We start from the raw sequence: 576,716 nt of genomic DNA on the forward strand, positions 1-576,716 counted from the left end.
TATTCCCTTAAATTACGTGGAGGTGAAATTAATCTTTTATCTCTGTGGAGACTTCTATGTATCTATGGGAAGCACTTTAATCTCTGCAAAGATAAATCGTGGGTTATAGTAAACAATCTTTCAAAATTGTCCTTGGGCTTTTAATTGAATATGTTAATGTCAAATTTGATTCGTGATATTAACATTGTTACATCGTGTTTTCTTTCAGTCACAAATTCAGTATTAAGATTTAATCAAAACGAAAATGCCAGATATTAATTGGTACCTAAAAGCATATCACTATTACCCTTTACATTTATGTACATAACAATCCTTGATCCTCTTCTATTATTGTATTAGCATAGATTGATAAATCTATACAAATCACCTAAGCGCACTATACATTTATTAGGATAGATATTTGTGGTGATTTGTGCTGATTGACCCTTTAAGGATAACAGAGCAGAAGAGGGTCAATTGGGACTGAGAGTGGGTAACCACCCCAAAGGGTGAGTCCTATCATTAGCAGAAGATATCCAAAAGACAATGTCGAAGACATATAGGAACTGGGGCAGTCGGTAGGTTGCTCTATGGCAGACATGGGGCTATTGGCTTGTGTCCAGTTTTTCGTATTACCTTTCCTGTGTCTAATGAAGTCTGTGAATGTGCATCATTGCATCTGGCGATGAGGATAAAATTACGATGACATTGCGTCTGGCCCGACAGCTGTGAGTATCCTGTTTTAATCGAAGTCTGAAAATAAATACTCACCTGAATGCCTCTCTTTGGTAGAGTGGCACCATTAGAGATGTTCAGATATTATCAGACACTGAAGGACAGATGCAAATTGGATCTGGATTGGCTGGAGCAGTCAGATATTTAGAAATGTATGAAAAGAAAAAAAGAGAAGAGAGCACAGAGAGCAGTGTTTTAAGTGAAGAAGTGTCCCAGAGAGTTGCAGTGAGCTCTTCAGATGCGCGGAAAAATGAAGATGTTGAAATTGACTATTCCTGATCAGAGCAGAGCCTGCGGTTAGTCCGTGGTGGCGGTCCTTGCACTACTGGAATGCAGGCAGCGAAATTCTAAAGTTATAAAAAGAGAAGTCCTCAACTTGTTGAAGAAGAAATACTTAAAAACAGACCACGCTGGATTTCCCATTGAAATTGACAAGGGAAACTGGCATATCGGGGAGAGGAAGGAGAATAGACTCTCAAAATGGCCAAACAAATAAAAAACTGCAGGGATCGTTAACAGAGTTTTCCATCAGTAAAAAGAAGTTTTGGATGAGGGGATGGAGCAATGGAGCACATTGTGAATTTACGGGAGGATAATGGCAGAGGATACTGCATCCCTGGGAGGACTAAGGCCAAGTAGGAGGAAGAGTTGGGGGTGGAATTAGATGAGGGAGTGTGGTAGGGTGAACACTTCTTTGTCATGCGCAAGACTGGGGCTAATACAGTTGAAGGTGGTACACCGGGCTAGGATGAGTTGGTTGTTTGAGGGGGTGGAAGATAAGCATTGTGAGAGGGGCATGGTGGATCATGTGCACATGTTCTGGGCATGTCCTGAGCTGGTGAGATTTTGGCTTTCCTTCTTCATGTTGACAATTCTACAGATGGAATTGGAGCCCAGCCCCCTGGTGGTTATATTTGCCAGAGCTGCAGGCGGGTGCGGAAGTGGATGTCTTGCCTTCAGCTCGCTGATCACTCGAAGGCGGATACTGTAGGAGTGGAGATCCACTCAATGCCTCAGTATAGCTGGGGGATCTTATGGAGATTTTGCATTTTGACAAAATTATGTATACGTTAAGGGCGCAGTTGTGGGGTTTCATAAAAGATGACATCCTTTCATTCTGATTTTTAAAGAGCTAATCAATGTAAGTAGTTGGAGTGGGCAGTTGTGGTTTTGTTTAAGGGTGTGTCTTGTTCAATAAAAATATTTTTTTCTTAAAAAGAAGCTTTGGAAGTGGGAAGGAAGAGCAGTCAGGCTCGTGCCTAAACTTCAAAACTGCATGAAAAGCACAGTGAGAACCGGCAGCTGCTGACAGTTTTTTGAAAATATGACAGTCTTAAAGTGGTAATGCATTTAAAGCAGCAATGCAGTTAATACAGCAACCTTAAGATGGGACAAATGGCTATGGAAAGGAAAATTGGAGAAGATGGAGATTTCTCCAAAAAGGCCCATAAGCAATGAAGACCTCAAAAGAGAGGCAACACAAGACATCAGAGGAGGGCGGGGAACAGAGGGAAGTAGATCATTGGAAAATAGGCAACAGGTTTAGAAAGAGGATCTGGATCGGCGCAGGCTGAGAGGGCCGAAGGGCCTGTTCCTCTGCTGTAATTTTCTTTGTTCTTTGAGGCAATGAACTGCTAAAGAGGAGGCAATGGAAAACCTGAGGGAAGAGGGAACGGAAGACCCCAGAATGAGGGCATTTAAAGACCCCAAAAGGAGAGCAACAAAAGATACTGGGCAGGATTCTCCGACACCCCGCTGGGTCCGAGAATCGCCGGGGGGCAGCGTGAATCCCGCCCCCGCCGGCTGCCGAATTCTCCGGCACCAGAGATTTGGCGGGGGCGGGAATCGCGCCTCACCGGTTTTCAGCCGCTGGCAGCAGCACTCCCGGCGATTCTCCGGCCCGCGATGGGCCGAGTGGCCGGCCATTTTCGGCCAGTCCCGCCGGCGTAAATTAGAGTAGGTCCTTACTGGTGGAACCTGTCTGCGCGGGCGGCCTCCGGGGTCCTCAGGGGGTCGCAGGGGGATCTGGCCCCGGGAGGTGCCCCTACGGTGGCCTGGCCCGCGATCGGGGCCCATCGATCCGCGGGCGGGCCTGTGCCACTCTATTCCTCCGCACCGGCGGCTGTAGCGGTCTGCCATGGCCGATGCGGAGACGAACCCCTCTGCACATGCGCTGGGATGACGGCAACACAAGCTGGCGCTCCCGCACATGCGCCAACTCGTGCCAGCTGCGGAGGCCCTTCAGCGCCGGTTGGCGTGGCGTCAAGCCCCTTCCCCGCCGGCCGGTGTGGCACAAACCACTCTGCCGCCAGCCTAGCCCCTGAAGGTGCGGAGGATTCCGCACCTTTGGGGCGGCCCCATGCCGGAGTGGTTCACGCCACTCCTCGGCCCCGTCGGGTAGGGGAGAATCCCGCCCCACCATATGACAAATGAAGGACAGCGAGAGAATTACAGAATGGAAACAAGTAAACACACCATTGGAGACAGGCCTGGCCAACAGTGAAGCTAAAAGGGGTTGGCTGAAGTTAAGACCAGGAGAAATAAAGATTCCATCTGTGAAATGTATATGTCCAGCAAGAATATAATAGATTTCCCTCAGAAGAAACGCAGAAAGTAAAGACTTCAAAAGAAGCCAGGAACTATTGAACACAAAAAGGAATCAGCAAAAATCATTAAAACTCGATAGAATACATGAAAACAAGATGAAAACACTGACAGCAAACTCGAAAAGATTTGCCAAAATTTACAAAATGAAATATAAGAAGATGGACAAATTAATAAGACAATGTTGAATCAGCTGAATTCCATAAAAAAGCAACTATAAATAAGAACATATCCAGTGAAGGATTGAATCAAGAGAGTAAAGGGCTTGAAAAAATGAACAGAAGAGGTGAAACATTGAAATTGACAGCTGAATCAGCAATTCAGAAAGAGAAAGAAACTGAGGTGATGTGACAGAACAAGGGCCGGGATTCCGCGAAATCCCAACCAAATTGTTGACGCCGGCGTCAAAACTGGCGCGCTTGACGCCTGCGTCAATGGGCCTCCATGCACGCCATGGCCATCTTGGCGCCGGCCCCCGGGCAATATGGCAGAGCCCGACAGGGGCGCGGCACGGAGGAACATCGACACCCCCCCAGTTCACTTCAGTCAGCTGAGGTTTCTTGATGCTCAGCGTCTGGAGTCAAAACATTCAGGAATGCATTTGCTTGTGGAGAGGCTCAAACGAATGAGGATTGAAGTAACGTGGTGTCACCGGATTCACCAGTAGTCTCACTGTGATTGTCGAGTGCCTCTGTACACACTAGCTGAGGTCTGTCACATTGCACATCTTGTATGGGAAGTGGGATGCCATCGTCACTTGTCTCACATACAGTGGATAGAGCCTCAGTAGCTTCTTGTTGTTCACTTGGGCTGGGTGGACTGTCAGAGTCTTCTTCTGGTGGCTCAAACAATGTGGGTGGACTGTCATAGTCGCTTTGTTGTTCACTTGAGCTGGGTAGACTGTCAGAGTCTTTCTGTTGTTCACTTGAGCATGGAAGACTTGCATCATCTGCTGCTGGTTGCTCAGAGGAGGTTGCTAGACCCTCATGGTCTTGTTCATGCAAGGACTGCGCTTTGGAGTCTTGCATTGCTTCTATCATGGGGGCTGTCCACGAGCTCGCTGTGGAGGCTTGTGTCACTCGAGTCACTTCTTGTTCATGCAAGGACTGCGGTGTGGAGTCTTGCATTTCTTCTATCGTGGAGTCTGTCCACGATCTCGCTGTGAAGGCTTGTGTCACTGGAGTCACTTCTTGTGTGGAGACGTGCAGTTGTCTCACTGTTGAGTCTTTCATCGCTTTATGTGTAGAGGCTGGGACCCTTTGTTGGGCGTGGACCACTCTCTGTGTGGCAGCAGGCTGCTCTCTGTGGGCTTGTCCTGCTCTCTGTCTCTTGGTGTCAGGCCGCAGCATAATCCTGCACTCACGAGCCGGGGTGTCATATATGCTGGGCTGAAGATCCTCAAATCCAAAGAACACATCCGCGTGTGTGTCGGATTCTCCACTGTAGAACACATCTCGTTGCGGTTCGGATTTGGTACTGGGGTTGCCATCTCAAATGATGAAACCTTCGTCTGAGTTGTAGTCTTCTCAGACCATATAATCACTTTTTGTGTCGGAGCTGGCCTTGGGCTTGCGATGTCCAAAGAAGAAATCAAGGTCGGAGTCGTAGTCTTCAAGGACTGTATCATCTCTTTGGGCGGTGCTAACTGCTTGTTAGCTCACTGAGATTGCCTTGGTACCTGAGCTGCTGCAGAACCGGAATCCCGAACATCATCTTGCCTGGCTGTTGTTGCTGGTTGTCACTGCTTGCTGAGTTGTAGATATATGGATTGAAACAGTCACTCAACTGGCACCATGTCTTGTTATGCTCTAGGTGTGGCATAAGCTGCTTCCTTGATGTTCACTCTGACAAAGGAAGGTTCAGACCTAGGGATAACTTCAACACGTTTATTAAACTATTTACAATTCTCCTACTCGGATTTGTCTCTACTGTTAATCCTTCTATAGCTACTCAGACTGACGAACCAGTCTGCTACAATCCACGTGGTGGGTGTGATGTTGAATCAACCCTGTGTCTGTATTCACTGCGTGTCTCCACTGGAAAGAGGAAGATCATGTGTGCTGTGTCCTTTATATATGGGTTGGTGTAATGCCCCCCTGTGGTAGTGTCACCTCTGTGTGTATTGTGAATGCCCATTGGCTGTGTCCTATCTTACTGACCTATTGGTTGAGTGTCTGTGTGTCATGTCTCTGGTGCTCCCTCTAGTGTCTAGCTAGTCTACGTGTACTTACATTAACCCCTTGTGTATTTACAGTGATGCATTTCACCACACACCTCACCTTTTGGACACTAAGGGGCAATTGATCATGGCCATTTCACCTAATCTGCTCATCTGTGGACTGTGCGAGGAAACCAGAGCACCCGGAGGAACCCCGCGCAGTCACGGAGAGAATGTGCAAACTCCACACAGTTACCCAATGTCGGAATCCAACCTGGGTCCCTAGTGCTGTGGGGCAGCAGTACTAACCATTGTGCCACCGTACCAATCACATTGATGACCATCCCCGCACCTAGCATTGTTTTCAGTTGGACATTGTGGCTGGCGGCACTCTGATCTGCCTTTATGTAACGTACATTCCAAACTGTCTCCAACAGCTTCGACCTTCCTCCTGTAACCCACAGCACCCCCAGCTCCGCCCCCCCCCCCCCACCCCCCACACCCCCAACCCCCACCAGTGTTACCTTCAACCTCACATCTGTCAGCTTTGTGAATGCTACATCAGTCTGGTTGGATTGGACCTGCGTGATTTCCCGTTGGCAGGAACGATGGAGTATACCAGTCAGGTGGGGGGGAGGGGGGGGTACACAGGAGCATTCCAGTCTGATATTGATTTAAATACCCCAAATGAAATGATAATCCGCTTCCCGACAAACTTCAGGAAGAATGGCTGCCCGCCATGACAGTTGGGGCCTCGGTTTGCCATCATAATTTATCGCTGATGAGAAATCAAGTTTTTTCTTGTCCCCTCATAGTCTTCGCCCTTGCCCAACAAGAAACCCACCACTGGTGGAAGGTGAAAATAATGGTCATTGGTTGAAAATGTTTCATTATCTCTTATCAAACTGGTGTGGATATGACCAACATTCAGGGGGCTGTTTTGGTGAAATAGTGAATGCAGGGGCTAAATGGGTGTTGTGCTAAGAAGAGATCCCTGTTGAAGGTCGTGGTGGGGGTGGGGCTGGAAAATATGACGATCCATTCAAAAGTCTATTGACGTCACCAGGACCGGAAAATCCCGTCAGCAGGAATTCCACCCTATGATTTAAATGTGCCTAAAAGCTCCCAAAGCGACATCAACGTGTTTAGTACTTAAGCGCTGATTTGGTGTAATTTTCATGAAGCGGTATATCTACACAGCCACTTTGACGGAAAGTGTGGGGTGCACAGGCTGGCAGGCAAGCTAGTACTGCAGGATAACTCAGGGACTCAGAGAAAGGGTGCCTAGGTTTTCAAATACAACATTGGAGGTTCTGATACACCTTTCTACCTCTGTTTTTTTCCAGAATGTTATAATCCTCATCCCTCACTTATGTAGAACTGCACAGTGGAGTGTAACAAGTATCATCTGTGGAAGCCAGGAAGATTCCAGTCACAAATGCGCTCATGTCATGTCTTGCCATATGCATGTAAGAGTAATGCTTGTTGAACATCCTGGGGTGATAGGGCCTTCTGCTGTGAAATCTCTTCACTCTCCTCTTCCTCCTCTCCCTTTTTCCTGCAGCAGCTGGTGCTAATCTGCCTCCTCACATTCCGCATGTCGAGCAATGACCAAAACCCTTTCACCTGGTGACTCCAATCAGTTAACCTGGAAGGTAGAGTAGCACAACACTCACTTTATTTGGATGAAATCCTGGGAAGAATGTCGATAGTGTTGGTGAGGTCTTGAGAAAGTGTTCCAGAAAGGCACATGGTGTGTCTCAAAGCTTCTGTTAAAACACCATGTCAAATCTCTGGCAGCAAGTGAACGGTGAAAGCAGAACATGGATTTAAATGGCATTCAAAATCCTTACAATGACTTTGTTTACTCCTGTTCAGTTGGTTGGTGTTAGGAGAGATAACTAACTGAAGCATTCACCTCTAAAATGACGCTCAACCCCTTTAGTAAGCGCATGACAGACAATTTAGTCAATCAGCTCCTTAACGATCACTCTTTAACTCCTTTACGAAGACAGTGGGAAAGATCTACCAGCCACATTACACCTGAAAAGCAGCATGGAGCAGCCAGTAGATGCGGGGAGATTCCACTTCCAGGACGACTTGCCACACCTTGCGAGACCTAACATGATCTAACCTGAGGGGGGGGTGGTGAGGGGGAAGGAGGGGGTTCTGATCACGGGGAGAGGAGAGGGGGCGAGGGGGGGTGAGGGAGAAGGAGGGGGTTCTGACCACGGGAGGGGGGGGAGGGGGGCGAGTGAGGGTGAAGGAGGGGGATCCGACCACGGGGGGGGGGGGCCTCTGATGTGGCCTGGCCCACAATCGGGTCCACCGATCGGCGGACCGGCCTCTCTGACTGGGGGCCTCCTTTCCTATGCGCCCGGCCCCTGTAGTCCTGCGCCATGTTGCGTTGAGGCCGGCGTGTTGAAGGAAGCCACTATGCATGCATGTGTTGCCACCTGAGTGCCAACCCGGCACTGCCCAAGTGGCACTTCCAGCTGGCAGGGGTACTGCTAAGGTGCCAGATTGGTACTGCCAAGGTGCCAAGTTGGCATTTTTCAAGCGAAGGGATTTGGGCCAGAGGATGCCCTGCGCGGATGCAGATGTAGCCGAAGTCTTCCTCATAGGTGAGTTGGGGCTTAGGGAATTTGGGAGTCATGTCGGTGGGTCAAGAGATTTGGACGCCATTTTAAAATGGCACCCCGATCACTCCCTGCACTGATGAGTTCCAGCGAGAAGATCTCCTCAGTGCAAAAAATCGTGACTAAGTACGGCCTGGGCTCTGCATACCCCGCTGAGGCCCCCAATCTACCTGAATGGCCTTTCGATAGCGTGATGTTTCTTGGGTCCCCGAGTGTCAGGAAGCACCTGGCTAATGGCACGCTGTGCGACTCTGTTCCCATTCAGGTAGATCGCGCCCAGTGTGTTGCACTAAAAGCAGACCTAAACCGGTTTGGCAGTTTATAACCCAATTTTAGCCACTTCAGTAGCTTCCTAGCACCTAAAATATCCAATGTAAATCACCTCCATTCTATTCAGTGAGAAAGTTCAAGCTGTATCAAACACTGCTTAAATATATGCCTTATTTACACTCTTTGTATTTTACCATGTTCCTCTTCTGGTTTGAATTGCAGATTTAAAGACTAGTTTAAATTTGACAATTTTCATTAAAATGGTGAATTGAGTTCTTTCTACATACAACTCTTTTTATGTTTGGATTAATATCAAGGTAAATAAGGCTGTAATGGAATTAAATGAGAATTACCATTCTATTTGAAAGTGAAAATAACTGCTTTACTTCCATCTAGGTCACTTCATATTATAGCCGCACCTACCAGCCGTTTTCAATCAATGTCCACACTATCCAAAGGAGACAGCCTCAGGGCGAAGCCAGGCAGCCCGCCCACTGGTAGCAGCCTTTGATACTCCCAAATGGGTGGAAATGATTAAAAATGATTAGTCGACAATTATATGCTCTGAGGTAATCAATTCACTCAATGCACTGTGAGTAGTAGGTTGATCCCATTTAACAAAGACCTCGACTGGTGGGGATGTACCTTAGAAACTGGCATGTCGGTATAGTGTTGTATTCACCGTTGTGTGGAATGGGCCAGCGCCATATGGTGCTGCTATGAACTGATTAACTAGTGGATTAAAGGATCCATGCATTCGGGTTACTGAGTTTCCCACTGTGAGGGTGATTGACAGACAAACTCTTGTACTAGACTTTAGCCATGCTTTTCTGTTTAATAAAAAGAAGAGCGATAGACAATCTACCCCTTGCAAATACTAATCTCACCAGGTTCTCCATTTGCCAATAAATAAAACTAATATACTTAAGACTTGGAGTTTCAAACCTACACACAACACATCAAACACGCCATAATTATTAACTTCTTTTGAAGCTTTATTTACTGATTATGCATACAGTGTAATCCAAATCTTCTTATGAACAATGCAAGAAATGAAGAAAGACAACTATTTTAGTCACAACTTTTGCTAGAATGCCCTGCATCATTATTCTTTTTCTTTTCATGGCCCAACTCTGAGAAAATATTTATAAATTTAAAATGGCAGCTGTTAGTTTTCTCTGCCTTTCTCCCTTCATATATTTTTATGGTTGGAGGATTCTGGATTTGGAGATTTTCATACAAACGAACCATTTTAGATTAAAATTAGGAATATCAAAAATGAAATGGTACATATGTTGCTTATTAAGGCAGCCTTGTGACAATGGATCATAATTACCAATTCCTACTCTTTTAGGTTCGCAGCACAAAAGACGCCAGAAGCCTCAGCAGATTATTGATTATTTTGTCTCTAGCAACATTAATGATAAATCTCACCTGCAATTGGAGATGCCATACTGACTACTGGTTCTGTTACTAAAGTGTTTTAAAATAAAAATCAACTAATAACTGTATCCCTCTTACAGGCCCTGGGATCTTGTAACACCTCTATATTTTCTTGGTGTAGATCTCTGAGCTGAATTATTTTACTATTACTTAATGGCAGTCTAACTCCATAAATTTAGCTGCTTTGATTTGTTCTCCTTGTCTGTCATAATATTCACATTTTGAGAGGTATTTTATGTGTAAAATGCCTCCTTTCTCGTCATCCAGAGTCAAATATGGTTGTATTAACTGACCAAGTACCCGCGAAGCAGCTGAGACAATCTTTACTTCATAAATACACTTCCACACAGAAAGAAAAACTCTTCAGTTTAAAAACTCCCATGTGCACAATAAAACAAATTGGTCTGACAAAAGTGCTTCTCACTGCCTGTACTTTATGTACGACTAACATGGTCCACTACATAAAAGCAGACAGTAAAATAGATTCTAATGCTTAACCCAATGTCTTCAATGTTTTTGAAATGTAAATTTAAGGCAGGTTATATGGACTTCTTGTTTTCACTGAGCTTCGGGTTTGTGGTAAGTTAATAATGCCAACCAGTGAGAATTAATCGAAAGATTTACAGTTTAAAAAAATTGTTATTATCTGGAAGTGTTAATGAAGATTAAGTTTTGTGATAAATCACTTCAAAATAAATCAAGTGCGTAAATTGTACACATCCAACTAATTATATTTTTTCTTAACATAACTTGGCCTCACAAAGCAACATAAGCGCAAAAACAAATTTTAAAAATAGGAGCAGGAGTGGGATATTTAGGCCCTTGAGCCTGCTCCACCATTTAATAAATTCATTGCTGAACTTATTGTGCCCAGGAAAGTTCACTTTCCTGCCTCCCACCCTCTGCCTGGACTCTATTGTAGGTAAAGGTTCGTCTAGCTCAGCCATGAATATACTTAATGGTGCAGCCTCCTCTGCTCTCGAGGCAAAGAATCCCTTCGATTATTGACACTCTGAATGAAGAAATTTCTCCTTATCTCTGTCCGAAATGGGAGACCCCTACTTTGAAATTATAAGAATATTCAGGATTTATTCATGTATATATTCATGGCCTGATTATCTAAATGGTTATGAAATGGCAGATGGATTTTAATGTATAGTGATTATATGGTAAAGTTGTACAAAATGTCGAAGAATCCTATTTTAAGTAGGCCAATGAAAACTGTTAAATTGGGCTAAAATTGAGCCCTTTGTATACAGATACAAGATTACAGAGAGGTATGACCAATCAAAAACAAAAAACAACAACATTAAATCAAAATTGTATAACAGGAAAGGAATCTCGTTTAGGGCTCCATTCCCAGATGCTGGAAAGGAAAGAGATTTGAGCATAATAATTAAAAGCACCTTGGCTATGTGGAGCAGTTAACAATAATGCATAATGGGTACTGGATAGTATCTGGAGACCGCTAGGCTACAAGCCAGAAGAAGCTTTAATGACATTGGTCGGACCAATGATCGGAGAAGTTTCTGGAATATGTCATACAGTTTTAGTTAGCCTACCTGAATAAAGGTGCATTAGAATGAGTTCAGAGAAAATTAAACATTTATTCAAGACTTTAGGGGACTAAAAGGCTTAAGTGACTGAAATTATTTCTGCCAGAAAAAAGACTAAAGAAGCAGGGTTTAAGTCATTAAAATAAAGATCGATACAGATAAGATTGAAATAGGCAACTTTTTTAACTTGTAAAATGACCATAAGTCCAGAGAACACAAGTTCAATATTCACAAGCCTCAAGGAACATTCAGATTGTAAAAGTATTTTCCAGAGAAATAACAGATTCAGAGTTTTATTTAACACTTTCAAAAGGAATTGGATGAACATCTATTGAAAGAGGATTGAATGCGATAGAGAATGAATAATTCTGCGTGACTTGATCACACCACCTTCTTAAAGATAACTAGGCATCGGCAATAAATGTCACCTTTGCCAGAACCACCCACATCCGAAAGAATGATATCCAAAAATTGTTTTTTTAAAATCCTCAGTCATTGTATAAAAGCTGCATTTGGCTGTTCTAATCATTTGGGTTTTTTTATTTCACAGAAGGTTCAGAAAATATCTTGCTTTAAATACTAGTGGTAAAATATTATGATGCAAGCTTACAATCTGTGCCCACATTGCACACTAATATTATGTACATATTGAAGGAAAAAATATGTCCCATTTTATTTGCCTACAGTCAATTTTGGACTCTTTGAGGGTTAACTACTATCTTATGAAATTATCTTCGTATGGATTCAACTAAAAAGAAAATATGTCCAAATGCTAAACAAAATGCAGTTCATTTAATTAATTATTGAAATAAATGACCTTATTTACAGAAAAAAGGTAGAAAGGAATAAGCTGAAGATCATACCTGACTCCGATTCCGAAGCATATGAGAAAATGAGCCTCTCACTAAACACCCGGAACAAGACAACAATGATCTCCGCACTCCAATATGCATCAGAGACTTGGACAACCTACAGCCGGTATCTCAAAGCACTGGTGTACCACCAATGATAACTTTGCAATATTCCCCATTTCTGCTGGCAAGAAAGGTAGTCCAATAGTAGTGTGCTCTCCTAAGCCAACATCCCCCAGCATCAAGGCGCTAATCACGCAAAACCAACTCCACTGGGCAGAACATGTGCCTGACACCAGAGTCCTGAAATAACTGTGCTACTTGGAAGTCAATTGTGGTAAGATACTCCGAGGATGACAATGGAAATGAGTTTGGGATGTCCTCAAAGCATCCCCAAAGAGGTCAAAGATTCCTACCATCTCACTGGGTGCCCTGGCTTGTGACCAACCAAAATGAAGAAAGTTCATTCGGGAAGGCAATTGTGTGACTTCTTCGGGAACCCACATGGTGAATCTTTTTTTAAATTAATTCATAGGATGTGGGTGCTACTAGCTGGACCAGCCTTTATTGCCCGTCCTGAATCCCCTTTAACTGACTGGATTGCGAGGCCATTTCAGAGGCATTTAAGAGTCAATCACATTGCTGTGGATCTGGGTCACATAGGAGTCAGACTAGGTAAGAATGGCAGATTTCCTTCCCGAAAGGACATTAGTGAACCAGATGGCCTTTTACAACAATCGACAATGGTTTCATGTTCATTAGACTTTTAATTCCAGATTTTTACTGAATTCAAACTTCACCATCTGCCATGATGGGATTCAAACTTGGGACCCTAGAGCATTATCCTGGGTCTCTCGATTACTAGTCAAGCCTTTGGAGAGAGTACGCAAACAACTAATCTACCCAATCCTCCAAGCATCACCTACCCATCATGTTGCAACTCATACAATGGACTTATCAACTATTTCAGAACCCATCTGTCAGGAGTGGAAGCAAGTCATCCTCAATCCTGAGGGACTGCCTAAGAAGGGGAAGAAGGGGAAAAAGGGAAATAGGTTAGATCAAAACTAAGAAGTGAAGGCTGTGGCCAGACAGGGTCCTACAATTTTGAAACAACTGCTACTGAAAAAGGTTTGAATGAAAAAAATTGGAGTGAGGATTGAGGTAATTTTGTTCTAATTATAGGTGAACTAGTATAAGAGAGGAAAAAAACAGGAAAACTGGCTGGATCACTGGAACAATACAAAATGGGCGGGATTCTCCGTTTCTGAAACTAAGTGTTGACGCTAACGCAGAATTCATGGGGCAGGAGTGGGTAATGAAGGCGTTAGCAACAGCGCTGCTCCCCACGGCCCCGGGTGAGATACTCAGGGAGTCCAGCAGTAATAACTTCATTGAGAATTTGGAGGCAGTTTTGCCGGCACTTTGGGTTGGGGGCAGGGTCAAAGGAAATGCTGATTCTGGGGAACCATAGGTATGAGCCAGGGAAGTGGGACAGAAATTTTCGCAGCTGGGTGGAGAAAGGACTTAGGACACTAAGAGATTTGTTTCTTGAGGGTCGGTTTGCAGGATTGAAGGAGCTGGGAGTAAAGTATGGGCTGGAGCAGGGGAAAATATTTAGATGCATGCAGGTTCGAGACTTTGCCAGAAAGGAGATACAGAGCTTCCCAGTAGAGCCGGCTTCCACGGAGAGGGTATGGAGGAGGGGTTCTGGTGTGAGGTGCTCCGGAGGGTGAACGCCTCCACCTCGTGTGCGAGGTTGGGGCTGATACAGCTGAAGGTGGTGTATAGAGCATACCTTACAAGGGCGAGAATGAGCCGGCTCTTTGAGGGGGTAGAAGATGCGTGTGAAAGTTGTGGGGGGGCCCTGCAAACCACGTTCATATGTTTTGGTCCTGTCCACAGCTGGAGGATTACTGGAAGGATGTTTTTAGGGTAATCTCTAAAGTGGTGGACATGAAACTGGACCTGGGCTCTCGGGAGGCCATATTCGGAGTGTCAGACCAGCTGGGGTGGGAAACGGGTGCAGAGGCAAATGTTGCAGCCTTCGCCAGTTTTTGGCAGGCCGGGTCCGCCAAAAACTGCCGCCATGTTGTACGGAGTGGCCACGGACCCGGCCATTCTGCAGCCATATCCTCAGGTAAAGCTGGTGCGGGGATGGCGCCGACATTTTAGCCACAGAATCGGAGAATCCAGCCCATGGACTGTCACATCAGCAAAATTGGCACCGCACCTGGACCGATTCTGCTACTGTTAACGAGCTAGCACTGGCGCCACATGGAACACAATCGATTCCAATGAGAAACAATGCCAAATTCGCTGACATTCAACTGAGTGACAAGCTGCAGCCGCATATACACACGCCACTCCCCACACACACCATCCCTGGCAACAAGATGACAGCGGGGAGAGCCGTGGAGGAGAGGAGGATGACCCCGTATCCTGGCCCGGGAAGGAGGGTGGTAGCTGCTGCCATTCGCCATGCCTGGGCGCAGAAGGCAGCGTGGTCCGGAGGGGCCAGCAGTGGCGCGAAAAATGTCATGACTTCCTTAGGGTGGCTAGGGTACCTCTGGCACCAATACCTCTCCCACACAGCTGACACGCGGCCTTCTCCACAGCCACAAACCCCCCTGTGAGCCAAGGACAGCTTGGACAACAAGCTCTCCGCCCAAGATTCAGGACACTCCTGAGCTCGAGCCGGAGGATGACAGTGATTTTCCATCATAGCTGTCTCCAACACCTTCCACATTCCCAGAGACGCTCATCACAGTTGGGCTTTTCACAGAGACTTCATTTGAAGCCTACTTGTGACAATAAGCGATTTTCATTTTTCATTCACTTTAGTGAAGAGGCTCCTGGGACACTATCTGGTGCTCACCACACAGCTGATGTAGCACAGCAGGGAGGGTTGAAGGATTGGTAATGAGGTGGGGGGGGGGGGGGGGGGGGGGGGGTGGGGCTTGGGATGCGGTCCAGTCCCATGTCCAGTTCCCCCCCCAGTTGGTGAACCTGGAGGCGATCAGAGCATCCTGTGCATGTTGGCCCTGACACACAGGTCTGTCATAATATCCACTCATGTATATAATGAAGAGCAGACAGTGATTGGCACACAGGATGACCAGTAAGCACACAGCACAGTGCCGCCAGTCACCAGACACGACACTACCACTATAAAGCCAGAGGGCACTAAGTTTCCCGTTCTCTCTGGACCCAGCCACTGAGACAGTCAGAGTCCACGAGCTAGCCAGTGCAATGCGGTAGCTAGTAAGTCTGGTCAGGCTAGTACAAGGTCTCCAGTCAGTTCAGTATAGTGTCGATCCACAGCTGAGCATGTATATTAGTTATATCGTTGAATAAAATAGTGTTGGATCTTCTCCAGTGTTAGAGGTCTGTCTCTCGTCACACTGCATCAAGTGCAGTCCACGTCGAACCAACCTGCCTAACACATCATGGTATCAATGAGTGATGCTGAAATTTGACGGACCTACCTCAAGTGAATCAGCATTGACCAGCGAGCAGCCATCCAGCGAAATGGAAAACATCCACCCTCCTCCGCAGCTCCGCATCTCCGGCAACCTCGGCGCCAATTGGAAGATCTTCAAGCAAAAGTTCCTCTTATACATCGAGGCCACCGACCTCGAGGCCGCATCGGATGCCAGGAAGATCGCGCTATTTCTCTCTACAGTGGGGGGCCATGCCATCCACATCGACAACTCCCTTACATTCGCTGAAGGCGAAGACAAGACGAAATTCAAAACAGTCCTGCTGACGTTCGACAGCCACTGTGACATTGAGGTGAATGAGTTCTTTGAACGGTATGTTTTCCAGCAGAGGCTTCAGGGTAAGCATGAATCATTTCAGTCCTTCTTGACCCATCACCGCATCCTCGCGCAGTCATGTAACTATGACTCAACAGCTGATTTCATGATCCGGGATCAGATCGTTTTCGGGGTCCACTCCGACTCCCTTTGCTAGCAGCTCCTGAAAGTCAAGCAGTTGACCCTCACTATCACTATTGAGATGTGCGTTGTCCATGAACATGCTAACAATCGTTACTCCCACATCAGGGCGGCAGAGACTGCAAAGCTGGCCTACCACGAGGCGGAACGGGTGCAGGCCATCGCACAGATGCAGGGCCTGAGCATCGAGGAAAGTGGGCATTTTGCGCGCTTTTCCCGAATTGCTGCGCATGCACACCACGACCGAGGGGACGACGAGACCGACGACCCAACTGCGCAGGTGCGTACATCGATCGACCGGACTGCGCATGCACGATGGCGCATGGAACGCGCTGACATTGGCATCATGACGTGTCCGAATTGTGGCTCCGCCCATTTAAAGCGGCAATGTCCGGCAAAAGGACACCGGTGTCTACAGTGTGGCAAGCTTGGCCACTACGCAGCCCTTTGCAGATCTGCTCCACTGCTCAGCAGCCAGCGATCCCAGCTGTTATGCAGAAGTGTCCGCTCAATACAACAAGGCATGCCAGATTCCGATCCCAACAGCCCAACAGGTCCTGATGCTGAGTGCCTCAAGTCCCCATACCGGGTGGGCATCATAACAACGCATGTGCTGCCCTCCACCAACACAGCGAAGCACCTCTCGATCCTCAGTGTGGATCCCGACGACGAGTGGTGTGCGGTCCTCACAGTTAACAAGGCTCGCATTCTGTTTAAACTGGATACCGGCGCATCTGCGAACCTCATCTCGAAATCCGACCTTGACACCATCCGCGTCAGACCAAGTATTCTTCCACCGGCCTGCCAGCTCCTTGACTACAATGGCAATGCCAAAGCGGCCAGTGGCCCGTGTCAACTAGGGGTCTCCAACAAGGCGATCAAGGCGACGCTGCGGTTTGAAATCGTCAGGCCTGACAGAGCATCCCTGCTCGGTGCTCGAGCCTGCAAGCTCCTGAACCTGGTTCAGCGAGTCCACACCATGTCATCGTCACCGGCGATGGCCTCGCCTGATGGAAACTTCCAAGCTGACATAGATGACATCATCACGCAGTACCACAGCGTATTCGATGGAATGGGCACGCTCCCATACCGATATAAAATCCTGCTCAAGCCGAACGCCACCCCTGTAATTCATGCACCACGCCGGGTGCCGGCACCCCTCAAGGATCGTCTGAAGAAGCAATTACAGGACCTCCAAGACCAGGGCATCATATCGAAGGTCACAGAGCCCACAGACTGGTTCAGCTCCATGGTTTGCATCAAGAAGCCGGCAGGGGAGCTTCGAATCTGCATTGACCCCAAGGATCTAAACCGCAACATCATGCAGGAGCATTACCCGATACCATAACGTGAAGAGTTGACCAGTGAGATGGCTCATGCCAAATTCTTTACAAAGCTGGATGCCTCCAAGGGTTTCTGGCAAATACATCTGGACGCGTCCAAAGAACAAAGAACAAAGAAAAGTACAGCACAGGAACAGGCTCTTCGGCCCTCCAAGCCCGTGCCGACCATGCTGCCCGACTAAACTCCAATCTTCTACACTTCCTGGGTCCGTATCCCTCTATTCCCATCCTATTCATGTATTTATCAAGATGCCCCTTAAATGTCACTATCGTCCCTGCTTCCACCACCTCCTCCGACAGCGAGTTCCAGGCACCCACTACCCTCTGTGTACAAAACTTGCCTCGTACATCTATTCTAAACCTTGCCCCTCTCACCTTAAACCTATGCCCCCTAGTAATTGACCCCTCTACCCTGGGGAAAAGCCTCTGACGATCCACTCTGTCTATGCCCCTCATAATTTTGTAGACCTCTATCAGGTCACCCCTCAACCTCTGTCATTCCTGTGAGAACAAACCAAGTTTATTCAACCGCTCCTCATAGCTAATGCCCTCCATACCAGGCAACATCCTGTAAATCCCTTCTGCATCCTCTCTAAATCCTCCACATCCTTCTGGTAGTATGGCGACCAGAATTGAACACTATACTCCAAGTGTGGCCAAACTAAGGTTCGATACAGCTGCAACATGACTTGCCAATTCTTGTACTCAATGCCCTGGCCAATGAAGGCAAGCATGCCGTATGCCTTCTTGACTACCTTCTCCACCTGTGTTGCCCCTTTCAGTGACTGTGGACCTGTACACCTAAATCTCTCTGACCTTCAATACTCTTTAGAGTTCTACCATTCACTCTATATTCCCTACCTGCATTAGACCTTCCAAAATGCATTACCTCACATTTGTCCAGGTTAAACTCCATCTGCCATCTCTCCGCCAAATGATCTAAATCCTGCTGTATCCTCTGACAGTCCTCATCGCTATCCGCAATTCCACCAACCTTTGTGTCGTCTGCAAACTTACTAATCAGACCAGTTACATTTTCCTCCAAATCATTTATATATACTACGAACAGCAAAGGTCCCAGCACTGATCCCTGCGGAACACCACTAGTCACAGCCCTCCAATTAGAAAAGCACCCTTCCATTGCTACTCTCTGCCTTCTATGACCTAGCCAGTTCTGTATCCATCTTGCCAGCTCACCCTTGATCCCGTGTGACTTCACCTTTCGTACCAGTCTGCCATGAGGGACCTTGACAAAGGCCTTACTAAAGTCCATATAGACAACATCCACTGCCCTACTCGCATCAATCATCTTTGTGACCTCTTAAATATCAGCTAGCTGGGGGGAACGAGCTACGGTACCTGCAGCTCAAAAACTTCCTACGAAAGGAGACAAGGACGTACCCACAACCGCCACGACAGACACTACTGGAAGACCTACTGGACGCAAGTATCCTAGAGAAAGGGAACTGTAGTGACATGTATGACCGACTGGTAGATAGGGACGACACCGTACTGGACGCAACAAGGAGGAAATGGGAGGACGACCTGGGGATGGAGATCGGGTGGGGACTCTGGAGCGAAGCACTGCATAGGGTCAACTCCACCTCCACGTGCGCAAGGCTCAGCCTGACGCAACTAAAAGTGGTACATAGAGCCCACTTAACAAGAACCCGTATGAGTAGGTTCTTCCCGGAGGTGGAAGACAGATGTGAACGGTGCCAAAGAGGCCCGGCCAACCACGCCCACATGTTCTGGTCCTGCCCCAGACTCGTGGAGTACTGGACAGCCTTCTTCGAGGTAATGTCCAAAGTGGTGGGAGTGAGGGTGGAGCCATGCCCGATAGTGGCGGTCTTCGGGGTTTCAGAACAGCCAGATCTATTCCTGGGGAGGAGGGCGGATGCCCTTGCCTTTGCCTCCCTGATCGCCCGCCGTAGAATCCTGTTTGGCTGGCGGTCAGCAGCACCGCCCAGAGCTGCGGACTGGCTGTCCGACCTCTCGGAATCTCTCCAAATGGAGAAAATCAAATTTGCCATCCGAGGGTCGGACGACGGCTTCCACAGAACGTGGGAGCCATTCATGCAACTGTTCCGGGACCTATTTGTGGCCAATGTACAAGAGGAAGAATAGTCGGGGGAAGGTAGCGGGAGGGGGGGGGGGCTACAGGTTCGTTACGGGGGTTCGATGGCTAGCTAAGGCCCAAAACCAAGCTAAATAAACATGTTGAGGGGGGGGGGGGGGGGGGGGGCGCAGTTACTACTACGAAGATGCTTACCTGTAAATATGTATGTTAATTTTTGCGTGTTTGTTTTTGTTTGTTTTTTTTCTCTCTCTCCTAACAATTTGTAATTTGTTCAATATAAAATACGAAAACTGAATAAAAACATTTATAAAAAAAATCTTTGTGACCTCTTCGAAAAACTCTATTAAGTTAGTGAGACACGAGTCCAGTCGCAAGCTGTGAACGTTCAACACCCCGTTCGGTCGCTACTGCTACAACCGGATGCCCTTTGGCATCATCTCTGCCTCAGAAGTATTTCACCGCATCATGGAGCAGCTGATGGAGGGCATCGAGGGGGTGTGAGTGTACGTTGACGATGTCATTATCTGGTCCACAACGCCCCAGGAATACATTGCTCGCCTCAAGAAGGTATTCCAGAGAATCCATGAACATGGTCTCCAGCTCAACAGGGCCAAGTGCTCATTTGGTCAATCGGACATCAAATTCCTAGGTGACCACATCTCGCAGCAGGGTGTGCGGCCAGATGCCGATATGGTCTCGGCGATCAACTCCATGAAGACCCCGGAGGACAAGAAGGCAGTCCTCCGCTTTCTCAGGATGGTCAACTTCCTCGGGAAATTCATTCCCAATATGGCATCCCACACCACGGCCCTCCGCCGTCTCATCAAGAAGTCGACGGAATTCCAGTGGCTGCCCACGTATGAAGAGGAATGGCATGAGCTGAAAACAAAGCTCACCACAGCCCCGGTTCTGACGTTCTTCGACCCAACCAAGGAAACCAAGATATGAACTGTTGCAAGCCAGGACGGCATTGGGGCGGTGCTCCTTCAGCGGGATGACTCCTCGTCCTGGGCTCCAGTGGCGTATGCCTCCAGGGCCATGACGCCCACTGAGCAACATAGAACATAGGACAGTACAGCACAGAACAGGCCCTTCGGCCCTCAATGTTGTGCCGAGCCATGATCACCCTACTCAAACCCACGTATCCACCCTATACCCGTAACCCAACAACCCCCCCTTAACCTTACTTTTTTTTTATTAGGACACTACGGGCAATTTAGCATGGCCAATCCACCTAACCCGCACATCTTTGGACTGTGGGAGGAAACCGGAGCACCCGGAGGAAACCCACGCACACAGGGGGAGGACGTGCAGACTCCACACAGACAGTGACCCAGCCGGGAATCGAACCTGGGACCCTGGAGCTGTGAAGCATTTATGCTAACCACCATGCTACCCTGCTGCCCAGGTACGCTCAAATTGAGAAGGAGTGTCTGGGCCTCCTGACAGGGATAGTCAAGTTTCACAACTATGTTTATGGCCTGCTAAAATTCACAGAAGAAGCGGAGCACAGGCCTCTAGTCCACATTATCCAGAAGGATTTAAATGGCATGACGCCTCGGTTACAGCGAATTCTTCTTAAGCTACGCCGCTATGACTTTGAACTTGTCTACACGCCAGGCAAAGAGCTCATCGTTGCAGATGCCCTATCCAGGTCCATTACCACACCGTGTGAACAAAGTGACTTCATCTGCCACATAGAAGCACAAGTGCAATTGTGTGCCACCAACCATCCGGCCTCTGACGAACGGGTGGTCCAAATTCATGAGGAAACGGCCAAGGATCCTCTGCTGCAGCGTGTGATGCAGCACCTTACCAATGGCTGGCAGAAGGGAAGATGTCCCCAGTTCTACAATGTAAAGGATGACCTGACGGTGGTGGAAGGCATCCTCCTGAAACTCGACAGGATCCTAATTCCTCAGAGCATGCGGGCTATGGTGCTGGGCCAACTCCATGAGGGTCACCTTGCGCTCGAGAAATGCCGACGCAGAGCTCGGCAGGCGGTCTATTGGTCGGGCATCAGCCAGGACATTGCCAACACAGTCCTCAACTGCCCTACCTGTCAGAAGTTTCAGCCAGCTCAACCCAAAGAAACGTTGCAGCAACACAAGATTGTGACCTCTCCGTGGTCCAAAGTCGGTGTCGACCTTTCCCACGCCAAGGGGCGTGACTACGTACTCCTGGTCGACTACTTCTCCAGTTACCCAGAAGTGGTGAAACTGTCCGACCTCACGTCGAAGGCGGTGATCAAAACCTGCAAAGAAACGTTCGCCAGGCATGGGATACCGCTCACTGTGATGAGTGACAACGGACCTTGCTTTTACAGCCAGGAATGGTCTGATTTTGCACAGTCCTACAACTTCCATCACGTAACCTCCAGTCCCCATTACCCGCAGTCAAACGGGAAGGCCGAGAAAGGGGTCCATATTGTAAAGCGGTTGCTGTGCAAAGCTGCAGACTCAGGCTTCGACTTCAACCTGGCACTGCTGGCATACTGGGCAACCCCACTGTCCACTGGGTTGTCTCCAGCGCAGATGCTAATGAATCGCACTCTGAGGACCACAGTTCCAGGCATCCATGTTCCAGACCTTGACCACCTCACGGTCGTACAGAAAATGAAGCAGTCACGGACCCAACAGAGAGCCACATATGATGCTCATGCCACAGATTTACCCGAGCTGGCCACTAATGATCATGTTCGAGTCCAGTTGCCTGAGGGTGGCTGGTCAGCCACAGCTGTGGTGATCAGAAAAATGGCCCCAAGATCGTTCCTTGTCCACATGGCTGATGGTTCCCTGCTACGGCACAACAGACAAGCACTGTGGAGAGTTCCTCGCCCGCCACCTGACTGAAATGCCCCGCCGCCCACGATGCTTCCTCCGGACATACCCGACCACAATGCCACCGATCTACCAACAATCCTGCCGGCCCCGCGATGGCAACGATCCCGCCTATCCAAGTGCAGGTGGCCCTGATCCACCTCTGCAGCGGTCAACAAGAATTTGTTGTCCACCACAAAGACTAAATCTATAGACTGAACTTTTGTACATTTTGTGACCTCATCGATTTGACCTCTGTAAATATCGTTTCGTTTGCCATGGGCGCGATTCTCCGCAAATGCGGAGAATCGTAAAGGCTGCCGTGGGACAGGCCGTGACCCATGGCAGCCTTCACGGCCACTTCCGGGGCCGAATCTCCCCCCCGGGTGGGGCTAGGAGTGCGGCCCCGTGCGTCACGGCGGCGCGGCCTTGACGACGGTCGTCACGGCCGCACGTCAAGCATCACGGCGGCTGACGCGGCCAATGACGTCAGCCGCGCATGCGCTGGTTGGACAACGCCAACCCGCGCATGCGCAGTTGGCGTCTTTCTCCTCAGCTGCCTGGCAAGATGTGGCGGCTTGATTTTGCCAGGCGGCGGAGGAGAAAGAGTGCGTCTGTTTTGGACGCTGGCCCGACGATCGGTGGGCACCGATCGCGGGCCTGTCCCCTCCCGAGCACAGTCGTGGTGCTCCCGTGCCAATCGGGCCTCTAGATGCCCCAAACGGGCATCTGGCGCCCTTTTCACGACGGCAGCAAGCAGGTGTGTTTGCTGCCATGTTGAAACGGGCGTGAAGGCCCGGCCACTCGGCCCATCGGCCTCGGAGAATCGCCGCTCGTCGTAAAAAACTGCGAGCGCCGATTCGTTGCGTGGGTCGGGCATGGGGGGGAGGGGGGGGAATAGCGGGAGGGCGTGAAAAATGTCGGGAGGCCCTCCCACTATTCTCCCACCCGGCGTGGGGGGCGGAGAATCGCGCCGCATGTATCTGCACTATCGACACCTTCCTATGTATATACGTTCATTTCGACACCTTTTGTATGTAGTCAGGCACACATATATATATATATATACGCACGCACACCTTAATATTTATTTATCTAAAAAAAAAACGGGGGGAGATGTCATAAAATCCACTCATGCATATAATGAAGTGCAGACAGGCAGTGATTGACATATAGGATGACCAGTAAGCACACAGCCCGGAGAATACTGGGTCGGGCCAGCTAATGATATGCAAATGGTGTCTACTGCCTGTGAGTTCCAGTACGCATTGATGCCACTGTCAAGGTGGCAGATAATTGCACCCACAGCGATTTTGGCATCGGAACGTATTCTCTGCCCAATTACGTTTCCCGATTCCAGCGTCAGCCAATGTAGAATCCTGTCCAATGTCTTTACAGATATAGCAAGTGAAAGAAGAGGAGAATTTATAGGGAAAGAGTAGGTTACTTCTTTAACCATAGAAACATTGTCATGTGATGCATATAGCAAGCAAAACAGAATGGCTGTCAGAGTGTGATAAAAGAAGCAATAGAGAAATCTAATACTCCAAAGGTGTTTGGAGAAATGGCTGGTAAAAAGTTTTTTTTTGTTTAATACAGATGCCAGTTACTCACTTAGTGAGTAAGAAGTGCAGAAAGAAAAATTAGGTCACCATGCCACAAACCGTGGTTAATTTGATTGACAAGTGTGGACTAAGATGTCAGCATCGGTTCAGTGGTAGCACTAATGCCTCTGGGTTCGAGAGTCATGGGTTCAAGCCCCACTCCAGAGACTAGAACACATAATCCAGGCTGACACTTCAGTTCAGCACTGAAGGCATGTTGCACTCTTGGAGGTACTAGCTTTCAGATTAGGTATTGAATTATGGTTTGAACTGTGTAAACATTAAATATCCCATGGCACGAAGAACAGGAGACCATAGAATTTGGTGCCATGGCCGCGACACAGTGCATGTTGCGTACCCACTTCCATTGATCAGCCTGCCCATCCTTGAGTCAATTGAGGCCCTTAAGTGGCTAATTAATGACCATTCAAGGGTTTCTTCCTGTCTCCAAATGGTATTAGTGGGAGGTGCCTATGTCACCTGACAGCCTTTTTGTCGGCTGAGGGTGTTCCCTCCTTGTCAAGAAGCCTGTGCCCTCGGGAAGTTATGAACGTTGTGCAATGGTAATGGAATTCATGAGAGGGTTAAATTAAATGGCAGATCCAATATCACCGCATTGGTACTATCACCAAAAGTTAAATTATCCCAAAAAAATGATCAACACTTTTAGAAGAAATTTACTGGACTATGGACAAAAAACATGAAAGTGGGACTAATTGGACAGTTCTATCAGAGCTGTCACAATGAGCTAAATAGCACATTCTGTGTTGTATGATTCTTTAAACACATGAATGGATTCCCGGACTGGTGGAAATGAAATTGGATGAAGTAATAGCTGGTTATTCGGTTCATTTTTCGCACAGGACTAAGAAGGTCTTTGCAGTAACAGGAATTCCGGGCGACCGTCAGTGGATAACAGCAACAGACAGTTCATTTAGAGGCATAAAACTACTTACAAAAAGTATAAAGGAACATTACAATACCATCCAGTGACTCCAGCTCTTCTCCTAGACTGGATCAGTTCTGCAGGTATTAAAGACCCCCAGCCTGCTGGAATCGTGCACGCTTTTCCCTGATAGGCTGGGCATCACATGGCCTCCAAGGTTTGTCGATGGCTAGGTTAGGAAGGTCACGTGACCCCCCTCCCCCCAATGTTCGCAGCAACAGTCTTCATCATTAATAGTTATTTTGTGATCTTGTGAAACCTACACTAAAGTGTAGGAAAAAACATTAACGCTAATATTCAATGTTCACTTATTCAAATCAAAAGGTTATAGTAATACGGCTACTCACATGTCACGTGGGGCTGATTTAGCGCACTGGGCTAAATCGCTGGCTTTTAAAGCAGACCAAGGTAGGCCAGCAGCACAGTTCAATTCCCGTACCAGCCTCCCCGAACAGGCACCGGAATGTGGCGATTAGGGGCTTTTCACAGTAACTTCATTGAAGCCTACTCGTGACAATAAGCGATTTTCATTTCATTCACATTGATAAATCATCCCAGTTTTAAAGGGTAGAGTTCTCAAAAAACAGGGAAAATCCAACCTGGCCAAATACTTTGGCATCAGTCTTCTTTCAATCATCAGCAAAGTGACGGAAAAGGCCATCAACAGTGCTATCAAACAGCACGTACTTAGCAATAACCTGCTCACTAATGCTCAGTTTGGATTCGCCCAGGGTCACTCAATTCCTGGCCACATTACAATCTCAGTCCAAATGTGGGTAAAGAGTTGAACTCCAGAGGTGAGGTGAGAGTGACTGCCCTTGGCATCAAGGCAGAGTTTGTTTGAGTGTGATATCATCTCAGTCCCAGGGCACCATTGGAGGGGGTCCTCAGCGTAATGTCCTAGGCCCAACTATCTTCAGCTACTTCATGAATGCTTTTCCCTACACCATAAAGTCAGAAGTTCGCTGATGATTGTACAATGTTCAGCACTATTTATGATCCCTCAGATACTGAAGCAGTCCATGTCCAAATGCAGCAGGACCTGGACAATATCCAGGCTACGAATGACAAGTTGCAAGTAACATTTGCACCACACAAGTGCTAGGGAATGACCATCTCCGACAAGAGACGATCTAACCATCACCCCGTGGCATTCAATATTGTTTGAATCCCTCATTATCAATATCCTGGGAGGTTACCATTGACCAGAAACTGAACTGAACTGGCCATATAAATACTGTGACTGCAAGAACTGATCAGAGGCTAGGAATTCTGGCAAGTAACTGATCTCCTGGCTCCCTGAAGTTTTTTGACCATATGGTGGAAGTCAGGATACTCAAGTAAATCAATGTTATAGGGTGTTGGGTACCATTCAGTAGGTCTTAATGAAATCTTTATAGTCTTAAGTAGGTTAACTGTATATTTTTAATAACTACCAAAACTATGCACATATATATAGTAAAAGGTTCAAACTAGGAGTTGGCTCCATGCTTGCTTCTGCACAGGGCTGTGTCCAGCATGAGGCTGACCCCTTGGTGGGGGGTAATGTGTTCTCTTACACCAGTGTACTCAGTCCCATATTAATCCTATATGTGGCAGACCATTAGACCACATCTCCCCCCACCAAGTCTTTGTCCAATGTATTTCAAATTATTCTCATTTACCCCAGGTATTTACATAGTTATTGCTATCTCATCTTCATCCCTTGAAGTTTCTGAGTTCATAGTGGTCTGCTGCCTTATAACCTTTCCATATCTCGTTCACACTACTGTTGGAGGAGTGACAGGCTCTGTCATTGTAGTACATTTTGTTGATTTGGAGATTTTTCTGGAACTTTTATTCCCTTTTTCCACTCTTTGGTATTGAGCCGCTCTTTGTCTATTTGGCAGGTGTGGTGATAGGTGTTTGTTGTTCCATCCTGTTTCCTGCGAGGTGGATAGGTATTGTGCTTGCCTCCATGTCATTTTTTCCTCTTCTTCTTTTGTCATGTAGGTCATCGCGATGTCCTCTGTGATAGAAGACGGCCATTCCTGTTCTGAGGATATGGTTTTTCAGTAAGCTCACCTTTGTGTTTGGCTATGTGGTGTGCTGTTGGTAAAAGATGGCTGTTACTTGGTTCCAGCATCCAGCATCATCTGTGGCACTGTCATGCTGACTTGTGGATTACAGCGTTTGCTCTTTGGTCACAGTGTTGACCTCGTCAACAGTCATTGCAGCCAGATGTTAAGGCTTATCTGCTTGTTGGTTGCTGTCATATCTATCGTCCACCCGAGGCACCATTGTAACCATCAGAATGGTCGGCTGGTCTGGCCAATGAGTGCTTTTTGGCACCCATAATGAAACGGAAAAACTTGCTCTGCAAAGAAAGAAGACAGTTCAGAGGTGAAGTCCCAGTCAGGATATTCTTCCTTCTTTGAGCTCTCGCGAACTTGCAGTTCCAGATAATTTACAACAGTGGTTGCCTTTATATTTCCTGCTAATCTGAGGAGATTCAGGGCTGCACAGGCAAGAGAGGAAAAGACTGGTTATGGATGATGCTTGGAGATTTGTCTGCCGTCACACCATGGTGGTTCCACAATCAGGCCTGCGACTAGAAGTCGGATTCTTCCCGGCCCATGTTGTTTGAAGGCAGAGGTCTCTCAGCCATCATTCTTTCTCCAATAGGACCCTAAGACTAGTTTACATGTTCAAATTAAAGTTTGTGAGATGGCTGTGAATCAGAATGTAGGCGCTCCAATACAGAAATCCAGGGGGCTGGATTCTCCACCCCCTGATGCCGAAATCGCATTCGGCGAGGGGGCGGAGAATCACCAATGACACCAAAATCGGGGGAGGCGCCTTTTTGCCTGAGGCCCGCCCCGCGATGCTCCGTCTCCGACCGGCCAAGTTCCCAAAGGCGTGGGACATGTGGTCTCACCCATCGTGAACTTAGCGTGGCGGCTGTGGACTCAGTCTGGCGCCACCACAGTTGGGGGAGGGCCGATCTGCAGACAGGGGGGGCTTCATTCAGGGCTGGGGGCATTGTGGGCGGGCGGTCCGGGGCCCGCGAGCGGCCGAAGGGGTGTACTATATTTGCAGCTCGGGTTCGGGGGCTAAGTCCACCATGAAACACGGTGTGGCAGCTCAAGGCCATATCGACTACTAGAACTGGGAGCTCTACGCTGCCTCCCTGCTAGCCCCCAGAAAAACAGCAAATCGGTGGTCATTTTGCGCCAGCTCTCCTGGCGTAAAACACCACCGTTTTCACGTCGCATGGGGACTTACTCTCTCAAACAGAAAATCCAGCCCAGGATCTTTGACCTCAACTGAAAAGCATGACTGTCTCCTCTTTGTGTGCAGTCTCGACCTCACAAATCATCTTTGGGTCTTCTGTGTGTTTAGATATTTTGGCCTTGCACAGTATGCCAAAGTGTCCAATCCTGTCACATTGAAAGTATTGGGTGGAAATTGCAGGACGTTTCTCTCGCCTGTTGGGATGTTTTTCTCTACAGCGCTGGCCTGGTTACCCTACTGGTTGGTACCATTAGGGTATTGCTCCCCTTGGCCTGGAGTGTCTCTATTTCTATGGTGTTTAACTAACTGGACTGTGGGGTTTCCATTGTATGACGGTTTACTTTCTCCTCTTAAAATGAGCCTGTGCCACACACAGCGTTCAGCCTGCCTAACAATCTTCTTTTGCTTGCGGCATGTCTGAGAATGTATCATCTGCTACTTCTACAGCTGTTTTATCCTTGATAAGTTCAGATTTTAGGTCTCCATATTCGTAACCTTCAGCCTTCTTGTACACATTATTAATGAATGAGTTGATAGGAGCTCCCAGTTGGGTTTATTAAATTTAGCCCCTTTGAAGATTGTATTACTTCTCATGTTAAAATAAATATTGAATCATTTTAGTATTTCTTCATGTTTTGGAGATAGTTGATTTCTTGTCTAGTAATAATGTTGTCCGCTATTGGGCCTATCTAGTAAATAAGTGTGTTAACTTGTTGCTTTTCTGTCCTTATTATCCAAACCTGAAGCAATCGTGTATCTGAGGAATCTTGTTATCCAAAGTCCCCAATTATGTGATTAAACTCGGCCTTGGATGAGTCAAATTTATCTGGAAGAGTGGATTTCTGTTCCATTGTTAACATCTTTTTAAGTGTAGGTTCGGCTTTAAGAAGATGCTGAAATTCTAGATGGCTCTGCTGTTCTTTTGAAGACAATAGCCGGAATTTCCCGGCCGTTCTCACCAGCTGAATCTTTGGTTTCCCAGTGGCGAATGTGCATAGAATAGGAAACCCCCCCCCCCCCATCACCAACCAATGGTGGGCCACCTCTGCTGCTGCGAAGCACACCGTAGGAGGCACAGAAAATACCACCCAAAGAGTTTAACTGTGTTTTCTGGGCTCTCGCAGTAATGATGCTCACTCTCAGCCTTGAAGAGAATTTAAACATTAACTGCTTGGATTGGCTCGCTGAAGACTTCTCCGTTTCAGCACTATGGTCTCGGGTCAAAAGTTTCAAATCCTAGCCGTTGTTGGTCTTTAAAGCTAATTCTTTTGTCGCAATTCTTCCAAATTAATTAATTAATTTTTCTTCTCAGAGCGAGCTCAGATGCCATGTGTTCAGGAGCCAACTTATGAATCAGTTTTTTCCGATTGTGTTTTAAACAGCAATTTCTGACCACTAAACTATTTTAAAGTTTCTCAGCACATGTTGTATCCTGTAATTTAAAAGCTTTAGCTCCCCCCACTAGGTTTGCTAACACTGCATTTGGGAATTGATGCTAAACTTCCACTTCCAGTAGATCCTCTGAAGTCTTCAGCTGCAGTGAGGAATTTAAAATTTCTGCCTTCAGCATCCATGCCTTTCTAGGGAGCTTTTCTCTAGCAACTTTCCTCTACGAATCTGCTTCAGGTCAGAATGCTCCTTTGATTTTTTTTCCTTAGACTTTCAGGATTTTAGTTTTTCTCCACATTTTTTACAAGGTTTGGGGTTTCCCATTCAATGGTATCATGTTATCGTGTTTTGGAGACTGTTCAGTAGGTCTTAATAAAGTCTTCATAGTCTTAAGTAGGTCAACTGTAAGTATTCATTAAATATATGAACTTTGTGCATATATACCACAAAGGATTCAAGCTTTGTTCAATTCTAGACTGACCTCTAGGTGCAGATCTTTATATTACTGTGTGGGCAGTACTGTTCTTAGTCCCATGTTAACCCTATATGTGCCAGGCCCTTATACTACACTCAACACCATCCAACCCAAAGCAACCTAGTCGATTGGCACCCCATCTACTACCTTAAGCATTCACTCCCTCCACTAATGATGCACAGTGACAGCAGTGTGTATCATCTACAGGATGCACTGCAGCAATTTGCCAAGGCTCCTCCAACAGCACTTTCCCAACCTGTATACTCTGCCACCTAGAAGGACAAGAGCAGCAGATGCATGGGAACAGCGCCACCTGCAGATTCCCTTACAAGCCACACACCATCCTGACTTGGAAATATATTGCTGTTCCATTACTGTTGCTGGGTCAAAATCCCTCCCTAACAGCACTGTGGATGTATCTACAGCACATGGACAGGAGCAATACAAAGAGGCAGCATACCATTACCATTTAAGGGTAATTAGGGATGGGCAATGAATACTGGCTTAGTCAGTGAAGCCCACACCCCATGAGAGAATACACTTTTAAAAATGTTGAGCTTGTAGGCCTATTAGCAGCCATTTTATATTGTGCTCAAATAATCAACATCTGAACTGTAAAGATACACAGAGAATTCAAAGTTGGTCTAGTTTACATTATATAATCTTTATTATTGTCACAAGTACTGTGAAAATCACCTTAGTCGCCACGCTACAGCGTCTGTTCAGGTACACTGAGGGATAATTCAGAATGTCCAATTCATCTAAGAAGCACATCTTTCTGGACTTGTGGGAGGAAACTGGAGCTCCCGGAGAAAACCCACGAAGACAGGGGGAGAATGTGTAGACTCTGCAAAGACAGTGAACCAAGCCATAAATCAAACCTGGGACCCTAACGCTGTGAAGCAACAGTGCTAACCACTGCCGCCCGGTATATGTAGTGTGCATTGAGGCCACTGCATAAGATATGGCCTCCAAATTTCACAAACATTTGTTCTTACAGAATCACTTCCTCTTGACTCTGCAGACCACACATGCTGCTGGTGAGGAGTCACTGTCCAAGCTATGGAATCAGCCCAAGTATTCTTTTATTGGTTGCGTAACCGATGTTAGAAACTTGATTCATTTGATGTCAGTCTATGAATCACGTAAATAGAGAAACACCTCAAAAATAGTAGCATTGAGACATCTGTCACACTCCTTAGTTTGGATGGTTCAAGGAAGACCCATCAATAACCAAAGAGGACAGCACCAACCAGAAAGCCTTGAGGCCAGCAGCCAGAAATGGTACAATAGGCTTTCATGTGCAAGGCCCTATAAAGAGAGCAGGCCTATCACATTTTTGCACATAGCCCATTGTTAATGGCTGGAAAAGAAAAATGGAGGCCCTCAGAGACACATTTGTGCATCCTGCATCATCCTGGTGCCTTGTGCAGAGTAGAGAGGAAAATCAAGTGATCCATGCAGCAAAGAGAACTAATTAATCAACAGATTTTATAAGCTAATTAGAAAATACTGCTAATACGAGTATTTTTAATTCTTTTCATAACTGCTTATATGTTCCCAGCCTTATTAGCATTTGTTGATGGCAACACCAAATAGTCTGTTGCTTCCCACATTGGAATCTATTACTGATGAATTACCTTGAATAACCTTGGCATTGGATAGAAAATAAGCTTATCGTGGGCAATTTACTTTTGATCAAATCTTTCATATAAATGGTGAGGAAGTTGTGTTCCGAAAGCTAGTGATTCGAAATAAACCTGTTGGAATTTAACCTGGTGTTATAAAACTTCTTACTGTGCCCACCCCAGTCCAATGCCGGCATCTCCATGCCATGGCTAGCAAATATCACATCAAGGATAACAGACTCTGCAGTGAAAAGCGGGCACGCTCATCTGATAACTGGAAGAAAATACTTATTTTCTTAAAAAACATTATTGAAACACTCTTTATAAGCAGCACTTTTGTATTACAGGTATAATATAGTCCCATAATGTAGATGGGGCATTGTGATTATTGAGCCATTTGAAAAGGGTCCTTCAACCAGAAATGTTTAAGCACCAGTGCTCTATTCTGTAGATTATTTAATATTAATGAACTGTACATTGTTCTAAAACATTGCTCGTGCTTCATACCAATAACACTGTATAGAATGGAAGCAATATGCTACTGATACCAAACAGGGCAGATAATAATCATGTAGTTCTCTGGGTTTTTGCACCTATCTGCGGAGGAATTATGAACCAAAATAGAAAAGCTAACATGGTGTTCTGGAAAATACAGAATGTGTCATTTGAAACATAGAGGTCTGCCAATATCTGGTCTGGGAGAGTGCAGGGAAAGATCCCACAAGAGGTTGGTGGCAGCTGAAAAGAGCAGAAACTGTGGCCAGCTCTTCTGTCAAAAATGCAGTCAATTTCAGTCTGTCAGAATTGTTATTACAACCTGCAGCAGGAGAAAGGGAAAAAGAAAAAAACAGAGTTTGCATACATTTCTTTGTGTTGTTGAAATATTGTAATGGACTGCCCCTTTAAGCCCCGTAGTCCTTTCCCTATCGGAGGTCCCGCCAAAAATCACTAAGCGCGGGCTTCCCTCGCTCCTCCCCCCACGTGCGAGGCAGCAGCCATCGGGAGAAAAGCAGAACGCGAGGGAGCAGCAGCTGGAGAGGTCAGAACGGAGCTCAGAGGAAGGAGGACAGAAAACAGAGAACCAGCATCAGGAGAGAAGAGGAGGAGAGAGAGAGAGAGAACTCGGTTATGGGAAAGGCAAAGCAAACAGCTGAGTGTAAACGGTAATAGATTTAAAGAAGGCTAGGATTTAAAGGTAAAATGTTAAGTTTGGGTCTGAAGGTCCCCAACCAACCAGACAACATCCAAAATCACTAATCTGTTTACCTTTCTGTAGAGAAAGTGTTTACAACTTATTAAAAAAAAAAGTATGATAATAATAAAATAATTTAACCTGAAAAAGTGGTTATTAGCTTACTTCACTTCCTTAATAACGCGGGACCCAGGACATCAATGCTATTAAGGGGTAAGTAGGTAAAATTCTTCGGTGAAGATATGGGTTATACCGGGGGATAACTTGAAAGGAGAGTTTGACCTGAATAGCACCCACAGAAGCCTGTATCGGAGTCAGGGAGTGAGAATCCCTGTTCACCATTTTAGAATATTGGCCCTTTTTTGGTATAGGGGGAATTCTAAGACAGAGTGGTGGATTTACAAAAACAATGGGTTAGGTGCATTTGCTGCATCTATATATTTAAGACGGGGGGCTGTGGCCTAAGTTGTGTTTATTGGTTTTAGTGTGGCTGTCACACAACCAAGAACCTCCTTGATGTAACTTCATTTGTTTCTTTTTAAATGAGGAGTTATCAGCAATGTCATTTGTCACATGGTTGCATTCAGGTCTCTTTGATTTCACCTGCTGGGGATCTTTGGTATTTTTCAATTTGAATGGTGAGCAAAATTTAAAAACTAGACCAGGATAAGAGTTCTACAGTTCAGCTCAGTAATAAAATCAGTGGGTTCCAGTGTCATGTGTCACTGAAATAGTCTTAACCAACCTTATTCACACAACAGTTCTTCAGCATTCTTCTCTGCTTTATTCTGGCTTGTAGCCTCTGCAGAAATAAGAATTTAGGCTGCGGAGGGGGATCTTCCAGCCACTTTGGGATGGGACCTGCCACGGGAGATTTGGCAGCCCAGCCAAAAGTCCATTGACTTGATGATTCTGGCAGAGGGCGGGCTGGATAATCCCACCCTTGGTGTTAACTTTTGTGAGTTTGAGCAACATTGTGCCGTAATCTGGATCTTTTATGGGGAGACAGCTGTAGGCTACTCAAGAGATTGAAGAATACATGATAACAAAAGGATATAAAAGGATTATCATATCAGACATGATCTCATTGAATGGCAGAGTAGACTCGATGGGCCGAATGACCTACTTCTGCTCCTATGTCTTATGGTCTTATGCAATCTCAAAAGCCCACTGAAGGCACATTGATTCCCATAGAATCCTCTATTATTTTATGTATTTGGTTTTAGAATCATACAATCCCTACAGGATCCCTAAAGGAACCATTCGGCCCATCGAGTCTGCAACAACCCTCTGAAAGAGCACTCCACTCAAGCCCACTCCCCAGCCCTATCCCAATAACCAGTTAACCTAACCTATGCATCTTTAGACATTAAGGGGCAATTTAACTTGGCCAATCCACCTTACCTGCACGTCTTTGGACTGTGGAAGGAAACCGGAGCACCTGGAGGAAACCCACATAGACGCAGGGAGAATGTGCAAACTCCACATAGACAGTCACCCAAGACAGGAATTGAACCCGGGTCTCTGGAGCTGTGAGACAGCAGTGTTAACCATTATGCCACCGTGACACCCATGGGCGAAATTCTCCAACCCCACACAGGGTCGGAGAATCGCCCGGGGGCGCCGATATTCCCGCTCCCGCCATGTTCAAAATTCTCCCACCCACCATAAAATGGCGTTCTTCAAATCCCGCCGCCCGCCTTGGAGAACGGCTGGCGCCGGCGGGATGCCATTATTTTTTTAGGCTTAATTATTCTCCGGCCCGGATGGGCCAAAGTCCCGCCGACGTGGCCACGGGTCACGTCGGCGAAAATCAAAGTTGGTTTATAACGGCGTCAACCATTGATGATGGTTGACGCCGTTCAGGTACCTACATCAAGTGCCCGGGGGGGGGGGTAGGGGTTGGGGGGTAGGGGTAGGGGGGGTAGGGTAGGGGGGTAGGGGTAGGGGGGTGGGGGGGGTAGGGGTAGGGGGTAGGGGTGGGGGGGGGTAGGGGTAGTGGGGGTAGGGGTAGGGGGGTGGGGGGGTTGGGGGGGTAGGGGTAGGGGGTAAGGGGGGTAGGGGTAGGGGGGTTGTTTGGGGTGGGGGTGGGGGGGTTGTTGGGGGTGGGGGGGTATTGAGAAGAGAGAGAGATAAATCACTTACCTCGAGTGCCGGTGGGTTGGGGGGGAGGGGTTTGTGAAGAGAGAGAGTGAAATCACTTACATCGCGTGCCGGGGGGTCGGGGTAGGGGTGGGTGGTCGGGGTAGGGGTAGGGGTGGGTGGTCGGGGTAGGGGTAGGGGTGGGTGGTAGGGGTAGGGGTAGGGGTGGATGGTCGGGGTAGGGGTGGTTGGGGGGGGGGGGGGGAACTCAAGGTTCTGCAAGATGGCATAATTAAGTTCAAACATTTGGAGTAATAAATAATGAGGATCACCAAGAGTGCAGCAAATTGTTTTCTCTCTCTCTCTCAGATAGGCACCCAGCACAATATACTCACCATTTAAAAAAAAACAAGGCACTCACATCTATTCCAGCCGTGTTGGTTGCGGACTCTGCCACCCCTACCCCCTACCCTCCACACCCCCCCCCTCCCCCCCCCCCCCCCACCCCCCACCCCTCTACCCCCCCACCCCCCACCCCTCACCCCACCCCCCACACCCCCTACCCCCCACAACCCCCCTACCCCCTACCCCCCACCCCCTCCCCCCCTACCTACCCCCCCAACGGCGGGCGGCGTTGATGATGTCGCCCGACGTCAACCGACGCGCCACTTCCGCAGTGGGTGAAACTGACGCGTACAGCGTCACTCCGCTGCTGGCCCTTTCGGGACGGGAGATTTCGGGCTGATAAGCGGGCCCCGACGCATGAGTCACCAGCGCCGTTTTTGCCCGCCGGTCAAGGGCGTCACGATGGACTTCGGTGAATTTCGCCCCATATCTCTATCCTGAACTACCAGGCCAGATTGAAGCCAATTAGTGCCATTTATTTTCCTCCTTATGCATTGCTTAATGCTAAATGTTGCCATAGCCTCTTCTAGTGGCCTGGCATTTCCCAAAATTGTGTGCTGCTTTCTCCTCTCATAGGAATAGTGTTAACTGGTTGTTGTGGTCTACATTTTCACCAGGATTCTGGAAATAGATGATAGTAATGGCAAGTGTAAGAGAGCAAGTACCTAGTATGTAAAGCTTGAGTTTTCTAGAATTGATGTGAGACATTTGAAATGAGTGATGCAAAGTGACTTTGCTTCTGGTAGAAGAAACATAATGACATGCAAAACCATAAGTGGCAAGACTTGGCTGCTGTTCTAGAAAATACTCAAGTTTTTCTGTGATTCACTATTTGCCTCTTTACTCATTTGAAAACATTCTTATATTTGCTAAGCTATTGAGATCAGTAAAGTTGAGCCAACATTGCAAGGAGATCCTTAGGCTTATAGAGACCCTGCTCATTACCATATTCTTCCACATGGCCTATGCAACTTCATGTGATGGCTCCTTCCCTAGTACTCTGACCATTGCATTCTTCCTTACTCTAAAGTGGGTCAGCCTCACTTCAGCATCAGCCTCAGAAAAGTTAGATGATTATCAAAAATAATTGATTTTGAGCCACATAAAGGGAAATTAGAACCGTAGAATTCCTACAGTGCAGTAGGGAGTCATTCGGCCCATCGAATCTGCACATCCCTTGGGAAGACCACCCTACCTCGGCCCAATCCCTCACCCTATCCCTATAACCCCACTCAACCTTTGGACACATAGTGGCAATTTAGCATGGCCAATCCAACAGCACATCATTGTACTGTGCGAGGAAACCGGAGCACCTGGAGGAAATCCACTCAGACACGGGGAGAATGTGCAAACTCCACACATACAGTAACCCAAGGTCGGAAACAAACCCAAGTCCCTGGCGCTGTGAGGCAGCAGTGCGAACCACTGAGCCACCGAGCTGCCCTTAATTTTAAAGGACAATTAGGACAGTTCAACAGCTTGATCAGAGCGGTAGGTTTTAAGGCGAGTTCTACAGGATGAGCGAGGTAGAGAAACAGAGAGGTTGAGGAAAGTTAGTTTGGAGCTTATAGGGTGTAGATGGTTGAAGACATGGCTGCCAATAGCTGAACAAAGAAAATCAGAGATACACAAGAGATAAGGATCATAGATGATCGCAGGACTGGACAAGGTTATGGCATTAAGGATGTATGAGGCCATGGGGGGATTTGAGAAAATTTAGCTGGAAACGTCTGCCTTAAAATAAAAAAACTAATTTTTCTACTTACTTCCATGCCTTAAGATGTGGAGGTATTTGTTAATAAGCTGATGAAATTTTTCAATGAAAGTGATTATTAGAGAAGGAAACATCAAAACCCAGCCATAGCAATAAGGAAAATTGAATTTACATAGAGCACCCTTAAACCATCCCCAATCGTTTCACAATCTATGAAAAGTATTTTTTGAAAGCAGTGAATATTATGTAGTAAAGGTAAGTGGATCGCACTGTTAGGAAGAGCAAGAACAGTAATGGTAGTAAGTTGAATGATAACTGTAACATAAAGACTCACATTCAGCTCTTTCCTCATCGATCCCCTCTCCCTCCCTCCCTGACCGTTGCCTTCCCTAGCTCCTGATTGACCAATACCTGCTTCCTGGCTGCACCCCCTCACTGATCGCCTCTTCTGCCCTATTAAGACGCATAAAAACTGCTGCTGGAGAGACAATCAATCAAAGCTGGCCTTGTGGGTTTGGGGAGGGATTTATCAAGTGGGTGAAGCTGCTGTATTCGGCCCCGATGGCGAGTGTGGTTACAAACGGGAGGAGGTCGGAGTATTTTGGGCTCCATCGAGGTACCAGGCAGGGATGCCCCCTATCCCCCTTACTATTTGCATTAGCGATCGAACCGTTGGCGATGGCACTGAGGGGTTCAGGGGGTTGGAGAGGACTGACAAGGGGAGGGGAGGAGCATCGGGTATCACTCTATGCGGATGATTTGTTGTTGTATGTGGCGGATCCGGAAGGGGGAATGCCGGAGGTAATGGAAATACTAGCGGAGTTTGGGGACTTTTCGGGATATAAATTAAATGTGGGTAAAAGTGAGGTCTTTGTGATACACCCGGGGGATCAGGGGGAGGGAATTGGGCGGCTCCCCTTTAGGAGAGCAGTAAAGAGCTTCAGGTACTTGGGGGTGCAGGTGGCAAGGAACTGGGGGACCCTCCACAAGCTGAACTTTTCAAGGCTGGTGGAGCAGATGGAGGAGGAGTTCAAGAGGTGGGACATGGTACCGCTGTCGCTAGCAGGGAGGGTGCAGTCAGTCAAAATGACGGTCCTCCCGAGGTTCTTGTTTCTGTTCCAGTGCTTGCCCATCTTCCTCCCCAGGGCCTTCTTCAAGAAGGTAACTAGCAGCATTATGGGCTATGTGTGGGCGCATGGCACCCCTAGAGTGAGAAGGATTTTCTTGGAATGGAGTAGGGACAGTGGAGGATTAGCGCTACCCAATCTTTCCGGATACTACTGGGCGGCGAACGCATCGATGGTGCGCAAGTGGGTGATGGAGGGGGAGGGGGCAGCTTGGAAACGAATGGAGAGGGCGTCCTGCGGCAATACAAGCCTGGGGGCGCTAGTAACGGCGCCATGGCCGCTCCCCCCCACAAGGTATACCACGAGTCCGGTAGTGGCGGCCACCCTTAAAATCTGGGGGCAGTGGAGGCGACACAGGGGGGAAGTGGGGGGTCTGATGGCGGCGCCACTGAGAGGGAACCACAGATTTGTCCCGGGGAACACTGGCGGGGGATTCCAGAGCTGGCACAGGGCGGGCATCAGGCAACTGAGGGACATGTTCGTAGAGGGGAGGTTTGCGAGCCTGGGAGAGCTGGTGGAGAAATTTGAGCTCCCCCCGGGGAACACGTTTAGATACCTGCAGGTGAAGGCATTTGCCAGACGACAGGTGGAAGGATTCCCCTTGCTTCCCGATGGAGGGGCGAGTGATAGGGTGCTGTCAGGGGCCTGGGTCGGAGAAGGGAAGGTCTCGGACATCTACAAAATAATGCAGGAGGTGGAGGAGGTACCGATAGAGGAGCTGAAAGACAAGTGGGAAGCGGAGCTGGGAGAGCAGATAGAAGATGGGACATGGGCGGATGCCCTAGAGAGGGTCAATTCGTCGTCGTCGTGCGCAAGGTTGGGCCTCATCCAATTTAAGGTGCTGCACAGAGCCCATATGACGGGGACTAGGATGAGTCGGTTCTTCGGGGGGGAGGACAGGTGTGTTAGGTGTTCGGGAAGCCCTGCGAACCATGTACATATGTTCTGGATGTGTCCGGCACTGGAAGAGTTCTGGGAGGGGGTGGCGGGGACGGTGTCGAGAGTGGTGGGAACCAGGGTCAAACCAGGGTGGGGGCTAGCGATTTTTGGGGTTGGGGTGGAGCCAGGAGTACAGGAGGCAAGGGAGGCCGGAATATTGGCCTTTGCGTCCTTGGTAGCTCGGAGAAGGATCTTGATTCAGTGGAGGGACACAAGGCCACCAAGTGTTAACACCTGGTTAAACGACATGGCAAGCTTCATCCAATTGGAAAGAATCAAATTCGCCCTGAGAGGGTCGGTACAGGGGTTCTTCCGGCGGTGGCAGCCCTTCCTTGACTTTCTGGATCAGAGATAGGAACTGGAGGCCGAAACAGCAGCAACCCGGGGAGAAAAGGGGCGGGGGGGGGGGGGATAGCAACGAAGGGAGCACGTCAGCGGGGGGTCGCGGGCAAGGACTGCCCGAGGCCATCGGCAGAAAGGGAAAAACGGTTTGGTTGCTAGACTGATAGCGCGGAGGGGGGGGGGGGGGGGGGGGGGAGGGAGGGGGGGGGGTGCGCGCGGGGGAGGGCGTGGGGAGGTTTTTCCAGGGGGGACTTGTGGTGTTATAATTTAAAATGTAATAGGGGTAAATGTTTGTATCGAAAAATTTCAATAAAAATTATTTAAAAAAAAAAAAAAGCTGGCCTTGTGGAACAGTTCTGCGTTGTGTCACCAAGCCAAACTGTTACCTGAAACTGGCTGCATGCTGTGCAGTCAATCATCCACGAGACATAGAAGACGTGCGACAAAGTTACACTAAATTAATTCCTGGGACGGAGCAGTTGTCCATGAGGAAAGTTTAACCAAACTTTTTTCTTTGGCATTTAGTAGAATAAGAAGTGGTCTCCCTCAAACATACAAAATTCTTACAGGCTTGGCAAGGTTGATGCAGGAAAGATATTTTTCCTGGCTGGGGAATTGAGAACCATGAACACAATCGCAGAATAAGGTGCCTGCTATTTCCGACTGAGGTAAGGAGGAATTATTTCATTTAAAGGGTTGTGAATCTTTGGAATTCTCTGCCCCAGAGGGTTATGGTGGTTCAGTCATCGAGTATGTTCAAGACTGACATCGTTCGATTTCTACATATTAAAAACATCAAGAGATACAGGGATAGTGTTAAGGTAAAAGATCAACCATGATCTCATTGAATGGTGGAGTCGGCTTGAAGAGATGAATGGCCTATTCCTGCTCATGTTTCATATGTTCTTATGACATTCATATGTAGACTGGATATGGCAGCTCATTGGTCCCGTGAAATGATGGAAGCAAGTACTTCGCCTGTTTTTAAAGAAGAATGCTGCACAACAGGACAAACAGAAACTGGACTGGTAACAGGGCTGCCAATAGCTGAATTGTGAACTGCCTTGGAAATTACTGAGAATTTTACAATGCAATACTTCCTAAACTGAGAGAGTTATGCAGTTGGCAATGTGTACTTAAAATGGTAAAGTGTTCCTTCCAACCCCCTAGGTAAAAATCCACGCATAAAGTATGACCGACCAATATATTAAACAGAAAGGGAAGAATTATCCACAACACCTGTTGGGAGTCAGAGTTCTCACACCAAACTGAACTTCCCTCAAGAGTATTGACAGTCAGAGAGATCTAGGTGTACAGGTCCACAGGTCACTGAAAGGGGCAACACAGGTGGAGAAGGTACTCAAGAAGGCATACGGCATGCTTGCCTTCATTGGCCGGGGCATTGAGTATAAAAATTGGCAAGTCATGTTGGGCCTGTTCCTGTGCCGTACTTTTCTTTGTTCTTTGTGGTAATATAAACATTACCATTTTTGCTATGGCCGCACAGAGACAGGAATCAGATTTTTCAGTAGCATGAGGCAGATTGGCACCCCAGGGGATCCATATAGCATGGGTACTCATTGGTCCTATGAAAATTAGGTCCCTTGCCCTGAAAGCACAAAGCTCCAGTAGGGTCTGAGCTGGAAGCCACCAGTAGGTACAATCTTAGCATCCTTGCCAAGCTCATGACCCAGAGAGTTATAAACCCATTATATTTAGTCTGTCATAGCATAGCTTCTAGCAGAGCATTAACACTTTTATAAAAGCATCAGAACACATTCATGCAGTTTTTCACTCTTAGTTTACATGTGTGAAATAGCACTTTGATTTTTCACATATCAAAAATAATGCTGATGGCAGCAAGATTATATTTATCAATTCTGCAGCATAACATTTATTTTTTGTTGTACTAATGGTAATGCCAGTTTGATGAAATGCTCAAAAACGGCCAACAATAATTTTCTTAGAGAGATTTACATATGAATATTGAAAAACAGTGAATATGAACGGGGAATGTTTGTAATTACATGTGTATTTAAATCTGCTTGAATTCTCTTAATATCCTGTGAAATTTTCAATGCTTAACTGGGTGATCCAGTGTTATTTCTTGCAAGAAGTCTTTGCAGGGCATCTGTGCTCAGTCAAAGTCTGAATTGATCTGTCCTGGGTTTGTTCATGAGAAAAGGAAACCTGAATAGATCCAAACTAACAATTCAGATCAATTGGGATTTATGACTCCACAGCTCACAACTTACTATAGAATATATGTGGGGACGCATTCCATATCAGTTAACTTCAATGAGTTCATTTATTTTTTTTCTACATAGCTGGTAGGCTGGCAGGATGTTAAATTACACCAGCGGTCTGCAGTTAAATAAGAATAGAGAGAAAAAAAGTTGTGCAAGGATCTATACTGTGCAGTGTTTCACTGCCATCTAGTGGCCTGGGCAATAGCACAAGTCCCATAATAACTAGATATTTGCTCCAACAATTCCTGATTTAGCAAGTGAATAAAGAGACTAGTTCCAGGTGGTAGCACTAAGTGGGTGAGAGGTCCACAGCAGGAGAGGTTTTGTATCAGACTTAGCAGCTTGAATGCTCTTCGAGCTTTTGGAATTGATACACGAGGCCCCAGTAACTTTGGCACTTTACACATTAACAACCACTGCCTCAGTCATAATGCTACAGGATAGTGATAACTAGTTCACATGTTGCTGATTTCATAAGGGTGGATTTGCTCATTTGTTGGACTATCTTCCCCAAGAGACACGGCTTTGGATATTCTGAACCCAGGAACAAGCGACAGATTCTCAACTCAACCTGCCAAGCAGGTGCATAATATGTGACTTCTTTGTGGCACAGTACAAGGAGAAACCAAAAGATTTAGTGCACTGGTATTTGTAAATGTCCCACAAAATGCATAGGAAATGGAAGTTGTATAACCTGGACAAAGCGTGACCACACCATGATTAACCCAGAGTTAAACTTTGCTTCTCACCTTTCAATTCATATTATCGTGGTGCCACAAATGTCAGAAATGTGAATTGACCAATATTTGGCATTTACAGAAATAACCTCGTAAAAGTTTTGAAATAGCTGAGCAACATCAGCTATATATGTCTGCAGGGCATCCTGAGTGCAAGTCCTGGGCAGAAAGTGTTGTGCTTTTCAGACTATGCTGAATAGTGCTTTGTTGTAGCTAAGGTTAAATGCAGTCCAATACTTGTCCATCTGGGATGGAATTTGTTGTGGGGGCATAGTTTGGCAATTGCACCTGAAATTACATGTGCCAATTTGATACACCTAAATTTCTTGCCAATCTCTTTGTAAATGTGTAAAACATCAAGGTAATTCATGGTAGAGTAATACATTTGTGTCCAAGTTGCCTTGATTTCTTACACTGTATATTTGCTTTACATCCCCACCAGCACCCACAAATTCCATGTTCAGTTAATTATACCCATGCTTTCTCAATCACATTTAACCTCGAGATGAGTTATTGACCTCATATTAGTGCCACCATTAAGATCTTTGTAACCATCAAACCGTTGTCATCTTCCCCAGCAGCCTCGAACACACCCATACCCCCGCCACAGCTTCCAAAGTCAGATTGGCCTTCTTGAAAGCGTACCCTCGGAAAACGGCAGGTCCTGCCTGGGCCCCTGGTCGTGCATTCAGAGCCTACGTGCACAAGCTGGCAGGTATGTTCACGTACATCTTCAATCTATCCCTACTCCGCTCTGAGGTCCCCACCTGCCTCAAGAAGCCCACCATAATATTGGTGTCAAAGGAGAACCAGGCAATGCGCCTCAATGACTATCATCCAGTGGCCTTGATATTGATCATTATGAAGTGCTTTGAGAGGTTGGTCATGAGACATGTTAATTCCATACTCCCAGAATGCCTTGGTCCACTGCAATTCGCATACCGCTGCAACCGGTCCACAGCAGATGCCTTCTCCCTGACACTACACTCAACCCTGGAACATCTTGACAACAAGGACTTCCTACGTCAGACTCCTATTCATTTACTGTAGCTCCGTCTTCAACACCATAATCCCAGGCAAGTTCATATCAAAGCTCCAAAACCTAGGACTTAGTTCCTCCTGCTGCAACTGGATCCTCGACATCCTGACCCATAGACCACAATCAGTAAGAATAAACAATGACACCTCCTCCGCGATAGTCTCAATATCGAGGCCCCGCAAGGCTTCATACTTCGCCCCCTACTATACTCCCTATACACACAGGTGTGCTATCTCCCTCCTGTGTGGCAAAATCTATCTACAAGTTTGCTGACAACACAACCGTAGTGGGTCGGATCTTGAACAACGATGAGTCAGAATACAGGAGGGAGATAGAGCACATGGTGGAGTGGCGTAATGACAACAAATTTTCCCTCAATGTCAGCAAAACTAAAGAGCTGGTCATTGACTTCAGGAAGCGAAGTATCATACACTCCCCAATCTGCATCAATGGGGCCGAGGTGGAGATGGTTGACAGCTTCAAATTCCTGGGTAATAGAAAGCATCCTATCTGACTGCATCAAAGCCTATTATGACAACTGCTCGGCTCAAGACCGTAAAAAACTACAGTCGTGAACACAGCCCAGTCCATCATGCAGACCTGGCTCCATTGATTGTGTCTGCATTTCCTGCTGCCTTGGGAAGGCGGGCAGCATAATCAAAGACCCCTCCCAGCCTGCTTATTCACTCTTCCAACTTCTTCCATCGGGCAGTAGATACAAAAGTCTGAGAACACGCACTAACAGATTCAAAAACAGCTTCCCCCCTGCTGTTGCTAGACTCCTAAACAACCCTGTTATGGACTGAACTGATCTCTCCACTCATCTTCTCTACCAAGTAATACTACACTCCTGTTTTCTTCACCTGATGCCTGTATCTATGTATATGCAGTGTATTTATGTTTGGCCTATATATTTTTTTCATGTATGGAATGATCTGTCTGAGCTGCACACAGAACAATGCTTATCACTGTACGTCGGTACACGTGACAATAGACAAATCCAATCCAATCATCTGATTTTGCCCGTCTCAGCTAATATGTTTCTGAAACTCTCATCCTTGACTTCATTGCCTCTAGATTAGACTATTACATGCATTCCTGGTTGGTTGTCCATATTCCATCCTCCACAAATTTGGGATCATCCAAAGCCCCACTGCCTATGTCTTAACTCATACCAAGTCCCATTCTCCTATCTGCTCGCTGATCGATATTTGCTCCCAGTCAAGCAACATTTTGATTTTAAAATAATCACCTTTGGCCCATATTTTCACCACAATGGTAAATCTCTCCCTTGAGGTGAAAATCTTGGAAATGTCCGAAAATTCAAGGTCCCTCCCTCAAACCAGGTATTTTCCATTATTGTGAAGGTGGGACTGGAGTTCGGCCGAAGTCCACGCACGCGCAATTTTCACAGGCAGCTGGCCATTTAAATCACCAGCCACCTCCATTGAAGTGAGATTTTCGAAGAACACAGGATTGCACAATAGCACAGTGGTTAGCACTGCTGCCTCATAGCACCAGGGGCCTGGGTTCGATTCCAGCCTTGGGTGACTGTGGAATTTGCACATTCTCCCTGTGTCTGCGTGGATTTCCTCTGGGTGCTCCAGTTTCCTCCCACAGTCTAAAGATATGCAGGTCAGGTAGATTGGCCATGCTAAATTTCCCCTTAGTGTCCACAAGGTTAGGTAGGGTTATCGAGTTACAGGGATAGAGTGGGGCCTGGGCCTAGGTAGGGTGCTCTTTCGGAGGGTCGTTGCAGACTCAATGGGGTGAATTACCTCCTTCTGCACTGTAGGGATTTTATGACTCTACAGCAATGTGGAATTGGGGTAGAATAGGTAAGAGGAGGTCTGAACTTGGTAGAAATGTTTGGATTACCAGGGTACCCCTTTGAAGAGTTAAAGTATCCCTTTGGATAGGGTCCCAGAACATCATTTGAGAGCTACGGCACATTTTGGGAGAGGTAAGGCACCCATTGGGGAATGTAACAACCTTTGGAAGAGCTAAGGCACCTCTTGGGAGAGGTAAGGCACCCATTGGCAGAGATAACAACCTTTGGGAGAAGTAAGGCACCGTTTGAGATTGTTAAAATGTCTGAAAATTCTAAGTCCCTCCCTCACATCAGGTATTTACCATTATTGTGGGGGTGGGACTGGAGTTAGGCCGAGGTCCACGCATGCACAATTTTCAGAGGCTGTTGGCCATTTAAGTCACCAGCCACCTCCACTGAAGTGGGATTTTAGAAGAACACAGGATTGCACAATGGCACAGTGGTTAGCACTGCTGCCTCACAGTGCCAGGGACCCGGGTTTGATTCCAACCTTGGGTGACTGTGTGGAGTTTGCACATTCTCCCTTTGTCTGCATGGGTTTCCTTTGGCTGCTCCAGTTTCCTCCCACAGTCTAAAGACGTGCAGGTCAGGTAGATTGGCCATGCTAAATTTCCCCTCAGTGTCCATAAGGTTAGGTGGGGTTACTGAGTTACAAGGATGGAGTGGGGCGTGGGCCTAGGTACGGTGCTCTTTTTATGCACAGAATAATTTGATCTGTCAAGCTGTCAAAAAGTCATCCAGCTGTTAAGGAACTGTCAAAGACTGTCTCACTGTCAACAAACTGTCCACTTGTCAAGGAACTGATAAGTAACCTTCCAGCTGTCAAACCTGCCAAAGTTATCAGGAAGTGTCAAAGCTGCCAAGGAACAGTTGAAGGATATTGATGAATTGACATGGCAGGGTTAAGGGCAAAAGGTAGTGGGTGGGTGTGCATACGTTGGAACTGAGTTGGCATAGAAAATATGGGGCCTTGGGGAGAGGGTGGGGAGCATGGGTTGGCCAAGGTTGGCATGGCTTGAACTTAGAGAGTATGAGGGAGGTTGAGAGGCGTGAGAGCTGGAAAAATAATTTTTACCTTCTTATTTTTTATTTATGTGAGCACAGTACGAGGGCACAGGGGCAGTCCTTGTGCCAGCTCTGCTCCCAGAAGCCTGTACATTAATCTTAGAGTCCTGCATCCCAATGCCTGTTTCAGCCCACTCCCCCAACCAAAAATACAACATGTGGGCGAACATTTTTAAAGGTTGGGTTTGTCCAGCCAGTTGAACCCAACCCAGAGACAAAAACTTGGGTCTTTGTTTTCAAATCCCTCCATGGTTGGCATGGTGGTTAGCACTGCTGCCTCACAATGCCCGGGACCGGATTTAATTTCTGCCTTGGGTCACTGCCTGTGTGGAGTCTGCACGTCCTCCACGTGTCCGCGTGGGTCTCCTCTGGGTGCTCTGGTTTCCTCCCACAGTCCAAAGATGTGCAGGTTGGGTGATGTTACGGGGATAGTGGTGGGGGAGTGGGCCTAGGTTGGGCGCTCTTTCAGAAGCCGAACGGCCTCCTTTTGCACTGTAGGAATTCTATGGATTCTGCGGTCCTAACTCTCCCTATCTCTGCAATCTCCACCAACCTCACAACTCTCCAAGATACATGCACTCCTCTTTTCTTGTCTTTTGAGCATCGCTAACATTAATCCTTTGACTTTTGGTAGCCATGCCTTCTGTTGCCTGGGTCTTAAACCACAGAATGCTCTTCCTACACTGTCTCTCGACCTTTATCTACCATTTTGACCAATGTAGTATCTCCTTCAGTGGCTTGGTATCATATTTTGCTTTATTATGCTCCAGTGAAGCATCTTGAGGTATTTAATTACATTGTCGTTGCTTAGTGGTGCCTTGAGATACTCGTATTTTCAAGGATTTTGTCATATTATGTATTTCAGATCAACACACTTTTTCACTCGGATGCAGCAAATCATTCTCCTTCCTTGAAACTCTGGCTCCTGTTGTCTGTTTACCCTGAACAGTGACATTCTATGCAGCACAAGGGAACAAATAAGGTGTTAATTTGTGAGTCAAATGCAGAATAATTGCTTCACATTGTTCTGGCTGAAAATAGCTTCCACGACTTATATATGTAAAACGCTCAAGAACACTGGGATTTTTTTAAAACATTGATAGATTATTTTAATAAACCTGAGGTGTAAAGAATAACTGGAAGCGATGCCGTCATTGCCTTGAGGTGACATTAAGAATTTCAGCCTTGTCACTCAGATTCAGAAATAACCACCCATGTCATAAAATGCTTTTTCTCACCTCTGATAAGGACAGTTCTAACAATGCGAATACAACATGCTCAAGTAATACATTACTCAACCAGTTGTATACATACATCTATTTTCCGTAACAGGTCTCACAATTCATATAGGTACAAACATGGCACCATGATAAAAAGGGTCATTTAAAAGACTTCACAGATGCTCTGTACTGTGAAGGATTGAATTTTCAGTTGAATGCTTGCACTTTCACATCTTTCTGTCCACAGGAATTTACTTTTCAATGGCACATGGTAATAGGTGTTTCTTCCCTTGCTGATCAGGGACACGTTTGTTATCATACCATGTTTCAGACTATTCTGGCATAAGAACATCAAAATTTGTCATTATGTTGATTGCTTTAATAGATATCTACTTCTTTAAAAAAAAAGAAAACTAGGACCCCCATGCTGCAACATAATTTAATTTTTAATAGATTGAAAAATAAAAAACATAATTGCGAGTTCAGTATTTTTTGCCTAAAAATATCAGCAGAAGAATTCTCCGTTGGCTGACACCGAAATCGGGAAACGCAATTGGGAGAATAGATTCCCACGGCCAAATTGCGACGGGCGCCAATTTGATGCCAAATCGCAATTCTCCGCCACCTCAACAGCGGCATCAATGTAGTCCAGAACGTACGTACAGTAGACACCGTTTACATTTCATTAGTGGGCCTCCGCGATACTCTGCCTCCGTTGGGCAGAGTTCCCGACAGTGTGGTTCACTTGTGCTTTTAGAAATTGTGAAATTAGCGCCCTGGCTGGCTGAGGGAAAGAGAGGGGGCACGGAAAGTGTCAACATCGCCATAGTGAGCTGACAGTAGTGCCGCTGGCCGCGGGGCTTCTGCCAGGGCCGGAGAGAGTAGTGAGGCATGGACAGGAGGTGGGCTGTGGGGTCTGGATGGCCAGACGCGGAACACCATTTTCGCAGCCTGCAAGGTAGCCATGCAGCTGGGCACACTGCTGACAGCCCACTGTGAACCTAGGGCCACAGGTCGTATGGGTGTTCCCCCACAGGCCAGCCCCCTAGCTGCCCTCTGGCCCAAATAGACCCATCAGCTTTATGGGCGCACTCCAGTACAACCAGTGCCATCTTATTGGCTGGGATGTGTGTGCGTGGGGAGTGTAATGTGTATATGTGACTGCAGATTGTCAGCCTCCCGAGTGTCAATCTCAGACCTGGCGAATCCCACACCATTTTTCATTGGAATCGGTTGTGCTCCATGTAGCGCCGGTGCTAGCCCCTCCAACAGTTGCTGAATCGATCCAGGTTCAGCACCAGCTTTGCTGTCGTGAAAGTTCACAAATCCTGTCCCAGCGTCAACAGTTAGTCTCAGGAATGGAGAATCCAGCCCCTATACTTTTAAAACATTTCTATTCCTATTATCCTAGTCACCTCATACAGCACTATGATCAGGCAAATGGCTGTGGATATTTTTAATACTTACTCATTACTGCTGAACAGCAAACTCCTTTTGATAGACGTACCCATTCAACATCAAGCATCTGGCCATGTACGGCAGATCATTTTCTGTGGTGATAGTCAAGTACAAATACCTGAGATATTTGCCCCAGTACTTCACACTACCAAGCTTCAGACCGCTGTATTCTTTGATTATCAGCCTATAAAAGACAGTTAATAATCCATCTCAGTACGTATGACTCTATAATTGATTGGTTAAAATCCTTAATTATTAATGATAATTATTTGACAAAGCAAAAAAGGTTTGCTGAATATACAACAAGGAGAGGAATTTAATATTTGACAGAGTTCACGCTCTCAATCCAGCAAACCGGTGGGAGCTCCATGTCAAAGATTTTGGGGAGGCCCAATACAAGTTGAAAATCAGACACTTACCTGAACTGGGTGGAATTCTTCCCCCAAGAGTTGACAGCCAATCAGAGGTTGACAGTTCTCCGGTACCAGGAGCACACCGGAGAGCAGTAAATGGGGCTGGATGGGGTTACCAGGGAGAGAGTTGGGACACCAGCAAGATAGGGGGAGGAGTGACAATGGCAAGGCCTTGGGACCTCTTCCTGTGGGCCCCTCACTTTCAAATGATGGATCGCTCAATCAGGCTGAGATGAGGTATATCCCCTGTAAGTTTAGGGGCTTTGAGGTATAACATTCTTTTATTTAAAATATTAAGTTCCAAATTCCTAATTTCTAATAATGGGGTTTGCAGTTCTTCCTGACCTAACAAGGCAGAAAGAACTAAAATTTATGAATCAAGTAGAATTTATTAAGCAAGATGTTACATAGTAGCGAAGGCAACATGGAAGATACTTATTCCTCAAGGCCCTAGGATTCTTTGAGTGCTGCCAGCAATGCTTTTCTTCTTATGTCTTTGAAGTGACGTTACATTGAACTGTGTCTCAGAAGAATCATACCACAGAAGACATGGTAGAATTATGCCAACAACGATTTTGAGTTTCCAACTTTTATCCCTACTTTTGATTGTTTCTTATCCCTTATTTGGAAATAGTCCAAATTACCCTCTCACATTGCCTTAGAATGAGGGTCACCTGGGCATCAACCAACCTCTAAAACTAAAGTCTTATAGACTGAAGACAAATGTTTATCCCTGATTCCTGAGGCCCCCAGAGGTACATTGCATTGTGAACAAATGACACATTCTTACAGATAAGATCAGTTGCACAAATAATGTTACATCCTCTTTTCAATAATTTAGCCTATCATGAATATTCAATTCAAAATATTTTCACCATCGATACTAAAGCCATCAAGAACAAATGTTAATAACAAACGTTAACAACATAATGTCAGGAAAAGAATCTTTCTGTAATACAGAATACAGATATGGTTAATCAATTAAACCTAGTAATACATGTTTTAAAAAAATAAGGCATCATACTAAGTTCAAGCTGCTGAGCTCAAACCTTTTGTTTAGTTCTTCAAAGCTGACAAAGAAGCCCTCAACGGCACATTGTAATTAAAACAAATACAATTCCTTGAATCCAGACATTATAATATTCTTAAAGTAATTAAGCCATCAACACCAGTTCCTCGCAAACAGCTGCCTTAACTGTTAATTGTCCCACTAGCTGAAGTTCAAACTAATCTATTTTAAAAGTGGGCAAGATAAAATCCAAAAATGTTACTTCAGACCAACAAAAAGTCTAAAAGTTTAAAGCATTACCTTGCACCCCACAGATGCAACAGGCAAACCTAACAGGAGGTTGTCTGCATGGAGACTTCCCTGCCTGCTGTTCACATAATTTCAGCAGCAGGATGGCATGGTAGCACATTGGTTAGCACAGTTGCTTCACAGCTCCAGGATCCCAGGTTCAATTCCCGGCTTGGTCACTGTCTGTGCAGAGTCTGCACGTTCTCCCCGTGTCTGCGTGGGTTTCCTCCAGGTGCTCCGGTTTCCTTCCACAGTCCAAAGATGTGCATATTAGGTGGATTGGATATGCTAAATTGCTCTTTGTGTCCAAAAGTGTCAGGTGGGATTACTGGGTTGCGGGGATAGGGTGGAGGCTTAAGTGGGATGCTCTTTCCAAGGGCCGGTGCAGACTAGGTGGGCCAAATGGCCTCCTTCGACACTGTAAATTCTATGATTCTATGAGGCTGTTAAGTGCTAAGGTCCTAAATTGGACTCTTGCCTTCCCAGAGCTGGATTGGAAGGAGTCGGGAAGGTAGCAGTGTCTCCATCCTACACCCTCCCGCATGACAGAGAATCAGGGGCTGGGTTCCCATTGTTAGAAATTAAGAATTCAAATTAAATAAAAGAATTAAATTAAATACCTCAAAATCCCTAAACGTACAGGTGAGTTATATGAAAATTGGCAGAGAGCAGACAGATCAGGAAAATTACCACATGGCTAAAAGGCTGATGTGGGAAGGAAAGTTCCTTTTCATGGGACACAGGCACCAGTTCTGAAATAGGGAGGAACTCTACCAATGGGATGGGCTTCATCGAAACTATGATGGAACCCATGTCCTGGCAGAAAGGGCAAATAGGGGCCAGAATGTTTGCTGAGTTGGAGGGAACACATCCTTGCTGACACTGACACTGGTGATGCATTTTGTCAGGAAGAACATCAAATATAAAATAAGGGTTAAAATTCTAAAAGGGGCACAGAAGTAGAGGGAACTGGGTGTTTTTGTGCATAGATCACCAAAGGTGACCGGACAGTTGGGGAGAGCAGTTGATCAAGCAGATATTTTTTCTGGGTTTTATTAATAGAAGAACAAGGAGGTTATGCTGGACTTATGCAAGATACTAGTTGGATCTCAGCTGAAATATTGTCTATAGTTTTGGGTGCCACACTATAGGAAGGATGTGAATGCATTAGAGACAGTGTTTACAAGAATAGTTCCAGAGATTAGAAACTTCAATTATGAGGATTGATTGAATATGAGGGGCTGGTTTAGCACAGTGAGCTAAATAGCTGACCTGTAATGCAGAACAATGCCAGCAGCGTGGGTTCAATTCCTGTACCGGCCTCCCCGAGCAGGCACCGGAATGTGGCGACTGGGGGCTTTCCACAGTAACTTCATTGAACCTTACCTGTGACAATAAGCAATTATTATTATGAAGAGATTGTGACTGTTCTCCTTGGAGAGACGAAGGCGAAGAGGACATTTGATAGAGATGTTCAAAATCATGACTGGGCTGGACTGAGTGGATAGGGAAAAACTATTCCTCCTCATACAGGTATTAAGAACGAGAGGGCACAGATTTAAGTTGATTTGCAGGGGTCCCTGTGGGGGTCCCTATCACAGGGGTCCAGGTGGGGGGTTAGGGTTAGGGGTTCCAGGGGGCGGGTTGGGTCAGCCCTGTGCATAGGGGTACAATCTGGGAGTTGAGGGCTGCTGTGCGGTACGGGGAAAGGGGGTCGGGTCTGATGTGTGGTGCAGTAGGGAGGGGGTGGGCCTTGGTTGGTCTCTACCATTGTGGCCCTGACGTGGTGGACCTCGTGATGGGCCAAGAGGGCAACAGACCTGCTGAATGTTCATCGAGTGGAACCCCTTTCAGTTTGTGTAGAGCGGCCTGTTATCCACAGGTGCCCGTAGGGGGACATGCATCCCATCGATCGCCCCCTGGACCCGGGGCATCCCAGCAATGGCAGCAAACCCTGCTGCCCGGGTATCCTGGTGGGCTTGGTCCACATCGAAATGGATATATTGATCCGCCTGGGATCAGGCATTTATTGTGAAGAAATACACAATGTCTGTGCCCTTGCCCCTATAACAGCACTGTGCCCTGCACCTGTGCCAACCTAACTGGTGTCTAACCTCCTGGCCTTACGGGCCCTAACACTACACATAGGTGATTCCCCAGATGGCATAGCAGGAGTGGAGGGTGCCAGCTGTGGCTCCCGACCTGTGACAAGGGTCCCCATTGGCACGCGTCTCCGGGGCAACCCAACCTGGATGGGCCTGGCCGCTGCTCGGATGTCCTGGGTGGTGTGATGCCGCCCTGTTCTGTCCGCTGCCCAGGTGCACCAGGGACAGGAGCGGGGGTGGGGGGTGTCCAAGGTGCTGCGGTGTTTCGGTACCTTCCCTGTGGGAATCATCGACACAGGCCCATCACCTCTTCCTCCCTCGGGGTGCCTGTTGGCCCCTGGGCTACTCCATGGGAAAGGGGTGCGAGCAGAGCCATCCCCTGAGGCACCCCCCCTGCTACCTACCGCTACCAGTCCTGGAGGCCCGCTTTGGTCTCAACACTCGTAGCCATGGAGCACAGTGGACCATCTCCATCTGGGACTGCACCACATCACGCTGCAACTGTGAACTGAGCCACCACCCTGTGGGTCTCTGCCATATCAGCCAGTGACTGGGCCACCTCCCTCTGTGACTGGGCCACCGCCCTCCGTGTCTGTGCCATGCCAGCCAGAGCCTGGGCGATGCCGCTGACGTTCCTGGCCATGCCCTACTGTGACTGGTCCATGCTGAGGAGCATTGCTGCAATATCCAGGTGGCTCTGGCACATAGTTGCCTGTGAGAGGGCATTTAGTCTCCTCAGTGTAGAGGGGATCGTATTGTGAGCAGCAAATGCATTAGACCAAATTGAAAGAGGTGCAAGTGAAATGCTGCTTAATCTAAAAGGAGTGTTTGGAACCTTGAACAGCGGACAAAAGGAGACAGCAGTCAAACCTCCTGCAATTGCATGGGAATGTGCCATGGGAAGGGGAACAAGGTGATGGTGATGATAGAAGAGTCGACCAAGGTATCACAGAGAGAATGATCCTCACAGAATGCTGACAGGAGAGGTGAAGGCAAAATGTATTTGGTGATTGCATCGAGCTGAAGTTGATGAAAATGGCAGAGTATTATCCTTTGAATGCAGAGGCTGATGGGGTGAAAAGTGGGGACAAGTGGAACCGTAGCATGGTTCTGAGAGGGAGGGGATGGAGTGAGGGCAGAAGTGTGGGAAAAGGGTCAGACACAATTGAGGGGTTCTCAATGATAAAATATTTTACAGGCAAATTAATGATTGTGATGGGAATGGGACCATTACGGGTTAGATATAATACCATAGGTCAAATTTGGCAGATAACAGAAATATTGGGTAGCATTTTCAAATCCACCCAGCGATCGGAAAAGATGGCATGTATATCAACAACCCTGTAGCTATTTGATGCTGTGATAAGGTGCCCCAAAGCAGATAAATGAATAAGGCCAGAGAATGTGGAGTCAGGTAGAATGGGCGGCACGGCGGCTTAATAATTAGCACTGCTGCCTCACAGTGCCAGGGTCCCAGGTTCAATTCCGGCCTTAGGTCACTGTGCTTGTGGAGTTTGTACATTCTCCCCGTATCTGCGTGGGGTTCCTCCAGGTGCTCCGGTTTCCTCCCACAGTCCGAAGATGTGCAGGTTAGGTGGATTGGCCATGATAAATTGCCCCTTACTGTCCAGGGATGTGCAGGTTAGGTACAGGGATATGGGGATAGGGAAGGGTGGACATGGGCAGAGTGCTCATTCGAAGGGTCAGTGCAGACTTGAAGGGCCGAATGGCCTCCTGCACTGCAGAGATTCTATTCAAAGGATCATCCTGCACCATTTATGCCAACTTCAGCATAATGCCACCATGAAACATATCTTCCCTTCACCTCCCTGTCAGCATTCAATAGGTGTTGCTCCCTCCGAGATACCCTGGTCCACTTCTTTATCACGACCAACCCCTTCCCATGACCTCTTGCAATCGCAGACAGTGCAACACCTGCCCCTTTACTTCCACACTCAGACACTACTTTCAGGTGAAGCAACATTTCATTTGCACCTCGTTCAATTTGGTCTACTGTATTCACTGCTCCCAATGCAGTCTCTTCTACTTAAGAGGGAAAAGAATTAATAAAAACCTGAGGAGCAACATTTTTTACACAGAAGGTGGTATGTATGTGGAATGAGCTGCCAGAGGAAGGGACATTGACAACACTTAAACAGCATTTAGTAGATACATGGATAGGAAAGGTTTAGAGGAGCATTGGCCAAATGCAGGCAAATGGAGATAGCTTAGATGGGCTTTTAGGTTGGCATGGACCAGTTTGGGCCGAAAGGCCTTTTTCCGAGCCGTAGATTCTATGATTCTATACATTGGGAAGACTAATCGCAGACGGGGTGACTGCTTCGTTCAGTCCACAAGCATGACTTCAACATTCCAGTCACTTGGCATTATAACTCAGCACCCTACTCTCATGCCCATATGTTTGTTCTTACAGCCCTCAGGACTAAATATTGAGATGAAAACCTTTAGTCTGTAACCTTTCTCCTCCATCTTAAACCCCTTTCATAAATATCCCATACATTTAATGTCTCAATGCAAAAACTCTCCCTACCCTCCCCACACCACATCATCTGTTTCTTGTTCTTCCGATTGCTACATCTTGTTGCAATCTCTTCCAACTACAGTTTAATATCTACCACATGAGTGAATGGGATAGATGAGTTAGGATGCATGAAGCAAAGGTTTAAATGATTTATGTTTATGGATGGTGTAAGATTGAAGGCTGGTTGGGCGAACATCAGAACAGTTGAGTCAGCAAGTAGTGAAAGCATAAACAAGTGCTTATGCAGAACATGGAGTGGGGCAGGGGTGGAAATAATCAATATTATAGAAGTGGTTGCAGGTGAACTTTGAGCAAGGGAGAATATGGGTTTGAAAACTAAGTTCACAGTCAAATAGGCTATTGAGGTGGCAAACAGTCTGATTTATCCCAAAATTGGTGGCCCTGGGAACATGGAATAGAAAGACATTGTGGCAGTCACCAAAAGCAATCGCTGGATTTTCATTTTGAGAGACTAAGGGCGGGATTCTCCATTTCCTGATGTGGACTTCGTAATTTCGGAAGGCCCTCCCCCGATGCTCCGCCCCCGATGGGCCTCGTTCCCGACTGCACAGTTGACGTGAGGTCTCAGCAGTCGGGAACCCGGCGTGGTGGCTGCGGATTGTGTGCAATGCTACCACAGTTGGGTGGGAGCTGTGCTGCTGGCCGCGGGGTTATCGGTGAGGGCATGTCCAGGGGGTAGTATTTGGCAGGTGGGGTCTGTGCACGGTTAGTGCCATGTTGTACGCCATGCGCATGCACGGCCACAAACACGGCAATTCTCCCCCTGTTTATTTTGTGGAGGTGGGGCGTTTTACATGGCGCTGCTGCTAGCCTCTCACCGGTCGGAGGATCAGTGCTAGGGCGGTGCCGATTTTTCCCAGGTAAAACGCCATGGATCCTCCGAACATAGCCTGAAAACCGGAGAATCCAGCCCGTGGTGTGGACGCCGGGACTGAATTGGGTGTGTTTCCAATGTTTAAATTTGGAAGATACTAGAGCCAGATTAGCCACCTACACAGGGGAACCTTTACGGAATAAGGGTTCTACAACCGCCCTGGTGACCTACAGGCAGCAGTCAGCCTGGCTTCCACTCATCATTGTGCGAGGACAGTGAGTCAGTCTGATGTGGAGAGACTGGCTTCAACAGATCTGACTGGATTGGTTAGAGATTTTCAGACAGGGTGCTGGAGGACTATATGAAGTTATCAGCAAAATGAAATCTTCCGAGAGGGACTTGGGAAAATACAAGGCGATGCAAGTGTTGTAAAGCAGTAGTGGCCCTTTCTGTTACTTTAATAAAGGGAATTATTGATAGAAGACTGGCCTTGGCGAGGTTATTACAGGCACAATTTTAATTCCAAGGCCAGTGTAGGAATTGGATCTGCCAACCACAGAAACCATTTGGATGCAGAGGTGAGCCAGAATGAGAAGGCAGGTTTTTCACGACTCAGCCCTATATAAAGGCCCATCCTGGATTCCAGTCACTGGGAGAGCAAACAGGTGAAGGATTTGCGAGGCTGTGTGGGAGGAAATGCAGAATACTGTCATGTCAGTAGAAGTTGTAAATGTTGACCAACTGCTTAACAATGCTGCAAGAGATGACCCATCTTTGGTTTTCCGTGGGAAAGTTTACATTGTGAAGTCTGCCTATTGCAAATGAATGTCCACAGTAGTCATTCGCTGTTGGCAAAGATCCACCACATCCCCATATACAAGGTTGCACCATTGCAACTTTAGCAAATCTCAACACTGTACATCAAATGAAATGAGAGCATTATACCTCAGGGACTGGCCTCAGGATCCCATTTGCAGATCCTTATTGTCCTGCCACATACCTTTTCACCAGTCATATTTGTAAGTGCGGGCAGCCCGAAGTACCTCGCTCATAACCTTTACAGATGCATATTGTCATTGCAGGCATGTGTGACTCCAAGGGAGCAGTCCAGCAGGATTCTCTAAGCTCCAGAACATGTCATGATATTTTGGAGTGTCCACACCCAAGCACAGTGAATGGGGTGGCATCTGAATGCACACTGCCAAATTAATGAGGCTCAACCCTGGATGCCAGATTCAATAATCTCATACCTGTCTTTAATAATAATAATAATCTTTATTATCACAAGTAGGCTTACATTAACACAGCAATGAAGTTTCTGTGAAAAGCCCCTAGAGCCACATTCTGGCACCTGAGGGGAATTCAGATTGTCGAAATTACCAAACAAGCCTTTCGGGACTTGTGGGAGAAAACCGGACCACCCGGAGGAAAGCCACACAGGCACAGGGAGAATGTGCAGACTCCGCACAGACAGTGACCCAAGCCGGGAATCGAACTTGGGAGCCTGGCGCTGGGAAGCAACAGTGCTAACTACTGTGCTGCCGTGCCGCCATGATGACTTGTAGGCGAAGATATACCAAGGAGATGGTCCGAACCGGGTGAGCACGCAAACCTGAAGTGATTTGTCTTGTGGAGAATAGGGCTATGAAGATTACGCTTGTTCCATCCCAGGCCAGTGCAGGAGATGACAAATTGCCCATAGCAGATGCCAAAGGTGGTGCTGTAGACATCTTTGAGCGTGGTTTCATTGGCGGGGGTGATGGTTATTCAGCACAGGAGAGGTGGACTGAGCATAATGGAAATGAAAAAAAATCACACAAAAGGCAAAGATTAGTGTTAAGTGTGAGGATTGGGAAAGTTTTAAAAACGAACAAAACATGACCAATAAAAAGAGGGCGAAGATAAACTATGGTGTTATGTAGATTTGGTGCACATAAAGAAATGGTTACGGGCCAAGTGTTCTGCTAACATGGTTGTTGAAAATGACATGTAACTGTACTTGCACTTACAATTAACCAGGGCGTACACAAATTATCTCCTGTTGTGTCTCACTCAGATCCCATTGCTGCACACCCACATCCCATTGCCAATCATCCCTTGAACATCAGGAGGAGGAGGAAAAAATGTTCAAGCCAACACCTTCTCATCTGACCAGGCAACAGATATAAGCATTGTGGAAGGATGTAGCAAATGTTTAGAATCAATTGTCTATGGTAAAGTAGACTGCACCAGAGTGCAGGAGCAGGTGTCAGAGTCAGAGACAGCCATGCACAGTCTCCCTCTGAGGAGAGAGGGTAATGCCAAAGATATTCCAATTGGCATGGACTGAAGGCCCCTGGGATCACTTTAGGAAACACAGTACTTAGATCAGCAGCAGAAAATATGTGGATTTGTGGCAGAGTTCCCCAAGGCAATGTGAAGTCACGCACTGTCAGAGGAGTCCATCGCAGTGCTGATTTCCACCTTATCTTGGGGCACGACTTTGAGAGAGAATGACTAATATCATGGATAGACACTTGCAACATCACTCAGAATGGATGCAAGAGCAGCCTAACTCCCTGTGAAGGTTAAGAGGCTCACCAAGTAGCGTGTTGCAGTTCACTTAGAGTATGAGCTCTGACCTCCATAGAATACATGCGGAGCTGTATAGCCATAAAAGAACTTTCTCGCTAGTGGCACAAGATTTGCTGGAATGAATGACTGCTACGGTCCAGAAGCCAACACATCCAAACCTCTAGAAAGCACCCAGGACTTAAATGGTTGCAGAAAAGGAAGAGGTTGCTAAGAGCCATTCTACAGTCTTATCTTCCATGGCTTCCCTGGTCCTGCTGTCAGATTCCTTATCAATGGTACATGTTCCAGTGAAATTCTCAAAGTGCACAATGAATAACGCCCATGAGTTGTAGAACCCCTCCATCCTTCCCCTCAGTTCAAATTTGACCTTCTCAAGAGTCAAGAATTCCAGCAGGACCCCCGCCATGCCAAATAACAGGGTGGAGAGGTTGATCTCCCCCCTAACATGACCCGCCTCAGGCGATCAACAAAGCGAAGGCTACAACATATGCCTCCGCACCCATTTCCAACCCTGGCTGGTCCGACACCCCGAATATGGCCTCCTGAGGGCCCGGGTCCAGTTTCACATGCACCATTTTAGAGACTACCCTAAAATCCTCCTTCCAATAAACCCCCAGCAACGCAACATTCACATACACCTTCTACCCCCTCAAAGAGCTGCTCATCCTTGCCCTTGTAAGGTGTGCTCTATATAACACCTTCAGTTGCATGAGCTCCAACCTCACACACGAGGTGGAAGCGTTCACCCTCCGGAGCATCTCACCCCAGAACCCCTCCTCCATACCCTCTCCCAACACTTCCTCCCACTTTGCCTTGATTCTTTCCAGCGGCGCCTTCTCCTCTTCCAAAATAGCCCGTAAACTGCCGATATTACCCCCTTCTCCAGCCCCCCTGTCGTCAGCACCTCCTCCAGCAATGTGGAAGCCGGCTCTACTGAGAAGCTCTGCATCTCCTTCCTGGCAAAGTCTTGAACCTGGACGTATCTAAATATTTCCCCCTGCTCCATCCCGTACTTCGCTCCCAGCTCCTTCAATCCTGAAAACTGACCTCCAAGAAACAAAACTTTTAGTGTCCTAATTCCTTTCTCCTCCAATCTCGAAATTTTCCATCCCACTTCCCTGACTCAAATCGATGGTTCCCCCGAATCGTCATTTCCCTTGACCCTGCCCCCAACCTGAGCTGCTGACGAAACTGCCTCCAAATTCTCAACAAAGCTATTACTACCGGACTCACTGAGTATCTCCCGGGGCTGTCGGGAGCGGTGCTGTTGCTCGCGCTTTCAATGTAGTTGACAATGATAATGAAGTCAGTTTCATTGACATGAAAGCGGTCGGCTGTCATTTTGGACCAAGGATGAGTAGGAACTTCGTGTAGAATCAATTATTTATTGTGCTTATTTGGCAGTTTATCTAGACATGTTTTGCACTTCTTGACAATTACATCAATGTCATTTTCATACTCAGCCAATAGGCTGTCTGTCTCGCGAGTCTTCTTGTCCGATCTATGCCCAAGTATGAGTGATGAAGTTGTTGAAGAATATCAGCCTGCATGGATTCTAATGTGATCACCTGCTTGCCTTTAAAAATAACTTCTCTGGAGATGCCTAGCTCATCCCTATAAGGCCAAAATGGTCTCAAGTGCTCATGGACATAAATTGAATCAGGCCATCCTTCAATTGTGGTTTTCCACAATTTCTGTCGGGTGGAAGCCTCAGCTGTTTCTTATAGCTGCTGTCATTTGCGTTCCGCAAAATAACCAAGATCAATTTGAAGAACATCTTCAAGTTCAATGCCAATGTAGTCAATTTGTAAATTAAAGGATTTTTTTTTTTGTTGCTGAGTTAGGCAATCTGCAATCTGATCATCAAGTTATTTGGCTTGTACTTAGTCTCACAGTCACAACCTTGACCCTTTATCAAGAGGTGTAGTAATCTTAGTGGCGCATTGGTCAATGGTTTTCACCAAATCATCTCCAATGGCATGTGGTTGGTCTCAGCCACAGACTTTTGACAAATAGATTTGCATGAAATTACATGATTCCAAACACTAAGGGTGGAATTTTCCGCTCCCGGGAAAAATCGGGAGGGCCTTTGTGAACTCGGCTGAGTTTCATGACGGCCTCGGAGGCCGCTCCTCGCCCCCTATTATCCCCTCCCGGCGGGGCTAGGAGCGGTGCTCCGTAACTCTCGGCCGCCGGGCGGCGCGCCGAGAGTGATGCGATGGCGGCGCCTATGTGACGTCAGCCGCGCATGCGCAGGTTGGCCGGCTCCAACCCATGCATGCGCGGCTGACGTCACGACGGCTGACAGCTCGAACCCGCGCATGCGCGGTGGCCGTCTTTCCCCTCAGCCGCCCCGCAAGACGTGGCGGCTTGATCTTGCGGGGCGGCAGTGGGGAAATAGTGCGTCTGATTGAGACGCCGGCCCGACAATCGGTGGGCACCGATCGCGGGCCTGTCCCCTCCCGAGCACAGTCGTGGTGCTCATTCCCCACCAGGCCCCCTACAAGCCCCAAAACGGGCATCTCATGGCGATTTCATGACGGCAGCGACCAGGTGTGATTGCCACCGTCGTGAAACAGTCGCGAACGGCAGGCCGCTCGGCCCATCCGGGTCAGAGAATCGCCGGTCACCGTGAAAAATGGCGAGCGGCGATTCTTCCGAGCGGGAGCTGAGAGAATCGCGGGGGGCGCCAGGGGGTCGTGAAATTAGTCGGGGGGCCCTCCCATGATTCTCCCACCCGGCGTGGGGAGCGGAGAATCGTGCCCTAAAGCAAATGTTACCCACCTGATGTTGGAGTAGTTGGATAGCATTATGGACAGAGATTTTGAAGCAAGTACAATTGGTTTGCCCTTCTGTACGATGCATGCTCGCAGATTTTTCAGTGAAGCTTCTATATCCAGGGTATCTCCTAGGATCGTAAAAGTTCAAAATTGATGCGTCTGATAATGACAGTTTCTGTACTGCGAAGAGGTTTTGGTTGTCTTTGTGCCACGGGAAAGGCATATCCTTTCTAAATAATTCTCTTAGCAAAATTAGGAATGTATTGTAGCCATCTGGGGTGGCCACTTACGACAAGAAACATGGACGCTCGCAAAGCCTGAAGGGAAATATGGGCAATGTAAGATTCAGGCAGGCTCAGAGCCTGAATGTATATTTGCGAGCAAAGAATCCAGACAGCATCGAAACCCCCAACCAATTAGCATTTTGATGGCCCATCTCCGTAAGGTAAAGGACTGATACTCGAGTGACCGAGACAATCCCAGACATTCTGGCGCCACTCCCTTTACTCAGGAAGCCTAAACAATAGGGTCAATGACCGCTTAGGACATGCCCAGCCATCAAGGCACCTGCCCCTTTATTGACTCAGATCGAATACAGTGATCGAGAACTACCCAATTAATGGGGTCCAAACCGAAGGACCGCCCAAAAGAGCGCAAAACTCGCCAAGGATAAAGAGAGACACTGCCATGTGTTTGATCTCTTTTGGACCTGGCGCTCTGGCAACGTCCATCTCCAACTGCAGCACCACGACCAGAAGCAAGTCCAAGTTCAACGCTCGCTACCAGACAGATGAGCCCAGCTGAACAGCAGCTACTTCTCCAGACTCAGCAGATCCAGATTCGAACAAAGGCCACTGTTCCTCTGACCTGAGCTGGGTGCCTGAAGTTAAGTACAGGTTGTCATAGTTGTTAGGTGTAGTCTAACTCGTAGTGTTTATGTTGCATGTACAAGTAATCTTGTGTGTAAATAAAGTATTATTGAACTTGAACTAACTAACTGTTTGTTGGGTCTTTGATCAATATCCGGTTGAACCTTGGGTGGTATCATTTGATACCTGGCGACTCTGAAAGCAATATAATATCAATATCTAGACAAAGGAAGGGCAACCTTATCGACTGCCATATTTATAGCGAGTAAAAAGACAACAGAATGGAGACACGGTAGCACAGTGATTAGCACTGTTGTTTCACAGCACCAGGGACCTGGGTTCGATTCCCGGCTTGGGTCACTGCCTATGCGGATTCTTCCCATGTCTGCGTGGGTTCCCTCCAGGTGCTCCGGTTTCCTCCCACAAGTCCTGACAAATGCTTGTTAGGTGAATTCTCCCTCTGCCCGAACAGGCGCCAGAATGTGGCGACTAGGGGCTTTTAACAGTAACTTAATTTGCAGTGTTAATGTAAGCCTGCTTGTGACACTAATAAGATTATTATTATTACAAGAAATTAAGAGAACTAGACATCCATGAAAATCATCATTATCTTGAAGAGTTCATACGGCCTTAATACCCTCGATTTTACTTGGATCGAGACGTATGCCAGCACTGGAATAAATAGAACCAAAGAAGCTAATCTGCTGCATGTTGATGTCACATTTTAGACTGTTGAAAACCAATTCTTCATTATATGCTGCTTGTACCAATAAGTGTTGCCTGTGAAGAGGAGATGGTTTGGGCACAGTCAAAATAAATTCCAAGGGCAGCACAGTAGCACAGTGGTTAACACAGTTGCTTCACAGCTCCAGGGTCCCGAGTTCGATTCCCAGCTTGGGTCACAGTCTGTGCGGAGTCTGTATGTTCTCCCCGTGTGTGCGTGGGTTTCCTCCGGGTGCTCCAGTTTCCTCCCACAGTCCAAAGATGTGCAGATTAGGTGGATTGGCCAAGCTAAATTGCCCTTAATGTTCAGAATGGTTAGGTGGGGTTACAGGGATAGGGTGGAGGAGTAGGGATAGGGTGGAAGTATGGGCTTCGGTAGGGTACTCTTTCCAAGGGCCGGTGCAGACCTGATGGGCCGAATGGCCTCCTTCTGCACTGTAAATTCTATGATTCTATAAGGGGGAAAGGGAGGACAAATAAATACAGAGCTACCTGGATAATGACAGTAATAGTAAAGTAAAACAGAGAAAAGGTGCATACCGTAGTATCAAAGGTTGACAAATGGGATATTCTACTGTATAATGTAGGTGATGTACCAATAACACAAATCAGTCATGTGTTACAGCGGTTGGAATCATGCCTGGGAGTAACATGCCTCCTCTGTAACTTGTATAGATGTAGTACTAATAAACAAATGTTAAGCTAATACCAGAGTATGTCTGCAGTCTGTCTGAGAATCAAGTCCCATACCTAGAGTCCAAGCAGAAGGACTCAATCTCAAAATATGTTGGAAATGATGGAGATTAATGTCAAAGGATCCACAGAGCAAAGACACCTTTAAAAGCAGCTTAAAAGATTTTGGTGATAAAAGGAGGCACACTGGAGAGGGGTAACGATGACCATACCTAATGAGCAGTCCCAACCCTTGCCCCACCCACTTGACTGCCTCAAAGGCCCACAGAGATGGCAGTAGTGGGAGTTATGGAAATACCATTTTGTCTTGATACTTCAGGTTGGTTCCTTTCTTTATGCAGTAGGTCTAGTAGCAGACATGTTATTCTAAGGCAGAGATGTGGAGGACTCCACTGCAAATGTTTACTCTATTCTTGAAGGCATTAACACCTATATGAGCCTGAATAAAAATGTAGGAATTGAATAAGCATGTTTTAACCAGCGCTCGCAATGACCTGGGGAATCAATTGAATTATTCCTAACTGACCTATATTGCTCAGCTAGTTCTGGAGGATATGGGGCGCTCAAGGACAAGCTAATTCATGATTGCATAGTCATGTGTATCCAGGCTGAAAAACTTTCCTGGTTTCTGTAGACCAACGGTGATCTTACCTTGGATCAAGAGGTCCAGTAGACGAGGCACACTGAGCTAAGAGCATTTAATTGGGCTATAATTCTTGCTAACTTCAAGATTTTACATGACTGTGTAGTCCATGGGCAGTGGCTCCCAAGAGGTCCCAAGCCAAAGTATGGGAAACGCCACACCAACAGCCATATGGAGATGCTTATTGTGCAAAAACCAGCATCAACGCTAAAATTGTGCAGCAGGGAGCACAGAATGCTTCCAGTGTGGCAAAACTGGATATTTAAAGCGTTTCTGTAAATCCAATCATTTTAATGAAAGCCGAAGACCAGAATTTATGAAACACATTCCTTCCAAAGTCATGAAAAAGGCAAATTTAGAGTTGCTAAGTAGATAGTCTTAACCCAGACTACTGATCAATTCAAGGCTTTGTTCCCTTTAAAGTAGATATATTAGCGAATGACCTTGACTGGCTTCAGCCAATGACAGTTCCCAAAATAAGATTCCCAGAGAGGGGACAGGGAAAGGAGAATGCTCCGGTACAGTTAAAAAGAGAGGAGCAGAAAAACAGTCAGAAAATAGGAAAAGGGCTGCAGGGAGCAGACTTTAGGTGAAGAAGACAGCCAAAGGCTGGTGACTCCATGCAGTCGTGCAGCGGGGATATGGGTTTTCGGGGGAGGGGGGGGGGGGGGGCAGGTGAGACTGCGGCACCGGTGCAGTGGGGAAGAGAAATTGTCGAGATGTCATGGTTGTGGTGTAATTCACCGAATGACCACTAGGAGTCTCACTAGTATATAAACGAATGTTAGTCAGCTGACCCCTCACACTGGCTGAAGAAATGGATTTGTTTATTGTTACGTTTACCGAGGCACAGTGAAAATATGTTTCTGTGAGCAGCTCAAACAGATCATTTAGTACATGAAAAGAAAAGAATAGCAACACAAGGCACACAAAAAAGTAAAAGAGGGAGCTTGCATGTGCATGGTTTTGCTGTTGTTCATCTGCTGTCTTGTATGTTTACCCACAGTTGAAAATGACTTATTGTCACAAGTAGGTTTCAATGAAGTTACTGTGAAAAGCCCCTAGTCGCCACATTCTGGCGCCTGTTCGGGGAGGCTGGTACGGGAATTGAACCGTGCTGCTGGCCTGCCTCGGTCTGCTTTAAAAGCCAGCTAGTTAGCCCAGTGTGCTAAACCTGCCCCAGTTAAAGTTAATAAATCATTTATAACTTTGTCAACAAGTGTTCTTGTAATAAATCAGGCCATTCAACAAGAACATTGCAGAAATGGTGAAAAGCAGAGCAGTTGGGCGGGTGTGGGTGGCACAGTGGTTAGCACTGCTGCCTCACAGCGTCAGGACTGCATTCAATTCCAGCCTTATGGTGACTGTCTGCATGGAGCTTGCGCGTTCTTCATGTCGCGATGTGGGTTTCCTCCAGGTGCTCTGGTTTCCTCCCACAGTCCAAAGATGTGCTCGTTAGGTGGGGGTGCAGTGTTACATGGATAGGTCGTGGGAGTGGGCCTTGCAGAGTGCTTTTTCAAAGGGTCGGTGCAGATTCTATGGACCATATGGCCTCCTTTTGCACTGTACGGATTCTACGGATCTGCCGTTGGCATGACTCTGAGAGCGGGAATGGTTTGACACCTTCATGGGGGGGGGGGGGGATTCAGAGGGCAATGAAGCCAGTTGTAAACCTCATCGACAGCTGAAGGGTCTCTGTCTTCTCCACGGGTCCTGGTACTGGATCGGGCTGCATGGTTGGGTGTCCAGAATAGAAGTCCTTTAGAAGTCCCAACATCGGGGACAGGGGGATTGCCAGTGATGTAATGACTGATAATATAACCTTCAATATGGAGCTATGATAGCAATGAGTACACACCTGCCTGCCAGATCAGAAACCCACTAGTCAATTAACATTCCTTAGTTATGGCAGATGAGCCAATTATGCCCACTGAGTACTGATGTATGTAAGTGGCACTGATTGCCATTCCCGAGTTAACCCTTTGAATGATGAGTTTCCATTTAGTTAATTTCATTGGCTGAGAGGGCAAGCAGGCGTACGGTATCCCAGACAAGGGCCAAAGGTTTCAGAGATCACCAGGCCTCCCAGCTACAATGTATTTTTGAAGTGACATCTATACAGACCATTCCCTTCATCCCCTGCCCAAGAGGTTTACACACAGGGCCTCACTCTTAACCCATGGGGCTGATGCCTTCACCTTTTGCGAAGCCTCAGGGCTCAAGAAGGTCAGATATCGGTGCCCGGTCATTCTGAGTTGGGAGAGCTTATTATGGGGTCTTGGCCAGTATGGGAGATTGCACGGAGTGGAGCTCAAGTGGTATGGCTGGCACAGCAGTCATGGCCCATTGGGAGGATGGTCCTGTGGCTGGATGGCCAATGGGCTAGGTTATGGACTGGACTCCTCAATGTTCACTCTCTCTCTTTCTTCCCATGCAGTTAGTAGAAAGATACAAACATGGAGCCAGTAGAGTTGGCAGTAATCCTTCTCACTATGTTGCAAGAGAGGCAATGCCTGTGTCAATGTGTGGCTCCCTGGAGGCATGAGGAGAACCCTAAGGAGGAAGGGTGGCAGGATCTCCTCAGCTGCCAGAGGCTGGGCCACAGAGTATCCACTCGGACGAACCATCATCGGCCCTGAGTTTACAGATAGCAGCTAATTCTCGCAGATGGATGAATATCCAGATCATCTGCGTCTATGGCAAGCACATCCTGCTGATGTGCTAGGTTCCCAGGGAGCTTCCACGATATATATATCCGGGGCCACTCCCAGATACCAGAGGTATTTGCTGGAGCTTATTGATTACTGGGTTGGTCCCTCGGGAAAAAGGGTACTGTTTCGACAACTTGGGCGAGTGCGCAGTTAATTCCAGTCCCACCAGCCCCGAAGTCACAACACAAGTGAATTAACTAATAATTTTCATAAAAATATTTGGTCCTTGGCTGTCCAATAATTACAGTCACCAGGTATATAAATTGAAACACAATAACTTTTTATTTATAACAGGAATAAAGATTAAATATGCGTAAGGGCTGGTTTAGCACACTGGGCTAAATCGCTGGCTGTGAAAGCAGACCAAGGCAGGCCAGCAACACGGTTCAATTCCCGTACCAGCCTCCCCGAACAGGTGCCAGAATGTGGCGACTAGGGGCTTTTCACAGTAACTTCATTTGAAGCCTACTTGTAACAATAAGCGATTTTCATTTCATTTCATTACAGCTGGATAACAAGCCAGTTAAGATCTACTACCCCCTTTAACTGTTCCACCCTCTACCAACACACAAAAGACAGACAAACACAGAGGGGTGGAAAGGAGTAAACATAATAAGGACTAAGGTCAAAAGATAAGAGTCCTTGCTTCAGATGATGAGTTCTTTGCAGCACTTTTTTCACAAAATGAATGTGGATTAGAGTATCTGATCTACAGCTTATAATGATCTTCTTTTCAGCTCAGTAGCATATCTTGCTCACAGCTTTTCCAGGAGCCTGTTCTTAGAGAGAGTTATCAGATTCTAGTCTCTACTACACATCAGCCTTTTTTTCCCCACAGAGATATCACATTCTGGATTCTGTTTGCACACCCTTCACTGGAAACAAAAAGTTATCAGATTCTCAGAGTGGTCTTTTGAAGAGAGTTGAGCTGGGTCTTTTGGGAGAGAATTAGTGGAAATACTCCACCCAGACTGCAGAACCAAAAGTGAAACTACAATGGAACCTTGTGGATTTGAGAAACATTTCAGTGAGGTAATAACCAATCATCACCTTTAATAACAATCACTTATTGTCACAAGTAGGCTTCAATGAAGTTACTGTGAAAAGCCCCTAGTCGCCCATTCCGGCGCCTGTTCGGGGAGGCTGGTACAGGAATTGAACCCGCGCTGCTGCCTTGTTCTGCATTACAAGCCAGTTATTTAGCCCAGTGTGCTAAACCAACCCCTGTACTGGACAGAACACAGCCCTCTGGGCCCATTCATTGCAACCAGCCACATCAAACAATCCGAGTCATCACTGATGTCAGTCTAAAACAGCACAGCTTTGTACTCGAACAAAAGGCACAAGCCACCTTCCTTAAAGACATGTCCATAAAACATCCATGGATCAAAAATGTAACAGCAGAAATAAAAGAAAGGGGAAATAATAGGGAATAAACAGGAACAAACAAGAAGGACCCTCACAGTATTCCCTCAGGACGTGGCTGATGATGCCTGTGGAGGCCACAGAATTCAGCAGAGACCCGATATAATAAGGCTCATGCTGCAGTTTGCATTTTGATAGAGTAGACCATTGGGATGTTGAAGGTACGGTTCCGGTTCCTGCACCGGTCAGGTGGAGCCCCCCAATATAGCCCTCAGAGGGTGCTGTTTGCTGCACCCTCCACAACCTGGCACAGCAATGGGGCAAGGAGCTGGCAGAGGAGGATATGGATGAGCAGCACATATCCTTTGATGAGCACATCAAGGAACACACCAAGGGGAACCTCTGGAGGAGGAAGAGGAAAGCAGTAAGGTGATGGCAAGGACCTGAATGGGGAGGAGTTCAGAATGCCCTGATAAGCTCCCGCTTTACGGGTAATCAGAACACGGCTGGAAATGGAAGTCCCATCAAGGGGAATGCCCCTTCTCCACTGATTGGTGGCAGCACAATCCCAGCCCTGCAATTTCTCCCATCGTGGGTAGGGTATGGTTGCCCCGACGCAGGAGGATGATGACCACTTGCAATGAGAACAGAGTATTGGTCCTCAAAGAGTTACTGTGAATGTCTGACTCCTGTCTGGCTTAGGACAGTTAATAATAATAATAATCTTTGTCACAAGTAGGCTTGCATTAACACAGCAATGAGTTAATGTGAAAAGCCCCGAGTTGCCAATTTTCGGCGCCTGTTCGGGTACACCGAGGGCAGCAGCGGCCCTAGGGTTGCCGGCGCCCCGGGCAAGCTGAACTTCGGCGCCCTTACAAGTGCCAATTTTAAAGGCCTCCAGCACTGCGCTCCATCACCTTTCCCCGCTGCGGATAGCCTTTTCCTGCTCCCCTCGGCGGCCCTCCTCCTGCCGAGGACCCTCCGTGCAGCCACTGCCTCACACAGACACTGAGCACCCGCCAGCGGCTGAACCAGACCGGCAGGCAGCCGAGGCCAATCATCATGGCGGCCGCACAGGGGGCGGGGCCGGGGCTGAAGGAGCACCCCACGTGACTCCGGGCTGCGCGTGGGCAGCTACTGAGCATGCGTAGCTGCCATCAAGCGGAGGCAACATGTTGCAAATGTGCAGATCGTCCTTAGAATCTTACAACCTCAGTACTGATGGCGCCCCCTAGCACATGGTGCCCCGGGCGACTGCCCGAGTTGCCGGTACCTTGAGCCGGCCCTGACCGAGGGAGAATTCAGAAAGTCCAAATTACCTAACGCACGTCTTTCGAGACTTGTGGGAGGAAACCAGAGCACCCGGAGGAAACCCACGCAGACACAGGGAGAACATGCAGACTCCGCACAGTCAGTGACCCAAGCCGGAATCAAACCTGGGACCCTGGTCCTGAGAAGCAACAATGCTAACCACTGTGTTACTCCCTATGACCAGGGTAATATCAGAGTTATGATGGGCGTCAGACACATCTACCTTGATGCAGGCATCTCCTGAGTTTGGGGTGATGAGGACCTGTGTGGCACCGATGCCAGAGAGACAGCTCTCAGAAGCAGGTAGTTGTTGGATTCCTTGTGGTGCATTCAGGCAAATGACTGGGTTGAGTGGTGGGCCTGACCACTTGTGGATGGGGGGGTGTGGTGGCTCCTCATTACCAGCATGACACTGGCACGAATGTGTCCTGCCCGTGTGAGGGAACACCACTACTGAGCTGACATCCTCGCTGACAGGAGATGGAGGCGGTGATGTTTGTCAGCAACTAGTCTACGTGTTAGATGGACGTCGCTGTGTATGTGGCAGGTTATGAAGTTATGGAACGATAACAGGGAAGCACAAGGATGGAGCCAAAAGTGAGGTTTGATACGTTAGAGTTATTCAAATACTTACATATGTTCCCACAATGTACAAGTGGCTAACAGCAGCCGTGCCCACACTGTGCAAGTACAATTTCTTAATCTTTCTAAACCTACTGCTACATTTTGGATTCACAGCGGAGGTGGAGGCGGCCTGTTATCTGTCATGCCCTGTTTTTGAGATGACATTGGTGGTCATCCTTTGGAGGGCCAAGAGCTGGAGGGCTCCAGCCTGCTTGTGGCTGCACAGGTATGGTGGTGCCACCATCTTTGGTGTGCGGGTTTTGGAGCTGTGTCAGTTACAGGAGTAAGATGGGCTCGACATTGCCAGGCTCTCCTGGGTGGAAGGCCCTGAGCTGTGCACCGGCTGATCTTCCTCCTTATGGGTGCTTGAGGGTCCCTGGTTGCTGTTTGGGATAGAGGGGCAGGTGATCCAATGCTGTAAAGCTGGATTGACCAGAAGGCTCCCCTGGCTGTAGTCCAATGCTGTACTGCTGGATGGGCTGAGTTGCTCCCCTGGCTGCTGTCCAATGCGCTACTGCTGGGTGGACCAGGCTGCACCACTGTTTTTCCTGTAAAGGAAGCGGGTTGGCATTAGTGCATGGCAGGAGCATAAGGATATGAGAGAGAGAATTCATATAAGGTTGGCGAGATGGATGATGTGTTCTGCGTTCTCACTTTTTTCTCTTGCGCCAACCTTGCCGCGGTGCAGGATCAGTCCACTTAATCTCTGGCAAGCTGAAGGGCTCTTTCCTTGAATGGCGAGAGGATTTTTAATTTTTAATTCCCACCCTCTTGTGCTTTTTCATTTTTATTGTGAGTCAGCTTGTCCCGCAAGGACACGGAAGGTTGGGGGTGGGGGGAAGAGTGTAAACAAGCTGTATGCCTGGTCAGATGGTAAGTATGTCCGTCCTCTTGTTCAGGGAGCTGGTGTTTACCAGCTCTGCCACCACATGCTATGCAATTTGGTAACTTTATCATAGAGTCCCTACACTGCAGAACGAGGCCATTCAGCCCATTGGGTCGGCACCATCTCTCTGAAGAGCACTTTAACTAGGCCTACTCCCCGACCCTATCCCTGTAATCCACCTAACCTTTGGACAAGAAGGGACAATTTAGCATGGCGAATCCACCTAACCTGCATATCTTTGGAGTGGCGGAAACCGGGGCACTCAGAGGAAATCACACAGGCACAGGGAGAATGTGCAAACTCGACACAGTCACCCAAGGTTGGAATTGAACCCAGATCCCTGGCACAGTGAGGCAGCAGTGCTAACCACTGTGCAGCCATGCCACCCTTTGCTAGAGGATCTTCGCCCACTTGAGGGTGCAGGATCTCCCGCCTCGCCTCCACCCCATCCAGCATTCTGCTGAGTGGTCCTTCGAAAAACCTCGGGGCATGTTCCTGGCAACCATCTCTTGGCTGCGCATGGAAAAAGTGCTTGGGACACGTTTAAATGGTGCGCCCTGCGAAGTGATATCGGGGTGGACAAATCAGAGTGAGCCTGCCACTGGCGTAGCGTGAAACATGTGCAAAATTAAATTCTTTCAAAGTGCTTAAAAATACGGCACAGAAACCCGTCAATGCTGCAGGCGGGCACTCTCAGCTTTTCTCACCCAAAATGACACTTAGCCCCAAAAAAGGGAAAATTCTGTTCATTATTTGCCACAACAGCAAAACATGTACAGTTCACATTTTCTTGCATATATATCATGTGCTGCTTTGATCATAAACAGTAATGAGCCTAAATTATATTTCCTGCAATCCAGGATAATAATATTATATTTCCAGGCTAATATATTTTTATTGAGTGTGTCACTATAAGTACATTGTGGATATGCACATATTTTGTGAAACTTAACATCGACACAGGTCCAAATAATGCACATATAAGCTGAAATCACGCTATTATTATATTTTGAAGTGCCACAGTCAACACCTTTGTAAAATATATGAGTGAAATATCAGACAGGCCATATTACAGAATGACAGCCATCTCCCAGGAATTGTAGGCTTTAGGTTTTAAACTAGATCTAAACACTATTTATGGAATGTTAACTTCAATAAACAAATGCTTATGACTGCTTTCAGTTACTTAGGATATCATTCGCTGAGAACCTGCATTCTAGATTTAGATTTATTGTCACATGTACCGAGGTATAGTGACAAGTGTTGTTCTGCATACAGTCCAGGCAGATTGCTCCATACACGAAAACATAGAACATATGATAAATACACAAAGTAAATACATAATCATGGACATCGGGTGAAGCATGTGGAATATAGTGCTACAACTATAGAGAAGATACGTAGAAAGATCAGTTCAGTCCATTCAGGAGTCTGGCAACACGGGAGAAGAAGCTTTTAGTGTGTGTTCTCAAACTTCTGTACGATGGAAGAGGTTGGAAGAGAGAATAACCCGTGTGGGAGCTGTCTTTGATTATGCTGAAGCTTTCCAAAGGCTGCGAAATATGTAGATAGAGTCGATGGATGGAAGGTGGGTTGGCGAAATGGGCTGGATTATGTTCACGACTCTGTAGTTTTTTATGGTCATGGGCCAAGAAGTTGCCATACCAAGATGTGATGCAGCCAGATATGATGCTTTCTATGGTACATCTATAAATATTGGTAAGAGTCATTGTGGACATGCCGAATTTCCTTTGTTTCCTGAGGAAGTATAGGCACTGTTGTTGTTTTCTTGGTCACAGCGTCAACGTGGGTGGACCAGGATGTTTACACCTAGGAATTTGAAGCTGTCAAACATCTCCACCTCGTACCATTGATACAACAGGGGGAGTGGACAACACTTTGTTTCCTGAAGTCGATGGCCAGTTTCTTAGTATTGCTGACAGTGAGAGATATATTGTCATTGCACCATACCACTCGGTTCTCCTAGCTCTTTAGGTAGCTCTTTTCTCTCCCTACAGATGCTGCCAGACTTGCTTAGATTTTCCAGGAATTTTTTCCTTTCGTTTCAGATTCCAGCATCCGCAGTAATTTGCTTTTCTTCTTTTTTTCACTCAGTTCTCTATCTCTCTCCTGTAATCTGACTCGTCGTTGTTTGAGATCCGACCCATGACAAGTATTGAGGATTATTTTTTTTTAATAAACAATTTTTATTGGCAGGTAGTTTTGGCTTTATAAACAGTTTCAGACATTCATCAGAAAGGAAGCAAAAAGGCAAAAATGTGCAAACATCCACGTACTTTCAATACTTCCATCGTAACATATTGCACAAGCCCGCTCCCCTCCCACCGGTACTACCCGCCATATTTTCCCTCCTACTCTACTCTACCCCACACCCCCCACCCCCCTGCTGACGCTCACTCTCCCGCAAAGAAGTCAATAAATGGTTGCCACCTCCGGGTGAACCCCTGCACAGATCCCCTCAAGGCAAACTTAATTTTTTCCATCCCCAGGAAACTCGACATGTCCGCAAGCCACCACTCCGTCTTCGGGGGCTTTGAGTCCCTCCACGCCAATAATATTCGTCGCCTGGGCTATCAGGGAAGCAAGGCCAGCACATCGGCCTCTTTCTCCCCCCTGGACCCCCGAGGGTCTTCCGAAACCCCAAAATTGCCACCCCTGGACTCATCACCACCCTTGTTTTTAGCACCTGGGACATGACCCCCGCAAATCCCTCCCAGTACCCCTCAGCTCAGGGCATGCCCAAAACACTGTGAACATGGTTCGCTGGTCCTCCCGCGCACCTAGTGCATTTGTCCTCTATCCCCGAAAAATTTGCTCATCCGAGCCACCGTCATATGGCGGCCCGGTGAACGACCTTAAATTGGATCAGCCACGAGCCTAGCACATGTCGCTGGGTCGGAGTTTACCCTACTCAGGGCCTCTGCCCACAGCCCATCCTCCATTTCCCCGTCCCTATCTCCTCCTCCCATTTAAGTTTCAGTTCCTCTGTCTGGGACCCTTCCTCCCTCATGAGCACCTTATATATACCCGAGACTCTGCCCTCCCCTTCTTCCCTCCTAGAGACTATTCTGTCGAGGATCCCCATTGGCGGGAGGCGCGGGGAAAGATAGAACCTGTCCTACAAACAAAGTCCCGCAACTGTAAGTATCTAAAATCATTTCCCCTTACCAACCCAATTTCTCCTCCAAGCTCCTCAAACTCGCGAAGCTAGTATTGAGGATTATTGTGGAGGTGTCTTCGATGTTTATCCTTATTGATTGCAGTCTGTGGGGCGGGAAGTCGAGAATCCAGTTGCAAAGGGAGGATCCGAGTCCTAGGTTTTGTAGTTTGGATATAAGCTTGGCTGGGATTATGGTGTTGAGGGCGGAGCTGTAGTCAATGAACAGGAGTCCGATGTAGGTGGCCTTGTTGTTGAGATGCTCCAGGGATGAGTGTTGGATCAGGTGTGGACCGGTTGTGCAAGTCGGTGAATTGCAGTGGATCAAGGCAATCTTGAAGGTTGGAGTTGATGTGACTCATGACCATCCTCTCGAAGCACTTCATAATAATAGATGTCAGGGCCACCAGTCAGTAGTAATGGAGGCACGTTGCCCAGTTCTTCTTTGGCACCGGTATGATAATAGTCTTCTTGAAGCAAGTGGATACCTCGGAATGGAGTAGGGAGAGGTTAAAGATGTCTGCGAATACATCCGTCAGTTGGTCCGTGCAGTATCTGAGTGCACGACCAGGGACTCTGTCAGGACCCGTTGCTTTTTGTGGGTTCACTTTCGAGAAGGGCCGATCTAACTTCTGAGGCTGTGACTGTAGGTATGGGTGTGTCCGAGGATGTTGGGGCAGGTGACATCAGTTCGTAGGTTTCCTGCTTAAAACAAGCAGAGAGTGCATTGAGTTCATCGGGGAGTCTTTACATGCATCAGCTGGGTCAATTCTTTCAAAAATAGCTCACTACTTCAGGACACCCACACTCTACCAGTTTTCCAACATCCCTTGCAAAATAAAAATAATTTGTCTCATTGTTTCTTTCTCCATATTTTAGCTGCCAATAGTAATTCTCATATAACCATCCATAACCTTGTTTATGTATGGACATAGTTGCTTTACAGGAAAGGTTTACATTCTAACTTACAATGGTGCATTATTTTTAAGACATCATTGCGATGTATGTACACTATATCTCGGTGGTGAACTGATGACCCATGTTATTAGTGACTCCACATCAGAAAGAAACAGCTGATTCCAAGTTGATGTCAACAGTGGTTTGGGACCGGTGACTTAGTAATACACTATCAATTGTTGCTAAGTGGTAACACTCTTGACTCTGAGTTAGAAGGTTTATGAATTCAAGCCCCACTCCAGGAAGTTGAGCACATAATCCCATTTGGCAGTACTGAAAGAGTGCCATGTCCTTAGAAGTGCCATGTTTGGGCAGCACGGTGGCGCAGTGGTGAGCATTGCTGCCTCACTGTGCCGTGGTCCCAGGTTAGATCCCGGCTCTGGGTCACTGTTCACGTAGAGTTTGCACATTCTCCCTGTGATTGCATGGCTTTCGCTCCCACAACCCAAAGATGTGCAGGGTAGGTGGATTGGCCATGTTAAATTGCCCCTTTATTGGAAAAAATTAATTGGGTACTCTAAAATTTATTTTAAAAAAAGAAGTGCCATCTTTCAGATGGGAAATTATGGGCAGCATGGTGGCACAGTAATTAGCACTGCTGCCTCATAGCGACAGGGACCCTGGTTCAATTCTGGCCTTCAGCCCATCTGGAGTTTGCACGTTTATTTCTCAAACAATTATATATTTTTTTAATAGATCACATGGTAAGTTATTTCACTGCTGATTGTGGGGCCTTGTATGCAAATTAGCTGCTTCAATTGTTCTTTTTAATCTTTTTATTCTCCTCATTTTCAACATTTTCATTAATAAACAACCAAAGAAAAACCAAACAAAAACAAATACAGTAACAATCCCGTACACACAAACTGCTCTTGACGGAGCATAAGCTGCTTCCTTGATGTGCACTCTGACACAGGAAGGTGCAGACTTGGAGATAGCTTTAACACATTTATTAAACTGTTAACGATTCTCCTGCTTGAATTCGGCTCTCCTGTTAATCCTGCTATAGCTACTCAGACTGACAAACCAGTCTGCTACAATCCACGTGGTAGGTGTGATGTGTTTCAAATCAACCCTGTGTACTCACTGAGTGTCTCCACTGGAAAGAGGAAGATCATGTGTGCCCGTGTCCTTTTATATGGGTTGGTGTAATGTCCCCTGTGGTAGTGTCACCTCTGTGTGTGTCGTGAATGCCCATTGGTCGTGTCCCATCTTACTGGCCTATTGATTGAATATCTGGTGCTCCCTCTAGTGTCTAGCGAGTCTACGTGTACTTACATTAACCCCTTGTGTATTTACAGTGATGCATCTCACCACACCCACCAAACCCCCACTTCCCCTTTCCCCCTCCCTAATGGTCAATACCAACCAACTCTCGGACGTACATAATAAACAGTCCAATTGTGAAACCCTTCTTTCATCCCCTTCAGCTGAGACTTCACCTTCCCGAGAGTCAAAAAAATTCAATTAGGTTCCCCCCGCCAAGTCGTGTCACAGGATGGAGACGCTAAACTCCACCCAACAGGACCCACCTCCGTGTAATCAGCAAGGCAAAGGCTAATATCGGCCCCCGCACCTGCCTGCCGCCCAAGCCAGTCCGGGCTGGTCCTATCCACCATCCTCATAACTCCAGGCCCTGTCCACTGAGCTTGGCCCATTGTTACCATCAAGCTCCTCCACCGCTCCCAGAATCCTCCCCTCCACTTCCTCTCGTAAATACCTCACCTAGTATCGGTCCCCTCCCCCAACTATTCATACCTCCAAGGCCCATCGAAATCTGTCTTGCCAGGCTCTGATGGCTGCAGCCCCTCACCACACTCCCATTCACTTGCCAGCTTGAGCTAGCCAGTGTGGAAGCCCCTGCCCAGGCCTCACTTCCCTCCAATCCCCTTCCCCTGCCCGGTTTCAGGAAAACAAAGAAATCCCCTTCAACACACAACCCCAGTGTAAACACACAAACCCCAAAGAATCATCATTGCAAAAGAAAATCCCAACTGTTACCTTGTCCAAGTAGGTAATGGCAACTCATTTAGCACATACAACATGCAGTAAAAATAGAGCTACATACACTCCTCCAGCTCCCCCCCCCCCCCCCCCCCCCCCACCCCCCCCAACCCCAGTCCAAGATCAATATCAGTCCCATTTCTGCCCCAGGCGTTCTGCCTTCACAAACACCTCCGCCACTTCCTCCGTCTCAAAATGAAAATCTTTGGAGTTATAGGTCACCCTCAACTTCGCTGGGTACACTATGCTGAACCGCACCCTGCTGTTATACAGTGCCGTCTTCCCTCGCCAACTCCACAGTAAAGTCCTGGTATATATGTATACCGCTCCAGCCCACTGCATCTCCCATTTCTGCTTTGCCCAACACAGGACCTTTTCCTTCACTTGGTACCTACGGAAACAAATAATCCCTGCTCTTGGCGGCTCATTCGCCTTTGGTTTAGACCTCCACGCCCAGTGAGCCCGATCCAGTTCGTACCAAGAGGGATCTTCCCCCTTCCCCAATAGCTCAGCCAACAGCTTGACAAAATACTCCGTTGGCCTCGGGCCCTCCACTCCTTCAGGCAAGCCCACAATCCTTAGATTTTGCCACCTAGATCTGTTTCCCAGGTCCTCCACTTTGGCTCGCAGACCCTTGTTGGCCTACACCACCCTCTGCAGTTCCTCACCCATCGAGATGAGTTGATTGCTGTGTTGTGACAAGGCCTCTTCCACTCCCTTCAGTTTCTCAGCTTGCTCCTGCTCCTCGGCTGATGCCATCGACACCGTCACCTTCACCGGGGCAATCGCCTCCTCCACCAGCACGTTCAATACTGTCATCATCTCCATCCTCATCATCTCCATGTGCTTTGCAAACTGTTTTTCAAGTTCCGCAACCATCACCTTGGTCATCTTTTCTGCCGTGAACAGTGCTGCCCCACCCAGCGATCCAGCCTCCACCATCCTTCCAGTTCCTGAGCCGACCCTTCCACTCGACTGCGAACCTTCATTTTCCCCCTTCTACACGGCAGCTTTCCTTTAGGTTTTGGACATCTTTCTTCCTCATGTCTTCCTGCCTTTATTTAACCAAAAATTGCCCCTGGGACCGGGCATTAAATTCTTTAAAAATCAGGCCTCGAGCAGGGGCCATCCAATGTGCCGCCACCATCCTACATGCCGCCACCGGACGTCCAGCTGCTTCAATTGTTATACTACAACAGTGATTACATGTCAAAAAGTTTTTTTATTAGCTGCCGACATGGTTTGAGAGGTCTCAAAGCACTACACAAATGAATGTTCTTTCATTCTTTTAGCTGACTGGCCAGATTGATTTACAATTATCTTTCCTCTCTTACTGTGCTCAAGTACCCTGCCTGAGGTTGCTGCCTTGCCTAATAAACACCTGAAATTAGGAACATAACATTTTAGGAATCATTCCGTAATGTAATATATAAGTCGAAAAAGAGAATGCTGGATTTGAGTACAATACACATACTATTACAAAGGGGCAGGTTAGTTTCATCTGTGCTATGATACAGAACTCTTTGAATTACTGGGGTCTTGCTTTTGAAAGGCGCAGTTGGTAATCGAACAAATACATTTATGGTAAGCAGACCATTTAAAAATAAGCTCAATTTGTTGTTAATCATTAAAATAGTTCTTCATTTTCAAAGTGTATTGGGAAATTGAAAAAATAATAGAATCTTTATTTAAGTGTTAAATTATACCATTTTTAAAACAGGTTGTGAAAAATAAATTGGCAAATTGAACAGTAATTGTCCTGTAGAAAGAAATAGCTGAGCAGAGTTCTGGGTACCAGCTCTGCCAATCTCACACCCGACAGGGAAAACATATCCATGGCAACAGTGTGTGAAGCTTTAACCGGCAGAGACAATTCTCCCAGATTTTACCTTTCAAATATTCTATGCACAGCATGTTATAAAGGTTTTATTTAATGCACGCTTTGATAATGCTACAGCTCGTAACTGTGGACTTATTCAGATAAAAATTATTTTCACTTCAGTAAGCTTTTCTTAAATTCCTTTGGCACCTTGCAACAATATTCACTTTGACTGCTCTTTTGGTGTAGCACATAATTTTTTAAAAATATCATGAAATATAGTGTAAAGAAGAAGTCTCCTCAAATTAGCTCCAGTGAGCCCTCTATTTACCATTTGGATCACATAATAACTTACATCTGGGGAATCATATATTCATGAGACACCAATTAAAACAAAAACTGTAATTGATTCTCTTGAGAATATTTCTGGATTTGCTACAATAAATTGTCAGAAAGAGATCTAAGATGAGAAAAACCTAAATGAAGATCTATATCCATTGTCAAGAGTCAAATTAAGCACATGTCTCAACTTCAATCTTTCAAATAATTGTATATAATCATATAAAGTGAAGTCTAAACTGTAAGAGTAATGCACATTATATTCATAATGTTTATCAACACTAAGAAAATAAATTTCAGCTGCAGAATTTGTAACTGCAACATTTCCAAGCACCAATTTAAAATTACATATATGCCATTATAAAATGCATGTTTAAGAATCTGCGATCAACTATACAAAACTATAAAGCAAATTTAGTTCATCCTGGAGCAGAATCATTCATGGGTAGACTGTAGAATTGATTCAGAATTAGATATCTAAGAAGGCCTCAAACAAAATGGCAAGCTGCAAGATCTCCTTCAGAACATTTATGTCTGTACATATTCTTCTAGTTTAAGATAGAAAGTATCCTCATAGAAAACTGACATTTTTCTATAGTGATATAATTTAATTCAGTGGCTCAAAACAAGTGGGTAAATATATAATATGTTATTGTGTACAACACTGGGGGCATTTTTTTTAAATGGTGCACTGCTTCATGTCATTGCATGTATACTGTGATTAATATTTGAATGCATGTATGACATGAATAATAAATCATCATGTCCATCACATCATTGCAACTATCATGGGGGAATCAAAAAATATTGTGTAAATTCATGATCTTATAACATACCTTAAAAAAGACATAACTTTCACCATTATTGGGGGTAAAATTCAAAGGATGAGTTCATACAAATCAAGTATTCCTTGACTGATGAGCCTCATAAATTCAAAATATCACAACAATCCTTTGGCTTATCTGACAGTTTTTAACACAACTACTGAGTAGGGATTTACTCTGAAAAAGATAAAATGCATCAGCAAAAATTAGGTAATAATAGTAATTTTGTTATGGTGTTTCTCTACTGCTTCTCAACAATGTGTGTGTGGGGGAGAAAAGGTGTATCTGGATTGGGGAGAGAAAAAGAGAGTGATAGAGTGGAAGGGATAGAAATGAAAAGATTAGGGAACTTTTGCAGTGGATTAGGATTAGGTTCAGTTGTCCTTTTCTAGTTTACTTATTAATGTATCTCTGCATGTCCTTGACTTTTAACTTGGTTCTGTGTTTTCTGTCCTGTGAATATGCCATGAAAACAATAATGGAGTTCAGATGAAAAATATTTTTTTTAATAGTTCTCAAATTTCGACAAACATGGAGACAAAAGGGGAGGTAATCCAAAGCAGCACTCCAGCTCTGCAATAAAGGTTACTCATTAAAAATATTGCATTAGTCTTCTGAAACAGGAATGTCGTAGTTGTGCAGGTGCCATGTGACTCCAGATCCACAGCAATGTGAATGGCCTATCAAGAGTTCTGCCATGGAGTACTGGTTAACGCTTCCGCTTAGCAGCCCTGCAGCTTCCTGGTTCGAATCTCGCTTCTGGCAGGTGTTGAGTCCATTAAATGGCCTATCAAGCAACTCAGCAATTATTGATGAGCATAAATGATGGACCATTCCAGTGACACTCACATACAATAAATAAAAAAAGGACCTTGTTGCAGACTTAGAGGAGGTGATGTTGCCATGCGGTGCTGCTCTTGTCCTCTGGATAGTACAGGTCGCGGGTTTGAAAGATACTGTTTAATGGGGCTTGGTAAGTTGCTGCAAAGCATCCTGTACACTGTGGTTATTGTGCACCGGTGGTAGGAGTGAATGTTGAAGCTGCTGGATGAGGCGCCAACCAACAGGATACTTTGTTCTGGATCTTATTCAGTGTTGTGGGCTACATCTAAGTTTGACTCTAGCGAGTGGAGTTTTCCCCTTGCTTCCACTGATTGACAATTTTGGTAGGGTTTCCTGATGCCACATTAGGTCAAGGACGGTATTCTCACCTGGACTGCAAGGGTCGTTATCAGATTGTTCCCGTCAAGTGTAAATTTTTTTTTAAAATTCCCAATTAAGAGGCAATTTTAGTGTTGCCAATCCACTGACCCTGCACATCTTTGGGTTGCAAACTCCACACGGTGACCCGCGGCCGGGATTGAACCCGTTAAGTGTAAAATGATGTATCGGAATAAGTGATTGAAGAATGGTGAGAGTGATAACTGTTGATTACCTAAATTATCAGGCAGAAACAAAGCTGGAGGGCAGTTAAAATGGCCTTTGGGACAGACCTGTAATGATCCCACCGTCTTCTCATGGATTCTGATCCTGACAGCTTTGTGAGCAGGAGAAATTGACAGCTGCTGAAATATGCAAATCGGGCTCTGATGTCATCTGATCACAAATTGCATTATACAGCACTGCTAATGTAGTGAAACAGATGAGGGCTGTTCACAGGAGCATTATCAAATAAACTTTGGCACCAAACCACATGTGGGGATGTTAGGACAGAACCAAATTCTTGGCTAAAGGGGGAGGCAGAATATTTGGGTTTCACCAAGAGTGGGAGTTGTTGCAGGCAGGAAAACAAGTGGGAAGTATCCCCATGGCACTTCATGGCAGTATAATAGCAGGCTAACTTTCTTTCTGTTCCATGTCAGGGTGCCCATTTGCATGCATTAATATGTCATGAATGACCATCAAAAACACAACTCGTTGGAATCAGTTTCTCCCTCCTAATTATGTGCCATGCCAGCAGAATATTACAGTAAGAAGTCTTACAACACCAGGTTAAAGTCCAACAGGTTTGTTTCAAACACGAGCTTTCGGAGCACGGCTCCTTCTTCAGGTGAATGGAAAGGCTTGTTCCAGAAATGTTTATACATTTGTATAAACAAATGTATAAACATTTCTGGAACAAGCCTTTCCATTCACCTGAAGAAGGAGCCGTGCTCCGAAAGCTCGTGTTTGAAACGATAAACATTTCTGGAACAAGCCTTTCCATTCACCTGAAGAAGGAGCCGTGCTCCGAAAGCTCGTGTTTGAAACAAACCTGTTGGACTTTAACCTGGTGTTGTAAGACTTCTTACTGTGCTCACCCCAGTCCAACGCCGGCATCTCCACATCATAGCAGAATATTAGACCAATCTGATTCACGACTAGATATAAGTGGTGCACACTTGCCAGCCTTCATTTCACTCATGACTTCCAGGTGCGTATAGCATTGAAAGTCTACCAGTAGCCATGTTGCTCTACTACCAAAACTGCTCTCTCAGGTTAGTAGGTTTCTCAGGCAGGGCTCTTTGTAGTAGGTGCTGCAGGGCACAGGCAAGGATGCGTGCATGTGTGCGTGGGGTGCAGGCAAGACTGCTCACACTGGTTTCTGCGGGGCACACGCAGGGTTGCTCACAGACAGTGCTGCAGGGCTGTTTGCACTGGATGCTGCAGGGTGCAGGTAGGGCTGTTTGCACTGGGTACTGCAGGACAATGGCAGTGCTGTTCACACAGGGTGCTCCGGGGTGCAAGCAGCGCTCCTCTCTCGGTGCAGTGGGTCGTAAACAGGGCTGTTCACACAGGGTGCAGGCGGGGCTACTCACTCAGTATTGTGGGCCATAGGCAGGGCTCTTCACACAGGGTGCTGCAGGGCGCCGGCAGGGTTGTTTGCACTGGGAGTTGCAGGCCGCAGGCAGGACTACTTACACAGAATGCAGAATGCAGGGCACAAACTGGGCGCTGCAGGTTTTACGACGTTGTGGGCAAGCGTTTGGTCAATTCCAGCACCACTCGTCCCAGAGCCACAATACAAGTGAATTAGCCAATAATTCTAATAAAAATTCCCGAAGTCTTTGACCTTTGGCTGCCCAATAATTAGTCATCACGTCTGTAAGTTGAAACAGAATTACGGTTTATTTATACCAAGAACTATCATGAAAAATGCTGTAAATACAACTGGATAACAACAATTTAATACCTACTATGCCCTTTAACTGCCCCACTCTCTAGTCACACACACAAGGCAGACAAGCACAGAGGGGGAAAGGGATGAAACATAATAAGGATGAAAGTCAAAGATGGGTCTTTGCTTCAAATGGTGGTTCTTTAGCACACTTCCTGATTAAAGTCTCTGGTTATCAGCAGGTCATGGTCTTCCTTCATGGGTCATTTATTCAAAATCCTTGTAGTTTAGAAAAAGAATGCAGTACTCACAGGCAGAGGTTTTTCCAGAGAGACACTTTAGTTCTTATCAACTGGGCCTTCAGCTCGGTGTCCACATTCAGTCCTGTCCATTTCTGGAGAGGCAGTTTATTTCAATTCAAAACTTGCTTCCAGCTGTGGTTTAACTTCAGGCGCTGCAGTCTCAGGAGAATGGCGTCCAGACTTTCTGGAGAGTCAGCCAGCCCTCACGGTAGACCCTTCAGGACAGTTTAGCTGGATCTTTTAGAAGTTCATAGGTTAGACCCCCCCATCAGGTTTCTAGAATCAAAACTGAAACCAGACTGGAATCTCGGGACTCTAAAAACGTATCAGTGGGATCAGTTCAATCACCATCTGTTATCAGGCAGAGCACAGCCCCCTGGGCCCATTCATTGGCCACCAGCCAAATCAATGAGAAATGATATCGGCCAGGCTGCAATCACCAGTTTAAACCAGGATTCTTCTGTTTGAATTAAAGGTACAGGCCACTTGCAGAGTACTTACCTAAAAGTCACAGGTCCATTAAATATTCATACATCAAAAGTGCAACAGCAAAAATAAAAGATAGGGGAAATAATGAAATAAACAGCAACAAACAGGAAGGACCCTTACATACCTCCCCCCCCTCCAAAAAAAAGAATGAAACTTCAGTGCACGGACATTTCATTATGAGGTATGCAAGACATAAATCCCAAGCACACATCCATCCAATCCATCCCCATGACACAAGTTACCTTCCCAGTCTCTACATTGGTAACTAGTCAGCTCTTAAACACGTGACAAAACATCCATAATCACATTATCCTTTCCGGCAATATGTACAATTTTAACATTGAACTGTTGTAATAATATACTCTAACCGCATAACCTTGAATTCCAGGTTTTAAACTTCTCTATAAACACAAGTGGACTATGTTCTGCATAAACAAAATATTGTTTTTGTCATGTCAGACTTATATTTCAAAGTGCTGCAGAGCTAGTAGCTTTGTTTTTAATGGTGGAATACTTTCTCTGGCACAGATATATTTTTTTCTGGAAAAAACTCCACTGGTCTCTCTATTCCTGCATCATCGTCTTGTAGTAGCACTGCCCCTACCCCAGGTCACTGGCATCAGTGGCCATTTTAAATGGTCTGGAAATGTTCGGAGCAGCCAGCAGTGGTTTGTTCACGTGGCCTTCAACTTCTCAAACTCTACTTGGCGCTCTGCGGTCCGCAGAGCTTCCGCATGTTTCTCGAACATGACCAATATGCATTGTATGTCAGTCTCTAACTGAACCAGTTCCTATGGTTTTAGTCGAGATGGATGTGGCCTTACTGATTCAGAGTTTTTTATGCCCACATCATGAGCAGCTAACAGAGTGCCCCCTTGTGCTTTCCCAAGACTCAGTCTATACTCCCTCCATCTCTCATATAATGCAGTCTCCCTTCTGATTGAATATTCATTGGACAACCAAACATTGAGGATCGCCTGCAACTAAACTGCAAATAGTATTGCCAATGAGGAGAGAAACATTGGATTCATGTTTAACCAATAAACTCTTCAATCCATCCAGCTTTAGATTCTCTCCAGTCCTTCACATGGGTACCTTCAGCAACAAGTTCAGCTGAGGGTTCAATCCTCTCAGAGTTGGTTGACTTTATATGCACCATTCTTTATCTCCTCATTGGAGTTTTCGTAATCACAGCCCTTATCTCCATGTGATAATACGGATTGAAACAATTTGTGCTTTCTAGAACTCAATTATTTCTCTTTACTTTTAGAATCCGAGGATAGCACGCTATTTGAGCCATGAACTTTCTGGTTGTTGTTAAGATATGGTGGCAGAACCACTTTGTGATTCTCTGTGGTAAACCACTGTTGCACCTATATTAGGTGATGTATGGTAGGACATGTACTACAGGTACGTCGGTAGTCCCTGCCTGCTGGCTCCGCCCAGTAGGCGGAGTATAAATGTGTGTGTCCTCCATGCTGGACTTTAGTAGATGGGCTTTAGAGGGTAGATGGGCTTTAGAGGAGTTTCACAGGTCGACGCAACATCGAGGGCCGAAGGGCCTGTACTGCGCTGTAATGTTCTATCTATGCGGCAGCCATTTCGCCAGCTGCTGTTGGAGGCCACACATCTTCGAGCAATAAAGCCTCAGTTGTATCCAACTCTCGTCTTTGCACAATTGATCGTGCATCAATTAATTGCTTTAAGATTTTCAAAAGATGGACCTCTGTATCAAGCCGGATCGCCTGCAGCTGAATCCACAATCAAGCGACGCAAAAAGGGACTTTCAGCACTGGCTAGCTTGTTTCGAGGCGTACATCAACTCGGCGCCAAGCCCTGTCTCTGAGGCTCAGAAAATACAGATACCGTACTCAAGGTTGAGCTCCATCTTTCCGCTGATCCAGGAAGCGCCAAACTATGCCGAAGCCATGACGCTTCTCAAAGAAAATTACGCTCAGAAGACGAACATGCTCTTCGCCAGGCACTTACTCGCCACTCGCTCTCAACTCCTTGGTGAGTCCATAGAAGACTTCTGGTGGGCCCTAATCCCACTCGTCCGGGACTGTGACTGTCAGGCTGTTACGGCCATGGAACATTCAAACCTCCTTATGCGGGACACTTTTGTTACGGGGATTGGATCGGACCTCATACGCCAGCGACTGTTAGAAGGGGTACGCTCGATCTCGCAGAGACAAAGAAGCTAGCGCAATGTTCAGGCCTACACCCCCAGCCACGCGGCCCACCCCTCCTACGCGTCGTGGACCCCACAGACGGCTGCCCCAGCGGGGGCCTTACCAGCCAATACGCCTGCACCACGCGCCAGCCAGCGAACCCCGGGGTCCCCAATGTACTTTTGCGGCCAGCAGAAAATACCCCCGCTAACGCTGCCCGGCCCGCGCTGCCCTTTGTAGGCTTGCGGTAAGAAGGGGCACTTCGCCGTGGTGTGCCAGGCCCTTGCAGTCGCCGCTATTGCCCCCACCCCCCTCATTTAAGGACAAGGGCGCGCCATCTTCACCTCCCGGACCTCGCTGCGGCCAGTGGGTGCCGCCATCTTCTCCCCCTCAGACACGCTGCGGCCATGTGGGCACCGCCATCTTCTCCCCCTCAGACAAGCGCGGCAGTGGGCGCCGCCATCATCCCCTCTGTGCGGCCCATGGGTGCCGGCATCTTGTTCAACCCCTGCCACGTGCGGCCCATGGGCCCATTTTGTTCTCCTCAAGATCTTCAGGCGCCGCCATCTTGTCTCCCCCACGGCACATGGGCACCGCCAGTGTTCCAGGACCTGTGTCCCCTGGTCTCCCCATCATCCGACACCAGTGACGACCGACCACGACTCGCCTCAGTGACCATCGACCAGTCTCGTCCGCACAACCTGGCCACCGTATTGACCAGCGTGAAAATCAACGGACACTTGACCTCTTGCCTGCTGGACTCCAGGAGCACCGAAAGCTTCATCCACCCGGATACGGTAAGGCGCCACTCCCTTGCAGTACACCCCGCCAACCAAAGATTCTCCCTGGCCTCCGGATCCCATTCCGTGGCATTCCAGGGGTACTGTACGGTTATACTCATGGTCCTGGGTGTAGAATTCAGCGGCTTCCACCTCTACGTCCTCCCTAACCTCTGCGCTGCCCTACTACTCGGCCTCGATTTCCAGTGCAATCTCCAGAGCCTAACCCTGAAATTCGGCGGGCCCCTACCACCCCTTACTGTGTGCGGCCTCGCGACCCTAAACGTCGAGCCGCCTTCCCTCTTCGCAAATCTAACCCCGGATTGCAAACCTGTCGCCACCAGGAGCAGACGGTACAGCACCCAGGACAGGACCTTCATCAAGTCTGAGGTCCAGCAGCTGCTTCGGGAAGGTATCATAGAGGCCAGCAACAGCTCCTGGAGAGCCCAAGTGGTAGTAGTTAAACCTGGGAGAAACATAGAATGGTCGTGGACTACAGGCAGACCATCAATCGGTACACGCCGCTCGCTGCGTACCCCCTCCCACGCATATCTGATATGGTCAATCAGATTGCACAGTACCGGGTGTTCTCAACGGTAGACCTCAAATCTGCCTACCATCAGCTCCCCATTCGGAAATCGGACCGTCAACACACTGCCTTCGAGGCAGACGGTCGCCTCTATCACTTCCTCAGGGTTCCTTTTGGCGTCACCAACGGGGTCTCGGTCTTCCAAAGGGAGATGGACCGAATGGTCGACCGGTACGGTTTGCGGGCTACCTTTCTGTACCTAGACAATGTCACCATCTGCGGCCATGATCAGCAGGACCACGATGCCAACCGTGCCAAACTTCTCCACACCGCCAGTCTCCTAAACCTCACCTACAACAAGGAGAAGTGCGTGTTTAATACGACCCGCTTAGCCATCCTCAGCTATGTGGTCCAGAACGGAGTTCTGTGGCCCGATCCCAACAGCATGCACCCCCTCATGGAGCTCCCCCTCTCCAACTGCCCCAAGGCCCTCAAACGCTGCCTGGGGTTCTTTTCATATTACGCCCAGTGGGTCCCAAACTATGCGGACAAGGCCCGCCCACTCATACAGTCCACCCATTTTCCCCTGACAGCCGATGCACAACAGGCCTTCGCCCGTATCAGAGCCGATATCGCCAAGGCCGGGATGCACGCAGTAGACGAGGCATTGCCCTTTCAAGTAGAGAGTGACACATCAGAGGTCGCCCTAGCCGCCACCCTCAACCAGGCAGGCATTCCGTGGCATTCTTTTCCCGCACCCTTCATGCCTCAGAAATTCGGCACTCATCCGTTGAAAAAGAGGCCCAAGCTATCGTTGAAGCTGCGTGGCATTGGAGGCATTACCTGGCCGGCAGGAGATTCTCTCTCCTCACTGACCAACAGTCGGTAGCCTTCATGTTCAATAACACACAGCGGGGCAAGATCAAGAATGATAAGATCTTGAGGTGGAGGATCGAGCTCTCCCCTACAATTACGAGATTTTGTATCGCCCCGGCAAGCTCAACGTGCCCCCAGACGTCCTATCCCGAGGTACATGTGCCAGCGCACAAGTAGACCGACTCCGGGCCCTGCACGACAGCCTTTGTCACCTGGGAGTCACACGGTGTAGTAGTCAGTATTAGGGTATTATGGTACCCAGGTTGATGCTGTAAGACCACTGGTGTGGGAGGTACCTGAGACAGCAATATCATTGGTGAAGCCTGATTCCCCTTCGCCATCCCATGTCCCGACATGACGTCTGCTACCTTCATCAAAGCCCTCAACACAATCTTCGCTCTGTTCGGCTTCCCCGCCTACATCCACAGTGACAGGGGATCCTCATTCACGAGTGATGATTTACGTCAGTTCCTGCTCAGCAGGGGTATCGCCTCTAGCAGGACGACAAACTATAACCCCCGGGGAAATGGACAGGTGGAGAAGGAGAACGGGACGCTATGGAGGGCCGTCCAACTGGCCCTATGGTCCAGGAACTTCTCGGCCTCCCGCTGGCAGGAGGTCCTCCCTGATGCACTACGCTCCATTCGGTCACTACTGTGCACCGCCACTAACAACACACTCCACGAACGTCTTTTTGCCTTTCCCAGGATGTCGCTCCCAACTTGGCTTGCAACTCCAGGACCCGTCCTGCTCCGTAGGCGCGTCCGACTCCACGAGGTGGACCCGTTGGTGGAGAGGGTGCAATTGCTCCATGCAAACCCCCAGTATGCCTACGTGGTGTACCCCGACGGCCACCAGGATACTGTCTCCCTCAGGGGTCTGGCACCAGCAGGTTCTACACACACACACCCCTCCGGCCTGGCGCCACCCTCCGCTCCCCAGGCGCTTCCAGCAGCAACCCCACCTTGACCATCCGTCCTCCTCCTGCCCATGCCTGAGGATGAAGAGGATTTCGGCATGCTCCAAGAGTCACCGAAGATCAGACCAGCATTGGCATCGCCGCCACCACTGCATCGCTCCCAGCCTGCACATCAAGGCCCCAGACCGGTTAAACCTCTAACTGGTCCACTGGACTTCAAAATACATTTTTTTCTCTCTCCAATATTGTAAATGTATAACTCATTTGTTGTATATAGTTCTCCACCACCCCTGCCGGACTCAATTTTAACAGGGGGTGAATGTGGTAAACCACTGTTGCACCTATATTAGGTGATGTATGGTAGGACATGTAGTACAGGTACGTCGATAGTCCCTGCCTGCTGGCTCCGACCAGTAGGCAGAGTATAAATGTGTGTGTTCTCCATGCAGCAGCCATTGCGCCATCTCCTGTGGGAGGCCACACATCTTTAGAGCAACAAAGCCTCAGTTGTATCCAACTCTCGTCTTTGTGCAATTGATCGTGCATCATTCTCCACCCACCTTCCCCTTAATTTTTAAAAAGGAATTGTTTATTCATTAGTTCACCACCTTTGCATTTGGCTTCCTTTACCTTGAAGAGGCACTGTGCACTTTTAAAAGAATATGGGTTAACCATTTGCGTGGTGTTACTTCATAGTCCTTACTGGCTTCGTCCTGACGAACTGATGCCATGCTTTGTGTACTTTCCTTCAAAGCAGGCATGCGCTGTGAAATATTTGCACCTAATGTGAATGGCAAGAGGTTGTAGCAAATTACCTTTGGGAAATTCCAAGTCACTTTCTTCTTCCAATTTGCTGTCTTCCTTCCTAGCTTTGCAAGAATATTTGCCATTTGATCAAGATTAGTTAGTGACGGGGCTATTTGGTAACAGCTGTTTATCATGACTTCATAATCAGAACCAAAATTGAACTCAGAACTCGCATCTGACTCTTCAAAACTGCCATTACAATTAGGTTTGGACTATTCTTTCTTCTGGTCACCTTTGGTCTTAGATTTCTCAGAATCTGGGACTCTCTACTAAATGTTATCTTCGGCAAATCTCTGAGGAATCACTCTCGTGGAGATAATTTCATCAGTATCAACCAAGTCAGATTCACTATCATGGTCACTTGATATGTGATCAAGTTTAACATTTATTTCTTTGAGTCATTGACTGCCCAATGGGTTTTCCTAATTACTCCATGCCCTACTGATGGCATCTCATCTGCTAACTGCTGTACTTCCCATGGACTCTCTGTAATCGTGGGTGAAGGTACAACCTTCACTCCGGCCAAATATTTTCCAAAAAGTAAGTCTACTCCATCCATTGGGAAGTCCTTAACTACTCCGACAGCTACTGCATCTGACACTAAATCACACTCTAATATAAGCAAGATGGCACCGGAGTGAGGAGACTGTCTGTGAGCTCTCCCCCACAGATCCACTTCCTACATCTCTTATAACCCTACTAATCTTTTGAAACTTATTTCTAACACTATTATCTCTAGCCATGTTCTCTCATGTTCACTCACAGGTCTGTAGGACCTCCAATTTCCATGGACCAAATCCTATATGACCCAACACTACCCGACCTGGCAGGACTTGATCAGCGAACCGACCATGACCTGAAGCAGAAGAGATCTGACCCCAACCTCGCCTAGCACTCGAGCCGGCATCTATAGTCCTGACCCGGCTCCCGAAGCGCCCGACCGGGCCTCCAACCACCTGACCAGGCCTGATCCGGAGACGCCCACCCAGCGCCCTGACTCACCAGAAGAAGAGGAAGGAAATCGACCAAAGCCTAGTTGGATGCTGATCTCAAGAGTGCCCGACCCGACCATGTGGCCCGGCTCATCCCAGGAAGATTCTACCAGCATCTCAAATGCATCATAATCACACCCAAAACAGAGAAGACCCCAAGCGAGGACCCGAACACGCTGGAAGACCCCAACCTCGCAGAACCCCGAGGCCCGACTGGAACGTGAACATGCCTTCCCAGTGACCCTGAAATTTCAATCAGAGACCAGGCCCCCTCCAGACGTAACCACATAACTTCCACATGGTCAGACATCTCTCAATGGATCCTGGGACCACCCAGAAGCATCCGCTGACCTAGGAAACGCGGGAAACACACTGGTCTGCAGGTGAAACTAAAACAACATGGTTTCAAGTCTCCTCTCCCCAGCATACTCATAGCAAACATCCGAGCGATCGAAAACAAGCTGGACGAGCTTAACGCTAAATTTACCTCTCAGAGATAAGTGAGAGACTGCTGTGTGCTCCGTTTCATAGAGACCGGACTGTGTCATAAAACCCAAGGGTTTTTTAATTCATTGGATGGAACACACGGTGTCCTGAGGCAAAACGAAGGGTGGAGTGGTTTCCTCCTCATCAACTCCTCCTGGTGCTGATGTGGCAACCCTGGCGAACTAATCCATCCTGGACCTGGAATACTTGACTGTGAAGTTCCGTCCATACTACCTTCCACAGGAGTTCATTTCTGCCATCATCACAGCGGTCTACATTCCACCACAGGTGGAACTGAAAAAGGTGCTTGATGAATCGGACACGATTATAAACAACCTGGATACGGAATGCCAGGAGGCCTTGTTATCATGGCCGCGGACTTCAACCAGGCCAAACTCAAGAGTTTCCTGCCAAAATTCCACCAACACATCTCCTGTCCCATCAGGGCCCCTACCATTCTTGACCACTGCTACACAACCATCAAGAGCACCTACTGCTCCATCCCCCACAAGATGGTGTTCCTTCTCCCAGCATACAAGCAGAAACTTAAACGGGAGGATCCTGTTAAGAAGGTCGTGTAATTCTGGGCCGAGGCAAAGGAAGAGCTCCTACATGACTGCTTGGAGTCAGTGGACTACTCCATATTCAAGAACTTGCTGGCCAATCTAGACGCGTGTGACGCTACCATCATAGACTTCATCAGTAAGTACGTTGAGGACTGTATGCCAAAGAAGGTAATACATGTGTTCCCAAACAGTAAACCATGTTTACATTTCATGTTCCAGGGTGCAGGTAATGCTGCTGGCAGAGTGTGCCGCAGGGCGCAGGTAGGGCTGCTCCCACTGGGTGCTGTAGGGCGCAGGTAGGGCTGCTTCCACTGGGTGCTGCAGCGCGCAGGTATGGCTGCTCACACAGGATGCTGCAGTTCTGTTCCTACTGGGTGCTGCATGTTGCAATTCTCCCAATGGCAGTTAATGATATGTCGGTCTTCTCACTGGCAAGTGGCGGGGATGCTATTTACATTCGGTTGCATCTCATGAATGCTCATTAAAACAATTGCTCACCGGTGTCCCATCAGGCCTTCCAATCTTGTGTCACGCCAGTGTGAAATCATATTGGCATCAAATCTGATTGCTAAAGAGTGGATTGCACAAGTCGACCCTCAGTTCACCAGAGACATCAAGGTGAGCACAGCAAAGTTTTTCTGCCATAGTGCTGTGTTTCTCCTGATGTAATGTTCACCGCTCTACTGTGACAGACTGGTTCCTGCCCTCCATCTAAAATCCAAGCTGGCCTTCATGGACAGCAAGGTGCTGCGAGACCCATGGATACACCTGTGTCTCCGTCTCGGTTCAGGACTGTGCTGGGGGTTGAGAACTACAGGGGTCTCCTTCCCCACCATGGTGCCACACAGCAGTGTTGTACTTTTATTTTTGCATTGTAGCCTGGAGGATGATGTGATGGTCAATGACAGAGGGAAAGTAAGGAGTATGGGAATTGGATTAGATTGGATTGTCACGTGTGCCGACAGACAGTGAAATATATTTTTCTGCATACAGCTCAAACAGATCATTTAGTACCTGAAAAGAAAATATGTAATAGGACAACACAAAGTACACAATGTAAATACATAGACACCGGCATCGGGTGAAGCATACAGGAGTGCAGTATTAATCAGATCAGTCCATAAGAGGATTGTTTAGGTGTCTGGTAACAGCAGGGAAGAAGCTGTTTTTGAATCTGTTCATGCGTGTTCTCAGACTTTTAGATCTCCTGCCCGATAGAATAAGTTGAAAGAATGAGTATGCTGGGTGGGAGGAATCGTTGATTCTGCTGCCCGCTTTCCCAAAGCAGTGGGAGGTGTAGATAGGGCCACTGGATGGGAGGTGGGTTTGTGTGATGGACTGGGCAGTGTACGTGACTCTCTAAAGTTTCTTGTGGTCTTGGGCCAAGTAGTTGCCATACCAGGCTGTAACGTAGCCAGATAAGATGCTATGCTGCACCTGTAAAAGTTGGTAAGTCAGTGGTAGACATGCCGAATTTCCTTAGTTTTCTGAGGAATGTATAGGCTCTTTTGTGCTTTCTTGGTGGTAGCGTCAACCAGGACAGTATTTTTAGTGATGTGCACACATAGGATTTGAAGCTGTCAACCATCTCCACCTCGGTCCCATTGATGCAGACAGGGCTGTACAGTACTTTGCTTCCTGAAGTCAATGGCCAACTCTTTAGTTTTTGCTGGCATTGAGGGCGAGATTGTCGTTACACACTCCACTAGTTTTCTCTATCTCCCTCCTGAATTCTGACTCATCGTTGTTCGAGATCCGGCCCACTAAGGTCGTGTCATCACAGTGGCGTGCAGAGGTCTGGTGATGCCCGGGCAAATCTTGATTGTATGCCCCAAAGACTCAAGTATAAGGCCTATATACTGAGAAATATTATGAGAAAGGAAAACATTTTGAATATATAACACAGATGAAACATGAAATAAACGCTTTATTCGATTTTAATATAAATCAATCAAATTTATTAAGTTCTTTTCCCCAAATGATACCTCCTGTCACAAAACACCTGAACTACTTCACTTTTTACATCAGCTGTGAGAAATTCTTTTTCAACGCTTATTAAAGCCAGGTTGGTCAGTCGCTCCTGTGACATAGAAGACCTCAGATATGTTTTTATTAATTTCAGTTTTGAAAATGACCTTTCACAGCTTGCGACTGAAAATGCGATTGTAAGCAGTAATCTGTATGAAACATACAGCGTCGGAAAGACATCCCTCCCATACTGCAGTAAAGACTCCAGAGCATCTTTAGGATCAGGGGGAACTCTATTCCCTCCAGCTCGAAGGAACATCACAAAATCAATAATTTTGTCATATAACTGAATTGCAACCACATCATTGTCATAATAATTTGCAAAGTCTGAACATTCCTTTTTTTAATTTCTCTCTTTCTTGTTCATCTTCAATCACTACTGAATTCAAGTTCAGAAGAAAAGAAAATCGGTCACTGAGTCTTTGAAGACGGACACTGCGGTCTTCAATTTCAGTTTTTAATCTGTTCACAATCTCTACCATTACTCTATTCACTTCTTCTTGTGCCGTCAGTCCACTATCTCTTGCTGACTCTCCAGGCATTATTCTTCTTCTCCTTGTTCATGTAATTGGTATTCCCCAATTTTCACAATATTCATTGGCTAAATCTATTGCATTGTGGATAATTTCGTCATTCTTCAAATTCAAGATATGAATAAGTCCTCTCAGATCACAAGAAGCTTCATGGAACCCCATTTTCGGATCCTGCAAACGTTTTGAGACTTTCTCCACTGATGATAAACTGAGTACCAAAAATTTAATAAAGCTATAAACGGGAACTGTTGAATAGAGTTCAGTAGCGATCCTGCATCAGATTTAGTTTCCCTTGAAAATTCTCCTTCCAGCAGGTGTTGAAGGCTTGCAATAACGTTGTCACATTCTTCGTGGATTACTTGCACAGCATCATGGCTGGAACTCCATCTTGTGTCACACTGTCTTTTCACAGTCTGAGTGACAAATGATTTTAACACTTCCCAACGAGAAGTAGATGAAGGAAAAAAAGTAAAGAGTTTTTCTAGAATGCCAAAAAATGTAACAACAACAGGTTGCACCTCACTTGCATGGACACAGGCCAAATTGAGGCTGTGGTTCTCGCAGTTCACAAAACACAGTTTTTGGGTTAACTTCAAGAATTTTTTGTTGAACACCTCTTCTCACTCCAGCCATAACTGCTGTGTTATCATATGCTTGACCACGACAGTCATTCATGGAAATTTTGTCTTCTTCCAATTTTTCCTGAATTTTATTTACCAGGCTGACTGCATCTTTCTTGTTGACTTGAAAAAATCCCAGAAATCTCCTTTATTTCTACTTTTCTGTTTTCATCAATATGAACGTAACGCAGAATTTCAGAAACCTGATCTTCATGGGCAATATCTGGAGTTGAATCCAGCATTATGCTAAAATATTTTGTGTCCTTAATTTCGGAAATTATATTTTTCTTGACAGTTTCACCAAGAAGATTGATTATTTCGTTTTGAATTCTGTTGGACAAGTAGGTGACACTTTTTGGTTTCTCTTTCCCCTCTCTGCAAGTGTTTTGCTAAGATGTCATCATATTTGGCCAAAAGTCTGATTGTTGCTAGAAAGTTTTCCTGTATTTTCACTGACTGTCTCCCCTGGCTCTGATAACCCAGATATTCCTTCTCCTCGATGTCCACGATAGGCCAGATTCTGTTTTGCCAGAAAGGATATAACCTCGACAATCCGTTCAGTTATAGCTTTCCATCTTTTCTTTTCAGCAGACATTTGCTGTTGAAGTTCAGCATCTATCTTAGTTGAATGATGGAGTCGAACTACGAGGTTCAGGTATTCCCTCATGTGAGCTCTATGAGAAGGGCTTTTCTCATGGTCAGGTATGTGTTGGATTTAATTTTCTCCAAGTGAGAAACCGTCTTCCTTTCCAAAGTTTGACACAGACGACAAATGCTCCTTTGAAAACAAAAAGCAAACAAAACAGTAGCATGCTTTCCGATATGGAGAATATAACAACCATTTTCTCTCCACAATTTCTCCGTTTGTGGAAACTTTATCAAACCATTGTTTGGAAAATGATCTCCCATCCTTCTCAGCAAATGGACCCCTTTTATTCTGATATCTTTCAGGGCCATGTTGTAATATTGTCATCTTCAAATGATCTGGAATCGGTTTCTTCAAACAGCCAAAATCGCTTCTTTGCAAAAATATGCTAAAATCTTCTTTATTTTCCTCACGTGGATCATCATCCTGACAACGAGACTGAGGAGAGAGAGTATTATGTTCTGACCGAGCTGAATCCGTATCAGAAAAATCCTTCTCTGCACCCACATCATCTTTTACTTCTCCAGGTTCTCCTACTTCTTCTTTACTTCTTTTCATCCATGCATCTAATGCCCCTCTTTGATGGGACTCTTCTTCGACTCTGGCCCTCTTTTTTTTCCTGTCTGTGCTCCACTCGGTTGTACACAAAATACTCGTAACATTTCATTTTCTATCTCAAAAACCGTAAGACGCATGAGAAAATGGGAAGAAAATGGTAAACAATCGATCATAGAACATAGAACAGTACAGCACAGACAGGCCCTTCGGCCCTCAATGTTGTGCCGAGCCATGATCTACCCTACTCAAACCCACGTATCCACCCTATACCGTAAACCCAACAACCACCCCCCTTAACCTTACTACTTTTATTAGGACACTACGGGCAATTTAGCATGGCAATCCACCCTAACCCGCCACATCTTTGGACTGTGGGAGGAAACCGGAGCACCCGGAGGAAACCCACGCACACAGAGGAGGACGTGCAGACTCCACACAGACAGTGACCCAGCCGGGAATCGAACCTGGGACCCTGGAGCTGTGAAGGCATTATGCTAACCACCATGCTACCCCTGCTGCCCCAAGTTGCCGATCAGTTCCAGACGGATAAACCAATTTCATTTCTTTGTTCCTTCGTATCAAATTATTTCACACTGATTCTCCACTGATAATTTTGTGCAATTTATATCTGTATTCGAATATTAGCATGTTAAGGAATAAATGTCTCCTATTCTGAGATTAAATGCCATAGCAGTCCTCTGATCATCCAGGCTTCACTCTTACTACATCCCACATAAATATTTCATTAAATATCACCAAAAAACCTATAAAAAACGTAGTTGCACCCGTTCTAGAGCTATTCACTGACCTGAGTAGGTAAAAGAACTAATCTAGATGCACAAAAGCTGAAGAAAAGACGAGTTATGACTCGAGGAAACGCAGGAACGAACAGCCACGTCTGCTTGTTGCTTTTGATGGTTGCACCACGTACATCATGCGCATGCGTGTGGGGGGATGGGGAGAAGCACCATTTTCTCTAGACAGAAAGGGTACACCATGTTAAAGGAATAAAGGGCTAACAACTACCTCTGCAGCGTGGTGAGCCTCCAAAAATTGATTTATCACTGCTGAAATTTTAAAATTACTATCTTATTTCCTTCTCTGGGGCAGCACGGTGGCCTAGTGGTTAGCACAACCGCCTCACGGAACTGAGGTCCCAGGTTCGATCCCGGCTCTGGGTCACTGTCCGTGTGGAGTTTGCACATTCTCCCCGTGTCTGCGTGGGTTTCGCCCCCACAACCCAAAGAATGTGCCGAGTAGGTGGATTGGCCACGCTAAATTGCCCCTTAATTGAAAAAAATAATTGGGTAATCTAAATTTAAAATTTTTTTTTTTTTTTTTTAATTATTTCCTTCTCTGATTGGATGCCCCCATCCAATGGATGCCCGGGGCCAATGCACCGTCCCCCCCCCCCCCCCCCCCCCTCCCCCCCTCTGCACGCCACTGTGTCATCAGCAAACTTGTAGATGAAGTTGGAGCCAAATTTTGCCATCGAATCATGTGTGTATAGGGAGTACAGTAGTGGGCTAAGTATGCAACCTTGTGGGGCCCCGGTATTGAGGACCATCATAGAGGAGGTGTTCTTACTGATTGTGGTCTATGGGTCAGAAAGTCGAGAATCCAGTTGCAGAGTGAATTGCTGAAATCATCTGGAAATACATCAAATTCCATCTGTATGCTGACATCTATTTCTACTCTACCTCTCTTGACCCCTCCACTGTCTCTGGTTGTCAGAACCCAGTACTGGCTGATCAGAAATTCTTGCAACTAAATATTCAGAAGATCAATCATTGCCTTTTGACTTCTGCCATAAACTCCATTCCCTAGCTCCCTCTCCCTTGAGATTCAGGCTCAACCAGACTGTTTGCAACCTTGATGTTGTACTTAACCCTTAAAGATGAACATCTGACTATATATCTGTTCCATCATTAAGATTGTCTTCTTCCAGCTCTGTAACATTGCTTGATGTCACTCCCGCCTAAGCTCATCTACTGCTGAAACCCTCATTCATGCAGATTTACCTTCAGAAATCACTTTTTCCAACACATTCCTGGCCAGCCTCCATAAAGAACAAAGAACAATACAGCAGAGGAACAGGACCTTCGGCTCTACAAGTCTGTACCAGTCATGACACCAACCTTTGCCAAAAACCCTCATCACTTCCTTGTGCCGTATCCCTCTATACGGCATTTGCACAAATGACTTACCACCCTCTGCGTAAAAAATCTGCCTCACACATCTCCTCTAAAGTTTGCCCCATGGACCTTAAACCTATGCCCCCTGATGACTGACCCCTCCACCCTGTGAAAGAGTGTCTGCCCATCTACTCGATCCATGCCACTCATCATCTTGTAGACCTCTATCAGGTCACCCCTTAACCTCCGTCTTTCTATTGAAAACAGTCAGAGTCTATTCAGCCTCTCAACATAGCTAACACCCTCCAGACCAGGCAACATCCTGGTAAACCTCCTCTGCACCCTCCACATCCTTCTGGTAGTGTGTACGCAATTGTACGCAATATTCCAAGTGCGGCATTACCAAGGTTCTACTCAACTGCAGTGTGGTGAGTAGACTTGCCAGTTTTTACACTCGATGCCCTGTCCAATGAAGGCAAGCAATCTGTATGCTTTCTTGACGACCTTGTCCACTTGTGTTGCCACCTTCAAAGATCTGTGGACCTGCACACCCAGATCTCTCTGACTTTCTATATTCCCAAGAGTTTTACCATTTACGGTATATTTCCTCTCTATGTTAGACATACCAAAATGCATCACCTCACATTTGTCCGGATTGAACTCCATTTGCCATTTCTTTGTCCAGGTCTCCAACCTATCTATATCCTGCTGTATCTCCTGACAACCCTCAACACTATCTGAAACTCCACCAACCTTGGTGTCATCCGCGAACTTACTAATCAGACTGGCTACATTTTCCTCCAAATCGTTTATGTATACCACAAACAACAGAGGCCCAAGCACCGATCCCTGTGGAACACCACTAGTCACAATCTTCCATTCAGAAAAACATCCTTCTATTGCTACCCTTTGCCTTCTGTGACTGAGCCAGTTCTGTATCCATCTTACCACCTCACCTCTGATCCTGTGTGACTTCACCTTTTGTATGGTTTAGCTCAGTGGGCTAGACAGCTGGTTTGTGATGCAGAACAAGGCTAGCAGCATGGGTTCAATTCCCGTACCAGCTTACCCGAACAGGCGCCAGAATGTGGCGACTAGGGGCTTTTCACATTAACTTCATAGTTGTGACAATAAAAGGTTGTTATTATGAGGCACCCTGTCAAAGGCTTTACTGAAGTCCATGTAAACAACATCCATCGCCCTCCAATCATCGTTGTCACCTCCTCAAAAAACTTGATCAAGTTAGTGAGGCACGACCTCCCCTTCACAAAACCATGCTGTCTATCGCTTGAGTCCATTTGTTTCCAAATGGGTATAAATCCTGTCCCTGAGAATTCTCTCCAATAATTTACCTACTACCAACGTGAGACTCACCGGCCTATAATTTCCAGGATTATCTCTGCTAGCTTGCTTAAACAACGGTACAACATTAACTATTCTTCAGTCCTCTGAGATCTCAGCTGTAGCCAATGAGGATACAAAGATGTCAGTCAAGGCCCCAGAAATTTCCTCCCTTACTTCCCTCAGTATTCTGGGATAAATCCCATCTGGCAAGGGGACTTATCTACCTTAATATCTTTAAAAGACCCAATACCTCCTCCTTTTCGATGTTAACAGGACCCAAACCGTCCACACACCATACACAAGAATCAACTTCCACAAAGTCCCTTTCTTTAGTGAACACTGATGCAAAGTATTAATTTAGTACCTCACCCATTTCCTCTGGCTCAACACATAAGGACAGTGGGGGAATCCAAGTTGTCCAATCCTTTCCCTGGCCACCCTCTTGCTTTTTACATATGAATAAAAGCTTTGGGATTCATCTTAATCCTACTTACCAAGAACGTTTCATGATCCCTCCTAATTTCCCGCTTCAGTACCTTCCTACTTTCTTTATACTCAAGGGTTTTGACTGTTCCCACTCTTCTAGACCACACAAAAAACTTTTTCGTTTTGACGAGTTAAACTCATCCAAACTCTGCTGCCCAGATCCAAATGCACACCAAATTCAGTTCACCTAACAGTTCTGCCCTTGCTAACCAACATTGACTCTGTTGTCAAATAAAGGCCTTTATTTTAAAATTCTCAGCTTTGGTTTCAAATTCAGCCATCCATTGCCTCTCCCCTCCCCACCTCTGTAACCTTCTCAAGCCTTGTAAACTTCTAATACATCTGTATTCCTCCAATTCTGTTGTGCATCTCAATTTTAATTCCCCCACCATTGGCAGCTGGGCTGTTAGTTACCTAAATGCTGGGGATTTTCATCTTTAAGATGCTGCCTAAAACTGACCTCTCTGACCAAGTTTTTGCTCAGCCTCTCACATATCCCCTTATGCGGCTCGGTATCAAAAATTGTTTGATACCACCTGTGAAGAGGCTTGATACGTTTTAGTACATTAAAAACACTTATGTATTTCTTTCCACATAAGAAAAACATTGACAGATGGTGACTTTTATTGGTTTTAAATGAAGCACTTCATTTCAGAAATGATGCTATTAAATAATTGTCTTATCTGTTTTCCATCAAATATAATTTATGCAGTGCGTTCTAAAAGTTGAGAATTCCTTCCAGACTGCATATTATATTGCAAAACTGCTAATTGCCCAATACTGCAACAGAGCCTGATTTAAGTGCTTTCATAGTGCCTACTAGCTATTTCTGTTGTCATAAGATGGCAAAAATTCAAAACACAGACCACTAGCTTTTGATGTTAGTTAGATGTGTATGGCACAGACACAATGTAGAAATGTAATAGAACATGTTCTAACTTGAAGGTAACTTGAGTAAATAAGACAGACCTGATTAGGGAGTCTCCAACAAGATTCTGCTTATCTTTCCCATCATGTTGGTAGCTGCCTTTGTAACTATATCAAATCTCTCCGCATGATATATACATTCTGTCAGAAGTCTTTGACAAAGGTCTTATTGCTGGAGTCTCTCTCTTTCTACCTGTCCAATTGATTCTTTTATCTGTTTGTCTGGGATTATACATGCCCATCTGCATTCCAAACAAACAGACAGAATTGAGTACTAGTAAAATGTCACCGTGCATAATGTGCACAATTCGTTTTATTTTCTGCATACTTAAAATGTAGACATATTCTGTAATAAACAATTTGCTGTTCGTTCAGGGTTTGGAAAATGCAAACAATCAATTTTTTTGCTTCTCAAAAAAAATGCTTTAATGAATAAACATTAGTCTTATTTTGAAATAAATATTGTGCTTTAGCACAATAATTTCCAGGAATTTTCTCAGCATTTCATCTATTCCTAACTTTAGCTGAAATTTGAAGGAAGTCCTGTTTATGCAAGTGATAGTGGTGGAACAAAAGAAGTTCTGAGAAAATTTCCAGTAAGTCATTTTCTAGGTTTTTTAAATCAACACATGTAATCTGTTGATCCTTTGTATACATTCTGGCAACTACAAATACATGAGAGCCTCATTGCATTTCATAAACAGCATGCATATGATATAAAAGTTAAATAGAAAACTACTGATAATTTACAGGAGTTTCCAAAAATTGTAGAAGCGCAATTTAACTTCTGCATGCTTGCAGGCATTTTGAAGATGTTCTGAGCTAGTTATAGTGCTTTTGCTTCCTTTCTAGAAAGGAAGACTTTAATTTCATATACATGGCAAACTTACATACATCAACCTAATTACCATACTTGATTAGCATAGAAAGAACAAATGCACAAATATTGTACAAATATATAAGCAATGAGACCTTGCCAAGCAGCGCAAACTATAAGGATCTTCCCTGCACATAACACACTTGGGCTTTGCATTCGGATTTGTATTGGCACAATTAATAAAGCCATACCTCAAGAAATCATAATACTGCTTTGTTCAGGATTTCAGCTTCTTCTTAATGGGATGTGCATCAGAGCTCACACCAGCACTGCATTGTCCTGCCATGGACTCTCCTGAGCTCTTTCCACCAGATTCAATTGTGAGATCCTGGCCTGCTCTTCCTTATTACAAAATGATCCACCCTCAGTTCTTCAGTCCTCTTGCTTGCTTGCAGCTACAAAATAGAGGAATCTCTCGTCTGATTTCACACTCAAAGCATGGAGCGCTTAATGTCAGTATACATACTGGGCGTGTGATCTACTCTCTGCTGCCGCTTCTGGCAGGAAGACTGGGCAGCACGGTAGCACAGTAGTTAGCACTGTTGCTTCACAGTGCCAGGGATTTGGGTTCAATTCCCGGCTTGGGTCACTGGCTGTGCAGAGTCTGCACATTCTTCCAGTGTCTGCGTGGGTTTCCTCCGGGTGCTCCGATTTCCTCCCACAAGTCCTGAAAGCCGAGCTGGTTAGGTGAATTGGACATTCTGAATTCCCCTTCAGTGTACCCGAACAGGCGCTGGAGTGTGGCGACTAGGAGATTTTCATAGTAACTTCATTGCAGTGTTAATGTAAGCCAACTTGTGACATTAATAAAAATTATTATTAAAAAATAAATTTGGTCCTGGGACACTGCGCTGACGCCAGGAGACGACGGTACTGGGACAGCACGCTGACGTCAGGAGGAGGCAGTCTGCCCCACTGGCATAATGTACAGCACATTAGTGAACCAGATTAGTTTTATGACAACCGACATGGTCATCATTAGACTTTCAATTCCAAATATTTTTTAATTGACTTCAAATTCCACCTTCTCTGGTGGGATTCGAACCTGGGTCCCCAGATTTTTACCAACAATACCACTACGCTACTGCCTCCCCTAATATACTGCATCAACTTAACTTGTCCAACAGAAGTTACAATTCACCACCACAAAATGAGAGGATGGAATGTAATTGTATGTAAAACATAACTTTCATAGATAAGGGCTATAACGCGCAAGATTATTTATAATCTGTAGCAACAAGAACCCATTTACAATGCAACAATGGCTGTCTTTTGATAGTAAAGTCAAAATTAAGTGAAAATGTAAAACTCCTTAAGTGTTTGCCACATAATGCAACAAATGAAGCGACTGTTATTATTGGTGGAATAATATTTCAAATCTGTTCGAAACATAATTCCTAACCAGCTGATTAAAAGTTAACACTCCCTCCAAAACAATTAATTAGTTGCAGAAGTTCAAACTTGCGAGATTATTCTGAAACCTTGATTTTTTTGTAGTGTTATGATACTTGACCAGACTCCAGATCGTGGGGAGTGAGACAGTTAGGGACCGATGATGTTTTGTTTTTCGCAGATAAAGCTGGCTTATCAAGTGAATAAAGTCACAAGGGTTTTTATACTATACAAGTTCAGTAAGATAAAACAACGTATAAATATTTATCTTATAATCTAACATTCAGGCTAAGCATGAGGCACATATGAATTAACAAGCCTGTGGTCAAATACATCACACTACACAGTAAATGACAGGTGCAACAAAATCTGATTCCACCCAGACATTTGCCTCATTGTGAGCAAACCAATCTCACTGAAATTTCACCTTTCGCACAAGGGTTTCAAATTTCCACATTTGAAAATCCTGTCTTGGAATTCTCTCCAAAGGTCGCTCCCACTCGGACGGTTTTAACAATGATCCACCTCGTAAGGTTTTAATCTCAAGATTCCCTTTCCCTCAATTCACTCAAACACTAGCTTGCAAGCATACTTTCAGATCTATGATTGTGAAAAGCAGAACACCACTACTCCAAAGGGGTACCATTGCCCTAATAGCAGTCTATCAGTTTGAGCCTGTTTCCCTGCTCCTTTCTTGTAACTTAACTAAGATTGGTTTCTGTCCATTTTGTCTTTGTGACACTTGTTGGTTGGCAGACTGCTTCAAGATTAGCAGCTCACTGAACCGATCTGGTGACCTATCAAAACACTACAGAGGGTTCCACCCTTGGTGATTGGAAGGACGAATGCAACTAGTTTGGGAACATTCAGTACCTTAAATGTTAAAGTCTCCACAGACTGCTAAATTAGCAACCAGGGACACAGGATAAATTGGATTCATAACAATAGGCACTTTTGTATGTCCTGCTTCTCCCGTGGATGGAGTGTTGTGTGTGAAGATCAAACCCGAGAGCAAGTGTGACAATACTGAGAGAAGAACCGACAAAGGCAAATGGGCTATACCTTCAAAACAGGAATGAAAAGATTCAAATTTAAGCCTCGATCACCCTCAGCCTTCTCAGCTCTGAAAAAAATCTAAGCCTAGCCAGCCTCTCTTCACAGCTGAAACGCTCCAGAAAGGCAATATGCTGGCACAAGGACATTAATCTTCTAACTCTGGCACCTAGTTTGATTTGATTTTGATTTTATTTATTGTCACATGTACCAAGTACAGTGAAAAGTATTTTTCTGCGGCCGAGGAAATGTACACAGTACATCCATAGCAGACAAAAAGAATAATCAACAGAGAACATTGACAAATGGTACATCGACAAACTGTGATTGGTTACACTGTGGAACAAGGGGCCAAACAAAGCAAATACATGAGCAAGAGCAGCATAGGCATCGTGAATCGTGTTCCTACAGGGAACAGATCAATCTGAAGGGGAGTCGTTGAGGTGTTTTGTAGCTGTGGGGAAGAAGCTGTTCCTATGTCTGGATATGCGGGTCTTCAGACTTCTGTACCTTCTGCCTGATGGAAGGGTCTGGAAGAAGGTAATGCCTGGTTGGGAGGGGTTTCTGATAATGCTGTCTGCCTTCCTGAGGCAGCAGGAGGTATATAGAGAATCAATGTGGGGGTGGCAAGCTTTAGGACATGATCATCATATTATTCTTTTATAGTAGTCTGTATTTCTAAATATTTAGAAACTTAGTAAGATACAGGATTACCAAAACAAAAATCACTTTGGTCCATTTGACTGGGTCTACGTTTGAGTTGCAAATTATTTTTCTGCTGGTCACCTTTTCATGTGGTACTTTATTGTTAATTTCTTGATTTTTGTGTTTGTAAACTGAAGGTAATGATTGAGACAAAAGGTTTTTGCAACTGCCAAATAGATATTTACTTGTGGAAGTTCACAAGAATGATCCCTGGACCTCCCGAAGGTGATAGGTGAAGATCAGACGGGGTTTGTGAGAGGGAGGCAGCTTTTTTCGAACATTAGGAGGGTATTGAACGTGGTTATGACACTGGCGAAGGGAAGAAAACAGATGTGGTTGTGGCATTGGAAGCCGAGAAAGCATTTCTCTGGCTTTTAAAGCAGACCAAGCAGGCCAGCAGCACGGTTCGATTCCCGTACCAGCCTCCCCGGATAGGCGCCGGAATGTGGCGACTAGGGGCTTTTCACAGTAACTTCATTGAAGCCTACTCGTGACAATAAGCGATTTTCATTTCATTTGACTGGGTAGAATGGGGGTACTTGATGGCAGTTCTGGAATGGTTTGGGATTGGGCCAAGATTTGGGGATACTTTTCTCTCCACCGTGGGACTAGGCAGGGATGTCCTATGTTCCCCCCCCCCTGCTGTTTACACTCACGATTGGGCCGTTGGCTATTGGGTGAAGAAGTTTGGGGGGATGGAAAGGTATAATGCGGGGCGGGGGGAAGGGGAGAATAGAGCATAGGGTGTCGTTATATGCCGATGACTTGTTGTTATACGTGTTGGAACTGAGTTTGTTGATAGGGGGAATATTGGAGCTGCTTCAGGTGTTTGGGTCTTTCTTGGGGTACAAATTAAATCTGGACAAGAGTATTTTGTGGTGTCTCGGCCGGGGGTGGGGGGCTGACATTCCGTAAGGCAGGGACTCAGTTTAGATACCTGGGGGTGCAGATTGTTCGGGAGTGGGGGCGGTCCATAGGTACAACATTTCTAGTTTGTTGGGTGAGTGAAAACTGATCTGGCAAGGTGGGATGGTCTCCCTCTGTCACTGGCGGGTCGGGTACAGGTGGTTAAAACAAACTTGTTTCTGCGATTTTTGTTTATTTTCCAATGCCTGCTGTAGCCATCTAAGATGGACACTGGGCTACAAAATGGAGAAATGCTAAGACTGCAGGGAAAAACAGTCATAGTGAGGACAAACAGCTTGCAGAAGACTGTTTTGCATTCTGCACGTACAGAAACCAATTTCTAGCCAGGTGCAGAGTTTCAGCCAAAGGTGCAAATGGGAAACAGATCTGCATAGTAATGAGGTGATCCAGATCCAGACCCCGGACAATAGAAACATTTAAGTATCAATGGATACTTTTCCATAGACACCCAGACAGAATGGCGCCAAAGCAACCAACACAAAGAGCCGTAGGGACCGCCCCACCCATCGAGGAACGACCCTAAGATTGGGGAGTTTGAAAGATATCGATTGGGAAAGACCCAATCGATACCTAGCAGGTGAAAGAACCCGCCCCAAGGGGCACGGACTTCTAGGACCTATAAGAGTAGGTCCCGCACATGGTTCGGTCTGTTGTTTTGCTCCGGCCCAGACCTGTTACATCGCATCCGGACTCCAGTTTCATCACCGGCCGTTGAGCCTCAGCCATCGAACTGTAAGTGCCAACACAACGATTGCTACGTGATCCAGACCTTGCTAGCCCTTGACAACTTTGAGAATCAGAAAGTTACAGACCAAGAACGGGACGAAGGCCTTGCTGCCTGACCTTGCCTGTTCCTGTCTAGATAAGTATTTAGTTGTTTAGTATTAGAAGTAAGTTAGTCTCTTTAGCGTATGCATGTGTATTTATTATATTTATTATAATAAACACCAATCGTTTGGACTTACTAATCGGTGTACGGATTTATTACTTTGAACCTGACCTTGATATACTTGTGACGGTGTCTCAATACGGCACCTGGCGACTCCGAGCATAATTACACATACAGAGCTATAGTAGTGTTAAGCACACGGCCTTTAAACGGAGGCGTGTTAATCACACTCCAGTAAAACGAGCAACACTGCCGATTTACCTGCCAAAGGCATTTTTGAGAGAGATTGAAGGAATCATTACTGTGTTCATATGGGGAGGGAAGGTGGCCAGAGTTAGAAAAGTGCTGCTACAGAGGGGAAGGCAGGCAGGGGGTTTGGGTCTTTCGAACACAATGTATTATTACTGGGCGGCAAATGTGGAGAAGGTGCAGAGCTGGGTCGGAGGGGTTGATTCCCAGTGGGTCAGAATGGAGGAAATTTTGTGTAGGGGGTCGGGATTGAAGGCTCTAGCAACAGTGTCGTTCCCGATAGCCCCAGGGAAATACTCAGGGCGTCCGGTAATAATAGGCTCATTGAAAATTTAGAGGCAGTTTTGCCAACACTTCGGGTTGAGGGCAGGGTCAAGAGAAATGCCAATTTGGGGGAACCACAGATTTGAGCCAGGGAAATGGGATGGAAATTTTTGGAAATGGGAGGACAAGGGGATGAAGACACTAAAAGATTTGTTTCTTGGGGGTTGGTTTGCAAGATTGACGGAACTGGGAGTGAAATATGGGCTGGAGCAGGGGGAAATGTTTAGATACATGCAGGTTTGAGATTTTGCCAGGAAGGAGATAGAGCTTCCTGGTGGAGCCGGCCTCCACATTGCTGGAGGAGGAGCTGACGACAGGGGGACTGGAGAAGGGGTAGTGTCAGCGATGTACGGGCTGTTTTGGAAGAGGAGAAGGCACCACTGGAAGGGGTCAAAGCAAAGTAGGAGGAAGAGTTGGGAGAGGCTATGGAGGAGGGGTTCTGGTGTGAGGTGCTCCGGAGAGTGAATGCCTCCACCTCATGCACAAAGTTGGAGCTGTTACAGCTGAAGGTGGTATATAGAGCATACCTCACACGGGGGAGGATGAGCCAGCTCTTTGAGGGGGTAGAAGATGTGTGCGAACATTGTGGGGGGGGGAGGGAGGGGGGCAGCGGTGGCGTAAGTCACGTTCATATGATTTCATCCTGTCCAAAACTGGATGGAGGCTTTTCAGGTAATCTCTAAAGTAGTGCACATGAAACAGGTCCTGAGCACTCGGGAGGCCATATTCAGGGTGTCAGACCAGCCGGTGTTGGAAACGGGTGCGGAGGCAGATGTTGTAGCCTTTGCTTCATTGATCGCCTGGAGACGGATCCTACTGGGATGGAGAGCAACCTCTCCACCCTGTGCCCTGGCGTGGCGGGGGGACCTGTTAGAATTCTTGACTCTTGAGAAGGTTAAATTTGAACTGAGGGGAAGGATGTAGGGATTCTACGTTCTGGGCATTATTCATTATGCACTTTCAAGAATTGGGTAACATCGAACACTAGTGATTGGGGGGGGGTTTGGGAGGGGGACTGTATGTGTTAATGGTGACTATGGGTGATTCCTGATTCCTTTTTGTTATTTGTTTATGTTAACATGCGGGCAGTTGTTTGCGGGTTGGTGGGAGGATGAGATTGTTGTTGATATGGGGATTGACAGTATATTCGTTACTGCTCATTGTTGGTGGATGGAAATTTTGGAGAAAATGTGAAAAAGGAGAATAAAAATATTTTTAAAAAAAGAATGATCCCTGGAATGAAGAGCTTGGCATATGAGGAGCAGTTGAAGACTCTGGGTCTGTACTGGTTGGAGTTTAGAAGGACGAGGGAGAATTTATTGAAACTTACAGGATTCTGAGAGGCCTAGATATAGTGGACGTGGAGAGGATGTTTCTCTTAGTAGTAAAAACTAGAACCTGAGGCCATAGCCTCAGATTGAAGGGACGATCCTTTTAAACTGAGATGAGGAGGAATTTATTCAGCAGTGGCAAATCTGTGGAACTCATTGCCGTGGAGGCCAAATCAGAGTGTCTTTAAGACAGAGATTGATAGGTTCTTGATTGAGAAGGTGATCAGAGATAGTGGGAAGGCAGGAGAATGGGGATGAGAAACATAGCAACCATGTTGGAATGCTGGTTTAGCACAGTGGACTAACCAGCTGGGTTGTAATGCAGAACAAGGCCAGTAGCGCGGGTTCAATTCCTGTACCGGCCTCCACAAACAGGCGCCGGAATGTGGCGAGTAGGGGCTTTTAACAGTATCTTCATTGAAGCCTACTTGTGACAATAAGCGATTCTTCTTATTATTATTAATGGCGGAGCAGACTCAATGGACCAAACTGCCTAATTTTGCTCCCATGTCTTATGGAATCAGAATACTTCAGAACAGTAATATGAAATTTAAACTGCCCATTGTTAATAGTTTAAAAATAAATAAAGTTGGCTCCAACAGGCTGAGTTAAATATAGAAAGTGTATGTTTGGAAAATAATCCTTCAAGTGATACTAGGAAGCTAATAACGGACAGCATGAACTGATTTCACTGCTTTGAGCTGTAATTTTTTTTTTAAAGTATTTTTATTCAGGTTTTGCAGAATTTTTCATCAAAGAACAGTAATAACAATAATAACAAAACTAACTAGAGTGAATATTAACATAGTGTAAAAAGAGAATATAGAATAACAATTAAATAGACATTACCCCACGCGACCCAGTCTTCCCACACCATCCCAATGAAGCACTCACCCCCTACACCCCTCACCCCCCCAGCTCTCTTTTAAAAAAAAATTTTTTTTGAAATAATTTTTATTCAATTTTTCAACAACAAATTTTATCACAACAGAGAAAAACAATAACCCCTCCCTTCCAATACAAAAACAATAAATTAACAAGAAAAATAAATAAGCATAAAACCATTAGAACAAACCCCCATAATGAACCCGTAGCTCCCCCCCCCCTCCATTTCCCCTGATCCTTGGCCACCCGGCTATTCTTCCTCTTGTTCGTTGGCCACAAACAGGTCCCGGAACAGTTGCATGAATGGCTCCCACGTTCTGTGGAAGCCGTCGTCTGACCCTCGGATGGCGAATTTGATTTTCTCCATTTGGAGAGATTCCGAGAGGTCAGAGAGCCAGTCTGCAGCTCTGGGTGGTGCTGCTGACCGCCAGCCAAACAGGATTCTACGGCGGGCGATCAGGGAGGCAAAGGCAAGGGCATCCGCCCTCCTCCCCAGGAATAGATCTGGCTGGTCTGAAACCCCGAAGACCGCCACTATCGGGCATGGCTCAACCCTCACCCCCACCACTTTGGACATAGCCTCGAAGAAGGCTGTCCAGTACTCCACAAGTCTGGGGCAAGACCAGAACATGTGGGCATGGTTGGCCAGGCCTCTTTGGCACCGTTCACATCTGTCCTCCACCTCCGGGAAGAACCTACTCATACGGTTTCTTGTTAAGTGGGCTCTATGTACCACTTTCAGTTGCGTCAGGCTGAGCCTTGCGCACGTAGCGGTGGAGTTGACCCTATGCAGTGCTTCGCTCCAGAGTCACCACCCTATCTCAATCCCCAGGTCATCCTCCCATTTCTTTCTTGTTGCGTCCAGTACGGTGTCGGCCCTTTCTACCAGTCAGTCATACATGTCGCTACAGTTCCCTTTATCTAGGATACTTGATCCAGTAGGTCTTCCAGAAGTTTTTGAGCTGCAGATACCGTAGCTCGTTCACCCTAGCTAGCCAAAATTTCTATGTCAGTTCGTCCAGTGTTGCGATCCTGCCGTCCACGTATAGGTCCCTGACTGTCAGTGTCCCTCCCTCCTGCCTCCAACTTTTGAAGGTGGTGTCAGCCAGTGCTGGTGTGAACCTATGGTTGTTGCAGATGGGAGCCTTGTCCGACATTTTGGTCAGGCCAAATTGCTGCCGCAATTGGTTCCAGGATTGGAGGGTGGCTGTCACCACTGGGCTGCTGGAGTGTTTTTTGGGTGGGGATGGGAGTGCTACCGTGGCGAGGGCCCGGAGGGAGGTCCCCATGCAGGAGGCCTCCTCCGCGCGCACCCACTCAGCCTCTGGATCCATCCCCTTACTCGCTCGGCTGTTGCCGCCCAGTGGTAGAATTGTAGGTTTGGGAGGGCTAGCCCCCCGCCCCGCCGCCCCTGGGCAGTACGTTCATTTTGATCGTCTGGACTCTCCCCGCGAGGGAGAGTGGGAGTGTGTTCCATCTTTGCAGGTCCTTTTTTACTTCCTCCGTCAGACTGGTGAGGTTCCATTTGTGGACCCGTTTCCAATCATGGGAAGAGCTCGCTTTTGCTCATGTTGAGTTTGTAGCCCGAGAAGGCTCCAAACTCTTTCAGGAGCACAATGATTCCGTCCATGCTGCTCTCTGGGTCCGAGATGTAGAGGAGCAGGTCATCTGCATAAATCGAGATTCTGTGCTCTCTGCCTCCCCTTCGGATCCCCCTCCAATTTTTTGCTGCCCTGAGCGCAATTGCTAGAGGTTCGATTGCTAGTGCGAACAGCAGCAGGGACAGTGGGCATCCTTGTCGGGTGCCCCTGTGCAGCTGGAAGTATTGGGAGTGGTATTGTTGGTCCGTACACTCGCCATGGGAGCGTTGTATAGGAGCTTTACCCAAGTGGTGAACCCTGTTCCAAGCCCGAACCGCTCCAGTACCTCTATGAGGTATTTCCATTCGACTCTGTCGAAGGCCTTTTCTGCATCCAGGGAGACGATCACCTCTTGTGTTCTCTCCCCGGAGGGGGTCATTATCACGTTCAGCAGGCGCCTGATGTTCGAGGTAAGCTGTCTACTTTTGATGAAGCCCGTCTGGTCCTCTGCGACCACTTCGGGTACACAGTCTTCTAGCCTTTTGGCTAGGATTTTGGCCAGTATTTTGGCGTCTGTATGACCCACATTCCATTGGGTCTTTGTCAGGTATCAGCGAGATTGAGGCCTGTACTAACGTGGGTGGCAGTGTGCCCCTAGCTAGCGAGTCTGTGAACATCTCCCGCAGGTGCGGGGCCAGCTCTGTCACAAATTCTTTGTAGAAGTCCGCCGGGAATCCGTCCGGTCCCGGCGCCTTCCCCGTCTGCATGGAGCTAATGCTGTCCATGATCTCTCCCAGTGCTAGTGGTGCTTCCAGGTCCCGTTTTCTGCCCTCTCCTAAGACTGGTATTCCCAGTCCATCAAGGAACCGGTTCATCCCAGCCTTCCCCGTTGGGGGCTCGGAGGTGTACAGCTCTTGGTAGAAGGCCTTGAAGGTTTTGTTAATCCTCTCTGGTTCTGTTTCCTACGTGCCTCCGGTGCCCCTGGTTTGCGCAATTTCTCTGGTGGCTGCCTGCTTTCTCAGCTGGTGCGCCAACAGGCGGCTGGCTTTGTCTCCGTGTTCGTACAGGGTCCCACGCGCCTGGCGGAGTTGGTGCACTGCTTTCCTGGCGGAGAGCAGGTCAAAGTTCCTTTGTAGTTCTTTCCTCTCCAGCAGGAGCTCTACGGTCGGGGCCTCGGAGTATTTACGGTCTACCTCCAGTATGGAGTCAACCAGCTTCTGCCTAGCCACCCTTTCCTCCCTATCTCTTTGCGCTTTGAAGACAATGATTTCCCCTCTTAGTACGGCCTTAAGCGTTTCCCAGAACGTGGAGGGTGAGACCTCCCCGTTTTAGTTATTCTCCTTATACTCTGCTATGGCCCGCACTATCCTTTCGCTGAAGGCCTTGTCACTTTCGCTTGAAGGCTAGTAAGGCACCGTCCAACCTCCATGTGGGGCGCTGGGCCCTTCCCGTCTCTAGCTGCACGTCCATGTAGTGTGGAGCGTGGTCTGATATCACAATTGCGGAGTATTCCACTTTGTCTATCCCTGAAAGCACCGTTTTCCCCACCACAAATAAGTCAATTCTGGTGTACACGTTGTGTACTGGGGAGAAGAAGGAAATTCTTTCTCTCCCGGGTGGGCGAACCTCCAGGGGTCCACTGCTCCCATCTGCTCCATAAAGTGACTGAGTTCCCTTGCCATGCTTGAGGTTTTCCCCATTTTGTGGTTTGATCTGTCCATCTTTGGATCCTGTACACAGTTGAAGTCCTCCCCCATGATTAGTCGATGCGTCGCTATGTCCGGGATTTCTGCCATGGTCTTTTTGATGAAACTCGTGTCGTCCCAGTTGGGCACGTACACGTTGACTAGAACTACCGGTGCCCCATCCAGGGCCCCACTGACCATGACATACCGCCCCCCGGGTCTGTAACCGTCTTTGTCGTCCTAAACATCGTCCTCTTGCCGAACAGGATCGCCACCCCCCCTGGCCCTTGTCCCATAGCAGGAGTGGTAGGTTTGTCCCACCCAACCCTTTCTTACCCGCAGTTGGTCCTGCTCCCTCAGGTGCGTCTCTTGGAGGAAGACTATGTCGGCCCTCATATTTCTGAGGTGGGTGAGGACTCTGGATCTCTTCACTGGGCCGTTAAGTCCCCTTACGTTCCAGGTGATTATCCCGGTGGGGGGCTTCTGCCCTAGCTGTAATTTAATTAACCTCCCACCTTATTTCATCTAACGCTTTCAACGTTCATTCATTACTGCATCATGAATTATGATTATCTGGAATGTATTGCCTCAAAGGGTGTTGGAAGCAGATTGAATAGTAAACTTGAAAAAGGAAATGGATAAACACTTTAAGGGAGGAACAACTGCAGGGAAAGAGCAGGGAAGTGTGACTAATTGGACAGCTTTTTAAAAGAGGCTATATTTTTCGACTGGGGAGGGGAAGGGGAAAGAGTGTGGATTCATCATTAACATGTTTGGAGATAACAAGTTTTTGGGATGCAATAATATTAATTTTGGTAAAGAGCTCTGACCTAAAGGATTTAATAGGCCCTATAAAAGTTATATACCAATTGCCAATCAACATTAGTTTATGTTATAAAAAACGATGATTTTGTAGCGAAGGCAGCAGCAGCGGGGGGACGGGGACGGGGACGGGGACGGGGACGGGGGGGTTCTACCAGGCCGGAGAAGGGATGTGCCTGGGCCGACCCCCTCATAACTGCTCAACCGAACCCTCGACCCTCCCTCCACCAAAACTGCCGGGCCCCTCTCTTCCCCATACATTCCGAACATCCCTCCCCGAACTCAAGCAGAAATACAAACCTACCACCCTGATAAGACAGGGCTATTTTGCCTTCGTGACAGTAATGCATTTACAACATCCGATAACGTTATCCCTGTCTTTACTTCCAGCTGTTTGCTCCACCGCCAACTTTTCTCCGTTCCATCTTTTAACCGTTGGGTTCAAATCCACCGACATTCCAAAACCGTTAGAAATCCCGGCAGTGCCTTCCCTCTCGCGAGATCCCTGACTGCCTCCGATTGGATGAACGCTTCTCCATACGACACTAGGAGGCGGGGTCAGGTGGCGAGGAGCCTGATTGAAGGGGGCCAGCGGAGACCGGAAGCGTCGCCAGGTGGGTGTCAGCGCGACTAAAGTGCTGTACTTGCAGAAATGAATGTTTCTTGCAGCCGGTGATTGCCTGTGTGTGTATATACAGTATACATATAGTAGAAGTAGCGAAATCCCTCTGCCCTGAGTTTTAGTGTGTGAGGAACTCCATCGCGGACATCTCAGTTAAACCGCCGGCTCCTCGTGTTTCCAGGGTTTTGTGTGCGGATGGTTCCAGCTGTCACCTCCAAGATAAGGCGGCCCCTGACTTTTACAGAGGTGTTTTCTGCAGACCGAGTGGAGCTATTTGTGCTTCTGTCATGTTCACAATGCTCTCGCGAGCAATACAGGTGTCAGCTGTGGCTCAGTTTATCCCATTCTGACCCTGAAGCTGATAGTTCAATTCCACTACCGGACTTGACCCAAACAACCAGACTGACGCTTTATTGCGGTATTGAGGGACTATTGGCGATACTGTTTTTGGATGAGGTATTAAACCAAGCCCCCATTTTGAATGTAAAATATCCCATATCACTGTTTTTGGGTAGGAGGGGAAGTTGTCTAAAGATCCCTTGGCCAATCCCTCCGATAAAGTTACGAAAGCAGATCACCTGGTCTTTATCAGATTGCGATTTGTGGGAGTTTTTTAATATGCAGATTGGCTGGTGTGTTTTCTGGAGTACAACGGTACATAACTATTTGACTGTAAAGTGCCGTGTGTCTATTTTGAAAGCGCTGTGTCCATTTTGCAAATCTTTCTTAAACTAATGGTAATTAAGAGTTCCCACAGTGAGCTCAGGTTATTTAGGTTTTGGTGATTGCACTCGATGAAGAAGACGGAGATACAACTCTCTGTTTCAGCTGCCTGTTGGACCCTAACCCCGTGTAGGATCCACGGTCAGATGAATGCATGCCTCTCATGTTCTCTTTTTAAGATGTCCCTTAAATTCAATGTCTTTGAACAAATCTTTGGTTATCTATCAACATTTTACAATGCTCTTGTGAATATAATGCCCCTTGTGATGTTTTATTATGTAAAGGTGTATGCTGTTGTTTATAATTTGTAAGTAATGGTTGTTTACTGTGCAATTTTGCGTTTTTAAATAGCTGTGCAGCCATTTTTCTATGCCATCTATTTTACTGGTAGAAAATTGGCTAATTGGAAACTCTATATTAAATTTAAATTGCTGCTTAAGCTTTCTAAATTTTATTCTATTGGTTTGAATACAAATGTTAGTCAATACACTTGGAAGAGTAAGATTGATTGCTTTGAAGAGAGACATGAGACCTTTACATCCACCTGAGAGGAGATGTAAGTGTTATCTCCAACTATGCAGTATTATCTCCATATAGCACTGAAAGAGTTGAGATTTGCGGGTGAATTTAACCCTACACTTGAGTGGAAATAGAACATATGGTCATTTAAAATAACTTGGGTAACTCACCTACCCTGAAGTTGTCAGCAGCTGATGGTAATGCCTGATTCTAATCTACTCAGTTGAGCAGGCAGCAAGGATATGTGCACAAAGCTGGCAGCGTCCTTTTTTTAAGATCCAAAAATACTAAAGTAAGAGTAGGCCACGTGGCCTCATGAGTTTGCTTAACCATTATGTCTGATTTTTAACCTCAACTCCACTTTCCCACCTTAACACTATATCCCTTGATTCACTTGAAGCTCAAAAATCTATCAATCTCAACCTTGAATATACTCCAGGACTGAGAATCCACAGTCCTCTGGGATAGAGAATTCTGAAAATCCAGAGCCCTCTGAGTCAAGAAATGTATCCTCATTTCTGTTCTACGTGTGCAATCCTTTATTCTGGGACTATACTCCCTCATGTTTCCATTTTTTTCTTACTCAAGGGGTCGATGAGTGTTTTTCCACAACATTAAAGTGAATTTAAAAGAAAACATAAATGTCAAAGCAATAAATTAATCATTTACAAATAAGTGATTAATTAAAAAGTGCCAAGCAACAGAGCTAGTCAATAAAAGCTTTCTTGATTAAGAGACAGAGATAGATCAGCCTCAATTCCAGGTCACCAGGGAAGGGGTGGGGACCGGGACCAAGCTAAGGTGTTGGATTTAACTAATGCTGATAGAACATAGAACAGTACAGCACAGAACAGGCCCTTCGGCCCTCAATGTTGTGCCGAGCCATGATCACCCTACTCAAACCCACATATCCAACCTATACCCGTAACCCAACAACCCCCCCCTTAACCTTACTTTTATTAGGACACTACGGGCAATTTAGCATGGCCAATCCACCTAACCCGCACATCTTTGGACTGTGGGAGGAAACCGGAGCACCCGGAGGAAACCCACGCACACAGGGGGAGGACGTGCAGACTCCACACAGACAGTGACCCAGCCAGGAATCGAACCTGGGACCCTGGAGCTGTGAAGCATTTATGCTAACCACCACGCTACCCTGCTGCATTTGTCTCTGAAAGTGCGTGCTCTCAGCTAGCCATGGGGCAATTCATATCAAAGCGGGGGTCAGAGCTGGCTGCCTTTCAGACTGGGTTTCCTCCTGTGTGTTTGTGCTTCACACATTGATACAGGCACACACTGGCATACACGGATTCAAACACAGGGCTGCATTTCATGTGGCCCCATCCGACAGAGGGGCTACACATAAAATAACACAGGTGCCCAAACCTACCCACCCACCCCTGCGCTCACCCCTAAAGTACCCTGAAACTGGCAGCCCATGTGCCAGATGTAAATGGCAATCAAAGGTCAATATGGTTGTTACTGAGCCAATTGGCTCTGATAATATGCTGCCCATGTCATAAAATGTTTGGTGTAGGCAATCGGGTGGGCACAGGTAGCCAACGTGTTTTAAACAATGTTCTTTAAAGGACGGAAAGGGTGGGTGGGGTTCAATCTTCAGGAGCTGCCCTTTGCGGATATAAGAGCGGACCACCTAAGATGGACGCTGTTACTGTAACTGCTGTTCTTTGTCTGTTCACCCGTTTCACCTTCTTGACCCCTGTGCTCCTTTAAGGACCAGTGCCTGCGAAGAGAGAATACACCGTGGCCACTCGCCTTCAAACTGTTTGTTTCTCCTCCAACCACACTGTTTCTCTCCTGCATTTGCTGCTGATTGGCTCACTGGTGAGGAATATCAAAATTAATAGACTTTTCATCCATGTTACTGATGTGACATAATTTGGCTTTTGTTTTTGCTGTTATCTAATGGGGAATATCTGGAAGCTGGAAGTTTTGGCATTGAGGTCTTTTGGTAGTCTGCTGCAACTCTAGACATTTTTGTTTAATAAAGCAGCTGTTGCTCTGAAATCTTTGGTTTTATTTGGCCCACGCAAGTGTACACACGTTGCATTTCTGGTGGCGATTTAACGATTTGACAATTTTCGAGGATCCATTCTGGAACATGCTGCTCAAGATCAGACCAGTGGCTTGCCTGGTACATTTTACTGTGGGCATCTTCTTTAAGACTGATTTTCAGTGGTAGAGGTACTGGGAATGGAATGTGAATTGCTGCAGTACATCTTGTAGATTGTACACAGCTTCTACTAATTTATGTTGGTGGTGGAAGAAGTGAATGTTTAAGATTATGAATGTGCTGCTAAGCAAATTGGTTCTATTGTCCTGGGTGGTGTTGAGCTTCAAGTGTTATTAGAGCTGCATTCGTCCAGGGAAATTGGGAATATTTCATCACCCTTGAGTCACTTGCTGCAGAATTCTCAGCTGACTTACTCTTGCAGCCACAATAATTGAGCTGCTCATTTCAATTTCTGGTCAAGCTAACCCCATCCCCCAGGATATTGATGGTGGGCACATAGTAATACCAAGGGGAGATTTTCTGTTGTTGGTTATGATCATTGCCTGACATGTACGGCTCATATCCTACCGGGCGATACGGTAACATGTTGGTTAGCACTGTTGCTTCACAGCGCCAGGGTCCCAGGTTTGATTCTCGGCTGGAGTCGCTGTCTGTGCGGAATCTGCGTGTTCTCCCCGTGTCTATGTGGGTTTCCTCCAGGTGCTCCCGTTTCGTCCCACAAGTACCGAAAGACATGCTGTTAGGTAATTTGGACAATCTGAATTCTCCCACTGTGTACCCGAACAGGCACCGGAATGTGGCGACTAGGGGCTTTTTGCAGTAACTTAATTGCAGTGTTTGTGTAAGCCTACTTGTGAAAATAAAGATTATTTTAAACATTTTAAATAAATTTCAAATTTATTTAAAATTTACTTGCCAATTATCTGCCTAAGCCTGAGAGTTGTCCAAATCTTGTTGCATATGGACGCAAATTGCTTAAGTATCTGAGGAGTCACATATACTATTGAACACTACAATCATCAGTGAGCATCCCTCTTCTCATTTTGCGATGGAGGGAAAATCATTAACAAAGTAGCGAAATAATGTTTCTGCGGATTAAGGTTGGGCATTGGACGATACCGTGAGGAACTCCTGCAGCAATGTCTTGGTTTGAAATGATTGGCCTGTAAAACCACAACCATCTTCCTTTGTGCTAGGTATGAATCCAACCATTGGAGAGTTTTCCTGCTGATTTCCATTGACTTCAGTCTTGCTCGGGCTCCTTAACGTCATAGGTGAACTACTGCCTTGTTGTCAAGCAGTCGCTCACACCTCACCTCTTGAATTCAGCATTTTAGTCCATGTTTGAATCAAGGCTTTAATAAGGTCAGGAGCTGAATGGCTCTGGCGAAACCCAAACTTGGCATCTGTATTGGTGTGCTTAATAGTACTGTCAACATCACTTTGCTGATGATCAAGAGTGGATTTATGGGAAAGTAATTGATCTGCTTTATTGGATGAGATATACCTGGGAAATTTTCCACATTGACAGCTAGATACCAGTTGTAGCCGTTTACAAACCGCTTGGCTAGTTTATGGAGACATAGGTATGGCCTTCAGTACAACTGCCGGAATATTTTCAGGGCCCACAGACTTTGCTGTATCCAGTGCCTTCAGAAATTTCTTTCATACCAGGTAGACTGAATCCAATTGAAGACAAGCACCTGTGATGTTGGGGACCTAGGAGGGGGCTGAAATGGATAATTCACTCAACGTTCCTTGCTAAAGGTGGTTGTTTTGTCTTTTGCATTGAAGTGATGGGATCCCCCATCATTGAGGATGGGCTTACTTGTGGTTTGTTGTTTGGTTTGGTATCATGCATGGTGTCTTGTGTTGTAGCTTCACCGGCCGAGCACTTCATCTTTAGATGTACGTGGCGCTACCCTGGTTTGATGGTAATGATAGAATGAGGGTCATAAAGTTACAGATTACATAAAGTCTGATTGCCCACAGCACCTCATTTATAGTAGATAGAATCTCGACAGTGCAGCTTGATCGGCATTGGGGCTCTGGAGGCACTCTGCATGGTCGTCTTAAATGCGTGCCCCAAAAGTACATTCTGTTTTCTTGCTCAAGTGCTTTTTGCAAGCAGTGTTCAACATGAACGAGTACTAATTCATCAGCAGAGAGAGTGTGGTTGGTGGTAATCAGTAGGAGGTTTTCTTGTCTGTAGTGGATCTCCTGTCACGATCCTGAGGAATTGAGGCCAATTCCTCCCCCTCCATTGCTGCCAGCTCTGGTGGATCTATTCTTCCACTGTTTCAGGACATATCGAGGAATAGTAGTTTGGTAGTACAGAACTTTGAGTCTTGTTGAAAAGAGACATGCTGTTGAAGCTTTGTTTCTTGTACTCATTAGGTCACTGCAAGAATACCATTTGTAAAGTGAATAACAATTTGTACTGCATGTGAAGAGAGCACTGATTAGTTGGCAAGTGGACTCTGGTAGAGGTGTTGCCAGGGAGATTGTACCGGGGACAGTTAATTGAATTTAACTTGCATCAGCTGCCGTGATGGGATTTTGCAGAGTGAGGAAAAATTGGAAAATATGAGAATTGAAGCCAATAAGCAATTTCAGTCCATGGTTCTGGCATGTGAATAGCCTGGGTCTCTGGATTACTGGTTATGGATTACTGGTTATGGTACAGTAAGTCCTCTCTTTAAGTCACCCCCACCCTTTTTTTTTTGGGGCCTATTTTTTTAATTTGTATCGTCATTTTCATCCTCGGTCCCAAAGAAACAAGCCCAGCCTGTCCAATCAGCCCATATAGTTTACATTTTCCAGTCCAGGCAACATCCTTGTCAGTCTCTCCTGTACCACCTGTAGTGAACAAATTAATAGTGTAAAAAGTGGAAGTTCTCATCAAATGATTTCCACTTGTGTGGACATCAATCATGCACCCTATGAAGAAGTGGAGAATATCAACTTTGGGACAGAGGACTGACATAAACTTTGTTATGAAAAATCCTTAAAAACATTATACTATGTTGAATGAGGTGTAAATGAGTTTTTAAAAGTGTACTAAGTTGTAATTCCTGTGCTGTAATTTTCTTTGTTCTTTGTTCACTACAGGTGGTACAGGAGAGACTGACAAGGATGCTGCCAGGACTGGAAAATGTAAACTATACGGGCTGATTGGACAGGCTGGCCTTATGTTTGGCCCTCCCAGCCTGCGCCGATCCAGATCCTTTATTTAAACCTGTTGCCTATTTTCCAAGGTTTATTTCTCTCTGTTCCCCACCCGTTCATATATCTGTCCAGATGCATCTTAAATGATGCTATCGTACCCGCCTGTACCACCTCCGCTGGCAAAGCATTCCAGGCACCCATCACCCTCTGTGTGAAAAAACTTTCCACGCACATCTCCCTTAAACTTTTCCCCTCTCACCTTGAAATCGTGACCCCTTCTAATTGACACCTCCACTCTTGGAAAAAGCTTGTTGCTATCCACCCTGTCCATACCTTTCATAATTTTGTAGACCTCAATCAGGTCTCCCCTCCACCTCCGTCTTTCCAATGAAAACAATCCTAATCTACTCAACCTTTCTTCATAGCTAGCACCCTCCATACCAGGCAGCATCCTGGTGAACCTCCTCTGCAACCTCTCCAAAGCATCCACATCCTTCTGGTAATGTGGCGACCAGAACTGCACGCAGTATTCCAAACGTGGCCTAACCAAAGTCCGATACAACTGTAACATGACCTGCCTACTCTTGTACTCAAGTGTACAAGAGTATCAAGAGTACAAGAGAATGTATCTGTAGCTGTAACATAACTAGTGTGATCATATTCTCCCTGTAATGGCAAGTTGTTTGCCAGAGATGAAATGATGTGTTTTACACGGTGAAATTACCCATAATATTGTTCTGTGTTTTATTTCTGATAACAGAAGTGAATATTGAATGATGTTCTAAGATGTTTAACAACAGTACTCAGAAGAGATGCTGGATTTTTCAGAGTGAGGAAAAATTGGAAAATATGAGAATTGAAGCCAATAAGAAATTTCAGTCCATGGTTCTGGCATGTGGAAAGGTAAAATATACTTTTGTATGTTTGCAGAAACATCAAATGTCGAATTGAACTTCGTAACCCAGAAATTGTGCTGTAATAACAGCAAAACTGTCAGCACTCACCATCATTTCACTTCTGAAACTGACTTCTGGCATCTAAAGATGTGCAGTTAAACACACATAACCAGAAGTTTATGTCAGTCCTCTGTCCCAAAGTTGATGTTCTCCACTTCTTCATAGGGTGCATGATTGATGTCCATACAAGTGGAAATCTTGGAAATCATTTGATGAGAACTTCCACTTTTTACACTATTAATTTGGTAGGAAAAATCCTTAAAAACATTATACTATGTTGAATGAGGTATAAATTAGTTTTTAAAAGTGTACTAAGTTGTAATTACTGTTGATCACTCTCTCCCTGACCTGAAAAAAATCATTTATATTTGTGAAATGTATTCTCCATTATGATAATTCCATAGATTTTAAAATAGTTTTCAGCTATTTCAGCTGCTACAGTAAGTCCCTATTTAAATTTCTCTGTTTAATGAGACAGTGAGCTGGAGGGTTGGGGAGCAGGAGAGGCAACACGTTGGGGAGTGAGAGAGGCAGCGAACCCGAGGAAGTAGAAAGAGTTGGGGTATTTCTTTTCTATTTTAAAATGTATATTATTTTGTACATTGCTTAATTTACGGAATATAGGAATTTAGCAAACTATTTCAATTAACAGGGTATAATGTTTTAAAAATTTTCTGATGAGGAAGCTCCTACAGAACCCAACTAGAGCTTTTATTTGGTTAAAATGGAAAAATCTGGTTCACTTAATGTTGTTTAATTTAAAGTTGCACTTTTTTGGAATGTAACCACAGTACAATGTCCAGTGAGGACATGATGTACCTTTATCCCATGTGTATATTCTTTATTTCATTTCTGTTATGACCGAAGGTAATGACTCCACACTTAGCCAGACAGTCAGGATGCAACAATGTTTATTGTACTATTCCACAATACAATACTCGCTCACTCGACACTCCCCCTCAGAGTCCTCTTCCTCAAATTGCTCCCTGCCGGGTTTTATATCCTATGGGGGCTCCTCCAATTGGGTGGAAGCTCTGTCCCCTAATCACCTGGGTTCGTATTCCAGGGTGTAGGAGGGGAATGGAATGGAGTGGAGGGGAATGGAGTACAATGTGGGTGAGAGGGAGTCTGACCTTTGGTGTCGCCTCGGGGATTCCCCTAGGCAGCATGGGGACGGTGCCTGGAACCTGAGTGGGGTCTCTGGATGTTGCTCCAGCGGCTCCTGGTCCCATTGATGCATGTGGTCCAGGTGGCGGTGTACTTCATTTCCCTGGGTTCAGACCTTGTAGGACACTGGTCCAGTCTGTCCACAGTGGCTCCTGTGTATGCAGTGGGAACCTGGTGTACCTCTAGCCATGTCAGAGTGGACATCCACTAATATGAGGAACGTGGCCCTCTGGAACGGACTGGCACAGTCTATGTTGACTCGCGACTATGGCTTCCTGGGCCACTCCCAGGGTGCATCGGGACTGCTAGTAAGGTTTTTTTGTGCTCTTCACAGGGAGCGCAGTTGTGGGCCACATTCTCAATCTCTGATCTCGTTCTCCAAATATAACTGCGGGATAGCATTTTCATCTTTGCCACCACTGGATATCTGCTGTGGAGGTCGATAAATAAAAATGCGCGACCCTGCTCGAGGTCCCCCACAAAAGGGCGTCGTCCTCGACGTGCAATTCTGGCAGCTTTGAGGTGTAGGCCATCAGTTCCTCCGAAAGTGCCCTATGTTGGGCCCCATACTGGACCTAGTGCCGGACCCGTTACAATTTCTGGTCCGTCTGGGTCCACTCATTTTATGCGGGTTGCTGTAACCGGCAGGGAGTCTAGGTGGGGGGGCAGCTATCACTGCCGCGGCTACATTGGGTGCTGGCAGTTTTGAGAAGGGCTGACAGCTGTGTCAGCATGCAAAATCCTGTGCCCGGACGATGCTCCAGGCTATATTCGTAAGCGGCAAGCAAAAACGCCCATTGCTGAACCCGGGCAGGCGGAATTGGCGGAATCACTCAATCCTCTTTAAACGACCCCAGCAAGGGCTTGTGGTCTCTGCATGTTGTGAACGTGTGTCCATAAACGTATTGGTGGAATTTTTGCACCGCGAATACGATGGCCAAATCTTCCTTTTCCACTTGCGCGTAGTTCCATTCGGCATCCACAAATGTGCGGGACGCAAAGGCTATCGGCTGCTCCCAGCTGCCGGGCATGCGGTGTGCCAGTACCACTTCGATACCATACAGTGAGGCATCGTATGCAAGGAGCAAAGGCTTGGATGGGTCTAATTGCGTTAGTAATTCGTCCGACGCGATTCACAGTTTGACTTCTTGGATGGTTGACTTCTTGGATGGGCCCCTGGTGCGAGGGGCCCAATCCCATCGCTGTCCTTTCTTCAATAGTTGGTGGAGCGGTTTGAGCAACATAGCCGTGCGGTGAATGGATTTTCCATAATTGTTCACCAGACCTTGAAAAGAGTGGAGCTCGGTTGGGTCACGAGGGACGGGGGCCTGGCCGATTGCCCGTACCTTGTCTTCCACTGAATGCAGGCTCCTAGTATCTACCCGATAGATAGCCAAAACACAGTTCTCTCTCCCGAGGCGGAGCCCTGCCCGAGCAAACCGCTCGAGGCCCTTGGTGAGGTTCTCCAGGTGTTCCCTGTAGAAGGTTCCAGCAATGAGGGTGTCATCCAGATAGACGGCCACCCGTGACAATCTGTAATTGTTCTCCATGAACTGCTGGAATATTGAACATGCCGAGGAGTACCAACCAGGATGCGTGTTGATTTATTACGAATTTCTGCGACCCTGGGTCTAGCGTCAGTTGTAGATATGCTAGGCCCATGTCCAGTTTCATGAATATCTTGCCCCTGCTCATCCTGGTGTAAAGGTCTTTGATTCGAGGGACCGGGTAACGGTCAAGACGGGACACTTGGTTGACGGGTCATCTTATAGTGGTCACACAGTCGCACCGACCCTTCGGGTTTCCTTACTGGCACTATTGGTGCAGCCCAGTCTGTGAAATGGACGGGTGGACAATGCCCAACTGTTCCAGCCAGTCCAAAGTACGGTCGACCTTGGATCGAAGTGTGTATGGGACGTGTGCGGAAATACCTGGGTTGAGCGTTCTCATCCATCCTGATCATGTCACTGCTCCCTTTATTGTGCCGAGGCCTTTGCGCGGAAAAAACTGACTGAATTTAGCCAGCACGCCTTCTGTCCCAAGGGGGTACATCTGGCATATGCGCTGCCAATCCAGTCGCAGATTTCACAGCCAATCGCGTCCCAATAGGCTTAGTCCGTCGCTGCTTACTACCACTAATAACAGGCTCGCGGGCTGATCCATGGGCAGTGCCCTCTATCGCCAACGGTTCCCCAGTATAGGTGGTTAGCCAGGCTCTTGTGTCCCAAGTTCCAGCAATTAGAGGCCGATCCGGACTGCCATGAACATGCGGTGACTGATGACTGAGACCGCTGACCCTGTGTCGAGCTCGGTGGCGTGTCCATTAATCTGCAGAGTTACCCGGATAGACACGGTCCTGGGGCCTGTGACACATGTAAGGGTAGTTCCTCAGCCTCCAAGTCTTCCAGGAAGTGCGTACAGCCTCTTGGGAGGGGGTGACGACTGGCATGTTGCCTGCGAATTACTCCTTCACGTGATCTCTAGGAGCCTTGATCCTGGCCAAGGTGTCCAGCTCGATGTGTGCAGCTACCTTCTGAGTGCGTTGGGTCGGGAGTTTCCTCGGTTGCTTCAAGGCGAGCCATGGCGGCAATTGCGTGACCTGCGATGACTGCCACCTTGTGATGAACCCGGCTGCTCAATTCAAAGAACAAAGAAAATTACAGCACAGGAACAGGCCCTTCGGCCCTCCCAGCCTGCGCCGATCCAGATCCTTTATCTAAACCTGTCTCCTATTTTCCAAGGTCTACTTCCCTCTGTTGCCGCCCGTTCATATACCTGTCTAGATGCCTCTTTACTGATGCTATTGTGCCCGCCTCTACCACCTCCGCTGGTAAAGCGTTCTAGGCACCCACCACCCTCTGCATAAAAAACTTTCCACGCACATCTGCCTTAAACTTTCCCCCTCTCACCTTGAAATCGTGACCCCTTGTAACTGACACCCCCACTCTTGGAAAAAGCTTGTTGCTATCCACCCTGTCCATACCTCTCATAATTTTGTATACCTCAATCAGGATCCCCACTCAACCTCCGTCTTTCCAACGAAAACAATCCTAATCTACTCAACCTTTCTTCATAGCTAGCACCCTCCATACCAGGCAACATCCTGGTGAATCTCCTCTGCACCCTCTCCAAAGCATCCACATCCTTCTGGTAATGTGGCGACCAGAACTGCACGCAGTATTCCAAATGTGGCCTAACCAAAGTCCTATACAACTGTAACATGACCTACCTACTCTTGTACTCAATACCCCGTCCGATGAAGGCAAGCATGCTGTATGCCTTGTTGACCACTCTATCAACCTGCGTTGCCACCTTCAGGGTACAATGGACCTGAACTCCCAGATCTCTCTGTACATCAATTTTCCCCATGACCCTTCCATTGACCATATAGTCCGCTCTTGAATTTGATTCAGGTCACTGCCTGTTGAGGACTGCCGAGCCCTGGAACTCCTCGAGCCCTCGTCTTCATGAGCAGCTTCCGCTGCGTCTCCCCATCCTGCAGTCCTCTCGGGGATTCGGCCATGGATTTCGGAACTTCCAGGAGTCAGTAGGACCCCACAAGCGCACCAAATACTCCCCGTTTGACTCCGCCGGGGCCTGCAAAGATGTATGAAACCGGTGCCTGCGTAGCCAGCACTGTTGGACCATGTTAGGGGAGTGTGGATTTGGGTGATGGCCGACCACATCAACCAACGTATCGAATGGTAGTTTGTCAGACTTGTCCGGGGAAGCGAGGATTTTAATTACGGCATAAGTTGGGCCACCAATGGCGGTCAGCACACTCACGGTCTGTGACATTGGTTCTAAAAAAATGTTTGTACCCTTTCAACATACTGGGCTCAATCGTCCGTATCGGTGTCAAAGGTTTCCAGATTACCGATGAACGCCATTGGTATGTCTGTGGCTGTTTTTCTGTGATGGAGGCCTCTTCAAGCTCTGCGGAGGCTGGCCAGAGGCAGAGTGGTGTGGTTGCAGCAGCTCCACTTAATCCTCATCGCCAGTGTTGTGACTGAAGGTAATGTGGTTGAATCTTAAATGCACTCCGGGATGGGCAACAAATGCTCATCTGGCCAGCGACACCCAAAACCGATGAATTAATAAAAAATAAATAAATATGTATTGACTCCACCCGTAGCCAGACAGACAGGATATAACGCGGTTTATTCTACCACTCTACAATACTCTCTCACTCTCCACACCCCCTCAAAGTCTTCTTCCCCGACCTGTTCCCAGGCTGGGGTTTATATTCTGTGGGGGCTCCTCCAATTGGGAGGAAGCCCTGCCCCCTAATCACCTAGGGAGTTCGTATTCCAAGGTGCAGGAGGGGAATCTGATACTATGTAGGTTCTAACCCCTTGGGGGGCCGTAACAATTTCTGTATAAAATAATTCAAAAAGTGAAGAATAATTAATGTTTTTTACTTCCTGGTCTGCTGTCTGTGAAAATTATTCAATAAAATTGGTAGCTCAATATGCTTCGAGACAAGTGGTGAATGCCATCCCTTGGCTGCTGACTTCAAAGTGTAGGCTAATGTTTTTAAACCATGCGATCCACCTCTTTAATTATGTCAGACTTGGATTCCCTTTAAGAATTTGAACTTTGGATTTAAAGTTTTGTATGATGCTAGATAGGGTAGGTAATATTACTGGCTGTTATTTTTGACTTGCTTTCTTCAGGCATGATTTAAATCAAGGCAAGAGTACTTAATGCAGCCCATGTTCAGAGTGCCCTGATATCCTCCAAAATAATACAATCTATGTTAAATGGAAGAGGAACCTAATGTATTTACATTGTATATTTATGTTTGCCCTATTTTTTTTCATGTATGGAAGGATCTTTCTGAAGTGTACGCAGAACAATACTTCTCACGATCCCCGAGTACACTTAACAATAAACAAATCCAAATATTTGAACAATAAATATGATGCATGAGTTTTATGAAAAGCCAACATCTAATATCCTTGGAATTGTTACCTTTCATTATAAACTTGAAAAATAACAAGTGATTCTTTTTAAATTTAAAAATATAAATCGAATTATCAAAAGTTGTTCAATAAATTGTGTTGGATGGTCCTACTCCAGCACATGCTTAAAATTAGTTAAGTTGAAGCTGTCAACAGTGGGGAAAAGAAAAACAATTTATTTATTTGTATATTTGTCTTGGGCTATGGGGGACACTGACGAGGCTGCATTTATTGTCTATTTAACGTTTCCCTGAGGAGGGGATGGTGGACCTTCTTGAACAATGTCAGCACAACCACAAAGACAGTCATTGTTAGAAATGCAGCCCCCTTTTAAGAGTAAACCAGGACAAGCTACAGAGTGAATTGAGAGTAGGCGTTGCTCCATGAAGTCTATACTTAAGAGCTGGGATTTCCCTAGTAAGGGTGTGACTTCTGGAAGGGAGAGGATTCAGAAGGGAAAAGTGGAAACTGGTATTTGCACTGAACTATAGTACAACAAAACAGTTGTGATTCACAGAATGTCTTCTGCCTAATTCAATAAATTAATATCCACCTTTTATACAGTGCTGCTTGTTCAATGGTGTTGAATTGGGATTTGTAAAGACTGTTGCTGTTGGATAGAAGCGTATTTCATGCTACCTAGTGGCAGGAATTGGGCTTTTGATTGGTCATTACAAGAAAATTTTCCTTTGAAAAATGAGTGCAATCACAGGGGGACTGGAGAAGGGGGTAGTGTCAGTGGTTTATGGAGCTATTTTGGAAGAGGAGAAGGCACCACTGGAAGGGATCAAAGCAAAATGGGAGGAAGAGTTGGGAGAGGGTATGGAGGAGGGGTTCTGGTGTGAGGTGCTCCCGAGAGTGAAAGCCTCCACCTCGTGCGTGAGGTTGGGGCTGATACAGCTGAAGGTGGTATACAGAGCACACCTCACGAGGGCGAGGATGAACCGATTCTTTGAAGGAGTAGAAGGTGTGTGTGAGAGTAGAAGGTGTGTGTGAGCGTTGTGTATGTGGGGGGGCAGGGAGGCCATATTCGAGGTGTCGGACCAGCCAGGGTTGGAAATGGGTGCGGAGGCAGATGTTGTAGCCTTCGCCTCGTTGATCGCCCGAAGGCGGATCCTGATAGGTTGGAGAGCAACCTTTCCACCCTGTGCCCTGGCGTGGCGGGGAGACCTGTTGGAATTCTTGACTGTTGAGAAGGTTAAGTTTGAACTGATGGGAAGGATGGGGGGGGGGATTCTACAATTCATGGTCATTATTCATTAAGCACTTTCAAGAACTGGATAACATCGAACATTAGTTGGCGCATGTGGGTGGGAGGAGGGGGGCTGTGTGTGTTAATGGTGACTATGGGTGATCCCTTGTGTGAACATGCGGGCTAATGTTTGGGGTTTGGTGGGAGAATGGGATTGTTGTTATTGATGTGGGGATTGACATATTTTGTATTTATTATTGTTTATTGCTAGTGGGTGTAAATTTGGGAGAAAATGTGAAAAAGGAGAAGAGTAAAAAAAATAAAAAATAAAAATGAGTGCAATCAATTAAAAATTGAGAAATTATAAATTTTAAATGATGAAGTTTTGGAAAGAGCAGAGTAGATTTGTTTAGAGGTCTCTCTCTTTCACCTTCCCCTGCTTGCCCCATTCCCTTCCGAAATGTTGAAGTTAAACTTTGTTGAAAGCTCCTGCCGTTGGTATTGAAGAGTGAAATATAATATGCATAACTGCTGTACTTCGCAATTGTTTGTCACAATAACAATTGCTTTGGTTTTCCTGAACAGCTTTCTCCGGTGGCTTTACTGGAGCCTCATGAAGAGGAGGTACTGCGTAAATACTATGAAAAAAGACTCTTGGAATTCTGTTCGGCATTTAAACCCATTATGCCCAAATCTGTGATGGTGAGAATACATACCTTTATGTTTATATAGACATTGAGAATTGTTTTGTGATTTACTAACTGATCATGCATTTTAACTGTTTATGCAACTTTTATGACTATATAGGTGATGTAAAAGATCAAATGTATAATTTCAAAACTTAAATAATCTGTTACAAGTATGATGGATTTTGAGAACATTTTTTTTTTTTAGGGTACCGCAAGCATGTATTTCAAGAGATTTTTTTTGAATAACTCTTTAATGGAATATCATCCAAGGACTATTATGTGAGTTTTTGTCTTATTTGCTTGCTGACCTAATTGCTGTTGCCACAGTTGAATGTTGCCACAGTTGAGTTAACTTCCCATGATAACTGATAATTTTTCAACAGCTGATAGATAATGTGGCTCCATTTTATTCCTATATTTAATCTATGACAAGACAATATTATCAAAACCTAACATGGAATGACAGAAATTCTTCCCAGATTACGAAGTGATTAATGCAGTTGAAGCTTTAAATATTCATTTTTTGGGAGGGGAGGGTGGGTTAATGGAAAGGTTATGCACTGCCATTAAATAAGATCATGGTTGATCTGATTCTGATGTCCACTTCACTTTCCTGTCTGGCCCTCATCATCTTTGTCTCCCTGTCTATCAAAAATCTATCAAACTCAATCTTGAATAGATTCAATGACCAACCTCCACTACTTTCTAGGGTAGAGAATTCCACATAGCAACTCTGAGGAATAAAAAATTCTCTGTATCACTTTCTTAAAATGGAAATCTCTTGAATCAGTGAAGCCCAGTTCTAGTCTCCTCGACAAGAGGCAATAGCCCCCAGTAGCCACCATAACAAGTCCCTTCAAAGTCTAATGTTTCAATAAAAACGCCTCTTGTTCTTCTAAACTCCAATGGATGTAGTCCAAAGCTCCCCAAACTTTCTTCATAAAATAAGCCCATCATCCCATGAGTCGAGTGAACCTTCTCTGAGTTGCAGCAAACAGAATGGGTACGACTGAACACACAAAAGAGTCCTGTTTTGGGCACCTGCAGTATTGAGAATGACCCCACTATCGGAACTATGTCACTTTTTCTGGCCTCGGCGGGGAGCTTGTCCGTGCAGGAAAAGATCAGGTTGCCATTTTTAAATGCCGCCTGATCTCTCAAACCCCCCACCCCCGGACACCCCACAGCAGGCTCCAGACCCCCCCCCCCCCCCCCTCCCCCCCCCCCCCTCCACTGCCAGCTTTAAGGAATCCTCGAGCCCCCACCTCATAAGGGCAGGGCACACCCACTGGTCTGTTCTCTGGCACGGGTAACTGAGCACCCTGGCATCTTGGCAGATGCACTCTGGCAGTGCCAGGACAGCATTGCCAGGTAGTGGTGCCAGGCTGGCAATGCCAGTGGGATGCCAGGGTACCACCCTTTCCAGAGCGCCTCAACCCGGGTCCTGGGAGACTCTCCCACACCCAATGTGCCATTATACCTGGTCCTTGTTTGTGTGGACGACTGGTAAACGGTGCCTTGGCGCGTTCTCCCAGGCTTGGGCATTCATTCCCGGGCCTCGGGAGAATCGGGCACCGACATATTTAAATAATAAGTCTAAGGGGCGAGATCCAGATTGCAGCCTCTCGCCAGATTTAATGGCCTCATCACATCACCGAGTTGGGCATGATGTTATTCAATGACGCCCAGTATTATTTTGAATTAAGGGGACCAAACCTGTACACATTACTCCAGATGTTGTCTTACTAAGGCCCTGTACAGTTGCAATATAACCTCTCTCTTTTATATTCCATCCCCTTGCAATAAACAGCAACGTTCCATTTGTCTTCCTAATCATCTTGCTGCCCTACATACTAACTTTTGTGATTCATGCACCACAGAGGTCTGCGTTCTCTCTCCATTTAAATATTGTACTGCTTTTCTAACCTTGCTGAAAATGAACAAGTTCTAATTTTTCCACATTATTTGATTGAAAAATATTTTTTTCAAAACATTTGCAGATTATGTGCAAAACACACAATATAATCATCTTTGTACACTTATCCCTTACCTGTCCATTGACTGGGAACACCTCTCTCTTTCCACATTAAGCTTATATCCCAGAATGAGTCGAATTTGGGCAGTATCCCCAAAATCTGATCTATACTGGAAACCAAATCTGTGGCAAATAACAGCCGGTTATCTGTATACAGGGAGACTCGGTGCTCCACCCCATCCCTGCAATTTCTCTTGTTGCTAATTGTGTTCTCTCTTTAATTGGCTCTGTTTTATGGCGGTTAATATGGTTGCCTTCCTTAATTCTAATTACGTTTGCTCAAGAGTTGCCAGGTATCTTTCGATACCGTCACAAGGTTCAAAACCGAATACTGATCAAAGACTCAATACACCAGTTAGTAAGTTCAAAATCAGTGCTAATTTATTTACACACACAGTCAAATATATTCATGCACAAAACTCTACCAACTAAGCTATCACTACTTCTAGAGCCTATACTTAGCTTTGGGTGCCACTAGGTCAGAAGAACAATGGCCGTTGTCCGGTTCTGAGGCTGCTGGGTTGAGCTGGTACGGAATAATAGATAAGAGCTTCTGTCTCATAGCATGCGTTGACTTTGGACTTACTTGTTCTGGTGCAGCTGCTAGGCAGGTGTCTCCTCGCTGAGAGCCAAGGCCAAGAGAGCGATTCTTCTTATACCCAAAAGGGGCTTCGCGCGCTTTTGGGCGGGCCTTGAACTTGGCCCCAATTAATTGGACCGCATCTTGATCATTCCTATCGATTTCCTCCAATAAAGGGGTGGGTGCCCTGATTGCTGGGCGTGTCATAGGTGGCCGTTGGCCTGCTTTGTTCTAGTCTCCTCTGGCGCCGGGGTGTCTGCTTTAGTATCAGTTACTTAAATGTCCCCGAAGATGGCGCATTAGTATGCTAATGGCTTTGCAGTATCGGTCTTGTCTGGGAGGTCCAGCTCCAATCAACAGACAAACCTTGCACCTGCTTGCTTTCTCAGTATTGTCCATTTTCCCTGCATTCTTTGCAAAGTGTCCATTTTGTAATCGGGATGTGGCCATCCCAGATGGCTACAATCTCCACTCTTGTCGATGCCCTAAGTGCCATTTTGATGCCGTAAGTGTCATTGCCAGTAGCTCAATCGCCAGTGCAAAGAGCATCGGGGACAGTGGACATCCTGTCTTGTTCCTCGCTGCAACCTAAAATAACCCAAACTGATGGTGTTTGTACACGTATAGAGCCCCCACAGCTAACGAGTCTAATCCAGCCAGAAAACCCTGTCCTAAGACCAAACCATCCTCGTATTTCAAAAAGATATTCCCACTCAACCCGATAGAAAGCCTTTTAATAATAATATCCATAGATATTATTACCTGTGTTTCCCGGTTTAACAGGAGCACCATCACATTTTAAAATCTCCTGTTATTTGACGATACCTGCCACCCCTTTGCAAACCCTGTCTGGTCCTGTGTTATCACCCCAGGTATCAGATCTTCCAGGCATATCGCTAGCACCTTGGCCAACAACTTTGCATTCACGTTTAGAGGCGAAATTGGTCGATAGGACCCACCGTCCGCCAGATCTTTATCTTTCTTAGAATAAATGAAATTGAAGCCTGTGTTAATGTGCTGGAAGCTCTCCCTTATTCATCGAGTCATTGAACATTTCAACCAGGACTGGCCTCCGTATCGTGGCAAACATTATATTGAATTTCACTCTGAATCCATCTGGTCCCGGGGACTTCCCAGATTGCATCAGCCTAATGCATCTTCTCTTCCAGCCCATGTGGGGCTCCCAACTCTTGCATTTCTCTCCCTCCACCATTCGGAAGTTTAAGCTGTCTAGAAACTGCTTCATACCCGAGTCTATTCTCGGAGGTTCATATCTGTGTAACCCCGATAGAAGGTCTCAAACGCTCTGTTCACCCTCCTTCGGTCAGTGACCACCCTGCCCCCAGAGTCCTTTATGAGCCCAATTTCCCGCACTGCAGCCTGTCGCCTCAACTGGTGTGCAAGCAGCCTATTCTCCGTGTTTGTAAATTATACCCCTGGCCTGGTGCAATTGTTGCATCGCTTTCCCCGTCGATATCAGATCAAACTCCATCTGGAGTTTCTTTCTGTCCTTTAATAAATGTCCTTCAGGACACACCAAGTACCTCCTATCAACTGCTAAGATTCATTCCACCAGCCTTGGCTTTTCCATCCTTTCTATTTTGCCTGTAGGATCCTTAATCGAGATCAGCTCTCCTCTGATTACAGCCTTCAATGCCTTCCAAAGTATGGAAGTGAGGTCTCCTCATTTTTGTTGATCTCCATCTTTGCACAAGCCCCCTCATCCGCCAACAATTCTACATCTAACCTCCATTGTGGTCGTTGAGATGCCCCCTTCTCCATGCACAGATACAGAATATGTGGTGCATGGTCTGATGCGGCGATTACCAAATATGCCACCCCGCCAGCAACGTCTTATCTATAACAAATCTCAATACAGGAGTACACCCGATGTATGTGTGGGAAAAACTCTTTTTACTGTTCAGTGCACAAACCGCCATGGATCCACAACCACCATTTACTCCATGAACCCCAATAGTTCTATCGCCACCCCAGACACCTTCAGGGACTTAGGACACGACCGGTCCACCACAGGATCAAGCACCGTGTTGAAGTTTCCGCTATGATTAACTGATGTGTATCCAAGTCCGGAATCCAGCCAACTGCTTCTTCACAAAGGTGGCGTGTTGCAATTGGGTTCATAAACATCTGGTTCCTCCCACAGGCCAAAGATATGCAGGTTAGGTGGAGTGGCCATGCTAAATTGCCCTTGGGTTAGTTGGGGTTACGAGGTTACAGCGATGGGGTGGAGGTGTGGGCTTAAGTCGGGTACTCTTTTTCCACGAGCTGGTGCAGACTTGATGGGCTGAATGGCCTTCTGCTGCTCTGTATGTTCTATGACATCTATGACGTAAACCCCAGGTTCTGCTTATGGAAAGGGTGATCCTCAGGGGAAGGTTTTAGACTGGGGAAGGCTAATTACAATAGCATTAGGCAGGATCTGGAGTGTGACTGGGCGAGGCTGTTTGAGGGAAAATCAACATCCGGGATGTGGGAGCCTTTAAATGTCAGTTGATTAGAATTCAGGACTGGCATGTACCTGTGAGGATGAAAGATAAGGGTGGCAAATATAGGGAACCCTGGATAATGAGGGATATGATGAGTCTTGTCAAAACGAAAAAGGAAGCATTCGTAAGGTCTAAAAGGCTAATGAAAGATTAAGCTCTTGAAGAATATAAAGCAAGTAGGAAGGAACTTAAGATAGGAGTTAGGAAGGTTAAAAGGGGTCATGAAATGTTGTTGGCAAACAGGATTAAAGAAAATCCTAAGGCGTTTTATACATACGTAAAGAGCAAGAGGGTAGCCAGAGAAAGGGTTGGTCCATTCAAGGATATTGGAGGGAATCTATGTATGGGACCAGAGGAAATGGGAGAGGTACTAAAAGAATACTTTGCCTCAGTGTTCATCAAAGAGAAGGACTTGGATGAGGAGTGTAGGGCAGAGTATGCAGATATTCTGAGTCATGTTGATATTAATAAAGAGGTGTTGGGCATCTTAAAAAGCATTCAAGTATATAAGTCCCCAGGGCCTTATCTCCCGCAGTAGAGATACTATGGGAGGCAAGGGAGGAAATTGCTGGGTCCTGACAGTAATCTTTGTATCCTCATTGGCTACAGGTGAAGTTCCAGAGGACTGGAGAGTGGCCAATGTTCTTCCATTGTTTAGGAAGGGCAGCAGGGATAATCCAGGAAATTATAGGCCGGTGAGCCTTATGTCAGTGGTAGGGAAATTATTGGAAAAGATTCTTGGAGACAGGATTTACTCACATTTGGAAACAAATGGATTTATTAGTGATGGACAGCATGGTTTTGTGAAGGGGAGGTCGTGCCTCACTAATTTGATCGAGTTTTTCGAGGAAGTGACAAAGATGAGGGAAAGGCAATAGATGTTGTATGCATGAACTTCAGTAAAGTCTGTGACCAGGTACTTCATGGTAGACTGGTGCAAAAAGTGAAGTCACATGGGATCAGAAGAGAACTGGCAGGTTGGATACACAACTGGCTTGGGCACAGAAGACAGGGTAGCAGTAGAAAGGTGTTTTTCTGAATGGAAGGCTGTGACTAGCGGCGTTCCGCAGGGATCAGTTCTGGAGCCTTTGTTGTTTGTAGTGTATATAAATGATTTGGAAGAAAATGTAGCTGGTCTGATTAGTAAGTTCGCAGACGCCACAAAAGTTGGAGTTGCGGATAGTGAAGAGGATTGGCAGAGGATACAGCAGGATATAAACTGGTTGGAGTCTTGGGCAGAAAAATGGCAGAGGGAATTTAATCTGGACAAGTGTGAAGTAATGCACTTTGGAAGGTCCAATGCATATAGGAATTACACAGTAAATGGTAGAACTCTTGCGAGTACTGAGAGGCAGAGAGATCTGGCGTGCATGTCCACTGATCACTGAAAGTGGTAACGCATGTGGATAAGGTGGTCAAGAAGGCATGCGTCATTCTGGCCTTCATCGGTTGGGGCATTGAATACAAAAATTGGCAAGTCGTGTTGCAGCTGAATACAGGACCTTATTTGGCCTAATTTGGAATATTGTGTACCATTTTGGTTGCCATACTACCAGAAGGATGTGGATGCTTTGGAGAGGGTACAGAAGCGGTTTACTAAGATGTTGCCTGGTATGGAGGGCATTAGCTATGAGGAGAGGTTGGATAAACTCGGTCTGTTCTCACTGGAACGACGGAGGTTGAGATGGGACCTGATAGAGATCTACAAGATTGAATGGCATGGACAGAGTGGATAGTCAGGTGCTCTTTCCTAGAGTAGGAGAATCAAGTACTAGGGAATATAGGTTTAAAGTGTGTGGGGAAAAGTTTAGAACAGATGTGCGAGAGACATTTTTTACACAAGAGGGTGGTAAATATAACTCGCTGCCTGGGGAGGTGGTGGGAGCAGGTACGATAGCGGCATTTAAGGGGTATCTCGAGAAATATATGAATAGGGTGGGAATTAAATGAAAATGAAAATCACTTATTGTCACAAGTAGGCTTCAATGAAGTTACTGTGAAAAGCCCCTAGTCGCCACATTCCGGCGCCTGTTCGGGGAGGCTGGTACAGTAATTGAACCGTGCTGCTGGCCTGCCTTGGTCTGCTTTAAAAGCCAGCGATTTAGCCCAGTGTGCTAAACCATCCCAGAATGGAAGGATATGGACTCCGTAAGTGCATACAGTTTTAGTTTTGGCAGGTACCATGGTTGGCACAGGCTTGGAGGACTGAAGGGCTTGTTTCTGTGCTGTATTGTTTGTGCACCTTCCAATCTGCCACTTACCATCACTCATCTACCTGCTGGATCTCCCACTATGTTGCTCGCCGAAAACCCCTCCCCTCTCATCTTCGGGACCAGCCCCGAGTGGAACACTTGTCCTGCTCATCCCTTCCTCAACCTCGTTTGGTCTTTGATCTTAAGGTGAGTTTCTTGCACAAAAAACATGTCTGCCTTCAAACTTTTTACGTCGGCGAACACTCAAGATCTCTTGATTGGCCGATTCAATCTTCTCTCATTCCATGAGATCAGTCAGAATCGTCCACACACAACCCCTACCCCAATCAGTCATATTTGGAACCCCCCCCCACTGCAGCTTTCTCCCCCTTATTTCACTTCCATTAACTAGCATGTCTGCTAGCTGGTTGAATCCGACTCGGCGTTAAAAACAAACTTCACTCAAATCAATATTTCTAAGTGCCTCCCTCTGACCCATCACTACTAACCCGCACTATTCAACTCCTAAATTGTTAGTTTTCCTCCCTCATCCCACAGCCCCCTCACTCCACATATCCAACCAAGCTCCAAATATATTTGAGACCTCTAATATTTATACTTCGAAAAAGAGGCAGCCAAAGTTGCAAATCATTATAACTACATATCAACAGTCCAAAGTGAATAACAATAATAATGATGTATACCACTAGACTCTACAAATTCATATAACCAGTATTAAGTGAATAATGACAACAACGGCAAATGCTACAATATTCTGTGATTATTTATAAACAGTGTAAAGTGAATAACAATAATAACGATAACACCCCCCGAGAACAATACCACTTTTTAATCTTGTAGATAAACCCACATGATGGCCAGCATCTGCATGCACTCCCCAAGCCATGATCTTTAATAAACTTATCCATCCTGCATGTCAAACTTATGTTCCTTTCCACCATATGTTACCTGCAAACAAGCGAGGTTTATCATGCCAAGTGGAATCTTGTTCTTTAAAATGTATAGCTTTGGCCTTATTAAAACTAGCCCTTCTCTTGGCCAACTCTACTCCAAGTTCCTGGAAGATGTGGACTGTGTGGCCTTCCCAAGAACATTTGCGGGTCTCCTTGGCCCACTTCAGGATCTTCTCCTTGTCAAGGTATCGGTGCATGCTCACAATAATTGCACGTGGCCGGTCTCCTGATTTTTTTTTTTTTTGTTCTCCCCAGAGACCAATGAGCGCAATTCACTTCGGGAGGGCGGTCGAAGATTCCTTCCCCCACCAGCTTCGTCAACATTTCGGCCACATATTCCGCAGCACTTGTACATTTGGTGCTTTTAGGTAGACCTACAATTCTTAAGTTCTGCTTGCATGAGCGGTTTTCTAGGTTGCCATCTTTTTCCTGTAGCCTTCTCTGTGCCTCTGCCATTACCATCATCTTGGCCTCTAAAGAGGCAATCCAATCTTCATTGTCAGCCATTGATTCTTCAACCTTCTAGATCATTGTCCTCTGCGACTCAAGACTGCTCTAGTCTCTTTATGGGTTCCACAGCTCTCGCAATGTCATCCGAAGCTGCCAATCTCTGTTTCCTAAATTTAGCTGAAATAAATTCCTGCAGCTGGTCTGTAGACCGATGTGTAGGGCTGCTTGCCATTTTTTCCATTCCAGTGCCTCGTGTATTCTGCTGATTTGAGGAGTACCCATTACTCCTCGATTTGAACGAACACCTTTGGATAGGACCCACCTTGTGCGCGGGCACCACTGGAGGCCCATTGTCCCACTTTATATTCCATCGACCAAATCTTTGACCAATCACTTAACCTATTGATATTCCTTTGCAGATTTTCTATCGCCTTGTGAAAACTTACTTCCCGAGCTACCTTGGTGCCATTGGCAAATTTTGCTACCATACGTTCAGTCCCTTACTCCAAGTCATTGATATAGATTGTAACTCGATGAGACCCCAGCACTGATCCAAGTTATACTCCACTAGTTACAGCTTGCGAACATGAAAATACCCATTCATATCTGCTTCCTGTTAGCTAACCAATACTTTATATATGCTAATGTCCCTATGCTATGTAACATTATCTCGTATAGTAACCTTTGATGTGGCATCTTATCAATGTCTTTTGGAAACCCAAGTGCATCCCATCTATAGATTCCCCATTATCCAGCTTGCTTGGTACTTCTTCAAAAAACTCAGTTAAACACTATTTTCAATTCACAAACCCACATTGACTTTGCCTGATCCCATTGTGATGCCTTATTATACTGTTATAACCTCCTTAATAATGGATTCTAGCTATTTCCCTGTGACAGATGTTAGGCTAACTGGCCTATAGTTTCCTGTTTTGTATCTCCCTCCGTTCGCGAATATAGATATTACATTTGCTATTTTCTAATTCGCTGGAACCCTTTCAAAATCGAATGAGTTTTGGAAATTTATAACCGTTTACGACCAATGCCTATCCCTGCAGCCTATTTTATTAAGACTTTAGGATGCAGGCTACTAGTCCTGGGGACTTGTCAGTCTTTAGGTCTAACAGGTTTCCCAGTACCTTTTCCCTGGTCACAGTGATTGTTTTAAGTTCCACCATCCCGTGCAGCACGGTGGCGCAGTGGTTAGCATAGCTGCCTCACGGCGCCGAGGTCCCAGGTTCGATCTCGGCTCTGGGTCACTGTTCTGTGTGGAGTTTGCACATTCTCCCCGTGTTTGCGTGGGTTTCACCCCCACAACCCAAAGATGGGCAGGGTAGGTGGATTGGCCAAGCTATATTGCCCCTTAGTTGGAAAAAAAAATTCTTCTACAGTGAAGACAGACACAAAATCAATTGGATACAAATTCAACGTCTGCCATTTCCTTGTTATCCATTATCAATTACTCAGGCTCACTCGCTTCAGGACCAATACCAACTTTAGTTATTCTTTTCCTATGTAAATACTTGTAGAAACTCTTACTATCCATATTTATATTGCATACCAGCTTTCTCTCATTTTTGGAATCTGCCCAACCTTCTGGTTTACCACTAATCTTGGGCGAAATTCTCCGACCCCCAGCAGGGTCGGAGAATCGATGGGGCCGCCGAAAATCTGGCCCCCGCCAGAGATTCTCCGCCACCCGGGAAGTGGTGTCGGCAGGAATCTCACCACTCCAATCGGCGAGGCCCCTGCGGTGATTCTTCGGCCCTGATGGGCCGAAGTCCCGCCGCTGGGAGGCCTCTCCTGCCGCCGAGGTTTGAACCACCTCTGTAACGGCAGGATCAGCGGCGCGAGCGGGCCCCCGGGGTCCTGGGGGCGTGGGGGGCGATCGGACCGCAGGGGGTGCCCCCACGGTGGCCTGGACCGCGATCGGGGTTCCCCGCTCAGACTCCGGGCCAGTGCCCTGGGTGCACTATTTCTCTTCCGCGGCCTCCGCCATGGCGGAAGCGGAAGAGAAACCCACATCGCGCATGCACCGACCGGCGAAAGCCTTTCGGCCAGCCCCGCTGCCGGGGGCGCCGGTTTTTTGCGCCAGTCTTCTGATGCCAACCGCTCCGGCGCGGGGCTGGCCCCCAAACGTGGGGAGAATTCCCCACCTTTGGGGCGGCCCGACCCCTGAGTGGTTGGCGCCACTCCCCTGCGCCGGGACCCTCCGTCACGCCGGGTAGGGGAGAATCCAGCCCCTTAGCAGATTTGTACAATATTTCTTTCAATTTTGATATAATCCTTAACTTCCTTTCAGCCACAAAAGATTCATTCTTCTCAAAGATTCTTTTTCACTGAGATAAATCTTTGCTGAGTATGATTACACATCTTCTCTGCCACAGCATCTCGACTATACTATCTTTTAACCCAGATTACCAGTCCATTTTAGCCGGCTTTATGGTCATATTCCATTAGTTACTTTCATTTGGACATAAAACAGTAGTCTTCAACCGCCATTCTCCCATGCTAAGATCGCTGTTATTTAGAGGCTACTTTACCATGAAGTTATTTATTAATCATGTCTCATTGCACATTACCAGGTCTAGAATAACCTGCTCTCTGGTTGGCACCAGAATGTACTGCTGTAAAAAATTGTCTGCAATGCACTGTATGAACTCATTCCAGGCTACGTTTGCCAATCTTATTCACCCAATCTAGTTATAGACTAAAGTCACCCATAATTATTTTGGTACCTTTTCTTGCATACCCCATTTATTTCTTCCTGTATACTCCCTTGTGATGAATATCTATTTCATGGTTTATATTTCTATTTTAGAGGTCATTTTTAGTTCTGGTAAGATTGACTGCAGAAAATTACATAAATGCAACCAAAACATCTTGGAGTCTATTACATTTAAAATGTTGGGGCCATGTTGATTTGAAGGATTAGCAGCTAGAAAAGAAAAATTCTAAAACAGCAGGTGGGTTTAATAGCTGGAAAATTGGAGAGGTCATGTCAACATTGCTGGAGAATTGGAGAGGCCATGTCAACATTGCTGGAGAATTGGAGGGGCCATGTCAACATTGCTGGAGAATTGGAGAGGCCATGTCAACATTGCTGGAGAATTGGAGAGGCCATGTCAACATTGCTGGAGAATTGGAGAGGTCATGTCAACATTGCTGGAGGATTGGAGAGGCCATGTCAACATTGCTGGAGAATTGGAGAGGCCATGTCAACATTGCTGGAGAATTGGAGGGGCCATGTCAACATTGCTGGAGAATTGGAGGGGCCATGTCAACATTGCTGGAGAATTGGAGAGGTCATGTCAACATTGCTGGAGAATTGGAGAGGTCATGTCAACCTTGCTGGAGAATTGGAGAGGTCATGTCAACATTGCTGGAGAATTGGAGAGGCCATGTCAACATTGCTGGAGAATTGGAGAGGCCATGTCAACATTGCTGGAGAATTGGAGAGGCCATGTCAACATTGCTGGAGAATTGGAGAGGTCATGTCAACATTGCTGGAGAATTGGAGAGGTCATGTCAACATTGCTTGTGAAGAAGTGCAGTCTAGAGGTATTTTGTGTAAAAGCATTTGGTGAACCCTGAAATGCCATCTCATCATGGAAATGGGTGGAGCTTATGAAGGCTCAAAGAATCCCTACAGTGCAGAAGGAGGCCATTTTGCCCATTGAGTCTGCACCATCCCTCCAAAAGAGCACCCTAACCTAGATCCACTCGCCTGCCCTATCGCTGTATTCCCATCTAACCTTTTGACACTAAGGGGCAATTTCAAGGCCCAATCCACCTAACCTGCACATCTGGACTGTGGGAGGAAACCGGAGCACCCAGAGGTAACCCATGCAAACACTGGGAGAACAATGCAAACTCCACACCGACAGTCACCCAAGGTTGGAATCAAACCCGGGTCCCTGGCACTGAGGCAGCAGTGTTAGCTACTGTGTTGCCCAATTTATCTGTTTTTTTACTGACAGAAGGGGTTAGTTACAGTTTAGACCTTGTGTGATTTGCAGAGAAGTCCTGGAGAGCTGTGCAGATCACAATGTTGCTGGGTCTGTGTTGAAGAGTTTTAGGGCTGAAAGAAGCCTTTGAAGCCATTTATAGTTTGATGTAGCTGGCAGACAGGAGTTGGAGAAAGAGAAATAGGTGACAATCGGTCGGGCGTGAGGCTGAAGTACGAATGGGGTGGTTTTGGGATATGTTTAACAAAAAAATCTAGATCCATCTTTGGTTTCTTGTCCCATAACCATTTAATCACTCCTGCCTTCTACCCGTATATTTTTAGCCTCCTGTCCCTTGAATCTCTGTATATGAGCTTGCTTAAAACCTGTTATATTGCAGTACATCTCAAGCCTTAAGCTATATGGATGAGAAGAATTGAATTATAAAGAATTTAGTTCAGGATCATTTAAAAAAAAAGTCAAACTTAATGTAAAGAAAGAAGGAAACTAAAAAAATTATTAGGCTATGGAATTATTAGAGCAAAAATAGCGAGAAATATTCAGTTTTTCTCTGCCGATATTAGCAAGAAGACAGTAAGGATGGGGAAGTTGATAGTTTCAGACACAAGCTGAGTATTAGGATTATAGCGGCATCAAAGAAATGTGCAAAAGAGTTATTTGTAAGAGGAATAAAAGCAAAGTACTGTGGATGGTAAGTGCTGGAAAAACTCATCATGTCTGACATGGAGAAGGAAACAGATTTTTTTTTTTGAGTGCAATATGACTCCTTGAGAATTGAAGGAAGGCAGAAATGTGATGTTCAAAGGTGGTGGGGGGGAGGGAGTGTGAACAAAGTGAACGTCTTGGAGAGGTTAGCAGTTGGGAGAGATTAAATAACAAAGCTGTCATGGAACAAAAGGCAAAGGAGTGATAATGGTTGAAACAAAGCAGTGGTCCAGAGTAAGTGTTCATGACAGAAAATTGACAGCTCTGTCTGAAAACAAAATCATGAAAACAAGCTGGAAACTGCTACTTGGCAAATAAAATCAAAATAGAGGGCAACATTCATAGTCTGTTCTAGTTGTTGAACTTTATGTTGAGTCCAGAAGGCGCTTACGTTGAAAGATGAACACATAAATCACTGCTTCTGCTGAAAGGGGTGTCCAGGGTCTTGGACAGTGATGAGAGAGACAGTAAAAGGGCTCCTTCAATTGCATTGGAAGGTGTTGTATGGGGAGCGGATAAGGTGTTGGGAGTGAAATAGAAGTGGACCAGTTTGTCGTAGAGAGAATGGTCCTTTCGGAATTCTGGTAGAGAAGGGCAAGATAGATTACATGGTGGCTTCATGTTGGAAGTGGCAGGATGATTACTGCGAAAGCTAGTGGGGTGAGAAGTGAGGACAAGGGTACCTCATCACAAACCTGGGAGGGAGGGGATGGGCTGAGAGCAAAGTGCTGACAATGGATCGGACATGAGGGCCCTGTCAAACAGAGTGGGAGGGAATCCTCGGCTGAGGATAAAGGTCAGAAGTGTTTTTGTGAAGGTTGCATCATCAGAACAGATGTGACAGATGGAGAAACTGGAGAATGGGGTCCGAACATGAAGCAGTAAGTAGTTGAGGTAGCTGTAGAGATTGGTGAACTGTAGCTGTAGTAGTTGGTGAACCCAGAATGAATATTCATTATCAGCCCACTGATTCCCACAGCTATCTCAATATCCCAGTGAAGAAGGATTCTTTTAAGGGGATAAATCAATCTTGGTTAACCAAGGAAGTTAAGGATAGTTATAAACTAAAAGAGAAAACCTACAATGTGGCAAAAATAGTGGTACGCCAGAGGAATGGGGAAGTTTTTTAAATAACCAACAAAAGTTGACCAAAAATAGAGGGAGAAGATAAACTGAGGGTAAACTAGCAAGTAATATAAAAACAGACAGTAAGAGCTTCTTGTATATATAAAAAGGAAGAGAGGCCAAAGTAAACATATGCCCCTTGGATAATGAGACTGGGGAAATAATAATGGGGCACCAGGAAATTATAGAGAAGTTAAGTAAAGACTTTTGTCAGTCTAAACTGCAGTTGAAGCAAAATGATTATCTGATTTTCTTTTGATGTAATTTAATTGCTTCAACAAAGAGGGACATTAGAATGTATAAGGAGTGAGCAGGAAGCAAGGTTAGATTAAGTGACTCATGCAGAAAAACACCAGAACTGGTAGATTGAATGGCATTTTGTTGTGCTGTTATCTAATACTAATTTGGAACATTCTTTTATTAAATCTTATTCTTCTTCTCATTCTGATTTAGGTTGACAAGTGTATACTTGGCATGTAAAGTGGATGAATTTAATGTCTCCAGTTCCCAGTATGTTGCTAATCTGTGGGAGAGCCCTGCGGGTCAAGAGAAAGCTCTGGAACAGATCCTTGAGTATGAACTGTTGCTTATTCAGCAGCTGAACTTCCATCTTATTGTCCACAATCCATTTCGACCTTTTGAGGGTTTTCTTATTGATCTAAAGGTACCATGCCAACAGTGACTGGATTTGTTTTGTATCTTTGAAGTCTTGAGTGTATTGAAGTTTGAAACACAAAGGGCGCGATTCTCCCCCAAAATGTTTAAGTTAATTTCTGACGGGTTTTACAGGGAGTTTCCCGCTGGTTCTGCTGGTGAGTTCCCCACCGCTATTCAACGACAGTCAATCACTTTTTTGGGCCCTGGGGAGTTTCTCACCGGTATAGCTCACACTTAGAATTTAGCATTGGGGAGCTGAACTCTGAGATTGGGCTGCCATTTTGAAAGGGTACCCCAATCTCTAAGAGAGCTTGTGGGACCTCCACACCCCCCATCCATGGGCAATGCCACTCGCCACACACATGGACACTACCCCCCATGAGGACCCCCCCCCCCCCCCCTCCACCTTCATTTCATGAGCAAGCCCCCCCCTTGCACCCTGACCCTTGGCAGTGCCATCCTGGCACTTGGACCCCGTTGCGCTGGCACTCAGGCAGTGCTCCTGCTTTTTTGACAGTGCCATCTAGGCACCTTGGCAGTGCCAGGGTGGCAGTGACAAGGTGCCAGCTGGACAGTACCAAGGTGCCTGCGTTCCAGGGGGCCACCCTGCACTTACTCTGACCACCAGGGGTCTCCGATGGCCCGGGGGACCCCTTGGGTGCAAATCCGCCTGAGGTTGTTAAACCTCGCGAGAGGCATCTCGTGAGATTTACGATGCTCATTCAATCTCGCGAGGCACTGCGATCTGGATCCCGTCCTCAATGGGTGGGGTCCAGCATATTCAAGTGAGTAGTTGGTCTCGCTTGAATATGTCTACGCTGGAGTTACCCAAGGCACACGATCGAATGGCCTCACCTCAGAGACCCTGCCCTGACGCCATTCAGCTCTGGTTTCCACAGATGTGGACCAGACATAGCAGCACTTGTTTGGGGAGGGGGGGGGGAGGGAGGGGACGAGTCTCCTAAACAATTGGAGGCCCTGGGTTGTTCGGGCTCTGGGCAGGGTGGTACCCCCCAAGGTCACCGGACACCATGCCACTGCCGGTCTGGAACCCTGACACTGCCACTCTGGCACCTCCAGGTGGCACTGCCAGGCTGGCTTGGTCGCTGACAGTGCCAAGGTGCCGTGTGCCTAGTTGCCTGTGTCAGGGATCGAGCCCGGGGGTGACCTGCTGTTATGAAGTTGGGTGCGGGAAAGGGGGGCCAGGGGAGTTCAATGTTATAGGATTTTCACAGTACCCTCATTGCAGTAATGTAAGCCTACTTGTGACACTAATAAAGATTATTATTATTATTATTCGAATTTGGTCCATCAAGTGTGCTTCGCCATTCGATCATGACTGATATGTTCCTCATCCCCATGCACCTGCCTTCTCCCTGTAACCCCATATTTTCATATTAATCAAGAAATCCCCTTATTGATCACAAACACCATATTTGCGCTTGGGGTGCTGTTACCTACAGTGTTACAGACGAAGAGCTGGATGGTGAAATCAGCCAGAGTAGTTCTTTCTTACAACACATGAGCTAGGAGCAATCTGGGCGCCATGCACTGGTGAACTGAGCTTGTCCGTGCATGAAATTAGTCTTAAGTACGGCCTCGGGGTGGGGGGGGGGGGGGGATTGGTTTAGCCACCTCCCATTTATTAAATGTTATTTCTCACAAGTGTAGAGTGCTGAGGGAAAACCCAAAGGCGTTCTACACTTATGTGAGAAATAAAAGGATGATCAGAGTGAGAGTAGGGTCGATCAGGGATAGTGGAAGGGACTTGTGCCTGGAGTCTGAGGAGGTAGGGGAGGTCCTAAATGAATATTTTTCTTCAGTATTCACTGGAGAGAGTGACCTTGTTGCTCGTGAGAACAGCGTGAACCAGGTTAATAGGCTCTAACAGGTTGATATGAAGAAGGAGGATGTGCTAGAAATTTTGGAAAAGCATCAGGATAGATAAGTCCCCTGGGCCAGACGGGATATACCCAAGGTTGCTACGGGAAGCGAGGGAGGAGATTGCTGCGCCGTTGGCGATGATCTTTGCATCCTCACTCTCCACTGGAGTAGTACCGGATGATTGGGGGGAGGCGAATGTTGTTCCTCTGTTCAAGAAAGGGAATAGGGAAATCCCTGGGAATTGCAGACCAGTCAGTCTTATGTCTGTGGTGAGCAAAATACTTGAAAGAATTCTGAGAGATAGCATTTATGATTATTTAGAAAAACATAGCTTGATTAAAGACAGTCAGCATGGCTTTGTGAGGGACACGTTATGCATCACAAGCCTCATTGAATTCTTTGAGGATGTGACGAGACACATTGATGAAGGTCGGGCTGTGGATATGGTGTATATAGATTTCAGAAAGGCATTTGATAGGTTTCCCCATGGTAGGCTCATTCAAAATCAGTGGGCATGGCATGCAGGGAAATGTGGCTGTCTGGATACAGAATTGGCTGGCCGAAAGAAGACGGCAAGTGGTAGTGGATGGAAAGTATTCCGCCTGGAGGTCGATGACCAATGGTGTCCCGCAAGGATCTAGAACATAGAACATAGAAAAATACAGCACTGAACAGGACCTTCGGCCTACGATATTGTGCCGAACTTTTGTCCTAGATTAAGAACAAATTAATCTACACCCCATCATTCTACTGTAATCCATGTACCTATCCAATAGCCGCTTGAAGGTCCCTAATGTTTCCGACTCAACTACTTCCACAGGCAGTGCATTCTATGCCACCACGACTCTCTGGGTAAAGAACCTACCTCTGACATCCCCCCTATATCTTCCACCATTCACCTTAAATTTATGTCCCCTTGTAATGGTTTGTTCCACCCGGGGAAAAAGTCTCTGACTGTCTACTCTATCTATTCCCCTGATCATCTTATAAACGTCTATCAAGTCGCCCCTCATCCTTCTCCATTCTAATGAGAAAAGACCGAGCACCCTCAACCTTTCCTACTCTCCATTCCAGGCAACATCCTGGTAAATCTCCTTTGCACCTTTTCCAAAGCTTCCACATCCTTCCTAAAATGAGGCGACCAGAACTGCACACAGTACTCCAAATGTGGCCGTATCAAGGCTTTGTACAGCTGCATCATCACCTCACGGCTCTTAAATTCAATTCCTCTGCTAATGAACGCTAGCACACCATAGGCCTTCTTCACAGCTCTATCCACTGGAGTGGCAACTTTCAAAGATCTATGAACATAGACCCCAAGATCTCTCTGCTTCTCTACATTGCCAAGAACCCTACCGTTAACCCTGTATTCCGCATTCCTATTTGTCCTTCCAAAATGGACAACCTCACACTTTTCAGGGTTAAACTCCATCTGCCACTTCTCAGCCCAGCTCTGCATCCTATCTGTCTCTGCAGCCGACAACAGCCCTCCTCACTATCCACAACCACCAATCTTCGTATCGTCTGCAAATTTACTGACCCATCCTTCAACTCCCTCATCCAAGTCAATAATGAAAATCACAAACAGCAGAGGACCCAGAACTGATCCCTGCAGCACGCCACTGGTAACTAGGCTCCAGGCTGAATATTTGCCATCCACCACCACTCTCTCATTTCTATCGGTTAGCCAGTTTGTTATCCAACTGGCCAAATTTCCCACTATCCCATGCCTCCTTACTTTCTGCATAAGCCTACCATGGGGAACCTTATCAAATACCTTACTAAAATCCATGTACACCACATCCACTGCTTTACCTTCATCCATATGCTTGGTCACCACCTCAAAGAATTCAATAAGACTTGTGAGGCAAGACCTACCGCTCACCAATCCGTGCAGACTATCCCTAATCAAGCAACGCCTTTCCAGATGCTCAGAAATCCTATCCCTCTGTCCCCTTTCCATTACTTTGCCTACCACCGAAGTAAGACTAACTGGCCTGTAATTCCCAGGGTTATCTCTATTACCTTTTTTGAAAAGCGGCACAACATTCACCACTCTCCAATCCCCTGGTACCACCCCTGTTGACAGTGAGGATGAAAAGATTGCCAACGGCTCTGCAATTTCATCCCTTGCTTCCTATAGAATCCTTGGATATATCCCGTCAGGCCCGGGGGACTCTTCTATCCTCAAGTTTTTCAAAATGCCCAACACATCTTCCTTCCGAACAAGTATCTCCTCGAGCTTACCAGTCTGTTTCACACTGTCCTCTCCAACAATATGGCCCCTCTCATTCGTAAATACTGAAGTAAAGTACTCGTTCAAGACCTCTCCTATCTCTTCTGACTCGATACACAATCTCCCGCTACTGTCCTTGATCGGACCCACCCTCTCCCTAGTCATTCTCATATTTCTCACATGTATAAAAGGCCTTGGGGTTTTCCTTGATTCTACCTGCCAAAGATTTTTCATGCCCTCTCTTAGCTCTCCTAATCCCTTTCTTCAGTTCCCTCCTGGCTATCTTGTATCCCTCAAGTGCCCTGTCTGAACCTTATTTCCTCAGCTTTACATAAGTATCCTTCTTCCTCTTAACAAGACATGGTTCCCTCACTCGATCATCTCTTCCCTGCCTGATAGGGACATGCATGTCAAGGACAATAGTATCTGTTCCTTGAACAAGTTGCACATTTCAATTGTGTCCTTCCCTGACAGCCTATGTTCCCAACTTATGCACTTCAGTTCTTGTCTGACAGCATCATATTTACCCTTCCCCCAATTGTAAACCTTGCCCTGTTGCACGCACCTATCCCTCTCCATTACTAAAGTGAACGTCACAGAATTGTGGTCACTATCTCCAAAATGCTCCCCCACTAACAAATCTATCACTTGCCTTGGTTTGTTACCAAGTACCAAATCCAAAATGGCCTCCCCTCTGGTCGGACAATCCACATGCTGTGTTAGACAAGCTTCCTGGACACACTGCACAAACCCCACCCCATCCAAACTATTTGATCTGAAGATTTTCCACTCAATATTTGGGAAGTTGAAGTTACCCATGACTACCACCCTGTGACTTCTGCACCTTTCCAAAATCTGTTTCCCAATCTGTTCCTCCATATCTCTGCTGCTATTGGGGGGCCTATAGAAAACTCCCCACAAGGTGACTGCTCCTTTCCTATTTCTGACTTCAACCCATACTACCTCAGTAGGCAGATCCTCCTCAAACTGCCTTTCTGCAGCTGTTACACTATCTCTAATTAATATGTAACCCCCCCCCCCCCCCACCTCTTTTATCACCCTCCCTAATCTTATTGAAACATCTATTACCAGGAACCTCCAACAATCATTTCTGCCCCTCTTCTCACCAAATTTCCGTGATGGCCGCCACATCGTAGTCCCAAGTATCGATCCATGCCTTAAGTTCACCCACCTTATTCCTGATGCTTCTTGCGTTGAAGTATATACACTTCAACCCATCTCTGTGCCTGCAAGTACTCTCCTTTGTCAGTGTTACCTTCCCCACTGCCTCACTACACGCTTTGGCGTACTGAACATTGGCTACCTTAGTTGCTGGACTACAAGTCCGGTTCCCATTCCCCGGCCAAATTAGTTTAAACCCTCCCGAAGAGTACTAGAAAACCTTCCTCCCAGGATATTGGTGCCCCTCTGGTTTGGATGCAACCCGTACTGCTTGTACAGGTCCCACCTTCCCCAGAATGCGCTCATATTATCCAAATACCTGAAGCCCTCCCTCCTACACCATTCCTGCAGTCACGTGTTCAACTGCACTCTCTCCCTATTCCTAGCTTTGCTATCACGTGGCACCGGCAACAAACCAGAGATGACAACTCTGTCCTGACTTTTAACTTCCAGCCTGACTCCCTAAACTTGTTTATTACATCCACACCCCTTTTCCTACCTACGTTGTTGGTACCAATGTGCACCATGACTTCTGGCTGCTCACCCTACCCCTTAAGGATCCTGAAGACACGATCCGAGACATCCCTGGCACCCGGGAGGCAACATACCTTCCTGGAGTCTCGCTCGCGACCACATAATCTCCTATCTATTCCCCTAACCATTGAGTCTCATATCACTATTGCTTTTCTATTCTCCCCCCTTCCCTTCTAAGCCCTCGAGCCAGACTCAGTGCCAGAGACCTGGCCGCCAGGGCCTTCCCCCGGTTGGTCATCCCCCCCCCCCCCCCCCCCCAAAACAGCATCCAAAACGGTATACTTGTTTTGAAGGGGAACGGCTACGAGGGATCCCTGCACTGTCTGCCCGTTTGTTTTCTTTCCCCTGGACTGTAACCCAGCTACTCTTGTCCTGTACCTTGCGTGTGGCTACCTCCCTGTAACTCTTCTATATTACCCCCTCTGCTTCTCGGATTATCCGAAGTTCCTCCAGCTCCCTATCACAATCTCTGAGGAGCTGGAGTTGCGTGCACTTCCCACAGGTATAGTCAGTGGGGACACCGGTGGTATCCCTCACCACCCACATCCTACAGGAGGAGCATGCAACTGCCCTAGCCGCATCCCCTCTTAGCTTACAGAATACAGCTGCACTGTGGACCAACTGGAACTCCGCCCTCCGACTCTGCTCCCAGTCAGCTGTGCTCTCTTTTTAAACTCCCGGCTCCCTTCATGCTCTTTGAGGAAATGTAGGAAATGAAATGAAAGGAGCTCCTTAGACCCTCCTCACCTAACTCCCTCAGTCACCAAACTCTCACTATAGCACCCACGTTCAGCACTCCAATGCACCCACGTTCACCACTCCACTCCAATGCACCCACGTTCACCACTCCACTCCAATGCACCCACGTTCACCACTCCACTCCAATGCACCCACGTTCACCACTCCACTCCAATGCACCCACGTTCACCACTCCACTCCAATGCACCCACGTTCAGCACTCGGTGCAAACAAAGTCTGCACTGTAACTAGCTCAGATTTATACGGTGACTCTAGCCTCTGAAAACTGGCCTAATTCCAATTAACTAATTAACAAGCTCCAGCTGCAAGTAGTTACAAGTAGAACCGTTGTTTAAAGCTGATTGAAAATTCATCTTCTTCTCAACCAAACAGCCATTTTTAAGGTAATTAACTAAATAAAAGAAAGACTAGACTTTAGATACAAATAAAAAATAAACCCGTAATATCCCTCAAGTCACAAAACTCACCATAGCACTCAAATGCACCCAAATCCAGCACTCAGTGCAAAAAAAAATGACATGGATGAGGAAGAAGGGTGGGTTAATAAGTTTGCCAATGACACGAAGGTTGGTGGAGTTGTAGATAGTGTTGAGGGCTGTTGCAGGTTAGGGATGCAGAGCTGGGCTGAGAAGTGGCAGATTGAGTTCAACCTAGATAAATGTGAAGTGATTCATTTTGGAAGGTCAAATTTGAATGCTGAATACAGGATTAAAGGCAGGATTCTTGGAAGTGTGGAGGAACAGAGGGATCTTTGGGACCACTTACATAGATCCCTCAAAGTTTCCACCCAGGTTGATGGGGTTGTTAAGTAGGCGTATGGTGTGTTGGCTTTCATTAACAGGGGGATTGAGTTTAAGAGAGGCGAGGTTTTACTACAGCTTTATAAAACCCTGGTTAGACCACACTTGGAATATTGTGTCCAGTTCTGGTCGCCTCATTATAGGAAGTAGGATGTGGATGCTTTGGAGAGGGTGCAGAGGAGAGTTACCAGGATGTTGCCTGGACTGGAGGGCATGTCTTATGAAGAAAGGTTGAGGGAGCTAGGGCTTTTTTCGCTGGAGCAAAGAAGGAAGGGAGGTGACTTGATAGAGATGTACAAGGTGATGAGAGGCATAGATAGCGTGGATAGCCAGAGACTTCTCCCCAGGGTGGAAATGGCTGTCACGAGGGACATCATTTTAAGGTGATTGGAGGAAGGAATAGGTGAGATGGGAGGTAGGTCCTTAAGACAGAGTGGTGGGTACGTGGAATGCACTGTCGGCAGAGGTGGTGGGAGTCAGATTCATTAGGGACATTTAAGCGACTCTTGGATAGGCACAAGGACAGCAGTAAATTGAAGGGGTGTAGGCTAGGTTGATCTTAGATTAGTATAAATGGTTGGCACAACATCGTGGGACGAAGAGCCTGTACTGTGCTGTACTGTTCTATGTTGCGAGGGTCTCTGCGTCCATCACTCTTTTCAGGCAGTAAATTCCACACGCACCAACCTCTGGTAAAATGTTTTTCCTCGCATCCCCTCTAAGCCTCCTGCCCCTAACCTTAAATCTATGCCCCCTGGTCATAAATCCATTCCCCGAGGGGAAAAGTTTGATCCTGTCTATTCTATCTATGCCCACCATCATTTTATACATCTCAATCATGTTCCCCCTCAGTCTCCTCTGTTCCAAGGTAAACAATCCAGTCTATTCAATCTCTTTGTAACTAACACCCCTGGTAAATCTCCCCTGCACCCTTTCCAGTACAATCACATCCCTCCTATAATGTGGATTCCAGAACTGCGCACAATACTCTAGCTCTGGCCTAACCAGCATAACTTCCTTGCTCTTAAACTCCATGCTTCTGATAATAAATGCTTTCTTAAGCACCGTATCGACCTTTTCTGCTACGTTAAGGGACGGGTGAACATGCACACCAAGATCCCTCCAATCCTCTGTGTTTCCCGGGGTCCTGCCGTGTATCATGTAATCCCGTGCCTTGTTTGTCCTACCCAAATGCATCATCTCATACTCATCCAGATTCATAGAATTTACAGTGGAGAAGGAGGCCACTTGGCTCATCAAGTCTGCACTGGCCCTTGGAAAGAGCACCCCACACCTCCACCGTCTACCCTGCAACCCAACACAACCTTTTTTGCACTCCAAGGGCTATTCAACATGACCAATCCACCTAATCTGCACATTTTTGGACTTGGATTGAATTCCATTTGCCACTGATTAGCCCAATGTAATTAAAATCTGTCAATATGTTTTCGAGATGTATTGTTTACAGGGTTGAAAACTCTGCCCAACTTCAGTGGCAGAGGTTTCAAAAATAACTGCTTTTAGCTGCTATTATGAAGCTGATTAGCTGAAGTTACTCCACCTGGTGGACACTTTTGCTGCTCTACAGAGCATTTCACATTGGAGGTCACACTGAAAGCACAATGGATGTGAAACTTGGTTTTTAACTCAAAAGAAAATTAACTCCCAAAATCTTTACGTTTTAGGGTTTATGCACATTTTAATATTGTGAACTGATATTTATTTTCTCCTGACCTTTTGGGATGTGGCAAAGGCTTGTAAGCATGATCACTACTTCCAAAAGCATTTTTTAGTTGCTAAGGTGCCATTGAATATTTACTCTTGCTTTATGTGAAGAAACTCTTCCAATTTCCTGGTGTGCAGGAGAATGATTGGCTGAAATGGAGAGCTTTCTCCTGCCAACCCTAATTCACAATTAATTAACTTTGTCCTAATTATAAAAAATTGAGCAATTGCAAAGGTTCAACTTCCAAATAAATCTGAAATATAATTTTATCTAAATAGCTTAGTGATGAGATTGTCTGTTCTGCTACTTTTGGTGGATTACTATCCAACAGAACTAAGACAGATGTTTTTTGAGACTCTAAATTCCACTGTGTGGCCATTATATTGCTCACGGAGGTTTTCGTGCTCTAAGTGTTTAATTTTATATTGCTGGTATTGATAGGAATAAGGCAGCAAACTTGGTATGGGCAGCTTGATTATTGTTTTATTTCACAGTTAAGGCTGACTGCAATTAGTAATTTTCTGGAAGGCATGAAAATTTACGCTGCCTTTTATTGACCCAAATGTAATTTTTAAAAGCGTGACTATTCACTCTACATAGAATCTGAAGTTATGCATTGGCAATCTATCTTCAGGTTTCGGGGATCCATTGGTATAGGTTGCAAGTTACAAGTGCATTGAAAAAAGTCATAAATCAAATTACAGTTTTTCCTCAAAGACTGTATAACTACTGATGAGAGCAGATATGGGGAAAAAAGGGAAGCTTTTCAGTTCGAAGAAAGATGAAATATTACATCGGCAAAAAGTATTATTATTACTTGCTAATTGTGGAATTATATTTTTCTGGACAATTGTCATTTTTTTTTCCTGTTCAGACTCGATACACAGCTATAGAAAATCCAGAAGTTTTGCGAAAAACAGCAGATGAGTTTCTGAGCCGAGCAACTATGACTGATGCTGGTCTTCTCTTTACACCATCGCAGATAGCAATAGCAGCTATTCATTTCAGTGCCTCCAGAGCCGGCATTAATATGGATAGGTATGATACCCGTTAAAGTTTCAACTGTTTTATGGCTTTATGAAAATATTTTTAATCAAACGATCATGCTTATATATTTTTGAAATCTTTCTAATTCTCTGTTGAGGGCTCCATACCATATTATATATTTTGCATTCTAACTTAAAACCAATTTAAATGCTAGCTAAGATGGAAGTATAATTCTCTTCAGTGCTTTAAGTTTTAGAAACCTGTGGCATTTAGGCACAGGCAAACCATTGATAAATGCAAATAAAGCAAGGAGAATTGTAATTTTTGCAGAAAACTGTTGATAACAAAATGAGTGTATAAAGTAGAAGAAAATAGAACATTTAAATTGCGATACAGTGGATAAAAAAGCTAACGTGTGCATGAAGTAGTTGTAGTTGTTTTCATGTTCTGTTGTTTTCATGTTCTGGAAGTTAAGAGTTGAAGAGGGTGGAAATATGTAGGAATTAGAAATGACAGATGCACTAAATTCTTTTTGTAATACTTGAATGAATGAAAATCTAGAATTCTAGATTGTTCAGGTGTTATCAAATTCCTTTTTGAAAGTGGGACCAGAAGATCCCACTGCCAGCCAACAGAAGGCCACCCCCCTCCGCTGAGAAATATGCCATTTATGTTGACGTGCATGAGTGAAATTATCGCTTTCATATACTCACTGCAGCATTGTTCTTAGTTTTAATTTTGTATTTTATACTTTAGCTACTTGACAGAATGCCTTATGCTAAAAGACACCAATGAATGCCTGTCAAAGCTGATTGAAGGAATCAGATGTAAGTAATCTTGCGTAGTTATTATGGAAGATTGAATTTTCATTACTTGTAATTGTAATTAATCCAGATCAGTTATTTGTCTAACGTGACCGCTTTTGCTTCAGATCAAACATATAATGTTATAGTTTTCCATTGTAATGATGGAATGCAGTGTTCCTCCATGTGTTTTTAAAATAAAATTTTCATGGGATGGAGGCATCGCTGGGAAGGCCAGCATTTGTTGCCCATCCCTAATTTCACTTAAACTTGCTGGGTCATTTGAGAAGACAGTTACGAGTCAACCACATGTAGGCCAGACCGGGTAAGGATTGCAGATTTCCTTCCCTAAAAGACATTCATGAACCAGATGGGTTTTTAATCGGTAAAGGTTTCATGATCATCATTCGACTTATAATTCCAGATTTATTTATTTTTTTAAATAATTTTTATTGAAAACTTTTGTATTTATATAACAGCAACGAACCGCAATAAAATACCAACAATAACAATAATGATAACAGTCATAAACATTCGCCCATCCTCAATGAACAACAAAACATATTAAAAACAACTTAAATTAACTAACCATAGGAAGAAAAAAAAATAGAAACAAGACAGAACACCCTCCCCGGGTTGCTGCTGCTATTGACCAAGATACCTATCTTTGAGCCAGAAAGTCCAGAAAAGGCTGCCACCGTTTATAGAACCCTTGTACTGATCCTCTCAGGGCAAATTTGACCCTCTTCAATTTTATAAATCCCGCCATGACACTGATCCAGGTCTCCACACTTGGGGGGGCCTCGCATCTTTCCACTGCATCAAGATCCTCCGCCGGGCTACTAGGGACGCAAAGGCCAGAACACCGGCCTCTTTCGCCTCCTGCACTCCCGGCTCCGCCGCAACTCCAAAATTCGCGAGTCCCCACCCTGGTTTGACCCTGGATCCAACCACCCTCGACACCGTCCCCGCCACCCCCTTCCAGAATTCTTCCAGTGCCGGGCATGCCCAGAACATATGGGCATGATTCGCTGGACTTCCCGGACACCTGGTGCACCTGTCCTCACCCCCAAAGAACCTACTCATCCGAGTCACAGACATATGGGCCCGATGCAGCACCTTAAATTGGATGAGACTAAGCCTCGCACAAGAAGAGGAAGAGTTGACTCTCTCCAAGGCACCCGCCCAAGTCCCATCCTCTATCTGCTCCCCTAGTTCCCCCTCCCATTTAGCCTTCAGCTCCTCCACTGACGACTCCTCCACCTCCTGCATTACCTTATAAATGTCAGACACCTTCCCCCTCTCCGACCCACACCCCCGAAAGCACTCTGTCCATCGCCTCCCGCGAGGGCAGCAAAGGAAATTCCTCCAATTGTCGCCCAGCAAACGCCTTTACCTGCAAGTATCTGAACATGTTCCCTTGGGGGAGCCCACATTTATCTTCCAGTTCCCCCAGGCCCGCAAACCTCCCGCCAATAAACAGGTCCCTCAATTTACTGATGCCCACCCTTTGTCACCCCTTAAACCCCCCATCAGTGTTCCCCGGGATGAACTGATGATTTCCACCTAATGGAGCCTCCATCGAGCCCCTTGTTTTCCCCCCTATGCCATCTCCACTGTCCCCAGATTCTTAGGGTCGCCGCCACCACCGGGCTCGTGGTATACCTCTTAGGAGAGAGCGGCAACGGCGCCGTTACCAGGGCACCCAGGCTCATACCTCTACAAGACGCCATCTCCATTCTTTTCCACACACACACCCCCCCCCCCCCCCCCCCCCCCCCCCCACCCTCCCCATCACCCATTTACGCACCATTGACACATCGGCCACCCAATAGTACCCCAAAAGGTTGGGCAGCGCCAGCCCGCCTCTATCCCTCCCTCGCTCCAGGAAAACCCTCTTCACTCAGAGTTCCATGTGTCCACACGAAGCTCAAAATGCTGCTAAAGAAGGCCCTGGGGATGAAGATGGGCAGGCACTGAAAGAGGAACAAGAACCTCGGCAGCACCGTCATTTTGACGGACTGCACCCTCCCCGCCAACGACAATGGCAGCATGTCCCACCTCTTGAACTCCTCTTCCATCTGATCCACAAGCCTGGTGAAATTATGCTTGTGAAGAGTCCCCCAGTCCCTGGCCACCTGCACCCCCAGGTACCTAAAACTCTCCCCTGCCCTCCTAAGCGGGAGCCTACCAGTTCCCTCCTCCTTGTCCCCAGGTTGCACCACAAACACCTCACTCTTGCCTAAATTTAGTTTATAGCCTGAAAAGGTCCCAAACTCAGCTAGCAGCTCCATCACCCCCGGCATCCCTCCCACCGGGTCCGCCACATACAGTAGCAGGTCATCGGCATACAACGACACCATATGTTCCTCCCCACCCCGCACCAAATCCCTCCACCTCCCTGAATCCCTCAACCCATCGCCAACGGCTCGATTGCCAATGCAAACAACAAGAGGGACAGGGGGCAACCCTGCCTGGTCCCTCGGTAAAGCCGGAAGTACTCCGACCTCCTCCCATTCGTGGCCACACACGCCATCGGGGCCTCATATAGCAGCCTCACCCATCTAATAAACCCATCACCAAATCCAAACCTCCCCAACACCTCCCATAAGTACCCCCACTCCACTCTTATCGAAGGCCTTCTCCGCATCCAGCGCCACCATTATCTCAGCCTCCCCCTCAATCGCCGGCATCATGATGACATTCAACAACCTCCGCACATTCGTGTTCAGCTGCCTTCCCTTAACAAAACCTGTCTGGTCCTCGTGTACAACCCCTGGCACACAGTCCTCTATCCTGGTGGCCAGGATCTTTGCCAGCACCTTGGCATCCACATTAAGGAGAGATATGGGCCTGTATGAACCACACTGCTGGGGGTCCTTGTCCCTCTTTAAGATTAAAGAAATCAGCGCCCGCGACATCGTCGGGGACAAAGTCCCCCCTTCCCACGCCTCATTAAGTATCCGCACCAGCAAGGGGCCCACTAGGTCCACAAACTTTTTGTAAAACTCCACCGGGAACCCATCCGGCCCCGGCGCCTTCCCTGATTGCATCTGCCCGATCCCCTTAACCAGCTCCTCCAGCTCAATCGGCGCCCCCAACCCCTCCACCTGCTCCTCCTGCACCTTCGGGAACGATAGCCCGTCGAGAAACCTCTCCATTCCCCTCCTCTCCACCGTTGGCTCCGACCGGTACAGTTCCCCGTAAAAGTCCTTGAAGACCACATTCACCTCTACCCCCTTCCGCACCACATTCCCACTCTTATCTCTCACTCCAGCAATTTCCCTAGCCGCATCCCGCTTGCGGAGCTGATGAGCCAGCATCCTACTTGCCTTTTCACCATGTTCATACACTGCCCCTTGTGCCTTCCTCCACTGTGCCTCCGCCTTTCTAGTGGTCAGCAAATCAAATTTAGCCTGTAGGATGCGCCTCTCCCCCAACAATCCCTCCTCTGGTGCCTCCGCGTACCTCCTATCTACCTCTAGCATCTTCCCCACCAGTCTATCCCTCTCACTCCTCTCGCTCCTCTCCCTGTGTGCCCGGATGGATATCAGCTCCCCACGAATCACTGCCTTCAAGGATTCCGAGACCATCCCCACCCAGACCTCCCCTGTATCATTCACCTCGAGGTACCCCTCAATACTTGCCCGGACCCTCCTGCACACCTCCTCCTCCGCCAACAACCCCACATCCAACCGCCACAACGGGCGCTGGTCCCGCACCTCCCCCATCTCCAACTCCATCCAATGCGGAGCGTTGTCGGAGATTGCAATGGCCGAATATTCGGCCTCCTCCACTCTCGGAATCAGTCCCCTACTCACCACGAAGAAGTCTATCCAAGAATAAACCCTATGTACATGGGAGAAGAAAGAGTACTCCCGTGCCCTCGGCCTCACAAACCTCCATGGGTCCACCCCTCCCATCTGGTCCATAAACCCCCTCAGTACCTTGGCCGCCGCCGGCCTCCTACCCGTCCTTGAACTGGACCGATCCAGTGAAGGATCCAACACCGTATTGAAGTCCGCCCCATAATCAGACCTCCCGCCTCTAGATCCGGGACACGTCCCAGCATACGCCTCATAAAGCCCGCATCATCCCAATTTGGGGCATACACACTAGCAAGTACCACCTTCTCTCCCTGTAGCTTGCCCCTTACCATAACAAACCTACCCCCCTTATCCGCCACCACCTCAGATGCCTCAAACGACACATTTTTCCCCACCAGAATCGCCACTCCCCGGTTCTTCACACCCAACCCAGAGTGGAAAACCTGCCCCACCCACCCCTTCCTCAGACAGACCTGGTCCGCCACCTTCAGGTGGGTCTCCTGAAGCATTGCCACATCTGCCTTTAGCCCCCTCAGATGAGCAAGTGCCCTAGACCGCTTCACCGGCCCATTCAGTCGCATTCCAGGTGACAAACCGGATCAGAGGGCGTCCCGGCCCCATCCCCGTCGACTAGCCATAGCCCGTCGACTGCACGCCCCAGGCGAGCACCCCCCCGCCCGACCCAGTCCCCACGGCGACAACACCTCACCTCTGTCCCCCCCGGCCCACACCAGCTCCTTCCTGACACTGCCAGCAGCAACCAGAGGAAAGCCCGCGCTTTCGCACTGCCCCACCACACCCTTCTGACGCAGCTCCCAAATACCAGCCCCACTCCATACCCCCAACCCTATACAGAATACAACAAACCCCCCAACCCCCCCCCCCCCGCAAAATACAAAACTCAAACAATGCCCCCCAACAAAAAACAGAACAACACCCCAATAAATAACCATATCAAAAGTACAGAAAAAACACAGCAACAGCAGAAACCAGCAATAAAGCATTACAACCGAACCCCTAGTTCGAGTCCAGCTTCTCCGTCCGCACGAAGGTTCACGCCTCCTCCGGGGAATCAAAATAATAATGCCGCTCCAAATAAGTTACCCATAAGCGCGCAGGCTGCAACATTCCAAACTTTATTTTCTTCTTATAGAGCACCTCCTTTGTCCGATTAAACCCGGACCGCCGCTTAGCCACCTCCGCACTCCAATCCTGGTAGATCCATACTACCCCATTCTCCCAATTGCTGCTCTTCACCCTTTTGGCCCAGCGCAGTGCACACTCCCGATCACTGAACCAGTGGAACCTCACCAGCACCGCACACGGGGGTTCATTCTCATTGGGCCTCCTGGCCAGTACTCTGTGGGCTCCCTCCAGCTCCAGGGGCAGATGGAAAGATCCTGTCCCCACTAGCGAGTTCAGCATCGTGGCCACGTAGGTTGTCAGATCCGACCCCTCCAGCCCCTCCGCAAGGCCCAATATCCTCAGATTCTTCCGCCTCATGCGGTGATCAAGCTCCTCGAAGCGGTCTTGCCACTTATGGAGTGCCTCGTGCCCCTCCACCTTACGAGGACCACGGCCTCCTCCTCTCGTTCAGCGGCCTGCGCCTGCAATGCCTGGATGGCAGCACCCTGGCTCGTCTGAATCTCCGAAAGCTTTTTATTCGTTTCCTGCAGAGAGCTCAGCACCTCAGCCTTAAAATCTGCAAAGCAGCGCATGAGAGCAGCTTGCTGCTCCTGCGCCCACAGCCTCCACTCCTCTGGTGCTCCGCCGGCTGCCATCTTGGAATCCTTCCCCCGTTTTTTCTGGGGAGCTGCTGCCGTTTTTTCCCCCTTTCCACTCCGAGTTCGAGTCATGAAATGTGGAGAAAGTTGATCACCACACCTTCTCCCACCGGGAGACGTCGAAAAAATTCCGTTTTGGGCTCTAAAAAGAGCCGAAAAGTCCGTTCGAATCGGGAGCTCCCAAAATTGCGGCTTCCTACGTCATCGCCGCCACCGGAAGTCATAATTCCAGATTTTTATTTAATTCAAATTTTGCCATTTACCATGATGGGATTCAGACCGTGGGTCTTTGGATTACTAGTCCAGTGACAATACCACTGCACCATTGTCGTCCTCCTATTCTATTATCATTGAATTAGAGTGCTACGGCATAAAATGGTGGAGTTGTGGATAGTGAGGAGGGCTGTTGTCGGCTTCAAAGAGCCATAGATAGAATGCAGAGCTGGGCTGAGAAGTGGCAGATGGAGTTTAACCCTGACAAGTGTGAGGTTGTCCATTTTGGAAGGACAAATCTGAATGCGGAATACAGGGTTAATGGTAGGGTTCTTGGCAATGTGGAGGAGCAGAGAGATCTTGGGGTCTATGTTCATAGTTCTTTGAAAGTTGCCACTCAAGTGGATAGAGCTGTGAAGAAGGCCTATGGTGTGCTAGCGTTCATTAGCAGAGGGATTGAATTTAAGAGCCGTGAGGTGATGATGCAGCTGTACAAAACCTTGGTCAGGCCACATTTGGAGTACTGTGTGCAGTTCTGGTCACCTCATTTTAGGAAGGATGTGGAAGCTTTGGAAAAGGTGCAAAGGAGATTTACCAGGATGTTGCCTGGAATGGAGAGTAGGTCATACGAGGAAAGGTTGAGGGTGCTAGGCCTTTTCTCATTAGAACGGAGAAGGATGAGGGGCGACTTGATAGAGGTTTATAAGATGATCAGGGGAATAGATAGAGTAGACAGTCAGAGACTTTTTCCCCGGGTGGAACACACCATTACAAGGGGACATAAATTTAAGATAAATGGTGGAAGATATAGAGGGGATGTCAGAGGTAGGTTCTTTACCCAGAGAGTAGTGGGGGCATGGAATGCACTGCCTGTGGTAGTAGTTGAGTCGGAAAAGTTAGGGACCTTCAAGCGGCTATTGGATAGGTACTTGGATTAGGGTAGAATAATGGAGTGTAGGTTAACTTCTTAAGGGCAGCACGGTAGCATTGTGGATAGCACAATTGCTTCACAGCTCCAGGGTCCCAAGTTCGATTTCGACTTGGGTCACTGTCTGTGTGGAGTCTGCACATCCTCCCCGTGACTGCGTGGGTTTCCTCCGGGTACTCCGGTTTCCTCCCACAGTCCAAAGATGTGCAGGTTGGGTGGATTGGCCATGAAAAATTGTCCAAAATTATATGATTAACCTAGGACAAAAGTTCGGCGCAACATCGTGGGCCGAAGGGCCTGTTCTGTGCTGTATTTCTCTATATCTATAGCTGCGGCCACACCAAATTCTATAACAATGATGTGGTCCATCGAGTTTGCTTAATTCCATCTTGATATATTCTTTTTTAAGTAAATATCTCATTCTATTTTTGAAGAATTGCTGGACAATGCTTCAATATATATATTGAGGTAGAGGTTTCCACATTTTTATCACCCTGTGTGTAAAGATTTTATTCTAACCTCTAATTCTTTTTTGCAGTTATCTTTAATTTTTTTCCCTAATATTATTGTCTTTCTTACGATCACTATTTACCATATCCTAACTTCATAATCTTTAAAACCCTGTAACCCTCTCTCCTCTGGAAAAATGGCATCTATTCCAATAGTTTTTCTTTTTTTATAATGGGCTGCATGCAATAGAATCATAGGAGGTAGCTATGAAGCCCATGGTGCCTGTGTGAGCTCTTTTTGAAGTAGCAATCCAATTAGACCCACTCCCCTGCTTTTTCCCAACAAATTTATTTTCTAAATGTCAAAGTAAATGGTTGTTTGATGAAATATGAAGTAATAGTTGATTAGGATAATGTAAATCATGCGGACTTCTGGAAGGTGTTTAATTAAAAGGCCACAGTAGATGTTTTAGCAATATTTAACTCAATGAGATTAATGAATATGGGCAGCTTGGATACAAAATTATCTAAGGGACAGAAAGCAGAAGAGTAATGGTAGATGAATGTTTTACAAATAAGATTGAGGTTTACAGTGCTGTCCACCAGGCATTGATATTGAGACTAGTGCTCTTTGGGTATAAAGGGTACATTTCAAAGTTTGCAGATGATATGAAACTCGAAAATGTAGACAATGAAGACAGGGTTTTAACAGATTTCAGGAGGGCATTGACTGGTGAAACAGGCACACATGGCAGATGAAGTTTAATGCAGAGATGGGACACAAAGCTTTGCAAATCTCTGGTTAGGCCTCAGCTGAAGTTATTGTGTCCACGTTTAGTCAGCACACCTTGGGAAAGAACCTTGGAGAGGGTGTAGCGGTTCAGCAGGATGATACCCGGGATGTAGAGAGTGTATAGATGTGTTAAAAATCATGAGGTGTTTTCATAGAATAAATAGGGAGAATTTGTTTCCTGTGGCAGGAGGATCACTAACCACAGGATTTTACTTAATTGGCAAAAGCACCTGAGAGGAGATGACAATTCTAACTGTGCTAACTGATCCAAAATTTGTGCATTGGAGGCAGTTTTATGAGCTTAGAGTAGAACATTGGATATTTACTTGAAAGGGGAAGGGGTTATGGAGGGAAAAAAACAAGGTAGTGGTTTTCAAGAGCTGGTAGAGGCAGGAAAGAACAGATAACGTCCTTTTGTATTGTATGTTTCTAGGCACATATCCAATTCTGTTTTGAAAGTTACTGTTGGATCTTCCTCATCTTTTCAGGCAGTGCATTACAGATCATCATAGCACTAATTGCAGCCACACTAACAAGTTCAATATTAGTTCAATGTTTTTGTATTATCACAGAATCATCGCATATACAGTGCAGAAAGAGCCCATTCAGCCAATCAAGTCTGCACCGGCCCTTGGAATGAGCACCCTACTTAAGCCGATGCCTCCACCCTATCCCAGTAACCCCAACTAATCTTGAACATTAAGGGGCAATTTAGCATGGCCGATCCACCTAACCGCAACATCCTGGGGGTTACCATTAATCAAAAACTGAACTGGACTAGCCATATCAATACTGTGGCTACCAGGGCAGATTAAAGGCTAGGTATTCTACGGCGAGTAACTCGCCTCCTGACCCCCCCAAAAAAGCTTGTCCACCATCTACAAGGCACAAATCAGGAGTGTAATGGAATACTCTCCCCTTGCTTCGGTGAGTGCAACTCTAACAAAATCTTGACACTATCCAGGACAAAGCAGCCTGCTTGATTGTTCCTCCTTCCACAAACATTCAAACCCTCCACCACCGACAAACAGTGGCAGCCTTGTGTACCATGTACAAGATGCACTGCACTAACTCACCAAGGTTCTTTAGACAGCACCTTCCAAACCCAGGACAACTACACTCTCTAGAAGGACAAGAGCAACAGATACCTGGGAACCCCCACCACCTGGAGGTTCCCCTCCAAGTCACCCAATAACCTGACTTCAAAATATATCTCCGTTCTTTCACTGTCGCTGGGGCAAAATCCTGGAACTCCATCCCTAACAACATAGTGGGTGTACCTACACCTGAAGGACTGCAGCGGCTCAAGAAGGCAACTCATCACCTTTTGAAGAGCAACTAGGGATGGGCAATAAATGCTGGCCTTACCAACGACGCCCACATCCCATGAATTAATTTTTTAAAACCTGCACATCTTCAGATTGTGTGAGGAAATCAGAGCACCCAGAGGAAACCCACACGGACACGGGGAGAAAGTGCAAACTCCACACACCGTCACCCGAGGCTGGAATTGAACCCGGGACCCTGGAGCTGTGAGGCAGCCGTGCTAACCAATATTCCACCATGCTGCCTTTAGAAATAAAGACCAGTATTTTGTTTGCCTTTGTCATGCCTTGTCAATTGCACTCTGTATCTGTAAACGTCACTCTGTTCTCGTGCATTTCAGAAAATAATAGCAAAACTATGAATTCATATTTTTCTAAACTGCATTATAACCATCCAGCTTACTGGCCTTTGTATCCTGCAGTTTTTCCACAATCCATCATCTATTTGCAATTCCATGATTGGGTGGAGTCAAAACATCTTGGGAGTGAGTCTCTCCCAAAATTTCTAAGTTTATTTGTGGCGGGATTTTATTTCTAAGTTTATTTGTGGAGGGAGTTTCCCGACGGCTCTCCCGGCGAGTTCCTCACCGCTATTCAATTACACTAAGTCACTTGTTTTAGCACTGGGGAGCTGAAATCCGAGATCGGGCCGCCATTTTGAAAGGGTGTCCCAATCTCTAAGTGAGCTTGTGGGTCGTCCACTCTCCCACCCATGGGCAATGTCACCCCCCACACACAGTCATTACCCCACACCCCCCAAGTGAGCACACTCTGCTATAGAGTCCCTGGGGGTCCTCCCTCTTCAGGCCCCCTTACAGCACCCGCTCCCTTCTCGGACTCCCCACCAATCACCCACCCAACCTCTTGGAGGCTCCTATTAACTTGCCCTGCACTCCTCCACCTTCAGTTCCACCCTCATTTCATGGGCACAGCCTGCTTGTCTCCTGGCCCTTGGCAGTACCACCCTGGAACTTGTGTACCCTTGCACTGGCAGCTTGGCAGATCCAGGGCAGCAGTGCCAAGATGCCAGCTGGGCAGTGTCGAGGTGCCTGGGTTTCAGGGGGAGGGTCATGGAGCCAACCTGCACTTATCCCGATGGTCTCCAATGGCCGTGGATCCCCCCACACCCCGGTGCTGTTCCGCCTGGTCCACATATGTGTGGACCAGCACTGTTCAACGTCCGGCTGCAGCCTCCCTGGGGAGGCCAGAGAATTGAAGGAGGCCGGTGGATCCCACGCAGGTAGGTCTCAAGTCAGTTTAGGACCGTCTTCCGTGAGCGTCATACAGTCCCGCCATTTGCGGCAGGGATTCGTCTCCGTCTCACGGAACTTCATAGAACTTCGCGAGGCGTGGAGCCTGTCGGGAGGCATGCTGCAGGCCTCTCCTGTGTTTCGCTCAAGTGAGAGTTCAACGCGGCCGGAGAATCATGCCCTTGTCTCCCTGTCCCTCCCACCCCACCAGATTTCTGTCCAAATCATTTATGCATTTAGTATATCAGAGCAACCCAGTACAAACTTCTTCTTCCTGTGGGAAACAATTCTTGACTGTTTCTCTTACTTTTACATTTTGCTAATGAATTCCAACTAACATGACCATTCCCTTAATTCCATCAACCATTATCATTGTTGCAAGTCTTTTCATATGGTACGTTCAAAATACTTCCAATAAATCTGTGTAAAGCACCTGAATAAGTACTTCCAATGAATCCATGTAAAGCACAGACACTACATTTTGTTTTATTTGCTTTGTTTTATATGGTAATTTAATGACATTTAGTCCTGTAGTTTACTTTGAATGTTAGTGTTTTCTTTAAGAACTTGAGAAAGACTTTTAATCTCAGTGTTGGTAAAATGTTTAATGTTGAGCAGGTATAAAGAACCTGGTGAAGAAATATGACCCACCCAAACCTGAGGAAGTTATTCTTCTGAAACAGAAACTTGAACATTTACACTGTTTGGACCTAGGCATCAGTACAAGTTTGTAAGTATTGACAAAAAAAGCAAACAAGTCAAATTATTGTGGTTTCAATTGCTATATAAATCCAGCTATGTTTTAGTTATATTGTTAAGCCAAAGCCTGAGGTTTGGCAGGCAAAACTTTAATTGAGCAATGGGGTGCCTTTAAAGAGGAGATAGTTTGGGTCGAGGTAGCTTTTCGCAGCTTTTCTTGATCTGAATGAGCAACCTAGACTTGAGTGAGGAAGACAAAACTTCAAATATTGTGAATGTTCCGATAATAGATTTTAAAGGATATAGGCTTGTGGAATTGGCAGATATGTTGCACATGAAATTTAATACTGAGAAATGTGAAGTGATACACTTTAGTACCAAAGCAAAATAAAACTGCTGCTGCAATCCTTATTTGCTTTTGTTACTTCCAGACTAGCGTCTGTTTTACTTGTACTTGGATATAAAGTACCTAGGAAAATTATTTGCATTAAAGATGCTGGGTGAGATTCATTGCCTTGTTGCGCTTGAGTGAGAGCACGACAATGCCAGTGAATAGTGAGAGAGGTCAAAAATGGGAACCGCAACGGGTGCCAAATGGTTTGTGATGCAACCGGCCCGCTCCTAAAGGTGAAATTGGAATCCCACTGTAGTGTGGCGAGAAACCGATGATCACCACTGAAGCCTATCTCCATACAATTAACGGGAGACACCTCTTATCCAATGGCCTCCCATGATCCAGCGGCCTCCCCAGCAAGTGGTCACGCTGGTACCGATTAGTAACTTTTTTAAAAAGTGAAGCTGGAGGAAGGGCAGCTGCGGGGACTCGAGGAGGTGAGTATCAATCTTTTCTCATAGGCAAAGAGCCTGGGGCACTGGGCTTGTGCTGCCCCTGTGTGTGGAGGAAGATGTAGGGGGCACCTGGGGAGGGTTGAGGGAGGGCCCTGGAGCCATTTCCGGTGCCGGAGGTTGGGTTTGTGCAATGGGGAAGGGACCATTGCCCAGTCCAGGAGGTGTCCCACCATTGGAGGTGGGGGGGGGGGGGGGGGGGGGGGTCTACTGGGTGGGCAACCGCACACTGATCTGCCATGCCAACCCGTAGATCACGTTTACCCTTTCCGAGGGCAACCCTAGTCCCTCTGTCTACCCCACCGACTACCCATGACCCCCACTAACCATGGAGCCCTCTGACTGTGCTGCTGAAGGCTATTGCTAAAAACAAATTGGCAATCATAGTTGATGAGCACTTCATACATCCCAAATTGATTCCCGTAGGTGGGTGTGCCATTTAACATGTGGGGTTATTGCTTAGCATTCCAATCAGACCGTGATGCCTGGACACTGTGCCTAAACACTGCGGGAGGCAACACCACATGCAGCAGTCAACATCCAAACACCCAGGGCCCTGGAGACATTTCCGGTGCCGGAGGTTGGGTTTGTGCAATGGGGAAGGGACCATTGCCCAGTCCAGGTCACATTATGTGCGGGCTTCAGGGGTACAGGGTCTGGGGTCCGGTGAGCGGAGGTCCTTGCTGCAGTCGGGTGTGCGTGGGCAGAGTGTGCTGGGGAGGGGAGTGGGGGGGATCGATTGGGGAATGGAGGGTCCCAGGGTGGAAGACAATGCTGTTTGTCAGTCTCGCACCCTCTCTCAATTCCTTACAGATATTGAACATTATGGATGATATTTTGGACGCCGCTGAACTTGCCCTAGTGATGCTGATGACGGACTGGTCAGCCAGGCGCTGAAGACGACGGTAGCAGCAGCAGCATAAACAGAGGCTCATGGCGACGTCCCATGTGCAAGACCCTGGCCCGCACCCAGAGGACCTGGCCGCCCGTCAGGCCAGGATGAGACCCAGGCGAGGCCCGCGACGTCCCAACAAATACAGGCGTCGCTGGTCTTTCGAGCAGCACGTGCAGTAGAAGGCTTCACCTCAATAAGCAGATGGTGTGGCACCTGTGACTTGTGCTCGCGGACCTAGCACCACATGGAGGAGGAGGACACCCGCTCCCGTTGGTCGTCCAGGTCACCGCAGCCCTGAACGTTTACTCCTCAGGATCATTCTAGGGCTTGTGTGGCATCTCTTCAGCTAAAGCCCGCAGGTGCATCTGACAGGTCACGGATGCCCTGTTTGCCCGGGCAGAAAATTATCTAAACTTTGACATGGGCCAAGCCCAACAAGATGCCCCGGCAGCAGGACTCTCCGCCATCGCCAGTTCAGCCCAAGTTCCGGGACTGATGGACTGCATGAGGTCCAACTGCATGTGCCCTACGTCAACAGGAAGGGGTTTCACTCCCTGAATGCCCAACTCGTGTGCAACCACCACATGAAGATCATGCACGCTTCCCAGGGAGTGTGCATGACAACTACATCCGCAGTCAGACATCCCCAGTCTCTTGGTGGAGCACCCCAGATGTTGGTTGGCTCTTGGGGGATAAGGGGTATATGCTTCGGACCTGGCTATTGACGCCAGTACTGTCAAGACCAATGCGGAGACCCGATATAACGGGCCCATGTGGCCACCCGTGCTGTCATTGAGTGGTGCATCGGACTGCTCAAAAATGTGGTTCCAATGCCTTGTGGTGTCCTGCATACACCCCCTGGAGGGTCGCCCACTTTATGGTCTGCTGTGTCCTAAAACAACCTGACACACCAGTGGGGCGACATGCTGGAGGTGGAGGATGGCCACCTCCTGAGGAGGAGCAGACCCCCCCCCCCCCCCCCCCCCCCCCCCCCCCCCGATTTCCCAGACTCACGGGGTCTGTGTTACATTATTCCAGGGTGCTAGGACTGTGTCAGCGGGTCACTGTCGAGGGCGGGAAAGGGGTGATGATTAACCGCCAGAGAGCTGAGCGCTGGTGCTCCTCAATCTGTACCATAGTCTGACCCCTGTCTGCTGAGTGCTCATGAACACCCAACAACTGCATGCAGTATGCCGGGGGGTGGGGGGGAAAGAGAGAGAGAGAGAGAGGAGGAGGGAAAGACCCCAATCCTGGGGAGATGGGGCAAGGGTTTGGAGGTTGGCCCACATTGTGGATGAAAGTGACATAGAACATACAGTGCAGAAGGAGGCCATTCGGCCCATCGAGTCTGCATCGACCCACTTAACCCTCACTCCCACCATATCCCCGTAACCCAATAACCCCATCTACCCTTTTTTTTTTTAGTCACTAAGGGCAATTTATCATGGCCAATCCACCTAACCTGAACGTCTTTGGACTATGGGAGGAAACAGGAGCACCCAGAGGAAACCCACACAGACATGGCGAGAACGTGCAGACTCTGCACAGACAGTGACCCAGCGGGGAATCGAACCTGGGACCCTGGCGCTGTGAAGCCACAGTGCTATCCACTTGTGCTGCCCACGTGACAGGTGTCATTCTGGTTGTGGTGAGAGTTAATGTATCACAGATGTGTCCACCACTGCTTCACTTTCCCGACGCTGCGGCCTCACTCCTACAAACAATCTTCCCCCAGCCCCATGCCCTCTGTGATCCTTGGCATGCTTAGCCTTCCTCGCTCTATTGCTACATTGAGGTGTTTCTCTAGATGCACATCGGAGGTGGAGGCAGACTGCTGCTTACCACATCCCATGGCCTTCGTGCCCCTGGCTGGGAGCTCTGGGGCTGGAGGACCCTGGCGTATTTGACGATAGCTCATGCATAGCCCTGCCACCCTGTCCGGTGCTGACTGCGAGATGCGGCGTCAGCGGGGTGGAACTTTGGGGAGCTGATGGGCACCATCGCCACTCCATAGGATGGGTTCGGGTTGGCATCCAGCACTCCCTCCTCCAGGTCGGTGTCCATAGGGCCCTGGGGTTCACCTCGGGACGGAGGGGCAGTGGACTGAGCCCCTGGGAGGCGGTGGCGTAGTCATATTGTCACTGGACTAGTAGACCAGAGACCCAGGGTAATGCTTTGTGGATCCACATCTGCATCAGCTCCAGGTAAACCTGGTCCAGAAGTTCAGCATCTGGCTGGGACCCAGCTGGGTCATGGATCTGACAGACTTCCAACTGCTGTCCTGTTTGGCCATTACAGCCTCCACCTGATGTGCATCTGCAACTGTGTGGTGCTCACCAGAATATGCCCCACAAGCATGATCGCTTACGTTGCCCACCGAGGTGCGTGTGCTGGTGGAGGTTGGGGATAACAGCTGTGACGTATGTACGGTGGTCCTTGGAGCTCTTCTCCAAGGTGTTCTCATGGGAGGCTGGGGTGGGGTGGGGGGTTACCCCGGTTGGGCCAGCACCGTCGCCTGTAAGTTCTGCGGGAGAATGGACATGTGGTTTGTGACCGGGATTGGTCCGTTTGAATGGCATTAAAACTCATGTTTTTTTTATTTGTTTTTGTTTTTCTTTTATAAATTTAGATTAGCCAATTATTTTTTCCAATTAAGGGGCAATTTAGCGTGGCCAATCCACCTACTCTGCACATTTTTGGGTTGTGGGGGCGAAACCCACGCAGACACGGGGAGAACGTGCAAACTCCACACGGACAGTGACCCAGAGCCGGGATCGAACCTGGGACCTCAGCGCAGTGAGGTGGTTGTGCTAACCACTAGGCCACCGTGCTGCCCTTTAAAACTCATGTTTGACAGTCCATCTGTGGATCCTCACTTGTGCGCTGTCTTCGTGTTGGTGACCACTCTGTACTCGGCCACCCCTGTAACCTCCAAGGCCTGTTCCTCGAAGGTGGTGAGGATTTTGATGTCCAGCACTCCACCGCCTGCTTGAGTCCTCTCCCACTTGTCCTGTGAGGACACAGAGGGCATTGTTAGCTGCTCAGGTGGTCCACCATGTGGGAGGGGGAGGAGGAGGTTGGGGAGGGTAGAAGGTCTCGCAGAGGGGGTTGGGGAGGGCTGGCATTGGTGGCCCAGGGCACAGCATGTTGGGCGAGGGTGGTGCCATGCGCAGTGTCATGGGGGGGGGGGGAGATGCCAATTTACCCGTTCAGCACTGTGTAGGTCGATGTAGGTCCCCCCAGTGGGCACTGGCTGTCCAATGGCTTGCCCTCTGAGACCCTCGAGGGAACAGTACATCCCTCCTGGCTTCGACTGTGATGAGAAATATTTAATAAAAATTGCAGGGTAAGCGTTGTCACTCCGCAAGTCAGTGGTTCTATCACACCTAGAGTACTTTGTCTATTTTTGGACCCCGCAGATGGTGGTTGATGTAGTGATCTTGGAAAAGTTGCAGATGGTTTCTAGCTTAAAGAATCTTGGCTCCTTAGATAGATAGGCTCAAGGATCATGCACTATTTTACTCGGAGTTTGGAAAGCTATGTTAATGCTTGCAGGCATGTCTGGTAGCTTCCTTGAACATTGTATCGAGGAAGAGATTGAATAGTTCGGGAGCTGTGACATATTCTTGCTTTCTGCTGGTCCTTCGTGCAAAGGCATCGGACATCTTGCGCAGGCACAAACACATCCAACCATGTCCTCATGTAGTAGGTGCAGGATTTTGACAAACTTATTCAGACATCCTAGGTTGGAGAACAAGTGCCATAGACCAGGTCAACTGACTGTCAACAAAATGGGTGGGATTTTCTGGTCGCGCCTGCCCTGTGACTGGAAATTCTGCCTGGGGTCAATGGACCTTGAAATGGTCCATGAAATTGTCTATCCCACCCACAGTTCCTGCAGTGGTTGGGACTGGAAGATTTACCCCATAGTCTATGAACAGCATATATAGATCTTAATGTTGCACTTTTCTTGTAGTTGTCTTGCTACAAGAACTATGTTGTGTGCTCCACGATTAGTCATAAAACCACACTGATCCTGGAAGGGCATTTTTTCTGTGAGATTTTCTAGTTGATGGTCTAACAGGGATAGCAATCACAACTTTTGTGTGCAGTTGACTCTGCCCCAGCTGCCCACAAGGAAGAATGGTGATTATGGCAAAAAAATTCTCGGGCACTGCCAAAAGCTTTGTTCCCCAAACCATTGTCTCCAAACCATTGTCTCCAAGGCCGAAGTTATGTTTCAGCCAGCACTAGGCACATACTGAAGCACTAGACATAACTGTTGATGGCACCTGTCTCAAGGCTAGAAAAATGTTCATAACTTGGTAGTGTGTTTTCTCGGGGTGCCATTACTTATGAAGGTATGTATGTGCATCCAGAAAATAAGTTCTGCCTATGGTGATTCTGTGATGTCTGGAAGCAGCATGGCATTAAGCTGAAGACTAAAATCAAACTCTAGTAGTCATAGAGTCATACGTTACAGAAGAGGCTGTTCAACCCATCGGGTATGCATCGACAAAACTACACTAATCCCACTTTCCAGCACTTGGCCCATAGCCTAGAATGTTATAACAAGAATAATCTTTATTATTGTCACAAGTAGTTATATTAACGCTGCAATGAAGTTACTGTGAAAATGCTTATCCACGTACTTTTTAAAGATTGTGGAGGTTTTTGTCTCTACTACCTCCCAGGCAATGCATTCAGACTCCCATCACCCTCTGAATGACATTTTTCCCAAATCCCTTCTTAAACCTCTGCCCTCACCCTAAAATTATGCCCCCTCATTATTGATCCTTCAACTAAGGGGTGACAACTGCTTCCTATCCACCCCCGTCATAATCTTATACATCACAGTCAAGTCCCCCCCCCCGCCTTCTCTGCTCTAAGGAAAATGATCTGAGCCTTTCCAGCCTTTTCATAGGAAAAATGCTCCATCCCAGGCAATGCCCTTGTGAATCTCCTTTGCACTCTCTTCAGTGTAATCACATCCTTGGGCAGCCCAGTAGCACAGTGGTTTGTACAGTTGCTTCACTACTCCAGGGTCCCAGGTTCGATTCCTGGCTTGGGTCACTGTCTGTGCGAAGTCTGCACCATTTCCCCGTGTCTACGTGGGTTTCCTCCCACAGTCCAAAGATGTGCAGGTTAAGTGGATTGGCCATGATAAATTGCCCTTCGGGTCCAAAAAAAAAGGTTAGCTGGGTTAAGGGGTTAGGGTGGCGGCATGGGTTTAAGTAGGGTGCTCTTTCCAAGAATGGGTACAGAATCGATGGGCCGAATGGCCTCCTCCTACACTGCAGAGTCTATGATTCTACGATCCTTCCCATAGTAGATGACCAGAACTGCACACGCTACTCGAGCTGTAGCCTAACCAAAATTTTGTTTCCTCCAACATAACCCCCCTGCCTTATAATCTATGCCACGACTGATAAAAGCAAATGTCCGTGTGCCTTTTTTACTACCCTATTTACCTGTCCTGCTGTCTTTAGGGATCTGTAGACCAGCACCCCAAGATCTCTCTGTTCTCCTGAGCTTCTTAGTGTCCTGCCATTCATTGATACTCCCTTGTCTTGTTACCCCTTCCAAAGTGTATCACCTCGCACTTTTCAGGGTTAAATTCCACCTGCCAGTGGAATGTCCATCTGAACAATCATCTACATATTCCTGCAACCTAAGATTTTCTGCCTTGCTGTTAACTACCCTGCCAATCTTATCCAGCGAAAACCGCATCACCCGCACTACCCTCATCAACATACCTGATCACCTTGGAAAAATTTTATCAAATTCGTTGGGCATAACCTCCTTCTAACAAAGCCATTCTGACTATCCCTTATCAAATGGGAATCCCTTGGCAGCACGGTATCACAACTGGATAGCACTGTGGCTTCACAGTGCCAGGGTCCCAGGTTCGAGTCCCCGCTGGGTCACTGTCTGTGCGGAGTCTGCACGTTGTCCCCGTGTCTGTGTGGGTTTCCTCCGGTTGCTGCAGTTTCCTCCCATAGTCCAAAGATGTGCTGGTTAGGTGGATTGGCCATGATAAAATGCCCTTAGTGACCAAAAAAAAAGGTTAGGAGGGGTTAGGGGAATAGGGGGAAAGTGAAGTCTTAAGTGGGTCGCTGCAGACTCAATGGGCTGAATGGCCTCCTTCTGCACTGTATGTTCTATGTTCTAAATCTTGCCTCCATGTGGAGATTAATTCTCTCCTTCAGAAGTTTCTCCAATCGGCTACAACTCTGTGGTTTATCTTTGCCACCCTTCTTGAAAAGTGGAACCACATTAGCTGCCCTCTACTCTGGCACCCCCCCTGGGGCTAGAGAGGAATTATAAAATTGGGTCAGAGCCCCTGTAATTTCCTCCTTTGCCTCCCACTGCAGCCTGGGATACGACTCATTCGGACTTGGGAATTTGCCCAATTTTAAGCCTGCCAGAACCTCCACTTCTCACTCCCTAGATCAAACTGTTCAAGAAGCTCACAGTCCCTCTCCCTGAATTCTGCACCTATATCCTCCTCCTCCTGAGCGAAAACAGATGTGAAGTACTCATTTAATACCCTCCGGTTCCACACACCGATTTCCGCCTTGATCCCTAATGGGCCATTCTCTTTCCCCTTAATATCCTTAATAGAATATCTTGGGATTCTTCCTAATCTTACCTGCCAGTGCTTTTTCACGTCCCTTTTTTGCTCTCCTAATTGCTTTCTTAAGTTACCCCTTTACGCTTTCTATACTCCACTAAGACTTCTGCTGATTTGTTCCCTTTGTGCCTACTAAAAGCCTCTCTTTTCTTTCTTATTCAGTCCTGGATATTACAGGCCACCCAGGGTTCTCTGGGCTTAGGAGCAACATGTTGAGCCTGTAGTGTCCCCATTTCCTTTTTCAATGCCCCCCCCCCCCCCCCCCCCCCCCCACTGCTCTGCAAAAGATTTTCTCACAAGAAGCTGTTTCCAGTCTACTTTTTCCAGATCCTGCATTATTCTAACAAAATCTGCCTTCCCCCAAATAAAAACCTTTTGCGGACCATCTTTTTTGTTTTCCAAAATGAACTTAAATTATACTGTGATGTAGTTGTTATCACTAAAATGCTCCCTCACTGCCACCTCGAACACCTATCCGACTTTGTTCCCAGGAATTAGATCTAGCACGGTGCCGTCCCTTGTAGCATTTTCTACATATTGACATAAAAAGATCTTCTGAATACATTTCAAGAAATCCGTCCCCTCTAAACCCTTTACACTATGACTATCCCAATTAGTGTTGAGGAATTTGAAATTACCCCATTATTTTTACACATCTCAGTGAATTGTCAACACATCTGCTCCTCTATTTCCCACTGACTGTTTGGGGGCCTATATTACGCTCCCAGCAATGTGACTGCCCTCTTTTTATTCCTACTCTTTACCCATTGAGGGCATCCAAGATATCGTCCCACCTTATTGCAATTACTCCTTAATTAATAATGAGACACCGCCTCTTATACCTTCTCCTGTCTCGCCTGAGGATCCTATACCTCCTGAATGTTGAGTTGCCAGTCATGTCCCTCCGTCAACCACGTCTCTGTGATGGCAACAATATCATAATTCCACATGTCAATCCACATCTTAAATTCATCAGTCTTACCTATCCGGCTCCTAGCATTAAAATGGAGGCCATCCAGCCTCGTCTTACTCCCTTGCAACTCAACATGACTGAACTCCCTCTATCTTAGTTCCTTTACTATAGTATGCTGTATCCCTATTGTACAAAATCTCTGTGTCCCCTCCCCCTGCTGAACTAGTTTAAACTCCTCCCAGCAGCAGTAAAAAAAACCCATTCACATGGATCTTGATCCATTCTTGTTCAGGTCCAGACCGTCCTGCTTATACATGTCCTACCTGCTACAGAAATGGTCCTAGTGATCCAGGAATCTCTCCTCCCTCCTGTACCAACTCTTGAGCCTTCCATTCATCAGCCGTATTCTCCTATTTCTGTATTTGCTAGCACATGACACTGGGAGTAATCCTGAGATTACAACTTGTGAAGTCCTGGGGCGGTATTCTCTGTTTCTGAGACTAATGTTGACGTGGGGCAGAATTCGTGAACTTTCACAGCTGCATGGCTGCCTTGCTGGCTGTGGTATGGTGTTCAGTGCCTGTCCACCCTGGCCCACAGCCCACCTCCTGGCCACTCCCTGCTACTCTTCCCAGCTCTGACGGAAGCCCCCTAGCCAGCGGTACAACTGTCAGCAAACTATGGCGACATTGGACACTTTCCGTACCCCCTCTCTTTCCGTCCACAGACACGACGCTGGTTTCTCGATTTTTAAAAGCACAAGAAAACTGTGCCACCAGGAACTCAGCCCATTGGAGGCGGAGCATCACGGAGGCCTCGGAGAATACTGGATTAGGCCCGCTAATGATATGCAAACTGTTTGCTGTACATTACTCTGGACATGTTGGCGTACTCTCGTGCCCATCCGGCATACTTGGCTGGAACTACCCAAGCCAGTGCAATGCTCAGCGGCCCCTAACCTGCTCCCTATGTGCGGTCTACTGAAGGGGTGACCTCCTTGGGTGGGCTGTGTGCTACCCGCCAGCAGAGCAGCACCTGGTTGTGGGGTGGGAGCCATGCTTGGTGGCAAGCGTGTGGACAACGTCAATGGTTGAGCACCCATTGGGACCATTGCTGTGGTGTGCCGTGGGCCCTCTTTGCAATGCATGTGTAATGCCTGTCTGTTCAGATGCAGGATGGATGGGAGCAGGGGCGAAGTGGTAAAGCAGGCATGGTGAGGGCTGGTGGTCCTGCGGGGTGACCTGGCTGATAGTGCCACTGGTGGGGCATTCGCCCTGGGGGAGCAGTGTACCATAGTGGATGGCAAAGGCCATGGTTCGTGCGTCTGTGTTGAGCGTGCGCTCTACTCTTCCCCCTGCTCCCTTTACAGTGGGGGGGCGCCTCAGATGGGTACACTTGAGGGGTGCCGGCACTTGGTGGGTCACTGGCTGCGCTGGTCTATGCCCATTCTGTTGATGGGTTGGCTGGGGTATCCTCAGGTTGTGGTCTGGGTGTGGGGCACCCATACGATTGGTGGTGCCCTGACCCTGGCAAATGCCTCCCAGCCAGCGGCACAAACTTTCAGCCAACTCTTGTGCCTTGGAAACTTTTCTTAACTCCTCTCCCTCCCTCAGCAGCCACTGCACCCGGTCCCCGTTTTTAAATGCCACAAGAGAGCCATGTGGCATCACCACTGCCTGTCAGAGGCGTAGCATCTCAGGAGGCCAGAGACTACCGAGCCGGACCTGTTAATGATATGTTAACGAATGCTATGGACGTTTTGCATGCCCACACCGGCACGGGGCTTGGAACACATTCATTTCCGTCCATTAAGGCACTGGAACATGATGCTCCGTTGGGCGCCGACCTTTTCTTCGGATGATGTCTAATCGCAATTCATGATTCCATCGTGGCTGGACGGAGAATTACCACCCCACCACACCCTTCCCTTCATTCTACCTGTATTGTTGGTACTAATGTGTACCACGACCTCGGACTTAACACTCTCCCTCTTTAGGAAGCCCTGTAGCCGTTCAGTGATGTCCTTGACCCTGGCCGCAGGGAGGCAACACACCATACTGGGGGTCATGCCTGCAGCTGCAGAAACGCCCGTCTATTCCCCTAACTAATGAACCCCCGTATCACTGTCGCTCCTTCTTTCATCACTCTTGTATAGTCAGGTCACTTATGGTGCTAGAAGCTTGGACCTGGCTGCACTCCTTGAGGAACTAGTGAGTTTAAAAATGGAAACCTGATTTGAGAGCAGGACCCCAGGGGACTTTGCACTATCTGCCTGTTCCTCTTGGTCCGCCTGGTGATCACCCTTCTTTCCTCCAGTCCCTTGAGCTGCGGCGTGGCCACCTCTGTAAATGTGCTAGTCAGCCTCCTAGATGCTCCACAATGTCTCCAGCCGCCACTCGAATTCAAAAAACCCAGAACTTAAGTTTCTGCAGTTGGGAGCGCTTCCTGCACATGTGGTCATTTAGGATGCTGGTAGGGTCCATTAATTCCCACATATGACGGGTCAAACTTTCCAATTGACTGACCTCAATGTCTTAAACTTAAATGTACTTTGTCTTACTTGCCAACATTTCTTATTTTTTTATAAATTAGAGTATCCAATTCATTTTTTCCAATTAAGGGGCAATTTAGCATGGCCAATCCACCTAGCCTGCACATTTTTGGGTTGTGGGGGCAAAATCCATGCAAACACGGGTGGAATGTGCAAGCTTCACACGGAGAGTGACTCAGATCCGGGATCGAACCTGGGATCTCGGCGTTGTGACGGTGCCGTGAGGCAGCAGGGCTAACCAACTGCGCCACCGTGCTGCCCCACTTGCCAACATTTCTAATTACTCGGTCTACTTGCTTATTCTAATTGCTTGTCACTTTATTCATAGAAAGTTCATAGCATTTACAGTGCAGACAGAGGCCATTCGGCCCATCGAGTCTGCACCGGCCCTTGGAAAGAGCACCCTACTCAATCCCACGTATCTACCCTAACCCCGTAATGCAGTAACCCCCACTTAACCTTTTGGACACTGAGGACAGTTTAGCATGGCCAATTCACCTAACCCGCACACCTTTGGACTATGCGAGGAAACCCACACGGATACTGGGAGAAGTGCAGACTCTGCACAGACAGTGACCCAAGCCGGGAATCGAACCTGGGACCCTGGAGCTGTGAAGCAACTTGCTAACCACTGTGCTACCGTGCTGCCCACAATGCGCTATCTCTGACTTTTACTTATCCCGTTGCTTCAGTTAATCCATTAATATTAGACTTTTCGAATTTACTACTATTTATGGTCGGGCCCTAATAGTTCCTTACCAGTCAAGTCTGAGTCACTTGACCTCGCTCACCCTATCAGCTACTTCCTCTTGCCCCTGCGTCACTTTCTGAATCCTGACGTCGACTCAGGAGCTCCGCCTCTGCATTCGGTGAAGGTTCACAGTGCTACTACTCTTAAAGTGCCATCGCCACTCTCATCAGCTGCTCCACACCAGGTTCGCTATACAGTGCTCTGTACAAGATCATTATCCTTACCACCATGCTGTACGGTGCAGAATCCTGGGTCTGTTATGCGCTTCCATCAAAGACACCCGAGGTCCTTCAAGAAAATCATAGGATTTACAGTGCGGAAGGAGGCCATTTGGCCCATCAAGTCTGCAACGGCCCTTGGAAAGAGCACCCTACTTAAGTCCACACTGAGTAAACTGAAACCACTGTGCCACCCATAGAAGTGTGACGGCAGAACAAACATTGAGGTCCTCCAACAACATGAGATCACCCTCCAAAAAATTGAATGTAGATGGACATGTCTCCACATAGATGATTATCGAGTCCATAAGCAGATCTTTAATGAGGAGTTGTCTCAGAGCAAACATCATTTGTACTGACCACCATGATGTTATGGGTCCCTACAAAAAAGCCTTCCAAACCTCAGCATTGCAGATCCCCTCTCTTGGGCAAACATTGCCTCCCAGTGGGCCAATCTGCTGCAAGCACTGAAATTTGCCTCTGCTTGTTTCAAAAACCATCTATGCCAAACTTGCAACATCTGACATGGCCAGAGATGGCACAGCTGCAGATGTTCCCCAAGCACCAACAATGACGATCTAAATTGCCAATTCAATGGACATCCATGCCAAGCATGCATCGGACTTTTCAGTCATGAGGGAACCCATAGAAGGTAATGAAATGGTTAACAACTTGGGAATTCTGAAACTATGAGGAATCTACCCTGATTTTACTTAAGAGCAATGTAAACATAAAGGTGACGAGTTCTGTAAAATAACAAAAAGAGGTGAATAGCATGTGTTGCTAGATTATTTCATTTTAAAAGTTAGAATTTATATCCCTTGGCCCTACCTAATCTAAGTTTAGGAGTAGATTGCATATTAGATGATGGTACAGCAGTTATCATGGGGGATTTTAATCTACATGTCAATTGGTTTAACCAGGTCGGTCAAGGCAGCCTTGAGGAGGAGTTTATAGAATGTATCCGCGATAGTTTCCTAGAACAGTATGTAATGGAACCTACAAGGAAACAAGTGGTCCTAGATCTTGTCCTGTGTAATGAGACAGGATTAATTCATGATCTCATAGTTAGAGATCCTCTCGGAAGGAGCGATCACAATATGGTGGAATTTAAAATACAGATGGCGGTTGAGAAGGTAAAATCAAACACTCGTGTTTTGTGCTTAAACAAAGGAGATTACAATGGGATGAGAGAAGAACTGGCTAAGGTAGACTGGGAGCAAAGACTTTATAGTGGAACAGTTAAGGAACAGTGGAGAACCTTCCAAGTGATTATTTTTCACAGTGCTCAGCAAAGGTTTATACCAACAAAAGGGAATGACGGTAGAAAGAGCGGAAATCGACCGTGGATATCTAAGGAAATCAGGGAGAGTATCAAATTGAAGGAAAAAGTATACAAAGTGGCAACGGTTAGTGGGAGACTAGAGGACTGGGAAATCTTTAGGGGGCAACAGAAAGCTACTAAAAAAGCTATAAAGAAGAGTAGGATAGATTGAGAGTAAACTTGCTCAGAATATAAAAACAGATAGTAAATGTTTCTACAAATATATAAAACAAAAGAGAGTGGCTAAGGTAAATATTGGTCCTTCAGAGGATGAGAAGGGAGTTTTAATAATGGGAGGTGAGGAAATGGCTGAGGAACTGAACAGGTTTTTTGGATTGGTCTTCACAGTGGAAGACACTAATAACATGCCAGTGACTGATAGACATGAGGCTATGACAGGTGAGGACCTTGAGAGGATTGTTATCACTAAGGAGGTAGTGATGGGCAATCTAATGGGGCTAAAGGTGGACAAGTCTCCTGGCCCTGATGGAATGCATCCCAGAGTGCTGAAAGAGATGGCTAGGGAAATTGCAAATGCACTAGTGATAATTTACCAAAATTCACTAGACTCTGGGGCGGTCCCGGTGGATTGGAAATTAGCAAACGTGACACCACTGTTTAAAAAAGGAGGTAGGCAGAGAGCGGGTAATTATAGGCCAATGAGCTTAACTTCTGTAGTAGGGAAGATGCTGGAATCTATCATCAAGGAAGAAATAGCGAAGCATCTGGATAGAAATTGCCCCATTGGGCAGACGCAGCATGGGTTCATAAAGGGCAGGTTGTGCCTAACTAATTTAGTGGAATTTTTTGAGGACATTACCAGTGCAGTAGATAACGGGGAGCCAATGGATGTGGTATATCTGGATTTCCAGAAAGCCTTGGACAAGGTGCCCACAAAAGGTTGCTGCATAAGATAAGGTTACATGGCATTAAGGGTAAAGTAGTAGCATGGATAGAGGATTGGTTAATTAATAGAAAGCAAAGAGTGGGGATTAATGGGTGTTTCTCTGGTTGGCAATCAGTAGCTCGTGGTGTCCCTCAGGGATCAGTGTTGGGCCCACAATTGTTCACAATTTACATCGTTGATTTGGAGTTTGGGACCACGGGCAATGTGTCCAAGTTTACAGACGACACTAAGATGAGTGGTAAAGCAAAAAGTGTGAGGATACCGGAAGTCTGCAGAGGGATTTGGATAGGTTAAGTGAATGGGCTAGGGTCTGGCAGATGGAATACAATGTTGACAAATGTGAGGTTATCCATTTTGGTAGGAATAACAGCAAAGGGGATTATTATTTTAATGGTAAAATATTAAAACATGCTGCTGTGCAGAGAGACCCGAGTGTGCTAGTGCATGAGTCGCAAAAAGTTGTTTTACAGGTGCAACAGGTGATTAAGAAGGCAAATGGAATTTTGTCCTTCATTGCTAGAGGGATGGAGTTTAAGACTAGGGAGGTTATGCTGCAATTGTATAAGGTGTTAGTGAGGCCACACCTGGAGTATTGTGTTCAGTTTTGGTCTCCTTACTTGAGAAAGGACGTACTGGCACTGGAGAGTGTGCAGAGGAGATTCACTAGGTTAATCCCAGAGCTGAAGGGGTTGGATTACGAGGAGAGGTTGAGTAGACTGGGACTGTACTCATTGGAATTTAGAAGGATGAGGGGGGATCTTATAGAAACGTATAAAATGATGAGGGAATAGATAGGATAGATGCGGGCAGGTTGTTTCCACTGGCGGGTGAAAGCAGAACTAGGGGCATAGCCTCAAAATAAGGGGAAGTTGATTTAGGACTGAGTTTAGGAGGAATTTCTTCACCCAAAGGGTTGTGAATCTATGGAATTCCTTGCCCAGTGAAGCAGTAGAGGCTCCTTCATTAAATGTTTTTAAGATAAAGATAAAGATAGATATTTTTTTGAAGAATAAAAGGATTAACGATTAAGGGTTATGGTATTTGGGCCGGAAAGTGGAGCTGAGTCCACAAAAGATCAGCCATAATCTCATTGAATGGCGGAGCAGGCTCGAGGGGCCAGGTGTCCTACTCCTGCTCCTAGTTCGTATGTTCTTATTTCAGAGAGTAGTGAGCCTCTGGAATACATTGCTGGCTGGTGTTGCAGGTGCTGACTCTGCATGTCTTTGGGAGTTCTTGACTGGAGTAGAGATCCCTTCATATAAAAGCAAATGGATTAATAGATATAAATACATTGTCCATGTTTAGATTGGAAAATTCTGAGCAGGTTTTTCTGTGTTTTTTCTTATCTTTCCCAGATTACATCCCCGTTGGAGGTTGAGTGGGAAATATTTAGTCATCATACTCCAGCTAGCATGAGATGTGAGCAAGTGTAATAAAGTTTTTTCATGCCCATCAATTTTGTACGTTCACCTTCCGACTATGAAATTACATTGCTTCATTCAGGCAGTTGGCTGCAAATGGAAAAGAATACTTTTATACTTCCACTTGCACATTACAGTGTACACTGAGTCAGTGAATATGTTATCCAACTCTGCTATTGTGTTCAAAACAGAAAGAAGAGGAAAGGTTATGAGGAAGATGGAACAATTTCAAAGAAAGCAAAAGTGGAAGAGGTCAGTAGGATCCATTTGTAATATTGGTTTGCACAGCATTTTATGTTAACATGGGACATTGCGATGTTAAATGATATGCAACATATGTGCAATGCTTCCTCAATTTTGAGACTTTTGTACATGAATACTGTTGTTTAGGTCCGACAATATCAGCTGTGGTTCAAGTCTGTGACTGAAACCCATTCTTCAATTATGATATTGTTTACATGATCCCACCTCTTCAAAAGAAAATCTTCACTAAAAAAAGAACATTCCTAAAAAGAAAATGGGCAGCATGGTAGCACTGTGGATAGCACAATCGCTTCACAGCTCCAGGGTCCCAGGTTCGATTCCGGCTTGGGTCACTGTCTGTGCGGAGTCTGCACATCCTCCCCGTGTGTGCGTGGGTTTCCTCCGGGTGCTCTGGCTTCCTCCCACAGTCCAAAGATGTGCAAGTTGGGTGGATTGGACATGATAAATTGCCCTTAGTGTCCAAAATTTCCCTTAGTGTTGGGTGGGGTTACTGGGTTATGGGAATAGGGTGGAGGTGTTAACCTTGGGTAGGGTGCTCTTTCCAGGAGCCGGTGCAGACTCGATGGGCCGAATGGCCTCCTTCTGCACTGTAAATTCTATGGGAAGTCAGGCTAGGCTTGTCCTTTGGGTTGTCAAAGCCACTGTCATATGGCATTGCTTGTTGACCGGATTAAAAGGTGAATGGAAGACATCTGTAATGATAGGAAAGGGGGTAGAAGAAATGTCCTTCGGCTTCAGTCATCTTTGGGTGACCATCTTCTAACCAGTAGTTGAGAGCAGAGGATGTGAGTGCATGCTGATGAAATGAAAAATGAAAATCGCTTATTGTCACGAGTAGGTTTCAAATTAAGTTACTGTGAAAAGCCCCTAGTCGCCACATTCCAGCGCCTGTTCGGGGAGGCTGTTACGGGAATCGAACCGTGCTGCTGGCTTGCCTTGGTCTGCTTTCAAAGCCAGCGATTAGCCCTGTGAGCTAAACAGCCCCTAAATCACTCGATGGGGGCTTTTTAAAAAAAAAAAATCTAATTCATGCTGTACATTCACTGATATTATTCAGTACCCATGTAAAAAAAAAAGTTTTGTATCTGGTTTGCTGTCAACATTCACTAGTTTTGAAGATTCTACTCTCCTACTACCTATGTCGTTACTAAAATCCATTTGATCCCCCATCAGCTTATAAAAGCATTAGTACCTTTAGCTATTGAGAAATTACTGAACTTTTGTGATCCAAATACTGTTTGTAGCACAGTTGCTGAAATCCTTAAGCATGCTGTTTTTTCCAACCTCAACTCAATTATTTAGTGTTGTACTTGCTATCCTTGCATGAACTCCAACTAGTTTGAAACTCAATTGATTGCCCTTGCCCGTTACCCCTATGCTTGTTGACTTATCCTCATCTGTAAATTGCCCATTTGTTGCTGCACTGTGTCTCAGCAAATATATTTCACCTTAGATCCTGCACTTTTCAGATTTTTCCATGCATTATGCTCCCTAAATCCCATTGCCTCTCCACTTCTCCACCAATTTTTGACTAACTTTTTGGTCATTGCTCCTAATTCTGATAATCTGTTCCTTCATTTAATTCATCTACATTAACATTTTGTTTATATTGGGTAGCTTTGGGTATTGTAAAAATTCTTTTGTCTTATTTGTAGGAGGAATGGAGTGATGATGATCTAATTGATGCAATGTAAATTGCTGCTTGACTTGCATTTTGAAAGTATTCATGGAGGAGCAGCTGCTGTGGTTATGATTTGGTACTTATTCTGAGGAATGACAGCCACACACGAGTTTGAGTAAAACAGTATGTGCCTTTGGATAGAAGTCATAAGTCGAGTGATTTAAAAAGCCAACGAAAGCTGAAGACCACAGAAACCGGCAGTACTTCTAATGTGAAATATTTTGTTCTGTGAACTATTTTGATCTGTTTATTTTTACCTCAACTAAAATAAAGAAGTTTCTAAAAGTACTGCAACAAACTTCAAATCAAATTTTAAATGATTGCATTACTGAGCTATTTGACTTGCCAATGTAGTATGTAATTTTGTTTTGGAAGCATGTTTTAGGTGTCCTATTCTCACACTCTGTATTTGAAATAAAATTTTGTATTGTCTTCGTGACTTAGGACGTCTTCTGTGTTTCAAGAAAAGTTTTGGTTTTATTCACTGCTCAGAATATATGTAAAAAAAATATATTTTTCTACTGAATTGTTTACATGGCTACAAATTATATCCTGCATTTTGTGAAACTGACCTGTGATGTTAATTCTATGATCTCTATCACAATACTGATTAACTAATTAATCTATCAATTATTGCAAATAATTCCAAGTAAAGAGTAAATCATGCATCAACAAAAAAAAGTTATTTACCATTTTTTGTTTTGCTTAGATTTATGTACATTTCTTTGTAACAGATTCATTCCTATGATAATAGAGAAAATTTAAGGCTGATTATTTTACTGATCAGTCACCTGTAGCATGGTTCAAGTGGGGTTCAGATCAAGCATATCCTTCCTCAGGTGGATGAAGAGGTGGGTTCCAGAAACATATATAGAGACAAAGTCAATGATGCAAGACGATACTTTGAATGTTATATATATAATATTTGTGGAACCCACCTCTTCATTCACCTGAGAAAGGAGCTGTGCTCTGAAAGCTAGTGCTTCAAAACAAACCTGTTGGACTTTAACCTGGTGTTGTAAGACTTCTTACTGTGCTCACCCCAGTCCACCACTGGCATCTCCACATCATGAGCCCCAGCAGGGCAGAGGAAAACCTTCACGAACACTCTCAAAGCCTTCTTGGAAAAAGGGGAACATCCTCACCGATACCTGGGAATTACTGACTCAAGGGCATCAAAGTGGGGAAAAGCATCTGTGAAGGAGTGGAACACCTTTTTTTGTCGACAAGAGTAAACTGAAACCAAGCATCACCAACGAAAGGAGCTGCACCTATCCCCTTCTCCAACCACCATCTACCCCACTTGTGATAGAGAGTGTAGGTCAAGCATTGGGCTCTTCAGTCACCTAAGAACTCATTTTTAGTGTAAAAGCAAGTCATCCTCTATATTGAGGGACTGCTTAAGAAGAAGAACTATTTGTATTTATAAACGTATGTTTTACATCATAAAATGTCCCAATATTGAACAGACCGGCTGAGGAGATTTCCCCGAGCTGGACTAGTACAGATCAACTCCAATCATTCATTAGCAGCGGTATGTTTCTTCAAGTGTATTTATTGAAGCGCCCATTGGACACTGGCCAAAGGTAATATTTAATCTGTGGAAAGTAGGTTCATGGGAGTGTTATCAGCAAAAATTTGACATTGAGCCACAAAAGGAGATATTGGACCAGGTGACTGAGCAGTGTATTAAGGGCAGCATCAATGTGAAGAGGTTTATGGAGAGAATTCTATTAACGTAAGACTGATGCAGCTGAAGGCAAAGCCACTGCTTTGATCACAAAGATGGGAATTTTAAATGAGGCATTGCTCATTAGAAGGCAATGTAGATCTGAGCACAGGAACGATGAGTGATGAGGATTTGATGAGGTTTACAACAGGGGTAGTAAATACACACTTGATTCTCTGTCGGCAGGTTCCTCCGTTTCACCGGCGGCGTGCTCACGTCTGTGGATTTCCCTACGGCATGGGGTTGCCCATGATGGCAACCCCATTGGCCAGCTGCTGGGATAGAGAATCCTGCTGCCGGTGGGGTCATGCCTCACCAGGAAACGGGTGCGGCAGGATGGAGAATCCTGTCCCATAACTTTCAAATGAAATTTTAGTGCAACGTAAAAGTCAAATAGGTGACATATATAGTCATGAAATTGCAGCCTGGCATTATTAAACAAGTTGTGCAGTTTTGAAAAATGCATAGCCGAGGAAAGAAAAGCTAGTAAGTCTCAGCACAAGGGTGCAGTGAATAAGATCAGTGAGTGGAGTGCCCAGACAGACATTTGGCCAATACAACTATTATTGAAACGACTTAAAACAGGGCAGTAATAGAATTTTGCCATTCCTGGTTACAGGGTCTTAGATGACATGGGGGGGGGGGGGGGGGGGGGTTAAAAAAAAGGGATATTCACAATATTGGTTCAAAAAAAGAATTAGAGCTATGAGGAATGATATGCCAGTAGGATCATCAGATGGGGTGAACTGAAGAAAGACTTGTATGTATGTAACTTTTTCACGATCATCAAACATGGCAAAGTGCTTTTGGAATGTAGTCACTAATGTAAGAAATGCAGCAGCCAATTTACACACAGAAAACCCCTGGAAACAGCAATGTGAAAATGTCATAATCACTTCACCTGAACCTTGTGAGAAGCCACAATCTCACCTGTGCTGGGTGAGATCCAGATTAACATTTAAATGAGCCATACAACTCATTTAAATATGTCTGCGCCATATTCTCCCAGGCACTTTAGTATTGGTCCACACAAATCATGACCAAGCCTAATGGCACCTGGGTTATTTTACGAGCCTTTGGAGACACCTGGTTGGCAGCGACATGATGATCTCTCTCCCCCCCCCCCCCCCCCCCCCACCCCCCACCGCTCTTCCTTTGACACCTTGGCATAGCCATCCTGGAACTGCCCAGACGCAACTGCCAAGAGGGGGAAGGGGGGGGGGAGATAAAGGGCAGGCATGAGGGTTGGAGGGGTGAAAAAAGCCCAAAAGGGGTGTGCGGAGGTATGGTAAGGGCCCTCCCCAACCCCATTGTGGGGTGTCCTCAGGGGTTGGGGTAATACTCGCATGTGGGTGTGACATTGCCTATGGGTGGGATAGGGGTGTGGGGGATCCTCAAGCCCACTTGGAGATAGAGGCACCCTTTCAAAATGGAGGCCCGATCTCTGAGGAACTGATCTCACCGGTAGGAACAGCTTCCCCAGCGTTGAGACAATTTCTAAGGGCGCGATACTCTTCCAGCTTTGTGCTCAAGTAAGAGCACAATGCGGCCAAGAATCCCGGGAGAGTCCTCCAGCAGACCTCCCGACAGTCCTGCGAGACATTGGAGTCGAAGCTCCGCCAAAATAGGTGGGAACCAAATAATGCTCACGGAAGTAGGTCGTAAACCTATTTACGACCTACCCGCCCAGGATTCACCGTCCTCCATCGATTCTTTGGCATCTTCAGTGAGGTTGCAGCCGGGCGCCGATCAGTGCTGGTCCACACAAACGTGAACCAGGTGGAACAGCACCTGGGGTGTCTCCCAGGCCATTGGAGACCCCTGGGTGGTCAGGGTAAGCGCAGGGTGGCTTCCTGGCCCTCCCCTTGGAAGGTGGGCACCTTGGAACTGCCCAGTTGGCACTTTGGCACTGTCACCCTGGATCTGCTGAGGTGCCCAGATGGCACTAACAAGCCAGCAGGAGCACTGCCTGGGTGGCAAGGTGGCAGTGCAAAGGTGCCAGGGTGGCATTGCCAAGAGACCAGGACATGAGGGGGGAGGTGGGTTTGAAGGGTAGGGGAGTGCAGGGCAGGCAAGTAGTGGCCTCTGGGAGGTTGGGTGGGTGATAGGTGGGGTCCTAGAAGGGAGGGTGTGCTGTAAGGGGGCTTGAGGGGCCTGAAGAGGGGAACCGTATAGTGGGGTGTCCTCACTTGGGGGTGTGTGGGATAGTGTCCATGTGTGTGGGGGGGGTGACGTTGCCCATGGGTTGGGGACGTACAAGCTCACTTAGAGATCGGGGCACCCTTTCAAAATGGTGGCTTGATCTCGTAGTTAAGCTCCCCAGTGCGATAAAAGTTTTAAATGTGGACTAAACCGGTGAGAAACTCCCCAGGGCCCAAAACACTGACAAAGGGCGTGATCTTCTGGCCTCATTGCATTCGTGCTCAAGCGTAACGATCGGTGAATAGCGGGAGATGCCAAAAACTGGAACTGTGCCAGGTGCCAAACAGCTTGCGATCAACTGGCCTGCTCCCGTAGGCAAATGTGGAATCTCGCCTTAGCGTGGTGAGAAACTAATTATCACCACTTAAGCCCAATTTCCATACAATTAACGAGAGCCACCCATCATCCAATGGCCTCCTGTCATTCACCAGCCTCCCCAGCAAGTGGTCATGCTGGCGCTGATTAGTACTCCTTTCGAAAAACGTGAAGCTGACAGAAGGACTTCTGTGGGGAGCCGAGGAGGGGAGTAGCCATCTCTGTTCACAGGCAAAGAGACAGGGGCGCTGGGTTGCTACCCAAGTGCTCGGCAGGGGTTGGGGACCTTCCGTAGGGGTGGGCCGGCATAGGAGGGTTGGGGTGAAGGATGTGCTTTGGGGACAACAGGAGGGGCAATCGCTTGTAGCACCAGCCTGCCAACTCTTGGTTCCCAACCCCATTCGGGAGGCAACCCCTGTCCCTGACCCATCGATCACCCATAACCCCCACCATCTACTGAGGCCTCTGGCTGGGCGGCTGAAGGCAATCTCTAATAGGGAATTGGCAATCATGGTTCAGTGAGCACCTGACATGCCAAGCAGGTTCCTGTGGGTAGGCAGGCCATGCAGCATGTGGGAGTCATTGCCTAGCATTCCGATTGCACCTTGATGCCTGGACACCATGTGGGAGTCAATGCCACACATGCAGCAGCCAACATCCGAACACTCGGGGGATGGGATCCCAGCTCCAGGGACATGACCACGGCCGGAGGGTGGGTGAGTGCCACGGGGAGGGAGGTTGCCTGGAGAGACAGGCAAAGGGTCCGGGGGTCAGCATTGCAGAAGAAAGTAACAGATGCATCATGTTTGTGCAAAGAGTTGTTTAATGTCCTGTATAATACCCAATTTCAGATAATGCCGCCCCCAAACTCCATCCCCACCCCCTACCTAACCCCTACCCTGGTGCCCTCAGTGATGCTCAACACGCCTGGGCCTCCAAGCTCTACCAAGCACAGCTGTCACCCCCACCCTCCACCAGCGCAGATACACACACCTCGGTGGGAAATATTAGTGGTCAGGCTTCTGGGGCACAATCTGGTGAGCACCACACTGCTGCTGATGTACATCTAGTGGAGGCAAGAACCCCCCAGGTGAGGCAGCAGTTGGAGGTCTGCTGGGTCCCAGCCTGATGCTGAGTCTGTGGAAGTGGGTTGCCCGGAGCTGATGAGAATGATAGGGACCAACCTGGGCATTCAGAGGGAGATGTCAGCAACACTCCAGCAGATCCATAGCCAATTGGAGGAGTTCCAGAGGCCACTGGAAGGAGATGGCGCCAGCAATGATTGGACTGAAGCCAACACTGCTCAGGTGGCGACCGCCATGGAGAGCCTGGAGCACGGCGTCAACACCATGAGTGAAGGTGTTGCGCAGTCGGTGACGACCATGGCTGAAGGTCTTGGCAGTATGTCTGCCTCACTGGGGGATGTCACCCAGCACTCGGCTAACCTTGTGGGATTCTGTGGGAAACATTCCGCTCTCAGATGGGAATGGACGAGATGCTGTAGAGCTTGTCGCAGTGGCAGGTAGGCATGGCTGAGGCACTGCAGAGCATAGCCCGGTTACTGGAGGATTTGTTCCACATTGAGGAGCATCGCCGAGGGTGTCAACACTATAGTGCTGACTATGGGGAATCCCCAGGGCTGGCAGAGCCAGATCATGCAGGGGCAGCCGGGGCCCAAACCAGCTTCCCCTCCATCCCAAGGTGAACACCAGGGCCCTATGGGTACTGACCGGGAAGAGGGTGCACTGAGTGTCAACCTGGGCTCATTTCATTGAGGCAGCGATCTGCGCTGATGGAGGGTGCGGATGACAGCTGTGCCCACGACTATAACAGTTGCATTCTCGGAACTCTCCAAGGTGTTCTCCTCGAAGTCGGGGAAGGAGGCCACCCGGGATGGGCCGGTGCCGTCGGCTGCTGGACCTGCAGAAGACTGGACATGTGGTCAGTGTAACAGTTGAGTCAGTCAGTAAGGCAATCTACTCAGGTTTGACAGGTCCTCCGGTTGGAACCTGGTTGTCCGCCAGCCTCCGCGTGGGTGATCGCCCTGTCCTCGGCCACACCGGTCACCTCCACAGCCCCACTCCTCGAAGGAGGTGAGAATTCTCAGGCCCGGCACCTCACCGTCAGTCTGGGCTCTCTCCCACCAATTATGGGAGAACTTTTCCTGAGGGGACATACAGCAGGCATCGTTAGCCACACGCGTGGTTCACAGCTCTGTGTGAAGGGAGATTTGGGGTTCAGGGAGGGTTGAAGGGCTGGGTGGAGGGAGTGTTGAAGGGGGTGGGGAGTGGAGGGTGGGTTGGCAGTCGCCTGGGGGGATGCTCCCTTGGGGGTTTGATGTTGGTGTCTACTCACTCGTGCTGCCCGGTGTAGGTCGGTGACCTTCTTCCAACACTGGAGGTCAGTCCTCCTGGTCACGCTGCCCGAGCTGACTGTTGCCGCCACCTCATCCCAGGCAGCACTGGCTGCCTTGTGGCTCACCCTCCGGGACCCTCGGGGGAACAGGACATCCCTCTTGCCCTGCCCCGCGACCAGGAGCCTCCCCAGGTCAGCATCCCCGAATTTTGGGAATGGTCTCCTCGGCGCCATTGTTGTGAGCTGGATGGGGGTTGGCTGAGCAGGTGCAGCCTAAGTGCTGTTCGATGTTGTTAGCGCTGGCGAGCGCGATCCTGGTGAATCAACTGGCGAGCCGGCATTTGGGGCGAGAAGCCAGTGAGGTCTCATTAAGTGCAGCAAATAACGTTGAATAGTGCTGCCGGCTTCGGTGGGATGAGCGCTGGGAAACCCGTGGCAATTCCCGATCACTACAGCACAGCACAGAATCGTGCCCTATGTGTCCTTAAAAAGAGGCGGGAACTCAGCAGCAGGAAACTCCCTGAAAAACCCGCTACAGATTAGCTTAGGGTGCGATTATCCCCCAAAAGTTCTGAGTGTTGGCTTGACCAGGGAGAAACTCTCCAAAGCCCAAAGTGTGGTGAATAGCATTGTGGATCTGACCCAAAAAGCCAGTGCAATGCACCCCGCCAAACATCCAAAATGACACATAAATTTTTGGTTGAATCTTGCCCCAGTTGTAAAGGCCAATTCTGTAAAGCTGAGATGCGATTCAGTAAAAGTGGGTTGAAAATCATCTTGAAACTAAACCAGTCTCTCAGCAGTTTGAGATATTTGGGAGAAGATAGTGAAGCTCAGAACAAATGATCCCACAAAGAAAAAGTGTGGGTCTCCCTTGGATGTTGAGGAGAATACAGGTTAGGATAAGGCAAAAATATATATAGATGTTTGATGCTGAATGCTCAATACGGCAGAATGCCAAGGAGTATAGAAAATATAGGTGTGAATTAAAAGTAAATTAGGAAAGCAGGGGAATTTAAAAAGTAAACTTGGAAAGCAGAGGTTGCATGAAAATTTTGGTAAGGAAAACTCAAAGATGTTTTCTGATGCATAAAGAGCAAGAGGATAGCTAGATGTAGGGTCTGTTCGAGAACAAAAAAGATGACCAGTGTATGGAAAATGTGAGCATGGTTCTTAATGAATACTTTGTATTTAGAAATGAGGGGAATGATGCAGACATTGCAGTTAAGTATGAAATATTGGATGGGATTGATGGAGAGAAAATATTAAGGGATCTAGTATCTTTGAAGTAGACAAATTGCTATGGCTGGATGAAATTTACCCGAGGCTGTTATGAGAATGGAGAAAACAGCAGAGGCTGTGACCGTCATTTTCCAATCCTCAGAGGAGACTCATCATAAAAAAGGCCATGTGATCCAAAGAAAAATAGCAAATTCATCCCAAATTGGTTGTGGCAAGAAGGCTATGGTATTTTGTGTTTTCTGGAAAGCGGTTCCCAGTGGGACCCTGCAGGGCTTAGTAATAGGTTCCTTCCTTTCCCGATTGATTATATATTCATGATCAGGACATAAATGTAGGGATATGATTAATGCAAAAAAAATGGCTGTGTGGTTGATACTGAGGAAGAGAGCTGTAGATTGCAAAAAAAAAAATTAATAGACTGGTCTGGTGGGCTGAAAAGTGCCAAGTGGAATTCAATTTGGAGAAGTGCATCTGGGAGGGCAAAAAAGGCAAGGATATGCATAATAAACGATAAAATACTGAGTAGTGTAGAGGGGCATAGAAATGCATACTCACAGATCCCTGAAGGTAGCAGGGCAGGTAGATAAGAACAAAGAACAAATAAAAGTACAGCACAGGAACAGCTACTTCAGCCCTCCAAGCCTGCGCCGACCATGCGGCCCGTCTAAACTAAAGTCTTCTAAGGTCATTAGGCAAGCATACAAGATGCCTTATTAGCACAGTCATAGAATATAAGAACCGGAAGGATATTGTAGAAATGTACAAAAAACTTCTTAGACTGCACCTAGACTACTGTATACAGTTTTGGTCAATTAACAGGAAGAATTAGATTGTACTGGAGAGGGTACACTTATCAGGATGTTACCAGGACTGTAGACTTTTAGTTACAAAGAAAAAGATTGGATGGGTTTTGGAAGAGAGGAGGCTGAGAGGAAACTTTGTTAAGGTGCAAAAAATAATAAGAGGCCCTGATAGAGTGACTTAGAAAGACATATTTCCCTTAACAGGTAGAACAATAATAGTTAAGGTGTATAAGATAATAAGGGGCCCAGATAGAGTAACTTGAAAGACAGATTCCCTTTAGCAGATCAGACAATAATTAGGGGTATAGATTTAAAGTAGAAGAATTGGAGGGGAGTTGTGAAACTTTTCATCCAGAGGATGGTGGGTATGTGGACTGCCTAATAGGTTGGTAGAGGGAAAATTCCTCATCGTATTTAAATGTAGTTAGATAAACACTTGAAGTTTTGTAATATACACGCTAAGGACCAAGAGCTGTAAGTTATATTAGGCTGGTCGTTGTTTCTTGGCTGGCACAGACATGTTATGCCAAATAGCCTTGTCCTGTGCCAAAACGTTCTGTTTCTACACTTTGCTGGCGGTTCAATCACACATTGGGGATGGGGAAATAGGGCTGTATTTTCAGTAATAGGTCCTGTGAGTCACATGGTAATAAAATTAGGTCTATAATTAAAAATAAACTGAGTATACAGGGCAAATATATTATGAAAATGCATTGAGAAGTTCTCTTTTCTCATTAAAGGTTTTGCATACTGCAGTTTTAACATTTTGGATAGCGTACAGAATCTTAACACAGATGTGTCAACTCCAAAACTGAGTTTGCATCAGTTTGTCAGTTAACCATAAATGTGACCTGGCTTTTAATTATAATGTTCTTTGCCTGATACTGCTTTCAGTATTTATGGGTTGAGAGGCCTATCTTATCTGGAGAGATTGTAGTCTGACTCAGGTAGTTACTTCAAACTGGTTTATTTACACTATGTACATTATATACATGATGAGCTAAGTAGGCACATATTTCTCAAGTGCTGACTAGTCCATCTGCTGTACAGTCTCTGGCACGATTGCTGATGTTACTGTTACATCATTGTCTACATCATTCAATCCTGTAACTATTCTATGAACATATTACACTACATTCAATTCATGTACATAGATAATAAAAATATCCTATGAATATTTACTACTTCGTAATATTGTGAACTTCAATATAAATTTCATTGGCCACATCTATAATGGAAATTGCAGATGTAAATTTGTCAACTGCCACCTTTACATTTTCATAGATGATTAATCTTGCAGTAAATTAGCTTTTAATCTCAGTTTAAACCAGTGTTGTAGAAGAAATCATAATACAGATAAACAAACTCCACATGTTTAACCATCAACAGTTAACATAGGAATAAAAGCATACATGATTTAAAATACTTGGACAATGTGTTTTTTGAACTACCATAAAACCAACATGAAAAACATTAAATGCATGTACATAAATGGAATGAGTGAAATAAACTTGCATTTGTACAGTGCCTTTCTGAAGTAGGTTTTATAGCCAATTATACTTTTGAAGTAGTCACGTCTTTAAAAAAATTGTTCGTAGAATTTGGGCATCACTGACAAGACCACATTTTTGCCTATCTCTAATTTCCCTTGAGAAGGTGGTGATGAGCTGACTTCTTGAATTGCTGAAATCCTTGTGGTATAGGTACACCAACAGCACTGTTAAGAGAACATTCCAGTTTGACTCAGTGACAGTGAAGGAACAGCAATATATTTCCAAGTCACGGTGGTCTGTGGCTTGGAAGGAACTTGCAGATACTGATGCTCCATGAACCATTGTTCTTCATGGTGTAGAGGTTGCAGGTTTGGAAAGTACTGTCAAAGAAGCCTTGGCAAGTTGTTCTAGTGCATAGATATTGTGCACCGGTAGTAGAGGGGGATGGTGAATGGGGACCAGAAAAATGGGCTGCTTGACCCAATGGTGTTGAGTTTGTTGTGTTGCACAATATTCATCCAGACAAGTGGGGTGTACTATAAATAGATGGTTTATACATTTTGGAGGCTGGGGTTCAAAAGATGGGTTACTTGCCAGAATTCCAAGCCTCTTGACCTGCTCTTGTAATATTCATGTCACTAGCCCAGTTACATTTCAAGGATATTGATATTAATAATGCCTTTGACTGTCCAGGGGAGATGATCTCTGCACGTATGTGGCAAAAACGTTACTTGCAATTATCATCCCAAGCCTGAATGTTGTCCAGATCTTGCTGTAGGTGGGCACAGACTGCTTCAGTATCTGAGTTAAGAATGGTGCCAAACACTGCAATCTCCATCAAACATCCTCACTTCTGAACTTATGTTAGAGGGAAGTTCATTGATGAAGCAGCGTAAGATAATTTGGCCTAGGATACTGCCAAGGAATCGATGTCCTGGGTCTCCAACAACCACAACCACCTTCTTTTATGCCAAAAGATGACTCCAGTGGATCTTTTTCATCAATTCCCACTGAATTCAATTTTACTAGGGTTTCTTGATGCCACTCAGTCAAATGCTACCTTGATGTCAAGAGCAGTCACTCTCGCTTTATCTCTGGAATTCAGCTCTGTTCGGACCAAGGTTACAATTACGTCTGACTGAGTGACCCTGGCCAAATCCAAACTGAGCATTGGTAAGTTTTCACTTCATACCGATGTTGACGACACCTTTCATCATTTTACTGATCGAGAGTAGACAGGTGGGTTTGCGCTGTTTTTAGTTCGCAGTACTATTGTGGACAAGGTAAATTTTCCGCATTGTTGGGGAGGTGCTATGTTATAGCTACAATGGGACAGCTTGACTACGTGGCTAGTTTTGGAACTGTACAGCTGTGAGTTTATCTGAGCCAATAGATTTTGCTGGATCAAGTATGTTCAGCTGTTTATTGAATGAATTGAATTGGCTGGATCAGTGTTCCTTGTAAGCTTCAGACCATGCAGTAATTGTGGAGGTAGCTCATAAATACAGGCTGCTCACAAGTTCACCCCTCTAAGATACTGTGTGCACAGCTGTGCAAAAAAATGTAAAGGCATCTCACATTCAAATGAACAGACCAAACACAATGAAAAATTGTGAGGGGCAGGGGGGTGGCACAGAAGACTGATAGCCACTGTTGTAATGTAATTTACATCCAAATTCCCAAGTAAGGGATAACTATGGGCCAGGATCTTGGGCAGCATTCCTGTGTCTTTGAATAGTGCCATCAAACATTTAACTAGTTTGTAAGTGGCAGAAGGGGAGAAATAGATTGAATAGCTAAATAGTTGTATTTAAACAAGTAGTAGAAACAATATTTACTTCACAATTCAACATAGTTTACCATATTTCTCCCTGATAAAGTTTTGACTGGTAGCTAAAGTTCAAAGTCATTAAAATAGATTAACTGAATGGGTTTGAATTGGTGTTGGTTTCAACACTGCTGTTCATTTATTGAAACAAAAAAATCAAAGTAACAGGCTACTTTACAAAATGGTTTAATAAGTGCATGCATTTCCAATACAATGATCAATAAATTTATTCAACTATTGAATTTGTTTACATCTGTAAACATTATACATACAAAGCTTTTGATTAAGTAACTTTAACAGAGCTTTTCTCACTATTGGTTTTGATGGAAGACTCAACCAATCATACAGTGTAATTAAACTGATCAAAATTAGTGGCACAACAAATGCTGTCATCTCTCCGCACATTCGTCATGCAGTGAATGCTTGTTGCAGAGTTCTTTTCTAGAGTATAAAATAACCAGTCTTTAGTGAGGAACCTTGGTATTTAAAGACATTTCCAACAAACTGTCAATATAACCAGAGATTAACGATGTATGCAATCGATTCCATAAAAGTAGTCAGTCAGAAACTTCAGTATAAACACTTTACAGTCCATACTCCAGTTATAACAAACACAAGTAGTTCAACTTGTTTCTTCATCTTGTCAGTTGACTGGCATTTCAAACTGCAGCTCTGGATAGATCTCGGGAACTTTGGCAACTTGAAATATTAAACACCTTAAAAGTCTATGTTGTGGATTCACCTAGCTTTGTGAAAGATGACTGGTACATCAAGGCTCAGCAGCTAGTGATTGGTTCAGAGAAGGAAGTGTAAAAGGTGGCCTGCACAAATGGCTAAGTTACTGATACAAACATCAACCAGCTGTTTTTCTGTTGCATAGTTCACACTCTAGAAGGAATGTTGGATCTGGGTGTTATCTCAGAAGAAACAAAAGAAAGTGAGATTGCTATGAGTTGCCCTCTGACAAATTTGGGACATGTAAATCCATGCAGAATTCTCGGAACAGGAAGGCTGCTACCTATTAGATGCAGAATACTGGTTTCGCTTCTGCTGCAACAGTTCTGTAATCGCCAGAAGTTTTTTCAAGACATGCTGAAAAAGACATGCATGGCATCAGATATGGTTACCAACACATGAAAGACTCATCCAACAATTTATTACACAATGCTAATTTACTTGCTTAATTTAACGAAAGAGTATGCTAAGAGATTAACGGCTGAATAGGAAGGACCAGAGCTGGGGTTCAGATGTCACAATATAAAGGAATGGGTACAGAGTAGGGATTCAAAAAGAACGCCATGAAATCAGATTTTTTTTTAAAAAGGAGCTAGAACAAACATGCCAGGGTATAGAGAAACAGAAAGGAAGCTAATAATCTAAGTATTTTAAGATCAGAAGAGTTTAAAAAAAATATTTTTATTCTCCTTTTTCACATTTTCTCCCAAATTTACACCCACCAACAATAAACAATAATCAGCAACAGATATGTCAAACCCCATAACAATAACAACGATCCCATCCTCCCACCAACCCCCAAACATCAGCCCGCATGTTTACATAAACAAATGACAAAAAGGAATCAGGGATTACCCATAGTCATTCTTAATATACACAGCCCCCCTCCCCCCCAACTAATGTTCGATGTTATCCAGTTCTTGAAAGTGCATAATAAATAGTGCCCATGACTTGTAGAACCCCTCTGAGCTTCCCCTCAGTTCGAACTTAACCTTCTCAAGGGTCAAGTATTCCAAGAGGTCCCACCACCACGCCAGGGCACAGGGTGGAGAGGTTGCTCTCCATCCCAGCAGGATCCGCCTTCGGGCGATCAACAAGGCGAAGGCTCTGATATCTGCCTCCGCACCCGTTTCCAACCCTGGCTGGTCCGACATCCTGAATATGGCCTCCCGGGGACCCGGGTCCAGTTTCACACGCACCACCTTGGAAATTACCCTAAAAACTTCCTTCCAGTGCTCCCCTAGCTTTGGTCAGGACCAAAATATATGAACGTGATTAGCGCCCCCCCCTCCCCCAACGCTCACACACATCTTCTACTCCTTCAAAACATTGGCTCATCCTCGCCCTTGTGAGGTGCGCTCTATATACCACCTTCAGCTGTATCAGCCCCAACCACGCACATGAGGTGGAGGCATTCACTCTCCGGAGCACCTCACACCAGAACCCCTCCTCTATAACCTCTCCCAGCTCTTCCTCCCACTTTGCTTTGATCCCTTCCAGTGGTGCTTTATCCTCTTCCAAAATAACTCCGTACACTGCTGACACTACCCTCTTCTCCAGTCCCCTTGTCGTCAGCACCTCCTCCAGCAATGTGGAGGCTGGTTCCTCCGGGAAGCTCTGTATCTCCTTTCTGGCAAAATCCTGAACCTGCATGTATCAAAACACTTTTCCCTGATCCAGCCCATACTTTGCTTCCAGCTCCCTCAATCCTGCAAAACGACCCCGAAGAAAGAAATGTTTTAGTGTCTTAATCCCCTTCTCTTCACATTTCCGAAAACTTCCATCCCACCTCCCTGGCTCAAATCTGTGGTTCACCCGAATCGGCATTTCCCTTGACCCTCCCCCTAACCCGAAGTGTTGGTGAAACTGCCTCCAGATTTTCAATGAAGCTATTATTACCGGACTCCCTGAGTATTTCCGCTATCGGGAGCGGCGCTGTTGCTAGTGCTTTCAGCCCCGACCCCCTGCACAAACTCTCTGTGATTCAACCCCTCTGACCCAGCTCCGCACCTTCTCCACATTCGCCGCCCAGTAGTAGTAGTACATTAGGTTCTGGAGACCCAAATCCCCTGCCTACCTTCCCCTCTGTAGCAGCACCTTTCTCACTCTGGCCACCTTCCCTCCCCATATGAACGAGGTAATCCTTCCCTCGATCGCCCTGAAAAAAGACTTTGGCAGGAAAATCGGTAGGCATTGAAAAATAAACAGAAATCGTGGCAACACATCAATTTTAACTGCCTGTACCCGACCTGCCAGTGACAGGGGAAGACCATCCCACCTTGCCTGATCGGCTTTCACTCTCCCCACCAAACTAGTGATGTTGTACCTGCGAAGCCTCCCCCACTCCCGGGCAACCTGCACCCCCAGATACCTAAAGTGAATCCCTGCCCTACGGAATGGCAGCCCCCCCACCCCTGCTCCCACCCCCGGCCGAGACACCACTAAATACTCACTCTTGTCCAGGTTCAGCTTGTACCCCGAGAAAGACCCAAATAATCACAGTAGCTCCAATATTCCTCCTATCGATGCACTTGGTTCCGACACATACAGCAGCAAGTCGTCAGCATATAAGGACACCCTATGCTCTATCTCCCCCTGCACTATTCCTTTCCATGCTCCTGAACTTCTTAATGCAATGGCCAATGGCTCAGTCGCAAGTGCAAACAGCAGGGGGGGCATAGGACATCACTGTCTCGTCCCACGGTGGAGAGAAAAGTATCTCGAACTGATATTGTTTGTGCGGACACTCGCCTTCGGCTCCTGATGTAATAGCTTTACCCAGTTCATAAATCTTAGTCCAATCCCAAACCGCTCCAGCACTGTCATCAGGTACCCCCATTCTACCCGATCAAACGCCTTCTCGGCATCCAATGCCACAACCACCTCGGTTTCCTTCCATTCCGCCATAACGACGTTCAAAACCTTCCTAATGTTCGAAAACAGCTGCCTCCCTTTCACGAACCCCGTCTGTTCCTCACCTATCACCTTCGGGAGGCACTCCAGCCTACCCACCAGTACCTTTGCCAATACTTTTGCGTCCACATTCAGAAGTGATACGGGCCTATACGACCCACACTCCGTCGGATCCTTATCTTTTTTTTAGCAACAGTGAAATCGATGCCTGTCCCAAGGTTTGTGGCAGCACTCCCTTCCCTATCGCCTCCTCAAACATCCCAACCATCAGGGGTGCCAACTTATCCTGGAATTTTGTATAATATTCCACCGGAAACCCATCCGGCCCTGCCACCTTCCCCGACTACATCCTCCCAATCGCATCCTTTATCTCCTGCTCCATTATTGCTCCTTCTAATGTAGCCCTGTCCCCCTCCCCTAGCCTCGGGTACTCCAACCCATCTAGAAATTCCTGCATCTCACGGTCTCCCTCGGGTGGCTCTGACCTGTACAACATCTCATAAAACTTCTCAAAAACCTTGTTAATTGGCTCCGGAACCACCACCAACTCCCCTGCCCTATCCCTCACCTGAAGAATTTCCCTTGCCACTGCCTCCCTCTGGAGCTGACCTGCTAACATACGTTATGTCCATGTTCATAAATTGCACCCCTAGCTCGTCTCAGTTGGTGCACCGCCTTCCTGGTGGACAGTCGGTCAAAGCTTGCCTGTAATTCCTTCCTCTTTTCCAGCTTCGCTGGGTCCCCATCTTTTGCATAACTCCTATCTATCTCCAACATCTCATCTATTACCCTCTGCCGCTCCAACCTCTCCTCTTTGTCCAACCTGGCCTTAAACAAAATTACCTCACCCCTCACCTTTAGAGCCTCCCAGACCACTGCCTTCGACACCTCACCCGTACAGTTGAAACCTACATATTCCTTAATTACCATTTCAATTTTCTCACAGAATACTTGGTTCCCCAAAAGCCACGCATCCAGTTTCCACCCCGGTCTCTGCGCTACCCCCTTCACCAGTACCATATCCACCCAATGCGGAGCGTGATCTGACACTGCAATTGCAGAGTATTCCGACCCCTTGACTCCAGCCAGCAAAGCCTTTCTCACCACAAAAAAGTTGATCCGCGAGTATACCTTATGGACTGCTGAGAAAAACGAGTACTCCCGTTCCCTTGGGTGCAGGAACCTCCAAGGGTCCACCCCTCTCATTTCCACCATTAGCCCAGCCAGTGCCTTCGCCCCCTCCTGATGGGACCAGCGATCGCGGCCGTGATCTGTCCAACCTTGGCTCCTACACCAAGTTCCAGTCCCCCCCCACAATCAGCTCATGTGTGTCCAAGTCGGGAATGGCCCCAAACACCTTCCTCGCGAATCCCACATCGTCCCAGTTGGGACCGTATACACTTAACAGCGCCACTAATCTCCCCTCCAGCGCCCCTGTCACAATCACATATCTACCCCCCTGATCTGCCACCACCTTCTCCTCTGGAAGAGTACCCTTTTGCTGACCAACACCGCTACCCCTCGAGCCCTTCAAATCCAGAGTAAAACACTTGGCTAACCCAGCCCTTTTTAAGTCTCACCTGGTCCTTCACCCTCAAGTGAGTCTCCTACAGCATTGCCACATCGGCTTTCAAACTTTTAAGATGCGCAAGCACCCTTGACCGGACCTCCTAGCCCTCTCACGTTCCACGTGACTATCCTTACTGGGGGTCTCTCTCTCTCTCTCTCTCTCCCCCCCCCCCCCCCCCCACCCCTCCCCCACCTTTCTTATCTACCATCATCATACCACCGGGCCCTGTCCCATATGCCTGACTCGTCCCTGTCCATTGTTAATATCGAACCCCTTCCCCCCCCTCCCAAGAACCCCCCTACATTTCCCCCTGAAACAACATCCCCAACTTCCATCCCTTACCCCCCTCTCGCTCGCCTTGTAGGCCCATTGAAGCATGCTATCCAGGCTCCAACGTCCGCAGCCCTTCTCTCACCTCACCTCCGTTCACTAGCTGACTTTAGTTAGCCAGTGCGGGTGGCTCCCCCCGCCACGACATATCGTCCCCTTCCACCCAGTCCCAGAGAAAGAAACAACAAAACAAACCCAACAATCCAACCCCTACAATTCAGTAACATAACATTTAACCGTCGCAACACAGAACGCCAATCAACCCACCATTAACTTTACCTCCATAACAATGCAAAGAGAAGTAAATTACACAATACAAATCAGTAAAAAGTTGCAACATTTATATATTTTCCAGCTGCTCAAACACAGTCCACAGTCTCTCTTCCAGTTCAGCTCTTCATGTCTGTCCCAAGCCTTCTGCCCTCACGAACGCCTCAGCCGCTTCCGCTGTCTCAAAATAAAAGTCTTTGGTGTTACACGTTACCCTCAACTTCGCCGGGTACACCATACCAAATCGCACCCCCTTCTTGTACAATGCCGCCTTCACTTGCCCAAATGCCGCTCATCTTTTTGCCCACTCCACCGTCAAGTCCTGGTAGCTCTGAACCGCAGTACCATCCCACAGCACCTCACGCTTCTGCTTCGCCCAGCTTAATACCTTCTCCTTCATGCAAAACTTATGGAAGCAGATAATTACTGCCCTTGGCGGCTCGTTCACTTTGGGCTTCGGCCTTAATGACCGATGAGCTCGGTCTAGCTCGTACCGGGAGGGGTTCTCACCCTCCCCCATCAGCTCTGCCAACTTCTTAGCGAAGTATTGTGTTGGCCTTGGGCCCTCTGTCCCTTCGGGCAAGCCCACAATTCTCAAATTGTGCCGCCTTGAGCGGTTTTCCAAGTCTTCAAGCTTTGCTCGGAGTCCTCTGTTAACCTCCACCACCCTCCGCAGCTCGTCCCCCATCGAGGTGACCTGGTCGCTGTGTCGTAACACGGCCTCCTCCACTTCCTTCATCTTCTCGCCCTGCTCTCTCACCTTGGCCGATGCCTTTGCCACCACAACCTCACTGGGGCGATTGCCTCCTTCACCAATGACTTCAATGCGACCGCCGTCTCCTTCTTCAAGGCCTCCATGTGCCTTGCAAACTGTTTTTGCAGCTCCACCGCCATCACCTCGGTCATCTTCTCCACCGTAAGTAGTGCGGCCCCGCCTTGCAGTTCGATTTCCGCCATCCGGTCAACACTTTTGCTCGTCTTCTCCTTCAGCGGCGAACCCGCGTTTCCTCCTTTCTTCGACGCTGCTTTTCGCATCCTTTAGCGGCTTATTGTTTTTTATTTTCTTTCTTTTCTCCTCTCTCCCCCTCCACCCTCCTGTCCTTCATCAACCTGATTTGTTCTTTTTTTATTGAAAAAAGGGGAGAGAAAAAAAACTTTCACCAAACTTCCTTAAACCTTCTTTCTTTCTCCTCTACATTCACTCAGAGCTTCCCTGGGACCAGGCTTCAGCCTTCTTTCTTCCTCCTAGGTGGGAGCCATCCGATGTGGAGCACCCTACCTACTTCGTGCCCTGGCCTCAGGCCTGCCGCCTCGGCCTCCTTGTAGCTCCGCCCCCGCTGCTCTGACCTCGACGCTGCGCTGGGCCCAGCGCCTCAGCCCCCATCGCCCGCGCGGGGTTCTTCGCCGGCTTTTAAACCCGCCCGCTGGCTGCTCGTGACGGTCCCAAAGGCCGACGAGAGTCGGGGGGCGCATGAAGACTCGGGGATTTCCCTGAAATCACCGCAAATCGTGGCCACCGGCGGGAGCTCTTCTTGCTGTGGCCGCCCTGCTCGCCCACCAGATCAGAAGAGTTAAGTAAAAAATTACAGTTAATCTTCCTATAAAATTAGAAGCAGCTCATTCACAAGTAGCTGCGAGTTTTTATTTAAGTAGTAGTTGAATAGTCTCACATACAGAGGAATGGCAGGACAACTTGAACTGTAGAGTTCATAAAGCAGGATGTATGAATTCCAGGACACTTCCCATGTTTTTGATAACCAAATGTGCAGGATGTGTCATCAGCTGCGGTAGCTTGAGCTCTGGGTTTACGTATGAATTAGAAGCAGGAGTAGGCCACTTGGCCCCTTCAGATAGCTTTGCCTTTCAATATCGTAGTAAATCTAATTGTAACCGTAACTCCACATTCTCACCTACCCCCAAAAAGTTTTCACCCACTTGCTTATCAAGAATTGATCTACCTCTGGCGTAAAAAATATTTAAAGGTCCTGCTTCCAATGCCTTTTCAGGATATAAGTAACAAAGACTCACAACCCTGAGAGAAAACATTTCTCATCTCAGTCTTAAACAGTTGCCGCTAGTTCTAGATTTTTCCACAAAAGGAAACATTCTTTCCACATCCACCCTGTCAAGACCACTTAGGATCTTAAATGTTCCAATCGAGGTGCCTTTTATTCTTCTAAACTCCAGCAGATAAAAGCCTAGCCTGTCTAGCCTTTCCTTGTAAAACAATCCACCCATTCCAGTCTGAGGTTAACTAATTTTAAGGAAATAAAGCAAACTGGACTGGGTTTTGAATACTACCAATTGTCAAACAAGAGATGGTAAGGACTACTGCACAGGTATTAAATTTACTGCCTTTCCTTTTTTTTATTTGTTCATGGAATGTGGCCACCGCTGGCCAGTCAGCATTTATTGCCCATTCGAATTACCCACAAGATGGTGGCAGTGAGCTGCCTTTTTGAACCACTGCTGTCCATGTGGTGTAGGTACACCCACAGTCCAATTAAGAAGGGAGTTCCAGGATTGTCCTGGTTAACATGGAGTCAGTACAGTAATCACTAATTGGTTTTGTGGTAATATCCCAGGAATTGGTTGAAACAATTTAACCAGCTTTGATAAAAAAATTGGTTCCAGTCCAATGTCAGAACAGTATAACAGACAAAAGGGTAACAAGCTGGTTTGGAAAGGCACACAAGTTGCTTTTCTTTCATTCTATCCACCTAAACTGAGTGAAAAGTAGGGATATATCCATTGGTCGATCATTCTTGGACAAAACACATCTAAAGATCATTGGAGTTGGCCTTAAATGCTGATTTAAAAACAATATCCAGATGTTTTTCGAAACAGTGGAAGTATTAAATTGAAATCAAAAACCTGGGTAAATTTGGAGAAACTGAGTTTATATTTACAATATTACTACACCAGAAAGTGGTGGAGGCATGGTCATCGAATATTTTTAAGGACTTCCGGCGGCGCGATGTGAGGGGAAGATGCACGAGGTGGCGCCTGCTGCAAACCTGACATTTCGACTCTATCTGGATAGAGTGTCCTCATCTCTGTGATGCCTAGGAGAGGCAAAGCTGAAACAAAAATTGGCCCGAATTTCGATGACTAACTCAGACTCTGAATCCTCCCACGATTCAACTGGAGGCAAGATCGTGACTTCTTCCCCAGCCACTCCAATAAGGTCCAAAGCACTCACCAAAATCTTGGCGGTTGAACTCCCAAAAATATCTACAATGTTTGACTTTGCATCTTCAAAGATTAATCATGGAGGCCTTGGCTCCTATTTGTTCAATTCTCGAGATCACCAGGCAGCTAGACCGTCGAAGCACAAGGAACTACATTCAAGGACATGGAGACTGCATTGTCTGACCATAGTGACAGAATCACCTCCTTGGAGCCTGACCTTGCCACTTTGATCACTGATAACATGACATGCATCCAAGCTGGATGACCTGGAGAACAGATCCTGAAGGCAAAATGTTCATGTTGCCGGAGGTGACTGAAGGCCACATCCCTGCTCAGTGTTTCTCAGACCAGTTCCACAAAATGGTGGGTGTGGACATACTGCCATCTCTCCCAGAATTAGACCGGGCCCACCATTCGCTCCGACCCAAGCCTGGCTCTGGAGATCCTCCTAATGCTGCAAGCACAAGGTTTCACAGCATTAAGGAGAATAAGCTGGTGGTTTGATGGGCAAGAGAATGCCATAAGGCCACTCCATCAGATTATACCAGGACATGAGTGCAGACTTAGCCAAGAAAAGAACCACCTTTAGCAAAGATAAATCTTCCCTGTACAAGAATGGAGTACACTTCGGGATGACCTATTCAGCCCGCCTTCGTGTAACATTCCGTAAAAAGGACTATCTTTTTGACTCGTCGGACGATATAGACTCATTTGTCCAGAAGTACAATTTGTGCTCTGTTTAATCGGCTCGATGGCTCTTTTCAGGTCTGTTGTTTAGGTGTATTCGTGATGACCTTCGTTGTGTAGGAGAAATTTCTATTGTATGCTTCTTACAATAACCTATTTTCCTTTTTTTTGTTATTACTAGTTGGGACGACTTTAAGTCACCCTCGTGGCACTCTAAGTTAAATAAGTCGGGTTGAGCAAGTTTTTCATTCTAGTTTTATAAGCAGGGCCAGGGGCATGGCCATTTTAATCATCAGGAGTCCAATTTTCCTCATCTCATATTGTGGCCAAACAGTCGATATATAATTATATGCTGCTCCCTATTGAATATCCCAGTAGTTCTGATCAACATCTCTGCCCCTAATTAGAATGATACAAATTTAATCAACTCTTTGTTGTCTTCCCTCTCCAACCTCGACACACATGATCGTATTTTAGGAAGCGACCTGAACTGTGATCTGGACCCAAAATTGGATCAATCAAAACCCAAATGTTTTGTCCCATCAAGGGTGGCCAAGACTGTCTTCCTTCATGGCTCAGATGCAAGGAGTAGACAGATCCCTGACGTTTTTTTGCAATGAATGACATAGATTTTTCCTTTTTCTCTCATGTTCACAATATGTACTCTCGCATTGATTTTTTCATTCTGGATAGGGCTCTCCTCCCATCGATAGTGGCAGCTGAATACTCAGCAATTGTACTCTCTGACCAAGCCCCACACTTTGTTGATCTGTGCTGGAGTCCGGCCCCATCCAACGTCTGTTCTGGAGGTTCGATGCTACTTTGATGGCAGATAAGAAACGTTGCGAACACCTGTCTACATCTAATGATGGCTACATTAAATTTAATGGTCCCCTTAAGGCCATTCTTCGGGGGAAATTATTTCTTAAGATGAAGTTAAAGATGAAGAAATTAGAGCAGCACAGGCTGGTGGACTACATTTTAGAGGTAGACCACACTGGAATTACATGCAAGCAGACAAAAGTTGCTGTCCCAGTCTGAGCTACTGACCACCAACAAGGCCGAATGTCTGCGCTTCAGGTGTACTTTGTACGAATATGGAGAAGTCCAGTCGTCTTTTAGCAAACCAACTTAAACATCAATCGGCCTCCTGTGAGATCCCCTAGATACCCAACCCGGACGGCAACCTCGTTGCTGCTCCTCTCCAGATCAATGCGGCTTTTACATCCTACTACTGTGCCCTGTACAAATCTGAGTCTCCCACAGACAAGTTGATAAGGCTGATTTTCTGGACAGCCTGCCCATCCGATTTGTGAAACAGTCAAGAGTTGAGAGTTGGACTCACCAACAAGATTCTAAAGTGCATTGATCTTATGCAGAATACTAAGGCCTCCGGCCCAGATGGCTTTCCTACCGGGTTTTATAAGAAATTCTCGGGATAACTGTTAGACATGCTCAGCGAGTCCTCATCTCGCAGTTCATTGCCTCCAACCCATACTGAAGCCTCTATTTCCTTGCTCCTCACGAAGGACAAGACCCCGACCGATTGCAGTTCACGGCGACACATCTCGCTATTAAATGCAGACGTTAAGCTGCTCGCTAAGGTTCTAGCACTCCAGTTGGAATCTTGCCTTCTAATCATAACTTCTGAGACCAAACATGGGACGGGATTCTCCCCTACCCGGCGGGGAGGGGGGTCCCGGCGTAGCGGAGTGGCGCCAACCACTCCGGCATCGGGCCTCCCCAAAGGTGCGGAATTCTCCACACCTTTAGGGACCAAGCCCTCACATTGAGGTGTACTAGGCCCGCACCGGAGTGGTAGGCGCCACGCCGACTGGCGCCAAAACCGGCACCAACGGCCTTTGACACCCGCCAGCCGGTGTCGGGGCTGGCCGAAAGGCCTTCGCGGTTCTTGCATGCGCCGGTGGTGATGTCAGCGGTAGCTGACGCACCGGCGCATGCAAGAAATTGGACTCCTGATGATTAAAATGGCCATGCCCCTGGCGGTAGGAGGGGTTCTCTTCCGCCTCCACCATGGTGGAGCCCCGATCGCGGGCCTGGCCACCGTGGGGGCACCCGATCGCCCTGCACCCCCCCCCCACGACCCCGGGGGCCCGCTCGCGCCGCCAATCCCGCCGCCACCAGAGGTGGCTGAAACCACGGCGGCGGGAGAGGCCTCTCAGCGGCGGGACTTCGGCCCATCATGGGCGGAGAATCGCCGCAGGGGGCTCGCCGATCGGCGCAGCACGACTCCCGCCCCCGCCAATTCCCGGGTGGCGGAGAATTCCGGCCACGGCGGGGTGGGACTTTCACCGGTCCCGGGCGATTCTCTGACCCTGCAGCGGATCGGAGAATTTCGCCCATGTTTTGTAAACGGCCGTCAGTTATCAGCAAATTTATGTCGCCTTTTGAATGTCATATTCTCCTGCACCCGAACCAGAGGTGATAGTATCTTTAGACACAGAGAAAGCATTTGAAAGGATAGAATGGGACTTTTTGTTTCAGATTCTTGTAAGGTTTGGGTTTGGCAAAAAATGTGTCTTATGAATTCATTTACTGTACAATGCCCCTTACTGCCAGCGCTCACACAAATATTTATGTTCAGACTATTTCCCCTTGAGTAGGGGCACTAGACAGAGCTGCCCACTCTCCCCACTTTTATTCACCCTGGCAATAGAGCCTCTCTCTGTAGCCTTGAGAGCTTCCTATCAATGGAGGGGCATTAATTGGGACAGGGTAGAGCATCGGGTACCTTGTTGTAGATTACCTACTTTTATATATTACAGACCCAATTCTTTCCATTAGTGGCATAATTAATACACTGAATACTTTTGGCTCCTTCTTGGGCAATAAATTAAATCTAGGTATGAGTAAATGTTCCCCCCAGCCCCTGCATTTTGGAGAAAAGCCCATTTGGGCACATTACCCTTTCACCTCTCCAGTGCAAGTTTTTGTTCCGTAGTGGTCAGTGTGGCCCACAATTGGGCCTCATTCCACAAAATTATTCCAGCCTGATTAACAATGGTAGAAAGGACCGACAGAGATTGAACAACCTTCCTTCAAGCAATAAAAATGAACATACTCCCTAGACTTTTCTTTTTATGCTTCCCCATTTTCCTGCCCAAATACGTTTTGTTTTAAATCAAGCTTTTTTTTTAAATAATTTTTATTGAAGAAATTTTTCAAAGTACAAACATTTTAACCCCCCCTACATTTACATTTAAATTATAACAAAACAAAGTCAAACCCCCCTACTTAACAAAAAAGAAGTCCCCCCCACCCCCTACTCGCGCGTCCCCCCCACCCCACCCCCCCCCCCCCCCCCCCCCCCCCCCCCCCCCACCCCCCCGCCGGCGAACCGACAGTCAGACCAACTTATCATTTCTGGCAGTGTCCTCGGGCAGGCCTTGCCCGTGCCACCACCGCTACCGTACTTCCTTCATCGTTGTCCCCCCTCCCCCCCCCCCTCCCCTCCCGGGTTGCTGCTGTCACGGCCTCAGTTTCTATCTCTGATCTAAGAGGTCTAGGAAGGGTTGCCATCGCCTGAAAAACCCCTGCACCGACCCCCTCAGGGCAAATTTGATCCTTTCCAATTGGATGAAGTTTGCCATGTCGTTTAACCAGGTGTTAACACTCGGAGGCCTTTCGTCCCTCCACTGAATCAAGATCCTCCTCCGAGCCACCAAGGACGCAAAGGCTAATATTCCAGCCTCCCTCGCCTCCTGTACCCCCGGTTCCACCCCAACCCCGAAGATCGCAAGTCCCCATCCTGGCTTGACCCTGGACCCCACCACTCTCGACACCGTCCCTGCCACCCCCTTCCAGAACTCCTCCAGTGCCGGACATGCCCAAAACATATGTGCATGATTCGCAGGGCTTCCCGAGCATCTAATACACCTGTCTTCACCCCCGAAAAACCGACTCATCCTTGTCCCCGTCATGTGGGCTCTATGCAGTACCTTAAATTGAATGAGACTTAGTCTCGCACATGACGACGACGAGTTGACCCTCTCCAGGGCGTCTGCCCATGTCCCGTCCTCTATCTGTTCCCCCAGCTCTAACTCCCACTTATCTTTCAGCTCCACTACTGGTACCTCCTCCACCTCCTGCATAATCTTATAGATGTCCGAGATCTTCCCCTCCCCGACCCAGACCCCTGATAGCACCCTATCACTCACCCCCCTGTCGGGAAGCGCGGGGAACCCCTCTACCTGTCGTCTGGCAAATGCCTTCACTTGGAGGTACCTGAACGTGTTCCCCGGGGGGAGCCCAAATTTCTCCTCCAGCTCTCCCAAGCTCGCAAACCTCCCCTCTATAAACAAGTCCCTCAGTTGTCTAATACCCGCCCTCTGCCAGCTCTGGAATCCCCCTCCTGTATTTCCCGGCGCAAATCTGTGGTTCCCTCTTAGTGGTGCCCCTATCAGACCTCCCACTTCCCCCCTGTGTGTTTTAAATCAAGCTTAACAAATTGTTATCCACCTTTATCTGGGCGGACAAAAATCCCAGAATCCGCAGCGCTCTACTCCAGAGGGAAAGACAGACAGTGTGCCTGGCCCTCCGAAACCTATTGTTTTATTACTGGGCCACCAATATCCAAAAATTCTTACTGTGGATCAGTGATCTCGATTCAATTTAGGGCCAAATAGAGACTCAGTCTTCCACTACATCCACTCTCCTAGCCATACTTACTGTACCATTGCCCTTTTCTCCCACTAGATTTTCCTCGAACCCGGTGGTCTCCTCTCTTAGAATCTGGAAACAGTTCCGACAAATTTTTTAACTCCTGTCCTTGTCTTCACTGGCTCCCATCTGTAACAACCATCTTTTCTTATGTTCAGGGCTGGACTTTAATTTGTAGAAATTGAAGGGACTCGAGCTCTTTGGTAACCTGTTCATAGTCATAGAGGGGAGGTTTGCCAGCTTTAGAGAACTAGTGAATGAATTTAAATTGCACAGCTCAGTCCTTTTGCTACTTTCGCGATTTTACCCATGAGGTTTTTCATGCCTTTCCTCCGACTCCACCTTACTGGACAGGATTCTTTCCTCGGCCTGGCCAGGCGGTGGGTCTATCTCAGACCTATATGGCCACATTCTCACATCTGATCACTCCCCACTAAACAGGTGAGGGTGAAATGAGAGTGTGAACTGGGCCCTGCACTCACTAGTGAGGTTTGGAGAGAGGCCCCATACACGGTCAACTCCGTGTCCTCATGTGGCCGGTGGAGCCTAATTCAGTGCTACATAGAACACACTTGACCAAGATCAAGAGGGTCCTTTCTGAATGTTGAGACCAGATGTGACCGCAGTTCGCTTGCCCCCAAAGATCACGTGCATATTTTTTGTGTCCTGCCCCAGACTCGCAAGCTTCTGGGCTTGTGTAATGTTCTGCAACTAAATTTACAGCCATGCCCGCTGACGGCCATATTTGGGGTTTTGAACTCTCGAGCAATTCCCTCTGGATAGAGGTGGACATTATCACCTTTGCCTCATTGATAACATGGAGCACAAAGGCGGATACTGCTTGGTTGGAGGTCTCCTGCTTTGCCTAGTGCCTCTGACTGGTTAGGGGACTTGATTTCTTTTTTGCATTTGGAAATCATTTAATTTACTATCAGGGGTTCAGTTGAGAGATTTTGCCCGAGGTGCCAATCGTTTATCTCCATTTTTAAAGATCTAGACACCACCAGCTGTTAGGGATAGAGCCTGTTTGTATTATTGGGAAAATTTATTTTTGTTCTTATATTTGCTCTATACTGTACCTGTTTTGGATTGAAAATGTGTTTGTTGCGTTATTTGCAAAAAAATAAATAACCCAATAAAAATATTAAAAAACAAAGAATATTTAAGGCTGAATTAGATTCTAATCTGCTGGATAGATTCTTCTAATTCGTATGTTCATATGTAATATATGTTTGTAAGATATATAAATGATTTCGAAGAAATGTAGCGGGTCTGATTAGCAAGTTTGCAGATGATACTAAGATAGCTGGCATTGCATTGCAGATAGGGGCAGCAGGGTAGCATGGTGGTTAGCATAAATGCTTCACAGCTCCAGGGTCCCAGGTTCGATTCCCGGCTGGGTCACTGTCTGTGTGGAGTCTGCACGTCCTCCCCCTGTGTGCGTGGGTTTCCTCCGGGTGCTCCGGTTTCCTCCCACAGTCCAAAGATGTGCGGGTTAGGTGGATTGGCCATGCTAAATTGCCCGTAGTGTCCTATAAAAAAAGTAAGGTTAATGGGGGAGGTTGTTGGGTTACGGGTATAGGGTGGATACGTGGGTTTGAGTAGGGTGATCATGGCTCGGCACAACATTGAGGGCCGAAGGGCCTGTGCTGTACTGTTCTATGTTCTATAGTGATGAAGATTATCAGAGAATACATCAGGATATAGAGAGGCTGCAAAATTGGACGGAGAAATGGCAGATGGAATTTAACCCAGATAAGTGCGAGGTGATGCATTTTGGTAGATTCTGTTGAGGAAGGTGGTTTCTCAGTGGAATGCAGCAAGATCCAGGTCTGTGGCACCACAAGTGGCCAGGTTGGCATGTTGCATCTCTGGTGCCAGGATCATAGATGTTACTGGTCAGGATTAATCCAAGTGTTACATGTTAGCGTGAGCAGGAATGCAAGAATAGACCAGGTGAGTGGCTGGAGAGATGATATAGGAAGGAGGGATTTTGATTCCTGAGGCATTGGGACAGATTCTGTGAAAGATTCACCTGTACAAGAAGGACGGACTGCACCTCAGTCGGTCCAGGACCAATATCATCACAGGGGTAATTGCTAGGGTCGTTATGGAAGGTTTAAACTAGAGTGGCAGGAAGATGGGAACCTGAGTGGGGAGACACAAGAGAGGAAATAAAGGTAGAAATGGAAGACAAAAAGTAGAAAACAAAAGTGGAAGGCATAGGAAATGAGGGCAAGCAGCATATTCGGCTATGGTACAAAAAATACTGTGTGTAAAATTGTTGTAAAGATAAGTCTAAAGGCACTGTATCTGAATGCATGGAGCATTTTCAATAAGGTAGGTGAATTAATAGCGCAAATTGATGTAAACAGGTGTAAATGATTGCATTAAGAAGATGTAGCTGTAAGGGGACCAAGGCTGGGTACTCAATATTTAGAAGGATAGGCAAAAAGGAAAAGGGGGTGAAGTGACTTTAGTTAAGGATGAAATCAGTACAACAGTGCCAGAGGATATTGGCTCAGAAAATTTTGATGTAGAATCAATCTAGGTGGAACTAAGAAGCAACAGGAATGGAAAAGTGGGAGTTGCCTATAGATCTCCAAACAGTAATGGTATGGTAGGGCATGGCATTAAACAGAAAATTAGGATACATGTAACAAGAGTGCTGCAGTAATCATGGGTGACTTTAATGTACATATAGATTGGGTAAACCAAATTAGCAATAATACTGTGGCAAATGAATTCCTAGAGTGTGTATGAGATGGATTTTCTTTAAGACTAGTATGTCGAGGAACCAATGAGGGAACATACTATCCTAGATTTGATATTATACTATGAGAAGGGGTGAATTAATCATCATTTTGTGCAGGGTCCTTTAGGAAATAGTGAACATAACACAATATAATTCTTCATTAGAATGGAAAGTGAAGAAGTCCAAAGGATATACTTGCCATAAAGGGAGGGGAGCGAAGGTTCACCAGACTGATCCCTGGGATGGCAAAATGAACATCTGTATTCATTGGAATTTAGAAGCATAAGAGGGGATCTCATTATATATAAAATTCTGACAAAGCTGGACAGACTGGAGTCAGGGAGGTTGTTTTCTCTCGCTCTGTGCTCTAGAATAAGGTGTCGCAGTTTCAGGATATGGGGCAGGCTATTTAGGACTGTGATGAGGAGAAACTTCTTCACTCGGACTGTAATGAATCTGTGGAATTCTCTATCACAGAAGGCTGTGGAGGCCAAGTCACTGAATATATTTAAGGAGGAAATAGATTTCTAGACTCTATAGGTGGCGAGGGGTAAGGGGAGGATGCAGGAGCATGGTTTTGCAATAGAGGCTCAGCCATGATCAAATTGAATGGTGGAGCAGGCTTGAAAGGCTGAATGGCCTGCTCCTATTTTCTAAGTTCCTATGGGCCTTGACAATGAATGGTAAAAATGTATTTGGTCATGGAAGGCACTTGCATCAAAAGTGCCTCATCTTACATTCATAAATGTACACGTTTCAAGATGATGTACTGGGTAACAATGAGTCAGAACTATGAATTATTGCATACTGACAGATTCCTTCATCCTAGCTTGCAATATTTTTAGGACCTACTGTGATTAATTGGTTTGATCTAGTTGAATTACTTGACCCGCTAATCTAGAAAATCAGGGGGAGGGGTTAACAACTATGCCTCAATTTGTATGAATTCAGTTCCCGCACACCACTGAACACAATACTTCCTGCACCTGAAAGCAAAAATACTAATCAAAATTCTTTGTAACATTTCAATTTTGAAGAAGCAGCTGAATTAAAAATATAGATTACCTGCTGAACTCCGCGTTCATTGCTTAAGGTGCGAAGTTCGTCTGAATGTGCTGCACAAACTTCATGCAAAGCTGCCAGGTCACGAGACAAGTCAGTCCTAAAGTGCTCTGTCGTGTCAGGAAGCTCTGGGACATTCTGAATATAAAATAAAACCTCTTTTAATAAAGAAACATGCAGCAATCTGTTCCCCAAATAAAAATGGGTTCCAAGCTGGAACCAACATCAACAGTGCGCCTTTAAAGAGTACAGCTTTTTTTTCCTAAAGTAAAGCTAAACATGTTGTGATGTGTGCATTTTGATAGAAACAGATCGATCTAAAAAGGACAACAACACAGTAGCACCCCGTGAAACAGCTAACATTCCGGATTATGTATTTTGATGTAGTGTCTTAATTATTGAATGGAGTTCCACTCCATTCAATAACTAAGACACCATAGTTAAAATACATATGGAATAAACAATCAATTAAACTAGGAGGATTCTGAAATGCAGATGACCCCTGATATTTAATAAAGCAGCTGTGTCAGACTTGTGCCCATTACTTTCAACTTTGCATCTTTTTCATTCATTAGATGTAGGTGTCACTGGTAAGACCAGCATGCATTGCCCATTCCTAATTACTATTGAACTGAGCGGCTTTCTAGGCCATTTCAGAGGGCTGTTTAGAGTCAACCACATTGCTGTGGGTCTGGAATCACATGTAGGCCAGACCAAGGTGAGGTTGGCAGACTTCCCGAAAAGGTATCAATGAAAAGGACATTAATGAGTTAGATGGGTTTTTACTACAATCGACAGGCATTGTTAAGACTTTTAATTCCAGATTTTTATAGAATTCAAATTTCAACATCAGCCATGGTGGGATTCAAACCCGGGGCGGAATTCTCCGACCCCCGGGGGTCACACCGTGCCGGTCAGCGGACCCCCGCGGCGATTCTTCGGCCCACGATGGGCCGAAGTCCCACCGCTGACAAGTCTTTCCCGCCGGCGGGAATCAAAGCACGTCTGGTGCCGGTGGGATTGGCGGCGCAGGCGGGCGCCGGGGTCCTTGGGGGGAGGGGGGGGGACGGGACGCGGGCCGACCTGCCCTGGGGGGGGGGGGGGTGCCCCCACGGTGGCCTGGCCCGTGATCGAGGCCCATCGATCGGCGGGTGGGCCTGTGCCGTGGGGGCACTCTTTTTCTTCCGCCCCGCCATGGCCTTCACCATGGCGGGGGCGGAAGAGACCCCCTCCCCTGCGCATGCGCCGGTATGACGTCAGGAGCCGCTGATGTACCGGCGCATACGCGGACTTCCGCCGGCCGGCGCGGGCCTTTCAGCCCTGCCTGGCGGGGCGCCAAAGGGCGTTCGCGCCGGCTGGCGGAGTGGGAGCCACTCCGGCACGGGCCTAGCCCCTAAAGGTGCGGAGAATTCTGCACCTTTGGGGAGGCCCGACGCCAGAGTGGTTCATGCCACTCCGTCCCGCCGGGACCCCCCGCCCTGCCGGGTAGGGGAGAATCCCTGCCCCGGATCCTCAGAAAATTACCCTGTGTCTCTGGATTATTTCTCTAGTAAAAGTACCACTATGCCACCACCCCCACTTTCTCTTGGCCTCTTTTCTCCTGCCTCCTCCTCTTATCACCAAGCCATGACACTTTGCATTTGTCAGGAACCTAATTTCTACCCTAACTTATTCTCATCTTTCTACTACTAATATGATGACATTCTAGTCTTGATTGAAAATACCCAGATATCCTCTATGCCCCTTGGCATTCTCTAAATAATCCAGCAAGGCACCTATTGTCTCTGCTTCCTTACATTCCAGCTGCCTTTCTTGCTGGAATGAAACCATTGGCAATGAGCCATGAACTCTTTTGCCTCCTGCTATCACACCTATCACAGACTTTCCTTTCTGTTTTTCCCCATGCTATCCTCTTAGCACAGTAGTTAGCATTGTTGCTTCACAGCGCCAGGGACCCGGGTTTGATTCCTGGCTTGGGTCGCTGTCTGTGCGGAGTCAGCACGTTCTCCCTGTGTCTGCGTGGGTTTCCTATGGATGCTCCAGCTTTCTCTCACAAGTTCGAAAGATACGCTGGTAGGTGAATTGAACATTCTGATTCTCCTCAGTGTCCCGAAAGGCGCCAGAACTTGGCGACTAGGGGATTTTCACAGTAACTTCACTGCAGTGTTAATGTAAGCCTATTTGTGACATGAATAAAGATTATTTCACTTGCATAAAACTTAATACATCTTTAACTTTTGCCAATCCTTATGAAAGATTATCAAACAGAAACATTAGCTCTGTTTCTATAGATACCGTGAGACCCGAGTATTTTCTGTTTTTATTTCAGATTTCTCGAATCTGAATATTTTGCTTTTTGTATTAGATTTCAATTCACTGCAAATATTCTCCAAGGATTGCCCAATTTAAGTTAATCGCTTCTCATGGATGGAATTTCCATCTCTTTTATCTTATACCCTTCATTGCTTTCTACTTCCTGTCTCATCTTTTAAAAAAAATAAATTTAGAGTACCCAATTATTTTTTCCAATTCAGGGGCAATTTAGCGTGGCCAATCCCCCTAACCTGCACATCTTTGGGTTGTGGGGATGAAACCCATGCAGACACGGGGAGAACGTGCAAACTCCACATGGACAGTGACCCAGGGCCGGGATTCGAACCCGGGTCCTCAGCTCCGTAGGCAGCAATGCTAACCACTGTGCCACCGTGCTACCCATTTCCTGTCTCATCTTTGACAGGTTATATACTGAACCTCTTTTCAGGCCACATCTTCCTCAGCAAGTCTATACAGCTCTGATTTATTCCATGTGGATTCCACTGAAAACCACCCTTGTGTTTCAGATCCATCCACAATTACAGAAACTCCCAAGATATTCAGTTCTCGTCAAACTGTTGCTCTTGTTTCATCTGGAGATGCCCAATCAATGCCATGCACAGTCACATGCACACTCTCAATCTCTCTGCCATTTTGCTTTGAGTGTCGGGAGTTAAGCTAAGAGTGGAAGTTTAGGGAAGTGGGGAGCCGAGATTTAAAAAGAGCGGAAGCTGAGAGGGACACCTCTGGGTAGCGGGCTGAGTTTGAAAAACAATCCAGGAGTGGTATCAAAGGAAAACAGCAAGTTAATTGGCTGGTAAGTAACTGCTAATTTGCATTACCTATTCTAAATTGCTTTCAGATTAAAGATAAAAAGAGAAATATTTTACAGGACGAAAAACCATCCGGAGATTTAAAATAAAAAACAAATTAAAAATAAATTAAATAAAACAGAGATGCAGGGCCAGGTGAGTTATAGAAAAGAGTGTGGCAACTTCAGGCACAGCCGATAAGAGGACAATCATGAGAAGTGGGGCGGACAATGCAGTACTGACAGTGCTGTACAGAAGTGCGCTCAGTATACGAAACAAAGTAAATGAGCTTGAAACATACTTCAAAATTGGCAGGTATTATGTTGTGGGCATCACAGAGGCGTAGCTGCAAGGGAATCAGAGCTTGGATCTAAATATCCAAAGATATGTGTCCTTTTGAAAGGACAGGCAGATGGGGCGGGTTTCCTTGTTAGTAAGAAATTAAATTAATTTGACAGTAAGAAGCGATAAAGGACTGTGAGACATAGAATTTGTGTGCGTAAGAGTTGAGGAATCGGAAAGGCAAAAAGACCCTGATGAGAGTTATGTACAGACCCCCTAGTCAGGATACGGGGCAGAAAATAAATCAGGACATAGAAGAGGAAATATAAGAAAGGAAATATTAAAATCATCATGGGGGACTTCAATACTTTTCAAATTCATTAATAGGATGTGAGCATCGCTGGTTAGGCCAGCATTTATTGCCCATTCCTAGTTGCCCTTCAGAAGGCAGTGGTGAGTTGCTTTCTGAACTGCTGCAGTCCTGAGGTGTAGGCACACCCACAGTGCTGTTAGGAAGAGAGTTCCAGGATTTTGACCCAGTGACAATGAAGGAATGTCGATATATTTCCATGTCAGGGTGGTGAGTGACTTGGAGGGGAACCTCAAGGTGGTGAGGTTTCCCAGATATCTGCTGCTCTTCTCCTTTTTGATGGTAGTAGTTGTGGGTTTGGAAGGTGTTGCCTAAAGAACCGTGGCAAGTTCCTGCAGAACACCTTGCAGATGGTATAATATGCAGGTGGACTGGGAAAATCAGGCTGGTAGCATATCCCGAGAAAAATTATTTGAGGAATGTCTACGAGATACTTCTTTGGAAAAGCTTGTGGTAGAGCCCACTAAGGAACAGGCATTTCTGTATTTGGTGATGTGTAATGAGGCAGACTTGATTAGGGAACTTAAATTGAAGGAACCCTTAGGGGGCAGTGACCACAATATGGTAGAATTCACCCTGCAGTTTGAGGGGGAGAAACTGGAATCAGATGTAATGATACTACGATTGAGTAAAGGTATCTATTGAGTAAAGGTAACTACAAAGACATGAGGGAGGAGCTGGTCATAGTTGATTGGAAGGGAAGCGTAGTAGGGAAGCATAGTAGGGACGATGGTGGAATAGCAATGGCAGGAGTTTTTCAGGAGGCACAACAGAAATTCATCCTAAGGAGGAGGAAACATGCCAAGGGGAGGACAAGGCAACCATGGATGACAAGGGAAGTAGGGACAGCATGGCAAGAAAAAGCATACAATGTGGTGAGGATTAGTGGGAAGCCAAAGGATTGGGAAGCCTTAAAAGCAAGTAAAAGACAATGAAAAAACAATAAGAGGGAGCAGATGAAATATGGGTGTAAGCTAGCTAGTAATATAAAAGAAGATTTCAAGAGTTTTTTCAATTTATAAAAGGTAAAGGAGGCAAGAATGGACATTGAACCATTGAAAAAGAGGCTGGAGAAGTAGTAATGGGGATCAAAGAAATGGCAGAGGAATTAAATAGGTACGTTTCATCAGTCTTTACGGTGGAAGATACCAGTGGCATACCAGGCGCGGGATTCTCCGATCCCCGCCGGGTCGGAGAATCGCCAGGGGGCAGCGTGAATCCCGCCCCCGCCGGCAGCCGAATTCTCCGGCGCCAGGGATTTCGCGGGGCCGGGAATCATGCCGCGCCGGTCGGGGGCCGTTGGCAGCGCCCCCCCCCGGCGATTCTCCGGCCCGCGATGGGCCGAGTGGCCACCTGTTTTTGGCCAGTCCCGCCGGCGTATGTTACACCAGGTATTTGCCGGCAGGACCTGGCTGCGCGGGCGGCCTCCGGGGGAGGGGTGCGGGGGGATCTGGCCTCGGGAGGTGCACCCACGGTGGCCTGGCCCGCGATCGGGGGCCCACCGACCCGCGGGTGGGCCTGTACCGTGGGGCCACTCTATTCCTCTGCGTCGGCTGCTGTGGTCCTCCGCCATGGCCGATGTGGAGATGATCCCCCTGCGTATGCGCTGGGATGACGCCAGCACACACTGGCGCTCCCGCACATGTGCTAACTTGCGCCGGCCGGCGGAGGCCCTTCGGCGCTGGTTGGCGTGGCGCCAAGCCCCTTCCCCGCCGGCCGTCGCAAACCACGCCGGGGCCGGCCTAGCCCCTGAAGGTGCAGAGGATTCCGCACATTTGGGGCGAACCGACGCCAGAGTGGTTCACGCCACGAGTTGCCCGCCCTGCCGATTCCTGCAGAATCCCGCCCCAGAACTTCAAGAGAGTCAGGGACAGAGGTATAGTGGCCATCACTATGGAGAAGGTGCTGAGGAAGCTGAAGGGTCTGAAGGTGGATAGATCACCCAGACGGGATGGACTACATCCTAGAATTCTGGTGGAAATAGCTAAGGAGATTGCGGAGGCATTGGTAGTGATCTTCCAGGAATCACTGAAGTCAGAGAGGACTGGAAATGGCTAATGTAACACCCCTGTATAAGAAGGGAGGGAGGCAGATGGGAAATTATAGGCTGGTTAGCCTGACTTGGTTGTTGGGCAGCACAAGTGGTTAGCACTGTGCCTTCTCAGCGCCAGGTCCAGGTTCGATTCCCCGCTGGGCCACTGTCTGTACGGAGTCTGCACGTTCTCCCCGTGTCTGCGTGAGTTTCCTCCGGTTGTCTCCCAAAGTCCAAAGTCGTGCAAGCTAGGTGGATTGGCCAGATTGCAAGAAACTGCAGACTGTGGTGAACTCAGCCCAAAGCATCACACAAACATGCCACCTCCACATTGATTCTGCATACATCTCTTGCTGCCTCAGGAAGGCAGACGGCATTATAAGGGACACCTCCCACCTAGGCATTGCCTTCTTCCAGACCCTTCCATCAGACAGATGGTACAGAAGTCTGAAGACCCGCACATCCAGACATAGGAACAGCCTCTTCCCCACAGCTACAAGACTCCTCAATGACTCCCCTTCGGACTGCTCTGTTCCCTGTAAGAACACTATTCACAACACCCTATGCTGCTCTTGCTCATGTATTTGCTTTGTTTGGCCCCTTGTTCCGCACTGGAACAAATCACTATTTTGTCGATGTACCATTTATCAATGTTTTCTGCTGAATTATTCTTGTGACTATGTACGCACTGTGTACGTTCCTCAGCCGCAGAAAAATACTTTACACTGTACTTCGGTACATGTGACACTAAATCAAATCAAATCAAAATGTTAAATTGCCCAAAAAAGTGAGGAGGGGTTATTGGGTGACAGGGATGGGGTGGAAGTGAGGGCTTAAGTGGGTCGGTACAGACCCGATGGGCCGAATGGCCTCCATCTGTACTGTATGTTATATGATTTGAGAGTTCATTATTAAGGATGAAATTGAGGAGTACTTGGAAGTGCATGATAAAATAGGGCCGAGTCAGCACGGCTTCGTCAAGGGAAGCTCCTGCCTGACAAGTCTGTTAGAATTTGCTGAGGAGGTAACGAGGAAGAGAGCCAGTGGACGTGATCTATTTGGATTTCCAGAAGGCCACAGGAGGCTGCTAAATAATGGCAAGGTACTGGCATGGATAGAAGATTGGCTGATTGGCAGAGGCATGAGAGTGAAGTTAAAGGGGTCTTTTTCAGGATGGGATCAGTTGGGGACCAAAACTATTCACGGTATACATTAACGTTCTGGAAGAAGGAACTGAGGACATCGTTGCTACATTTGCAGATATGTAGAGGGCCAGGTAGTGTTGAGGAAGGAGGCTGCAGAAGGGCGTGGGCAGGCTAAGAGAGTGGGAACAGAAGTGGCAGATGGAATACATGTGGAAAAGTGTGTGGTTATGTACTTTGGTAGGAAGAGTAGAAGCATAAACTATTTTCTAAATGCGAAAGGCTTCGGAAATCTGAAGCAATGGGTGATACACAGTGGTTAGCATGATGCCTCACAGCGCCAGAGTCACGGGTTCAATTCCAGCCTTCTGTGGTTGTCTGTGTGGAGTCTATATTTTCTCTCAGTGTCTGTGTGGGTTTCCTCCTGGTGCCAATGTTTCCTCCCACAGTCCAAAGATGTGTAAGTTAGGTGGATTGGCCATCCTAAATTGCATCTTAGATGGGGTTATGGGGTTACAGGGATCGGGTGGGGGAGTTGGCATAGATAGGTTGCCCTTTGAGAGGTTCAGTGCAAACTCGATGGGCCAAATGGCCTTCTTCTACACCATAGGAATTCTGTAAAGAGTCCCAGTTCAAGAATCTCTTAAGGTTAACATGCAGGTTCAGTTGGCAGTTAGGAAGGCAAATGCAATGTTTGCATTCATTTTAAGAGGGCTAGAATACAAGAGCAGGGATGTACTCCTCAGGCTGTATAAGACTCTGGTCAAACCCCATTTGGAATATCGTGTGCAGTTTTGGGCCCAGTATTTAAGGATGGATGTGCTGGTCTTGGAGCAGCTCCAGAGGAAGTTCACAAGAATGGTCTCGGCAATGAACGGTTTGTCATATGAGGAGCAGTTGAGAACTCTGGGTCTGTACTCAATGGAGTTTAGAAGGATGAGGGGGGAATCTCATTGAAACTTACAGGATACTGAGAGGCCTAGATAGAGTGGATGCGGAGAAGATGTTTCCACAAGTAGGAGAGACTGAAGGGCTGACCCTTTAAAACTGAGATGAGAAGAAATTTCTTCAGCCTGAGAGTGGTATATCTGGGGAACTCATTGCCACAGAAGCCTGTCTATCTCTGTCTTTCTTTGAGACAGAGATAGATAGATTCTTGATTGACATGGGGATCAGGGGTTATGTGGAAAAGACAGGAGAATGGTGGTGGGTACCTTTATCCAAGTCATTTATATAAATTGTAAAAAAAGTGAGGCGCCAGACCGATCACTGTGGCTCACTACTCGCCACATCCTGCCAACTAGAAAAAGACCCATTTATGCCACTCTGTTTCATGTTAGCTAGCCAATCTTACATCCATGCCAATATGTTACCACCTATACTATGAGCTTTTATTTTCCACAATAACCTTTGATATGACACCTTATCAAATGCCTTCTGGAAATCTGTACAACCACTCATTCCCCTAAACCACAGCATGTCACCCATCACAAGAATTGACTCAACCATATGCACAGCTATTAGGCTTCATTCTACTTTGCCAAAACTACTAATGCTCCAAGATCATTCTGGATAGCAAAGATAGCCCTAGCATTTCTCAATTAATCAACAGTCTATGTCTTTAAACTGCTGCTTTGCCACTCTACCCTCTGCCTCAATGAGTGCAAGGAGCGTATGGAATTTCTCGTCACTAAAATTGATCTGTTCAGTGACAGCCCATTTTGCCCATCAAGCCAAGCCTTTGTGTAGGCTTCTGCTCCATCCTAGCCTTCAATGTTTCTCTCCCATCATGCCCTCTCAGCATGAAGGTTGTCCATGAGACCGTCATTTTCTCACTTGATCCTTATTTCCACTAAATGGTGATCGCTCAACTTCTCTTTCCGGTATTCATGTTAGCTAACATTTTACATGTTTCCTTCTCTTTAGTTACTACCCTCTTCCGTTTTAAAACCACCAATCTCCTTGATCCATTTGTCTTTTAAACTATTGTATCCCTGCCATCTCTTTCCTATTCAAAGTCATTGTTGAACTGGTTATTGTCTCCAAAATTTATGCTCACTTTGTCCACAACTCCCCCGTCTGAATTTCTGCAGATTAGTGGTACCCATCCTACAACCAAAAAGCTAAGGTCACAAATAACTTTTATTGTGACCATAATGCCCACCTTGTCCTCCATAGCCCCTGTGCAGCACTTGACACAATCGACCAGAACATCCCCCTCCAATGCCTTTCCTCCACTGTCACTGCAGAGAGATTGCTATTGAACAAAAGAGGAAGAGAGAAAACAGGGAGTGATAGGCCAGTTAGCCTGGCATCAGTTATTGGGAAAATGCTGGTATCTGTTATTAAGAGTCTTAATAATATACTTTGAAAAGTATTGTCTGATTAGAACAAGCCAACATGGTTTTCCAAAAGGTCAATCCATTTTGACATATTTAATTTTTGAGGCTGCAACTGGTCAGGTAGATAAAGGGGAACAAGTAGATGCAGTATACTTGACTTTGAAATGAAAATCGCTTATTGTCACAAGTAGGCTTCAATGAAGTTACTGTGAAAAGCCCCGAGTCGCCACATTCCAGCACCTGTTCAGGGAGGCTGGTACGGGAAAGGCATTCGATCAAGTGCCACACAAGTTAATGGCTCATGACATTGGAGATAATATATTGGCATTGATAGAGATTGATCAACCAACAGGATGGAAAGTAGGAATAAATGGGGCATTTTCACAATGGCAGATTGTGACTAGTGGAGTACCACAAGGATCAGCGCTCAACTGCTATCTACAATCTGACAAAGAAGCATAACTCATCTCTTCATCAAAGTTTAATGACCAGAAGAAAAGCTAGGTTTTAATGCAAGCTGTGAGAAGACAATAAAGAGGCGGAAAAGAAATAAAGACTGGTTAAGTGAGGGGGTATAAAGTGACAGATGGACTATAATGTGGGTGAATGCGAGGTTATTCACTTTAGTCATAACTTGTAAATAGCATGTTGGCTTTAATTGCAAGGGGATTAGAATATAAAAACAAGAAGTCTTGCTACAACTGCATGGGACTTTGGTAGATTGCATTTTTAGACTACAGTGTGCAATTTTGTCTCCAAATTTAAGGATTTGCATTGGAGAAAGTACAGACAGAGAGTTGTTCTGTGACGGGAGACTGTGTAAACCGTGCCTATATTCTCTGACGTTTAGAAGAATAAGTTGTTTCTCCTGACTGGGGCATCTAGAACAAAGGGGTACAGTTTCAGGGTAAAGGGCTGATCATTTAGGACTGAGATGAGGAGAAATTTATTCACTCAAAAGGTTGTGAATTTTGCAACTCTTTATCCCAGAGGGTTGTGGATGCACCATCATTGAATGTATTTAATGCCAAGATAGACAGATTTCTCATCTCACAGATAAGGGGAGTAGGTGGAAAATGGACCAAAGCCCAAAATTGGCCACAATCATATTGAATGACACAGTAGGCCTGATGAGTCGTGCGGTCGTCTCCTGCTCCCATTTCTTATCTTATTCCCTTGTTTGGTTCTACGCTTGACATTCTCGCAAATGGCTTTTCTTCTCATCCCGTTAACTCTAGCTTCCTCCAAGATTCCATTCTTGCCCCACCCCACGCCCCAGTTTGGCTTTGGAGACATGAATCATTAAGGTGGGGGTCAACTTCCCCATATAAGTTAATGACATGCAGTTCTATCTACCCACGAGCTTGCTTGATCTCTCCCGTCTCTGTTATCGTCCTCTTGGTGAACAATTATTTTTGAATGAGTAGTAGTTTACTTCAGTGGGCCTGCATTTATAGCCCCTAAGCGTCCTAGAAGGTGATGGTGAGCCATTTTCTTCACCATTGCAAGTCCTTCTGATACACCTGCAGCATTGATGGTGAGGGGGTTCCAGGATTTTGATCAGGCAATAGTGAAGGAACCATGATAATATTTCCAAGTCAGGATGTTGTGTAAGTTGAAGGGAACTTGCAAGTGGTTGTGGTTCCCATGTGCTTGTTCTATGTAGTAGCGACAGGAGGTTTGGAAGGCACTATTGAAAGAGCCTTGCCAAGTTGCTGAATACATCTTGTAGATGGCACAATGGAGTGAATAAATATTTACGGTGATGAATGGGTTGCCTATCAAGCAGGCCTGTGTCCTGGGAATGGTGTTGAGCCTCACAAGTGTTGTTGGAACAGCACTCACTCAGAAAAGTATGGAGTACTCTTATCACACTCCGAACCTGTGCCTCACAGCGAGAGAAGACATTGAGGGGGCTGATTTTCTCCGATATTGACAAAGGCCGATGTTGGGTGGGAAAGCCACTGATGGAAATGCCGTTTTTGTTTCACCATATAGTCCAGGACTTTGAAGGAAAAGGCAGGCAGGGGTTCCACATCATATTGCTGGCTGGTGACCCCCGAGTAGCCCACACCATCAACTCAGCGAATCAATGATCCGGGGGCCATTTTTAAAGGCTGCTGGAGCACAATCTGGAAACAATCTTCACCCAGGGAAAACAATTATTACTCGAGTCCACCCACCACTGGTATTACTGTGGATGCCTGGCACGACCACCAGTACCCCGCCCCCCACCCCACCGCGCGGCATTTACTTCCGAGTTCCACTGGGAGTACTGCTAGTCAGATGCATGCCTTTGAAACCAGTCGTATATCGCGCCATTCTGACATCATGCAGCTGTGATTGCATTACTTAATGTGGGGTATTATTCCGCTTTATGGGCATGACATGCTAATTTATTACAATGAGGTTCCCAACAATGAATGGCATGAAACATGGCCCGCTACTCTGGCGGGAGTGGGGAGAGGGGGTACTACTGCTTCCCGCTTTTGCATCAACTTGAATCGCAAATTTGGCCTTCTGATATTTTCCACTTGCATTGCCAAACCCGCTTGTCTTGAACGTGAGGAGAAATCCCGGAATGTGGGGAGTCAAGAAGTGAATTATTAGGGCCGGGATTCTCCCCTTCTGGCGGGGCGGAATTCTCCGCACCTTTGGGGGCTAGGCACGCGCCGGAGTGGTTGGCGCCACGCTGACTGGCGCCAAAACCGCCGCCAACGGCCTTTGGCGCCCACCGGCCGGCGTCAGGGCTGGCCGAAAGGCCTTCGCCGGTTCGCGCATGCGCCGGTGCTTCAGCGGCCGCTGACGTCACCACCGGCGCATGTGCGGTAGGGGGGTTCTCTTCCGCCTCCGTCATGGTGGAGGCCCTGGCGGCGGCGGAAGAAAAAGAGTGCCCCCACGGCACTGGCCCGCCCGCCGATCGGTGGGCCCCGATCGCGGGCCTGGCCACCGTGGGGGCACCCCCGAGGTCCAATCGGCCCGCGCCCCCCCAGGACCCCCAGAGGTGGTTGAAACTACGGCGGCGGAAGAGGCTTCTCAGCAGCAGGACTTCGGCCCATCGCGGGCCGGAGAATCGCCGCGGAGGGCACGCCGATCAGCGCGGTGTGATTCCCGCCCCCGCCAATTCCCGGGTGGCGGAGAATTCCGGCTACGGCGGGGTCGGGATTTTCGCCGGCCCCGGGCGATTCTCCGACCCCCGCTGGACCGGCTGTTGGAGCCATAGTATTATTGTGTTTGGCCCAGTGAAGTTTCTGGTTAATTGTAATCCCCAAGATGTTGATGGTAAGGGACTCATTGATGGTAATGCCATGAATTATCATGGGGATTGAGTTGGATTCTCGCTTGTTGGAGATGGTCAATGTCCGGCATTCAAGTGACAAGTAACATTTACGTCACAATCAACTGAAACCTGAATGCCGTCTAGGTCTTGTTGTGTTCTGCAGATTATATTGCATCAGGTTTACCCACTTAAAATCTCTATGCTGAGTTTCTCCTGCCCACAAAGTCACCAAATTTTACCTACCTAACATTAGCAGCTTCCACTTTATCTACTGATGAACCCTCACCCAATTCTAGTCACCTCTCGAGTAACTATCACAATACACTGCTGAGCGGCCTCTTACACTGCACTTTGTTTCTTATCAAATATGCCCAGCTCACGTATCACCCCGGCCACATTGTGCTATTTTGGATCGCACACCCACAACAATTCTCAAATTCCAAAATTCCCAATCTTTGTTTAGCCTCATTTTCCCCCATCACTGCTTCCTCTACACCTCCAGCCTCTTGGAACTCTCCCTCAAATTCTGATTATTTTCTGCATTCAAAATAGCTTCACCCAATGGTTGTGTCTTTAAACCGTCTAGGTCTAATCCCTGGAATTCTCTTCTCCAGCCTCCCTGCCTATCTATTCGCCTTTCTTCATTAAAATGCACCATCTTGACAAATATTTTTTCACAACTCCTTTTACCTCTTCTTTGACTTGGTGCATATTTTTCTGTGTTAAAGATAACAAAACCTGTCATTGTGGGCAGCACAGTGGTTAGCACTGCTGCCTTACAGCGCCAGGGATCTGGGTTAATTCAGGCCTTGGGTGACTGTGTAGAGTTTGTACGTTCTCCCCTTGTCTGCGTGGGTTTCCTCCGGGTGCTCCAGTATCCTCCCACAGTCCAAAGATATGCAGGTTAGGTGAGGTTACAGGGATCAGGCAGGGGAGTGGGCTTAGGTAGGGTGCTCTTTCAGAGGGTTGATCTAGACTTGATGGGTCGAATGGCCTCCTTCTGCACTTTAGGGATTCCAAGTACCTTGTGAATTAACTAATGTTAGAATAAAATAAAGCACGGTTAGAAAAAAACATGTTTTCATCCAGAAATTCCAATTGCTGTCTTCAAGAGGGTTGCTTTTGGGGCAACTGTAAATGGTAAATGCACTTACCCCTAATTCATCTAAGAACATAATCATTTGATGTTTGTTGTTCTTGATAAATGGGTTTACACCTTCCATGTAGGGCTCCTATAATAAAATAAATGTATACCATTATAGGTTGTTTCCTGTTAGACATTGAATATCATGTAGTTTACAGAACATTACATATTCAAGTTGTAAACTCACTTTTAATCGCAATTATCTGAATAAATTCTGCTAAAGTTATTTCTGTCCTGTGCCAACTTATTTGTTAATCAACAAATTAACCAAGCACATTATCCTGGTACATTGTTCCAAACATTTAGCTGTCTTTAAAAATAGGTTTTAAAATTATTTCAGCAATATAAATGTTGGGATTTGGATTTGGATTTGTTTATTGTCATGTGTACCAAGGCACAGTAAAAAGTATTTTTCTGCGAGCAGCTCAATAGATCATTAAGTACATGAAAAGAAAAGGAAATAAAAGAAAATACATAATAGGGCAACACAAGGTTCTGGTTCTGGTTTTACATTCTTTATTTCTATTCCAAGGTTCTGGTAATATGTCCCAATCATTTTCTTTCTAATTGCTTCTTCACAGTAAGAGAGATTGAAAACAATGATTCAGTGATCACATTTCCAGGTCTCTTTCTCCACTCTCCACTACAAATGCATGTGTTAGTTGCATAGCATACAGAAACATCACCAGATATTTTGTTACATCCTCCGTCTGCACGGTTTTTCCTATGGAATCAATTCAACTCACAAACTTCCCAGCAGCTATTTTGTTTTATTGTAGAATGCTTATATTACTGAAATGGCACTGACCCTGTTGTGATGGAGAAAATGGATGTTTTGATGTGATGTTAGTCTGATTTGAAACATTACCGAAAAGCTGTTAAATAATTATCTAGGACGCAAAGGGGTAAAGAAAATTAATTTATTTTGAATTTGTAAGATTCAAATTGTGTACCTTGGCTCCAAATTCCACTAAATTTGCTAAATTTTGAAGAGACTTTGCAACAAGAGTGAGAGTCCTTGCAGCTGTGGACGAAGGAGGATCTGAAAAACAAAGCAGGAATAAACATTTCTTGTTACAGCTTGCATTATGTCATTACATATTTCACCAAAATCTTGTCTGATTTCTGCAAAATTAATCAATGATCATATATTCAGAAATAATTCTGAAAAGTACAGGCATGGGTATACAGGGAATGATTTTAAAGTCTGCAGATGACAAACTCAAATGCAGTAAATAACATGAAGGCCAGTAACTGATTTCAGATCGGTGAAATGAACAATCAAATGACCGATGAAATTTAACACAGAGAAGAGCAAGTCATACATTTTGGCAGGAAGAATGAGGAGAGAGAACATATACTAAATGGAACAATTTTAAAGAGTGCATGAAAAGTTGAGAATGCCAGTAGGTTCATTGGCTTTACTAATAAAGGTAGAGTCCAAATATATAAAATACTGGTTTGGCATTGGGTACTCGAAATTTATATTAAAAAAATACTGGTTCGTCCTTTTGCATTGTGGAGCATGGTGTTTAATTCTTTACAAAGAATGTCAGGGCTTAATGAGAGTACGGAGGAGATTACTAGAATGGTGAGGGGTGACAGACTCAGTTATGCGAAGACACTAGAATATTTACAATGTAGAAGCAGGCCATTTTGGCCCATAAAATCTGCACTGGTTCTCTGATAGAACAATTTACCTAGTCCCTTGCCTTATCCACACAACCTTGCACATTCTTTCCAGATAGCAATCGAATTCCTTTTTGAATACCTCAATCGAACCTGCCTCCACCGCCCTCAGGAAATTCATTCCAGACTCCAACCACCCTCTGGGTGAACAATTTTTAACCTCACACTACTTCTACACCTTCTGCTAGTTATTTTGAATCTGTGCCCTCTAGTTCTAAATGCTCTCGAGTGGGAACGGTTTCTCACTATTTACCCTATCCATACCCCTCAGTATCTTCGAATCCCTCTATTAGCCTCCTCTGACTTTTTTTCCAAACAAAGCAGTCCCAACCTCATTTATCCCTAGCATTCTGCATCCCGGAAATCATTCTTGTGAATCTCCTCTGTACTCTCCCTTCACATCATACCTCAAGTATGGCTCCCGGAACTGTATGCAGTACTTCTGTTGAGGCCTAACTCGTGTTTTATAGTGTGGTTGTTCTTGGAGCAAAAAAAGACCAAGAAGAGATTTGATAAGGGGTGTTCAAAATCATAAATGGTTTTTAACAGCAAACATATTTAAGTGGCAGAAGTGTTGATAACTTGGCAACACAGGTTTAAAGTAAACAGTGAAAAAAAGACAGGTAAAAATATTTTGATTTGAAATGCATTGCCTGAAGTTTTGACACCAGCAGGTTTAGCAAAACCATGCAGATAGAGATTAGATGAAGGGAAACACTGAACAGGCCTTTGGGTAAAGAGCAGAGGCGAGTGGAATAATTCTACCACAGAGGCATGATGGACAGAATAGTCTCCTTCTATCCAGTATAGCATCACTCAGCTAAATAGCTGGCTTTTAAAGCAGACCAAGCAGGCCAGCAGCACGGTTCGATTCCCGTACCAGCCTCCCCGGACAGGCGGCGGAATGTGGCGACTAGGGGCTTTTCACAGTAACTTCGTTGAAGTCTACTCGTGACAATAAGCGATTTTCATTTCATTTCATAATGGATTTAAATCAGTTGACAAAATACGCAAATTAAAATTTGAGAAAATATTTAACTCGTTACTTAATGGATAGGCCATAACATTAACTTTGTAAAGAGGGGACAGTACAAACCTTTGCAGCTGCGTACAAATGCAAACATCGAAAGTAAAGTGAGTTGCATATATGATGGGTAATGATATAAGCCCAAGTGCAGAAAGATTCAAGGTCTACCCTACGCATAAAACGCAAAATCACTGTGACCAGTTCCATGCTCCTTCTCCCTCATAACCTGCCTCCTTCATTCTCATTTACACTCTATCTTTTACTTTCTGACCTCCTTTTCGCACTTTTTCTGGCTGTCTCTCTTTCTCCCACTTCATCCAGACCAAATGTGCTCTATCACCTTGTGATCACCAGTATATCTAAGAACGACTTTTATAAAAAGACAATATGGTGCAAATACTAGAAAAATTCAGCAGGTTCTGATGCAAGGTTGTTGACCAGAAATATTGGGCGGGATTCTCCGATCCTGGGGCTAAGTGTTGACCCCGTCATAAACGCTGGAGTGTTTTACGACGGCGTCAACAGGCCCCTAGAATCAGTGATCCTGCGCCGCACAGGGGGTCAGCATAGCACTGGAGTGCCTCACGCTGCTCCAGCTGCTGACACGGACGTCAGGACGGGTGCTGCGGGTCTGCGCATGCGCGCCAAGGCCGGCGTAAATTCACGCATGCGCAAGGGATGCCGTCTCCACGCCGGCCCCGACGCAACATGGCAGAGAACTACTGGGGCCCGGCGCGGAGGAAGATGGGACCCCCACAGGGATAAGCCTGCCCGCCGATCGGGGGCCAGGCCACCGTGGAGGTCCTCCCCCTCCTCCTTCCCCTCCCCCCTCCCTCGCAACATGAACGGTGAGGTCCCGCCGGGTAGGACCATACGAGAATGGCACCGGTGGGGCTCGGCCTAACTTGGCGGGCACTTGTGGTCATCACGCGGGGAGAACTGCCGGAGAGGAGGGAGTGGCACATCGAGTGGCCCTCGAACGGTGCCGCGCCAGCGCCAATGCCGCTGATTCTCCGGTCGGCGGAGAATCGGGGGACTGACATCGGAGCAGCGTCGTGTGATTCGCGGCCCCCCCCCCCCCCGGCGATTCTCCAACCCAGTGCGGGGTCGGAGAATCCTGCCCATTAGCTGATATTGCTTTCCTCACAAATGCTGCACAGTAACCCAATAAGTCACCCTGTGTGCATGGTCACGTGAAAAAAAAATTGAAGGGTCAAAGGGCAATGTACTGACTAGACCACGGACAATAAAAATGCCAAGGGTATTTTACTGCTCAGTATTTCCAGCATTTTCTGGTTTTATCTTAGAAAGATTGTACTGACTTCAAAAATGTAGCTCTTCTAGTTACAGCCTCAAATGAAGGACTCTTTGAAGGACTATTAAGGCAGTTTTTGATTGTTCAAACCTCCAGACCAGGTAATTTTAATTATCTATTGCATTTCAACAAGATGTTGAAATTGGTTATACCTACACGTACAAAAGAGGAGGAAACTTGTAAGCTTCATAAATTGGATTAAAGATGCTGTGGGACCATGCAAGTGGTGAAAAACATCATGGGCTGGATTCTCCGATTTTGAGACTATGTCCGGAGGAAGTGTCTAGTTCCACGATAAAGAAATTGGCGAGGCCCTGGCACCGACCCTCCGATTGGTTAGGGGCGAGCAGCCGTGCCACACAAAACACACTGCCCTTACAAAATAAACGGCCGGAGAATTGCCGGGTCCGTGAATGCGCAAGGCGACGACCTGTAGCGATCGTGCCGTACAGCATGGCGCCGGCCGTGCATGGACCCGACCTGCCAGATAGTACTCCCCTGGACCACTCCCCACCAGTCCCCCCAGCGCATGTCGAATCCCACCGGCCAACGGCACGGGACATCCCCCCTCGACTGTGGCGGCACTGAACACAGTCCGCAGCAGCCACGCCAGGTTCACGGAATCTGAAAGCACATGTGCCCCGCTCGGTTGTGAACTCGGCCCATTGGGGGCAGAGCAAAGGAGGAGGGCCTTCAGGTAACGTCCTGAGGCCGGACCAAAAGCATGCGGCGTACTCCCTGGTGACGCCGTTTTGGAGGGGGCACCGCCACCGATTTGGTCGTAAAAAGGGATTCGCTGCCCGATCATCGATTACAATATTGGAGTCGGGAAATGGAGAATCCCACCCCATAGTTTAAAGTGTAAATCAACTTAAATTATCACCAGATATAACTCACCCAAAATGATACTGAACATCCGTGGATTAAGAATGGCCGGACAAATCAAACGCAAGAAGACAAATCCACTACAATAGGGAGGGGGGAAAAGAAAAAATAGCAAACATTACATATAATTCACCAAAAAGTTTCTGTAAGTAAAATAGTCCACATACGGAATGAGCATCTAATGAAAGTACTTTTCTCCAGATACATGAAGCAATTTGACAAAATAAGGAGTCAACATACACATTTTTCAATCTCAGTTTTAGTTAAACAAATGCAGGGATCTTGGAGGTTAAAAATGGGATTAAAAACAATTGACTGAAGGGTATTTGTTAAGATATTGAAGTAAAAGGCTTTGGGCGGAATTCTCCGCTCCCGGGAAAAATCGGGAAGGCTGTCGTGAACTCGGCCGAGTTTCACGACGGCCTCGGAGGCCGCTCTTCTCACCGTATTCACCCCCACCCGGGGGGCTAGGAGCGGCGCTCCGTTATGGCCGGCTCTAACCCGCGCATGCGCGGCTGACGGCTCAAACCCGCGCATGCGCGGTGGCTGTCTTCCCCTCCGCTGCCCTGCAAGACGTGGCGGCTTGATCTTGAGGGGCGGCGGAGGGGAAAGAGTGCGTCGCTTTGATACGCCGGCCCGACGATCGGTGGGCACCGATCGCGGGCCAGTCCCCTCCCGAGCACGGCCGTGGTGCTCACTCCCCTCTCCGCCCCCCACGAGCTTCAAACGGGCCTTTGGCTCCCATGTTCACGACGGCAACGACCAGGTGTGGTTGCCGCCACCGTGAAACGGTCGCGAACGGCAGGCCGCTCGGCCCATCCGGGTCGGAGAATCGCCGGTCGCCATGAAAAACGGCGAGCGGCGATTCTTCCGAGCGGGGGGGGTGGGAGAATCGCGGGGGGCGCCAAGGGCGTGTAATGAGTTGCCCTGCCCTCCCGCGATTCTCCCACCCAGCGTGGGGAGCGGAAAATCGTGCCCTTAGTTACCAGTGTTAATATAGTAACAAATTTAAGAGTTCAATTAAAACTGGTTAACTTTCCAGACGTTTGGACTTCCGGTGTGCACCATGGAGTGAGGGTTCATACACACGGCACCTCCTGCTAAGATCACAGAAAAGAGCTCTTTTTTAAGCAATAATGAGTGGAATTTTTATGAAAAAGTATAGGAGAAATGTTGGAGTATTTCCCCCCAGGAATGATATGTTTCTATGTTTCCAGTCCCGCAGAAACAGTGTAGGATTTGGCTGGGGCTGCAGCAGTGAGACAAAGCCTATTCAGCATGCAGGCGGTGGAAGGGCTGTGTTAGAGGCCTCAAGCTGACCTGAGGGCCCTTATGAAAGCTGGATTCTAGCAGCAAAGGGAACAACTGAAAAAGATCTCACCAAGGGCTCTTTTAAGGGCCCACAACGGCGCTGATTTGATTTTTCCCCAGGTGGGAACGCAGCCTCGGCGCTTGGCGGCCGGTGGATGTGCTGGACCAGAAGTGGAGCGACCAGAAAATCAACTTTGCAGCAGAAGAAGGTGCGAGGCAAAAAGGACAAGATGGCAGCGGGCGGGGAACCGGCAGCATGGCAGCAGTGGGCGAGGGAGCAGCAGGAGCTGCTGCTGCGCTCCTTCCAGGAACTAAAAGCTGAGATCCTGGAGCCGTTGAGGGCATCGCTGGACAGGCTCGGGGCGTCTCAGACGGCCCAGGCTGCGGAGATTCGGGAGCTGCAGCAAAAGGCTTCGGAGAATGAGGATGAACTCCTCGGCCTAGCGGTGAAGGTGGAGTCACACGAGGCGCTTCACAAGAAATGGTTGGCAAGGATGGAGGAAATAGAGAACCGCTCCCGCCGGTAGAATCTGCGGATTTTGGGCCTCCCGGAGGGTCTGGAAGGTTCGGATTTGGGGGCCTTTGTGGTCCTGATGCTGAACTCGCTGATGGGCACGGGGTCGTTCCGGGGACCCCTGGAGCTGGAGAGTGCCCATCGGGTGCGGCTGCAGAAGCCCGGGCCGAACGAGCCACCCAGTGCGGTGCTGGTTCGATTTCAACGCGTGGTCGACTGTGAGTGTGTGCTTCGTTGGGCGAAGAGGGAGAGGAGTAGTAAGTGGGAGAATACGGAGATCAGGATTTACCAGGACTGGAGTGCGGAGGTGGCGAAGAGAAGGGCTGGGTTTAACCGGGCGAAGGCAGTGCTCCACAAGAAGGGGGTCAAGTTTGGCCTATTACATCCGGCACGCCTGTGGGTCACTTATAAAGACCGCCAACTTTATTTTGACTCCCCGGAGGATGCCTGGCAGAGAAGCTGGACTTGAACTGAGGACTGGGGGCTGGGGAACGTTTAACGCAGCCCGGAGGCTTTGTCCTCCTTGATATCCTTTCGCACTTTTTGGTTCTATTGGACGATGTTTTGTTTTTTTTGCTGTCTTGCCTTTTCTTTTCGGGACTGTTATCTGTTTACTTGGGTGTTTTATCATATCATGTTGGGATTTTTATTATTTCACTGGTTACGGGTTTGGGTGGGGTTCGCGGCCCTATTGGGTCATGTGCCTGTCTTCCCGCGTTTTGGGTCGGGGGCGGGGCTTGGGATGGGGGGGCGCGGGCCTCTCTCCCGCGCTGGAGAAGCAGGGAGCGGGGTCGGCATTGGGGGAATGGTTGGGGGACACTGGGGAGGGTAATTGGGGTGGCGGGAGCAGCCGGGGTCAGCAGGAGTCGGCTGACTTATGGAAGTACAATGACCGGAGTTACGCAGCTAGGGGGGGCCCTGGCTTGGGGCGGGGATGGGGAAGGTTGGGGGGTGGGATACCGGGTTGCTGCTGGAATGGCCAAGAAGGAGCTGAAGCGTGCAGAGGGGATCAGGATGGCGGTCTGTCGCTGTGGGGAACGGGCTGAGCGGGGGGCGCGGGCATGTGGCGGACTACGGAAGGATGATGGCTAGTCGACAGGGGAGGTGGGCAGGTGGTCCTCCGATCCGGCTGATCACCTGGAATGTGAGGGGACTGAATGGGCCGGTCAAATGGTCCCGCGTGTTCGCGCACCTGAGGGGGCTGAAGGCGGACATGGCTATGCCTCAGGAGACGCACCTGAAGGTGGCGGATCAGGAATTTTCATACTTCTCTCATGTGCATAAGGCCTACTCCCGGATCGACTTCTTTGTTTTGAGTAGGGCGCTGATTGCGGGGGTAGTAGACGCTGAGTACTCGGCGATAGCCATTTCTGACCATGCCCCGCATTGGGTGGACCTCGAGCTGCGGGAGGAGAGGGACCAGCACCCGTTGTGGCGCTTGGAGGTGGGGCTGCTGGCGGACGAGGATGTGAGGGGGCGGGTTCGAGGATACATCGAGAGGTACCTGGAGGCCAACGATAATGGGGAGGTCCGAGTGGGGACGGTCTGGGAGGCGCTGAAGGCGGTGGTTCGGGGGGAGTTGATCTCCATTCGGGCCCACAGGGAGAGAGGGGAGCAGAGAGAAAGGGAGATATTGGTGGGGGAGATGGTGAGGGTGGACAGGAGGTACGCGGAGGCCCCGGAGGAGGGATTGCTGAGGGAGCGGCGCAGCCTTCGTGCTGAGTTCGACTTGTTGACCACCAGAAAGGCGGAGGCTCAATGGAGAAAGGCTCAGGGTGCGGTGTACGAGTATGGGGAGAAGGCGAGTAGGATGCTGGCACACCAGCTCCGTAAGCGGGATGCGGCTAGGGAGATTGGTGGAGTTAAGGACCGGGGAGGAAATGTTGTGCGGAGGGGGGTAGACATTAATGGGTTCTTCAGGGACTTTTATGAGAGACTATATCGGTCCGAACCTCCGGCGGAGAAGGGTCTGGGGGCGCCAGTTGAGCTTGAGGAGCTGGTTAAAGTGATAGGGAACATGCAGTCGGGGAAGGCGCCGGGGCTGGATGGGTTCCTGGTTGAATTTTACAAAGCGTATGCAGACCTGCTGGGCCCCCTGTTGGTTAGGACCTTCAACGAGGCGAGGGAGGGGGGGCTTTGCCTCTGACGATGTCTCGGGCGCTGATCTTCTTGATCCTTACGCGAGACAAGGATCCCCTGCAGCGTGGGTCATGCAGGCCGATCTCACTCCATGAATGTGGATTCCAAGCTGTTGGCAAAGATCTTAGCCACGAGGATAGAAGATTGTGTGCCGCAGGTTATCCACGAGGATCAAACGGGGTTTGTGAAGGGGAGGCAGCTGAACACTAATATACGGAGGCTCTTGAACGTTATTATGATGCCGGCGGTGGAAGGGGAGGCGGAGATAGTGGTGGCGCTAGATGCGGAGAAGGCCTTTGATAGGGTCGAGTGGGGGTACTTGTGGGAGGTGCTGAAAAGGTTCGGGTTTCGAGAGGGGTTTGTTAGTTGGGTGAGGCTGTTGTATGAGGCCCCGATGGCGAGTGTGGCCACGAATAAGAGGTCGGAGTATTTTCGACTATACTGAGGGACGAGGCAGGGGTGTCCCCTGTCCCCCCTACTTTTTGCGCTGGCAATTGAACCCCTGGCTATGGCGCTGAGGGAGTCGGGGGATTGGAGGGGGCTGGTCCGGGGTGGGGAGGAGCACCGAGTGTCGCTCTATGCGGATGACCTATTGTTGTATGTGGCGGACCCGGTGGGGGAATGCCGGTGGTGATGGGGATTCTCCGGGCATTTGGGGATTTCTCAGTGTATAAGCTTAACTTTGGGAAAAGCGAGCTGTTTGTAGTACACCCGGGGGACCAGGAGGGGGGGATTGGGAGGCTCTCACTGAAAAGGGCGGAGAGGAGCTTCAGGTACTTGGGGGTTCAGGTGGCCAGGAGCTGGGGGGCCTTGCATAAGCTAAACCTCACAAGGCTGGTGGAGCAAATGGAGGAGGAGTTTAAGAGGTGGGACATGCGGCCGCTGTCTTTGGCGGGTAGGGTGCAGTCAGTCAAGATGACGGTGCTCCCAAGGTTTCTGTTCCTGTTCCAGTGTCTCCCCATCCTTATCCCGAAGGACTTTTTCAGGCGGGTTAATGAAAAATGAAATGAAAATCGCTTACTGTCACGAGTAGGCTTCAATGAAGTTAGTGAAAAGCCCCTCGTCGCCACATTCCGGCGCCTGTTCGGGTAGGCTGATACGGGAATTGAACCGTGCTGCTGGCCTGCCTTGGTCTGCTTTAAAAGCCAGCGATTTAGCCCAGTGTGCTAGGAGCATTACGGGGTTTGTGTGGGCACACGGGACTCCAAGGGTGAGACGGGTGTTCTTGGAGCGGGGCAGGGGGCTGGCATTGCCCAACCTCTGTGGGTATTATTGGGCTGCCAACGCAGCGATGGTGCGTAAGTGGGTAATGGACGGGGAGGGGGTGGCATGGAAGACGCTGGAGATGGCATCCTGTGTGGGTACGCGCCTGGAAGCGCTGGCAACGGCGCCGCAGCTGCTCCCTCCAACGAGGTATACCACAAGCCCGGTGGTGGCAGCTACCTTCAAGATTTGGGGGCAATGGAGGCGGCACAGGGGGGAGGTGGGGGCCTCGATGGGGTCCCCGATACGGGGGAACCACCGGTTTGTTCCGGGGAGAATTGATGGCGGGTTCCTGAGTTGGCACAGGCAGGTGTCAGGAGGCTGGGGGACCTGTTCATAGACGGGAAGTTTGCGAGCCTGGGTGAGCTGGAAGGGAAGTTCAGGCTCCCCCCGGGGAACACCTTTAGGTACATGCAAGTAAGGGCGTTTGTCAGGCGGTAGGTGGCGGGGTTCCCCCTGCTGCCGCCGCGCGGGGTCCAGGACAGGGTGCTCTCGGGGGTATGGGTTGGAGAGGGGAGGATCTCGGAAGTGTACCAGGTGATGCAGGAGGTAGATGAGGCCTCGGTGGAGGAGCTGAAAGATAAATGGGAGGAGGAGCTGGGTGAGGAGATTGAGAAGGGGACGAGGGCGGATGCCCTAGAAAGGGTGAACTCAGATAAATGGGAGGAGGAGCTGGGTGAGGAGATTGAGAAGGGGACGAGGGCGGATGCCCTAGAAAGGGTGAACTCCTCCTCTTTGTGTGAGAGGCTTAGCCTCATACAGTTTAAGGTACTGCATGGGGCTCATATGACCGGGACAAGGATGAGCCGGTTTTTTGGGACCGAGGACAGGTGTATTAGGTGCTCAGGGAGCCCAGCAAACCATGTCCACATGTTCTGGGCATGCCCAGTGCTGGGGGAATTTTGGAAGGGTGTAGCATGGACGGTATCGAGGGTGGTAGGATCCAGGGTCAATCCAAGCTGGGGACTCGCAATATTTGGGGTTGCAGTGGAGCCGGGAGTGCAGGAGGCGAAAGAGGCCAGTGTTCTGGCCTTTGCGCGTCCCTAGTAGCCCGGCGGAGAATTCTTCTTCAGTGGAAGGATGCCAGGCCCCCAAGCATGGAGGCCTGGGTCAACGATATGGTGGGGTTTATTAAATTGGAGAGGGTGAAATTTGCCCTAAGGGGGTCAGTGCAGGGGTTTTTCAGGAGATGGCAACCATTCCTAGATCTCCTGGCAGAACGGTAAAAACAAAAGGTCAGCAGCAACCCGGGGGGGTTGAATATCTGTTTTTTGCCAATGACGGGCGTTAATTTATTGTTTCTCTTTTGTATTTACGGGGGGAGGGTTCTGTTTTTTTTGTCCTTAGAATTTTCTGTTATTGTTTTCTTTTTTGTGAAAATGTGAAAATTTGAATAAAAATTATTTTAAAAAATAATAATTTCCAGACGTTTGAAAACGAGGGTAGGAGAGAAAGCACAATTGAACCAAAGAAGCTCATCCAAAGACTCTTAAAATGAGCGAGCAATTTATGCAAGTGAATTGTGGCAGGTGTAAGTTAACGTATACAGGTCTAAAGTGTTGTACACTGTTACGATCGCCGTAGAGATGGATAACTTTTAAAAGGAGGTGAACTTTCCAATAACCTATGTAAAGCATCACATAAGATTTCACGTTTTAAGACTTTTACTGAACATACCAACTAAAATCAACATCAACTAAATATTACTTAGGAATTAACTAATATGTTAAACTACAGTACTTGTAACTTAACATAAGTGAAAATCTCATGCCACGGTTATACATTCGACATGTTTTAAATGTAAAGCCCAAGCCTCTCCAGGCATTAACAGAATTCCTTTTCCATGTTTCATCATGGTGAATCTTCCAGTATTCTTTTGAACAAAGCCTTCTTCACTCAACACTTTTGAGCATAATTGAATGCACTTTCTGTTGCAAGATATCCTTTGGTGATGACTGTGGTCGTTAACACTTCACAATCCTCGTTTCCTCAAGCCCTCGTCTTCCCTAGCCCTCTGCTTGGTTGTTACCCCAAAAGCAGTTCTTTTCTTCTGCCTGGCATGACAGCACCTGTTGCAAGTCGTCTTCTCCGGAAAACGTTCTGACTGACTGTTACGCTGTATAGCAGTAAAGCCAACTGCTTCTTCCAGTTTGTCTAAGTTTAAAGCTTGTACCGGACTTTTAATAAACTTTGATCTGCGCCTCTGGCCCATACCCATGGCAACCAAGTTACATTGGTTTATTACCAAGTAGAATTCAGTAAATTTCAAACCATCCCCCATTCTGGAGCATTCCATTTTATCTTTAATTCAAAGAGGCAGATTAAAACAAACTGTCTTATCAAGTCCACCGGTTATAATATAGTGTTCCCACCTTGGGTGGGGGAGCATAAATCCTGCCTCGAGTCTAACCACCAATAATTTCAGCAATTTCAGCAATTGATCATCTGTTATTTCTCTGTACAGTGCATTCTGACGATTGGAATAAAGGTAAGGTATCACGTTACGTGACCATGGAACTACTGGATTTTCATCAAAACCCATCTGATTCACAAGTGTCCTTTCGGGAAAAACATGTTGAACACAATATGTTGAATATGACTTAGAAGGAACACTTAGCTTAACAAGGATGTACTCTGAGGGAGGAACTTCAATTTCCATCACCAGAGATCATGAGTGTTTACAAAACATATGTATGCTTTTGGTTTATGTCATGTCCATGTTGGCTCTCTGCAAAATCAACTCCGCGTAGCCTTGCAAATGTTCTCTCTTAGATTTTTAAAAATTTGTTAATGGGCTAATCCATCCCAGCCTCCTCTTGACCAAGATCAGAGCTGACAGGCTTCAGCTAATTCAATTCATTCAAGAAACTACTGAATGTGTTGGCTGCATTAGAAGGCTAGGCCTGACAACATTCAAGTTGTGGTGCTGAAGAAATGCTCCAGAACTAGCTACACCCCTAGCCAAGTTGTTCCGGTACAGATATAACATTGGCATCAACCTGACAAAGTGGAAAATTAGCAGGGTAGGTCTCGCGCAAGAGGTTATTTGCAAAATTAATGCACATGGGATTGGGGGTAATATATTGGCATGGATTGAGAAGTGGTTAGCAGACTGGGAACAGAGAGTTAAATGGGACGTTTTCCAATATCGGACAGGAAAATAGGGACTGAGACCGCTGACACCAATAAGTATTTTTCCACTATATAGTGCAGCATTTAGAAGAAAAAAATTTCAGGCACGGGTTCCATGCTGTATCACTAGCAGGTGGCCTCTGATTTGCCCGTTCCGCCATCAACCCAGCATTTTAATGATCGGCGTGCCACATTTAAAGGCCATTCCTGCACACAGTTAGCACAATTACTGCTGGGGGAGGCAGTGGCGCAGTGATATTGTCACTGGATTAATAATCCAGAGACCCAGGGTAATGTTCTGGGCACCTGGCAGATGGTGGAATATAAATTCACAGAATCGTAGAATTTACAGTGCAGAAGGAGGCTATTCAGCCCATCGAGTCTGCACCGGCTCTTGGAAAGGGCACCCTACCTAAGCCCACACTCCCACCCCATCTCTGTGACCCAGTAACCCCACCCAACCCAACCCAACCTTTTAAGACACTAAGGGCAATTTAGCATGGCTAATAAACCTAACCTGCACATTTTTGGGCTGTGGGAGGAAAGCGGAGTACCCAGAGGAAACCCACGCAGACACGGGGAGAAACTGCAAACTCTACACAGAGTGACGCAAGCCGGGAATCGAACCTGGGACCCTGGAGCTGTGAAGCAAACCTGGGACCCTGGAGCTGTGAAGCAACTGTGCTAACCACTATGCTACCATGTCCCCCCTTCAATAAAACATCTGGAATTAAAAGTCTAATAATGACCATGAAACAACTGTTGGTTATCATTAAAAACCTATCTGGTTCACTCATGTCCTTTAGGGAAGGAAATCTGCTGTCCTTACCTGGTTGGATTAAATATAACTCCAGAACCACAGCAATATGATTGACTCTTAAATACCCTCTGCAATGGCCTAACAAGCAACTCAGTTGTATCCAACTGTTACAAAGAAAACAAAAAGGAATAAAACTGGAAGGACCACATGGCATCAACCTAGGCACGGGACACGAAAACAGTAAACTCAGCCCCGTCAACTCTGCAAAGTCCTCCTTACCAACATCTGGGGGTTTGTGCCAAAATTAGGAGAGCTGTCTCACAGACGAGTCAAGCAACAGCCTGAGATAGTCACACTTAACGTCCCGGACACCACCATCATTGGCCCTGGTTATGTCCTGTCACACCAGTTGGACAGACCCAGCAGAGTCGGCAGCACAGTGGTACACAGTTAGGAGGGAGTTGCCCTGGGAGTCCTCAACATAGACTCTGGATCCCATGAAGTCTCATGGCATCAGGTTAAACATGTGCAAGAAAACCTGATTACCACATACTGTCCGCCCATTAGCTGATGAATCAGTACTCCTTCATGTTGAACAGCACTTGGAGGAAGCACTGAGGGTGGCACAGAATGTACTCTGGGTGGTGGACTTCAATGTCCATTGCCAAGAATAGCTCAGTAGTACCACCACAGACCAAGCTGGCTGGGTCCTAAAGTTCCAGTCAAGTATCAGTCAAGTTCGTACAAAAGCTCCAAAACCTAGGTCTTGCTCCTCACTCTGCAACTGGATGCTCGACTTTCTGACCAATAGACCACAATCAGTAAGAACAAACAAAACCACCTCCTCCACAATAGTCCTCAATAACGGGGCCCCGCAAGGCTATGTACTTAGCCCCCTACTATACTCCCTCTACACACACGACAGCATGGCAATATTTGACTCCAACTCCATCTACATGTTTGCTGACGACACATGGCGCATGGTTAGCATTGCTACCTCACGGCGCTGAGATCCCAGGTTCGACCCCGGCTCTGGGTCACTGTTCGTGTGGAGTTTGCACATTCTCCCTGTGTTTGCTTGGGTTTCGCCCCCACAACGCAAAGATGTGCAGGGTAGGTGGATTGGCCATGCTAAATTACCCCTTAATTGGAAAAAATGAATTGGGTACACTAAATTTATTTTTTTTAAGTTTGCTGACGACACGACTGTAGTGGGTCGGATCTTGAACAAAGAGTCAGAGTTCAGGAGGGAGATAGAGAACCCAGTGGAGTGGTGTAACGACAACAATCTCTCCCTCAATGGCAGCAAAACAAAAGAGGTGGTCATTGACTTCAGGAAGCAAAGTACGGTACACACCACTGTCTGCATCGATGGGCCAAGATGGAGATGGCTGACAGCTTCAAATTCCTTGTTCTGCATATCAGCAAAAATCTGACCTGGTCCATTCACGTCGACGCTACCACCAAGAAAGCACAACAGCGCCTGCACTTCCTCCAGAAACTAAGGATATTCAGCATGCCCACACTGGCTCTTACCAACTTTTACAGGTGCACCATAGAAAGCATCCGATCTGGCTGCATCACAGTCTGGTATGGCAACTGCTCGGCCCAAGACCGCAAGAAACTTCAGAGATTCATGAACTCCATCACACAAACCCTTCTCCTATCCATTGACTCTATCTACACCTGCCGCTGCCGTGGGAAAGCGCGCTGCATAATCAAAGACCGTTCCTACCCAGCTTACTCGCTCTTCCAACTTCAAGTGAAACGCTGCTTTAGCTGGAATGAGTGTTTTTGGCCTGGGATGTTAAACATGGAAGAGGTAAAGGGGCAGATGTTACACCTTTTGCGATTGCATAGGAAGGTGCCATGGGTAATGGGAGAGGTGTTGGGTATGGTGGAGGAGTGGACTAGATTATCTCGGAGGGAACGGCCTCTGCAGAATGCTGACAAAGGGAGTGAAGGGAAGATGTGTTTGGTGGTGGCATCACGCTGGAGTTAGCGAAAATGGCAGAGGATTACGGTATGCTTTGCAAACGGAGGCTGGTAGGGTGAAATGTAAGAACAAGGGGGACTCTAGCCTTGTTCTGGGAGGGAGGGGAGAGGGCCAAGGGTACTGGCACGGGAGATGTACCGTACGCTGTTGAGGGCCCTGTAAACCACTGTCAGTGGGAAATCACGGTTGAGGAAGAAGTAACACATTTTCGAAGCATCGCTTTGGAAAGTGGCATCATCGGAACAAATGCGACGGAGGCGAAGGACCTTAGAGAAAAGGATGGAGTCCTTACAGGGTGTAGGTTGTGAAGAGCAGTAGTCCAGACAGCTGTGGATGTCAGTTGGCTTGTGCTAGGTATTAGTAGATAGTCTATTGCTGGAAATGGAGACAGTAAGGTCAAGAAAGGGAAGTATCTGAGATGGACCAGGTGAAAGCGATGGAGGGGTGGAAACTGGAAGCGAAGTTGATGAACATTTCCAGGTCCGGACAAGAGCGTGAAGCGGCACCAAAATAGTCGTCGATGTACCAGAAAAGGAGTTGTGGGAGGGACCCGGGTTGGCCTGAAACAAGGAATGTTCCACGTACCCCATAAAAAGGCAAGCGTAGCTAGGACCCATGCAGGTGCCCATTGCTACACCTTTGATTTGGAGAAAGTGGGAGAGTTAAAGGAGAAGTCTCTCTCAAAGTTGTCCCTGTCCCCAGTTTCATTTCATCCTTCGCATCATTCAACGCCTCAACAATAAATTTTTCCTGTTTCTGCAGATGTTAAGGAATGCAAGCTTCAACAACTTACCAACACCACTGTCCATCCTAGGCCCTCCACCAGTCCCAATCCCTCGTACCTCATTTCTTCTAGCCGCAGCGCTTGCCACGTGTTCACCAAACCCTCAGACCTTCCCCTCTCAAGGCTGAGTGTGCTGTTCTCAGCAAAGGACTCAGCTTTGTACTCTTACGTCCCCACCCTAATGAATTCCGGGCTTGACATGATGTTGAACTCTTCTTCCATCGCCTTTGTGTCCTTGCCCACTTCTTTGGGCAAGAGTCCTCCTCCCGTTCCACTGATCCTGTCATGTGCTTCCAACATTCTGCCTCAAATTGGACACCCCCGCCGGGACAATTACCTGCCCTTGATCTCTTCATTGAGAACTGTCGACAGGACGTTGGCCACCTTAATTTTTTTGCCCCCTCATCCATTCCAACCTCTCTTCCGAACTTTCTGCTCTTCACTCAGTCAGGTCCAAACCTGACTTTGTCATCAGACCTGCCGACAAAGGGGGTGCTGTTGTCGTCTGGCGTACTGACCTCAACTACGCAGGGGCTGAGCGCGAACTCTCAGATACTTCCTCCTACCTCCCCCTGGACCATGACCAGACCACTGAAAATCAAGCCATCATCTCCAACACAGTTAGCGACCTCATTTCCTCCAGATGCCTTCCCCCTACGGCTTTCAACATCGTAGTCTCCCATTCCTGGACAGCCAGCTTTTACCTACTTCGCACAATCCCCAAAAAGGACTGTTCTGGCAGGCCCATTGTGTCAGCATGCTCCTTCCCCACCAAACTTTTTCCTCTTTTATCTTGGCTCGATCCTCACTCCTCTGGTCCATTCCCTCCCCACCTACATCCGGAATTTCACTGATGCCCTGCGTCATATTGATAGCTTCCAGTTTGCAGGCCCTATTGGCGTCCTATTCACCATGGATGTACAATCTCTCTAAATCTCCATCTCACACCAGGATGGCCTGAATACAATCTCTCTACACCTCCATCCCACACCAGGCTGGCCTGAGAGCTCTTTGCTTCTTTTTCGAAGAGGACTGGACAATTCACATCCGCCACCACTCTCTTCCACCTGGCTAAACTCGTTCTATCTCTCAACAACTTCTCCTTTAACTCTTCCCACTTTCTCCAAATAAAAGGTGCAGCAATGGGTACCTGCATGGGTCCTAACTGCGCTTGCCTTTTTATGGGGTATGTGGAACATTCCTTATTCCAGGCCTACCCAGGTTCCCTCCCACAACTCCTTTACCGGTAAAGCAATGACTATCTTGGTGCAGCTTCATGCTCTCGTCCGGACCTGGAACAAATAATCAACTTCGCTTCCAGTTTCCACCCCTCCATCACTTTCACCTAGCCAATCTCAGACACTTACGTTCCCTTCCTTGACCTTACTGTCTTGATTTCCGGCATAGATAGATATCTACTAATATCTATTACAAGCCCACTGACTTCCACTGCGATCTGAACTACAGCTCTTTGCACCCTACACCATGTAAAGACTCCATCCCTTTCTCTCAGCTTCTTCGCCTCCGTCGCATTTGTTCCGATTATGTCATTTTCCAAAGTGGTGCTTCGAAAATGTGTTCCTTCTTCCTCAACCATGATTTCCCACCTACAGTTGTTGACAGGACCCTCAATAGTGTGCGGTCCATCTCCTGTGCCACTGCCCTCACCCTCTCCCCTTCCTCGCAGAACAAGGATAGAGTCCCCCTCGTTCACATTTACCCCACCAGCCTCCGTATGCAAAGCATATTCCTTCGCCATTTTTGTCAACTCAAGCGTGATACTACCACCAAATACATCTTCCCTTCATTCTCTCTGTCAGCATTCTGCAGAGGGCGTTCCCTCCAAGATAATCCAGTTCACTCCTCTACCATACCCAACACCTCTCTTATCACCCCGGCACCTTCCCATGCAATCGCAGAGGTGTAACACCTGCCTCCTTACCTCTCCAATGCTTAACATCCCAGACCCAAAACACTCATTCCAGGTTAAGCAGCGTTTCACTTGCAACTCTTTCAATTTGGTCTACTGCATTCGCTGCTCCCAATGTGTCTCCTCTATATTGGAGAGACCAAATGTAGGCAGGGTGATCGCTTTGCTGAGCACCTCCGGTTTGTGTGTATTCATGACCCTGACCTTTCTGCTGCTTGCCATTTCAACATAAGACCCTGCTCCCATGCCTGTGCTTGGCTTGCTGCAATATTCCAGTGAAGCTCAACGCAAACTGGAAGAACAACATCTCATCATCTGGTTAAGCACGCTACAGTCTTCCGGTCTCTTCATCAAATTCAACAATTTCAGATGATTAGCTCTACCCCACCTCGACCCTTTTGTTTTCATTCCATTTCATTTTAACTGTCTTTTACCGTTTATTTTTTCTTGTCTTTCTTTATATATATATTCCCCCCCCTCCCCCCTATCCTGTCCCCCCTCTCCTTACCTTTTCTCCCCTTTGCTTCTCCCTTCCAGCTTACATCTGTCAAATCTTAGCCTCTGATTTAAGTTTCTCTGCTGTTTGGCCTTCACACCTTTTATTCTCTCTGGGGGCTGCCATTAGCACTCTTTTCCCTAGGTTTCTGTGGCTATTAGCACTCGTTTACTTTGGTTTCTGTGACTATGACTCACCTTTCATTCTCTCACCCCACATTATAAACTTCTCCCATTTTCTATGCCTTTTAGCTTTTACAAAGAGTCATCTGCACTCGAAATGTTAGCTCTTTTCTCTCCCGATAGATGCTGCCACACCTGCTGAGATTTTCCAGCATTTTCTCTTTTGGTTAGGGAGTTATCCAAGGTGTCCTGACAAATGGTCAATAAACATCACAAAATAACAGCTTATCTGAATATTATCATATTGCTATTTGTATGAATTTATTGTGTGCATATAGGTTGCTACATTTTGAAGTGTAGTCACTATAAGAAAAGTACTTAATTGACTGCAAAGCACTTTGAGAAATCCAGTAGTCATGGAAAACACCATTTAAATACAAGTCTTTCTTGGTAATAAAGAGTGCAGAATAGCTGCTGGGAGCAGCAATAAAATGCAACATGAATTTAGTGAAACTACAATACAGAACTACATGCATGCTGAACAGCTAAGTACTCCTACAACAGATTAGAATAAAGCTCTGCAAATCCTGCCACTTTCAGTTGTGAATGATGGTGGACACGTTAGCAGCGAACAGGAAGATGGGACTCCATGAACATTCCCATCATCAATAATGGTAGCACTCATCATGTGAGTACAGAAGGCAAGGCTGAAGCTTTTGAAAACACCTTCAATCAGAAGTGTCAATAAGATGAAGCTTCTCGACTTACTTCAGCCATACTTCCCATCAGAGATCAGTCCTCAGCCAAATCAATTCACTCCATATGAAATCAAAAATGGGCTAAGTGCACAGGTACAGCAAAAGCCATGGGCCTCAACAACAACCCAGCTAGAGTGCTGATGACCTGTGTGCCAGAATCATCCACACTTTCTGGCCAAGTGATCCAGTATAGCTATACCACATGCATCAATTTGACAAAGTGGAATTGCTCAGATATATCCTGCCCACTAAAAAACAATGGTCAATTACCGCCCATAAGTTCATTCCCAATCTGCGGCAAAGAGATGGAAGGAGTTGTCAACAGTGCTACTAAGCAGCATTTATTCATCAATAGATTGGAGGTAATGCCGTTCAGGCCTCCATCGGCATCCCATTAGTGGGATGTAAATTGGTTTACGGCAACTTCTGGCAGGAATTGCGAACAGCCATGCCGGGCAGGAGGAGAAGATCCCGCCATCATGAAACTCATTTTTGGACCTTCTGCCACATTCTCTATTCTCTCTCCACCCCCCAGCCAATATATGGCACCAAGGAGCCCTGGGTGCCTTCTCATTAAAGTTGCCTGAGATACAGTCTGACTCATTAGAAATGGCAAAGATCCAGTTGCAGATTAAGCAACTTGAACATAAAAAAGAATTAAAGCAGCTTGAATATGTAATGAGATAAAAAGAAAAGGAGAGAGAAGAAAGGAACAAAGAAATAGATAGAGAGGGAAAGGAAAGAGATAGAGAGGAAAGGGAAAAAGAGAGAGTCTGAACTTCAGAAAATGGCTATGAAACATAACAGTCAGTTAAAATTGGCAGACGTAAAGGAAAATGTACAGTTGGAGGATAGTAAGGAGGATAGTGAGAAAGAGCGTCATAGTCAAAGGCTTGGTGGGGATCTATTTAAATAGGTTCAAGCATTGCCAAGGTTTGAGGAGAAGGAAATGGAAGCCTTTTTCATTTCATTTGAGAAGGGAGCTAAACAAATGAAATGGCCACAGGACAAGTTGGTATTACTGATTCAAACAAAGCTGGTAGGTAGGGCTAGTGAAGTGCATATATCACTACCAGAGGAGGTATCTGGGACGTATGAGGAGGTTAAAAATCCATCTTAGGTGCATATGAACTAGTTTAGAAATTTAAGGAAAGAATTTGGTCAAACATACATGGCGTTTGAACGGCTTAGAGTAATTTTGATAGCTGGATAAGGGCTCTGAAAATAGACCAAACGTCTATATCAGAGAAATTACGCTTTTGGAGGAGTTTAAAAATTCAATTCCTGATGTAGTGAGAACTTATGTGGAAGAGCAGAGGGTTAAAACTGCGAGATTAGCAGCAGAAATGGCAGATGATTATGAATTAGTTCATAAATCAAAGCTTGGTTTCCGATATCAGTTTCAGCCTGTGATGGATGGAAACTGGGGACATGAGAAATACTCAAGTGGTAAAGGTAAAGGAGATCTGATGGGAGATAATAAGGATAGTATACCTCAGATTAAAAAATAAATCCAGGAGGGTGGAAAAGAAATTAAAAGTTTCAAATGTTTCCACTGTAATAAACTAGGCCATGTAAAGTGTTGGTGGTTGAAGAAAAGTACTGGGAAGGATGATGTGGTAAAATAGGATAAAGTTTGTTAAAGTGGTAAAGGAAAGCCCAAGTGAAGCGAAGGAGGTGCAAAAGATGGTACAGCCTGATCAAGAGGTGATTGATAAGAAGGTGCCAGATCTCTTTAAAGAATTTACTTGTGTGGGTAAAGTTTACTCATGTGTATCAGGAGGATCAGGTAAAGAAGTCACAATTTTAAGAGATACGGGAGCCAGTCAATCTTTAATGGTAAGAGATGAGGAGTTATGTAGTTTGGGAAGAATATTGCCAGAAAAGGTGGTAATATGTGGAATTCAGGGTGAGAGGAGTAGTGTTCCATTATATAAGGTAAGGTTGGAAAGTCCAGTGAAGCGTGGTGAAGTGGTAGTAGGAGTAATAGAGAAACTATCTTGTCCAGGAGTACAGTTTATCTTGGGTAATGACATAGCTGGATCACAGATGGGAGTGATGCCTACTGTGGTGGATAAGCCAGTAGAAAATCAGACAAATGAAGTGTTGAAGGATGAATATCCTAGGATTTTTCCAGATTGTGTGGTAACAAGGTCACAAAGTCACAGGTTAAGACAAGAGGAGAAATCAAAGAGTGAAGATGAAGTGGAAGTTCAATTATCAGAAATGATTTTTGATCGGATGGTTGAAAAAGAACAAGAACAGGTGGAGGATGAGGCGGATATTTTTAGTTCAGGAAAATTGGCAAGTTACAACAGAAAGATATAGAAATAAAACGGATGTAGCAGAAAGCATATACGGAAGAGGAATCTGCGTGTATACCAGAGTGTTATTACCATAACAGTGATGTCCTGATGAGAAAATGGAGACCTTTACACATGCAGGCGGATGAAAAGTGGACAGTAGTTCATTAAGTGGCATTGCCAGTAGGGTGTAGAAAGGAGGTGTTGCGAGTTGCAAATGAGGTACCAGTGGGAGGTCATTTGGGAATAGGGAAAACTCAAGCTAAAATACAAAATCATTTTTATTGGCCTGGACTATATAAAGATGCAGTTAAATTTTGTCAATCATGTCACACATGTCAAGTGATAGGGAAACCTCAAGCAGTGATAAAACCAGTGCCCTTAATACCCATTTCAGCATTTGAGGAACCTTTTACAAGGGTCCTAATTGATTGTGTAGGTCCACTTCCCAAAACGAAAAGTGGGAATCAATATCTTTTGATGATAATGGATGTGTCTACTAGGTTTCCAGAGGCCATTCCAGTAAGTAATATTACAGCTAAAAAGATTGTGGAGGAGTTACTTAAATTCTTTACTAGATATGGACTACCCAAAGAAATACAATCGGATCAAGGATCAAATTTTACCTCAACGTTATTCAAAGCAGTTATGGATAGTTTAGGAATAAAACAATTTAAAACGACTGCGTACCATCCAGAATCACAGGGAGCGTTAGAAAGGTGGCATCAGACATTATAGACAATGTTGAGGGCTTATTGTCACGATTATCCAGGGGATTGGGATGAAGGAATTCCATTCGTACTGTTTGCAATTAGGGATGCAGCAAATGAGACAACCAAATTCAGTCCGTTTGAAGTAATTTTTGGTCATGAGGTAAGAGGACCACTTAAATTGATTGAGGAAAAATTGGTGAGTGAGAAATCGGAAATTACTTCATTGGATTATGTGTCAAATTTTAGGGAACAATTAAACAGAGCAGGTGAATTGGCCAGACAACATTTAAAAGTTGCACAAAATGTGATGAAGTGGGTAGCGGAGAAGAAATCCAAATTTCCCCCCCCCTTTTAATGTATCTATTATTTGATATTAGAGTTGGACTAAGTTAAACTTAAGATTAGAAATGGCAGGAGATCTCAGACCCGTGTTATGCTCCTCTTGCTTAATGTGGGAGCTCAGGGACGTGACTGATGTCCCTGGCTCCTTCACGTGCGGGAAGTGTGTCCAGCTGCAGCTCTTGTTAGACCGCATGACGGCTCTGGAGCTGTGGATAGACTCATTTTAGAGCATCCGCGATGCTGAGGAGGTCATGGATAGCACGCTTAGCGAATTGGTTACACCACAGATTAGAATTGCTGAGCGAGAAAGGGAATGGGTGACCAAAAGGCAGAGAAAAAGCAGGAAGGCAGTGCAGGTGTTCCCTGCAGTCATCTCCCTCCAAAACAGATCTTCAGTTTTGGATACTGTTGGGGGAGATGGCTCACCAGGGGAAGGCAGCAGTAGCCAGGTTCATGGCACCGTGGCTGGCTCTGCTGTACAGAAGGGCGGGAAAAAGAGTGGAAGGGCTATGGTCATAGGGGATCCAATTGCAAGGGGAGTAGATAGGCGGTTCTGTGGTCGAAAATGAGACTACCAAATGGTATGTTGCCTCCCAGGTGCACGGGTCAGGGATGTCTCAGATCGGCTGCAGAACATTCTGAAGGGGGAGGTGAACAGCCAGTTATCGTGGTGCATAAAGGCACCAATGATATAGGTAAAAAATGGGATGAGGTCCTACAAGCAGAATTTAGGAAGTTAGGAGCCAATTTAAAAAGTCGGATCTCAGAGGTAGTAATCTCAGGATTGCTCCAAGTCCAACTTGGTAGTCAGAGTAGAAATGAAAGAATAGGCAGGATGAATGCATGGCTTGAGAGATGGTGCAGGAGGGAGGGGTTCAGATTTTTGGGACATTGGGACCGGTTCTGGGGAGGTGGGACTACTACGAATTGGACGGTCTACACCTGGGTCGGACTGGAACCAATGTCGTTGGGGGTGCTTTTGCTAACGCTGTTGGGGAGGGTTTAAACTAATGTAGCAGAGGGATGGGAACCAAATGAGGAGGTTAGTGGACAGTATGGAGGTAGTAACTAAAGCCTGTAAGGAACTAGATCATGAAGTCACCGTGACTAAGGGGAAGAGTAGGCAGGGAGCAGATGATAAACGCAAAGGGACTGGTGGTCTGAGGTGCATTTGTTTTAATGCAAGAAGTGTAGTAGGTAAGGCAGATGAATTTAGGGCTTGGATTAGTACCTGGGAGTATGATGTTATTGCTATTACTGAGACTTGGTTGAGGGAAGGGCATGATTGGTAACTAAATATCCCAGGATATCGATGCTTCAGGCGGGATAGAGAGGGAGGTAAAAGGGGTGAAGGAGTTGCATTACAGGTCAGAGAGGATATTGAAGCTGTGCTGAAGGAGGGCACTATGGAGGACTCGAACAGTGAGGCGATATGGGCAGAGCTCAGAAATAGGAAGGGTGTGGTAACAATGTTGGGGCTGTACTACAGACCTCCCAACAGCGAACGTGCGATAGAGGTACAAATATGTAAATAGATTATGGAAAGATGTAGGAGGTGATAGGAGATTTTAATTTTCCCAACTTTGACTGGGATACACGTAGTGTCAGAGGTCTAGATGGAGCAGTATTTGTAAGGAGCAACCAGGAGGGGTTTCTAGAGCAGTATGTAAATAATCCAACTCGGAAAGGATCTATTCCCATTTGGAAGAAAATGGGTTTATCAGTGATAGGCAACATGGTTTTGTGCAGGGAAGGTCATGTTTTACCAACTTAATAGAATTCTTTGAGGAAGTGACAAAGTTGACTGATGAGGGAAGGACTGTAGATGTCATATACATGGACTTCAGTAAGGCATGTGGTTCCCCATGGTAGGCTGATGGAGAAAGTGAAGTCTCATGGGGTCCATGGTGCACTAGCTAGATGTATAAAGAACTGGCTGGGCAACAGGAGACAGAGAGTAGTAGTGGAAGGGAGTTTCTCAAAATGGAGAACTGTGACCAGTGATGTTCCACAGGGATCCGTGCTGGGACCACTGTTGTTTGTGATATACATAAATGATCTGGAGGAAGGTATAGGTGGTCTGATTAGCAAGTTTTCATGTGACACTAAGATTGGTGGAGTAGCAGATAGTGAAGGGGACTGGCAGAGAATACAGCAGAATAGATAGATTGGAGAGTTGGCTGGAGAAATGGCAGATGGAGTTCAATCCGGGCAAATGCGAGGTGATGCATTTTGGAAGATCCAATTCAAGAGCAAACTATACGGTAAATGAAAAAGCCCTGGGGAAAATTGATGTACCGAGAGATCTGGGTGTTCAGGTCCATTGTAGCCTGAAGGTGGCTGCGCAGGTCGATAGAGTAGTCAAGAAGGCATACAGCATTCTTTCCTTCATCGGAAGGGGTATTGAGTACAAGAGTTGGCAGGTCATCTTGTATAAGACTTTGGTTCTGCCACATTTGGAATACTGCGGACAGTTCTGGTCGCCACATTACCAAAAGGATGTGGATGCTTTGGAGAAGGTGCAGAGGAGGTTCACCAGAATGTTGCCTGGTATGGAGGGTGCTAGCTATGAAGAGAGGTTGAATAGATTAGGATTATTTTCATTAGAAAGATGGAGATTGAGGGGGGACCTCATTGAGGTCTACAAAATCATGAGAGATATAGACAGGGTGGATAGCAAGACGCTTTTTCCCCCAGAGTAGGGGACTCAATTACTAGGGGTCACAGGTTCAAGATGAGAGGGGAAAAGTTTAAGGAAGATATGCGTGGAAAGTTCTTTATGCAGAGGGTGGTGGGTGCTTGGAACGCATTGCCGGCGGAGGTGATAAGAGGCGGGCATGATAGCATCATTTAAAATGTATCTAGACAGAAACATGAATGGGCAGGGAGCAGAGGGATATAGATCCTTAGAAAATAGGCAACAGTTTTAGATAGAGGATCTGGATCGGCGCAGGCTTGGAGGGCCCAAGGGCCTGTTCCTGAGCTGTAATTTTTCTTTGTTCTTCTCTTACCAGTGGTAGGTGAGTCTTTAAAAGCAAGGTTTTGTGCACCTTATCAGATTGAAAGGAAATTAAGTAAGGTGATTAATGTGGTTAAAAACACCAGATTGAAGGAAGACTCACTGGATGTCATGTGAATATGCTTAAAAGGTACTTTGAAAGGGAAGGAGAGAGAAAGGAGGTTTTAATGATTCTAACTCAAAGTGACAAACCAAATCCAGATGACTATGAATTTGACATACCTCAAATTAAATTGGAAAACGAGGATGTTCTTAAAAATTGGGATAAATTGTTGAGTTACCTTCCAGAGGAAAAACGGACTGACCTGAAAGAGTTATTGATATCACGTGGGCAAGTTTGTAGCGATAAATTGGGAAGTACTAAAATGGCAATACAGGATGTAGATGTGGGAAATGCTGTTCCAATCAAACAACATCCATACAGACTTAACCCTTTTAAACTGGCCCAGATTAACATATAGATTGAGAGTATGCTTAAAAATGGCATAATTGAAGTGGGTTGCAGCCAATGGAGCTCACCCATAGTGTTGGTACCTAAACCAGACGGTATCCAACGGTTGTGTGTGGACGATAGAAAAGTTAATGCACATAAAGAATGGACTCTTATCCTATCCCACGTTTGGAGGATTGCATTGAAAATGTGGGACAATCAGCTTTTATTTCCAAACTGGATTTACTTAAAGGTTACTGTCAGGTACCTTTATCCGAAAGGCGAAGGAGATTTCAGCTTTTGTGACTCCAGATGGTATATAGCAATTCAAAGTTATGCCATTTGGCATGAAAAAAACTCCAGCCACATTTCAATGGTTAACTAACATAGTCGAATGGAAGCAAGGTGGCGTAGTGGTAGCACTGCAGTCTCACGGTGCTGAGGTCCCAGGTTCGATCCTGGCTCTGGGTCACTGACCGTGTGGAGTTTACACATTCTCCCCGTGTTTGCGTGTGTTTCGCCCCCACAACCAAAAGATGTGCAAGGTAGGTGGATTGATCATGCGAAATTGTCCCTCAATTGGAAAAAATTAATTGCGTACTCTAAATTTATTTTTTAAAAACTAACAAAGTTGTTTCAGGATTACCCAATTGTGAGATATACATCGACGATCTGGTAATTTTTCAGCCAGACATGGAAAGAACATTTAAAACATCTGATGGAGTTATTCGATCGACTTCAGGAGGCGGATTTGGTGATAAACCTTGCCAAAAGTGAATTTGGAAAAACCCAAGTCACTTTCCTTGCCACACAATCGGACAAGGTGATTGAGGAGTTTCCGATACCCTCAAGACAAAGGGAAATAATGTGATTTCTTGGCATGAGTGGATTTGATCGAACATCTGTGAAAAGTTTTTGTAGCATGGTTGCTCCACTGATGGACTTGGTGTAGAAATGTCGAAAATTTCAATGGACAGCAGAGTTTCAACAGGCATTTGACGGCCTGAAAGCTGTGATAACCAATGCTCCTGTGTTGGAGAATTACAAGCGACTCTGTGATCAGATTGAATTAAAGTATTTGACTTCAAAGAGAAATGACGAGGCATAGAGAAATGGATGGATCGTGCAGACACCTTCATGTTCAAAGAGACTGTCAATCGAGAAGGATTTCAGTTGGAGGAAGAAGAACAAAAATGGACTATATTATTATACATGTTTGCGTGTGTTGTTTTTTGAAACGATAATGTACATTTACTGTGTGCTTTTCTTAAAGGATAGTGAAAAGGTGAAAAATGAAACAATCTTGAAGTTGATGGGTACTCTCACATGGGTGTCATGTGAGAGTACCTTTAAGAAATGGGTGTTTATAAATGGGTGTGTATATAAATATCTGTAGTGAGAGTACCTTTAAGAAATGGGTGTTTATTACTGCAGTGATGTCAGGGAGTGGGTGGAGCTGGGCTGTCTGTCAACTTTTTACTTTTGCTTTAGGCTTTTTGCTACAGGGTGGGTTTGGTTTCATTTTAGTTTTGGAGAAGCTGCATTCACAGCCGGATGTGTGTGAATCTCTGCAAGCTTATGAATGTCCATTTGCTGATTTCATCGTGGTAACTGTTTTCAGTAGTGAAGTTAAACCGGAGGTGCTTCTGATAAAGGTTTTGTTTTAAGTCTTATGGATGTTAAGGAAAAAGGAAAGCTCAAGGATTACTTAGCGTTGTATTATTTGGGGATTGTATTTGAATTGATGGTTGCTAAGATGTTCACTATGTTTTAAAAAAGGTTAACTTGAGCTCATAGAATAAACATTGTTTTGCTTTACAAAATACTGCTGTACCACCCCTGTAGAGTGGGCCATGTGCTCCCCATAACACAATGTATTAAACATTGTGTGTCAAGTGAACTCCATGATACACTTTGGGGTTCTCTAAACCCTGGCCCATAACAGGCATGGACAGAGTTGATAGCCAGATGCTCTTTCCTAGAGTCGGAGAGTCAAGTACTAGGGGACATAGGTTGAGAATGCTTGGGGGAATAGTTTAGAACAGATGTGCGAGGCAAGTCTTTTTTACACAGAGGGTGGTAAATATATGGACTGCGCTGCCTGTGGAGGTGGTGGGGACCGGTAAGATAGCAGCATTTAAAGAGCATCTAGACAAATATATTAACAGGGTGGGAATTCCGTAAGTGCATACGGTTTTAGTTTGGGCAGGTACCATGGCTTGCACAGGCGCAGACATGGAGAGCTGAAGAGCCTGTTCCTGTGCTGTATTATTCTTTGTACAGAATGCACATAAGTAATTTGCCAAAAACTGTGGCCAAAACTTCCAAAACTGTGGCCTCCACCACCTAGAAGCACAAGGGCAGCAGATGCATGGCAACAACATCACCTTTACATTCCTATTCAATATGAGTACAGTGCTTACTTGGACATATGTAGTTGTGTCTTTACCAGGTTAACATATTTTAGAAGCACCTTCTCCACATAGTTAGACATCCACATCCAGAAAATGAATTACGCACAGGTTAAAACAGGAAAAATATTGAAATTTAAAAAAATGATACCCATAAGAGTTAGGATAACAAATTATGAGCTTTAATTACTTTTTCTTAAATGATTTTAAAGAAAAATATAGCTGTGATGCAACCAGGATAGCAAATTATGAGCTTTAATTACTTTTTCTCAAATTATTTTAAAGAAAAATATAGCTGTGATGCAACCAGAACCAATGTCCTTAGCCCATATGCAGAAATATCTGAACCACCCAGAGCAATAAATATGATCCTACAGAGTTAATCACAATTCTGTTGTGACTGAAGTCACGTGGCAATTTATCATTTTTTTTAAAAAACAGACCCATCAATGCTGTATTCTATAATTTAAGTTGTTTTTCAAAGCCGGATGCAAATTATTGTTTCACACCTACTAGTAATCAAAGGAAGCAGCAATACAAAAATAATCATCTGAAATGGTGAATCACAAAAAAAGAATTTACAAAATATTTTACCTCACAACTCTGGTTCTCATTGTGGGATTTTCTGGCCATTTCTTCTGGACAGATTTTTGTAAACATCCATAAATATATCTTAAAGCCCTGTGAAAATACAATACATTGGAATAACATATCAAGAATTTATTGAAAGCATTGTATGGAGTTAAAAAATTCTTGTTTAAAAATCTAAGTATAGCATTTAACATCTCTGAAGACTGGTGATTTATCATATTGTTGTGCACAAAGACTGCTATTTCATTTGGATGCTGAAGTTGACAGTCATAACGTAAGTGCTTCTACTCAAAATGGAGTAAACTACATCAAGTTACTAGATACAAAACCTCTCTCACCCAGGCAAGTTACATAGGCTCCTGTCTGCAATCCTTATTGCTCAATGTTCACTGTCGGGACATGATTCTTTCAAAAACGATATACTGTGGGGGTCATTCTAGGTAATCAAAGAAAATCACGAACAAATATACCTCTTTTTTTCTCACTGTAGCATAAAAACACTGCCCTTCAGTTAAAATATGAATACTGCAGATGCAGGAAATCTGAAGTTAAGACTGAAAATGGTGGAAATGCTGGACCTGCAGAGTATTTCCAGCATTTTCAGTTTTTATTGGCATTTTCAGTTGTTTTGCTTTACTCTAAAGCTGTGAATGAAAGGATCATAATACGGGGAAATCACAGATTACAATCTTATATCGTTCACATACCACGGAAGCATAAAAGCAAATTACTGTGGATGCTCGAATCTGAAACAAAAACAGAAATTACTAGACAACCTCAGCAGGTCTGACAGCATCTATGAAGAGAAAAGGGATCTAATATTTTGAGTCTAAATGACTCCTTGCCAAAGCTACAAAAGCATAATTTAGTTGGGAAATTCTGAAAGTTAATCCTGAAACATTAGCTTATTTATTTAGTGCACATATACTGAATGACCTGTGCACTTTTTAAATTTCTGCTTTTATACATATGTGAGATTATGCGCTTAAGGTAGCCTGGCTGCCTTATTGGGTGCCTCCCCTGCATGTATTGCAGGGACAACATAGTCAAGAGATTCTGCAGTGTTATATGTGGTTTGATGGATCTGTCTGTAAGCGTCAGTCCCATAACTCCACAACTGAGGAGCTTTCCTTCCACTATGGGATACTCAAAATGGGGAGGCAGTGGCGTAGTGGTATCGTCACTAGACGAGTAATCCAGTGACTCGGGATAATGCTCTGGTCCCGAGTTCGAATCCCACCATGCAGATGGTAAAAAATTAGAATTCAATAAAAAAATCTGGAATTAAGTCTAATGATCATGAAACCATTGTCAATTGTTGTAAAACCTCTCCTGGTTCACTAATGTCCTTCAGGGAAGGACTTCAGGGAAGGATATCTGCCGTCCTCACATGGTCTAGCCTACATGTGACTCCAGATCCACACAGCGATGCAGTTGACACTTAACTGCCCCCCACTGAAATGGCCGAGCAAGCTATTCTGTTCAAGGCCCACCTGGAAGTGTTGACAAATATCTAATTAATAGATAACTGATCAAATTTCTCTCATTCAATCTTCTGTTAATTATCCCAAAGGTCGATGCCAATACAATTTGCCTTTACAAAGTATACATATGATTTGAAGCTCAAATTCTGGGTTGGTATTGTTTAAGTTTGGGAGCAATGTAGGTGTGTAATGACATAGGGGAGCTGGAAATAATGTGGGATAAGCTAAGGGGCGGGATACTCCGTCCCGCCACACCGGCCAATGGAATTTCCCATTGTGGGCAGCCCCACACCATTGGGAAATCCCCGGCTGCCGGCACAATGGAGAATCCCGACAGCGGAGAATCCAGCCCAAGATTTTTATATGTTGTAAGAATTTTTGGAAGGTGGATGTAAAAATGGTAGCTTTAAGAATCTTACAGAATTAACCGACACAGAATTATGACCTACTAGGAGATTATTCTCCTTCTCTCTCCCTCTGCATTGTGGTCTGCACAGAATCTTTTTAGTGCTGTTTTGCCCCTTTTTTACCGATGATATCCCATCCCAACCCCATATTGATTGTGGGTGGTGTGCAGCATGCAGTTTAAGATTAATTTTCATAAATCACTGAAGTTACTGTAAAGACTTCCCTGAAATGTCATGTTGTCAATACGAAGACCATCCTATACAATCAGAAATGGTTAAAGTTGATGGTGAAAGCATTCAAAAGATAAATGAGGTTTTGGCCCTTCATACCGGGAAAAATCAGTGGTAAAATGACAAAGAGCATCAAATGGAAGTCGTAGTTATGGTCACAAATTATTCAAACAAAGAACATACTTTGGAACCCAATTGAATGGGATCCAACCCAATAGTGGATAGAGATAGCCCTGTCACGTATCTGGTTCAGATTCCAGATAAAATTGTAAGGGTCCTTCCTATTTCCCAGTTTATTCCCTTATTTCCCCTTTCTTTTATTTTGCTGTTGTACTTTTGACAGGCAGAGTCCAGAATCGACCAACTCACTCTCCTTAGCAGCCAAAGGCAGAAGCGAATAACTCTCGCTACATAGAGACCAGAATGCAATTGAACTAATGTTTGATGAGAAATCAGGGGCGAGATTCTCCCCTACGCGGCGTGACGGGGGGTCCTGGCGTAGGGGAGTGCCGCCAACCACTCCGGGGTCGGGCCTCCCCAAAGGTGGAGAATTCTCTGCACCTTTGGGGGCTAGCCTCGCGCCGGAGCGGTTGGCACCAGAAGACTGGCGGAAAAAGCCGGCGCCATCGGCAGCGGGGCTGGCCGAAAGGCTTTCGCCGATGTGGGTTTCTCTTCCGCTTCCGCCATGGCGGAGGCCGTGGCGGCTGCGGAGGAGAAAGAGTGCACCCAGGGCACTGGCCCGGAGTCTAAGCGGGGGGCCCCGATCGCGGACCTGGCCACCGTGGGTGCACACCCCGGGGTCTGATCACCCCGCGCCCCCCCCCAGGATCCCGGGGGCCCGGTCGCGCCGCCGATCCCGCCGCCACCAGAGGTGGTTCAAACCTCGGCGGCAGGAGAGGCCTCCCAGCGGCGGGACTTCGGCCCATCGCGGGCCGGAGAATCGCCGCAGGGGCCTCGCCAATCGGAGGACGTGATTCCTGCCGCCGCCACTTCCCGGGTGGCGGAGAATCTCTGCCACGGTGGGATTTTTGCCGGCCCCAGGCGATTCTCCGCCCCTGCTGGGGGTCGGAGAAATTCGCCCCTGGTCTCGCTCCAGAAAGCCTGCTGCCTGTGAGTACTACAGGGACCCTGAATGAATGACTCGATAAGAAGATCATTACCGGCTGTACACCAGAGACTTTATTCAGCAAGCTTGCTGTGAAGAAAGTGTGCTAAAGAAACACCATCAGAAGCAAAGACTGTTCTCTTTTAACTTTCATTCTTATTATTTTTTATGTCTTCCCACCCTTCTGTATTTTTCTGTCTTGTGTATGTGGGTAGAGCTTGGGGCAGTTAATGTGGGTAGTAGGCATTAGCTTGTTTTTAACCAGTTGAATTTACTGCATATTCCATGATAGTTCATGTTATAAATAAACAGTAATTGTTTTAAACTTACAAACCCGGTGACTGTTATTATTTGGCAGCCAAGGCCCAAAGACTTTGGGTATTTTTATAAGAATTATTGATTAATTAACTTGTGTTGTGACTCTAGGGCTGGAACTGACCGTACACTGCCAAGGGTATCATAACATTATGCCTTATCGTCTTATAAAAGAGGTGCAAAGACTATAAAGTGTTAGGAGTTGTATACTTGCTGTAGAAAAGGGTCTTACGGATTTTTGGCCTATGTTCGCTGCAGGTAGTGTTTAAATGACAAGTCATGCTTTTTCGAAAGCATGTGCACAATGGGACAGTTGCTAATTTTGTAAAACTGGCTATGAGGAAAACAGATCCTCAGTTGGACAGTAATGTAGCTGACACAAGAACTGCGTTACCTTCTGGCAAGACTGATAATATGCACGGAATGGGAATCTGGTAGTTTGGTTTCAACTTTTAACATAGGTTGGAAACAGTTCTAACCATAGAACCCTTCTGTAGGTGGAACCTTTGTCAGAATACCAACAGTTAAAAGTTAACCATTGAAGAACTGATCACACACAACTGACCAACCACTGAGTGGTAACGTCTGTAGTTGGAGCAGACAATAGCTTTAGATATGTTATTTTCGGCCTTCCCCCTTATTTTTTATTCGTATTCAGTTACGGAATGTGGGCATAACTGGCTAGGCCAGCATTTATTGCTGATCCCTAATTGCCCTTCAGATGGTGGTGCTGGGCTGCCTTCTTGGACTGCTGCAGTCTTTAATTGTCATATTAACTGTTCTTTTAATTTGCTGGAAAAACTTCACTTCATATCCAACTGTCAGGATGTTTTGACAAAGCTCCTAAATTACATCTTGTCTCTCTTTGGTCTTTTAATTATTTCTTCATTGTCCTTTCCACATTCTCTATATGAACCCAATTCCAGACTGCATTCCTGTTGATGTTCTTACCCCAATCTTTTTTTTCTTTATTCTTTCATGGGATATAGGCATCACTGGCAAGGCCGGCAATTGGAGGAGAATGGGAAGCAACCAAGGTCGAGTTGATGTGGACTTTGGACCAGGATGTCCATGCATCATATATAGTCCATCCCCCAAACTTGGATCATCCAATGTCAGACCTGGGATAGCCTGACAGTGATGCTCTGCCAGAGGAGGAGCTTAACTGTGCCATTGTGATGTTAGGAATCTGGAACAGCTTGCTCATTTGCTTCATCCTGGATCCAGAATCACTCACCCAGATAAGTGTCCAAAGTGGGACGAAAAATACATATAACTTCAGATGAGGACTTATTGTATTATAAGCAATGGCAGTACAATGAAACATGAAAATAGTTATGTTCACTTCAAAATGATCTTCTGTTTTAAGCCCATTGAAATTACAATGATAGGAAGTCATCTCCCGTTCCCATATCCATGCAGAATATCACAGGACTGAAATCTATCTCTCTGCACAACAAAGCTGTCCAGGTAGTATCCCAGTTTGGTCACCCAATTTCCTCATTGTCCTTGAACATTAAATTAATCCTGGATAGAACCAGCACATCAGAAAAACATCTGGTTAAGATGGTCCAACAGAACAAAGAAATGGAGCAGAGAATTCAAAACTAGGAGAGCATGGCTGATGTGAGTAGATCTATAATGATAAGTCAAATTCCCTGGTTGCTGACCTGGTTTTTGGTAATCGCTGAGGGGTTGGTATTGATATTCTTGTAACTTTAGTATGCTTCTATGGTATTGAATCAGGAAATTATGGAAATAAACTTGAAGGTTAGAAATAGTTAGCCAAATATCAGTTATGATAAGTCAATAAAGATATTTTCCATCACAAGGTGGGAAACTAAGAAGGTTGTTGGCACGTCGCGTGTCTCCCCTCTTTTTTTTTTACTTTAAAATTCCTCCTCTTCTCGTTTCCAAAGGAACTGTGTCACCCTCACTTTGCTGTTCCGTGTATTAATCTAATCTCGCTCTCTCTGCAGGCCAACAATGACAGAGGGTGGGAGGGCCGGGGGAAGGGAGGGAGATGGAGGATGGTGGGGGTGGGGGGGTTGGAATTCTTATTCTGACGCACCAAGGAATTCGGACACCCTCTGTATGTTATACATCCAGACATGCATTTAACAGCTGTGCCTGTTCCAAGACTTTTAATACAAAATGCATTTTTATATATAAAAACCCCAAACAAAAACAAAAAAAAAGAAATGGCAGTTTTAAGAATCTTATACAATTCGCTGACATAGAATTGGGAACTCCGAGCAAAAGGTTGTTTTTTTCTTGCTCACTTTCTCTTCAAAAGCAATTTGCTAGTAGGCAGGGACAGAGAAAATAGCCAAGGAGAATGATGCTCTCCAGAGGATTATGTCATGGTCTCATGACTCTTCCTGACACAGGCCTCCATGTAGGCATTCCAGAGTTGATAAGATGGAGTCTTACACGCCTTATCTAGACTAATGTCTGGAAGAAGCAGCTGCCAGGTGACATCAAAGCAGAGTGATGGACAGGGGAAGCTTTCACCTTGGGTACCATTGATTTAATAAATGGGATCAAACAAGTGATTGGCATGGGATAACCAACAACCCATACAAAAAGGAATTCTAAACAGGTATTCAGGTGGGAAGGGTTCAGCCTTCTTTGGATTGAGGAGAATGGAGAGAGCTTCCTCACACATCAGTTAGCTCAAGAGGCTGAGAACAGAAAAGCCTGCCACCACGAGCTAGAGGGATCAGCACCCCGTGTCATCTGCCATTTGTCATCTGGGATCAGTAAACAATTCTCACCTGTCACAGGTCTCAGTTTTTGTCCACCTAGCTGATGTATCACATTTAAACTGAATAAACTGCATTAAAATTACTTACATCTCCAATGCCCGACCACCATTTTTGTGTAATCTGTGACTCCCAGACTAAATTTTACAGGGTGGAACGCTGGCCAAGCAAGCAGTAGAGATGGTAAAGGTAAAGATGGTGGCTTAAGCAGCAGGCGGACCGATACAGGAGCATATATGGGCAATGTTACTGAGATGAAAGCGAGCTGTCTTTGCAACAGAAAGCATTTGGAGTTTGAACTGTGTAATTCAGTAAATAAATATGAAGTGTAAAGTGTACTTGAGGATACTGACAGGCACAGAAGAGCAGCAGCTGGCTTATTCAAGGGGAAATTGAGGTTGTGCATGAAGAACATGGCTGTTTGTAGAAGAGTATTCTTAATGATAACTGGTAATGATTGATACAATTCAGCAACTATAAAACTTTGATTTCTTTTTCACTTGTCTCTCAAGCTACATAAAATTCCAGGCTTTACTTTTCTTACCTAACTCCTCCCTCCCTTTCTGGATGGTGGGAGAAATCACACATTGCTCCATTCAACATAGTCATTCTAACAGTGTACAAACAAATTTGAGATCTGGATTTTTTGGTTCACAATCTATAGCTACATAATTTGTAACTTACTGAGGCAGTTCTTCTGCAGCCATGAAAATCCTTTCCACCAATTCTGAGAGGAGAGCTAATAGGTGTGCCAGATTAGTGTTCACATCTTCATTTTTTTCAAGCTTGGAGGGATTTAGCTGTAAATTAGAGGCTTATTTGATTATGTTCTTCAACTGATGTGACATTATTGAAATAGGCAAGCTTTTAGGAAACAAGATGGTCTCTAAACAATGCATTAATGCTGTACATATGAAAAGAAATTAGACAAAAAAAGTTATTTTTTCTGGCCATCACAAAAATGTCAACAGGCTATGATTGGATTCAGTGAATACTTATTCTCTATAATCCTTACTACTTTGTCCACAGGAAATCTCTGTATTATTGGCATGTTTTGGATTAAATATAAAATTAAACAAGTTTGATCCATTCCTCGATTATCGTAATAAGTTAGGAGTCAATCTCCAATCAGCATTTTTGGAAAGGTGATTTTACACAAAATGCTTCTGATGCACTGCCACAATCTTGGGGGTAATACCTCCATTGATTTCCAGCGATTAAAAGTAAAACCTTTGGATAAGATCAAGTGTAGTATCTGCTCTGCCTTTTGGCTCAGATCTGGTATGTCTCTCTTGTGGGGACCATAAATTGAAATGAAATGAAAATAGCTTATTGTCACAAGTAGGCTTCAATGAAGTTACTGTGAAAAGCCCCGAGTCGCCACATTCTGGCGCCTGTTCGGGGAGGCTGGTACAGGAATTGAACCGTGCTGCTGGCCTGCATGGGTCTGCTTTAAAAGCCAGCCATTTAGCCCAGTGTGCTAAACCAGCCCCTGGGCCCCTTGGTTTCAATTTGAATTTGAATTGGTTTTTGGAGCAGACAAGGGGCTGGATTAGGGGTTCGCCCCTGCCCACACTCTGAGCCCTGGATTTGTAACTCAGAAAAAGTAATTTAAAAAAGTAAAACCGGAAGTAGACACTAAAGATCAAAAATAAAGTCCACAATCCCTCTTTGTATACCTCCAGTTTACCTTTAGGGTGTGTAATTCACACTTGGGAGTGAATTTTGACGACAGCGTGCAGTTTCCGATGGCAGAACTGAAGTGTATGCACTTCCGCTCACTGCTTTTTGCCATTTCGAGTGCACGTGACGTGCATGGGAGACCGATGATATAATGTGGTGATGAAAACTTTTCAATGATGAAGCCTGTTGTCAGCTTACAATGCTGCAGCTACAGATAGGCTAAAAAAAGAGCCAAACTGGAACGTTCTGCATCGCAGTCAAAATCTTTCCTGCCCAATTGAAATTCCATTAACATAAGACTTGAGAGCACAATTGCATGGGTGTTTTCAAAATTTAGGTCGGGATTTATCTAAATGGGAACAAAGTGCCATAGCCAGTGCATTTAGCCACGTGTTTCCCAGCGATCGCAGCGCCAAGAAACACAACAGCACTCGCATTTGATAGGGCGCCTCAGCCAAGAACGCGAGGCCAAGGATGCACATAGCCCCATTTTGTGCACTGAGGGGTTCCACTCGCCAGATCTCCACAGTGCAGCGAGAGATCGTTGCGCCATTTCTCTGGCCCCCGATCACCCCACCCCCAACACACTATGGGAGAGTCCCCGGTCTCCTCCTCCCAAAACAAGACCGGATCGCCACCACGCAAAATAAATGCCCGCTTGGCACTTTGGCAGTGCCAGGCTGGCACCCTAGCAGTGTCCTTGACAGCTGACAGTGCCACCTGCACCTTGGCAGTGCTAGGCTGCCACCCAGGCCCAAAAGGGAACGTGCCTGGGGCCTTCGATCCCCTGGGAGTCCCCTACGAATGACGTTACATTTGGTCCCCGTTTGTGAAGACAAGTACGGAACAGCGCTCACCCGAGGTCTCTGAGGTGGAGATAGATCCCACGCCTCGGGAATTTGCACATTAAATGGAGGCCAGCAGTCTTGCTTTAATATGCAGAGTTGCTAAAATGTGTGGGCGGGATTTATATTGCAATGTCTCGCAATATACGTCCCGGCGTTGCGAGCCGGGTAGATCCCGGGAGCTGGGTCTCAAGGTTTCTATCGGCCACGCTGTGCCGTGGCGAGTTGCTTTTCGGGCGCAGCGTGGCTGTAAAATCGCGCCCGAAATTTCACTTGTTAATATTTCACAGTACATGGTTTCACACTAGTCACGTGTGTATCACTGTTATTTGTTCAGACTAGCTTAGCCAGAGAGCTAAATCTGCCAGCATGCATTAGTTGCCATGCAATGATTAAAAGGACACTTCCTTTATTGTGGAAGAAACAAAGTTGTATTTTTATACACACTTTACTGAATTTTATGTTAGTGTCCAAGGGAATATGGCTAATTTGTGGACTCTTGCACTGATCATTCTATGCATTGATCACTCCCAATGGAGATAAATGAAAGGTAGGTGAATTCAAAGCCCCTTAAAAGCTTCTGTCAGTCAGCACCCTAAGATGGATGGACATTTGGACAGTACTCACACTGTCCTTTAGGCCCCTCAGTTTCTTACCTTGACTGACTGTTCCCACTAACCATTCTTCCCCCCAACCCCCCTTCCCACCACACCCAACAGACCAGGCTTTTCCCAGTTCACTCCTGCATGCCCCTGACACCATACCTTCCTTCCCTGGATCCCTGTTACACTCCTCCAAGCCCTCAAAGACTCCACAGTTTCATCCCCCCATTATCACTCATCACTGGCTCACACTTGCTAGTGTTGTACCCCTGCACTGAAGCTGCCATTCTCCTGCTCTCCTCTCTTGTGCCATGGAGGTAGAATACACACAACTGCACAAAAACAACTGCTGTGCATCACCTTTAAACAAATTTGAATGTGTGCCATAAGAATCTTGTGCACTGCTAACTTTATCCTGAAGGTAGGACGCAATTAAAAAAGGTTTATGCTAATGAGTATTCATGGAATGCAAATCTATTAAAAGTATGAACTTGCCACAGACTGGTGTGAGGCTCAACTCACCACAATTTTATTGCTGCATCTAAACGAGTGATTGGGAAATTGAGATTTTGCATCTTGCCATGTTTCCCACTTTTGTGGGCTCCATAAAATTATCTCCTAAGCTTTCAGTTAAGGATTTATCTGTTTCCCTGCCATGTTAAACAAGAATATTACTGTTCAGCTCTTTACTGATCTTAATTACATTCAAAATGTTTACACGGTGTGCATGAGAATATTTGCAGCAATTTAAAATTGAGGCTTAGAGTAATAAAATATCCAGGAGATCAAGACATTTTCTGGTCATTTTATACTAGTGATTTTGATATCATGCTGCACTTATCCTCGATAGGATAGGAAATAGCACGACACACACTCCCATCTGCATCAATGGTTCCGAAGTGGAGATGGTCGATAGCTTTAAGTTCCTGGGGGTCACCATCACCAACAGTTTGTCCCGGTCCACTCACGTTGATGCAACAGTCAAGAAAGCCCAACAACCTATTTACTTCCTCCGGAAGCTAAAGAAATTTGGCATGTCTGCATCGACTCTCACAAACTTCTACACATGTGCGATAGAGAGCATCCTATCTGGCCTCATCACAGCCTAATATGGTCGGTCCAAGATCGCAAGAAACTGCAGTGTGGGGTGAACTCAGCCCAATGCATTACACAAGCTTGCCACCCCCACACTGATTCTGTATACACCTCCTGCTGCCTCAGGAAGGCAGACAGCATTATTAGAGACCCCTCCCAACCAGGCATTGCCTACTTCCAGATCCTTCCATCAGGCAGAAAGTACAGAAGTCTGAAGACCCACACATCCAGACATAGGAACAGCTTCTTCCCCAAAGCTACAAGACTCCTCAATGACTCAGATTGCTCTGTTCCCTGTAAGACACCCTATGCTGCTCTTGCTCATTTATTTGCTTTGTTTGGCCTCTTTTTCCGCACTGTAACCAATCACTGTTTGTCGATGTACCATTTGTCAACGTTCTCTGTTGATTATTCTTTTGTCTGCTATGTACGTACTGGGTACATTCCCTCGGCTGCAGAAAAATACTTTTCACTGTACTTCGGTACATATGACAATAAATCAAATCAAATCATCAAAAAATGGAATGATCTGGAGATTGCCTCCTCTTAGCATAATTTGACTTTAGATATAAACTACAATTGATTAAAAATGCTCCTCATGGATAATAAAATTGTAGTATTAATGCCCCCATAAATATATTGGTTTAGTCCTTGTTGCTGCAATCTTCGCTGCACTCCAGTACCTTACCTCACATGACTGCTTACTCTCCATTATCTTTAGGATGGTTTCTTTCAGAGCATGATGGATAAATGGGGTTGCTGTTGATTTCATATATTGTTCCATAAGTGTGCTTGCTAAGGTTGTGGCACGGAAGAGTGTGGTGGATTCCTCTGAAGAAAAAGTCACAAATAAATTATAAGAATGTAGATGTCACTTTTTGGCAATCTAAACCCTGGAAGCACAGAGCAGGGGAGATGAGCGTGGGAACCTGCACTGAACTTTTCCATTTGATTTTGAAAGGTAAACATCGCCAAACCTAATGAACACTTTTGTTATTACATGTGCAAAATTGGTTTTTTTAAATAAATAATTTTTATTTGCTGCAATGGATTTTTGACACCCAGTTTGACATGAAATGTTCCAGCTTGGAGCTTCTAATCATAAACTGCACCCGCTGTTGTTAAAGCGCCGTAACTCCCAACAATATTAATACAAGGCTGGCTGTCTACAGATATACTAATTTGCCTTGTATTAAGAACCTGAAAGTGACTTGGGCTAAAAACACATTGTTGACAATTGCATCTTTGATGGCACAAGACTTTCACAAATGAGGAAGGCCATTCGACACATTAAAGTTCCCCCAGAAAGACCCCAAATCCCTCCATTGTAGCATCTTTCTTGTGTTAAGAACATAGAACATACAGTGCAGAAGGAGGCCATTCGGCCCATCAAGTCTGTACCAACCCACTTAAGCCCTCACTTCCACCCTATCCCCCTAACCCAATAACCCCTCCTAACCTTTTTTGGACACTCAGGGCAATTTAGCATGCCCAATCCACCTAACCTGCACCTCTTTGGACTGTGGGAGGAAACTGGAGCACCCGGAGGAAACCCATGCAGACACGGGGAGAACGTGCAGACTCTGCAGACAGTGACCCAGCAGGGAATCGAATCTGGGACCCTGGCGCTGTGAAACCACAGTGCTATCCACTATGCTAACGCGCTGCCCACTTTTTTTTAAAAGAATTTTTTCCCCCCAGTTTTAGTTAGATGAAGATATTCTTGCCATAGATATTTAGATATTTCTTTGAACAGAATTACATTGAAAAGAAGTGATTATATGAAACTCAGTGCAATTTATTGAATGTCTTGCTCGTTTCGGGTACATGAACTGGCCGGTGCTCGGGTGCTGGCAAAAAGAGGATCCAGACCCAGAGGCAGTAACCACCATCTGTAACAGTGGGCAAAAGAAGAACCAGGAGGGAGTCAGCAGCACCTAGAACAGCAGGCGAAAAGAGGACACCAAAGGGAGTCAGCAACACCGAGAAAGGCGATCTAATCTAATCCAGAACATATCGACCACGTTCTGAGAGAAATCAAAGTTTGACATCACAGCAAAACAGAAACTAGTGATTGGTTGATGCATATACAAAGAACATTATAGCACAGGAACAGGCCATTCAGCCCACCAAGCCTGCACCAATCCAGATTTCTTATTTAGATACTCTACTTATTGCTCAAACAATTTGTAACACTCCATTCCCCGTCCGTTTATGAGTCTATCAGGATACATCTTAAATGTTGCTAACGTTGCCTGCTTCCACCACCTCCGTGGGCAACGCGTTCCAGGTACCCACCACTCTGCGTGAAAAGCTTTCCCCACATATTTCTCCTGAACCTTCCCCCTCTCACCTTGAGCATGTGCCCCCTTATAATTGAGTCTTCCACCCTGAGAAATATTCACTGTCTGTACCTCTCATAATTTCGTAGACCTCAATCAGGACTCCCCTCAGCCTCCGTCTTTCCAATGGAAACAATGACTTAATAGAGGCATACAAAATGATCAGAGGGTTAGATAGGGTGGACAGCGAGAGCCTTCTCCCGCGGATGGAGGTGGCTAGCACGAGGGGACATAGCCTTAAATTGAGGGGTAATAGATATAGGACAGAGGTCAGAGGTGGGTTTTTTACACAAAGAGTGGTGAGGCCGTGGAATGCCCTACCTGCAACAGTAGTGAACTCGCCAACATTGAGGACATTTAAAAGTTTATTGGATAAGCATATGGATGATAAGGGCATAGTGTAGGTTAGATGGCCTTTAGTTTTTTTCCATGTCGGTGCAACATCGAGGGCCGAAGGGCCTGTACTGCGCTGTATCGTTCTATGTTCTAATCCGAGTTTATTCAGCCTCTCGTCATAGCTAACACCCCCCAGATCAGGCAACATCCTGGTGGCGTGGCAACCAGAACTGCAAGTAATATTCCACAAGTGGTCGAACTAAAGTTTTATACAACTGTAACATGACCTGCCAACTCTTGTACTCAATACCCCGGCTAATTAAGACAAGTATGCTATATGCCTTCTTGACCACCTTATCCACCTGCATTGCCACTTTCATGAACTATGGACCTGAACGCCCAGATCCCTCTTTATATCAATGCCCCTAAGGGTTCTGCCATTTACTGTATAATTCACACCTAAATTTAGTCTTACAAAATTAATCACCTCGTATTTGTCCAGATTGAACTCTATATAAGGCTCAGGTCAGACCCCATTTGGAGTATTGTGAGCAGTTTTGGGCCCCGTATCTAAGGAAGGATGTGCTGGCCTTGGAAAGGGTCCAGAGGAGGTTCACAAGAATGATCCCTGGAATGAAGAGCTTGCCGTATGAGGAACGGTTGAGGACTCTGGGTCTGTAGTCGCTGAAGTTTAGAAGGATGAGGGGGGATCTTATTGAAACTTACAGGATACTGCATGGCCTGCATAGAGTGGACGTGGAGAGAATGTGTCCACATGTAGGAAAAACTAGAGGACACAATCTCAGACTAAAGGAACGATCCTTTAAAACAGAGATGACCAGGAATTTCTTCAGCCAAAGGGTGGTGAATCTGTGGAACTCTTTGCCGCAGCAAAGAAACTGAGTGTCTTTAAAACAGAGATAGATAGGTTTTTGATCAATAAGCGGATCAGGGGTTATGGGGAGAAGGCAGGGGAATGGGGATGAGAAATATATCGGTCATGATTGAATGGCACAGCAGACTCGATGGGCCGAGTGGCCTAATTCTGCTCCTCTGTCTTATGGTCTTATGAACTCCATCTGCAATTTCTCTGCCCAACTGTCCAATCTATCTGTATTCTGCTGTATTCTCGGACAGTCCCCTTCACTATGTGCAACTCCATCTATCTATGCCATCTAAACACTTGCTAATCAAACCACCTACATTTTTCTCCCGATCATTTATATATATTACAAACAACAGTGGTCCCAGCACTGATCCCTGTGGAACACCACTAGTTACAGATCTCCATTCTGAAAAACTCCCTTACACTGTTACTCTCTGTGCGCGAATCTCCAGCCGCGTTCGGCTCTCGTTTGAGTGTAACGCGGCCGGAGAATACAGGGAGAGGCTTGCGGTGAGCCTCCCGACAGGCTCTGCAGGTCCCGGGATTCTCCGACACCCCGTGAGATGTCATTCCGAACTCTGCCCCAAATGGGCGGGACCGAATGATGCCCGTGGAATAAGTCGTAAACCTACTTACGACCTACCTGCGCGGGATCCAGCGGCCACCCACGATTCTTTGACCTCCCCAGGGAGGCTGCAGCCGGGCGCCGATCAGTGCTGGTCCACACAAATGTGGACCAGGCGGAATGGCACTCGGGGGGTCTCAGGGTAAGTGCAGGGTGGTTCCCTTGCCCCCCCCCCCCGGAATGCGGGCATGTAGGCACTGCCCAGCTGGCACCTTGGCACTGCCACCTTGCTTCGGTGGCTGGATGGCACTTCCAAGCCAGCAGTAGCACTGCCTGTGTGCCACGGTGGCAGTGTAAGGTTGCCCGAGTGCCAGGATGGCACTGCCGAGGGTCAGGGGCAAGGGATCGATGCCCAAATAATGAGGGTGGAGGGAGGGTTTGAAGGGTGGAGGAGTGCAGGGCAGGTAAGTACAGGCCTCCGGGAAGTTGGCTGGGTGATGGGGAATCCTAGAAGGAAGGGGATGCTGTAAGGGGGCTTGGGGGGGCCTGAGGAGGGGGCACCCCCAGCGGGGTGTCCTCACTTTGGAGGTGTGGGGTAGTGTCCATGTGTGTAGGACATTGCCCATGAGTGGGGGGACCCACAAGCTCACTTAGAGATCGGGGCACCCTTTCAAAGTGGCGGGCCGATCTTGGAGTTCAGCTCCCCAGTGCTAAAAAAATTTCAAGTCAAGGCTGAATTCTGAATTCTCCATCTGTGTACCCGAACAGGCGGCAGAATATGGCGACGAGGTGCTTTTCACAGTAACTTCATTGCAGTGTTAATGTAAGCCTACTTGTGACAATAAAGATTATTTATTTATTTTATTTATTTAAACCGGTGAGGAACTCCCCAAGGGCCAAAAAAGTGACTAAGTGTCATTGAATAGCAGTGGGGAACTCATCAGCAGAGACAGCAGTAAACTTCCTGAAAAACCCACTCAAATTAACTTGGAAATTATTTGGGAGAATTGGGCCCTCTGTGGCCTGTTGCCAAGCCAATTCTTTATCCATCCAGCTGGCACACCCTGAACCTCTTGCGACTTTACCTTTTGTACCAGTCTGCCATTAGGGACTTTGTCAAACAACTTACTAAAGTCCATGTGGAGGATATCCACAGCTTTTCCCTCATCAATTAATTCTGTCACCTCCTCAAAACTCTATCAAGTTGGTAAGACATGAAGTTCCCCGCACAGAACCATGTTGCCTATCACTAACAAGTCCATTCGCTTCCATATGTGAATAAATTCTGTCCCTCAATACATTCTCCAACAGCTTCCCCACCATTGACATGAGGCTCATCGGCCTTTAATTACCAGGATTTTCCCTGTTTCCCTTCTCAAGCAAAGGGACAACATTGGCTATTCTCCAGTCCTCTGGAATCTCGTCTATGGTCAAAGATGATGCAAAGATATCTGTTAAGGCCCCAGCTATTTCCTCTCTTGCCTCCCACAGTAACCTGGGATATAGCCCATCCGGCCCAGGGGATTTGTCTACCTTGATGCATTTTAAGATATTCAACGTTTCCTCCTTCATTACGCTGACATGTCCTAGAGTACTCACACACCCATCCCTAACCTCAACATCGTCATGTCCTTGTCGAATACCGGTGCAAAGTACTCATTAAGATCTCACCCAATTCCTTTGTCCTTGAGTGGGCCTATTTTTTCCCGAGCTACCCTCTTGCTCCTTATATATGTATAAGAGGCCTTGGGATTTTTCTTGACCGTGCTTGCCAATGACATTTCATGGTCTCTTTTAGCCCTCCTAACTCCCCGTTTGCGTTTGCTCCTACTTTCCCAATATTCTTCAAAAGCTTTGTCTGTTTTTAGTTGACTAGACCTAATGTATGCTTCCTTATTCTTTTTGACCAGTCTCACAATTCCCCCATCATCCATGGTTCCCTAATCCTGCCATTTCTGTCCTTCATTTTCACAGGGACATGCCTGTCCTGCACTCTAATCAGCTGGTCTTCAAAAGACTCCCACATATCAAATGTGGATTTACCCTCAAACAGCTGCTCCCTGTCCACATTCTCCAGCTCTTGCTGAATTCTGTTGTATTTTGCTCATATATTTATAAAACTCATGTAATTGATTGCATCTGGCAATAGTAAAATTTTATTAGTTGTAGCAAAGTTTACCTGCACAGTAAAGATTATTGGGAGTAGCAGTGTTTATAAACTATAATTAAGAAAATTAAATTTACACATAATAGAGATGGCAGGGCAGGTGGTGGTTTGCAAGGGCAAACACATCAAAATAAGTGTCTATGGCTTGAGGAGCTTCGGATCAGAGTAACTGAGTTAGAGCTCGAGCTGTAGACACTGTGACACATCGGGGGGGGGGTGCAAAATTACTTCAGGGCAATAAATGCTGGCCTAGCCAGCAATGTCCACTCCCAGTGGAAGAAAATAAAGCACCCCATCAAACAATATATGCTCCCTCCACGACTAGAGGCGAGGGGAAGCAGTGTACACTATCTACAAGATGCACTGCTGAAACTCACCAAGGTTCCTTTGACTGCACTTATCAAATCTATGAGTTCTGTAATATGGAAGGACAGGGGCAGCATGGGAACACCACCACCTGCAAATTTCATTCTTAAACCATCCTGACTTTAAACAATACGCAACTTGCTCTTTTTGAGGAATGGTCTTCATTCACAAAAGAAACGTAGAAAATAGGGGGATTAGGCCATCCGGCCCTTTGAGCTGGTCCACCTTCATTATGATCATGGTTGATCATACAACTCAGTAACCTATTTCCACCACCGCCGCCCCCAACTCCCCAATATCCTTTGACCCCTTTAGTCCCAAGAGCTATATCTAACTCCTTCTTGAAAACATGTACAATTTTGGCCTCAACGGCTTTCTATGGTAGTCAATTCCACAGGCTCACCACTCTGGGTAAAGAAATTTCTTCTCATCTCAGTCCCAAATGTTTTACCACATATCCTTAGACTGTAACCCCCTGGTCCTGGACTCGCCTATCATTGGGAACATCTATCCTGTATGATGGTCCTGTTAGAATTTTATAGGTTTATATGAGATCCCCCCTCATTCTTCCAAACTCCAGCAAATATAATCCTAACCAACTCTATCTCTCCTCATACATCAGTCCTGCCATCCCAGGAATCAGTCTGGTAAACATGTGCTGCACTCCATCTATAGCAAGAAGATCCTTGCTCAGATAAGGAGACCAAAACTGCGCACAATATTTCACGTGTGGTGTCACTAACATCCTGTATAACTGCATCAAGACATTCCTGCTCCTATACTTGAATCTTCTCGCTATGAAGGCCAACATACCATTTGCCCTCTTTACCATCTGCTGCACTTGCATGCGACTGGAGTACAAGGACACCCAGGTCTCGTTGCATATTCCCCTCTCTCAATCTAAAGTCATTCAGATAATCTGCTTTCCTGTTTTTGCTACCAAAGTGGGTGACCTCACACTTATCCACATTATGCTGCATCTGCCATGCATTTGCCCACTTGCTCAAATCTTTAGAAAATAACCATGGAGCAGCAACTGCACCATGCAATTTTGTTCTTTTGGGATTTAGCCATTAAAAATTGATGAAAAACCAATAGCAGAAACTAAGCTAAAAGTCAAAATCACTCAACTTGCATTTTCTTTATATAGTACACTTCAAATACAAGAAGTGTCTCAGTGCTTTTCAGCCCAAATAAATGTACATTAAAAATGTATTTAATTCAATAAACAACCTAAAGGGAATAAGTTACTGATTTAGATATAATAGGCCTACCTTCCACGTTAATTTCTCTGTCGTTGAGTATTTGTAGCAACAGTGATTCAAGCTTCTCATGCCGAAAAATTCTCAGTAGAATACTGGCCAGTAATGTGCGATCCTGGCCACACACATGGGATAAGGCATATATCACATGGAACTCTTTCTGAAGAATAAGCTACAAAACAAAAGTGAGGATAATAAACTAATCAAAATGCAACATATTCGTAGAGTGTTTACAAATGTATAATTTCAATAAAAACACTTTTTAGCAGGTTTAAGTTGACTTTCAAATTCTGTAGAACCACAATGCGATGTTGGAAGTTGAATTCATAAGATCTGGCATTGGGTAGACTCCATAATACACATTTGATGCCAGAAACTGGCAGTAAACAAGACCGCAGGATTGAAATCCACCAGGCAATACCTGATAAAGCTGGCTTTCCAACAGGATAACACTGTTGCCAAAATATATATTATTTAAATAACGTTGTGAATTGTCCCAGATGATCCTTCCTCCTTTTGCAATAATTTGCTTCCTATTTTATGAGGCAATATTACATATAAGAAACAAATATTGTCCTTGCCTTTATTATTCTCAGCTTAATCATTCCAATGCATTCCTGGGTGGCCTCCTACATCCTGCCCTTCTTTGTATTGAGGTCACCCAAATAAAACTCTGAGGCCTAGGCCCTCCCTTCCTTAGTCATTTTTGTGAGTTCCCCAATCCTTCAAGATACCTGTGCTCATCAAAGTCTCTTTAGCATCGCCCAACACGCACGCACGCACGCACGCACGCACGCACGCACGCACACACACACACACACACACACACACACACACACACACACACACACACACACACACACCCACACACAGAGTTAAATAAATATTATTTCTTTGTATCCTGAAAACTCGTGCTGGATTCTTCGTGGCCCTCACAAAACTGGCAACGAGAGTTAAAGTGAATAGCTGTCTACACTGCTGAAGCCACCTCCCTGGATTTTTGTTAGATACAGGTTGGAAGTTGTTTTCTATTACACCATGTCTCTGTATGGACGTTTAGATGTTTTTGATGCTGCGCTGGAAAGCTGGAACCAGTACTCACAAAGGATGCAAAACTATTTCCGGGAAAACAACATCACCGAAAACGAGTGCCAGGTGGTCATATTGCTCACCACCTGCAGCCTGCATACGTTTGGGGTGATTAGGAGCCTTACGTACCCAGCTGTGCCAGACACCAAAACGTTTGATGAACTTGTGAACTTAGTGGGGCAACATTTTAACCCAACCCCATCCACGATAGTTCAACGTTACCGGTGTAATACCGCTGAGAGGACCCCAGGAGAATCCCATGCCAACTTTCTATCCAGGCTACGCAGGATTGCGGAGTACTGTGACTATGGTGAGAAATGTTATGCGACCGTTTAGTTTGCGGTATTAACAATGCGGCCACCCAGAGAAAGTTGTTAGCCGAGCCAACATTGACTTTTTAACAGGCCATTAAAACAGTATTGTCCCGAGAGAGCGCAGAACGAGGAGTGCAGGAGCTACAGGGAATGGAGGTGCATGCCTTGGGGCGCAACCCCTTCCGTCCGAAAGCGTCCCCCTGCACCCCTGCGTACCTTGGGCGAGGCGACGTCTGGAACGATGCCAGTGGCTGTCAGACATTCCTCCCCGAAGGGAGCCTTCTCCAGAACCAATGGATGAGGAGCCATGTCCGTGTCAGACCTGTAGGCGCCGACCCCGTCGCGGACGCCGGTCCTGGGGGCGCCAGGGGTGCCGTCGTTCCAACCGAAACTGGGGCCAGCCCAGGGGCCGTACCTTTCATTTGGATGAACCTGCAGCGACTACTCCCGAGGACGTGGAGACAGAGGATGACTGCCTGCAGCTGCATTGTGTGGCAGCTCCCCGTGTGGCCCCCATTAAAGTGACAGTACGGGTCAATGATCACCCGCTTGAGATGGAGTTGGATACTGGCGCAGCGGTCTCCGTGATCGCCCAGAGGACATTCGACCGCATCAAGCAGGGTATACAGACCCTTACATTAACCGACACACAGGCCAGGTTGGCCACCTACACGGGGGAACCATTGGACATTGCAGGAACTACGATGACCCCTGTCGTTTATGGATGCCAGGAGGGGCGTTCCCCACTTATCGTGGTGCGCAGCCTGTTGGGTCGGGACTGGTTGCGCCATTTGCGGTTGCAGTGGCAGCACATCCTCCGAACAGTTTCTGGAGGGTTGACTGAGGTGCTACGACAATTCCCGGATGTATTCCAGCCCGGTTTGGGGAAAATAAAAGGGGCTGTAGGCCGTATCCAAGTCGAACCAGGAGCCACGCCGCGCTATTTCTGGGCGCGTCCGATGCCTTACGCCTTGCTCAAGAAGGTAGAAGGGGAGCTCACTCGTTTGGGGACTTTGGGTATCATCAGGCCTGTCCGTTTCGCTGACTGGGCAGCACCAATTGTACCTGTAATGAAGCCAGATGCCACAGTTCGCTTGTGCGGCGACTCGACCGATACCCAATGCCTCGCATAGAGGACCTCTACGCGAAGCTTGCAGGCGGACTCTCGTTCACAAAATTAGATATGAGTCACGCCTACCTACAGTTGGAGCTGGACCCTGCCTCCAGGCCATATGTAACGATTAATACACATCGGGGCCTGTATGAATATACACGTTTGTCCTTTGGAGTATCCTCTGCCTGCGCTATTTTGCAACGCGTTCTGGAGGGCATTTTGAGAGGTTTAACGCGTGTTGCGGTCTACTTAGATGACGTTTTGATCACAGGGACGTCGGAGCAGGAACATTTGGAAAATTTGAAGGCTGTCCTTAAGACGCTTTTCGGAGGCTGGAGTCTGTTTACGTCGTACAAAGTGCGTCTTTCAGGCGAAGGAAGTAGTCTACCTGGGTTATCGGGTGGACTGCGAAGGTTTGCACCCCGTCGCAGAGAAGGTGCGCGCGATTCAACAGGCCCCCGCCCCGACTGACACTTTGCATCTTTGTTCGTATCTTGGCCTCGTAAACTATTACGGAAAGTTCCTCCCCAATCTGGCAACTACGCTGGCCCCGTTGCACCTACTGCTAAAGAAGAATCACACCTGGGTTTGGGGTCAGCCGCAAGAAACCGCTTTCCGACTGGTAAAACAGCAATTGTCGTCGTCTGGGTTACTAACCCACTATGATCCTGGAAAGCCTTTGCTCGTCACATCTGATGCATCCCCGTATGGTATTGGGGCCGTCTTGTCCCACAAGGTGGAGAACGGGGCCGAGCGGCCGATAGCTTTCGCCTCCCGTACATTGACTGCAGCGGAAAAAAAGTACGCGCAGATCGAGAAGGAGGGCCTGGCGGTGGTCTTTGCGGTGAAACGTTTCCACCAGTACGTATATAGCTGCCACTTCACTATCGTGACTGATCATAAGCCTCTGCTGGGACTTTTCAGAGAGGATAAGCCAATACCGGCCATTGCTTCCGCACGGATCCAGCACTGGGCTTTGTTCCTCGCTGCATACGAGTATTCTCTGGAGCACAAACCAGGAACCCAGATAGGGAATGCCGACACACTGAGCCGATTGCCTTTATCGACCGGCCCCATGTCGACCCCCACGACCGGTGAGGTGGTTGCAACCCTAAATTTTATGGACACCTTGCCTGTCATGGCATTACAGATTCACGAGTGGACCCAGACAGAGCCAGTCCTGTCAAAGGTTCGGCACATAGTCCTGTATGGTGGGCAGCATAGACAGCTCCCAGGCGAGTTGCGGGCATTTTCCTCCAAGCTGTCCGAATTCAGCGTGGAAGACGGCATCCTTTTGTGGGGGACGCGTGTGATTGTCCCGGAAAAAGGACAGGAGCTGATACCGAGAGACTTCCACAATGGGCATCCAGGTGTGACCAAAATGAAAATGTTGGCCCGGAGTTATGTCTGGTGGCCAGGCCTTGACACCGACATTGAGAAGGTGGCCCAAAACTGTTCAGTTTGTCAGGAGCATCAGAAACTTCCACCGGCCGCGCCCCTACATCACTGGGAATGGCCAGGGCGGCCTTGGGCGCGCTTGGTTGCGGATTTCGCTGGCCCTTTTCAAGGATCCATGTTCCTTCTATTAATCGACGCCCAGTCTAAATGGCTAGAGGTGCATAAGATTGGAGGCACAACGTCCTGCGCAACAGTCAAGAAGATGCGTTTGTCTTTCAGTACGCATGGCCTCCCCGAGGTGCTGGTCACGGACAATGGCACTCCGTTCACAAGTGAGGAATTTGCGAGGTTCATGAAGATGAACGGCATATGTCATATCCGCACTGCCCCTTACCACCCAGCTTTAAATGGGTTGGCGGAGCGCACAGTGCAGACATTCAAACGAGGCCTAAAGAAGCAGTCTTCGGGGTCGATGGACACGAGACTGGCTTGTTTTTTGTTTTCATATAGGACCACCCCCCATGCAGTGACTGGGGTAGCTCCCGCAGAACTCCTAATGGGCCGGAGACTTCGTACCTGCCTTAGCATGGTTTTCCCGGACATTGGCGCAAAAGTACGCCGCACACAAGAACGGCAGGGACATCGTTTTTCTCGGCATCAGCCGATTCGGCAGTTTATGCCCGGTGACCCAGTGTTCGTTCGGAATTTTGCTGGTGGTGCCCAGTGGGTCCCTGGCGTAATCTTTCGCCAAACGGGCCCCATCTCTTACCAGGTGCAAGCCCAGGGTCGTCTCCAGCGCAAACATGTAGACCATGTTCGGTCCAGAAGACTATCCCTTCCAAAGAATCCCCGCCCCAGGAGCTCATTTCTACAGCCGCAGAGACAAGACACAATGGAAAGTATTCCTCACAATCTTCCTCTGGTGCCTCACTCAAAGCCTGCGCAGGTTGTGACAGACCGCGTGGAGATAAAGACGCCGAGATGACGGAGGCAGCAGACTCTGACTCCGAGATGGAGACACATGACACCTCAGAGGGGGAATCCTCGGGCCCACGGGCCGTGGATGTACAACCGTTACGCCGTTCATCACGGAAGCGCCGGTCTCCATCTCGTTACACGCTGCCCGATCCAGCGCCTCGTGCAAATGGTGTCCAGCCTGCGGCAAAACGAGTCCGACGCCCTCCTTCACCTGGGTCTTCGGTGGATTCCTTGGACTTTGGGGGGGGGGGGGGGGGGGGGGGGGGGGGGGGGGGTGGGGGGGGGGAGACGTTATAACCTGCCTGCTTACCATTGGCTGGGGACTAATGACAATCCCACAATCCTATGGGAGTATGAGCTTCCCCAATGAGTGGGGCGGAGAAATCATTAGCAGACTCCCTGCATAAATACAGCTGGCCAGTTTGGAACCAGCAGAGAGGAGTGAGCAGCAAGGGAAGTTGCTGCTGCTGTTGTGTATATATATGTTATTGTAAATAAATGTTATTTCTTTGTATCCTGAAAACTCGTGTTGGATTCTTCGTGGCCCTCACAAAAAAAACCTACTTCTTTGACCAAGGGTTTGACAATCTGGCCGAACCTCCTTATGTGACTCAGTGTCAAATTTTGTTTTACAATACTTGCAAAATGCTTCAGGGCATTTTATTATGTTAAAGGCACTGTATAAATGCAAGTTGCTACTGTTGCTTGATGACGGAATGAAGATATTTTTCTTTTTTCAGTTATAATGTTTAAATGCAATGAACACAGAAGAAAAACTAAAAGGGATATCAGGCTGCTAGTAGAATGCATAAATACAATTTAGATCAACTTAATTTTATATTTGATGTTCACTCCTGCATTTATTGGAAGTGATGGGAACTCAGACTACTTCTCCCCTTCCTAATCCAGGAATTCTGGGCACAACTGTGGTGGACCTATCATGATCCCACTAAGATCACTAATTTCTGTTTTGTAGTTTTTGATAAGCTGCAATTTCCTCCAATTAAAGCATGTGGCAGACTAAATCAATTATTTGCCATTCGCCATAAATTCAGTAGCTTGATCAAACATCACCTCCCTATCCAGCCATGATCTCAAGTTGAGCCACGCTTACTAATTTATTTAACACGGAGTTCAATTTCAGACCAAATATCCTTGACATCACAAAGACCATCTATTTTCACTGTTATATCATCAACCTCCACCCTTACTGCCAACTCCCACCATCAATTCTTGCAGGTATTCACCACTAGAATCAACAATTCCACAGGTCTCCAATCCAGCCTTCTATACCTCATCCTTTATAAAACTACAGCTTACCCAAAGTTGCACAGTTCTTTCCTATTCTGCACTTTATCCTATTAATCCATTACTCCCGTCCTTGTTGACATATGTTGAAGCACTGGGGTAATGGATGAACAGGTTAAAACTCTTATTCACATCTTAAAATCCCTCCAAGGACACACGCTTCACATTCTTGTAACCTCATACATTACACCTAAACTCACTGTTCTTCTGACACTGGGCTCTTGTGCAAATACCATCCTTCATCCCAGCATTGAAGCCACACTGGCATAATTCATCTCTCAGTCTTTGCACTTCCCTCTCCTTGGCTAGGTATCCAGTTTCCTCCTTCCAAAATTGGGACTATTGCCACTCTATGAACACTACATTAATAAAAATGTTTGCTGGCTACACAGCTTAGCTTTTCAGTGGGCAATCTCACCTTTTGGAGGAGGAACTGCTACTGTTTCCTGAGAAACAGAAATAATTGATTCATGAGTATACTCATTTACAAAGCCTAAAGTGTGACACGATAAATAAATTCTTCTGTAGCTCGCTAATAGTTAACATTATTCAGCCAGCTAAACAAATTTCAGAAAAGTTATGGAAGGCGAGTTGGGGAAAGAATGAGGATGAGACAAGAACAACATTTTGCATTTTGCCTCAGCCTGGACAAGAGGTTGTTTTAGTTGAATTTTGTTGCAATGGGCAAGATGAGAGTTAATTTGGGCCTCACTGGATTCCAAGTCATTATTTATGCATCAGTGGGTGGCAGGTGCATGACCTTTTTCTTCTACTCATAGTTGCGCACATTTCTTCGGTTAACCAGTGCTCTGAGAAATATTTCTCAAAAAAAACATTTGGCAGGTTTTATGCATCAAAATTTAAATGCTGATTGGTTAAATACTTTTTCCAGATTTTATAACAGGTTTTTCTGAAATCGATTGTTTAAAAAGAAAAGTGCGCTTTTAAAAAACAATACTTTTATTATCTCCCCCCCCCCCCCCCCCCCCCCCCCCCCCAACCCCGCGACCTGACTGGGGTCCACAATTACACAGTATGTACAGTACAGATGCATGTAATTCAGCCCAATTGATTTATGCCAGTGTTTGCTTCATATGAGCCTCTTCTGAAATTAGTTACTCTAACCCCATTGGCATGGCCTTCAATTTCTTTTTAGATTAGATTTAGATTTGTCGTGTGTACGAGGCACAATGAAAAGTATTGTTCTGCGTGCAGTCCAGGCAGATCGCTTCAGATATGAAAACATAGAACATATGATAAATATATGAGAATATATAGTATTTAGTGCTACAACTGTAGAGAAGATGTGTAGAAAGACCAATTCAGTTCATAAGAGGGCATTCAGGAGTCTGGTAATAGCGGGGCAGAAGCTGTTTTTGAATCTATTGGTGCGTGTTCTCAAACTTTTGTAAATTCTGCCCGTTGGAAAAGGTTGGAAGAGAGAATATTCCGGGTCGGAGGGGTCTTTCTCTCTCATGCACGTATTCAGTCTCTCCCTAAATGGATCTATATTATTTGATTCAACTACTCCATGAGGCAGCAAGTTCTACATTCTAGCCATTCTCTGAGTAAACATGTTTATCCTGAATTATTTATTGGATTGATTAATGATTATATTAATGATCCCTAATTGTTAATTTCCCCACAAGTGGCAACATCCCACCTACTCATTAGATCAGCCCTCAGCTTTTTTTCCTTTCGAGTAAATAGGCCATTCTGTTCAACATATCCTGACAGTTTTGACTGGTTCCAATATCATTACTGTAAACCATTTTTCACTTTCTTCAGTGCCTCTATATTATGATTATATCAAGAACAGAACTCTGCATGGTACTTCAAGTGTGTAAATGAGAGTTCATACCAGCCATGCATCTTAATGTTTTGAGTTGTTTGTGGAATTAACACATGATGAATAAAAGCAATTACAATTCTGCTGAATTGGGGTGCTTTATGAATTGGGATGCTTTATAATGCAAGGCTGAGAGACCAAAGGAAAGGATGGTCACTCATTCACGTCTTGAGGGTCTGGAGCATGTTGTTTGGTCACTGTTTATAGTAAGAGTGACTGAAAAGCTTAAGTGGACCATACAACCATGGTAACTGAATCATTGACAGAGACTAAAATGAACATAAATGCATCTTGTTTCTATGTTAGCCGAAATGTGCATTACATCTCTTTTAATGGTAGCATGCATGGAATGTAATGTAGAGATCAAAAGGTAGAATTGGTATATGTGTTTTGAGTAAACCTCTGCTTATTGGGAGAAAGAAAGAGATAGGAGGATTAGACATTATAGCCCGGAGTCTGCTTTGCCATTTGATTATGGCTGATTTTCAGCCTTAACTCCACTTCCCCCTCACTCCCTATATCCCTTCATTGTCTGAGACCAAAAATCCATCTATTTCAGCCTTAAAATATATTCAGAAATGGACACCACCACCTCCTGACGTAAAGAATTCCAAAGGTACATAACCTTTTGAATTTCTCCTCATCTGAGTCCAAAATGATCGGCCCTTTATCTTGAGATTGTAGCCGCATATTCTAGATTTCTAAGTAGGGGAAACATCCTCTCAGTGTCTAACCAATCAAATTCCTTCAAGTATGTTGTATGTTTCAATGAGTTCAACTCTCGTTCTTCAAAACTCTACAGAAAATAGGCCTGATTTACAGTCTCTCATCATAGTCAAAGCTCCCATTTTTGTTTTTTAAAATTTATTTATGGGAAGTGGGTATCGCTGGTTAGTCCAGCATTTATTGCCCATCCCTGGTTGCCCTTTAGAAGGTGATAGTGAGTTTCTTCTTGAGCGCTGTAGTCTTTTTTTTTTTAAAATAATTTTTACTGAAAAATTTTGAATTTATACAACAACGAACCATAATAAAATAACAATAATATTAGCAATCATAAACATTCGCCTCATCTCCATGAACAACACAGCATATTAACAACACAAATTAACACAATATTAAGTTACATAATAGAAACTACAATAAGGAACACCCCCCCTCCCTCCTCAGGTTGCTGCTGCTATTGACCAAGATACCTATCTTTGAGCCAGGAAGTCCAGAAAAAGGCTGCCACCGTTTATAGAACCCTTGTATTGATCCTCTCAGGGCAAATTTGACCCTTTCCAATTTTATAAATCCCACCATATCACTGATCCAGGTCTCCACACTTGGGGGCCCCGCATCCTTCCACTGCAGCAAGATCCATCGTCGGGCTACTAGGGACGCAAAGGCCAGGACACTGGCCTCTTTCGCCTCCTGCACTCCCGGCTCTACCGCAACTCCAAAAACCGCGAGTCCCCACCCTGGTTTGACCCTGGATCCAACCACCCTCGACACCGTCCCCGCCACCCCCTTCCAGAATTCTTCCAGTGCTGGGCATGCCCAGAACATATGGGCGTGGTTCGCTGGACTCCCCGAACACCTGGTGCACCTGTCCTCACCCCCAAAGAACCTACTCATCCTAGTCCCGGACATGTGGGCCCGGTGCAGCACCTTAAATTGGATGAGACTAAGCCTCGCACATGAGGAGGAAGAGTTGACTCGCTCCAAGGCATCCGCCCAAGTCCCGTCCTCTATCTGCTCCCCGAGTTCCTCATCCCATTTAGCCTTCAGCTCCTCCACTGACGACGCCTCCACCTCCTGCATTACCTTATAGATGTCAGACACCTTCCCCTCTCCGACCCACACCCCCGAAAGCACTCTGTCCATCGTCCCCCGCGAGGGCAGCAAAGGGAATCCCTCTACCTGTCGCCTAGCAAACGCCTTTACCTGCAAGTATCTGAACATGTTCCCTTGGGGAAGCCTAAATTCATCTTCCGTTTCCCTCAGGCCCGCAAACCCCCCGCCAATAAACAGGTCCCTCAATTTACTGACGCCCACCCTTTGCCACCCCCTAAATCCCCCATCCCTGTTCCCTGGGATGAACCGATGATTGCCACCCAATGGAGCCTCCATCGAGCCCCCTGTTTCCCCCCATGCCGTCTCCACTGCCCCCAGATTCTTAGGGTCGCCGCCACCAACGGGCTCGTGGTAAACCTCTTAGGGGAGAGCGGCAACGGCGCCGTTACCATGGCACCCAGGCTCGTACCTCTACATGACGCCATCTCCATTCTTTTCCACGCCGCCCCTCCCCCCTCCATCGCCCATTTACGCACCATTGACACATTGGCCGCCCAATAGTACCCCAAAAGGTTGGGCAGCGCCAGCCCGCCTCTATCCCTCCCTCGCTCCAGGAACACCCTCTTCACTCTCGGAGTTCCATGTGCCCACACAAAGCTCAAAATACTGCTAGTCACCCTCCTAAAGAAGGCCCTGGGGATAAAGATGGGCAGGCACTGAAAGAGGAACAAGAACCTCGGAAGCACCGTCATTTTGACGGACTGCACCCTCCCCGCCAACGACAATGGCAGCATGTCCCACCTCTTGAACGCCTCCTCCATCTGATCTACAAGTCTGGTGAAATTATGTTTGTGAAGAGCCCCCGGCTACCTGCACCCCCAGGTACATAAAGCTGTCCCCTGCCCGCCTAAGTGGGAGCCTACCAATTCCTTCCTCCTGGTCTCCAGGGTGCACCACAAACACCTCACTCATGCCTAAATTTAGTTTATAACCTGAAAAGGTCCCAAACTCAGCTAGCAGCTCCATCACCCCCGGCATCCCTCCCACCGGGTCTGCCACATACAGTAACAGGTCATCGGCATACAACGACACCCTATGTTCCTCCCCACCTCGCACCAAACCTCTCCACCTCTCTGAATCCCTCAACGCCATCGCCAGCGGCTCGATTGCCAGAGCAAACAACAAGGGGAACAGGGGGCAACCCTGCCTGGTCCCTCGGTAAAGCCGGAAGTACTCCGACCTCCTCCCATTCGTGGCCACGCACGCCATCGGGGCCTCATATAGCAGCCTCACCCATCTAATAAACCCTTCACCAAATCCAAACCTCCCCAACACGTCCCATAAGTACCCCCACTCCACTCTATCGAAGGCCTTCTCCGCATCCAGCGCCACCACTATCTCTGCCTCCCCCTCAATCGCCGGCATCATGGTGACATTCAACAATCTCCGCGCATTCGTGTTCAGCTGCCTTCCCTTCACAAAACCTGTCTGGTCCTCGTGTACAACCCCTGGCACACAGTCCTCTATCCTGGTGGCCAGGATTTTTGCCAGCACCTTGGCATCTACGTTGAGGAGAGATATGGGCCTGAATGAACCACACTGCTGGGGGTCCTTGTCCCTCTTTAAAATTAACGAGATCAGCGCCCGCGACATCGTCGGGGGCAAAGTCCCCCCCTTCCCACGCCTCATTAAGTGTCCGCACCAGCAAGGGGCCCACTAGGTCCACAAACTTTTTATAAAACTCCACCGGGAACCCATCCGGCCCTGGTGCTTTCCCTGACTGCATCTGCCCGATCCCCTTAACTAGCTCCTCCAGCTCAATCGGCGCACCCAACCCCTCCACCTGCTCCTTCGGGAAAGAAAGCCCGTTGAGGAACCTCTCCATTCCCCTCCTCTCCCCCGTTGGCTCCGACCGGTACAGTTCCCCGTAAAAGTCCTTAAAGACCTCATTCACCTCTACCCCCTTCCGCACCACATTCCCACTCTTATCTCTCACTCCAGCAATTTCCTTAGCCGCATCCCGCTTGCGGAGCTGGTGAGCCAGCATCCTACTCGCCTTTTCACCATGTTCGTACACTGCCCCCTGTGCCTTCCTCCACTGTGCCTCCGCCTTCCTAGTGGTCAGCAACTCAAATTTAGCCTGCAGGCTGCGCCTCTCCCCCAACAGTCCCTCCTCTGGTGCCTCTGCATACCTCCTGTCTACCTCCAGCATCTTTCCCACCAGTCTATCCCTCTCACTCCTCTCGCTCCTCTCCCTGTGTGCCCGGATGGATATCAGCTCCCCACGAATCACTGCCTTCAGGGCTTCCCAGACCACCCCCACCTGAACCTCCCCCGTATCATTCAACTCGAGGTACCCCTCAATACTTGCCTGGACCCTCCTACACACCTCCTCCTCCGCTAACAACCCCACATCCAACCGCCACAACGGGCGCTGGTCCCGCTCCTCCCCCATCTCCAACTCTATCCAATGCGAAGCGTGGTCGGAGATTGCAATGGCCGAATACTCGGCCTCCTCCACCCTCGGAATCAGTCCCCTACTCACCACGAAGAGGTCTATCCGAGAGTAGACCCTATGTACGTGGGAGAAGAAAGAGTACTCCCGTGCCCTCGGCGTCACAAACCTCCATGGATCCACCCCACCCATCTGGTCCATAAACCCTCTCAGTACCTTGGCCGCCGCCGGCCTCCTACCCGTCCTGGAGCTAGACTGATCCAGTGAAGGATCCAACACCGTATTGAAATCCCCCCCCCCATGATCAGACCTCCCGCCTCCAGATCCGGGACCCGTCCCAACATACGCCTCATAAAGCCCGCATCATCCCAATTTGGGGCATACACACTAGCAAGTACCACCTTCTCTCCTTGTAGCCTGCCCCTAACCATAACATACCTACCCCCCTTATCCGCCACCACCTCCGATGCCTCAAACAACACATTTTTCCCCACCAGAATCGCCACTCCCCGGTTCTTCACATCCAACCCAGAGTGGAAAACCTGCCCCACCCATCCCTTCCTCAGATGGACCTGGTCCGCCACCTTCAGGTGGGTCTCCTGAAGCATTGCCACATCTGCCTTCAGCCCCTTCAGATGAGCAAGTACCCTCGACCGCTTCACCAGCCCATTCAATCCTCTCGCATTCCAGGTGACCAACCGGATCAGAGGGCGTCCCGCCCCCCTCCCCGTCGACTAGCCATAGCCCGTCGACTGCCCGCCCCAAGCCAGCACCCCCTGCCCGACCCAGACCCACAGCGACAACACCTCACCTCTGTCCCCCCGGCCCCCACCAGCTCCTTCCTGACCCTACCAGCAGCAACCCGGTATTCCCCTTTTCCCCCCCTCCCTTCACCCCCAGGCTAGGAACCCTCCTAGCCGCGAACCGTCCTCCATTGTACTTCAGTGGGTCAGCTAACTTCTGCTGACCCCGGAAACTCCCGCCAATAACCCGACCCCTCCCAAAGTGGGATCATCCCCCAATCTAGCCCTCCTCCAGGCACCGCTCCAGCACGGGGAAGAACCAGTTAAGGTCCCGCCTCCCCCCGTCATCATCTCCACCCCCCAGCCCCGCAGCGCAGGAAACCAGAGAAAAGCCCGCGCTTTCGCACTGCCCCACCACACCTTCTGACGCAGCTCCCAAATACCAGCCCCACTCCATACCCCCAACCCGACATAGAATACAACAAACCCCCCAACCCTCCCCGCAAGATACAAACTCAAACAGTGCCCCACAGCAAAAAAAACATAACAGAACACCCCCATAAATAACCATATAAAAATTACAAAAGTACAGAAAAAGAAAACACAGCAACAGCAGAATCCAGCAATAAAGTATTACAACCGACCCCGCAACCCCCAACCCCTAGTTCAAGTCCAGTTTCCTCCGTCCGCACGAAGGCCCACGCCTCCTCCGGGGAATCAAAATAATATGCCGGTCCGAATAAGTTACCCACAGGCGCGCAGGCTGCAACATTCCGACTTTATCTTTTCTTGTAAAGCACATCTTTCGTCCGATTAAACCCGGACCGCCGCTTAGCCACCTCCGCACTCCAATCCTGGTAGATCCGTACTACCCCATTCTCCCAATTGGTGCTCTTCACCTTCTTGGCCCAGCGCAGCACACACTCCCGATCACTGAACCGGTGGAACCTCACCAGCATCGCACGCGGGGGTTCATTCTCCTTCGGCCTCCTGGCCAGTACTCTGTGGGCTCCCTCCAGCTCCAAGGGCAGATGGAAAGACCCGGCCCCCACTAGCGAGTTCAGCATTGTAGCCACGTAGGTTGTCAGGTCCGACCCCTCCAGCCCCTCCGCAAAGCCCAAGATCCGCAGATTTTTCCGCCTCATGCGGTGATCAAGCTCCTCGAAGCATTCCTGCCACTTCTTGTGGAGTGCCTCGTGTCCCTCCACCTTACTCACGAGGATCCCGGCCTCCTCCTCTCGTTCAGTGGCCTGCGTCTGCAACTCCTTGATGGCAGCACCCTGGGTCGTCTGAATCTCCGAGAGCCTTCTGTTCGTTTCCTGTAGAGAGCTCAGTACCTCAGCCTTGAAGTTTGCAAAACAGCGCAGGAGAGCAGCTTGTTGCTCCAGGGCCTACTGCTTCCACTCCTCTGGAGCTCTGCCAGCCGCCATCTTGGATTCCTTCCCCCGTTTTTTCTGGGAGCTGGCTGCCGTTTTTCCCCCCTTCCGCTCCGAGTTCGAGTCATGGACTGCGGGGAAAGTCGATCAGCACACCTTCTCCACCGGGAGACGTCGAAAAAATTTCCGTTTGGGCTCTAAAAAGAGCGAAAAGTCTGTTTAAAATGGGAGCTCCCAAATGTGCGGCTTCCTACGTCATCGCCGCCACCGGAAGTCCCCCTGAGCACTGTAGTCTTTGAGGTGTAGGTACACCCATTGTGCTGTTCATAGAATCATAGAATTTACAGTGTACAAGGAGGCTATTTGGCCCATCTGTACCGGCTCTTTGAAAGAGCACCCTATCCAAGCCCACACCTCCACCCTATCCCCATAACCAGTACCCCACCCAACACTAAGGGCAATTTTGGACACTAAGGGCAATTTAGCATGGCGATCCACCTAACCTGCACATCTTTGGACTGTGGGAGGAAACCAGAAGCACCCAGATGGAAACCCACCCACACACGGGGAGAACGTGCAGACTCTGCACAGACAGTGACCCAAGCCGGGAATCGAACCTGGGACCCTGGAGCTGTGAAACAATTGTGCTAACCACCATGCTACCGTGCTGTTTGGGAGGGAGTTCCAGGATTTTGCCCCAGCGACAGTGAAGGAACAGAGGATAGTGAGTGACTTGGAGGGGAACCTCCCGGTGGTGGGGTTCCCAGGTATCTGCTGTTCTTGTCCTTCTAGATGGTAGTGGTCGTGGGTTTGGAAGGAGCTATCTAAGGACCCTTGGTGCATTACTGCAGTGCAGCTTGTAGATGGCACACATAACTGCCACTGTTCGTTGGTGTGGAGGGTTTAAATGTTTGCGGAAGGAGGAGCAATCAAGCGGGTAGCTTTTTCCTGGATGGTGTCAAGCTGCTTGAGTGCTGTTGGAGCTCCAAGCAACTGGAGAGTATTTCATTACACTCCTGACTTGTGCCTTGTAGATGGTGTACAGGCTTGGGGGTCAGGTGGTGAGTGAGTTACTCACCATAGGATTCTTAGCGTTTGACCTGTCCTGGTAGCCACAGTGTCAATATGGCTAGTCCAGTTCAATGTCTGATCAATGGTAACTCCAGGATGTTGATTGTTGAAGAATAAAGGGATTAGGGTTATGGTGTTCAGGGCTGGAAAGTGGAGCTGAGTCCACAAAAGATCAGCCATGTCTCATTGAATGGCGGAGCAGGCTCGAGGGGCCAGATGGCCTACTCCTGCTCCTAGTTCTTATGTTCTTATGTTTGTATCGTCAGCAAACATAGATGAAGAAACAGGTAGTAATGTAACTATATATAATTATAGGATTGTAAATAGCTGAGGTCTCAGCACTGATCCTTGCAGCAGTCCACTAGTTAGCCTGCCAAGTTGAAAATGCTCCATTTACCTCCATTGTTGCTTTCTGTCCATTAACCATCCTCTATGCTAGTATATCACCCCAACTCCATGAGCCCTTAAGTGTGTATTAACCATTGCATAACACTTCATTGAATGCTTTTTGGAAATCCAAATATTCTACATCTACTGGTTCATTATTATTTACCCCACTAGTTTATACTCAAAATGATAATAAATTTGTCAAACATAACTGACAATTGTAAAATGCAAGTTATCATAATCTCTAATTGTATTATATGATTTTGGCAAAGTACTCAAGTTGGATTGTATAGCGAGGTAACTCAATGAGATCTGATTCTGTGGTTGTTACAACTGATGTGTGTGCTTAAAGTAATGAAAGAAAATAGAACAGGAAAGAAATTCACCACTAAGTTTTAACACAATTAATGTACAGGTGCAAAATGGTTCCATAGGAACGTTCCCAAATGCATGATTTTTAATATTTGATATCTAGTTGACAGCAAGTACTTTGATTAAAAGTTACAGAACACCATGAATGTGCAGAGCTTTGAAAATAAAACAAAATTAAATACCTCTTTGAATTCACTGTATTCGTCTTCTGGCATGATTTTTTCCAATGAATATCGTGCTCTTACCCGTAGAGTACCAGGTTCAATTCCTTTTAGTGGAAAATGTGAACTAAGAGGGAACCACTCATCGATCAGCTGCCCTTTTTGCAACTTATTCAAAAGACAACGCATGAATACTGTAAAACAGAAATTTTCAGGGTCCAGTTCAATCTTCGATTTGCAAATTAATTTGAAACTATAAGAGAAATTTGTTCAGTTTTAAAATAAGCCAGATTGAATCATTCTTTTTGCTACCCACCAAAAACTGAGCACTTTAACCTTCAATTCTAGCTCCCACCGAGGTGTATTGACAAGCTGGGCTTCAAACTTTACATTCGCTCATCAAGATCACTTGAGCGCAACACTGCCTACCCTCGAGCTATCTTCAGTGCTGCTGAAACTCTAATATGTTTCAGTTTGTGGGGAGGGGGGGGAAGAAAAAAAATGATGATCGATTTTGGTATGGGAAAGAATGCACATTTATGATAGAATGACAAAGAACAATTAGAGAGCATGAACTAAAAAGTAACATGAAGCAGAGTTCAGTAAGAGAGCACACCAAGACAGCCTGAATATGAGCACAGACACAATTGATACATAAGTGGTTAATTGAGAGAAAAGGAAAAGCATAAATGAAAGTGAATGGACATAAAGGCGAACTAATGACAGAATTGAATACGGGTCCTCAGAACAACCAAGCAAACCGTGATGTACAAAATTTGGGCCAGGATGGCGGTTGGAATTGGGTGTTGGATAGCCAGGTAGTGGCATCGTGTCCGTCTCATCGCGATTTTACAGCAGTGGGAAAGATATCGGCAGCCCACTAACCAGTTCACTACCGCAGGGCAGCTCCAAGCGTCCAGCCGATAAGGTAAAACTTGGCAGACTGATGATCATGCAAGGGGAGTTCTTCCTTTCCAGGCACCCTGTGTCCACTGGGGACCCCACCCCAAAGTTAGTTCTCCCTCTTCCACCCTAAAAATTATGCCCCTGCCTGACCCTGTTGAGACCCCATTTCTTCCTTTAAATTTGGGTTCAATTGACACCTCTCTTTGGGACGACCTGCAGGTCCATCATTGGCCACTGCTCCAGATGACACTGTTGCAACACAAAAGCTGCCAGGCCACTGATTGATTGTTAAATACCAATGTTCAAAGATGCTTTCAGGCCCATTTGTGTCACAACAGTCCAGCAATCTGTCCTTCAACAGATTGCTCGATTGTGGAGGTCCGACCACAGAGCAGAGGCCCGCAGCTCCACGAAGGCAACCCTGCTGTTCTCTTTCAGCACGATAGCTTCATCCTCAGACCGCTACCACATTTCCAGTGGCCCGCTGCTGTCAGTCAGCCAGCCCAAATTACCACTCTCCATATTAAACAGTGCAACCCAAGCCTAGCATTCTTGGACCTGGAGTTTCTCACGGTCTCATGCAAGGTCATCTGTATTCCCTCTGAAAGTCAGCAGCCTTCAAACAGCAAATGGGGTAGCAACAGGATAGGCAAAAAGCAGCCACTAAAGGAAGGCACAAAAAATTATTTGTCTACATTTATATCAAAGCAAACATGTTTTGGATTTATACATTTGCTTGGATTGCTTATTTTGTGCTGGTTTTAATTTGCATTTTATTCCGATTTCCACAGAGACCAATAACCTTTAAAAGGAGATTCGTTATTAGCTAAATGACACACCCAAGATTTCACACTTCTACTGTAACAAGTAACTAAAATCACTATTGTCTAAATTTTATTTCATTTTGTACGCAACTTATAATTTAGCCACAGAAAGGACATTCAGCTGGCACTTATCACGAATCACACACTGTATGGAATTACAGTCCCTTTCACACAGTCCAGTTATTCAGTTTCAATGGGATCCTGTATTCCTGTTTTGCCGAGTAGCAAGTCACTGTCGCCAGGTGTTTTTCCTCCATTTCAGCAAGCTTAATTCCACTTCTAGCAGTCAAACCTAATCCAATGATGATTTTTCTCCCTGGACATGCCAGAGGAAATCCCCTAGAATTAGTATAGTATTGCTGAAGAAAGATTTTGTCAAAACTTTTCATCTTGTACTCATCAGAGCATTTGCAAGAATACAGATATATGGAGAACAACTTTATACAGTGAGAGGATAGAGTGCTGATTGTTGGTAAGTGGAACGCTTTTGCGATGGAAAATAACCAGTTCAAGGTAACAGACAGTTAACTACCAAGTATTTAAACCAGCAGCTTTGACTCTCATTGGTCAAGGCATTGCCCTATGGGATGAACCGCGAATGGCTATCAAGTATTTTGTTTAGGCTTAAACAGGTGCAGTGTGTGTGCATGTTTATTGTCTGTAAAGCATAGGGCCTTGTTTATTAATATGTAGCCTCAGGGACACCACCCTGACTGAAATCATAAATTTTGTTTGCAGCGTAACTTTAGGCACACCAAGGATAATTTAGCAACTGCTAACCAATCGGCGAATCACATTTAATGTTGGACAACTATGTTTTGCAGCTTGGGCTGATTAGGTAGTTTTATTAGGTCCGTGCATAGTGAAAGGAAATGTTTTTATACAACCCGTCAATGTTGGAGACGTACTAACATAGCATCATACTGGCAGTGAAATGCATATACCACATTGCTCATTCATGCAGTAGCAGAACATATTTTTGACTTGATGGTAGAATCCTGTTAGTGACAAATGCTATTTGCATCACTACTGCATCGTAGCAGCATGAAACAGCTAGTTTCACCTCTTGCTCAAACTTTTGATATGCCTTGTCCTTCCAGGGTAATCTGAGGTAAGCGCACTTTTCAGGCTGTTTCAGCGTTTGTGTGATATACAGCATGAAACGATCTGATCAGAGTAGCCATTATCCCACAGGATATATTTGATGCACCCTATTTCAGCATTATAGAATTTACAGTGCAGAAGGAGGCCATTCACCCCATCAATACTGCACCAGTCCTTGGAAAGAGCACCCTATTTAAGCCCATGCCTCCACCCTTTCCCCGTAACCCAGTAACCCCACATAACCTTTTTGGACACTAAGGGTAATTTATCATGGCCAATCCACCTAACCTGCAGATCTTTGGACTGTGGGTGGAAACCGGAGCACCGGGAGAAAAACCACGCAGACACGGGGAGAACGTGAAGACTCCGCACAGACAGTGACCCAAGCCAGGAATCGAACCTGGGACCCTGGAGCTGTGAAGCAACTGTGCTACCGTGCCGCCCCCAATATATGGAGAACAACTTTATACTGCGAGAGGATAGAGTGCTGATTGTTGGTAAGTGGACTCTCTTGCCATGGAAAATGCGCCAGTTCAAGGTAACAGTTAACTTCCAAGTATTGTTTGAAATTCATAGTTTATTCATATAGGGGCTAGTAGAATGCATATAGCTAAATGAGTACTAAATATTAAAAGTACCTTGACTGTGGAATCCAATCATTTTGTCTCATATAATGAATTAGTCATTGTATTTCAGTGTATTCAGCACTAAGAAGTTATTGTTCTCTATATAATCAACTAATCAGTTACAGCAAAGTCCACGCCAAAATCTTTTACGTGGAATGTGTGGGAAACATATCCAGTAATTTTCCTAAGACTTCGCACGCAGACGCTAAACTAGTTTTTATAGGCACCAGTCAATCTTAAGTAATGTCCAATGTTTGATTAACAAATCATCCTCTAAGTAACAGACACCGATTTGAATAAACCAGGAGGTCTCGACTGAGAATTAGAAGCCAATGAAAGTAAATGAGGGGTTAAACCAGAGATAAGAATTCTCTTAAAAGTGGGACTTCGTGGTTGAGGTCTTTCTTCCTGAATTCTTGATTCATCAATTTTTTGTGTTAAAGTGATTTGTTTTTATGCTTTATGCTTTTTGCCATGTGCTTGACCTTTTTATGTATTGTATGATATTTTGCTTCTAAGTTTTGGTTCAGTTCTTCTTCAAGCATATTCGAGTGAGTAATTAGCAATAAAGTCATATTTTTGACACCTCCAACCAACCGGACTACCGATTCTTATTAGAAGGTAAAATATGAGTCCCAACAATTTGGTGAGCCAGCCAGGAGTGCCAGAAGGAAGAGACCGAACACCACACAGAGGCATCGGGCAGCAGATCAATAGAACCGAGGCAAGAGACCTCCATGTCTGCGGCCGTTAGAGTAGGGTGACCTCCTACCCACCCCATACAAAAATGTCTGGCTTGAAATTAGCTCAAGTCCCAGTAACAATCAGACATCTGATGATGGTACTTATATAGTATACTGTATTATAGATATAATAACCCCCCCCGATGAGAAAATAGTCTACGACTTGACGCCCGGGGTTAGAAAATACTATTTTGGAGTTGAAATGGCGGCCGAAGATCTGCCTACAACTTCTAGGTGCGTCCAAGCTCCGCCAGATATAACTGCAGAAATGTTCCAGATAACAAAGGATTACATAGAATAGCAATTTGACTTGGCCGAAACTGGTACAGAGATTGAACAGAAATTTCTAAAGTATAATACTTTCAAAGGACAATGGTGCCAGACTAGAGAACTTAAAGAGAAGTTAACAGAAAAATCCCTGATCTGGAGGGAACGTCTTTTCAACGGGTCCGCAACGCCCATACAACCGAGGCCTGTCCTAGAAACAGTGGATCCAACTCCAGAAGTCCCGCCTCTGCCGGCCTGCGAGGTTATTGAGGCCATTCCCAACGCAAGACGTACAGTCTCAATGAAAAGCCGGCCGCAACCACAAGCTCTTCTGCGGCAGTTTCATTTCATCCCGAGGTCATCCCAGGATCATGTTATATGGGGCATGTGATACCCTCTATTCGTCATTACCCTTCTCTATTAGAGGTAGCTGGCCAAAGTCAGGCTAATCTGCCTATAATTTCAAATCTTCTGCCTCCCTCTCTTCTTAAACAGGGGTATTATATTGGCCATTTTCCAGGCTTCTGGGATCCTCTCTGCCTCCAGTGATTCCTGAAAGATCACCACCAATGCCTCCACAATCTCCTCAGCTATCTCCTTTAGAACCCTGGGGTGTAGTCCATCCTGCCCAGGTGATTTATCCACCTTACTTTCAGTTTCCCAAGAACCTTCTCAATGATGGCTACTACAATCATTTCTGCCTCCTGATTCTCTTGAAGTTCTTGTATCCCACTGGTGTCTTCCATCATGAAGACTGATGCAAAGTAACTACTCAGTTCCTCTGCCATTTCTTTGGCTCCTATTACTATTTCTCCAGCCTTATTTTCCAGTGGTCTATTCTGGCTCTCTCTTACCTTTTATATATTGAAAAAACATTGTTGCTATCTTCCATTATATTACTAACTAGCTCACACACATATTTCATCTTCTCCCCCCTTATTGCTTTTCTAGTTGGACCTCTGCTCGCTTTTAAAGGCTTCACAATCCTCTGGCTTCCCACTAATCCTCGCCACCTTGTATGCTTTTTCTTTTGCTTTTATGCTGTCCTTGACTTCCCTCGTCAGCCATGGATGCCTTACCCCCCCTTAGCATGCTCCCTCCTCCTTGGATGAATTTCTGTTGTGCCACCTGAATAACCCCCAAAACTCCTCCTTTGGGGCCTCACGGTAGCATGGTGGTTAGCATCAATGCTTCACAGCTCCAGGGTCCCAGGTTCGATTACCGGCTGGGTCACTGTCTGTGTGGAGTCTGCACGTCCTCCCTGTGTGTGCGTGGGTTTCCTCCGGGTGCTCCGGTTTCCTCCCACAGTCCAAAGATGTGCGGGTTAGGTGGTTTGGCCATGCTAAATTGCCCGTAGTGTAAGGTTAATGGGGGATTGTTGGGTTACGGGTATACGGGTTACATGGGTTTAAGTAGGGTGATCATTGCTCGGCACAACATCGAGGGCCGAAGGGCCTGTTCTGTGCTGTACTGTTCTATGTTCTATGTTAACTCTGGCCAGCTCCTCCCTCGTCTTTGCAGTTACATCTATTCAATTGTAATACCGTTACATCCGATTCCAGCTTCTGCCTCTCAAACTGCATGAAGTTATATTCCTGCCACCTTCCATATAGCCCTAGTTATGCAATTCACCAGGACCCTGGTCCTAGCATGATTCAAATGAAAACTGTCCCATCGGAACAGGTCCCCTCTTCCCCAGTACTGGTGCCAATGTCCCATGAATTTGAACCATTTCTCCCACACCAATCTTGAGCCACACATTTACCTCCTTAATCTTATTGACCCTATGCCAATTAGTTCATGGCTGAGGTAGTAATCAAGAGATTATTACCTTTTTGGTTCTGCTTTTTAATTTAGCTCCTAGCTGTACCTACTCCCTTAGCAGATATCTTTGTTCTATCTATGTCGTTGGTACGACAACTGGATCTTTACCATTTCACTCCAAGTTTTTCTACAGCCCAGATAAAATATCCTGAACCGAGCACCAGGCAGGCAACGCAACCTTTGGGATTCTCGATCCTGGTCACAGAGAACAGTGTCAATGACCCTAGATAGACTATCTCCAATTACGACTATACAGCAGGGTAGCATGGTGGTTAGCATAAATGCTTCACAGCTCCAGGGTCCCAGGTTCGATTCCCGGCTGGGTCACTGTCTGTGTGGAGTCTGCACGTCCTCCCCCTGTGTGCGTGGGTTTCCTCCGGGTGCTCCGGTTTCCTCCCACAGTCCAAAGATGTGCGGGTTAGGTGGATTGGCCATGCTAAATTGCCCGTAGTGTCCTAATAAAAAAAGTAAGGTTAAGGGGGGGGTTGTTGGGTTCCGGGTATAGGGTGGATACGTGGGTTTGAGTAGGGTGATCATGGCTCGGCACAACATTGAGGGCCGAAGGGCCTGTTCTGTGCTGTACTGTTCTATGTTCTATGTTCTATTTCTTCCCCACTTGAACAGCTACCTCTACCAAGGTACTGTGGTCAGTTTGCTCATCCGCCCTGCAGTCTGTGTTCCTGTCCATACACGGAGCAAGAATCTCAAACCTATTGGACAGGGACAAGGATTGAGGTTCATGCAATCCTACCTCCTGGATTCCTCCCACCTGTCTCACTCACAGCCACACCCTCCTGTCCCTGACCACTGTCCGAATTTAAGTTAGTTAATCTAAGGGGTGCGATTGCCTCCTGGGAAACAATGTCCAGGTATCTCTCCCCCTTTGTAATGTGTGTGCGTGTCTGAAGCTCAGAATCCAACCATCAGCTCTGACCAAAGTTCCTCAGCACCAATACGTAATTACAGGTGGTGTTCACACACTCCCACATCAGCAAAACAACACATCACTTGTCCTTCATCTCCATTTTATTTAATATAAGGTTAATATGGGACTGATTACAGTACCCGCCCACACAGTGACCCGCACCTAGGAGAGGTCAGTCTCAGGTTGGACAGAGCCATGGAGACAGCTCCTAGCTTGAACCCTTTAATTACATCATTCTTAAGTTAAATACATACAATTAACCTACTTAAGAGTACAAAGAGGTTCGTTAGAACCTATCAACAGTACCTAACACCGGACAAAATATTTAACCTCAATTGGCCTGTTAATTATATTCACTCTTGTTAATTCTGTAAGTTAAGTATAAGATGTAAGTATTTAGAGTTTGCTTTGTTAACTTTTGTATTGTAAAATAAACTTCAGTTTTAAACCATGAAATCGTGTGGCTTCCTTCCATTGATTAATAATTGTATTATTTTGTATGGATTTTGTATGTTTCGTTCTATTGAAATAAAAATAAAGTTGGTGGTGTGAACACAATTATAGCAGCATTAAAAAAGTTCATTGTCTAAGGACTAAATCTTTGAATGAAAGTAAAATACTTAGAAGCAGCAGTCAATTGTACTTACAGATATCAGGATCCTTGCTCTTCTTTGTTCTGTTACTGAGACTTATCTCACAATCTGTTTATATCCGATTGAGACATCACTAGAGAAATGAAGGCAAAACATTTAAGAACTCAGCAAACTATAAGTTGTAAATTACATGCTCTTATATATACTTTAATCACTTAGGATGAAGCATCAACAGACAATGAGCCAAGGGGCCTGCCTTTGGGTAGAGCATACTATTTAGCACATATGGTACCATAAGCATGAGCATTTAAATTGGGAAGGCTATAGTATACTATAATTAGATAAAAATAAATCTCTCAAACTCAAAGGAGACTATCTTCGAGTAAGCTGCAAAAACTTGACGAGTTATCCACTTTCACACATGCGCTATCCATATAAAGAATTACTCACTGAACAGATTGCCTAACATTCCCAAAATGATTCAATGACAAATTGCAATGTCTGTTTTGGTACTGCAAACTCCCTCTGAAAAAAAAGGACGGGCAGACACTATGGTAGGGATATGGTTTTGGCTCGAGGACAGGCAAGAGCAGAGGAAACAATTATGGAAGGGGAATTCAAAGATATAGGGATATATAGTTACACCAGTGATGATGACTCAATATGGTTCTGATTCCCAGTGAAGAACGTCAAGTAACACGTGAACAAACGTTTAGGAGAGTTGGGTTGGGCAAGCAGCAAGTGGTTGGAATCAAAGCAAAAATAAATTATATCACTGAGGAAGTCTTGGGTACACACGCGGATATAGAAAAAGCTAAAGACGTGAAGGTTTGCAATGTTTCCTCTTAGATATGAAGCTGCACAGCAACCCAAAGTTCCTGAGAAGGTTGCACAATAAAAGATAACAGGCCCGTTCATTTAACTGAATTGGTAGTGCACTACAAAAATAAAACATCGTACACCTGAAGGTTTGGAAAACTCAAGATTACTAGTTGGTGTGATGTGTTAGGTCACATAAATGTTTGAAAAAGACTGCAGTGGGTGGGGTCAAGTGATGAGAGCACAGGAGCGGTTGTGTTTTTTGCGAGTTCAGGCTCTGCTCTTTAAATCTTTCATTTCATCCTGGTGCAGATTTCATATTTGCTTTTTCTTGGACGACATGGCTTGCGCTGTCCTTGGAAGCTCTTGATTGTTTTTTTTGTGAAAAAGGGCGAAGGTTTCTTGTGAAGAGGAGCCACAGTAAAATGCATAAATCTAGTTTGTTTGGGGCAGGCTGAATGTGCTGGGGTGGGGCCCAGCTTGTACTTGCCCACTTGCAGCATCAGATTCGATGGAGCACAATATATCTTGTCTTTCAGACCAGGGACTCACCCATTGTATTCTCGATGCTTTCGTGAGGGGTTGGAGGTCCTTGTGGGCCGAGTCATACCCCGTCACCAGGGCCTAGGATGTCGTCCGCCGGGGCGGAGAGACGGCATGGTAGAAGTGATGGCATCTTGGTGTTTCGATTGCTGGAATCCTGGTGAGATCCTTGAGAGAGGGTGCTCGTTGATCCTGCCGGATTCTTTGCCTTCTCATGTGACATGGAAGATGTCCTTCTCCTACAATTTACTCTGCGGTTCTTCTGTAATCTTGAACATTACTCCTTGCTGATCACGTTGTTGACTTTTTGTTGTTGTAGTGGAGTGCGAAATGTGAGCATGATAGCCTGTGTCATTGATTATCCTATTTGAGCAAAATCATTCAGTGGGATGGGTTTTACTCCTTCTAATAATGTATCTTATAATCCTTGTGGTTGGGGAACGGGAGTATTCATTTTTTTCACCCCTAAAATTTTAAAATATTCTTTTAAAAATCCAGGGGCGGGATTCTCCCGTACCCGGCAGGGCGGGGTCCCGGCAGGACGGAGTGACGTGAACCACTCCGGCGTCGGCCCGCCCCAAAGGTGCGGAGTGGTTTGCGCCCTGCATGCCGGCGTGGAAAGCCTTTGGTGCCACAGCAGCTGGGGGCCGAAGGGACTCCGCCGGCCGACGCGGGTCCACACATGCTCGGAGCGGTCAGCGGCAGCTGACGTCATCCCCGTGCACGCGTAGGGGGTATCACCTACATGTCAGCCATCGCGGAGACTGACATGGCCGACGCGTAGGAAAAGAGTGCCCCACGCACAGGCCCGCCGCGGACCGGTGGGCCCGATCGCAGGCCAGGCCACCCTGCCCCCCCCCCCCCCGGGGCCAGATCGTCCTGCGTTTTTTCCCCCCCCCCCCCCCCCCCCCCCCCCCCCCAGGACCCTGGAGCCCGCCCGCGCCGTGAGGTCCTGCCGGTAAGTCTAATGTACGCCGGCGGGACTGGCAAAGAACCAGCGGGACTTCGGCCCATCGCAGGCCGGAGATCGCCGGGGGGGGGGGGGGGGGGGGGGGGGGGGGGGGGGGGGGCGCTGCGCGGCGCGCGCTGCGAGCGGCCGCTGACTGGCGCGCTGTGATTCCACCCCCGCCGAATCTCCGGTGCTGGAGAATTCGCCGGCCAGTGGTGAGGGGATTCACGCCCCCCCCCCCCAAGCTATTCTCTGACCCAGCGGGGGGGTCAGAAAATCCCGCTCCATGTCTTTATCCTTCATTGGCCTGGGCAGAGTTTGTATCCTGAGGAGGTCTGAGTTCCTTCTCACCACTCCTTGGGGTTGAGTTTTTCTTTTCCGCTGCTTGGGTCTCTCTCTCTGCTCCTCACCTGAGTTATTATGGTGGTCAAGTTGTTGAGCAGAGAGATTGCTCTGGGTATCCATTCTGCGACAGTGGTTATGGATTCCATTATCATTCCTACTCAGAGATATTAAACATATTGGTCTATAGCTCCTGTATAATAATGATCTTATTGCTCTCGTGAACACTGCAATGAAGTTACTGTGAAAAGCCCTAGTCGCCACATTCCAGAGTCTGTTCGGGTGCACAGAGGGAGAATTCAGAATGTCCAATTCACCTAACAGCACGTCTTTCGGACTTATGGAGCAAACCGGAGCACCCGGAGGAAACCCATGCAGACACAGGGAGAATGTGCAGACTCTGCACAGACAGTGACCAAGCCGGGAATCAAACCTGAGACGCTGGCGCTGTGAAGCAACAGTGCTAACCACTTGCTACCGGGCTGTCCAACTTGTTCGATCTTGTTCTATCTCTGATTTTACTTGCAGGAATCACATTAGCTGACCACCAGTTTTCTGACACTATTGCTCCTCCAATGATTTTTTTAATATTATATTTATGTGGCTTCTCTATCTCTTCACATCTTCTTTTACTATGGTGCAGTCCAATCAGGCCAAGGGTTTTGATTAGTTTAATTAGTTTATCAATTATTCCCCCTTGTCCACTTACTATTTTAAATAAGTTTATATCCTTTTTCTTTCTTCCAATTTATGTTCATCATGTTAGTATTTCTGGTAAGTATCAAGACATTGTAATTGTTGAATATTTCAGCAATTTTGTCATCATTAACTACTACTTTACCATTTTTAAATCACAGTGGTTTGCACTGTTGATGGACATAGAGGAGTTGAGTGAGACGGTGGTCTGTCCGGCATTCGTCTGCACTTGTCATCACTATGGACGGCACCTGCAGTCGGTCCTTCTCCCTCAGGTGCCTCTCCTGCAGGAAGGCTATGTCGGCCTTCAAACTTCTTCGGTGGGCAAAGACTCTGGATCTTTTCATTAGGTCATCAAATCCCCCTGACATTCCAGGTGATAATCATGGTGGGGGGTTCTGTCCGCTCACTCCTGCGGGATCAACCCACATTACCTGGTAGATGTGCCCAGGCACTCCGGAATCTCTCTTTGTTAGGGGGCGGTCCAAAATGGCAACGGTCACCGGTCTCACCATGAGGTCTGGCCCCTGCACTCTGGGGTTTCCCTTTGTCCAGGGGGCACCCAACATGGCCGCCAACAATGTGTACTCCACATTGGTGCACCCCTTACACTCTGGGGTTTCCCTTTGCCCAGGGATGCTCCCGAAGTAGCTGCTTGAGACGCAATCCTGTTCCCTCAGCACGTTCCTCACCTGCAAAGCCTGTGTGAAAACCGACTCATTCTCCTTGTTCTATTTCTTTTGTCCTCTTCCACCCCCCCATACCCCCTACCGGCATCACCATTTCCTTGTCCCCCCCATGTGATTTCCCTTCCCTGTGACCCCTCCCCCACCCCCGACCAGGCACACCCTCCCTGTCGGGAGGTGCGTCGTGGTCCCCTTGCTTTCTGATTTCCCATGCTAGCTATTTCTGCTAGTGTGGTGGCCTCCCCTCCCGGGGACGGTCCAGCCCCTACCTTATGCCCGCTGGGTGCCCGTTTCCCTGTCTAACCTCACCTGCCAACCTTGTCCTCACTTCCCTCTGTGACCCAGTCTTCCCCTTACTATCAGAGCGAGTCAGCACCATCCCGTCCAAACATGCTCACAGTCCAATGAGTCTTTGAATTTCCTTCTCAGTCTTTCGCTGCACAGCTCTCACTGCTGCCTTGCATGTCCCTTGTCCAGGCCATTCGCTTCCTCCAGGGTGTTAAAAGTAATGTTTTTCTTCTGGGTATGTGACCCAGAGCTGGCCGGGAACAGCATGCCGAATTTACTCCGTTCTTGTACAGGGCCGATTTTGTCTGGTTGAACACGACCCTTCATTTTTGCTTGGTCTGCTCCATTGTCCTGATAGATACGAAATTGCCCTTAGTGTCCAAAATTGCCCTTAGTATTGGGTGGGGTTACTGGGTTATGGTGTAGCCACCTGGGGTGGCCACTTCCCAATTCCAAAATGGATGCCCGCAAAGAATGCAGGGAAATCGGCCAGGCACAGGAAAACAAGCAGGTGCAAGGTTTCCTGTGTATTAAGACTTGCAGAACACAGACAGAACTGAAACCAATAGCCATCTACATATTAATGAGCAATCCCCAGGAACAATTAGATACATTGAAGCGATCGGGACCAAGACAGACATCCCGGCGCCAGCGGGAGCCAGGACAAAGGAAGGCCAACAGAGACATAGGAACCGCCCAGCGATCAGAGAACAGCTCCAGTATTGGAGAAATCGATTGAAATGATTGGGACATGGTCCAATTAATTGGGACCGAGGTCCGGGGTCCGCCCACAAGGGGCGCGAAAACCCCTGGGGACATAAAGTAGAGTCCCCAAGTTCAGTTCGATCTCTTGGCAGGATCTCTCGGCAGCTCTCAAAGAACTCTTGACCGTGACTCTCAACAAGGAGAGACCTGCCTAGCAGCTGCACCAACCAAGTAAGTCTCCAGTCAACGCACGCTACGAGATAGGCACTCCTAGCTACTATTCCATACCAGCTTGAAGCCAGCAGATTCAGAAGGCCATTGTTCCTCTGACCTGGTGGGCCAGTTGAAAGCTAAGTATAGGCCTTTAGTTGTAGTGATAGTCTACTAAGTCGAGTTTTATGCATGAGTAGTGATTGACTGTGTGTAAGTTCGGGTACACTGAGGGAAAATTCAAAATGTCCAATTCACCTGTCAAGCACGTCTTTCAGGAAACCTATACTGTCATTAACGTTTGTTGAATTACTTTAGTTCTGGATAATAATGCAATTATTTGAAATCTAGATTATATTTAGATATTTGAATTGAGTCAATGATAGCTTAATCTTTAGCTGCTTAGCCTATTGATCATCTTTGATTTACATCCTCATCTCTTTATTAATATCTATATATGACAGATATACTATAATGAAAATTTGGAACCATTTAGCATTAGTAACCTCTATTTAGCTAATTTCAATGTTATCCCAAGATCTGATTAAACATTAGTTAAGCAAAATAAAATTATACAATAAATTAAACTTGATTTAGTATTGGAATAAGTTAAACACCAAATTATATAATTTGTAAATCAGAACATTTTGAAAATGGGAATGAAACAGAAGATGAAATGTATGGGAAATTACAGGTCTGCTCTAGCAACAGTTGTACAAGAACAAAGAAAGTACAGCACAGGAACAGGCCCTTCGGCCCTCCAAGCCTGGGCCGACCATGCTACCCGTCTAAACTAAAATCTTCTACACTTCCGGGATCCGTATCCCCTGTATTCGCATCCTATTCATGTATTTGTCAAGATGCCCCTTAAACATCACTACGTCCCTGCTTCCACCACCTTCCTCCGGCAGCGAGTTCCGAGCATCCACTACCCTCTGTGTAAAAAAACTTGCCTCGTACATCTCCTCTAAAACCTTGCCCCTCACACCTTAAACCTATGCACCCTAGTAATTGACCCCTCTACCCTGGGAAAAGTCTCTGACGATCCCTCTGTTTATGACCCTCATAATTTTGTGGACTTCTATCAGGTCGCACCTCAACCTCCTTCATTCCAGTGAGAACAAACCAAGTTTTATTCAACCTCTCCTCATTGCTAATGCCCTCCATACCAGGCAACATCCTGGTAAATCTGTTCTGCACCCTCTCTAAAGCCTCCACATCCTTCTGATAGTGTGGCGACCAGAATTGAACACTATACTCCAAGTGTGGCCTAATTGAGGTAGTATACATCGAACATACAGTGCAGAAATGCAGAAGGAGGCCATTCGGTCCATCGAGTGTGCACCGACACACTTAAGCCCACACTTCCCCCCTATCCCCGGAACCCAATAACCTCTCCGAACCTTTTTGGTCACTAAGGGCAATTTATCATGGCCAATCCACCTAACCTGCACGTCTTTGGACTGTGGGAGGAAACCGGAGCACCCGGAGGAAACCCACGCAGACACAGGGAGAACGTGCAGACTCCGCACAGACAGTGACCCAGAGGGGAATCGAACCTGGGACCCTGGCGCTGTTAAGCCACAGTGCTAGCCACTTGTGCTACCGTGGCGACCAAAATTACACACTATACTCCAAGTATGGCCTAACTGAGGTTCTATACAGCTGCAACATGACTTGCCAATTTTTATATTCAATGCCCCGGCCAATGAAGGCAAGCATGCCGTATGCCATCTTGACTACCATCTCCACCTGTGTTGCCCCTTTTAGTGATCTGTGGACCTGTATACCAAGATTTGGAGTTGGGGACCAAGGGCAATGTGTCCAAGTTTGCGGATGACACTAAGATGAGTGGTAAAGCGAAAAGTGCAGAGGATACTGGAAGTCTGCAGAGGGATTTGGATAGGTTAAGTGAATGGGCTAGGGTCTGGCAGATGGAATACAATGTTGACAAATGTGAGGTTATCCATTTTGGTAGGAATAACAGCAAACGGGATTATTATTTAAACGATAAAATATTAAAGCATGCCGCTGTTCATAGAGACTTGGGTGTGCTAGTGCATGGGTCACAGAAGGTTGGTTTACAAGTGCAACAGGTGATTAAGAAGGCAAATGGAATTTTGTCCTTCATTGCTAGAGGGATGGAGTTTAAGACTAGGGAGGTTATGTTGCAATTGTATAAGGTGTTAGTGCGGCCACACCTGGAGTATTGTGTTCAGTTTTGGTCTCCTTACTTGAGAAAGGACGTACTGGCGCTGGAGGGTGTGCAGAGGAGATTCACTAGGTTAATCCCAGAGCTGAAGGGGTTGGATTATGAGGAGAGGTTGAGTAGACTGGGACTGTACTCGTTGGAATTTAGAAGGATGAGGGGGGATCTTATAGAAACATTTCAAATTATGAAGGGAATAGATAGGATAGATGCGGGCAGGTTGTTTCCACTGGCGGGTGACAGCAGAACTAGGGAACTCCGGCCCGGCGTGGGGCTCGGAGAATCGCGCTCCCTATGTTCTGGAGGTCAAGCAGGGAAGACCGAGATTCCACATGGTACCACATTTGTACAAAGCTTGATATGAATGCCTGCAATTTAAAAAATAGTCTTTTTGTATCTACTGCTCCATATTTAATTTGTACCTTTTACTGACCATAATTTGCATATTAATTCATGTTTAATTTACATGGATTCTGATTGTGTTCAAGGAAAAGCTACAAAAAAATTGAACCTTATTGGTAATTTCTTCATTTAGGGTTATTCAGTAAATTTTATTCTTTTGGTTTACAGCTTCCCTACGGGGATCGTAACAAGACCAAATACAATAGCTTCAATCTTCCTAATATTTAATTGAAGGAAATTTCTGTTCATTCAGCACTAATTATTTTGCAACAGTGGAGGAATTGAGGGAGGTGGTAATGAGATACAGTTGGATGTTGTCAGTGTACGTATGAAAACTAACAGAGCTTTTAGATATGTTGCTGAGGGGCAGCATGTAGATGATAAATAAGAGGGACACAAGAACAGATCTATGAACCTTTATTGCGTGCCCTCCAAGTGAAAATATCTTTCCTTAGGTACAGGGACTAAAATTGTACGCTACTCCAAGGGTGGTTTCATAAAAGCCCTGCTCAACTGCATCAAGACTTCCTGGTATTCCAACCTCCTTGCAATAAATGAAAATGTAGTTTCCTTACAAATATACAAAATAGGAGCAGGGGTAGGCCTTTCGGCCTCTCAAGCCTGCTTCACCATTCAATAGGATCATGGCTGATCTGCTTGTGTTTTGAATTCCATATTCCCATCTACCCTTGATAACGTTGGATTCCCTTTCCCAACAAGAATCTATCTAACTCTGCCTTAAAAATATTCAATGACCCCACTTCCACTGCCTTCTGAAGTAGAGTTCCAAAGTCGTAAAACCCTAATTTCTCTTCATCTCTGTCCTAACACGGCGACCTCTAATTTTGAAACAGTGCCCCCTAGTCCGAGACTCACCCACAAGAGGAAACATTCTTTCCAAGTCCAACTTGTCAAGATCTTATATAATTTAATCAAGTCATCCCTCACTCTTCTAAACTCAGTGAAAACAAGCCCAATCTGCCATCCTTTCCTTCATAACATCCTCTCATTCCATGCATCAATCTAGTAAACCACCTCTGAAACCGTCTCCAATGCGTTCACATCCCTTCAATAAGGAGACCAAAATTGCAGGCAGTATTTAAGAAGTGGTCTTACCAATGTCCTGTGTAACTGACGCTAACATCCTTACTTTTATGTTCAATTATTATGTTCATAATAATAATGTTCATAATAAAGAATAGTAATTCTATAGCCTTCTTAATTACTTTTTGTACCTGCATACTAACTTGTTTGTGACTCATGCATGAGAATACCTTGATCCTCTACACCTCAGAATTCTACAGCCGTCCTCCAATAAGTAATACTCTTGCCTTTTTATTCTTCTGCCGAAATGAACAACTTTACATTTTCCCACATTATACTCCTTCTGCCATATTTTTGCCCACTCACTCAAATTTATTTGTATCCATCTGTAACCTCCTTATGTTCTCTTCACAAAATACTTGCCTACGTATCTTTGTCATCTTCAAATTTAGCTACCATGCCTTCGCTCCCTTCACCTAAATCATTGATACATGTTATAAAAGGTATAGGCCCAGCACAGATCTCAACAATTAAAAAAAAGTCTGCTTTTCTGTTCTTCCCACCTCACATTTCCCCACATTATACTTATTCTGCCACCTTGTTGCTCGCTCACTTAGTTATTTATATCCCTTTGCAGACTTGGTGTTCTCCTCACAGATTATATGGGACTCTAGCATCCTAAAACAAACGTAGATAACACATAATGGTATGGTAAAAGCAAAATACTACAGATGTTGGAAATCTAAACTAAAAACAAAGTTGTAGAAATATATAACAGATTTAGTAGCATCTGTGGAGAGAGAAACATAAACAGTGAGTCGCAAAGACTCTTCTTCAGAACTAGAAAAAGGAATATCGACTGAAACAATGGTAGTTATGGGATTCGAGCCCATGTCTCATCAGAGACTGGAATCAAAATCTAATGCCTTTGACCACTCGGCCACACTACCACAAAGAAAAAAAAATTAACTGAAACTCTGGCAGCAATGTTATTTGAGCCCACGCATCTTCATAAACTGGAATCCAAACACAGCGCCTTAAATTGCTCAGCCACGTTTTTATTCAGTTCTTTTTTAAAAAATAATTTTTATTCAAATTTTCACATTTTCACAAAAAAGAAAATAATAACAGAAAATTCTAAGAACAAAAAAAACAGAACCCCCCCGCCGTAAATACAAAAGAGAAACAATAAATTAACGCCCGTCATTAGCAAAAAAACAGATATTCAAACCCCCCCCCCCCCCCCTCCCCCCGGGTTGCTGCTGCTGACCTTTTGTTTTTACCATTCTGCCAGGAGATCTAGGAATGGTTGCCATCTCCTGAAAAACCCCTGCACTGACCCCCTTAGGGCAAATTTCACCCTCTCCAATTTAATAAACCCCGCCATTATCGTTGACCCAGGCCTCCACGCTTGGGGGCCTCGCATCCTTCCACTGAAGAAGAATCCCTCCGCCGGGCTACTAGGGACGCAAAAGCCAGAACACTGGCCTCTTTCGCCTCCTGCACTCCCGGCTCACTGCAACCCCAATATTGCGAGTCCCCCAGCCTGGATTGACCCTGGATCCTACCACCCTCGATACGTCCTTGCTACAACCCTTCCAAAATTCCCCAGCGCTGGGCATGCCCAGAACATGTGGACATGGTTTGCTGGGCTCCCTGAGCACCTAATACACCTGTCCTCCTCGGTCCCAAAAAACGGCTCATCCTTGTCCCAGTCATATGAGTTTGTTACTCAGTTCTGAAGAACATATTGAACTCTGTTTCTATCTCCACAGATGCTCCAGGACATGCTGCTGATTCTTCCCAGCACTATTGGGTTTTATCAAACAATGATAAGTAAGGGTTTACAGAATGTGTTTAGGACTGCAGAAGTTGATCTAGAAAGGCAACGGTGCACAAGGTCCCACGAATTATATCTCGCAGTTTTCAGGCAGTAAATACATGCCCAACAGTCAATTCCTTCCCGTTAAATTCTAGCCTCATTCTGGACTCGAGTACATAATCTGGACTGACACTGCCAGAGGCAATGCTACCTATCTCAGGTGTCATCCTTTGACAGCTATTAATAATAAGCTCCATGGTAGAAGTAAATGGTTCTAGAGCACAATTTCAAACTGGAAGCATTTGGTATCCTGAGACATCAGATTAGACAGTAAATCTTTCCATATTATGTGTAAATCTTCATAAAATATGATTACTGAAGAGGTTTTATGCTGAAAAAAGGACTCACTCAAAAATGAATTCTTCTGTCCATACAGGGTTCTGCCCTTCCCTGGCATGAGTTTTTGCTACTTGAACACTGTTTAGGGAGATGTTGCAGTAAGGTTGTGTGAAATATTTCCCTGGAAGTTTATGGGCTTCTTCCACATACAACACCAGACTACTGACCTGAAGAAGAAAAACAAAATTACTTTTGGAAATTTCACATGTCACCAGGATCAAATTACATCAACAGGTTACTTTTGCCGTGTATGTTTTCTGATTACTGGAAAGTAGCAAATGTAACTCCACTATATAAGATGGGGGGAAAGAGAGAACTATAGACCGTTTTTTTGATGTCAGGAGTCGGAAAAATGTTAGAATATCAAGGATGTGAAAACTAGACACTTAGAAAATAATCATATGATTGGGAAGAGTCAACCTGGATTTATGAAAGAGGTTCCTATTACTGGCAATCCTGATGCCAATGAAGGAAGAAGTACTGGCAGCTGACAGGATGACAATAGGTCAGGCCATCATCATAGAGGAGAAGCGATGAAAACATTATGTAATAACCATGAAATTGGATTCAAACAACTTCCTCAGTTGCGCAGCTATTATCTATGAGAATACATTCAAGCCGAGCAACAAATGAGAGTGTTTTTTTCTCCCGCAGGCACAATGTTGAAAGTGCAGTGGGAGTGGCACATAGAGGCAACACAGATTTCAAAGGAAGAGCAGCAGTCTGTGGAAGAACTGTCATAGGTTATGCGCATCTGCCATCAGTGCAGATGCATTCATCTCGGTGTTATCTCAGTCGCATATAGAATGGGTGGCATGAGGGAAGGAGCACATTACATCCAAGCAGGAGGAGGTGATGGAGTCAGTGACAACTGTTGGGAATTCCTACTGGAGTTATGAGATTAGCTCCAGTCATGCTCAACTCGATACATTTGAGCCAAGTCTCAGGCTCATACATGAAGCAGGTGTTTGTGGAGCAGCAAACATGTAGTCATCCATAATATATTACAGAGAAGTCCATCCATGTCATGAGTGCCACAATCTCTCAGATGTGAGTGCATGACCTCCTCCATTGAATGAGTAGCCATGCTCACACAGAAGTCAAATGCAGTATGGCAACAAGGGGGTGTCGGACCAGCACTCTGGTCTCCACACTATGTTGGCAATCTTGAATAACTATTAGTTGCAATGATGGCCCAGGACTGCATGGAGAAGTGGTCAAGTGGCCTCCTATTCCTGGTTCGCAGAAATGCAAATAGGTCCTGAAAGGGCAGAGCAAGGCAGGATGATGGGAATGGGGGTTCTCCTCAAGGCATCCATCCCCAGTCTCTAAACACCTACTTTGCACCTCCGACTGACCCACAAAACCCCGAGTATACGCCCAGGAGCAAGACTCTCCTGCACAGATGCAAGTGAGTGGTCTGAAACAGGTCCCTCTTGGGCACCACAACCAGAGGTCATATGCCTATGAATTTAATTTACCAGAGGAAAGAAACAAATAGGATTGCCTTCCGGATCTGCTCTAATCATGCTGGTCACCCTTCGTATATGTATAAGGAGGAAATGCAGAAATGGTTTTAATTGTACAATGGGATTCACTTGGGCGCTTCTTTAATGATGAATAACATTATTGAAATTAAGTCATTTATCTTGGCCACCAGCTAAGTGTCATGTAGTCCTTTTTGTCACATTGTACGTGGGACTATTAGGAGTGGCCATCAGCATGAAGTCCTTAGTGTCACATTGCACATGGACTATTTGGAGCTGAATAGTTGTGAGCTCAATTAATGTAACGGATCATTAGAGTGGGAGGGGTAGCGGCGTAAGTTTACTTGAAGAATGTTAGGATGGAATGCTGCTTCAGGGGCCTAGGTGTCAAGGATGCAGTGCTGCACACTCCATACTTGAGTGAATCTTGATTGTATGAGGGTGCTACATGCTTCTCTGCTGTGCAGATCAATGGCATCAGCAGGATCTCTCAATGGGAATGCACACTACTGAGTAGTACTGTACTCTGAATACCCTACTGAGCAGTACAGCACTCCGTATGATCAACCGTTGCCTGTGCCGAAGTATTTACATTGTGTATTTATGTACACCCTATGTGGTTTTTTTTATGATGTCTGGAATAATCGGTTTGACTGTACACAGAACAATACTTTTCAAATGTACCTCGGTACACCTGACAATAAAACAAATCCAAAATTGCTCCTATGGCTATTTTGTTGCTCTCCTCCTGAGCAGGCCCAGACTCGTAGAATTCACTTTGAACACAAGTAGTTCCATATCTTGGGTACAAAGCATCCATCACGGTACCAAGGCAGCACGGTAGCATTGTGGATAGCACAATCGCTTCACAGCTCCAGGGTCCCTGGTTCGATTCTGGCTTGGGTCACTGTCTGTGCGGAGTCTGCACATCCTCCCCGTGTGTGCGTGGGTTTCCTCCAGGTGCTCCGGTTTCCTCCCACAGTCCAAAGATGTGCAGGTTAGGTGGATTGGCCATGATAAATTGCCCTTAGTGTCCAAATTGTCCTTAGAGTTGGGTGGGGTTACTGGGTTATGGGGATAGGGTGGAGTTGTTGACCTTGGGTAGGGTGCTCTTTCCAAGAGCCGGTGCAGACTCGATGGGTTGATTGGCCTCCTTCTGCACTGTAAATTCTATGATCACTTTAGTAATTATGGACAGCAGATTGAGAAATTACGAAGATGTCAGCAGCTGACTGAAAATTCAATGTTATGGTTACCTAGACCGCTATGTGTAATGGCTATCCAATGGGTCCTGATGGCCTCAGATCCTCCTCCAAAGTTTGTGACCAACTGCACAAGAGCTGCAGGTGTTCGAATCACTGCAGCACAAGTAAATAATACTCAAAATAAAGTGGAAATTTTAATCATATGTGGCTTGGAGAATTTCAAGAAGCGGATTTTTCGACTGTGGGCCCTGTGCTGAGGAGGTAGCATCTTCGTCTATCTCATGGTCTGCGGCCATTCCACTGTACCCAGCTGCATATAGGTGCAGTGCATGCTGTAGCTCTTCCAATTGATGACTTCCCCGTTGTGGCTGCTGAGTTGGATAATGCTGAAAATCCTAAGTGCTCTACTCGACCTTAGAACAAGTTCCTGCACATGTTTGAAGGCACACGGGAATTTTGCTGCAGGAACAGGCAGTAATTTCTTCACCTCTAACACTATTAGTAACGCAGTCTCATGAGCTACTCCTCTAATGGCAGGCCGCTGCTATGCGGACCTCAGGCTTGCTGCTTTCCCTTCATAGTTCAGTGAAATCCAACTTCAGGATTAAATGACCCCCACTGTGCATTTGCCTCTCTGAATTGCTGAGTCTGAAAGCTGCATGTATCCATGCATAGCTGGTAAAGAATCATTAAGATGGTAAATTAGTGCCTTAGTACTACCTTCAACTGCCATCCTGCCACACAGATAGTCGAAGCAGACACAATGCGCCCTGGGAAAAACAGGAGAAGGCAGGAAAACATGGGATACTGTCCCATAACTTCTTAAAAAATTATTTCCCCAGCAGCACATCCCCTCCCCGCCACCCCACAGAATTTCATGCATTATAAATGGACTTTTAATGCCAAGTAAATGGCTTAGTAAAATCATTTTACTTGTCGAAGGCGTTTATTAGAGGTTGGTGGCAGAGGTTTCTTCAAGTTACTGCAAAATACCTGCAGGCACTTCATCCAGTCCTATAAAAGCAAAAACATTTAAAGAGATACATATAATATCTAGATAACCGAACCACTAAATAATTTCTAAATTATCAATTTTATTTAACCTTTACAAAACTAATCAGCCATATATAGTTCATATGTTTTAAATTTATTCTTTGTCCAAAGCTGATAATCAGTTCAGTGAAGTAAATGTTCATTATTCAGAGCACAAACAAACTTCAAGCTCATCCAAGAACAGACCCAAGGTATTGTAGCAGGAAAGGAAATCAGGAGTATCATCATTGGGTGGTGACACAACGGGTACGTGATGCAGTAAGCTACAAAACAAAATGCAATGTGCTTAAAAAAAACAGGGACTGCTAAAGTCAGGATGGAATGAGATTGATGAAAAATGCCTGGGCAGAGAGGAAAAAGCCTCCGCCAAAACAGAAGCAAAATTGGCAACAGATTTATACCATAACCTCCTGATTCCCTCAGCAGCGCATTTAGGGCTTACCCCAATGACACACTGAGGTATCCGTCTGGGAAGTTCCCACGTAAGGGTTTACCCAGCAATTTCCCAGAAGTGATAACTTCTTTTGGACAATTATGCTGGGAACCATTTGTCAGAAACGATTTAAATATCTAACTTTGGATGGTTATGCCAGTTTTACCCTGATATTTACTCAGAAAGAGTTAGAATGAATGAAACCAACCCAACCCCATGCCTGACCAGCCATGAGTCATATAAGGGAAATTTTTGGTCTCCAAAAAATCAGCAGGGATCTCAATATCTTTAAAGAAGCGCAAATACCTATTGTTACTGCAGGAAATCGAATTCCAAAGAAATACAGCAGTATCATATACATTTCTAAGACGAGGCTCTGGTTAAAAGAAGCAGTATGCCTGCAAAGATACAAGGGACCCAGAATCCTCTATTAAACCTTGACGATTCCACAACTGTTAAATAAACCTTTTGCCCAACACCCAGGAGAAGTGGTGAGAGGAATGCCACATGACCTCCCCTATGCTGCTAGAACCTGTAACAGTGCCATGTGGAACTGAACCCAGACTATCATTTTACCCCTCTACAGGCAGCAGCAGAAAGAGCCCTGGCCAGTTACATTGCTTGGCCCCCATCTACACAGTGTATTACTGGAATATCGGAACTCCTGTATCCATGCCAATAAGACCCATTCCTTTCTAGGTGCCTTCTTCCATCTGGGAAGTCATTGCTTCTGGAAAGATAGATCATCCTGCAACAGTTTCAGCCTGCTAAACTCTGAAGGGATATACCATTGGACTTTTGATTCTAGGCTCTGGACTCACATGAAACCATGACTCTTATTTATATCGTGGTCCTGCCCTGCGCCCCTTTTTTTCCCTTATCCATCTTTTACTGTTGGGAGTGCAAAAGGGGCAACACTCCTTCCCGGGTTGTGTGGGTAAAATAAACCAAGCCTTCTATTTTACCATTTTGAATTTGCTGTGGGGTTATTAATAAAGGATCGGATTACTTCAAACTGAAGGGCTGCAAGGGATAAATCAGAAACACCTTTCTGTTTCCGGATGGTTAGTGACTGAAGGAATCAGGAACGTTTAAATTAATCCCCTCTTATCCATCACAAATGCAATGCAAAGTAGGAATAATATACTTTCAGATAGACACAGTTTGAGTACGGAGTACAGTTTTGAACATTCCATTGTAGAAAATATATTAAAAACCAGGAGTGTACAATAAGTTTAATCAGAATATCAGGGTGAGAAATATGGATATAAAGAAAGTTTGGAGATACTAGGACTATTTTCACAAATGCAGAGGTGGCTAAAAGGTCACTTTGTAAAGGATTTTTTTCATTATGATGGGTGGTGATTAGGTGACAAAAGAAAGACTATTTTCTGTGGGTGTGGAGATAGTGAGGAGTGACCATCAATTAAAATGGTCACTAGCAAGTACAGAGATTGATTAGCATAAATTTATTTATACAGAGAACTGCTTTAGTATGAAATATTTTCCCACAAGGAATAGCTGAGAGCTCATTGCATCTTTTTAGCAAAGAGTAAATAAACATTTGTGACAATGAAAGATACAGGGATATAAGGGTGTAGTGAGGAGAGGAGCAGAGGACTGAATTAGTTTTTGATTTCTCCATAACTGGCACATACAAGATAGGCTAAAAGGCCTTCTTCAGTGCTGCAATTTCCTTTTATTCTATGCCGTCTATCTTTTAGAACCACAGATCTAAGAAAGAGGTCACTCTTCTTTTGGTTGATCTCCTGTTAGGGTGCTCCATCTATTTCTTCCCTCCACCAATTTGTTTTCTTCCCGAGTGTTACTGAGTTTCATGTTTGATGTGAAAAGGCTCTCTGTCTAATGTATATATGGTGAAAGAGGATTTTCGAAACCAGCTTTTTTAAACTACCTTCTCCCATGCTGAACTGTTTTATTTCTAAACATTTATACTAGCTTTAGTATTATTTGTCTCTTATACTTCAAAAATAACCTAATCCATAAGTGATGTTTGAAGAATGAGACAGGTGTTCTAACTTATTTAAAAGATCAGCTATCAATTATTTTAACACAAAGAGCTTATTAATGGGCATAAAACAAGAACACCCATCTCTGTTATGTCAATAAGAGGTTTGCAAGGTAGTCATTATGTCGCTCAAATATGGTTGTCAGTTTTCTTTGCTATGAGAAAAGGCAGCATACTGTACATTTGGTTGACATAGTCATCCCAAAGTTATAATCAATTAGCTTCAAGCATTTTACCTGTGCCTGTTCTGGAATCTCTGCTGAGAAGTAGAAGATGTAATGGTCTTCACTAAAGTGCTGTACTACTATTTGAAAACAGTTTGGCCTGAGAAAAGGAAAAGTACAGGAAACAAATTAATCCATGAAATGACAGTACAACAAATCTCTGATGGAGAAGAAATCTTGAACAATCTATTTTTCATTAAAACAGCAACTTTAATATTCATGCATATCTGTTGCAGTCTCCCTTTTGGTTCAATTCTAATTTCTTCCTTCCTTAGATGGGAGGTGTATCGGCACATTATGAAGATAGTTATTTCAAATTCAAAAATGTTTATGTAACTAATTTTACTAATCACCATCAAACATTTAATAAATTATAACCTTTCAAGTCCTATTGTTTAGAAAAGTCTGGAAATTGTTTGAGCAGGACAAAATAACTTACAGCACAACCTTAGTACAGTATTTCGGGGGCAGAAACATTGGATTAGCAAAACATCTTTTACTGCTTTATAACATTGATCACTGTTTTATGCTTCAGGTAAATGCTGATATGTTTTCTGGTTCAGATACTTATGATTAGGCATTCCAACATCGTTCTAAAATTCAGAAAATATCAAATGACTTTGGTCTCAAGCATTGCGATCTGAAGAGGTCACAGTATAAAAATTAAATTAATAAATGCTGGAAATATTCAGCAGGTCAGACAGCAATGATGAAGAAAGGAACAGAGTTAACATTTCAGGTTGACGACCATTCATCAAAACTCAGTTCACAGATGTTTCCAGGCCTCCTGAGTATTTACAGTATTTTCTGTTTCTATTTCACATTTTCAGCATCCATCAAACTTTGCTTTCAGACTGGTTAATTTCCTTGCAATAAAGCTATTAACAATAGTAAGCACAATGAATAAGAAAGTTTCCAATTTTTAAATAGGAGGAAACCCATGCAGACATGGGGAGAATGGGCAGACTCCACAGTCACCCGAGGCCGAAATTTGTCAGCCTTACCTGGTCTGGCCTACATGTGACTCCAGACCCACAGCAATGTGGTTGACTCTTAAATACCCTCTGAAATGACCTAGCAAGCCACTGAGTTGTATTCAACCATGACAAAAACACAAAAAGAAATGAAACCGGACATACCACCTGGCATCGAACCAGGCACCGGAAACGACAACAGGAGACCCAACCCTGTTGGCCTTTCAAAGTCCTCCTTATTGACATCTGGGGGCATGTACCAAAGTTGGGAGAGCTGTCTCACAGACTATTTTTTTTTAAACAAACATTTTATTAAGGCATTTATGGTTTTATAACAATAACAGACACAAATACACAATCAAACATGGTCCAGTGCGTAACACATCCTTCCAGTTCCCACTGTTCCTGCCTAGGTTTTTTGGGTCGGTCTTCACAGTGGAAAACACAAATAACATGCCAGCGACTGATAGAAATGAGGCTATGACAGGTGAGGACCTTGAGAGGATTGTTATCACTAAGGAGGGAGTGATGGGCAAGCTAATGGGGCTAAAGGTAGACAGGTCTCCTGGCCCTGATGGAATGCATCCCAGAGTGCTAAAAGAGATGGCTAGGGAAATTGCAGATGCACTAGTGATAATTTACCGAAATTCACTAGACTCTGGGGTGGTCCCGGTGGATTGGAAATTAGCAAACGTGACGCCACTGTTTAAAAAAGGAGGTAGGCAGAAAGCAGGAAATTATAGGCCAGCGAGCTTAACTTCGGTAATAGTGAAGATGCTGGAATCTATCACCAAGGAAGAAATTGCGAGGCATCTGGATAGAAATTGTCCCATTGGGCAGACGCAGCATGGGTTCGTAAAAGGCAGGTCATGCCTAATTAATTTAGTGGAATTTTTTGAGGACATTACCAGTGCAGTAGATAACGGGGAGCCGATGGATGTGGTATATCTGGATTTCCAGAAAGCCTTTGACAAGGTGCCACACAAAAGGTTGCTGCATAAGATAAAGATGCATGGCATTAAGGGTAAAGTAGTAGCATGGATAGAGGATTGGTTAATTAATAGAAAGCAAAGAGTTGGGATAAATGGGTGTTTCTCTGGTTGGCAATCAGTAGCTAGTGGTGTCCCTCAGGGATCCGTGTTGGGCCCACAATTGTTCACAATTTACATAGATGATTTGGAGTTGGGGACCAAGGGCAATGTGTCCAAGTTTGCAGATGACACTAAGATGAGTGGTAAAGCGAAAAGTGCAGAGGATACTGGAAGTCTGCAGAGGGATTTGGATAGGTTAAGTGAATGGGCTCGGGTCTGGCAGATGGAATACAATGTTGACAAATGTGAGGTTATCCATTTTGGTAGGAATAACAGCAAACGGGATTATTATTTAAACAATAAAATATTAAAGCATGCCGCTGTTCAGAGAGACTTGGGCGTGCTAGTGCATGAGTCACAGAAGGTTGGTTTACAAGTGCAACAGGTGATTAAGAAGGCAAATGGAATTTTGTCCTTCATTGCTAGAGGGATGGAGTTTAAGTCTAGGGAGGTTATGTTGCAATTGTATAAGGTGTTAGTGCGGCCACACGGGGAGTATTGTGTTCAGTTTTGGTCTCCTTACTTGAGAAAGGACGTACTGGCGCTGGAGGGTGTGCAGAGGAGATTCACTAGGTTAATCCCAGAGCTGAAGGGGCTGGATTATGAGGAGAGGTTGAGTAGACTGGGACTGTACTCGTTGGAATTTAGAAGGATGAGGGGGGATCTTATACAAACATTTAAAATTATGAAGGGAATAGATAGGATAGATGCGGGCAGGTTGTTTCCACTGGCGGGTGACAGCAGAACTAGGGGACATAGCCTCAAAATAAGGGGAAGTAGATTTAGGACTGAGTTTAGGAGGAACTTCTTCACCCAAAGGGTTGTGAATCTATGGAATTCCTTGCCCAGTGAAGCAGTTGAGGATCCTTCATTACATGTTTTTAAGGTAAAGATAGATAGTTTTTTGAAGAATAAAGGGATTAAGGGTTATGGTGTTCGGGCCGGAAAGTGGAGCTGAGTCCACAAAAGATCAGCCATGATCTAATTGAATGGCGGAGCAGGCTCGAGGGGCCAGATGGCCTACTCCTGCTCCTAGTTCTTATGTTCTTATGGTTTATGTTCTAACTCCCCCCACCCCCTAACCCCGCCCTCCTTATTGAACCTTCTGACTATTTAGTTTTCTCCGAAGAAGTCGATAAATGGCTGCCACCTCCGACTGAACCCTAGCGTTGATCCTCTCAAGGCGAACTTAATTTTCTCAAGACTGCAAAACCCAGCCATGTCACTAACCCATACTTCTGATTTGGGGGCCTTCGAGTCCCTCCAGGTAATACCCGTCTCCGGGCTACCAAGGAGGCAAAGGCCAAAACGTCAGCCTCTCTCGCCCCCTGGACTCCCGGGTCTTCCGACACTCCAAAAATCAGCACCTCTGGACTCGGCGCCACCCTCGTTTTTAGTACCGTGGACATGACATCCACAAATCCCTGCCAGAATCCCCTAAGCTTCGGGCATGTCCAAAGCATGTGGACATAGTTTGCGGGCCCCCCTGCACACACCTGTCATCAACCCCAAAAAACCTTCTCATCTGGGCCACCGTCATGTGTGCCCGGTTAACCACCTTGAATTGGCACAGGATGAGGTCACATTGGCTCTGCTCAGAGCATCCTCCCACAGACTTGCCTCTAACTCATTTCCCAACTCATCTTCCCATTTACATTTTATCTCACCTATCTGGGTTTCCTCTCACTCCATAAGTTATTTATAGATTTCCGTTTCCTTCCCCTCACCCACTCCCATTCTAGAAACTACCTTGTCCTGTATCCCTGGGGCGGTAGAAGCGGAAAGGTCGAAACCTGCCCTCACACACAATCCCTCACCTGCAGATAACGAAACCCATTCCCTTCCGACAATTCAAACTCCTCTTCCAAATCCTCCAATTAGGGAAAGCTCCCATCAATAAACAAATCCCGCAGCCTCTCAATCCCTGCTCTCTGCCACCTCTGAAACCCCCCATCCATCCTCCCCGGGACAAACCGGTGATGGCCGCAAACTGGAGCCCACACCGATGCTCCTTCCACTCCCATATGTTTCCCCCAGACTCTCAGGGCCGCCACTACCACTGGACTTGGAGGAGCCGTTACCAATGCCCCCAAACTTGTGCCCTTACATGAGACCGCCTCCACCCGCTCCCACATCGATCCCTTCCCCAACTACCCACTTCAATCATGGCTATATTTGCCAGCCAGTAGTCGTTCCTAAAGTTCGGCAGTTCCAACCCTACCCCCTCGGCTCTGCTCCAGCAGCACTTTCTTTACTTGCGGGGTTTTACCCCCCCACACAATTCACCCTCTTAAAAAAGACCTTTGGTATAAAAATAGGAATGCACTGGAAAACAAACAAAAACTTCGAGCGGACCATCATTTTTACGGTTTGTACCCTCCCTGCCAGTGACAACGGGAGCATGTCCTACCTCTGAAAGTCCTCCTTCATTTGTTCAACTAAACGGGCCAGATTTAATTTATGTCGCTGCTCCCAACCCCGTGGCACCTGGATACTCAAGTGGCGAAAACACCCTCCCACCACTTTAAATGGCAACTCCTCCAGTCTCTTCCCCTGCTCCCTCACCTGGATCACCCCCTTCTTACCATATTTGTATTTCGCCCCTCTCGCCTTCCTCAACTGCCCCACCGCCTTCCCTGCGGATATCAGACCAAACTCCATCTGCAGCTTCTGCTGCTCCTTCAACAGTCCAGCCTCCGGGGCTTCAGAATACCTTCTGTCCATCTGGAGTATTTCCCTAACCAGTCTATCCATCTTTGCCCGCTCTACCTTCTCCCTATGAGCCCGTATCGATATTAGCTCCCCCCCTAACCACTGCCTTCAGCGCTTCCCATACCATTGCTGCCGAAACTTCCCCCGTTTCATTTATCTCCAAATAATTCTGGATGGCCTCCCTCACACCTCCTCATCTGTTAATAGTCCTACATCCAGTCTCCATTGCGGGCGCTGACCCCCCTCCTTGCTCACCCGTAAATCCACCCAGTGTGGGGCATGGTCCGACACAACAATCGCCGAGTACTTGGTATCCACCGCCCCCGCCAGCAAAGCCCTGTTCAAAATGAAAAAATCAATCCGGGAGTACAATTTGTGAACATGGAGAAAAAAGAAAACTCCTTCGCTCTTGGCCGTTCACACATACACAGATCTATCGGCCTATCTGTTCCATAAACCCCTTTAGTTCCTTCGCTGGCACCCTCCCTGTCTTTGAATTTGACCGATCCAACCTCGGATCAATGACCGTATTAAAGCCCCCCCCCTCCCTTCCCGATGATCAACATATGCGAGTCCAGGTCCGGAATCTTCCCAACACCCGCCTCATAAACTCCGTGTCGTCCCGGTTTGGTGCATAGATATTCACTAATACCACCGGCATCCCCTCCAGCTTCCCACACACCATAACGTACCTACCCCCCACCCCCCCCCCCCCGCCCCCGAGTCCGCCACTGTGCTCCCTACCTCAAATAACACCCGATTACTGATCAAGATTGCAACCCCCTAGTTTAGCCCTGAATGAAATACCTGCCCGACCAACCCCTTCCTCAGACTAGTTACGCACCCCCCCCCCCCCCCCCCCCCATATGATCAACCATCAGCCTTCTTAGGCCAGCCTCCAGCCCTTGCCTCCTCAGGCCCGACCTCGGGCGTCCACCGTCATCGACCTCCAATTTATCTTCCAGTGCCTGTCCTTCCCGTCAGCAGAATAATTTCCCCACTCCCACCCCCTCAACCACCGTACCTACAAAACAACAATCCCAACCCCCCATATCAAACTTGTCACCTGCTCACCCCCCACTGTGCTTCCGTGAGCTAGCCCACCCAGCTAGCCGGGCAGCCCACGCCCATGGCGCCAAGCATCCTACTCCCCACTGATCTCCCTCCCCCCGGCTCGAACATACATATGCAAACATTACAATCCCCAGCAAACACAATGAAGAAAATTCCACACACCATCCGCCAACAAGAACAAAGTTAACCCGCATATAAAACTGAGCAACGGCCCAAAAATTGGTCCAAAAGCACTACACACACAGCCCAAAAAGAAAAGAAATTTAGCAGCATAGACACAAAATTACTCGCTCCCATGTTCAATATCCTCCATCACCTGCCTGTTCTTTTTTTAAAAATTTAGAGTACCCAATTCATTTTTCCAATTAAGGAGCAATTTAGCATGTTGGGTTGTGGGGGCGAAACGCATGCAAACGGGGGAGAATGTGCAAACTCCACACGGATGGTGGCCCAGAGCCGGGATCGAACCTGAGACCTCGGCGCCGTGAGGCAGCAATGCTAACCACTGCGCCACCATGCTGCTCCAGTTCCCTGTTCTTAACAAAGTTCATCGCCTCATCCGGCTATCCAAAATAAAGTTCTTGACCCTCGTAAGTGACCCACAGACAAGCTGGATACAGCATGCCGAACTTCACCCCCTTCTTGAAGAGGGCCGTTTTAACTTTGTTAAAGCTTGCCCTTCTTTTGGCCAGTTCCGCACCCAATTCCTGGTAAATGCGCAGCTCTTTATTTTCCCACTTACAGCTCCTCGTCTGCCTGGCCCACCTCAAGATCTTTCCTTGTCCAAGAACTGGTGCATTCGTACCACCATCGCCCACCAAAAGAAGGGCAAGCTTTAACAAAGTTAAAACGGCCCTCTTCAAGAAATGGGTGAAGTTCGGCATGCTGTATCCAGCTCGTCTGTGGGTCACTTACGAGGGGCAAGAACTTTATTTTGGATAGCCGGATGAGGCGATGAACTTTGTTAAAAACAGGGAACTGGAGCAGCTCATTTATCCGCGGGCTTCCTCGCAAGCGCTCTATGTGCCCTGTCCACTTCCAAGGGTCGGTTAAACGCACCTTCCCCCAGCAGCTTCTCAAGCATACGCGCCACATATGCCCCTGCGTCCGATCCCTCGCTGTCCTCCGGGAGGCTAACTATCCTAAAGTTCTGCCTGTTCTCCAGATCCTTCACCTTCTGCAGCCTTTTCTGATGGTCCCTCATCAGCTCCATCTCCGCCGCCATCACAGTTAGCTGGTCCTCGTTCTCAGCTACCGCCTCTTCCACTTTCTGGATCGCCTGTCCCGGCTTCCAATTTTTGCTCCACGTGGTCAATCCCCGTCTTAATTGGGCCCAGGTACTCCTGTCTTTGCTTGGCAAAGTTCTCTTGGAGGAATTACACCAGCTGTTACGTTGACCACTGGGCCGGCAATCCGAGTCCCTGAGCCTCTGCCATGTTTTCCTGTGCTGGTGACTCCACTCCTTTCTTTGCCCAACAATCTTTCCTTTGCAGACCACTTCTGGTCCACGACTCCATAAACTGGCAGGGGATTCCTCTCCTCTACCTTACCAGACTCCTATTTACCGATCAAATCCCCCATAAGTCGGGGAAAAAGGTCCCAAAAATCCACCACGAACGGGAGCTACAAATAAGCGACCTCTCACTCCATGGCCGCCACCGGAAGTTGTCTCATAGACGGAAGTTGTCTCACAGACATTAAGCAACAGCCTGACATAATCATACTCACAGACACACTGGCGGGATTCTCTGTTTTTGAGACTAAGTGTTAACGCCAGTGGAGAATCCGTGGACTTTTCCGACAAAAATTCGTGCCGCACCTGGACCGATTCCGCTACCGTTAAGGGGCTAGCACCGGCGCCACGTGAAACACAATTAATTCTAATGGGAAAAGGTGCAGGATTCACCAGGTCCGTGATTAACACTCAAAAGGCTGACAAGCTGCTGCCGCATATAAACAATTCTCCCGCCACACGCACCATCCCAGCCAACAAGATGGTTGTAAGGAGAGCAGCACCAAGGTTTGTGGACGCAGAGCTTGAGACCCTCTTTGACACGGTGGAGGAGAGGAGGATGACCCTGTACCCTGGCCAGGGAAGGAGGCTGCCAGTTGCTGCCGTTCGTCGTGCCTGAGAGCAGGTGGCAGGACCGGTCAGCACTGTGGGTAATGGCACCCAGATTGGTCTGCAGTGCCGGAACAAACTGCATGACCTCCTCAAGGGGGCCAGGATGAGTACGCAGGACTGTACCCCTGCCACTAATCATGCTGCCTTTCTCCCCCCCCCCCCCCCCCCCCCCCCAGCACACACATCCATAACCCCCTCTCCTTCTCTGGAGGACGGCCAAACCCCACCTTGCCCCACATGCCAACACCCATACACGCCGCTATGGCCAGGTGACCTGGTCACTGAGGCCCTCAGCTACCCATCCCCTGGGCTGCATGCTGATTGTTTTAAAACTGTTTCCTTCTGTGTCTCTCCCACTCCCCCCTCTCCACCAGGAGAAGACCGCACACAACTGAAGCAAGAGAAGTCAGGAGGGGAACCACCAGATCTGCGGCCCCTCACCATGACGGTGCAGAGAGCCTTGCACCTGGCCAGTGGCCCAGAGGAAAGGGAGGTCGCTGAGGTGGAGGTTGGCCATGGTCAAGGAAGTGAGACCTTGCTGTGTGGAGGTCGGCTATGGTCAAGGAAGTGAGACCTTGCTGTGTGGAGGTCGGCCATGGTCAAGGAAGTGAGACCCTGCTGAGTGGAGGTCGGCCATGGTCAAGGAAGTGATACCCTGCTGAGTGGAGGTCCCCCATGTTCTGTGCGTGAACACCACACCCCCACCCCCAAACCACCCTCACCCTCTCCCACACCTTCACCCCCACCCTACACCATGCCCACATCTCCACCACCACGCGCTCCGTCCCCGACCCGCGTACTAATCATGCATTTTGTCTCGTGTCTTACAGGACCTGCTGGAGATGGGGCGGGTTCATTTGGCGTCCCCCGCCCCCCTGCCGTAAGCCGGAAAGTGATGGAAGCAGCTCAGACATCAGCTCTCCGCCCGAGACTCAGGACACCCCACAGCACGAGTCGGAGGATGACAGTGATTTTCCATCACAACTGTCTCCAACGTCCTCTACCATCCCAGAGACACTCACGTGGGTTGGCCATGTTAGTGAAGAGGCTCCTGGGACACTCCCTGGTGCACACCACACAGTTGACCCGGTACAGTAGGTGCAGGGAGGAGCACCCGAATGGGCGGACGGTTGGAGGGCAGGCCGATCCCAGGGACTAGCTGATGTCCAGACTGGTCACAGGCCTCTGGAAAAAACAGTCCCATCTGTAGTGGAGATGTAATCAGAGCCAGGGAGAACATAATAATAATAATCGCTTATTGTCACAAGTAGGCTTCAATAAAGTTACTGTAAAAAGCCCCTAGTCGCCACGTTCCGGCGCCTGTTCGGGAGACCGGTATGGGAATTGAACCCCCACTGCTGCCTTGTTCTGCATTACAAGCCAGCTGTTTAGCCCACTGTACTAAACTAACCCTATGAGGGGTTGTCGGCTAGCATCCAGTACCCGTAAGCGTAGTTGGAGGAGTCCAACCACATGCAGCAGTAGGAAGTGGTGCCGACAATATGTGCCATCCAGGCCAACACTGATCGGGAGGCGTCCGCAGTGGAGGAATTGGAGGCGACAGTTTTAGCTATGGATCAGCATGTCCAAGGCCTGGGGTATTCTGTGCAGGCGCTGGCCGAGGCCCAGGACAGGGTTGCCGCCTCACAGACGACCATGTCCCAGAGCCATCTGGAAATTGCAGCTGTGCCGCATATTCAGTTGGCTGAAGTACTGCTTGAGCACACTCATGGCCGCTGTAATGGCGTTGTTGCAGTGGGTCTCCGTGTCGGTCTATGGCCTTCGGATAGGTGTCATAAGCCACGACTGCAGCGGAAAGCGCCCGTCACCCAGCAGCCAACACATCAGCCGGGGGGGGGGGGGGGGGGGGGGGGGGGGGTCTTGAACATGTCAGGAATCGTCGAATGTGCCAGGTGAAGGCATCATGCACACTGCCTGGAAGACTTTTCTGTTTGTGTACAGCGGTCCGTTATCCAAAGGTGCTTGTAGGGGGACATGCATCCCTTCGACCACCCCCTGGGCCTGCGGCACCCCGACGATGGCAGCGAAGCTCTCTGCCCAGGCATCCTGATCGATGTATTGATTGACCTGGGCATATAGGCCGTGGGAGCACCTGTGCAACGAGGTCTGTGAGATCGCGGACAGGTCTCCAGTCGGCGCCTGGAAGGACCTGTGCCCTAAATGTTCAAGGCAACCGGCACCTTGGCGGCCACCGGGAGCAGGTGTTTTCCCCCATTCCCCACGGTGTCACATGTGCCATCACTGGGCATTTATGTCACATTGTCTCTCTGACCACCCGGAGTCGGAGTCTTCCATGGCATGCCTGGTCCAGCAGGTCCTCGAATAACAGGTGGTGCCGGTACACGCGAGGCCTCATGTGGCGCCTTCTTGGCACCTCCTCCTCGGCTTGTTGGGACAGCCGGTTCTACATCCTGGGCGGCTGCCACCTGCCCCTCTGCTGCACGCTCCGCTGCTGCAACTTCCTTGTCCTCGAGGAACTCACACTCGTACAGCAGCAGGGCATCCCCCAGGGCTGCGGCGACCAGCAGGAAAGTTACAATTGCTGGTTGAATTCCAATATCCACTGTCTGCAGAGGGTGAAAGGTCGACATGGTGCGAACCTCCGTGTCCAACAGGTCCACCGGGCTACATGGTGGCTCCTGCTGGCACTGCGGGATCCACCCCCACGTCTCCCTCCATGCCCCCATCCCCACACCCCTGGCCCGTCGGTGCCTGGAACCATGGCAGCCTCTGGCCCTGGTGCCCAATCCTGATCCCAGGGTTCCATTGGCTGGCATTGTCCTCGCCAGAGGCTATGAGGGTATTGCAATGACCATCGCCCCATGACATTCATTACCACTGTCATTACCATCACTGAATCCCCACAATCAACACCCTGGGGGTTACCATTGATCAGAAACTGAACTGGACTAACCATATTAATACTCTGGCTATCTGGGCAGGTGAAAAGCTAGGAATCCTATGGCAAGTAACTCACCTCCTGACCTCCGAAAGCCTGCCTACCATCTACAAGGTACAAGTCAGGAGTTTAATGGAATAACAAACAGAGTTGTTATCTCTGGGTTGTTGCCCGTGCCACGTGATAGTGAGATGAGGAATAGGGAGAGAGAGCAATTAAACACGTGGCTACAGGGATGGTGCAGGCGGGAGGGATTCAGATTTCTGGATAACTGGGGCTCTTTCTGGGGAAGGTGGGACCTCTATAGACAGGATGGTCTACATCTGAACCTGAGGGGCACCAATATCCTGGGGGGGAGATTTGTTAGTGCTCTTTGGGGGGGTTTAAACTAATTCAGCAGGGGCATGGGAACCTGGATTGTAGTTTTGGGGTACAGGAGATTGAGAGTATAGAGGTCAGGAGCACAGATTTGACTTCGCAGGAGGGTGCCAGTGTTCAGGTAGGTGGTTTGAAGTGTGTCTACTTCAATGCTAGGAGTATACAAAATAAGGTAGGGGAACTGGCAGCATGGGTTGGTACCTGGGACTTCGACGTTGTGGCCATTTCAGAGACATGGATAGAGCAGGGACAGGAATGGTTGTTGCAGGTTCCGGGGTTTAGGTGTTTTAGTAAGCTCAGAGAAGGGGGCAAAAGAGGGGGAGGTGTGGCGCTGCTAGTCAAGGACAGTATTACGGTGGCGGAAAGGATGCTAGATGGGGACTCTTCTTCTGAGGTAGTATGGGCTGAGGTTAGAAACAGGAAAGGAGAGGTCACCCTGTTGGGAGTTTTCTATAGGCCACCTAATAGTTCTAGGGATGTAGAGGAAAGGATGGCGAAGATGATTCTGGAAAAGAGCGAAAGTAACAGGGTAGTTGTTATGGGAGACTTTAACTTTCCAAATATTGACTGGAAAAGATATAGTTCGAGTACATTAGATGGGTCGTTCTTTGTACAATGTGTGCAGGAGGGTTTCCTGACACAATATGTTGACAGGCCAATAAGAGGCGAGGCCACATTGGATTTGGTTTTGGGTAATGAACCAGGCCAGGTGTTAGATCTGGAGGTAGGTGAGCACTTTGGAACCAGTGACCACAATTCGGTGACCTTTACGTTAGTGATGGAAAGGGATAAGTATACCCCGCAGGGCAAGAGTTATAGCTGGGGGAAGGGCAATTATGATGCCATTAGACATGACTTAGGATGTGTTGGTTGGAGAAGTAGGCTGCAAGGGTTGGGCACACTGGATATGTGGAGCTTGTTCAAGGAACAGCTATTGCATGTTCTTGATAAGTACGTACCAGTCAGGCAGGGAGGAAGGGGTCGAGCGAGGGAACCGTGGTTAACCAAAGAAGTGGAATCTCTTGTTAAGAGGAAGAAGGAGGCCTATGTGAAGATGAGGCATGAAGTTTCAGTTGGGGCGCTTGATAGTTACAAGGAAGCGAGGAAGGATCTAAAGAGAGAGCTGAGACGAGCAAGGAGGGGACATGAGAAGTCTTTGGCAGGTAGGATCAAGGAAAATCCAAAAGCTTTCTATAGGTATGTCAGGAATAAAAGAATGACTAGGGTAAGAGTAGGGCCAGTCAAGGACAGTGGTGGGAAGTTGTGTGTGGAGGCTGAGGAGATAAGCGAGATACTAAATGAATACTTTTCGTCAGTATTCACTCAAGAAAAAGATAATATTGTGGAGAAGAATGCTGAGACCCAGGCTATTAGAATAGATGGCATTGAGGTGCGTAGGGAAGAAGTGTTGGCAATTCTGGACAAGGTGAAAATAGATAAGTCCCCGGGGCCGGATGGGATTTATCCTAGGATTCTCTGGGAAGCCAGGGAAGAGATTGCTGAGCCTTTGGCTTTGATTTTTAGGTCATCATTGGCTACAGGAATAGTGCCAGAGGACTGGAGGATAGCAAATGTGGTCCCTTTGTTCAAGAAGGGGAGTAGAGATAACCCCGGTAACTATAGGCCGGTGAGCCTAACGTCTGTGGTGGGTAAGGTCTTGGAGAGGATTATAAAAGATACGATTTATAATCATCTAGATAGGAATAATATGATTATTTTTACCCTTTTGTGAAGGGTAGGTCATGCCTCACAAACCTTATCGAGTTCTTTGAGAAGGTGACTGAACAGGTAGACGAGGGTAGAGCAGTTGATGTGGTGTATATGGATTTCAGTAAAGCGTTTGATAAGGTTCCCCACGGTCGGCTATTGCAGAAAATACGGAGGCTGGGGATTGAGGGTGATTTAGAGATGTGGATCAGAAATTGGCTAGTTGAAAGAAGACAGAGAGTGGTAGTTGATGAGAAATGTTCAGAATGGAGTTCAGTTACGAGTGGCGTACCACAAGGATCTGTTCTGGGGCCGTTGCTGTTTGTCATTTTTATAAATGACCTAGAGGAGGGCGCAGAAGGATGGGTGAGTAAATTTGCAGACGACACTAAAGTCGGTGGAGTTGTAGACAGTGCGGAAGGATGTTGCAGGTTACAGAGGGACATAGATAAGCTGCAGAGCTGGGCTGAGAGGTGGCAAATGGAGTTTAATGTGGAGAAGTTGAGGTGATTCACTTTGGAAAGAATAACAGGAATGCGGAATATTTGGCTTATGGTAAAATTCTTGGTAGTGTGGATGAGCAGAGGGATCTCGGTGTCCATGTACATAGATCCCTGAAAGTTGCCACCCAGGTTGATAGGGTTGTGAAGAAGGCCTATGGTGTGTTGGCCTTTATTGGTAGAGGGATTGAGTTCCGGAGCCATGAGGTCATGTTGCAGTTGTACAAAACTCTAGTACGGCCGCATTTGGAGTATTGCGTACAGTTCTGGTCGCCTCATTATAGGAAGGACGTGGAAGCTTTGGAACGGGTGCAGAGGAGATTTACCAGGATGTTGCCTGGTATGGAGGGAAAATCTTATGAGGAAAGGCTGATGAACTTGAGGTTGTTTTCGTTAGAGAGAAGAAGGTTAAGAGGTGACTTAATAGAGGCATACAAAATGATCAGAGGGTTAGATAGGGTGGACAGCGAGAGCCTTCTCCCGCGGATGGAGGTGGCTAGCACGAGGGGACATAGCCTTAAATTGAGGGGTAATAGATATAGGACAGAGGTCAGAGGTGGGTTTTTTACGCAAAGAGTGGTGAGGCCGTGGAATGCCCTACCTGCAACAGTAGTGAACTCGCCAACATTGAGGGCATTTAAAAATTTATTGGATAAGCATATGGATGATAAGGGCATAGTGTAGGTTAGATGGCCTTTAGTTTTTTCCATGTCGGTGCAACATCGAGGGCCGAAGGGCCTGTACTGCGCTGTATCGTTCTATGTTCTACTCTCCACTTGCTTGGATGTGTGAAACTCCAACAACACTCTTTGACACCATCCAAGACAAAGCAGCCCACTTGATTACTCCTCCTTCCATAAACATTCAAACCCTTTACCACCGATGAACAGTGGCAGCCTTGTGTACCATCTACAGGATGCACTGTAATAACTCACCTAGGTTCCTTAGACAGCACCTTCCAAACCCACGACCACTACCATCTAGAAGGACAAGAGCAGCAGATACCTGGGAACTCTACTACCTGGGGGTTCCCCTCCAGGTCACTCACCATCCTGACTTGGAAATATATCGTTGTTCCTTTGCTGTCGCTGGGATAAAATCCTGGAACACCCTCCCTAACAGCACAGTGGATGTAGCTACACCTGATGGACAACAGCAGTTCAAGAAAGCAACTGACCACAGCCTCCTGAAGCGAAACTAGGGATGGGCAATAAATGCTGGCCTAACCAGCGACGCCCACATTCCGTAAATGAATTTTAAGAAAGGACTTCTCACACCCTCCTTTGTGTCTTCTTTTTGGGTGGGGGACCCTTTCTATCTAGATCACCCTGTTTATCTTTTGAATGTTCATGGGAATGGGTCTGTCTGAGTGCGAGGCCAATGGCCTGTGTGCTGAGTCGGCTGAATCCCTATCTGTGATGATTCTCTGCTCCTCCTGCCTGAGTGCGAGGCCAATGGCCTGTGTGCTGAGTCGGCTGCATCCCTATCCGTGAGGATTCTCTGCTCCTCCTGCCTGAATGTCCAGGCTAATGGCCTGTGTGCTGAGTCGGCTGCATTCCTATCTGTGAGTATTCTCTACTCCTCCTATCTGAGTGTCGAGGTCAATGGCCTGTCTGCTGAGTCGGCTAAATCCCTATCTGTGAGGATTCTCTGCTCCTCCAAGTTTGGAAAGTAAACAATATTTGAATTCCTTCACAATATCAACTACACAGCTCCTCATAGGGTCGTGGAATTTTGAGAGATAATACACATCGGTCGAATGCAATTTGTTTCAACCGTTCAAACTCAATTTTGATGACATGTCTCCAGGACTAACTTATACGCACGTAGAATGGCAGCCTGGGTCTGCTCATAATTCATAGACACGCAAGGGGTCAGCATGGAATCGCCTTCTCGGGCTCTTCCTGACTGCTGCACTTGTATTAACAATATCCAGATGTCGATGGCCATTCTAGCAGCTCTGCTGCTTTCTCAAAATGACTCCACATCACTCTCTTTGTATTTGGAAATTAATCTTGCATACCTTAAGGCCTCAGAGAGTGGCTAAGGATTAGAAAGATAGGGGATGCAACCAGATAGAGAGGGAGCATCCCTTGCAAATTCCAGCTATCTGTTCTCTCACACTCCCTTTGAGCTGCCAGCTCCATTTCCAATTTGCAGAGCCGGAATTCTTCTCTCTCCTTTAGTAATAATAATCTTTAATAATAATCTTTATTGTCACAAGTAGGTTTACATTAACACTGCAATGAAGTTACTGTGAAAAGCTCTTGAGTCGCCACATTCTGCGCCTGTTCGGGTACACCGAGGGGGAATTCAAAATATCCAAATCACCTAACAGCACGTCTTTAGGGACTTGTGCCAGGAAACTGGAGCACCTTTAGGAAACCCACGCAGACACGGGGAGAACGTGCAGACTTCGCACAGACAGTGACCCAAGCGGGAATCGAACCTGGGACCCTGGCGCTGTGAAGCAACATTGCTAACCACTGTGCTACCGTGCCGCCCTTTACTCTCTCTTGTTTCCGCTCCTTCAATTCTAGTATTCTGAGCTTTTTCAGTTCAAATTGGGCTAGAGGAAGGATTTGAAGTTATGGTTCAGCTCCAGATCTAGCTCCATATCCTGGTCACATGAAATCCAAATGTTCTATCAGCTGGATCAGTTCACTTCTGTTCACTTTACTGGGCAATTTTAACTGTACCTCCCTAGTTACTGCTTTCAGTTGTTCTGTTTTTAGGGCTGCTACGGTTTCACTGTTCAAATTTCCTTGTGCCACCCAAATATGGGCATTGAAAGTTGCCATTTTCTTAATGTTAGGGAAAAGGAGTTACCGAGACTTCTATTTTGCTTTTCAACTATCCCTTTATCTCAAATTTGGCTCATGTCTACTTGGACTCTGATCAAATTCAAATGGGCGATTCTGGATTTGAGCGCCCAATTTCTATTGTGGACAGGAGTGGAGTTAATTTAAACAGCCCTGACTTCTCCTGTCATCACCCAACTGTAAACAGATAGGTAATTTGATTTGTTTCCCATTTTAGAAGGAGTGAAGTATTTCCCCAAACCCTCAGTTTTGGCGTGATCCAATTTTCTATTAATTACTCCTCAGCAAACTCAAGATAGGATGAATTCAAAGAGTTAGTTATTTTCACACCCTCAGACCCCAGGAGCAGGGTTGCAATATTCCTTCCTGTGCATTCCTCAGGTAAAAAAAAGAAGAGATTGAGGATAGAAAGGTTTACAGAGCAAAGACCACAGAGAAACAAATTGTTTGGCATGGGTTCCAGAGTCCAGAACCATGGCCCAATGAGGTATTCCTTCACGGAGGTAGACAGACTAAAATCTAATGCTGCACAACTCACTTTTCTAGTGGAGCTAATTTCACATGAGCTAGGCATGCAGAGATGAATCAGTCATGTAGGTGATGGTACAGAATTTGCAGTAGAAACAGTGTAGATGGGGCTAGGTATTTTATTTGGTCAGATCCCCTTCTCTGACCTGCTGCTTGTAGTTGGTAAAATGGCAGACTGAGTTTTTTTCATACAGCAAGGCAATATTACTGTTACACAAGCTAGAGGATTCAATGAAATGAAATGAAAATCGCTTATTGTCACGAGTAGGCTTCAATGAAGTTACTGTGAAAAGCCCCTAGTCGCCACATTCCGGCGCCTGTCCGGGGACATAGAACATAGACCATTACAGCGCAGTACAGAGGCTGGTACAGGAATCGAACCGTGCTGCTGGCCTGCTTTAAAAGCCAGCGATTTAGCCCAGTGAGCTAAACCAGCCCCATGTATGCTAAACAAGCCCCCTATGGTCACTTTACCTCGCATTGACCATGGCAGCCTCTGGCTGCACAGCTGAAGACTATTGCTAATGGGGAATTGGCAATTTTAGGATTGCGAGTACCATACAGCCCCAGGTAGATCCCCGTTTTATGTGTGCCACGTCGCAGGTTGTTATTACTGCCTAGTATCCCAATCAGACTGAGAGACCTCGATACTTTACCTGAACTCTGGAGGTACATAACTCCCACCTTTTCACAGAGTCTTAGACAAAGGGTGCATATCCCCGGTCTGGGTTTCTGAGATGGCTAAATGTTCCAATAATTAAGACTAGAAAGGTTGTGGGGTCCTTTGCTCTCGCTGATGGATAGGTTCCAGTTGGCTAGTACTGCTTATAAAATACAGATTGCCTTTATATGGTTCCCTTTCAATTTGGTCTCTCCAGCCCACAGGAGTTTATTAGTGTTTCTTCAGAGATCACAAGCTGCAAATGTCCACGATGCTGCGATGGTAGTTCCTTTTGGTCTTGGGTTACGGACAGGCATAGATTCAACCATATTATTATGTTTTTTAAACTAAGATATGAGCTATATACACTTAATAATTTATATAGTATGAGGTCATAATCCCAACAAAGTGTTTTATAAAGGTTAGTGCAAATTCCTACTTTTTTATTCCAAGCTTCTAATGATACAAAAGCATATGGTATCCTTAGCTGTAACAGCCTTCTCAACCATCTTCAAAGACTTGTGCTAATAGAGTAGCACAGTGGTTAGCACTGTTGCTTCACAGTGCCAGGGACCCGGTTCGATTCCCGACTTGGGTCATTTTTTGTGTAGAGTCTGCACATTCTCCCGTGTCTGTTTGGGCCAGTTTTCTCCCACAAGTCCCGAAAGACGTGCTGGTTTGGTGAATTGGACATTTTGAACTCTCCCTCAGTGTACCCAAACAGATGCCGGAGTGTGCGACTGGGGGATTTTCACAGTAACTTCATTGCAGTGTTAATGTAAAATTATTATTATATCCCCACATCGCTGCTCCTGGGAGTTAGGAAGAATAAAAAAAAGAGATTCTCAAGGTACTAAACATTACCTGGTAACAAATTAAAAATCATCAATTGGGCTCGCAGCATGGCACATTTGCATGTGGTGGAAGCTACATTATGAATACACAACAGTGACCACAATTCAGTAAGTTTTAAAGTGCTGGTGGACAAGGATAAGAGTGGTCTAGGGTGAATGTGCGAAATTGGGGGAAGGCTAATTATAACAATATTAATCCAGATGTCCCGCTATTTCTTCCTTAACGACAGATTCAAGCATTTTCCCCACTACAGAAGTTAAGCTAACCAGCCTATAGTTACCCACCTTTTGTCTCCTTTTTTTAAAAACAGTGGCATTACATTTGCCGTTTTCCAATCTGCCGGAACCGCCCCAGAGTCGAGCGAATTTTGATAAATTACCACGAACGCATTTGCTATTTTCCCCGCCACCTCTTTTAATACCCTGGGATGCATTCCTTCAGGGCCAGGAGACTTTTCTACCTTTAGCCCCATTAGCTTGCCCAACACCACCTCCTTAGTGATAATGATCATTTTTAGGCCCTCATCTGCCATAGCCTCCTTGCCATCAATTATTGGTATGTTATTTGTGTCTTCCACTGTGAAGACCGACACAAAATACCTGTTCAATGCCTCAGCCATTTCCTTATTTTCCATTATTAAATCCCCCTTCTCATTCTCTAAAGGACCAATGTTTATCTTAGCTACTCGTTTTCATTTCATATATTTGTAGAAACCTTTGCTATCTGTTTTAAGCTAGTTTACTCTCATAATCTAACTTACTTTTCTTTACAGCTTTTTCCGTGGCTTTCTGTTGACGGTTAAAGATTTCCCAATCCTCTAGTTTCCCACTAATCTTTGCCACTTTGTACGCTTTTTCTTTCAATTTGATACCTGCCTTTATTTCCTTAGATATCCATGGCTGATTATCCTTTTTCCTTAGTCCTTCCTTTTCACTAATATATACTTTTCTGAGCATGGTGAAAAATCTCTTTGAAAGTCCTCCACTGATCCTCAATTGTCCCAACATAAAGTATTTGCTCCCAATCTACCCTAGCCAACTCCTTCCTCATCCCATTGTAATCTCCTTTGTTTAAACAGAAAACACTGGCATAGATTTTACCTTCTCACACTCCATCAGGACTTTAAATTCAACCATACTATGATCGCTCTTTCTGAGAGTATACCTAACAATGAGATCATTAATTATTCCTGCCTCGTTACACAGGACCAGATCTAAAATAGCTTGCTCCCTTATAAGTTCCATTACAAACTGTTTGAAAAACTATCGCGGATACGTTCTATGACCTCTGCCCTGACCAACCGACATGTGGATTAAAATCCCCATGATTGCTGTACCATTTTTACATGCATCAGTTATTTCTTTGTTTATTGCCCATCCCACCGTAATGTTATTATTTGGTGGCCTATTGACTTTGCCTATCAATGACCTTTTCTCCTTGCTATTTCTAATTTCCATCCAAATGGATTCAACCTTTTTCTCTACAGAACCTATATTATCTCTCACGACTGCCCTGATGTCATCCTTAAATATCTGTGCTACACCACCCACCTTACCTTCCTGCCTGTCCTTCAGAATAGTCTGATACCCCTCCGAATGGAGGTCTGTAACTTGTAGTGTTTCGCAGGGATCAGAACAGGGACCTCTGCGCTTAGTAAAATATACAAATGACTTGGAAGAAAACATAGCTGGTCTGATTAGCAAGTTTGTGGGTGATACTAAGATCGCAGGAGTTGCGGATAGCGATGAAGATTGTCAGAGAATACAACAGGATACAGATAGGCTGCAAAATTGGGCAGAGAAATGGCAGATGGAATTTAACCAGGACAAATGCGAGGTGAAGCATTTTGGTAGAGCCAATTCAGGTGGGAGCTATAAAATAAATGGCAGAACCATCAGGAGCATAGAGACACAGAGAGATCTGGGCGTGCAGTCCACAGATTCTTAAAAGTGGCAGCACAGGTAGAAATGGTGGTAAAGAAAGCATATCGCATGCTTGCCTTCATAGGACGGGGTATAGAGTATAAAGCTCGAAAAGTATGCCACAGTAATATAGAACGTTGGTTAGGCCACATTTGGAATACTGTGTCCAATTCTGGTCACCGCACAAAGCCTCCACAGAAGGACGTGGAGGCTTTGGAGAAAGTACAAAAAATGTTTACCAGGATGTTGCCTGTTATTAGCTATGAAGAGAGATTGAATAAACTGGGATTGTTCTCCCGAGAGAGACGGAGGCTGAGGGGCGACCTAATAGAAGCTTATAAAATATTGGGGTACAGATAGGATGAACAGTTGGAGGCTTTTTCCCACGGCGGAAATGACAATTACAAGGGGGCACAGGTTCAAAATGAGGGGGGAAAGGTTCAGTGGAGATCTGCAGGGGAAGTTTTTTTTTACACAGAGGGTGTTGGTGGCCTGGAATGCAGTGCCAAGTGAGGTGGTTGAGGCAGATACATTAAGTGACCTTTAAGACTTATCTGGATAGGCACATGAACAGACGGTGTATAGAAGGATGCAGGCGGTTGGTCTAGATAGGACATGTTATCGGCGCAGGCTTGGAGGGCCTAGGGCCTGTTCCTGTGCTGTATTGTCCTTTGTTGATACTTAACTCCCAGTCATGACCATCATGCAACCATGTCTCTGTAATGACCACTAAATCATACTCATTTGCAATGATTTGTGTCATCAACTCATTTATCTTGTTTCGAATGCTATGAGCATTCAGGTAGTTTTATGCTAGTTTTAATACCTTCTTTTTGAATCCTAACACTGCCATTAATAACATCTCCTGAGTTCTTCTTCCCTTTATCTTTTTTCATAACTTTCAATGTAGTTGAACCCACCTTCCAATGTGCTAACCTGCTGCATTGCTTCCCATCAACCAGTTTACTTCCATAGTGTTACCCTTACCTTCTCCGTCAAGAAATCAACGGCCTGATAATGTGTCAAAAGCTTCTACAGCATACACACACAAAAACACAAAACTACAGATTAACGTATAACACTTCAAATAAAACATGAAAATATCTTCACCTGCCAAACAGACTGTCATGAACTCCATATACAGTACAAACGCTGAGGTCTATTAATCCTTTTGGTTTTGTGGCTCTCTTTTCACTTTCAAAATAGATTAGTTGGGAGTCATTCCCCTCCAAAATGAAGTACAAGTTTTTCCATCGTTTACCTTTGCCTGAAACAAACAAATTCAAGATTTGTGGCTCATTTAGGGAAAATATAAAAAAGGATATTCAGAAACAGTTCAATATTTATCCTGATATCACAATATAGTTACAACTCAACATTATTCTGGTGATGGTGAGGTCAATTTCAGTTATACTGAAAAGAATCAAAGTGCAGGGCAGCACGGTGGCCTAGTGGTTAGCACAACCGCCTCACGGCGCTGAGGTCCCAGGTTCGATCCCGGCTCTGGGTCACTGTCTGTGTGGAGTTTGCACGTTCTCCCCGTGTCTGCGTGGGTTTCGCCCCCACAACCCAAAAATGTGCAGAGTAGGTGAATTGGCCACGCTAAATTGCCCCTTAATTGGAAAAAATAATTGGCTAATCTAAATTTATAAAAAAAAAGAATCAAAGTGCAAAAAAAACAAAAGATATGTCTGCTGATGCTGATACCTACTCCAACTCTGTGGTCCTGAATAAAGTTCCCCATCATGGCTTGCAGAGAGCCAAATTGTGCCGAGAAGGATCTCATTCAACATGTGATGGGAAATGTCAGAGCGAGCCAAGTGTATCAGAGGTGCTCTCTTGCACCTTCTAGCAGTTAGTGGCAGGGGCAGCGAGGAACTTGCCACATTAGCCACATGGCTGTAAAGCAGAGATTTTACTCAAATTTCTTCATTATAAAGTCCGAGAAAAATAATTTATATTCCAGGAACAATACATTATACAGAGCATAAAGCTCAGAAACAGGTAATTCAGCACAGCCACTCCAGGCCACTGACTTGAGCCTCCTGCCATCCTTCCTCGTCTAATTCCCTGCATAACCCTCCATTTCCTTCTTCCTAGCTTTCTCTTAAATGCATCTATGTTATTTGCCTCAATTGTTCCCTGTGGTTTGGAATTCTCTACCCTCGACGGTTCTGGATGTTCCATTATTGAATTCATTTAAGGCTGGGATAGGCAGATATTTGGTCTTGCCGTAAATTAATGGATATGGGGAGCAGGCAATGAAATGGAGTTGGAAGCTCAAGACTAGCTAAGATCGGGGGACATCCAAAGCTCCCTCTTTTGTGTCTCACCTTTTCAGAACTCTTAAATATTTCCACTTTTTTTCCATGGCTCTAATTGCTCTAGGTTTGTTAGAAGCAGAAAAATCTCTTGCAGATTTATGCTTTCCTGCCATTATTATGGGCCAAGAAACTCTAAATTTCAAGGAACAGTTTTGAGAATCATAGGCACCAAGTACTGTACTACAAATGTGGGAACAGCAACTGAACATTGATGCATATGTACAGTATGAACGGAGATCGGGAGCTTGCACGACCGATGTGGCAGGTCTGCAGAGCAGAGATTTGATCTGTTGGTTGTGAGATCACTTAGCTTGGTCTATCACTTGCTGTTTATGTTGCTTTTGACATGCATGTAGTCCTGTATTATTGCCTCATCAGGGTGACACTTTTTTTGGTATGCGTGCTATGTTTTTGGCAAAATTGTAAAGCTGGATGGCTAAATTAAACTTAGGAATCCTGTTATAAGAGTAGGCTCAAATAATTGGGGCCAGTTCACCTAGACATGTGCTTTTAAAACAATAAAGGAATTTGCATTCTGTCAAGTTGGGTAAGTCGAGTTGATGGTCGGGGAGGCATTTTTGGAAAAACTTTCCTCAGCCAAATACCACCAAAGCATGTGCCAAATATAATTTCTTTAAAAAGTTTAGACATTTCAGTTTAGGATGTATGTTTTAATTTAACTTTGATCAGGAGGAATTTTAGCTGCCAATGGCTACGTAAAGCATTTGTTGTATAATTTGAGTAGGACAATTTTCCCACCACCTTTTTGGTTAATCATAATTTCCTGGGAGGGACAAAGGCAAAACCAAAATTCTGTGGATGCTGTAAAACTGAACTAAATGTGGGAAATACTGGAAAAACTCAGCAGTTCTGGTCGCACCTGTGGAAAAGAGAAACAGAGTTAACATGACTTTTCAACAGATTGTAAATAAAGGAGTAGGCCAATGCTTCACCCTGTCTGGATGGGGCAAGCTTGACAGACCAGTGTGCTTTCCCTGTCATTTTGATGTGCTCTGTAGTTAATCAGCAGATACTATCTTGGTTTTTTATTTATGAATTCAAAGGCAGAAAAATATTTTTTCAGCACATCCACACAAAAGGTCAATGCCTTTAAGACAGAATGTTGCATATGGGGAAGTCAAACTCAACAATCTCCAAGTTCGATTTTCTTACTCTTTTTCCAGAGGTAGCCATTCTTCACTATATTTTTATAAAGTGCATCCTTTGTCTTGCGCCGGATTGTATTGTATATTTCTCTACCATCAGACTCATCGAGTACTTGTTCTTGATGCTAAAAGAAAATTGAAATCTTGAATTAGTTGCATCATCGCATTGTCAAACATATCACAAATCATAAATTTGAAACTATAAAATCATGCACAATGCCAACTCTGAACTCTTAATATTGAAGTGCACTTGCTCATGTATCTTGGCAATTAAACAACCAATGCTTCAACTCTACATATTCCAATCAATGTATTAATACCAGATATCAATTGATACATTCATAAAAAGTCCACAATTCTTAATGCAACACAAACAGAAACCTGAATTCAGAACCAAGATCTTGTACTGCCCAGCTTTGCTCTGCAAATATAAAAAGTGAAGAAAGAAACCGGCTAATTACCCTTTATATATCATTTTGATTAAAGATCAAGTTGACGCAAAGAAAGATCAAACTGTATAACTGACAATTAGAACTGTCCGGAGGGAAACAAAAGTAATGGCTTGGTCTTATGGTCTAGACTCTATTTCCTGCTCACTTTACTGCAATATAGACTCAAAGCAACAACAGGAATTTCTGGGTCATTCACCAGCATTTTCAGAGATATTGGGCGGGATTCTCCGATCCCCCACCGGAGAATTGCCGGGAGGGCTGCTGCCAACGGCCCCCGACCGGCACATTATAAACCTCGCCCAAAAACCAGTGCCAGAGAATACGGCAGCCAGCGACGGGGCGGGATTCTCACCCCCCCCCCCCACCCCCGGGGATTCTCCGACCCGGTGGGCCGAGCAGCCGTCGTTTCCTGGCCAGTCCCGCTGGCGTGAAATGGACATGGACCATCACGGCGTGACCTGGCTTGTAGGCCGGTTAGGTGAGTCCGCGGGCCGGGAGGGGGGAGGGGCATACGGCCCCGGGGGCCCCAATGGTGGCGTGGCCCGCGATCGGGGCCCACTGATCTACGGGCGGGCCTGTGCCGTGGGGGCGCTCTTTCCTTCCGCCTCTGTAGGGCTCCGCCATGGCCGGCGCAGAGAAGAACCCCCCTGCGCATGCATGCGCAGGAAACACGGCAACCGGTTTGCGCATGCGCGGAACCACGCCGGCGGTCCTGCGCATGCGCCAACTCGTGCCGGCCCTTCAATGCCGGTTGGCGTAGCGCCAACCCCTCCGCCGCCGGCCTAGCCCCGGAAGTGCAGAGAATTCTGCACCTTCCGGTCGGTCCGACACCGGAGTGATTCGTGCCGTTTGTGGGGTCAGGCCATCTGACCAGTTGCGGGAGAATCCTGCCCATTATGAAGATTATTGGTGGCTATTTTTCCTAGAGGTTTTTTTTTAGATTTATGGCTTTTTTTTGGACACTGCATATTCAAATAAATGATAAAGAGGCATTATGGACTAATCTATGGAAGCGAATGTTTGCACTGAGGGTGGCAGTGTCATGCCCCAGCATATTTTGTACTTAAACTGGACACAAACAAGCTATTAAAATGGCTGTTGCAAATCATGTGATTGGTGGCATTTAATCTGCAGACAATACCCGGTCTCAAGCAAATACCTAATTAAATATAGGCATTCACAGCCATCCTGGGAATTCACACCACTTAGTTGAAGCATGGACCAACACAAAAGGACTATAGATCTGCCAGTTTGCCTGTCTCCAGGTTTAACCCTGAACTAAAAGGGAGGTTGAAACTCAATTGGTGGCAGACAGGAGTAAATGGACCTGTCAATCTTCCTTTGTTTTCCCCATCCAAGCTGGATTTACCAAAGGTGTTAAACCACAAGACAGGATGTTGCAATCAACACAGTATTTGGAAAATACTTTCAACTTGTGGAAGTCACATGGTCAAACAGTCATGTTTTCTAGCTGCTTGTTAATAATCAGCACAAGCTGTTTGCAGTTTCACCAAAAAGCCATTAAACCAGTGGTCAGAACCCAGACTGTGAATTAGTTGCAAGTCACCAAGCAGTCAAGGTAATTAACAGCAATAACTTGAAAGTGGAAGATCGCAGAAGGAAGTTCCCAACCTGTTCCAACTTCAAATTCACCTGAGAACCAACCTCTAGAAATTTGTATGTAAGGAACATCACAGTCTACTGAGAATCGTTTGCTTTACAAGACCTTCACTTCAACATTAAAGCATCAAATCATCCAAGAAACTTCAGATCCACCAAGTGGGAAACGGAATTCATAAATCAGAGACTGAGATCAGATCAATAGTCTGTAAAAGTGCATTACCTAATCGATAATGATTCTCTGTGGGTGAGAGCGAGTGGGTGTGAGAACGGGTATGCAAGATGTCACATTTAATTTAGTTTAAGCATGTGAGAATAAATAACATTGGTTATTTTTAAGCTCACAAAATCTAGGGCGGGGCAGGGCAGGGCAGGCGGGCGGGACAGGGCAGGGCGGGCGGGCGGTGCATACATTCCAACAATCACAATTCCCTCAAAGCTCTAAAAAAACACATTTTCTTAGGTGCCCACCACTGGGAATACGCTCTTCCTGTAGAGAAACTCCATTACGTATATCTGGATTCTCTCTAAATGCATCATGTTCACATGCACAGGGCTCTGAAGTCAGTTGATTGAACTCTACTGGCATATATATTTCAAATGTTCAGCCAGATCAGAATATACCAAGATTATATCAGAATTAAAAACATTTTAGAACCAACAAAAATCACTCTCACTAAACAAAGCAGATATCAGTCCATCCTCATTGTTAGCCTATGCACATTTCAACATTTGTACATAGAAACATACATAGAAAATGGAAGAATGAGGGGCGACACGGTGGTTAGCACTGTTGCGTCACGGCGCTGAGGATCCGGGTTCGATCCCGGCCCCGGGTCATTGTTTGTGTGGAGTTTGCACATTCTCCCCGTGTCTGCATGATTCTCATCCCCACAACCCAAAGATTGCAGGGTAGGTGGATTGGCCATGCTAAATTGCCCCTTAATTGGAAATAAATAATTGAGTACTCTTAAATTTAAAAAAAAAGAATTAAAAAAGAAGAAAATAGAAGCAGGAGTAGACCATTCATTATAATGGCTGATCATCAAATTCAATGGCCTGGTCCCACCTTTCCCCCCTCCATATCTCTTGATCCCTTTAGCTCCAAAAGCTATATTTAATTTCTTCTTGAAATCACATAGTGTTTTGGGCTCAACTACTTTCTGTGATACTGAATTCCACAGATTCACCACTCGCTAGGTGAAGAAATTTCTCCTCATCTCAGTCCTAAATGGCTTACATCTTATTCTCAAACTATGACTCCTAGTTATGGACTCCCCCAACATCAGAAACATTCTTTTTGAATCTACTCTGTCTAATCTGTTAGAATTTTATAAACTTCAATGAGATCTCACTGTCCTAAACTCCAATGGATATATTCCTAACCAACTTAATCTCTCCTCATATGACAGTCCTGTCATCTCAGGAATCAGCCTGGTAAACCTTCGCTGCACTCCATCTAGCAAGAACATCCCTCCTCAGATAAGGGGCGAAATTCTCCGATGACCGTCGCGATGCCCGGGACCCGGCGCCAAAAACGGCGCTGATGACTCCGGCGTCGGGCCCCGCGAAACATCGCGTATTTTCCAGGCCCGAATGGGCCAGCAGCAGCGTTACGCCATTCACGTCGGTGTCACCCGCTGACGTCGGGCAACGTAATCAACGCCTCCCGACGTGACTACACAAAAGAGCCCCCCCCCCCAACCCACCGGCACCCGCACTCTGTGATCTTTCTCTCTCCCGGAATCTCCCCCCAACCCACCGGCACTCGCGCTCTGTGATCTCTCTCTTTCCCTCTCCCCCCAACCCACCGGCACTCGCACTCTGTGATCTCTCTCTCCCTCTCCCCCCTCTGTGATCTCTCTCTCTCCCTCTCCCCCCGGCCTGTCACCCACCTCCACGATGAACGGCGTCTACCATCAGCACTGGTTGACGCCGTTAAATACCTGTTGTGATTAACGCCGACGTGACCCATGGCCACGTCGGCGGGACTTCGGCCCATCCGGGCCAGAGAATAACGGCAGCACAGAAACCCGTAGCCTCCCGCCGGCCCCCGACATTCTCCGAGGCGGGCGGCAGGATTGGCGGCACGCCGACTTTTTGCGGGTGGGAGAATTCTGGACATGGCGGGGGCGGGATTTTCGGCGGCCCCGGGCAATTCTCCGACCCTGCTGGGGATCGGAGAATTTCGCCCAAGGACACCAAAATTGCACACAATACTCCAGGTGTGGCCTTACCAATGCCCTGTCCAATTGCAGTAAAACATCTCTATTCCTATACTCAAATACTCTCACTATGAAGGGCAATATACTATTTCCCTTCTTTACTGCCTGCTGTACCTGCATGGTTACTTTCAGCGACTGATGCAGGAGGACACCAAGAACTCGCTGAGTATCTACCTCTCTAAACTTACACCCATTCAAGTAATAATCTGCTTTCCTATTTTTGCTACTGAAGTGGATAACCACACATTTATCCACATTATACTGCATCTGCCATGCATATGCCCACTCACTCAGCCTGTCCAAATCACGCTGAAGCATCTCTGAATCCTCCTCACAACTCACCATGCCGCCCAGCTTTGCACCATCTGCAAATTTGGAGATAATACTTAGTTCCCTTGTCTAAATCATTAATATATAATGTGAACAGTTGGGGTCCTAGCACTGATCCCTGTGGTAGCCCACTAGTCACTGTCTGACAATTGGAAAAATACTCATTTATTCCAACTCTTTGCTTCCTGTCTGCTCACCAGCTCTCTATCCATCTCCAATCACTACCATTCCACGCATAGACAAAAATTAAATCTCTAGATTAAGTATTTTAAATCATGTGGCTCATATATAACAATGTTTCTTCATTTATACAGATTATAACTCACCTGCAAGGGGACAGGATCTTTGAGGTAATAACCTTCAACAATCTGTTCCTTCCTATAGTGCTCAATGATTTCCTCCATACTGTAATAGAATTTGCACATATTTTTAAACAGATTGTCATGACAATGAGAAGATCCAAATACTGTTGCAATTTAAAAATAATTAATAGACACTGAATTACCTCTACTTAGAGACCTCTTCTGACCAAGTCTAAATGCATGCATCTTCAATTATTGGTTGCATGCAAGCTTAACTAAGTATTATGGCAAACAATGTAAACAGTTCAAGAATAACTCATCACATTTAAACTGTGTTCCAATACAACAATATCCCTCTCAAAGAACACTAGGTAGAATGATGTGTGCACGATATTACCATCTCATGGAAGTGCTTAGCTTCTGATACTAACTATGCAGAACCTCTTTCCTTGCCCTGCCTATGTTGTTGGTACCTACATAGACCATGATGACCAAATCCTGCCCCTCCAAGTTCTCCGAAGCAGATGTCCCGGCACCAAGGCAACACAGTTTTCCGGACTCGCAGTCTTTGCTGCAGAGAGCAGTGTCACATTCCCAACTATAATAAAAACAAAATACTGCGGATGCTTGAAATCCCCCAAAAAAACAGAAAATAGTGGGAAAAGAAATCAGCTGGTTCTATGGTGTCCCCTACTACTACAACATTATTTTTTGCTCCCCCACACTTCAATGGTTTTCTGTACCATGATGCCATGCCCAGTAAGTTAATCAACCCTCCAATCCGAATTTCTTGCAAACAAGCTGAAGGAACCTCAAATCTGTCCGACAATTGCAATGGCTGCACTCCTGCCCTTACCTGCCTTACTCGCAGTCACAACCTACTGTCCCAACCACTGATCAAATCAGAAGACCCTGGGCGGGATTCTCCATTGCCCAACACCAAAATCGGAAATGGCGATCAGGCGGAGAATAGCTCCCAACGCCAAAATTACGGCAGGCGCCTGCTTGGCGCCGAATCATGATGCTCCGCTCCCTCCAAATTGGCGTCACTACGACGTGTGCTGCGCGTAGTTGCAATCAGGTTTGCATCTCATTAGCAGGCCCACCCATGATGCTCAGCTCCCGATTGGCTGACTTCCCGATGGCGCGGACACGTGTGATCTCAACAGTAGAGAGCCTGGCGTTATGGCTGCGGAGTGAGAGAGAGAAACAGAGAGAGAGGACGTACGAACAGTGTCCAGCACCTCCATACTTCGCTGACAGTCGTGCCACTAGTCGGGTGGTTTCTGCCAAGGTTGGCAGAAGTAGTGGGAGGTGGGCAGTGGGGTCTAGGTGGGTGGGTGCACGGTCCAGCACAACCGGCGCCATCTTTTCAGTCGCGATCAGTGGGTGTATGGGGGGGGAGGGGGTGTAAGTGAACGCGCACCTGAAGCTTCTCACCCCTGCGCGTGTCCAACACGGACCCGGCGATTCTCCCATCGATTTCTGCGTGTTCCGTGGGTGTTTCACGCTTCGCCGGCGCTAGCCCCTCACTGGTAGCGGAATCGGTGCGGGCATGGCACCGATTGTTCCATCGTGGAACTCCACAGATCCTCCGCTGGCGTCAGCACTTAGACGCAGGAACGGAGAATCCAGCCCCCTATCTTTTAAAAGATAATTTATTGATGACATACCCAGAAAATGAAAAAAACAGGAAGCCAAAACAAAACAATATCAAACGCTCCATAACATAGTAACAGTGCATATAACATTCTAGCAATATGACACAGCAGAAACCCCCCCCATGAAGAGAAATACAAATACATCAGTTACACCCCCAAAAAAATGTTTTTAAACAAAATAAAGTACCCCTCTACCCCTCAGTAACAAATAGTTACTGTACCTCGTCACCCTCCCCAACTTAACCTCCCCCACCCCCGCTGTTGTGCTAATCCTTCTTGAAACAGTCGATGAACAGCTTCTACCTCACGAAGAACCCCAGATCCGTACCTCTAATGGCGACTTGATTTTCTCCAAATGAAGAAACTCAGCAAGGTCCCGCACCAAGAACCAGATACTTGGGGAATCTGAGAAACGCCAGTTTAGCAAAATTCTCCTTCAGGCTAGTAAGGAGGCGAACGCCACAACATTCTCCAAGGAATCCTTCCCCACCTAACCACCCAGATCCTCAAACTCCAAAAATAACTACCCATGGAGAAGGCGTGACCATCATTCCCACCATTTGAGAAAATACATCTGTGACTCCCTCCCAGAACCCCACTAATATTGGACAGGACCAGAACATGTGGGCATGATTCATAGGAGACCTGGCATATGTGCATACTGATCGACCGCTTTTGGGAAGAATCGGCTCAGCCTTGGCAGCGTCATATGTGCTCTATGTACAACTTTAAGACTAAGTCTGGTACAGAACGAGGATGCATTAATCCTATGCAGTGTTTTTTCCCAAATCCAACCTCTCACTGTGCCTCCGAATTCCTCCTTCCATTTTGGCTGCATTACCACCACCAAAACCTCCTCCATCTGCCCAACTCGGAGATCTTGCCCATCCCAATATCATCCTCTGAGAGGAGCCTGGCCTGTGAGCTGTAGCCACCGAAGTTGGCCATTCCCTAAATACAAAATGGAGGAACGCAAAGCTTACAGGTTAAAATGGACAATGTTTGCAGCACCAGCAGGCTGCACAAAGCAAATGTGGATTCTGTCTGCTAAGAGAGCAGACAGCACCGAAACGAACATTCTGCATACTAATGAGGCAATCTCCGGGATAGTTAACATAGTAATGGAACGATCCCAGGGACAATCGACACAAATGGGGAAGTGATTGCAACAGTGTATGAGAAACCAGACACCCCGGCACCAGCGGGGTCCGAAAACAAAGCACCTGAAAGCCCATCCAGTAGCCAAGGAACAGCCTCGGTATTGGGGGGATTCAAACATATCGATTGGGAAGAGACCCAATCGATTCCCAGCAGGAAAAGGGTCCGCCCAAAAGGGCGCGAAGCCCTGGGACCTATAAAAGACAGGTCCCACACATAGTTCGCTCTCCTTGTCCAGCCCTCCTCTCTGGACCAGCATCTCAACCAGCTTTTGCCAAGAAGACCTTGAACGAGAGAGAGGAGAGGTTTGGGACAGCAGCCGCCAGCAAGTAATTCTCACAACGATCGCTACCAGAGATAGACACTCCTGACCCCTTTTCAACCTGTACCAACCTGAAGTCTGCAGACCAGAGCAGAGCAAGAGGCCTTGTCCCCTGATCCGGCAGTTCCCTTGAGATAAGTATTGGTTAATTTAGCGGTAGGAATAGTTTAATCTTCTTCGTGTGTGCATGGGTAGTATTATAATTGTATTATAATAAACTCAGTTGTTTGAACTTACTAATTGGTGTATGGTTTTATTGCTTTGAACTTAACCTTGAAACTTGTGACGGTATCTTAACAATACCTGGCGACTCCAGAGCTAAGTAACGAAACAGAGCCAAATTGAGTGTTAAGCACACTCACCCAGAACGAGCAACATTTAGTGGCGACTCCGAGATGGGACTCGATTAGAAGTGGCCCCCCCACTCCGAGAGAACCCAGAAATTTTAATTGGAAATCCAATTGGGAAAAGGAAAAACCACAAGTGTTCAAGGAGTTCTAATCAATTGTCATAATTCGGAAGTGTGTTTTTGCATGCGTAACTAAGGTTAAACCGAGAGATTTTTGTTGCGACAAACTGTTGGGAGTTTTATAATCGGAACATAGCGAAAGCCGTACCCGTATTTAAAAGCATTACCTTATTATCCCTCGTTCCAAATTAAAGAGAGCATAAGAGAAAATGGCCATGCAGGCAATGGAACGCCTCATGAACCCAGAGCAGTTCGTGGTCGCAGCGACCAACAGTAGCAGAGTAGGCCAGTGTCCCGTATGGGAGCTGGAACTCAGGAAGTACCTCAAAGGGAAAGGATGGCCCCTTTGGAGTGAGTTTTGTTTGAATGAGGAGACAGGTCCCGGGAGTATAGGACATACTTGGTGGGAGAACCTATCTCAAATTCATAAAAAGAATTGAAGTAAAGCACGCAAGCCGATGGCAATTGTGTCCTGCTTGGCACAATTGCGAGGCACAGAGGAGGTCGTTCGGACGCTCCGCAAAGAATTAGAAGAGAGGAATAGGATGAGCAAAGCGGATGTCAGGGACATCGAAAAGGAGAATCTAGAATTAAGAAGGAAGTTGGCAGAGAAGGATTGAGAGGGGGATGATGCCAAGAGGGCACATCAGTCTTGTCTAGCCCATCTGAGCAGTTCCCAAACCCAGTATGAGAAAGCCTATCAGGATGTGCAGCGCGCAGTTCTGATCAGGGAAAATTCAGAGAAGCAGGTAGAGGCACTGCAAAGGCAATGCTCTGATCTAAAGGCAGCTTTAAGAGCACTCAATTCTGCCACCACTGAGAAAAGGCAAAGCACAGTGGATCATGTGAAATGTAGGAAGCAGATTGTGCAGCTGCAATCTCTGCTTTCTGTGCAGAATGGGTTCCAAGAGACATTTGGAACCCAATTAGATGAGGAAAACACCCCAGATTGGCAGGAATTAAGTAAAATCGCTCAGCGCTATGTTCAAGGAACATGTGTGCCAGCAGCGCAACAGAAAAGGAAAGCACCCCAACACCCCACAGATCAGATAGCACCCGCACCTATGAACCCAGTCACCACCCAAAGAAAGGCAACCACAGAAGGCGCACCAGACGTCACCTACACCACCCCCTTAACCGTAACACAACTAAGGGACGCATGTGAGGAAATCACCCCGTTCCTCCCCACTGCAGACCCCCACCAATTTTCCGCAAGAGTGAAGCAACAGGCTACCATGTACGGCCTGGATGAGCAAGAGCAAGTGAAGCTCACGGTTTTGAGTTTAGACTCATCGGTTGTAGCAGCCCTCCCCGACCCACAGAACGTTGGAGGGGGCACCCTCGAAAAGATGCATACAGCTATTTTAGACGCGATAGGCTACAACAGAGGATCCCCCGTCGAAGGCCTAAATAAGTGTAGCCAGAAAAGGACAGAGCATCCCACAGCATTCGCAGGAAGGCTGTGGATTCATTTCACTGCCGTTTTTGGCGATTTAGACCGCGGTCATTTAACCCGCGACAATATGGTTAAATGGACCCGCACCATAATCTCCCACGCCACAGATGCAGGACAGAATGTCTGCAGCAGTTATGACCCCCTCAGAAGAGGCCCATAATGAAAAATGGGTATCGAAAATATTGTCCCGTGCTTGGGAACAATCCATCCAAGGCAAGGTTAAAGTTAAGACCCCAGAAGAAGCTCAGGCTGCAGCAGATATACAGGCAGTAAGAGCGCACCAAAACCCTGCATGGGTAAACGAAGGAAAGAACAGACCCCACAGAAGTCGCAGGAATGTTACAACTGCGGACAGTTAGGACATTTTGCTAGGGAATGCAACGGCCCGCAGAAGTCTCAGAGAGGCCAACAGACAGGCACTCTGACCAGGAACAAGGCAAAGCCAATACACAGTATAGAGACGCAGTCAGGACAGACCAATGTGGACGGAACGGACTGACAGTGTTCGGGCTCCCCCTCTTGGATCTGTGACACCCTCTGGGACCGATCCGGAAGACCGGTGGTCACAGCAAAGATTAGAGGGAAGCCCATAGAATTACTTTGGGACACAGGAGGGTCCCGCATTACCATTAATTCCTCCACTACAGCACAGGCAGACACGTGGCCCACTACAGCTTCAATTACACTCAGCGGATTTACAGGTCACTCATAGCAGGGACACATTACAGCCCCTGTATCCATCCAACTAGGGAACATCTCCACCAGACACCCCGTTGTGTTAGTTAATCTGCCCCGCACAGTAGAACACATGCTGGGTATTGACTTTATGAATGCACACAGCCTGTCGTTCGATCCAGTCAATCAGTGTGTCTGGAAAATGGCAAAATCGGACAGAGCACCCGCAACTCTCACAGTAGGAGAGTATGCAAACAGGATTAGCGTAGTAGGCGACTATTGTTTTGACCCGACCACGCTTAGCACGGACAAACAGGTTAGGGCAGTTTTGAACAGACACAGGACAGCATTTGCCAGTCACCGGCACGACTGCGGCAGAATGACTGGACAAGTTCAAGTTACTGACCTGACCCGAGACCACAGAGACAGTACAGATTTCCCCTAGAAGCAGAGGGAGAAATTGGAAAAGTTATAGAGAGCTTATTAGAGCAGGGTGTACTTAGGACAGTAGCCTCAACTAATAATGCACGTATTTGGCCAGTGAGGAAGCCCGACGGATCATGGCGTCTGACCATTGATTATCGGGAACTCAACAAAGTAACCCCAGCAGTAGCCCCCATGGTAGCAACAAGTCCCGAGACCATGCTCAAGCAGGGACTCCACTCCAAATATTTCACGGTATTGGACATTAGCAACGGCTTCTGGTCAATCCCACTGGCAAAAGCGTGCAAGTACAAATTTGCCTTCACATTCAAAGGACAGCAGTATACGTGGACATGCCTCCCACAAGGATTCCACAATTCCCCCTCCATTTTCCACCGACAGCTGCAAATGGATTAGCAAAATTTTCCCGACCCGAATGTCTGGTACAGTATGTGGACGACCTATTACTGCAGACAGACACCAAGGCAGAGCACATCACGCTTCTGTCCGAGCTCCTGGAAATTTTAGAAGACATTGGATGTAAAGTTAACCCCAGAAAGGCCCAAATATTGGAGAATCAAGTGATGTATTTGGGTACAGTCATCACACACGGCAAACGCGAGATCGAGTTCAAAAGAATTGAATCGATCGTCAAATTGCCCCTTCCCCAGAATGTTTCAGCCTTCCGGTCGTTTTTAGGACTGGTTGGGTATTGTCGGAACCATATCGATGGTTTTGCGACCATGGTAGCCCCACTCTCAGACCTCATTACGAAAGGAGCCCCTTGGGAATGGCTTCCGCAGCATACAGAGGCTGTGGAAGAGTTAAAGAAAGCCCTCAGCGCAGCACCCGCGCTACAAGTTCCAGACCCGCTCTCCCCCTATGCAATAGAGGTAGCTAGCACCGATCTGACCCTCTCGGCCGTGCTCCTTCAGGAACGGCACGAGCAACTACGACCAATGGCTTATGCCTCCAGACTTTTAGACCCCGTAGAACAAGGATTTTCAGCCTGCGAGAGGCACCTACTAGCAGTGTTTTGGGCAGTTCAGTACTTCTCATACATTACCGGACTCAATCCCATCACCATTTTGACCGAACACACCCCCACGCAGTTACTTTTAGACGGTCGACTGAAGGACGGTTCAGTGAGCCAGATAAGAGCAGCTAGGTGGATCCTACTGTTACAAGGATGGGACACAACAGTTAAACGGACCAAAACACACACATTTTTAGCGGACAACCTAAAATATCCAGGACAACCCCATGAATGCGAGATAGTAGCACACCTACACAACACAGGACCATTCATTGCCAAAACGCCCCCTACCTAACCACCCAGATCCTCAAACTCCAAAAATAACTACCCATTGAGAAGGCGTGACCATCATTCCCACCATTTGAGAAAATACATCTGTGACTCCCTCCCAGAACCCCACTAATATTGGACAGGACCAGAACATGTGGGCATGATTCACAGGAGACTTGGCATATGTGCATACTGATCGACCGCTTTTGGGAAGAATCGGCACAGCCTTGGCAGCATCATATGTGCTCTATGTACAACTTTAAGACTAAGTCTGGCACAGAACGAGGATGCATTAATCCTATACAGTTTTTTTTCCCCAAATCCAACCTCTCACTGTGCCTCCGAATACCTCCTTCCATTTTGGCTGCATTACCACCACCAAAACTTCCTCCATCTGCCCAACTCGGAGATCTTGCCCATCCCAATATCATCCTCTGAGAGGAGCCTGGCCTAGGCACCGAAGTTGGCCATTCCCTAAATACAAAATGGAGGAACGCAAAGCTTACAGGTCAAAATGGACAATGTTTGCAGCACCAGCAGGCTGCACAAAGCAAATGTGGATTCTGTCTGCTAAGAGAGCAGACAGCACCGAAACGAACATTCTGCATACTAATGAGGCAATCTCCGGGATAGTACATAGTAATGGAACGATCCCAGGGACACTCGACACAAAGTGGGGAAGTGATTGCAACAGTGTATGGAGAAACCAGACACCCCGGCACCAGTGGGTCCGAAAACAAAGCACCTGAAAGCCCTCCAGTAGCCAAGGAACAGCCTCAGTATTGGGGGGATTCAAACATATCGATTGGGAAGAGACCCATCGATTCCCAGCAGGAAAAGGGTCCGCCCAAAAGGGTGCGAAGCCCTGGGACCTATAAAAGACAGGTCCCACACATAGTTCGCTCTCCTTGTCCAGCCCTCCTCTCTGGACCAGCATCTCGACCAGTTTTGCCAAGAAGACCTTGAACGAGAGAGAGGAGAGGTTTGGGACAGCAGGTCGCCAGCAGTAAGTCTCACAACGATCGCTACCAGAGATAGACACTCCTGACCCCTTTTCAACCTGAAGTCTGCAGACCAGAGCAGAGCAAGAGGCCTTGTCCCCTGATCCGGCAGTTCCCTTGAGATAAGTATTGGTTTATTTAGCGGTAGAAATAGTTTAATTCTCTTCGTGTGTGCATGGGTAGTATTATAATTGTATTATAATAGAACTCAGTTGTTTGAACTTACTAATTGGTGTATGGTTTTATTGCTTGAACGTAACCTTGAAACTTGTGGCAGTATCTTAACGGTACCTGGCGACTCCAGAGCTAAGTACGAAACAGAGACAAATTGAGTGTTAAGCACACTCACCCAGAACGAGCAACAGAGCCCCAGGGCGGCAACATTAGGAGCGAACCCATCTTTTACTCAAAAAGGCCCTTAGTTGGAGGTATCTGAACTCATTACCGCAATTGGTAAGCCTCCATTAGCTCAATTAAGCCTGCTAACGTCCCACCCAGAAACAGGTCCTCGAAGCATTTGATCCCCAAACGGTCCCACTCCTTACACCGGGTATCCATCTCGCTGGGACAAATCTAAGGTTACCACAGATCGGGGGCCTTTCTGTACATGCCCTATAGGCCAAAATGTAGCCGGCAAGAATTCCACACCCTCAAAGTGGAAACTACCACTGGATTTGGTGAGTATCTACTTAGTCAGAACGATAAGAGGAACTGAAACCAATGCCTTAAGGCGGTCTCCCTACATGAGACCCCTTACACAACATCGACCCTTGATCTAACACCCATTTCCGGACTATGCCAATATTGGCAGCCCAGTAGTAACTCCGAAAATTAGGGAGAGCCAGGCCACCACCATTGACACCACAGCCTTCATCTTGCTTCCTCCTGCGGGCATCATGATTACGTCTAATGACATCCGTATATTGGTTACTAACAGTCTGCCTTTTACAAACCCAGTTTGGTCCTCACCAACTACATCCGGCAACATCATTCGACACGGGTAGCCAAAATCTTAGCCAGGAGCTTCGCATCTAATTGGAAGCTAAGATCTACATCGCTAAGGATTTTTGCCCCTTTTATGGATGAAGGAAATGGAAGACTGCGACTGCGTGGGGTGGGAGAGGGAGAGAGAAGAGTACACCACTCTCCAGCACTTCATTGTACATCCCCACCATTAACAGACACAGCAACGCACCAAAGCGTTAGAAAATTTGGCTGAGAATCCGTCCGGACCTTCCCTGACTGCATCAAACTCAATCATCCCAACACCTCCTGCAGACCTACTGGGACCCCCAACCCCTCCACCCTGTCCCAGTCTACCTCAGATATTATAATCGATCCAAAAATCTTCGTCTCAGTTAATCCTCTGGCGGCGGTTCCGATTAGTATGGTCTCTGAGAGAAAGACTCAAAAATTCCTGCCGGATCTGTTGCCACCTCACCCCCCTCATTCCTGAGCCTACCCATTTCCCTAGCAGCGGTCTGTTTCCTCAGTTGGTGGGTGTAAATCCTGCCATCCTTCTCCCCATATTTGTACACAAACCCCCTAGCTCTGCACAGTTGTCTCATTGCCTTATCTGAGGTGGCCAGATTAAACTCCATCTGGAGCCTCTGGCGCACCTTCAACAGCACCTCGTCATGTGATTCCTGATTCCAGGTAACTGCGAACGACTGCGGAGATAGCCTCCACCATTATTCTGTGCGCCTGGATCGAGATGAGCTCTCCTCTAAGTACAGCCTTCAATGCCTCCCACAGCACCCCGGCAGAGACTGCCGCGTTGTCATTCTGATCCATAAATAGTCCCTTCCAACCTCCCACATATTCCCTTATCCGCAAGGGAGCAACATCCAGTCTCCACTGGGGTCTGCAAGGGGGCGGATTTTCCGCCCGCAGGTCCACCCAGTGCAGAGTGTGGTCAGACGCCACGCTCGCCGAGTATTCTGTCCCTGCCACTCTTGAAATCAATGTTTTATCTGAACAAAAAACTCTTATCCGCGAATAACACCTGCGAACATGTGAAAAGAAAGAAAGCTCCCTCGTCCTAGGCCTCGCAAAATGCCACAGATCCACGCCACCAATAAGCTGCATGAATCGCGAAAGCTCCCCAGCCATTGACGATATCTTCTCGAACCTAGGCATAAGCGATTCAGCTCCAGGTTCAAGACTGTGTTGAAGAGGTGAGACTTTAACACCTTCCAGGGTAGAGACATCTACCAGAGAACTTGAAAATACATTGACGGTCGAGAATGACAAAGTCCCAGAAGTTGCAGGCTGCCAACAAGGAATACATGCCCATCTGATTGTCCATCTTATTGACTGTGTGTAAATGACTTAGTTAATATACTAATTAGTTGTGTTGGACCTTATGAAATGAAATGAAAAATGAAAATCGCTTATTGTCACGAGTAGGCTTCAATGACGTTACTGTGAAAAGCCCCTAGTCGCCACATTCCGGCGCCTGTTCGGGGAGGCAGTTACGGGAATTGAACCGTGCTGCCGGCCTGCCTTGGTCTGCTTTCAAACCCAGCGATTTAGCCCTGTGCTAAACAGCCCTTATCTGCACGATGATAACCTGAAACGCTCATTGACTCCCAAATAGCTCATTCTGACAGTAACTTCTGACCTCCACTTCCCTGAACAAATCTGTTTAATAATATTGGAAATTTTAGCCCAGTGTGCTAAACAGCCTTTGCATATGTGAGTTATTGTAGTCATTTGCAATGTTGCTTTAAGAATAAGTCACTTGACTTACATGACATTGGCAACTTTGCAGGCTTTTAGAGAATCTAGTACAAAACCAAAAATAAATCCATATCTAATCCAACCTGTACAGTGAAGTTCTCCGGTCGGCGACACCAAAATCGTGTTCGGTGATCGGCCGGAGAATCCTCGCTTGTGCTGGAATCAGGGGCGGCACCGCTTTTGCAATGTCACACGCTGACCTCAGGCCCTCCCCCGATTCTCCGCCCCCGGTGGGCTGATTTCCCGACGGCGTGGAACACTTCTTTTTATTTTCGTGAACCCGGCATGGCGACTGCGGACTGAGTCCAGCGCCGCCAGTCAGGCGGAGCCGTTCCGCAGGCAGGAGGAGGCTTGTTGGGGGCTGGGGGCACTGGTGGGGGGGTGTTCCGAGGGTGTCGAGGCTGATTACGGGGGGCAGACTTTGCTGGCCGGGTCCGCGTGTGGCCAGCGCCACGTTGCAGGGCGCCGCCGATTCAGGCCGCCGCCGTGCGCATGCGCGGCTACAGACAATTCTCCAGGCGTATCCTCAGGTAATGCTGCGTGCCTGCTAGCCCCTCACTAGACGGTGGATCGGTGCAGCTTCTATAATTGTTTCACAACCTAAATATTGTTCCCAAGTTTTTTGGTGATCTTTCAAACTGTAACAAGCGCAGAGGAAAAATGTGTTAACAGGAATGTATTTGAAAAGAAAGAAAGAAAGAAAATCGCTTATTGTCACAAGTAGGCTTCAAATAAAGTTACTGTGAAAAGCCCCTACTCGCCACATTCTGGCACATGTTCGGGGAAGCCTGGTACGGGAATTGAACCGTGCTGCTGGCCAGCCTTGGTCTGCTTTAAAAGCCAGCTATTTAGCCCAGTGTGCTAAACCAGCACCTAACAGTTACACAGGGGTTGATTGTATTGTAGCTGCTGCAATGTGGCTAGATTTTGGAAGTAGCATTTTATTTGCAGACTTAAATACCCATCATGCATGGGTGCTAGAATGTTTTTAATATCAGTAATCAAGAAGTTGACTATCCCAGTGAAACATCTGACATTCCAGGTTCAGTATCCAATTATGCCAAGTTCTTCCCCATGCCAGAATAGGTCAAGGCTAGTTGGTCTTGCACAGTTTTTAAAGAGTCACAGTGAAAATATCCACTTGGTGAAATATCTACCGGTAGTGAGACAAATTTAGATAATAAACTAAAAAGATGAGGGGTAAACAGATTTTCTGGAAACTCTCATGAAGATCAACAGACCTGCTTGGGATAAGAATTCTTTACTCACTTCCTCCTTTCAGAAAAGAATGAATAAAACAAAACAGCTTGTGTGCTTATGTGGTCATGCCAAGTAGCAGCGTACCTTGCATTGGTTTATGTTGAAGCTGTCTCAGCAGCAATAGTATAGTGCTATTTAGCATTTTGCTTCAAATACATATCAGTGCACACAGATCTTTGCCCGATCAACATTTTTATAAAAATACCAAGATAAAGATTCAATCACACAGACAGATAACATTATTGGGCATGAGGAGATCAACTGGGTCTGTAGACTGTCCGCAGTCTTAAGGTTCTCAAAGAGTCTTGGCTATTGAACATTTTAAGTGATTGCTACAGTTGGTGTCGAACCTGTTTTGACACAAGCTCTATGGTTAAATGATCAACAATTTTAAGGAAGTTGGATTGTTGTTTCCCGTGTTAACAGATTTGGCAGTACTAGAAATGTGGCAATTATCCAGACAGTAGTTAGACTTTTAAGACATCCTGGCCAGAACACACATCATGGGTTGGATTCTCCGGGAATCGGCGGGGTGGGCAGAAACGGCGCAGTGGAGTGGCGGACCTAAAGTCTCCCAAACACTCTTTGTGGTCAAACAAAGTATTTTTTTTTTATTTTATTTTTTTTTTAAGATTAGCCAATTATTTTTTCCAATTAAGGGGCAATTTAGCTTGGCCAATCCACCTACTCTGCACATTTTTGGGTTGTGGGGGCGAAACCCACGCAGACACGGGGAGAAACGTGCAAACTCCACACGGACAGTGACCCAGAGCCGGGATCGAACCTGGGACCTCAGCGCCGTGAGGCGGTTGTGCTAACCACTAGGCCACCGTGCTGCCCTGTGGTCAAACAAAGTAGTGTGGAATATTTGTTTGTTATCCTCACTGAGGGTCAAAAGATACAGGAACCCTTTAGAAAGTCAAATTCTTTACTCACACTGCATTTATACAAACTGATCTTAGGACATTGTAAATTAACTTCTTTCCTGCATTGATTCAATTGTTTGTTGTTTGTAACAAGATTGAATGAATCTTGAGCGACCAGAGTGGGGAGAAAAAAAAAATCTAAACTATAAGCTAATACAACAATAAACAATGAGAATTTTTCTGGTTCAGGAAACAATAGAATACATCGACTGTCTAAACAGGGAATGAATCTGCAAAACTAGGTCTTAGATCATTGCTGTAACACAGCAAAGTAAGGAATCATTGTGATGGAACAAAGCACGACATTTTAAAAAGGATTACATGCCAGATAATTTTCCTATTGGTTTTTATTCTTTCTAAATTGCACTAAACAAGTACAAATGGAATAGAATGTGGTATTCATAGTGATAGTCAAGTTGGCCTACCGATATTTGGAACGTTAATAGGAACAAGTGAACTCAAGAAATTGTCAGACATTTATATTGGCATTGATATTTTAAGCTACTGAGGTTAAACCCTAACATTATATTACTCGTGTGAATATCAAAAATTGAATTGATCCATCACTAACGTTGTGAAAATGCACCAAAAAATCTAGCGGTCAACTTGCCTGGGAATCATGATGTTCAATCAACTCTGTGTTGCAATTTAGAATAAACACCAACACAAACCACTAGTTAAAAAAACCTTCCTGGAATCAGTTGCAAGTTCTCTTTTTTATGAAACAGGGAATTCAGGTGATTATCTAAAATCAGTTTAATATGACTAGATTTATGCAGGGTGATGTTTTAAAATATTCATATTATAATTATAAGAAACTATTTTGTCATTCCTAGGTTAGATCAGTTTGTCCTTTACATTTTTTGGCATGTTCTCGGTCTGCTTCAGTTTCCTTTTTGCTTGTGTGTTGCACAGCGGCACAATATCACAGTTGTTAGCACTGTTCCTTCACAGCGTCAGGGACCCGGATTTGATTCCTAGCTTGGGAATTTGTGCTGAGTCTGAACGTTCTCCCTGTGTCTGCGTGGGTTTCCTCCGGGTGCTCCGGTTTTCTCCCACAAGTCCCGAACGATGTGCTTCTTAGGTAAATTGGACATTCTGAAATATGCCTCAGTGAACCTGAACAAGTGCCGGAGTGTGGCGACTCAGGGTTTTCACAGTAACTTCACTGCAGTGTTAATGTAAGCCTACTTGTGACACTAATAAAGATATCTCTCAATTTGTAATTTCTGTCTTTGTTATCTTTATCTATTTTTGTTTTTTTAAGTAGGAGGCAGCAATGAGCATTTATGGGAATGCAGCTGTTGCGGGTTGCAGGTTTTTATTTCCCAGAGTGGCACAAGTGAGTAATTCATTTGAAGAGGAACATGGAAATTGCCGGCCATGCAGCACAGAACAGAACAGTCCTGGGGATTAAGTTGCCATGTCAACTGTAATTTTGAGTTATCTCTGAACTTAATTTACAAAAAGTGCAGAAATGAGGTTGATTACCTGTTGTAATATCGGCCACCCATCATAAATTGATTGTTCGATGTTGGAGATATTTTAAATCGTTGAATATTTTCATTTGTCCGAAAATAAAGCGAGTAGTCACCCGGTGTGTTATCCGATGGCCTTACAAGGAAGCCACATATTTGGCCAACTAAATAAAAAATACAAATTAATTATTCTATTTAATACATTTAGTACAATTAATCTTGCAATTAAAAGTTTACTGGAAATAGGTGTGACTGGATGCAACTGATGTATTTGAAACACCATTTTAAATTACAGGGAAAATGTGGCATGCAGTCCACAACAAACCATTCATTCACATTTCCTGTATCCCATTATTTAAAATCTTGTTTTCCAACAACTGGCTCCCATTTCTACCACTTTAATTCCATCATTAATCCTTTTCATTCTGTAAGCTCATCTCTCACATCTTCCTTTCTTTTCCTCATTCTTCTGCAATTCCCCTCAACACTGGCATCTATCTAATAATGGGGAAATTTGCCCACGTGTGTCTTGTACACAAGAAACAGGACAAATTCAACCCACCCAATCACCGCCATATCAATCTACTCTCCATCATTAACAAAGTGATGGAAGGAGTCATCAACAGTGCTATCAAGTGGAACTTACTCAGCAATAACCTGTGCTCGGAATTTAGAAGGATGCGGGGGGGGATCTTATAGAAACATATAAAATTATGATGGGAATAGATAGGATAGATGCTGGGAGGTTGTTTCCACTGGCGGGTGAAAGCAGAACTAGGAGGCATAGCCTCAAAATAAGGGAAAGTAGATTTTGGACTGAGTTTAGGAGGAACTTCTTCACCCAAAGTGTTGTGAATCTATGGAATTCCTTGCCCAGTGAAGCAGTTGAGGCTCCTTCATTAAATGTTTTCAAGATAAAGATAGATAGTTTTTTGAAGAATAAAGGAATAAAGGGTTATGGTGTTCGGGCGTGAAAGTGGAGCTGAGTCCACAAAAGATCAGCCATGATCTTATTGAATGGTGGAGCAGGCTCGAGGGGCCAGGTGGCCTACTCCTGCTCCTAGTTCTTGTGTTCAATATGTGTCAGGAACTGGAGATGGTGTGAGACCCGCATGTAACGTTACCTGGACCAGGGGCAGGTTCCCTCTCCGGTGCACTCACTCACCCTCTGAGGTAATGTCCCATGTCCCCGGTGCTGGGGTACAGCCCCTGGGTGTTCGGTGTTACTTCCAGCAATGTTCGAGCACAGTGTTTAGACATCACTGTCTGATCAATATGCTAGGCAATAACTCCTACATGCTACATGGCACTCTTACCCACGGGGTTCCACTTGGTATGCGTGACGTGCTCACTTAACTACAATTGCCAATTCCAAATTAACAATGGTCTTCAACCGCGCGGCTGGAGGCCTCCGTGGTCAGTGGGAATAATGGGTGGCCGGTGGGGCAGACTGGGGCAAAATGGGTTCACATGATCCAGGGGTTGGCATGGCACACCAGCGGACGATTAGACCAGCCCACAGCCGAGACCATGGATGGCCACCCCCTCTTGCTCTGCCACCCCCACACCCATGGTGGGCCACCCCAACCTGGGCTATGAGCGAAGATGGTTATTCACCTCCTTGGGACCCCAGCAGCAGCCCCTCCGTCAACTTCAAGTGTTTAAAAAGGAGTATTAGTCGATGCCCGCATGACCACTTGCTGGGAAGTCAGTTAGATAAGGGGTCACTCCCATTTGTTGTATGGAGATTGGGCTTAAGTTGTGATTATTGGTTTTTCCCCACACTAAGGTGAGATCCGGATTTCGCCAAGGGGAGCGAGCATGTTAGATCGCAAACAGATTAGCTCCGGTGCGGTTCTCGTTTTTAACCTCTCACGCTCTTTAACAGCCTCATCGTGCTCTCGCTTAAGCACAATGCGGACAATAAGTCACACTCAGTAAAAAGAAAAAAAAAATGATTTCATTAAATCCTGGTATTTCAAAATATACAATTTTTGTTGACAACTTATTGTTGACAAATGCTTGCTACAGAAAGCACAGATATGGGAAATATAATGCAGCAACAGGTAATGTTACATGGAGCCAAGACAGTACTTGGAACTACTGTTAAGAGTGCCACCTACTGTCATTTCAGGAAAATAATATTTAAGTCAACAGTTAAGTGTGGACAGGGATGGCACGGTCATGCAGTGGTTAGCACAGCTGCTTCACGGCACTGAGGACCCAAGTTCAATCCCAGCCCCGGGTCACTGTCTATGTGGAGTTTACTGCTTGGGTCTCAGCCCCACAACTCAAAAATGTGCAGGGGAGGTGGTTTGGCCACACTAAATTGCTCCTTAATTGGGAAAAAAAGAATTGGGCATTCCAAATTTATTTTTTAAAAAGTTAAGTGTGGACAGTTAAAAACTGCAATGTTGAAAATAAATGCTTGCTTGACAGATTTTAAATGGAGCTGCAAAAAAATTAACCCAAATGCTCTCATTCTTAAAAGTTTTTGTACCTATGTTTAGTGCATTTACAGGATAAATAGCGCTGAATTATGCAAGAACTATATTAGTCAATCATGAAAAATGATAAAACTTTAACACAATATGGATTAATTAAGGAAAGCCATTACAGGTTAGGGCGGCACAGTGGTTTGCACTGCTGCCTCACTGCACCAGGGACCCGGGTTCAATTCCAGCCTTGGGTGACTCTCTGTGGGCAGTTTGCACGTTCTCCCCATGTCTGCGTGTGTTTCCTCTGAGTCTCCAGTTTCCTCCCACAATCCAGCGATGTGCAGGTTAAGTGGGGTTATTGGGATAGGGTGGGGGAGTGGACCTAGGTAGGGTAATCTTTTATAGGATTGATGCAGACCTGAGGGGCCGAATGGCCTCCTTCTGCACTGTAGGATGCTAGATTTATTAAGAGTAATGTAGTTGATATGGTACTTGGGACTTTCAACAGACATTTGAAAAATTACTATATAATAAGCTAATTTGCTAAGCTAAAGCGCATGGAATAAGGTAGTAGTGGCAGCATGGACGCAAAGTTAACTGAGTGACAAGAAACATAGTGATGAATGGTTGGATTTTGGACTGGAGGACAGTATACTTTTACTGATCTATATTAATGATGTGTAGAGCACAAATTTCAAATTTGCAGATGACACAAACTTGGAAGCATTGTGAACAGTGAGGAGGATAATGTTAGATTTCAAGAGAACATAGGCTGATGGGATGGGAGGACATGTGGCAAATAAATATAATACCATTTTGGTAAGAAGAAAGAGGAGAGGCAATATAAACCAAAGGATACAAGTCTAAAGGGGGTGCAGAAGTGGAAGAACTTTGGTGTATATATGCTTTGAAGGTGGAAAGACAGGTTAAGAAAGCAGTAAAAAAGGCATATAGGATCGCGGATTTTATAAATAAAGGCATAGAGTACAATTGCTCAGAAGCTCTCGTGAACCTGTGGAAAACACTGGTTCAGTCTCAACTGGAATATTTTATCCAATTCTGGGCGCTGCACTTGAGGAAGCACAAGGAAAGGAAGGATAGGGAGACACTAGAGAGGTGGAGAAAAGATTTATAAGAATATTTCCACAAGTTAAGGATTTACGGATAGATTACAGAAGCTGGGAATGTTCTCCCTCGAGGAGAGGAAGGGAAGAAATTTGCTGGAACTGTTCAAAATCATGAGGGGTCTAAACATGAGGGAGAACATGTTCCCTTTGCTACAAGGTTTGAGAACCAGAAAACAATGATTTAAGATGAAAAGCAAAAGTACCAGAGGCAGAGATAGATTCAGTTGTGCTTTTGAATAGGGAGTTGAATAACTGTCTGAAGAGAAAGAAAACTGCAGGGCTATGGGAAAATACAGGAAAGGCAGACTAGTTGAGTTGCGCTTGCAGAGAGCTGGCCAGGACATGATAAGCCAAATGGCTTCCATCTGTGCTCGAACCATTCTTTGATTCCATCATTATACATGTCTTTTGACAAGATGGACACAGTCCAAGATGTGCAGGTTAGGTGGATTGGCCATGATCAATGCGCGAGAGTGGGCCTAGACAGAGTGTTCTTTCGGAGGGTCAGTGCAGATTCAATGGGCTGAATGGCCTCCGTCTGCACTGCAGGGATTCTATGGACAGACACAAATTAGATTTTAAAATGTTTTAGAAGCACAGAATGATATTGCCACATAATTAACCAACGCTACATATAATAAATCAATACCTGTCATTAGTAGATTATATGCATCTTGCTTTGATATCTTCCCATGAAACCAGCTAGAGAATAAAAATTAAATTATGAAACAAGTTAAAAAAAACATTTTTGCTTTATCATTATTACCTATATAAGCAGAATTAGCTTAACCTTGCAGGCTGAATGATGTGGAAGAGTGCACCACAAATGATGAATGGTGTGTGATGCTCACCTCTGGAATAGCTTACTGATATATTGGAAAGTTAAAGTGCAGTGTGGCATGGCTGCAGGTCACGTGTTACTCACATGGCAAATAATTCAGACACATTTTCTCCAGTTAAGATCGGAGAAATCAGACAGCCTGGACAAATCTTGTACATGACAGACTGCACCCAGGCTCTGCCCTTGACATCCACCAATTTGACTGCTCAAGATTCAAGGTCTGTTTTTTTTTCCCTTCCAAAGAGGCTCGGCTGCATTCTGAAGTTATAATGCTATCTTCACGCACTTATACGTGGCCAGGCAATGTTTGTGCGGGCGGTCAGGGTCGGGCACGTGGCTGCTCGGCTACACACTATTTTTAGTGTCTAGCTCCGCGGTCTGATTCCACCATGGAGCACAGCGCGGCCGCTGGAGGCTGCCGCCGTGCTTACGCGCGGCCTCCGACCCGGAAGTGCTGGGCCCGTATCTGCAGCAAAAACTACTGGCTTTATGCCGGGACCCTGTTAGCCCCCTGTAGGGCTCGGAATATGTTGTCTTTTCACGCCGGTTTTCTGGCATAAAAGTCCACACTTTTTACGACGGCATTGGGACATAGTCCCAATAACGGAGAATCCAGTCAATAAGACATAAGACATATAAGCAGAATTAGGCCACTCTGCCCATCGAGTCTGCTCCACCATTCAACCATGGGTGGTATTTTTCTCATCCCCATTCTCCTGCTTTCTCCCCATAACCCTTGACCCCCTTATTAATCAAGAACTTATTTTTCTCTGTCTTAAAGACACTCAATGATTTAACCTCCACAGCCTTCTGCGGCATGAGTTCCACAGATTCACCAACCTCTGGCTGAAGAAATTCCTCCTCATCTCTGTTTTAAAGGATCGTCCCTTTAGTCTGAGATTTGCTTCTAGTTTTTCCTACATGTGGGAACATCCTCTCCACGTCCACTCTATTCAGGCCTCGGAGTATCCTGTAAGTTTAAATAAGATCTACCTCATCCTTCGAAACTCCAACGAGTACAAATCCAGAGTCCTCAACCGTTCCTCATACGACAAGCTGTTCATTCCAGGGATCATTCTTGTGAACTTCCTCTGGACCCTTTGCAAGGCCAGGACATCTTTCCTTACCATGGGCCCCAAAATTGCTCACATTACTTCAAATGGGGTCTGACCAGAGCCTTATACAGCCTCAGAAGTACATCCCTGGTGTTGTGTTCTAGCCTTCTTGACACGAATGCTAACATTGCATTTGCCTTCCTAATTGCCAACTAAACATGCATGTTAACCTTAAGAGAATCGTGAACAAGGACTCCCAAGTTCGTTTGTGCTTCTGATTTCCTAAGCATTTCCCCATTTAGAAAACAGTCTATGCCTAAATTCGTCCTTCCAAAGTGCATAACCTCACACTTTTCCACATCGTATTTCAACTGCCACTTCACTGCCTACTCACCTAGCCTGTCCAAAACCTTCTGCAGTCCCCTTGCTTCCTCATACTACCTGTCCCTCTACAGATATTGTATCATCTGCAGACTTAACAACAGTGCCTTCAGTTCCTTCTTCCAGAGCATTAATGTATATTGTGAAAAGTTGTGGTCCCCAGTAGACCCCTGATACACACCACTAGTCACTGGCTGCCATCCTGAAAAAGACCTCTTTATCCACACTCTCTGCCTTCTGCCAGTCAGCCAATCCTCTATCCATGCCAGGATCTTACCCTTAACACCATCGGCTCTTAATCTATTTAACAATCTCCTATGCGGAAATCTAAATAAATCACGTCCACTGGTTCTCCTTTGTTTAACTTCCTTGTTACCTCCTCAAGAACTCTCTAACAGATTTGTTAGACACAATCTCCCTTTGACAAAGCCATGCTCACTCATTCCTATTTTATCATGCACTTCTGAGTACTCCACGATCTCATCTTTAATAACGAACTCTAAAATCTTACCAATGACTGAAGTCAGGCTAACGGCCTATAATTTCCCATCTTCTGCCTCCCTCCCTTCTTAAACAGTGGTGTTACATTAGCCACTTTCCAGTCCTCTGGGACTCTTCCTGCCTCCGGTGATTCCTGAAAGATCACCACCAATGTCTCCACAATCTCCTCAGCTATCTCGTTTAGAACCCTGGGGTATAGTCCATCCGGTCCAGGTGACTTATCCACCTTCAGACCTTTCAGTTTACCCAGAACCTTCTCCTTAGTGATGGCCACTACACTCACCTCTGGCCCCTGATTCTGCTGGAGCTGTGGCATCCCACTGGTTTCTTCCACCGTGAAGACAGATGCAAAGTAACTGTTCAGTTTGTCTGCCATTTCTTTATTTCCTATTATTACTTCTCCAGCAACGTTTTCCAGTGGTCCAATATCTAATTTTGCCTCTCTCTTACCTTTTATGTACTGAAAAAAAACTCTTCCTATTTTCTGTTATATTACTAACTAGCTTGCACTCATGTTTCATCTTCTCTCCCCTTTTTCAGTTGTCCTCTGTTCACTTTTAAAGGCTTTCCAACCTCTTGGCGTCTCACTGAACCTCACCCCTTGTATGCTTTTTCTTTTATGCTGTCCTTTACTTCCCTCTTCAACCATGGATGCCTTGTCCTGCCGTGAACATGTTTCCCTCCTTGGGATGAATTTCTGCTGTGCCTCCCGAATAACCCACAAAAACCCCTGCCATTGCTATTCTACTGTCTTCCCTGCTGGGCTCCTTTTCCAATCAGCTCTGGCTAGCTCCTCCTTCATGTCTTTGTAGTTACCTTTATTTAATTGTAATACCGTTACATCTGATTCCCAGCACCTCCCTTCAACTGCATGGCAAATTCTATCATATTGTGGTCACTGCTCCCCAAGGGTTCCTTCACCTTAAGATCCCTAATCAAGTCTGTCACAATACACATCACCAAATCCAGAATTGCCTGTTCCATCGGGACTCTACCACAAGCTGCTCCAAAAAAAATCTCTTAACCATTCCACAAATTCCTTTTCTTGGGATCCTGATTTTCCCAGTCCACCTGCATATTGAAGTCCCCCATAATTATTGTGATATTGCCTTTTTAAATTGATTTCTCTATCTCCTGATTTATTTTCTGCCCCATATCCTGTCTACTGCTAGGGGACCTGTACATAACTCCCATCAGGGTCTTTTAAACGTTGCGATTCCTCAACTCTACCCACAGAGATTCTATGCATTCTGATCCTATATCGCTCCTTGCTATCGATTTAACTTCATTCCTTACTAACAAAGCAACCCCGCCCCCTTTGCCCATCTGCCTGTTCTTTCGATAGGACACATATCCTTGTGTATTAGATCCCAGCCCTGATCCTCTTGCAGCCAAATCTTTGTGATGCCCACAACATCGTACCGGCCAATTTTAATGTGTGCAACAAGCCTATTTACCTTGTTCCGTATACTGTGCGCATTAAGGTACAATACCCTCAGTCCTGAATTGACCACCTCCCTTCTCACACTTGTCATCTTTTTTCTCTGCCTGAGGATCATGTTGTTCTCTTATTTTTGTTCTCTATTACCCCTTCAGTATGACACCTTCTAAGCTAACGCTCTGGTTTCCACCCCTCTGCCGTACTAGTTTAAATCCTCCCGAGTGACACTAGCAAATCTCCCAGCCAGGATAATGGCGCCACTCGAGTTTAGATGCAACCCGTCCTTCTTGTACCGGTCCCACCTGTCCCGGAAGAGATTCCAAAGGGTCCAGAAATCTGAAACCCTCCATCCTACACCACTGGTTTAGCCACGTGTTTAGCTGCACAATCCTCCAATCTCTAGCCTCACTGGCAGGTGCCAGAGGGAATAATGCTGAGATTGCAACCCTAGAGGTCCAGCTTTTAGCTTATTGCCTAACCTCCTGAACTCCTTCTGCAGGACCTCTTCACCCTTCCTGCCTATGTCATTGGTATCAATGTGTACTACTACCTGATGTTAGGATGAGAAAAAGCCCGCAGGCCTATAAGTGAGGAAGTGCTTCCCTGTTAGCATAGCTTTAATATTGAGAGCTTATCTCTTACCACAATGCGATTGCAAAGAGGCAAGCAACTGCTACTGAAGCTCCACCTCTGACTGCTGAAATCACTATTCATGGGGAAGTGGTATTTGTTCTTGCTGAAACAGGGCTAATAATCCAGCTGCCTGAAGTTCAGTTCAAATACCACCATTACTGCGGGAAGAAATTAAATTACTTTTTTTTAAACTAGGAAAGATGCTAATGAAACAACTAGATTATTATAAATAACCATCTGGTTCACTCTTCCTTCAGGGAAAGAAATCAGCCGTCCTTGCACAATCTGGCCTGCATGCGAATCCAGACCCACAGCAATGTGGTTGACTTTTAAATGCCCTTTGAAATGGCCTAGCAAGCCACTTATTTGTATCAAACAGCTACAGAAAATTTGAATAGCAAAACTGGAAAGGCACACAGCATTGATGGCATCAGAAACGATAAAGTCACACCTACCCAGTTGACCTTGCAAAGTTATCCTCATTAGCATCTGAGAACTTTTGCCAAAGAAATGCCTCACAGACTAAACCAATAGACTAACATAGTCATCTTTACCGAATCGTAGCGTACAGTCAATGTCCCAGTCTTCTCAATCACTATTCCTGGTTCTGCTATGCCAAGGGAGAGAAGACAGGGATTATAAACTCTGAGAAGAATAAACTGCAAGGCTGGTGGGACAGTATTTAACTCAATAATCATTTGTGGGACTCAGCAAAGTGATCAGGTGCAACTGGAAGATTGAGTTTAGGGAACACATGTTTGCTCTGTTGAAGAAACAACTGAGCTTGGATAACATTTTTGCATATATTGGAGTGAGAAACATAAAGTGAATGCTCAGAAATTTGCCAGAAACAAACCACTTGCAACTGTGCTAGTGCAAAGTGAGAGCCTGTGTCAAGTTAGTGGTAACATACTTCACTGATTTACGTGGCTGTCAGGATATTGCTGGGTAAGGAATAATGAGAATTTGAATTGTCTTACATAGAACATAGAACAGTGTAGCACAATACAGGCCCGTCGCCCATGATGTTGTGCCGACCATTTATCCTAATCTAAGATGAACCGAACCTACACCTCTTCAATTTACTGCTGTCTTCTTGAGTTTGTGTGGAGATGTTGCCAACGTTTTTGTCTGGTGTAATATAGTTCATTTTTCTTGTTTCAATAAATATTTTAATTCTATCGATGTTCCTGTGAATTTGTTCAATAACTTTCCTCCATGATTCCTAAACGATTTTTGGATCCATCAAGCCAGGTTTCACTCTGGGACCTGACTTGGCCAATTTTGAAAAAAGCTGGGATTGTAACAAGGGGGAAAAGTCTACTTGATCAGGCCCTCATCGATCAACTTATCATGGATAAATCTGTCTACGGCAATATTGGTAAGTGATTACCGCACAGCTCTTTTAAAGACCAAGACCCACCTTCATGCTGCGGAGACCCTCCATTAAGCTCTGTGGGATGGATTCAGAACAGATACAGCAGTACAAAATTAGGCATCCAAGAAGCACAATGGGCCACCAACAGCAAGACTGTATTCAACCATAAGCTATAACCTCAAGGCCTTGCATATCTTCCATTGTGTCATTACCATCAAGTTAGGGGCCCAACCTCAATTCCATTGGGAGCATAGCACCAGGCATACCTAAACAGTGAAAGCAACAGACTAAACAATCCCACAATTCACCAATCAGATAAAAGCTCTGCAGCCCTCACACAGCCAATGATAGACAATTAAACAATTAACCAAAGTAGGGGACTCCACAAACACAAGTTCATCCTCCGTGATGGGGGAGCCCAGCAGCTCAATACAAAAGGCAAAGCTGAGCATTTGCAATCAGCTGCGGCTAGAATTGCCATGTGGATAATTCAGCTTGACCTCTTCCTATGGTTCCCAGCATCACAGATACCAGTCTTCAGTCAATTCAATTGACTTTGCATGATGTTAAGGAACAGATGAAGGCACTGGATGCAGCGAGGAAAATGGGTCCTGACAACATCCCACTGTAGTACTGAAGACCAGTGCTCCAAATTAGCTACACAGAGGCCAAGCTGTTCCAGTAGCGATAACATTGGCATCTACCTGACAATGTTCTGTTGATAAAATTAGGACAAAACCAATCAAGCCAATTACTGCCCCATCAATCTACTCTCAATCATCAGCAAAGCGTTGGAAGGTATTGTCAACAGCTGGCACCTACTTAGCAATAGGTTGCTCACTGATGCCCAATTTGGATTCCAGGTCCAACCATCTTAACTGCTTCATCAATGACCTTTCTGCCAACATAAGGTTAGGACCTTTTATCCAACATAAAGATAGAAGTAGGGATGGTGACTGATGATTTTTGATGATTGCAAAGCATTCAATGCCATTTGCAACTCCTCAGATACTGAATCGGTCAGTGTCTGCATGCAGTAAGATCTAGACAATGTCCAGGCTTAAGCAGATAATTGGCAACTAACATTTGTGCCACACAAGCTTCGGACAACGACCATCTCCAACAAAAGAGAATCTAACCATCTCCCCTTAAGGTTCAACAACATTGCCATCACTGCATACCCCACCATCAACACCACGAGGGCTCTACTCTTTCTCTGATTGTCCTCTTCCCATTGATATACTTTCAGAATATCTTGGAATTTTTCCACTTTTACCAGCCAGATTTTTCTCATATCCTCTCTTTGCTTTCCTAATTGATATCTTGAGATCCATCCAGCACTTTCTGTACTCCACGAATGTCTCCGCTGATTTTTATAATAATCTTTATTAGTGTCACAAGTAGGCTCACATTAACACTGCAATGAAGTTACTGTGAAAATCCCCTCGTCGCCACACTCCAGCAGCTGTTCGGGTATACTGAGGGAGAATTCCAGAATGTCCAATTCACCTAACAGCACATCTTTCGGGAGTTGTGGGAGGAAACCAGAGCACCCGAAGAAACCCACACAGACACGGGGTGAACGTGCAGACTCCGCACAGACAGTGACCCAAGCCGAAAATCGAACCCAGGTCCCTGGCGCTATGAAAAGAACAGTGCTGACCACTGTGCTACTGTACTGCTCCCCTTGTTCTTGCTGAAAGCCTCTCTTCCTTCTCATCGTATCCCGAATATCTCTCGTCATCCATGGTTCTCTGGGCTTGTTACTCCTTCCTATCATTCTAGAGGAAACACGGTGGGCCTGTACTCTCCCAATTCCCCTTCCGAATGCCCCTACTGTTCTTCTGTAGACTTCCGCAGAAGTAGTTTAGCCAGATCCTGCCTTATTTTAGTAAAATCTGCTCTCCCCCAATCCAAAACTTTTTGCAACTTGTCTATTTCTTTGTCCATAACAAGCTTGTACCATCTTGTGGTTGCTATCACTAAAATGCTCCCCTATCACCACCTCAACCACCTGTCCGGCTTCATTCACCAAAATTATGTCCAGTTCTGCACCGTCCCTGGTTGGACGCTCTACATAATGACCGAAAAAGTTCTCCTGTATACATTTTAAGAACTCCACTCCATCTAAGCCCTTAACAGTATGATTATCCCAATTAATTTGGGTAAGTTGAAATCACCAAATATAATTACCCTATTAGAACATAGAACATAGAACGATACAGCGCAGTACAGGCCCTTCGGCCCTCGATGTTGCACCGACATGGAAAAAAACTAAAGGCCATCTAACCTACACTATGCCCTTATCATCCATATGCTTATCCAATAAACTTTTAAATGCCCTCAATGTTGGCGAGTTCACTACTGTTGCAGGTAGGGCATTCCACGGCCTCACCACTCTTTGCGTAAAAAACCCACCTCTGACCTCTGTCCTATATCTATTACCCCTCAATTTAAGGCTATGTCCCCTCGTGCTAGCCACCTCCATCTGCGGGAGAAGGCTCTCGCTGTCCACCCTATCTAACCCTCTGATCATTTTGTATGCCTCTATTAAGTCACCTCTTAACCTTCTTCTCTCTAACGAAAACAACCTCAAGTCCATCAGCCTTTCCTCATAAGATTTTCCCTCCATACCAGGCAACATCCTGGTAAATCTCCTCTGCACCCGTTCCAAAGCTTCCACGTCCTTCCTATAATGAGGCGACCAGAACTGTACGCAATACTCCAAATGTGGCCGTACCAGAGTTTTGTACAGCTGCAACATGACCTCATGGCTCCAGAACTCAATCCTTCTACCAATAAAGGCCAACACACTATAGGCCTTCTTCACAACCCTATCAACCTGGGTGGCAACTTTCAGGGATCTATGTACATGGACACCGAGATCCCTCTGCTCATCCACATTACCAAGAATTTTACCATTAGCCAAATATTCCGCATTCCTGTTATTCTTTCCAAAGTGAATCACCTCACACTTCTCCACATTAAACTCCATTTGCCACCTCTCAGCCCAGCTCTGCAGCTTATCTATGTCCCTCTCTAACCTGCAACATCCTTCCGCACTGTCTACAACTCCACCGACTTTAGTGTCGTCTGCAAATTTACTCACTTACTATTGTTATTATTTTTACACACCTTCGCGAATTGAGCACATGTGTGCACCTCAATTTCCCGCTGACTATCTGGGGGTCAATAATAAACACACAACAATGCGGCTGTCCCTTTTTTATTTCTAAACTCTACCCACAAGGCTTCATTTTGATGCCCCCTCCAAGATTTCATTTCTCCTTACTGCAGAAACTGACTCCTTAACAAATAATGTAATGCCTCCTTGTCTTTTACCCCCTCCTCTGTCTCGCCTGAAGATTCTATATCCTGCGTCGTTGAACTGCCAATCCTGCCCCTCCATTACCATATCTTACATATTACAATTCCTCGTGTTCCTTAACACATCCGTTTTGCCTGTAACACTCCTGGCATTAAAATAGAGGCCTTTCAGCCTTGCCTTACTCGTTTGAAACTTAATACAGCTTGTATTTCCTCTGACTTGATAGCTTTACTGTATTATGCTGGGTCCCTATTCGGCTAACGGTACAAGTCCCCTCCCCCTGATGAATTCGTTTAAACTCCTCCCAACAGCACTAGCAAATCCGCCGGATGCTGGTCCTGCTCTGTTCAGATGTAGACCGTCCCACTTATACAGGTCCTACCTTCCCCAGAAAATGCTCACTCCACCCCCACCTTCCCCAGAAATGCTCCCCCGCCCCACCTTCCCCAGAAATGCTCCCCCCCACCCCCACCTTTCCCCAGAAATGCTCCCCACACCCCCACCTTCCCCAGAAATGCTCCAGCCACCTTCCCCAGAAACGCTCCCCTCACCCCCACCTTCCCCCGATGCATGCGTCCCCTCCCGCCCCCACGTTTCCTAGAAATGCCTCCCCACAGGCTGCTGTTTGTGGCCTGCACTCCATGGGGGAACCAGCCTCCAAAATGGAATACCGATTTGGTCACTTCTACCGATACTGTCATAGAACATAGAACATAGAACAGTACAGCACAGAACAGGCCCTTCGGCCCTCGATGTTGTGCCGAGCAATGATCACCCCACTTAAACCCACGTAACCCAACAATCCCCCCATTAACCTTACACTACGGGCAATTTAGCATGGCCAATCCACCTAACCCGCACATCTTGGACTGTGGGAGGAAACCGGAGCACCCGGAGGAAACCCACGCACACACGGGGAGGACGTGCAGACTCCACACAGACAGTGACCCAGCCAGGAATCGAACCTGGGACCCTGGAGCTGTGAAGCATTGATGCTAACCACCATGCTACCGTGAGGCCCCACGGTACAAGTCCCCTCCCCCTGATGAATTCGTTTAAACTCCTCCCAACAGCACTAGCAAATCCGCCGGATGCTGGTCCTGCTCTGTTCAGATGTAGACCGTCCCACTTATACAGGTCCTACCTTCCCAGTCATGGACAGATGCATCTGCAGCAGACAGGTTGGTGAGGATGAGCTCAATATGTTTTCCCTCCTGTTGGTTCCCTCACCACTGCTCAAGTCTAGCAGCTATTTCCATTCCGACTCGGCCAGCTCAGTCTGTGGTGGTACTACTGAGCCACTCTTGGTGATCGACATTGAAGTCCTCCACCCAGAGTATATTCTGCACGCTTGCCATCCTCAGTGCTTCCTCCAAGTGGTGTTCAACGTGTAGGAGTACTGATTCACAGCTGATGGTGGACAGTACGTAGTAATTAGCAGAAGGTTTCCTTGCCCATGTTAACCTTCATGGGGTCCAGAGTTGATGTTGAGGACTCCCAGAACAACTCCCTCCCAATTGTAAACCACTGTGCTGGCTCTGTCTTGTCGGTGAGACAGGACATACCCAGGAATGGTGATAGTGACGTCTGGGACTTTGTACGGCATGATTGTGAGGTGTTTTTTATTTGTTCTTGGGATATGGCCAGCATTTGTTGCCCATTCATAATTGCCCATGAACTGAGTGGCTTACTCGGCAATTTCAGTTGGGGGGCAGTTAAGAGTCAACCGCATTGCTGTGTGGGTCTGGAGACGCATATTGGCCAGACCGGGTGAGAACGACAAGATTTCCTTCCCTGAAGGACATTAGTGAACCTGATGGGTTTTACGACAATCAGCAATGGTTTCATGATCATCATTAGACTTCTAATTCCAATTTTTAAAAAATTTAAATTTCACCATCTGCCCCGGTGGGATTTGTACCCAGGACCGAAGAGCATTAGTCCGGTCCAGTGACAGTACCACTATGCCACCACCTCCCCATATTTCAGCATATGACTAGTCTATCAGACAGCTCTCCCAACTTTGGCACAAGCCCCCAGATGTTCGTAACGAGGACTTTACAAGGACCACAGAGCTGGGTTTGCCGATGTAGTTTCCGGTGCCCGAGTCGTTGCCAGGTGGTCCATCCGGGTTCATTTATTTTTTGTATTTTTGTAGCAGTTGAATACTACAGAGTGGCTTGCTAGACCATTTCAGAGGGCATCCAAGGGTGCCTTGATCATTATCCTGGGTCTCTGCATTACGAGTCCAGCAACAATACCACTACACTACTGCCTCCTCTATGGGAGTGAGGTTAATTTCTATGCTGAACAAAAGGCATCCCATCTCTGAAGTCAGGCACCACCCCAGTGATGGTGTAACCCTCCCCTCTCAGTCACCTAAGGAACAAATGCCTACTTAAGTTACTCTGTTCTTCTTAAATACTTCTAGAAAACTCTTACTGTTATTTATATTACTAACTAGCTTTCTCTCATATTCTAATTTTGCCCTCTTTACTTATTATTAGGTCAGTCAGTCATGGATGGTTCTTAAAATCTGACTACTGATCTTCCACTAATTGTTGCAGATTTGTACAGTATTCTTTCAAACTGCTATTATCCTTAGCACCCTGTTCACCCATGGCTGATGCATTCTTCACAAAAGGTCTTTCCTTTCTCACTGAGATAAATCTTTGCTGTGAGTTATTAAATGACTCCTTAAATAATTTTAAGAGTTTGTTTTAAATGAAGCAATTTGGACCATTGGAGTTTCTTCACTTTCTTCCTGCTGTTCCTGTACTGAAAGTGAACTGCAATTAAATTAAAGAACAAAAAATCAAAATCTTACATTTTTCCTTCATGTGGATCTTCTTCACGGTCCTGCAAACACAATCAAGATTAGATATTCAAACAAAATGTATGAATTTGTACCTGTGGAAAAAACACAACACATCTTGAATATTTCTTCATAAATTTGCAGCACTCTGAAGGTCACAGGACAAATTTGTTTAAGGTATAATTCCAATTTTGTGGGCCTGACTTAACTGGTCAAACTCTAGCCTAATCAGAGGCTGCTTCGTAATAAAAGAGGGAAAGGTGATTCCTGAACGATTGATAGTTAGCCCTCATCAAGAATAGCAAGAATCAGGGGCGGGATTCTCCGGGTATTGGCGGGGTGGGCAGAAACAGCGCAGTGGAGTGGCGGGAACCACTCGGCGTCGGGCCGCCTCAAAGGTGCGGAATCCTCCACACCTTCAGGGGCTAGGCCGGCATTGGAGTGGTTTGCGCCCGCCGGCCGGCGCGGAAGGCTTTTGGCGGCGCGCCAGCCGGGGCCGAAGGGACTCCATCGGCCGGCGCGGGAGCACCTGCTGACATCATCCCCGCGCATGCGCAGGAGTTCATCTTCGCGCCAGCCATTGCTGAGGCTTACACGGTCGGCACGTAGGAATAGAGTGCCCCACGGCACAGGCCTGCCCGCGGATCGGTTGGCCCTGATCGCGGTCCAGGCCAACGTGGGGGCAGCCCCCGGGGTCAGATCACCCCCCCCCCCCCCCACCCCCCCAGAGGACCCCGGAGCCACCCTACGCCGCCAGGTCCCGCTGGTAAGGGACCAACTCCAATTTACACCGGCGGGACCGGCATAGAACGGGCGGGACTTCGCTACAATGTCAAAAGAAATGAAATTGCACAGTAACCCAGCATCGACCTAGGCACTGGAATGACAATGCATGAGACACACTGCCACCTGCGTTCTCCTCCAAACCACACATTAGGTGGACTTTTCTGGATCCGCCGCTAGGATTGTGTGATCCACCAAAACTTTTGGCTGGGTTGCTGAATCTCCTGCGGTGGATCCCACCACGGTGGGGCCAGAGAATCTCAGCCATTAACCTAACTTGGAACTACATCGCTGTTCCTACATGGTCACTGGGTCAAAATCCTGGAACTCCATTCTGAACAGCAGTGTGGATATACTACACCGCACAGACTGCAGCGGTTCAAGAAGGGGTGGGGGGGGGGGGGGGGGGGGGGGGGGCGCGCACCATACAGAGAGATGACTGTTGTGGTGGGAACACCAGAGCCCTTGGTAGCTCTAAATTTGCTGATAGGCTCATATGAGGCTCTGATTGATGGACTCCCCTTCAGAGTGGGAAAACAGTTTGCCAGACGTCGAGAGGTGGTGGAGTCTTAAGCAGTTCAGACAACGATCTCCTAAATCGGGGTGAAGTCTCTGAACTTTCATTGAGTAAAGATGTGTCGCAGCAACCAGGTTTCTTGCATTCAGTCTGACAGGCAGCCTGAGACAAAAGTGAAGTCGTGGAACTAACATCAGGGTGCAAGTCTGCAAAGCTTTCAGCAAGGCGAGGAGACTGGCCAATGGCCGTCAAGGGGAACAGCATGGCAGCTCTCAACCTCCAGGCCAGAGCCGAGAAGAGCGGGTGGGCAACCAACCAAAACGAACAGAGCCCACCAGGCCAGATGGCCAGCAGCAGCAGCCAGCCAGGAGCACACACGGTCATCAAGGGTAGAGCCCGGCCACTCTGGTGAGAGCAGAGAGATGAGCAGAGCAGCAGTCAGGAGGTGCAAAGGCGGCAAGGAAAGTATGGATATTGTATCTCGGGGAACCGGAAAGCAGTAGCCAATGGCAGCAGGTCTGATTGTGAGAGGGCTGGGCAGCAAGCAGCATTTCTTTCTTCTTGTTGTTTTTTGCATGTTGAATTTAATGCCATTTTTGGTGTCAGTCATTCCTCTCTCTGATCAACTGTGGTGTCTTTATGATACCCGGTTTGCCTTCCATCGGCATCACAGCTTTCCCGAAAATTATTGCCAGCAGCTAGTTACTCTGGTTACTCCGGCCTCATCCGTATGGGCAGCACGGTAGCACAGTGGTTAGCACAGTTGCTTCACAGCTCCAGGGTTCCATTTTCGATTCCTGGCTTGGGTCACTGTCTGTGCAGAGTCTGCACATTCTCCCAGTGTCTGCGTGGGTTTCCTCTGGGTGCTCCGATTTCCTCCCACAGTCCAAAGATGTGCGGGTTAGGTGGATGGCCATGATAAATTGCCCTTAGTGTCCAAAAGGTGAGGTGGGGTTACTGAGTTAAGGGGATAGGGTTGAGGTGTGGGCTTAAGTAGGGTGCTCTTTCCAAGAACTAGTGCAGACTCGATGGGCTGAATGGCCTCCTTCTGTGCTGTAAATTCTATGATTCATAAATTCTTTTCACAATTTCCAAAGACTAGCCCCCCCCAACAAATTTATAAGCTTTGGCGGCACGGTAGCACAATGGTTAGCACTGTTGCTTCACAGTGCCAGGTTCCCACGTTCGATTCCCACTTGGCTCACTGTCTGTGTGGAGTCTGCATGTTCTCCTCGTGTCTGCGTGGGTTTCCTCTGGGTGCTCCGGTTTCCCCCCACAAGTCCCGAAAGACGTGCTTGTTAGGTGAATTGGACATTCTGAATTCTCTCTGTGTACCTGAACAGGCGCCAGAATGTGGCGACTAGGGGATTTCCAAAGTAACTTCATTGCAGTGTTAATGTAAGCCTACTTGTGCCGATTATAAAGATTATTATTTTAATTGTGGCTGCTTTTGAGCAGTTTAGACAATCAACTGCTTTTGCCAAGGAGGTTTCACACGACAGAAGATTATGAAGACTTATTCGTGAATCATTGAAAGCAAGACAAATCATCCCCAGTCAATATGAAGAAACACTATGAATCTGGCAGTCAAAAATGCAGAAATTTGAAGGCACGATGACAAAGCTAGACAAAAAGGCAGTTGGTGCTTTACTTTAAAAGGTTTGAAGTATTGCGCAGTGCCCAAACTGCACATTCATTCTGAACAGCCACAAAAGATTTTGGTGACTTGTCTAATGACTTCGACCTGCCGATTTCTGCAAACAACACCTCGCCTGAAAAACTTGAACAAGATATGGACTCTGAATGGGAATGGAACTACAAGAGTTGTTGAAGGGAGGGAAGAAACCTACCCTGAGGACATTGCTTTATGACCAAAATCTGTTCCACCAGTATGATTGAATATGTTGGAATAAATAGACCAGAGAAGACAGGTAACATGGAAAACCCGAGGCCAAAAGCAGTTTAGAAGTCTTCATGAGACCCATTTTCAGATTGTGAAGAGAAATGGCATGACTGAAGTGAATAATAGGTTGATTTTTTTCAGAAACCTCTAAGGCAGTCTTCTGTTATGTTTGCACATTATTCCCTGACCCTAGTAAAGAGAAACAATAATTTTTCCATTGCTACTCTAACTGGGGAAATGTTGGAAGAAATGTTGCTGCTCATGAAACGTCCAAAAGTCATATTAAGGCTGTGAGCATTCAGTCAAAGATGCAAATTATGGAAGAATTGGCTCTGTGTTATCGGCTCAGTTTGAAAAAAAGTGTTCTTACTGGAGGAAAGTGCTGAGACGTGTTGTTGCCACAGTCAAACTGTCTTCCTTGGGACTATCTCCAAGAAGAGAAGTCATCAGTGTCAAATCGAAAAGGTCATTTTTAGCCTGCCTTGCATATCCTAGTGAATTTGACAAGTTTCTCAAAGAGCATTTGAAAAGTTATCAATATTGTGGCTCAGGGAAGACCAACATTTTAACGCACAGAACCAATGATGACTTCATCACTATGGCACAGCAGCTCAGAAACCAATTGTCTAATGATGTCAAAGATGCCAAATACTATTCCGTAATAGTTAATTCAGCACCAGGTGTGAGTCATGTGGACCAATTGAAATTAATTTTAAGATACATGACCAGCGATAGTGAAGTTTAGAGCAATTTGTTCGTTTTGTCCAACTACAATACCACAGTTCCCAGTGTCTGGAGACAACAGTTTTGGATACAATTTCAAATTTAGGTTTGAATATCAAAAATTGTCAAGGGAAGAGTTTCGATAATGCCGCAAAGATGGCAGAAAATATTCAGGTCTACAATCAAGATTGAACAATGCAAGCCCCGTGCATTATACATTTCATGTTCCAGTCACCCCTTGAGTTTAATCTTCAACGCAGCAGCTGAATTGTGTACGGCAGCTAAACATTATTTTGACTGTGTTCAAAACTTCTATGCCTTCTCTTTAGTTTCCACGCATCGGTGGAATATGCTGCAATCACACTTGAAGCATGGAAGACATTTGATGGTCCGCTCGTGCAGATGTTGTTCTGGCTTTGAGCCTGAACTTTGCCAATATAAAGGAACGTTCATCAGACAAAGCCACATCAAATTCAGAGAAACCACTTGTGAAAGCTGAAAAAAATCTTCAGCAGTGAAGTTTGAAAAGTACAAAATTGCAGCTTTTACTGTATTGTGGAACCGTTTACTTCAAATAATTATGCTGTCAGCAAATCGCTGCAAAATGTTGCTACAACTTTAATGAATGCTTCACAATTGCTAGCCTCAGTTAGATTTTGTCATGGAAGTTCGAAATGACTATACCTCAGTGGAAGCAGAGACACCAACATAACAAAGAATACAGGTCTCTCTGATGATGAGAAGCATACAAGACACAGGAAGTTATTTTAAATTAAACTCGAGACAATTAAATCACTTTAAAAGGGAAAGAGAACCTCACGGCGCTAAGGACCCAGGTTCGATCCTGGCCCCGGGGTCACTGTCCATGTGGAATTTGCACATTCTCTCCATGTGTGCTTGGGTCTCACCCCTGCTACCCAAAGATGTGCTGGGTAGGTGGATTGGCCACACTAAATATCCCTTAATTGGAAAAAAATGAATTGGACACTTTAAATTTATTTTTTAAAATAGGAAAGAGATCATCTTTGAAATTGTCAATGTTATTTGTGACACAATAGTGGTGCAATTGTAGACTAAAATAGAGAAGAAGATTGTTGAATTATTTTGTATGCTTTTGACAAAGTTTGGATGGGAATGCCAAGAGCCACTGCAGTAAGAGATTAATTGAATTCTACCCGGAGGACATAGACACATTATTAGTGAAACAATAAAGTAATTTCATCAATAATGATGAACTCTCTGCTTGCAGACAACAAGCTGATTTGTACATGATGGTATGCAGGCAACCTTTTCCAAATGTCGAAACATAACAGAAGACTGCCTTAGAGGTTTCCGATAAAAAAAACAACCTTTTTGTCATGCCATTTCTCTTCACTCTCAGAAACTGAAACTCATGTAGACTTTCAAATTGAACTTCAGAAAGTCTCTTCTTCCTCTTCTGGACAATTAAAGAATGCAATACTGCCAAACAGTTGCCAGCAAAGCCACTGATATTAGATTTGGACTGGACATTCCACTTCATTGGAGTATTTGCTCCTGCACTGAACATTTTCTGGCTCATTCTGGCCTACAGAGGCCTGCAGTGATATCATCGGCTGATTTCTCCATCACGTTGCTCATCAGCCAATTATAACAACACCTTTCCCAATAAAACAACCACCCCCTAACAGCTAACAGTGACCAGATCCTTGAAATGTAATACAAGTGGACGCCATCTACAGTTGAGTTCGTCAATCAGTCCTCTCATCATGAACTTAACCATCTTCAGGTACAAAAACTCCATCAAATCACCCAGCCACAATGCGGCACTGGGAGCCACGATGCGGCACTGGCGGGTGGTGTCGCCTCCCTACAATTCAGCAGAATCTGCTGCCAAGCCAATGAGGCAAAAGCCAGAGCATCTGCCATCATACCCATCATCAATTCCCACTGGTCCAATACCCCAAATATTGTAACCAATGGACAGGGCTCCAAATCTACTTCTAAAATTGCCGATTTGGTGTTAAACAAAGGCCCCCAGAAACCCACCAATATGGGTCAGGACCAGAACCTTTGCGTATGGTTCGCAGGTCCTCTCGGGCACGGCACAATGAATCTTCAACACCTTCAAAAAACCCAACTCATCCTGTCCTTGGTGAGGTGTGCTCTGAACACCACCTTGAACTATCTCAAACTTAACCTTGTGCAGGCTGTTGCAGCATTCACCCTGCGGAGAGACTCATTCCACACCTCCTCCTCCAAAATAGGACCCAGCTCCTCCTCCCACAAAACCTGCTCTTCCTCCATGATCCGACCATATATCCCGGAAGTTCTGCCATCCTCTGACCCTGCACATGATAGAATCCTTTCCAGCAACAAGGTGTTGGCGCCACCGGGAATGTCGGGAACACTCGCCGGACCCAGTCACACATCTGAAAGTACCTCAACATAACCTCACCCCAAGGACTGCTTTCTCTTTCAGCTTCTCCCAGTCAGCAAACTGCCCCTCCAAAAATAAGGCCTATAGCCTCTCCAGTCTCTTACCTTTCCACCACCCAAACGTGGCATCCAGTTTCCCCGGCTGGAACAAATGATCCTCACAGATCAGGGACCACCTTGACATTCCTGCACCAACAACACAAACCCCAGATCAAACCCAAACTTCTCCAGAACCGTAAACAGGTATCTCCATTCAACCCCAAAGGCCTTTTCTGCGTCAAAAGACACAATTACTGTGGCTCTGGCTGCACCACTGGTGCAAGAACCACATTGAGTAATTGCCTCACTTGCTGCCTTTCACAAAGCCTGATCCTCCCCCACAACCTCTGGGAGACATGGCTCCAACCTTCACGCTAACAACTTAGCTAGAGGACGGCCCATACAACTCAGACTCCGCAGTATCAGGAGACTGCCTCAACACCTCCGGAAGGGAAACTCGTGCCAATGAATCATTAAAATCCCCAACACCAATGGGATCAACTGATCCACAAACTTCTTAAACGATGGGCAAAAAGGCAGCAATCCTTCTTCTCATACTCGTATACCAACCTCTTTCCCCACCGCAGCTGATGCATTACCTGGCCCATGGACAACAGGTCAAACGGCATTTGCAGCTTCTCCCTGCATGCCCAAAAATCTGGCATGAAATGACTTGCATTCAACTATCCACAACAAAAATTTCATCCACCAGCTCCCAGCACTCCTGCCTTGTCTCCCTATCAATTTGAGCCTTGTACGAGATGACCTCCTCCTGATCACTGCCTTTATCGCCTCTCACAATGTGAAGGGCAACTTACTGGTTCTCATTCCATGCCACATAGTCCCTTATGACCCAAGGATTCGTAGCAGAGGTAACAAAACCAGAGGTCAACCAGCAGACCCACATCCAACCTTCACCCCGTATGGTGTGCCAAACCCACCTCCAGCCTCAAATCAACCCAATGGGGAGCATGGTCCAAAATGACCAGTGCCGAAAACTGCACACTTTTTATCTAAGGGAGAAAACTCTTAGCCATAACAAAGAAGCCAATCCTTGAGTATACATAGCGCACCAGTGGAAAAACCCGACAAACTCTGTACAAGAATACACCTCCCTTTTCCTCCATAAATGTAGCCAATACCTTAGCCATCCTCAAAGAGACACCGACCTTGGCCCCTAAAATCAGCTGGTGAATATTCAACTCCTGAGTGTCAGCTAACAGCTGTTCCATGAACTTAACATCATCCCACACACGTTCACTAACACCACTGCTTTCTCCTTCTGTGTACCTGTGTACCTGTAACCATCACATAGTGACCATCCTGACCGGCCACCTCTGTCCTCACCTGGAAACGAATCCTTTTGCTAACCAACAGTAATTGGTGGTGTATCCTCTTTGACCTACTATCGAACCCAGAATGAAAAACCTGGCTCACCCAAGCCTTCCGCAATCTCATCAGGTCCCACTCCCACAGACAATTCTCCTACAGTAACACCACATTACCCCACAAATGTTTTAAATGGGAAAAAATCCTTAACCTCTTTACCAGCATCCCCCAAGCCTTGCACATTCCAAGTGATCAACCTTGTCGGGAGTCTTTCAACTACCTTCCCCTCGAGTCAGCCATCAGTATTGTGATTTAACGTTCCTACCCAAATTCCCAGATCCACCTAGGATGGCCCAGCCTCATCTCCAATGTGGCAGAGCAAAATCCTTGGACTGTTAGCATTCCACTCTCTTTACTCCATCAAGGAATAGTTCTCAACCCACAATAGACATTTGTCATCAAAACCCCGAAAAACTTGATAAAAAGGATCAAAAAGGAGGACCTAGCCGGGAGCCACTTGTGGAGTGGCTTGCCCTTACATGACGTCACCGAAAGTACCCAGAGATCGCAATATTGACCATCTCTAGCATCATGCTAACAACAATTTCTTGTATTTCAATTTATGAATTAGTACAGGCTCATTGTTGTCATAATCTACAGAGCACTACAGCAGTCTGTCAAGCAGAGATTTGGGGTTTCTGTTCCTTGCATTGTGAGAGAGGATGGTGAGCAGGGTCAGGAGGGCATTGACATGTGGGGGGGGGGGGGAGCAAGGGCATCATCCAGGACAAAGCAGCCATTTGATTGGCACCCCGTCCTCCCTAAACCTCCCTAATCTTCCCTCAAATACTGATGCAAAAGTGGCAGCAGTGCGTGCCATCTTCACAATGTGCTGCAGCAACGAGCCCAGTATCCTTCGTCGCACTTTCCAAATCTGCGACCTCTGCCAACTTGGCCTCGACAATGGCAGCAGAGCCATGGGGGACATCACCATTTTCTAACCAAGCACAGAACAGCTTGAGTTTAATAAGTATAATCTTTGAGTTGCCACAATGGCGTACATTAACACTGCAATGAAGTTACTGTGAAAAGCCCCCCGACGACACATTGCGGCGCCAGTTCGGGTACACGGAGAGAGAATTCAGAATGTCCAAATTACTTAACAAGTCTTTCGGGACTTGAGGGAGGAAACTGGAGCACCTGGAGGAAACCCACGCAGACACAGGGAGAACATGCAGACTCCGCACAGTGAGTGACCCAAGCCGGGAATCAAACCTGGGACCCTGGCGCTGTGAAGCAACAGTGCTAACCACTGTGCTACCGTGCCGCCCAGTTTGGAGATATTTGATTTGGAGCTATATCTGCATTCCTTCATTGTCACAGAGTCAAAAATCTGGAGCTTCCTTACAAATAGCACTGTGGGTTTACCTATACCAGCTGGTCTGCAATGAGTCATCAAGGGAAATTAGAGTTAGGCAACAAATTCTGGCCTTGCCATTTACGGTCACAGTCAAGAAACTGACAAAAATATCTGACTGACCAGCAATGGACATGGAGAAAAGATGTGAAATCCAAGACAAGAACACGTTTACAGTTCTGCATGCAGTCTCAACTAATTGGGTTTTGAGTGCTAAATTACAAAGGAGTCTAGTCTAGTACTTGAAAAGTTTCGCAAACATGAGAAAAGCTCAACTAGCTGATTTGACTTATAGTTCATTGACTATTGCAAACTACTCTATATTGTTACTGCTTTAAAGATTGGTAAATCACCAGTCTGATAACTCAGACAGATACAAAATAGCCCGCACTATATTAATCATTTCGAATTGATGCAGGTTTGAATAGAGTCCTATAGTATAATCCACCCAAGAATACACCCATATTTATGAGTATAAATGCTTTCTCAGGTGAACAGTGTATCCCAAAAACGAGAAATACTGAGTCATAGAATCTCTAACAGTGCCAGGAGACTATTCGGGCCCGCATCGAGTCTGCACCGACCTTCCAAAAGAGCACCCGACTCATGTCCACGCCGCCCTATTCCCATAACCTAAGCTCCACATCTTTGGACTATGGGGGAAAACCAGAGCACTCGGAGGAAATCCACGGATGTACAAGCTCCACAGAGACAGCACTCCAAGCTGGAATTGAACCCGGATCCCTTGTGAGGCAGCACTGTGTCACTGTGCTAACCCTGTCAAATGCACAATGTTTATTTAAACTAGGTTAGAAGGCTTCATGTGATTTTCATTTCAGCTATTGAAAAATTTTAAAGGGCCTGGACGATTGGTACTTTTATTGACATGTAGAAGAATGACTTTTTTCAACCATAATCGACGGTGAATTTGGGCTGCTTTCCTATTAAGTACAAGAAGAAAGACACCAAACAAGGGTTTGAATGATAATGACAATGGAGCAAGATTCCAGATCTATAACAAGCAGAAAATGCACAAAAATAGAAAGAAAATGTCAAGTCCCATCATTAATCGTATAAAGTAAATAACTCATGAAGAACTTAATGCAAATAAAAGTTGTAATCATTCTTTATACATCTTATCTGTATATATAATGAAACATTCTCATCAAATTTTCTGTGCAATCTTTACTAATATTTCTAAAAAGACAAAGCAAATAGTTCTAGAATTCACACTTCTGAATTATTCCAAAGTTAAGAAAAGGTTAAATAATATGGAAAATTAACTGTGCATAATTGCCCTGATAGTCCTTCTGAGATTCCCATTTTTGCATTAGATGAAGAAAATATCTACATTTCAGGTAAGCATTCTTGGCGTACATCTTGTATGAATAAATAAGGCAGTGAAATCCTTAGAATTATGATGTATCAGTTACTCACCACTTCCTCGCGAGATCCTCGACGATGAGACCTTGCTCATCAGTTCGTAGATTGGTTACCCACATCCATCCATCCTCCAATTCGTTGTGAACAATAAACATGTCCCCCTTCAGAAAACTGCATAAACACAATACCTATGTTGAAACCTCAGCAATGAAACACTAAAAGCATTTTCAAATTGAGATTAAATTGTCCATACTCCTAGAATCTAAATAAACAAACCACTTGCAAAATAACCAAATTAATTTGACATAGATGAGGCCTGCTTTACGAGTGAAGGTTCCTCTGCAACCTTCCCAGGTAAGTGGAGGTTGCACAACCATCTGAGATTCACATAAACATTTTGTTCAGAAAAGTATGGAGTCAGACTAGGAAAACAAAACACCATTTATTGCCCCTACGAACAGGTGGCTTCCTGAAAGGTCATTATGATCCACTAGATATACATGGATTTTTTGTTTATCACTGTTACAGCTTTGAAGACTTAGACCATGAAAAATAGGAGCAGAATTAGGCCACTTAGCCCATCGAGTCTGCTCCGCCATTCAATCATGGCTGATATTTTTCTCATCCCCATTCTCCTAGCCTTCTCCCCATAACCCCTGATCCCCTTATTAATCAAGAACCTATCTGTCTCTGTCTTAAAGACACTCAGTGATTTGGCCTCCATAGCCTCCTGCGGCAAGAGTTCCACAGATTTACCAGCCTCTGGCTGAAGAATTCCTCCTCATCTCTGTTTAAAGGATTGTCCCTTTAGTCTGAGGTTGTGCCCTCTGGTTCTAGTTTTTTTACTAGATTTTCCTACTAGTGGAAATATCCTCTCCACATCCACTCTATCCAGGCCTCACAATATCCTGTAAATTTCAATAAGATCATCCGTCATCCTTCTCCTGCTGATAATCTTCAAACAACTCCTTAAACCTATTCATCAATGAATCCCAAAGGATTGGTGCATCTATAAAAATTTGAGTGGAATTTAACTGGAAGAAACAAACATATACCATGCATTAAGTAAAGATTCACATTCTTGCACCAAAGGGATCGCATCAGCCACAGGAGTTAGTTTGCAGACCCCTCCTCCGCCAAAAGTATAAATTCTCTAATCCATACTGGAAATGTCTTCACTAGTGAAAGAAATGGACAAATATACACAAAGTATTGATATCAGAGTGCAACCATTCTACCCTGTCAAAGAAAGCCAGGTTAGATTTCTAATTTTTTGCCCCACTACATTCTGCACATGGAAAATAAACTGCAGCAGAATATGGCATCAGACATAATTATAATGGTTTACAAGTTTACAGGGGATAATACACAAATGATTTCCATTAAGTGTTAGTAGCTGAAGCCTAAAGGGGCTGGAACACAGAGTCTCTCTATACGCAGACGACCTGCTCCTATATGTTTCGGACCCACTAGAAGGGATAGAATAAATTATGAGGATTCTGGGGGGAATTAGGGCCGGTTTTTCGGGTTATAATTGAACATGGGGAAAAGTGAGATGTTCAAAAGTGAGATGTTCACGACTTCCGGTTGCGGCTATGCGGAGCTAAGCCGCACGTTCGGCAGCTCCCGCTACTTAAGGACCTTTTGGGCCTATTTGAGGGCCCCAAACGGCGCTGTCTCGACAAATCCCGGTGGGGGAAGGTGTCTAGAGAAGCATTCCCCATAATTTATGGTGCTCACCCGGAGTGGGGCAAAGGAAAAAGCTGCAGCAGCTCCCCAAGAAAAGCGGGGGAAGAAGGACAAAATTGTGGCCGGCGGAACACCCGAGGATGGTGGAAGTGGGCGCAGGAGCAGCAGGCCTCTCTTCTGCGCTGTTTCGCGGAGCTGAAGGCTGAGTTGCTGGACTCCCTGAATGCGACTACCAACAGTCTGCTTGAGACCCAGGCGGCCCAGGAGGTGTCCATTCGGGAGTTGCAGCAGCAGGTTGCTGAGCAGGAGGAGGAGGCCGTGGTCCTCGTGGGGAAAGTGGAGTTGCACGAGGCACTTCACAAAAAGTGGCAAGACCGCTTGGAGGAGCTGGACGTTCGCACGAGGCAAAAGAATTTGAGGATCCTGGGCCTGGCGGAGGGGCTGGAGGGGTCGGATCTCTCGGCGTATGTGACCTCGATGTTGAGCTTGTTGATGGGAGCGGGGTCCTTCCATTTGCCCCTGGAGCTTGAGGGAGCTCACAGAGTGCTGGCCAGGAGGCCCAAGGCAAATGAACCCCCCGCGGGCGGTGCTGGTGCGGTTCCATCGCTTCAGCGACCAGGAGTGTGTGCTGTGCAGGGCCAAGAAAGAGAGGAGCAGCAAGTGGAAGAATTCGGCAGTGCGAATCTACCAGGACCCGAGTGCGGAGGTGGCTAAGCGGCGGGCCGGGTTCAACCGGACGAAGGCGGTGCTGCATGCCAAGCAGGTCAGATGTGGAATGCTGCAGCCTGCGCGTCTGTGGGTGACATATAAGGACCGGCACCACTACTTTGAGTCCCCGGAGGAGGCGTGGGCCTTTGTACAGGCGGAGAAAACTGGACTCGAACTAGGGTCTGGGACACACTATGGCCGTTGCTGTTTTCGCTGTTGCTGTTTTGCAATTATGACACGTGTTTTTTTATGCTGGTTTTCTTTTTGTTCTGTTTCCGGGTGGGTCTGTCTGTTGGGTATTGTTGTGGGTTAGGTGGGGAATGTTGGGGGTTTGTGTTTTATATGTTCTCTTCTGTACGGGGCTGGGGGTTGGGGTGAAACTAGATTTTGGGGAACTGCGTCAGAAGGGTGGGGTGTGGCAGTGTGAAAGCGTGGGCTTTCCTCTGGTTTCCCGCGCTGCGGGGAAGGGGGGGGCGGAGCTGGCGGTGGGGGCGTGGCCTCTACTGGTTTTTCTTTCTTTCTTTACCCGCTGAAATGGTGCCAAGGAGGTGTGTCAAGAGGGGGATGACCCCATGCCGGGAGGGATGGGTTTTGGCGGGAGCTGCCGGGGTCAGCAGAAGTCAGCTGACTCACGGAAGTTCCATGGAGGGCGCGTCGCGGCTGGGGGGGGGGGGGGACACTGGGTTGCTGCTGAAATGGCCAGGAAGGAGCTGGTGTGGGCCGGGGGGGGAGAGGAGAGGCGTTACGCCATGGGGAACGGGTCGGCCGGGGCACGCTGGCCTAGGGTGAGCAGTCGATAAGCTATGGCTAGCCGGCGGGGGAGGGGGCGGGTTGCCCTCTGATCCGGCTGATTACCTGGAACGTGAGGGGCCTGAATGGGCCGGTCAAGAGAACTAGGATATTTTCTCATCTGAAGGGGCTGAAGGCGGATGTGCCTATGCTCCAGGAGACCCACTTGAAGGTGGCGGACCAGGTGCGTCTGAGGAAGGGGTGGGTGGGGCAGGCTTTTCACTCAGGATTGGACGCGAAGAACTGGGGGGTGGCGATTCTGGTGGGGAAGAGGGTGGCGTTCGAGGCGACTGAGGTGGTGTCGGACAAGGAGGGCAGATATATTATGGTGAAGGGTAGGCTGCAGGGAGAGAAGGTGGTGCTGGTTAATGTATATGCCCTTGACTTCCGGTGTGCAGTATGAAGTGAGTGAGCACACAGTGGCAGCTCCTGCCCAAGGTTACAGAAAAGAGCTCTTTTTTGGGCGGCACGGGTTGGAATTTCGATGAAAAGCCGTTGGTGAATGTTCAAGGAGTACTTTACCCAGGAATAGTATGTTCTGGGTTATCAGACCCTCAGAAACAGTGCAAGATCGGGCGGAAGCAGCAGCAAACAAGAGCCTCTACAAGCAGGCAGGCGGGGGAAGGGCCAGCTCAGATTTCTCAAGCTGACTTGAGGGCCTTTATGAAAGCTGAATTCTAGCAGAAGTCGACGCTGTCCCGACGAATCCCAGTGGGGGAAGGTGTCTAGAGGAGCATTCCCCATAATTTATGGTGCTCACCCGGAGTGGGGCAAAGGAAAAAGCTGCAGCAGCTCCCCAAGAAAAGCAGGGGAAGAAAAACAAAATGGCGGCCGGCGGAACACCCGAGGACTGGTGGAAGTGGGCGCAGGAGCAGCAAGCCTCTCTTCTGCGCTGTTTTTGCGGAGCTGAAGGCTGAGTTGCTGGACTCCCTGAATGCAACTACAAACAAGCTGCTTGGGACCCAGGCGGCACAGGAGGTGTCGATTCGGGAGTTGCAGCAGCAGGCCGCTGAGAGGGAGGAGGAGGCCGTGGTCCTCGTGGGGAAAGTGGAGTTGCACGAGGAACTTCACAAAAAGTGGCAAGACCGCTTGGAGGAGCTGGACGTTCGCACGAGGCGAAAGAATTTGAGGATCCTGGGCCTGGCGGAGGGGCTGGAGGGGTCGGATCTCCCGGCGTATGTGACCACAATGTTGAGCTCGTTGATGGGAGCGAGGTCCTTCCATTTGCCCCTGGAGCTTGAGGGAGCTCATCGAGTGATGGCCAGGAGGCCTAAGGCAAATGAACCCCCGCGGGCGGTGCTGGTGCGGTTCCATCGGTTTAGTGACCGGGAGTGTGTGCTGCACTGGGCCAAGAAAGAGAGGAGCAGCAAGTGGGAGAATTCGGTGGTGCGAATCTACCAGGACTGTGGTGCGGAGGTGGCAAAGCGGCGGGCCGGGTTCAACCGGACGAAGGCAGTGCTGCATGCCAAGCAGGTCAGATTTGGAATGCTGCAGCCTGCGCGTCTGTGGGTGACATATAAGGACCGGCACCACTACTTCGAGTCCCCGGAGGAGGCGTGGGCCTTTGTACAGGCGGAGAAGCTGGACTCAAACTAGGGTCTGGGGACACACTATGGCCGTTGCTGTTTTCGCTGTTGCTGTTCTTCAATTTTGACAGTGTTATTTTTATGCTGGTTTTCTTTTGCTCTGTTTCCGGGTGGGTTTGTCTGTTGGGTATGGGTGTGGGGTATGTGCGGAACGTTGGGGGTTTGTGTTTTATATGTTCTCTTCTGTACGGGGCTGGGGGTTGGGGTGAAACTGGATTTTGAGGAGCTGTGTCAGAAGGGTGGGGTGTGGCAGTGTGAAAGCGCGGGCTTTCCTCTGGATGTCCGCGCTGCGGGGCGGGGGGGCGGAGCTGGAGGTGGGGGCGTGGCCTTCACTGTTTTTCTTTCCCCCGCTGAAGTGGTGCCAAGGAGGTGTGGCAAAAGGGGGATGACCCCATGCGGGTGGGAGATGGGTTTTGGCGGGAGCTGCCGGGTCAGCAGAAGTCAGCTGACTCACGGAAGTACCATGGAGGGTGCGTCGCGGCTAGGAGGGGTCCTAGCCTGGGGGGGGTGGGGGGGGGATACCGGGTTGCTGCTGGAATGGCCAGGAAGGAGCTGGTGTGGGCTGGGGGGGTAGAGGAGAGGCGTTATCGCCATGGGGAACGGGTCAGGCGGGGCGAGCAGGGCGATAAGCTAGGCTAGCCGGCAGGGGAGAGGGGCAGGTTGCCCTCTGATCCGGCTGATTACCTGGAACGTGAGAGGACTGAATGGGCCGGTTAAGAGAACTAGGGTATTTTCTCATCTGAAGGGGCTGAAGGCAGACGTGGCTATGCTCCAGGAGACCCACTTGAAGGTGCGGACCAGGTTCGTCTGAGGAAGGGGTGGGTGGGGCAGGTTTTTTCACATCAGGATTGGATGCGAAGAACCAGGGGGCTGGCGATTCTGGTGGGGAAGAGAGTGGCGTTCGAGGCGGCTGAGGTGGTGTCGGACAAGGAGGGCAGATATATTATGGTGAAGGGTAGGCTGCAAGGAGAGAAGGTGGTGCTGGTAAATGTATATGCCCCGAATTGGGATGATGCCGGCTTCATGAGGCGCTTGTTGGGCCGCATTCCGGACCTGGAGGCGGGGGGCCTGATCATGAGGGGGAGACTTTAACACAGTGCTGGATCCCCACTGGACCGGTCCCAGTTCAAGGACGGGTAGGAGACCGGCGGCGGCCAAAGTGCTGAGGGGGTTTATGAACCAGATGGGAGGGGTGGATCCCTGGAGGTTTGGGAGGCCGAGAGCGCGGGAGTATTCCTTTTTCTCCCATGTCCATAGGGTTTATTCCCGAATAGATTTTTTCGTCCTGAGCAGGGGATTGATCCCGAAGGTGCAGGATGCAGAGTATTCGGCCATAGCGATTTCAGACCATGCTCCGCACTGGGTTGATCTGGAGATGGGGGGAGGCGCGGGACCAGCGCCCGCTCTGGCGCCTGGATGTGGGGATGCTGGCTGATGAGGAGGTGTGTAGGAGGGTCCAGGGAAGTATTGAGGGTATCTGTATACCAACGACACGGGGGAGGTCCGGGTGGGATGGTCTGGGAGGCTCTGAAAGCAGTGATCCGGGGGGAGCTGATCTCCATCCGGGCCATAGGGAAAGAAGGGAGAGGAAGGAGAAGGAGAGACTGGTGAGGGAGCTCCTGGATGTGTACAGGAGATACGCGGAGGCACCGGAGGAGGGGTTGCTGGTGGAACGGCGTAGTTTGCAGGCCAAATTTGACTTGCTGACAACCAGAAAGGCGGAGGCACAGTGGAGGAGGTCGCAGGGCGCGGTATATGAGTATGGGGAGAAGGCGAGCAGGATGTTGGCGCATCAGCTCCGCAGGCGAGATGCGGCTAGGGAAATTGGTGGAGTGACGGATAGGGGTGGGAAGGTAGTGCAGAAGGGGACAGAAGTAAATGGGGTCTTAGGGACTTCTACGAGGAACTGTACCGGTCAGAACCTCCGATGGGGAGAGGGGGGATGGAGAGCTTCATGAACAGGCTATGTTTCCCAAGGGTTCAAGAGGAGCTGGTAGAGGGGCTGGGGGCGCCGATAGAGTTGGAGGAGCTAGTCAGGGGGATTGGACAAATGCAGTCAGGTAAGGCGCCGGGGCCGGATGGGTTCCCGGTGGAATTTTATAAAAAGTATGCGGATCTGGTGGGCCCCGTGTTCGTGCGAGCCTTCAATGAGGCATGGGAGGGGGGGGGCTTTGCCCCCGACGATGTCGCGGGCACTGATCTCTCTGATCCTAAAGCGGGATAAGGACCCCTTGCAGTGTGGATCATACAGGCCTATCTCGCTCCTCAATGTTGACGCTAAGTTGCTGGCGAAGATCCTGGCAACCAGGATAGAGGACTGTGTGCCAGGGGTGATACACGAGGATCAGACAGGATTTGTCAAGGGACGGAAGCTCAACACGAATGTGCGGAGACTGCTAAATGTTATTATGATGCCGGCAGTGGAGGGGGAGGCGGAGATAGTGGTGGCGCTGGATGCAGAGAAAGCGTTTGATAGAGTTGAGTGGGGGTACCTGTGGGAGGTGCTGGAGCGGTTTGGATTCGGGGAGGGATTCATCAAATGGGTGAGGCTGCTCTACACGGCTCCGATGGCAAGTGTAGTTACCAATGGAAGGAGATCGGAGTACTTTAGGCTCTACCGTGGGACCAGGCAGGGGTGCCCCCTGTCCCCCTTGCTCTTTGCATTGGCGATTGAACCTTTGGCTGTGGCGTTGAGGGAGTCAGGGAGATGGAGGGGTCTGGTGCGGAGTGGGGAGGAACATCGGGTATCGCTGTATGCGGACGACCTGCTGTTGTATGTAGCGGACCCAGAAGGGGGAATGCCGGGGGTGATGGAGCTGTTAGCGGAGTTTGGGGACTTCTTGGGCTATAAGTTAAATTTAGGCAAGAGCGAGGTATTTGTAGTACACCCGGGTGATCAGGAGGAGGGAATTGGGAGGCTCCCGTTTAAGAGGGCAGTGAAGAGTTTTAGATACCTGGGAGTGCAGGTGGCCAGGAGTTGGGGGACTCTCCATAAGCTTAATTTTACCAGGCTGGTGGAGCAGATGGAGGAGGAATTTAAAAGGTTGGACATGGTGCCGCTATCGTTGGCGGGTAGAGTGCAGTCCGTCAAAATGATGTTTCTCCCGAGACTCTTGTTCCTCTTTGAGTGTTTGCCCATCTTTATCCCTAGGGCCTTTTTTAGAAGGGTGACTAGCAGCATCATGAGCTTTGTTTGGGCGCATGGGACCCCGAGGATGAAGAGGGTCTTCTTGGAGCGGGGTAGAGATGGGGGGGGGCTGGCGTTACCTAATCTCTCGGGGTATTATTGGGCGGCCAATGTGTCGATGGTGCGCAAGTGGGTGATGGAGGGGGAGGGGGCAGCATGGAAACGGATGGAGAGGGCGTCCTGTGGAGATACAAGCCTGGGGGCCCTGGTAACGGTGCCGTGGCCGCTCCCTCCCACGAGGTATACCACAAGCCCGGTGGTGGCGGCTACCCTCAAGATTTGGGGGCAGTGGAGGCGACATAGGGGAGAAGTGGGGGGCTCGATGGAGGCTCCGTTAAGGGGGAACCATCGGTTCGTCCCAGGGAACATTGATGGGGGATTCCAGGGTTGGCACAGAGCGGGCATCAGACAGCTGAGGGACCTGTTTATTGATGGGAGGTTTGCGAGCCTGGGGGAGTTGGAGGAGAAATTTGGGCTCCCCCCCCCGGGGAACATGTTCAGGTATCTGCAGGTAAAGGCGTTTGCTAGGCGTCAGGTGGAGGGATTCCCTTTGCTTCCCACAAGGGGGGTGAGTGACAAGGTGCTTTCGGGGGTCTGGGTCGGGGATGGGAAGATATCTGATATCTACAAGGTAATGCAGGAGGTGGAGGAGGCATCAGTAGAGGAGCTAAAGGCTAAGTGGGAGGAGGAACTGGGGGAACAGATCGAAGATGGGACATGGGCGGATGCCCTGGAGAGGGTTAACTCTTCCTCCTCATGTGCACGGCTTAGCCTCATCCAATTCAAGGTGCTGCACTGGGCCCATATGTCCGGGACTAGGATGAGTAGGTTCTTTGGGGGCGAAGACAGGTGTGTCAGGTGTTCGGGGAGTCCAGCGAACCATGCCCATGTGTTCTGGGCATGCCCAGCACTGGAGGAGTTCTGGCAGGGGGTGGCGAGGACGGTGTCGAGGGTGGTGGGATCCAGGGTCAAGCAAGGATGGGGACTCGCGATTTTTGGGGTTGGGGTGGAGCTGGGAGTGCAGGAGGCGAAAGAGGCCGGTGTGCTGGCCTTTGCGTCCCTAGTAGCCCGGTGAAGGATCTTGCTACAATGGAAGGATGCGAGGCCCCCAAGCGTGGAGACCTGGATCAATGACATGGTGGGTTTTATCAAGCTAGAGAGGGTCAAATTCGCCCTGAGAGGATCGGTACAAGGGTTCTTTAGGCGGGGGAAACCTTTCCTCGACTTTCTGGCTCAACGATAGGGTACTGGGACAGCAGCAGCAGCAACCCGGGGGGGAGGGGGGGACGATGACTATGTTTGTTTATTTAATTTTAATTTATTTTTAAGTTCTCTTGTTGTTCATTGGGGTTGGGGGGGTGGGGAGGATGTGATACATGCGTTGATACGGTCTGGGGGGTGTTACAGTTATTATGGGCTTATTTTGTTGCATTTCATTGTTTATTGTTATATTTTCTGTAAAAAATTTCAATAAAAATTTTTTTTTTTTAAAGTGAGATGTGGCGATTTTCGGAATGCCGGAAGACCCAGGAATCCAGGAGGAGAAAGAGGCAGATGTTCTGGCCTTTGCCTCTCTGGGAGCCCGGAGACGGATATTATTAGCTTGGAGGGACTCAAAGCCCCGAAGTCGGAGGCTTGGATAACTGTCATGGCTAGCTTTCTCTGTCTGGAGAAAATCAAGTTCACCCTGAGAGGATCAATGTTAGGGTTTATCTGGAGGTGGCAGCCATTTGTCGACTAAAAGTGTTAGTAGCGGTCTTCAGTTGAGGTCCAAGACATAAAGAAAATGAGCTAAAAGGGCAACATCCCAAAAATTAAAAAAATAGCCTTTGGTGAAATCAAAGCAAATTTCCACTGTAGCTTCAGTCAAAACTTTACTCAACAAGTTTCTCAATATGTGCTGATAAACAGAATTTATACATTTGGACCCCAAGTATACATAATTCTGTTGTCATAGCTAGTGGCGTTGATTGACAGAACTGGTTTGAGTCAGTCACACTACATCACATGGTAGCAACTGTCCAATTCTGCCAGAAGCAACTTGCCATCTATCAGATCACTCCTTTTGCCAATCCAATTCTTCAAGGTAATTTCCCCATACTATCTCAGCCTCATGCAAGTGGGTAAGCAAAAGTACATTTCACACCTTATCTTTTAAAAGTGTGTAAAAACAAGAGATCTTGTTGTTGTGGGTACTCAAGGTGAAAGAGTGAAGCAGTGCACTACGGACTGGCTGTAATAGTACTGTATGAATTAAGATTTTACAGTGTCAATCCAGTTCTTAATGATTGAATGATTAAAAATTGAATACTCATGCAGAAACGGACTGAGGCACGTGGATGGGATGGAGCAGGGCAGTGTGTTCTGCATTTGTCTGTATTGTAATGACCCGGGAGTGTTTAATGCTGATGCTGAGAGACTGACATGGAGTATACAATCCTCCACTGTGACTTTCCTTATTATGATAAACTAGGAAAGAAAGAATCATTGATCAGGCACAAAGCAAGTCCTCAAGTTAAACATGGGCGATAATGAAGTTGCTGCATTCAGTTCCTGCCACCAACTCCAACCCCCTTCCCAGCCACCATCTCCAACTGAACCAGATTGTTTGCAACTTCAGTGTTTTATTTAATCCTGAATCCTAAACTGAGCTTCTAACTCCATATCCTCATCGCAAAAACAACCAGCTTCCATACCATTGCTCACATCATCCTGCCTCAAATCATCAATCCAGCTCAACACATTAACAGCTGTCTATTCAGTCATCTGAACTTTTTTGGAATTTCCCCAGTTTTCTTAAAAATCTAGCCTATGTGTGTAAAAAAATTATATAAAAAGCTAATAGAAACTGATACACCACAAAGGTTATGGAATATGAAAGCCAAGGCAATTTACTACAATTATACAGGGCACAGGTTAGACCTTAAGAGGATTACAAAATTCCATTTTGAGAAATTAATGGTAGGATGGACATGTTATCCATTTAAAAAGTTCAATGATATTTCTGATGGAGGCTGGACTGCCCAAAAGTAAAATATTATTTATATTAAAGTGAGGAGGTAATAGAATGATCTGATCAAAGATGTTTATCATAATAAAGGAACAATCAGTGGAATTATTTTCCCTCTGTCGATGAATCTAGGAAGAGGGTGCATAACCAACAAACTAAGTCAGTGGCCACGTATAAGGATTTCTGACTGCGTGGGTCTTTGTGTAGCACATGAAAATGATTAATAAGCATCATGGTGAAGTACAGGATGCTCATTATTTTGACTTAATTAATATCAGCCTCTTTTCATTCAGTGTTTGTGGCCCACCTTTGGAGTGATTGGAAAGCACACCTGCAAGAGACATGAATATCTTGTGCAGAACACAAGAGGGTGCAATTGCTACATTCATGGGTTAGAACATCACACAAGCAGGATAATGTCTCTCTTGTGGGAACCATGAATTGGATTCAATTTGAATTGTTTTTTGGAGCAGGCAAGGAGCTGGATTAGGGGTTTGCCCCTGTCCACATTCTGAGCTCTGGCTTTGTAACTCTGATGAAGTAATTAAAAAAAAATAAAAGAGGTGAGTCAATTCCCATAAAAGACAAACATGCAAATTAATTACACGAATAACTGATGCCATTGAACCCAATAAGCATCTGTGCCAGACCTGAATTTGCAACAATACAAATCATAGATTATGCCTAGATTATGATGCAGAAAGCCACTGACAAAAAATCAATTGAGGGGTTTAAAAAATATACTTATTTGGCAAGTAAGGATATTGCATAAAGGCAAGAAAATAACAATGAAAAGATAGAATCGGTAAGGCTGATAAAATTAGAATTGGCTTGATGAGGCAAAAGGTCCACTATTATTCCACTAAATTTGGTTTTGAAAAAACATCTGAGATGTTCCTAGAGCTGTAAACAAGAAACTAGAAGGGTGACAAAAAGCTTTGCCAAAGGAGTCAGTTTTAAGGAGGGGCTTAAAGGGGGTGATGATGGAGGCAGATGGACCTACTGTAGTTGTCAGCTTGGCTTAGCGATAGCACGTTTGAGAAGAATATGGATTCAAGCCCCACTGCAAGACCAAAGCACTTACTATAGCACATAAATGGTTAAGAATATGCTACCTTTGGAATGGGACATTAAACTGAGTCTCCTTGTTTAACCAAATAGAAATGATCTCACAGTTCACAGTATAATTTATAGAATAGGAGAGCTCCTCAAGTGTGGCCAAGATCCATCCTTCAAACACTACTAGATGTGACACATTCCAAAGCTGTTTGAGGGAACTTGCTGCAAATACGTGCATAACAACAACCACAATTCAAAAAGTAACTCTGGCTGTGAAAATCTTTGGGATGTTCAAGGACATGAAGGTGTGATATTATTCCTCTGGGAAGTAATTCAAACAATGGCATTAAGTTAATTGAAGGGAGAGAGCATTTAAGAGATCTTAATAAGAGGAATGGAGATTTCAGGGATGGGGAAAATTGAGATTTCAGTGCTGAACTAAATTACAGAAATAAGGAAGGGAAAGGTCATGCAGCAATTTAAACAAAGGATAAAAATTTTTGATTAGAGTCACTGGTTGAACAGAGAGCCAAGGTTCCCATTTGATGCAGTTGAGCTAGATCTGACATTGAACAGCTAAACCAGTCTTGCACCAGGTATGCTCAAGTGTGCACTCCTTGGGCTTGAGGCAACAAAGATGAATGACACACTACAGGGACAGTAAGAAGTCTTACAACACCAGGTTAATGTCCAACAGGTTTGTTTGGACTCACTGGCTTTTGGACCGCAGCTTCATCAGGCAACTCACCTAATGAAGGAGCTGTGCTCTGAAAGCTAGTGATTCCAAACACACTTGTTGGACGTTAACCTGGTGCTGTAAGTCTTCTTAGTGTGCCCACCCCAGTCCAACGTCGACATCTCCACATCAATACTATAGGGAATAACTGGGTTTAGAGGCAGTCAGTTTTTCAGGGGACAAAGGCATTGAAGGTGGTAGCAAAGGTGTGGTTCAGCAATGCAATAATTTCAGTTCATGCCACAGCAAATGGAAAGTTAAAGGGTAGGCAGTTGGGAGTGACTTGGGGAAAGAGTTTGTTTCAAGATCTGATGTGAAGCAAGTAGCGAAAATAGGTAGTGGATTAAGTTTCCAGCCGTAAACTTAGATTTTTTCCAATATGCAGAAGATAGTGGTAATGAATGTGGTCTATTTGGTCTGGGAGCATTGGTAAGTACATGGTGCTCAAGTTCAACTCTCACTTTGTCAAGTTCAAGAGTTCACCAAAATATATTTTAAATGAAATCCTTATTCATATGGGAAACAAAGTTATGAGTAACTTACCTAATTTCATCTGTATCTGGAACTTTGGTGTATGGCAAGATGGCCCGAACTCTCCTTCTATCCTCAACAGGCTATAATTTTGGATAGGAAAAACAATCCTTATTTTTTTTACAAATGAAAAAACAAAAGCTAACAAAAATTGCACTATTCAAGTTCTTACATGGAGTACATTATAACTGATTTAATTTATCTTATTTTATTTAATGTATCTTCTACATCATAAAACAGTCAGGTGTCAAAATCTTTTCCAATACACAAAACACATCTAATTAAACCAATCCATTGGATTGGCATTATTTATTCACAGTGAACATCTTTCACTTGTGTGCCTCATTACTGATTAGTGCCTTGAAAATCAAGGAATTAAACATTTCAGAGAAAAAACATGAATGAATATCACGTTTAATCATCAACAATTTAAATTGGATGGAGATATAGCCAAAGTGGACCATCACTAAGACCAATATATATAATTAAAAGTAAGTACGGTCACCATAGTCCTATGGGCTGCTTTCCCCTTTGAGGGAGAGAGCGAATTGGTGGTAATTTAACCTGAGGATCACCACACCACAGGTGAGGGGCAAGATTGAAAAGGTGGGCCTTCATGAATAACCTCAGCCAGTGTGGGAATTGAACCAGCACTGTTGGCCTTGCTCTGCATCATGCACCAGCTGTCCAGCCAACTGAGCTAAACCGGCACCAAGTAGTCCAAAATTTAATTGCATCAAGAAAATTAATTGTATCAAATGAAATTTTAAAATGGTATTTAAGGGATTAAAGAGTAATTATCATAAATGTTAGCTGCCTGTCTATGTCTATTTCAGAGGATTGCTATGCTGAAATTATGTTAAAAGTTTTGCTTGAAAAAGGAATATTGAAGGCTTTAGGAAGCATGCAGTGGAATGTGATTAGATGAGGTGACGTAGAGAAAAGCAGCAGAACATACTGATGGGCCAAATGGCCCATTTCACTAACATAGAACCATAAAATATCATGTGACATGAAATAAAGCTACCATTTTGCATACAAACATGTGGTATGTACAATGGCACACATTGGCCAGGATTTTATGGCCCCTCCCACCAAGCGAACATTAGGATCCCGAACGGAATAGAGATTTAAATGCCTTGCTGCTACCACCAGAGGGAGACACACCGAGTGGGGCTGTAAAATCCTGGCCATTGATTTTCAAGCAACTGCAAAACAAACACCAATTGTTTTGTTTGGTTCATTTTCTTAATCTATCATAGGATTCTTCCATCTACCAATGGCTTTACTTAAATGCCACAGCTCAAATGAAAAATACAAAATATGCTTTCTAAGGCATGTAGTATCATGGTAACAGGACATGATTCACCAAGTGACAACCTCTTTTCTACAGTAATTCACACTATTTTTGTCTGACCCATGAAAAAGAACAGTGACACAAATATCAATTCTAAGTTTACAAAGAAAACATAAGGTGAGACAATATTCACGGTCTAAAGAATGAAAACCTTACATGGCAATTCATTTTTTTTTCCATGTGACATTTTACTCATTGGTTAAAAACTGACAAGTCATAGAACATAGACCATTACAGTGCAGTACAGACCCTTCGGCCCTCGATGTTGCGCCGACCTGTGAAACCACTCTAAAGCCCATCTGCACTATTCCCTTATCATCCATATGTTTATCCAATGACCATTTGAATGCCCTTAGTGTTGGCGAGTCCACTACTGTTGCAGGCAGGGCATTCCACGCCCTTACTACTCTCTGAGTAAAGAACCTACCTCTGACATCTGTCCTATATCTATCTCCCCTCAATTTAAAGCTATCTCCCCTCATGTTAGACATCACCATCCGAGCAAAAAGGCTCTCACTGTCCACCCTATCTAATCCTCTGATCATCTTGTATGCCTCAATTAAGTCACCTCTTAACCTTCTTCTCTCTAACGAAAACAGCCTCAAGTCCCTCAGCCTTCCCTCATAAGATCTTCCCTCCATACCAAGCAACATCCTGGTAAATCTCCTCTGCACCCTTTCCAATGCTTCCACATCCTTCCTATAATGCGGTGACCAGAATTGCACGCAATATTCCAAATGTGGCCGCACCAGAATTTTTTACAGCTGTAACATGACCTCATGGCTCCGAAACGCAATCCCTCAACCAATAAAAGCTAACACACCGTCGCCTTCTTAACAACCCTTTCAATCTGGGTGGCAACTTTCAGGGATCTATGTACATGGACACCGAGATCTCTCTGCTCATCCACACTACCAAGAATCTTACCATTAACCCAGTACTCTGTCTTCCTGTTAATCCTTCCAAAATGAATCACCTCACTTTTCTGTATTAAACTCCATTTGCCACCTCTCAGCCCAGCTCTGCAGCTTATCTATGTCGCTCTGTAACTTGTAACATCCTTCCACACTGTCCACAACTCCACCGACTTTAGTGTCATCTGCAAATGTACTCACCCATCCTTCTACGCCCTCCTCCAGGTCATTTATAAAAATGACAAACAACAGTGGCCCCAAAACAGATCCTTGTGGTACACCACTAGTAACTGGACTCCAGGCTGAACATTTCCCATCAACCACCACCTTTTGTCTTCTTCCAGCCAGCCAATTTCTGATCCAAACTGCTAAATCACCCTGAATCCCATGCCTCCGTATTTTCTGCAATAGCCTACCGTGGTGAACCTTATCAAACGCTTTACTGAAATCCATATGAAGTCAGGCTACTGGGGATGGCAAGGGAGGCAGATCAGAGGAATAGAGTCAGATTGAAATCCAAGATCATAATTAGATTCAAATAAGTGGTCAAATCAGGAAATATCAGTTTGGTGATGCCAAGCTTGGATTTAAGAAGTGTGTCCGTGAAACAAAGCATTAAGGAGGTAAGAAGTTCCTCAGTATTCAGGCCCTGGGAATTTCAACATAGCTGTATGCAGTCGTTCAGCTGCTGACAAATGTTGAGGGATTATCAACAAAGAGTATATAAGCTTTGGTGAAAAGTAAAAGTGGTCACAAATACAAAGAAGAAACAGAGTCGGAGAACCACACTGATGGAAAGAGACAGCTGACGATGCAACAACTCAGACAAGAGGATCTCAAATGGAAATCAAGGAAGAACAATATTAATCCGACCAGCAAATCATGTGGGTTTGGTGGAGTTTGGAGAAAGATTTCCTATGTGCAGTACATAGCTTTCTATAAAGCAATTTACTTCCCCCAAAATCAAATCAAGATCACTCCCCTACAACTATCACTACTCAAGGCTGACACCCAGTGCAGTACTGAGAAAGAGCTGCAATGTCTTTCAGATGAAATGCTAAACTTTGAAACTCCCCAGTGGACAAAAAGATCCCATGATACCATTTTGAAGAAGAGTGGGGAGTTATCTCCAGTGTCTTTGCCAATATGTATCCCCCAAACAAAAGCACAAAAATTAATTATCTGGGTATTATAATGTTGCTGTTTGTGGGTGCTTACTATGTGCAAAATTGGTTGCCGCCATTTTGACATTGGATCAATCATTATGTTTCAAAAAGTATTTCAATGGCTGCAAAGCACTTTTGAGACGTCCAGCAGTCATTAAAAGCGTTCTATACCAGTTTTTGGCAAGGAAGTTTAATCAGGTGTTTTCCAAAAAACAAGTCACCACAAATTCCCAACTGTCTTAGGCACTTGGAGTTCAGTTGTACCAGTTGTCTGTTGAAGCAATCTTTTAAAGAAATTCATTCACATACCCATCCCGAACGGACGCCGGAATGTGGCGAATAGGGGCTTTTCACAGTAACTTCATTGAAGCCCACTTGTGACAATGAATGATTATTATATCTAGCTATAGAATAGCATCATCCAGGGATTGCATCCCTTTGGAACAAACACGTGTGCCTTTTGCACATGGATTTCCTCAATCTCTCCAAATCGAGATTGAGTTAATATCTTTTGAGGTGAAGTTTCATGCACAGCAATTAGTTTGAACAGAATTGCTTAGATCAACTTGTGTTCAAGTAATGATACAAAATAAAGAACTTGCAGCACATCTTCCACAAGAGTGGGATGTTTTACATGAACAGAATAATCTTATATTCTCACTGGATGATTTAAGTGATAACCCTCGATTATGATTTACAGGCTTTTGAACCCAATAGGTGTCAGATGAAACAAGGACACAAACAATGAGTAAGAAAACAGCAGCTACAAAACTTCAATTTCAATCTGCCACCTGGGTTCTGCAATCCTTTCACTCCTCTATTACTTCATATATTATAACTGGATGGGAACATCCCAGAATGAAACCCTGGCTCAAAAGACAATGTGCGGGATTCTCCAGTCGCTGATTCCGAAACCGCATTCAGCGATTGGCCGGAGAATCAAAGTTTACGACCAAATCGGGGGCGGCGCCGCTTTCGCGATGCTTCGCCCTCTCCCAAGTATGCCGCGCGACGGCATCAGGACGTTGGCCGAGGCATGCCCCCCGATGCTCCGCCCCGACCGGCTGAGTTCCCGACAGCGTGGGTCTCTCGTAGTCTCATCCATTGGAAACTCGACGTGGCTCTGGGCTCAGTCCAGCGGCGCCACTGTTGAGGGAGGGTCGATCCGCAGGCAGGGGGGACTTTGCCTGGGGCTGGGGACACTGTTGGGGGGGTGTTCCAGGGCACGCGAGCCTGCCAAAGGGGAGCACTATTTCGCAGGCCAGGTCCACGAGCGGCCGGTGCCACATTGCACGGCACAGCTGCTGTAGGCAGCCACCGTGCGCATGCGCGGCCACGGATACGTCAATTCTCCGAGCCATATCAGCAGCTAGAGCCATGTGCTCTACGCTGCCTTGATGCTGGTCCCCAGCCAAACGGAGGATCGGTGGGTGTTTTACGACATTTTCTCTGTTGGAAAACGCCACCGTTCCCATGCCGGCGTTGGGACAAAGCCTCAAAACCTGAGAATCCAGCACAATATTCTTCAATATTTTTTCCAAAATCCAAACCTAAACTGAGATAGCTACTCCCTACAAGACCCATGGCCTCTCCTCCTCATAATCCAACTTCATACCCCAGCTCTCCCAACCTCAATCCCAATCCTATTACAGTCCCTCCCCTCACCAACCCACCCAGCACCACCTATTAGCACCCAAATAGACTTGAGAGATTCACAAATAAATGCATATTTTTACCAGAGGAACAACCATATCAGTAAACCTTGAAAGAATTAATGTCCTGCCTTTGCAAATATCAAAATCCTTGATAATAAAAAGTGGAGGAACAGAGTACAGAACCACTAATTCATTTTTATACCCAAGAATTATTTTTAATTAAATATGAAAAGTTGGATTATTATACAATACTCCAGCGACAATACCACTGCACCACCACCTCCTCATATTACACAAGGTTTTAGGAGTACCATGGCTTACAAAGTGTGTCTTAATCTACAATGATCTCATTATCACAAAAGTTCCTTTCAAACAAACAAGATGACTGTGGTCAAAATATAGGCACTCTGCTCTGAACCCAAGTTAGAGTCTGTGGATTTCTCCTCAGACGATGACCACATGGGATTTTTCAAATTCCACTCCCAAAACATGCTTTAAAATCTTCTCATAATAATGCTTTCCCTTAGCAGTTTGCATTCCAAAGTCCAGACCAGATTTTCCAAATTACACTTTTAAACATTCCGCTCCACTTTTTGTAGTGAATCTGGGCTAGGATTTCACACCAACCCCTTTAGAATTTATTTGTCTTGACTGCTACGCAAACTGCTCAGAATTGCTTTAACTCTTGATTCCCAGACTGTATTAAAATGGCATCAGACGTTTGATTTATCTTTGAAGGCTGTTGTCTCACTTTAAATCTGGTTACTGCCATTGTCTCTTTAACTCAGAACACTTTGTTTACTTTTCCTTGAATTCTTCTGAACAATATCTTGGTGTCTCTTCACTTAACTCCAAACTTCTTGGACGCTTAATTTTCTCTCATTGGCTTTAGATTTCTGGCATCTATTTTCTTAACTATTACTGCATAGTATAGCGTGGGCTAGATTCTCTGCCCCGCCACGCCACTTTTCAGCCTCGACCCGTCGACGGGATTCTCTGGTACACCGGCCGGTCAATGGGGTGTCCCATTGTGGGGCAGCCTCACGCTGTCAGGAAACTCCCGAGCACCGGCAAAACGGAGAATCACGCCGGCGGAGAATCCTGCCCCTTTTCTTCGAGCAAGGCTGAGAGAGATGTCCCTTTCTAGCCTTCTTCAACCAACTCCTTCCAGCAGAGCTGAAATAGCTGCCTTCTCTCTCACTACCCATCTCCTACTGCAATCAAATTAGCTCAATTAAAACTTAAACACGTCTCTACCATACAAGGTCCCAGCTGTTAAGCAACACCTACATGCTTATCCCTTTTACTTATCTTTCACATTGTAGCCCACTCTAAGCACAATAGAAACACAGTTGGAAATTAACAAACCCCCACACCCATGAACACCTTTGCCAAGCATGAATCTAACTATAGGTTTTACCCTTCCTGGTGAAGAAACATCAAATTGAACCCACGTAAAACTTTACTTTATTCCTAATATTTACCACACAAATATAAATCCATTAAAACTATCTTAGTTTGCCTAAGACCACCATACAAATATATTGAGATATTATCACAAAGACCTCCAACTTCCATTCTCTGCTCTCACTTCTGAATGACATGGTTTTGAGTCCAAGTCCCATTCCAAGGCATAAGCACAAAAGCAAGGCTGACATTCCAGTGCAGTATTGAAGGAGCACTGGACTGTTTGAGGTGCCATATTTCAGATGATGTGTTAAACAAAACCCCAACTGTCTGCTCGGGTGGATGAAAAGATCCCAGGGCACTATTGAGGAATAGCGCATGGGTTATCCCCGTAGTCCTAGTCAATATTTAATCCTGAATCAACATCACCAGAAGATTATCTGCTCATTATCACATTGCTGTTTGTAGGACTTTGTGGAGTGCACAATGGCTGCCGTGTTTCCTGCATTACAACAGTGACTACAATTCATACAGTACTTCATCGCTGTAAAGTGCTTTGAGACACTGGTGGTTTTGAAAAGTGCTGTACAAGTGCAAAGTTTTTATTTCCTTTCTAATAGCAGCCTTCTCAACAGAATACACCAAAAAAATGACTGTTCTTTCCACAAAAGCTGATTTTCCTGGTACAATCTGGTTCTCGCAATTCTGTTTCTGCTTTTAAATTATGGGTTTTCTTCAGAAAATTTATGTATTTTAAAATAGTTAAAAGCAGATTTTTATGCTCAAGTAAAGGCTGCCGCTTGGCAGAACTTTGACCTCCATGTGACGACAACTGTATTGTGATGACAACTGTATTTAATAATACATGTTCTAAATTACAATGGCATTAGATGATGCCAATTACAATGGCATTAGATGATGCCAATCCCCACAGATTTCACACATTGCTTATTTACTTACGAAGTTTCCAAGAAGCCAATTGGTTATTGCTTATTTACCTACTCAATAAACTGTGTTTCCACGAAGCCAATTGGTTAATGTGACCAGAGATTACACGATCCCCAGAGGCACTCTGCAGTAACAGGTGAAACGGAAAACTTAAATATTTCAGGTACAGTCCTTCATTATGTGAGTAGTGAGCTTGTGGAATTCATTACCACAGGAAGTAGTTGAGTCCAAAACACTGTATGGTTTCAAGAAGCGGTTAGACATAGCATTTGAAGGGATCAAAGGATATGGGGGAAAAGCGGGATTAGGCTATTGAGTTAGATGATCAGCCATGACAATAATGAATGGTGGAGTGGGCTTGAAGGGCCAAATGGCCTCCTCCTGTTCCTATTTTTTCTGTTTCTATGATATCATACTCCAATCTCTAAGGGTCCCCATCACTACTCACATAATGAAGGACTGTACCTGAAATATTTCAGTTTTCCGTTTCACCTGTTACTGCAGAGTGCCTCTGGGGATCGTGTAATCTCTGGTCACATTAACCAATTGGCTTTGTGGAAACTTAATGCTTCAATACTCTTTTCAAATGTAGACTGAGATAGCTACTCCCTACAAGACCCCGGCCTCTCCTCCTCACAATCCAACTTCATACCCCAGCTCACCCAACTTCAATCCCAATCCTACCACAGTCCCTCCCCTCACTAACCCCATCCACCACCACCAACTAGTGCCCGTATAGACTTTGAGAGATTCAAAAACCAATGCACATTTTTCCCAGTGGAGAAACAACCATATCAGTAAACCTTGAAAGAATTAATGTTCTGCCCTCGCAAATATCAAAATCCCTGATAATTCAATAAATAATGTCCTTCATTCAGAGCTATACTTCAACAGGATTCAAAATTAATTGCTCAAATTTTGCACTCTGTGCCAGCCATTCATTACGCCTACCCATAGACTTACTGTCGGATTTTAAAGTAGAATGTACCGTGACCCCCATGTAGGGGATGTGGGTACTGTGTGAACTGGACAATAAACTGTATATTTTCTTAACAATTTTTCAGTTTGATTAGTTAATGAAGAGCCTATGGTTTCGATCAGGAAGTGCAAGTTAGAATATTTCATTCAATGCCAAATCATATACAAAAAGCAAAAGAGAAGGAAAAGAAGATTGGATTGACAGAAGAAAAGAGTAAAAAGGAATGTTGCTCTACATTTGTTAAAATAAATTTTCAGTGCCAGAAAGATTGTTTCATAGTAATCAAGACTTATTGCACCATTAAAAACTTATTTCACTGGATTGGACAAGGCTGAACATTTCCTGACAAGGTTTAGAGGCATCTGTCATAAAGTACAGCAACTTCAACCATTCCATACATTGCAACACCAAGTTTCTCGGCAAGATGTCATGGACATATTCCGTCACTTCACAAAGCAACTCAGACAATGGTTTCCAGATTTCTGCATTTAACCCAATCTAACTATAGAAGATAGAACAGTACAGTACAGCACAGAACAGGCCCTTCGGCCCTCAATGTTGTGCCGAGCCATGATCACCCTACTCAAACCCACGTATCCACCCTATACCCGTAACCCAACAACCCCCCCCCCCCAACCTTACTTTTATTAGGACACTACGGGCAATTTAGCATGGCCAATCCACCTAACCCGCACATCTTTGGACTGTGGGAGGAAACCGGAGCACCCGGAGGAAACCCACGCACACAGGGGGAGGACGTGCAGACTCCACACAGACAGTGACCCAGCCGGGAATCGAACCTGGGACCCTGGAGCTGTGAAGCATTTATGCTAACCACCATGCTACCCTGCTGCCCAGGGTAGCATGGTGGTTAGCATAGGTTTTACCCTTCCAGGCGAAGAAACATCAAATTGAACCCACGTAAAACATGCATCCAGCGGAAGTTGCTGTCCAATTTACATTTTTACCAAAGCGAATGCTATTGTGTCACCCAGCAACGGTCTGCCCAAAATTAAAAAATTATGGGTTAAAGAAACTGTACCCACGTATTGACTGCTTAACTTAATACCCAACACTCTTCACTGTCTCAGCAGCACGGGACCAAGTTTCGCGCTGCACCTTTTGGGGTCACAGTTACAGAAAATAACCTCTAACACGTCCATTTTTGCATCTGGGTTGACAAATTAAGACAATGAGAAAAAGAATGGGACAGAGAAGATAGAGAGAGACGAGACTGAAAAAGAATGTAACAAAGAATGGGCAGGGAAGAAAACACAAGTGAGTGTCCTGAGAGACCACGATAAAGGTTTGATGTAACAGACTCACCCTGCTTTTCATATGTGTTATTTTAGTGTTTATATTGCTCCAAGACCAACATTTCTGAATTATACACTTGCCTCTGGAGGTGCTACTGGAAACTGAAGCTTCTCTCCTTTTAGTAAACAGGACACATGGCTGTAGTATCCAATTAGATCTGAAAGGGAGGAAAACCGTCGTCCACCGATGTAATAGTCACCACACATTGCAATGATCCTAGAATGAACACAACAATGCAATTCTGAGTTATAACGTTAAGATAACTTAAACAATTATTTAATTTGTGTAACAGAGTAATGTAATTAATTTTTTACATTTAAAAATTATGCTTAGGAAGTTTGTTTGATATGGGTAAAAACTAATAGCAGTCGTGAAGCAGGATAGAATCTTTGGATTTCTTCTAAGGTGGTTGCAAGGAAATTGAGGGTTCAGACAATACAGTTGATCAAAGAAGGTGGACTCTCCATCCTCACTTTTCAATCTACAATTTAAATCTTCACAGAAACATTCCTAAGAAAGGTAAGAAGGCTAATATCAAAATGCAACAATTCCAACTTGCTACAGCAGCACAAAAAATCAGAAACTATTGACATCTGAAATGCACCTGGATGCACAACAGCCTAATTATATGCAGAGTCAGCTTACATCACATGTAAGGCTCATCTAACAATCAAAAGTTCCGAAAATAAGGTGATCCAAGATCAAGGCATTGCACTTAATGCTACAAAAATACAAATTCCATCCAACAAGCTAAAAGTTTCACTGGTTCACATCTCAATTTAAATAGCAAAAACGTATATTAGCCATAAAGCAAAAATATTTCAGTAGATGGAGAAGATTAAATAACAAAAAAATCTTCCCAGTTCGTGGATAAATGCTTTATTTGGTGTGACATTGAAGGAAACCTACAAAACACATTTGCATCTTGTTACAAGATCTCTCTCACAAATGAAATAAATATCTCATTCAACAACTTCCTCTACAGCACGTCACTTCATTGTTCAAATTCGTTCTTTTAGGAGCCAGGCCAAATTGTTTGCCCAATCCTAATGAATACTAAATCATAAGGGACCTGCTTTTGTTTTCTTTGCAGATACAGGTACCGACTCATGTCTGGGTACGTCTTTGGTAAGTCACTTAAAATTTGAATGACCTTCCCAGGTTCTGATGACTTCTCCTCCTTATTTCAATTAAAGAGATTCAGTAACAATAATCAATAGACATGGAGATGCAAATGCAAATAAAGATATTGGGAGGCTATTCATACCTAGAACGTTAAAGGGACTATCAAGCATTCTCCAGTGTGTGACAATTGCTTAGCTCATTGTACCATTTATGTGGACAATGAGAACACCAGCACAGTCGTCACATGACAGAAAATGGCTTGTGGTGAGAAATACCTTATTAAGTTTGGGATACAAAGACTAGAGAAGGGAAAAAGAATCATTTCTATAAATTCACATACAAGCAGAGATGTAGGACTGTTCTTTACCTTTGGGGTATAATTTCACTCCGGGTCCTAACCACAACTTTACTGGAAACGCTATCGCATGGAGTGAACCACTGAGTTGATTGCCAGAAACTACCAACCATGTTGTTTTCAGTCAATCAAGAGAGAATCTTCAGACCTAGAATGTTTTCAGCACCATCTCAAAAATTGACAGTAAAATTGATTTTCAGGACGCTAGCTAATCTAACTGCATGTTGCATAGTTTGTGATCATCCTTTCTTATGTGTGTATGTCTTATAAATGACACAGTGAATGTTGTTGCGATGACATATTGGGTGTTGAGAAAATAAAGATTTATTCCATCTTTTAATTTAAACCTACAAGGAAGCCTGTCCTGTGCCTGTTCCCAAAAGTCACAGCTCTCAAATGGTCAGAACACTGCTTCAAAAACACATCTTGTTGTGGTTAGTCAAGGGCTGAAAAAAAGCAGAACCACCCCACTATCTCTCCCCTGTCCATAACACCACCATATCAGAGGAGCTAGGGATAAGTAATGAACACAGCTTTGCCAATATTGTTCGATTTTGTGAATAACAATAAAAGTGCCTCACTGATTTACTGGAATTCTTTGAAGTTATAAGTAAGCTTATGGATGAGAGCTATAACCTCAATTTAATCAAGTTCCATATATCAGGCTTTTATTTAAGAAATGGGTGGCAGGGTGGCACAGTGGCTAGCACTGCTGCCTCACAGCGGCAGGGACCGGCTTTGGGTAACAGTGTGTGTGGAGTTTGCACGTTCTCCCCATGATTGCATGGGTTTCCTCCGCATGTACCAGTTTCCTCCCACAGTCCAAAGAGGGGTAGGTAGATTATAAATGCTAAAATTGTCCCTTAGTGTCCAAAGTTGAGCAGATTAGGTGTTGTTGAGGGGATGGGGTGGGGGAGTGGGCCTAGGTGGGTGTTCTTTCAGAGGATCGGTGCAGACCCAATAGGCTAAATGGCATCCTTTGGCACTGCAGGGATTTGAAGACATAAATCCATCAGAAGCAGTTCAGGTATTCACTCAACTGATGCCTGGGATGGAGTTGGGGAATCTTATGAGGAAAGGTTTGACAGGCTGGGCCTGTATTCATTTGAGTTTAGAAGTTTGAGAGATGATCTTATAGAAAAGGTATCTTGTGGAGACTTGACAGGGTGGATGGGGAAAGGACGTCTCCCCTTAAGAATCTAGAACTAGGAGACAGTTTAAAAATAAGGGGTCTCGCATCTGTTGCACAGATGAGAAGAATATTTTCCCTCAGAGGGTCGTGAATCTTTGGAACTCTATTCCCCAGAGAGCAGTGGAAACAGACTTAATTAATATTTGTAAAGCAGAGGTAGACATCCTTTGACTACCTTGTCGGCCAATAATCTATTGGGGGTATACAGAATGTAGAATTTGGGCTACAATCAGACAGCCATGATCTTAGTGAATAGCGGGGCAGACTTGAGGGGTGAATAGCCTGCTCCTGTTCCTAATTTGTATGTTTGTATGACTGAAGGAACAAAATCTCCAAAATCAATCACAACTGATGCTAACCGTGAACAAGAAACCTTGGAATTATATTATTGCCTGGCCCATTCAGGAACAGAAGCTAAATTATATAATTTTCATGTTCAAAGAAGTCAACACAGTATGTTCAAATAGTCCCTCCCACATTCAAAATGAAAAATGTTAAATATTCACCTGAAATGGTTGACCACGCCTGTTTTACTTAGAAACGAAAGCACAAATGAACCTGGTCTTCGATCACTTTCCCTAATGAGATAGCTTCCCGGTCGGCCTGCCTGACAAAGCCGCTCTTCAGCAATTGTACGATCCAGTTTTCCATGATACCACCTGAAAAAGTAAAATTAATTATGTATTTATACAGTACCACAAACTTCAGACAATAAAATGATAAGTGCATTGACTCAAATGGAAGAGTTGAAGATTCCTGTTGCCAGGAATCAATTTCTTTTTTTATATAAATTTAGAGCATCCAATTAATTTTTTCCTATTAAGGGGCAATTTAGCATGGGCAATCCACATACCCTGCACATCTTTGGGTTGTGGGGCAAAACCCACGCAAACACGGGGTGAATGTGCACATTCCACACAGACCGTGACCCAGAGCCAGGATCGAACCTGGGATCTCGGCGCTGTGAGGCAGCAGTGCTAATCACTGCACCACCATGCTGCCCTGTTAGGAATCAATTTCAATCACACTATGAGTTAGGATATCACTTTGCATGTTTTGTGACAGGATGCATTTTAATACAAATTTCAACTGTTATTCATTGTTTTCTGCGTAACAATAGTTTCTTCCTACACAGATGCCACCACGATATTATACTAGACAAGAACCAAGTATGACAATTATTGAAGTTTGTGCTCATCACTGTTTAAAATCTGGAAATTTTACATAACCCATTCGTCTTTCAATGTTAAACCGATCAGCTTGTTTGAGAGACATCAATCTTCAACATAAAATATAATTACTTTGCAATACATCTTCAATAGCTCTAAACTACATCAGTTTGGAAAGCAAAATGTGAATTGAATAGGGAAGCTAAACTTCTAGCATCGCATTCTTAAAACGCCACATACAAAGTACACAAAAAGCAATACAGAAGCAGTTAAACTAAATGTTGTGTAGATTTACCATAAACGTGTGAATGGATAAGAAACAAGTGCTTATTACAATAGTTGTGAGAGTTGTTGGGGGAAATACCAATTAGTGTCATCCTCAGGGCTCAGCGCTGCGCTCATTATTTCTACTTTCTAATTTACCCGCGGAAAGCGACAGGCCCCGCTGAAGTCCCTGGGCGAGCACTCAGAGCCTGTGCAGACCAGCTGGCACGTGTTTTCGCAGACATCTTCAACACCTCACTTCTCCGCTCCGAGGTCCCCACCTCCTTCAAGAAGACCACCATAATACCAGTGCCAAAGAAGAACAAGGTAGCGTGCCTCAACGACTACTGACCGGTGGCCCTGACATCTGTTATCATGAAATGCTTCGAGTGGCTAGTCACAAGACCTCCCAGACGGTCTCGATCCATTGCAGTTCACCTATTGTCACAACTGATCCACAGCAGATGCTAACTCTCTGGCCGTACAATCGACACTCAAACACCTCAACAACAAGGACACCTACGTCAGACTGTTGTTCATAGACGACAGCTCCACCTCTCTCTAAATGTTGGAAAGACCAAGGAACTGATCATCGACTTCAGGAAGCATAGCATGACACACACACCCCCCTTCCCTCCCAAATCAATGGCTCCAAACTGGAGATGGTAGATAGCTTTAAGTTTCTGTTAGTCACCATCACCAACAATCTGTCCTGGTTCACTCACGTTGATGCAACAGTCAGGAAAGCCCGACAGCATCTCTACTTCCTACGGAAGCTAAAGAAATTTGACATGTCTGCATCGACTCTTACAAACTTCTACAGAAGTGCTATAGGGAGCATCCTATCCAGCTACATAACAGCTTGGTATCGCAACTGCTTGGCCCAAGATTGCAAGAAATTGTAGAGTGTGGTGAACTGAGCCCAACGCATCACACAAGCTTGCCATCCTCCCACTGATTCTGTCTACACCTCAGGAAGGCAGATGGCATTGTTAAAGACCCCTCCCACCCAGGCTTTGCCCTCTTCCAGACCCTTCCATTAGGCAGAAAATACAGAAGTCTGAAGACCCGCATATCCAAACTGTTTGTTCCCAACTGCCAGACTCTTCAACGACTCTCCCTCAGAATGATCTGTTCGCTATAAGAACACTATTCATGATGCCCGATGCTGCTCTTGCTCATGTATTCGCTTTGTTTGGTCCTTGTTCCGCACTGTAACCAATCACTATTTATTGATGTACCATCTGTCAAAGTGCTCTGTCAATTATTCTTTTTGTCTACTACGTAAGTACTGTGTACAATCACTTAAACGCAGAAAAATATTTTTTGTTGTACTTCAGTACATGTGACAATAAATATCAATCAATCAATCAACATGAATGACCTTGATTCAAAAATCCAGTGCAACGATGGTCAAACTTGCAGATTATATGGAATTAAAAGCTTAAAATTTAGGAAATGACTTTAACAACTTCTCCAAATGAGCAGAGATTAAATAATGAGATTAACTTTAATTTCGCCGAGTGTAAAGTACGAAGCATTGGAAGGAAAAGAATAGAATCTTTTCAGTGCAGAAGGAGGCCATCTGGCCCATCAAGTCTGCACCGACCCTCCGAAAGAGCACTCTACCCATGTCCATTCCCCCCTATCCCCGTAACCCCACAACCTAATTTACACATCCTTGGACACTAAGGAGCAATTTATCATGGCCAATTCACCTAACCCACATATCATTTGGACTGGGAAGGAAACGGTGGCCTTGTCCGTGATCGGGGCCCACCTGTCTATGGGCAGGCCTGTGCATGGGGACGCTTCCTCCTTCCGCGCCAGCCCCTGTAGGACTCCGCCATGGCCTGTGCAGAGAAGCCACCCCCCCCCCCCCCCCCCCACCCGTGCATGCGCCAGAATACGCAGGCAGGTCTGCGCATGCGCTGAACCACTCCGGCGGTTCTGCGTAAGTACTAACTCGCGCAGTCCCTTCGGCGCCAGCTGGTGCGGCGCCAACCCCTCCGGCGCCGGCCTAGCCCCCGGAAGTGCGGAGAATTCCGCTACTTCCGGACGGCCCGACGCCAGAGTGCTTTGCGCCGTTTTTGATGCTGGCTTAGGCTATTGTGCCGATTCAGGAGAATCCCGCCGACAGTGTATAAATTCTTTAACGGCCTAGCTCCTCCCTATTTCTATAACCCCATGGATCTCCACTCCAACTCAGCTCTCCATATTCCCATCTCTTATCCAAACCCCTCTCTTATTACCCCTTTAGCAGTAGTTCTTTCACCACTGAAGGTTCACCGTCAATTTTTCTTCCCAAACCCACTACTTTTTCCACTCGTCCTTTAAAACACTCCTTAAAATGCAGTACTGACCAATATTTTAGTCACCCGTTTGGGCTCAAAATACATTTTTACTTTTTGCCTCTGTGATATGCCTTGAATGTATTTTCAACATTAAAAAGGTGTTACATAAATGCAAATTGCTATTTGACTGGGCGGCACAGTAGCACAGTGGTTAGCACTGTTACTTCACAGCACCAGAGTCCCAGGTTCAATTCCCGGCTTGGGTCACTGTCTGTGTGGAGTCTACACGTTCTCCCCATGTCTGTGTGGGTTTTTTCCGGGTGTTCCGGTTTCCTCCCACAGTCCAAAGATGTGCAGGGTAGGTGGATTAGCCATGATAAATTGCTGTTAGTGTCCTCCCACAAGTCCCGATCGACGTGCTTGTTAGGTCAATTGGACATTCTGAATTCTCCCTCAGTGTACCCAGGCTGGAGTGTGGTGACTAGGGGATTTTCACAGTAACTTCATTGCAATATTAATAATAAACTTGTGACAATAATAAAGATTATTATTATTTACAGAATTATCCCTCACTTGTATAGTTCATTTGTTTAAGTAGATTTTGCCACACTAAGGTAATGTCTCAGTGATAGCCTTCCTCAATATGAAATGTAAGCAGAAAGTGCAAAATCTAACTTATTCATAGAATTTACAATGCAGAAGGAGGCCATTCAGCCCATCGGGTCTGCACCGGCTCTTGGATAGAGCACCCCTCATAAACCTATGCATCCACCCTATCCCCGCAACCCCACCAATCCTTTTGAACACTAAGGGCAATTCATCATGGCCAATCCACCTAACCTGCACATCTTTGGACAGTGGGAGGAAACCGGAGCACCCGGAGGAAACCCACGCAGACACGGGGAGAACGTGCAGAGCACAGACAGTGACCCAAGCCGGGAATTGAACCTGGGACCCTGGGACTGTGAAGCAATTGTGCTAGCCACTGTGCTACCGTGTTGCCCAAATGTCACATAAGTTTTCATAAGTCTTCAAAAAAATAAAAACAAAACTATTGAGCATGCCATCAACACGGGTTTTCCCTTGATCCGACTCCACCATTCAATACGATCATGGCTAGTCTTCTGACTCAACTCCACTTTCCTGCCGACTCCTTTTACCCCTTGATTCCCTGAGACCCCCAAAACCTGCTCATCTCAACCCTAAATATACTCATTATTGAAGCATTCACAAATCTCTGGGTAGACAATTCCAGATTCACAACTCTGAGCTTTCTGATCTCAGGCCTAAATTTGTGTCCTGTTCTCGATTCCGCAACTAGGGAAAACAACCTCTCAGTGCCAACCCTGTAAGGTCTCTTCAAAATCTTGCGCGTTTAAATAAAATCACCTCTCAGTTTTCTAAACTTCAGAGAGTGGAGGCCCAATTTACTCAGCCTCTCAACATAGGACAATTCTCTCATCCCAATTTTCACATCCCACTCGAGGGAATCTTCGCTGTACCATTCCAAAGCAAACCTACTCTTCCTTTGATATGGAGACAAAAAAGGAATACAGTTCCCCAGATGTAGTCTCACAAAAGTCCTATGCAACAGCAAAACGTCCTTATTCGTGTACTCCAATCACTTTGCAATAAAGGCCAACATGCTACTTGCCTTCTTGCTTGCTGTAACTGCTAGCTAATTTTGTGTTCCTTGTATAAGCACTCCATTTGGGAGTCATTGCAGGATTTGATTAAGGAATTTTCCCAGCCCTACTTTGGGTCAATTAAGACAGTGCGTCACCCATGTGTAACTGATTAATATTAATTCAGTGATTATCTACAGTGAATTGCTGATGTGCAAGTATATAAGGAGTCACAGTACAATCTTTTACATCCTTCTATTGAACCTGCATTTAAATGCTGCTTACACGCCTTGAAATTACAATCCAATCAAATTGGAGTCATTTCAGATTAAATATATTTTACACGTTCGGGTTGCAGAATCAGCATCTAGAAATTTCGGACGGAATAAAATTATACGAAAGAATCCAATTAATGGAAATGAATAATGTTTATGCAATGCACTACAGATATGAGCCATTGTAACTGCCATGCTGTTTCATTGAATGTAATAGCTTTCAGTATGATAGACCAGGACTAATGCAAAACCCAGGTGCATAGAGGGGAAAAAAACAACCTTGGCAAAGCCTTGCTGAAAGTGTTCTCTCCTTTGTTTTGTTCCAAACGCTGGCAAAACATAAAGGCCTGACATGATAGGAGACCACTTCCATCATAGAGTGATGAGTCACCTAGAAAGTTTCCTCATCAACCATCAGCGTTTCCAGGCAAATTAATGCCAAAGACAGTCAGCGGGATTCTCCGTTGGCCGACGCCGAAATCGGCGGCGGAGAAGTGCTTCCGATGCCAAAATTGCGGCAGGCGCTGATTTGTCGCCAAATCACAATTCTCCGTCACCTCGAAAATGGCGTCAATGCGACGCACAGCACGCGTACTTTAAACACTGTTTGCATATCACTGGTGGGCTCACCGGCGATTCTACACCTGCAATGGGCCGCGTTCCCGACGCCGTAGTCCACATGCGCTTTTAAAATCTGGCGGGTTGGCTGCTGAGAGAGAGAGAGGTAGTGAAGGTAGAACATGGAGAGGAACAACTGCAAGCTGGCACTGGCCGTGCTGGCTGGAGAGGGGGCAGGGCCCTGCCTGGGATGGGGGGGGGGGGGGGGGGGAATAGGCCGAGTGGCTGGAGTGACCACCCCCCTCCTCCCCACGGGACTGGGGCGGTGTCCAGGCACGGATCGCCATTCCGGCGGCCACCTTGCTGCGCATTCACTGCCCGCCCACCCACCTTGGCCCCTGGTTCTGATCTGTGTCACCAGCCGTATGGGTGCCCCCGCTCCTGCACCCCCCCCCCCCCCCCCCCCCCCCCCCCTGGCAAGGGCAAGGGGGGGGGGGGGGGGGGAATGCAGGGGCATATCCCACAGTGCTAAACGGGGCCACCATGTAGCCCGTTGGACCGGTGGTACGCACCATGCTAAGGTGTTGACCTTTCACCCCCTACAGACAATGGATATCAGAATACAACCAGCATAGTGGCCTTCCTGCTGGTTACTGCAGCTCTGCAAGATGCCCTGCAGCAGCAGAGCGTGCAGCAGTGGAACAGGCAGCAGAGGGACAGGTGGCAGCCTCCCAGATTGGAGAGTTGGCTGCCCAACAGGCTGAGGAGAAGGAGGTGCCGCATGAGGCCTCGTGTCTACCAGCACTGCCTATCATTCGAGGACCAACCTGACCGGGCATGCTGTCGAAGATTCCGGCTGAGTAGGGAGACAATGCGACACATCTGCCAGATGATGGCAAACTTGGCGGCGCAGGGGTGAGGGGGAGGACACCCACTCCCAGTGGCCATCAAGGTGATGGTCGCCTTGAATCTTTACGCCGCGGGGTCCTTCCAGGCGTCGAGTGGGGACCTGTCTGGGATCTCACAGACCTCGGTGCACAGGTGCATCCACGCTGTCACGGAGGTGCTATTTGCCCAGGCAGACCAACACACTCATTTTGATGTGGACTGAACCCACCATGATGCCCGGCAGAGGGGATCGCTGCTATCTCCGGGATGCCCCAGGTCCAGGGGCCGATCGACGGGATGCATGTTGTCCTGCGGATAACAGGCCCCTCTACACTAACCGAAAGAGGTGCCACTCGATGAACGTTCACCTGGTCTGTGACCATCAGCTGCGCATCATACACCTCTGCATCCTACATCCGGGCAGTGTGAACAATGCCTTCATCCTGGCATGTCTGGTGATTCCTGGCATGTTCGAGAGCCCCCCCCCCCCCTCCCCCGGCTGAGGGGTTGGCTCCTGGGTGACAGGGAATATCTGCTGCGGTTGTGGCTGATGACACTTATCCGGAGGCCACAGACCGACACAGAGACCCGCAAAAACAATGTCCATGCAGCGACCAGGAGTCTGATCGAGCGGTGCTTCGACCTCTTGAAGATGCGGTGCCTGGGCCGCTGTGGAGGGGCCCTCCAGTATGATGCTGAGAGGGTCACCTGCATTGTGGTGGCCTGCTGCGTCCTCCAAAACATCGCGCAGCAGGGGGGGATGTGCTGGAGATGGATGATGAAGGCCTGGCCTCATCCGATGAGGAGGATGTGGGGGAGGGCCAAGGCAGGCACGGGAGGCCACAAGACGTGCACACCAGGGGCAATGTGCACGGGATCACCTCCAGGTTCACCGACGAGGAAGGGAGGGACCGGCCAGGGTACGGACACTGCATCCCAACTCCAAACACCCTCACTTGCCATTCCGGCCAACCCCGCCTTCACCCCCTCCATGATACATACCTGCTGCACTACGGGGTGGGGGCCCTGGGTTGGCAGTAATAGTGGGTCAGGTCCATGGGATGGAGGATGATGACAAGCTGCTCTGCGATGAACTCTGGTGCTCCGCATCGTACGACAACGTCTGACCCTTGCTCATGGTTGCACTTTCCACCTGGGTGATCCCTGCATGCGAGCTGGCCATTCCATCACACGGTCCCATTGAATCCCTGGGGTGGTTGTGAAAGCACCGGGCACCCACAGGACCTGCACCATTTACCCTTCCCCCCCCCCCAACCAGTCCAGACTAGCCCATCCCCACACCCATCAGACAGAGCATTGAGGCAGGTTGTAACAGGTGTTTATTGCGAACAAATATATACCAGTTTGTGCCGTAGCCCCTACAACTAAACTGTACCCTGCACCTGTGCCAACTCAACTGGTGTCTAACTTTCTTGCCTTACGGGCCCTAACGCTACATCTAGGTGGATGTTTAGATGGTACAGCAGGAGTGGAGGTGGCCTGCTGGGAGTTCGAGGTGCTGCGGTGTTCTGGCACCCCCCCTGTGGGAGTCACCGGCATGGGCCCCATCAACTCTTCCTCCCTCGGGGTGCCCGATGGCCCCGGGCTATTCCATGGGACGGGTGAGCTGCCCCCGAGACCTCCCGCTACCTGGCATTGCCAGCCATGGAGGCCCGCTCTGGTCTCAACCGCTGCTTGCGGCCATGGAGCACAGGCAATGGGCCATCTCCATCTGGGACTGCACCACATCACGCTGTGACGATGACACCGCCTTCTGGGTTTGGGTCACATCAGCCAGTGACTGTTCCACCTCCCTCTGTGTCTGCGCCATGTTCCCAGACATGGCCTGCTGTGATTGGTCTAAGCTCAGCAGCACCGCTGTAATGTCCAAGTAGTTCTGGCACATGGCTGCCTGTGAGGCGGCAGCCCTGTCCTTGGCCTCGGCCAGCCCCTGCAGAGAATGCCCCAAGCCTTGGACATGCTGACCCATGGCCAAAACTGTCGCCCCCCCCCAATGCCTCCACTGTGGACATCTCCGACACTGGAGTGGTTCGCGCCGCTCTTGCCGCCGGTGCGGGCCGCCCCACCAATTGTGGGAGAATCTTGCCCCTCGTGTCAGAAACAGAGAATCCCGCCCATTATCCGCGACCAACTATGTATCGTGGCCAGTCGGCTTTTTGCTCTCCAAGTGGAGATGTCAACTAATTATCCAGTGAAGCACAACTACTTGCATACATTCAGAAAGCAGAAAATGGATCAATAAAAGATCATTTATTTTCCTGCAAATTGGTTCCAAGTCACATCACAACAGTGGAAACCTTTGTGTCAACATAAGCTCTTTACTCAAGTGAATTTATCAATGTTGGTGCACAGAGTAGACATAAAAGCCACTTCTTTCGTGCCCACATGTTTATCGTCTCTATTGTTATCCTCAATTCAGTGCTATTCCTTAGCAATATGCTATCTTCTTGGTACCATTATTTATGAAAATAGTCACTTGTCTGTCAACGATATTTAATTATACATTTCAGTTCCTCCATTTATTGCTACAATGTTCGATTACTTCTCCAACATCAAGTCACAAATGTGCCAGAAACTTCTACAGCTTAACAATGGCAAATCCAATACCATTTCATTTCTTGATAAATTATACACCTTAGTCATGTCAACCCGAGGGAGTAGTCAGGTGGGTGGATGAATCGGAGACTCTACGGAAATTCAACCGAACTAAACTTTAACATTCATATCTAGTAAATCATGAAGAATGCAAGAAATGCACCTTTACCTATGAAAGCTCTATTAAGTAGCATGCAAACTATTGAAAGCTGGTCTTAATTTATATTAAAGTGATAAATATTTCTTTTAAGTTTGTATATTAGCTAAAACTACACTGAAGTACAACTGTCCTTTGTTAATACTTTGATTCAATGCCCAGTGCAAAAAAGTAGATTTATTCTCAAAAATTGGTCAGTGAGTAAATGTTAAAAGTGAAATTATAAAAGACTTTCTAAATTCAGATACGGTTCAGTAGCACCATTAAGCCATAAGCGGCTATTTATAGACAAACATCTGTGCTTATGCTCAATGGACATGCATCACTAAACCAGCAGCATCGCTTCCAAAGCTCCATTCAACAAATTCTCAGCTTTCTTACTGGCCATGGAATTCTAATCTTCTAAAAATCTGATAATCAATTTAAAATACACCAGTTGCGAAAAACTACGGAATTCCATTTTTCTGGAAGTCATTGCAAATTGCAATTTTGAACATTCACTGCAGCAAGTATTGATATTTCCATATCAGCTCTCCCAAACTCGAACAAACAAAAATCAATAATCTTAATGGGTTAATGTTGTAGCTGCAATTTTACACAAAAAGAACTGAAGAGTTCTATTAAGAAGGCTCATGAAATCTAAACAGTGCACATGCTCAATTTAGTAACATAGGAAAACAAGTAATAATAATATTCTTTTATTGTCACTAGTATGAAGTTACTACTCAAGCCAAGATAAAATTTACAGGTTTGTTAAAAAAAAACATATTTTGAAAGCTATATGCCACAGATGTACTTGATGACAACCATTCGGCAGGTTGAAGTCATGTTCAATCGTTATATGACCATATAAATTAGAAATATCAAAATTATTGGGTAGATATATGAATCATGGTTAATGAAAACATATGAATATTTATTTTGCCCACTGCAGAAAAAAACTGATTAATCTAGCATCCCAACTTATTAGAGAGGCATTAAATCATTGGAAAGTATTTTTCGGCGACAATACCTCAATGTGAATTTCCATAACAAAACACAGATTCTAACCAAAACAGGAATACCTCACTGCACAGTTCAACATTTCTTTATATTCTTACAAAATTCTAAAATGCTAGCCTACCAAAAGCAAATGTTACCTTTGTTACCTACCTCATCTGGTGCACTGAACTAACTGTACTGAATTTGTGATTCTACAAGGTGGATAACTGGAAGTCACGCAGCAGTTCGCATGTTGCTAAAGCAGCTTTGTTAAGAAGACAGAATGTCAGAATTTATTAGCATCAAGATGTAACAGAAATGCACTGAAGTAGTGCACTCCATATCAATTTATTTTTTAAATGCTTACCGCTGGATATGTGGGAAAACAATATCAATTTCATAGTTTATTGAAAACTTCAAGATTATTTCCTACGGAAAGTTTAATTGAATTTGGAATCATAAGACTAAATTTGAAACTTTGGCTAAATTTATGCTCCAACTGCTTTTTGTAAACATTACACCACAGCACTCAAACATAGTATACTATAGTCAGAAATTCTAGACTATTCTTGCAATTCAGGTACAAGTATATGAATAATTTACATAAACAGGAATCTAAAAATTAAAAAGCAGCTGAACGAGAAAAAAATACTGTAGATATGAGTATTGGTCCCTTACTAATAGACACAAATACCAATTTGGACCAAGTTTGAGGAAGATGCAAACTTGGAAAAGATACACTACCAGTAAATGCTCATTTTCTAATACAGGGGATACATTTTCTGGTCTCGCCCGCCACGGGAATCGTTGCAGAGGGGATGGAAATTTGACCAACCATTTATAGGTTTGTTGACCTCGGATGGTAATTTCTGGTCTCTGGGCGGGAGCAAGATTGATCTCTGGGATGACAAATTCTGCCAAATGAGCTGGAGTAAATGGCTATTGCTTTACGCAACATTATATAAGCAACCTAATGAACATGAAATTCTGTGTACGTCCCATTCAAATCTTATTGCAAGTACAATACCAGTTAGTCCTGTAGATGGCACTGACAGAAATTTACAATATTAAAATTGATAAGCTGCTATTTTACAGGATATATACACGTTCTAGCCATCAAATAAGTCACTCAAAAATTATTTCTGAATTTTATTTTCGCATCTACCCATATTTTCTTCCATCAACTGAGTTTTTTAATGCCAGGTACAAGAGTTAAAACAGGATTTAAAACACGACATATCGTCTAATAACATTGGGCGCGATTCTCCAGAAAGATTTCCAAGTGTGGCAGCGAGTGGGAGCTGCCGTGAGCTCCCGACGCTCGGCCCGGCAAAGCCGGCAACGCTATTCAACACTATTTGGTCCAATTACCGAGGCCTCATGGGCTACATGCCACAAATGAAGGCTTGCCAGCCGATTCATCGGGGCGCCGTTCGCCAGCCCCCATCTAACAAGGTCAAGCAGCTTTAGAGCACTTGCACAACCAAACCAAACCCACTCAGTTCGCATCCATAGCGCCAAGACTACCGGCCCCAAGCTTTGGAGTCACGGACCTGGGGAGGTTCCTAGATGCGGTGGAGGCCAGAAGGAATGTCCTGTTTCCCCCGAGAGTCCGGGAAGGTGAGCCACAGGGCAGCTAGTGCCGCCTGAAATGAAGTGGCAGCGGCCCAGCTCAGGAAACGTGACCAGTAGGACTGGCCTCCAGTGCTGCAAGAAGGTCAACAACCTACACTGGGCAGCACAGGCATGTTGACACCACCCACCACCGCCCCACGCCACCCCGAAACCTTCCCAACCCAAACGTGACCACCCACCCCACCAACATTCCATCTGCCCCGCTCAATCCCACCCAACACCACCAACACCCCCCCAACCAAGTGAACCAAGTATGTGGTTAATGGTGCCTTCACTGTGTCTCTGCGGGGGAAGCCCTCCCACAATCGTCTGGAGGGCCCAGAACGGCAGCAGGCAGTGACTTGGTAATGCCCACCTGCATAACAATACTCACGACCTTCGAGGAACGGGCCCTGGTTATGGGGGCGGCCGAGGACAGAGCAGTCACCATAGCGGAGGTCGACGCACGCCGCAGAGGTGAGAATCCACTGGGCCCCACCCAGATGGAATGTCACACGTGAGTGGTTATTGCCATACAGATTGACCTATCCCTCCTACTGACCAAGTGTTCATTCTCCCGCAGATCCTCCAGCTGACGGCACCAGCCCATCCGGGGTAGCCTCCTCCCCTGCCTCCCATGAGACCACCTCGGAGGAGAGCTCCGAGGATGCCACAGATGATGCGTCACAGCTGTCATTCCCACCCTCCACCAGCGCAGATACACGCACTTCGGTGGGAAACGTTAGTGGACAAGCTTCTGGGGCACAATCTGGTGAGTACCACACAGCTACTGATGTACGACAGGTGGAGGCAGGAAAACCCAGGCGAGACAACAGTTGGAGGGCAGCTGGGTCCTAGTCAGATACTGGTCCTCTGGAACAGGTTTACCCTGAGCTGATAGTGACATTAGGGAGCAGCCAGGACATCCAGAAGGAGATGTCAGCGACACTCCAGTAGGTCCACAGCCGAATGGAAGAGTCTCAGAGATTACAGGCGTCAGAGATGTCGCCGGCAATGCATGGCAACACTGCTAGGTTGGCGACCGCATTGGAGAGCCAGGTGCAAAACGTCGGCAGCACGAGTGAGGGTGTCCAAAGCGTCGCCCAGTCAGTGACATCAATGGCTGAGGGCCTCGGCAGACTGTCTGACTCGATGGGAGACATGACCCAGTACCAGGCTGACCTTGATGAGGTGCTGCAGGACATCTCCCGCTCTCAGTTGGGAATAGCCGACAGGCTGTCCCAGTTGCAGGTGGGCATTACCAAGTCACTGCAGAACATGGCCCAATCACTGAGAAGCATCGCCACGGTCATCGACACCATGGTGCAGACGTTTGGGTTGGTAGAGCCAGATGATGCAGGGGCAGCCGGAGCTCGAAACAGCTGCCCCTCCGTCCGAGATGAACCCCAGGGTCCTAAGGGGAACAAACGGTAGGAGGGGGCGGTGGGTGGCAATTCGGACCCATCCTATGGACTGGCGATGGTGGCAAACAGCTCCCCCCCAGGTTCCACCCCTCTGATGAGGCCAGCACCCAGAACAGTGTGGCACGTCTGTGCATGTGCCGCCGACAGGTGTGCCAGGGCTCAATGACCCTAGAGCCCCCAGAGGACCCCACCAGACCATGCACACCTGGCAGCGGACATTTGCCTAGGACTGGGTCCCATCCCCTGGATGATCAACGGTTGGCTGCTGCATCTGTGGTGCTGCCACCCGCAGTGTTGAAGGAAAGTGTACATGCAACAAGGTCTGATTGGGATGCTAGACAATAAGCCACACATGCTACATGACCCATCCACCCATGGGGATTCACTTGGGATGTGTGATCTGCTCACTGAAGCACGATAGCCTATTCCCCATTAGCAACAGCCTGCAGCCGCATGGCCAGAGGGAGTTGTGGGTGGTCGATGGGGCAGACGGGCAGAGGCGAGGGTTGTCCCCAGAACGGGAACACACAGTCCACGGGTTTGGCATAGCTGGCCCGCGCACATCTGCCCCCCCCCCACCCCATCCAGCAGGACCCTTCCCCTCCTCATGGTGGCCCACCCCCACCTGGGGCTGCAACCCCCCCCCCTCCCCCCCTCCGATTGCCCCCCCCCAACCCCTCCAAGCACAGGGGCAGCATACCCAGTTCCCCTGGGGTCACTGCCTGTGAGAGAAGATGACTGCTCACCTCATCAGCTTCCCTCAGCAGCCCATCCACCAGGTTCATGTTTTTTGAAAAGGAATACTAATCGGCACCAGCGTGACCACTTGCTGGGGAGGCCGCTGAATCACAGGAGGCCGTTGGATATGGGGTGGCTCCCGTTAATTGTATGGAAATAGGGTTTAAGTTGTGATAATTGGTTTTCGTCACACTACAGCGAGATCCTGACTTTGCCTACAGGAGTGGGCCAGTTGCATCACAAACAGTTTGGCGTCTGGTGTGGTTTTCGTTTTCCACATCTCCCGCTATTCACCGGCCTTGATTCGCTCGAGCGAAAGCAGAACAAGGCCGGAGAATCATACCCATTGTTTAATTTACACTGTTTTTGTCATTTAAAACAGCACCTAAAAATGTTATTGTAGGCCTCAGCATCTTGCTAAAATAAATGGGGGCAAGGAACGCGGCATGTATTTGGATTGCGGAGACTGAACAAATGGTATGTGCCCATTTGCTGGGAAGGATCATTACCGTCCATAACTGTATGAATCAATAGTCATGAATCAATAGGGGGCAGTACAGTAGCACAGTGGTTAGCACTGTTGCTTCACAGCACCAGGGCCCCAGGTTCGAAGAGTAAGATAGAGTAGGAGAGTAAACTTGCTCAGAATATAAAAAGACAGTAAAAGTTTTTACAAATATATAAAAGAAAAAAAAGAGTGGCTCAGGTAAATATTGGTCCTTTCGAGGATGAGAAGGGAGTTTTAATAATGGGAGATGAGGAAATGGCTAAGGAACTGAACAGGTTTTTTGGGTCGGTCTTCACAGTGGAAGACACAAATAACAAGCCAGCGACTGATAGAAATGAGGCTATGACAGGTGAGGACCTTGAGAGGATTGTTATCACTAAGGAGGTAGTGATGGGCAAGCTAATGGGGCTGAAGGTAGACAAGTCTCCTGGCACTGATGGAATGCATCACAGAGTGCTGAAAGAGATGGCTAGGGAAATTGCAGATGCACTAATGATGATTTACCAAAATTCACTGGACTCTGGGGTGGTCCCGGTGGATTGGAAATTAGCAAACGTGACACCACTGTTTAAAAAAGGAGGTAGGCAGAGAGCAGGAAATTATAGACCAGTGAGCTTAACTTCGGTAGTAGGGAAGATGCTGGAATCTATCATCAAGGAAGAAATTGCGAGGCATTTGGATAGAAATTGTCCCATTGGGCAGACGCAGCATGGGTTCGTAAAGGGCAGGTCGTGCCTAACTAATTTAGTGGAATTTTTGAGGACATTACCAGTGCAGTAGATAACGGGGAGCCAATGGATGTGGTACATCTGGATTTCCAGAAAGCCTTTGACAAGGTGCCACACAAAAGGTTGCTGCATAAGATAAAGATGCATGGCATTAAGGGTCAAGGATAGAGGATTGGTTAACTAATAGAAAGCAAAAAGTGAGGATTAATGGGTGTTTCTCTGGTTGGCAATCAGTAGCTAGTAGTGTCCCTCAGGGATCCGTGTTGGGCCCACAATTGTTCACAATTTACATAGATGATTTGGAGTTGGGGACCAAGGGCAATGTGTCCAAGTTTGCAGATGACACTAAGATGAGTGGTAAAGCGAAAAGTGCAGAGGATACTGGAAGTCTGCAGAGGGATTTGGATAGGTTAAGTGAATGGGCTAGGGTCTGGCAGATGGAATACAATGTTGACAAATGTGAGGTTATCCATTTTGGTAGGAATAACAGCAAACGGGATCATTATTTAAACGATAAAATATTAAAGCATGCCGCTGTGCAGAGAGACCTGGGTGTGCTAGTGCATGAGTCACAGAAAGTTGGTTTACAGGTGCAACAGGTGATTAAGAAGGCAAATGGAATTTTGTCCTTCATTGCTAGAGGGATGGAGTTTAAGACGAGGGAGGTTATGTTGCAATTGTATAAGGTGTTAGTGAGGCCACACCTGGAGTATTGTGTTCAGTTTTGGTCTCCTTACTTGAGAAAGGACATACTGGCACTGGAGGGTGTGCAGAGGAGATTCACTAGGTTAATCCCAGAGCTGAAGGGGTTGGATTACAAGGAGAGGTTGAGTAGACTGGGACTATACTCACTGGAATTTAGAAGGATGAGGGGGAATCTTATAGAAACATTTAAACTTATGAAGGGAATAGATAGGATAGATGCGGGCAGGTTGGTTCCACTGGCGGGTGAAAGCAGAACCAGGGGACATAGCCTCAAAATAAGGGGAAGTAGATTTAGGATTGAGTTTAGGAGGAACTTCTTCACCCAAAGGGTTGTGAATCTATGGAATTCCTTGCCCAGTGAAGCAGTTGAGGCTCCTTCATTAAATATTTTTAAGGTAAAGATAGATAGTTTTTTGAAGAATAAAGGGATTAAGGGTTATGGTGTTCGGGCCGGAAAGTGGAGCTGAGTCCACAAAAGATCAGCCATGATCTCATTGAATGGCGGAGCAGGCTCGAGGGGCCAGATGGCCTACTCCTGGTTCTTATGTTCTTATGTTTGCGTGGGTTTCCTCCGGGTGCTCGGTTTCCTTCCACAAATCCCGAAAGATCTGTTTGTTAGGTCAATTGGACATTCTGAATTCTCCCTGTGTACTCGAACAGGCACCAGGGAGCGGGATTCTCCGACCCCCACCGCTGGGTCGGAGAATCGCCAGGGAGCGGAGTGAATCCCGCCCCGCCGCCAGCTGCCAAATTCTCCGGTGCCGTTTTTTTGTCAGGCGCAGGGATCACGTCGTGCCAGTCGGGGGCCGTTGGCAGTGGCCCCCGGTGATTCTCCGGGCCCCGATGGGCCGAGCAGCACCCGTTTTCGGCCGGTCCCACCGGCGTGAAATACAGAAGGTTCATGCCGGCGGGGCTTGGCTCTGAGGACGGCCTGCGGAGTCCTTGGGGTGGGGGGAGGGCACGGTGGCCTGGCCCACGATCGGGGCCCACCGATCTGCGGACGGGCCTGTGCCGTGGGGGCACTCTTTCCCTCTGCGCCGGCCTCTGTAAAGCTCTGCCATGGCCGGCACGGAAAAGGGACCCCCTGCGCATGTGCAGGGACCATGCCAGCGGTTCTGCGCATGCGCCAAAACACACTGGTGCTCCCACGCATGCGCCAACTCACGCCGGCCGACGGAGGCCCTTCGGCGGCAGTTGGCGCAGCGCCAACCACTCCAGCGCCAGCCTAGCCCCCGGATGTGCGGACGATTCCGCAACTCTTTGGAGCCAGTACGGCCCACCCTCCGGTTGGCGGAGAATCCCGGCCAGAGTGTGGCGACTAGAAGCTTTTCACTGCAACTTCATTATTAAAGAACGTTAACTTCTGACTCTTACGACCCAAACAAAGAAAATTGGAAAATATTAATTAGCTTTGTGGTAAAACAGGTATTAATTTACATACTCACTGACTCCCACAGCTACCTCGACTACAGCTCTTCCCACCCCACATCCTGTAAGGACTTCATCCTATTCTCCCTGTTCCTTCCCCTCCATCGCAGCTGTTCTGATGATGCCACTTTCGAAAACGGTGCTGCTGACATGTCTTCATTCTTCTTAAATCGTGGCTTCCCACCCACTGTGGTCGATGGTGACCCATCTCCCACACAACTCCACTCCTCCCTCCCAGAACCAGGATAGGGCAGCACTGTGGTTAGCACTGTTGCTTCATAGCACCAGGGTCCCAGGTTCGATTCACGGCTTGGGTCACTGCCTGTGCGGAGTCTGCACGTTCTCCCCGTGTGTGTGTGGGTTTCCTCCGGGTGCTCCAGTTTCCTCCCACAGTCCAAAGATGTACAGATTAGGTGGATTGGCCATGATAAATTGCCCTTAGTGTCCAAAAAGGTTAGGTGGGGTTACTGGGTTATGGGGTTAGGGTGGAGGTGTGGGCTTCAATGGGGTGCTCTTGCCAAAAGGCTGGTGCAAACTCGATGGGCCGAATGGCCTCCTTCTGTGCTGTAAATTTGATGATTCTATGATTCCCCTTGTCCTCACTTTTCACTCCACCAGCTTCCACATGCAAAGAATCATCCTCCACCAGTTCCACCAATCCCAGCATGATTCCACCACCAAACACATCTTCCCCTCACTCCCCTGTTCCCTCCAGGATACCCTGGCCAATTCCTCCATCATCCCCAACACCTCTCTCTCTTTACATGGCACCTTTCCATGTAACACCTGCCCCTTTAACTCCTCTCTGCTTCATCATCTCATGTCCTCAACACTCATGTCAAGTGAGGCAGCACTTCACATGCACCTCCTTCAATCTGGTCTATTGAATTTGCTGTTCCCAATGTGACCTACTCTACATGGAAGAGACTAAACGCAGACTGGGTGACCGCTTTGCAGAACACCTCCGGTTCTTCTGCAAGCTCGACCCAGAACTTCCTGTCGCTTGCCATTTTAACTCACTGTCCTTTTTCCTTTTTCAAAAAATTTTTTTTAAGAGTACCCAATTAATTTTTTCCAATTCAGGGGCAATTTAGCGTTTTCAATCCACCTACCTTGCACATCTTTGGGTTGTGGGGGCGAAATCCACGCAAACACGGGGAGAATGTGCAAACTCCATGCGGACAGTGACCCAGAGCCGGGATCGAACCTGGGACCTCAGCGCTGTGAGACTGCAGTGCTAACCCACTGAGCCACCGTGCTGCTCTTTAACTCACTGTCCTGCTCTCACATCCACATGTTCATCCTTGGCCTGCTGCAATGTTCCAGTAAAGCCCAACGCAAACTGGAGGAACAGCACCTCATCTTCCGATTAGGCACGTTACAGCCTACCGGATTTAACACGGAGTTCAACTATTTTAAACTGTGAACTCTCTTTCCTCCACCTGCACCCCATTTTTATTTCTATCAATTTATTTTAATTTCTTCCAAAGATCTGGTTTTCCCTCACCATTGTTCCGCCTCCCCCCAGTCCACTTGGGCCAACTATTCCTAGTTGCCCTTTGACACACTGCACACTTTTGTTCTGCCATTCACACACTCTAATCTCTATGTGCCACTATCAATCACTCCCATACATTCCTTTTGCCTTATTTCCTCAACATCTTTGTCCATCTCCATCTATCGCTAGCTGTCTATCCAGCCCCACCACTCCATGATCCTCCCACTACAGTATAAATCTGACCCCATTTTCAGTTCTCTCTAGCTTTGACAAAGAGTCATCCAGACTCAAAACATTAGCTCCCTTTTCTCTCCACAGATGCTGTTAGATCTGCTGAGAATGTCCAGTATTTTCTGTTTTTGTTTCAGATTCCAGCATCCGCGGTAATTTGCTTTTATACATTTACCTTTTGTTCCCCAAAATAAAAGTAGAGTAAAGATCAGTTTTCCAACTAGAAAATTTTTAGAACTGACGATGCGGCTTTTATGCGGCACATGTTCGGCCGAATCCCGGACCTGGAAGTGGGGGGTCTAACAATGGGGGCAGACTTCAACACTAATCCGACACTGGATCGCTCCAGATTCATGACGGGCAGGAGGCCGGCAGCGGCTAGAGTACTGAGGGGGTTTATGGACCAGATGGGAGGGGTAGATCCTTGGAGATTTGCAAGGCCGAGGGCTAGGGAATTCTCATTCTTCTCACATGTTCATAAGGCCTATTCCCGGATCGATTTCTTCGTTATGAGTCGGGCGCTGATCACGAGGGTAGGGGATACTGAGTACTCGGCGATAGCCATTTCAGATCATGCCCTGCATTGGGTAGACTTGGAGCTGGGGGAGGAGAGGGACCAGCGCCCGCTGTGGCACTTGGATGTGGGACTGTTGGCAGATGAGGTGAGCGAGCGGGTTCGCGGCAGCATAGAGAGATACCTGGAGGCTAACGACAACGGGGAGGTTCGAATTGGGACGGTCTGGGAGGCGCTGAAGGCGGTTGGCAGGGGAGAGCTAATCTCCATTAGGGCCCATAAGGAGAGGAGAGAGCAGAGGGAGAGGGAGAGGCTGGTGAGTGAGATGGTGAGGGTGGACAGGAAGTACGCGGAGGAGCCGGAGGAGGGACTGTTGAGGGAGAGACGTAGCCTCCAGGCCAAATTCGACCTGTTGACCACCAGGAAGGCGGAGGCGCAGTGGAGGAAGGCCCAGGGGGCGATCTATGAGTATGGGGAAAAGGCAAGCCGGATGCTGGCGCATCAGCTTCGGAAGCGGGAGGCAGCTAGGGAGATTGGGGGAGTTAAGGACAGGAGGGGGAGTATGGCGTGAAGTGGGGTTGACATCAATGGGGTCTTCAGGGACTTTTATGAGGAACTGTATCGGTCCGAGCCCCCACTGGAGGAGGGAGGAATGGGCCGCTTTCTGGACCAACTGAGGTTCCCGAAGGTGGAGGAGGGACCGGTGGTGGGTTTGGGGGCTTCGATTGGGCTGGAGGAGCTAACCAAAGGGATAGGGAGCATGCAGGGGGGGGGAAGACACCAGGGCCGGATGGTTTCCCGGCCGAATTTTACAAAAAGTATGTGGATTTGCTGGGCCCGTTGTTGGTTACAACCTTCAATGAGGCAAGGGAGGGTGGGGCTTTGCCCCCAACGATGTCCAGGGCACTTATTTCCTTGATCCTGAAGCGGAACAAGGACCCCTGCAGTGTGGGTCTTACAGGCCGATTTCGCTGTTAAATGTGGATGCTAAGGTGCTGGCGAAGGTCTTAGCCTCGAGAATTGAGGATTGTGTACCGCAGGTCATTCACGAAGACCAGACAGGGTTCGTGAAGGGGAGGCAATTGAATGCGAATGTGCGGAGGCTCCTGAACGTCATTATGATGCCGGTAAGTGAGGGGGAAGCGGAGATAGTGGCGGCGATGGACGCTGAGAAGGCCTTTGATCGGGTAGAGTGGGGGTACTTGTGGGAGGTGCTGAAGAGGTTCGGGTTTGGGGAGGGGTTCATCAGGTTGTTGTATGAGGCCCCGGTGGCGAGTGTGGCCACGAACAAGAGGAGGTCTGAGTACTTTCGGCTGTATCGAGAGATGAGGCAGGGGTCCCCTGTCCCCCCTGCTCTTCGCACTGATGATTGAACCCCTGGCTATGGCACTGAGGGAGTCGAGGAACTGGAGGGGGCTGGTGTGGGGCGGGGAGGAGCATAGGGTATCGCTCTATGTTGCGGACCGGGTGGGGGGGATGCCGGAGGTAATGAGGATCCTCAGGGAGTTCGGGGAATTTTCAGGGTACAAGCTCAACATGGGGAAGAGCGAGCTGTTCGTGCTTCACCCAGGAGAGGGGGATTGGTGAGCTCCCACTAAAGAGGGCGGAGAGGAGCTTTAGATATTTGGGGGTCAAGGTGGCCAGGGGCTGGGGGGCCTTGCATAGACTTAATTTCACGAGGCTGGTGGAGCAGATGGGGGAGGAGTTCAAGAGGTGGGATGCGTTACCGCTGTCTTTGGCGGGTAGGGTGCAGTCAGTGAAGATGATGGTGCTCCCGAGGTTTTTGTTTCTGTTCCAGTGCCTCCCCATTCTTATCCCGAAGGCCTTTTTTAGACGGGTCAATAGGAGCATAACGGGGTTTGTATGGGCACGTGGGACTCCGAGGGTGAGAAGAGTATTCCTGGAGCAGAGCAGGGATGGGGGGGGGAGGGGGGGGGGAGGCTGGAAACAGCGTCTTGTGAGGGTACGAGTCTGGAGGCGCTGGCAACGGCGCGCTGCCGCTCCCTCCAACGAGGTATACCACGAGCCCGGTGGTGGCGGCCACCCTCAAAATCTGGGGGCAGTGGAGGAGGCACAGGGGGGAGTTGGGGGCCTCGGTGTGGACCCCGATACGGGGAAACCATCGGTTTGTCCCGGGGAGGATAGATGGAGGGTATGCGGGGTTGCACAGGGCAGGGATAAGGAGGTTGGGGGACCTATTCGTGGATGGGAGGTTCGCAAGCCTGGGTGAGCTGGAGGAGAGGTACGGGATCCCCCCCGGGAACGCCTTTAGGTACCTACAGGTAAGGGCGTTTAGGCGGCAAGTGGTGGGAGTTCCGCTGCTGCCGCCACGCACGGTACAGGATAGGGTGCTCTCGGGGGTGTGGGTTGGAGAGGGGAAGATTTCGGCAATATACCAGGAGATGCAGGAGGACGAGGAGGCCTCGGTAGAGAAGCTGAAAGGTAAGTGGGAGGAGGAACTAGGGGAGGTGATCAAGCAGGGGACTTGGGCAGATGCCCTAGGAAGAGTCAACTCTTCCTCTTCATGTGCGAGGCTCAGCCTCATACAGTTCAAGGTGTTGCATGGGGCACACATGACCGGGAGAAGGATGAGCCGGTTTTTTGGGGGTGAGGACAGGTGTGTTAGGTGCTCAGGGAGCCCAGCAGTTATTTCAGTTTTATTTCTATATATTGGAGGTTTTGTCTGGGTGTATGTATTTGCTATGTGTTTGGGCGGGTGTTAATTTATTATTTTTGTTACTGAGTTTCCTTTACATTTTTTGCATTTTGTACTTCAAATTTCTGTTGTTGATATTTTGTGAAAACTTTAATAAAAATTATTTATTTTTTTTAAAAAGAAAATTCTTAGAATTTTAAAGCTAAACTGGGAACAGGTTGAGAGAAAGGAGTACAGCATGTGTGAGAACAAAGACACATACAAGACAAAGAAATAAAAAGGCAGACAGTCTTGATCCTCATTTTGAACAGATTATTTTCATTGAATTTTAAAGTAGATGAACGGTTGAGGTGATCGCAGAACAAAAGGGGTTGACTTGGAAGTTCAAAGGGGTAGACAAAAAACATAATGGGTAGTGGGCGGCCAACCACAATAATAAAACACTGACCATGTCCAATGGCACAGAAGGTTGACTCGTAATGTGTTAAAATTGGTTGGTGGGTCAGCACATTCCATTCAAGTGGCAGTAAGATATTAACATTGGCAGCACCCTAGTCAACAACTCAAGGCTAATGCAATAATCAAGTGCACTGGCCCTTGAACTTTGTTAAAAATAAAAATCGAAAGAAATTAGGACGCACCAATTTTTAAAATGGAGAACCATTGGTACTTTATCCAATTGATTTGATCTTGAAAAATCTGTATTCTGGAAAATCTTTGCCGCATTCATCTCTAAGGCAAATTCCTTCCACTTCCATTTCTACACTCCTTTGAACATCCACTGATTATTGTTACCCCTTCCCCTAATTTTGTTTCACTAAAAGATATGAGAGTCTTAGCTACCCATGTGCAAAACAGTAATACCAAAAATTTTCCAAATGTTTAAGCTGTAGCTATGAGGCAAGTGTACCAATTAGTTCTATTTTTTTTAAATAGTGCACTTTAATATCATAAAAACCCGACAGTGTAGAGGCCATTTGGCTCATCAAATATGCACCGACCCTCCGAAGGAGCACCCTTACCTCGGCCCATTCCCCTGAGCTATCCCCATAACCCCACTTAACCTGCATATTTTTGGGCATTAAGGGAAACTTTAGAATGGTCAATCTACCTAAACCCACGTAGACATGAGGAGAAAGTGCAAACTCCACACAGACAGTAACCGAAGGTCGGAATTGAACCCGGGTCCCTGGTGCTGTGGTGCTATGAATAACGTGATTTGAAAGTGTTGCTGAGCTGAGAATCCTAGGTGTCCATATACACTAACCCTTAAAAGGTAGCAGTACAAATTGATGAGGTTATTAAAAAAAGCATTTGGCTTTCTGAGGTTTATAAATAGAGAAATCGGTGTGAAAGCAAATCATGACAGAAATTCATAATCACTGGATGGGTCTCAGCTAGAGTACTGTGGACATTTCGGACAACACATTTCAAGAAACATGCTAAAGATCTTAGAAAATATACAAAAGGAGGTTTTCCAGGGATGAAGGAGTTTAGTTCGAAGTGGAGACTGGAAAAGTTGAAACCATTCTCCTTGAAACAGAGAAACTTCAGAGGACACCTAAAGAGTGTTTCAAGATGAAAGGTTTTGTTAGAGTAGATATAGTAAAGTCTTCCTTCTGTCCAGGAGTTCAATATCAGGTCTTGTCGATTCAACGCCATTGGCAAAAAATTTAGATAGATGATGAGGAGGAATGTTTTCACTCAGTTGTCAGGACCTGGAACTTTTGCCTGAAAAAGGTGATTGAGGCCGATTTCATAAATTATTTTAAAAAGAGAATTGGGCAGGCAGTTGAGAATGAAAGGCAAAGAGGATTGCAGACAAAACAAAATCTATGTGCGACAAAACACTATTGTTTTTTCAAAGAACCAGCACAGGTAGGACGGGCCAAATGGTCTTCTTCAGTGCTGGGTATTTCTTTGATTGTATGAGAATAAACTTTAAGAAGAAAATAGGGTCATGGGGTTGTGCAGTGTACTACCACTGCAGATTAATTATTACAGGATGTAGGGTAATGGGTGGGGCTTCAGATTCCTGGGGCATCGGGTCCACTCCCGAGGCAGAAAGTATTTGTTTTTGATGGACAAGTTGCACCTCAAAAATAGAGTTGGTACCAATGTCCTTGTGGATGGGTAGCTAGAGTTTCATGGGGGTAGGGCACTAGGATTAAACATTAGAGATTTTAAAGGAGTGTAAGAACAAATAGGTGGGTGGGGGGTGGTATACGAATCTTTGAAGATGGCAGGTTGATGAGGCTGTTAAAAATGTATTTGGGATCCGTGGTTTTATTAATAGAGGCAGAGTGCAAAAGCAATAAAGTTATTCTGAACCTTGGTGAAAGATCTAGGCAGGAGATGCAGAAAGATGTTTTCACTGAGTTGTCAAGATCTGGAAAGTCATCTGAAAAGGTGATGGCAGCTGATTCCAAAAATAATTTTACAAGGCAGTTTGACAGGTGCTCAGGGTTCTGAACTTGGAACTTTCAAAGAGCCAGCACATGCATAATAGGCCAAATGGTCTCTCTTCTGCGCTGTCAATGCTAGGATTCTATCCATAGAATTACATTTTCCAAAAATCTGTTCCCCTCACCAGACAAAAACGATATGGCCAGGGAAAATTTAAAAGCAAACAGCCTGTCAGACTTCATCACTATCATAAGCTCTTTTCATTAAATATTCTGAAGTACCGTCAGAATTCATGAATCTGTTGATGTCTTTCCTGGCAGTTTAATTGAGAAGGCTCCAAGAAACATCAGATGTTTTACATTCTTAATGCAATTCGTCAACTTTCAAGCACAATGTCAACTGTAATGATCCAAAAGTAACTTTTTGTTTGAAGCAGACTAAATTGAAATCTCAGTTACCCACTACGAGAATAAAATCACTAGATTCCATGGTTTTATAGAACAAAATGAACTTTACCATACCAAGTCAAAGAAATCAAACAATCTACAATATCTACCTTTTACTTTAACATTCATAACTAACAGGTGGTAAATATAAATTAACAAGCGGACTGTGGTCGAACACACCACACTGCACATTAAATGGCAGACGCGACCACAAGTGATCTGATGGATTTCTCTGCAAGTTATCCAGACATCAGTGACCACTGCAAGTCACAAATTCTCCTTGAAACTGAGACAACTCGATTTCAACGGAATAGCCTTTTAATTCCCTCAAACATCGCTTTCAATTTGAAATCATTCAATGACTGCTCACCTTCCAATGGTGCAATCTCTTCTCCTGTGACTGCGTTCACAAAGCTATACTCCTATCTCTAATTATCGGCAGTCACAAGTATTTCACAAACTACTAACTTCACGAAGCTGGCATGGCCCCTGAATTTCTCAGAAATCCACTCTCCTGGCTGCACCAAACTATTAATAGCTCTCAGGGCTTCTCTGAGCCCGAATTGCATGGCACAGAACCAGTAACCTGCAGTCAACATCTCAGTTCCCCAGGACTTCTGAGCCCCAAATACCTGGAGCCTACTAATATCTGTCATGGCTTCTCTGTGAGCTGCAGACCAGACAAGGTACAAATTGTAACTACCCCCCTTTGCCAGCAAACACACGGAAACCACAGAACATCCTATAGCTTCACACATCTTCATAAAGATATAGGGCGCGATTCTCCGAGCCCCGTGCCAGACCGGAGAATCACCGCAACCGCACCACGACGCACGATTCTTCGAGGTGCGGAGATTCGGCGCCATTTGCGCCGGCGAGTTTGATGCGGCGCCGGCCATGGGCCACTGGAATCAGCGGGGCCGCCAATTCTCCGGCTGGGCCAAGCGGCCTCACGGATACGGCAGCGTTCCGCCGGCGCCATTCACCCCTGGTCACTGCCGGCGGGAACTCTGTGCCAAGGGTCGGGGGGGGGGGGGGGGGGGGGGGGGGGGGGGGAAGCACTCCTTCACCGGGGGGGGGCCTCCGATGGGGTCTGGCCCGCGATCGGGGCCCAGCAATCGGCAGGCCGGCCGCTCCCCCCCTGGGCCTACTTTGTTGTGCGTCCGGCCCCTGAACCCCGACGCCATGTTGAGTTGGGGCCGGCGCGCTGAAGCGGTCCCCCGCGCATGCGCAGGTTGGCGCGGCCCAACTGTGCATGTGCGGGTTGACGCAGCACCCATTTGGCGCCGGGAAGGGAGGCCGAGGCAGCGTCAACCGCTCCAGCGCCATGCTGGCCCCCTGTGGGGGACAGAATCGGTCGTCCCCGTGCCCGTTGGTCGCCAGTTTGGAGAATCACCCCCATAGCCTTTCAGGGTTCACTGAATGTTTTAAAACTAATTTAGCTCTAACACCCAAAATATTTATCTGGACAGCACTTCTTTGCAAGCAGTGGAGGCAACACATCTCCAAATCTCTAGCTGAGTATGCTGACTTGCAATTTGAGATTTTACTTTTCTAGCTGTTAACCCCTTAAGAGACAGTGATATAGCGGTAATAACAGCAGATGGTGGAACTCAATTAATTAATAAAATCAGGAACTAAAAGTTTGCCTCAATAATGGTGACCATGAAACTATTATCAATTGTCGTAAAAATAACTTGTGAAGAAAGAAATCTGCCATCCTTACTTGGTCTGACCCACAGGGATTTCCACAGTAACTTCATTGCAGTATTAATGTAAGCCTACTTGTGACACTAATCAAGATTATCATATGAAACCATATCCACAGTAATATGGTTGGCGCGTAATTGCTCTCTGAAATGGCCTAGTAACCACTAAGTTCAAGGGCAATTAGGGGTGGGCATTAAATGCTGGCCTTGCCAGTGATGCCCACAATCCATGAATGAATAAAATGAAGTCAACATAACCCAAAACCTTAGACTCCAAGCTGCTTTAGCTGCATTTATCGCAGTTTCTACAATGAAATTATCCCAGAACTAAACATTACCTCTAATAATAATAGCTTATCGTCACAAATAGGCTTCAATTAAGTTACTGTGAAAAGCCCCTAGTTGCCACATTCTGGCGTCTGCTCGGGGAGGCCGGTACAGGAATTCAACCCGCGCTGCTGCCTTGTTCAGCATTACAAGCCAGCTGTTTAGCCCACTGTGCTAAACCAACCCCTATTTATTAACATAAACTATTAACTAGATATTTGCAAAAGCTGCCCGTCGAAACAAAATGAAAATCTGTTGCCAAGTGATTCATTTTTAGTTCCCATTTAGAACATAACTTACAATTACGTTATATATGTCTTAACACTATCCTACGCATGCAACACAAGCAATCATCCCCCATTGTCAAATTAAATTCAAAAGTCCAACAATATTCTGCTAAATTCCATGTCCAGTTTAAGGTGGAAAATATTACATTCATGGTATTTTCTGAAAGTTTTCTTCTTACAAAAATTATAGGGCGCGATTCTCCCAAAACGGGAGAAATCGTAAAGCTGGCGTCAAACCCGGGCGGGTTTGACGCCAGCGCGCCCCTTCCCAACCGGGAATCGATTCTGGTCCCCGGTCGGGGCTAGCAGCCCGACGCCGTAGGCTCCGGCATGACGGGCTTAACGAATATCGTTAAGCCCGCTTGCCGGAGTTAGCGCCGGCTGACGCGTCATATGACGTCAGCCGCGCATGCGCGGATTGGAAGACTCCAACCCGCGCATGCGCGGATGACGTCATTTGCGCGAAACCCGCGCATGCGCGGGCCGGGTTGCCCCTCAGCCGCCCCGCGAATGGATACTGCGGGGCGGCGGAAGGAGAAAGAGTGCGCGGGCATCGGGCCCGCTGCCCGCGATCGGTGGGCACCGATCGCGGGCCCATGGCACCCTTGGCACGGCCGTGGTACTGCCGTGCCAATCGGTGCCATGGTTATGAAAAGCGAGTTTGTGACGCCGTTTTTACGAACGGCCAGACCAGGTGTGTTTGCCGTTCGTAAAAACGGCGTAAAGGGCTGGGACTTCGGCCCATCGAACAGCTGTGAATCGCTGCCGGCCGTAAAAAAACGGCGGCAGCGATTCGGGTCGGGAGTTGGGCGGGGGTGGGGGAGAATAGCGGGAGGGCGGGAAAAATGTCGGGAAGGCCCTCCCGCTATTCTCCGACCCGTCGTGGGGGTCGGAGAATTTCGTCCTCAGTCCAAGAACCATCTTCAAAAGATTCCTCATTGTTATGTGTCAGATGAATTTTCAAGCTCATTCTTTAAAAAAGTTTGTCCTTATTTTAGCTTTTGAACCTTACTGACCTCTGGTGTCTATAGCTTTCTCATCTTTAAACTCCAGTTAGATCCATAGTTAAATTGCCAGCCTCAGCTGTGATTATAATTCCATTTAAGTTCATTTTCCAGAGTCAAACATTTTAAATTCTCATTTTGAGATCAGTTCAGTGGCTTATTTTTGTTCCAATAACTTGTTCACTCTTTGATCAAAAACTTCCTTAGCCACTTTAAGAATATTATTAAGATGTTTTATTATGCTCGAGCAAAAAGGTTTGATACTCTTGTTTGATCTCATCTTTAACAAATTTGGTTCTCCTGATCCCATTCACATCAAGTTTTATTGGATCATTTTGTTTAAAATCAACAGCCTCCTCATTTTGGATCTTGAATTTTCTTTCAAAGACTTTAAGACTTCAACATAATTCACAAATTGCTTTATTACAATATTTTCTAAGTCATAACTGAGCTTTCAACTCAGTCCAGCTGCCTGGATCTTTCAAGCTGCATCCTGCAACTCAATGCTGGCAGGCATGGTTAATTCTGGTGCTGTCTCAGCACTTAATTCAGTGTTAACTGTCATTAACATTAACCCTTTAGGGTCATTCAGGGTCTGAGTCCTTTCTATGTTGAATTTTGATTTGGAAATTCTGGAACACTCTTGCTAACTCTGTACTATCATTTTAATTACTGCATTCGTTTTTCCCTCTTAGAAACATAGAAAACATAGGGACAGGAGGAGACCATTCTGCCCTTCAAGCCTGCTCCACTATTCATTATGATCATGATGTGGCGATGCCGGCGTTGGACTGGGATGCGCACAGTAAGAAGTCTGACAACATCAGGTTATAGTCCAACAGATTTGTTTTTAATCATTAGCTTTTGGAGCACAGCTCCTTCCTCAGGTGAATGAAGAGGTGGGTTCCAGAAACATTTATATAGACAAAGTCAATGATGCAAGACGATACTTTGAATGCGAGTCTTTGCAGGTAATTAAGTCTTTACAGGTCCAGACCGGGCAACTGGAGAAAGGGATAATCACAGGTTAAAGAGGTGTGAATTGTCCCAAGCTAGGGCAGTTGGTAGAATTTTGCAAGCCCAGGCCAGATAGTGGGGAGTCAATGTAATGCGACATGGTGCCGGGAAGGGAGGTCTCGCTTGAGGTCGTACTCATGTGTGTGGAACTTGGCTATAAGTTTCTGCTCAGTGATTCTGCATTGTCGCGTGTCCTGAAGGCCGCCTTGGAGAACGCTTAACCGAAGATCAGAGGCTGAATGCCCTTGACTGCCGAAATATTCCCCAACTGGAAGGGAACATTCCTGCCTGGCGATTGTTGTGCAATGTCCATTCATCCGTTGTCGCAGCATCTGCATGGTCTTGCCAATGTACCACACTTCGGGACATCCTTTCCTGCAGTGTATGAGGTAGACAACGCTGGCCGAGTCGCCTGAGTATGTACCACATAACTGATGGGTGGTGTTCTCATGTGTAATGGTGATTTGCGTGTCGATGATTTGGCACATCTTGCAGAGATTGCAATGGCAGGGTTGAGTGGTGTAGTGGTCGCTGTTCTGAAGGCTGGGTAGTTTGCTGCAAACAATGGTCTGCTTGAGGTTGCGCGGTTGTTTGAGGCAAGTAGTGGGGGTGTGGGGATGATCTTGGCAAGATGTTCGTCTTTATCGATGACGTGTTGAAGGCTGCGAAGAAGATGTCGTAGTTTCTCCGCTCCAGTGAAGTGCTGGACGACAAATGGTACTCCGTCGTTTGCTTCCAGTGTTTGTGGTCTGAGGAGGTCGGTGCAGTTTTTGCTGTGACATGTTGGAATTGTCGATCGATGAGTCAAGTGTCATATCCCATTCGTATGAGGGCATCTTTCAGCATCTGTAGATGTCTGTTACACTCCTCCTCGTCTGAGCAGATGCTGTTTATACGGAGGGCTTGTCCCGAGGTGACGGCATCTTTAATGTGTTTAGGGTGGAAGCTGGAGAATTGCAGCATCGTAAGGTTATCTGTGGGCCTGCGGTAAAGCAAAGTGCTGCGGTGACCGTCCTTGATGGAGATGAGTGTGACCAAGAATGCAACTGATTCTGTAGAGTAGTCCATGGTGAGTCTGATGGTGGGATGCAACTTATTGATCTCATTGTGTAGTCGTTTCAACGATTCTTCGCCGTGGATCCAAAGGAAAAAAATATCATCAATGTATCTGGTGTATAACACCGGTTGAAGGTCCTGAGCGGTGAGGAGGTCTTATTCAAACTTGTGCATGAAGATGTTGGAATATTGAGGTGCGAATTTGGTCCCCACGGCTGTTCCGTGTGTCTGGATGAAGAACTTATTGTTGTCGAAGGTGAAGATGTTGTGATCCAGAATGAAGCGGATGAGTTGCAGAATTGCGTCTGGAGATCGGCAGTTGTCGGTGTTGAGTACTGAGGATATTGCAGCAATGCCGTCGTCATGGGGGATGCTGGCCGAAACGTCCATTGTGAGGAGGAATGTTCCTGGTTCAACTGGTCTATAGGTGCTGAGTTTCTGTGAGAAGTCCGTTGTATCGCAACAGAAGCTGGGCATTCCTTGTACGATGGGTTTCAAGATGCCCTCGATGTAGCCAGAGAGGTTCTCACATAGGGCCCCATTGCCTGATACGATAGGCCGGGTGTGTTGGCCTTTGAATTCCTTGGATGTCCTTGAATTACATTCACCCCCCACCATCTGGCCTGGGCTTACAAAATCCTACCAACTGACCTCGCTTGAGATAATTTACACCTCTTTAACCTGTGATTATCCCTCTCTCCAGTTGCTCCGTCTGGATCTATAAAGACTTAATTACCTGCAAAGACTCATATTCAAAGTATCGTCTTGCATCATTGACTTTGTCTATATATATGTTTCTGGAACCCACCTCTTCATTCACCTGAGGAAGGAGCTGTGCTCCGAAAGCTAGTGATTCGAAACAAACCTGTTGGGCTTTAACCTGGTTTTGTAAGACTTCTCATTATGATCATGGTTGATCACCCGACTCAATAGCTTAACCCCACTTTCCCTCGTATCCTTTGATCCCCTTCGCCCCAAGTACTATATCTAACTGCTTCTTGAAACCATGTTTTGGACTCTCTACTTCCTATGGTAATGAATTCCACAGGCTCACCATCCCTGTATCCTCAGATTGTGACCCTTGGTTCTGGACGCACCATGGGGAACATCCTTCCTGTCCAGTCCTGTTAGAATTTTATAGGTTTCTATGAGATCCCCCACTCCAGCTATTACAATCCTAACCGATTCATTCTCTCCTCATACGTCCGTGCTGCCATCCCAGGAATCAGTCTGGTAAACCTTCGCTGTACTCCCTCTATAGCTAGAACATCCTTCCTCAGATAAGGAGACCAAAACTGCACACAATGTTCCAGGTGTGGCCTCACCAAGGCCCTGTATAATTGCAAGACATCCCTGCTCCTGTACTCGAATCCTCTCGCAATGAAGGCCAACATACCATTTGCCTTCTTTACCACCTGCTGCATCTGCATACAGTAGTCCCCCTTTATAACGCGGGTGTTGGGGTCCACGACAGCCACCCGCGTTGTATCCGAGCCACGGATATCCATGATGGGGGTTTTAAATTTATTTTAAAATCTATGCATGCGCTTCCCATTGAGAGTCTACGGGGGGGCGGGGGGAGAGGTCAGACCCCCGTAGACTCACAATGGGAAGCGCTAGCATAGATTTTTAAATAAATTTAAAACCCCCATCGTGGATCCAATTAAAATTTCAGCGGCCGGCTCACTTTGATCCGGAGAGGGAAGCTGCTCTCACTGAAATCAGCCGGCCGCTGAAATTGACACTGCCTGCTGCTCTCTCCCTCCAATCCAAGTTTTAAGTTTTAATGTTTCTGATTGGAGGGAGAGAGCAGCCGGCAGTGTCAATTTCTTTTTTTTTCCTCCGGCTTGCCCCCTCTCCCCCCACATCCTCCAACTAGACCCCTCTCCCCCCACACCCTCCGGTTCGCCCCCTCTCCCCCCACATCCTCCAACTAGACCCCTCTCCCCCCACACCCTCCGGCTAGCCCCCTCTCCCCCCCCAACACCCTCCGGCTCGCCCCCTCTCCCCCCACACCCTCCGGTTCGCCCCCTCTCCCCCCACACCCTCCGGCTCGCTCCCTCTCCCCCTCTCCCCCACACCCTCCTGCTCTCCCCAACAGCGTCCAGCTCGCCCCCTGTCCCCCCACACCCTCCGGCTCGCCCCCTCCCCACACCCTCCGGCTCGCCCCCTCCCCCCCCTCTCCTCCCCCGTCCCCCAACACCCGCAGGGCCCCCCTCTCTCCCCCAACACCCGCAGGGCCCTCCTCTCTCCCCCAACACCCGCAGGTCCACCCTCTCTCCCCCACACCCCCAGGGGGGTCTCCCCCACACCCACAGGGGGGTCTCCCCCACACCCGCCCCCCTCCTCTCCCCCCCAACACCCGCCCCCCTCCTCTCCCCCCCAACACCCGCCCCCCTCCTCTCCCCCCAACACCCGCCCCCCTCTTCTCCCCCCCCAACACCCGCCCCCCCTCTTCTCCCCCCCCCAACACCCGCCCCCCCTCTTCTCCCCCCCCCCCAACACCCGCCCCCCCTCTTCTCCCCCCCCCCCCCCAACACTCGCCCCCCCTCGGCAGTGTCAATTTCAGCGGCCGGCTGATTGTTTCAGTGAGAGAGCAGCTTCCCTCTCTGGATCAAAGTGAGCCGGCGGCTGAAATTGTCACTGCCCGCTGCTCTCTCCCTCCAATCCAACTTTTAAGTTTTAATGTTTCTGATTGGAGGGAGAGAGCAGCCGGCAGTGTCAATTTCAGCGGCCGGCTCACTTTGATCCAGAGAGGGAAGCTGCTCTCTCACTGAAATAATCAGCCGGCCGCTGAAATTGACACAACTGACAGTTGGGGTCCATAAGCCCCCCCCGCGGTATATCGCGAACCGCGGTATTGCGGAGCGCGGTATAACGGGGGACTACTGTACTTACCTTTCGTGACTAGTGTACGAGAACATCCAGGTCTCGTTGCACACTCCTCCTCTGCTAATTTCTGGCCATTCCGATAATGGTCTGCCTTCTTGTTTTTGCTACCAAACTGAATAACCTCGCATTTACCCAAATTATACTGAATCTGTCATTCATTTACCGACTCACTCAACTTGTCCAAATCACATTGAAGGATCGTTGCATCCACCTCACAGCTCACTCTCCCCCCAACTTGGTGTCATCTGCAAATATGGAGATGTGACATTTTCTTCCCTCATCTATGTCATTAATATATATTGTGAATAGCTGGGGTCCTAGCACCAATCCCTACGGTACCCCACTAGTCACTGCCCGCCAATTTGAAATGACCCGTTAATTTCTACTCTTTGTTTCCTGTCTGCCAACTGGTTTTCTATCCATCTCTACAATCCCATGGGCTTTCATTTTACACGCTAATCGTTTATGCTTTGTCAAAAGCCTTCTGAATGTCTCCTGGCTCCCCCTCATCAACTGTACTAGTTACATCCTCAAAGAATTCCAGTAGATTTGTCAAGCATGATTTCTCCTTCATAAATCCATGCTCACCTGAGGAAGGAGCAGTGCTCTGAAAGCTAGTGTTTGAAACAAACATGTTGTACTTTAACCTGGTGTTGTAAGACTTCTTACAGTGCTCACCCCAGTCCAACGCCGACATCTCCACATCATAAATCCCACATCATAAATCCATGCTGACTCTGTTCAAACCTGCCACTGTTTTCTAAGTGCTCTGCTATAAAATCTTCAATAATGGATTCTAGAATTTTCCCCATTACTGACGTCAGGCTCACTGGTCTATAACTCCCTGCTTTCTCTCCACCTCCCTTTTTAAATAGTGGATTTACATTAGTCACCCTTCAATCTGCAGGAACTGTTCCACAGTCTATAGAACCCTGGAAGATGACCACCAATGCATCCACTATTTCTAGAGCCATCTCCTTCAGTACCCTGGAATGTAGATTATCAGGCCCTGGCGATTTATCAGCTTTCAATCCCATCAATTTCCCCAACACCATTTCTTTACTGATATTGCTCATCTTCAGTTCCTCCCTCTTATGAAACCCTACATTCCCCAACATTTCAGTACCTTATTTGTATTTTTATTTGTGAAGACAGAACCAAAGTATGTATTTAGCTGCTCAGGCATTTTATTCCCTATTATACATTCCCCTGTTTCTGACTGTCATGGACCTACATTTGTCTTCACCAATCTTTTTCTCTTCATGTACCTATAATTACAGTCAGTTTTTATGTTTCCTGCAAGTTTACTTTCACACTCTATTTTCCCCATCTTAATCAATTGCTTTGTCCTTTTTTGCTGAATTCTAAACAGCTCCCAATCCCCAGAACTCTGGTTTTCTTGGCAAATTTGTATGCTACTTCCTTCGATCGAATACTATCCCTTATTTCCCTTGTAAGCCATGGATTGGCCACCTTTCCCGTTTTACTTTTGTGCCAGACAGGAATAAACAATTGTTGCAATTCCTCCATGTACTCTTTGAATGTTTGTCATTGCTTATCCATTGTCATTCCTTTCAGTAGCATTCCCCAGGGCAGCATGGTGGCACAGTGGTTAGCACTGCTGCCTCATGGTGCCGAGGTCCCAGGTTCGATCCCAGCTCTGAGTCACTGTCCGTGTGGCGTTTGCACATTCTCCCCGTGTTTGCGTGGGTTTCGCCCCCACAAACCAAAGATGTACAGGGTAGGTGGATTGGCCACGCTAAATTGCCCCATAAATGGAAAAAATGAATTGGGTACTCTAAATTTTTTTTAAAAGTAACATTCCCCAATCGATCATAGCCAACTTGTGCCTCATTTCATCATTGTTCCCTTTGTTAAGATGCAGGACCCTAATCTCAGAATCAACTATTATTCTCTCATATTATGGTCGCTCATCCTCAAGGGGTCTCACACAACTAGATTGCCAATGATTCCATTCTCATTGCACAGTCTAGGATGGCCTGTTCTCTCATAAGCTGCTCAACATATTGATCCAGTAAACCATCCAATACACGCTCACATTTTCCTCGACGGTATTGTGGCTAATTTGATTTTCCCAATCTACATGCAGATGGGCGGCACAGTAGCACAGTGGTTAGCATTGTTGCTTCACAGCGCCTGGGACCCGGGTTTGATTCCCGACTTGGGTCACGGTCTGTGCGGAGTCTGCACATTCTCCCTGTGTCTGCGAGGGTTTCCTCCGGGTGCATCGATTTCCTCTCGCAAGTCCCGAATGACATGCTGTTCGGTGAATTGGCCAATAAAGATTATTATTATTATAGATGGCCCAAGTGGGGTGGGGGAGGGGGACAATGGTGAAGCGAAAACCCAAGATATATGGAAAAAATGAAGGTAAATTGTTAGAAATAAAAATGGGGTGAAGGTGGAGGAGAGTTCAGAGTATGAAGTTGTGGAACTCCATATTAAGTCTGGAAGGCTGTAGTGTCCCTCATCGGATGATGAGGTGCTGTTCCTCCAGTTTGTGCTGGGCTTCACTGCTTCTTGTCCCAACGCTGACCCCTGGGAAACATACTATTATATACACTTCCCAACAGTCCAAAAACAACTGTTCACTGCTACTGTTCCCTGTCACTCACCAAATTTTGCATCCATGGTACCTGCTATGTGGGTAGGCTTTGAAAAAGATATAGGGCTGGATTCTCCCCTACCCGGCGTGACGGAGGGTGCCGGCGTAGGGGAGTGGCGCCAACCACTCAGGGGTCGCGCCTCCCCAAAGGTGGGGAATTCTCCCCACCTTTGGGGGCCAGCCCCGCGCCGGAGCAGTTTGCACCAGAAGACTGGCGCAAACACCCGGCGCATTCGGAAGCGGGGCTGGCCGAAAGGCTTTCGGCGGTCGGCGCATGCGCCGGCAGTGACGTCAGCGGCAGCTGACCGCTGACGTCACTGCCGGCGCATGCGCGATGCGGGGTTCTCCTCCGCGTCCGCCATGGCGGAGGCCGTGGCGGCGCGGAAGGAGAAAGAGTGCCCCCACGGCACTGCCCCGCAGAGTGAGCGGGGGGCCCCGATCGCGGGCCAGGCCTCCGTGGGGGCACCCCCCCGGGTCCGATCGCCCCCCGCCCCCCCAGGACCCCGGGGGCCTGCTCGCGCCGCTGAGCCCGCCGTTCCAGAGGTGGTTTAAACCTCGGCGGCGGGAGAAGGCCTCCCAGTGGCGGGACTTCGGCCCATCCGGGCCGGAGATTTGAGGTAAGTTTTTAAAAAATGAAATCCCGCCGGCGCCTGCTGTTTTCACAGGCTGCCGGCGGGATTTGCACAACGCCGGTTTATGACCGGCGGGAGAATTCAAAAACCTGCGGGAGCGGAAATAACGCCGCTTCCCGCCAATTCTCCGACCCTGCGTGGGGTCGGAGAATTTCGCCCATAATTTCTATATTTCTTTACTGGATTTTTAAAAACCATGACTGTCTAAAGCAGTGTTTTTCAAACTGTTTTCCTCCTCGGGACCCACTTTTGCCAACAGGCACGCCTTCACGACCCAAGCCATATTCGCTTATCTTTAAAGCAAAAGGAGAGCCTGCTTGATCCTCATGATCTCACTCCAATCAGCTTCAAAGGGGGAGAGGGCATGCACGCATCAGGTGCAAACTTCAATCAATTCTTTTGTGCCATCTTCATCTTTATAAAACTGGAAAATCCAACCTCGCACATATGAAGGGCGATAGCAACAAAATGCTTGTTTTACTCAGCACTGGATACTCCTGGGAGATGCTACTCCAGAATACTGACAGTCTCATAGGCATTTGGCGGGTCTTTAATATGGTATCACAGGTCAATTACAGCAGCGTAGTCTTTTCTTTTGGAGTCAGCTCTAAGTGAGTAACTGACTCTGGGGTCTCAACTTCAAAAGGAACTTTTCACTCACCACTTCTCTTTCAAAATCTGAAACTTCTCTCATTTGCCAGTACTTCGCTGCAGATAACACACAGGAGCTGTGCATCCTTATTTGCAATATCACAATTAGCAAAATCATATCTCAAGAAATCATCTTTATACTCCTTTGTTCCCGAGTTAAATTTGTAGGCTGCTAACCAAAGGTCTGGTGCTCTGCACAGGTTAACACTTGGACTGCTCTGTCCTGGACTCTCCTGCGCAGCTCTTTCCAGCAAGTTCAGCTGTGTGATCCTGTTCATTAGATACACTGCCTATTTGAGTTTCTGGCTGTCTTACTTTTAAGAAAATGATCCATTCTCAAAGCGCTCTTGCCAGCACCTGGAAAATGGAAGCTACTCTGCTCCATGATTTTTTGCCAAAAGCAAGTGCAAGACTATTGAAAGACCTCCAACTGCAACAGACATGAACTAATAGAATCTGTATGGGATATATAGCCAGCAAAGTAGTTTAAGGGACTGATTACCAAGCAGGAGAATGGGAGGTCGAAAGAAATTGCTGTGCTGAAGCAAGCTCTGTAGATGTGCCCTCTCTGTCTCTCTCTCAGGCGTATTATGTCCTCATTTGAAAAGTAACCACCCAGAGAAGAGACGTCTAACAGCAAATTGAGATCTTTTGGGAATAAAATGTGGAAATCTGCTCCAAGTAATTGTAGCCAGGAAAGCAACTGAACAAAATGGCATCGCCACACTGACCATCCAAGGAATAACTCACAAAATTTCTTTGTTTTTTCCCTAAATTGTAAAAAATCCACAAGCTTATCCTCTTATTCCACCATCTATACTGTCTGGGCCCAACAAATGTGTGAGACGTATGAACAGTGGTTGCGGTTTGCCTGGTCGTTATTGTAATTTTGAGTAAGTTTCAATACTCAATCTAAGATCCATTTGACTAATTCTTTACAATCTGAAAGCGTAAATTGTAGAATTGGTGAAGCACATCCTCTCTAAAATCATTATAAAAGTCCTGCTCTGGTCAGACCTGGAGTGGGAGAATAAGGCAGTTATTTCAACCCTCCTCACGTGGTCAGAACAGAAATTCGGGGACTCAAGTCTGGGATTGATCCCACAGACGTAAAAGAGAATCATAGTGGGAGAAGGTAAATGGTTTTCAGGAATTTTTTTGAAAAACTGCCATACAAATAATAATAATAGCTTATTGTCACGAGTAGGCTTCAATGAAGTGACTGTGAAAAGCCCCTAGTCACCTAGGGGCCTGTTCGGGGAGGCTGGGACGGGAATTGAACCCGCACTGCTGGCATTGTTCTGTATTACAAGCCAGCGATTTAGGCCACTGTGCTAAACTAGTCCCTTGTTCTTAGGTTTACTAAAACATCCACATTCGAAGTCAGTACCTTTCTAGAACAGATCAAGATTGCTTTTGATAATTTAACGGTTCTGTCCCTTGAGGAGTTTAAAAGTGTAGCGTAGGAGTTGGGGTTTCACCCAAAAGGAGCTACACTCAAGTGATGAAACATTACATTTTAAAACTTGTGGCCAGACAACTGGATTGTGAACTTGGAGAAATCACAACAAATAGCTTAACTTTAACTAAATTAGTTAGTACAGAAACAGCCAGAGATAGAATTCAGAATCAAGAGAACAAGCGCCGGAATGTGGCAAATAGGGGCTTTTCACAGTAACTTCATTGAAGCCTACTTGTGACAATAAGAGATTATAATTATTATTAAAGAAGAAGGAGAGAAAGAAAGAAAAGCTGAGAGAACAAGCTTTTCAACGAGAACAGCAAAAAAGTCATATATATGTGAAGAGCATAGGGACAGGTCCCCTGTGCCCACTGAGGACACCCCTTGCTCAGGTCTGAGCACCTTATTTAAGTTTGTCCATTTAATTCCCAAATTTGATGAGGAAGACGTTTTGAGAGGTAGCTCAGCAAGTAAAGTGGTTTGCGAGTGGCTGCTGCAAGGCAAACGTACAGGCAAACCTCACAAAGTCTACTCCTTGTTGCTTCATAAGGATTCAACAATGAGGTGGCAAAGAATGCTGAACTGGTGCCAGAGGCATACTAGCAGAAATTCCATACTCTAAAAAACAGCAGGTGTGAAAATTATATTTGAACAGCGTAAGCAGCTGACATTTGATGGGTGGATAAGGAGTCATGCTTGAAAACCTTTGAGAAACAATGCTCGAAGAGTCTAAAAATTCACTCCATTACCTTATAAAAATGTACATAGGGACTAGAAAGTGTCAGGGGCCAGGCTGGCAGCGGCCCTGGAAAGACAGGGACACGGCCCCTCATGCCAGAAAGGATTATGCTGAGAAGAGAGGCAAGGCTCACAAGCCTCTCTGTTTCTATTGCCACAAGGTCAGATAGCTTTATGTTGACTGCTGGGGATTATGGGAAAAGCCTATAGGATTTATTGGAGCACATAGACCCTGTACAGAGGAAGGGAGTTAGGCACAGAGCCACAGCAGAGCAGGCTATATCCCTGAGCGCGGCAGCAAGTCCCTGTAAACACAGCCGAGTGTAGGTGAGTTTAGCAAACCACCTGAGAATTACAAAAGTTGTGTGATGGAAGGAGAGGTGCCCCGATTTCTTAATTGAATTCAAATTTCCCAATCTGGTGGGAATAAAATAGCTTTATATTTATTAGATTTGTATAACACAATCAAGTTTAAATTGTGTTTTAATATTTTTTTTCCCCCCAGAGAATTCAAACATAGCTATAGCATTTTCACATTAATGGTAAAATACCAATTTTCACACTTGCCTATAGAGTGCATTTCAAGCCTCATCCAGTTACCCCAGTCCCAGCAACCCAGATCCTCTCACATCCCTCTCATATGACAAGATCACTCTTTCTCATTCTTTAGTGATCCCGGTGCAAGTCCAGATTTTTCCCACATGAGAGTATCCTCTTCTCAGCGTTGTCAAAGACCAGGATTATCTCCCATGTCACAGATCATCTCCCATTTTCTCACATGCTCATACCCACTTCACCAGTGTCATGCTCCCACATCTCTGCTTCTGACTTCCCACATCCTGCTTCTCCTCTCAACCACTGCATGCTCCAGAACACAACGACCTACTGAATGATCATGAAATAAGAACATCAAGATCCAGAGATATAGATCAGGTGACAACAAATAACAAAGGCGGCAAATGATTGAAATGGAGACACACAACTGTGGCTCTGTTGGCAGCACTACCAACTCTTGAGTCAGATGGTTTCTGTGCCCAGGTCCTACTTCAAAGACTTGAGCACACACTCCGGGTTCACACTCTTGTGCAGTACTGAGGGAGTGTTGCACTGTCAGAGATGTTACCTTTCAGGTGAGATGTTAAATAGAGTCCCCGTCTACCCATTGGACTACTCAAAGAGCAGAGGACCTTTCCTTGTAGTCCTGGTCAATATGTATCCCTCCACTAACATTAATGAAACGGTTTATCTTATTTTAATATTGCACAGCTGATTGGAGGAGCTTGTTCCCGTTTGTTGCTAGGTTAGCACTGCTGCATCACAGCCCCAGGGACCCAGGTTAGATTCCAACCTTGGGTTACTGTGTGGGGTTTGCACATTCTCCTTGGCCTCTGCATAGTTTCCTCCCAGTCGAAAGAACTCAGCGACTAACTTAAATGAGTATGCCACCACCGTCACAGACTTCATCAGCAAACGTGTGGACGACTGCGTGCCAAAGAAAGCAGTACGTACGCTCCCCAACCGGAAACCATGGCTCAACCACGAGATTGACTCCCTACTGAAGGACAGATCTGAGGCGTTCAAGGCAGACGACCCTGTCCTATACAAGAAATCCAGGTACGACCTCCGCAAAGCCATCCGAGATGCCAAGAGAGAATATCAAACTAAGCTAGAGTCACAGGCAGACTCTCGGCGGTTGTGGCAAGGACTAAACAACATAACGGGCTACAAAGCGAAGCCGAGCAGTATCTCTGGCAGCAGCGCACCCCTCCCCGATGAACTTAATGCATTCTACGCTCGGTTTGAGCAGGTAACCAACAATCCGCTGTCGAGTGCCCCAGCAGCCCATAATTCACCCATACCCACCATCACAGTTTCCGAAGTCAGATCGGCCTTCCTGAAAGTGAACCCACGGAAGGCGATGGGCCTGGACGGGATCCCTGGTCGTGCAGTCAGAGCCTGCGCATACCAGCTGGCAGAGGAATTCACAGACATCTTTAACCTATCTTTAACCTATCACTATTCCACTCCGAGGTCCCCACCTGCTTCAAGAAGACCACCATCATACCGGTACCAAAGAAGAACCAGGCAACATGCCTCAATGACTACCACCCAGTGGCCCTGACGTCAGTTGTAATGAAGTGCTTCGAGAGGCTGATCATGAAGCGCATCACCTCCATACTCCCGGAACGCCTTGACCCACTTCAATTCGCATACCGTCGCAACCGGTCCCCATCAGATGTCATTTCCCTGGCCCTACACTCATCCCTAGAGCATCTCGAAAACAAGGACTCCTACATCAGACTCCTACTTATTGACTACAGCTCCGCCTTCAACACCATAATCCCAGCCAAGCTCATATCAAAGCTCCAAAACCTAGGACTTGGCTCTCCACTCTGCAACTGGATCCTTGACTTTCTGACCAACAGACCACAGTCAGTAAGAATGAACACCAACACCTCCTCCACAATAGTCCTCAATACCGGTGCCCCGCAAGGCTGCGTACTTAGCCCCCTACTCTACTCCCTGTACACACACGACTGCGTGGCAAAACTTGGTTCCAACTCCATCTACAAGTTTGCTGACAATACGACCATAGTGGGCCAGATCTCGAATAACGACGAGTTTGAATACAGGAGGGAGATAGAGAACCTAGTGGAGTGGTGTAACGACAACAATCTCTCCCTCAATGCCAGCAAAACTAAAGAGCTGGTCATCGACTTCAGGAAGCAAAGTACTGTACACACCCCTGTCAGCATCAACGGAGCCGAGGTGGAGATGGTTAGCAGTTTCAAATTCCTAGGGGTGCACATCACCAAAAATCTATCCTGGTCCACTCACGTCGACGCTATCACCAAGAAAGTACAACAGCGCCTATACTTCCTCAGGAAACTAAGGAAATTCGGCATGTCCACATTAACCCTTACCAACTTTTACAGATGCACTATAGAAAGCATCCTATCGGGCTGCATCACAGCCTGGTATGGCAACTGCTCAGCCCAGGACCGCAAGGAACTTCAGAGAGTCGTGAATACCGCCCAGTCCATCACACGAACCTGCCTCCCATCCATTGATTCCATCTACACCTCCCGTTGCCGGGGGAAAGCGGGCAGCATAATCAAGGATCCCTCCCACCCGGCTTACTCACTTTTCCAACTTCTTCCATTGGGCAGGAGATTCAGAAGTCTGAGAACACGCACGAACAGACTCAAAAACAGCTTCTTCCCCACTATCACCAGACTCCTAAATGACCCTCTTATTGACTGACCTCATTAACACTACACCCTGTATGCTTCAACCAATGCCAATGCTTACGTACTTACATTGTATATCTTGTGTTGCCCTATTATGTATTCTCATGTATTTTCTTGAATTTTGTTTAATTCCCTTTTCGTCCATGTACTGAATGATCTGTTGAGCTGCTTGCAGAAAAATACTTTTCACTGTACCTCGGTACACGTGACAATAAACAAATCCAATCCAATCCAAGATGTGCAGGTTAGGTGGATTGGCCATGCTAAATTGCCCCTTAGGTGTCCAAAGGTGTGCAGGTTAGGTGGGCTATGGGGGTGGGGGAATGGGCCTAGACGGTACTCTTTCGGAGGGTCGGTGCAGACTCAATGGGCCAAATAGCCTCCTTCTGCACTGTAGGGACAGTGACTACACTTCAAAAGTAAAGCACTGTAAAGTACCTAGGAATGTTCAGAATGGCGTTATACAATTGTTAGCCTCTCATTCTTTTAAAGCATTCAGTCCAATTAGTCTTTGTGATTACCCTAATGAAAGCAAAAGTTCTAATGAAATGTACCCACACAGTTCCTAAATCCTTTTGATCCCTTTTTATTCAACTATTTATTCAATTGAAGGTTGACAATTTCTTTTCAACATCTAACCTGACAGTTAGTTTTGCAACCTCTCAACAGTGTTCAAAGCTCTTCGTTCTGTTTTAAATCTCCAAAGTTGCTTTTTTCAACAAACTAGAAAAGTCATCATTAGTTGCTATGGTATATCTTGTTATACAACATACACTGCATTCTTCACATGAAAAATCTACCTTTTTTGGATTCCTTCCAACTGTTGCTCTAGTCCTGGGTGGTAATTTCCCCTTTACTGTAACAAGTTTGCTCCTCATCATTCAAAAAGAACTCTCCTCATTCAATTTGATGTTTTAGGTTTTTTTTATATTGTAACTTAATCTTATCATATTGTAAGCACTGCTCCCAAAGCACTCTACTATCTTTAGCTTACTTATCTTATTTATTTCATTATTCACAAGGAGCGAGATGTTGCCAGATTATAAAATTTAGACTATTCAGGAAAGCAGTGCTATACACAGTACGGGAATTTTAATTTAGCCATTTAGGTCATTATAAAAGATTCTAGCATTTCTACTTCTGATGTATGGCTAATAGGACTGTAATCCTTGTAATCTCGCTCACTCCCTTCCTTCTTAAAATAGCGGGGTGACATTTGCTACATTCCAATCTGCAGGAATCATTCCAGAATCTATAAAATTTTGGAAGCTGATCATCGATGCATCTATTGTCTCCATAGCTACCTCTTTCAACACTCTGGTATGTAAAATATCAGGTCCCCAGGGACTTTTCAGTCTTCAGTTCCATTAATTTGTCCAATACAGCCTTCTTACTAATACTAATTTCCTTCGATTCCTCATTCTCGCTAGTCCCTTGGATCTCTAATTCTGAGAGATTTCTTGTATCTTCCTCAGTGAAGCCAGATACAAAGTAATAATTTAGCTGATCTGTCATTTCTCTATTCTCAATCTCCCAGTAATGGGTGCACATTTGTCTCAGTCAAATGTTTATTTTTAATCTACCAATGGATCTTTCATATTCTATTTTCCTTTTATCAGTTGCTGGGTCCTTCTTTCCTGTATTTTAAAATCCTCAGATTTACTACTATTCTGGGAACTTTATAGTTTTTTTTTAATCTTATACAAATCCTTAACTTCTTTTATTAGTCATGGTTGACTTTTTTGGAGGGGTTTTGTGCCTTGAAGGAATATTTAGTTGCTGTAAACTATGTAATAATTCTTCTTAGACTATCCATTACATATGTACTGTCATACCTTTTTTTAAATTTAGTGCACCCAATTCATTTTTTCCAATGAAGGGGCAATTTAGCGTGGCCAATCTACCTACCCTGCACATCTTTGGATTGTGGGGGCGAAACCCACGCAAACACGGCAAGAATGTGCAAACTCCACACGGACAGTGACCCAGAGCCGGGATTGAACCTGGGACCTCAGCGCCGTGAGGCAGCAATGCTAACCACTGTGCCACCATGCTGCTCCGTACTGTCATACCTTTTACTGTATTTTCCCAATCCACATCAGCCCATTTGCCCCACGTGTTGAATTTTATCGTCAATGGTGACCTTTTGAGAGAGGTGGTTATCAAGATATAAAAAGTGCTCAACTTATTCCAGATTGTCTACTCCAACAATATAGGAGGTGGAATAATTAACGGGCCAGATCTGGGCTGGAATTTTGTTCTGAAGCAATATTCAAGAATAGGCTATGTTACATGAACTATCAAGGCTCCAAATTGATGCTCTCAGGGAGACCTGCCCTCCTGGGATGGGCAGCTGAAGGAACAATGGGTGGCACGGTAGCATAGTGGTTAGCACTGTTGCTTCACAGCGCCAGGCTCCCAGGTTCAATTCCCAGCTTGGGTCACTGTCTGTGCTGAGTCTACACGTTCTCCCCATGTCTGTGTGGGTTTCCTCCGGGGTGCTCCGGTTTCCTCCCACAAGTCCCAAAAGACATGCTGTTAGGTAATTTGAACATTCTGAATTCTCCCTCCATGTACCCAAACAGGTGCCGGAATGTGGCGACTAGGGGCTTTTCACAGTAACTTCATTGCAGTGTAAGCCTACTTGTGACAACAAAGATTATTATTGTAAGCAGAGGAAACACCTTTGACTATAAAGGAAAGACTGACAGCAATCTTTGTGTCCTCAGAGCTGGTTTGGCCATCCAGAATAGGATTTTGGATGCACAGCCAGAACTCTAGGGTTGTACAAATGAAAGGTTCATGACACTGCACCTACAGCTCAGCCATATGCAATTTGCCACCGTTAACAGCCTCTTCTGTCAGAAAGACAAACACAGAACCACATGGAGGCATCACAAATCAAAGCATTAGCATCTCCTGGATTATTGTTCGAGTCAAAGATTTAAGTGATATCTGTATCCTTCAATCCACATGGATTGTTGACTGATGCCTGCTGGACAGATTATTGACTTGATCAATCGGTGATGAGCATCCACCAAGCACCAAGACATTGCGAGATACAAAGGTTCAAGAGGAAGAAGATCAATGTCTCAGCCCTAAAGCAGCCTGACCAAAGACAGGAATCCCAAGCTGATATAACCATTGAATATTGTTAGGATAGAAGACCATTCGACCCATCGGGTCTGCACCAACCCTCTGAAAAAGCACCCCACCCAGAACCCCCCCCCACCCCCCCAATAACCCCACCTAACCTGCACGTCTTTGGATACTTATGGGGCAAGCCACCTACCCTGCACATCTTTGGACTGCGGGAGGGAACAGGAGCACCCGGAAGAAACCCACGCAGACACAGAGAGAACATGCAAACTCCACAGTCACCCAATGCCAGAATCGAACCTGGGTCCCTGGCATTGTGTGGCAGCAGTGTTAACTAGTGTGCCACCTTGCCTGCCCCATTCATCATACAACGAATCGCAAAAATCTTCACATATCCAACTCAATTTCAGAACAGTTGGATTAAATAAAATCAGCTGTACTGGACTCTAGTGTCCAAACCATTGGGTTTGAGCAAAGTTGTCACCAAGACTAGTTCAGTGAAAACATTGCTGAAATGTGTGACCGCCTGGAATAAAAACCCGCAGCCTTCATTGCCCAGTGTAACAATGCAAGGTCGCAAATAAAGGAAGTAGCATTCCAAAAGCTCAAGACTGACACCCAAAGATAAATCTGGAAGATAAATAACATGTGCTGGAAAGAGAAAGTCTTAAGATCCTTTTCCATTATTAGAATACCCAATTTATCTCAATTAAAGAAGCAACTAATTTTTGATTCCAAATCTCCAAAGGAAAAGTCCCAACTCTACACAAGCCTCGTAACATTATTAATCCACATGGCCCCCAATCCTGCACTACTGCTATAATTTGTTCATCCACCCTACCTACATACCAATCTGCAACATCTTCTGCAGTGGCTGCAGCCTGGCCAGTTGTAATTCACCCATTGTGTACTTCTGAGGGGTTTGATGTGGATATGTCTGGGGCAACCACTGTTTCAACATCCAGCACTTTGCATTTTAATATCTCCACCTTAGAATGTGAGGCATTTCAATGGATTCCTTAATTAAATATTCCTCTCTTCAAACTTCCCAGGGTGTCTTGTTTGCTTTTCCATCTTCACCTTGGAAGGTGGCCTTGCATTTTTAAATAGCAAAATTTCCAGTGTATTCACTGTGATTCAAGTCAATTTCCAGTCAAACAACTTGTTCGAGACCTCCTCAAAGCAGAAGAAACAACATCCCTCATCCGGTCCGTCCAGCCCTGTCAGAATTTAATACTTTTCAATTAGATCACTTCTCGTTCTTCTACAAACACTGGCCCAGTCGACCCAATCTCTCCTCATATGACAATCCTGCCATTCCAGGAATCAGTCTGGTGAACTTTTGCTGCATTCCCCCTATCGCAAGTATAACCTTTCCTAGATACCGAGCCCAAAACTGGACACAATACTCTAGTGCAGTGCATCTCAAACTATCTGATGTGGCGGACCGGCAGTTTTTTTTTTCAATGTGCCAGGGACCGGTGAGCGAAACAAGCCAATTCAGGATTACTGTCTCTTTCTTTTCTGGAAACACTCCAAGTACAAGCAGACGATGGCTCGCGTACCGGCACCGGTACGTGTACCACACTTTGAGAAGCATTGTGTGGTCCCACCAAGGCCCTATGCAGCTTCACCCTTGCTCCTGTACTCAAGTCCTCTTACAATGAAGGCCAACATAACATTTGCCTTCCTCATTGTGTGTTTACCTGCATGCTTGTTTTCAGTGCTGGTGTAGTAGGACACCCAGGTTGCTTTGTACATTAATATTTCCCAATCTATGATTTCTTGTGGCAGCCATGGAGTGAGTGGTCACACATTTGGTGGCTCCAGCTCGAGTTGGATATTTTCGGTATTTCCCCATCTGAATTATATGGTGTTGGAGGGCAAAAGGTGCATGAGTGCCCACGGAATGTAATACTCCTCTGATGGGGCTGATGTATGGCTCATCGGACAAGGAGTGCCATGAGGAAGAGAAAGTAACTGGAGCAAGAAAGTTTTTGTGGTGTGACACAGGAGAAAATGGTGGAAAGCAAGAAGGAGCACTGCCCTCCCAGTGGTCGACGGAGCAGCTAGTAGAATTTCTGAATTACAAATTTTAGCAGCAGAGGAAGGATGCCTCAGAGGATTTGGCCAAGTTGGTGGAGCCGCTTAGGGAAGCAATCGAATAGGTGGAGCAGTGACAGGAGGCTCAGGGCCTGCCGATCCAAAAGATGGAGGAGTCGGTGGTGGAGCATGAGGACCGGGTATCTCGTTGAAGGAGGAGATGGGGATGGTGTTGAACAGCCAAAAAAGGCTCAGTGAGAAGTTGGAGGACCTTGACAATTGCTCCAGAAGGCAAAATCTGCAGATTGTGGGGATGCCAAGACATGGAAGGTGCGGAGGCCGCCAAGTGACATGACATTACATTCATCCCCCACCATCTGGTCTGGGCTTGCAAAATCCTACCAACTGTCGTGGCTAGAGACAATTCGCACCTCTTTAATCTGGGGTTACCCCTATCTTTGGATCTGTAAAGATTTAATTACCTGCAAATGCTCGCATTCTAAGCATTTTCTGGCATCTTTGAATTTGTCTATATATATGTTTCTGGAACATACCTCTTTATTCACCTGAGGAAGGAGCAGTGCTCCGAAAGCTAGTGTTTGAAACAAACATGTTGGACTTGTAAGACTTCTTACTGTGCTCACCCCAGTCCAACGCCAGCATCTCCACATCACAATTATTGGATCAATGAGACATCTAATTGGAATGTTTCTTAACCCATTCCTTAACAGGGTGGGGCAGGTGTTCCACTCGGGGTTGGACATGAAGACGAGGGGGTGGCGGTGCTCGTTAATGAGAAAGGCATTTGAGGTGGGAAGCATTGTGGCCGATCTGGGGGGCAGGTATGTGAAGGTCTGTGGGAAGCTGGAGGAGATGCCGGTAGTCCTGGTGAATGTTTATGCCCGAAGTGGGATGACGTGGACTTTATGAGACGGGTGTTAGGTAGGATTCTGGACCTAGACACGCACCAGCTGATATTAACATGGTTCTGGATCCGAGGATGGACCCGTTGAGTACTAAGTTGTCCAAGTGTCGGCTCGGGAGTTTGAGAGGGTTCATGGATCATATGGGGGCATATGGATCATGGAGATTTGGTAGTCCGAGGGCGAAGGAGTTATCGTACTTCTCGCATGTCATCTGGTGTACTCCTGGATCGATTTCTTTGTGATGAATAAGGCTCTGTTGGTGGGGGTGGCTGACTCGGAGTAATCGGCGATCGCGGTTTCCAACCACACACTGGATGGATTTCCAGATGGCACAGGGAAGGCCCAATGGCCGCAGTGGAGTTTGGATAATAATAATAATAATAATATTTATTGTCACAAGTAAGCTTACACCTGCAATGAAGTTACTGTGAAACGCCCCTTGTCGCCACATTCCAGCACCTATTCGGGTACACAGAGGGAGAATTCAGGATGTCCAATTGACCTAATAGCATGTCTTCCGGGACTTGTGGGAGGAAACTGGAGCACCCTGAGGAAACCCAAGTAGAGACAGGAGAACGTGCAGACTCCACGCAGATAGTGACCCAAGCTGGGAATCGAACCTGGGACCCTAGCGCTGTGAAACAACAGTGATACCCACTGTGCTACCGTGCTGCATATGGGGTTGTTGGTGGATGAGGGGGTGTACGAGAGGGTGAGGGCTGCCATCTTGGGCTATGTGGAACTGAATGACACGGTGGAGCATATGGCCTCCACGCTTTGGGAGATGGCAAAATTAGGCTCAACTCCATCTACAAGTTTGTTGATGACACGACCGTAGTGGGTTGGATATTGAACAATGATGAGTCAGAGTACAAGATGGAGATAGAGAACTTAGTGGCATGGTTTAACGACAACAATCTCTCCCTCAAAGTCAGCAAAATTAAAGAGCCGGTCATTGACTTCTGTACAGACCCGTCTGCATCAATGATGCCGAGGTGGAGATGGTTGACAGCTTCGAATTCCTAGGTGTGCACATCACGAAAAATCTGTCCTGGTCCACCCATGTTGAAGCTACGATCAAGAAAGTACAACAGCCCTATACTTCCTCAGCAAACTAAGGAAATTTGGCATGTCCACATTGACTCTGACCAATTTTTACGCCTGTGCCTATGTATTTACATTATGTATTTATGCCTGTCCTAGTTTTTTCATGAATGGAACAATCTTTATGGACTGTACGCAGAACAATATTTTTCCCTGTACCTCAGCACACGTGACAATAATCAAATTCAATTCACTGGTGGTAGTTAGGGGTGAATTTATATTGATCTGGGCGCATAGGAACGAGAGAGCAAGGCTGGTAGATGAGATTCTGAGGGTGGATCGGACGTACTCGGTGGTGCCAGAGGAGGGGTTGTTAAAGGAGAGACAGAGGCTCCAGAGGAAGTTTTGGTTCGCGTCCACGGTAACGGTGGCAGGGCAATTGCAGAGAGCCAGAGGGGCAGTGTAAGAGTACGGGGAAAAGGCGAGTAGGATGCTGGCCCACCAGCTGAGGAAGCAGGCAGCAGTGGGGAAGTTTGGCAGGGTGAGGGCTGAGAGGGGCACGGTGGTGAAAGTCCCAGAGGGGTAAATAGGGTATTTGAGGCCTTCTATAGAAGGCTGCACGAGCTGGAGCCGCAGCCTGGAGAGAAGGGGATGAGATGTTTCCTGGAAGGCTTGGAGTTCCCTAGGGTGGAGGAGGAGAGGGTGCAGGGATTTGGGGCCTCGATCGGAGTGAGGGAGGTGATGGACGGCGTTGATGGATGCAGGCAGGCAAGACCTCAGGGCCAGACGGGTACCCAGTGGAGTTTTGCAAGATGTTTGGTATGTAGTTGGGGGCTCTGCTAATGAGGATGTATATTGAGGCGAGAGATCTACCCCCCTCCCCATTGTCGCAGGCATCCATTTCCCTGTTATTGAAGAAAGATAAAGACCCGGAGCAGTGTAGATAGTAGATAGTAGATATCATTGCTAATGTTGATGCTAAGTTGTTCGCGGAGGTGTTAGCGTTGCAGATAGAGGATTGCATCCCAGTGGTGATAGGGGAGGACCAGACGGGATTTGTGAATGGCCGGAAGATGTCTGCGAATGTGCGCAAGCTGAATGCGGACAATCTATTATTATATATTTTGGACTCGGTGGGCAGCTTTGAAAGGATCACTGAGATTTTGAGGGAATTTGGCCAGGTTCCAGGGTATAAATTGAACATGAGGACGAGCGAGGTGTTCCCGATCATTGCTAGAGGGCAGGAAAGGAGGCTAGGTGTTCTGGCAGGGGTTTTCAGACATGATGTCTGAGATTCTGGGCATGGGGAGGGCCTCAGCAGGTGCCAATATTTGGTGTGCTGGAAGATCCAGGTGTCCAGGTGGGAGAGTGGCTGACGTATTGGCCTTTGCCTCTCTGATAGCCCGGAGACAGATCTAATTGTGCTGCTGAGATATGGAGCTGCCGAAGGCAGGGGTATGGGTGAGTGACCTGGCAGAATTCCTGCATTTTGAAAAGATCATATTTGCCTTGCGGTGGTCGGAGGGGTTCACCTGGAGGTGGAAACCGTTCATTGATTTCTTCAAGGTGAATTGATGGGTCAGCGGGGTGGAGGGTGGGTTTAGGTGTTGGTATCAGGGGATGTTGGGGGACGATGGTTTCTATTCATGTTGATGTTTGGTCTTCTGATATTTTCATGTATCTATGCAAAATGCCTTTAATAAAAATATTTTAAAAACATTTCCCAATCTATCACCATTTAAATAATACTCTGCCATTTGGTTTCTCCATCCAAAGTGGAAACCTTCACATCTATTCATGTTCATTTAATCATAGAATCCCTACCTTGCAAAAGGAGGCCATTCAGCCCATCGTGCCTGCAGGGCCCTCTGCTTGGTATGGCAACTGCTCAGCCCAAGACCGTAAGAAACTGTCATGAATACAGCCCAGTCCATCACACAAACCCGCTTCCCATCCATCGCCTCAGGCTACACCTCCCACTGCCTTGGAAAAACGGGCAGCATAATCAAAGACCCCTCCCACTCGGATTTTATTTCTTCCAACCTTTTCCATCGGGTAGAAGATACAAAAGTCTGAAAACACTTATGGACAGATTCAAAAACGGCTTCTTCCCCGCTGTTACCAGACTCCTGAATGGTCCTCCTATGGGCTGAACTGATCTCTCTATGCTTCTTCTCTACTGTTGTTAGCACTATACACCATATGCTAACCCCATGTCTATGTATTTACATTGTGTACTTATTGTGTGTCTTATGTTTTTCATGTTTGTAATGATCTGCCTGGACTGTAAGCAGAACAATACTTTTAACTGTACCTCGGTACACGTGACAACAAATCTAAATCTGAAAGAGCACCAACCTAGGCTCTCCCCCCCCCCCCCCCCCCCCCCCCCCTATTCCCATAACTCCACCTAACCTTTGGACACTAAGGGGCAATTTACCATATCCAAGCCACCTAACCTGCACATCTTTGGACTTTGGTAGAAATGGGAGCACCCAAAGGAAACCCACAGACACGGAAAGAATGTACAAACTCCACACAGGCAGTCACCCGAGGTTGGAATCAAACCCGGGTCCCTGGTGCTGTGAGGTAGCAGTTCTAACCACTATGCCACCCCAAGCAAAAGGAACAGGTCCTTTGGATATATTTAATGGCTCACTGTCTCGGGCTTCATTGCCCCCGGCCCTCACTCTAGCCTCTTATTTCTTTGCTCCTTCAGGGAGACAGAGACCCAGCTGAATGCGGCTCATGAAATGAAATGAAAATCGCTTATTGTCACAAGTAGGCTTCAAATGAAGTCACTGTGAAAAGCCCCTAGTCGCCACATCCAGCGCCTGTTCGGGGAGGCTGGTACGGGAATTGAACCGTGCTGCTGGCCTGCCTTGGTCTGCTTTAAAAGCCAGCGATTTAGCCCAGTGTGCTAAACCAGCCTCATACTGGACCATCTCACTTTTAATCACAACGTTAAGCTACTGGCCAAAGTTCTGACGCTCTGACTGGATCCTTCCATTCCAGGTTATAAATTCGGAGGATCAAACAGACTTTGTGAAGGGCCAATAATTGTCGACCTATATACGTCACCTTTTAAAGCATTATTCCTTCCCCTTCCCCAGCACCCGAGCCTGAGATTATAGTATCACTGGATGCTGAAAAAGCCTTTCATCGGGTGGAATGGGAATATCTATTAGAGATTCTCGAGAGATTCGGATTCGTCATAAATTTGCCTGCTGGATTTATCTGATGTATAATGTCCCTACTGCCAGCCTTCACACAAACATTCTACATTCAGATTACTTCCCCTTGGGTGGAGGCACTGGACAGGACTGCCCTCTTTCCCCACTTTATTTGCCTTGGCACCAGAGCCTCTCTCTATAGCCCGAGAGCCTCTGATCAATGGAGGGGTATTTGTCTGGATGGGGTGGAGCATCGGGTATCGTTTATGTGGATGACCAACTTATGTACATTACAGACCCGGCTCGCTCCATAGACAGCATAATGAAGACCCTTAATACATCTTTCTCCTTCTCCGGTTATAAATTCAATTTAGGCTAGAGTATTTTCCGGTGAATCCCCCGGAAGAACTCAGTTATGCTCATGACCTTTCCAATACCAGTTTCCATTATTTGGGAGTCCGGGTGGCCCATAAGTAGGCACCACTCCATAAATTAAACCACCCAAGACTGATGTCAGTGTGGATCAACAGAGGTGGAACAACCTCCCTCTGCCTCTGGCAGGTAAGATCTAAATAAGTAAAATGAATGTGCTTCCTAGGTTTTTCTTTTTCTTTCTATGTATGCCAAATCCTTTTTTATGGTTAACAAATTGATTTCTGCTTTCATTATGCGGTAAGAGTCCCAAAATCTGCAGTGTTTGTTCTACTCCAAAGAGACAGCCAGGCGGGAGGCTTGCCTCTCCCAAATTTATTGTTTTACAACTGGGCTGCTAACTTCCAAAAAATTTTGCAGTGGATTAGTGCCCTTAATTAGATTTGGGGTAGAATGGAGGCTCACTCATGCACTACCTCGGCTCTTCATGCCATAATTACTGCACCACTGCCCTTCTCTCCTGCTAGACTTTCCTCAAATCCGGTGATGGTCTCCTCCCTCAGGATTTCAAAACGGTTTTAAGCTTTTTTCTCTCTTTCCTTTCGCACCCATTTGTAACAATCACCTCTTCTTACCTTCTGGTTTGGACCCTTATTCAAATCTTGGAAAGCAAAGGGATTTGAGAATTTTAGTGACATATTTTTAGAGGGGAGATTTGCCAGTTCTCGGGAGCTGGCGTACAAATTTCAGTTGCCCAATTCTAGCCTCTTTCGTTATTTTCAGATGTGACTTTACCCATTAAGTTTTTCCTTCCTTTCCTTTGACCCCATCCTCCTTCTCGCTGAAGAAGGTTTTATCCATGGCTCAACCTGGCAAGGGGTCTTTCTCAGATCTGCATGGCTATTTCCTCTTGCCAGATCCCACCCCACTGGATGGGGTGAAGGCAAGATGGGAGAGGGAGCTGGGTCTTGTGCTTACTGATGAGGCTTGGCGGGAAGCTTTCTGCAGGGTCAACTCCATGTCCTCTTGTGCCCGATTGAGTTTAATCCAGTTCAAAGTGTTATTGATACGAGTATAGATGTATTCATAGTTTTAGGGTCTAATTGAATACAATTAGCTAGGAGGTAAAATTATTAAAAGTGTCTTGACCGTGAGAATCCAGTCATTATTTCACATAATGAATTAGCCATGGTATTCCAGTGTCGTGACTGTGGGAATCTAGACATTGTTTCAGTCAATGTTTCAAATAATGAATTAGCTATTGTCTTACAGTGTATTCAGCAATAAGAGTGCATCAACAAATCAGTTACAGCAAGGTCTCCGGGCCGAGCTATGGCGTGAGAAACCTATCCAGTAATTTTCCTAAGACTGCGCATGCAGACGCTGAGTTAGTTTTGACAGGCACCAATCAATCTTAAGTAATGGCCAATGTTTGATTGATGAATCATCCTCCAAGTAACAGACATCCATTTGAGCAAATCAGGATGTCTCAGCAGAAACCAATGAGAGTAACTGAGGGATTAAACCAGAGTTAAGAATTCCCATAAAAGTAGGACCTCGTGGGCGAGGTCATGTTCCTGAATTCCTGTAGTCTTGAATCATCTGTTTGTTTATGTTTAAAGTGATTTCTTTATGCTTTTATATTTTATGCCGACCCTTTTATGTCTTATTTGATATTTTATTTTTGAATCAGTTTTTATTCAAGTGTATTCAAGTGAACAATTAGCAATAAAGTTCTATTTTTGACACTTCCAATCAACGGAACTATCGACTTTCATTAGAAGGTAAAACAAGAGTCACAACAGGACGCATTTAACCAAGGCAAGGATAAGTTTGTTTTCCCCAAATATGGAGGACAAGTGTGATCGTTGGTCGCTTGCCACAGCTAACCACACACATTATGTTTTGGTCCTGCCCCAAAGTTGGCAGCTTCTGTGTTTCTTTTTCAGCACTGTATCAAAGATTCTTTGGGTGGTTCTAGAGCCATGTCCATTGGTGGCCATATTTGGGTCTCAGACGCACCCTGCTTTTCATTCTGGGGTAGGGGTGGATGTTGTCACCTTTGCCTCACTGGTAGCCCAGAGGCAAATTTTGCTTAGCTGGTTTGGGATCACGGGGTTGCTTGGGGGGGGGGGGGGGGGGGGGGGGGGGGGGGGGGTGCGATGCTGCTTGGCTGACAAAAAAGGTGCCAACTTGGGGGAACAGAGGGAGGGTTGGGGGGGCTCCAATGGGAAGGCTCGAGTAAGCGGGGGATGCAGGATCGTGGCAGGCCGATAAAGGGAGATGGCTAATCAGCAGGGGAGGAGGGGAGCTAGCCCTCCATCCAGGCTGATCATGTGGAATGTATGGGGCCTGAATGGGCCGGTCAAGAGGGCTTGCGTGTTCTCGCACTTAAAGGGGCTAAAGGCAGACGCAGCCATGCTACAGGAGATGCACCTAAAACATGCGGACCAAACAAGATTGAGAAAAGGGTGGGTGGGCCAGGTGTTCCATTCGGGGATGGCTTCAAAGACCAGAGGAGTAGCAATCCTGGTCAGTAAACGGGTGGCTTTTGAGGCAGGGAATACTGTAGCTGACAAGGGAGGCAGATACATAGTGGTGAGTGGGAAACTGCAGGGGACCCAGGTGGTGCTAGTGAACATTTACGCCCTGAACTGGGACGACGTGGAATTTATGAGATGCACGCTGGGTAAAATTCCAGACTTAGATTCACACAATCTGATTATGGGGGGTGACTTTAACACAGTTATAGACCCTGTACTGGACCGGTCAAACCCCAGGTCGGGGAAGCGACCAGCGGCGGCTAAAGAACTGAGGGGATTCATGGAACAAGTGGGGGGGCGTAGATCCGTGGAGATTCGCCCGACGGAGGGCGAAAGAGTTCTCTTTCTTTTCCCATGTCCACAACGTCTATTCCCATATAGATTTCTTTGTGATGAGCAGGGCGTTGATCCCTAGGGTGCAGGGGACAGAATACTCGGCCATTGTAGTCTCCGATCATGCTCCACACTGGGTGGATTTGCGTGGGGGAAGAGGTCAGCCCCCACTTTGGAGATTAAATGTGGGGTTGCTGGCAGACGACAAGGTTTGTGGGCGGATAAGGAGGAATTAAGGAGAATCACCTGGAAACTAATGACATGGGGGAGGTAGCAGCGTCCACCGTATGGGAGGCACTGAAGGCAGTTATCAGAGGGGAGTTGATCTCTATCAGGTCTCAGAGAGAAGAAAGAAAGAGCGGATGGGGAAAGGCTAGTAGGGGAGATCTCAGAGTGGACAGGAGCGATGCGGAGACCCCCCAAGATGGGGCTACGGAAAGAGCGCCGGAGGGCTAAAGGCGGAATTCGACCTGCTGACCACTGGGAAGGCGGAAGCACAGCTGAGGAAGGTCAAGGGGGCTGTCTACGAATATGGGGAGAAAGCGAGTAGAATGCTGGCGCACCACTTCGCAAGAGGGAGGTGGCCAGGGAAATTGGGGAAGTACGGGATAAGGAGGGCAAGACGGTCATAGACCCAGAGGGGGTGAACAAAGTCTTTAGGGCGTTTTACGGTAAATTGTATGAGTCAGAGCGGGGGGGCGGGGGGGGGGGGGGGTGATGATGAAGCAATTTATGAACCGACTGAGGTTCCCAAAGGTGGAAGAGGATCTGGTGGAGGGACTGGGGGCCCCGATAGAGCTGGAGGAGATATGGTAAAGAGCTTAGGGAACATGCAGTTGGGCAAAGCCCCGGGGCCGGACGGCTACCCTGTACAATTCTACAATAAATTTTCGGAACTGCTGTGCCCACTCCTGCTAAGGATCTTTAATGAGGCCAAAGAGAGAGGGACCCTCCCCCAACAATGTCACAGGCTTCGATTTCACTCATCCTCAAACGAGAGAAAGATCCGCTACAGTGTGGATCTTATAGGCCGATATCGCTCCTGAACGTAGACGCCAAACTGCTGGCCAAGATCTCAGCTGCTAGGATTGAGGACTGCATCCCTGGGGTGATAGGGGAGGATTAGACAGGCTTCGTCAAGGGCAGGCAATTGAACTCCAATGTACAGAGGCTCCTGAACATCATCATGATGCCCTCAGAGGGAGGGGAGGCAGAAGTGGTGGCGGCAATGGATGCGGAGAAAGCCGTTGACCGGGTGGAATGGGAATACCTGTGGGAAGCGCTAAAAAGGTTCGGATTCAGTGAGGGGTCCAGCTACTCTACCAGGTCTCCGTGGCAAGTGTGTGAACAAACAGCATGAGGTCGGAATATTTTAGGCTCCACTGGGGGAACGAGGCAGGGGTGCCAGCTATCCCCATTATTATTCGCCCTTGCGATAGAGCCGCTGGCTATAGCGCTGCGGCCTTCAAAGAACTGGCGGGGGTTGGTTCGGGGGAGGGGGTGGGGGGGGAGGAGGAGCATCGGGTCTCACTTTATGCGGATGATCTGCTCCTATACATTTCAGACCCACTAGGGAGGATGGTGAGGTCATGCAGATCCTGAGGGACTTTGGCAGTTCCTTGGGTTACAAACTAAACGAGAAGAAAAGCAAGATGTTTGTGAGCCAAGCTAAGGGGCAGGAAAAGGGACTGGGAGAGCTTCCGCTGAAGTTGGTTGAGAAGAGCTTTCAGTACCTAGGGATACAGGTGGCTCGAAAATGGGATGCCCTCCACAAGTTTAATCTATCTCGGCTTGTACAGCAGATGGACGGGGACTTCAAAAGGTGGGACATGCTCCCGCTATCTCTAGCAGAGAGGGTGCAGACTGTTAAGATGACGGTCCTCCCCAGCATGATTAGGAAATGGGTATTGGGGGAAGGATCGAGGTGGGAACGGTTAGAGGCGGCCTCATGTAAAAGGTACCAGCCTAGGGGCACTTGTAACGGCACCTCTGCCTTTCTTGCCGGCCCGCTACCCTCTAGTCCAGTGGTGGTGGTGGCATTAAAGATCTGGGGTCAGTGAAGAAGGCACTGGGGGGGGGGGGATAGAGGGAGCCTCAGTCTGGACCCCGATACGCAACAATCACGGATTTGTTCCGGGGAAGATCGGCGGAGGGTTTCAAAGCTGGCATAGGGCAGGCATTAAAAGGATGGGGGACCTGTTCATAGACGGGATATTTCCCAGCCTGAAAGCGCTGAAGGTGAAATTCAGTTTGCCCCCTGGAAATGCTTTCAGATACCTTCAGGTACGCACCTTTCTGAAAAACAGGTGGTATCATTTCCGCTGCTACCCCCACGCAGGATACAAGATAGGGTGGTCTCCGGCACCTAGGTAGGGAGGGGAAGGTTTCAGACATCTACCGGGAACTTCAGGAGGCGGAGGAAGCCCCAGTAGAGGAGCTTAGGGGCAAATGGGAGGAGGAGCTAAGTGGGGAGCTGGATGACCCAAAAGGGTCAATTCTTCCTCATCATGTGCCAGGCTTAGTTTAATCCAGTTTAAGGTGGTCTACCGGGCACACGTGACGGCAACCAGGATGAGCAAGTTCTTTGGGGTTGAGGATAAATGTGCGAGGTGTGCGGGAAGTCCTGCAGATCATGTCCGTATGTTTTGGGCATGCCCGGCTCTTACGGGATTCTGGCAGGGATTTGCTAAGGCACTGTCCAAGATCTTAGACATGCGGGTGGTGCCAAGGCCAGAGATAGCGATCTTTGGTGTGTCAGACGATCCGGGAGTTCAAGAAGCAAAAGAGGCTGGTGTATTGGCCTTTGCCTTCCTGGTAGCCCGGAGACGGATCCTTTTAATGTGGAGGGACTCGAAGCCCCCGAGTGTCGAGACCTGGGTTAGTGACATGGCTGGGTTTCTCAGTCTCGAGAAAATAAAGTTTGCCTTGAGATGGTCCATGGCGGGGTTCTCTCGGAGGTGGCAGCCGTTCCTCAACTTTCTAGGAGAGCAGTAAAGTTCAGCAGCAGCAGCATCCTGGGGGGGGGGGGGGGGGGGGGGGGGGGGGGGGGGGGGGGGCAATCGTTACGTTGTACTGTTCCTTTCTTTGTATATACGGTTAACATTTATTCTGTCCTGTTGCATACGGTTATGCAAAAAATTTGAATAAAAATAATTTTTTTTAAAAGATCCCCCGTGTCTGCCGGAGTTGGTACACTGCTTTCCTGGTGGATAGCAGGTTAAAGTTAATTTGCAGCTTCTTCCTCTCTGCCAGCATCTCTACGGTCGGGGCCTCGGAGTATTTTCTGTCGACTTCCAGAATAGAGTCGACTAGTCGTTGCCTGGCCATCCTCTCTTCCCTATCTCTGCTCGCCTTTTAGGCTGTGATCTCTCCTCCATGGTCTTCAGTGCCTCCCAGAATGTGGAGGGTGAGACCTCCCCTTTTTGGTTGTTACTAACGTAATCGCCTATGGCCCCCACGATGTTTTTTGGCAGAAGGACTTGTCGGCCCGGAGGTCCGTGTCCAACTTCCATATGGGGTGCTGGGCACTGCCTGTCTCCAACCTCACATCCATGCATTGTGGTTCGTGGTCAGAGATAACGATCGCAGAGTATTCCGCTCCCGTGAAACCTGGAAGCACCGATTTCCCCATTGCAAAGAAGTCGATGCGGGTGTACATCTTGTGCACTTGTGAAAAGTATGAGAATTCCTATTCTCCTGGGTGCAGGAACCTCCATGGGTCCACCGGCCCCATCTGCTCCATAAAAGCCCCTAGTTCCCTAGCCATGCCACTCTCTTTCCCTGTTCTGGGGTTTGATCGGTCGGTCAGTGAGTCCTGCACGCAGTTCCAGTCGCTCCCCATAATCAAGTTGGTGTGTGTCAATGTTGGGGATGTCTGCCATGGTCATTTTTTAAACGAAATTTAGAGTACCCAATTATTTTTTTTCTAATTAACGGGCAATTTAGTGTGGCCAATCTACCTAACCTGCACATCTTTGGGTTGTGGGGGTGAAACTCACGCAGACATGGGAGAATGTGCAAACTCCACACGGACAGTGACCCAGGGCCGAGATTTGAATCCGGGTCCTCAGCGCCGCAGTCCCAGTGCTAACCACTCCACCACATGCCGCCCTGGCATGATCTTCTTTATGAATTCGATGTCGTCCCAGTGGTAGCATACACATTTACCACACTGGTGCCCCTTCCAGGACACCGCTGACCATAACGTATCATCCCCCTGGGTCCGTAACTGTCTTGGTTTCTGTAAACCTCGTCTTCTTGTTGATTAGTATTGCTACTCCCCTTGCTCTCATCCCGTAACATGAGTGGTATGTCTGTCCCACCCAAACCTTCCTTCCCAGCAGTCGGTCTTTCGCCCTCAGGTGCGACTCTTGTAAGTACATTATGTCGGTTTTTAGGCTTCTTAAGTGGGTGAAGACTCTGGATCTTTTCACTGGGGCGTTAAGTTCCCTTATGTTCCAGGTAACAATCCTGGTGGGGGGTTTCTGACCCCCCCCCCCACCCCCCGCCGGTCCTGCAGGATCACCCATACTTACCTATTGGACGAGTCCCTGCACTCCGGGGTTTCTCTTTGTTAGGGGCCCGTCCAAAATGGCCACGGTGGCCGCTCTCACCATTAGGTCGGGCCCAGCGCTTTGGGGTTTTTCTTTGCCCAAGGGGCACCCAACATGGCCGTCAACTATGTGTGCGTCACGTGGATGCGCCCCTGCACTCCGTGGTCTCCCTTCGTTCTGATGCCTTCCCGAGTGGCTGTTTGCGGCGCCATCTTGGTGCCTCGCCCTCCTCCATGGCTGCCAAGACCTGTGTCCATTCTGTTTCTCTGCCGCAACCTTCCCTTTGGTTCTTTTTTGTTCAGCACCCCCCACCCCAGCCCCCCCCACCCCAGCCCCCCCCCCCAGCTCCCCCCCCCAGCTCCCCCCCCCCCCCCCCCCCCCCAGCTCTCCCCCCCCCCCCCCCGTGTTCTTCCTTCTCCATCCTTTCTTTGCGCCAGGCGCTCCCTCCCCTGAGAGGTGCGCCACAGCCCTCCTTTCTTTCTGCCCTCCGTGTTGGCCCTCCTTGCTGGTACGGTGACTCCCCTCCCAGCACTTGTCTGGCTCTGGTCTTGTCTTGGTACACCCTTATATTTTTCCCTTCCCACCTACATGATTTTGTCTGACGTACCCACCTTAAGATTGTTTTCCCGATCCTGGAACCGGTGCAGCTTCATGATAATCGCTCTGGGCTGCTCCCTGGCTTTGGGCCTGGGTCGAAGCGACCTGTGTGTCCTGTCCATTTCCGGGGGGGGGGGGTTTGGAAAGCCCTTCCTCCCACTAGCTTGCCCAGCATTTGGGAAATGTAGCCCTTTGGGTCTCTGCCCTCTATCCCCTCTGGCAGGCCCATAAAGGAACCATTTAGGAACTATTCTTACGTTCTGCCATCTGGACTGTTTTCCTGGTCCTCCACTTTCCTTCTTCGGCTCCCCTGCGTCGTCATCAACCTTCTCACCTCGGTTTCCAGAGCGACAATCCTGTGGCTCTGGTCTGAGGCAGCCTTCTCCAACTCCAGGATTGTTTTCTCCTGCGCCTCCACCTTCCTTCCCAGGCCTTCTATAGTTCGCTGCCTTTTGTTCGTCGCCTCCAACATTACCTGCTTCATCATCATGTGTCGCTCTGTCCTGATCGCCTCCTTCATGGCGTTTAGCTCCCTTTTCAGCACGCTTCTCCATTCCTCCCACTGTGCGCGGGCAGAGGAAGGTCACGGAGTCCTGTTCCTGCTCCGCTGTTCGATTCACCAGCTTTTTCCCTTCCTGGTTCGCCTGATCCTCCATCTCGCCTCCTGGGGCCGCCTGTCTGCGCGCCCACGGCTCCTGCCCCTTTCCTTCGCTTCTTGCTCCTAGTGTCTCACCGTCCCCTCATTTTATTATTTCCAGCTATGTTCCTATTATGCTTCTTTCACCTTTGGCTGGATTTTGGTGGGCTTTTTAGGCCGAAACTCTCGATAAATTGTCTGTTAGGTTTGTTTGGGAGGACAGTCATCTGATGTGCACCCGTTCACCCCATCACCGCCACCAAAAGACCCCGTTATGGTTTATTTGTAGTGTTTAGGTTTTAGTTTGTGTTTCTTATTGGGAATTTTTAACTTTTTGACTGTACTCTTACATCTTCGTTGGTTGATTGTTATATTATTATATAAAACTTCAATAAATATATATTTTTTGAAAAACCATAAACAAATATTTTGCACTCAAATTATAATGTATCACCATAAGTGACCAAAAATGCAAATCACAGGAGTTAAGAGAGAAAATGTTAAAGGGAAAATAGGGAAAGAGCAGGGAACTTGAATTAAAGACCGACAATGTAGATTCAGCATTGTTACGGGCTAGGTGGGAGATTACTGTACTGAATAAAGTCAAAAACATCTATGTATGGTTGGTACAGGTATTCAAATGTTCATAACTTATAATTATGATGCTGAATAAGAGTTTTACAAATAAGGGTTTAATTCATTGGCAGAGCGCACCTGGGAAGTGATAACCAGGAATCTCAAACCACACACTTCCTTGTACTATCTGAAAATCGCTTGTCACAAGTAGGCTTTAAATGAAGTTACTGTGAAAAGCCCCTAGTCGCCACATTCCGGCACCTGTTTGGGGAGGCTGGTATGGGAATTGAACCGTGCTGCTGGCCTGCCTTGGTCTGCTTTCAAAGCCAGCGATTTAGCCCTGTGCTAAACAGCCCCTATCTGCACGATGATAACCTGAAACGCTCATTGACTCCCAAATAGCTCATTCTGACAGTAACACTGACCTACACTTCCCTGAACAAATCTGTTTAATAAAGACAAGATATTTGGAAATTTTACAATATGTCTGTCCCTTTCAAATGCGTAAGTAACCGTTCACTAAAAGTACAATTTTAATATTACAACATTCCTGCTCTGCCATAAATTAAGCAACTATGTTGTCAGTTGAAGCGGCTCACCAGATGCAGAAGGCAGAATTCAAGCAACATAGTTGAACAGTAACTAATACAACATACGGGATGCACAAAAGGCAAAACATTTTCAGGTGGTCCCGATTTCCTCCAAAAGTTATGCTGCATAGTTTTAATACCTGCTCACAACTCCCAGCACAATTTACAGAAATGAAAACAATCTGCAACCTACATCTACAGCACCAAACAAGTTAAAACGTGTATTGTTCAGCAGGGGGGCAATTTTGAACGTCTCGGACATTTAAAACCTCAATCTGCATGGAGTAAACAAAAGCGAGAAAACGAGTTTCCGGCTAGAACTGATCCATGAATTTGCACTCCTGTTGCCGGCAACAAACAGCATGTTTGCATTGTCCTCTTTCCATTTGTTTTGTGTTTACAACTGCTAGGATTCAGGTGTGATGTCGAGGCCGCGGCTGTTTCTTTGTTCTCGGGAAGCTTCCCTCCCTCCCTTGACAAGCCCCTGGGCCGCTGCCTGGGACAGGCCATCTCTCTAGGTCATTACTCACTGGTTAGTCGGAGGAGCCGTCAGCGGGATCTCCACTTCTTCCTCTTCAAACTCATGGCCGTCGAAAGAATCCACTTCGTCTGGGGGCAAGGGGAGGGCAGGGGTGCCGGAGACAGGGGTCGGGGCAACGGCGCTGACAGCAGACTCGGAAAGGAGCGGGCCCCCAGGCGGTGATGGTGAGGAGGGCGATGGTTCGGACTGGAGGGGCCGCAGTGAGCCCGAATCCGACACTTTCTGCGGCGCAGACTGGAAAACAACCGTCTCTCCATCTCCACCCGGAGCCGCCACAGTCACAGTCGCCGCCAACAGGCATTCATTCCCCACTTCCGCCGCCATCATGGTCACAGCCCCGCACACAATGGGGAGGGAAGGGGGGTGGAGAGATCAGAAACTTTTATCTGTAGAAAAACATGCAACAGGGCTCGGGTGGGGAAGGTGAAGAAGCAACTTTACTGGAGCACTCAGCGGAGGGGAGAGTTCATGACTTCATCTGTCTTCCTTCCGTCAGTCGCAGTCAGTGGCGGGGCGGGGTGGGGAGATCGCAAAACCACTCGCTCACCAACTCCGTGGGAGGAGGGAAGAGGCCGCTCACCCGGGCGGGGCGGGGGGGGGGGGGGGGGGTGGAGAGAGAGATCGCTCACTGACTGGGAGGGGGGAGGTTGCTCACTGAGTAGGGGGTGGGGGAAAGATCGTTCACTGACTGGGAGGAGGAGGTTGCTCAGTGACTAGGGGGTGGGGGAAAGATCGTTCACTGACTGGGGGAAAGATCGTTCACTGACTGGGAGGAGGGAGGTTGCTCACTGACTAGGGGGTGGGGGAGAGATCGTTCACTGGGGGGGGGGGGGGGGTCGGCGCGAGCGAGCCACAGCTCGCGGTGTGGCGGTTGAACTGTAGCTGACGCACGCGATCCAGTCGGATCGGGTCCGGGCCCTTGCCTGTCAGCAGTACAAACGCAGTGAGTGGAAGCGAAGTAAATCCTTTCTTTCTGTCTTTGGGCCACTCGCTTTCTTGCGCAACTTTACTGGTACTGTGTCCTATTAAGGCCCGAGAAATCGATTGCAATCCGGGAAGCGATGTGCTCTGCAATCCCGCAACACCTAAGGCTACAAGAAATCAGGATGCGTGGGCAATGTTTGTCAGTCTGTGTGTGATTATGAAGGAAGCTGCTTGTTAGTCGTGCCCCATGATGGCAACTAAGTTCATTCAACCTGACTTTAAATGTGCAGGATGTTTTGCTGCACAGCATTTTTCACCTCAGAAGTTCCATTTTTACTTTCGAAGCAAAGTTATTTTCCTCTACCTGAAGAACAAAGTATTATTTTTGAAGATTAGGTAGTCTCGGGTGTTTCAATCACTTGGCAATCTGCTTCATTCCCTAATCTCACCTATGACTCTTCCTCGATGTCGACAGCCGTTTCAGATGTCAAAACTTCCGCATCCTTTCTATAAATGTACATGAATGAGGTTGTTGCGCAAAATTGCAGTAAACCTCAACTTCCTTATTTATTTTTATCACAATATTTCTCTAAAATAAAAGTTCTGATTTTACGTATTAATCCATTGAACGTAACGAACAACTATTTAAAATATATTGGAATCACAGCAAGGAAACCAGCGTTTCGGTGCAACTGGTCCGTGATGGAGTTTGCCCTCGGACCAAAGAGCTGTAATCACAAGTACAACATACCAAACTAATGGACAGGGCTATTAATCCTGCCCCATTTATGTTGCAACTCAACAAAGACCTGCAATTATCTTGTTTTCTTCTTAGGCAGTCCCACGGGGCGGATGGGTTCTGAAATTGCTGATAAATTCAGTGTGTGATCTATAGACTCTGCCACGTGTGAGGCATGAAGGGTTGGGAAGATTAATTGTTTGGAGGTTTATGCTCCCATCTGACACCTCAAAATCGCCGCTGCATGTTCGCGTGACTAAATCTGTAAAGGTCATCCCGAATGAGCCGTCTCTATTTTGGTTGGTCACAAACCAGGTTCTCCCAGGTATGCTTAACGTCTTCAGGGATACTTTGATGGCATCCCTAGAGCATTTTAATTTCTGAGACTAAGCTCGTGGTTTACCAGGTAGTTGTGTTCCCTCGCTCTTCCCCAAATCTTTGTGTTGACCGTTTGATAAACAAAATATTCTCAAGGCATTAATCATTAAAAACCAGCTCTGTTGGGCAGGGAATGTGTAATTTGTATGCTTGACAGCAGACTCCCAAAGCAATTGCTCTGCTCGGAACCCAATCGCAACTGGAAACTTCCAGGAGGACCTGCATTAATGGACCATCTTTCAGGGCCTAGAATCATCCAATGAAATAAAAGTGTAATCACCATTGTAATGTAAAAACATGGTGACTAATTTGTGCATGGCAAGCTCCCAAAAACAGCAAAGAAACAAGAACTAGAGAACAGACCATCTGTTTTAGGTATTGGTTAAGGGATATATAGGCTCGGAAGCTAGAGAGAACTCTCTTCCTCTTGGGAAGGTGCGATGACATCTTTTAGGTCCACCCAAAAGGGAGACAAGATCTTGTTAACACCTCACCTGAAAACCAACACCACCAAAAAGTGCCGCATTCCTTACTGCTGCATCTGGAATATGTATTTGAGCCTTTGGAGTCTCCTCAATTACTGCCAATGAGCCTTCAGGTAGCTCTGCCTTTCAATCTGTTCCCTATTGTTTCTTGTTCCCTGTTCTGCATTAATTTCCTTGCTCCAAAATCAACTGATACTTGAGTTCTGGTAGTTAAGAATAGAAGCAGTGTGTGTGAAGTTGGTACAATGTTTTGAGCCTGAATTTTGGAGCAGGGCTTTGAGAGGGTATGAGTACATGGAAAAACAAGGACATGAATTGTGGGATTTAGGAGTGGTTCCCGGTGGACAGGAGCTCAGTTTAATATCTCATTTGAAAGACAACCCCTTTCGTTCTACACTCCCTCAGAATTACCCTGAAGTATCAGCCGAAATTCAAATCTCTGGTTTGGGGCTTGAACTCACAATCTACTGACTCAGAAGTGAGCTGTCTACCACTGAGCCATGGCTGTCATACACCTCTCCCTGACCCTGAAAGTGATTAAACAAGTTCAGAGGACGCAGTGACCACAAGACATATCGCGCAGTACCCAGCTTACCTTTTGTACATAGTGACATTAATCTTAGTAAGGATCTCATCCAGCTTCTTTTTGGATGATTGTAGAAAATCCAACTCATTGCATTAACCAAAAGCTTGTTCCGAAGCTTCATGAAGACAAAAGTCTCCTGACACTTCATATTGGCACCTGCAATTTATGCATGTCCCTTTTTTCTATCTAACATTAGGTCTACAATTTTCTATGCCAATATGTCCAGCTTTCTAATCTTATTAAAATAATTAAGGGCTTTTAGCGATGCATCAATCCAGTGTCCCCACTCACCACCATTCCCGAATCCTTTTCAGGGCCTCCATGTTATCTGGCATGGGTAGGGGCCAGCACAATTGGACACAATTTTCAGAAAGGCCTAACCAAAGCTTGTTACAAGGACACTACCACTTTTCTTTTCTTTTGTGAGATCATTTTAGCAATGCAATTGCTAAAGATAGGCCTTTCTAGTTGGACCTTGAACCTTATTGGATTAGATTTGCAGGTACAGTGAGAAGTATTGTTCTCCATACATGAAAAAACCTAGGACATTCATTAGATACACAATATAAATACATAGACACAGACATCGGGAGAAGCTTACGGAATGTAGTACTACTCAGTAGAGAAGATGTGTGAAGAGATCAGTTAAGTCCATAAGAGGGTCATTCAGGAGTCTTAAAATAAGAGGTTAGAAGAGAGAATAACCCAGGTGGGAGGGGTCTTTGATTATGCTGCCCACTTTCCCAAGGTAGCGAGAGGTGTAGACAGAGTCAATGGACGGGAGGCGGGTTTGTGTGATGGACTGGGATATGTTCATGACTCTCTGTAGTTTCTTACAGTCTTAGGCTGAGTGGTTGCCATACCAGGCTGTGATGCAGCCAGATAGGATGCTTTGTATGGTGCATTTGTAAAAATTGGTCAGAGTCAATGTGGTCATACCAATTGCCCTTAGTTTCCTGAGGAAGTATAGACGCTGTTGTGCTTTATTGGTCATAGCGTCAACATAGGTGGACCAGGACAGATTGTTGGTGAGGTGCACACCTCAAAATTTGAAGCTGTCAACCATCTCCACCTCAGCACCATTAATGCAGACAGGTGTGTACGATACTTTGTTTCCTATAGTCAATGACCAGCTCTTTAGTTTTTCTGAAGTTGAGGGAGAGTTTGTAGTCATTACACCACACCACTATGTTCTCTATCTCCTTCCTGTACTCTGACTCACTGTTGTTCAAGATCCGACCCACTATGGTCGTGTTATCAGCAAATTTGTAAATGGAGCTGGAGCCCAAATTTGCCACACAACTGTGTGTATAGGGCAGGGGTGGGCAAACTACGGCCCGCGGGCCGTATGCGGCCCGCCAAAGGTATTTCTGCGGCCCACCAAGTCATTAAAAAAAAAAAAAAAAAAATTTTTTTAAAAAAAAAATTTTTTTTTTAAAGGTTAATGGGTGGGGGGGCTGTTGGGTTACTTACTGGCATAGGGTGGATACGTTGACTTGAGTAGGGTGATCATTGCTTGGCACAACGTCGAGGGCCGAAGGGCCTGTTCTGTGCTGTACTGTTCTATGTTCTATATGAGGCGCCCAGAATCATAACCGGGTGAAGTAATTATTTTACTTAATATACTATGCGGCCCTTTGTGAATTGTGAATTTCTGAATGCGGCCCTTGCACGGAAAAGTTTGCCCACCCCTGGTATAGGGAGTATAGTAAGGGACTAAGTACGGGGGGCCACAGTATTGAGAATTACCGTGGAGGAGGTGTTGTTGTTTATCCTTACTGATTGTAATCTATGGGTCAGGATGTCGAGGATCCAGTTGCAGAGGGAGGGGCCAAGTCCTAGGTTTTGGAGCTTTAATATGAGCTTGGCTACCATTATGGTGTTGAAGACTGAGCTGTAGTCAATGAAAATGGGTCTGACATAGGAGTCCTTGTTGTCGAGATGCTCCAAGAATGAATGTAGAACATAGAACAGTACAGCACAGAACAGGCCCTTCGGCCCTCGATGTTGTGCCGAGCAATGATCACCCTACTCAACCCCACGTATCCACCCTGTACCCGTAACCCAACAACCTCCCCCTTAACCTTACTTTTTAGGACACTACGGGCAATTTATCATAGCCAATCCACCTAACCCGCACATCTTTGGACTGTGGGAGGAAACCGGAGCACCCGGAGGAAACCCACGCACACACGGGGAGGACGTGCAGACTCCGCACAGACAGTGACCCAGCCGGGAATCGAACCTGGGAGCCTGGAGCTGTGAAGCATTTATGCTAACCACCATGCTACCGTGCTGCCCGAATGTAGGGCCAGGGAGATAGCGTCTGCTGTGGACCAGTTATGGCAGTATGCGAATTGCAGTGGATCAAGGCATTCTGGGAGTATGGAATTGATATGTTTCATGAACTACCCCTTGAAGCACTTCATAATGTTAGATGTCAAGGCCACCAGATGGTCGTCATTGAGGCACGTTGCCTGGTTCTTCTTTGGCACCAGTATGATGGTTCTTGAAGCAGGTGGGAACCTCGGAACAGGGTAGGGCGAGGTTGAAGATGTCCTTAAACACACCCGCCAGTTGGTACGTGCAGAATCTGAGTGAATTACCAGGGACTCCATCGGGACCCATTGCTTTCCAAGGGTTCGCTTTCAAGAAGGCCGATCTGACTTCGGAAGCTGTGATGATAGATATGGGTGTGTCCGAGGCTGCTGGGGTAGTTGACAACGGTGTGTTGGTTTCCTGTTCGTAAATTGCATCGAGTTCATTGGGGAGGGGTGCACTGCTGCCGAAGATTCTATTCGGCTTTGCTTTATAGCCTGTTCTGTTTAAGCCTTTCCACAACCAACGAGAGTCTGCCTTGTTAGTTTATGACACTAGCCTAGTCTGATATTGTCTTTGACATCTTGATAGCTTTGTAGAGGTTGTACCTAGATTTCCTGTATAGGTCAGGTCGCATGTCTTGAACGCCTCTTCCTGGCCTTCAGTAGGGAGTGAATCTCCCCATTAAACCATGATTTCTGGTTGGGGAATGTACATACTACCTTCTTTGGCATGCAATCTTCTACACACTTGATGATGAAGTCTGTGATGGTGGTGGTATACTCATTTAGGTTGACCGCTGAGTTCTTGAATATGGACCAGCCCACTGATTCCAAGCAGTCACGTAGGAGCTCTTCTGTTGCCTCGGACCAGCATTGCACGATCTTCTTAGCCGGAAAATCCCACTTAAGTTTCTGCTTGTATGCCTGGAGAGGTTGCACCGTCTTGTGGTCCAATTATCCGAAGTGCGGTCGGAGGATGGATCGGTAGGCACTCTTGATGCTTGTGTAGCAGTGGTCAAGGATACTGGTGCTCCTGATGGGATAAGAGATAGTGGAATTTTGGCAGTACACTCTTGAGGTTGAAATCTCCGACCACAATGAACAAGGCCTCCGGGTATTCTGTTTCATTGTTATTTATAGTGTTATTTATAGAAAGTGCATCAAGCACCTTCTTCACCTCCGCCTGGGGTGAGATGTAGACCGAGATGATGGCAGAAGTGAACTGCCATGGAAGGTAGTATGGGCTGCACTTCGCATCAGGTATTCCAGGTCTGGGAGCAGTAGTTTTCCAGGGTCATCATGTCCAAGGACCGGAAGGAGTTGATGAGGAGGCAAACCCCTCCACCCTTTGCTTTGCCCAATGATGCCGTGAGGTCCATCCGCCGTGAGGTCCATCCGGTGTATTGAGAAGCCCTCAGGTTGTATGGCAGAGTCTGGTGAAGCAGGGGTGAGCCAAGTTTCTGTGAAACAAGAGCAGACAGCAGTCTCTTACTTCCCTTTGAGAGGTAAGTCTAGCATTAAGCTCATCCAGCTTCTTTTCAGTTGCTTGGACATTTGCCAGGAGAATGCTGGGGAGAGGAGACTTGAAACCGTGTTGTTTTAGTCTCACCTGCAGACCGCCGGGTTTCCCTTGCTGCTTCGGTCAGCGGCTACTTTAGGATGGTCCCTGGATCTGATGAGAGAATTCTGACCTTATGGAAAGTAAGTGGTTGCATCTGGCGGGGTCCTGAATGCTGGTTGCAATTTTGGGGGCGCCAGGGGGACTTGTTTGCGATCTAGTCGGGACCTGGGGTTCTGTGAGTACAGCTCTACCTTTCGCCGTGTTCAGGTCATCGTGTGGGGTCTCCGCCGTTTTGGGGATGTTTAGTTTGGGTTTGGATCACTGGCAGGGTCAGGTTGGGCTGGGTCACATGTTCATTGCCAGCGTTGGTGGTCGGGTTAGGTGTTCCTGTAATCGGACCTTGGAGTAGGCCTGGTCGAGCCTTCATGGAGATTCTCCTTTTCTCCATCTGCCGATAAGTCAAAGCGCTGGTGGGCCTCTCTGGGTCAGGTCAGGCCGGGTCTCATGGTCGGCGGCTGGGTCGGGAGTTCTGGGGGCCGGGTTGTGTGCTCCGGAGTCCAGGGGCGCTTCCTAGGCCGGGTTGGGTGCTCCGGGAGTCGAGTCAATTTCTGTGCGAGGTCAGGGTTGACCTTCCACGTCGGGCTTCTTCTGCTTCCAGGTCGAGGCAGGGTTGAGTCGCTGGAGGAGTCCTGCGAGATTAGATCAGTGTCGGAGCATGAGGGCCTGCTCACAGGATGGTCGGAGGATCTTCAGACCTGTAGGCAAACATAAAAAAGAAAGGTGAGAGATAATGTTGTGTTAGAGTTAAATGTTAGAAGGTTATTATGGTTATAACAGATTTTGGAAGAGATTCTGTGGGAGAGAGCTCGCAGAGAGTCACCACATTCCAGCACCATCTTGAGATCCTGTCATGTTGTGGTCACCCTTCCAAAGGTGCTCACTTAGATTGAACTCATCTATCAGCATGGGCTGGTAACGCCAAATGCCCTATAATTGTACAGTAATGTTTGTGCTACGTTTCTTATCTATCTCTTTACTCATAACCAGATGTAGCAACACATGCATCTTTTTAGGCTTCCTAGCATAAATTCCTACTATAGAAGGAGGCCATTCGCCTATCGGATATGCACCTATCCTCTGAAAGAGCATCCTAGCTGGGCCCACTACCCCGCCCCTATCTCCATAACCCCGCATATCTTTGGACTGTGGGAGGAAACCGGTGGAAACCCACGCAGACACGGGGAGAAAGTGCAAACTGCACAGAGACAGTCCAAGGCCGGCATTGAACCTGGCCTGGCGCTGAGGCAGCAGAGCTAATCACTGTGCCGCCCGTGCCGCATACAGTTTGAAGGAGATCTGTACAAATTATAGGAACTCCATTCTGTTTCCTCTATTCATTTCTGTCCTGATCAGTCAACAAATAATTAAAACCTCTCAGAACAAAATTGTGTTATTTCTACTTACATCTCCAATTTGGATGCCGATTTCCTATTTTGTTTAACAGGAACAATTTGAAGACCTGTAATACATCCCTTCAATCTTTAAGCTCCAACTATCTTTGTACTCTTTTCTTGTTTCTATTAGCAACATGCCTTTTTTCTTATCTTTCACTTTTCTCCTGATTTAAGTACAAATATGTTTATTATCGGGTTTTGTTCATTTTGGAGTCAGATTTTGGTTGATACTATTAAGCCCAAAGCATCCTGGAAAATAATTGCTCCCAGTTTCCTTGTTATTACTCACATACATTGCAATGCCTATATATGTTAGCCTATTTTTATTTTTGATGTGAATTTGGGCGTTTTTTTAACCTAAGCCATCTTTACATCAACGTACCCCATTTATAATGAATCAAAGAACCACCATATTTCATTCTTGTTCTCCATATTCCTCTTGCTAAATTGTTTTACAGATGAAAATTAGGTGGCACGGTAGCACAGTGGTTAGCACTGTTGTTCCAACTCCAGGGACCCAGGTTCGATTCCCCGCTTGGGTCACTGTCTGTGCAGAGTCTGCACGTTCTCCACGTGTCTGCATGGGTTCTTCCGGGTGCTCCGGTTTCCTCCCACAAGTCCTGAAAGACGTGCTTGTTAGGTGAATTGGAAATTCTGAATTCTCTCTCAGCGTACCCGAACAGGTGCCGGAGTGTGATGACGTGGGGATTTTCACAGTAACGTTATTGCAGTGTTAATGTAAGCCTACTTGTGACAATAAAGATTATTATATTATATTTATCCTATTATTCCATTTACTTTTAGCTGATGCCAATCAATGGTATTCTTCTCGCTTCCCCTCCATCTAGTATAAAGATTTTGTCACTTGCCTATTGACCTATTCTCCCTGTACATTATCATCCCTTTTGAGATTCAACTGACCATTGTGGAATAACCCCCATTTGTTCCAGAACCAGCAATATCACCCAAAGAAAGGAATCCTTCTGACTTTGAGATTTGGGGTAGGAACCCGAGATAGGGGAAAAGACACCAGGGAGTGGCTTTTCTTGAATTAGCCAATTAGTGGTGAGTTTGCACGCCCACTATTCAATTAAGAACATCAAGCAGACTCTCAAAGATGGAGGGTTTCTCAGAGGCTCTCCAACTCAGTGGAGTTGCAGCCTTTCATTTCAGTTGATAATCTCCATCTTGAGCTGTCCTCAACAACTTTTAAAACTTTTCAATTACAATCTGGCCAGAGCTGCCAGGCCACCTTTTTGAAGGGAGAGTGGGCGGTCTGTGACTGCAGCAGTGGATAAATAAGTGGTGAAGGCCTGAAAGCCTGCCAGAAGCAATGGCACCCCAGGAGGCTCCAGGGAATGGAAATTTCACTCTTCCTCTGTCCCAGATCCCATCCCCAGGAAAATGGCCCATGGGTGGGATAGTGCAGACAAACTGCTGGCTGCACAAGCTATCACACCAAATTCAAATCCATCAATCTTTATCCATGTATTGATCTCTTTATAGTTTTCCTACCATTCTCAAGAGAGAGCAAGGCTGAGGAAGTAACCCTGAGATTCCACCTCTGAAGACTTACTCCTAAACTTGTTTCAAAAACCTAATTTTTTTCTTGCAGGACATCTGTCTTTCATTACCTGCATTGTTGGCTCTGTCACATTACATTAACTGCTTGCTCTCTCTCCCTTACACAATTTTTTTTTGGTCTATTTAATGTATTCCTTTCCGCAGCAGGTGAGAGGTAACAAAGCCTGTTAATGTGTACTGCAAATAATTATGTCAGCCCTTCTAATCATTGAATGTACTACCACTACTGCGTATTTATCCGTGATGCTAATTGACCCCCACTGCTCCAATCCTTGTCTTGTTTGTTGGTGCCTGTGATATTTATTCTTTACGAAAGTCCTCATTTTCTGTTTGACAGAGTGTACTGCTTTAGGGATGCCTGTTTAGCAATCCCTTACTCCTTTTCCCTGCTCCTCATTTAGTCATCCACCTTTCCTCTAACACTACTTGCTCCCTATTTTAATGCATGCTGGAATCATACAATAGCACAGCACAGAAAGAGGCCACAGGGCTCATCGGGTCTGTACCAACTCTTTTGTCCACAGAGTCCTACTTCCCATCTCCTTTCCCATAGCCTAACATCTTGAGCGGGATCCTCTGGTCGCCGACGGCAAAATCGCGTTTGACGATCTGCTGGAGAATTCCCGTTCACGGCCAAATTAGGGGCGGTGCCGCTTTCGCGATGCGCCGCCCCCCCACAAAGCAGCATACTCGGACAGTACGGCGCATGCCGTACCAATGGCCTCAGGACATTGCCGGAGGCCCTCCCCTGATGCTTCGCTCCCGACTGGCCGAGTTCCTAACGGCGTGGGTCTCTCATGGTCTCATCTGTCAGGAGCTCGGCATGACGGCTGCGCACTCAGTCCAGCGCCGCCACAGTTGGGGGATGGCCGATTTGTGGGCAAGGGAATTTTATCAGGCGCAGGGGACAATGTTGGGGTATGTTTCAAGGCTCGCTGGCCGGCCAAAGGGGGGGTGGGGGGGGCACTATTTTGCAGGCCGGGTCTGCGAGCAGCCGGTGCCATGTTGCATGGCGCAGCCGCTACAGGCCGCCGCCATGTGCATGCGCGGCCACGGATCTGGGCCATAAGGGCAACTAGAGCCGGGTGCTCTACACTGCCGGCATGCTAGCCCCCAGCTAGAGGGAGAATCAGTTGCCGTTTTGCTTCACAATTGGAGAATCCAGTCCCTTTTTCTTTCCCAAATATTTATTCAAATTCCCTTTGAGTTACTACTAAGTTTGTATCCACCATCCTATCAGGCAGAGTATTCCCCATCCTAACCGCTCATTGCAAAAAGTATTTTTCTTTGTGTCATCACTGGTTCTTTTACCTATCACCTTAAATCAGTGCTCTCTCATTATTGGTGCTTGGCCATTGGGGCTGGTTTAGCACACTGGGCTAAATTGCTGGCTTTTAAAGCAGACCAAGCCAGGCCAGCAGCACGGTTCAATTCCCGTACCAGCCTCCCCAAACAGGCGCCGGAGTGTGGCTTTTCACAGTCACTTCAATGAAGCCTACTCGTGACAATAAGCGATTTTCATTTAATTTTTTATTTTCATTGGGAACACTTTCTGTTTATTTATTTGTCTAAACCCTTCATGATTTTAGGTACACAGTGACACACAGTGTGACTAGTAATAATATCTGATTTAAAGGGCGGCACAGTGGTGTAGTTGTTAACACTGCTGCCTCATGGTGCCGAAGACCCAAGTTAAAATCACCCTCCATAGTCAACCGATGCGAGTCCAAGTCCAGAATCTTCCCCAGCACCCAACTCATGAAGTCCACATCATCCCAAATCGGGGCATAGACGTTTACCCGAGCCCCTGGCATCCCCTCCCACCAGCTATCACATATCCCTCCTCTTCGCCTGTTCCACACCCAGGTCCTGATAAACCCGCAGCTCACAGCCTTTCCAGGTACATTTCCTGATCTGCCTCGCCCGTCAATGAATCTTCACCTTGTCCAAAAAGCAGTGCAACCACACCACTAACGCCCTTGGCGGCTCGCTCGTCTGCAGCCTCCTCCTCAGTGCCTTGTGCGTTCGGTCCACCTCCAGAGGCTGATCAAAGGTCCCCTCCCGCATCAATTTCCCTAGCATCCTTGCCACATACACCACAGCCTCCACACCGTCAAAGCCTTCAGGGATCCCAATAATACGTAGGTTTTACCTTCTGGACTGATTCTCCAAATCCTTCCCCCTCAGCCTCTTCTGGCTCTCCGGCATCACTCCTACCTCAGCCAATGAGGCCAACCTCTCCTCATGTTCCCCCACCGCCTCCTCCACTTTCTGGATCACCGGTCCCTGGAACTCCAGCCACTGCTCCACTCGCTCAATCCCAAATCTCAGCGGTTCCACTGCCTTGGCAAGGTCTTCCAGGGCCTCTTTCTTCTGCTGTCGAAATGTATTATTTAAAAAAAAAAATTTGGAGTACCCAATTCATTGTTTCCAACTAAGGGGCAATTTAGCATGGCCAATCCACCTATCCACCTACCCTGCACATCTTTGGGTTGTGGGGGCGAAACCCATGCAAACATGAGGAGAATGTGTAAACTCCACACAGACAGTGACCCAGAGCCAGGATCGAACATGGGACCACAGCACCGTGATGCAGCAGTACTAACCACTGTGCCACCATGCTGCCCCACCGAAACGTTTTATTCAGGAACTCTACCAACTGCTCCATCGACCATTGGCCCTAAACAGATTAGGGTCAAGCATTGTCAACAGATCTATCAAAATCAACTGTCAAAAGTACCTGTCAAAGGAAGTTGTCAAGGCATTTAAAATCCCTGCTTTTTAAATATTTGGAAAGTATGTCTGGAGTGTTAAAACAAATAATTGCTTGATTTTTTTACTCTGTTGACATAAGCCTGAGTTGCTCTAATACAGGATTATTACTGCATGACTGATTATCACAGTAGGATGCCATTTCACAGTTTAATTGACAGCTACAAGTGGTGCGAGCTGCATGGGTATCTTTGCAGTGAACAATCAATTCCGCTGTTTGTTCTGAGGGATTATGCACATCAATAAAATGTTTCTTGTTACAATTGTTACAGTCTTGTTACAGGCTTATGTAGTTTAGTAAATGGGTTTTATGAATGAGAATGTTTTTGTTTCATTTTATAGAACTTTATTTTATCTCATCTCTGGATGGGCCCTGTGGTCTGCCCATGATGGATACTGGGTGAGTTGAATGGTAGGTGTAAGGGGTGGCATGGCATGAGTCAGCATGAGTTGACACAGGAGCTATAAAGGGCCATAGGAGTGGATACAGACGCATAGGTTGGCACAAAGGCTATAAAGGGCCATGGGTACAGGGCATAGGATTAACATGGAGGGTATGAGGGGCTATGGTGTGCATGATGTGGCATGGGTTTACATGGATGGAACATGGAGAGTTTGTGAGAGGGGTGGAGGGATAGTGAGACCACTGACATAGTATTACCACAAGCTGCTGAGTCAGCGCACCATTCTCTCCCACCCCCTGCCTCGCAGCCCCTGTCCCGCAGCCCCTATAGTGGACCTGCATCAGTGGAAAGATGCTTGGTTAGGCCAACCACCTGATGGTCTCACTGACATGGAGCATAGCGGAGGAGGGAGAGAAAGCAAAAATCACCTCCCGTTCTCCAGAACTGGCAGCGCCTCCAGCAATTCCCAGGCACAGAGGCAGAAGGGGCTGCAGCAGACAAAAGGAGAAACTGCAGTTACATGGTAACCATCATGCAATATCCCTCCCCGCCGACAAACACGTACTAAATGCAGAAGAAAAGGAAAACAAGGAACACCAGCGACATGCACGGCTCCCAAAACGAGAGCATTACATGGCTACTGAACATAAAATGTCACCGGTAGTCCATGAAAGTGGCCCAGCTGTGCAATGGATTTGAGCTGATGACCCTCCTCTCCTGCGGTATCTGATCTTCTATCACCACCCTGTCCGAGGACCAGGCCACAGCAACATAGTGGGCATTAACAGGAGGCCCACAGGTCCAGAATAGAATACACAGTGAACACACCACACAGGCCTTCAGAAACATCCACAGACTGCTCGAGCAAGCCCTCCTGCATCCTCAGCCCGCATGCCAGAATCCTCCCCTCACTACACTCCAGTTAAAAGAGACAGAAAGGCAACTTCTTTTTTCCTTCCCTTCATCTAGAAAGCAGCAAGTAAGCCCAAGGCGACGAGGCAGTAGGCAAGCACAAAAAGGCAGCAGCATGTAGCAACAACTCTCAGCTACAGCAGCCTCCAGGCATTTATAGCCATCAGCAGAAGCAAGCAGCAAACACAACTTGTAGCTGGGAAGTGCTCTTACAACTAACAAAGTTAATTTGTCATTTGCATAAGCTTTCAGCTGTGAATCTAGAGGCTGGTCACAGTCAAAGGGAGTGAAGTTGACTTTCAGCATTGAAGCCTCGCCAATGCTCTGTCCAGGAAGTGTTTGGTGGGACAGACAGGCTACAGCTTGCCCCTGTTATGGGTCTCCACAATATATAAAGATGGCCTGAAGGTCCATCAGATGCACTTTCTCCCCGTGTCTGTGTGGGTGTCTTCCGGGTGTTCCGGTTTCCCCCCACAGTCCAAAGATGTGCAGGTTAGGTGGATTGGTCATGGTAAAAATGCCCATTAGTGTCCAAAGATGTGCAGGTTAGGTGGGGTTAAGGGGATAAGGCGGGGGAGTGGTCCTAGGTAGGATGACCTTTCAGAGGATCGATGCAGACTCGGTGTGCCAAATGGCCTCCTTCTATACTGTAGGAATCCTATGGCTCTATGTTTCTGATGCCCCCCCCCCAACCCACTGAACTCTACTGAAGGAAGTGCTGCACCATTGGCGATTTGGGCAGCACGGTGGTACGATAATATACATAAAGAAATTCTGTACCTTACATTAAACACGACCTCTGACCATCAGGTGGCAGTGTAAACCCACCACGTGGCCCAATGTCTGGGAGTTGGGAGTAGGTCACGTTGGTGGATAGACGTATTTTGCAGGAGCTCTATAATAGTTAGTTAGTGTGAGTACTTTGTTATTTTATTTATTCTAGTTATCTTTATCTTGCAGTTGTTTCACAATAAATTATTTAAACCAGATGTTCTGTAGTGTATCATTCATATTGTCCAGTACACAGAACATGACATGGTACCAGGATTGATGATTGACTAAGAACAAGTAGATTCTGAAAAAAAGCCGAACCATTGAAGATAACTTTGAAGAAGAAGAAAGAAAACACATTTTTTCTACTAACCTGGCAAGCTACTGGCAACGGGCGCTCAAAGCGCAGTGAAACTTTGAAGCCCAGGATGGAAGGTATCAAGGCACCTCAACAGCTTTGGATTCCCGGTAACATAGACGGGAATTGGAGGGTCCGTTCAAACTCTATGTTGCAGCCCTTGGTATGCAGACACAGCCTGACAAGAGGCATATCGTGTTGCTGCTCACTGTAGCAGATCCCCAAGCCATTGAAATATTCAACACATTCGTCTTTGAAAGAGAAACAGACAGCAAGAACTTCAACAAAGTTCTTAAGCAATTCGATTGGCATTGCTCTTCTTAAAAAAATAAAACCTTTGAGCACTAAATATTTTGCATACGTACCCAGAACGCAGGCGAAGCATGTAATAGCTTCCTCACTGACTTGCAGTTGAAGGCACAGTCATGCAATTTCAGTCATCAATGATACGCGATCAGATCGTTTTCCGGATCTCCAATGATAAGCTGCGCAAGAGGCCTCTCAGGGAAACAGAGCTCCAACTCGAAAATGCTATCTAAATATGCCATGCTAGTGAGCTTGCAGCAAAACATATCAGCACATGGAATCTCTGGCAATTTGGCACAAAGGTAGAAGAGGCGGCCGGCGCCATTAGTGTGGTGACGCAGTCGAATAAAAAATGTGCTCTCAATGCAGGGGCCATTTTGAGCACCTGACCCGATCCTGCATTTTATGCCCATGATGTGGCAAATGGCATTTGCCACTACAATGTCCAGCGTTTGGAAAGACATGCTTGAACTGTAATGGCAGAAATCATTTTGCTACACAATATTTTTCCAGGAGAAGGCCTGAACAAACAAAAAGTATCAAAACAGTTGAAGAAGTGTGCCTTGAGGACATATTTTTTACAGACATGATTTCCAGTGAAAACAAGGAGACTCAAGTCATGTCAAACGACAATGTGTTTGTAACAATTTGTAGCAACAGTGGATTCAAGGCAAATAATCAAAAGGATAAATGGACAGTGCAATTAAAGATAAATGACAGTTTTAACTGTCACACTCAACACAGGTGCGAAGGCCAACCTTATCATTCTGTCTGAAGTAAAAAAGCTGTGAACTGAACCAAAAGTAGTTAATAAAACAGTATTGTTACGAGATTACAATGGTAATTAAATCACAGCATTGGATTTGGATTTAGACTTTGTTTACTGTCACGTGTACCGAGGTACAGTGAAAAGTATTTTTCTGCGAGCAGCTCAAACAGATCATTTAGTACACAAAAATGAAATAAAATAAAAATAAAATACTTAATAGGGCAACACAAGGTCCACAACATAAATACATAGACACCGGCATCGGGTGAAGCACACAGGAGTGTAGTATTAATCAGGTCAGTCCATAAGAGGGTTGTCTGGTAACAAAGGGGAGGAAGCTGTTTTTGAATCTGTTTGTGGGTGTTCTCAGACTTTTGTATAGCCTGCCCGATGGAATAAGTTAGAAGAGTGAGATAGCCAGGTGGGAGGGGTCTTTGATTGTGCTGTCCGCTTTCCCCAGGCAGCGGGAGGTGTAGATAGTCAATGGATCGGAGGCAGGTTTGTGTGATGGACTGGGCTGTGTTCTCGACTTTCTGAAGTTTCTTGCGGTCTTGGGCCGAGCAATTGCCATACCAGGCTGCAATGCAACCAGATAGGATGCTTTCTATGGTGCATCTGTAAAAGGTGTAAGGGTTAATGTGGACATGCCGAATTTCCTTAGTTTTCTGAGGAAGTATAGGCGCTGTTGTGCTTTCTTGGTGGTATCGCGACGTGGGTGGACCAAGACAGATTTTTGGTGATGTGCACTCCCAGGAATTTGAAGCTGTTAACCATCTCCACCTCGGCTTCGTTGATGTAGACAGGGGTGTGTACAGTACTTTGCTTCCTGAAGTCAATGACCAGCTCTTTAGTTTTGCTGGCATTGAGGGATAGATTGTTGTGGTTGTACCACTCCACTCAGTTCTCTATCTCCCTCCTGTATTCTAACTCTTCGTTATTCAAGATCCGACCCACTATAGTTGTGCTATCAGCAAACTAGCAGATGGAGTTGGAACCAAATTTTGCCATATAGTCGTGTGTGTACAGGGAGTATAGTAGGGGGCTACATATGCAGCCTTGTGGGGCCCTGATATTGAGGACTATTGTGGAGGAGCTGTTGTTGTTTATTCTTACTGATTGTGGTCTGTGGGTCAGAAAGGTGAGGATCCAGTTGCAGAGTGAGGAGCCAAGTCCTTGATTTTGGAGCTTTGCTGTGAACGTGGCTGGAATTATGGTATTGAAGGTGGAGCTGGAGTCAATAAATAGTAGTCTGATGAAGGAGTCCTTGTTGTCGAGATGCTCTGGGGATGAGTGTGGGGTCAGGGAGATGGTGTCTACTGTGGGCCTGTTGCGGTGGTATACGAATTGCAGTGGATCTAGGCGCTCTGGGAGTATGGAGTTGATGGGTTTCATGACCAACCTCTCGAAGCACTTCATTACGATTGATGTCAGGGCCACTGGACGGTAGTCATTGAGGCACGTTATCTGGTTCTTCTTTGGCACCAGTATGATGGTGGTCTTCTTGAAGCAGGTGCGGACCGCGGAGCGGAGTAGGGACAAGTTAAAGATGTCAGTGAACACATCTACCAGCTGGTCGCAACACGACCAGGGATCCCGTCCAGACTCGTCGCCTTCCTAGGGTTCACTTTCAGGAAGGCCGATCTGACTTCGGAAGCTGTGACGGTGGGTATATGTGTGTTTTGGGCTGCTGGGGCACGCAACAGCGGATCGATGGTTTCCTGCTCGAACCGAGCATAGAATGTATTAAGTTAATCGAGGAGGGGTCCACCGCTGCTGGAGATACCGCTCAGCTTCGCTTTGTAGCCCATTATGTTGTTTAGGCCTTGCCACAACCAACGAGAGTCTGTAACGCTAATCTGTGACTCTAGCCTGGTCTGATATTCTCTCTTGGCATCTCGGATGGCTTTTCGGAGGTCACACCTGGATTTCTTGTATAGGTTAGAGTTGCCTGACTTGAACGCCTAAGAGGGAGTCAATCTCCCGATGAAGCCATGGTTGCCGGTTGGGGAACGTATGTACTGCTTTCTTTGGCACGCAGTTGTCCATACATTTGCTGATGAAGTGTGTGACGGTGGTGGCATAGTCATTTAGATTGGTCGCTGAGTTCTTAAGTATGGACCAGTCCACTGTCTCCAAACAGTCAGGTAGGAGCTCTTCTGTTTCCTTGGACCAGCACTGCACAACCTTCTTCGGCGGATCTCCCGCTTAAGTTTCTGCTTGTACACCAGGAGAAGAAGCACCGCCTTATCGCCTGATTTTGCAAAGTGCAGTCGGGGGATGGAATGGTAGGTGCCCTTGATTTTTAAGTAGCAGTGTTGTCGCCACTGGTGGGACAGGAGATGTGCTGGTCGAATTTTGGCAGTACACACTTGAAGTTGACCTTGTTGAAGTGCCCGGCCAGGATGAACAAGGCCTCCGGGTGTTCTGTTTCGTTGTTGTTTATAACTGTGTACAGTTTGTCCAGCGCCTTCTTCACTTCTGCCCGGGGTGGAATGTAGACCGCTGTGATAATGGCGGAAGTGAACTCACGTGGAAGGTAATATGGGCGGCACTTCACAGTCAGGTATTCCAGGTCCGGGGAGCAGTAGATCGCCAGGGTCACCACATCCAAACATCAGGAGGAGTTGATGAGGAGGCAAACCCCTCCACTCTTCGTATTGCCTGATGACGCGGTGGGGTCCGCCTGATGAATTGAGAAGCCTTCAGGTTGTATGGCACAGTCTGATGAGGCAGGGTTGAGCCATGTCTCTGTGAAACAGAGCACACATATGAACTAGGAGCAGGAGTCGGCCATCTGGCCCTTCGAGGCTGCTCCGCCATTTAATGAGATCATGCCTGATCTTTTGTGGACTCAGCTCCACTTTGCTGCCCGAACATCACAACCCTTTATTCGAAAAACTATCTATCTTTATCTTAAAAACATTTAATGAAGGAGCCTCAACTGATTCACTGGGCAGGGAATTCCATAGATTCACAACCCTTTGGGTGAAGAAGTTCCTCCTAAGCAGTTAAACGGGAGTCAATCTCCCAATTAAGCCATGGTTTCCGGTCTCCCGGCAGTTAGAACTCCTGCCACACAGCAGTCTCTTACTTCCCTCTGAGAGGTAAGTCAAGAATTAAGTTCTTCCGGCTTGTTTTCAGTCGCTTGGACATTTGCCAGGAGAATGCTGGGGAGAGGAGACTTGAAACCATGTTTTAGTCTCACCTGCAGACCGCCTCGCTGCCTCGGTCAGCGGGTACTTCAGGATGGTCCCTGGATCTGATGAGAGAATTCTGACCTTATGGAAAGTAAGTGGTTGCATCTGACGGGGTCCTGAATGCTGGTTGCAATATTGGGGGCGCCAGGGGGACTTGTTTGCGATCTGGTCGGGACCCGGGGTTCCGTGAGTGCGACTCTACCTTTCGCCCTGTTCTAGCATTAAGCTCATCCAGCTTCTTTTCAATTGCTTGGACATTTGCCAGGAGTATGCTGGAGAGAGGAGTCTTGAAATTCCATTTCTTCAGTCTCACCTGCAGACCGCCGCGTTTCCCTCGCTTCCTCGGTTGGCGGCTGTGGCTGGATGGTCCCGGGATCCGATGGGAGATGTCTGACCTTGTGGAAGGTAGGTGGTTGCATCTGGTGAGGGCCGGGGCACTGGTTACGTTTCTGGGATCGCGTCTGGCCAAGTCCCGGGCACTAGTTGAGGTAGTTGGATTGCTGGGGGGGGGGGGGCATGTTTGAGATCCAGTCGGGTCCCAACGTTCGGCGAGTACAGGAATACCTTGCGACGCGTTCGGGTCCTCGTGCGGGGTCTCTCAATTTCGGGGTCTTGGGTCGCAGGCAGTGGCTTCCTGAGGCAGGTTGAGTTGGGTCTCGAGTTTTGTTCCCTCCTTGGGCGCTCCTGGTGTCGGGCCTTGGGTAGGCCTGGTCTGGTCTCCACGGGGACTCTTCTTTCTGCCAACTTCAGGTAGGTCGGGTCACTGGGCGGGCCTCTCTGTTCATGTCGCTAGGCGGGCCTCTCCAGGTCGGACTGAGCCGAATCTCGTGGTCAGATGCTCTGACAACTGGGTCGGGTGGTCCGGGGGTTGGCATCGATACCTAGGCCGGGTAGGTCGCTACAAGGTCTGGTCGGGTCCAAATTGAGATTGGGGCCGTACTTCCGGTTTGGGCTTCATCAGCTTCCAGGTCGGGAGGGTCATCAGGAGTGCAGCCAGGTCAGGTCGCGTCAGGTCAAAAGGTTTCCTCCACAGGCCTCGGAGATCTTCAAGCCTGCAAGGGAAGATAAAAAAGAAAGGTTAGTGCAAATGTTAGTGTTAAAATTACATTTTAAAAGATTATAATGATTGTAAGAGATGTAAAAAGAGGATCTGTTTGAGAGAGCTCGCAGAGAGTCGCCACGCTCCGGTGCCATATTGCCGTTGGGAGCACGTGAGCTCGATGTCAATGAAAAAAACGAAATTCACAAGTTGAAATTTTCCGTTGTGGCGGCGGAATGCGAATCTTTGATTGGAGTACAAGAGTGCGAGGAACTGCAGCTTGTCAAATGGTCTACAGTGCAGATAATTTTGCAACAAGCCCTCATGCCTCAGGAGACTCCATACTAAATGGTTTCCCTGAGATTTTCCAAGGTTTCGGTACTTTACCATGCAAGTACAAGATCCAATTAAAGGAGAACGCAAAGCCAGTGATTTACTCATCGAGACATGTACCAGCTCCATTAAGAGATAAATTATAAGAATAATAATCTTTATTGTCACAAGTAGGCTTACATTAACACTGCAATTAAGTTACTGTGAAAAGCCCCTAGTCGCCACAATCCGGCGCTTGTTCGGATACACAGAGGGAGAATTCAGAATATCCAGTTCACCTGACAGCACGTCTTTCGGGACTTGTGGGATGAAACCAGAGCACCTGGAGGAAACCCACGCAGACACAGGGAGAACGTGCAGACTCCATACAGACAGTGACCCAAGCCGGGAATTGAACCTGGGACCCTGAAGCTGTGAAGCAACAGTGCTACCCACTGGGCTACCGTGCTGCCCAAGGCTGAGCTAGAGAGAATGGCAATTTTGGGCGTAATCAGCGCATAGAAGAACCTACAGACTGGGTAAACTCCATGGTCTGTGTCAAGAAGCGTAATGGAGACCAACGAATCTGTATGGACCCTAAACATTTGAATCTTAATATTAGAAGGAACATTACCCTACACCAAAAAGGGAGGAGATAACATGTGAGATGGCAAGAGTAACTTGTTTCAGCAAATTAGACGCATCACAAGGCATCTGGCAGCTAAAACTAGATAAAGAAAGCACTAAATTATGCACATTCAACACACCTTTGGAAGATATTGCTTCTTAAAAATGCCATTTGGCATAATTTGTGCTTCAGTAATTTTTCATCGTGCCTTGGAGCACATAGTGGAAAGGATTCCAGGAGTCTGAGTTTAGGTGGATGACATAATCATTTGGGGATCAACACGGGAAGAACATAATAGGCAGCTTCTCAGGGTCCTGAAGAGTCTCAAGACGAATGGTCTGATGTTGTACAGGGCAAATGTCAAATCAGTGTGCACAGCATCACCTTCCTGGGAGACAAGCTCTCTGCATAAGGCGTTCAGCCTGATCAAGACAAAATAAGGGCACGTCCTACTGATAAAAAAGGCATATTAAGAATGCTAGGGTTGATAAATTTTGTGAACAAATTCATTCCCTGCTTGGCAGCTAAAACTGCACATCTTAGGGAGATTAGAAAGAAAGACGTAACATTCCAGTGGTCCAGCAGCCATGAATAAGAATGGCAGGCATTGCAAGGTCCGTTGACCACAGCGCCAGAAATCTAGGTTCAATTCCAGCCTTGGGTTACTGGCTGTGTGGAGTGTGCATGTTCTCCGTGTGTCTGCATGGATTTGCTCCAGATGCTCCAGTTTCTTCCCACAATCCAAATGTGCAGATTAGGTGGATTGGTCATGCTACGTTGGCTACAGGGGCTGGTTTAGCACACTGGGCTAAATCGCTGGTTTTTAAAGCAGGCCAAGGCAGGCCAGCAGGACGATTCAATTCCCGTACCAGCCTCCCCGAACAGGCGCTGGAATGTGGCGACTAGGGGCTTTTCACAGTAACTTCATTGAAGCCTACTCATGACAATAAGCAATGTTCATTTTCATTTTTCATTTCATTGCCCCTTACTGACCGGGGATGTGCAAGTTAGGTGGGGTTATCAGGATAGGGTGGGGCAGTCGGCCTGGGTGGTGTTCTCTTTCAAGGGATTGGTGCAGACTCAATGGGCCAAATGGCCTCCTTCTGCAATATAGGAATTCTATGATTACTAAACGATGCCTGTGTGATATCTCACTGGCGAATTGGGTAATCCCCGAGAGGCTGCAGCATTCGACTTCAATCTTTCTAATGAGATTCAAATGAACTCAAATGTAGGCTAATGATGTGTTCGCCATTTTTGGATGAGATCTGGCACTCACCATCAGGAGCTGTCCAGGTGAATTGCAAAAGGTGCAAATCTCGATTTTGTCCTTTCCCATTATTTACCCGCCACGCCCAGAGCCGCGCCAGGTGCAGCACGGTGGTTCAATCACGCCCCACATTTGGACTGTTGCGTACAGTATTGTCCTTATTTTTAGAAGGATGTAAATGCATTGGAAGCTATTGAGAGAAAATTTACCAGCCTAATATCTGAAATGGGTGGGTTGTCTTATGAGGAAAGGCTGGACAGACTAGGCTTGTATCTGCTGGGGTTTAGGAGAGCAAGAGGCGACTTGAATGAAGCATATAAGATCCTGAGAGGCCTTGACAGGATGGATTTGGAGAGGATGTTCCCTCTTATAAGGGAATCCAGAACCAGAGGTCACTGTTTGAAAATGAGAGGGGGATGATGCGAAGATTTTTCTCTCAGAACGTCATGAGTCTTTGAAACTCTCATCCTGAAAGGGTGGTGGAAGCAGAGTCTTTGAATATTTTTACAACAGAGGTGGATAGATTCTTGGTAAGCAAGAGGGTGATAGGTTATCGGGGTAGGTGGATGCCAATTTGAGGTTACCATCAGATAAGCCAAGATCTTATTAAATTGTCGAGCAGGCTCGAGTGTCTGAATGGTCTTCTGCTCTTTGTTTATGTGTTCTGAAGAACTCCACTAAATTTAGATTTTATACTGCTAGATCTAAAGTGTGCAAGTTGCATTTTGGACAGACAATTAGTCAAAATTGAACCTGACTGGAGGCAGTTGCACTTCAACATGTGTAGCTACCTCCATGAGCTATGAATATGCAAAGTTCAACCCACCTCCATTCTGCACCCTGTGAAAATGGTGGGGCGTAGGTTCGGGCATAGGACTTAAGAATTCAGGCCTCCAGTGCCATTTTCCCTATGATCGAGGGCATCCCGACTTCACAAAAATTCAGGCTTTGATCCTAACTTCCCACATGGAGTCCTGTGGGAGGTTGACTAATGTAAAAAAATAAAATATTTCAAGAACGTATGCTCCAGATTGCCTAGGAATTCAGGTGCCTTTTGGTGCAGAAGGGAATGGGGAATGGGGGAAGCACTTGGATATGTTTACCATTCTAAGTTTTCCATCTACGTGTCTTCTTTCTTTATCACCTTGACACCCAAATGCTTCTATTTATATCTAACTGTGCTTTTCAGCCTCAGGTTTGCTATCACTGCAACTGCTTATTTCCTGGAGAGCATTAAAATCTCGCACTACAATTGAATCTCAGAGATTGTAGTGACAACTCCTTACAGCAAATGTAGACTGCATTACATGATACCAAAACAAGAGAGATAAAACAAATATAGTAATGATTTTTGTTGCTTTAATTCTGTACTTCATTGCTTTATCATGTATACATTCAAATAATGACATTGAGCTCATCAAAACCAACATATCAGCGTAATCAAATTCAAGCTAAGCTGTTTACAGCACACACCAAAACTAATTCCATCTTTGTCATTTCCTTTGGGAAATTATTTAGGGAAAAATCTTTGTTAATCAAAAATCAGATTTTCTCTTTTCTTTTAATGCTATAATTATCTTACCATATATATGTATTTTTCTGGCTATTACAGTTTAAGGCATCACATCATAAATTTCCAGCCAAATCTAGGGAGTACCTATGAGTGCCAAAATTAAGTTGATTATTCTCATGGTTCCATTAATTAATCCAATTGGTCCAAAATAATGCAATATTTCTGCAAAATAACTTGAGATATGAAAAACATTTGACAGTCAACAAATTACTTTTGAAATATACTCACTGTTTTTTTGTAAACAAATGTAGTGGCCAGTTTGTACACAGCAAGTTCCCATGAAGGAATGATTATATCATTTTTGGTGGGATTGGTTATTGACCACAAAACAAGAAGTCCTTCATCATACAATGCTTTGGGATATTTTCCTATCAATGGGCCATATTCTAACATCCAATCTGAAAAGTCATCTTCATTGAATAGGAGTGCCAATCTAGGTGATGCACTAATCATTCATTTTTTTGCAGGACAGATCTTTTAGTGGCTAACAAAGGAACTTAAAGCTCGTATCAAATTGAAAGAAAAGACAAACAATTCTGCAAAAATCAGTGGCAGGTCAGAAGACTGGGAAAGTTTTAGAAACCAGCGACGGGTGACTTAAGATGAAAAGAGGACAAAATTAGAATGAGAAATAAAATGAGCAAGAATGAACCACTGTTGGACTGGGGTGGGCACAGTAAGAAGTCTTACAGCACCAGGTTAAAGTCCAAAGATGTGCAGGTTAGGTGAATTGGCCATGCTAAATTGCCCTTAGTGTCCAGAAAGTTTGGGTGGGGTTACTGGGATAGGGTGAAGGTGTGGGCTTGGATTGGCTGTTCTTTCCAATGGCCAGTGCAGACTCGATGGGCCAAATGGCCTTCTTCTGCACTATAAATTCTATGAAAATAATAATGATCTCAAAATTCTTAATACTACCCGTGCCAATGAACTCAGTTGAGCTGCAAGTTGAAGTGTGCAAAGGTAATACAACCATCAGGTCTGCAGTCATACATCATTGTCACCAATGAAGGGCAAGTTCTATGAAGAAACAGGAGAGCCTTGCCGAAGGCTCACCAACCCCTTATTTCAGAACCACTGGATGATGTAGAAAGCAATCCCAGGACAACTGAACAAACACTACCTCAGCACGCAGAAACAGAACAAGCTGAAGATGTACAAAGCACAGAAACACAGCAAGAACCATCTTCAGAAACATTTTAAAGCCGGTCAAACTCACATGTTCAACCAGTACTTAGAAGGTTAAAATTGCCCTTAGTGTTGGGTGGGGTTACTGGGTTATGGGGATAGGGTGGAGGTATGGGCTTGGGTAGGGTGCTCTTTCAAAGAGCCAGTGCAGACTCGATGGGCCGAATGGCATCCTTCTGCACTGTAAATTCTATCAATTCTATCAAGATACAGATGAAAGCCAGACAGATTGAATTTATGAGGGACATTGAACATGTAAGTAATTGAAGTATTATGCATGTCATATGTATTGTGTATTGAATTTAAAAGCATCTAAATGTTGTTCATTTCCAAAGGAAAAGGTATGTGATGATATGCATAAGCAGTTATGTAAATATTAACAGATATGACCTCCAACCAGCAGGTAGCAGTAAAGAACAGCCACATGACACAGTTACCTCGGGGAGTCTGGAGGTAGTCGTCGTAGTGGATAGTTGCATTTTATAAGAGCAATTCAGTAGTTAGTAGATTTTAATTTCATTATCTGATCCACATTATTGGTAATCAATGAACATTCAACTAGTCACGAACTAGACGTTCTCTAGTGCACTAATTCCGTCCGGCCAAGCACCAGAACGTAACACAGGTTAGGTGGATTGGCCATGCTAATTTGTCCCTTAGTAGGGTTACTGGGTTGCTGAGATAGGGTGGAGGCGTGGGCTTAAGTGGGGTGTTCTTTCGAAGGGTCGGTGCAGACTCCTTCTGGACTGTATTATTCTAAAGGCTATTTTGGGTTAAATCAGAAGTATTGCTTATTTATACATTCAAAACCAGGGGGTGGTCATTGCAACTACATGCACACATGCAAGCACATAAGAAGGAAAGAAAAAAGAAAAAGAGATCTACAGCTAGGAATAACTTAAAACAAAAAGAAACCAAATATATTAATTAATATGAATGCTAGAGTTTATTTGTTGTTGATTATTGTTTGTTGTTGGTGGGTGTAAATTCAGGAGAAAAATTATGAAAAAATAGGAAAATAAAAATATATATATTTTTTAATGTGAATGTTAGAGTCAAGTGAGGGTTCCTTCGTCTAGGAGTTCAGGTGGGTTCACCTCGGTGAAAGCAGGAATTTCAGAATTCCTCTAGCATTGTCTATAAGGTTGGTGTACAGAGCCATGGACAGGCAATGGCAGGGCTTTTCCAAAGAACCAGGGTTTGATGAGGTTCAGACTTGAGAAAGGATTTGTTGTCAGCCTGGTATCCTGCTTTGGCGTCGACAGGCTGGATGTTAAACAGCGGACTGATCTGGGAGTCTACAAATGCAAGAGTAAAATTTTCTGAAGGCCAGAGGAGCCTACGTCATGCAATGTTGCTCATTGTTGAATCCGTTTCATGATAACACTCAGTTTTTATGCTTCTGGTAAAAAATCTAGTGTCCCTCTTCGGAGATAGATGGTGGGTATTAGCACCCACGTAGGTATAATGAGTTTCAATAGCTCTCTTTTTGTTATAAGGCTAGGCTGGGGAGACAGACTGGCTTTTTTTAATTCATTAGATGTAAGCGTCGCTGGCAGCATTTATTGTCCATTGCTACTTGCCCTTAAAATTAATGGCTTGCTGGGCCATTTCGGAGGGCATTTTAAGAATAATTGTGGATCTAGAGTCAAATGTAGGCCAGACCAGGGAAGGACTCCAGATTTCCTTCCCGAAAGGACATCATTGAACCAGATGGTATTTTACAACAATCATTTCATGGTTATCATCAGACGTTTACTTCCAGATTTTTACTGAATTCAAATTTTATCATCTGCCTTGTTGGATTTCGAACCTGGGTCCTCAGATCATTAACCTGCATGTCTGAATTGCCAATCCATTGATAATACCATGATGCCATCAACCCCTGGATGCTGCTCCCATTGTTTGATTGCCATAGGTCCACACAATGATAGATGTGAGATTCCACAAGGATGACAGTCCAGCTTTGTCCTGTAATTAATGTAATAAAGTTTCCAGAACTGTAGCCCACTTGCAAATTATTTGACCTGTAGCAGCCATAATTTCTATCCAGCAAAATCCATTTTAAAATGAGCAGAAAGTAAGGTTTAATTTATGATCTCATATGAATCCCTTTCCACATTGTGTCCATCCCCCCCCCCCCACAAAGATCTGTCCCTCTGGGTGCTTCCTTTCCCCAGTCACTCCATTAAGACCTTCCCTCTCCCTACCCCATCCTGAGGCCCCCTAACCTCCGTTCCTGAGACTAAGTGTTGACGCCGGGGCAGGATTCGCGAAGTTCTGTGACAGCAAAACTGGCACTGTACCTGGACCAATTCAATGACCATTAAGGGGCTAGCACCGGTGCCACGTGGAACTCCACATGATTCCAATGAGAAATGGTGCGGGATTCGCCAGATTCACTATTGACACTCAAGAGGCTGACAAGCTGCAGCCACATATACACATTTCCCTCCCCAAACACACAACCTCCAAGCAAACAAGATGACAGTGAGGAGAGCGGCACTCCGTTTTAATAATAATAATCTTTATTAGTGTCACAGGTAGTCTTCCATTAATACTGCAATCAAGTTACTGTGAAAATCCCCTAGTCACCACACTACAGCAGCTGTTTTGGTACACTGAGGGAGAATTCAGAATGTCCAATTCACCTAACAAGCACATCTTTCGGGACTTGTGGGTGGAAACTGAAGAACCCGGAGGAAACCCACACAGACACGGGGAGAACCTTCAGACTCCACACAGACAGTGACCCAAGTTAGGAACTGAACCTGGGTCCTCGCTGTGAAGCAACAGTGCTAACCACTGTGCTACCATGCTGCCCACGGGCACCGAGCTCGAGACCCTGCTGGACGTCGTGAAAGAGAGGCGTCCAGCCTCATGGCAGACTGGTGCAAAAGGTGAAGTCACACGGGATCAGAGGTGAGGTGGTAAGATGGATACAGAACTGGCTCACTCAAAGGTAACAGTGGGAGGGTGTTTTTCCTGAATGGAAGGGTGTGACTAGTGGTGTGCTGCAGGGATCTGTGCTGGGGCCTCTGTTGTTTGCAATGTACATAAACAATTTGGAGGAAAATGTAGCTGGTCTGATTAGTAAGTTCACAGATGACACCAAGGCTGGTGGAGTGGCAGATAGTGTTAAGGATTGTCAGAGGATACATAAGTAGGCTGGAGACTTGGGCAGAGAAATGGCAAATAGAGTTTAATCCAGACAAATGTGAGGTAATGCATTTTGGTATATCTAACATAGAGGAGAAATATACCGTAAATGGTAAAACCCTTAGGAATATAGAAAGTCAGAGAGATCTGGGGTGCAGACCCACAGATCTTTGAGAGTGGCAACCCAAGTGGACAAGGTAGTCAAGAAAGCAGACGGAATGCTTGAATTCATTGGTGGAGTATCGAGTATAAAATGTACTCTTTCAAATGTACTCTTGTTGAGCTATACCCTGAGGACGCCTAGAATTTCCACTCTTCAAAATAGAAATAGCAGGTGTGTTATTCAGGAGGGACAAATTTCATGCAAGAGTTGGCTCATTGGCAAGATAAAGAATTCTTTATTTTTAGCCCTTGAAATAGGAAAATTATTTACCGCTTTCAGCATGATGAAAGTTTCCTTTTGCATATTGGGACGAACAAATTGTACTGTGTTTCCTTTATCACCTAATAGGGGCAATTTTCAGTTTGGATGATATTGATTAACTCCCAGCTATATATCACCCCTGTCTTTATTAATATTGTTGTTATTGATAGTGAAATTTGGGAACCAATGAACCAATGTAATTTAGACCAACACAATCTTAATTTTGAACCATGCTCAATGCTCAGTCCTGAAGCTGCCAGGGAAAGCTGGTGGCAGAAGGGACCTCAAGTGTCCCAGGTAACAACAATAATGTGCAATTATATATCATGTTTGAAATAGGAAATGTTCTAAGATACTTCCCGGGAACATAATTAGAAAAATATTGATACCACAAGCAAAAGAAATGATAGGAGGAGTAGTGACGAAAAACTTAGTGAAGGAGATAGAGAGTGATTTTTGCTGGATAGTTTAAGTACTTACGAACCTCTGAAATAGCCAATGTGAGATCTTAAGCTGCAAAGCTGTTTTACCCACAATTGGCACAGGATGCCATTTTAGTAAAGGAGTTGAAGCTAGCTCCAAAACCAGCCACATGGGGGATGAGTAAGTATCTGCTTTCCACTTAAAAGTCTTACAACACCAGGTTAAAGTCCAACAGGTTTGTTTGAAATCACTAGCTTTTGGAGCGCAGCTCCTTCATCACTCACCTGATGAAGGAGCTGCGCTCCGAAAGGTAGTGATTCCAAACACACCTGTTGGACTTTAACCTGGTATTGTAAGACTTCTTACTGTGTCCACTCCAGTCCAATGCTGGCATCTCTACATAATTCCACTTAAAAGACCTGATAGTGCACATTAAGGATGCTGCACATATTTTCGCTCTTCAACTAATGCCCTCTCCGAACAGTGGCCAGCTCTTTGTTATAGGTGCCAATTTCAAGTGCTACTTAAAGAAATGAACACATTTCATATTAATTGCTGCTGAAGCAGTGACGAGGACCTCTGGAACACATTGGGAAACTTTCTTGGACACTTTGTCAAGACTTTAACAACAGTCAAGCAACTGTTATTCTAGAAATACTCTGAAGACCGCCTAAAAGGAATAAGTGCCATACTTTTTCCACCTTCCAGGGATCACTAAGAGAAAGGGATCGCTCAGTCATAGGCATCTTGCACTGAGCAAGGAATGGAAGGAAGGCATAAGACCAGGTAGAGCATCAATCAGCTGCTTCAGGACAAAAGGCTAGGAAAGTGAGGAATGTGATATGAAGTCTATGCCTGTTGGAGAAGGACATTTTTTTCCTTTGGATGTCTTCCATCAGAATCTCCAGTACCCCATCCGCAAATCTGTGTGCCCTCAGTCCTCAAGCTGTCCTGCAATATGCCACTGTGTATCAGCCAGAGTACTCCACATCTTCAGTAGAAGTGGGTAGAAGGAAATGAGTATGTACTGGAGGAGGAGGCTCCACAAATATTCCCACCCTATGTGATGGGGAGTCCAGCATATCAGTGCAAAAGGCAAGGCTCAGCATTTGCTACAGTCTTCAGCAGAAGGCCGAGTGGATGACCCATCTTGGCCTTCTCCTGGGGTCCGCAGCATCACAGATTGCAGTCTTCAGTCAATTTAATTCACTCCACATGATATCAAAAAATGGCTGAAGGCACTGGACACTGCAAAGGCCCTCAGCCCTGACAATATTTGGGCAACAATACTGAAGACATGTGCTCCAGAACTTGCCACACCTCTACCCAAGTTGTACCAACATTCTAACATTGGCATCTACCTGGTAATGTGGAAAACTGTCCATGTGTGTCCTGTACAGAATAAGCAGGACAAATCCAATCCAGCTTAATGACCATCTCCATTAAACAGAATCAAACCATCACCCCTTGGCATTCAGTTACCATCATTGAATCTCCATTATCAACATCCTAAATGTTACCATTGATCAGAAACTGATCTGACCGAGTATGCATCAAGAAGACCAAGCCAAACTGCATGCAATGGGAATCGGGGAAAATTCTTTGTTGTTTGGCATCATATAAATAAATAATATTTATTGTCACCAGTAGGCTTACATTGACACTGCAATGATGTTACTGTGAAAAGCCCCTAGTTGCCACATTCCGGCGCCTGTTCGGATACTCAGAGGGAGAATTTAGAATTCTCAGCTGGTACGGGATTCAAACTGTGCTGCTGGGCTTGTACTGCATCACAAACCAGCTGTCTAGACCACTTAGCTAAACCAGCCCCTGGAAAATAAATGCTTGTGGTTGTTGGAGGTCATTCATCTCAATCCCAGGACATCACTGCAGTTCCTCAGTGTAGTGTTCTAGGCCCAACCATCTTCAGCTGTTTCATCAAATACCTTCCTACCATCATGTGGTCAGCACTGGGGATTGTTGACGATTATGCAATTATCAGTACATTCATCTCTCCTCAGACACTGAAGTAGTCAATGCAAAATGCAACATGACCTGGACAATGTTCAAGCTTGGGCTGACAAATGGCATTGGTATCTACCTGGTAATGTGGAAAACATTATTGCCAAGCGGTGACCATCTCCAACAAGATAGATTCTAACTATTCTGACATTCAATGGCATTACCATCACTGGAATCCCACGATCAATATCCATTGACCAGAAACATAACTGGACCAGCCATATAAATGCTGTGGCTACTATAGCAGGTTAGAGGCTGCGAATCCTGGACTGAATTCTCTGGTTGCCAACGGCGAAATCGTGTTTGGCGATCGGCCGGAGAATCACAGTTCACGACCAAATCGGGGGTGGCGCCGCTTTCACGATGCTCACTCCCATCCAAAGCGCCATTGTTGGAGAGTACGCTGCGCGACCTATCAACGGCTCAGGACATTGCCTGAGGCCCGCCCCCCAATGCTCCGCCCCCGACCGGCCAAGTTCCCAATGGCGTGGATCTCTCATGGTCTCATCTGTCGGGAACTCGGCGTGGCAGCTGCAGACTCAGTCCAGCTGTTGGGGGAGGGCTGATCCACAGGCAGGGGGGATTCTGTAAGGGGCTGAGGACACGGTGGGGGTGTGGTCCGGGACGCGGCAGCCGGCCAAAGTGAGGGCAATATTTTGCGGGCTGGGTCTGCGAGCGGCGAACACTATGTAGCACAGCGCGGTCGCTGCAGGGTGCTAGAGCTGGGTGCTCTTCGCTGCTGGCATGCTAGCCCCCAACTACACGCAGGATCGGTGGCTGCTTTACTCCATTTTTTCTGAGGTTAAATGCCACCATTCCCATGCCGGAGTGAGGACATAGCCTCAAAATCGGAGAATCCAGCCCCTTGTCTCCCCAAAACTGTGTACCATCTACAAGGCACAAGTCAGGAATGTGGTGTCATAGCTGTTATATTATTACATTGCACATAACAGTAATTTATTGAAGTCTCAATGAAGACAAAATGCTCAATATGCAACAGAATACTGATCATTTATTGAATTTTACTCGTTATTTTACAGGACATTCGCGTCAACAATTTTGTTGCCCTTGTGAAGATGGTGGTTGTAGTATAAGCATCTGACATAGACAGGGTTAATATGAAACCACGTTATATTTGATATAACTTAATCACATCTCTTTTTCAGATTAGTAATTGGAGGTTTGATTGTGATTTAAAACATTTTAATGCTCCAACAGAGTGGTTCGGATAAAGTTGTAAACTCCTTTCATACTGTGATGGATTTATTTCATAAAATTATGGCTTTTCCCTCTTTATAGGAGAGATATCAACTGAAAAAGAAATTACTTATCCTAGATGGTAGTGATAATCCATTCTAACGATTCTAAATAATGGGCATGTTAATTATATGTCTAAGAATGATTATAAACTTATACATATTCTCAAAATATGCACTTGAGCTGGACTTAAATGTTATACTGTTTACAATACAGTAACAATAGCTAATATGAAAATGAAATGAAAATCGCTTATTGTCACGAATAGGCTTCAAATGAAGTTACTGTGAAAAGCCCCTAGTCACCACATTCCGGCGCCTGTTCAGGGAGGCTGTTACGGGAATTGAACCGTGCTGCTGGCTTGCCTTGGTCTGCTTTCAAAGCCAGCGATTTAGCCCTGTGAGCTAAACAGCCCCTGTTTAGAGGTTTCAGCAGTGTAATTTTGATAGAACCCAAAGGAAAGGAAATTAAATCTGTTGGTAAGAGAGTGTTTAAGGAGTGCTAAAAAAGCACTCTCACAAATTATTATTTTGTTTCATTTCTTTCACATAGATTAAATTAATAAGCAAAGAAACTGATGTGCAAATTAAATTATTATACCCAGAAGCCCACCATGTTGTCTGCTATTTCAGCTGCAATCTGTCAATTTGCTACAATGTAGAAAGCCACCATTTTCCTCATAATTCTGAATGAATATATTCTATCCTTATAAATCATTTGTAGGATTGTAAATTATCTTCTGGTTTGTCAATAGAGTTGACCAAAATTCAGTGGCATTGATATATCACTGATCAAATCTGCACATAACAGTAATTTATTGAAGGCTGAATGAAAACTAAATGCTCAGTATGAAACAGAATACTGGTCATTTATAGTATTTTACTCATTATTTTACAGGACATTGACATCACTGGATAGGCAACATTTTTGTTGCCCTTGAGAAGATGATTGTTGTAGTGTAAGGGTCTGACATAAAAAGGGTTAATATGACACTGAGTACAGCACCATCCATACTGTGATGTAAAGGATGTAAAATAAATGGCTATTAAAACTGCGGTGCATAATAATGCTTTCCCTTAGTGGTTTACATTCCAAAATCCAGACCAGGTTTCCCAAATGACATTTTTAAACAAAGCTTCTGCTCCACTTTTAACATCAAATCCAGTCCAGGATTATACACCACTCCCTTTTAGGCTTCCTTTGTCTTTACTGGTTTTACGCAAGCTCTGTGTTCTAGCCTCCAATTTCCATAATTATTTCAACTCACGTTCCACAGACTAGTAAAATTTCACAAACCTGAAAATCATTTCAGATATCTTTCTGACTTCTCAGCCTTCTTCTCAGCTCTATATGTCTTTACTGAATAGTACTCCACTCACTCAGATGCCTAGGTGGAAACTTCTCTTCATTTTCTAGTTTCCTTAACTAGCTGTTCTTCAAATCTCTGCACTTGTTTTCTTAACCATTATGCCATGGTATGGCTTTTCTTCTAGCAAAGCTGAGAAATATATTCCCTCTCTCGCCTTCTAAATCAACTGCTTTTATCAAAACTGTGAGGAAATTGCCTTATCTCTCACCACCTCTCTCCAATTGTAATCAAATTAGCTGAACTGAAACTTAAAAGCTTATCTACCTTAGGAGGTACCAGTTGCTCAGCAACACAAATATGCTTATGGCTTTTATTTATTTTTCATGCCATAGCCCTCTCTAAGAACAATAGAAACACAGTTGGAACTTAACCAACCCCACACATACAAACACTTTTGTCAAGCATTAATCTAACTAGGTTTTACCCTTCCAGGCACAGAAACAATATATTAAACCCACATAAAACTGTACATTATTCCTTATGTTTACCAAAACAAATATAAATCCCTTAAAACTACCTTTATTTTCCTTAAAAGGTGCATTACTCACTGCAGAGTTCTGATCATCTCACCTGCTCTTGTAGCAACTGTATTTATATGGCTGGTCCAATTTTGTTTCTGTTTAATGATATACCCCAGGGTGTTGTGAGCAAAGCAGAAGGTGTCTTATATGCCATAATAGCAATATTTCTGGGGTCTGTAATTTCTGCATAATCACAGGCTCATTCTTTGGTTTTACCATGTTTCCAGTGAACTTCAAAACTTTAACTATCACAAGAAACCTCGACCATTTCACAATGAACCTCTTTCATTTTACAAATAATGTTTCTGTCTCGAGACATAATTTTGGGATATATTTGAAATTAGGTTCTGGGATCATGTTTCGGTATCTAAATGATTGCTCCACCGAGTTCCCAAGCAGCACATTTTTTCAAATGTACTTGCTAATGTTTTAAAATTACTTACAATGCAGAAAAGGAAGAAGGAGGGATCAGAAGTGAAGCATTCTCTTGCTAGCTGTGTGAATTTATCACTGCCAGGTTAACTATGGATTCCATCCATCTAACTTGATGGTAACTTATCACTAATATAATTTAAATAAATGATAGCTGCCAAAAATATGGCTGTCATTTATTCCAGACATACCAAATTTGTGATTAATGAAATCTGTGCCATTGATCCTTCTTTTTTGTCACTTCTATATACCTTTATATTTAAAAAATGGGTATTAAAGGACAGGTGGAAATATCGAGAGGAAACATAATGCAGACGCAGGATATAAGACCTTTTGATTTTTAAAGGTGTAATCGCAATACTGGAAGAAGCATACAACCTGGGAAATAAAGGTAGTAGCCAGATCAAAAAAATGAGTGACAGGCTTTAGAGCAGGTTGTACAATGGCCGCGAGTTAGCGGCCGCACGAGCCAAAGGCGCAAATCCCGTAATCGCCACTAAATCTCACGAGGCTGAAAATTGGATTTGCGCTCGTGAGATTTCAGTTCAGGATCTTTCCGATCTTCCTCCAATGACGCGATCAGGTTCACACCTCTGAAGTGTGCGAACCTGACTTTGCAAACATTGGGTGGGATTCTCCCCTACCCGGCTTGATGGGGGTCCTGGCGTAGGGGAGTGGCGCCAACCACTCCAGGGTCGGCCTCCCCAAAGGTGGGGAATTCTCTGCACCTTTGGGAGCTAGCCCCGCGCCGGAGCGGTTGGCACCAGACGACTGGCGCAGAAAACCGGCGCCAGCAGCCTTTCAGGCCCGCCGCCCGGCAGCGGGGCTGGCCGAAAGGCTTTCGCCGGTTGGCACATGCGCGATGTGGGTTTCTCTTCCGCTTCCGCCATGGCGGAGGCCGTGGCGGCGGCGGAGGAGAAAGAGTGCACCCAGGGCACTGGCCCGGAGTCTGAGCGGGGGGCCCCAATCGCGGGCCTGGCCACCGTGGGGGCACCCCCCCCCCAGGACCCCGGGGGCCCGGTCGCGGTGCCGATCCCGCCGCCACCAGAGGTGGTTCAAACCTCGGCGGCGGGAGAGGCCTCCCAGCGGCGGGACTTGGCCCATCCGGGCCGGAGAATCGCCGCAGGGGCCTCGCCGATCGGAGTGGCGTGATTCCCGCCCCCGCCAATTCCCGGGTGGTGAAGAATCTCTGCCACGGCGGGGGCGGGATTTTCGGCATCCCCAGCAGGGTCGGAGAATTTTGCCCATTAGCAGCGCGAGTACTGCCCACAACATGGCCGGGATTCTCCCCTATCCGGCGGGGCGGGGGGTCACGGCGTAGCGGAGTGGCGCCAACCACTCCGGCGTTGGGCCTCACCAAAGGTGTGGAATTCTCCGCACCTTTAGGGGCTAGGCCCGCGCCGGAGTGATTGGTGCCACGCCGACTGGTGCCAAAACCGGCGCCAATGGCCTTTGACGCCCGGCGTCGGGGCTGGCAGTAAGGCCTTTGCCGGTTTGCGCATTCGCCGGTTCATCAGCGGCCGCTGTCGTCACCACAGGCACATGCGCGGTAGGGGGGGTTGTCTTCCACCTCCGCCATGGTGGAGGCCGTGGCGGCGGCGGAAGAAAAAGAGTGCCCCCACAGCACTGGCCCGCCCGCCGATCGGTGGGCCCCGATCGCGGGCCTGGCCACCGTCGGGGCACCCCCCGGGGTCCGATCGCCCCGCGCCCCCCCAGGACCCCGGGAGCCCGCTCGCGCCGCCAATCCTGCCACCACCAGAGGTGGTTGAAACCATGGCGGCGGGATTGGCCTCTCAGCGGCAGGACTTCGGCCCATTGCGGGCCGGAGAATCGCCACAGGGGACACGCCTATCGGCACGGGGGGCCCGCCGATCGGCGCGGCGCAATTCACGCCCCCACCAATTCCCGGGTGGCTGAGAATTCCGGCCCAGGCGGGGGCGGGATTTACGTCGGCCCCGGGCAATTCTCCGACCCTGCAGGGGGTAGGAGAATTTCGCCCCATATCGTTCCACCCAGCTGGCATAACTTCACATCGGCCTGAATCACTACTGGTTTTCAAAAATGAATTTCAGTTGTGATGACCACACCAGATGCACACAGATAGTCAGGGACATGGGTGGGGGCAATGATCCGAGGACACACCAATGCCTTTGGAGGATGGGATTGTCTCAATGCTTATAGGAAGAGGGTCCTCCATGTCTGTGGAGGGCAGGGGAGTGGGGGAGGTAATTGTTTGGGCAGATTGGGGCTCCCTGATATTTGTGGTGGTGGCTTTACTCACCAGAGTGATGGCACAAACAACCCCCAGATTCTCTGTGTACTGAGTGCCAGAAAATCTGGAATGAAAACTCGGCTGTGCAGCTGGAAAGATACATGCTAGTTTTCAGACTGAAACTGACACTGACAAATTTTGGGAAGATTTATCCAATCCCCTGATACCAGAGACCTGATGAATGTGATGCAAGCTTTGCTGAATGTGGTAACTGTGGCAGTCAGTGCCAAGTCCTTGAACTACGTGACATCTGTGCAGTGCAGAAAGAAGGCTCCCCAGAGAAACTGTGGGGGCAGGGGGGAATCCTAACAGAATTTGGCAAAGTATCAGGCTCTCACTGAAAACTGGCATGGTTTCAGTTCCACAGAAACATGCCCGCCTCCCTGACATTCATCGCTGGCATTCTCCCACAGTCTCCAGTTTCCTCCCCACCAACCACACATAAAAGCATGCCCCCCCCCCCCAAACTGGTCTCCCACTAGTGCCCACCCTGGCACTGCCCCCTGGCACAGGTTGGCACTGGCAGGCACCTAGCAGTACCAACCTGTCAATGTCCATCTGTGCCAGGGGCAGTGCTAGGGCACTGCTCGGCATGTCCCTCTCCTCTCACTGGGGCTATACTTACCTCTGCACCCCTGGAGAAATCCCCTTGACTGCCACATACCTGGCCCAACTTGTTGTAAATGTCACTTTGGCGAGGTTTCAATGTTCCGTGAGGGAGGATCGTTTGGCAGGGGACTGCTAAGTAAATTGAAAAGAATTCAAATTTATGAAAATGAGGTTCATGCCCTTTATAGGTGTGCGTCTTGTGACGTCGCCAGCGAGGGGCAAGGGAAATCGGAAAACGTGATTCCCTCCGGCGAGTGTTCTCCGATTCTCATTACATTTTACTTCCTTGTGCCGCTCTGTGGGGTGGCGAAGGCGGCATCTGTTCCCATGAACCTTGTTTGCAATCTTTTTTAAGCTGCTCCCTCATATTCTGTCCACCTGTGCCTGATGAGTCAGATTTGAAAGTGTGATCTGACTTTAGAGTAATCTCGGAATTCATGAACAGCACACTCACACTGAGAGACTGAACACTATTTTGGAAATTCTGAGGCAGATGGCAGAGGTCACAGCAAACGCCAAGATAATTAGTCCCAATATCGGAGGAGGAATTGATAAAATATCATGCTCCTAAGAACAAGTGGCAGCACCAAGAATATTTGTATCTATTCCCCAGGAAAGAGATCTTTAGAAAATGCACATGCTTTAACATCTAGCTTCAAAGAATTGGGTACCATTTGGAGAAAAAGTGTTTGAAAGAAGATGAGATGCCTTCCCTGCAACTTACTTGGAAACTGGTGAGCAGCCACAGGTTGCTTCCTCTTTGCCAACCAGTGAGCACCTTGGGCAGGATTCTCCGCCTCGGGTATGGTACGCCCCCGGGATTCTCCATCACGCCAGCCAGCCAATTGGGTTTTCCATTGTGGGCAGCCCCACGCCGTCAGGAAATCCCCGGGCTGCCGGCACAACGGAGAATCCTGACAGCGGAGAATCCAGCCCCTTGTTCTTTATCCAAACCTATTACCTTTTTGAAGTGGAACAGTGACATCTACATGATGTTAAAACTGTCAAGTTTCCTGCTGCCTTTACAGTTGGGAAGTCAGCTGAGGATGAATGTACCAAGTTAAACTCCCATCTTGTGGAACTAAGTAGACATCTCACTTTGCCAGAAATGAGGAATTATTTATTTTACAAGACAGAAATGAGGGCATTACAATTATGCATTGCAGCATCAAGGGTTATCATAATGCATATGCAAATCCATGAGGTATATGCTGATCTAGTATTGACATCAGTCATATGCTGGGTACCCCAGACAGCAGACAGGTAGACCTGAGGGGAGATGTGCCTTCCCTGTAATCCATCATGTACAGGCTGTAACTAGTGCAAATAAATTAGTGTTCAAGTAAAAACCCTGATATACCTCCTGCTCTTTCTTGTTAGAAGCTTGGCTTTCCATATTCTACAACATGCATAGCTTAAACTGTTCTTTAATTGTGAGATAATTCTATCCTTGTATTACTTCCATTAAATTCTGTTTAGTAAAAGCAAATATGGCAGTGTAAAGTTTATAATTCGGACATAGATTTTATTTTTGAACAACATTTTATTGGAGGCTGAAGGGGGTGTCCAGCAATGAGACCTCTTAAAACTGAATAGCTAGGATGACATTAGAGTAGTTCTACATAAATTAGTTTATTAAGGATTGAGATGAATCACAGAACGTATACCAAGTAATCATTATTAACCATTAAACCTGTATTTTAGGACATAGCAGTGGTAATCATGTAAACTCTAGCTACAAGCAGTGGCCACAATGCATGATGTGATTTAGGCTGGCTAACTTGCCCATGTTTTTGAGACACACAAGATGTGTGACCAGCAGATTATATAGTGGACTTAGTAAACAAATATTATCAGTGGCCCCCAATATCTTCTGAAACAATCCATGGAGTAAAGAGGAAGCCAGTTCTGGCATCCTGCCCTGAGATGGACTGTGAGTGGACAGGATCTGTCGGTGATATCAGAATGGGAATGTCCGGGATCAGGATGGGAACGTCCAGGGGATCAGGATTGGAATGTCCGGGAAAACAATGTTAAAATGGACACGGGTTCTTGGTTAACAACAGGTGACAGGATGGGGTTAAATCATGAATGAAAAAATGAAATGAAAATCGCTTATTGTCACGAGTAGGCTTCAATAAAGTCACTGTGAAAAGCCCCTAGTCGCCACATTCCGGCACCTGTCCGGGGAGTCTGGCCTGCTTGGTCTGCTTTAAAAGCCCGCGTTTTAACCCAGTGAGCTAAACCAGCCCCATCATGGGCTGGTCACAATTTTACTGGATAGTTTGAAAATGACAGCTTCAAGGATTGGATCAAGTCCAACTGGGTTGGGCTATTGATTTTTGGAAATCATATAATTGATGTGTTTTTATCAGTGTTTAACAGATAGATCTTGGCAAACATCCAGATCTCATCTCTTGTGTACACAAAACCAAGCTTGGATAATAAAGCCGTCTTATCCAGCTGGTTCTGTCTCTGCTCTGTTTATTAAGCTAAGCCATAACAATGAGGGAGGAACCCCGTGCAAAAGCTGGGTCAATACTCAGGCCTTGGAAATGCTCCTAAGAGGCACTTTCAAATATATACATAACAAAGAAGAAAATCAAAAAACAACCGTGGCAAAAGCAAACAATCAAAATATCCCTAAATGTTCCCCCAAAATTACCCCCGCTCTACCCGCTAACATCCCGGCGCACCTTTTTTAACTTTCCCGAGACCCGCCAGTGCAACAAAATTTGTCTCCAAGCTATCAGGGAGGCAAAGGGGAACGCATCAGCCTCTCTCCCCACCTGCACTCCTGGATCCTCTGACACTCCAAATATTGCCACCTCCGGACTCGGATCTACCTTTAACCACAAAGACTTCGACATGATACCTGCAAACGCTCCCCAAACCTCAGACACACCTGAAGCATATGCACATGGTTCGTCAGCCTCACCGCACACCGTCCACATCTATCCTCCAGCCCTGGAAAGAACTGACTCATCCTGGACACCATCATGTGGGCCATGTGTCCTACTTTAGACTGGATGAGACTTAGTCTTATGCATGACAAGGATGCATTAACCCCCCGCAAAGCCTCACTCCATACTCTAGTCCCCATCGCTCACTCAGCTCCTCCTCACACTTACGTCTAACCTCCTCCACCTGGGCATTCTCTCTTTTCAACAGCTCCCCATATGTATCTGAGACCTTGCCCTCTCCTGTTTCCTCCTCGGACAGGAATTTGTCCTGCAGCACTGGGGGTGGCAGCGTCGGAAACAAAGGCACCTCCTTCCTCATGAAGTCCTAATCTGCAGAAACCTGAACCCATTCCCCTTCAGCAACTGATATGTTCCTTCCATCTCCTCCAGATCTGCAAACTTCCCTCCATCATACAAATCCCTAGAGTATTTCTATCCTCATCTGCCACCACCTCCAGAATCTTGCATCCAACCTCGCTGGGAAAACCTATGATTGTCGTTAATCGGTACCCACAGGGTCATGCCTTCAATTCTATAATGCTACTGCCACTAGTTCTACACCCTCAACGATGATACCACCAACGGGCTCGTAGTCTACCTGGCCTGCGAGAGCAGAAAGGGCATCAGCAATAGTGCCCTCAAACTGATTCTTTTACATGATGCCACCTCCATCCGCCCAACACTGTCTGCTCCTTCACTGCCCATTTCCTAACAATTGCAATGTTTGCTGCCCAATAATTGCTTTGCAAGTTCAGCAACGTTAACAACCATCCCCCCTGATCCCTCTCCAAGTACACTCTTTCTCACCCATGGAGCCTTATCCGCCCACACAAACCTCAAAATCATCCCATTAACCTTCCTAAAAAGGATTTGGGCACAAAGATTGGGAGGTTCTGAAACACAAACAAAAACGTTGGCAATACCATCATCTTTACCATCTGGACCCGACCAGCCAATGACAATGGCAGCTCATCCCACCTCTTAAAGTCCGCCTTCATTCCCTCCACCAACCGAGTCAAATTCCACTTATGCAGCTGGGCCCAACTCCACGCCGCTTGTACCCAAAGATAGCGAAAACCCGCCCCACTAGCTGATGCAGCAGCTGCCCAAACTCCTCTCCTGTTCCCAGGCATTAATTAAGAATATCTTACTTTTCCCATGTTGAACTTATACCCCGAAAAGAGGCCACGCTCTGCAGTGCCCAGACAGTGTCCACCTGTGTCTGGGACTGAGACATGTCGAGGCCCTCAGCCATGGTCATCACTGATTGACCTATGCCTCGGAAACCACCACTCATGACACTGATGCCGTGCACAGGCTTTCCACTGCAATCGCCACCCTAGCAGTGTTGACCTCGTTGCCACTCATTGCTAGTGCCATCTCCTGTGTCCATAGCCTTTGAAACATCTTTAATCAGCTATGCACTCAGTAGAGTGTTGCTGATACTCCCTGAATGTCAAGGCCATTCCCTAGCATCTGCATCAGCTCCGGGATAACCTTGCCCAGAGGCTCGGAATCTGGGTGTAACCCAGCTGAGTCCTGGAATCCAGCAGACCTCCAACTCCTGACTCCCTTGGATGTTCCGATTTCCACCTGATGTGCATCAGCAACTGTGTGGTACTCACCAGATTTTGCTCCAGAAACCTGGTCACTAATTTTGCCCACTGAGTTGGTGGCAGACGGGGGTAGTAGCTGTGATGCGTCGATGGTAGTCTCGGATGTGTCCTCTGACGTGTTCTCTTGGGTAGTTGGGAGGGAGGAGGCGGGAGTAACTTTGCATGGCCTGACAGAGATCTTGCAAGAGAATGGACATGTGGGCAGTGAGAGGGAAGGATCATTTTGGCTGACATGAGATTTTGAGACAGGTCATCTGTGTGAAGGGGCAGTGGATCCTCACCTCTGCAGTGCAGGCTAACCTCGCTGTTGATGACTGCTCCTTCCTCGGTCAATCCCGCAATCTCCAGGGCCCGTCCCTCTTAGGTGGTGATGACTCTGATGTCTGGAACCCCGCTGCCTGTCTGGGCCCTCTCCCGCCTCTCTTTTGGGTCAATCTCTACTGCGGGGACATAGCCGCACGCTTGATGCATCAGGGTGGGGTCAATGGCAGGTGGCATGTGTGGGCACCGCTGCTGGGCATGTAGGGGTTGTGCTGGTAGGTGCCAGTGACGTGCTGTGGGGGGGGGGGGGGGGGAGATGCAGGAGGTCAGGGGTGGCAGGCATGACTTAAAGCAGGAAGCTGGTGTTAACTTACCCTTGCGCCTGGTGGAGGTCATTGATCTCCTTCCAACATTGGACAGCGGTCCTCCTGGTCACGCTGCCCGAACAGACGGCCGCTGCCACTGCCTCCCTGATGCTGATCCTGCAACCAGCTTTGGGGAACAGGTGTTCTGTCGCACTTCCACTCTGCCAGCAGCTTGGCCAGATGGGCGTTCCCAATGTGGAGCAGGTCTACATGGTGCCATGTTCATGTGCTACCTGGGTGTGAGTTCAGAGGGGGCGATTATGAGCAGCACCCCCTTGTTCACGTGGAGCTGCGGGGGAAGTACTGGTGAATCAGCTGCGGGAACAGCAGTTCCACTATGAAGCTTGTGGGAATAATTTTCGGCACTAAGTGCCGTAAATACGAGCCACGGTCTTGCCGGCTCGGCATCAGGAAGCTGAGCCTGATATGACACTTAGATCATGCCCAATATTAATTATGTAAGGATCACAAAATAGGAACTGATCTTTGGTTACCACAAGTAGGCACAATCTTTGGTCGTCACAAGTAGGCTCATATGAACACTGCAATGAGGTTACTGTGAAAATCCCCTCGTCGCCACATCCATCGCCCTGAGGGAGAATAATTAAGCATCATTGTTATTGATAATTACCATTGTTGATCAAATCATCATCATGACCTACTCTTATGTCTTGAAGTCTCGGCCTCAAGACCACCACTCACACAAAATGGATCAATGGGAAAAATATTGGCCAGAATGTTTAGCCCCTGTAGGAAGTGAGGAAGGAGGCAGGTGGGCCTGGGAATTTTGTGGGCTCGCATTGGAACCAACTGCCTTCACTTGAGTCCCTGCAGTGGGTAATTAACCACAACCTCAGGGCCTTTTCCACCTCTGCTGCAATCTTCCCAGTTCCAGGCAGGCCTGCCAACAAATGGGCTGCCTGAATGGTAAAAACTGGGCAGGCTGCATGTCAGCTGGAAGTGGGTGTAGGCAGGTCTCTCGACCTGCACTAATTTGTGCATGATCGAGGGCATGGGGTAGGGTAGTGGCTGCTGACAGCCACCCCCTGACGACCCCCATGTTGCCTCTATCTGCAAGATCTCTACCCCACATCCCGCACCCCAAGCCACTTACCGTTTTCTTGAAAAATTCTGGGAATCCAGGGGCTGTTGTTCTGGCAGGAGCTATGGCTGACATGACACTGCAGAGTGGAAGAGCCATTGCCTTCTGATTGAGGTCCTCATCACTTAACTGCTTATTGGCAGAAGATATGGGAAGCCTTTCTCCTCAGAGTCAACCTTACACCTTGTCGCTTTTTCAGGCAGCACACAAGACATCTGTCAAGAACAGAAGATTCTGCCCATTGTATCTGACATACAACCAGACGACTTACTTCATGTGCAGCAGTGAAACAATTCATCATAAATTGAATTTTCAATTAGCTGTGTATATAAATGTTTCCTTAAATATGTAAAAAGAACTGAAATCTTCCTATAAATTTCTGTAACACAAGTTTCTTTTTCTTACCAAGCTAAAATTTAGTTTATTAAAGTTTGTAATATGTGTTTCCATTAAGTTCATCTGATAATCTGCTGACAATATACTTTGACTCAGGGCAATCTTCTGATCAGTAATGTGTGGCTTTGGCAAAACTGCTTCGATGACTCAAAAGTTGTCACATGTAGATGTACAATGAAGGTTTTATTTGGGCTAGATTACGAAAAGAAGATATATATGATCTCTGAGGATGGCACTTAGCGATCAAGCTGGAGCGGACTTGTCAGTGTGACTTTCCTTCAAGTACTGCTGATGCTATTTAAAACCAGAAATGCCATTTCGATGACTACAAGTATAGTTACAATTTTTAAAGAATTTTTAAAATGGCTCTGGGAAGACATTACAATGAGTTATCAAAGTTAGTTCATTATTTAAAGACAGCTAGTTTTTAAATTTAGCCCAATTTTTATCTTCTTCATGAAAATGCAGCTCATTATTTTATATATAAAATACTGCGATTCTGATGCATGTAGCTAATGTTTATTTTACATCATTCAAAGCTTTAAATTATACTGTGAAACATGCGTGCGTGTGTAATTCCTCTTGCTGCTATTTTAACTGACGCATGAACCTGATTGTAAGCTTAATTCTTTTGGTATGAGCTTGAAGAAATGAATCATATTCAGATACATTAAGGATTCTTTCAAGACATTTAATCCCTGATCCTTCTTAGATCAGTAATTTTACTGTTTTTCCTTTGAACATTTTTCTGTTTAGTAAATGGAGTCTCCAGCAGATGTATGCATTTTAAATGCTTGGTTAACTACAGTTTAAACTGGATGTTAAATATTTCTGGCATACAGTGCCCACAAAACGTCATTTTACTAAAGAATTGCTCCATTACTTACCACACCCGATATTTAGCACATGATGCAATTCTAGAAATGTTTTTTGAAATGAACAGTATTACCCAGGACTACAACAGCGAATTGATAACAAATTTGCACAGTCCCTAACTTTCAGGAAAATACAGTTAAATACTAATGTTATAGTACACAATTATGTACAAATACTGCCATACAAAGGTCTGCATAAACACAGTGGCCAAACAGTAGAGTGATGCTGTATAATGAAGCTCAAATGCTGTAGAATGGGCTGCACAGTGGCATTGTGGTTAACACTGCTGCCTCACAGCACCAGCGACCCGGGTTCAATTCCGACCTCGGGTGACTGTGTGAAGTTTGTACATTCTCAGTATGCCTGCGTGGGTTTCCTCCGGGTGCTCCAGTTTCCTCCCACAATCCAAAAATGTGCAGGTTAGATGGATTGGCCATGCTAAATTGTCCCTTAGTGTCCAGAGGTTGGATGGAGTTCTGGGGATAGAATGGGAGATTAGGCCGAGGTAGAGTAATCTTTTGAAGGGTCGGTGCAGACTCAGTGGGATGAATGGCCTCCTTCTGCACTGTAGGGATTCTATGATTCTATGAAATGTATTGCATAAGTAAGTGTGGATGTGGGTTTTCTCTGTCAATTCTCTCATAATTGATACCATATAGTATAGACTCCTCTGATGGCAGCAGAATGCCAAGCAAATCAGTAAGCTGACATAGAGATGAGCTTCAGACTATTTTGATATTATAGGAACATGGGCCAGAATTTTATGCAAGTAATAACAGGCACACGCCTGACCCAAAAGAATGTAAAATCTTGCGATGTGTGCCCCGACGCCATTACACACTCGTGTTTATAATGTATATACATATTTTTTTTTGTTCATGGGACTTGGGTAATGATGGCTTTGCCAGCATTTATTGCCCATCCCTAAGAGTCAACCACATGGGTCACATGTCGGCCAAACTAGGTAAAGGACATTAGTGAACCAGAGGGTGAACAACAATCGACAATGGTATAATGGTCATCGTTAAACATTTAATTCCAGATTTTATTCAATTCAAATTTCACCATCTGCCATAGTGGGCTTCGAAACTGGGATCCCAGAGCATTGCCCTTTACTAGCCCAGTGACAATGCCACTCGGCCACTGCCTCACCTTGTCTAATGGTTGGTGAGTGCGCTCAGGTGTCGGACACATGTCCGCTGACGATTAATCAGCCAATTAAGGCAATTAAAAGGACAATTGAAGGCAATTTTACATTGCCCCTGCGATTTAGCGGTAATTGCATGGGCACACAAGGAGCCAGCCATTCTGTGGGAGGACAGGCACAGACACGGGATGCAGGTTGCAAGGGGTGCAGGGTAGCAAGAAGATCAAGATGGAAGGGACAGTAGAAGGTGCCATTACCCTGCTGCTGGAGTGTGCAGGTAGCAATCCAGCTACCTCAACATGTCAGAAGTCCAATACTGCAAGAAGCTTTGCCTCTCGAGGGACACCATGAGATCATTATGCCCGACACCTGGCCTGAAGATCCTGAACTGTGTGGGTGGATACCCAGTACTAGTGGCACCAAAAAATATAGTTGCCCTGAATTATTTTACACCCAGATCTTTCCAGGGGTCATTGGGGAATCTGTGCAGACTGTCTCAATCAGCTGCCCACAGTTGCATCAAACTCATAACTGACACTGTTCAGATGGCTCCTCACATTCATTCATTACCAGAATCAGAGGCATCGCAGCTATGGTTGAGTTTCCCCACATCTAGGGTGCCATAGATACTAATCATGTGGCCATCAAGGAACCGGTAGTCAGTCGGATCCCTTCGTGAATAAAAAGTGTTACCACTCCAGAATATCCAGCTAACCTTAAACCAAAAGACCTTGGGCGCGATTCTCCGCTCCCCACGCTGGGTGGGAGAATCACGGGAGGGCCGCTCTGGCACCCCCCATGATTCCCCCCCCCCCCCCCCCCCAAATGGTGTGTCGCCTTTTGTGACATGCCGCTCGGAGAATCGCCGTTTGCCGTTTTTCCTGGCGACCGGCGATTCTCCGGCCCGGATGGGCCGAGCGGCCTGACGACCCCCACTGGTTCACGCCGGCGGCAACCACACCTGGTTGCTGCCGGCGTGAACATCGCGCGAGAGGTAAGTGTGGGGCCTGTGGGGGGGGGGGGGGGGGGGGGGTGGCGGAGTGGGGATCGAGCACCACGGGCGTGCTCGGGGGGGGGGTCTGGCCCGCGATCGGTGCCCACTGATCGTTGGCCGGCGTCTCTGAGAGACGCACTCTTTCCCCTCCGTCGCCCTGCAAGATCAAGCCGCCACGTCTTGCGGGGCAGCGGAGGGGAAGACGGCAACCGCACATGCGCGGGTTGGAGCCGGCCAACCTGCGCATGCGCGGCTGATGTCACTTAGGCGCCGCCGGCCGCGTCATTCCTGGCGCGCTGCTTTGACGCAAGCGTCAAGGCTCGGCGGCCGAGTTTCCCGCAACGCTGTTCCTAGGGGGGGGGAATAGGGGGCGAGGAGGGGCCTCCGGCGCAGGGTTTCACTCCGGCATCAGCCGTTGCGGTGGAATTTCACCCCTTGATTCTGCAATTCTGTGCAAGGAACCCTGGCAGCTCCCATGCTGCAGACATTCTCGGACACCTGTAGCCTCGACTGTTTGTGACTCCAGCTCAACTGGATGGATGGTTGCTGGGTGAAAAGGAAAATCCTTTTAAACAGTGGTTCATGACCAGTTGACCTCAGCGGTGCCCTTCTGCCTTTAGTGGACAGCATGGTTGCGCAGTTGCTTCACCGCCCCAGGGACCGATTCCAGGCTTGGGCCACTGTTTGTGCGGAGTCTGCAAGTTCTCCCCATGTCTGTGTGGGTTTCCTCCAGGTGCTCCAGTTTCCTCCCACAGTCCAAAGATGTGTGGGTTAGGTGGATTGGCCACCCTAAATTGCCCCATAGTGTCCAAAGTGTAGTGATCCTCACTTGAGTGTGTACAGAAGGGGCTGATGGGAAATGGAAATACCACCAGGGGGCAGCACGGGGACGTATAAGAGTGACGTCGAAGGCCCTCCCCCTCACTTTGGCTGAACAGACGGTGAGGAGAACAGGGACAGAAGTGAGCTCAGGGCTGCTAGTGTGGTCAGGCCTAGTTGCAGAACATAGAGAAGTGTAACCTTTACAAGTGCAGTTCTGTAAGTAAGAGCTCACGCAATCATTTAAGTTGTGTAGCACAATAAACCTCCCTTCAGCTACTGGACAACTTCTAACATTCTTTCCAGTAACATAACATGGTACAGGAGTGGCTTATTTGAACAGCACTAGATAGATCAGGTTAGAGACCACAAAGAACCAACGCAACCAGCAAAAGCAACAGGCTGGCCGCCCGATTGTGGAAGACTTCGCAGCATTTTGATTCCAGACAACCTACTGAAGCGATGGATCGCACGCTACTTCCAGGGATTCTGAAAACTACCGGCAATTTAAATAGTAACTGGGAAATGTTTAAACACCAGCTTCAGATACACATGGCAGCTATGGACTTAAATGCATCTACCGAATTACGAAAAATTGGACTGTTACTCTCATTGGCAGGCCAGCAGGCGATAGACATTTATAACTCTTTTACGTGATACTGAAGATAAAACTAAATATCAAGTGATAGTGGCAAAATTTGATGACCACTGTAAATCTCAATCAAATGAAATCATGGAACAATTCAACCTGCGTAACCGATTCCAAAAAAACGGGGAGACTATCTCCAATTTTGTCACAGATCTCTGCTTGCTAGCACAAGGCTGCAACTATGCTGATATAACAATCATCAGGGATCAATTAATCTATGGTCTTTCCGACGAAAATCTAAGGGAATCATTAATGCTGCAAAATGACTTAACACTAAAAACCACAATAGCAATTCCTGGGAGAACATGTATGGCGTTGGAATCATAAACGCCACAGCGGAACCACATGAGCTGACCACACAGCCTCGATACGTGCATACCATCGAATCCACAAGCGAATGGAGTGCTACGGTGCAAGTCAACAACTCCCCCATCACGCTCAAGCTGGACACGGGAGCATCCGCAAACTTGATGACAAGCAAAGAGCTCGCATCCATCCCAGGGACGCACGAGATGCTACCTGCTGCATACAAGTTAACAGATTACAATCGGAATCAGATCACCTTGAGGGGATCCTGCCACCTACAAGTAGTCAACAAGACAGTCACAACAGGACTACGATTTGAGATTGTGGATGACAAAAGAACTTCACTGCTAGGTGCTCAAGCCTGCAAGGATTTGCGGCTAATTCAAAGGATCTTCATGCACGCGGCTGACTCATCATGACTGGCCGATGACATACAGCTGCTTCTCAGTGAGTATCCCAACGTCTTCTCTGGCATGGGTACGTTACCCTACAAATACAAAATCCTGCTCAAAGAGGATGCAATACCGGTCATTCATGCGCAAAGGAGGGTACCAGCTCCGTTGCGGGACAAGCTAAAAGCTGAACTCCAACGCCTCCAATCTCAAGGCATTATATCACAAGTCACACAGCCGACTGACTGGGTCAGCTCGTTGGTGTGTGTCAAGAAGCCGTCTGGTGAACTCAGAATCTGTTTAGATCCCAAGGATTTGAATAAGAACATTCGCAGGGAACACTACCCTATCCCCAAGCGAGAGGAGATAACGAGCGAAATGGCACAAGCTCGCATATTTACCAAACTTGATGCCTCACAGGGCTTCTGGCAAATGCAGCTCGATTATTCCAGCCGACTGCTGTGTACCTTCAACACGCCGTTTGGACGGTACTGTTATAATCGGATGCCCTTCGGGATTATATCTGCATCCAAAATATTTCACCGAATAATGGAGCAGATGACAGAAGGCATTGAAGGCGTCCGTGTCTATGTTGATGACATAATATGGTTAACGACAGAGGAAGACCACATTGCGAGGTTAAAACAAGTCTTCCAAAGAATCCACCACTTTGGGCTGAAGCTCAACCAGGCCAAGTGCACCTTCGCACGGTCCTCTCTGACCTTCCTGGGTGACACAATATCAGAGCACGGGGTGAAGCCGGACGCTGAGAAGATCACAGCAATTCAGAGCATGCAGCGGCCACATGACAAGAAAGCGGTGCTCAGGTTCCTGGGACTCATCAACTTCCTAGGCAAGTTCATACCGAACCTAGCAACACGGACGACGGCGTTAAGGCAAGTGATAAGGAAGGACATGGAGTTTGCCTGGACCCAACATCACCAAGATGAAAGGGATGATCTGAGACACCAATTGATGGCAGCTCCAACGCTGGCATTTTTTGACCCGGCAAAACCTACAAAGATCTCCACCGATGCCAGTCAACATGGAATTGGTGCTGTGCTACTGCAACAGAATGACCAGTCGGACTGGGTCCCAGTGGCTTACGCTTCGCGAGCGATGACCGCCACAGAGTGCAGGTACGCACAGATAGAGAAGGAGTGCCTGGCGTTGATCACTGGCGTGACCAAATTCCACCACTATGTGTACGGTCTCCCCACATTTCTCGTGGAAACTGATCATAGGCCACTGGTAAACATCATCAACAAAGATCTCAATAATATGACGCCGCGCCTACAACGCATGATGATGAAGTTGCGGAGGTACGACTTCACGCTGGTCTACACCCCTGGTAAGGACCTAATAATAGCTGACACCTTATCCCGAGCCATTGACGCTGACAATCTGCCTCCAGCTTCCATTAATGATGTGGAAGCTCATGCACAGTGGTGCAGGGAGACACTCCCAGCAATGGACGAGAGGCTGCAGCAAATTCGTCAGGCAACACAGGAGGACGCCACCCTCCTTCAGGTCATGCACAACCTTCAGCATAGCTGGCCAAGAGGGCGGTGCCCACAGTTCCAAAACGTCCAAACTGAGCTGTCCATGATGGATGGCATCATACTGCGGAATGACAGAATCGTCATCCCATTGGCGCTCCGGGCGGACATGCTCCGCAGGATTCACGGAGGGCACCTTGGTGCTGAAAAGTGCAAAAGGAGAGCACGACAATCCGTTTATTGGCCTGGGATAAATGAGGACATAACGAACATGGTGCTCACATGTGACACGTGTCAAAGACATCGACCGGCACAATGCAAGGAGCCACTGCAGCAGCATGAGATGGCGACGTCACTGTGGGACAAAGTTGGCATAGACTTGTTTCACTCCATGGGCCGAAACTATGTTCTGCTCATCGATTACTACTCCAACTTTCCGGAAGTACTGAAACTCCCGGATATCACAGCAGCGTCAGTCATCAAGGCCTGCAAAGAAACCTTTTCCAGGCATGGCATCCCACAGACGGTCATGTCCGACAATGGTCCTTGCTTTGCCAGCTGGGAGTGGTTGGAATTCGCAAAACAGTACAATTTCAAGCATGTGACGTCAAGTCCACACTTTCCTCAATCAAATGGCAGGGTGGAGAAAGGTGTCCACATTATTAAACAACTAATCAGCAAGGCTGCTGACTCAAAGTCCGACATACACTTGGCCCTCTTGTCATACCGTTCGTCGCCTTTGAGCTCTGGGCTATCACCGGCTCAAATGCTCTTCAGTAGAGATGTGTGGACAACGCTACCGGCATTACACTTCGCCAATCCCGATCACTCGCCAGTCCTGGACAAGATGTGTCACCAACGTCAGGTACAAAAGCAGCACTATGACCGGCAGGCAAAAGTACTGCATCCGTTAGCAATCAACGACATGGTGAGGTTGCGACACCCGGCTGGGGGTTGGTCTAACATGGCGACGGTTCTCCGCCAAATATCGCCACGATCTTACGTTGTGAAGTCTGACGATGGAACACTATTTCGACGCAATCGCCGAGACCCGCTAAAGGTTATTCCTCGTCAACCTGCATTTACAACATTAGATCTGCAGGACTCTGTCATGCAACATCCTGGAACTCCAGCAGCGGGTGTCCACATGGACGTAAAAGACTCTGGATCTCCATGCCCACTCAGGAGGTCTACCCGGATCAGACGTGCACCCAGCCATCTGAACTTGTGAACATGGACTGACACTATCATTGCTCTGCTCTGTCTTTGTATATAAAACTAACTGTGCTTGAATTTGTGTTTAGTTACGCCTCTGCAACTATGAAAAAAAAAGTGAAAAGGGGGGATGTAGTGATCCTCACTTGAGTGTGTACAGAAGGGGCTGATGGGAAATGGAAATACCACCAGGGGGCAGCACGGGGACATATAAGAGTGACGCCGAAGGCCCTCCCCCTCACGTTGGCTGAACAGACGGTGAGGAGAACAGGGACGGAAGTGAGCTCAGGGCTGCTAGTGTGGTCAGGCCTAGTTGCAGAGCATAGAGAAGTGTAACCTTTACAAGTGCAGTTCTGTAAGTAAGAGCTCACGCAATAATTTAAGTTGTGTAACACAATAAACCTTCCTTCAACTACTGGACGACTTCTAGCATTCTTTCCAGTAAAATAACACAACGGTTAGTTGGGGCTACTGGGGGCGCAGTGTGGAGGTGTGGGTTTGGATATGGTGCTCTTTCAGGGGCCGATGTAGACCCGATGGGTCAAATGGCTTCCTTCTCCACTGTCAATTCTATGATTCTATGACGTCATTCCGGCAGCCAAAAACAGATGCGGAAAAGAAGAACAATAGCAGCTACACCTCAACAAGGACGGTGGTTGAGAGTACCATGGGGCTGATTAAGAAGATTAAGAAGAGGTAACAATCTGGCACTGAGAGAAGATTGCTGACTATGCTGTTGTTTCGGTCCTGATGACTTTGGCAGTCATCCCATGGTCGATGGGGCCTGAGCAGACTCCCAACTGGGAAGGAGCAACCAGCGACAAGACTGGGCACTCCTCAGTCATTGCAGCCTGAGAAGATGCCATGTTCACTAGCATAGAGGTGGAAGAGTTGCTTAGTCTTTGGCTAAAGTAGTGCCACTGCCACAGGTGTTCGCTGCTCCTCCAATCACAGATTATTTCTCTCCCAGATTTGCTACTGGTGAGTCTATCAGCAGCAAATATGAGAGAGAAGCTGCCTGTGATTGGAGGAGCAGCTTCATGCAAAATCTTCCACTCAAATTAACCTCTTTACCGGATTTTGAAAACTGGCTCCGGTGTTTGCATAGAGGCTTTGAAGATCATATTTGGCCGACGGACCTTCCGTTGGACAAGCCTGAGCTAGATCACGGCTAATTTTCAATCTCAATGCCATTTTCTTCCATTATCCCCCCATCCCTTGATGTCTTTAATATCCAAAATTCTGTCCATATATGCCTTGAACATACTCAATGACTAATCGTCCAAAACCATTTGAGTAGAGAATTTCAAGGATTGATCATCCTCTGAGTGAAGAAATTCCTCCTCACCTCAGTATTGAATTACCTACCCCTTATCTATCCCCCGGTTCCAGCCAGGGGAAACATCCTTCCTGCATCTATCTTGTCATGCCCTGTAAGAATTTTGTATGTTGCAATGACATCACCTCTCATTCTTTCAAACTCTCAAGAATACAGACCTAGTTTCCTCAATTTCTCCTCTGAAGACAATCGTGCCATCTCATGAATCAGTCTGATGAACCTTCACTGCACTTCCTCTTTGGCAAGTATATCCTTCCTTAGATAAGGGGACCAAAACTGTACACAATACTCCAGGTGCAGTCTCACTAAGGCTCTATTGTAGCAAGACCTCTTTACACCTGTACTGAAATCTGTTATGTTTTGTCCTTTGTCCTAGACTTGTCCTAACCAGAATCTTTTATTGAGTCTCGTGTGATAAGATAGCAATCTGATAGAGTATGCTATCATGGATTCTGCTAACTACTCATCTAGCACTGACCATTCACATGTATGTCTTACTACCCTCTCAATCTTCTGAAAATGGCCAGATGTGTCTCCCCTTATATCGGAGTCACAGGTCACATGACCTTGGTCTAGAGACCGCATGGTGTATCTGTACCACCACCTGCTGGTTGGAGGTCGCACGCGTTCCAACTATGACATGCCCAGGCATATCACCAAAAAATCCTCTTGCAATAAAAACGGCAACATACCATTTACCTTCCTAATTGTTTGCTGCACCTGCATGTTAGCTTTCAATGGCTCATGACCAATGACAAAAGATCCCTTTCGACGTCAACACTTCCCAATCTCTCACCATTTAAGAAATATTCTACACTTCTTTTAGTGGATAATATTTACAGCATTACACCCAGGACCTAGCTGTAGTGTAAGAAAGGTGTGAAAAGTCTCATGAGGATGATGGGGGATTGCTGAGAGATCACCCCACAGACTTTGTAGAATACACCCAGCTGGGGCAGCATGGTGGCAAAGTGGTTAGCATTGCTGCCTACAGCTCTGAGGACCCAGGTTCGATTCCCGGCCCTGGGTCACTGTCCGTGTGGTGTTTGCACGTTCTCCCCGTGTCTGCATGGGTTTCACCCCCACAACCTAAATATGTGCAGGATAAGTGGATTGGCCACGCTAAATTGCCCCTTAATTGGAAAAAATAATTGGGTACTCTAAATTTATTTTAAAAATACGCCCAGCTGGGGCTTATAAGCAACAGCTTTAAATCTGGATTCCAGACCTGGACCGGCAGCATGGATTTACGAAAAGAAAATTTATAAAGGAAAATTATGCTCAGCAAATCTACTAGAATTTTTTGAAGATGTAACTAGCAGAGTTGACCAGGGAGAACCGGTGGATGGGATTTATTTAGACTTTCAGAAGGCTTTTGACAAGGTCTCACACAGCAGATTAATATGTAAAGTTAAAGCACATGGGATTGCAGGTAGTGTCTTTAGATTTAGATTTAGAACAGTACAGCACAGAACAGGCCCTTCAGCCCTCGATGTTGTGCCGAGCAATGATCACCCTACTCAAACTCACGTATCCACCCTATACCCGTAACCTAACAACTCCCCCTTAACCTTACTTTTTAGGACACTATGGGCAATTTAGCATGGCCAATCTACCTAACCCGCACATCTTTGGACTGTGGGAGGAAACCGGAGCACCCGGAGGAAACCCACGCACACACAGGGAGGACGTGCAGACTCCGCACAGACAGTGACCCAGCCGGGAACCGAACCTGGGACCCTGGAGCTGTGAAGCATTGATGCTAACCACTATGCTACCGTGCTGCCCTGTCTTGAGATGGATAAAATGCTGGTTGGCAGACAGGAAGCAAAAAGTTGGAATAAATGCGTCTTTTTGTGATTGGCAGGCAGTGATTAGTGGGGAACCACAAGGATCTGTGCTAGGACCCCAACTGTTCACATTATATATTAAGAATTTGGACGAGTTAACAAAATGTATTATCTCCAAATTTGCAGATGATACAAAGTTGTGTGGGAGGGTGAGCTGTGAGGAGAATGCAGAGATGCTTCTGCGGGATTTGGTCAGGCTGAATGAGTGGGCACATACATGGCAGATGCAGTCTAATGTGGATAAATGTGAGGTTATCCACTTTGGTAGCAAAAACATGAAGGCAGATTATTATTTGAATGGGTGTAAATTGAGAGAGATGGATACACAGTGAACCCTTGGTGTCCTCATGCATCAGTCACTGAAAGTAAGTGCGCAGGTACAGCAGGCAGTAAAGAAGGCAAATGGAATGTTAGCCTTCAGAGCGAGAGGATTTGAGTATATTTTGAGTTTTACTGCAATTGTGTATGGGGCATTGGTGAGGCCATACCTGGAGTATTGTGTGAAGTTTTGGTATCCTTATCTGAGGAAGGATGTTCTTGCTATGGAGGGAGTGCAGCGAAGGTTTACCAGGCTGATTTTTGAGATGGCGAAAGACTAAATCAGTTAGGATTATATTCATTGGAGTGAGAGGAGGTCTCAAAGAAATTTACAAAATTTTAATTTGATTAGACAGGGTAGATTCACAAAGAACGTTCCCGATGGTGGGGGAGTCCAGAACTGGGGGTCATAGTTTGAGGTTAAGGGGTAAACCTTTTAGGACTGAGGTGAGGAGAAATTTCATCACGCATAAAGTGGTGAATCTGTGGAATTCGATTCCACAGAAAGTAGTTGAGGCCAAAACATTCTGTGATTTCAAGATGGAATTAGGTATAGCTCTTGGGGCTAAAGGGATCAAGCGTTATGGGGAAGACGGGATCAGAGTATTGAACATGATGATCAGCCATGATCATAATAAATGGCAGAGCAGGCTAGAAGGGCCTAATGGCCTCCTCCGGCTTCTATTTTCTGTGTTTCCTGATAGTCCTGGTCTGGGATATTTGTTTTGTGTGCTGTGGGAACAGCTTTATTTTCAGTTTAAAGTAAACCAGTTTGACATTTCAATCCGCACCTCCTGAAAATGTTACATTGGTGATGAGGATTAAGCATGAGATTCTGAGCAACTTTTAAAAAACTCCTTGATGACAATTCCAGCAAAAAACAAAGCAAAGAAAACCCCAGAAGCTTGAGCCTTATGATCCGGACGTGAAGGACTGGCCCCAGTATGCTGAACACATGCACTACTTCTTCCACACCAACTGCTTAGAAGGGGGTGACAGACATGAAGTAATCCTTTTGACAGCATGTGGGGCCCCGACGTTTAGCAGTATTAAGAGTTACCTTATCCTGCAGCCCTGATACTAAAACGTTTGACGAGCTTGTGGGTCTCGTAAAAAAAAAAAATCAAAGTCCAAGGGAAAGCTATGAAAAAATATTTAGACACCCGAGAAGCGGGGAACCCACTTCAACGGAGACTATTTCAGCAGAGCTGATGTCCTTGACGCCTGTTGGGACTACCTCCGACAAAGAGACTCAGTCTATGGGGGACCCAGGAGTCATTCCCCTGACAATGAAGAATCAAAGTCAGAAATGCAGAATGAGGAGATTGATCCTCTGCTGGAGATCAGTACCGAAGATGAGCCTCCATCTGTGGCCCTTCGGCGCTCAACAAGGAAGCAACAATCCTCAGTCCGTTTCACACCGCCCGATTCGGCTTCACTTGCTGCCGACTGGAGGCTTTGGGTAAAGCAATGAAACAGGCCTCTTCACCACGAGAGAACAGGGAGATGATTCAGACTTGAGGGGAGAGGAATGTGATAACCCTCAGGAGGACTATGGGGTATTGGTGATTGATCTTCCCGTGGGCTACATGGTGAGTGGCTGGAGGCCATCCAGCTGGGGCTCGAAAGCGAGACTTTTAAATGCAGTTCCCAGACCTGGACCAGCAGTTTACGATAGTCCTGGGCTGGGATTTTTGTTTTGTGTACCGTGTTAGCACCTTTATTTTCAGTTTAAAATAAACCAGTTTGGCCTTTCAATCCGTTCCTCCTGGAATTATTACAAAAGGGTTCAGTGATTCACTCCTTAGAATCATAGAATCATGAATCATACAGTGCAGAAGGAGGCCATTCAGCCCATCGAGTCCGCACCGGCACTTCAAAAGAGCACCCGACTTAAGCTCACACCTCCATCCTATCACCTGAACCTGTTACTCCACCTGACCTTTTTTGGACACTACAGGGCAATTTAAAAGGGTCAATCCACCTAACCTGCACTTTGGACTGTGGGAGGAAACCGGAGCACCGGAGGAAACCCTTGCAGACACTGGGAGAACGTGCAGACTCTACACAGACAGTGACCCAAGCTGGGAATCGAACCTGGGATCCTGGAGCTGTGAAGCAACTGTTCTAGCTACCGTGCTGCACTTCACTCTCCTTAGGAAAGTGATTCAGCTGCCTACTCAGTTGAGCGGATTAAAATTAAAAATAACTAATTCTAACTGACCATCACCTGGTTTCTATCACATAGGATGTGTTAAAATCTTCCCCATGTGCATGGTGGGCATAGATGTATGTAATGGGCCTAACTGTAACTTTAACTTAGCAGACTGGGCAGGAAGCTGCAGAGGAAAAGGATTTGGACCAGAAGAGGCCCCAAAAGGTAGAATTTAAAACTATTTTAAATCCTCCAAGCCAAAAGGGAATACGCAGGCCGCTCCTGCTACAGGTATGTGACTCATGTTCCCAAACGCAAAACATCAACATAATGGAACAAGCAATAGAACAACAGAACATTACAATAGAACATTAGTCCAAAGATGTGCAGGTTGGGTGGATTGGCCATGAAAAATTGTCCAAAATTCTATGATTAACCTAGGACAAAAGTTCGGCGCAACATCGTGGGCCGAAGGGCCTGTTCTGTGCTGTATTTCTCTATCTATCTATCTATCTATTACAGCGAAGTACAGGCCCTTCGGCCCTCGATGTTGCGCCGACCTGTGAAACCAATCTAAAGCCCATCTACACTATTCCATTATCATCCATATGTTTATCCAATGACCATTTAAATGCCCTTAATGTTGGCGAGTCCACTACTGTTGCAGGCAGGGCATTCCATGCCCCTACTACACTGATTAAAGAATCTACCTCTGACATCTGTCCTATATCTATCTCCCCTCAATTTAAAGCTATGTCCCCTCGTGCTGGCCATCACCATCCGAGGAAAAAGGCTCTCACTGTCCACCCTATCTAATCCTCTGTGCAGCTAAAATGTATATTTGAATTAAGATCACTGTCTAATTCAGCAGGAGTGCTAACCTAGACAACTGGAAAATGCTAACCAACATCATCAAGAAAGCTAATATCAAAAAACTTGACAACTCAAAAGTATTCCTGAATATCTTAATTTACATTTTTTGCTGAATTTGTTATTAAATTGCTTGCCTCAGTATTATACATTGGCACAAAGGCCCTGATTGTGAATCTCCGATGATGGACAGGAGAGAGTTGCAGGTGTTGTAAAAACAAAATCAGGGTAAACACCCTAATTCAGTACCCAAATGACTCCCAACATTTTTACAGCACAGGTAGTCTGATAGGTTTGCATCTAACCTTGCAGAGGTGTTTTCCCCTTTCACAGGGTATATGCATCATTGACTAGGACAGTATTTATTGTCCATTACTAATTACCAGTGAGAATGAGGTGGTGAGCTGTGTTTTTTAACTACTGCAGTACATGTAGTGCGTGAACACTCAGAGTGTTGTTTGGGAGGGAGTTCCATGATTTTGACCCAGCGACAGTAAAGGAACAGCAATAGAGTTCAAATCAGTATGATGTATGACTTGGAGGGGAACCTGCAAGTCGTGGTGTTCCTATGCATCTGCTGCTCTTGTCTTTCTAAATCAGTCATTTTCAAAGGGTCGGTGTGTGGCAGGAGAGTCACAAGGCCATCGATCGCAGCTTTACTGATCACGGGAAGAAGTGCTAATGGCCACGGTCAGCTTTTAGAAATGCCAACCATTCCACGTACATGTGCCCCCTCAGCAATGCGCAGGCCCAGAGCCCAGGGAGGCAGACCGCCTCCTCCTGAAGTCAGCCCGCTGACCAAGGAGCAATCTTCCTGCCTGTTGTGGTGGCAGAGAGCAGGTCATGCGCCTCGTACACTGACATCATGTGCTCAGAGTGTGACAAAGATTCCTCCATTTTGTAACTGCCCGCAGTGCTGGTTTGAGCTCCAGGGCCTCTGGTGAACAACCCATGATAAATCTGAAAATAGGAACAAAGCAGTGTAAAGATGATTTCTTGAGGTATGAGTTTATTAATTGGACCACTGCAAAGGGTACAAAGTTTGTGTCTGTTATAAGCAGGTAAGTACTGACAAATGAAAGATTAAAACCGTCAAAATTTCAAAGACTAAGGATGGTGAGTTTGAGGACAAACTTCTTGATTTTGTTCAATGGATGCAGTAAGATCTTAAATCATCAGCTGAAGTCCTCAGCAGAAATGTTACATTGAATGACAAAGCAAGTGAGATTGTGAGACCAAGAAGGTTTACCTATCACATTAAGGGTAAGCGAAAATTGTGGGTCATGAAGTTTGGGCAGCGTGGGTCATGAAGGTTGGCCGTTTGCTAAAAATGTGTCCCGGGCAAAAAGGTTTGAAAAACACTGTTCTAGATGGTAGAGGTTGCAGGTTTGAAAGCTGCGGTCGAAGGAGCCTTTTTGAGTTTGTGAGGGGGAGTTACGGTGGCACGATGGTTAGCACTGATGCCTCACAGCGCCAGGGGCCAGGGTTCAATTCCGACCTCCGGTGACTGTCTGTGTGGAGCTTGTGTATTCCCCCCTGTGTCTGCGTGGGTTTTCTCCAGGTGCTCCAGTTTTCTCCTAGAGTCCAAAGATATGCAGATTATGTGGATTGGCCATGCTGAATTTGCCCTTAGGGTGGAGTTGCAGGAATAGGGGGCGTAATTCTCCGACCCCCCGCAGGGTCGGAGAATCGCCCGGAGCTGGCGGAAATCCCACCCTCGCCGTGGCCGGAATTCTCCACCACCCGGGAATAGGCGGGGGCGGGAATCACGCCCCGCTGATCGGCGTGCCCTCCTCGCCGATCGGCGAGCCTCCTGCGGCGATTCTCCGGCCCGCGATGGGTCGAAGTCCCGCTGCTGAGAGGCCTCTCCCGCCGCTGTAGTTTCAACCACATCTGGTGGCGGCAGGATTGGTGGTGCGAGCGGGCCCCCGGGGGGGTGCCCCCACGGTGGCCAGGCCCACGATCGGGGCCCACCGATCGGCAGGCGGTCCAGTGCCATGGGGGCACTCTTTTTCTTCCGCCGCCGCCACGGCCTCCACCATGGCGGAGGAGGAGGAGAACCCCACTACCGCACATGCGCCGGTGGTGACGTCAGCGGCAGCTGACGCACCGGCGCATGCGCGAACCGGCGAAGGCCTTTCATCCAGCCCCGACACCGGCCAGCGGGCGTCAAAGGCCGTTGGTGCCGGTTTTGGCGCCAGTCGGCGTGGCGCCAACCACTCTGCCGTGGGCCTAGCCCCTCAATGTGAGGGCTTGGCCCCTAAAGTTGCGGGGAATTCCGCACCTTTGGGGAAGCCCGACGCCGGAGTGGTTGGCGCTAGGTAGGGGAGGGTGAGGGATTGGGCCTAGGGAGGGTGGTCTTTCGAATGGTCAGTGCAGAATCAATGGGCCGAATGACCTCCTTCTGCACTATAGGGATTCTATGATGAGTTGCTGCAGTGCATCCTATACATGGTAGACACTGCTGCCACTGTGTATCAGTGGTGGAGGGAGTGGATGTTGAAGGCAGTGGATGGGGTGTCAGACAAGCAGGTTGTTTTGATGGGTGGTATCAAGCTCCTTGAATATTGTTGGAGCGCACTCATCCATCCAACTCCTGACTTGGTGTTGTAATGGTGGCAAAACTTTGAGGAGTCAAGAGACAAGTTGCTCTCCACAGAATTCTCAGCCTTCAATCTGCCCTTGTAGTCATAGTATTTGTATGGCTGGTCTAGTTCAGTTTCTGGTCACTGGGATCCCCAGAATGTTGATTGTGGGGATTTAATTATGCCAATGCCACTGAATGTCAAGAGAAGATAGTTGGATTTTCTCTTGTTCGAGATGGTCATTGCCTGGTCCTTGCATGGCGCAAATGTTATTTGCCACTTATCATCAAGTCTGAATGTCATCCAGGTATTACTGCATATGGGCACGGAGTGCTTCAATACCTGAGGAACCACAAATGGTGCTGATATTGTGCAATCATCAGTGACATCTCTACTTCTTTTAAGAAATATTTTTTTATTAAGAAAACATTTTCAACACACCGTAAACACCATATTACTTAACAAGTACAATTACAATTCTAGACTCAACCACACTCCCCATTACCTCCACAAAGAAAACCAACCAAGACAAAAAGCTAAAACAAATCCTGAATCCACTTACCCCTAACATCTGATGGTGACCAGCTCCCTGAAATAGAAAAGGAATGACTATCACCTCAAACCCTTCCGCCACGTCCCTCATGATATACTTGACGTTTTCTCAGTGAAAGAGCTCCATCAGATCACTTAAGCACAACAAACCACTCAGCGGAACTGGAGTCCTCCACCCAAGCAGAGCTCACCTTCGGGCTATTAGCAAGGCGACGACCAGAGCAGCCGCCTTCGCCTCCTCAGCAGCTCCAACGAGTCTGAAACCCCAAAGATAGTCACGAATAGGCAAGGCTCCAACTCAATCTCAAGAATCCCTTACATGGTGCTGAAGAAGGAGACCCAAAAGCTCTCAAATTTAGGGCAAGACCAGAACATACACGTGTGATTCATTGGACCCTGTGAACAACATTCACACCTGTCCTCTACCTCTGGAAAAAACCCACTCATACATGCCCTGGTCTGAACTGAATCAAGCTGAGCCTAACACATGAGGAGGTGGAGTTGACTCTGTGTAGAGCTTCACTCCACACCCCTTCCCAAAAGCCTGGCCCAGTTTTCTATCCCACTTCCCCTTTAACCTCATCCAATGGAGCTTGCTCCACTGACACCAGCCAACTATGAATATCTGATATCTTCTCTTCCCCCAGCTCAACTGCTGAAAGATCCCTACAATCACTGAGGGCGAAGGTACCAAAGGGAAGGAAGGAATTTCCTTAGGCGAAACATTACGCACCTGATAATACCTAAACAGATTTATTCTTGGGAGCTGGAATGTGCCCAACCACTCTCCCAAACCAAGCGAACTTTCCTTCTATAAACATGTCCCCGAACTACACCAACGCTCACAAACTAGTGCCTCTACAGGCACTCCCCTCCATCCACCACCACAAGGACTCCGTACTCACAAACCACTCCCGCACCATCTCAATATACGCCGTCGAATAATAAAATAACAGATTGGGCAACGCTAGACTTCCAGATTGCCTTTCCCTCTGCAAAAGCACCCTGCAAATCCATGGGGTCTTGCCTGTCCAAATAAAAGAATATATAATTTTACTGACTTTCACAGAAAGACTTTGGGGAAAAACTGGGAGACACTGAAACAAAAATAGAATCCTTGGAAGAATATTCATCTTTACCGACTGGACCCTACCCACCAGGGACAGAGGAAGGTGATCCCAACAAGTCAACCTTGATCCCATTTGACATCGCTACTTCTGACATTATGATGGAGGAAGAGTCATTGAGAAATCAGCTGAAGATGGTCAGGCCTAAGACACTACCCTGAGGAAGTTTCTACAAATATATAAAATGAAAAAGAGTGGCTAAGATAAATATTGGTCCTTTCGAGGATGAGAAGGGGGATTTAATAACGGGAAATGAGGAAATGGCCGAGGCATTGAACAGGTATTTTGTGTTGGTCTTCAAAGTGGAATACACAAATATAGAACATAGAACATACAGTGCAGAAGGAGGCCATTTGGCCTATTGAGTCTGCACTGACCCACTTAAGCCCTCACTTCCACCCTATCCCCATAACCCAATAATCCCTTCTAACCTTTTTGGTCACTAAGGGCAATTTATCATGGCCAATCCACGTAACCTGCAAGTTTTTGGACTGTGGGAGGAAACCGGAGCACCCAGAAGAAACCAACGCAGACACGGGTAGAACGTGCAGACTTCGCATAGACAATTACCCAGTGGGGAATCTAACCTGGGACCCTGGTGCTGTGAAGCCACAGTGCTAGCCACTTGTGCTACCATGCTGCCATGCCATTAATTGATAGCAAGGAGGCTATGGCAGGTGAGGACCGAGAAACGATTATCACTAAGGAGGTACTGTTGGGCAAGCTAATAGGGCTAAAGGTAGACGTCTCCTGGCCTTGATGATTGGCATCACAGAGGACTAAAAGAGTTAGCGGGGGAAATAACAAATACACTCATGGTAATTTACTAAAATTCGCTGGACTCTGGGGCGGTTCTGGCAGATTGGAAAACAGCAAATGTGACGCCACCTTTTGAAAAAGGATGTAGACAAAGGTCGATAACTATAGGCCGGTTAGCTCAACTTCTGTAGTGGGGGAAATGTTTGAATATATCATCAAGGATGAAATAGCGAGACATTTGGTTAGAAATTTTCTCATTGGCCAGACGCAGCATAGGTTCATGAAAGGCAGGTCATGTTTAACTAATTTATTGAAAATCTTTGAGGACATTACAAGTTCGGTGGACAACAGGTGCATGTGGTGTATCTTGATTTCCAGAAGGCATTCAACAAGGTGCCGCACAAAAGGCTTTTGCATCTGATCAGGGTGCACAGCATTACAAATAATCTATTAGCGTGGATGGAGGATTGGTTAACTGACAGAAAGCAAGAGTGAGGATAAATGAGTGTTTTTCTGGTTGGCGATCTGTGCTTCAGGGATCAGTTTTGGACTGCAATTGTTTACAATTTACATAGATGATTTGGAGTTGGGAACCAAGTGTAATGTGTCAAAGTTTGCAGATGACACAAAGATGAGTGGTGGAGCAAAGTGAGCAGAGCAGAGGACACTGAAAGTCTGTAGAGGGATATAGATAGTTTAAATGAGTGGGCAAGAGCCTGGCACAATGTTGTGGAGTACAATGTTGGTAAATGTTGACAAGGGGGAGCCAGTCGATGTGGTATATTTGGACTTTCAGAAAGCATTAGACAAAGTCCCGCAAAAGACATTATCGTGCAGGATTAAAGCGCATGAGATTGGGGGAAGTGTACTGAAATGGATAGAAAACTGATCAGCAGAAAGGAAACAAAGAGTAGGAATTAACAGGTCCTTTTCAAATTGGCAGGAAGCAACTAGTGGAGTGCCACAGGGATCGGTGCTGGGAGCCTAGCTATTTACAAAATACATTAATGATTTGGACAAAGGAATAAAATATAACATTCAACGTTTGTAGATGATACCAAGTTGGGTGGGATGGTGAACTGTGATGATGATGCAGGGATCCTTCAGCATGATCTGGACAGGTAGGGTGAGTGGGCAAATCAATGGCAGATGCAGTATAATTTGGATAAATGTGCGGATATTAACTTTGGAAGCAAAAAACAAGATGGATAACTACCGAATGGCTCTAAATTGGCAGACGGGGTTGCAGCGGGACCTGGGTGCCCTTGTGCACCAGTCGCCGAAGGTACGCATGCGTGAGAGGTTTCAAATACAGGAGCAGGGATGTGTTGTAATTATACAGGGTCTTGGTGATGACGCAACTAGAATATTGTGTGCAGTTTTGGTCTCCTTTACTGAGGAAGGATGTTCTTACTCTCGAGGGTGTGCAGCGAAGGTTTACTAGGCTGATTATGGGGATGGTGGGGCTGACATATGAGGAGAGATTAACTCGGTTAGGATAGTTTTCGCTGGAGTTCAGATGAATGAGGGGAATCTCATAAGACTTATAAAATTCTAACAGGACTAGATAGGGTAGGTGCAGGGAGGATGTTCCCAATGGTGGTTGTGTCCAGAACCAGGGGTCACAGTCTGAGGTTTCGGAGTAGATCATTTACGACAGAGGTGAGGAGACATTTCTTCACCCAAAGAGTGGTGAGCCTGTGGAATTCAATACCACAGGAAGTGGTTGAGGCTAAGACATTGAATACATTCAAGAGGTGGCTATTTATGGCAGTTGAGGCGAATGGGATCAAAGGTTATGGTGAGAAAGCAGAATTAGGCTATTGAGTTGGACGATCAGCCATTATCGTGACGAATGGTGGAGCATGCGCGAAGGGCCGAATGGCCTCCTCCTGCTGCTATCTTCTATGTTTCTATGACATCATCTATTTTGGTAGCAATAACAGCAAAATGGACTATTATTTAAATGGTAAAAAATTGTAGCATCCTGCTGTGCAGAGGGACCTGGATGTCCTTGTGCATAAATCGCAAAACGTTGGTTTGCAGGTGCAACAGGTAATTCGGAAGGCAAATGGAAATGTGTCCTTCATTGCTAGAGGGATGGAGTTTAAAAACAGGGAGGTTATGTTGCAGCTGTACAAGGTGCATGAGGTCACACCTGGAGTACTATGTTCAGTTCTGCTCTCCTTACTTGAGAAAGGTTCTATGGCACTGGAGGGGGTGCAGAGGAGATTCACTAAGTTGATTCCGGAGTTGAGAGGATTGTCTTATGAGGAGAGACACAGTCGACTGGGACTATACTGACTGGCATTTGGACGAATGAGGGGGCATCTGACTATGAACGGAATCAGTTAAGATAGAATCTGAGAGGTTGTTTTCACTGGCGTGTGAAACTAGAACTAGGGGGTATAGCCTCAAATTAGAAGGACCAGATTTAGGACTGAGTTGAGGAGGAACTTCTTCACCCAAAGAATTGTTAATCTGTAGAATTCCCTGCCCAGTGAAGAATTTGAGGCTACCTCATTGAATTTTATTGAGGCAAAGGTAGATAGATTTTTGAACATTAAAGGAATAAAGGGTTATGGTGAGTGGGAAGGTAAGTGGGGCTGAGTCCACACAAAGATCAGCCATAATAATATTATTGAATAGCGTGGCAGGCTCAAGGGGAAGTTGGCTTACTCCTGCTCCTAGTTCTTATGTTCTTATAATACAACTGGAAGCCTGTTTTAAATTTAAAAGCTGAAAGCAGGTTTCCCCAAGGCTCAGTAGATATGGCAATAATATGGAGACAAAAACAGTCTGCTGTAACATGTTAGTGCTTTATAGAACACTTCTTACAGGCCAAGAGTGCAGGATATAGAATCATAGAATCTCTAGAGTGCAGAAGGAGGCCATTCGGCCTATCAAGTCTGCATCAGCCCTTGGAAAGTGCACTCTACTCAAACCCACATCTCTACCCTGTCCCCATAACCCTCAATTTAGCATAGCCAACCAACCTAACCTGCATATCTTTGGTCTGTGGGAAGAAACCGGAGCACCCAAGGAAACCTACGCAGACAAGGGGAGAAAGTGCAAACTCCACACAGACAGTCACCCAAGGCCAAAATTGAACCTGGTCTCTGGAGCTGTGAAAAACAGTGCTAACCATTGTGTTACCGTGCCACGCATAAAAGAGTTCTCCCCATAATCCCTCAAGGAAGCCATCGACCTCTCCTGTTGATTGCAGCTTCTCCTCACTACTTCAATGGTGACTTCTCCCATGAAGCTATGATCATGAGCTCCTTGCTGGGCTTTGACTCGCGCAACACCCCTCCACCAATTCCAATCACAAGCCTAAATCTGTCCCGAATGTTAGGATCCACTCCAAGGGTCCCTCACTGTGGCCTTCTGCGGACGGTTTTTCTTTTCAATTGTTCAGTTCTCAGGTAGCTAGTGGAAGAAGAAAACACTATTGATATCAACAAAATCTTGAGTCTTCCTGGATTTTAGATGTGCTACAGGACTTCTTCACATTAATATCACATCCCTGTAAATATTAGAGCTAAAGGAATTCTTCATTCACCTCTTAGGGACATTGGAACTGTTCATTCAGCCTGCTACGCCATTTAATTAGATTATGCATGATCTTTACCTGAACTTCTTCTACCCACCTTATCTTTTACCTATCTTAAAAACATCTATTGATTACCCTTCCTTCCTCTTCAATGTAGCACTTTTCACTTGCTCCCTCATTTGCCAGTTAACACTTCAACTATCCCAACAATTTAAGTTGCCACTTTTCTCCCTTATCCTTTAGTTCCTGTTGGCATTGTCCTCCCTTCCCCCTTAGTCCATGTTGGCAGTTTTTCTGGAATCTAGCGTACACTCGAGTGCTCATCTTTCTGCTCAAGTTAAGCTGAACACCAATTTAATCTCATCCTAGTTATGCCTTTTCAGTTTATGCTGGTACTTCTTCCCTCTCACAACACTTCATGTAGATGCTTTCCTCTCTCCATTCTCATTTCACAATCTACAGCCTCCCCTGTACTCAGTTCACACTAGCCTCCATTCCCTTATCTTTATAATTCAAACATTGATTTACGTTGCTGATTCCCCTCCTCTGATCATGTATTTACTTCTCTGAGGAAATATCTTTCTGGTCTTATAAATCAAATGGAAGGACTCTTGCTTATCACAGACTTCCATGTCCTGGGTGATTGCAGTAATCGGTGTGAACCAAGGAAGTAAACTTGAAATAACACTGAGGGGTGGTGCTAGGACTGCACTGAAGGCAAAGCCCGGAAGCATTGCTAATTTTAGGCTGCAAGTACAGACATGCAGCCAATAATGTAAAAATGTTGACAGTCCATGTGAAATGTGGATAGTTGAAACATGCATGTAAGAATGATTAATCTGGAAATAGTAACAGTAAAATTCATGCATTGTTGGGGCAAAGGATAGAAAGCATTACATTGCACCAACAGGCACATCTACCTAGGATTACTTGATGCATGCAATAGCTGCAAACATGGAAAGATACTTCAGTACATTAAAAAAAAAAATTATTTTTATCCTTTTTATCCTATAATCCTATAATAATGTTCTCAGTCAGCGGCAACGTCCAAAGTGCTGGTGACATTCCAGTACTTTCCCCAAGTATCCATTTTCAAGCGTGAATCTGGTCAGGTCATGTTGGCAGGGTTTTTACACTTTGTGATGAATCATAGCTAAGCTATCTGTATCCAATGGGCACACTTTCCAGCAGGGACTTTACACTCCTTAACTCAAGAAACACTGGTGTCAATTATGGCCCCAGCTAACCCATCACATATGAAAACCAAACCAGGGATCTTCCTGGTCTGTATATACAGTACACTTAACAAAGAAAAATCAGGGGAATCCACACTGTCACCATCAGATAGGTGTGAATTTTTATCATTGTTCATTTGCTTTGAAGTGCTTTGCAAGGCAAATGATTCATGGGCGGGTTCCTCACCCCCCTCCCACCCCCAAACACAGTGTTCCATTCAAGATTAACATACCCTTTTGCTTTTATACTCTATATCCCTATTAGTAACGCCCAAGATGATATTCACATTGGAATAAAGGAATTAGGAGCATAATTAGGCAATTCAGCCCTTAAGCATGCTCCTCCATTCAATCATATCATGGCCAACCTCTTTCTGGTCTCAGATCCACCTCCCTGCCTGTTCCCCACTTCCCTTTAACCTGTTTTTAAAAAAAATTAGAAATATATCTATCCCTTCTTGAAACTATTTAACGATTCAGACCCCAACCCTCATCTCAGTTTTAAATCTACCACCTCGCAACCTATATCTGTGACCACTTGTTCTAGATTGCCCCAAAAAGGGGATCATTTGGTCTATGTTTACTTTATCAATCCCTCTTAGTGTTTTATATACCTCGATCAGATCCCCTCCGATTCCTCTAAATCGAGCGAATATCAGCCCAAATTGTTTGATTCTCCTCACATCAACCCTTTCATCCCCAAAATCAATCTGGTGAACCTCCTCTAAACTGCCTCCAATGCCACCACATCCTTCCTCAAATATGGAGATAAGGAGACCAAAACTTGACACAGTACTCCAGATGTGGTCTCACCAACACCTTATACAATTGCAACTACACTTCTCTACTTTTATACTCCAGTCCTTTTGCAATACCCGCTAAAATTCTATTTGCCTTTTTTCTTACATGATGTACCTGCATACCAACTTTCTGTGATTCACGAACAAAGACACCCAGATCCCTCTGCCTAGACGCATTTTGAATCTGCTTTCCATTTAGATAATAATTTGCCTTTCTATTTTTTTCGGCCAAAGTGGATAACTGAGTGTGGTGACAAGAGGATTTTCACAGTAACTTAATTGCAGTGTTAGCCTACTTGTGCCACAAATAAAGATTATTATTATTATCCACATTAAACTCCATCTGCCAAATTTGGGACAATATTCCTAGCCTATGTATATTAGAACATAGAACAGTACAGCACAGAACAGGCCCTTCGGCCCTTGATGTTGTGCCGAGCCATGATCACCCTACTCAAACCCACGTATCCACCCTATACCCGTAACCCAATAACCCCCCCCTTAACCTTACTTTTTAGGACATTACGGGCAATTTAGCATGGCCAATCCACCTAACCCGCACATCTTTGGACTGTGGGAGGAAACCGGAGCACCCGAGGAAACCCACGCACACACGGGGAGGACGTGCAGACTCCGCACAGACAGTGACCCAGCCGGGAATCGAACCTGGGACCCTGGAGCTGTGAAGCATTTATGCTAACCACCATGCTACCGTACTGCCCTGATATATATCTGTCTATAAAATCTTTATCTCCTCCTCACTGCCTGCTTTCCCATCTATTTTAGTATCATCCACAAATTTTGCTATGTTACACGCTGTCCTGCTTGCAGATCATTTATATAGATTACAAACAGTTGAGGTCTAAGGACTGATCCCTGCAGCACCCACTAGTTAACAGTTCACCAGCCAGAGAAGGACCCATTTATCCCAACCCTCTGCTTTCTGTCAGTCAGCCAATCCTCAATCCAATCTAATACTTGACCCCGAATCCCCTGCGATCTTACATTTTGAATCAGTCCTTTATGTGGCACCTTGTCAATCGCCTTCTGAAATATTAACCACTTCTTCAATCTATGCTGACACTTTCAATGTCTAATGCACAGAAGCATCCAGGATCTTTGCCCGAGCACACCATTTAAAATTGTATGCTTTATTTAATATTATGGGCGATTTTCCGACTGCATTGCACCTGGCGTAACTTTTGCTATGTTGAGAGAAATCCTGAAATGGGATTTACGGCCGGTGCCTAAATGTTCATGATATTCCCGGGCCCCTCCCAGCAGAGATCGCTGGGTGTGAACCTGATTACCATTCATTTAAATGGATTTAAATATTCAAAGTCGGCTGAATGCTAAGGCTTCTGGGGATGTGCAATCTTCCCACGCGCCAGTGTGATGTGGCGCCAATGGGAATCACTGCTAGTGGTCACAAAGGGAGACCAGACGTGATGACCACGCTGGGGGTTCTCTGTGGCCATTGTAGCCCCTGGATGGTCGGGGACATGGGGCCCCAGCAGTGCCAAGCTGGAAGTGCCAACATGGCAGTGCTGACTTGGTAATGCCAACCTGACAGAACCAACCTACCAGGTTGGCACTGGCAAGGGGCAGGGCCTGAAGAGGGAGGGATGAGGGGAAGGGACTGTAGGGACACCTATCAGGAGGGCCTCGATGCCCCAATGCCTGTGAGCCTTGGAGGGGGATTCTGGGGGTTGATACCAGTGATCCTTGTGGGGGGGGGGGGATTGACGCAAGAGATCATTGATGGGGAATCCTGATATCTGTGCGGGGGGTGGGGGGGGCTGTCACTTTACTTTGAGATTGGGTCACCCTTTCACTGTGAAGTCGGATCTGCAGGCCTATTTAGACTATGCCCTCTCAATGCCAGTGCAAATCACACATCCTCCAAAAACATGACTGTGGGGATGGATTGCGATCAGAATCGTGCCAACCCACCCGACAGGAATCAATCCGTGTTTCCCTACGGATGGGACACTTAGTAATTTTTTGGGGAGAATTGGGGAGGGCAGCACGGTAGCATAGTGGTTAACACAATTGCTTCACAGCTCCAGGGTCCCAGGTTCGATTCCCGGCTTGGGTCACTGTCTGTCTGCACGTTCTCCCGGTGTGTGCGTGGGTTTCCTCCGGGTGCTCCAGTTTCCTCCCACAGTCCAAAGATGTGCAGGTTAGGTAGATTGGCCATGCTAAATTGCCCTTAGTGTCCAAAATTGTCTTTAGTGTTGGGTGGAGTTACTGGGTTAAGGGGATAGGGTGGAAGTGTGGGCTTGGATAGGGTGCTCTTTCCAAAAGTCGGTGCAGACTCGATGGGCCGAATGGCCTCCTTCTACACTGTAACTTTTAGGATTCTATGAATTGCGCTCATTGTCTCACTGAGCCATAATGAATCACTTCATACTTCTCTACATCAAATTTTGTCCACAACTTGTCCACTTACTCCACAAACCTATCGGAGTCCTTTTGAAGTTCGACACTATCCTCCTTTCCACTGATCACAATGCTTCCAATTTTTCTGTCCTCCACAAACATGTATGTAAGGCCAATTAATGAAGTTTACGCTCGCCATGTGTGTACAACTCGCCATCAGCGGCCGATGGAATCACTCGCCGAATTCCTAAGAGAACTTAACAATTTGTCCAATGACTGTAATTACCAAGCGGTTACCACGGCTGAACACAGGGAATTGGCGGTACGCAATGTTTTTGTAGCGGGCCTCAGGTCTAACTATGTGCGCCAACGACTGCTGGAAAAGGGGGCCCAGGACTTAGAAACGACTGTGGAAGCTGTGACCACGATGGAGGTCTCATTCCGCAGCCTTAACCCGTTCCCCGCAGACCCCGCGACCCCATCATGGGCCCCCGATGAGCGATTCCCCCAGGCCTGTGCTACACGGCCACCCAGCCACCATGCTGCCCCAGCCAGCCACTATGCTGCCCCAGCCTGCCATTTCTGCGGCCAGAACCAGCACCCGCGGCAGCACTGCCCGGCCCGCAACGCGACCTGCAGCAGCTGCGGGCGAAAAGGGCATTACGCTAGAGTGTGCCTCGCAAAAAGGGCCCCAGCTTCCGACTCCCCAGCGACTCGCAGTAACCGCTCCCAGCACTCTCAGCCCCGCGGGGCCAGAAACGCTGCGGCCTATGCACTGACTCCGCCCCCTCCAGCCGCGTGCAATTCATGGGGGCCGCCATCTTGGAAAACCTCCACCACGCGGCCGGCCACGTGCGACTCATGGGGGCCGCCATCTTCCTTGCCGCCCACCACGTGTGACTCATGGGGGCCGCCATCTTGAACGCCATCTTCCTCACCGCCCGCCATGTGCGATCCACGGGCCCGATCGGCATCTCCGCGCTCGGACAACTCAACGGAGGAATTCGAACAAGACTACGAACTCAGAGGGCAGTCATCACGGGGCCACTCCAGCACAGCTGATCGAGCTGCCGACTACCCGCAACTCAGCGCGGTCATCCTAGACCAATCCCGACCAAAGAATCTACGAAACTCGATGGCAGAGATCCATATCAACGGGTACAAAACGCCATGCCTCTTCGACTCCGGGAGCACAGAGAGCTTCATACACCCAGACCGGGTAAGACGCTGTTCGCTCCCCGTTTTCCCCGCGCAGCAAACTATCGCCCTCACTTCAGGCTGTCACTCGGTCCAGATCCAGGGGCACACTGCCGAGACACTCACAATCCGAGGCACTAATTACTCAAAGTTTAAACTCTACGTTTTGCCCGAACTCTGCGCGCCACTCTTATTAGGCCTAGACTTCCAGTGTAACCTCAAGAGCCTCACCCTCAGCTTCGGAGGGCCCCTGCCCCCACTCACGATCTGCAGCCTCGCTACGCTGCGAATCCCTCCCCCTCCTCTCTTTGCCAATCTCACTAAGGACTGTAAACCCGTAGCCACTCATAGCAGGCGGTATAGCCTGCAGGATAGGGTATTTATCAGAGCAGAGGTCCGAAGGCTACTCAGTAAGGGGGTTATGGAGGCCAGCAATAGTCCCTGGAGAGCTCAGGTGGTGGTCGTTAAGACAGGGGAAAAGTTCCATATGGTGGTCGACTACAATCAGACTATAAATAGATTTACGCTCCTCGACACGTATCCCCTCCCCAGGATTGCAGACATGGTAAATCAGATCGCCCAGTATCGGCTCTTCTCCACGGTGGATCTGAAGTCTGCATACCACCAGCTCCCAATCCGCCCGGAGGACTGCCACTACACGGCATTCGAGGCCGATGGCCGCCTCTTCCATTTCCTCCGGGTCCCCTTCGGCGTCACTAATGGGGTCTCGGTGTTCCAACGAGCAATGGACCGAATGGTGGACCAGTACGGGCTGCGGACCACGTTTCCGTACTTGGACAATGTCAACATCTGCGGCTATGACCAGCAGGACCACGACGCCAACCTCCACCGTTTTCTCCAGACGGCACAACAAAGAGAAATGCGTTTTCCGCACAACCAGACTATCCATCCTCGGCTATGTTGTGGGAAACGGAGTCCTGGCCCTCTCTTAGAACTCCCTCCCCCTCATTGTCCCAAGGCCCTCAAACGGTTCTTGGGATTTTTTTCTTACTATGCCCAGTGGGTCCCTCAATATGCGGACAAAGCCCGCCCACTCTTTAGGACCACACGATTTCCCCTGTCAGCCGAGGCACGCCAGGCCTTTGACGGCATCAAGGAGGACATCGCCAAAGCGGCCATGCGGGCGGTGGATGAATCCATCCTATTCCAGGTAGAGAGCGATGCCTCAGAGGTAGCTCTTGCAGCCACGTTAAACCAGACAGGGAGACCCGTTGCATTTTTCTCCCGTACCCTCTCCACTTCAGAACTCCGACACTCCTCAGTCGAGAAAGAAGCACAAGCCATTGTGGAGGCTATCCGTCACTGGAGGCACTACCTCGCAGGTAGGAGGTTCACCCTCATCACCGACCAAAGATCGGTTGCCTTCATGTTCGACAACTCGCAAAGGGGCAAAATAAAAAACGATAACATTCTGAGGTGGAGGATCGAACTCTCCACCTACAATTACGATATCAGATATCGACCCGGGAAGCTCAACGAGCCTCCGGATGCCCTATCCCGCGGGACATGCGCCAGCACGCAGATCGACCGATTAAAAAGTATCCACAATGACCTCTGCCACCCGGGGGTCACCCGGCTCACCCACTCCTTCAGGGCCCGAAACCTGCCTTTCTCCAACGAGGAGGTAAAAGCGGTCACCAGGGACTGCCCGATCTTTGCGGAGTGTAAACCGCATTTCTATAGACCAGACAGGGCCCACCTGGTCAAGGCTTCTAGGGCCTTTGAACGCCTCGCGATTGATTTCAAAGGGCCACTCCCCTCAACTAACAAAAACATCTACTTCTTAAACGTCGTAAACGAGTTCTCCCGCTTTCCATTTGCTATCCCGTGCCCCGACATGACCTCCCACACAGTCATTAGGGCCTTGCATAGCATCTTCACCCTGTTTGGTTTCCCCAGCTATGTACACAGTGACCGGGGTTCGTCCTTTAGGAGCGACGAGCTGCGTTAGTACTTGCTTGAAAAGGGCATTGCCTCGAGCAGGACTACCAGCTACAACCCCAGGGGGAACGGGCAGGTGGAAAGGGAGAACGCGACGGTCTGGAAGACCGTCCTACTGACCCTCCGGTCTAGAAAGCTCCAAGTCTCCCAGTGGCAGGAAGTCCTCCCAAACACGCTCCACGCTATTTGGTCCATCTTGTGTATGGCGACCAACCAGACCCCTCACAAGAGGCTATTCATTTTTTCCAGGGGCATCACCACGGGGGTCTCACTTCCGGTATGGCTGAGGACACCGGGCCCCGTACTCCTGAGGAAACACGTCAGGGCACACAAAACCGACCCCCTTGTTGAGAAGGTGCGCCTGCTCCACTCCAACCCCCAGTACGCATTCGTCGAGTTCCCTGACGGCCGTCTCCCTCCGGGACACTGTATCCCTCCGGGATCTGGCACCCGCCGGATCCAGCGCCCCCTCTGCCCCCACAGAAGAATCTCTCACCCTACACCCTATGCTGCCGCCCCCTTGCGCTCCCGAGCCCACGAGCTCGCTCCACCAGCCCCGCACACCCGCGCCGGCCAGTCCCCCAGTCCCCGGTCGAACCAGGAGAGTATGAAGCTCGAATACACCCCTCCCTGGAGTACGCCATCGTACCCCAGCACACTACACCCGTCCAGCCACTGCAAGTGGCTGCAACCCCGGCACTCTGCATGTCTCAGCGGACAATCCGACCGCCGGACAGACTGACGTTATAGACTAGACCACCACCCCCGCCGGACTTGATTTTTTTTGCAGGGGGTGAATGTGGTTAATGTAATATATGAATGTATATATACTAATTCACACTCTTATTGTAAGCGCAGTAGCACCATCCTACCACTAGGGGGAGTAGCGCTGGGAGCACTTAGGAACTTGTACTGGGCTCCATCCTTGGTTCCGCCGACGACTCCTCCCCCTAGTGCAGCTGTATAAGTATCCGTGTCCAGAGTCAGCCTGGGTCACTACGAGTTCATCGACAGGTAACAGGCTGGCTCTGAAGTAAGTCAATTAAAGCCTAGATTCACATCGGAAACACGTGTCTGGTGAATTGATGGTTCCATCAATAAATTCTATGAATATTCCAAGAGCAGCATTAAATATACCTGAGGATGAGGTGCAGACTGCAGCACGGATACTTAATGCTTCATAACTATCCACACCTTTAGCTACCTGTTCTACAAAGCTGCATCTATTGTTACAATTATGAGGTTTATAAGATTATGTTCTGGGACTGGGACTTTAAGATAAAATGAAGCGTGTTGTGTGACTGTTCTGAAGTCTGCCTGACAGCAAGCCTGCGGAAACCCGAATTGTTTTACTGGGAAGATAGTGCAATGTGTTCATGTGCAAATCCTGTGATCACAATCTGTGGTGTCATGGACGGTGATGCCCCAGGCAAAGGCCTGTATCAAACACTGCAACACCAAACTCATTTGGATAATCCTAGAGAGTTTTTAGTGCACACACTGTCCCAGTTTAATGCGCCTGAAGAGCTTGTAATTGGCACACAATGCGAAACATGAGTTTAATTTGATTTTGAAAGTGGATTGCACACAGTCCCTCGCTGCTTCCCCTGCCAAAGGACAAGAACAAAGAACAAAGAAAATTACAGCAGCAAAAAAAGGCCCTTTGGCACTCCAAGCCTATACCGACCATGCTGTCTGTCTGAACTAAAACCCCTGACCCTTCCGGGGACCATATCCCTTTATTTCCATCCTATTCATGTATTTGTCAAGGCGCCCCTTAAAAGTCACTATCGTATCTGCTTCCACTACCTCCCCCGGCAGCGACTTCCATGCTCCCACCACCCTCTGTGTAAAAAACATGCCTAGCACATTTGCTTTAAACCCTTGCACTTTAAACCTATGCCCCTTAGTAATTGACTCTTCCACCCTGGGAAAAGGCTTCTGACTATCCACTCTGTCCATGCCTCTCATAACCTTGTAGGCTTCTATCAGGTCGCCCCTCAACCTCCGTCATTCCAATGAGAACAAACCAAGTTTCTCCAACCTCTCCTCATAGCTAATGCCCTCCATGCCAGGCAACATCCTGGTAATTCTTTTCTGTACCCTCTCTAAAGCCTCTGGCAGTGTGGCGACCAAAATTGAACACTATACTCCAAGTGTGGCCAAACGAAGGTTCTATAAAAGTGCAACATGACTTAATAATAATCTTTATTATCACAAGTAGGCTTACATTAACACTGCAATGAAGTTACTGTGAAAAGCCCCTAGTCGCTACATTCCGTCGCCTGTTCCGGTACATAGAGAGAGAATTCAGAATTTCCAAATTACCGAACAGCACGTCTTTCGGGACTTGTGGGAGGAAACCGGAGCACCCGGAGGAAACCCACGCAGACATGGGAAGAACGTGCAGACTCTGCACAGACAGTGACCTAAGCTGGAAATCGAACCTGGGACCCTGGCGCTGTAAAGCCATAGTGCTAGCCACTATGTTACGTGCCGCTTGCCAATGTTTATACTCAATGCCCAGGCCAATGAAGGTACGCATGCTGTGTGCCTTCTTGATTACTCCTCCAGCTGCGTTGCCACTCTCAGTGACTTGTATACCTCGATACCCAGATCCCTCTGTCTATTGATACACTGAAGGGTTCTGCCATTTACTGTGTATTTCCCATCTGTATTACATCTTCCAAAATGCATTACCTCACATTTTTCAGGATTGAACTCCATCTGCCATCTCTCCGCCCAAGTCTCTAACCAGACTCTGACAATCCTCATCAGGAATTCCACCAACCATTGTGTCATCCACAAACTTACTAATGAAACCAGTTACATTTTCCTCCAAATCATTTATATATATTACAAACATCAAGGGTCCCAGCATTGATCCCTGAGGAACGTCACTAGTCGCAGGCCTCAATTCAGAAACAAACCCTTCCACTGCTACCCTGTGTCTTCTATGACCCAGCCAGTTCTGTATCCATCTTGCCAACTCATCTCTGATCCCATGCAACTTCACCTTCTGTACCTGTCTGCCATGAAGTCCATGTAGACAACATTCACTGCCCTACCGTCATCAATCGTCTTCGTCACTTCCTCGAAAAACTCGATCAAGTTAGTGAGACACGACCTCACCTTCAAAAAAACCACGTTGTCTCACTAATACATCCACTTATTTCCGAGTGGGAGTACATCCTGCCTCGAAGAATCCTCTCCAATAATTTCCATACCACTGTTGTAAGGCTCACTGGCCTGTAATTACCTAGATTATCCTTGCTGCCCTTCTTAAACAAAGGAACAACATTGGCTGTTCTCCAATCCTCTGGTACCTCCCCTGTAGCCAGTGATACAAAGATTTCTCTCAAGGCCCCAGCAAATTCCTCCCTTGCCTCTCTCAGTATTTGGGGTATATCCCATCAGGCCCTGAGGACTTGTCTACCGTGATGTTTTTCAAGACCCCCAATACCTCTTCCTTTTTGATTTCAACATGACCCAAACTATCTACACACCCTTCCCCAGACACATCATCCATCAAGTCCTTCCCTTTGGTCAATACTGATGTCAAGTACTCATTTAATACCTCGCCCATTTCCTCTGGCTCCACGCAAAGATTCCCTCCCCTGTCCTTGAGTGAGCCAACACTCTCCCTGGCTATCCTCTTGCTCTTTATTTATGTATAAAAAGCCTTGGGATTTTCCTTAATCCTGGTGGCTAGTGACTTTTCACGACCCCTTTTAGCCCTCCTGACGCCTTGCTTAAGTTTCTTTCTACTTCCCTTGTATTCCACATTTGCTTCAGGTATTCCCAAACTCCTAGCCTTGACAAATGCTTCCCTTTTTCTTTTTGACTCGGCTCAAAATATTTCTCATTATCCAATTGGGAGACTAGCGAGGGGAATGGGCAGAACAGTGAGGGGAACAGGGAAGCAAGGGAAACGGTGAGGGGAATTGCTGCAGCATCATGGCTCAGTATTAGCGTTTCTGTCTCACAGCGTCAGGACCCAGGTTCAATTCCAGCGTTGTCTGTGTGGAATCATAGAATTTACAGTGCAGAAGGAGGCCATTCGGCCCATCGAGTCTGCACCAGCTTTTGGAAAGAGCACCCTACCCGAGGTCAACACCTCCACCCTATCCCCATAACCCAGTAACCCCACCCAACACTAAGGGCAATTTTGGATACTAAGGACAATTTATCATGGCCAATCCACCTAACCTGCACATCTTTGGACTGTGGGAGGAAACCGGAGCACCCGGAGGAAACCCACGCACACACGGGGAGGATGTGCAGACTCTGCACAGACAGTGACCCAAGCCGGAATCGAACCTGCGACCCTGGAGCTGTGAAGCAATTATGCTATCCACAATGCTACCGTGCTGCCCCTAAAGTTTGCGCTTTCTCCCTATATCTGCGTGGATTCTCTCTGGATGCTCCAGTTTCCTCCCACAGTCCAAAGATGTATAGGTTAGGTGAATTGGCCATACTAAATTGCCCCTTAGTGTCCAAAAATGTGCAGGTCAGGTGGGGTTACGGGCATAGGGCTGGGGAGTGGACCTAAGTAGGGTGTTCTTTCAGAGGGACGGTGCAGACTTGTTGGACCAAATGGCCACCTTCTGCACAGTAAGAATTCTATGGAAGGAATATGGCAAGGGGAATGGGAAGGTGAGGAAAACAAGGAGATGATAAGGGAAGTGACATGGGGAACGGGAGAAGCAAGGGAAACCTGGAACAGCAAGGGGAATGGGGGCATGTGGCTACTGAGATTTTGAGATGCACAATAACAATGTAAGTATTCGGAAGGACTGTGAATGCGCCAGTGGCAAGAGTGGAAACTGACTTCCTGAGTTCTGTTTCCTGTGCATTGGCAGCAGGAATTACAGTGGGAGTTTAAAGTTTCCAGGCTGGGAAAGCAATAGATCCAATGTAAACCCATGGGAGCTGAGAATCAATTTGGATTAATTCTGGCAGAATTCTATGTCTACTTAAAGAACAGAGCAATTTATACCTGATTGTGTTTTCTTTAGTTGTATTCAACATTCTGTTTGTTTGTTTATTTGTTTAAAGTACAATTTGCCTGCAAAAATAGTGTTTAGTTAATTGTGCTGTTAGTCTGTTTGTTACAGTTGTGACAAATGCAGGATTTTAGATATATTGGATAATAAACATTTGGCAATTTAAGGTTTAAAAGCTTGGAGTTAGAGTGTGTTTGACTGCAGTAGTCATGCTTTTAAAGTAATCTTGTTTTGCAAGACCAGAAAGCTTTTAGGAACCAGAGGTGAAACTGTTGCATGACTAGAGGGAGTTCCTGGAGACTTAATGTGTTTTCAGCCTGGGGTGTGAATTTGTTCTCAGCTTGGGGAGATGATGTCATTGCTGGGTAGAGCTAAGGTATTGAGACATTTTGAAAAGGCTTTTAGTTGAGTTCTGATCTGGCTGCCCTTTCGACCACAAGTAAGGAGCTGGATTTTCCGTTTGGGAGACTAAACCCCACGCCGGCGTAGAAACGGTGGCATTATACGCCAGGAAACTGGCATAAAATGGCCACCAACCCCGTGCTCGGGTGGGGGGGGCAACAGCCAGGCAGCATAGAGCATTGCTGGGTCCATGGCTGCACATGCACACGGCAGCGGCCTGCAGTGGCCGGCCCGTGCTTCATGGTGGATGCAGCCCACGGATCCGGACTGCAAAAATAGTCCCCCCCTTCGGCCGGCTTGCGCACCCTGGATCGCCCCCCATCCCGACAGTACTCCCAGCCCCAAATGAAGTCCCTCCCTGTGGTGGCGCTGGACTGAGTCTGCAGCCACCATGCCGAGTTCCTGACGGGTGAAACCACCCGTGTCCCACGCCGTCGGGAACTCGGCCTGTCGGGGACGGAGCATCACGGGGCTCAGGCAATGGCTTGAAGCTGTGGATACGGCATGCGGCACACTCCTAGAGTACGTCGCCTTTCAGGGGGCGGAGCATCACAAACAGTGCCGCCCCCGATTTTGTCACCATCGGGGATTCTCCTCCCCTTCGTCAAACGCGATTTCGGCATCGGGATTGGAGAATCCCGCCCAAGGTCTTTTGTTCTCACAGTAGGGTAGTTAAAAAAAAGAGTAATAGTGTGCAGACTTGTCTGCGGACAAGGGAGAAGATGAAGCAAACTAGTTGAAACAGCTTTTTGAAGAAATCCAGCCAGAGTCTGTCGGAATTCTAACAGAAGCCAAATCTGTTCTGGAAAGCAAGTATTAATCTGTGACATTGGGATATAGAATGGATTGAGAGCTGTATGTTCTTTTCTTACTTGCTTAGTTGGGCATAAAGATAGTAATTAAGGGTATTGTATTTACCGTATTTAGTAGTATTGTTTAAGGGATAATTGTAAGCTAATTTTGGGTGTGAGGTTAAAGAGTTTAATATTGTATTAATCATAAAGTTTTGTTCTTAAAATGCCAAATCCCTATTACTTCATGCAATTACTCCTGGAGCGAAGTATCCTTTCCACAGTCTTACAAAATCAACTGAAATATTAGGGTTTTGGTCCAGTATCCTAGGCATTGCTGGGGTCTGGTCTGGGATCGTAATACAGTAAACATCTTAAATACGAAATTTTCTCTTTCACTTGTTCAGCTCTTAATTGGAAGTACAAATTTATTTTTAAAAAATATTAGACCCTGCAGGGCACATGAAATAATGCACATGTGTGGATGATTACCTAGCTATGTCATAGCCACTAAAAACAGAACAGTTACATTAATTACCACCTACGTCCAAGTATCAGCAAAACAATGGCATGTATTGGGAACAGTGCTATCGAGCAGCACATACTAATTGCCAACTCACCAATACTCAGTTTGATGTCCATCAGAATCAAATGGTACCATACCACATTACTCCTTTGGTCCGAACATAGACATAAGAGCTGAATTCGTGAAGTCAGGTGCGGTGAGTTGAGATTGATTGCTCTTGCCATCAAGCCAGCATTCAACCAAATATAGCAGCAATAATCCCTATCGTTGTGCTCCACAATGATTGTTGAGATTCCTCTGGCAAGTATTATAGGCTCAACTATCTTCAACTGCTTCATCAATTATTTTCCATTCATCATAGGGTCAGAGGTTTAGTTGGTCATTGATAATTGGATGATGTTTAGCTTCATTCACAATTTCCCAGTTGAAGAAGCATTCCATGCCGACAGGTAACATCAACTTGACAACATCCAAGTTTGGGATGATAATTGTTAAGTTGTATTCACATCACCCAAATTTCAGGCAATGACCATCTCCAAAGAGAAAAGCATAACTAGTTGTCCTTGGTATTCATTAGCATTACCATCAATGGATACTTAACGATCAACATCCTGCGGATCACCATTGACCAGAATCTCAGTTGGAGCAGTTACGTAAATGCCATGGGTGCTAGTTTAACTACCAATGCAGGTTAGAGGCTGGGTATTCTGCAGTAAGTAGCTCACCTCCTAATTCCTTAAAGTCTCTCCACCTGGCCCTGATAGAAAAATGGCTCTTTACCAAGTTACATCTTCCTATCATTAATCAAAATAAATCCTGCCCACTGTGTCCAATGCTATTAATCACAGCATGTGTAGCAGCTGGTAGGAGTTCAGTAGTAGTGTCTAGTACAAGGGCACTAGAATACTGATGTTGCAGAAAAGGCAGATGGTTGGCATGTACAATGCAAGTGCAATCCATAATACTGCAGGTCTTGCTCCTCTACTCATACTAACCCTCATTGGCTTCATAGATAATTTAGTTGCCTTTTCAGAATAAGTCTATATTGATTTTTCTTGCTGGTAAATTCTTATTTAAAAGAGCTAGGGTAAAATGTATTAATGATTGTGGTAATAGATATCACATTACAATAGTAGTTTTTTTATAACACCCTTTTCTCTATGGTTTTTAATACAATCATTTAGAGTACCCAATTTTTTTTCCCCAATTAAGGGGCAATTTTAGCGTGGCCATCCATCCACCCTGCACATCTTTGGGTTGTGGGGGTGATACCCACATAAACATGGGGAGAATGTGCAAACTCCACATGGAAAGAGACCCAGGACTGGGATCGAACCCGGATCCGCAGTGCCATGAGGCAGCAGTGCTAACCACTGCGTCACCATGCCGCCTCTACCCTTTTCTCTATTAAATGTTTATAACCATGTCCGACCACCTTTAAGATGTGAATATTGAATGCATTAGCAACCTATCCTGCTCCAGAGTAAACATGAATCTGAAAATGTAACAGGATCTTTGAAAAAATACATTAAGAGGTTAAAAACAATTTGCACTCTGAAATAATATGTTTTTGGAGCCTTCCAGCATTGCTTTCAAACTGCTGTGCATATTCATAACACATTAACATCACTGCAGTGGCAGAAGCTATAGTTCAGAGGTAATATGTTAATAGACATGAAACATATGATTTATTATGAGAAATATATATGGGCTTGGGATCCACTGCAAAATTCAATGGTGCGTACCTATTGCTATATGTCTATTTTGTATGGATTATTATATTAATCAACTTTCCTGAATACAAGTAAAATTTTAAAATATAAATAATTGTGAATTGTTGATCAAACGTAAGATGTGTACCGACCTCTCTTGGGCAATGGGGAAAATATATGCTAAGATCCAGTGTTCATGTTTCCAACTCATTTACATAAATGTTGAATATTTATATGGAACTTTTCTATGCACAGATGGAAATGAAGGGGCTGATTTTGTTCTGGTTAAGTCTTAAGAGTGAGCTTATTGCGACAAATAGTCCAGAGAAAAGAGCATAGTCCAACAACACTGAGTTTTCGTCCTATTTGTGTGTGTTGAGCATTTTTGCCAGGCTTGTTATGGAGTCATAGGGCTGGATTTTCAGTATTGAGGTGGGGAATGGTGACCATAGCTAGAATTTAATGTTTTATTTTCAGGGACACTACCGAGCCAGAAGAACATTAAATTGCGTATGATGACATTGGGCGCGTGTCCTGACCTCATTGCGTGATATTACGGGTGACAGGTATGTGACTTTGTTCTTTGTATGCGTGGGAATTGGTTGCATGCCTGCTGACAACTAATCAGCCATTTAAAGCATTTAACAGGGCAATTGATGGCAATGTTACATTGCCCATGTGATTTCTCAGTTGGCTCATGGCAGCACGGTAGCATTGTGGATAGCACAATTGCTTCATAGCTCCAGGGTCCCAGGTTCGATTCCGGCTTGGATCACTGTCTGTGTGGAGTCTGCACATCCTCCCCGTGTGTGCGTGGGTTTCCTCCGGGTGCTCCGGTTTCCTCCCACAGTCCAAAGATGTGCAGGTTAGGGGGATTGGCCATGAAAAATTGCCCTTAGTGTCCAAAATTGCCCTTAGTGTTGGGTGGGCTTTCTGGGTTATGGGGATAAGGTGGAGGTGTTGACCTTGGGTAGGGTGCTCTTTCCAAGAGCCGGTGCAGACTCGATGGGCCGAATGGCCTCCTTCTGCACTGTAAATTCTATAATTCTATGACAACACAGGCAGGTGGCCATTTTGTGGCCATACAGGGGCTGGAGAATTGGCTGCATGAGCTGTTAAGGGTTCAGGTGAAAGTTTGTTGTTCCTTTAATCTTGAGGTTTCAGATCTTTTCCTCTGGTTTCTTCTGAAGTATTTGCTTTATTAGCCTTTTTCTGAAGACTCTTTTGTTTTGTCAACTCTGTTGGAGCATTTCTGCCCGTTGCAGCCTTCAGTGCATGGGACAGTGCCATTTGCAAGACAGCAGATATGGATTGTGTAACATGAACATACAGACAAGAAACAGGAGTAAACCATTCAGCCCCTCGAGCCTGCTCCACGATTCATTAAGACCATGGCTGATCTGATAGTAACCTCCAATCTGCATTCTGCCCATCTCCGCTAGCCTATCACCCTCTTACTTACCAAAAATGTATCCACACCTGCCTTAAAAATATTCAAAGACTCTGCTTCCACGACATTTTCTGGAAGAGTTCCAAAGACTCACAACCACCTGAGTGCATACATTTCACATCATTTCTGTTTTAAATGGGCAACCCCTTATTTTTAATCACTGACACCTGGTTCTAGACTCTCCAACAAAGGAAGGATCGTCTCCACATCCACCCTGTCACGACCCCTCAGGATCTAATATGTTTCAATCACCTCCTACTCTTCCAAATTCCAAGTGATACATGCCGAGCCTGTCTAGCCTTGCCTCATAGAACAACCCACCCACAATACCAGGCTGGAGGCGAGATTCTCCTGAATTGGCACGATGGCCCGACGCCGACGTAAAAGGCAGCGTGAACCACTCTGGAGTTGGGCAGACTGAAAGTTGCGGAATTCTCCGCACATCCAGGGGCTAGGCCGGCGCCGGAGGGGGTGGCGCAGCGCCAGCCGGTGGCAAAGGGACTGCACGGAAGGAAGAAGTGCCCCCATGGCACAGGCCCGCTCGCAGATTGGTGGGCCTTGATCGCGGACCAGGCCACCGTGCCCCCCCCCCCCCCACCCCCACCCCCAGGGTTGGATTCCCCCGCACCCACCCGAGGACTGCACCAGCCAACTGACCTGCCAGGTCCCTCCATGTGGGACCATGTGCCGGTGGGACTGGCCAGAAACCAACGGCCACTCGGCCCATCGGGGCCCAGAGAATTGCAGGGGAGGCTGCTGCCAATGGCCCCCGACCGGAGTGGTGTGGTCCCCGCCCCCACTCGAAAACCAACGGCGGAGAATACGGCAGCCGACGTCAAGGCGGCGGGGCAGGATTCATGCCTCCCCCAGGGGATTCTCCGACCCGGGGGTCAGAGAATCCTGCCCCAGGTACCAGTCTGCTAAACCTTTGAACTGCTTCTTTTATATATTTTATTTAATAAGGTGACCAATACCGTACACAATACTCAAACTGGGGTTCTGCCCTGTACAACTGAAGCCTAACCTCCCGACTCCAATTCCCCTCCAGTGGGGGCACCTCTTCTGAGGAGGAAGAGGGGCAGATAGGAGAGGAGGTGAGATATCTGCAGGCAGCGTTGCAGGGAGAGACCTGTGAGAGGAGAGCTACAGGGCCCCCAGGGACAGTAAGGTGTAACGGACCACAGAATACACTGCTATGCTGCTGCCAGAGTGCTAAGGCAGCTGTCCAGCGACATTAACATATCCAAGGTACAATGCTGCAAGAGGGTCCACCTCTCCAAGGGCACCACCACGAAATTCTGCCAGATGACTGTGCTGGAGATCACCTCCAACTGTGTGGCTGGGCACCTAATGCCAGTGGCTTTGATGATCACAGTAGCCCTCAATTCTTATGCATCTGAATCTTTCCATGGGGGCTATGTGTGGAGTTTTCCAATCAGCTGTCCATAGCTGAGTCAAACTGGTAACTGACGCTCTCAGCAGACCTGTCCACACATTCATTCATTACCAGTTGGACCAAGCCAGTCAGGCTGAGTGAGTCAGAGGTTTTACAGGTATTGAAGGGCTGGCCACCCCCTTCTGCCCCGCCGCCCCCGATCCATGATGCCATAGATTTCACTCATATGGCCATCAAGATGCCAGCGGTTCAGCCAAGTGCCTTTGTGAATAGGAAGGACTAACACTTCCTCCCTGTTCATCGTTCCTCTAAAGCTTTTGTATCATCAGAAAATGTTAAAATTTTACTTCATATTCCAAGATCCAAGTTACTTACGTATATAAAATAAGCGTGGCCAAAATGTTCTTTTTGTTCTTTGGACATTTTGGCCACACCGCAGCGAGACTTACCATGGTAGATGCAGCAACCAGCCAACAGTCCATGACAGCAACAGTAAATTCCGTGAACGGGTGAGAATGGAAGACCCCCACCATATGTTTTTATCCAACAGGACCACCTGGGTGCAGCTCCCGCATGATATGGGCAGGAGATTTATATCAATAATCAGTCACAGGGGAGTTTCATTTTAATGCCTCCTACATCTTTTACTGGCTTCAGCACAATGTCAATGTCACTTTCAAATCACATTCACAGATAATTGGCCAGGATTGATGGCCAATCAGTGTCAGGTTTAAGGTTCTTTAAAGGGCAATGTGAATTTTCATGAACCATTTCTTAATTGGATCACCAGTATATACAGATTTTTTTTAAAGAAGGAAATGAAAGATCAACTGCAGGATGAATCATGCATCTGAATTCATCAAAGGGATCCTGCACACCATAATGGCATATACACACCTGCTTCACTGAAAACATGCACAGGGAGGCTTCAAATTCAAGGTTAACAATGACAGCTGCCCTGATGGCATAGATACATGTTTAGATAAAACAAATGCTTTTCCTCCTCTGTAAATATCCTGCGATTGTCCATACATGGAAATAACATAAGAGATCCTATGTCAAGAATCATCATGAGACATCTCCTAGGTGTCCTGGACAATAATTATTCTTCAACTAACATCATTTGCAATCTAGTTGTGCAAGACCGCTTGTGGATGAGCGACCATAATATGATAGAATTTTTCATCAAGATTGAGAGTGAAGTAATTGATTTTGAGATTGGGATCCTGAATCTTAAAGAAGGAAACTATGTTGACATGAAGCATGAGTTGATTTTGAATGATTGGGGAACATTACTTAAAGATATGTCAATGGATGGGCAATGGCAAACATTCAAGAAGCGCTTGGGGGAACTGCAACAATTGTTTATTCCTGTCTGGCACAGAAGTAAAATAGGAAAGGTGGCAATCCATGGCTTACAAGGGAAATTTGAGATAGCATTAAATCCCAGCAAGAGGCATGCAAATTGGCCATAAACACGGCAGACCTGAGAATTGGGAGAAGTTTAGAATTTAGTTTAGGATGTTCTTTCCTTCCGACTGGATGATAAACAAAATTCAGAAATAGCATTTATTATTGCCCATATTTTTTTAAAAATAAACAATTTTAATGAGGTATTTTTGGCATTACAAACAGCAACAGTATAAAAACAATAGACACAGTGCAATCACCAACTCCCATCCCGCCAAGACCCGCCTAATTGACCCCCTATTCTATGCTACCTTAACCCCCATCCCCACTGCTGACGATTAATTCTCCGCGAATAAATCGATGAATGGTTGCCACCTCCGGGCGAACCCTAACAGTGACCCTCTCAAGGCGAACGTAATCTTCTCTAGGCCGAGAATGCTCACCATGTCAGTTAGCCAAGTCTCTGACTTCGGGGGCTTTGAGTCCCTCCAAGCTAGCAGTATTCATCTCTGGGCTACCAGGGAAACAAAGGCCAGAACATCTGCCTCTTTCTCCTCCTGGATTCCCGGGTCTTCCGACACCCCAAAAATCGCCACCTCTGGACTCATTGCCACCCTTGTTTTCAATGCTCTGGACATGACCCCCGCAAACCCCTGCCAATATCCCCGAAGTTTTGGACACGCCCAGAACTTGTGGACATGGTTCGCTGGTCCTCCCGCACATTTTACAGTCCTGTCCTCCATCCCAAAGGATCTACTCATCCGGGCCACTGTCATGTGGGCCCGGTGGACCACCTCAAGGTGAGCCTGGCGCACGTTGCGGACGCGTTGACTCTGCTCAACGCGTCCGCCAATAAGCCAAACTCCATCTCACCACCAAGCTCCTCCTCCCACTTATGCTTCAGCTCCTCATCTGCGTTTCCTCCAACCCCATAAGTTCTTTGCAGATATCCGAGACGCTTCCCTCTCCCACCCATCCCCGAGACACTACCCTATCCTGGATCCCCCTTAGTGGCAGGAGTGGGAAGGATGATACCTGCCTGTGCAGGAAGTCCCGCACCTGTAAATATCTGAAGTTGTTCCCTCTTGCCAGCCCAAACTTCTCCTCCAGTGCCCTCAAGCTAGGGAAGTTCCCCTCTAAAAACAAGTCCCCCATCATCTCAATTCCCACCCTTTGCCATACTCGGAACCCCCCGTCCAAGCTCCCGGTGGTTGTCACATATTGGGGACCAGACCGATGGACCCACTGCCCCAGTGTACCTCCTACACTGACCTCAGATTCTCAGGGCCGCCACCACTATGGAGCTGGTAGAGTACCTCGCCGGCGGGAAAGGCAGAGGTTCCGTTATCAACGCCTCCAGACCAGTGCCCCGACACGAAGCTGCCTCAATCCGCTCCCAAATCGACCCCGCCCCTACCATCCACCTTCTTTATCATGGCTATGTTAGCCGCCCGGTAATAATTACTAAAATTCGGCAGTGCAAGCCCCCCTCCCCCCGATTCCGCTCGAGCATCACCTTCTTCACTCGCGGGGACTTTCCCGCCCACATAAAGCCCAGGATGATTTTATTAAGCCTCTTAAAAAAGGACCGCGGGATGAAAATTGGGAGACACTGAAATACGAACAGAAATCTCGGTAGGACCGTCATTTTGACCATCTGTACTCTCCCAGCTAACGACAGCGGGAGCGCATCCCATCTCCGAAACTCACTCCTTATCTGTTCAACCAACTGGGACAAGTTCAACTTGTGTAATTGGCCCCAGTCGCGCGCCACTTGTATCCCGAGGTACTTGAAACTGTCCCCTACTAACCTAAACGGACGCCGACCCTCCTGACCCCTCGCCTGGACTACAAACATCTCACTCTTTGTCATATTCAGTTTGTGTCCCGAAAATCGGCCAAATTCCCCCACAATCGCCATAATTTCGCCCATCCCTGCCCCTGGATCCGATACGTATAAGAGCAGGTCGTCTACATACAGCGAGACTCTCTGTTCCACCCCGCCTGGCCCAGCCCCTTCCAGCCCCTTGAAGCTCTCAGGGCAATTGACAGCGGCTCTATAACTAACGCAAACAGCAGTGGGGAGAGAGGGCACCCCTGTCTTGACCCCCGGTGCAGTCTAAAATAGTCCGTGGTCGTCCTATTCGTCCTTACACTAGCCTCCGGGGTCTGGTACAACAGCCTGACCCAGTCGATAAAGCCCTTACAGAACCAAAATCGTCCCAGCACCTTCCATATATAGTCCCACTCCACCCGGTCGAACGCCTTTTCCGCATCCATTGCCACAACTACCTCAACCTCCCTACTCTCCGGGTGCATCATGATCACATTGAGCAGCCTTATATTGGCCACCAACTGCCTGCCCTTGACAAACCCGGTTTGATCCTCCATCATCACATCCGGCACACAATCTTCAATCCTGGAGGCCAAAATTTTGGCCAGCAACTTGGCATCCACATTAAGCAGTGAGATCGGCCTAGAAAACCCACATCGCTCCGGGATCTTGTCCTGCTTCAATATCAACGAAATAGTGGCCTGTGACATCGTTGGGGGCAACACCCCTCTGTCCCTTGCCTCATTGAAAACCTTGACCAGCAACGGCCCTAAAATCCTCGAGAGGTTTTTATAGAACTCCACCCGATACCCGTCCGGCCCCGTGGCTTTACCCGACAGCATTGTATTCAAGCCCTCAACTATTTCTTCGGCCCGAATTGGGGCCCCCAGCCCATCTACCAGCTCCCGACCCATCCTTGGGAAGATCAGTCCGTCCAAAAGCGTCCCGTCCCCTCCAGCCTCATGGGGGGTTCCGAGCAATAGAGCCTACTGTAAAAGTCCCTGAATGCCCTGTTTAGCCCTGCCGACTCCCCTACCAAGTTCCCATCCCCATCGCCCAACCTCTCTATTTTCCTGGCCGCTTCCCTCTTCCTAAGCTGCTGTGCAAGCATTCTGCTGGCCTTCTCCCCATGTTCGTAAAACGCATCCCTTGCCTTTCTAAGCTGCTCCACTGCCTTCCCTGTGGACAACACCCCGAACTCCGCCTACAGCCTCCAACATTCCCTTAAGAACTCCACCCCTGGGATCACCGCATACCTCGTGTCTATCTGTAAGATCTCCTTAACCTGTCGGTCCGTTTCTGCCCTATCCGTCCTGTCCCTATGAGCCCGGATCAAAATCAGCTCCCCTCTCACCACTGCTTTCATCGCCTCCCAGACCACCGCTGCTGAGACTTCCCCCGTGTCATTAAACTGCAGGTAATTCTGCATGCACTTACTCAGCCTCTCGCCCACGGCCTCATCCGCCAACAACCCCACATCCAACCTCCATTGCGGGCGCTGGAAGCTCTCCTCACTAATCTGCAGTTCCACTCAGTGTGGGGCATGATCAGAAATAGTGATGGCCGAGTACCCTGTGTCCACCAACCCTGCCAGCAGATCCCTGCTCAAAATGAAAAAGTCTATCTGGGAATAAACCTTGTGAACATGCGAATAAAAAGAAAACTCCTTCCCCGTCGGCTGCCAAAACCTCCATGGGTCGACCCCCCCCCCAATCTGCTCCATGAACCCTATCAATTCCTTTGCCATTGCTGTCACTCTCCCAGTTTTGAACACGACTGGTCCAGGCCGGGGTCGATGACTGTATTAAAATCCCAGCTTGTGCGCGTCCAGGTCAAGTATCTTCCCCAGCAACCTCTTTATAAATTCCACGTCATCCCAATTTGACACGTACGCATTAACCAAGACTACCTTCCTCCCCGCCAGCTTACCGCTAACCATGACATAACAGCCCTCCCTCGTCTGAGACTATACTGCCCACCTGGAATTGCACCCACTTGTTGATCAAAATCGCAACCCCTCTAGTCTTGGTGTCCAGCCCCGAATGAAAGACCTGACTGACCCAACCCTTCCTTAGCCTGACTTGATCCGCCACTTTCAGGTGTGTCTCCTGCAACATTACCACGTCCGCCTTCAGAGCCCTCAGATGCATGAACACACGTGCCCCCTTGACCGGACCGTTCAACCCCCTAACATTCCAGGTGATCAGCCTAGTTGGGGGGGCAACCGTGCCCCCCCCCCCCCCCCCCCCCCCCCCGCCGATCAACCATCCCCTTTCCTGGGCCCGCCAGCAGCCCATGCGCCGTGCCTCCATCGGCCCACCTCCTGGCAGCCCCCACCCCCGACCTTCTCTCTGTCCCAAAACCTAAGTCCCTCCCTCATCAGCAGAGTCACTTCCCCCTCCCCCCCTCCCCAACAACAACACTTTGTAACCTAACCCTGCCATAGATTAATCATATGCACACCCCCCACTTTGCTTCCATAGACCAGCTCACCCAGCTAGCCTGGTGGCCCTTTCCTCCAGCGCCAAGAAGTCCTATTGTTCCCTCCCTCCCCTACCCCCCCCCCCCCCCCCCCCCACCCATCGAAACCACTTCCCTCATCAAACCGGCCCCAAACAATCGCCTAATTAACATAAGAGACAACCCAAAAAGAAAAACACACAGAAACCCCCCCCCAATAGTGCAAATCAAAGTAATACAAAGTAAAAAGTCCCACCAGCCACCTCCACCAAAACACTGAAAACCCGCAGAAACCGAATAACTTTTACTTCCCCCTTCTTCAACCAAACTCAAATACAGAAGAGAAACGACCATAGAAACTTATAAACATCACTCAAAAAGTTGCAACTTAAAACAAAAAGTTCTCAGTTCAGCACCAGCCCTTTTCTCTTGGCAAAGTCCATCGCGTCTTCGGGCGACTCAAAGTAATGGTGCTGGTCCTTGTGCGTAACCCAAAGATGCGCCGGGTAAAACAGTCCAAATTTCACCCGCTTCTTGAACAGGATCGCCTTAACTTGGTTAATGACTGCCCTCCTTCTGGCCACCTCCACGCTCAGATCCTGGTAAATACACAAAATGCTGTTGTCCCATTTGCAGCTCCGCTTACGCTTGTCCCCCAGCCGTGGCTTCCTCGCCAGTGTTCTGTACGCCCTGTCCACTTCCAACGGATGGGTAAAAGCCCCCTCCCCCAGAAGCTTCTGAAACATACTCGCCCCAAACGCGCCAGCATCTCCGGGAGACCGACAATTCTTAAGTTCTGCCGGCGAGCTCTATTCTCCAGGTCTTCTACCTTCTCCAGCAGCCTTTTTTGCTGATCCTTCAGCACCCCCACCTCCAGCTCAACCACCGCTTGGTGCTCCTCCTGGTCCGCCACCGCTTTCTCCAGCTTCTGAATCGTCCGATCCTGGACATCCAGCCTGCGCTCCAGCCGATCGATCAACTCCTTTATCGGGTCAAGACAGTCCCGTTTCTGCCTAGCGAAGCCCTCTTGAATGACCTGCGTCAACTCCTCCTTTCTTGGTTGAGCCGTCACAGCAGGGGTCTGAACATCAGCCATTTTGTCGTCTGCCGCAACCTCCACCCAGCCCTTGCTTGTCATCTTATTTCTCCCGTTTCGATCCTTTGGGGTTCTTAGTTCCATACACCAATGTGTGGAAGCAGTGCCAGATTGACTTCACCTTCAAAGCCAGCACTCAAAAACACAAAAAAGTCGGAGGGAAAGTTCCAAATGTCCGGCCAGAGCGGGAGCCACCAAATGCGTGACTTACTCCCTCACAGCCGCCACCGGAAGTTATTATTGCCCATATTTGACTTTTTAATTGCTATCATTAGTCTATCCTCCACTTGCCACATCATATCAGCCTCGCCACTCCTCACCAGGTGACCCAGGTTGAGGTCCATCAGATTGGCACACCTCACCCTTGCACACACCCAAGCCAAGTGGCCGCATTTCCACCTGGCACAGGGAAATGTGCCATTTGGCACTCTGCATCAAACACCCCTGAGCACCAGAAAGTCTGTCCAATCTCCAAGGCATCTATACACAGTTTTATGCCAACTTGGTGCTTACCCTTGCAGAGCACAGAAGATCATTGAATCTTTTCCAGCACTGGATCCATGTGAGTGCACATCATTGTGCCTGCTCATCATTGCAGCCACCTCCATTTTTTCCTTCTTGGTTTGGTGAGGTGCCTCATGAACCATGCGTTGGAAGAGCTGGCAGAGATCCCTGCTGGTTCGCATGACATGGCCTTTGTCTCGGAGGAGTTGTCCATGTGCAGTGGAAGCAGTGTTCACCCACAACTCTGAATACACAGCCTCCCCTTCTTTCTCAGTCTCCCCTGCCTTAATTGTCAGCAGGTGCGCTTCTGACACTTGCGTGTGTCCACTGACAATTAATACTGCGCCGTGGCGCGATGATATCGGGACACCGCCCTGGCATCACCTTGAGCAATTTTACATAAGATCAGGATTGTCATCTGGCCGCGTTCACACTGTAAACTTCAGGCCCATGTGTTTACGTGTCTGTCACATTTGATTAATGGGCAGTGTCCGCAAGCTGTGCATTGTGTGTGTTCGGCTTGCAGTAGTGCTACATGTGTGAGGGTGAGCTAATGCTATGAATGTAAGGTGCGAATCATGATTTACAGTGGTTATTGATAGGTGAGTAAAGGAGCTGGGGTGAATGCAGCAGTGAGTGAGACTGGGAGATGATATGAGAAGATGCACTCACTTGCCCTCACCATTGTGATGTGATGTTGTACAAAGTAAATAATGGCATGATGGGAAAACTGGGTACAATGAAATAAAAACTGACTTCGCATGACATAAAGCACAAATACAATCAGAGAAGGTCAAGTTGTTCCAAAGTGCCTGGGCTCTGTAAATTCTGATAAGACTAACTCGTCATAACCCAAAGGAGTCTAAATACGACAAGATAGGGTCAGGACAAGTCTCCGCCGATTCTTAAACATGCCATCAAAAGACAAGATAATTATACGAGACCCAGCGTCCTGAAGGGTCAGCAAGATGACGCCTGTTTTATGATATTGTTTATGTTTGTACTTCTGATCGAATTCCTGACCAAGCTGTAGTCACGTAATCTTGATTCTGATAATGTATAAATGCTGAGCTGATTCTCTGTGAAAGCACGAACTTGGGAAGGAAACAGCAGTTTGTACTGACTGCTGCCTGACTTCAAGTTTCAGCCATTTCTGCATGCAGCTGTAACTCGTAAATAAAGCTTTGTTTTGTTTTCTTAACGAGCGTTGTTGAATCTTTCTACCACAGTCCAGAAGCGGGAAAAATATTGACTTCGACAGTGAGGGTCATTAAACTTCTTTTGACGTTGCAGGGAAATGCACCAGAGGTATGGTTGACAGAAACCCCATTCCAGAATTTAAAAAAAAGTCTAGAATGTTCCTAATCAGGCAGGTATATTCTTCTTCGGCGATCACTCTCTAACGAGTATGATTGTCCACCTAAGAAACTCTGTCACAAGATGATAATGAAAATCCTACCTGACAGACAACACATAACTGGGAATTTTAAAAAAGGGAAAAGGGGTTAGAAGGTACGAGAGTGCTGAACATGAACCTTCTTAAAGCCAGACCCCAACACCTGAAGAAATTCCATTACAGCTGTGCCTCATCCAAGGATGATGAGACACCTCGGCTTAAAACGTGAAAAAAAAGCCTGTCACAGACAAGCAAACCATAACAAATATAAGATTAATGTGTGGATGGTAGAATGAAAGTGTGCAAAATGTGTGTAAATATTGTCTTGCTTTGTTATGCAAGCAATGGATCAAAATTCCACTTTTCTCACATGTGGTGGAGGCACGTCATTCCCAATGAAGGTATGTCCTGTTCATAACATTAAACATGGATTGCACTCAGAATTATCATTTTCAGGAACTGTCTTTTATTTGAAAATGAACACCAACAAGACTGTTAAGATGGCTGCCAAGGGTCAGGAGACTTTTGCAATTTCTGTAAATACAAAGGAGTAACTCATGTCTTTTGGAACAAAGAACAAAGAAAAGTACAGCACAGGAACAGGCCCTTCGGCCTTCCAAGCCTGTGCCAACCATGTTGCCCGTCCAAACTAAAATCTTCTGGGGCAGCACGGTGGCCTAGTGGTTAGCACAGCTGCCTCACGGCGCTGAGGACCCAGGTTCGATCCCGGCTCTGGGTCACTGTCCGTGTGGAGTTTGCACATTCTCCCCGTGTCTGCGTGGGTTTCGCCCCCACAACCCAAAAAAAAATGTGCAGAGTAGGTGGAT

The 576,716-nt window shown here is 46.7% G+C and overlaps 2 protein-coding genes and 2 long non-coding RNA genes across 18 annotated transcripts; 2 read left to right on the plus strand and 2 right to left on the minus strand.

Annotated features, from left to right (window-relative positions):
* The first annotated feature begins 40,056 nt into the window (after positions 1-40,056).
* LOC119970040 lies at positions 40,057-47,603 on the plus strand. Its single transcript, XR_005461529.1, has 3 exons — positions 40,057-40,220; positions 43,120-43,253; positions 47,339-47,603. It is a non-coding gene; the product is annotated as an uncharacterized LOC119970040 (long non-coding RNA).
* A 55,509-nt stretch (positions 47,604-103,112) lies between these two features.
* On the minus strand, positions 103,113-115,195 carry LOC119970542. Its single transcript, XR_005461642.1, has 2 exons — positions 114,953-115,195; positions 103,113-103,205 (listed from the first exon to the last, which is right to left on the minus strand). It is a non-coding gene; the product is annotated as an uncharacterized LOC119970542 (long non-coding RNA).
* On the plus strand, positions 115,183-186,906 carry ccnh (cyclin H). 15 transcript variants are annotated; one of them, XM_038805338.1, is made up of 12 exons: positions 115,230-115,266; positions 118,255-118,364; positions 121,666-121,710; positions 122,483-122,625; positions 130,587-130,703; positions 139,234-139,346; positions 145,680-145,890; positions 155,879-156,042; positions 156,748-156,818; positions 167,982-168,093; positions 184,714-184,774; positions 186,442-186,906. In XM_038805338.1, the coding sequence occupies exons 4-12, from the start codon at positions 122,509-122,511 to the stop codon at positions 186,478-186,480; spliced, it is 1,005 nt and encodes a 334-aa protein (XP_038661266.1). In that variant the 5' UTR covers positions 115,230-115,266; positions 118,255-118,364; positions 121,666-121,710; positions 122,483-122,508; the 3' UTR covers positions 186,481-186,906. The 15 variants fall into 15 exon arrangements, with proteins under 15 accessions (XP_038661263.1, XP_038661261.1, XP_038661266.1 ...); XM_038805337.1 differs by lacking the exon at positions 115,230-115,266 and adding an exon at positions 115,302-115,334; XM_038805336.1 differs by lacking the exon at positions 115,230-115,266 and adding an exon at positions 115,359-115,730.
* A 9,158-nt stretch (positions 186,907-196,064) lies between these two features.
* On the minus strand, positions 196,065-481,173 carry rasa1a (RAS p21 protein activator (GTPase activating protein) 1a). The gene is given in 27 exon segments (XM_038805349.1): positions 196,065-199,526; positions 216,632-216,766; positions 230,356-230,433; positions 231,299-231,387; positions 235,274-235,341; positions 260,279-260,365; positions 267,267-267,382; positions 271,496-271,638; positions 278,744-278,903; positions 295,144-295,316; positions 302,989-303,034; positions 312,190-312,223; positions 314,058-314,215; positions 317,674-317,754; positions 320,492-320,579; positions 341,859-342,015; positions 344,246-344,363; positions 349,192-349,270; positions 364,058-364,208; positions 368,259-368,311; positions 379,995-380,026; positions 389,426-389,429; positions 390,552-390,665; positions 403,802-403,872; positions 413,613-413,748; positions 416,711-416,863; positions 480,596-481,173. Coding segments are annotated over 27 exon segments (2,940 nt in total). The 5' UTR covers positions 480,934-481,173; the 3' UTR covers positions 196,065-199,448.
* Between the last annotated feature and the right edge of the window lie 95,543 nt (positions 481,174-576,716).

Source organism: Scyliorhinus canicula, chromosome 8 (genome assembly GCF_902713615.1).
Source record: "Scyliorhinus canicula chromosome 8, sScyCan1.1, whole genome shotgun sequence".
NCBI lineage: Eukaryota > Metazoa > Chordata > Chondrichthyes > Carcharhiniformes > Scyliorhinidae > Scyliorhinus > Scyliorhinus canicula.

What these genes read in the sequence shown, in the direction of transcription:
- ccnh (XM_038805335.1), top strand. Translation starts at nt 122,509, where the DNA reads ATGTTTAACAACAGTACTCAGAAGAGATGCTGGATTTTTCAGAGTGAG. An exon ending in GCCGGCATTAATATGGATAG is followed by an intron (nt 156,043 to 156,747) that starts GTATGATACCCG and finishes TTTATACTTTAG; the next exon opens with CTACTTGACAGAATGCCTTA. An exon ending in AGAAAGCAAAAGTGGAAGAG is followed by an intron (nt 184,775 to 186,441) that starts GTCAGTAGGATC and finishes TCTTATTTGTAG; the next exon opens with GAGGAATGGAGTGATGATGA.